Source organism: Pleurodeles waltl, chromosome 9 (genome assembly GCF_031143425.1).
Source record: "Pleurodeles waltl isolate 20211129_DDA chromosome 9, aPleWal1.hap1.20221129, whole genome shotgun sequence".
Lineage (NCBI taxonomy): Eukaryota > Metazoa > Chordata > Amphibia > Caudata > Salamandridae > Pleurodeles > Pleurodeles waltl.
Window position 1 is genome coordinate 290,670,259 of NC_090448.1, and position 576,716 is coordinate 291,246,974.

General features: G+C 45.3%; 1 protein-coding gene across 1 annotated transcript; it reads right to left on the reverse strand.

The window, feature by feature from the left end:
• Window positions 1-35,016: 35,016 nt before the first annotated feature.
• Window positions 35,017-473,963, reverse strand: GRM2 (glutamate metabotropic receptor 2). The gene is made up of 6 exons (XM_069206753.1): window positions 472,549-473,963; window positions 247,660-248,396; window positions 119,728-120,565; window positions 107,909-108,972; window positions 60,383-60,557; window positions 35,017-37,518 (listed from the first exon to the last, which is right to left on the reverse strand). Exons 2-6 carry the CDS (start codon window positions 248,176-248,178, stop codon window positions 37,445-37,447), a joined length of 2,670 nt encoding a protein of 889 aa, XP_069062854.1. The 5' UTR covers window positions 248,179-248,396; window positions 472,549-473,963; the 3' UTR covers window positions 35,017-37,444.
• Window positions 473,964-576,716: the final 102,753 nt, after the last annotated feature.

Genomic DNA, 576,716 nt, shown 5'->3' on the forward strand with positions numbered 1-576,716 from the left:
ACATGCTTTGTGTTACAATCAAGATCCTACGGTTGATCTTCAGGTGTCATTGCTGATTCAAGTGTGTATGCGTCTGCTGCTGGTTCTAATAACTTCCAGCTAAGGGAGAGATCCTGTTGAGGCCTCTGAATGTGAAACTCTAGCAACGAATGTAACAGGGCAAGCTCCTCTGTGGGCCATCAATTGATAACCGCTTATTGATATTTGAAATATGATTTTCATTCCTATGTTGGTTATCAGTTTTTATATTATTTAGTATGCAAACACCCTTCCAGATATGCATTGTCTAGAATGTTACAAGCAATGCAGTACTAGTTGATGCAATTCGTTTTATTTAAAACAACCCAACTGGGGGCGTGACTGGGCCACGAAGTAAGATGGATGCCTAAAGAGCGAGCTCTGGGCCGCGGCGATCCTGGGGCCGATTGACGGGGGCGTGGAGACTGCCGGAGCGACTACCTTATCCGGCGCTGACCCCTTCTGCCACCGCTGCGCTCCTGATCTGCGCCAGGAGAGTCCGCAGACACGAGCCTGTGGACCTGCAACTTGCGACTCTCCCTCGGAGAAGGCCTACTGGGGGGGGGGGGGGGGGGGGGGGGGAGTCGTGTAACTATGACGCCCCGGCTGGCTCGTCGACGGCGAGGCGGCCCAGAGAGCTGCGGAGGCCCTTCTGAATCTTTGGACCCCCGGCAGGGAGACCTGTTGGAACACCGGGGGCCCTCCAGCAAGCAACGCGAGGACGGGGGCTTTATCAGAGAGGCGGAGCCGCAGCCTCACCGCCGAGGAAATCACTGGCTGCTAAGGTACAGATCCCCAGCGCTGACGGGAGACGCCGTGCCACCTTTTGCTGAAATATTGTGCTTTCCCCCCCCCCCCATTGTAATAAGTAAATAATAATAATAATAAAGAAGAAAGAAGGGAAGAAAAAAGAGCGAGAAGAGGAGAAAAAAGGACAGGAGAAAGAGGAGAGGGAGAACAGAAGGAGGTGGAGGGACAGGAGGGTGAAGGAGAGATGAGAAAGGACAAGTAAACCATCAGCATCCGGAGAGGGGCAAACACACTGCAGCCCTCTCTACACAGGACATGTAGGAGGTAGACGTGGAAGGAAGGGGCAAGATAATAAAACAAAAAGAGGAAAACAAACCATGAACAACGATAAGATGGAATAATAAAGGAAAGAAGAGACGAAAAGATATGAAAAGACACACGAAAAAGGAAACTACACAAGGGGCAAACGACTCAAGCTAGCATAACCATCACAGGAGTAGGAGCTAACGCCTTCACCGCAACCCACCGGCCCCACTACTGCGGAGCACCCATTGCTCCCCCCCCCCCCCCCCCCCCAACCTGATGACAATGGCAGATCGCCACGCCCTGCAACAGCCACTAGGTTGGTACAAATAAAGGGGGGGGAAAAGGAAAGAGGAAAAAATAAGCAGACTGGAACAGATAACAAAAAAACGGGGGGGACGGAACAGAAACGGGAATTGGCTGACTTGGAAAACTTACACCCCTATCGGACCCCGAGGAAGGAAGGCCTGGGCCTTAACAGGGCAGCCCCCGCAGACTGTTAAGGCGATGCCCGGTAGCAAACCGAACCATAAACCGGCATGACAATTATTATTTTTGGAAGTGCTCCATCACAAACGCCCAACTCCTACAACGACGCCCTCACGCATCGCCGCCCCCAACTGAGCGCATCATCCATGCGATAAGACATTGCAGGCTTCCAATCCAGGGTGATGGGACTGGAACAACGCATGGGATAACTGGAAGCGCAGGCTACTGCGTCCCAGGACCGAGACCAAGACCTCCTCTACCTTAGGAGTAAACTAACGGACCTGGAGGACAGAAGTCTTAGAGATAACATCCGCCTACTTGGGATCCCGGAAAACGAAGAAGGCAGTGATATGTAGGCCTTCCTGAGCTCTACCCTCTCTAAACTGACCTCACTGGATTTCGACTCACCGCTGGAATTCCAGCAGGCACACAGAGTAGGCCTGAAACACTCCGACAAATCTGCAAGGCCTCGACCAATCACTGCATGCCTACTATGGCATAACTAAACCCGTCAAATACCCCAAGCAGTGCGTAGCCATGGACCTTTCCGGGTGGATCAGCATGACATCCGAATAACCGCTGACTACTCCAAAGAGACCAATGAACGCAGAAAAGCTCTACAACCCCGGCTCCGTCAACTGGAGATGTAATATGGCCTTTTTGACCCCGCAAGAATGTGGGTCACCAAAAACGGAGTATCCAAGGACTTCTACAATCCCGAAGAATTGAGACTCTTCCTTGACTCTTTCCAACTTCAACCTATAGATTCTACCAACACAAACCACCCGCACAATATTTTAGGGGATGATGAAGGTAACAGAACTTTCCCCCCTAAGGAATGGAGAAAGCAAGTACGGCCCTACATGACACTGATACCTGTCAAAGGGGCAGGGACCTGGAGAGACTAGCCAGATCACACAATGACAGGGGCCAGGTCTTACACGCCGTGGCAGCCCACACTCAACGATTGAAAAGAGACAAATCACGCTCCCCTTTAAAACCAATGACTGTATCTCCTTGAGAAGGCGACTCAACACCGTGTATGTGTGAGACAATTGCTTGAACATTGATACACAGCCGCCATCGACTCCAAGGACGGATGATTACCTATCCAGATCCTATATTTGTATCTTTCTCATAAGTGTTTATGGTCGTTGGGGTCATCATTGTTAATGTTAAAATTAGGCGGTTAATATGCCCATGTTCTCCACAAAGTAATATAAGACCTTATAATGTGACATCAATTAACTTGTAAATTGTTTCTAGTGTAAGATAGGGTGCACATACCAGCGCCTGGACTAGATTTTACCGACTCCCATAGGCCACTTAAGAGACAAGACCTGGCTTTATAGTTTTACTCAGTTGTTCTCAAATACCTATTAAATAAACTGATGCGCTTCCACCGCTCTACAGAACACCCCATAGCAGCAAACAATACAGCACAAACTAATGCAAAATGCAATAATGCAAAAAAAGGTATTTACAGTGAAGTGAGACGCACACCGCCTACGTATAGTCCAGGATTCGGCAGTTCTCATTATTTGCCCTACGATAAATCGCCTGGCATTCAGTTTAACAGTCAATAATATATCAGTATGATAAGGCATTATGATATATTATGTTATTAGAATTAACAGGTTACAGTAATGTATTATGTGATAAAGTGACGCTATAGATGAATAGAAGTATTCAGGATGTACTATGCCTACACCTCTTTGTACTTTCGCCTGAACCAGAACTATATTGCCTCATCCACACCCCCCTCGCTTCAACCTCCCCACCTTCTTTCCATCTACCCTATCCTTACCTTACACTCCCACAATATATCCTCAACCCCCTGCATCAACCCCTTCCCTCTCCCCTTTTATCAAATCACTACCACAACCTATAATCATATACGAAAGTATTACCCAGGCACGGTGACCACCCTTTATCCCAAAACTGTAAACACATGAGTCGCGCAAACATCACACTTGTCATCATTTGTCGTCGAGCAGACCCGTCCCCATACACAACCACGAACCTCCCTCCCCTTCACATTGACACAATGCTACCCCTCCAATACCTTAAACCAAACTGAATCAAACCAAACCGATACCCTGTGAACTAGGTCCCTGTCCACTTCCCAAACGTAATCACCTCCCTACCTAAAATTCTATTTCCCCCCCCCCCCCCCCCCCCCCCCACCCCCCGGGGACCCTTGCAATCTTTTTTCTTCTCTTGTCATAAATCGATGCCGGCTGCCTGTTGCCTCACCTCGCCTCCCTGGCAGGGACCACCCCGACGGCACAAGAGTTCTGAGAGGAATCGGACCCGCCGTTTACAGCTCTAACCACAGATAGCCTCTCTATCTCTCTCTTTTCTATCTCCTCTTTCAGCATTTTCTCTTGTTATTTTATTTATCTTATCCCATAGATCGATTTTCACACACCCCTTTCTCTTCTTTGCACTACCTTTCGGCTCCCCCCTATCTATCTATCTATTCTATTTTCTCTTCTTTTGCTCCCACCTCCCTCCCCCCTCCTTTTCTAGAGAGAACACCTGGCCCCCGCCAGCTGCCCCCCCCTCTGCCCCAAGCCATCACACTATAACAAACCCATCCCCCACCCTAACAGCTGAAGTACCATCCCTGGAGCCGGTGCGGCTCTACACCACCGCCCAGAATGTCAGGGAACGCCCCCCAAGCGACACGCCCGCTACGGATTCTCTCCTGGAATGTACACGGCATGACGAGCTATGTTAAACGGAAAAAGATACTGTCCTACCTTCAATCTAAAAGAGCAGATATTGCCTGGATTCAAGAAACTCATCTCGACATCCTGTAATCCAGTAAACTTAAACGGGACTGGGTAGGAAAGGTTGCTTTTAGGTGCTGCCCAATAGACCAAGAGACTGGAAATAGCATGCCTCGCAAATGCGGATTAGCGATACTAACGCGTAAGTCCCTCCCGATCACAATCATTAAAACATGGAATGACACAGAGGGAAGATATATATTCGCTAAATTAAAACTAGGAAATACCTTTCTAAGCGTGGGCTCCGTTTACGCACCAACCGGCACAAAGCGCCCCTTCTTCCTACAACTAAATCGCCTCCTGACCGAAATTGGAACTACCCGCCATATAATCGGGGGAGACAGGAATCTCGCCCAAGATACCATATTGGACAGGACCGGTCCCAATGATGTAGGCAATAATCATGACAGGGCACTACTGACGGCCCTAACTATGGATGCTGGCCTAGTTGATTGTTGGAGAATACAACACCCGAAAGATAAGGAATATACTTTTCTATCATCTGTCCATGGTACCCAATCACGCCTGGACTGTTTCTTGTTATCACACACAGTAATCATCCAAATGCTAGACACGTGTATCCTAGATAGCGGTCTCTCAGACCACTCCCCGATCCTACTCCTGATCCAGGTAGGTCTAATCCCCCCCGGCCGAAAATCATGGCGCTTCGCTGTACATAGATACCGCTACCCCCAAGGGAAGGAGCAACTTAGGACCCATGTGTCCACATATATGGCCGAGAATACGGGCACTGTGACTTCCAAAAGGGTTCTATGGGCAGTGGCAAAGGCGACCCTGAGAGGGAACATGATGCGAGACGCAGCATTAGCTAACAGAGACAGAGTAGCCCACCAAACTACCTTAGAAACCACAATCCAAACCTCACTAAACAATACACTGCCCAACCGTCTCCCAGGTTGCACCGCTCCTTAGAACAGGCCCGAATGGCACACAATGAACTCTATACATCTCAGGCGGAATACGCGCTGCAAAAATTACACGGTTGCCATTATGAACAAGGCAAGAAGGCAGGACGTCTTCTAGCGGCTCAGCTCCGACAGAGAGAGGCTGTTTCAGCCATCCCGGCCATAACATTCTCCTCCAGAGCGGTACTGACCCACCCGCAAGAAATTGTGAACAAATTTGCCATGTACTACCGACATCTCTATACCCCTGAAATAACGACCGATCATACACAGACAGAGGCTTTCCTTTCCGCGGCCAACCTACCATGTCTGTCGGAGGCAGGTCGAGCCCTCTTAAAAGGTGATATAAGCAGGGAAGAAATAACACACGTTATCGCAAACCTCCCCTACCATAAATCTCCGGGAGAGGATGGATTCCCTGCAGAACTTTATAGATGGGCCGGGGAAGAGGCAATAACAGCAGTGCACGAGGCACTTACGGAAGCATGTCAGGAAGGCTCCTTGGGCGCTCTGTCCAACAGGGCCACGATTGTTGTCTTACCTAAGCCAGAGAGGGACCCTCTACTCTGTGGCAGTTATCGCCCCATCTCCCTTTCTGAACGGAGACATTAAACTCCTAGCCAGTGTCTTAGCAGCACGCTTACGTAAGGTGATACCGTCTTTGATCCATAATACCCAGGTGGGGTTGTACCGGGTCGCACCTCCAGAAATCATATGCGTACCCTCTGCCATACCTTACTAGAATCCCTACAACTACCAGAGGAAGCCCTAGCTCTATCTCTAGATGCGGAGAAAGCATTCAACCGTATCGAATGGTCCTACCTGTTTACTACAATGAAGCACTTCGGCCTCGGAGAATAATTTATTTCCAAAGTCCGCCTATTGTATGATCATCCCACGGCACAGGTTAATTGTGGGGGCTTTCTATCAGACCCATTCCCCATCGGAAGAGGCACTTGTCAAGGTTGCCCCCTGTCACCGCTCCTATTCCTACTGGCCATGGAACCTCTGGCAGCTACCATACGGAACTCCCAACAGATAAAAGGCATCCCTTTAACAGGGGGCTCATCCAAAATCTACCTCTACGCAGATGACATTTTGCTAACTTTGTCCGACCTTGAAAACTCCCTGCCATTACTACTCTCTACCATAGAGGGCTTTGCACCCTTATCCGGATATCGGGTAAACTGGGACAAGAGCGAAGCCTACCACTATCCCGCGTAACGACGAGGGCCGCAATACATGGCCTCCCATTTAAATGGACCCCGACTCGCCTTAAATACTTAGGAACGTTTATGAATCGAGGCCTGGAACACATGGTCAGGGACAACCTAGATCCTCTTATATCCAGAATGAAGCAGGACTTCGCCAAATGGTCACTACTGGGCCTGTCCATGTTGGGCAGGACGCAGGCGATCAGAATGGTTACCGTCCCGTGCTTCACATATGTATTAGGCATGCTCCCTCTACTGGTACCGCTCTCCTCGCTCCGCCTGATCGACGCATCAATAAGGACCTTCGTCTGGGGTTCCCTACGCCCAAGGCTGAAACCTGCAACAATATTGGCAAGACGACCCTATGGAGGTTTAGACCTACCCTCAGTAGAACAATACTGATTAGCCTTACAACTGTCACAGCTAGCGTACACACTCCCAGATACACCAGACCCCCCGCAATGGGTAGCCACAGAGAAACTCCTAAGAGGTCAGCATACAGAAATGGGAGGGCCATACACGGATCACTCCCACTTACCTAACCCCATCCTTATGGCCACGAACACAGCATGGCGCAGAGCCCACCGATTACTTGGTATACACCCTTTCCTGCACGCCCAGGCCCCTATAGCAGGCAATAAAAGCATAAAAATAGGAGGAAACCTCCTCAGATGGCCCCAGTGGATCGAGGCAGGTATCCGTAATATATCTCAAATCATAGACGGAGATAGCTTTCGAACCTTCTCCTCCCTTCAGGAAGAGTTCGGCATACACAGTAACCAAGAGTGGCGATACATGCAGCTTAAGCATTGCATGCGTAGGGCCCTAGGAACCCCCCGTGGACGCTTAAAGCCTCACCCATTGTCACCTATCTCCAGAAGTGGGGCAGACACAGAGGCGTTATGGCTGGTCTGTATGCAGAGATAACAAACCATCTCTACTCGCAGCCTCTTCTTGAACGACTGCGCTTAAAATGGCAGGACCGACTTGAGATCACCTATACGGAAGAAGAATGGTCGGACATAATAGAATCCCTTGACAGGGGAGCTCACGAAGCCCACCTGAAATTTTGTCTATTTAAAGTTCTCCAAGAATGGTACTGGACCCCCATTAAACTTCACAGGGCAGGCCGGATGCCGCATGCGAAATGCTGGCGATGTGCAGACTCCCATTGTGACTTACTCCACATCCTATGTTATTGCCTGACGATACAACCCTTATGGGAAGCGGTACGCCATGCCCTGATAGATTCTATACAGATACCAAGCCCGACCCCGCCATCACTCATTCTTTTACACGATATGCGCCCGTACCCTTCCCTATCGCGTGCCCATAAACGGTTACTTCATACGGCAATTGCCACAGCTAAAATATGCATACTCCGGCACTGGCGGTCCAGTATTGCCCCCACACCAACAGAATGGATGACAGCCATCTTCCAAACTGCCACTCACGAGCGAGTAATTTACAACCTGCAGGATCAAGCGGCACTATTCGTGGAAGTCTGGAGTCCCTTCCTGACAAGATCATGAGGCAGCTGGTGGACGGTCGGCGAGTGTCAATCGTCCTCTCAGAACTCTTCACTCTCCCCCCCCCCCCCCCATCTCCCCCTCTCCCCTTTATATCTTCTCCCCCCTTCCTCTCTTTCTTTCTTCTTCCACCCCTTAGACCCCTTAGGCCCCCCACCTTGACAAACGCCCTAGACCTCTGGCCGAGTAACCATATACTCCTCCTTTTCCGACCAGTGTCTGATTATCTAACCCATATAAGATGGACCTATTCTGTAAATAAACCCATTCCAACCTATATACCCCTGCAGACAACCCCTTGATCGCTCCTCTCCTGGTGCTATCCTTCCTCATGTACTGGAACCTTTATCTCAGATCATAACCATCTAGGCACATGTGCCATATTGTCCAATTCCACGCGACAATCCACATCAGCCAGGGAATAATCGAACTACTCCCGCATCAGCCTTGACATTCTGGCTCCAAGGCCCCCGGTCCCTTTATTCATTTATCAACTCTCCCTTCAACCTTTCTTCCCCCCTCTCTTAGTTTATATGATATCTCTATCTTTCTCCCACCCCAAGATTGATCTTTCTTTGTTCTTCTTTTTCTCTTATACTCCTTCCCCTAAAGGTTGATTCACAATCCTTCAACCAAATATTCAGAATATTTGTCAGATTGCAAATGTTTATATATCTATTGTGAAATCACTTGTAAAAAATGCTTTGAATGTATATTTCTATATATTCTGTATCACCCTATATTCTTTAATAAAACAATTTAAAAAAACAACCTAACTGACAAGCATTGAAACTAAACTTAGCTTCTGTTATTAACTGATGTCACAGGTTTATAATCCATCATACACAATTCCCAGATGCTTCACTTGAAGGCAGCCAGTGATGGCCCTGTGAGGGCAAATGGCCACCAAGCAGCCAGATATTATTGAATTAAATAACACAATGCAAAGGAAAGATTAAAGCTTGAGTGTTCACACTTTTAAAGTGGTTATTAATTATGGGCCCACTGAGGAACTTTCCAGTGTATAAATGCTTGTTGATAGAAAGCATGGTTGCTTCTTGGGTCTGTACTGTTAAACCATGCAGGGATGGCATATAGAATGTAAAAAGCAGCAGAGGGTTTGGATGAGCAAGTCATGGTGATCACGAGTGGCTGGAAAGAGGGAGGGCACCTGGGATGGGAGGTGGATGTTATAATTAAAAGCTGAGCAGGACAGAGGTGGGATGGAAAGGAACACTGGTGGCGTAGCAGGTGGTGAGGTGAAGTGGGGAGCAGCACACAGGAAAGCACAAGATTGGGCGTGCTGACGTCAAAAGAAAAAAAGTTACGTGAATGTAAGTTGCAGGTCATCCAATCTAGAGGTAGTAATCAGGGTCTGTGTTCTGGAGAGAAGTTCGGCGTGCGGAGAGGGTAAGGATACAAAAACCGGAAGGGGAAGAAAGTAATTGAATAGAAAGCAAGCAAATAAGATTGACTAGAAATCCAACCAATAATAAAAAATAGGCTGACCCGAAACCCATGGTAAATATGTTCTGTGCCTACAGTCTTTTTAGGTAAGGCTAAAATTAGAGATGTTACAGTAACGGGAGAGACTCACGACATACATTGCTGGAAATTAAACCTAAAAATTAAAACCTGCGGGGATTTGTGAAGCACAAATGGGAACTTCCATGACGAAACAAGATATGTAGCTAAAACTACAAGGTAATGGTAAATGTGAAAAACATGTAAGTGGATAAGAGTAGTAGAGAACACAAATAGCTTTTAAATTGTACATCTACCAAACTGCGGCAAAGACCATTGCTGCAGCTTGAAAGACCACGACCAATTATTGTCATCTCAAATAAGCAAGTTCTTGGCTAAACATTTCAACAAGCACTTCAATACGTTTACCTATCAGTGCTGTGAAATTCGAAGGCAATGTGATTTTGCTTCCTTAGCCCACTACTGAGTGTAATAAATGGGGTCAATGTCCACGAGTTAGTATAGGCTTGCTCACCATATGGCTGAATGCCAAGATCTAGCTCAGAATGCAGCAAAGTTCTGCAAAAAAAAAATACGTGTTACTGGGTTTCGTAGATAGGTCTTGCCGTGGTCCTTGTGTCTTCCGTGTGAATCATAATCTGCTTATCCTCAATGTGGCAAGAACATGCTGAAACTGGCCTCCTGGACAACAACGTGCTCAAGAGAGGCACCATAGTCTGTTAGCTTTGCGCTCAGCATGCTACCTACCTCGAGTCCTTCAGATATTTCAGGCGTAAAACGGAATGTCTCCAGTGCCATGAGCTATCTGGATTTTAATAACTCGACCCAGATATTTAATCACAAATACTAGGACTCTTGCCTCTTGAAAGAAACCAGTCTGAATGGCGCTACATATTCTTGTAGAAGGTCTGAAAAGCAGACCTGCTTGTTTTAGGAGTCTTTTAAAGGACATCTGATCGTGTCGTGCTTTTTGAAGAACGAGAAAGTTATTGAGAAATCTAGTATCTTTTTAGAGGAGTGAAAAACTTTTTTTAATCCCCAGGTAAGCTTGTCTGTTTATCCCATCAAGGATCCTTTAAGGTAAGGAAAAGCGTTGAGAGATGGAGGGGAGGAGGGAGTACCCCGAGATGCTGGTCTTGGGAGGACAGACCTTACTTCTCTATTATCCAAAGTGCTAATTATCCAAGAGCTCCCGGATAAAAAGAATTGTTGTTCAAATTAGATTTGTTTTCTACCCTTTTTTTTTTCCCCCAGAGGGATTTCTAAAAATAGATGATCTTCTACTCGGGCACGGTTTGCCTTTTTATGCTAGCTCCACTGTCCTATTGACCAGATACCAACAATGGAGGCTGTCCATGCCTTCTCACACAGCTTAGTGGCGCTTCACCTACAAATCAAGCAGCGGGCTGCACATCGTTTGACTTCAGCAGGGTCTTGAAACCCACAGCCTTGATAACAATTACAAAGTGGATATTAAAATACAAGGCTGCCTAGAGACCTTAACAGATACTTAAAAACATCTGTGTTTGGCTGATATACATAAGAGCTATAGGGACGCCACACAAATGTATAAGAGAAATGAGCCTCTTCTGCACCAGAAACATTCCAACTCCCTTTCAGCAGCCTACTCTCATTACTTCTCTGGGTCTAGCCCAGCTAGTTCTTGTGTCTTCTCTTGACCATCTTATTTATTCTATAGACTGGGGGAAGTTCAGGCGTACTAATCTACCATCAGTCTCGGAGACGTTCTTTTAAAGACCCATCCAGCCATGTGTGACTCATTGATTGATTGATTGGTCTATGACGAAGGTATTAATTTCCAGTTCAGTGTATAACTCTTTACACTCAGTTTAGCAATGGGCGTAAGTACGAAATATCTGAATGCTGCTACTTCCCAGGATATTAAGTAGGTTTGGGGGATGTATACGTATTTATTTTGATCTCGATATTTGGGTCATCTGAACTACCTCCTAAACTTTGTCTGCCTGATACACAAAATTGTGTATATCTGGAAGGTGTAAATAATTTTACTACTGAGGTGTAATTGAATGCTCCGAGCTTGTAAAATTATGCAGTGGAAAACACCACGCAAAAGGCGGAGAATGGATGAATCAATGTGGCCTCTGCAAACGTGTCAGTTTCTTGGCACTTGCATACTCCTCTTGATCCGTCCACCCTCGTACCGCGAGAAATATCCAGAGGTTTACTCCAGCAAAGATCTAAGGTAAATCCCCACTGAGTATGAGAAAGGCAGCTAAAATATCTCCAAACTGTGTCATGGTTTTCTCTGCGAGGAAAATGTTTTCACCAAGGAGGGAATGTTCAATTGCAAAATTGGCTAGATTTCCTCAAGCAGAGGAGCACTTTCACTTTGGTGAAATATCAGTCATCACATGACATTTCCACTAGTGAAGCTTTTGTTGTGCACTGCTGGTGATATTTGTAATGTCACAAAAGCCATGTATCGACGTCATCTGCTCATATGAGTACATGTACGAATGTGAATTTATGATTTTTTTTGTGTGTGAATCAGGTATTTAGTCAATTAGATGAACTGTGGTCAGCAGAATTAAATTACCAGTTAACTTACTTTCTGTTACCTACTTTGGACACTAGCAGATGGATGCCTTTCTGAGAAAGAAGTCTTCTACTTCCAGTAATTGACTTCCCTACCCGATGGGTTAGTATACATTACTGAGAAGGCTTTATAACCTTTGCTCTGATTGCTGGTGTACGCTTTCTTGTTGATTTACCTACCATTCATCTTCTTCCAGTCTGCCAAGTTGAAGCTTGAAGACAGATGCACGTTGAGTGAGAACATCCAATCTCATTGGTTGCTGTAAAGTTCAAGCGGAGGCATAAGGGCAATGACTGTCTATTAGTAGGGGTTTTGTTACATTCACGAGACTGCTGTTTCTCTAAAGCATTATGAATATTCCATTCAAAGCCTTGGTGCAAAGGAAATCATATTTGTACTATGCCTCCCCTATGCTGCATGATTTATCACTCAAATATCAGCTTTAACTATATTTTGGAAATTCAACCATTTTTCTTTTTCCAAGCATCAGTTTGAGTTCTGAAAATACTCACTATTTTGTCTCATTCGCTTCTCAGTTTCGGTATATTAATTGAACTAAACAGAAACTTCAGTGTGCCGCCGAGCGTATTAAATTAGGAGACCTCCTAGCAGGTAGCAGACAGACTCAAGAGTTACTTGTTGGAAAAGCTTGGACTAGCTCCTTTCTCCTTACTCAAACCAACAGCGCTTGATGCTTTGCTTTGCAGCAGATCTGTCCATGCTTTATAGGGCTACTGGTGTTGGGAAGGCCAACTCCATGGTGTGGCAAATACCGGGGTTCACTGAAAAATCCCCAAATCGCAGGATCCACAGTAATCAGTGGTGTAAATTGTTGTATCTTACAGTAGGAACACAAGCATTATAACTGTATAATGCCACGCTTGTGTCTCCTACACATAATGCTTGTCCCACTGTAATACTGCACTGGAGTCTATATTAAATAATGCCTGTTGTGCAAATGGTAGGATAAAAAGATGCTGGTTGTGCAGTTTTGATGCAATAATATTGGGGTGTTGATGTTTAAGGGAGCAGGAGCGTGGGCTGGAATGCACAGAGGACATACAAGGGAGTGGAAATAATCGTTTAGGATTCAATGCTGGACTTGGATTGTACCTGGAGGACTGATTTTTGTGGAATAACCTTAGTATCCACAAAAATCTGTTTCCTTGGAATGGTTATTTCAGTGAGTTTGCCCCCTTTTTTTACACTGGCAATAAGCGGATATGAATCAACATGGATATTGATAGCACGTACATGTGGTGACTTAATGAAGACATGTCCAATAATTGTTTCTTTCTTAGTGTATTTTGGGTTCCTGTATATTATTCTGCTGCTGGATTTCTTTGGGCAGAAGTAAGTTGTTCCTCATTGGGAAGTGTAGTGGAAAATTATTATTTATTGGCTACATATGTTGCACACGTTCTTATTGGATGAGCTGCATTGGGCAAATAGAGTATAAGCTGATTCCGATTGGCCGAATGGAGTGGAATCTGTTTTATTGGCCACATGTTTTCGATACGTGTAGGATCCAGTATAGCATAATTCACCCCGTTGCTGTGTTGCAATATTGGAGAAACTTCAAGTTTTCTTTTCCACAACTGAACTGACTGGGGAACATGGATTAAGTGAAGCACATACCATAACACAGTGATGTGCACACCTATAAGCAAAGTATGACAATGGTGACTACCTTTAATGTTTTATTAGAAACTGACATATTATAATATAATATAATGTGTGTGTATATATATATATATATATACACACTGTAAAATGTATGGGATGGTACCACCTCCTTCATTTCTTGCGTTACCTGGTGGACCATCTATGGACCGGGAGAAATGGGAGGCAGTATTTTTGGCTTATGAAATTTTAGAGGGGGGTGATTGCGGACCAGAAAGGAAATTAGCACTTTTAAAACATTGCTTAAGGGGTATTGATCTGAAAGAGTTTAAGATTTGTACCTGTCTTAATTAATTTTGGTAGTATTAAAGTGTATCAATATGCCTCCAAAGAATTGTTTACGGTATGGATAAAAAAAAACTAATAGTGATGGAAAGGTTTAAAGTCTGCTGCGGAAAGCAAGGTGCAGATGAGTCCATAGATGGTTTTGTATTTGTGTTGAGATCTTTTACCGTAACCTATGATTTTAAATATATTATCTATGAATAGGTTCTGAGGATCACATTTTAATGAGAACCAATAACAAAAACATACAAGAGGTAATGGACAACAACTGATATGTCCCTCAGTGCTGCAATTGGAATTGCTCAAGCCATTGTGCACTCTTAGAAATTTGTACAGGAGATGAGGCACTTTAGATAATGATGTTGACGTAGTAGTAAAGCATAGTGGGGACAAACTTAAAAAATCACATGTCAAAAGAATGATGTCAAAGTCATGTGGCAAAAGAATGATGGGAAGAAAGGAGTAGTTTTATGTGACAAGCAACTCAAAGTTTTGTCCTGCTTTAGATAGAGAGCAACAAGAAAGAACACCTTAATAGAGTGTGTAGTTATCCAGTATTGGATCTTTCATAAATTCACATGCTTGAATCATCCACGTCGTCGAAGTGGGAGTCCCACGGTACATAAAATAGCAATAATTAACAAATAATTTTTTTTTTGCCATAGGCTATAATGGAGATAGCAATTGCTCATATAGCCTATCCATGTCCTTTTGTGAAAGGACCAAAACCTGCCTGTTGTCCAATCAGGCACCAGCACCCTCTAGAACCTTCTCCAGAGAAGCTCCCTTCCTCAGATTTTCTACCGCACGTCGTGTGAAGGGAGTCTCCCTGAGCTCTGCTCAGTTTTTCTTCTACTTCAGAATATTTTCTCTCAAAACAATTGAAAATATGTCGGATTCTTCTAGAAAATGCCTTTTCCGTCCTTGCAAGGCCTGCAAGAAACAGAAAAGGCTCCATGTTTATGATCCACATAAAGACTGCTTGTATTGTCTCTACCCACAACACCAGGTTAAGGACTGCAAGATATGTCGCACCTTCTCCACAAAGACCCTCAGAGATCGTGAGGGTAGGCTCCTGACATGGTTACAGGCTAAATCCTGTACTTCAGGTGAGGAGAGGGGGTCAGAGAGGCCACATAGAAGGTCCAATTCTGAGGACCTGGGCCACACAGAAAAATCTAGGAAGAGGCAGAAATTACACCATGGGAAGGGCTTACAGACTTCAGTTTCCTCTGAGCCTTCCTCTCCTCTTCAGAAGAAGGAGTCCTACCGTCTCTCTCCTTCTTCAGAGCCTTCTGCGTCTGGAAAAGTGACTCTAAAAATCAGATCGACGACGACACCACCGTTGACGACCGTGACGACGACGACGGTACTAACAACTACCGTTTCCACTACATCGAAGAGACCTTCGTCAGCGTCGACTACTCTAACATCGACGGTAAGGGCTCCTATCCCCTCACTCAAACCTCCGTCGACAATTACGCCATCGACGACAAGTACATCGTCGATTATAACACCGTCGACTATAACGTCAGCGACGCCAAGGTCATCGGCTGTTTCGACGGGGACACCATCAAAGAAGTCGTTGTCGACTAAGACACCACCGTCGACGACGCTGACGTCGACGACACTACCATCGACGAGACCATCATCGAGGGAAAAATCAGTACCTTCCACGGCTCCTTCAACTTTCACGCCATCGACGACTGCACTGGTGCCTATTAGGCAGATAGAGGCAACTCCTACCTCTTCCAGGTCTCCAGATCTCCGAGCCATGGTCAGGATCACATCTCTGCCCACACCAGACGTTTATCCAATAGACACATCTCCAAGTAAAGTGTCAACTTTAGTACCCAGTCATCTTCTTGACTGGGAGGAATCTGATGAAGGTCCATTCAGAGATGCACACAGCCCCTCACAGCTCCACGTCAAGTATCAAGAGGAAGATGACTAGGATGAGTATGACCAGTACCAACCATACTACTCTCATCAGGAACACTTTTACCAACCAAGAGAGCCTCAGCATAGAGACTCTATACAGATGCCTTCCTCCTTAATCCAGGATTTACAATCTATGCTACAGGATTATAGGAGAAGGTTCCCACTTGCAGCAGAAGATCAGCCACCAGCGCCAGTTTCTCCGGTGACACCAATCAATGTCCATCCTCCTCCAGCTACTCCAAGAATGACATCCCACTCGGTGTTAGCTGCACCCCCTAGAGATGAAGGTTCCACTTCGGGGGAAGAAGAAGAAGAAGAGGAAGGAGAAATTTCTACCCCGCAACATCCTACTGAGGAATGGGATGATTACTTAGCCCCCACTCCTTCTCCACCACCTCCTTGCCCCTCTGATTCTCCACCCGAGGACATAGGTGGTTTCCATAATCTTATGGACAGAGCTGCTGTACGCTTTCACCTTCCAACATCTGTCTCCCAGTCGGAATGTTTCCTACATGATTTTAAGGAGCAATCACGGAAGTCTGTACGGTCCATTCCGATAATTGATTTCATATGGAGCGATGGTACAAAGATTATGCGCAACCCGGCTACAGTTCCACCAGTCCCACAAAAACTAGACAAGAAATACAAGGCAACCCAAGACTCTCCGGCATGTCTTACTGGCCATCCAAAGCCTGACTCAGTTATCTCACAGGCTGCTCAAGGGCGCTCCAAAAACCCATTGACGCCTATCTCTACTCCCCCAGACAAAGAAGGACGGAGATTGGATAATATAGGCAAAAGATTCTCCTCCATGTCAGCAATCACTGTCAGAGCAGCAAATTCTTTGGCAATTCTAGGTCGTTATGACCGCCAAATGTGGTCAGACATGCAACCTTTCTTGGACCTCATCCCTGAAAGTAAGCAAGCAGAGGCACGGAAGATCCTCCAAGAGGGTGAGCGTATGTCGGAAGAAATAATCGACTGCACTCTTGATATTGCCTCTACTGGTTTTCGTCAACTAGCAGGTGCCGCTGTCCTACGCCGCCAAGGTTGGTTCAAAGCCACATCTTTCAGTCCGGAAGTGCAGTCCCGGATCCTAGACATGCCTTACGATGGCGAATCTCTATTTGGCATGCACGTAGATGACGCGCTCCAAGCCATCAAGACTGACACGGACACTGCCAAGTCCCTGGGTACCCTGCAATACCGCAAACAGCTCTTTCGGGGTGCTAGAGGAAAAGGTTTCACCTCATTTCGAGGTTCCTTCCACAGGCAATACCAACAATCCCAGTATAGGCCTTCCTACCACCAACAGTACAGACAATCATCTACTGCTTCCTATACCAGACAAGGAGGTAAACGAAGACAAGCTTCACAATCCAGAGATCAACCCAGAAAACAATGATCTTCTACAGGCACCGGCTATGCTCCCCCAATGCCCGCACCATCCGCAAATAGGAGCAAATATTTCCAACTACATCCAAGAGTGGAAGAAAATAACATCAGGCAGATGGGTGCTGGATATAGTGACAAGAGGTCATACCCTGGAATTCATACAAAAGCCACTGCATCATCCACCAACATCAAGCAGATCTCTCCATCTTCGTCTGCTTCAAAGGGAGGTATTCAGCATGCTTGCCAAAGGAGCTATAGAGGCAGTTCCAATACAACAACGAGGTCTCGGATTCTACTCCCGTTTTTTCCTCATAAGGAAGAAGTCAGGGGAATGGCGTCCTATACTAGACCTCAGGAAACTCAACAAGTTCCTTCGGAAGCAATCTTTCCGGATGATCACACTATCTGATATCCTGCACCTCCTCAATCCTGGAGATTTTATGACAACTCTAGATCTCCAGGACGCCTACTTCCACATACCAATACACCGAAAACATCGCAAATATCTCCGCTTTACGGTAGCCGGTGCCCATTATCAGTTCAAAGTCCTACCATTTGGTCTCAGATCAGCTCCAAGAATCTTCACGAAATGCCTTGCCACAGTCGCAGGTTTCCTCCGGCAAGAGTTTCCAGGTGTTCCCATACCTGGACGACTGGCTCATAAGAGCTCCGTCATCTCTACTAGCTTCAAAAGCGACAAACGCCTGCTTAAAACTATTCCACAGTTTGGGTCTAACAGTGAACCTACAGAAGTCAGTTGTGCTTCCCTCATGCAGAAGAGTTTTCCTGGGAGCAGAATTAGACACTAGCCAAAACAAGGCATATCTCACTCCAGCAAGGCAGCAGAAGCTAACCCTCTTGGCTGTCAGAATCTCCACAAAAGAGTTCATTTCAGTACGACTGTTCAAGTCACTCCTGGGCACGATTTCCTCAACCATAGTCCTAGTACGGCTAGCAAGACTCAAAATGAGGCCACTGCAAGAAGAACTGCAACTTCAATGGACCCAGTCGCAAGGGTCCTTCGACGACTTGATAACTATCACACCGAAAATTCGGCAGGCGTTGAAATGGTGGTCTCACACCAACCACCTCTCCCAAGGTCTTACTTTTCTAGCACCAATAACAGACTTTGTCATCACCACAGACGCCTCCTTGGAGGGATGGGGAGGCCATTTGCAGGACATGCGCATTCAGGGCAGATGGTCCAAGCTCCAAAAAGAAATGCACATAAACCTGTTAGAGCTGAAAGCGATCCATCTCACGCTCAAGGCTTTTCTGCCACGCATCGCAGGATCCTCAGTGTTAGTCAGAACGGACAACACAACAAGTATGTTCTACATCAACAAGCAGGGAGGAACAAGATCCCTCTCCCTCTCAAGAGAAGCTCAGTCTCTTTGGGACTGGCTCACACTGAACAATGTCCGCCTCAAGGTGGAGCACCTGCCTGGGGTCAACAACGCCCTAGCGGACTCTCTCGGCAGGACGGACGACAACTGCCTCGAGTGGGAACTCAACCAGAACATACTCAACAGCATCTTCCAACGATGGGGTTGGCCAATCCTAGACTTGTTTGCCACCAACCTGAACGCCAAATGCCAGTTTTACGCCAGTCGATACCCACTCCCGGGGTCGTGGGGAAATGCTCTTTTGATGAGATGGTCCGGGATCTTTGTATACGCTTTTCCCTCCATCCCACTGATTCCCAGGCTCCTCAGGAAAATGAAGTCCGAAAGCTGCAGGATCATTCTTATAGCCCCCAAATGGCCCAGACAGTACTGGTACACGTAGCTCCTACTCCGGTCCGTGGCCAATCCAGTCCGCCTTCCTTGCAACCACAGTCTTCTAGCGAAGGATCAGGGTCTCATCCTACATCCCGACCCAGCTTCACTACAATTGCATGCTTGGCTCCTGAGTACAGAGAGTTTCACGATATGAACATCAATCAGGAATGTAGACGTATATTATCTAGGGCACGAGCAGAGAGCACAAATAAGACGTACAAACTCAAATGGAAGAGATTTTGTGTTTGGTGCTCTCACAACAATTTTCACCCATTTCAAATTAACCCTGAGCAAATTCTTTCTTACCTGCTCTCTCTCTCCAAAGCTGGTCTTTGCCATGCATCAGTCAAGATTCACCTAGCAGCTATAGCCTCATACAGATGATCGGCTGACATGCCATCTATTGGCTCATCCAGAATCATTAAGCAGTTTATGAAAGGGCTTTTCTGCACGTTTCCCCCGGTGGGGCTACCTCCGCCAGAGTGGCACCTTAATATTGTCCTTTCCCAGCTCATGAAAGCTCCTTTCGAGCCCATTCATAGGGCAGAACTCAAGTACATCACTTGGAAAGTGGCAACCTTGCTCGCTCTCACCTCTACCAGGAGAGTCAGTGATATACAGGCGTTCACTACTAAAGAACCCTTTTTAGTTTTCTCTGAAGACTTCATTATGCTCAGAACCAACCCTAAATACATTCCCAAGGTACCATCTTCGTTCCATCTCAATGAACCTGTAATTCTACGAACCTTTTTTTCCAAATCCTACTACGATCGCAGAGAAAACTCTACACTCTTTGGACATCAAACGATGCCTCAAATTTTATCTTCAAAGTACCAAGCAAATCAGAAAATCAGACCAACTCCTAGTATCTTATTCTCTTGGACGACAGGGAACAGGAGTAACCAAGGCCACTATAGCCCGATGGATTTCCTCGACAATCCAATTCTGTCACACCAAGGCAGGAAGACCACTGACTAGGCGCCCGAGAGCCCACTCCACGAGAGCAGTCTCCACATCGGCTGTTTTGTTTCAAGGTATTGCCCTTGATAAGATATGCCAAGCTGCGACATGGAAAACTACGCACTCCTTTACGCAGCACTATTGTTTGGAGTCATCACAAAGAACTGACTCTCTAGTAGGACAAGCTGTCTATGCCATCTCTTTCATTAAGGTGAGACCTTTTTCCTGAGTTATATAGAAATGGTTTGAGATGCAAATAACGTGATTTCTATTATACTTCTGCATATAGATATATGTATGTGTATATGGATATATATATATATATATAAATATATATCGGCATTTACAATATGAATGTTTCAGTATATGTGTACATGTACTTAGAAGTATCTATATTCCTTTGAAGCTCACTATGAAAAATGTATGAGTTAACTATTTATATTGGAGATAGAGGGTCTTCATGCTCGCACCCTCCATCCACGTTGGATATAATGTTTTATCAACAGTACTGCTGACTATTCAGATTCAAGCATGTGAATTTATGAAAGATCCAATACTGGATAAGAACACAAGTTACTTACCTGTAACTACAGTTATCCAGTATTGGTATCTTTCATAAATTCACATGCGACCCACCCTCCTCCCCTTTGATGCTCGCATTTCCTCTCAGGTTATAATTTTTCACTCTCGTGCTGGAAAATCTGAGGAAGGGAGCTTCTCTGGAGAAGGTTCTAGAGGGTGCTGGTGCCTGATTGGACAACAGGCAGGTTTGGGTCCTTTCACAAAAGGACATGGATAGGCTATATGAGCAATTGCTATCTCCATTATAGCCTATGGCAAAAAATGTTAATTTGTTAATTATTGCTATTTTATGTACCGTGGGACTCCCACTTTGACAACGGGGATGATTCAAGCATTTTGAATTTATGAAAGATACCAATACCGGATAACTGTAGTTACAGGTATGTAACTTGTTTTCATCTAATGCTAGGAAGGTGAATCTTCTACAATAGAGCGATGACATGGAATCTGAGTATGACAGTGTTGACCAGGACCATAATAGTATTCTAAGAATAAGTGAAGGGAAGGGGAAGAGAGAATTTCCATCTTGTAATATTACTATTCATAGGAAAAGTGCCACGGTTCTTGTGCATCGTACCCTATTATTGGAAAAACCATAATCAAGGAGAGATGACCTGACAAGATTTTACTACTGCCAGATATGCCTGGTGGATATACTGAACATAAAATTGATCTGTTGGGTTGGTTTGTGGCAGATTTTGAATAATCTGGATACTGTACACCTGGGAAAGTGTATGTGGCAACGAATGGCCAGTTTCTTTTTGGTTGGCCTGACCAAGAGGAAATGGGGATTAGATTGGATTCCAGGGTTCATCATCGGTAATGCTGAAAGTGCCATCAAAGAAAAAAAATGTCTATAGATTGTCGAATGGGTGGAACATTGTTTTTTTTTTAAATTGTGATGCTTTCAGTGATAGGTTTGGGAAGTATCAGGGATTTAAGCATTACATTTGGTTATGTGACAGTACGAACTCAGTGCAACATAGAGTGAGGAATGTACCCATATCTTATATAGGGAAACTGAGATATGTTGGAAGGTTTGTGCAAAGAAGGCATTATTGAACCTGTGAAGTCTTCCTCATGGGTATTAACAGTACTGATTTCCATGAAAGCATCGGGTGAATTGAGATAATGTGTTGGCTCAGTAGCGCTATGTGGGTGGATTCCCATCCACTTCCCAACTTGCATGATATGGTCACAAGATTAGCAAGTGTGCAAGTTTTTTCAACCTTAGACTTACCAAGCGCTTACCACCAAGTCAAACTGGAAGATGAATAAAAAAACTATTACACCCAGAGGTTTGTTTAGGTATTGTCTGATGCTTTTCAGTCTCGCTAGTGTGGCATCCGTTTTTTAGAGACTAATAAAGGAAACGATGAAAGGTATAACTGGTGCCATCGGTATTCAGGATTACATTTTAGTGTTTGGCGAAAATGCGAAGGAACATGATGACAATTTGAGGAATGTTTTGACAGCATTGTCAGCCGAAGCTTTCACTTTAATATTGGAGAAATCCAAATGTAGGAAACATGAGGTTCAATACCTTGGCAATCTCATCAGTGGTTCAGGAATCAAACCCAAATAAAACCATGTGGAGATTATCACAAGCGTTCCTATACCATTGTGCAAAGAATAGTTAATGGCATTTCTTGGGTTAACTGAATTTTATGCAACATTTATTCCAAATTATGCCTCCAAGGTGGATCTTTGAGATGCCTTCTTAAGAAGAATGCAAAGTTTGAGTGGAATTAAACATTTGTTTGAAGCACCTTGTCTTAAACTATTGTTGAGAGGGTAAGCATGTATTGTAGTAGTTGATCCAAGTATCTGTGAATTGGGAGTAGTATTAAAGTGAAGAGAATGGATTGTTTCATATGCATTAGAAGCATTGCAGGATGCTGAGAAACATTATTAGGTAATAGAGAGGGAGTTGCTAGTGTGCGTTTGGGGGTGAGGGGGCATTTCAGAACTTTTTTTTGGTTGGGGGGGGGGGTACCAGATTCACAGTAAAAACAGATCATGAACCATTGGTGCACATGATGGCACCTGGAGATGTCATACCATGCCCGCAAGGTTCGCTCCTCTTGCGTCTGGATTGCAAACTTTCCAGGATTGTATGGAGTACGTGCCTCTGAAGATGAATTTGCATGAAGATTGCATGTCTAGGTTACCATCAACAGGGGAGGGCTCCATTGGTGCAGAAATGGATGAGTGTGAAGTAACATTTATATTGCATGATATCAATTGATTAGGCCTGAAACATCCAGTAGTTCAAGAAACTAATTGGGGATATGAAATGAAAAAGGATCTTTGTAGGAAAATGCCACTGTTGGCATGGTCACCCCCCCACTTTCTGTCTAGTGTTAATACCAGCTTTGATTGGAAGTGTGCTGGGACCCTGCTAACCATCCCCCAGCACCAGTGTTCTTTCCTTAAAACTGTACCTTTGTTTCCACAATTGGCACAACCCTGGCACACAGTTAAGTCTCTTGCAAAAGGTACCCCTGGTAGCAAGGGCCATGTGGCCAGGGAAGGTCCCTAAAGGCTGCAGCATGTAGTATGCCATCCCCAGGGGCCCCTCACTCAGTACATGCACACTGCTTTGCAGCTTGTATGTGCTAGTGGGGAGAAAAGACAAAGTCAACATGTCACTACCGTCAGGGTGTCATGCCCACAAACCACTGCCTGTGGCATAGGTGTGTCACCCCTCTAGCAGGCCTTACAGCCCAAGACCAAAGGTGAGGGCACAGCTGCATGGGCACTATGCCACTACAGTTTCTAAGTCAATTCTTACACATTGTAAGTGCAGGGTAGCCATACTGAGTATATGGTCTGGGAGTTTGTCATTAGGAACTCCACAGCACCATAATGGCTACACTGAATACTGGGAAGTTTGGTATCAAACTTCTCAGCACAACAAACCCACACTGATGCCAGTGTGGGATTTATTGAAAAATGCACACAGAGGGCCTTTAGAGATGCCCCCTGCATGTTAGCCCAACTGCTAATCTAAGGCTGACCGGTCTATGCCAGCCTGCCGTTTCCAGACGAGTTTCTGACCACATGGGATGAGTACCTTTGTGCGCTCTGTAATCAGAAACAGAGCCTGTCCTGGGTGGAGGTGCTTCACACCTCCCCTGCAGGAACTGTAACACCTGGCGGTGAGTGTTAAAGGTTCAAGCCTGGTGTTACAGTGCCCCAGGGCACTCCAGCAAGTGGAGATGACTGCCCCCCCCCCCGGACAAGACAAGCCACCACTTTTGGCAGCAAGTCCAGAGGGATAATAAGAAAAACAAGGAGGAGTCACCCCCTCAGCCAGGACCACCTCTAAGGTGTCCCGAGCTGAAGTGGCCCCCTCTGAGAAATCCTCCATCTTGCTTTGGAGGATTAGGACCAATAGGGATAAGGATGTGCCCCCCCTCCCCAGAGGGAGTGGGCACAAGGAGGGTGCAGTCACCCTCAGGGACAGTAGCCATTGGCTACTGCCCTCTGACCCTAACACACCCCTAAATTTAGTATTTAGGGGAGACACTGAACCCAGCTCTTCAGATTCCTGACTACCTCAAGAAAGAAGGACTGCTGAGCTGAAAACCCCGCAGAGAAGAGAAGGAGACAACAACTGACTCTGCCCATCTCCTGCTTCAAAAAGCTGCAAGAGAAGAAGCAAACCATTCTGCAGGACCAGCGACCCCCTGAAAAGCCTCCAGGGGACTATCTGCATCACTGGGGACCAGGAAACTCCAGTGGACAAAGGACCAGTCCAAAACGAAGACCATCTCTCACCTCACTCCAGAAGCGTGAGTCCAACTATTCGGCACCTGACCCCCACACCCCAGAGAAACCAACTAGCCAGAGAGGATCCCCAGGTGACTCAGACTACGTGTCCACTTTGGGCTGACCTCTACACTGCCTACAGAGGGAATCCCGAGGACCCACCTGACTGCGACTGCTCGGGACAAAGATATCTGTCGCCTTGAGAAACACTGCACCCGCAGCCCCCAGGCCCAAGAGAAACCGACCACTGTGCAGTGACGACAAGCAGGCGGCCCTCACCCTTGCCTAGTCGGTGGCTTGCCCGAGAGGCCTCCCGTGCCCTGCCTGCAGCGCCTAAGTGATCCCCTGGGTCCCTCCAGAGAGTTCTATTGAGAACCTGACGCCCTGCTTGCACACTGTACCCGGCCGCCCCCGTGCTGCTGATGGTGTGGTTTTGTGCCTACGTGGGGCCCCTCCAGTACTCCTCCAAACCCCCCTGGTCTGCCCTCCGACAACGCGGGTACTTACCTGCAAGCAGACCGGAACCGGAGTAACCCCCTGTCTTCATAAGGGCCCACGTTATTTTGGCTCCTGTTTGACCTCTGCACCTAACCGGTCCTGTGTTTGCTGGTGGTGGGTGTTTGGGGTTATCTTGAACCCCCAACAATGGGCTACCTATGCCCCGGAGATTGAACCCGTAAGTTTGTCACTTACCTCAAAAACTGTACTTTTACGTACCTCCCCCCGGAACTGTTGAAAATTGCAGTGTCCACTTTTAAAATAGCTTTTTGCCAATTTAAAGAAAACTGTGGACATTGTTGAGTCCATTCAAAATTCTAAGTATTACTATGCCAAGTACCTTTCACTTAATGTACTTACCTGCTAAATGGATCTTGTGGTTCTAGAAATAAATTAACAAAAGAATATTTTTCTATATAAAAATCTATTGGTCTGGAGTTGTCATTGACTATGTGTTTCCACTTATTACTTGTGCGTGTGTGTACAACAAATGCTTAGCACTACCCTCTGATAAGCCGAACTGCTCGACCACACTACCACAAATAGAGCATTAGTATTATCTATTATTAGCTTTGTCAAGCCTCTTGTGGAATCCCAGTACTCTGTGCACACAATATCTCATTTTGATATTGTATATACAGAGTTGTCATTGACATTTCCTATGAAGGACATGGGATCTCAATCACAAGAAGTTGGGTCAGAGAAAATTTTGGGTGACCAGGCATACAGTTTTGTAGAACATCAAGTGAGGGTCTGTGGTGAATTTGCCTCAATCGATAAATCTGCAAGTGTTGACTCTGGATTACCAACCAGTTGCGTTTCGAGAGGGACCATGGAGGAAGTTACGATTGAATGAAATTGGTCCATTAACAGTGTCACCCAGACAGGAAGTGTTTGACATAGTCATGGTGGATTATTTTTCCAAATGGCGTGAAATCAAAATGGTAAAAGTGTTCTAGGATCAGGAAGTTTTCGAGGTTTTTTAGACAATGTTTTTTTGCAGGAAAGGTGACAGATAATGGTTCTCAGTTTATCAATAATTATACTCAAAATTACTTGGATAGAAGTGGTATTGTGCATAAACTTTCTATTTTCCTTCCTGAATCAAATGGTCATGTAGATAGATTCAATAGAGTGGTAAAGGAAGCAATTGAGTTGTTGGTAAAAGGGAGATTGAACTAGGGGGGGAAGGCATTTCAGTCCATGTTGCTTGCATATTAGAACTTCCCTGAGTTCCATAAAATCCATGACTCCTTTTGAGTTAGTGAGGCGGTGGAAGCCAAGTACTAACCTCGTTCCGTGGTGGATAAAGAATAAGAAGAAAGGGGCTGCTGAGGTGGCTATGGTCGATTTCAGGGAAATCAGATGTATTGTGGAAGAATACAAAATGAAAAACATCTTGAGGAAACGAAAAGGGCTACCTAACAGGCAGAGTGTCAATACTGGGAATATTGTCCTCCTCAAAAAAGGGAAAAGTGCAAGTAAAGGATTAGTGTGCTGGTCAGATCCTATGTGTGTCATTGAAGTATTCAAGAATGCAGTGTGTGTGGCATCAAGACTGGGCTTCTTTGTTCAAAGGAGGAGTTGCCAGATGGGGCAATAGGAGTGACAAATGTAGTGTTTTTTAATTTGGGAGATTGCGACTGTTAGAAATCAGTGGTGAATGGAGCTTCTACTGCCAATGAACGTGTTCACACTATTGGTGCACCTAGGAGTAGTAGGACACGCAGGTTCCATGACTGAATGTAATGCTCCATGCACATTCTTCTATAAGAAAAAGGGGTGGGGGTGTTGTATGTTACAGTAAGTGTGACATTTGTATAATGCCACGCTTGTGTCTCCTACAAACAGTGCTAGTCTTGTTAGCAAACTATTGATGCAATGTCGTTGGGGGTGTTGATGTTTAAGGGAGAGGGAGCGTGGGATTGAATGCACAGAGGATATGAATGGTAATGGGGATTCATTGACTGACTTGGATTGGACCTGGTGGATTGCTATATGTGGAATACGTTTCGTATTCACAAAAATCTCCCTGTTTCCTGGGAAAAGTTATTTTCTTGCATAAATCTCTGATCGTTTAAATGAACAATAGCAGCCACTTTGACAGTGGTGGAGGAATCCAGAAAGCACTGAAGTGTCTCTGTCTTATGCAGACTGTTCACTGTGAGGAAACTCTCGAGTCTTAGTTATGAGTTGCAGTCTTTCTTATGTACCTATGTTTCTGTGAGGAAATTGTGTAGCGTGAACCTGTCTACAAAAAAAAAAACGGGGCACTGTTTAATGCATAGAAGGGTGATGTGCATTCCTTTTGATGAATAGCTCTGGAGATGGTTACTGAGGCTGTGGGTGGAATGGAGGAACCATGCCCATCTCATACCCATCACTTTCATTCGTTTGTGGGCTTGCCTTTCAAAAATCACTTGATGTCATTGGTAACTGCTTTACTGCTTTACGTTTGTCCCGCCCTGGGTTGGTTTGGTTACTGAATTGGACACCGACCCTGTTTCAGGGATAATTGCATGACTGCCAATATACTTCAGAGTGGGCAAACTACTTTTTTCTTTTGTCTGCACTTTGTGGCTGACTTGTCACTCACTGTGTTCAGAGCACGAACTCGATCGACGGTATTGTTTTTACATTATATGCACTCTGATCTGCTTTGTACACGTTCTTTGCAGCAGGCATATTAACCCTGTCCGTTGCCAGTAGTGCAGTTACCGCGCCAAAAGCTCCAACTCATGTAAACGCAAGACCTTTTGCACTGTAAATGCTTGTTTTATTAATGCATTCAAACTCACTTTGTGTGGTGACTCCTCTGCAACATAATGGATTTTGCAAACTGGCGCACAATTGTTGAAAAGCGGCAGGAGGAAGAGGCTGTAGCAAAAATTACCTTGCCTCGTGTCCCACATTAGCATTGAAAGTGGCCTAGCGAATTCGCCACGTTACCTTTCTGCTATTGCTTATTGGTTGCAGTAATTTATAGAACGATTCATAGGCTCCCCTAACCTTTACTTTTTATCACGTGCTTGCAGAAAAAGGTCATTTAAACAAGTGATGGGTCAAAATTAGTGCAAATGAGATCTGCTCTGAGAAAGCCACAAAACAATGACAAAACATAACTAAGTTTAATACTAGTAAAAGGTGCTAAATTTTAATTTACGATTCTCCTTTCCTTTTATCCAAACTGGGAGATTAGGTCACCGAAATAAAAATAGCAAGCCAAAACATGTAAACACTAATGCTCTTAATTTTGGACGGAACCATTTTAGCATACTAAACTATTTTAGACCAAGACTTGGTAAGTTTCCAAATAATTAGTCAATATTTGCCAAAGTTAAAAAGACCTAGAAATGTTTTCCTGATTTGTTTCAATTCTATCAAACAGTAAGAGTTTATTTCGGATAAAAATGTATATTCGTAAAATGATTACACAATGGCCTCACACGATGTACACAGGTATTTTTTTTTTTTTTTTTTTTGGTCCCTTGATTTCTCAAAACAATTAAACATCTACCGTTTTGGCTCAGAGGGAAAGTCTGGGACTGGATCTTTTCACAGGAAAATCTTATTTTTTCTGATTGATTTTGTAAAGTAATTGTGCGCTGCATCCACCATACAGTATGTAGTTCCATTCGTTGCTTTCTCGGTAACTCGGCTTCATATATACCACGATGTGAGTCAAGTGGCATGTTAACATCTGTAGCAGGTCACACAGCATGCAAGGGAAAATAGAAAATTGTTGATGGAAAGAATGTGTTCGTTTTTCCCTCGATAAAAAAACGAAACATTATTTACGTTATCAAGAAGAGCTACCAGGATTGGCAAAGCCAATAAGACTCGTGTTGGTCACCAACTGTAGGTTTTGCTTATGTTTTGTAGAACTGTACAAGAGTGCTACTTTTTGTGTGTAAGTGCACATTGTGCAAGGGCAGAACGCTGTCACCCACGTAGAAGTAAGCCAGTGGATGAAGTTGACTGAAGACCCATTGCCCCACGCTGTATGCTGTGGTGGGCAAAACATAAATGGCACACTGCAACACCAGTGGATGAAGAAAGCTGGCTTAAATTTAGCCCTTACAAAAGTATGTTATTAAAATTTGAAAGTATTGGCTGTCAGACCGAAAAATATTAGCAGGTGGACAATGATTTAGAATATTCGGCAAGCTTTACCCAGCATTTCCTCGACTGTTGTCGGGTATGCAGGCTTAACTATATCCATACCCATGTGGTAGCTGCTAGCAAGAGGCTACCATATTATCGAGGGCAATAAGCAGTTAATCACACAACAAGCACAGCTACTGGTTAGGGGAAGGAAGGAAAGCATAAAGGTGAAATAAGATGATGAGGGAGTTGTAATGGAGGTGCCTTGTCTGGTACATCCCCAAAAGCTGTTATTCATGCCTTAAGGTTATTTTTGGAGGCTTGGTCTTTCCTTCAAATAAGCCCAAAATAGTTTGGTTTGACAATTTTAACCTGCTTATTCCGACTTACTGTATACTTTTTTTTCTGGATTACGGCTTGGGTGCGTTTGTTCCTTTAGAGATTTTGGGGGTTATTACAACTTTGGAGGAGGTGTTAATTCGTCCCAAAAGTGACGAATATACCATCAGCTGTATTACGAGTTCCATAGGATATAATGGACTCGTAATATGGCTGGTGGTATATCCGTCACTTTAACGTCACTTTTGGGATGGATTAACACCTCCTCCAAACTTGTAATAACCCCCTTAGTGCCAAAGACTCCAACATTCAGCAAATAAACTTTGTATCCATTGAGTACTCCATGTCTATAGGAAGGGTCGTGGTGGAGGTGGAAGTCAAGAGTTGTTCCATGGAATGTCTGGGGAAATGGCCCCTGAGTGAGTTTGTTAGTGGTGGCTGGAACTCCCACCTTAAGTGTTCTCATCTGACCTGGACTTTTCTTCTGTGGTTCCTTGTCTATTGTCAGGCATACAAGCTTCACTAAGCATAGCCATGTGGTAGCAGCTAGCAAGAGGCTACCACACGTCCTAGGACAATGAGAAGTTAATCACACGACGAGCCCAGCATTATTTGAAATATTCTATGGTCAGCCTCCTGAATCTGGAAACTGGGTCTGTAAATGTTTAATATGTCTTTAAGTGTTTACCCACAATATTGTAAATAGAAATAAATAGAAGGGAGAGACACTAGATTCCAAATTACCAGGAATTTGCACACTTACCTTTAAAGATACCATTGATGGCAACAGAAGTGGTCGTTTTGTCAAACATCATAGTGCTCATGCATCAACTCTACCGAGCCATAAACAAGGAGATTCTATACAAAAAAAATCACTTTATTTACAAGAATTGTAAAGATCACAAACTCGTTCACAAATTGAACTACTCGGAAAAACGTTTTTTTTTGTTTGTTTTTACACTCATGACATGAAATAATTTCCAGAAAGAACTTCACGCTGGAACAACTTAATTTTCCTGTCCAACTGATACAAGTTATACAAAAATGCAATAAGAACACCGATCTCTTCTAGTCGGACTGAGGGGCCTATGATGGGGAGCCACAAGTGGGAGGAGAATGAGGCGACCCCGGTTATGGGTGATGAAGGGAAGAAAGCAGAAAGGTGCAGTAGGGTGATGAGGGAGTTGTAGGTGTCTTGTCTGATCCTTCACCAAGAGTTGTTCATGTTTGGTCTCGTTCTATCAACTGAAAAGAAAATGTGTGGTTTGACACTTAGGCCCTCATTCCGACTTAGGCGGGCGCCGCCCGCCAAGCGGAAACCGCCATTTGGCCGCTCCGCGGTCAAAAGACCGCGGAGGCCATTCTGGCTTTCCCGCTGGGCCGGCGGGTGCCCGCCAAAGGAGCGCCCGCCGGCCCAGCGGGTAAGGCCCTGCAACAAAGAAGCCGGCTCCGAATGGAGCCGGCGGAGTTGCAGGGGTGCGACGGGTGCAGTTGCACCCATCGCGATTTTCACTGTCTGCAATGCAGACAGTGAAAATCTTTATGGGGCCCTGTTAGGGGGGCCCTGCACTGCCCATGCCAGTGGCATGGACAGTGCAGGGGCCCCCAGGGGCCCCACGACACCCGTTCCTGCCATCCTGTTCCTGGCGGTAAAAAACGCCAGGAACAGGATGGCGGGAAGAGGGTCGGAATCTCCATGGCGGCGCTGCTTGCAGCGCCGCCATGGAGATTCAGCCCATGCAGGGGAAATCCGGTGGGAAACCGCCGGATTCCCTTTTCTGACCGCGGCTTTAACGCCGCGGTCAGAATGGGCTGGGAAGCACCGCCAGCCTGTTGGCGGTGCTTTCGTGGTCGTCGACCCTGGCGGTCGATGACCGCCAGGGTCAGAATGACCCCCTTAATCTGCTTTCTCAGACTCGCAATATAATATTTTACTGGGTTTCGCTGTTTTTTCCCCCTTCGGTGTTGTGGGACCACAGATAACATCCTGCTCGCAGGCGTTGTATCGTATGAATGCACCAGTTTATAATGGTTTGCTGTGGTGGAAGCCAGGGGAGTGTTTTCACTCTCCGAGACCTGGTACCTCTTTCATTCGTTGGAATTTCAGGGGGGAATCTTGCCTGAGTGACTGTGTTAGGATTGGCTGGAACTTCCACCTGGTGTGTTCTCACTTTGACTACTTTGCTAATCCTCCTTGGGGGACTCTGGGCTTTTCCAGTGCCATGTAAATCCTATATTGATCTGGATTCACCACGGAGAGCCTTTTTCTCAGAGCTCTTCCACAGGTGTTTGTAAATCTCAGTTTTTCCTTCTCAAGTGAAATGTTAGTATCTGTTTCAGGTCATAGTATGCAAGTGAAAATGGAAAATACTTGCTGGAAGAAATGATTTTTTTCCCCTCTATAAAAATGCACCATTTCCTGCGTTATCAGGAAAAGCCATGATACAGAATTATAAAAAATCATAGCAACACTGCTGGGGGTTAGGGAGTCTACTTTCAAACATGGGGGACAAACGTTTACACCTTGACTTGGGCAGCTTTTCTACACACTGGCTCACAGTGTTTTTTAGATGTAACGGATGTTCTCAGAGTGATAGTGGGAAAGCAGGTTCTCGCAAAGTTATGAAAATGGTACTTTCATGGCCATCATCTCTCTTCCTTCTCCCATCAGCCTTTTTTATTTGTATTCTTTTGTTCATTGAAGCAGCCACCCATAAAATCGATGACTGTCATCCTTTTCTGCCTTCATGCATCAATTTGATAACTGTTTGGCTTCTGGTCGTTCTACGGTATTAAAATGTCTCAAGGGAATGCCCTTTCTTTCCCTCTGTGGGATTATAACCTTTTTCATTTTTGTGCATGGACAGCGCTTTCAGACCAGGCACTCTTGCCAATTTCCAATAAAACGATTTCCTTACGCCTTTTCACCTTTTAATGATCAGACTCAGAAATCACACTGTAGTTGATTTATAGAGCCCCCAACTTGTTCCTAAAATGTCTGGTTTTCTGATCAAGAACCCAGGCAGCTGTTGCAGGAGCACTGGGTGTATCTCAAACCCTCGTTTTTGGGCATCGAGGAATAGTGACTTTTCCCACAGAAAGTTACTCTTATCCCATATGCACTCTTCCACCTTCTGTATTTCACCTATGGCCGTTATTGATGGTTTCCAAATTCAGCATAAGTGAGGTAGGTTGCGAAGTGATTTTAATGGGACAGAACCATCACCATGCTGGAAGGATGCATTAGATGTAATTTTGTGTTTTTTTGCTTTTTCCGCATTAAAGCGCACCTACTAATTGTTTTCCAGGTAGGGTATTGGTCTTGGTTCACATATTTTAGTAACAGAGATGTGTCTATGATTTAGGGTATGAGAGTACGTGAAGAGTTAACCATTCTAACATTAATCAGACGTGTGGTGGTGAAATGCCAGTCCCTCACTGGGTGATTCGATACTTAAAGGCCAAAACCCAGGAGGAATTCTCTTCTCATTAACTAATGTGGTACAACATTTAATGTTATACTTCAAACAGTGGGAAAATACGGTTAATTCCGGGGCACCACACTTCATAAGGGGTATGAATTAGTGGTCCCTATTTTAAGCTTAGCGGTTTTGCTGTGAATTCCGATTGATTAGCAGGCAGTTCAAGAGTAACTGCTTATTTGTTAAACTTGTGTCTCATGGCCTTGTCCATATATGCAAAACAAATCTGCCATTGCAACAAGCTGGTGCTCTGCGGTAGTTCCAGAATTCAAGGCCACGCTTTATTGCAAACATTCAGGTGAGCCTCCCTCAAAGAATGATATTGGACAGCCTGGGGCAGAACTTACTGGTTTCCTTATAGTGATGGCCAGATGCACGCAGTTGTTCTTTGATACATTCGGGCGCCAAGGCCGTGCCAAAACCACCCACCTCTTCCGGCAGATCCACACAGGAAAAGGTTCGGCGATGCTTCACACATATAACCAGTAGATACTGACTCTCCACAGTTGGGAAGGGAGGAATCCCTCACGAGCTTGACCTATTTGTTGTCTATTGTGAAGATTAATTAAACATACCACTTTAAAAGGCAACCCTACTGAGCCCCTAGAGTAGGATAAAAATCTTCGCATAGTGTTATTTCCATTCAATTCCTGATCTTGTCTATTCTAATCTTCATATTCTGCTAAGTGTCAGTGTGGCATGTACACATCACTATGTGTGGGAATAAAGTTGCCTTATTCATTGGATTAGTGGCAGTCCACCAATATGTAGGAAAGGTTCTGCAGCTTGAAGTGTTAAGGGTGAGCAGTCTTAATCATTCTCAAATGTCTAAATTCACAGTACTGTGGTTTAGCAGGTCTCAGTTGACTGAAAGTGTCTGAAATCTAAATCAGGGTCGAAACAAGGTGGTCTCTGTATGTAGAAAGCGTCAGTCGGTGCTTTTCATCTACTTCATATATTCACCACTGCTTCCTAGGTCAGGAAAATGTGCATGTGAACATAAAGCTTTTGTGTGAGGCATTATTCTGGCTTTGTCCATACTCAAGAAATCTTTTTGTGCTTATATATTATTATCAACGAGATCATTCTTCTCCTCCACATTTTCTAAGAGGATGTAGCTAAATTACGTTTGCATGCTGTTTTATTATGTCAATGTTTCCAAAGATTGTTGAACTTCACTTAAACCAGGTGGCAATTGCTAATGTCTTCTTCCCAGGTCACATCAAGAAATTCCATAGAGATAGAAAAAGCAATTACTAGGCAACACTCTTTCTCAATTGAGCCACATGCTCTTTGGTCTACATTCCCTTATCTAGCCCAGCCTCATTGTGGAAGAATAGCCTAAAGAACAGAATATGGCCTTGATTTTGGGTATGATGTGGTGGCCTGTGTTCGTCCAAGGAGGCTAGACGAGGAGGCATAATGGTAAATCGCGTTGAACTATCAAAAAAGCAACGTTACTAGATGTAAATTTGATCATATTTTTAACCTGATCTTTACTCGAAGACCATCAGCTCTTGGTTACTGATCTTTAGGTGAAGGTCCCTTCTGACGAATAGGAAATAGACATTTTCTGATGGGGCCATAGGGAAGAAAAGAAGGATAGGAAAGAGGAGGAAGAAAGGAGAGAAATGAAATATTGAGGATGGAGTTTGGTGAAAAGAAGGGGAGAAATTCAAGGACAAGGACAACAGAACTCTCGTCTGGACTATATCACTAAGCTTCTCGAAATATAACTTATTCTGAGACACCGTTTTTTTCTGACTCTAAATGCTACGTGACCTGGACTAATTATTTCCTGCTGGCAAAGTCCAGCGGAGTACTGGAAGGTCCAGTCGACTCGGTGCTAAGGGCACCCATAGTGGTTTCGGTGGAAGTGAATCTCCGACTTTTCAGCTGCTCTTCATTGAGGGGTAAGATGCAGAGCTTTACCTGACCCTCGCCGCCTTCTGTACACCTTGGTAACAGCAGGGCTGCTGCCCATTCGGGGCCCAACTGTTCTTGTAGGGCATCTTGAGACGTGATGAGGTGAGAGGTTCAGTTGGTGTTTCCGTGTTGAGGGATGTGGAAGAAGGGTAAAATAGAAGGCGCTTTTTTTTGTTGTTGAAAGAGGAGAGTAGGAGGGCAACAAACATTCCACCCTCAAGAACTCACCAATGTATGTGTGTGCAGGTTTGACACCAGAAGGACCAGATCCATTCAGGACAATAGGTATCGTCAATTCACAAGCAAGACTAATGTCTAATTAGGTTCAGTGTGCATATGACATTTCCTTAAAAGACCCCAGCGCTGGTGGACAGACACGGCCTGATGGTAGTTCCTCACAAACGCCGAGGCGACCAGTCGCTGCTGGTGTTTGGGTAGGTTCAGCCGGTCAGCAACTCCCCAAGTTGAACCTATGTACCCGGATATCAACAGCAAATGTGAACTGTTGATCTAACTCGGGCTCTCAGAGCAAACCCTGACCTGCAGTTCAAACTTGTCAACAGTAGAGGTCGCTACTGCATTGTCAGAATGCAACAACGACGTCTCCGCTCCGAACACCTCACAAAGCGGATGTTCTTTGACGCTCGAGAGTTTGGGCAGGTGAAACGTCGTGTTCTAGTGTTGTCTCGACGATACTATACATGCATAAGCTTTTGTTGGTCCTTACCCTCTGGGTTAATCTTCCGCTCTAGGTGCACATTTTTTGTCTGTCTAGCCCCCACCCTTTGCTTATCTCTCCATCTGTATGTTTGTGCACATCTCTGGATCTCTGCGTTGCTGATTTTCTTAGTCATTTTTTTTTCAATTGCCTCAACCGTTTTCTCTTGCTTTCCTTCGTCACTAAACCATCCTTTTCCGACCTCTCGTTGCCAATTGCGGATCTATCCTATCCTCTTTCACGACTATCATCGCATTTTCCTTCCCTTCAGTTGTTTATCCTCACCTGCCTATTTATTACTTATCCATCCTGAATTCTCTCTTAATCTCCATTCAGTCTCTTTTTTTTTTTTTGTCAGCCCATATTCTCCCGTCTCTCATCCCCTTTGCCCTCTTTCATTTTCTTCCCGTGCTCCCCTACACTTTTCTCCGGTTCAACATGTTTGCTGCCTCATGGCTCTTTCCTCCCTACCCTCTATCAGGTGTTCTGAAGTCCCAGTCCATTCCTTCAAGTACTTTACATGCCCCTCTCAATGTCTTAGAAGTCACGCCTCCTTATAGATTTTCATCATCTTCTCATCAATTTACTCTACTGTGCACACTATTCTGGTCCCCAAATTCCCCCGATCTCTGGCCTCCCCTCGTGGATCTGTATTTCTTCTAGTTGTCACATTTGAGTTACTCCTCCTGTTTTCAGGAGGAGGAGGACTTGGAAAAGATGCTGGTTAAACATGTAATCTGTGCTTTTGCAGTCAGTGATATATCTGCACCCCTGAGTCAGTGCCCAGGGATTTGTGCTCTTTGAGGTGACGAGCACTCTCTTTGTTCCACTAAACACGGGGTATTTCCCAGTAATATCATGTACTTAACTCTGTGCCATTGTGTCAGATATTGTGCCGTGGGTGATGACGTGCCCTTAACCACGTGCCATCAGAAATATCCTTGTTCGTTGTGGGAGGTCACCTGCCCTCTGACCTAAATCTACATGAAGGTCTGAGTGCCTGGTCGAGTTATGTGCTCCTGGCTCCAGGTCAGCACGTGGTCTTTTTAGGTTGATCTAAATTCAAAGTCAGCACGCAAGTGTTTTTGTTGAAAGGGTTTATCTGCTCTTTCTCAAGTTGCAGCATAAACAGTTGTGCGTCCTGGGGTTTGTACTGTGATCTTTCCTGTGCCAGTTCGCAGGTCCTTATGCCAATCTCCTGAAAGGCTCATGTATCCTACAGCAGTGAGCTGCCATCTGTCACGTATCAGTTATAAGGTACTTGGTCTCTTTGTGGGTGAACTGTCGTTCCTCATGGGCCAGCCCACAAGTCATTGTGCTGGGGGGGTGTTTGCTGGTTCCAATGTCCTTGTGTATAAATGATGCCACTTCCCTCCTTTGTCAGTACACAGGCTGTTGTGCCATATCGGGCCATTTGACCCTTACCTGTGCCAGCATGGGTGCTTGTGCTCTTGGTGTGACCTGTTACCCCACCAGTGCCAGCACATACGTCACTGTGGCTGACAGGGTGTTCGGGCACATGGTATGCGACCCAAAGGTGCTCGCGCGCTGGGAAGGGATCTTCTCTCCACCTTTGACGACACTAATGAGCGCTGCTTGAGCTTCCATCCCACCACTGCCGGAGCACGGGTCCTCGCTCTCTGCTGCAGCCGCTCGGGCTCCAGCCCTTGTTTGAGGTGCTGAAACGATTGTCCAATGGAAGATCTTGGAGAACAAAATAGATTTTGGCCATTTTCTGTCGAGGAATCTAGGACCATGAAGGACATCACTACCGACTCTAAAAGGTGTAGCTTGCTGGAGAGAAGAGACTCAGAATGGAGGGAGCAGAGCAGGAGCTGAGCAGTCCTGGCAGCACAGGGCTGGTGCCGGATGCCTTCACACGCAGAACTTCATAAAGAGGAGGTGGTCGAGTCCACGACCTCACGTCCATTGCACACGGTGGGCACATACTGGGAAGCTGAACCTGTAAAAAATGCAAGGAGACCCTTGTGAGTACGTTGAAGAACAGTCACATTTTCAGCATGCTTTATATGCAAAGTGAGGCAATCACAGAAGATATGAATACAAACACTGAAGAGGTTGTGCCTGCCACGTGTCCTTGTGTGAGAATTAAGCAGACCTTTGTTGTAATGTTCATAGCATTATCCTTTCTTATATCCTTTCCCTTCCGTCACAGATGGTATACCCATCCCTTTAGAACAGGCTTTTCCAACTAGTAGCTTGTGAGCTACTGGCAGCTCTCCAGCTACCTGTGAGTAGCTCTACTGTGTGCAGCCCAGCCGACTATATTAGAAGCTTTAGTTTGGTTGTATTATTATTTCTATACCAAAATTGGAAAGTGTGTATTTGACATGAAAATGTTTGTATTTTCAAAACCCATAATCTCCGAAATCTAATTAAAGCTGATATTTGAATAACAAATCATACAGCATTAGGAGACTTAGTCCTAATATTTTTACCTTGGTGCCAGGCGGCATTGCAACTGTGGCTGTTATGCATTGCCCTTGTAGAGGCATTCCAAAGGGACTAAGCCTTTTTAGGTCGAACGAGCAAGCGCTCTGGCCTGTTGTAATCTATCTGTGGGCTTTTAACCACGCCTGTCACTATCACTCGTTCATGGGCTTGCTTTTCAAAAATCCTTTGCTTTGCAGCAGTTTTGTTACCGCCTTGACTATCAACCCTGTTACATGGATACTTGCACATTTGCCGATACGTTTGACTGCAAGCGAACTTCTTTTTCCTTTTGTGTCTTTCGAGCTCATGCTCATGGAGGCCTTGGCGCTTTGAATCGGCTTGCTTATGTCAACTGGTTTACTTTTTATTTTCAATTTATGGGGCAAGAAAAGTCCAGTTAGGAATTTACAACACTAATAGCTCTAACTCGAGCAAACACAAGACCTATTGCATTGGAAATGCATGTTTACATTACTGTTGGTAATTTTGCACTGAGGTGATCATGGCTGGTAATGCATAGGGTGAACACTAATGTACTTTTGTCTGATGTATACAACACTAATGATATTAGTAGCTCAGGGTGATTTTCACTGAAAATAACTAGCTCTTGTTAGTGAGAAGGTTGGGAACCCCTGCTTTAGAATGTTAGTACATTCCTAGAATAGCATGTTGGGGAGGTTATGAAATGACGAAAAGATAGATCTGTGAGGTGCTTGGAGGTCGATGTTATTCAAGTATGCAAAGAATAAACTTCCTCTTTATCTAGACTATTCTAGCTAGGATATTTGCATCCTTTTATCAGCCTTGTTTACGCCATAGATTCTGGGTGCTTAACAATCATCATTGTAGCAAGATGGCAGTATTATGTGGTATGACTGATTGTAGCAAAGTAGCGGTATCATGTGGTATGACTAGGGGTCTTACCGTGTAATATTAACACATTACCTAGAAGAGGACCTCTGGTTCAAACCAGTAAACCTTAGCTAAGTCCTGGTAGAGTGGCAAAGAGCAGTCATGCTACTTAGAGGAACATGTGTTAAGCATTTCACAACACTGACATGGACGATAAATAATTGACACAAAGCTAAAGATATCCGGCAAGAATTTAGAAAAATAAAGCAGATTTTATATTAATTTAGACACCAAAAAGAAGTCGATATGTTGTAGATAACGGAGTTATCGATTTTTAGAATATTAAATAAATCAGTACTTTGCAGTGCTGTCAAACTCTATCATTGTGGTCGCTGGGAGAAGACACGGTATGCAATCGGTCACTTGTGGGGTGGGTTCCATGGAACCCACCTTGTGTTAAGGTCTTGCAGGTCTGTAGACCAAGTCTCAACAGACAGTATTTTGTTACACTGCCCAGGGAGTAGGGTTGCAGAGGTGCTCTGGCTGTCTGTGATGCTGACAGGATCTGTGGGCACTGTCAAAGTTGCAGTACTTGACAAAAACACACTTGGAGGTAAATCTACACTCTACTCTCAGAGTAGAGGCCTTTGGGGTCCCAGGACCTGGATTCCACAGCCGGAACTTCACTACCATGTCCGTCTGCTCCCGGTACAGAAGTAGCCATAGAGCTGTCAATCACAGAAGGGTCCCACCAAAGATGCTTTGCCACTGCCTCGAAGTCACCTTCTTCAGGATGCAGATCTCAGCAATGGGGTTGTTGCCGATGTCAGTCAGTACCGCTGGGAGTTGCTCTTGAGTTGGTGATGTCTGGGAATGGATTGGTTACCGACTGACTGGATGTTTACAGGAGTGGTGTAGCAGCTCAAAACCTGGTGGGAGCTTCACTACAACTCCTGGGTTGCAGGCCACCGGTTCCCTTTGGGCTCATTCTTGAGGGGCCTGAAGGGGTTGCAATTCTTGTGACGCAGCACAATGATTGTTCTGCAGGTTGAGGGGACTGGATCCACCAGTCCAGGGGAGTCTGCTTTGGTTTCTGGCGCCCACTGGAGTCCCTCTTGTTAGGAGCAACAAGTTTTTGTCACAGGCACATGTTGAACACACAGTTCCAGTTTTTGGTCTATCTTTGAGCTGCAGCGGAGTCCAAAGTCCTGTTGTCGGTCACAGTGTCTTCTATGTGCCTCTTCTAAAATTCAAAGTGAAGTTCTGGTGCCAGGGGAGCCCCTTAGGTCCTAGGTTAGGGGGCATTAAGGTTGTGGTGTACAGTGGCCAATGGGCTACTAGTCCCTGTGGATAATCCACCCCTGCGGACTACCCCTGTGGGAGTACGTCACTTTTCTACCCAGAACCCACTGATTCAGGGTCTCCTAAGATGGCAGAAACCTTCCTTGGCTGTGCAGACCTCCTATATGACCCTAAGGGTGGGGCTAGCCTTTTGGGGGTGTAAGCCTCCTGCATATATAATTTTCCAACCTGTTAGCTTGGACAGGGCGGAAAGGACTTTGTCCTCAAGTTGGGAGTTAGAAATTACATATCCGGGTGGTGAAAGCCTTTCGGGCTCACCATCTTGATTACTGTAAACACTAGCCATCCTGAGAGGGAGGAGGCATGACCTCCTTCTTGCCCAAGTCCTTTGTCTCCGTCCTGGGGAAGTGATAACACAACCATCAGGAGGGTAGACTCTTGTATCAGCGGCAGAGGGCTCAGGGGATCCTGTCAAGGAAGGAGAAAGCTGGCAACTTGGTGGGCATCCTCTGAGGACACCTCCTGGGTACATGTAGGTAACCCTGGGCACGAGAATCGTGCTCAGTGTTAAAAAGCCCAGTGTTTGACACCAAACACGGGTAATTTGGTTGGGCTATCATGGAGCTGGATATCTGGGGTTTGCCCCGGTGCCAGCCCATGTTATCCTATGGACTGCAGGTCACTTGCGGTAGCATTGTTTTATATGCTATCACAGGGTCAAAAATGCTTGTGCGTATGCGTCCACACTCACAACACAATGCACCCTGCCTCTTGAGCTATAGGAGGCCTGCCTTAGGGGCGACTGACCTGTGCTATGGGCAGTGAAGGGACTCGACCTGCACCTTTGTGGGCAGAGTCGAACTCGAGCAGGCAAGCTGCTCGTGCAGGCGGACATGGCAGCGCTGCAGGCTTTGCTTTTACTCGGGTCAAGCAGGGTGGCACAATCAGTGCTGCAGCCCTGTGACCCCTTTATCATCCCTGCCCTGGTTACCACTGGTACCATTTACTAAGGCATTACAGGGGTGGCAAAGTCCTTGCCAATTGGGTTTACCAAATCACAGTACAGTTTAAGGAAAGAAGCACTGTTAATGTGATCTGATTAGGAAGGTTCAGTGCACTTTCAGATCAAAAACAACTGCATGCTGCAGCAAAAAGTGGGGGATGACCATCCAACATGGGCACTTTACAACAATCATGAAAATATTATAGAAACCAAAAGCCCAGAGCCGCATTATAGATCACAGAGAGAATTGTAAATAGTTTTGAAATACTTATAAACCATTGCAGAGTAGAAAAAAAAGGTTACAGAAGTACTGTTAAGTGAAGCCAGACAAATCCTGACATGCAGTTCTAACTTTTTCACTAGTAGAGAAGGCTATTTTTTTTCCTGGGAGGACTAATTGTATATCTGCTTTGTTCAAGGGGTAATGTCTTGAGACCAGGTAGGGAGTCTTCCCATCTGAATAAGTATGTTTTAAGTAGGGGTGGATGAATTTTGAGTAATTTGTTTTTGAGTAATTACCTGACCTTTCAGAAAAATAAATCAATATTATTCATGATTATTCAAAATACAAAAACGCCATTTGTCACTATATTTCACTACAGATTTTTTCCTTTTTGAATTCAAGGACACATTTCACTCTAAAAACAATAAAAGGACAGTCCACTCAGTACAGACTTTTGCCACAAGTGGTGCATGTCATGACGCAATAGCATAACCTGGGGAGTTTTGCCTAACACAAAAATACCAGATTTACATTAGATTGTCAGAAATTTCACCCAGGCCTAATCATAAAGACATGCCAAAATATAGAAAATATCTAGATGGTGCCAATCCCAGAACGCATGGGGTGTCCTAACCTTGGTGTACCAGCTGAGAGTGCTTAGTTTCAAAATGGTAACATCTGAAGTTGTGGGTGTGGAGCTGTAGAAAAACCATGCTATTAAATGTGTGTTACGTTAAGCAAGATTTATTTAGCCTTGAATTGCCATTAGTATAGCTTTGCACCATTGTCTGGATCCAATACCTGCACTTCCTAATCTCGAGGATTGTGTCAAAGATCAGAGTCTCTTTTCTGCTGGCATGGAATCAATAGTAGTGAGGGTGGGATGGTGAAAGAACCACCAGAAATGTGAAGTTTCTCTGCCTGCTACTGAGGGTATTTCACACTAAGGGGTGTAAACTGCTCCAAAACAGACTTCCTACTCCTATGAAGGTGGACACCAGATAATAATATCCAGTCAAATGCTACCATGAAATCTTGGAGGACATGGATATTGTCCCCTGTTTCAGCACCCTCATGGGATTATATACCATGTATAAGGTGCTGCATCATGGATGGGGAACCCTGACTGGGAAGTGTAGTGCTCTGAAATCAGCATAGCAGTACAACTTTAAAGGAAATTACCCAAGAAGAAAAAGTCATAATGGGACCCTGCATGGCCTGTCTGAGAGAAGGCTTTTTGAGAGTGGGAGCACTTTGCAGGCTTTACATATGGCTGTGACGAATAAGAAGGTGTCGAAGAGCTAGCCTGATGGGGAGAAAAATAGATTTTGTTTGGTACATGGTAGCTTTTAGGAGATTGTATGTATGAGAGGTCTATGAGTTTAAAAGTGCCTTCTGTACTACAAATCTGTACGCACCCATGAGTACGAGTGTAATAAATGCTCTCAAATTTCTCTAAAGTGAATTAAGTTTAATTTAGTGGTATGTAGAAGGCAAGCCAAGAACAAAAACCAACTTGCCTCCTGACATTGAGATATTCTCTTGAATGGTAAGATGTCGACATTTGTCCATTACAGAACATCTATTGCATTCCTTTGTCCATGCAGAGATGAATGTCCCCATTGGATTTTTCACAACTACCAGAAGGGCTAGCCATTCCATTGCCTCCATCTGCTCAGTACCCATAAACTCACACAATTTTCTCAATTCTTTCTTCACAGAACTCGTAATTCTCATAGGTAAAATTCCCATCTTGATTGACCAGGATTGACCCATCTTTTAACTTGATCTTATAAACATAGGTTTTTAAGTCATCTCAACTCTGTTTTATACAAAGAACTGAATTCTTTTTTCAAAACGTTCCTCAATCTTCTCTAACCCGTAAACACGTTCCTCGGGATCATCATTGGGGTCTAATGTAAGCAGCAGTAACTCTTGATGAGACAACCTGGAATGCTATGTGAAATATTTTAAACATGATTTCTTGTGTTAGCCTTAATTGCACTTACGTCAGCCATATTTGTTTTCTTCTCATGTTGAGGTGTTTTGCATCCTGGCACTCCAGAGAAGAATATAAGAAGAGCTGGCTAAGGCAATTTTTGTTTTTGTTTTTGTAACTCTTGATTGGTGTTTCTTTATTTTTCATAAGCTCAGGCATCTTGTGTTCATTTTAAGAATCTGATCTTGTGACCAATACTAAAAACATATGAGTATACATTCGAGTCCTGCTTTACTTGTTAACTTTGTTCAGTTGATTTACAAACTGTTGATTTTTTTTTTCTTTTTGGCCATAAATGCTTTTACACTCAACCTAAACCAGAGGTGAAGATTTCTTCAACAGCTATTTCCCTGTTAAACCATAAATACCTTTCCAACTATAAATTTGTTTTAAAGCTAAAAATATGCCTCAAGGAAGCTCTAAATCATATTTGTGTCCGTGTTATGCCCTCCAGACTTAACATCTATGCTTCTCAGCCTCACTCCTACTTAAGCCATTCTCAGAAAACCTCATTAGGTAAAGTACCAAGCCTGCAACATGAATGAAGCATCATTCCCAATTCTACATATTATGTTTTTAGTTTCTCAGTGTTCATGTCCTTTATCTGTAACACTACTTTATCACAATCCTCTTAAATCTCTAACATATTTCTGATTCTACCAATACTCCTGCATCAGTTACCATAGTGTCTCCTTTTTCAACATTTTCTACAGGCTTTCACAGCTTGACACTCCACACTACTGGTGTATGACCAAACATCCACAAGCATAGCAATGACCACAGGATTTGCTTCGACTCCTAATTCTGTTCTCATAGTCACCAACATTTCAATTTTTCTGTTCCTTTACTGCATTCACAGTCTCACTCTTCATATTGCACTTTCTGATCTCATCCACACATTTAATTTTGTGTTGCACCCTTTTCGTTGCCATAACCACTTTATTAAGTGGAAGACTATCATTCAACCACAATTCCTCTTTTGACTCAGACATTTCAAAACACAGCTTCTTCTGGTTTTATATGAGAATGCTGATTTCCTAAACTCACATAATCTTGTACCGACTCTTTCAGTTTGTGGATGCATAGTAAAATAATACCTCTCTGAATAGTGCTCATACAAAGTAACTAAAGTAAGTCTAATTTTTAAACACAAATCTCAAATTTATTCAGACTTCAAATGTCTTAGTTTTGCAAGTCTGGTAGATTATTATGCATTTTTTGCCCATCCGAGCCTGGACAGTACATTTGCAAAGAAGTCTTGCCACACACTCTTGCATTATGTTTCTCTTTCAGTGTTCCTTACTTACTCGAGCAATATGTTTCCAGTGCCCGTGTTTTTTTGTCTTTTAAAGAATGGTGCTGCTGTTCCACAGATGCCCATCCCTCATGTACTCATGCTGTTTGTTTTCAACTCCTAAGTTCCCAAGACATGATTCAAAACGGCACTGTACTCAATGAAAAGCAATGCTTTTAAAACCAGGTTGGTCTCTCTTCTTTCAATCCACCTGTTCCTTGGCTGCCTTGTTTGCAGGACAGTTCCTTCTCCTGATGAGCTTTTTTAACCCTTTCACCTTTTGCTTCTTTCTCTTGGTATCCTTTGCTTGCTTCTGGTCAGGCTGGGCCACCGATAAAAATCCTGAGCTTGTTGCCAGTATAAAATGATACACTTCACACAAAGTAGTTAAGTTCAGCTTTAATACATTGTGCCCTAGCAACAACACAAGGTTCCTCTGCCATCCTCAGATTCCAAACCTCGTGAATTCTGACATTCCATGTCATATCTTTCAGCTCGCCCAACCCATGCCACAGCCACCCTCTTCTCTGCTCTATCCTTTCTAACCTATGAGTCTTGATTCCAGAAGTTTTATTACATCATGCAGACAGGTATCTCTGGGATCCAGAATTCAGCACACCCTCCGATTGTGATCGATTTCTAGCACAGGTTGAAGTAAGGGAAGAAGTTAGAGGAAATTCAATGGCTGTTTGAAGGAAGCAGGTAGTGATGATTGCAGGGGGTGGGTGAATGAAAGTACAATCCCTCCCGTCTTGTTAGGAGCACACGTAAAGCAATCGCCTTTAAAGAGTCTCCAGTTTGATGGCTCGATAAAGAGACCTGCTTTAACTACAAACAAAAAACAAAGGCTTGAAGATGGTTGTAAACAGTAATGGAACTAAATAAACCAACTGGAACGCGATCTCTTACTACTTTTGTCCATTAGTTTTCTGTTGCCCTCTTCCTGACTCTGTGGCTATCGGTGCTGGTAGCGTCACTGCACTCCTTGCCATTTTCCTGCTACCAGACGCTCCGTTTCCTCGTGACTTCATTCTTGTCGTTCACCCCTTGATCAGACTTATTCTGGGCTTTTCATTAGGACCACCTGTTCTGTGATCCCTCAGGTGTGAAGTCATGGCCTAGGGTGGGTCCCTTCTCCTTACCCCATATGTGAAACATGAAGTTTATTTACCAAGTAATTATTTTTTTTGTTGTGTATATAGTCTTTATTGAAGTTTGTGGTAGCGTACAACACATTTTAATCACAGTCTCCATGCCATATACTATTTAGTCAACAAACCGTTCCCCAACATCCCGCTCCCTCCCCTCTGCTCTTATCAGTAATCAAATGTATTGGCCAGGAAGTTCCTCCTGCGAAGGTAAGTGCTGCACTGTCCGAGCATCCCCACAACACCACCATTGAAAGGCGAGTCTTGCAAGGCAGATCCTGGGCTTTCCTCCACTTCCATGTTATCTAAAAGTGTTCAACTATCACTACAATTCAAGGGTAAGATCACCAACAGTTGCATCATGCCACATAAACTCCTCTCACTCCTTAATCCCTCATGGCGATTGGGCATTCCGTGGGTCCCTCAATGCTGCAAGCATAGCAGCCCATGCCCACAGGTGGTCTTCCACTTTCTCATCCTCCCTCAAGTGCTTCATGTAGATTTCCTCAGCCACCGTCCACTCAGAGATGTCTCTAAGCCAATCATTATAGCATGGGTGCTCTGATGCCAGCCATCTGAGAACAGGCTTCCCGCAACAAGCACAGCACGTTCTGAGGGCTGCATATAGAGTCTGTAGTTTTGGGTGTAAGATACTTCTGGTGAATATAATTATATTGAATTAATTTAAACCGGGAGTTAGGAAAAAAACATCCGTACTCCTACTCTGTACTCCTACATGCACCTTATCCCAATGTGGCGCCTGGAGTAGGTTACCTCACAGAGCCCTAGCTATAGTTGATATCAGTCACCATCCTCCTGCCATGGCCAGCACTGTTGCTAATGTCTGATGGGGTTGAGGGGTGGCACATCCTGAAAGTACGGCCATAGCTCACGTGCCATGGCTGAGAGCTTTGTGTTTGAGGACTTGCCCGTGCCAATAGCGAAGTACATAATAGCGTCCTTCCAAGTAACAAACCGAGCGTTCGAGCAAAGGTCGCCCGCTGTGTCACAGCTTCCACTCAGCCATGTTTCGACCAACATGGCTTAGCCATCCTCACAAAAGATTGCAGTGACCAAATACGCATGTAGGGTGTATACAGGGCACGATGGATTACGCGCTTCACTCCCAGTTCCCATATTCTGCAGACCTGTTGCGCCATATACGGTGTACCTAGTGGCACACCAGACCCTATCCCTACCCCCCATCAGTAGGGTAGGCAGCATCTCTGCACAAAAGGAGCCTTTTTCACAATTATCATCTGGGGCTAACCAATGAATTGATTGTTGCAAGTGGGCTGCTGTTTCATATAGTACCATATCCAGAAACTCCACCCCTCACTTCCGCCATGACCTTTTGAGTGTGGCAAGCCCAATCTCTTTTCGTTTATTCACCCACAGCAACTCTATGATGAGTCTATTGATTTCAATAAAGTAACGGCAGGGGATATCACAGAATATGCCCTGTAAGGTGTACAAGCACCATGGTAGCAGTATGATTTTGACCAGTGTGACTCTGCCCATAAATAACAGAGGCAGGTCCTTCCAAAAATGAATCGCCGGTCACATTTAGTCTACCACTCTGCCGATATTAAGGTCTGTAAAATCCTGCTCTGTGTGGATGACCCCAATTCCCAGATACTGCACACTTTATATTTCCCAGGGCAGTCCTGTCACCATCAACCATTAACCAGGACCCCTGCCAGTGCCCCCAGGGGAAAGAGCCTAGAGTTCTTCAGGTTGACATAGAGTCCTGAGATTTCCCTGAATTACAGTATTGTGCTCAGCAGTATGGGCACTGAGTATTCCGGTTGCTGCAGGTAGACAACAGCGTCGTCTGCATTGAGAGAGGTTGGTCTACCCCGTCATGATTCCCCAGGGGCCGAGCACCCGATCAAGCACACTGGCCACTGGTTCCGTTGTCAGTGCAAACAATAGCAGGCACCCCTGTCGCATGCCTCTGTGCAATGTGAAACGTTCAGAGACTTCCCCACCTGTTGGCACTCTCACTCTCTGGTCCGTATACAGTAATTTCACCCATTGTATGTAAACGGCACCAAGACCCACTTTCTCGAGAACCAACCAAAGGTACTTCCAGTAAGCCGAGTCAAACGCTTGTTCGGTATCTAAAAACGACAAGGCATAGGCTCCGCTTGACAGATTGGAGGCATAATACATATGTGAGAGGCGTTGCAGGTTAGAGAGTAGGTATTTCTCTTTGGGATAAACCTGCAGTGGTCTACATGTACTGGTATCTGGAGGAAACTACTAAGTAAATATTTTGATATGGATTGGTTTTCTGATTTACTGTACCTCATTATAACCCTTTCCACATTCCTCGTAATTTGATTTGTATATAATTCCTGGTGATTGTTGCTCAGTTATTTAATCTTTATGCGTTCTGACCCTTGCCTTCATCTATACTCTTACTCTGTACTCTTATATGACTGGTGTGCGTTTATACAAAGTGGTTGACGTAGACAGGAGATAGGTGGACGACTGCGAATGGGATAAGTTAGTGAAAAGCCACCTGTGAACTGCAACTGCTGTGGTGCCCTCCTCAGTGTTGGCCTGTAAAACATGGCTTCAGGCCTACCATGTGAAACCTAACTGCAGCAGCTTAAAAACCTGCTGTCAAACCTGTGATCATAACTTTTTTTTTGTTTTACAGACAAGAAACCCTAATTTGAAATATAAATAAACCACCCCTAAATACACCTTAGTGCCCATAAGGTAGAGTGGCTGATACTCACAAGTGGAGAATGTGCAAAATTAAAGTTGGCACGTTCCCCTAGTAATTAGACCCCAAAAGCTATTTTCAGTGGCAGGGTTGTAGCTGGAACCTTGAAAATGTAAACTTGATTCTGTAACTTGTGACAGCAAACTGCTAAACTAGTAATTCAATCACTAGTTTTCATATTTAATAAATGTCCAATTCATTGATGAAGTACATTTTTAATAAACATTTAGAAAAAGTAACATTTAGAGCATTTCGTTTTTCCTACCTGAAGCCACTGAGGGTTGATTTGCATTAGCTTGCCAGCAGGTGCCCTGCAAGTGCTTGACCTTAATGAGGTGTGAAAACTGCACTCAGAGTAAAAAAACAACTTAGGTCTGGTAACAGGATTGTCTAGGTGTGGGGTATTTGTTGGGGTGGACCATGGACATTTAATAACTTGAAAGGGACAAAGATGAGGCCTGCTCATTCATAGTTTAGTATGAGGAGAGACCCAAAGAAGGGAAAACCTTTGTCCCCAATGTTCACACCTGTCCAGTTGGCTCTGAACCTAGTGGGGTTGAAGCAACTCCAGAACAGGTTTGGAGTGGACACAGGGTAGCAGACTTCTCATTTCCCTGGCTGCACTTCTGGGTGGACACAAGAGCTCTGCAAAAGGGAGGAAGCGTTATGCCATTTTAGGAGTGAGGTGCACTGTGGTATTCGCTCCCAGCAAGACAAATGGGATGTGCTGCAAAGTGGGGAGGATTGCCCCTGGAAACCTTTTCTGCATTGGTAAGGCAGTGTCCAGGAGTCAACCCACTTCCCACTTTTATAGGCTAGTTTAGACTATAAAAGGGCACCCAAAGAACTCTCCTTGGAACACACTTGGAGTTGCAGAATATCAGAAGAGGACTTCTGTCTGTGACCTGAGAGTAGCCCAGTAGGCACAGACCTGTTCCCAGAACAAATAAGTGGACTTCAAGGGTCACTTGCCTAACCTCCACTGTGGCTGCGGGGACAAAACAAGCTGCAAGAAGCCATTTTCTTGAAGTAGCCAGTTGACCAATAGCAACTGAACCTGGCCTGGATCCTGCTGATGGTGTCTACTTAAGCGAGTCCAGGCCGCAAAGCTCTCTCCTGGAGGGCCTGAGGGCCTGAGAGCCTTAGAAGTAGCCCATTGGAGCTGCTCCAGAAACCCTGAAAAGTAGGAGTTGAAAATTAGTTTAGTTTCCTAGACCTTGTGAGCTGTCAGGGGGCCCTCACAGCAATGGTGTATGATTTCTATGCACCTTCCTCGGTTTTAGCAATGGTTTCCGATTTCTATGCACCTGCCTCGGGTACAGCTTGATGTTTTGACTTTTGTACTGTTTTGGTACTGTTTAAATACTTGACACATTGCCCTAAACCAAGCTAGTCTGCTCTGAGTCATAAATCCGAGAGGGCTGAGTTCATGTTAGTGATTTTGAGGTTCCCCCCAACAAGTTAGTGTCATCACACCTTGAGGTGGGTGACCGCCCATCCCAAATAATAATCCACTTTCTAACAGACCTAACAACATACAATATTAATAATAGACCACAATGAGGTGGCCCAGTATCACATTCATGACACTGATGGGCTGAGCCACACTAGACCGTGGATTTCTCTGTAATTATAGCTAATGAGGATACACTTAATACCATCCCACCCTACACTTAACCTAGGAGGCATACCCACATACATTCAAATGGCTCATAATCAACCTACATCAACACATATGAATAGCTAAATATATTGTACTTGATTGAAAACCAAGTGTTGAAGAGTAGAGTGCTACCTTCATACTGCACGAGAATTCTCAGTTTTCTGCTTGTGCAAATATACAATAGATCTATGACAATATCTCTGTTATAATCACATAGTTGGTGAGCACTTTGACATTGGAAGTTAGAATGAGGAACTGTGTTCTTTTAATAAATGCTCAGATTTAGTTTCCTTTTCTTGAAATGTGTGTTTAAATGCTGCATGCCCTTCTGATAATTAAATCTGATCAGAAACTGTTAGTTTGATTTCTAGAAACAGTGTTTTTCTGCTCTTAGTTAGGTTTGGTTATGTTTTAGTAGTCTCATAATAAACCCTGCTTCCATGGCAAAGACAATCTGTCCATACTCTCCGACAAGTCACTTTAGGACTCAGGGCAAGATATTAGTCTCAATCCCCACTTATAAGCTGTCAGCAAAGGGTGTGGAGGTTAGCCTTACCATTATAGTACCCAATATAAGGAATTCTCTTTCTTCAGCCCTGAGCCATCCTTATCTTCCCATGGCAGTCAGAGAAGCCTCAAACAATCTCCTGACATTTGGTCATTGGGAGCCATTTTCTTCAACAAGACTTTAGTTGGGCTGCTTGCTTCCTGAACACTTTCTGGGCAGACTTGGATGTTCTTCTTGTTAGACTGTCTCTTACAACGATAGTGCACAATTCCTTCCTACACGTGCTTCTAGATGTACACTGTAAAAAAGGTATCAAAGTTAGAACTCTCCAGAGAGTATTCTGGTCTATGGGCCTTTAACAGCATCTCTTGGGGTCTTTAAAATGGCATTCGTTTGTCTGCCACAGCTGCAGAATGTGTACACTGGGTTCATGCTGCACAATGGTAGGTTTGGCACCTGTCACTTGATTAGAAGAGCTGTCGAGAGGAAGAACATGCGCGTTGCCATTATATTGGAAGACTCTGGGGCCTCTAGGCCAAGCTGACAGCCGCAGTCCGGTGGGGATTCATCGCGTGGTTTAATCTTCTCTTCTGTGAATTTATTCTTGAATAAGGTGACAAGGCTTCGCGATGTCTGCATGGGTAATTACAGAGCAGGGTTTACAAAACCCTACATCCGCCAAGAAAAATAATCGCTTCTTTGCTTGCATTCTGGAGCAAGGTTAAATTAAAGGTTCAGAGAGCATTACTGTCATCCCGCGCTTTCTGCTAAAACTAGCAATAATAATAGAATTGTTTGGCATGATTTTATTTGCTCAACCTGAGGTCTGCCTCTTAGTTCCTGCCAAGAGAGGCAGCCATTCGCAGAAGAAATAATGTAGCTTCTCAACTATAACTTATTACAGTTGAGATGTGTCTTAATGCCTGCTACTGGCAGTCAAACGAAACACAGAATAATTACAGCTGCAGTTTAAACAACAAAAACGAGAACTCATCTCTTTTTTGTACAAGAAACAGTGATCAGATGTTTTACGCAATGTTTATTATTTTCACAGCAATAAACACAGAGGGACATATTTATGAAAACTAGCGCTTCGCTACGTTGCCGCAGTGATGCATCAGAAAAAGTTGTGCATGCCACGACAGAATACAGCAACATAAATGCGCCATACCTATGGTATAGCGCACCATGTCGCAAGCTCCCAAGGTGCGTCAGAAATTGTGACACATCTGAGGGAAGGATGGCGCAATGCATGTGCCCCAAAGTGATGCACGGCTGATTTTGGGCTTATGACAAGTGCAACTTCAGCAATGCGTCATGCAACAGAGTCAATGCGTGGGTTCTGACTGACGCAACTAGCCTATTGTGTTGAGACTAATGTAATGGAGTGTGGAATGGAGGAAATCACACCTTGGACACAATTCCATTGTTCCCAGATGAATAGCAGACATGTATGAAGTATGGCTATGTGTTACATTATAGTAGGCATAGTCTACTTTTGTGTTCCAGTACACCTACGTATGTGTGATATATTGAGTGAAACTTTAATGTGAGTGGATACAAGTAATAGATGTAATGTACTGTGACATTTCCTGGTTTACTTACCTAATGTGTGCCCTTACCTTATGTGGTTTGCAGTAGGCTTGGCTGGACTTGGGGACCCATTCCTATATGGATATGTGGCAATCCCGGACTGTCCCTTACATGCAGTATACAGCATCACATTAAATTGCTGCAGTGGATGATAATATATTAGGAGCCATGGTCCCAGGTCGCTCAAGGGTCCTAAAATATGATTGATACATGTATTGACCTACTAGTTGAGGGGATGTGATTTAATTACTAATTCCATTGTTTTAAGTGGCTTCATCTGGGCATATTCCTATGCCACTGCAGCATTTCCTATGCCTGGGTTACCAATGCATAGAGATTTTGGTGCATTCCAAGCTTTACACTGCACATCTAAAAAATGCTTTATTCTATATATTATGTGCCTGCCTGTTTGATTAAGTGTAACACAGATGCCTCTTTCACATTCATCTGTTCATCAAGCAAATGCTCTATTGTATCTGATTTTTTTCAGAGTTTTCCCCAGCTTCCTTTGATGTAGATCTGTGTTGGATTTTTTTTTTCCTTATGCAGGGTCATTCCCAGTCTTTTTGCCTACTGCCTCCTGTTTTTTTTTGACCTGTCACTGTTGGCTCTAGGACTCTGAGCACTTTATCACTGCTGATCAGTGCTAAAGTGCAGGTACTCTCCCAACTGAAGTTGGTATGATTGGCTTATACCTAATTGGCATATTTAATTTACCTGCAAGTCCCTTGTACAGTGGTATCTCTATACCCAGGGCCTGTAAATTAAATGCTACTAGTGGGCCTGCAGCACTGCTTGCGTCATCCACTGAAGTAGACTTTCAAACCTATGAATGAATAATAATTTATTGTACAGATAATAAAATCCAATACAAAAAACAAAACAAAAAAGCAATCGAGAATAAATACCCTCAGATACTAAATTCATGCTAAAAACACACCATAAATTAGACACACATGACATATTAAAAAAGGTCAAAAGTGTAAGACATCCTGAGATATAAAAATAAAACAAACCACTCAACCCGGAGCCCCGCAAAGTACACAAAGACAAAATGCATTGGCACAGCCCTAAAGTGCATGGTGCATTAAATAGTAATTGCACTAAACATCGACATATTCCGTTAGAACTCCTCGACCTAATCAATAACAGGCAACGTGGCAAGAGCGTGAAAAGATTCCGAACATACCTGTTCATTGCTCACAGTGCATTGAATTTAGATTGTGCAATTTTAATAAGCTTAGTCAATAACACATTAAGCATTGGGTTCCCTGGGTCCAAAGACTTGATGATAGCCTGTTGACAGGAGCAGATTCCCAGTTCATTCTATTTTCTCCAAAGCAAAAATCTACGCTCCTTTAATAAATCTGGGCACAGGCAAACCACATGATAAATGGTTTCATCAGCGTTACTACAGCCTCTACATGTCACACCGTTCCCGGGGGGTAGCTGCCATTGGTGCAGATGTTTTAAAAAACACGAATCATCGATCCTTAAGGCCATGAAGGCCTTTTTCAACCAGAACCCATAAGGGCAAGAGAAAAAAACTAGAAGACATAACTGGCTTAAAGGATTTGATTACTGCCCAGGCATGCTTCCGTTTAACGAGGAGGGAACAGTCTGAATGATAAGAGTGCAATTGAATCAGCCTTTTAATATCTAATTTAAACAGAGAGTGGGGGGGGTTACTTGCCCAAAGATCACCAGTATCTAGTCGCTGTTTACATTCAACCAAGAAATGAGAATAACTACACTTAGATTTTGACTCACTGATTTCTTGCCACAAGACTGCCTCCAAGTGACCGTCCGTGGCCTGACGCAATTTATAGCAAAGCTTCAAAAAAGCACCAGCACCAACTACCACCAAATCTGGAAGCCCAAATTCTAACTGTACCTGCGCAGTCTGCCACAGTGACCTGACATCTAAATTTACTTGCCAGGCCCAGAACTCCCCTTTTACTACATGCACGTCACCCCTAAGGTATGCCCTAGCTAGCCCTATGGGTGTCATGTACGTACAAGGCAGGACATGTGCCAGGTTGCGTGGCCTGTCCTGGTAGTAACAAACAGCCTTACTTTGTGTCTCACTGCTGTGAGTGCTGCCTTCTCATAGGATTGCATTAGAAATGCCCTGCCTTATGTGTAAGGGATATTGTCAGATTTATGAGGGGTAGCATAGGCATGTTTGGTATAGTTGTGATGGTAATAATAAATGCTGCCTATTGTTGTAGGTATATTTGTTAATACTATTACAGAAATGCCACTTCTAGAAAGTGTGCATTTCTCTGTGCTTATGACTCTGGTGTTTTGCAACTTGACTCCAATCCACGTCTGGGCAGAGTTACAGTTCGGGCTTTGTACATACTTTTCCGACAGCCCGTACACAGGGAGGATGGAGGTGTCACAGAGATGCATCTGTATACTGAATAGTCTTCCTGGGCTGAGAGAAGGGAGAGGCGGGGCACACCTACATTTGTACAGACTGTGCCCTGACCTCACTTAATAGGGTCGTTTACCCCCAACTGATGTTTGGAGCCTGTGCTGGAGGAGAGAGGGGGCACTCCCAGAACCAGTTGTACCTGGTTGGAACCTCCCCTTCCCCACCATTGTAAAACACTGTAAGGACTGAGTATAAGTACAGGGAAATTTTCACCACAATTTGGAGACTCTTGGAATCATTTTGGAATGGGACACAAAAGGCTGGAAGGACTCACCAGGAACCGCCATGGACAGCTGCTGCTGTGCTGACCTGTGACCTGTTTGGTCACTGTAAGGACTTGCCACCTGTTGCATCCTCTGTGTGCTGGCCTGTTGCTGCACCCCCTCACCTGTGAGCCTGCGCCTTAATTTCTGCTCTCCAGGGACAGGCTGCTGTGGCCCACCAAGCCCAGGAGAAGTCTCTGTTGGACCGCGGGTGAGGCGGAAGCCTCACCGTAGGCTCCCCTGCACCCCCGGTCCCTTGTCTGGCCCCTCGTGGGCCAGTGCCTGATCCTCGGCCCCTCCCCTCGTTGGAGGGCCAGTGAAGGTCAGGGGTGCTCAACGTTTGCCCTTGAAACAGGGGGGGCGAGTGGTCCCCCCCTCCTCCTGACACTTCTCCCTGACTTTGGACCCCCCTTGTGAGAGCTGGTGGAGGACCGGGGGGGCCTCCAGTGATCGCGAGCCCCAGGAGGGGCATGTCCTGAAACTGGAGGGGGTGCGTAGCACCACCTTCCTTTACCAAAAAGTAATCGCCGATCTTGGCCCCCCTTCGTGAGGGCCGGTGGAGGCCCGGGGAGGGAGGCAGTGATTGCGGGCCCCCAGAGGGGCCCATCAGTAATACAGAGGGGGTGCGTGCCGCCCCTCTCTGCCTCAGAGCTCACAGGAGGCCCCCGTTTTGCGCAGAGGAGTGCCAGGCCCCCATTTTTCGTTCTGCAGGCACTAGAGGTGCCTGAATATAACCAGGTACTACCCAATGACTATGTACATGCAACATAAGTTATTTTTAAAGACTTTCTTGATTTATACTACCGCTTATGTTGCAGAATACTGAGTAACCTGTGTGTTATATGTGACTACTGCTAGTCTGCAGAGTAACTAATGTGTAACATTCTGACAATTGCTAAGGTAGCAGGATACTACTGATATGTGATGTATGGTCTAATAATTACATTGTGTAGAATACAGTATATTTTCATGTAACTTGGTGTTGTGTTTCCTTTTTGGTGGGGATAGTGCGTCACGTGTGTTGTGTGTGTTGTGGAAACGCTTTACACATTGCCTTTGGGTTAGGCCTGACTGCTTGTGCCAAGCTACCAAGGGGGTGAGCAGGGGTTATCTTGGACGTGTAACTCCCTTGCTATGACTAGAGTGGGTGGGCTCTGCCTGGCTTAGGTGCATACCCTAGCCAACCAGAAACCCCATTTCTAACAATCTGTATTTATCATTTTGCTTAATACGGGAAACAAAAATCCTATTTGCTGTTAACATCAAATGATACATGGAACTTGGTGATGGATAGTAACTGTGGGGGAGAAAGAGAAGTACGATCTATACCAGAATCATTAAAAAAGTTAGTTTTAACATTATTGAAGATTGTTAGATATTAGAATCCCTGGTGCAGTGCATTCAGTGAAAGTGATCTTGTTATTGTGGGAAGTGATAGAGATAGGACTAGGTTGATAGAAGTTGTGTTTGATTACTTTTTTGATGGTACTCACTGAGATGGAAGATTTTAGATTGAGGGCCAGTGGTTTCTTTTTGCTATGAAGAAAATGATTTTATTGTTGAGGAGGTGTCTGGGAGTTAGAAGTGATGAGGTGCTGATGGATGCAGCTATGTGAATTGAAGTATATGATCTACATAAAGAGTAGGAGCGGGGCAAAAGATCATGGAATCATTTGCATACCACAGTGTGTACCTTGCATATAGTTTTGTGAGATGGATGAGCCAGATTGCTTGGCGCCTGACGCGTTGGTTCTGACGAGAGAGGAAGAAAGAAATATGAATGTATTTTCAAGACTGAGCAGTAGGGAAGCTGAGGAGGAGATTTTCACATTACACCTTCTTGCAAAAAATTACAGCCTTTTAGTTTTGAATATAGGCTGTATTATTGGTGTATCCAGTTAAATAAAAGTAACACATTTTGGGTGTGTGTGGTCGACATATTGATTCAGTTTGAATACATGGATACAAATATTGCTTGAAACCATTGGTTTACTTTCTCCGTTATTTTTCTCTCTGGTCTTTCAAAAATTTGTCTTAAACCTTTTGCAAAAAATTAAAGCAGCCGAGTCAGATCTTTATAAAGGTTTGTGTTCTGAATGTAACACCCTGTTGTTCTAGCTTCTTCCACAACTCCTTTTTTGTTAGTTTAATTGCACATATCCTAAGGGCAATACTTTCGATGATGTTGTATTTGAATCAGACCGTCTTTGTCAACTACAGTCCATTGGCTTGTTTCCTGTTCATCCAAACGTCGTTCCTGTATTTCTTTATGGTCTTTAAGTTATCATTGCCTTTTTATTATTCTATATGGGAAACCCGATGTTCACAATATGGAGTTCTAGTGCCTAACGCCTATGAGATTCCCTTCTAGTTACTTTGACCCCAGTGAGTTTCTTTTACCTGCCTTCATCATGATTCCGCTCTCAATTCTGCTTTGTCACTGTGCCCAAATGGCCTTTCTTCCTCTCCATGTTTGAACTATATGACCCTCATTTTAATTGTTGATGTTCCAGTGAGCTCTGTTTTTTGAGTCCTGTAGACAGTGATGTCCATCCACCCATCAGCCTCCTTTATCTTTTTGCTCTAACTCGCCCTGTGTCTGGTTGTGATTGATTTCTCTCTATGGAAATGTTGTTCAAGCCCATTAAAGATGTGTCATTATAATACACTATATTATTGTTCAGCAAATATTGGCTGACATTGCAGAATATGTCCCCAAAGTCCCTGAGGTAGCTTTGTCAAGCATAGCATGTTTATGAAAACACCAGCAGAGAGACAGAAGGAGATGCTGATAAGGGCACAGTAAAAGGCATGCAATAAAAAACTTGTACAGTGTCAAAAAATCTTAAATACGGTGGAATTAAGAGATTCTCCTACATGGAATGTTAAACTACACAGTCACAAAATGTGTTAGATCCAATAACAAATGTTACTTATTCTAGATTGGAGGGCATTTGTTTAGGTGTGGGATCTGTAAGGTAGATCTCTTTTGAACATCAGAGGACATACATTTCTGCACAGTTATCTTGGCCCTCGATGCATTGAGTTTCTTTGGCATGGCCAGTGCATGTGTTAACACTCTTCTGTGGCTTGGACATGTGCTAACTTTACATCAAAACATGCTTGTTTAGAATGGTTATGCTGTGCTCTGGTAAAAAAACAGCCAATTATCCCTTTGTCTAAGCTGTGGAAGCGGGTGCGGAACATAGCCAGCAGGTAGTGATGTCTCCCTCCAAGTATCCTGTAGGAGAATCATATTCTCTAGTTACCACTGGTGTGATAAACGGTGGTACATCATCTCCTATCCTTTCTGTTTCTATGTTGCTCTCTTTTGTGAGTTGACCAGTTCACCTATATCCTTCTGGTGCCCCTCAAGCAATCAAGGGCTTTTTCACGCTCTACAAAAAATTAGTAATGAGTAAGAAATAATTGGGCTATCCATTTAAACCTGCCTTTCTGAAGGGGCCAACACAACAAAACCTTGTCATGACAGGTAACAGCAAGAAAGACTGGTCAAATATTATTCTATTAGAGTTTTGTTATTTAGGTATGTCACTTCAATATTGTTTGTTTACTTTTGTTTCTTCCAGTTTTGTGTGTTTCAGTTAAAGGTACTGGGTTAAGAATCATGATTTATACCCGAACTATTATTTTATTATACACTGTAGAAAATCCTTGGAATCTTTCAATGATACTTGATCTTTGGCAGTGTTTAATTCTTTCTCTGATTGAAGATCACCTTGGCCAGTACATACTCTCACATTTACCGACAAAATGGGTAAAATCCTTTGATATCTATGGCCCTTTGTCTAACATTTCAGTATTGATAGCAAGTCACCTGCCAAATACCTCATGCTTTAAACATTCAATGCAAAAAAAAAAGGACAGGTACTTGGGAAAAGAGTGCTATCATATGCATATGGGATAGTGGTGAAAACATGCCAAGGCTTTCCAAATACCAACAAAATTCATAGCTCCATAGTGCCCTATTGTTATGTGTGATACCTTCAGTTAATCCTGGCTTTTTAGCCAGCAGCACTGTACTGCTGAGGTTTTTGAGCCCATAGTTAGAATATTAAGAACAACATTTCAAATCCCAGAATACAATGTGACATTGGTTGAAAGGACAGGCCTCACTTAAAGTGCGGCATTTTCCATGGGGACATTTGGAAGCTATGAATGTCCACACAACAGCTGCATCACCTTAATGTAGTGGGACAACTACAGAAAACAGTGGTGACCATGCTAATGCTTCAATTTTCAGGTGCCTTAGAATGCATGGCTACAACTTATTTTAGTGTAATTCAAAATGTTAAAGGTTTGACAAGCTACTATGCTGTGGGTAGGGTTGACTACCCTTACAATGTCATATTAGTAAGGAGTAGATGAATCACACCCAATTCAAGCCCAGGATTTTTCTTCTACAAACATTTCACTATAGCACTCCTACCTTTTTAGTCCATTAATAGTCCTGTAAACCAGAGAGAGTCCTGGCAGAGTGGGTGTGAGAAGTAATGTGATGTGAGAGAGGGTAATAACATGAATGAGAGTACAATAGACGACTTTCTATGCTGAAAACTGTCTAACATCAATCCACTGAATATGCTGCTAATGGAAAGACGCTCCATACCATGCATTAATTTGCCTTTAAATTAAATATGTGCCTTAAACAATCATTGCATAAAAACGACCCTTTGTAAACACTGGAAAAAACATAGTTTTTTGTCTATCTTGGGGTAGGCAGTTGAATAAACCCATATAAGCACTGATTTCAAAAGGTTTCGAAAACTGTGGGAAAACACAAATGAAATCCACAAAGGACAGCCTATTCATAAACTACAAGCCCATTCAACATAGTCATATTTGCGCAGAAACAAAAAGAGTAGGGGTGTAGCAAACATTCAGGATTTGACAGAACTAGCAACACAGCACCTCAGTCAACACATTAGTTACCAAGGCAGAGACACAGTGAGCGGATGGTAATATGGTCCTTGGGCTGCAGCCGAACCACCTTCAGTTTAACATGTCATTATAGAGAACAACATGCTCAGGGACCAAAAGAGGAAGGGAGGAGCAGCAGAACTCTAGCAGAGACTGCAACTGCTCCAGCATTACATCCTGCAGACAGAATGGGTCAAGTAGGCACAGAGGGTAAGAATGTTTCAGCAGTGCAATACCAGTTTGAAAACAAGGTGTGGATTCTCAGGCTCTGTCCTGTCAAATGTATGATCAAAAGCATGGCTAAACCACTGTTTAGCCATGCGTAAGCTGTGGACAAACACGGTTTACTCATTAACATGAACACAGGATAGGGTCTTGGGTTCTCTCTCTCATACTGTAAGACTCACCGTGGGAGCAGGCTGATCCTGCAGCAGTGACGCTGAAGCGGGTTGTGGTGATGCGGTGGCTGGCAGTGTTCTTCTGGGGTTGGAAAAGGATGATGTGCAGTTTGGGGGTAAAAAGGCAGCCAAGTACGACAGAACCGCTCAGACTGACTGAGATGCACATGGTGGTCATCTGGACCTGTAGAGGGCAGAAAAAGCAATTAATTTCCAATCCATGCGAAACGTACATTAATCCACACACACTGTATTTATTTTCAAAATTCCAGAATGTTTAGAAAACAAACTAGTTGAAATGTGTAGATACTCTGTCTCTTGCATGCATCTCTCTTCAGCTGCAATTTGTGAGTACTGTGACATTGTGTTGCCTTCACACATCCCCTACACATTTCTTAGCAGCCTTTCTGTGTCCTAATGTCAGGGTCTGTTTACTCGCACACACATTGCCTCTGACCCTACTTAGGTGTGTATGCACCCGGCAGTCTTATTTAGTTGCAGTGGATAGAAATCACTGGGTGAGTTGATTTCCATAGAGAGACTGATCTTATGTCTATTGCTTTACACAGAGATCTGATGTCACACGCCAGATGTTTACATAGACATCCACATCCACAACTGGACTCAACTCTGCTTGGGCACCAGTGATCCTATGTCAGGACCAGAGGCTCCGGATTATGCTTCTCTCTCTCTCTTTACTACTGAAAATTACAGCAGCCAATCATATGACAAAAATAACAAGATAATAATACATTTCTGATGAGATCCTGCCCCATTATTATCCACCAGCCCATTAGTTCTTCCTCATTCTTTGCTGCTGATCAGCCACAGATAAGTGTTCCTTATTGTTATTGACTGTTGAACTTCTTCGCCTAGGCCATGGGGCCCTTGTGAGCATTTGTGCGCTGAAGCATCTATCTATCTATCTATCTATCTATCTATCTATCTATCTATCTATCTATCTATCTATCTATCTATCTATGAGCATGTTTTTATGCAGATTGGTCGTTTGTGGTTTGACTGAATGAAACAGTGTCTCTTGCTGGTGTGGAGCGGAAATTTAAGACTAAAGAGGACATGTGGGTGCTCGTGGCCCTGTGAGACAAAGTCCTCTTTCTATCACGAGCCCTGCAGTAAGCCTGTTCTTGATTTCAATTCACCACATCATGGGGAATGAGCTCTGTTCCCTGCCGCGCAGCACACTGATCAGGTTGGCCGCCTCCTTCGCTTGACGTGGCTATGATACATGATATCAGGGTCTTGCCCTAAGGGTAGCATGTGGCTCCTTCTACAGTGAGGTGCACAGCACTTAACTTTAAGACATACTCAGGGCCTCATTTAAAAGAATCTGATGCATTGGCTCTGATGTGTCAGATTTCTTGCGCTGACCTACGACCCCCTAACAACACCATGGATGACGCTAAACTCATGCATTACTGGACTAGATTAAAAAAAATGATGCTACTCCAGCAATGCCTGGAGACCCCCATTGAGAAATGCCCTGTGTCAGTTTTACGCCTGCTCTGAGCAGGCGGTAAAATTCTGACTCAGTGAAGTTGCAGAATGACGCAGTGAAATGTAAATTTCACTGCGTCAGTTCTGTGTGGCATTTCACGTGGGAACGCCTACCTTGCATACATTATACCTGGCACGGGTATAATGTGATGCAAGGCTTTACAAACTGACACATTGGGCCCAATGTGTCAGTTTGTAAACATGGAGCAGTGTAGGGCACTGCTTGCTCCACTGTTACATGAAAAATAAATTAGGCAACAGTGGTGCGAAGGCCTTGTAAATGAGGCCCTTATTTGCTTTGCTATTAACCTGCCTGGGCCTGCCCCCTTGTTTTTAGGTCGCCTCTCACTGAGAGTACAGGTCTGGTGCTCTGCATCAAAATGGCTCATTATCTTCCTGATGATTATGACAAGTATGAAGAGTATGGGGAAGCCCCATACGATTTTCAGGTGGAGGAAAGACTGATGGATGCACTCAATAACTCAATCCAAGAGTCTGTAAATAAGGCATTAGTATTAGCACTGTGCCCCTTCACTCAACCACTGAAGTGCTATGCTAGAAGATATTTAACATTGAACATCCAAATAAAATCCACTCCCTGCCCCCACCCTCACCTTCTTAGAGGTAAAATTGGCAAACCTCTATCCCCCCCCCCCCTCCACAGAAAGAGACCTCCAATTGGCTCCATGCTGAATTTCTAGATACAATTACTGATTCTGCCCTGTTGGGTCACGGCTACGGTGACACAAATGTTCCTGGCCCTTCTAGGTCCACTCAAAGGGATGATCTTTCCTTAGATGATTTCTCGACTCAATCCTCCAAATGAGGCCAATCTAAAGAAGAGCCACAGCACACTGCTTCAAAATGTAAAATAAAGTCCCACCATGTGATGGAGAAGCCTTCTGGGGTCCAAGTCAGGCAACTGGATTTTGAGCCAGATGACATTGTTCAAACTCTCTCAACCGAATGGGCACCTAGCCTGGAAGTAACAGACTATGTACAACCACAGTTACACAAGGGCTTTGAAAGAGAGGTTCGTGCAAAACTTAGAAAGGAATGCCCTAGAGCATTACTTCTGGGTAAGGTCATTGACACCCCCAACCTAGATCCTAACTTGACAAATTTCCTAAAGAAACACTTCAGAGATCTTAAGAATTGACCTCACTTGGTGCAGAGGTCAGGGCAAACTTCTCAACCTCTCCTGCCCGATAACCAAAATTCTGGAAGCCATAGAAATGAATGCACCAGTCAATCTGGATAACCTGCTGGGGTGGCCCCAGAGTTCTGTATGCCTCAGAGGCAATGCCAATTGCACAATTACTGCAGAAAAACGCAAATCATTATTAATGCGCATCAAGCTAAAATTGACAGTGCTGGCTGCATCTGAGGCAGGCCCCTTAGCCAATGGCCTTCGCTTTGGGTTCAGGATTGTGAAATATCTCAGCAAATATGTTGCTGCTTTTCCAGCTTTGAATAAAGCCCAGACTTCACTAAAGAAGTTCTTCAACAGTGGCTTTTTGTCAGGTCCAGGATCTTCAGAGGTCGTGCACCAGGCCATGGTTTCCACCAGACCTCCAACTGAAGTTTTAATCCCAGAGGAAGAGGAGCATGGGCGAATTCTGGATAGAATACCTTTCATCCCTCTAGAGACAAAGGAAGATGTGGTTGTTTCCAGAAGAGCTCCTACTGTGGAGGATGATACAGTCCCTCAGACTCCGATTATTCCAAATTCTGAAGAGATTTTGGAAACAAGTTCAGACATTCCTACACATTTGAGAAATGATCACACATGATGCATGGGTGTTAGAGACTGTCCAGGGCTACAGACTGAAGCTAGCTGTGTCCCTCAGGCTGGAACATTTGCCATTCCCCTCTCCATTTTTCCCAAACAGAAAGACTACACATAGACTCTGCATTTGTTGCAAATGTTACACAAGGAAACAATTGTTCCCTCTGTCCCACACGCCAGCGGTTTGGTCAGCATTATTTTTCTTGTGCAGAAGAAGGGTGGGTGGTTTCAACCGGTCCTCCGTCAAACGGTGGAATTGATTCTTGTCAGTCCCTTCTGGAAAGCTCAACCTTAGTTTCTGGTGGCAATAAAGTTGTCTTGTGACCTGTCAAAGAAAATTGAGACCTCTGAGACCTTCTTACGGCCCTAGCGGGACTCCCACATTTGTTGACCTCAGAGGGCTGCTTGTCTCATGGCCTGCAGGGTTTCGGGAAATAATGGCAATTGCCAGGCTTTATGGAACAGATTAATTACTTCCTCTTTCAGTCTTGAGCTCTTGGTACCTATAAGAGATATGCCTCGGCAATGTGAAGAAGGGTTGCTTGGTGTGTCAAGAGTAGTGTGGATCCCATGAGGGCAGATGTGCAACTGATTGTTGCAGAAGGCAGCAAAAGGCTCCAGGTCCACAGGTTGGCTTCAGGATGACAGGTCGGTCAACCACTTCAGTTCAGTCATTTCTGAAGGTCACCGGAACACCGGTTGCTAAACACCCTTCGGTCTGTAATGTCCTTAGAGGAATTAAAACGGTTTGTCTGCCCAAACCTAGGTGTTTGGTGTTGTCAGATGTGGATGTTGTCCTCAGATTTTTACGATCTTAGCCAACAAGTGCAGACCTTTCTGTGAAACAACTTTTTGCCAAGTTAACTCTTCTCTTCTGCCTAATTTCGTGCAGATGCATCTAGGACATGGTAATACTAGAGATCACAGGTAAAGTATTTTCTCCCTCGGAGGTGACATTTCGAATTTCTAATTGCCCAAAGATCTATTCTTGGTGTGTAATTTATCCAGTGTTTCCAGACAATCATAAACTCCGTGTGGAACGGTGTCGTAGAACGTATGAGGATTGTATCTAGGAACTTCAACAACATCCCAGGGGCCAGTTACTTATTGCTCTACTTATTGTTCGTCCGATTTCATCAACAGCTCAGTGGCTTCTTTCAGTGGCTGGGATTTACGTATCTGTTCTTGGTGCACATTCTGTTCAAGGCGCTGTAGCATCTAAAGCATACTCTATGGGTTTTCATTTAGAGGACATTATAGTGGCAGCAGATTTGTCACCTGAATTGACATTTAAGGTATTTTATCACAACCAATGTGGATCTAGCTTCAGCGATGGTGGCACTGCTTTAAACAAGTATAATATGAAGCCTCTGGTCCTGACACGGTATGGAAATTTTCAAGCTGATGCATCAAGAATTTTCAATTCTATTAAGTACTCAAAGGCAAGGATTATCCTTCTTGTATTGCATGACAGTTACTAAGATGTTGATGTAACTGACTGACCTCCCTTTGGATATGAGATTTCTGGTGGAAATGGTGTTATGATAAAGTTCTTTCTTTCAAAAGGTACAGATTCTCAACCATCATAGACGGTCCATGGGAGTATCCTTCTGATGTGCAGTGCTGAAAGTGCTGAGTGCACAAGTATGGTTTGGTGGAGTGGTTTCTGAGCAGTTACGGACTGTTGTATTGAGTTTTCCTTGCATTCTTGTTCTCTTGAATTGTGTTTGAATTACGTAAAGAAATAGGAGGGACTAATGTGTTACCAAGTCCTACATGGTGCAGGTGAACCCTGGTTGGTGTTGGGGTGATGATGATGATGATGATGATGATGGGGCAGTGACTCCTGGGAAATGTAGTAGCTACTATGTGATGTTTGTCTTTTCTGATATGACTGGCTACTGTAATTTTCAGTAATAAAGAGAGAGAAGCATCATCTGTGCCTCTGAGTCCTTAATAGATTTGAGAATTCTCGACGTTTCAGATTGAAAAAGTTTAATTCTGCACAAATGTTTATTTATTTGGCAGTGCATGTGATGGTACGCAGGCACAAAGAACAAGTTCCTGGTTGGGAGGAAAGATACACTCATAATAGAACACTACTGATCAGGGGAGGATACCTGAAGGCTGCTGTGTTGGTCACCACAATGACTCAAATTAAGGGGTGAGCAAGGCAGTTTATATGCCACAGCAGTGGCGAGATCTTTGTCAGGGTCATGTGGCTGCTGGATCCTGTGTTTCAGTGAACTGGCAGCACCAACGACTGCTGCAAATTCCTGAAAGTTTAGAATGGAAGCCTAAATCATTTCTTCAAGATGTGACATGAAGGCAAGAGAATGGTGTCCGATGATCATTGCTCCTCTATTATGCAGAAAATGACACATACAAACTATGTGACATCAGTGGTGAAAATGATTATGAAGATGTTTTGGCAGCCTTGGAAGCGGTGGCGGCTGCCACAAATGTCAATTGGGGGTGACAGGGAAATAAAAAAAGAAAACACTTGCCGTTCTCGTCGCTGCCTCCTGCCACCTTGCTCTTCGTCTGGTGTCCCAGCATTCACTTGGACACCAGCACAGGCTCCCCAGCAATCCTGGCGCTGCTTTCATGCTAAATACTGCATGAAAGCAGCGTCAGGACTGGTCTGAGTGGCTTAGACTGCTGCTCAGACACTGCCCTGGGGTTTGTGCAGTTTTTCTAGCCCGGCTGTTCAACACAGACAGGTTGGACAAACCTAAGTGTGCATGTGTATTTGGCGGTCTGAGATGGCCGACCAGACACACATGTGCATTTAGGGGTACTCTCTCCTCCTCTCCCGCCCCTCCCCCCAGGGCAGAGCCCTGCCCCTCTCTTCACACGCTGATTGAGCCAGCAGATGAAAAGTAAAATAATAGCAAGCTGTAGTTTTATTTTTCATCTGCTGGCTTTAAGCCACAGGGGCGACGCCCCTCTGCCATTGTGAAGGAGCCGCCCCTGCTTGGAAGCACACTTTAACCATCAATTTGACCTGGACTATCAGCAGTTTATCCTTGTCAAGCCCAAGAAAGGGTGGGTCAGTAACTAAACATAAATGCATGATAGAGAGCTGGCCAGCATGTACACTTAAGATGGCTAGAGTAAGGTGGTATGGATGCAAATAGCTCAGGGGTGTAAGTGTTCAGTTTGAGACCACTGATATATGACCTAGGCATAAACTTAGAAGCCATACTGACACTGAGTCTGATGACAATGGCATTCTGTGGACCCTAATATTCTGGAAGTAAAATTGCGGAAAGGACAGAAAACAAACCATGAGGGCGTGGTGAAATTCAGTATTTATTGAAAGTGTATAGTTGTTTTCAGGGCTGGGCAGGCTCCATACAACACCAGTCACTCTACACACTGACTTGACAGGTGGGCTGGAGGTGCTTTGACACCTTAGGTGGGAGCAGCTGGCAAATGTGTTTATATGAAGACTTTTGAACAAAGCCATAAAAAGAGAAAGAAACCTAAAGCCAACCTTTGATGGCCTCACGGTGGACCAGAAGGGGGCAAGATGGTCCTTGCAAATAGACTTTATTGTATAAACCTCAAATATACAACAGAATCGATATAGTACCATATTTTTCATGCAACTGAACTCCAAGAGATATAAACATTTGAATTTCAAAATATCTTCTGATGCCATGGTTTATCAAAACGATGTTTGAGGGGACTGGCTAGTTTGCTTGAGGTGACGAGCATTATTTGTTTGTCATGCCACACCGAAGATGTGAGTTCCTGAAACCAAACTGGAGTTTTTGTCTATTTATTCTGAGCTCAAGGGGTGAGAGTCAAGTGAAGGAAGGTAGAGGACAGCACGATGGCAAGTGCAACAGAAAGTTTCACAGCTTTGTGCGGGTTTTTGGGAACTGCAGCATTCTGTGCACATTTTATTCTGAATCTGCCAACAGATCCTTGCCAAGACTCCACTGGCCTGCACGGGGGGTTGTGTTGGAGTGTGTCTTTTAAAAGCAATATTAACATGAAAAGCTTGCAATATATTGTGTGATGAAGCTGCATAGAAAATGTGTTAACATAGAAAATAATGCACACATTTGAAATGTGCCCACGGGGAGTGGCTACCAATATATATGAAGACTAATGAAAAGCTTGTTAATTCTGAATTATTATGCAATAATGTTTTGAATTTGTATTAACATATCATAATTAGAGTGATGTATTAAGAGTTTGCTTTATTAAAATTAGACGGGCTTAGCTTAGCGAGGGTCTGGGCCTAGCTGCCTGGCCTCATATTAAACTGCATTTTCTAATGTGTGTAATGTGCTGTTTTTCTGAAGGACACGAAGCTGTACTTTTCCAGAAGTTATGTGTGTGTAGCTGTAGTAAATTCTTTCTCATGAGACCTGACTTGCTCAAGGTGACGTTCTTGCTGAATGCAACAGTGTAATTCGTAACGGGTGCAGGGTTAACTGTAGTAGGAGAAAACAATGGAGACACTGACTGGAGCGCAAGGGGTAACTTTTTTCTACCTGACATTCCAACCGTTGAAGACGTCAATAACATGGACCAATCCGCGACATGAGAACTGTGGTTTGTGGAAAATTCTGGCAAGATGCTTGAAGAATTATTGGACAGAGATAACGATGCACCAATTATTATCCAATGAGGAGTTAAGGGCTAATTAGACAGTTTTGATTTAACGGTGTGACCCAAGAAGAAACAGAGACTTCACTCACTCACAGAGACTTTTCACTCTCTTGCTCACTTACCAGAGGGCTTGCTACTATCCCTTTAGTATTTTGTCCTGATACTCTAAACCATTCTCTACCCATTCTTGCCCTTCCTTACTTCTCCTCCATATGAGGGAAGAGTCCTATTCCTTATCCACACTATTTTGAGACTTTGCCCCGTCCTATCTCTGCTGATGGTGAATTGACTGATGTCCTGAGGACGAAGACTGACGCTGTTTGCTGATCTGTTGGATTGGTAACTATCTGAAGCAAAATTGTAATTGTCTGTTTGCCTTTTCTTTCAAGGTATCAACTGCTATTTTGATAGAGGCCATAGTTTATACGTTTTCTAAATTTGTGTTTGCTAAAATGTTTGCATGAAGCCCAACATGCTAATGCTGATTTGAGGTTAGTTAAGGTGTTCACAATTATCTTACGCAAATAGACAAATGACTGAGTTCTTGCTTTGTTGAATCATGTATTAATGAGACTTTGTTAAGTTGCTTCATATTAATGATGTGTCTAAATACTGAATGAATATTCTCTTTGCAATTGATTAACTGTTTTCTAATTGCTAATTAGAAGAGTTTCTAATGAGGTTTATCGCAATTGAGATTAACAGAGATGACATTAGATTGTAACCAATAGGGAAATAAATATCCTAACACTTAACTAAATTGGTGTGGTTATTCATGACTGAAAAGTCATGGTGTGTTCAACTTATTGATTCTTACTACATGTTATTGACTAATTTGTTGATCAGTGATTGTAATTATTGATTGGTTTATTGATCTATTGATCAGTGATGCCAAGAAGACCTCTCGTACTGGGAAGTACCCGAACGTGGTCCAAAGGTTTAGCGACCTAAACCCGTCTCCTTATAAGTTTACTTATTAAGGCTCTGACGCGCTACCAGTTGTGCCGGGGTTTCAAGACACAAATGATGCATTACTTTATGAAGTCACTATGGAGGGTTTTGAGCTTTCAACATAAACTTATCATGTCCCTGTGGAAGAGTAAAACTGGTGTTAATTGGCAACAATCACTTTGGCGTGGGCACCAAAGGACATACACACCATATACTCTTAAATAGAGAACGAGCCAATGGCGAGAACGTGGGGCGCATTGTTTCCAGGTGGTGACCAATCATAAGCTGCTGACCCCGTTGTTTCAGCCCAGTGCCACTCCCACAATATTTAATCGAGTTTACAACTACAGGTGTATAACTTAGACGTGTAATATTGGCCAAGGATTAATCACTTGACTCTCTACTCCTTGAACCCAGGTGCCATTAAAGCAAAGCCTTAGTTGATGGGAAATTTATGACTTTCTAACCCTGATGCCAAAGTCAAAGAACTGATAAACTGTTGATTCCTCCGCCAGAATGGTTAGGGTGAAGCTCCAGCATCAATATTAATGGAGAAAGAATGTTATGTACCATAGAGCAAGATCTGTGTTGATACTTTCTCTACCATGGTGGATATCATAACGTCATTATAATTTGGTTATGTGGCATCACAGTTGGAAAACATGTTCTATTCATTCATTACAACAAGAAGTAAAAACGGGAAATATCCTACAGATTTAGGGAGCTGAAGTCTATAAGTAACTGAACAATATGAATATTTGGTATCACAAAACCACTGCTTGGTGACCCCACGCCATGAAACAAGTGGAAAATTTTGAGCACACAGTTATAAAGACTATGCACATTGGTCTGAAGCAGTAAAATAATTTGGAATAGTCCTTTCATCATTCTCATCACTTACTGTGCATTTGAGAAACACTAATCTAAGTTGCAAGTAGTGGACAATGGACAAACTAGATCACAGAAACTGGTTGCCTGCAAGCACTACTGACATCTTGCGTTGTTATTACCTTTTTCACATTTAGGCCCATATTTATAATTTTTGACGCAAACCGGTGCTGTTTTGCGTCAAAACCTTACTGCCGGCTAACGCCATTCCTACGCGCCAGGCAGGTGGCTTATTTAAGGAATGACGTTAGCCGGCACTGCAGGCTGGTCAGAGTAAAAAAAAATTGACTCAAACCAGGCAGCGCCGGCGTAGGGAAAAATGGGGGTTGTGCGTCAAAAAATGGTGCAAGTCAGGTTTGAGTAAAAAATCATGGCTCAAACCGGAAGTGCGCCATTTTTTGACGCACAATCCCATTGAAATGACTCCTGTCTTAGGAAAGACAGGAGTCATGCCCCCTTGCCCAGGGGACATCTGTCCCCTGGGCATGGCCATTGGGCACAGTGGCATGTAGGGGGGGCCAAGTTAGGCCCCCCTATGCCACTTTAAAAAAATAAAACAATTATACTTACCCCAACTTACCTGTACTTACCTGGGATGGGTCCCCCCATCTATGGGTGTCCTCCAGGGGTGGGCGAGGGTGGCAGGGGGTGTCCCTGGGGGCAGGGAAGGGCACCTCTGGACTGCTTCCATGGTCAGAGACCATGGAAGTGGGCCCACATGTCCATTAACGCCTACCCTCACCCAGGCGTTAAAAAACGGCACACATCGGGCTGTGCGCCATTTTTTAAGGTCCACTCCCTCCTGTGCGTCAAAATGACGCAGGAGTATAAATAAAGCACACAGGCCTTAAAGTAATTTTTGGGATGGGAACGCCTACCTTGCATATCATTAATGCAAGGCGGTTTCCCGCATCCAGAAAATGATAGACACGGAGGGATTTTGATGTTTGCGGGGTCGGGCGTAATTGTATAAATATGGGGCAAGGTTTGCATCGAATGTGCGTCACAATTTTTGATGCACATTCGGCGCAAACAGAATATGTTTGTTAGTTTGTTTTTACAGTTTTTGACGTGTTCAATATAGGTAGAAAGATTTGTTATGTCTATTGCTGAACACTCATGTCTGACGTCAAGCACCAGAAGTTGACACACGCACACTTCACCCCCGCAGCTAGGCTCGTGAGTGTGGAGAAATGAGTAACTCAGTCTGTGCCTAAAATCTAGCAATGCTTTGTGTATTAATTGTGGGGAAAAGGGGCAATAACCAAGAGTGTATAGACGAGCTATGTACAGCTGGAGTAGTCGATGGTAAGGCTAATGACAAGAAGCTTGAATTACAATTGAAGAGGGCAACTGATGATGAAAAAAGAAACTGTGGAAATACCTGAATGTGACATAACATTAGAAAGGGAGATTTATCAAGGGGGGGGAGCTTGAGAAGAGGTGGAAGGGGCATTCAACCAAAATAAGCTCTGGAGAAGATAATCAATCTCACATTGAGCAGCACGATAAATAGCATTACTAAAGCCAAAATCAATGAAGTACACCAGTCTTCAGGAATGGATGCAATGTTGGACGTAGATATCAAGGAATGCAGCCAGTGTGCCACCAGAGACAAAATTAAGGTGAGAAAAGAAACACCATTGTAGTGGCTTCTATGTTTCTATGGAGTAAGTTAGACATGGGCGTCAAGGGATCTGTTGACCATGTTACCTAAGTCATAATTTCTTGTTGATTTAAGTTGACTATTATTCCTAGTGGGCATCATTCATAAGTGTGAATATGGTTACTGCTTCTACCATAACGGAGTTTTTAAAGAATGTGTTCTCCAGAGATAGCCTACCTCAGATTATTACACATAGCGTGGACAATTTGTTATTGAGGCGATGTTAGGATCGAGGACAAAACCGTTCGGTAACAACCACTGCTACTAACAAGTAGAAAAGTGGAGCGTGTGAATTGAGTGATTAGGGCCTGCATTTAGATGGAGCAAGGTGAAGAAAAATGTACTGAGAGAAACGTTATGAGCTTATTGCATAGCATTGAAAGTTGTTACTGGAAAGTCACCATTCGAGTGCCTTCAGGGTTGATTGTCCAAAATTTTCCCTCAATGACTGAGGGGTGAGGAAAGGTCCAGGTTTGTCCAGAAGGGTGGGAAGAAGATTGAGGAACATCAGAGGAAATGCAAATAGAAGCACAGCATGAAGACAAATGTGTACTTATGACAGTGCAAGTGTGATGATATGGTATGAGTGAAAAAGATGAGAGGCGTGAGGAAAGGGTTATCTAAATCCTTTGAGCCAAAATAATTAATTGTGGTTATGACAAGGCCTGTGGTGTTGGAGGGCAATTTGTGGAGGACGTAAAGACTACACCAGTACTTTTCTATTTTGGCCCCAATTGTAAGGTGGCCGGATTTATGCATGGGTATTCCGTGTGGCAGAAATAGAATTTCTGGCCAGGGTCCCTGCACATAAATTTGGCTATTACAACTATTTGCCCCAGACTGGGGAATAATACACAAACCCAGATTTTCCAGATCCTAATTTGCATGTGGTCTCACCATTCGAGGGACACATACACTCGCATCTGCCCTGCGCAGGCAGTATAGCCAGCAGTATATGAAAGTGGGAGGTTGGGGCTGTTGTGTTGTGGGGGTGAAGGGCATGTTTTGGGCTGTCCATCAGTGTACCGCAGGTTCTGTGCATTCTGTTCTCCCCCATCCCATGAGAGTGAGTCAGGCGGGAGCTGAGGTCAGGTTGTGATTACAGCCCAGGGTTCTTGTGATTTTACTGGTCAGATTTTCAGGCCAGTAAAATACAGTGCAGGATTACCTTGTCTGTTTTAATTCAGTGGAGTGGAAACCCACGCAGGAATACCACTCTGTCAAATGTATAATCTAGCCCTAAGAGTACTGGGAAGAAAACACTTGTGAGTGATCAAAGAACTGTAAATAAGCATATATAAGATCGATCTATGAACACTCATGTATGCTGGTGGGACTATGTTCAAAGATTAAGGGGGTCATTCTGACCCTGGCGGCCGGTGACCGCCAGGGTCACCGACCACGGGAGCACCGCCAACAGGCTGGCGGTGCTCCCTCGAGCATTCTGACCGCGGCGGTTCAGCCGCGGTCAGAAACGGAAAGTCGGCGGTCTCCCGCCGACTTTCCGCTGCTCGGGTGAATCCTCCATGGCTGCGGAGCGCGCTCCGCAGCCATGGGTATTCTGACAACCCCTACCGCCATCCTGTTCCTGGCGGGTCTCCCGCCAGGAACAGGATGGCGGTAGGGGGTGCCGCGGGGCCCCCGTATGAGGGCCCCACTGTGTATTTCAGTGTCTGCAAAGCAGACACTGAAATACGCGACGGGTGCAACTGCACCCGTAGCACCTTCCCACTACGCCGGCTCCATTCGGAGCCGGCGTCCTCGTGGGAAGGTAGATTTGCCCTGGGCTGGCGGGCGGCCTTTTGGCGGCCGCCCGCCAGCCCAGGGCAAATTTCAAAATACCCTCAGCGGTCTTGTGACCGCGGAGCGGTATTTTGACGGGGGAACATTGGCGGGCGGTCTCCGCCGCCCGCCAATGTTAGAATCACCCCCTAAGTTTTTTTTCTTACACATTCTCTTATGCCAGTGATCCAACTATGTGTCTTTGCATCCTAGATCCCTTATTTGTTTTTTATAAAATAATTTATGGGATCTATGCTTGTGTTATTGCTATTGTTCTTATTTTATGATAGATAATGTAACATTTGCCTTTCTGTTTTTTTATGATTATTATGGGGTGGCGGTGTTATGATATCTTTTTAGTTGTAAGGGATGTTACTTTGGAACTTTGTCAACCTCCTGGTCATAGACGATTGCTTGTATGAGATGATTTCAGAGATGAGGAAAATTGTCTTCGCAATCCTGGCTGCTGAATCAATTTCACACTTTCATGATGTGCATATCTGAAACCTGCATTTCTGTTGCGATTATTTGAAATTAAAATGCTCTGATGAAATTCGAAAAAAGCTTGTCAAGGCTTAATGTAGCTGAATTGAAGAGCATATTCACATATAGAAAAACATTTGCATTTCAACTAGCAGAACTGGACTTTTCGGTGCCAGGCACATATATGTCATTAAGGCCTTCTTGTCTAAAGTACATAGATGCTATCCACAGCATTTTAGGTTATTGTATTTATTTTTTGAAACAAGTTACTACTCCTAAAATTAAGTATGTTGAATCTCCTGTGATTGGATTCCACAATGTTGATGGATGCATGGATAGTTTGGTGCTGAATGTGTCACATTCATGCACCAGAATTCAGAACCTTGTAACGTCTGTATAAGGACGTATGACCAGGCCCATGTATGTGACTTGCGAAATCCTCCATGGTGAGAGAGAGAGATACAGAAGCAGGGGGACCCTTCTGAATTAGTGTTTGCAGAACTTGTGCTGGTAAAGCATGAAAAATACAGTGCTTTCATAAAGAAATACTTGAATTATATATGCCTGGTAACTGGCGCAGTTATCCAAGTGCATTGCTTCCTAAAATAATCCTTGGTCTGTATACTGTTTTGGATGTATAAAAAGAAAAAATGCCAATACATGGGCTAAAGTAATCCCAATGTGCTGTATTAGGAAGTCTCCTGTGTAGTCTGTCTGTTCAGTGATGCATAACTAGCCCAATAGCCCTACAGGCTTTGAGTTATTTCAAGGCTAGGAAAACCATATTAACAGCTATGAGCAACGCCCAAGTTGAATCAAGAGCTGTTCTTTGGGTGTTGTTCCAGAATCTAATTTGCCATCTGGCATCAGCAAAACCAAAACACACACCTACATACAGCACATTGAAACACACATGAGGAGCACATGAATGCAGCGGTGGTGGCTGCAAATCTCAAGGGGAGGGGCGGGGGATGGGAGGAGGGATAAATACATAAAAATATAATTTAAAAAAAGCTTACCTTTTTCTCCCCGCCTCCTGCCGCGTTGGTCCTCTGGTCTGCTTGTGGTGTCCCAGCAGATGCTGGGACACCAGCACAGGCTCCCCAGCAATCCTGGAGCTGCTTACATGCTAAACATAGCATGTAAGCAGCGCCAGGATTGGACACAACCCCTGGGGCCTGTGCAGTTTCTGTTTTTGTATAGTGATGTCAAGGTCACCACAGCCTGTAAAAGACCTTCTAACGGAGGAAAAGGGGGTTGTTCCCGAAATGTTACTTGGTAACTGGGAGACACCTAGTTGTTCCTTATCAATGGTGTTGTTGAGGTTAAACTCATGATGATGTCGCTTTCAAATGTCGCCATATTTTGACATGATTGCATATATTCCACATCATTCATACAGTTTTTTTTTGCATTCCTGATAGGACTGGCATAATGCCAGATGTAAAGCTCCCGATAGTGAGAGAGAAAACTAACACCCTTCTTAAGGTCTTTGTTCTTAGGTCCGGCATGTTCAACAACTTGAGTTACCAGGCTCGGCAGCATTGTGCATATTCAACACCCCCCTCCAGGACCATGACAGGTGTGTCCTACATTGTGTGATGGAAGAATGGAAGAGCCAGAGCTAGTAGTGATACCAGTAGCCGTATCTTAAAGATGTGTGGATTGGCTGGCGATTGGGTAATCTTTGATTCTCCTGGAGTGGGTAGAGAAGCATGGGGTTTGATTAGTTGGAGTGTGTGACAATGCATTGTGTATTTGTTTGTATATGTGAGTTAGAGTTTTCAGAAGACAATTCACTGATGATCCCAACAATGACACGAGTTGAAGTCCTATTGCTTTTTGTTTCTGATTTTTCTTTTTCTAGCCTAGGAGACCTCAGCAGTTTTCATTTTCTCAAGTTTGGGTAGGACCTATCCCATGGTTGTGGAACAGGGAAAGCATATATTCACCAATTGGCGAGTAGATGCTGGGGACAACAACCCTACTGACCTCGCAGTAAATGACGAGAGAAGCAGAAAGTATTTTTTTCTTCTGTGTGGACTCACTGACCCAGCTAAAAATAACTAGCTGCATTCAACATATGTTTAGGGAATATTATTAAGTTTAATATCCTACATATTAGCTGGTCTGCCTGGAACACGCTTTTGAGATGTCTAATGGTATGTGCTTTCTTCATCCAACAATGTGGAGCTTATTATTCTGCTCGTGAAGGACCAACAAGTTGCAAAGGTCTAATTTTTCAATTTCTTGGTGTTTCCTTGTGTGATGAACAGAATAGAGATTGCACAGAAGTAAGGTTGAATTATTGCCTTGTCTTCTGTGGGTGGGCTAGCGAATTTATTATTAAATAATGTCATGTTATTCATAGTCTCTAGCACAGAGGGGGTTTTGAAAGTGAAAGTAAGCTCCCTTAGGGCCCACTCTACAGTACGTAATAACTACAGCAAAAAAAAGGTATGAAAATGGTCGAAGATAACCCTGCCACATTTATTATTGCCGGCAAATAGCTTGGATTTTGGATCGACAATGATATTCAAAGAAGTGCGACCCTCTTTTGGTCACAGGGCATCTGAGGTGGTGGAAGTTTTGTATTTATATCAAAGCTCCTTTGTTTTCTCAGAAGTGTCAAAACAGTGCTGGAGATCAAAGGGCTGGGTTTATCTAAACAGAGAGCACAGACGCCACTGGTTGTGCCTCCAGCAGTTGTCTGCTATACATTGAGTTAACCTCCCTCTCCTTGCACCACAGAGTGCTGTTGTTCAACCAATTTATTTTCTTGTTAAAAAAAAAAAAAAAAAAGCTTTCTCTCCTTTGCCCCGAATATAGCGATGGGCCTAGTCATTGTGCCACTTGTTCAATTATAATTAAAACAGCAGTAGGGATTTACCACCTTTTTGGGTCAAATATATTTGGATTCTAGCTTCTGTGTATTAATAAATTTGCATTATGTTTCTAATCACTGTACACTGTTAATTTTTCTTTGTGTTCTGTTTGTTTGTAGATTACTGTTTGAATTTTAGGTTAGTGACTTTGCACTGCTGGCAATGTTTATCAGTGTTTCTATTAATAACTAAGGGCCTGATTCCGAGTGCCGCCTCGCGGGAACCGCCATATGGCCGCTCCGCGGTCGAAAGACCGCGGAGGCCATTCAGGCTTTCCCGCTGGGCTGGCGGGCGACCGCCAGAAGGCCGCCCGCCAGCCCAGCGGGAAACCCCTCCCCACGAGGAAGCCGGCTCCGAATGGAGCCGGCGGAGTGGGTATGTGCGACGGGTGCAGTTTGCACCCGTCGCGTATTTCAGTGTCTGCATTGCAGACACTGAAATACACAGTGGGGCCCTCTTACGGGGGCCCCGCGGCACCCCCTACTGCCATCCTGTTCCTGGCGGGCGAACCGCCAGGAACAGGATGGCGGTAGGGGGTGTCAGAATCCCCCATGGCGGCGCAGCAAGCTGCGCCGCCATGGGGGATTCCAAGGGCAGCGGAAAACCGGCGGGAGACCGCCGGTTTTCCTTGTCTGACCGCGGCCAAACCGCCGCGGTCAGAATGCCCGGCGGGGCACCGCCAGCCTGTTGGCGATGCTCCCGCATCCCCGGCGGTCCTTGACCGCCGGGGTCGGAATGACCCCCTAAGGGGGTGATTCCGAGACTGGCGGGCGGCGGAGACCGCCCGCCAGTCTACCCCCGACAAAATACTGCTCCGCGGTCGCAAGACCGCGGAGGGTATTTTGAGATTTGCCCTGGGCTGGCGGGCGGCCGCCAAAAGGCCGCCCGCCAGCCCAGGGCAAATCTACCTTCCCACGAGGACGCCGGCTCCGAATGGAGCCGGCGTAGTGGGAAGGTGCGACGGGTGCTGTTGCACCCGTCGCGTATTTCAGTGTCTGCTTTGCAGACACTGAAATACTTTGTGGGGCCCCCAGGGGCCCCGCGGCACCCCCTACCGCCATCCTGTTCCTGGCGGGAGACCCGCCAGGAACAGGATGGCGGTAGGGGGTGTCAGAATCCCCATGGCTGCGGAGCGCGCTCCGCAGCCATGGAGGATTCACCCGAGCAGCGGAAAGTCGGCGGGTGACCGCCGACTTTCCGTTTCTGACCGCGGCTGAACCGCCGCGGTCAGAATGCTCGAGGGAGCACCGCCAGCCTGTTGGCGGTGCTCCCGTGGTCGGTGACCCTGGCGGTCACCGGCCGCCAGGGTCAGAATGACCCCCTAAGTGTTTTAAACTACTTGAATTATTTTACAATATGTTTTGGTTATGTCTTATTGGTTTTATTATTTCAAAAATGTGCATCCTCTTCACCTGGCTTTTGTACTGTGTAACCTTCAGTGATGTAAAATCTTTAAAACATTTCTGTTTTAATAAAAAATAGATTATTGTTTAAATACTGAAGCCTAGTTTTCCTAGTTTAGGAAACAGATAGAAATTCAATCTTTGTAGCACACAGTTAAAAGTCGGAAGTCATTATTCACTTGGGATTTTTATTACCATATGCCTTTTTAGGAAACCAACATCTGCACAATTCATGTGATTACACACAAGGACAACATGGTAATATATTGCTTTAGCAATAAACAGAAAGGACAGTTTTCATTATGCTCTTAACATTTGGATAGATTTGCTCGAACTGGGAGGTCGTTACTGCGGAGTTTCTTTTGAATGATCGGGATTTCGCAAACAAAACAGAACTTTTTACTGACCCATTCGGGGCAGATTTGCCCGAGAGCAATGGTATTTTATTTTGATCTTCCAGAGGATGGAGCGGACTGGCATTGGGAAGTGTTCAGAGAAAGAGGGAGGGAAATCTCAGGGAGAGTTCTAACAGCAATGGTAGATGTCTTTAGCACACAGAGCCTAAGAATATCTTTGGTTGAAAAGTGCCTGGTTGAGGCAGAAATTGTTTTATAATGTGGTTAAAAACTAGGTGGAAATAGAGTGGAAACCTTAGTCGGATTTGTGTAGCAGGTCTAACTGATCAAAGATGAGGTGCCCCTTTAAAAAGGTCGCTCGACCACAGAGAGCTGACTGGAAAAGCAGAAATCACTTCTAGTAGCTGGGATAATTCCATTTGCCTAGCAAAGGACTGTGAAGAGGTTCCCTCAGTTCTGCTTTGCTTCTATGGAGAGGGACAATTCGCTCTGATGGCCAGGAAAACTAGTCTTTTGCTGTCCTCAAAAACGGATGCAGGTGAGCCTAGAAGTGCCCTGCCTGCTGTGAAACGTCAGTTCTGAAACTGTGGGAACATGCAAGACCCAAGGGACGGAGACGGAGAAAACCATCAACACACCAGTGGCTACTAGTCATTTTAGTGAAGATTTGATTTCTATGGAACAAACGCATTTTTCCCACTTTTGCCAATGGTCCTGTGCCTAAGAAGACTTCCTTGAGAGTTTGTAGACTTTTGAAACTCCAGAGAAAATTTAGAGACCAAGCACTCGATATCTTGATTTTTATTAATCAGCTACTTTTAAGCAAAAAACATTGGCTGCCACACCGGAGTGACCGGAGTGGGAGTTACCCTGTGTATTCCAGGACCATATTTCGAAAACCCAACCTGTTATAGTGATTCTCTCGGCGTATTGCTTTGTTTTGTGAAAAAATGGATGCACTGCCTGCATCTAGTGGACATTTTCAGAACCATAAAAAACAAATTGGTATGTATTATTTTTTACATCCAAAGACTGCTTTTGATTCCAAATGCATCATGATTCGTTTTGTAATAACTATTGATCCCTACACTAGATTTACATTATTATGTCATTTTGGTCATTAAATTCTGTTCTTTTGAACTATGGGCTATATTTATGAGGCCCTTGTGCTGCCGTTGCATTAAGTGTTGTGATGCACTGGCGAAGCAAACCTTTAAATCATATTTATGAAGCCACACAAAGTCACTTTGCGTGACTTTGGATGGCTTCATACATATGGAGCGTGGCAAGGCAGTGTAAATTGCTGCAATGCCTTACTCTGCACTAGCGAAGCGTTCCCTGGGTGTTGTGGAGGGTGTTCCCACAAAATACTCATGGATTTTGACACATCCCTAGATTTACAACACCTTCTAAACCTGGGGATGGGCCAAAAGCTTACGCCTCCCCAGGGGAGGTGCAACGAGGAGAAATATCACTATTTCTCCCCCTTTTTTCCACTTTGTATGTGTGCTGCATTGTACAAAAAGTTTTCCAGGATTGTTTTTGTGCACTAAGGTGCCCCTTCCAGCACAGAACCAATCCTGCATGCAACACAGGCACCCTTGCACCATGGTGCAAGATTGGCTGCGTTGACGCTAGGCTGCCAAAATGGCGCCAGTGCAGGGGGAAAGAACAGGAATGCGCTGTATGCCATAGATTCAGCACATTCCTGGCCTTTCCCTTTGATGCAGGGCAGTGCAGCAAGGTGACTCTCTGCGCTGCCCTTTGCCAAAATCCCATTAATATGGGCCTAAGTTTGTTTAGGATTTATAACTTCCTCTTTGTTTAAACCTAATATTGTATTGCGTTGCAGTTCATGTACCATAATTAGTTTGCTTTGAGAAAGGGCTTGCTGCTTATGCCAGATTATGAATGGTAATTTAGGATGCATCAAAGAAGCCTGGTTGCATATTAGGAACTAGACAGTTTGAACTTTTTGGGGGCTGTACTACTGTGCGCATCAAGGATGTAGCTCCTCTACCGCTAGCTTAAAAATCCGGTTTCCTACAAACAGAGTAACTGGGACATGAGGTGTAGAAAACAATGGATTATCTGGTATTTATCAAGGGCTTCAAGCAGCTCTCTCTAAACTCATGGTTCACAACCTTTCTATTCCATTGTGCTGCACGTCCCAAAAACTCAGTACCAGGAGCCCACTGTGTTATGAGCTTTACAGCTTGAACCTTCTCTGGCCTCTGTGTTATTTGCACACCACTACCCTGTCAAGGGCAGGCGAGGCACAGGAGGACACCATCACTTTGTGACTCTCTGCACGTGAGTCCACACCTGGAAGCTGCCATTTCCTTGAAGCACCATCTCTTTCTCTCATATTGGTTTGACTCTCGCTGTGCTCCTCAATGACACTTATGTAGCCCTCCACCGTACAACCTGCTAATTATGACCCTTTTTCATTCCCATAATCCTGAGTCCATGCTTATTTATCTCCTCTGAATCAGCCCACTTCAGCCCATCACAGTTAACGGTATAACTCTTTCAGTGTGAGAGTAACACTGACTGTAATTCCTGTACATTTTCCTTCTATCCAAAGTCTCTGGGAAGGTGTGGAGGAATACATGTCCTCCACAATCCACTAATTTATAAGAGCATCTATTTAGCACTTTTCAGCATATTGTCTGTGTAAAAATATTTTATCTTCTGACAGGCAAAAGATGACCATGGAACTCTCCTAAACTGGTGACTTAAAGTGTAGTTGGATTCGGGGCGTGGCCCTATGCGAAGGGAAATGGCTGCTTGAGCGCAAGTTCTCTCCTCAGCACTTTGATCTCTATCCTGCTTCAAGCCCCATGGGTTGAAATCGGGTCCGAGCAAGGTGAAAGTTTTGGAATCATTGGGCAATTTTGAGATGCTTTCAGCTGTGCCTTGCCCTAGGATTTCACTGACAGGCCGCCAACACAACCACCTTTACACCTGCGCTTTAGGCCCATAACACAACCAGGCCGTAAGTAACAATTCTGAAGGATTGCAACGAGCTCTCGTCCCAAATAACGATGTGGTGCTGATTTTCTCCCTTCCCCCGCACTATGGAAGCATGAGTGAAAAATAATGCTGAAGGTTTAAATTACAGTCCCAAACAATCTTGATTCAACTGCAGTACTATTTAAATAGACTTGCATGGGCTCCTGATGCAGTTCTTCTATCTCCTTGTTTGCTTACACTGACCCAGTCCATCAGGCCTCTCTTTACTTTCTGCAGATGAAATAGCTCTTTTCTCCACAAATCTACTAATGGCATCTGTTGCATGACTTTTGCAAGGTAGGTGCTCCTTGACCCATACTATGACAACCCTCCTGCTGCCTCACTTTGATGAGTTATAGTCCTCTGTTCCACATCAGTGTTGCTGTGTTGTACATCACTATCGATCGGCAAGCCCAGGCCCTGGGATATGATTACTTGGGAGTTGTAGCACAGTGTCTTTGCAGTCTCTGTGCCTGCTGCATTATCTACTCTTCTGGTTTTGCATACTCCTCTGAGTCGCCTCCTTACCACCAGATAGCTACCGGATGTTGTCGTAGAACCCTTCTCCACCTCACCTGTTGCTGTCGGACAACCTGGCCAATGCCAGCCTTCCAATCCTCTGAAAAACAAGCTCCCCTTACATTTTTCAGTCCCTAACTCACGCTTGTGTTCTCTTTTCCTTTCCCACAATCCATTTCTCGTTCTTGGGGCTCGATAGCAACAAAATGGTAGAAAAAGACTCTAAGTCAGGCACAAAACTGACCAAACCAGAACCTCCTCTCCCAAAATCCCCTAAACTGAAAGAAACAATGGATTCAATACTCAAAAAAATATCTGATGTACTCCAGCTCACTCAGATGATGAAATTCAGCATGGATACCATACTCCAGAATGTGTCTGGAAGGAGATCTGACTTCAAACAAATCACTGACAAACTCTCTGCAGTGGAACAATGCATCAGTGACCTTGAGGACAAGTCTCTATCCACAAAGAAGGACCTCCTTTCATTGGACAAATTGTTGATCTTCATGCACCAAGACATCGCTGAACTCAAGGACAGGAACAGGAGGGGTAAAATCAGATTCTTTGGTTTCTGCAAAGGCAGGGAAGGAAAACATGGCTAGTGCATCACCTTTTTGGCCCACCTAGACTGATCATATGTAAACCCCTTGTCAAACTTGTCAAACTAATCCTGCACTATATACAAAAACACAAATTTATTGCGTGGTCACCAGATAACCATGTTGCAGAATTACTCCAAGGCCACCGTCCAAGTGAGGAAAGGCTTTCTGACCCTCAGACCCAGACTTCCCCTTTTTTTATTTTCAGGTCTTGCCAGATCCTGCATCACATATAAACGATCTGTGCGCCTCTTCCACGACTATTGTGACCTGTCAACCTGACAACATCCAAGAGGCTGAGGTGGACACCTCTTCCTTCAATGCAGGAGCGTTGTAATGTATTGTTAAATGTCTTGTCCTTTTATCAGCAGTTTGGCCAGGTTTATGATGCTTTATCATCCATATGGTGGCCATACTATGCTCATTAGGTCACTCCACATGTTTCTCCTCCTGCTTCTGACAATGATCTTTTATTATAGCTGGTCCTTTAGGGTTAAAATCCTTCCTTCCCTAGAATAATTATACTTTATTTCTCCTCTCCATAATCATATTTGTATTACTGATATGACTACAATACTGGTTTATTGAATTGTTTCCTCTGAAGATCATTGCATTAGTATCTGCTTCTTAATCGTTGCCCGATACCCATTTTATTCATATGTCAAATTATACACTGGCCTTGACATGTACACCTTTATACCATTTGCTTCCATCACGCTATACCTGACCCTCCATTTTGTTTTCCCATAGGGTTGCGGGGAATGTGTCCTCCTTGATATGATTCCATACTTCTTCATGTATACCAGTTGTCCAGTTTGTTCATTCACTCATGTTTCTCCTGTTGTGGTTCAATTGAGCTACACATTTATGCACTCTCAATCCCATTTAGGCTAATGTTTTTATATGGCACACAGGAGGAGCGTGGCTACATCCTTTGGGTTCCACTTTGTACCAATCTCAGGTTAGAAGAGATGAGTGGGTAGAGGAGGGTGGTGTGTGAGCGGGTTTAACAGTTGATGGGCTTTATTTGTATGATTCCATACATCTTCATGTATACCAGTTGTCCAGTTTGTTCATTCACTCATGTTTCTCCAGTTGTGGTTCAGTTGAGCTACACATTTATGCACTCTCAATCCCATTTAGGCTAATGTTTTCATATGGCACACAGGAGGAGCGTGGCTACATCCTTTGGGTTCCACTTTGTACCAGTCTCAGGTTAGAAGAGATGAGTGGGTAGAGGAGGGTGGTGTGTGAGCGGGTTTAACAGTTGGTGGGCATTATTTGTATGTTAAACCTCAGTTTTTTTTACCTCACTTCCCTTTTACCTGGTTGCCTCATCTTTTGTGTGACACTACGGGCATGTTTGTTAATCATTATTCGCAGTGCTTGCTTGAACTTGTTTCTGTTACCCAGTGAACATGCCACTTGTTGGTTCTTCAAACACTGTCCTGAGGTGGGTTTGACTGGCTTTTATCCACCCCATTATCTTCAGTTTTCCTGGTGATAGTGACAGACTCCCTACAATTGGTCTCACTAAACATGAAAGGGATGAATCGCCCAGTTAAGAGGCAAAAGATTCTCGAATATGCATACAAAATCAAAATGTGATATGCTCTTGTTAGAAGAATCTAAGTTAGCTGCCAGTGACATTTCCTCTCTCAAGGCACCCTTGATCTCAGAGGTTGTAAGCTCACCTGCACAAATTGTCTAAAGCAGGTATCTAAAGCAGGTAAGAGGTTTTATGTGCTGAACATTCTCTCCCCCAATGTAAATGTCATGAAGTTCTAGAAACATATTGAATGATCTCTGGGCTGACCTGATGGCACTTGACTGATGATAGGGGTGACTTTAATCCTCCACATGATTCCAGTATTGAATGCAGCTCGAGATCTAAATTTAGGCACTCCACCTCCAATAAACTGCTTCACAAAAGGTGATCTAAATTCTCTCTCACTGACTCCTGGTGCCTTTAATACCCTAACATCAGGGACTACACCTTTTACTCCCCCCTCCACCAGTCTTTCTGCAGTGTTGACTATATCTTAGTATCCAACAACTTAGCAAGAATGATCACTGACTCTAGCATGGAACCCAGATTGATCTTGGTGCAACCGCCATGTAAAAGCTGGCAGAGAGGGGACTCGTAATCCCCAGGGCAGCGCTGCATGCAGCACTGCCCTGGTGGATTAGGATTGCCAGCACCACCAGTCCCTTGAGTGGAGGTAAACTGGTGGTGCCGGAGGTCCGACTGTGGCTGAACTGCCACAGTCCTAATGTGGGGGTCTGACCGCCGCCTAACAGGTCGGAACACCACTTTGGTGGCGGTCAGACCGCCACAACGAGTCTGGCGGTCCTAGGACTGCCAGACTCGTAATGAGGGCCTATGTCTCTATAGCGAAAGTATGGTCAAGAAAATACCAGTGTTTTTCTCGACTGATGCCATCAAATCGGACTGCCCTATGAGTTCAAGCCCAGAAAAGAAATAATGAGGCTCAGGATCTTTGACTTTGACCCTGCCACTCCTTTCAGCAGTTTACTCTTCCTCCTTCAGCAAGGTATACTATGCCATGGAAACAGTGGTTATCCTAGGCCAGACCATCACCTCAGCTCTCCAGCTGCCCCTCCTTTTGGTTGGCGTTGTGTACATCTGGAATTTTATGTCAGCTGACAGATCCAATTAAATCAGGACTGCTGGACAGTTTCTGGGACAAACTTCCACAAAATAGGGGCACAGCTGAAGCATGTTTTTTAAAGTTTAGTGCCGGCCAAGAGATGAGCCAGAATGACCGTGCTTAAATGACAATGCATTAATTTTCTGTAGCTGGCTGAAAATTCTGGAACTGCACCCTAATTTCTGCTGTAGAGCGAAATTTGCATAGACCAAGACGAAAAACAATCCCGGCCTATGATACTTTCATATTAAGATATTGATCTTATTATGAAAGAATTCGCCCATGCCCTCTGCCAGCTCTTCAGGGGTGCTCAGCTTTGCCTGTTTCTGGACACGTTACCTTGAATAACTCCTTGGCGTCAAGGTCTGCGTGAATAATTGTTCCTGAAAAGTGTATTTTATTTGCTTTAGAAATCAACTCATAGGGCTTCAGCTAATGCTTATTATCAGCTGCCTTATGTGGGTTTCCCAGCTTTTTCTGCCTCCTTTGCAGTTGGCTGCAGGTTCCTCTAAGGCTTTTACAAGAAAAAAACTCTAGGCATTTTAGACTCCCGTGGCTAATGTCTGTACTCGTCATCAAGAGGCAAAGGTAATTTAATATGGCTTCAAATATTTTATAGAAGGACCCTAGATTTTCTTCTTATGACACGTCCATTTCCCCAAAACTCAGTTTTGGTCCATTGTTTATGGAAGTTCACTTCCTCTACCTTTGCTTGTTTCCTAACTAGTTTAGATTCTCTTGTTCTGCGGATGACCTAGAGAGATTCTTTAGCATAACGTTTAGGACCACATGGTCTGACCAAGTTATACGGACCTTCTCTGCTTCAAAAGAGGACATCCAAGAGTCACTGCCAGCTCTAACTGCTCTCATTTATTATAGATGGAATCGTGGGTGTGGTGGGCATAGTAACTAGTTTAGCATTGATATGGATGGATGAAGTGAGGCCTAGTGAATAGTTTACTTCTAGAAATCAAACTTTCCCCAATGTTACAACTTTAGTTGTAAGGCAGTACAGGTTCTCCAAATAACCAAAAAGCCACCTGCAAAGACCTCGTATGTAGCAGGTGATTTATAAATCACATCTATTACTAATGAAGCAGAGGTGCTTAGGCACACCTAATAGTAATGCTTTGAAAACTAGAAAATACGGTCTCTAGCATCCCTGATGTTTTTAGATCCCTAGGGTAATTAGATGCAATCTACTTCATCATTTAACTGCTCTATTCTTCAATGTGATCTTACAGTGGGCTGGCACAGGTTGGTGTAGAAGGCCTAATTGGGTCTCATTATACCACATGTAGCTTAGGAGAAGATAGTGCAAAGCATGCTCTGTCAGTAGGTTAATGATCTCGAACGCCTCTGTAATTGCTGGCTTTGCATTAATTAGCCTGCCATTCAAGGGTGCAGTACCTCAGTGAAGGGTCAATTGATGTAAAAACAATGCACAAATGCTACTGTTTCGGAAAGAGGTGACTTTTGCCGGTTTGGTATCCAAGTTTAAAAAAAATCCTATTCTCTATTCAATATTACACCTGGTTACAATGTACTTTATTTCAAAATACTTGGTTATGCTATGTTATTTTCTTTTTATAATTTGTTTATTAAGGTTTTACATTTTTCTCCAAACGTTTGCAGCATGATTGGCATAGTACACGTAATCAAGGACAAATACTCAGTTTGTGGCTGTACACAACCAAGTAATGTAGCCAAAGTATTAAATTACAGAACAAACCTTGGAGCTCCTATGTGCAAGGTTACAATTCACTTTGTTTAGATTAGTGAGCAGTGCTGAACGCGGAATCATGACCTGAGAGAAGGTATGAAAAATTGTCCACCAAAGTCCAATAGATAAGCATACCCCACAAGGTGGTGGGCGTCAGTGGGATGGATGAGGGGCCACATGGAGAATTTAAGTGATATCTGAGAGGGCAGGAGCGGAGAGTGGTAATGGTCGGTGCGACAATCTGGGTTTGACTTGTGGAGTGTGAAACATGAGTGCCTTATGTTTGGAGTTGGGTTGTTTTAAGGATGACTCAGGGTGGTCTTACGTAATTTTTATTAAGTGAGTTCAGTATTATGGTGTCCTAACTTATAATTTGAACTTGTTTAAATTTTTTGCATTTGCTTATTAGCAATTGCCTGTCTTTCTGCTTCCACCCTTTTGCGAAGTTCTTTGTTCACTTGTTTTCCATCTCTGCGCTATTAATCTCTTCTCCAGCATAAATGCGATGCTTGTACACGTAGTCTAACGTTTTTATTTATTTTCTCAGGGCAGGAGACCTGACAAGTATGTTTTTATAAATTTTTCTACGCTTATGCTAGTTGCTTTGTGTATAGTTTGCATGATTAGACTCCAGAAGATGTGAAATTTGTTGCATGACCAGAACATAGGGTTACATTTTTTTGTGGGCTATTGGGTTCTGTTTTGTTATTGTTTAAAATAGTTTGCATGACTCCTCTTCAGGTTGGTATGGAGAGAGACAAAAATGCACACTGCACAGGCAAAAATACGTCCAAATTTTAAGGTAAATACTAGGCACACATTCAGACCAACGTGCATTTTACCACCCTCTTCTCTCTTTCTATGTCTCTATTTCATCCTCTGTTTCTCTCATCAGATAAACTTCAGAAGATGGCCAGGTAAGGAATGGCTGAAGAGTTAATATATGTGGAGGGTGAGAAAAGTCCCCTTTCTTGTGATCACCCTCATTTCTTTGCTCAATTTTACTACTGATATTTTAGACCCTGCACACTGGGGTGCTGCCATCCAGTGCCTAGTGTTTATGCTTTGACCCCTAAAACATGTAAAAATTGGCAAGTCTCTGATGGGCATATTTAACTCTCCTGTCATACTGAGGTTTATGGTGTAGAAACTACACCCATGGTCATGAAAGGTAAATGTCACCTGTGAACTGCATCATCTCTTGTGATACTCACTAGTGTGACAAGGAACATGTGGCTTCAGGTACTCTACTGTAGCCTGACTCTTGCAGTTTAAAGCTTGAGATGCCTAGTATTTAGTAGTGGGATATATAGAAATTTTATGTTGGCACATCTGTACAGTGTCAAGCCTCCAAAGGTAATTTTTCCTGTGGAAGGATATAGGTGTCCTACGTAGAAAACTAACTAGAGTGCCGATTAGTATATCAATTTTGCTAATTTGGGTTTGGGAGGTCTGGTGAAATGGGTCAAACACTATTTTAGATATTTATTAAAAATTCAATTTAATGACAAAGTTATATTTTTTAATAATTATTTAGGGAAAGTAGTTTTTAGAAAGTCACTTTTCCATGCCTGAATCTCCTGAAACCTAATTTGCACTAGCCTGCCAGCAGGTCCCTCTGTCAGTTCTTGTCCTTAATGAGGTGAGAAAACTGCTCCCAGAGCAGAGACAATGGCCTAAGCCTTGTGACAGGATGGGTTGGGGGTGAGGTATGTAATACCTGTCAGACCAGGAAGAGCAGCAGGGTGGGTTCAGGATGTTAATTTACTTCAAAAGGGCAAGTGTGATGCCTGCTCTTTCATAGTTAAGTGTAAATGGAGACCAGAATAATGGAATGCCTTTGTTATTTAGGACCTCTGTGTCAGTTGGGCATCAATACAGTCGAAGCAAGAGCTGGCTGACCTACTGTGGGGATACAGTTACACAAAAAGTTGAAAGAGGCCTATTGCCCAAAGTCCCAGCTGCTTAGTATCAACAGGAGCTGTAGTGGACCCTGCTAGTGTCCTCTGCTGGAGTGGGTCATGGATCCTGTGTGCTGTCACTGAGGTCCTGGGCAGCTTAAAAGAGACCAAAAGAAACTGCTCCACAAACTCTAAAAATGTGGGACTTAGGAAACTGAAACTTCCAAGACCTTCAGGGCATCAGCAAGACTGATCTTTATGCAATTTCATCGGATACAGCCTCAGGCTATTGCCCGACTGGAGGACTTTGAGCTCTATAAATGACTCAGTCCTAAGGTACAAATCTTGACAGTCAAAGGAGTGAAAAGTGTCTGTCTTACCAAAGGGCTTTGGCAGCCATGAAATTTGGATTTTTCCCACTGTTAGCTTTTCCCACCAAAACCAGTGGCTTCAGCACGACCTCATTAAGTGCCTATCTGTCTTCAAGAGGACTTTGATGGATACAGCCTGCAGCCCTGGAGGATTTCGACTTTGATTTCAAAGACTGAGGGGCAGAGTTAAGAGCCCCTAGCGCGTCCTTGCGCCACATTATTATTTATTTTTTTAGGCTAATATGGCCCAAGGAGGCCAAAATCACAGCGCCAAACTTACAAAGTGGTGCAGTGCTTGCATTGCGCCACTTTGTAACACTTTGTGCTACATTATGCCTGCACCAGGCATAATGTATGCAATGGGGATATTCCTCTGATAGGGGCACCAAAAAAATGGCACAAACAAATCTAAGCAATTTCTTTTCGTCATTTTTTTTTGGCACTTTTAACACCTGCTCAGAGCAGGCATTAAAAGGAGGCACACCATTGTTTTCAATAGGCCTCTGGTTGCTTTGCAGGATTAATGTCACAATTGTTGATGCTAATCCTGCGAAGCGCCAGACTAGCGTAAAAAATTATGACGCTGGTTTCCTAACTACTGCCATGGTGCGCTGTATGTTTAATACGGTGCACACATGGTGGCGTTATTGGGGGGGGGGGGCAGTAAGGGGCTGTAGAAAAGTTGCACTGCACTAGGTGCAGCACCACTTTCATAAATCAGGCCCTAAGCTGGAAGGTAAAATCTATGACGCAGATTAACCTGCTTGGTGCATCTAGTCCACGATCCATCACTGTTGGCTTTAAATCATTCCTACGACCCAATCTCATGTGAATTGTACTTCTCAATGGTGCTTTACTTTTTCAAGGCACTTTTTCTCTTAAATCTTTAAAAAAAAATCTTGTCTCTGGTTCCAATTATTGGATTTTTGTAATTTGGTGTAATTTTCTTTATTTAAAATGTTCTTTATATTAATAAAATGGAGTGAATATTTATTGTGTTGCATTTTTGACTTTCTGTTTTGGTACTTCTAAATGCTTTGCACGTTTTCTCTATGTTAAGCCTGTTTGCTCTGTGGCATAGTTACTAGGAGCTTAGTGCAGGTTAAAATTATCAAAACCTTTGCCTAGGTATAACAGGTTAGTAACATTATTACTTGTGGCAGACCACCATCCACTCCAATTAATAAATCACTTTTTTATATGACGGGCTATGAGGTGGCCATATTACAGACAGGCATAGCAGCAGGGTTCCTGAAAGCTATTTTGATTTTGTGATTATGAGCTGTAGAGGAAAACCACTTTGCAATTGAGGCTGCATCAATGCAGAAAAATGAATTACTTGGTGAACTTATGGGCACGTGTTTGTTCTTGCTGTATTGCGATCTGATGTGAATGCTCAACCCTGGCTATAAAAGCTACTTGCCCCACTTGTTTCAAAAATAGGCTGCAAAAAGAAAACAGTTTCGACCTTTACCCCAACCTGAACTGCCAGTAAAACTTTCGGTCTTATGATGCTAGCTCAGAACGAGAAGCCAAGACATCAACACATCTAAAAATCGAGACAAAAAAAGACAATATTCACCTCTTCAAGCTACAGTCACAGAATTTGGAACACAGCTCCTACATTCCATACTAGCGGTGTCGCTTCCACGTGTCAGACTTACGTTCAGAGCAGAAAAGTGCTTCACTCCTTCTAGCAAGACAGGACCTGTTTGGGGGGAGGCTGCCACAGGACTGCACCAGAGGACTCCTCGTCCCACAGTTTACTGCACCACGAGGCTCTGCCGTCTGCTGTTCCTTCGGACTTAAAGCAGCACTGCTCTCCTGAAGTGCGACACCTTCCAGCGAGATGGGACCTGTTTGGGGGCAGAAGGCTACTGGACCTTTGCCAGGGAACCACGTTTGCCACAGCCCGTTGAAGCACAAGGCTCTTCTTCTGCTGCTCAGGACTTAAGCTGCCTCTTTCTCCTGCAACGTGGTATGTTTTGGGGGCCATATGTGGCTGGCAGAGGCTCTAGGAAGCCAGTATCCATTCCATGGCCTCATTTGTCCTCATTTATCAAATATTGGAATTACAACTATGGGTAAACGTAAAGCCCTGATTCTTTCCTCCAAGGACACCCCCAGGTACGAAATGTAAATTTTGTTCCACTCTTGACCATTTTTGGAAACTGTGGAGGTGGCAAGTAACAGCGTAATTAACCAAGCTACGCTTTGCAGTATAAGCAATTAATACTGCGACTGACTTTGGAATCACATTGCCACAACAAGGGGTTGGGTTAGCCCTCTGTTTACGTAATAATGGTGTGATGTGAGGAAGGGAGACCATTGTTGTGGAGGCAGACATTCAGCAGGCAGTTACTGATTTTGACTCTGTGTGTCTGCAAGCATCCCAATAGCCGGCCTAGTGGTTAATTTGTGCCTGTTGTTTCATCTGCTGAGCACCGGCAGTTATTTTTGAGGGCCGGCGCTTATTCTTCTGCCCCAAACATTTGCTGTGAGCAAAAGACACAGATGGGAAAGACGGAGGAAGAGAAAAACAAAAAAGCGTCACAAAGGGAGAAAGCAGGAAGCTGTGAGAGTGAGCTGAAGGGGCAGGGGCGGCTTTAAATGGATTGAAGAGGCCCAGATGGCTTCAGGATTACGCTGCTTTAGTATTCTGTGCCCGCATATTTAATTGCAGCAGCCACGTGTTTAAGAGGAGGGCTTTGAGCATCGGTACATTTTTATTAATAAATTAAGCACTGAACAGACCTAATCGAAACAAAGTCACACTGTAAGCACGTAGATTTGGCTTCAGAGTGTGAGGACTTGTTGGGGAGCAGTGCACAGGGCTATGCCTCCCACTGCCAGAAAAAACTGGACAACAGATCCTCTAGTGAAGTTCCACTTTCAGTGAAGCAATGGATTACATATTGCGAACAATCAACCCAAAAATATAGGGACCTTAGTGAGGAATAAGCTCTTAAATAATACAGCCAAAATGGCGGCAGGTGATTAGAGAGCTGGAGCACCTCCGGACCTCTCCTCCTTATCTGGCTTCGATTTAAGAAGAAACCTCATGAAAATGTATAGACTGAGGCCCATTTTAATCTGTATCTAGAGTTTCTCTGTATTCTAACAAATACTCAGCTTCTCTTAAGAAGCTCAGTTTTTTTAAATGGAGTCCTCCATAGGGTCTTATCATGGAAGAAGACATGCGGCGGCTCCCTCTCAGTCCTGTACTACAGCACCCAAGTCACAGCAACTCAGAGTGGGCCGTGGTATGGCCAGACTGAGTGAGCTACTAGTTGTGGAACTGCTCAGAGGCATGGCTGCAAGGAAACAGGCTTCCTAAAAGACACATAAGCAGAGTGCATCGCAGGAAGATCTGTGCCATCATTCTGTAGACACTAGGTACCCCATGCTGGCAGAATGGCTCACAGCCATTTTTCTTGAGCAGCCTATGCAGAGTGTCGCCCCGAGGAAAAGGCCCCTCCTTCCAGACCCATAATCCGGAACAAATAAAAATTAGGAGGCTTGTGTCACGTTTGCCCCATGGAACGTGGTACTTGTGCTACGCAAACCCCAAATGCGATTTATGAAGTGACTCAAGGCCACTTTACGTAGCCCTGAGTGGCTTTATAAATCTGGAGTACAGCAAAGCAGAGCAAATCGCTGCATTGCCTTACTCTGCCCTGGGAAGGCATTTCATGGGAGTTCCATGGGATTTCTCGGTTCTCCAACAGTGCTGCTAACAAAATGCCACCACAAAGGCTTTGAATCGTAAGGCAAAAATGACTACAAGGACCCATATACATGATGCATCAAAAAATAAATCGATTGCAGACATTGAAACCACTGTGGGTTGGTGCAAATTAAAATGCTGATTTTCAAGAGATTGTCAATGTGTTTAAAAATGTAAGTTGCAGCACCAATATCACTTAACTTAAAAGTAGTTATCATTTTAAAACTCATTCAGAATTAGACTCTGGAGAAAGTGGAGGCGGTGGAGGAGAGTAAGGAGGATGGAGGTTTGATTGAGGGCTCAGAAGGGGAAACAATAGAAGTAAAACTCCGGGTGGCTCCTTGATTGTCACTTTTGCAAAAAAGGATGGTGGTGGGCCCTTTGTATTTGTGTATCACAGTTCCATTCAACAAGATCAGGAAATGCCTTATGAAATAGATATATGATGAATTTAGGGTTAAAAACATACCAAAAGAAATATTTGAAGAACTGCTGCTGATGCTCATGGAAGAACAAAAGCTCAATTTACCATAGGGCACACTATAGTCCAAACAATGATGATCCTACCATTTGTTATTATTTCACAATAGATCTGGCCGACTGGGCAGGGGAGACCATATTAGTTGGAGACTTTATTATCGAATATAAAAGGGATATGACTAAAACACATGCTGTACTCCCTGAGAATGTGGTTAGATCTGCTGTGTTAAATGTAATAAGGGTGCACGGATTATAGGATTGAAGGAGGTCTCTAGATGGGGAAGATGAGGGCTATACTTATTACTCGTCAGCTCATCGCCATTATTTGTGGATTTACATGGCATTTGTTTCTAATAGTTGTTTGCAGCAATCACAAATGAAAGTATGTCCAATGACTACCTTCGATCATGATCCGCTTTTAATCAGAATCCCAGACAATCTTACTTCCTCTGGTGAATGGGGATGGGCATTCGATTGCTCATTACTATTGGATTCTGCATATTGGGACTATATGCTCAATCTGATTAATAACAGCATTTTATAATTAATTTAGGATCCGCAACTGTACATGTTTTTTGGTATACTCCTAAAGCTACCTTAACAGAGGGGATAGAGGGCATTTCAATAAATACCATGGAAAAATTAGAAAGCATAATTTGATGGTGCAGTGGATAAAACAACATTAAGGTCACTTGAAGTTGCACACGCGAAGGCAATTAAAGATGGGGCCAATAATGTACATGAGATACTTTAGTAAATGACATTAACACAGGCACAAATATTCTGATATTATAGAAAGAAGGCTGCTGCAAAATATTTGTAACAATTGAGCCTTGAAAGGAATATGAGGAATCGTTTGGTTGAATCTTAGCATTCAAAGCAGGAGAAAAGAACAATCAGACCACATTAAGATGTCTAATCAATTAGGGATCTAAACTTATGAACAGTAAAGGCATTCTTCAGCAATTCTAACAGTTCTATCGGTTACTTTATTCTAATGAAAAGAAAGGTATTCAGGAGCAACTTGAATCCTGTCTGTCTCAGATCCTTCTTCCACATCCCAGTATAGGGAAATCTACACCTCTTGAGGATACATTCACACTCAGAGATTGTTAATGATATGAAATTCCTGCACATCAGTGAAGCTGCTAGGGAAGGCTTCATACCTTCTGATTTTTTTAAACATTTTCCCCAGTGTTGGCCCCACAAGTCATCAAACGTGTACATAAAGGCGACAAAATCATCTCCTCCTGGAATTGAACCAATATCATTGTATTTTATTTTTAAATATCCCCCTGAACATTGCGGATCATACTGGCTTATTTCTATTATTTGTTGATGCTAAAATCTATGCTAAGATTCTGGCCCTAAGACTATCGGGTGTAATCTCGTCTTTAGTAAGCCCCTGACAGCATGGTTTCATTGCTGGATGCGAAACAGCTACTCACAGACACAATGCGATAACTGCACGTGCTACAGTACAACAGGCCACTATGATACTTTTAGATGCCTAGAAATAATTTTCTTGTGTTTCATGGTGATTAATCTGGGCTGCAATGGCTAAAATGATATTTAAGAGTACTTATATACAATGTGTTAACGTTAAGTATAAATAGCATCTTGCTAGAGTTGTAATGATGGGGCAGGTCTCTGCAACATACTTATTCAAAGAGGAACTGGACAGGGGTTCCCCATTTCACTATTACTCTTTTCAGTATACTTAAAACCACATATCCACTCCTTGCAAATTAAGAAGGCTATATTGTCAGTCAGGAGCAATGGGTTATATTAAAACTTTCAACTTACTCAGTCTCCTCCTCAGACCATATTTTAGCAATTTATTCAATAGAGGAAGAAGCTAGATGTATCACACTTCATTCTGGATATAAATTAAGGGGCATATTTATGAGCCCCGAATCACTATTGTACCATGCAACGTGGTACAAATGAAAAATAAGATTTATGAAGCCACGCAAGGCGACCTTGCGTGGCCCTGCATGGCTTCATTAATCTTGAGTAATGTAATGAATCAATCAATCAATCAATCATTTGCATTTATAAAGCGCGCTACTCACCCTTAAAGGGTCTCAAGGCGCTGGGGGGGGGGTGGTGGGGGGGTCAGTGCTCATAGAGCCAGGTCTTGAGCTGCCTTCTGAAGGAGAGGTGATCGGGTATGCTGTGAAGGTGGCTGGGTAGAGAGTTCCAGGTCTTCGCTGCCAGGAAAGAGAAGGATCTTCCTCCGGCGGTGGCTTTGCGGATGCGGGGTACGGCTGCCAGGGCTTGTCCGGTTGAGCGTAGAGTGCGCGGAGGAGTGTAGAAGGAGACGCGGTTGTTGATGAGTTTAGGTCCGAGGTTGTGCAGGGCTTTGTGTGCGTGGGAGAGGAGTCTAAAGGTGATTCTTTTGTTGACTGGGAGCCAATGAAGTTTCCTCAGGTGTCCGGAGATGTGGTGGTGGCGGGGTATGTCCAGGATGAGTCGTGCGGCAGCGTTCTGGATCCGTTGCAGTTTCCTCTGCAGCTTGGTGGTGATGCCGGCGTACAGAGTGTTCCCGTAGTCCAAGCGACTGGTGACGAGGGCGTGAGTGACGGTCTTCCTGGTGTCGGTGGGGATCCAGCGGAAGATGTTGCGGAGCATGCGGAGGGTGTTGAAGCATGCTGAGGTCACCGAGTTAACCTGTCTGGCCATGGAGAGGGATGAGTCCAGGATGAAGCCGAGGTTGCGTGCGTGGTCGGTGGGTTGGGGAGTGCTGCCTAGGGCGGGAGGCCACCAGGAGTCGTCCCATGCATTGGGAGTAGGTCCGAGGATGAGGACCTCCGTTTTATCTGTGTTCAGTTTCAGCCGGCTGTCTGTCATCCAGTTCGCTACTTCCTTCATGCCTTCGTGTAGTCTGGTCCTTGCTGAGGTGGGGTTGTTGGTGAGGGATAAGATGAGCTGGGTGTCGTCGGCGTAGGATATGAGGTCGAGTCCGTGTTTGCGTGTGATGTTCGCCAGGGGGGTCATGTAGACGTTGAAGAGAGTGGGGCTGAGGGAGGATCCTTGGGGTACGCCGCAGATGATCTCCGTGGCTGTAGATCTGAAGGGGGGCAGGCGGACTCTCTGAGTTCTTCCGGAGAGGAACGAGACGATCCATTCCAGGGCCTTGCCTCTGATGCCGGTGTTGCTGAGGGAGTGTATCAGGGTACGGTGGCAGACCGTGTCGAAGGCTGCAGAGAGGTCCAGGAGTATGAGGGCCACGGTTTCTCCCTTGTCGGTCAGGGATCTGATGTCGTCCGTGGCTGCGATGAGGGCGGTTTCGTGCTGTGGTTAGCCCTGAAGCCGAACTGTGTGGGGTCGAGGGAGTCGTTGGATTCCAGGGCGGTGGTGAGTTGAGCGTTGATGATTTTCTCAATCACTTTGGCGGGGAACGGTAGGAGAGAGATGGGTCGGTAGTTTTTGAGTTCGTTGGGGTCTGCTGTGGGTTTCTTTAAGAGGGCGTTGAGCTCTGCGTGTTTCCAGCTCTCTGGGAAGGTGGCGGAGGTGATGGATGCGTTGATGACGTCTCGGAGGTGGGGTGCGATGATGTTGTTGGCCTTGTTGTAGATGTGGTGCGGGCAGGGGTCGGAATGGGATCCAGAGTGGATCGAGTTCATGACTCGGGTGGTTTCCTCGGTGGTGGTTGGGCTCCAGGTGAGGATGGTGGTGATGTCGGTGGCGGGTTCCGAGGGGGGGTTCGTGTTGGTGGTGGTGAAGCTGTCGTATATGTCAGTGATCTTGTGGTGGAAGAAGGCAGCGAGGGAGTCGCAGAGGTCCTGTGAGGGAGGGATGGAGTTGTTTTCTGCGTCCGGGTTGGAGAGCTCTTTGACGATGTCAAATAGTTCCTTGCTGTTGTGGGCGTTGTTGTCGAGTCTGTTCTGGTAGGCTGTTTTTCGTGCGGCGCGGAGGTGTTGGTGGTGTTGGCGGGTGGCGTCCTTGAGAGCTGACATGTTCTCCTCGGTCTGGTTGAGGCGCCACGTCTTCTCGCAGGTGCGGCATTCTTTCTTGGAGTCCTTGAGGTCGGGGGTGAACCAGGAGTTTTTCTTGTGGTTGTTGGTGTTAGCTTGAGTCTTAAGGGGGGCCAGGAGGTTGGCGCAGTCGGCGATCCAGCTCGTGAGGTTGTAGGCGGCTTTGTTGGGGTCGGTGGTGCTGGTGGGTTGGTTCTGGGAGAGGGTTGATGCGAGCTGTTCTGTGGTGATTCGGTTCCAGTGTCTTCTTGGTGGTTGCTGGGTGTGGTGATGCACGGTGGTCTTCTTGAAGCTGAAGTGGACACAGCTGTGGTCCGACCAGGTAAGTTCGGTGGTGTGGCTGAAGGTGGTGTGTTTGCTGGAGGAGAAGATGGGGTCGAGCGTATGTCCGGCGTAGTGGGTGGGGGTGTTGACTAGCTGTTTCAGTCCCAGGTTGGTGAGGTTGTCCAGTAAGGCGGTGGTGTTGTTGTCGGTGTGGTTCTCCAGGTGAAAGTTGAGGTCTCCTAGGAGGATGTAGTCGGTGGATGAGAGTGCGTGAGGGTTGACGAAGTCTGCGATGTCTTCGCTGAACTTGGTGCGTGGTCCTGGTGGTCTGTACATGAGGGTGCCTCTGAGGGTGGTCTTGGGGTCACTGTGGATCGCGAAGTGGAGGTGTTCGGCGTCGGGGAGTGAGTTGTCGGTGTGTGTCGAGATACGGATGGAGCTTTTGTGTGCGATGGCGATGCCTCCTCCGATGCGGTTGGTGCGGTCTTTCCGGATGATTTTGTAGCCGTCGGGGATGGCTATGGCAATGTCGGGTGGCGAGGAGGGGTTTATCCAGGTCTCGGTGAGGAAGGCGATGTCCGGGTTCGTTGAGTTGATGAGGTTCCACAGTTCGATGGCGTGCCTGTGGACGGATCGGGTGTTGACCAGGATGCAGTGGAGATTGCTTCCGGGGGAGTCGATTTTGACGGGAGCGGTGTGAGTCCGTTTACTGGTGAAGCGGCAGTTGCTGCAGGTGAAGGGTCCGTGGGTTCGTTTCGGGGTGGCGCGGTAGCAGTCCGGCGTGCGGCCGGGGTTGAGGATGGCGAGGGTGGCGGAGTCGTAGGTCAGGCGGGGGTTGCGGGGGCCAAGGGTTCGGGCGCTGGGCGCGGTCCAGGCGCAGACGGGCTTGCCTTAGGCGTGCCGTAGGCGCGCCAGCGGCGCGTCCGCTGCGCAGCCTCGCAGCGGCCGCCATTTAAGGGTAGCCGGGGAGGCGGGGTCAGCTGGGAGGCGGGAGGGGGGAGGGTAGGTGGGAAAAAAGTGGGAAAAGCGGCGGTAGGCCTCGAGAAAGGCGAGGAGGCCTGGGAAAACAAAAAGTACCAAAAAGGGTACAAAAACGAGAGAAAAACAAGGGCAAAGCGGCGGAGGACGAGGGGGACGGCGGGGGCAGTTATAACAACAGGCACTCGGGATACACGGGAGAGAAAGGGGAGCGCGATCACAAACGGGCAAACAGACAATCAGGGGTACAGAAAGTGAAGGGGAGCGCGATCACAAACAGGCAAACAGACACTCAGGGGTACAGAAAGTGAAGGGGAGCGCGATCACAAACGGGTGACAGCACAGACACTCGGGGTACAGGCAACACCACAGACACAGTGAGAAGGCAGGCACAGAGGGTCTGGTGGCGCTGTGAGGGCAGGGGAGCGACCTACCCCGAGGTCAAGGGTCGCTACCACTGCCTCGCAGCGGCCGCCATTTAAGGGTAGCCGGGGAGGCGGGGTCAGCTGGGAGGCGGGAGGGGGGCGGCTAGGTGGGAAAAAAGTGGGAAAAGCGGCGGTAGGCCTCGAGAATGGCGAGGAGGCCTGGGAAAACAAAAAGTACCAAAAAGGGTACAAAAAAGAGAGAAAAACGAGGGAAAAGCGGCGGAGGACGAGGGGGACGGCGGGGGCAGTTATAACAACAGGCACTCGGGATACACGGGAGAGAAAGGGGAGCGCGATCACAAACGGGCAAACAGACAATCAGGGGTACAGAAAGTGAAGGGGAGCGCGATCACAAATGGGCGACAGCACAGACACTCGGGGTACAGGCAACACCACAGACACAGTGAGAAGGCAGGCACAGAGGGTCTGGTGGCGCTGTGAGGGCAGGGGAGCGACCTACCCTGAGGTCAAGGGTAACAGCTCAAATTGGTGTGTTGCATTACTCTGCACCAGGGAGGCATTTCCATGGGTGTTGCGTGGGTGTCCTCATGCAACATCCATAGGTTTTGACGCATTCACAGATTTACAAGAGCAGGTAAACCTGGTAATTGAACAAAAAAATATGCCTCCCAGGGAGCGGCGTAACAAGTAGAAATATCTTTATTTTTCCTCATTCTTTCCTCTTTCTATGTGTGCTGCATTCTGGACAGCAATGCACCGTTTTGCCTTTAATACGGTGCATTCACACCCTTTCCCAGTGATGCAGAGCAGCAAGGTAACTGTGCCACTTTTTCATAAATATGCCCCTTAATGTCTCTAAAACTCAAAAATTCTAAATCATAAGAAAAGTGCCTCAGTCTTGGATGCTACATACTCTGTGTGTACGTTGGTTGCATTATACATTTGAGTTATGAAGTTCTCCTAAGGCCATTTAGAAAATGTATGCATCAACTGCACCATTTGCCCATTGTCCTGGCAGGGAGATGTAATTTTATTTAAAAAAAAAGGAATACACTCCTGAAATTATTTTTGTTCTATACCGCTCTTTCTCCCAAATGTTTTCTTTAATCATCTTTTGGTCTCTAAGATCAATAGTTTTATGTGGGGCTATAAGACATGAAGGAGGGCTATTCGTTTTTTTTTAAGCTCCTTATAGATGGAGGTGGGCGAGCTCATCCTCATTTCAAGTTTTATTGTTGTGCTACAATGTGTCAGCTGATAGTTTGTCTGTTAATTGGAAACTGTGCGATAGACAAATGGCCATAGGAATAATGTCTGGGGGGAGGGTTCTATTATTTTTAATCAGTTTTTTACAGTCCGATTGTAAATTACAACTTATCATTCCTTTGAACACATTTTCAACAACAGTTACATACATAAGCACATCCTTTTTTGCACAGAGCTTACATGGAAAACTATCAAGTGGCTACCTCCCTGCGGGCACATTACGAGTTTCCCGCTAGCTTGGCGGGCGGAAATCTGAGTTTCTGCCCGCTGGCCTAGCAGGAAACACCCTCCAGCATTGTCTCAGCCTTGCAATCGAGCCAGGGGCAATGGTGTAAGAGGCAGGGTGTACTAGCACCCTCGCAATGTTCACTGTCTGCAAAGGAGACAGTGAACATTGCGAGGGTGCTAACCAGGGAGCCCTTGCACTGCCCATGCTAAGTCCATGTGTAGTGCAGGGCTCCCCGGGGTCCCCTGCAGCCGTTCTCTACCAGCCTTTTCATGGTGGTGTTACCAATATGAAATCTCTGGTGGAGAACGAGGTCATAATCCCCAGGGCGGCGCTGCTTGCTGCTCTACCCTGGTGTTTAGTTAGGACCGTCACAACTGCCAGACTGCCGGTACAACTAATCCTGGTGGTGCTGACGGTCCGACTGCTGCATGACTACTGTGGTCATAATGTGGTGCTTGGACCACTGCATTGGCGATGGTCCGACAGCCACCACGAGTCTGGTGGTCAAGTGACCGCCAGACTCGTAATGAGGAGCTTAATGTTTTTGATCTGATATTGCAAGATGTCTATCAATAATTTTAAAACTATAATATTGTTATAATACATGGGATTCCATAATCCCTATAGAAAAGCTCGTTCCTAATTTCTTTATAATCAGCGACTTGTGTTGCACCCAGTTGCCGAATATAAGGAAAAGATATCAAAAGTCAACTATTATAAGTTATTACAGTTGAGTTCTGACATCACAATGCCTGCTGCAAGAGCCAGCAGCCGAGGTGAAAGACAGGTCAGGTCATGAACCATAACTGCAGCAGCTGTTTAAAACAACAAAAAGATGAACATTACTTTTCTTTCTCTATTTTTCTAGTTTACAATGACAACCAGAGAGAACATGTTTATTTTTGTCACTCTTTAGCTAGTTAGAGAAAAGCTAGAATCTTTCTGCATATTTCTACGCATTCCGAACTGCTGCAGCTTTTTTGTTTAAAAAAAAAAATAGACTGACTTGTGTTGAACTGCTTCTAATATCTGTTTGCATCAAATATCTAACAGGTTTTTGATGTGTTCAACTTTGTATTAGAGGTTTTATTTTTATTCTTCATGTTTGCAAACATGCTCGCTGTTTCATATGAAAGAGCTAGGCACTAAAGTTTTAAGTGGTTTGTGAGAAAGTACCCCCGGCGTACATGACAAGCTTTTCAGAAGTCCTCTTCGAGTTCAATAACCTAATAAAGGTACTCAGCCTTCGGCCTCGTTCCTTGATATGGTTATGGAACTCCTCAGTGACTTGCAATATCTTTACAATGTACTGCAGTGGGTTCTTTATCCCTTATATTATTTTCAAACACATCATGCTCAGTAGTTATGATAATATTCTCCATTCATTTTATCAACAGTGTATATTGCAGTAACTATTTTCCGTTTTTGTATTGCTAAAGATTGTCTCAATCCTATTCCACCGTATTCGGATATGAGATGGAATCTATTATCTTTAACTAGAAGAATCTAATGACCTTAAAAATAAAGTGTCACTTTCAATTTTCTTTGGTGTCCTTTTGATTTTATATGACTATGACAATATACACAATATAGTCTGTAGGCATTTGCTCGGCTTACTTCAAAGCAATGCCCAGATATACCATGAAGAATCTGGATTAGATTGTTTGGATGACGAAATGATGTTGACCCTCCCTTGCTCCGTATATCAATCTGGGTTAATCCCCCAGCACGTCTACATCATGAAATAATTCTTGATTCTATGGATTTGGATGTTTTCTATGAATTTAGTTTGCTGAAATATATCAAAGGTCTACATCATCTGCTGCTTGGCCTTAGTTGTCTGAGACGTGATAGAAGATTGAGAGGGCGGAAAAGGCCAAGGATACTTTTAAAGTACAGATATTTACAACTGGATACTACACAAATTGGTAAATCTTTGGTGAGGTTATCAATAATTATTAAAATTAACTTAGTCATGGAACCCTGTTTAGGTTTTGTTCACAATGTTTGCAAGTGTTATCTGCTGACTAGATCTCGTCGAGATATTTAATATGACTGACTGCCTTTCTCTAAGGTGTGTTTTTTTGTATTTGGTTACCCACTGCTTTTGTCATAGTGGGCTGGACCCGATCACGATGTGTTTTGTGTTCTTTTGTACATTTTATAAATCTTCAAATCATGAAAAGTTTAGCAATTGCAGACCATACTTTTTATTTATTCAAATGTTACCTAACCCAATGTTTGCTTTGTTGTAGCTCGATTTTTAGACAGGATTGTCAAAATGCTTTTGTTCTATGCTAAGATGTAATTTGTTTTAAATATATATTTTTGTAAAATTTGTATGAAGTGTATTTTTATGGTTATAAATGTATTTTTAACCAGAATAAACTAAATGGAATTGAAATGCATCACTTTGTATGAGGCCTTGGCCCACACCAATAAGGAAAGCACTATCCCCTCGCCTCACGGGACCCAAAAGATAAAAATCACCCTTTATTCCTTTGTTCCTGTCATTTAGATCAATTTGTGTCACATCCACCACTCCCCTGTTTACAAGCTTGAAATCATTCCTACCACACTTCTGTGTATAGCCTGCTCCCTTGCTCTCTATAAACCAACACCAACATTTATTTTGCGAAAAAGTTGACAATTGGAACTCTTTCTGCCACACAAACCTCGATCACTTGGAGAATGGAACGATCAATTCCGTTCAGAGAAGAAGCCACTGCACAGAGGTGAGAGTGACAGGTGCATAAATGTATTCTGCAAAACACACTGCTACAATCTGACTTCTCAAACTGTAATTGATACTAAATGAACCAGTAAAGCTAAGCTACCAGCAGGGGGAAGAACCAGTGTCTTCTCCCTGGGCTCCCTGGAAGGCTGATCTATGTCTGCAGGTACAATCCAGCTCCCCAGTCCTCTGCAGGAAGCTACCTGTGCCCAGATGGTGTTCTGTAGAATTCTGCCAATGCTGTAGCACCACTGATATTAATAGCCATTGGCCTGTCTCAAGTATTTTTCAGAGTTCTTCCTTTTGAGGCCTACTGGGAATCTTTGCCACTTCCAGACCAGAACCTCACAGATGTTCATCACATTCAGGGACAGCTCACAATGTCCCATCCTCTGATGGTGACCAGAGCTGCCACCGTACACATGCTATCCCTCTGTGACTACTCAATATAACACCCATACCCTTCTCAGCATAGCCTCCCCATCTCTATTCCTTCTCAAATTGGGCAATCATTCCTTGCCCCCATGTCTGCCCAGGAAACAAGCTGGATGGTGCTTGCTGGGCATCTGCCGACCTCCCGGTTCCATGCGGCCACCACCAGAGCTTTACATGGCATTTTGCCTTGTATTTTAGATATGATGTGTAATTGTATGTGCACTAATATTGGTGAACATGTTGTATTCTATATGTACTCTATGGCGTTTTCGTTCAGCATCATCAGTCACCCAGTTGAGAAATTGTCAATAACAACTTGGGACAGCCTGCAGAGGTATTTTAGTCTCACATTGTTTCTATTGCTTGTTTGTGTGTATTCTTCCACCTTCGTTGGAATGGATGAGGAATTAGTTTACTTCGGAAAGGACACCCTGTCATGACACATTTAAATCTGTATCTTGACTATGCATTCATTAGACAACGCAATCCTTTTCTAAATTTTTTTGCGATGCAGCAGGTATTTTTGTCAGTGCTCGAGTGTGGGCTGCAATTTTATCGGCTATACAAATGGTTGTTTCTAATAAGTTATTGTTGGACTATTTCATGTAGCGAACCAGATACATTTTGCGTTTGTATTGGTTTGCGCTGGCTTTAAAAGCACTGATATTCTGATGAATGTAATGCCTGGAGTGATTTTACCAATGTTGGCCTTCATTCTGGCGCAAAGATGGATTTGTCCGTGGTGTGATGTGAAGAGGGTTGCCCTCCACAGCCAAATGAAAGAAACCAAGCAAGAGGCAAGCTTTTAACTTTTCAGTGAGAGTGCAGTCTTTGATGGGTAGGGGGCCACAGAAGAGAGGGTGGAGCCAGAGAGTTTCTGGTGAGTCATGTCCTTTTCACTGCATCCCAAAGCTCGTCTGGTATTCCTGTCCACTTTTGACTCGGGTAGACTTTAGACTCACAGATCAAGAGTCACAATTTGCCCACCAGGATTTCTCCCAGCCTTCAGATGGTCCATAGTGGACACTTACATCACCCTGCTACTTATCTTCCACTGTTTTGCTTGTCTCCACACAGCTCTCATATCACCACTCAAACTTCACCAATTCGCTAGCACAACTGTTTACTTTTATCATAGAGGACTCGGAGGGACAAGGCCAAACATCTTCGGGCTTTCAAAAGCAAGTCATTACAGAGTAGAGTACTAGTGTAATTATGACGTGTTCTTTACTTTTCTGCCAAATGACCATAATTGTAGTTCATCTGATAAGTCACACTGATGATTTAAAACTCTACCAAATCTTTAAATAGCAATGCCATGTCATCCATGCAGGTGTGACATCGCCTCTGTTCCTGTGGTCTGAAGTCAGCTTATGTCTGAAAGACTTGAACAAATTTGAGGCGGACTTGTCTGAAGGGGCTTATGGGAAGCTTTCTTATGTTATTTGCTAACATTTTCTCTCTTCAGGGGCAATATCCATAGTTTAAGGTAAATGGTCAAAATTGACTTCCACTAAAATTATTTTTTGCATGTATGAAGCTGGATAAATGGAAACTCAGATTGTCATTGATGACTAAGAATGTACATATATATGAGTACATAGGGGTCATTATGACCCTGGCAGTCGGTGTAAATGTGGTGGTAGTACCGCCAACAGGCTGGCGGCACATACCGCCACATTATGACATTGGCGGGTTGGCTGAAGCCAACCCGCCAGTATACCACACCAACCACCATGGTGGTAGCAGCCACCGGGCTGGAGATAACAATCTCCAACCCGGCGGCTGCTACTGTACCGCTGGTGGCATTTTAACCCTGCCTACCCCTTTTGGTTTTTGTGTTGTTCGTAACACCACGAAAACCATGGCGGTAGGCCCTACCAGTGACAGGGAATTCTTTCCATGTCACTGGTAGGAGGCACACCCACCCCCCCTTTCTCTCCCCAGATGCTCCCCAAACCCCCTCCATCCACGCTCCCCCCTTTGAGTCCCCCCATACACGCACACTCTCAGGCACACACCACGCATTCCCACACTCACTCACACAGACAGACACGCATTCATACACGCATGTATCCATTCATTCATGCACGCGTCTGTACACACATTCATACTGACACACATACATGCATTCACATTTCCATTCATACACCCACACATGCACAAACACACACCCAAACAACACTACACACACATTTGCATTCATGAACACACTCACACATTCATGCACACACCCCCACACACACCACACCCCCACCCCGGTACCCTGTCAGAAACCCAACTTACCTGTATCCAGGAGGTCTTCCGGCAGGGGACTGGACAGGGTGCTGCTACCGCCAGCAGAACACCGCCAGCCCATGTTATTTGACAAAATATGGCTGGCGGCGGTCTACTGGCATGGTGCTGCTGGTGGTAGCAGCGCCACCTTAATACTATCCACCAGTATGGCCACAGCCGGATTTCCGCCCTTCTTGTGGCAGAAATCCGGCTGTGGTCATATTTTGGCTGACGGATGTTAGCAGCGGCAATGGTCTTTTGGCTGCCATCGCCGCTGAGGTAGGCGGCATGTTATAATGTGCCCCATAGTTCTTTAGATGAAATCACCTTGATGATGCTCTATAATTCTCGTTATCTGAAGGAATGATCCTCAGACTGTGAGGGTGCAGTGCTATGTGATGATACAGAAATGGACCTGGCATCATGTGGAGGAAGCCAGTAACCTCTCTTTATCAATGTATTGCAACCAAACCGCCAATTAGAAGGACCTGTGGCAAGTGCAGATATTACTCATTTGAAGAGTCGTATCTCACTGCCAGCTCGCTAAACCCTGCCAAGTAAGAATTAGGTGGCAATATTCACCACCAATTTCTGATTTGTCTGGTGGGACCAGGGTAGGGCGGAGGTGGCATAGAGGCCCTCCAACCCAGAGCTGGCTCTGTTCCTCCTTCCCTGTGTCTTAGGCAACTCCCAAGGATTCCCTCCAACTGAGATGCATGCAAGGTAGGCCAGAGTAATCCCTGCGAATATCCTGAGACGTGGGGAGGGGGAGATGGCTCCCATCACCTGCACTCATTAAAACTACTTTACAGTGGCAACATGGACACCAAAAGGAGTGTTGTTCTTGTAGAAAGAGGTGCTGTTGTCAGCCATTCTTCTGCCTTTATCTGTGGTGGAGGTAATAGCAGGTTATCAGTGGGGTTTTATCTTGGTGTAAATGAACACCTCAGACACTAGGGCCCCCATTACAGGTTGGAGGTCTCCATCCATCAAATGATGAGTTGGCCAACTAGGTATTATGGCTTCCCCTAGTCTCCTGCCTCCTTTTGCCCCAACCCAATAATATCTCCTGCAACTCTGCCCCTTGTATCCCTCCTTTGTTGCAGACCTCTAGACTGTCTCCTTTCTGTCACCACCACCTGATGTCGGTCATGTAAATGAACCCTCAAAGTGGGGCAACCTTTTCCAAGACCCACATTCAAATGTGTCCAGTGCGCTGGGAGTTTTCTTCCCAGTAAGCCTGCAGAAATGGCTATTTCAACTTGGACGCCCACTTAGTGTTTCCATCGGCAGGGCTGAATGTGGCTCCGCCATCCTGAATGGCAGTAGACACACCCCTGTCCACTGCAGTTAAACAGGGTGGGAGTGTCCAGAAAAAGGTGGATAAAATATCCACTTTTATCTGAAATTATCTTGCCGCCTTCCTCTGGATATAAGCCTCAGCAATTTTCCAGCAGGTACAACTATCCTGAATAAATCCATGTTGATGTAACTAGAATATCATTACCAGCAAGAGCAGAACATTAAGAATCAATGCCCCACTAAACCTCATACAGTATATGGGAACATTTCTAGCTTACAGGTAATAGAGTGGCCCTCTGCTTTGTTAGAAAACTTGGAATTGCTTACCCGGTAGTCACTGGAGGTGACGTAGAAAATTGGTAGGAATGCAAGCCAGATTATGCATGTGGTGTACATGGTGAAGCCAATAAATTTAGCCTCATTGAAATTTTCTGGACACTTTCTTGTCTTGAAGGCATAGACCGTGCATAGCACAATCAGGAGCACATTGTATGTGAGAGAAATCAGCATGCTGGAGTCTTTGTTGTTGCACTTGAGCGTCACCACGTAGCGCTTGTCTGGCACAGTCTCCTTCCTTGTTCCAGGGGTCTCCACGAGCAACCAGATGATGACAATTATCAGCTGACATGAGATGAGAGCCATGCAGATGACCACTTGTGAGGCAGGGCTGATGAACCGTGGTCGTTGCACGCCATCTTTCACCCCACTAAAGATACGAGCAATCCGATTGGTCTTGGTGAGCAGAGCAGAGTAGCAGACGGCAAATGATGTGCCCAGCCCAAGACGGCGCAGGGTGCAAACTTCGGTAGAGGGCTTGGCGATGAAGATGAAGGTCATACTGTAGCACATCAGGACTCCTGTGAGGAGTGTGTAACTGAGCTCTCGTCCAGACGCCTTGACAATGGGAGTGTTATTATTCTGGATGAAGACACCAAAGGCAAACAGGGTGGAGATAAAGCCGAGGCAGGAGATAGTGACTGGCCCAATGGCCCAGGCATCTTTCCAGCGGATGTACTCTTGTGGAAGCTCATAGCATCCTTTGAGTGTCTCGTTGGGCCAGTAGCCCAGATCGCAGTCCTTGCAGGTGTACTCATCCAGGAGATACTGGAAAGGCTGGCAGGGTATGCAGATCCAGCAGCACATGTCTCCGGGTTGGGTGCTCTTCATCTCGTTCTTCTTGCAGGGGTCACTACACTGTGAGACGGGCACTGAGCTCTTGGCCCAAGGGATGAGGCTAGTGTTCAGGGTCAGCTCTTCTGCCCAGTAGCCCACCTTCTCATACTTGTACCGACCATCCACTTTTTGGTAGTTAAAGATGTTGTAACGGCCAATGCCATCTCCATATCGATCAAAGCGAACCATGCTTTTTGTGTCTACAGGCCGGAAGGGAGCTGGGGAGGAAACAGAAGAACGTTAATGCTTTTTTTAAACTTTAGAGATTTATTAAATTGTAGACCTCATACAATTGGTAAATAAAGTTGGTTAAAGTAAATGCCCATGATCAATTCTCAGGAACCGAGTATGGAAGGGAAACAACAACTGTCTCCTTCATAGTGGTATTAGTGATGCTCTATTTTAGAGTCTCTGTACTGAATCGATTTTTGTACTGTAATCCTACTTCAACTGTTTCAATCAAGTTCATCAATGTGCCTTGACGAGTACTTATGCACTTTAGAATTCATAAAACCAAATTGATTCTCTTCTATTTTCCCATTTGATTGTTTTATGGTTGAAACATGTTCTGGGACAACATCAATAGCTAACGGCCTTCCACAATGCCCCCTTCTCCATCTTCCTAGTGAGATTCCATACTCCAATACTAGGCCCAAAGAGAAATGCAACCACACGCTAACTGGGAAAAATATGTTTCTTTGTGAATCATTTATTGATAGGATTTTCCCTTTGGTCTTCCCATTTACTTTTTCTTTTAATACCTCTTCCTATGGTACCTATAAAAAGAGCCACAGCCCTCCATTCCTCTGTTTTTCTTGCATTTGAAAATAGGTGACTAGTGTCAGTGTTTGCGGTGGCATCAGGACTTGTGCTGCTATTGTGAGCTTGGTCAGCATGACTGGGGTCTCCTTGTTTGCCGAGAAGACATCTGTGTAAGAAAGTCAACCTATGGCCAGCAACTTCCGAGAGGGGAACCTGACCTCTCCCAGTTCATGCTGATGGAAGTGGGCAAACCAGGAGACCCCAGTCATGCTGACCAAGCTCACAATAGCAGCACAAGTCCTGATGCCACCGCAAACACTGACACTAGTCACCTATTTTCAAAAGCAAGAAAAACAGAGAAATGGAGGAATAAGAGTTATTAAAGGGAAAAGTAAATGAACTTCTGAGGTTGGCAGCTAGATCCGTTCCACAATCCCTGATTGGTGAAAAGCCAGATATCAGGAGGCCACTAGCACTTAGGGGCCAGATGTAGGTAGGCTTTTGCACCTCGCAAACGGCGAAAAACGCCGTTTGCGAGGTGCAAAAGCCCTCAAGCGATGCAGAAACACATTTTGCGAGTCGGAACCGACTCGCAAAATGTGTTTCCGACTCGCAAATAGGAAGGGGTGTTCCCTTCCTATTTGCGACTCGCACCGCGATTTAAGTTGATTTGTGACCGCGAAAGCGGTCGCAAATCAACTCGCAGTTACCATCCACTTGAAGTGGATGGTAACTCATTCGCAAAGGGGAAGGGGTCCCCACGGGACCCCTTCCCCTTTGTGAATGCTCACAAAATTATTTTTTCAGAGCAGGCAGTGGTCCTATGGACCACTGCCTACTCTGAAAAAAACCGAAACAAAAGGTTTCGGTATTTTTTTCTATTTGCAGCTCGTTTTCCTTTAAGGAAAACGGGCTGCAAAGAGAAAAAAAAAAACTGCTTTATTTAAAAGCAGTCACGGACATGGTGGTCTGCTGTCTCCAGCAGGCCACCATCCCCGTGAGTGCCTAGACTCGCTATGGGGTCGCAAACTGCGACCCACCTCATAAATATTTATGAGGTGGGTCTTTGCGACCCCATAGCGAGTCGCAGAAGGTGTCTGAAACACCTTTCTGCATCGCGAATTGCGAGTTGTAATTTGCGAGTCGCTTTGACTCGCAAATTGCAACTTGCAATTTGTGTTCTACCTACATCTGGCCCTTAGTCCTTACCACAACTCGCAAACCCTAGCATCCTCAAAAGAAATGACACTGCAAAAAGGTTAGACTGTACTGCATTTGAATTCCAACAACACCCAGTGCCTATCTTTTCAACCAAAGATAGACAGCTGCATCTATGACACAGGGACTGAAGAGATGGTTAACACAGGGCTAAACTATAATATTTCAGAAGTAACCAGGGACTCGATTTGTTTCCATCCTATGTGCACAGTACCTAGTAAGACTTTGGACACTTCGAGAGGGCATTCAATCTCCTCATCATTTGAATGCTGTCATTCCTGTGCATGGAGCACAGCACCGGAAGGAAGCTTACTCGCTGTTGGGAAGCTGTTCAGTCCCATATTGGATCTGAAAGCTATAAACCGGTTTGTTTAATGTGCACCATTAGGTCAGTGATATTTCAGTGAATTATACCATGTATACTGCAAAAATACCTTACTGTAAAAATGGATTTGCAGGACACTTACATCCAACTCCTGATCCATCTGGAATGCCAGACGTTCATATACTTTGTTGTTAAAAAAATATCATTTTTGGAACACACTTCTCTGTCAGCCTGTCTTCCTTACCACAAGCATTCATCAAGGTGCTAGCAATAGTTCTAGTTAAAAGAGGTGACAGGTCCTACCATATTTAGATCTTTGGGTAATGTGGATTACAGGAGACTAAGGGCCAGATGTAGCAAAGCGTTTGCGAATCGCAAATGGCGAAAAACGCCGTTTGCGAGGCGCAAAAGCCTCACCGGTATGCAGAAATGCATTTTGCGAGTCGGATCCGACTTGCAAAATGCATTTCCGACTCGCAAATAGGAAGGGGTGTTCCCTTCCTATTTACGACTCGCAATGCAATTCAATTCCATTTGCGACCGCGAAAGCGGTCGCAAATGGAATCGCAGTTACCATCCACTTGAAGTGGATGGTAACCCAGTCGCAAACGGGAAGGGGTCCCAATGGGACCCCTTCCCCTTTGTGACTGGAAAAATATATATTTTTTCAGAGCAGGCAGTGGTCCAATGGACCACTACCTGCCCTGAAAAAATCTGAAACTAAAGGTTTCGTTTTTTTTTTCAAGTGCAGCTCGGTTTCCTTTAAGGAAATGGGCTGCACTTATAAAAAAAAAACGGCTTTATTAAAAAGCAGTCACAGACATGGTGCTCTGCTGTCTCCAGCAGGCCACCATCCCCGTGAGCGCCCATACTCGCAATGGGGTCGCAAACTGCGACCCACCTCATTAATATTAATGAGGTGGGTCTTTGCGACCCCATTGCGAGTTGCAGAAGGTGTCTGAAACACCTTTCTGCATCGCGAATTGCGAGTTGCAATTTGCGAGTCGCTTTGACTCGCAAATTGCAACTTGCAATTTGTGTTCTACCTACATCTGGCCCTTAGTCCTTACCACAACTCGCAAACCCTAGCATCCTCAAAAGAAATGACACTGCAAAAAGGTTAGACTGTACTGCATTTGAATTCCAACAACACCCGGTGCCTATCTTTTCAACCAAAGATAGACAGCTGCATCTATGACACAGGGACTGAAGAGATGGTTAACACAGGGCTAAACTATAATATTTCAGAAGTAACCAGGGACTCGATTTGTTTCCATCCTATGTGCACAGTACCTAGTAAGACTTTGGACACTTCGAGAGGGCATTCAATCTCCTCATCATTTGAATGCTGTCATTCCTGTGCATGGAGCACAGCACCGGAAGGAAGCTTACTCGCTGTTGGGAAGCTGTTCAGTCCCATATTGGATCTGAAAGCTATAAACCGGTTTGTTTAATGTGCACCATTAGGTCAGTGATATTTCAGTGAATTATACCATGTATACTGCAAAAATACCTTACTGTAAAAATGGATTTGCAGGACACTTACATCCAACTCCTGATCCATCTGGAATGCCAGACGTTCATATACTTTGTTGTTAAAAAAATATCATTTTTGGAACACACTTCTCTGTCAGCCTGTCTTCCTTACCACAAGCATTCATCAAGGTGCTAGCAATAGTTCTAGTTAAAAGAGGTGACAGGTCCTACCATATTTAGATCTTTGGGTAATGTGGATTACAGGAGACTAAGGGCCAGATGTAGCAAAGCGTTTGCGAATCGCAAACGGCGAAAAACGCCGTTTGCGAGGCGCAAAAGCCTCACCGGTATGCAGAAATGCATTTTGCGAGTCGGATCCGACTTGCAAAATGCATTTCCGACTCGCAAATAGGAAGGGGTGTTCCCTTCCTATTTGCGACTCGCAATGCAATTCAATTCCATTTGCGACCGCGAAAGCGGTCGCAAATGGAATCGCAGTTACCATCCACTTGAAGTGGATGGTAACCCAGTCGCAAACGGGAAGGGGTCCCAATGGGACCCCTTCCCCTTTGTGACTGGAAAAATATATATTTTTTCAGAGCAGGCAGTGGTCCAATGGACCACTACCTGCCCTGAAAAAATCTGAAACTAAAGGTTTCGTTTTTTTTTTCCAAGTGCAGCTCGGTTTCCTTTAAGGAAATGGGCTGCACTTATAAAAAAAAAAACGGCTTTATTAAAAAGCAGTCACAGACATGGTGCTCTGCTGTCTCCAGCAGGCCACCATCCCCGTGAGCGCCCATACTCGCAATGGGGTCGCAAACTGCGACCCACCTCATTAATATTAATGAGGTGGGTCTTTGCGACCCCATTGCGAGTTGCAGAAGGTGTCTGAGACGCCTTTCTGCATACCAAATTGCGACTTGCAATTTGCGAGTCGCAGGGACTCGCAAATTGCAAGTCGCAATTTGTTTTTTTGCTACATCTGGCCCTAAGCTCTTTATTAGAATTACTTCTTCCTACTCTAAAACAGTTGAATCCTAATCTGAAAAGAATGTCTATGGGATTAAGTTGAAAAGCAAAGCTCAGTATGTTATAGCCCTTAAAAAGATATCCAAGCTTCTGGTCTACATACATCTGGTGCATTTTTTTCTGCTTCATTAAGGCCTCAGCACTTTCATAAGGCAAAGTAAGGCTGAAGTAGTGACAAGCATAGGCCTGAAATAAAAAACACCTTTTATTAATACCAGCATGCCAGCGTAATTTTGAGTGACGGTCTATAATATTTCCGCTGTTTTAGACCACATTGCACCTTTGCTTCATCTAAAGACCACCAGACAGCAAACCCAATTACTAGGATGTAGGCTTCAGGTACCATCGGGTAGTTCACAAACAATTGTACACAACTTTTTGTGACCTACAGTCAGTTTGCAATGCAACGAATGTATTTATTAGTCACATCACAAAATATATATTTGTAAGATGTTGCAAAATCTGCCTCGTTGCTATTAATGCAAACATTAATACATTGATATAGGCGATCCCCTAAGAAGGGCAATGAATGCAAGGGTGGAGGTCTATGATGTACAACTAATTGACACCCTTGCCTTTACATTCCCTATGTGTGAGCATTGTTTTTTATTAATCAGCCTGCGCCCCTTAAAGGGACAGGTACAGCTTTTCAAAACAGACGTTCGCATCAGATAAGACAGGGGAGAGCATGTGTTTCCTAGACCACTGCAGGTTCCCCAGAGGCCACCTGGCAAGGTTCCAAACAGGAAACCTTCCCATGGGGAACATTTCCGCTTTGCCAATCAGTTACCAATCAGTTACCAACCAAATTTGATACTGGTATCTTATCAATGGCTCGCAGTAACAACTGCAGTCTTAAACTATGGCTACATACCTTTGCGACTCCCAAAGAGCAGGGATGCCTTTTAAGAACATTCTCCTATTTGTGATTCAGAAAGGGTCACACAGCCCTCTTACAAGTCAGAGGGACTTGTAAAAGAGCTTAAATACCTTGCACCCCGCTCTCCATTCTTCTAAATTGTGAATTGGGTAAAACGATCACTTTTTAACTGTTGTGTAACAGAATTCTGCTCGACACCAACTAATGAAACACAATTTATGGTACACAAAGACTGTGGATGGAATTTATTTAAGCTGACCAATACTGCATGACCTAACTTTGCAACTCATCTCTAATTACACTTGAAAAGCACTAGATGTCACCATGCCGCCAAAAACTAGGCTGAAACTAAAACGTTTCCGAAAATCTTGCAGCTGTTTTGCGACTTCAATCAGTCTGTCATTAGAGTTCCTCTATCGGTCCATACGACGGTATGTAAAACCTCTCAATTCATTCCATTCTGTGTGTAGCTGACGCCTCGTACGTCAGCTGGATTACAGGAAGTTCAAAAATATGTTCACCCCCATTCACTTCTTGCAATGTGTAATGTGTGTAGGTGGTTGCATTTGGCACCAGCGCTTATTTTTGGAACAGGGGCTTGTTTTTCATCACCAGAATTTCACCCAGAGGAAGGGAGAGAAGGGCAAGAAAGGTTAAAAGTCGGAGGAAGAGAAAGATTGGAAAATTGGGACGAAGAAAGACGACAGGTGTGAAAAGGAACCCGCAATGGTGAGATAAAGAGAGAGTAGATGTAGGGTGGTGGAAAAGAGAGATACAAGGTGAAAACAAAATTGTGAAATTTGGCGACCTCATGATTATTAGCAGTGGCTGCCTCCGAAAAGAAACTCGGGGCACCTGTTCGTTTAGATATATATATATTTATATATATATATATATATATATATATATATATATATATTTATATATATATATATATATATATATATATATATATATATATATATATATGTGTGTGTGTGTGTGTGTTTTTTTATTTTTATTTTTACAAAGCTTCTACCCATCACTCACACGTTACTTCGTCCTCTTTGAAGACTCAATAGGTTGTCTAGAGTGGAGAAAGGATGGAAACAACGGACTGTGTGGGTCCAGGAGAGGCTGCAAGTCGCTGAGATGAATTCAAACGTCCCTTTCATCACTGTTGTATGTTACAGTAAGTTGAGGGGCCTGGCAGCAGGTTCCCCAAGTCCTATGTTCCATCCCTGATACACCCCAAGGCAGAAACACACAGTTCACTTTATGTGATCAGTCTGACCCCCCTGCCCCTCTCCCAATCCGTGTAGGTGTAACTGGCACAACTACATACCACCCTGTGAAAGTCCCTTCTCTCTTGTCTGGGCTCTAGACAGAACAGGCTTCCAAGAATCCGTCAACTCAGCTGCTGGCTACCACACTTGCATTTTCCTATCGCAAATCCAATCCCAAATCAATTTTCCAAAGAATCTGTTGTTTGTGATCGTCGTCCCCAAAAATCCGCAAGCAACCCAAAAGTGATATGCCAAGCCTTGGCCTCTTTATTCCACACTATCATACACTGTCTCCAAAGAATCACTAGTGAATGGAGGGTCAAGGCGATGTTCCCCAGCCACCTTCAATCCCCCCTTCCAGCTCACCACCTTCCTTTGAGCTGCCGTCTAGTCGGTGCAATGTTCCCATGTAAACTGATTTTGGAGGCTCAGTGAACCAATATGTCTTCAGCAGTGTTTGACCCCAATTGTCACAGTTTCAAATCTGGGTGAGTCTTCTCACTGTTTCATACTTCTGATACCATCTAATTAGTAACCCTCATGTGCACATTTTCTTTTGATGCATTCCAGGACACTCCTTGACACTTGGCAGGCTGTCATAGTGCCCAGAGGCTTTCTCGGGGTTCCATATGAAAATAGACAGAACAAAAGTGTATGGATTGTCAAAATATTGATCTTACATACATATCTTTCTACAATTGCTACCTAATTTTAATTGCTCATGTTAGCCGAATCACTTGCCACCTACTCCAGGACAGTGTTATGTTATTCCTCTAACTTCAGACCTAGCCTTTTGTGGCAGACATGCTTTTGGATGCTTTTCAGAATTTTTGTAGGGAGGTATTATACATAGTCAGATTACCTGGACCGCCAACACCCTGGCTCCTAAAAGATCATTCTTGCTTTACACCCAACAACATTACAGTAGTGGAAAGAAGAGCGCCACTCTGATGGGGTAATGTGCCAGGACCACGTGGCTCTTCCATAGATCCCTCATGTAGTTTAAACTGCTCTTTGCCCTAACCATGGTAGGGCCATTTATAGGGCTTTCTGACAAGAGCTTCGTGTCATCATCAACAATGCCACAAGAATGGTTATTCCTTGCAGAATCCGAGCCAGGCCTCTCTTGTAGACCATAGTCACCTGTGGATCAAAATGAAGGAAGCAATCCTGCTCAAAACACTTGTTATGGTTCTTAAATCCATACGCACCTGGGTTCAACCTATCCCATAGACGAATCCTGTGTTCATCCAGAGATGAGGTAGTCTTTTCTTTTGGAAAAAAATATTGCCCAGAATTGTAATCAGAACCGGCATATAGGGAGGCAGTGTGTATGTGAGATAGTGTGTTCTCCGTAAAAGGGTCATGCCAATTAATAACACCTTCAAGAGGCACTGTTCTGTTCTTTAGAGTATTACCAGACTGATTTCCACCTGCCTCTGCTATGGAGCCCACTGTGAATCTTTGGATTTCGCCAGTTATGTATGTGTGTGGCCTCCTTAAAACCATTTTGTCTATTCACAAAGGCATTTTGGAGTATGTATAGTAGTACTTTTGTAGTACTCTTTTACATACTCTTCCATGACTTTGCAAATTGGACCCAAAAAACCTAAAATGGGGATGAAAGGGGCATATTAAGTGAACAAACAGATAACATTAGTATAAATAGAAATGGATGTGCCCTCTTTGAACTAATATGCAGCAGACTGTTTTGGGTGTAATTCACAAAGGCTTATAAGACTACATAAAAGAGTACTCCAGTAGTACTACTTCCTGTACTCAACAATGCTTTTATGAATTGCCCCCGTATATTTAACATTGCAGTGACTGGCTTACAGTGATTTATGCTGCTGTCACACACAACTCTGAAAGGGGGTATCCAAGCCTTGTCTGTATGTGCAACAAAGGGTGTGTGTGTATATATATATATATATATATATATATCAAGTACCATAAATAGCATGTTGGATGAACGGATTGGTGGTGATAGATGGATGGGCAGAGTAAACAGAAGAGTAGAATAGATAGCTCAATGGTTAATCCATGGGTGAGATCATTATAGTGGACTGATGTATGTAATGGGTGAGAGAATGAAAATCGGGTTGTTGGATGGGTAGATTGATATTCAGGGGCACCAGGAGGGGTGTTTGGGGTGTTACACCCCCCTAGTAAGTGTTTTTTTCTGGTAATTAGTTGGAGACAATTAATTTCAGCCGGGTATGGAGAGTTGTCTGTTGGATTTCACAAGGAATTTTTACATGCACACAGGCAAAAAGGCACACACAATCTCTCCTCTGTTTTGAAAGTCTTCAAAAGTATTGGTTATTTTACCAAATATTGTTTTTAGCTGACCTAGCACCCCTACTAATGCATATTCTTCTTCATTTCCACTGTCCCTAAACAACCTTTCACGCACCCTGCTTGTTTATAATGTTTTAACATTTTATGCAAGAGTGATTGTTCGGAAATATGAAGCTTGCACCTCCCCCGCCCCACAGTTAGTGACCAAGCTACGCCCCTGTTGATATTAAATAGGTCAATGGAGTTTTATTGATGAAAGCTTGGCTGGAGAATGGGTGGATGTGCCTAGAATTTCTTGTAGAAACAGAATGAGTGGAAAGTTGAATGGATTAATAATTTACAGATGGTGTCTGAATGAAGAATCAGTTGATGAATATAGAATATGACCTAGATTTGATGGGTGGAAAATTGATGGAGTGAAAGACAGATGAAGAATGGGTGGATGAGCTAAGAAAAGATGCATTGATGGGGGCCCAGGCGCCCGAAGGATTTCTTGAGTTGATGAAGAGAGGATTATCTAGGTGTGAAAAACAACTGGAGAGTGAGACAGTAGAATCCATGCATAATCAATATATAATTTAGTGGTTAGTTGGTCCAGAGGTCTCCAATCATTTCTGTAAAAAAAGCTGCTTATTTTGAATGGAAATCATGCAGAGCTACTGATATAATCAGTGTTGTAATAGTGACCACATCAGACAAGATTACATTATTGGCCACCCTGTGTAAGATTACCAGCAGTAGTCACCTCAGTGCATCGGGCAGAGTTGTCAACAGTAATTTAAAAATGCTTTGCTGCCAATTTAGAATGCATTTACAAGGGTAATACATAACAGCCATAGCTGCAATGTATGTGGCACCGAGATAATAATATTAGTAATAGGTCTCCCACAGTGCCACTTAATTTATCACTCAAATATAAGCTTATAAGCTTTAAACATATTTTTCAAATGCAATCTTTTTTCACAAGTAGCATCGTAATAATTCTGAAAAAACACAATTTCTTCTTGACTACACACTTTTCAATTTTGGTAGACATCTTTTTTAGGCAAGCAAAAGCATCTTATTTCGTAGGCTTAGTAGCACACTGGAAGGCTAATTACAGGTGGCTAGTGAGCTACCAGTCACAAGCTACTCATTGGAGAAGCCAGGAAAGAGAAAAGAGTTGAGGGGTGGCCTAGTAAACTAATGGAAAGATACGTTTCCTTATTCATTTAAAACCAGAATTATAATGTTAAAGAAGTCTAAAATGAACAAGGGACGTGATTACTTTTTAGTTCTGCTGTGTCAGTGAGTTTACTAGCCTGCATCAAAAGATGAATCTTGTGGGTATAAAGAATTGTAGAGAGGGTGGGCATGGAAATCCCATATCTGCAGCAAGGGAGAATCTACAGCAAGGAAAGTTGTACACCTTTAGCGTCACCTCAGCAGACACCACAGATATAAGAAGCTTGGAAACTGATAGGAGGGCATCAACGGCAGCCTATGAAGCTACGGCAGTGACAAGTACTGCCATATTAGGGGGATCAGGTTTTCAAAGTCATGACCTTCAAGTCCACACAAGGAGACCCTGGTACACCTGAATGAGTTACAGCACCGGATTGATGTTTTCATATAATGATATCACATACACACTTGGGGCGTTCTCTACCCTTGCTTTGTTTTCCTTTTCATCTGCTTCAGTCTACCCCTTGACCTACTGAAATGCCCTACAACTCACCATCAAACTTGACATTCAGCATGTACTCCTTGTAAAATTTCCTGCCATTGACAGGTTTCATGGCATCACAAAGTCGGGTTGAATTGGGGCACAGGGCCTGGTGCATGTTGTGCAGTGCATTTGCCATGGCATAAACGGCATTTACAACAAACATGATCTTAGACTCTTGCTCAAACTTCACTGCCTTGAGGGAGTTCATGCCACATTCTTGATTCTGCAAACTACAGTGGAACTTGTACCCCCAGAACTCACGGAACCAGGGGTTGCGGCTGTTGTTGTACGGGTCCAGGTTCCTAAAGTACACAGAAAATTCTTGGATGGGGTAGGCAGCTAGCTCAATGGTAATGGCACCATCAGCCACCCCCTCTGACCCAGTGACCACACTCTCAAGGGCACCCCAGCCATCACTTGCAACCCAAGTGAAGGAAGTGTTGATTCGCTGGGCAGCAGCCAGGAGCTCCCTGGCATCCTCAATCTTGGTGAAGAGGACCACCACTCGAGCGCTGGGCTTCTGCATGAGGGCCCTGATCACACCTTCGAAGGTTTTCTTGTTCATGGAACGCCCCACCTTCTCCGAGGTAGCAATGCAGATGTTTCGGGCACGTGCCTCATGCTCAAATGCTTCAATGCCAGTCTCACCGTAGTCACCCTCAGAGGCAACAGTGGAAACATAGGTCCAGTTAAAGAAGCGAAGAATCTCAGCCATGGCCTTGGCCTGGTAAAAGTCTGGTGGCACAGTACGAGCAAAATAGTCATAGCGCGTCTTGTCGCTGAGCTTGGCACTTGTGGAGGCATAGCTAATCTGCGGGATCTGGAAAAGACGGAGCAGGTTCGCCACCTAAGTATGAGAAGAGAGGAAACATGGGTCAGGCAGCTACTCATGTAAACATATGCATCAAATATTCTTTACAGGCAACAGGTTTACTCGGTCAATTTAGCATTCAGCATTTAGCATAGATACTTGTATAGCATCCAGTCACCTGGGTGATTCCTTTACAATTCCTGGGGCCCTCAGCGGAGCTGTGAGCTCATGGCTGCCCTTTGGCCAGTTCATGAATGAAAGACAGAGCAGTTGTTTGAAGCAGCAGCTCCATCCTCCACAATGCAGGCAGCACCTGGCATGCACTTCAAAAGGAGAAATACATCCCCCTGCACGTAGTTACAGCGAGTGACTGCACCTGTCTGCAGTGGTTACCTGGACAAATCTAAGGGATTTTTTTTTACTCCCTTTCAGCAGGTGGCCTTGACGGATGCACTGACTGTGTACCAACTCTTTTGTGTGGAGCACAGTCTGTGACCCTCCTGATGGCCTCTTTGCCTTTGTGTGGAGCACAGTCTGTGACCCTCCTGATTGCCTCTTTGCCTCTGTGCCCACATTCATAATATGACACAGGTGTGGAGAAAATACATTTCCATCATTTGCATGGGGCTACATCCCCTTGAAAATCTGGGTACGCCCCATTGAGATACCACTGCTTTACTGAAGGGGCAACATCTGCAGTCCCTTTTGTAAGGTCAAAGTGTCCCACCAGCCCAGAAATTGGGCACAAGCACCCAATCTACTCCCTGGGCACTTCATATACTAGGATCGCTTGGTTAATCTAAAACACATAGTGTAGCTGACATTATCCCATTAATCTGGGCTGCCCCTCTGAAGGTTCCCCCACAGTATATGCAATGGTTGGCTGTATAATGTCTGTTCATGCAAGTTGCTCCTCTGCCACTCATGTGTGAGCTCTAAAGTTGTACAGTAGTCAATGGAAGAAGACTTCCCCAGGGCAATTCAGACCCAAATATCTGTACATGATAGTAAAGGATAATATAAGATTGTATGTAACTGGAATCTTCCATGTCTGTAGCTGTTTTCACACTACTATAACAACACTTGCATATGCTCAACTTCATGCTTGTAAAATATGAAAACATTTCCCACAAGGGCCACAGTGCATTCACAATATTTATCAAGCCATTCACTTGCTTAATGCTAAAGTGTTTTATCCTTGCTCCTTTTATCTTCTGCCTCATGCCTAAGCACAGCAACAAATAATGATAAAACCAAGTGCTGGAAAGTTGGGGGATCTTGCCAGGTATTGATTCTGGAAGCTGTATCTGGGTTGGATCTAGGATCTGGCTGATACAGGAATTGTGGTGAATTAGTTCTGGGGTCCTTCTCCAACACTGGCACACAATGCAGCAGCAACTGCACATTGTCTACATTCTGGATGATGCAGAAACCTGCAGGTGGCAAGCAAGCTTTTTTTATTTGGACTTCTAGCAGGCACAAACAAAAGACTAATTTCAAGGGCAAGCAGCCCTTCTGTGTTTCCAGTATCATCCTGGCTGGTAGCCATCTGGAGCCTAACACCTAAACCTCAAAGCGATGGAAGGAAACAAAAACACAAATCTTATCACTTCACAAGTATTTTAGGGAAACTATGACTTGAAGGAAGGTTTTTGACTTTCAACACCCATAAGTGAGAGATGTGAATGCACTTTAAGAATGCAAGATATAATAACCCTCTATCCTATTTTATGAGTCAGAGCTGTGATTTGAAGAAACACTGAACTCACCCAGAGCTGCATTAACAATCTTAGCCCTGTAAGATATTTTAAAATGCAGCCTCTTTGTAACCAATTAAGTAAACTAGAACATATTTAGGGCCAGATTTATCAAACTTTCACCAAAAGCAGCGCAGCACTCAAAATTGCTGTGCTGCATTGTGTGACAGGGAGTGAGCATGCAAGGGTCATATCTACACAGATAAGGTTCTCTTCTCCCCTCTCCCTAGCACCGGTGTAGATTTTTGCTACTGTGCGTCATGCACACACTTTTGTGCCATAAGGCAAAGGTGTGTGCGTGAGTTTAGTTTAGGTTTTGTTATGGAAGGGAACCTTTCCAGTACAAAATACTATGCCTAGACAACTTATAAGACTTTTCATATGTTGTATGTGTGCTGAATAGTGCAGCATACATGCAAAGCCAGAAAAGAAAGGAGAAATGAAAACCTTTTTCCTTTTAACGCCTGGTTTTAAAAGGTGTTATTTTTCTGTGCAAAACCCAGTCTCATGTTTTTTGGTAGATAGGGCTTTGCATAAAGCCATGGGTGGTTGCATAGGGACACCCATGTACCACCCATGGAATGCCCCCATGGGGCTAAGTAACACAAAAACGTGTTACTGTCACCCCTGTACTTGATAGTGTGTGTGTCTGCATGTGTGTCTGTTCGAGAGTGTCTAAGTTTACTCCAATGAAAGGCCAATAAAATTAAATTGTCAGGCTCAAGAATAGCCCCTTTATGTTTTTGTCTACATCGCCTGCATCCAGCTTCCTGCAGTTTCCCTACAACTGTCTTTGCCAACCAAGATACCCTTTCTGGTTCCTGTGTCCGGTGCCTATGTGCACATTTTTTTTGGCTCAGGTGCTTCAGCAGCGGCTTATTAAAGAGACACCACTGTTTATTGAAGTTGGGCCCCTGATTAATATGTTGTGGAGTCTTGGGCCGGATAAATTAGAAAAACTGCAGACGTTCTACTGTGGTTCCTTATTAGTCAGGACTGTGGAACCCCGCAAAAAAAATCCGTAGGGAGGAATGAGAATAACATCGTTTATTTGGACCTCGAAGCCCAGTGCCAAGTACAGAAAACTGACCTAGAGTCTCCTCATGCTGAATTAATTCACTTTTTTCTATAGCATCACAGAGTGACAAAAAATTACACAGATCCCTCACACAAAGCAATTTTTATTCATCACACGAGCTGTAACATTTTAATTTCATGCCCTCTGGAAAAGTTAGTTAGACATAAAGGGCGTTTCTCTAATTGCGATTTGGGAGTTATTTATATGCGCCCTAAAACTAACGAGAAAAGCAGCCTCACATTGCTTTGTGGTATTTATATACAGTTGCATACCCTTGACGAAGCATAATGCGCATTTGCGGGTGGGACCCTCTGAACCTTGCCTGAAGCCTTGGAGCGGGCCATGTACCTCACTGATGGCAAGGTGCCTGAGTCCCCGCCTGTGGATCTCCAAGAGAGGTGTTTTCTCCCAGCCTCTCCCACAACTACCGCACGCTGTCAGCAGAACCTGTCCAGCCTGCAGAGCTCGTCTGCTCATTTCCCCACGTGCCTACCAGCGACCTGTGGCAGCCTCACCCCAGTGTCAGTCGTGTGGCCACAGAGGAGACTCTCATAAGGCTCATTCTGCAGGTACCAGCCCCAGCTATTAACAAGTGGCAAGACATTTTGTTTGCGTGCTCTGGAGTCAAGTCCTCTCCGCCTTATCCTAACTATGGTGTCCTGTGCTGCTCCTCCCACGTCTGTGTGGCACCCTTGCTATTGGTACCATGGCAGGCATTCCAGCCCTGGAACCATTCACCGTCACCGGTGCACCTCCCACCCAGGCTGCAAGATGGAAGGCGTTGCTGGAACGCCTCAAATCCTACTTTGAGGCCCTCGAAGTAAAAGAGGAACGGAAGAGACCCCTACTTCTCCATCTAGGCGGGGTGGACATCCACAAGATTTCCAAGTCTGTGCACGAGTCAAAACCACACACGTCCATCATGCTCAATGAGGCAATCAAGGCACACTTCGAACCATATGCCAACCCAGACTATGAACGTTTCTTACTCCGGCAGGCGCACCAAACCTCTGACGAATCAGTAGACGTGTTCTACGCGCACCTAAGAGAGTTAGCCAGCATGTGCACATTGCCTGATGAGGAAGACGAAATAAGAGCTCAATTTATCCAGGGCTGTTCATCGTCAAAACTTTGGGAGCGCATCCTACAGGAACCAAACATGCGGATTAGAGACATCCTCACCCTATGCCTCTCACAAGAGTTATCCAAAACGAGAGCAGCGCACATGGAACAGACGCCAGGCGTCCAAGTGAAGATGGAACCCGTCAATGCAGTAATTGCACACACACCAAAAAGCAAGACTGACATCCCGAGAGGAAAACCCAGAGACAAGGTCTGCAGATTGTTCAGAAACCCACTAACGCATCCTGCAGGCTGCCCAGTCTGAGGAAAAACTTGCAGCGCGTGTGGCAAGCTCAACCACTTCGCGAAAGTCTGCCACTCCACACTAAAGATGCCCACTACCAAAAAGACCGTCCGAGCTGTAACTGCCTCTCCCAGTGCTGCATCTGACATCGACATGGACGACGACCAACAGGTAATTCATGTCATACACACCATCGGCAACTGATGACTGCCCACGTGTCAAGTGGTGCTGCACCACCAGTGTGTTTCAACTCTAATTTGACTACCAGTGTGTCGATTAACCTCTTGGCCAAAGATGTATACCAAACACTCACAGACCCACCACCACTAAGACCCACCTCAGCACAAGTCCATGCTTTCGGAAAGCAGACGCCCGCTTGACATAGCTGGCGTCTTCACAACTAACGTTGCCCACGAAGACTTGAAAATCACAACCAAAATCTATGTATCACGAGAAGAAACAGGGTTCCTGCTTGGCTGCTGCACCGCTCAGAGCCTCAACCTGTACAGTTGGCATTCAGCATTCACGCCAATGGTCTAGATAGCCTACTAAGAGACTTTAGCCCACTGTTCGAGATCATCTGATGCCTAAAGGGCCCACCCCTCAAACTCCATATAGATGTGTCGGTAGCCCCCGTTGCCCTCAGGCACAGGCGGGTAGCATTCCATCTACGGCCCAAAGTCGAAAGTGAACTCCTCGTACTGGAACAAGCCGGCATAATCGAAAAGGTGTCCGGACCCTCTCCGAGGGTATCTCCCATCGTTGTTGCGAAGAAACCTAAGCAACCGAATGCTGTCAGGATCTCTGTGGAAATGCACCTCCCCAATCAAGCCATCAGAAGGGAGAGGCGTCTGACACCAACCATTGAAGACATCATGGGGGAGCTCCCAGGGTCCAAATGGTTCTCCAAAACGGACCTTTGGTCGGGGTACCACCAGATTGCCTCATGTCCGATCACCACCTTCTCCACCCATACCAGCCTCTGGAGGTGCATCTGTCTCAATTTTGGCATCTCCAGCACTGCCGAGGAGGATCAAGGAGGTCCTGAGAGGACTCGTCCGGGTCCTCAATGTAAGTGATGGTATCCTAGTTAATGCCCCCACTCTGGAGGACCACCTGGCGAGGGTCCGAGCAGTATTTGTCAGACTGCAAGAGAGAGGTCTAACGCTCCACAAAGAAAAGTGTGAGTTTCTCAAAAGGCACATAAGCTTCTTTGGTTACTGTTTCTCTGAACAAGGCATCTGTCCAGACCCCCTCAAGGTCAAAGACATCCAGGAAAGCCCAGCACCCACATACACCTACAGAGTCCACAGCTTTCTTGGGATGGTCACATACTGTGGCTGGTTCATAAAGAATCTGTCAGACCTAACTGGCCCTCTACCAGTGCTGACCCGAGCCGACCACCCGTGGGTCTGGGATGCCGAGCAGCAGAAGGCTTTTGAGGACATGAAGAAAGCCCTATCCTTGAAAACCACCCTCACCTTCTTTGACGAATCACAGCTGGTGGTAGATGCCAGCCTCACCGGGCTAGGCGCCGTCCTAGCGCAGAAACAGGACTGCGGAGACTGGGCACCCATCGCGTTCGCCAGTCGGACCCTCACTCCAACAGAACAACAATACTCTCAGATAGAGCGGGAGGCCATCGCTATCCACTGGGGGTGTTGTCACTTCCACCTCCATCTCTATGACAAAGCCTTCACCATAGTCACAGACCACAAGCCGCTACTATCACTCTTCAAAGGGTCATCCTCGAAGCCTCCGACACGAATCGAGAAGTGGATACTTCAGCTGCAGGAGTACGACTTCAGCGTAGAGTATCGCCCAGGCGCCCGAAACCCGGCTGACTTCCTATCCTGTCATGCTTGCCCAGCAACCCCGCAGGAAGTGGAAGAAGCACTAGAAACAGAAGAGTACGTCTGTGGTAGTTAACCGAGCCAGCCCACTGCCAATACCTCTCACCGAAGTAGTGGAGGCTACCAATCAGGATGGCTGTCTGCAAATAGCCATAAAAGCTGCAAAATCAGGAGACTGGCGCCCGCTGCAACACCCAGTGGCCAACCGCACTGCAGACGCCCGAGCCAAGCTCCAGGCGCTCTTCAGTGTCAGGCATGAGCTGTCAGTGAGCAAAGAAGGGTGCCTACTATGGGGATTCTGCCTCATACTGCCTACCTGCCTGACGGCTAGAGCAGTGCTCCTGGTGCATGGAGCCCACCAGGGCATCGTCAAATCAAAAAACAGACTCAGGAGTAAAGTCTGGTTCCCTGGCATAGACCAGCAAGTGGAGGAAGTAGTCAAGGGGTGTGCAGTCTGCCAGGCCAGTGGGCCACCTGATCCCCCAGCGCCAGTCATCACAGAAGAAGGCACTACTGCCCCTTGGGAGAGAGTCAGTGCAGATTTTGGGTGCCTACCTGATGGATCACACTTGCTGGTGGTGGACGATTTCTCGCACTACCCCGGAGTAGAGATCGTGCCGTCCGCGTCAGCTATGGCGGTCATCCCCAAGATGGAGAAACTGATGGCCACGCACGGCCTATTTGACGAAGTCCGCTCTGACAACGGGCCCCCCTTAAACAGCTGGGAGTGGGCTGAATTCCTAAGGTCACGGAACACCAGACACTGCCGCATCACACCCCGGTGGCCGCAACAAAAGGAGAGGTGGAGCGATTTGTAAAAACCCTAACCAAGGTGATCCGAATTGCAGTAGCCGACTCGCAGAATGTTGAAAGCTCCATGTACACCTCCGAGAATACCGGGTCACAACCCATGCCACCACCCGGGTTGCCCCAAGCCAACTCTGTTTTGGCCAGACTGTGACCGATGTCATACCGCACCACCCAGTGTGGAAAACACAGCCAGAACCCCAGACCCACTTAGCCCAGTGGAGATCACACACCAACGAGTACGCCTCGCAGAGGCGGCGAACCCGCCTGGTATCAGTCTGAATTGTGGCCGCCGCCCTGATCAAAGACCGTCACCCAGGAGGGAAGTTCTGGTTGCCATTCGAAGCCAACCCATGGGTGGTGACAGCAGTTAAGGGGACCATGTTAACTGCGACAAAGGGATCAGAGACTGTGACCCGAAACGTGTCTCATTTCAAACACTTCTCGACAGCCACCCAGTCAGGGTGGGACAGTGAAGGCACCGCTGCGCCCGAGGAGCCTAACGATTCAGATGCCACTCAACCTCACCCTGACACTCCCGATTCGGCAGAGCGCCCGGCGGCAGTGACCACGGATACCGATCCACATGGGGCACCATGCTCCCTGCAGCCCGAGCCACAGAGCACCAGCAGGGAGCCCCGACAGCCAGCTGGGAGGCACAGTGATGATGGTTATAACCTGAGGCAAAATCCTTACCCCTCCAGACGCTATGCTGATTTTGTGTCAGACTGATGACACAGCCCTGTGTATCCAGAACTTGTGCGCAGGGGCACGCGTGTCCTGGCTCCTATGTCTGTGTCCTTTTAATTTTCCTTCACTAATCATGTTTATGTGTTGTTCTGAGTTTTGTTTGTTCCTCTCCAGTTGGGGAGGATTGTAGCATCGGCCCTTTTGGCTGGGCCAGCCCACCCTGCACTGTTTTGCAGGGGTGTTGCTCTAGGGTCCCCTTCATGCGTGGGCCTAATGTTAGTGCCCCCGCATGACGTATCCTAGGGAATAAAAGTTGAGCGCGAAGCCGCGAAAGTTAGTCTAGGGAAGTACGGTGTTAACGTCTAATAAAGAGTATTATCAATTGACCAGCGGCACAGCCTCTTCTTTTGCGATCGATCCTGCAGACCCTACAGCCTGCATCTCAGACCAGGAAGGAGTCCTGTGTTGTTATAGTATCTCCTGCTGAGTTACCTGCTGTGTTTTCCTTTTGCCCATGCTTCAACCACTTTGTCACCAGCTCAAGTCAGTTCGGGATGGAATGTAGGCAGTTGAAAGGTGGGCCAAGAGGAGTAGCTAGGCCTAAAATGGCCGTGGATGGGCCTGCTCTTAGCCCAGACTTCGCCCATGCCCAGGACCGTCCCACGCTGCGGGAGTCAGCAGTCTAAAATAGCACCTCTTGGTGTGCAGATGATGTGGCGGCCCTCCAGTCTGCAAGGGTTCCTGAGGCTAAGAGTCGTACCCCAGCCAACACAGACGAACGTGTCACACGCTGCTGGAGTCAGTGGAGCCTAAAATAGCGCCTCTGAGTGTGCAGATGACGTGGTGGTCCTCCTGCAAGAAAGGGTTCCTGGGGCTAAGAATCCCTGCCCCCAGCCAACACAGATGTACTCTTCCCCTGCTGCGGGAGTCAGCGGAGTCTAAAATAGCGCCTCCAGGGCTCGCAGATAACATGGCAGTCATCCCACCTTCAAGTGTTCCCAGGGCTAAGAGTCCTGCCCCCAGCCAACATGGACGAACGCATCTCATGCTGCGGGGGTCAGCGGAGTCTAAAATAGCGCTTCTGGGTGCGCAGATGATGTGGTAGCCCCCCGCGTGCAAGGGTTTCTAGGGCTAAGGGTCCTGCCTCCAGCCAACACAGATGGACGCGTCCCCACCAGGAGAATTACATTTTTACTGTACTGGACCATACTTCCATAAAATTAACTACAAAGCACAGTGCCTGGGTACCCTCACGGGTTACAGTAAACTACGTTACAAGTATAATAAAACATAGATACAACATCCCACAAAAACCCTCCTTTTAATGTTGGTGGTAGTGGAGGTTTTCATGACAGAAATTGTATTTTTCACTTATATTTTGTCAAACATGATTTGATAAAAAGCAGTGTGTTTTTCACTTTGAGAAAGCTTGACAGTGCTACTCGGAAGGGTGAAAAATGTGTTGGGTGTAACTAACTTTAGCTAATCCCATTTTCGGAAAGTGGTACATTCTGTTTTTATTACCCTGGAAGAATTAATGTATTTTTCTCGAAAGCATTGAAGACTCAAATTTTCATTTGAAAGAGTACTTCAAGCCCCTTCACGTAACAGTCTATACTAGAAGGGCGGTCTTTCAAAGTCGAGGACCGAGGAGCCCACAGGAACTTCTTTAATGACAATTTATGACTATAGGGCAGTTTCAGCCAATTAGCCCACTGTAAACCCTTCAAAAGTCACACAATGGTACGTCCATATGTGAAGGACGATGATACATTTGTATTTGCAAAAATAAGAAAGGTAAATGGATAACGAAGCATTATAAAAATGTTATTGACGTTTATTAATGTGTTGAACGCATTGAAACTCATTTACCGCTACGTGGCCCATTAATTTAACTTTCCTAACTTATATAACCATACCATTCTGTGAACAATATTTTTAATTAAATACTGAATTATGTGTCCGATTTACAAAACGATTATGTGGTCACAAACCCTGCGATTCGCAAAATCACAGGGTTTAAAACCACAAAAAAATGTTTTGAAATATGAGTAAAAAAACTCTTTCCAACATGTAAAAGAAGTTTTGCAACCCACTGCAAATCAAACCAGGGAATGTGAAAGGGGCATTCTCTACTATGTAGAAGTCACAATGGAATGCATCAATATTTTGAGGCTGCAATTCCATTTGCAAACCATTGGTCAGATACTGACACCTAAAGGGCGGAGTGATTTGCAAAGGGGAAGACTCCAAATGGGAATCTTGTCGAATGGCCTCGGGGTAGCAGGAAGTGATTTAGAGCAATAGTTCTTAACCTATGGCCCAGGGACCCCTGGCTGTCCACAATGCTTACTCAAGGGACTGTAGCAGCTGAGAAAATTAAATGATATTAACAGGTTAACAACGGATATAAAATAAGGCAAACTGCAAAACTGAAAGTTTTAAAACGTTGTATAATTATGAAGGATTGTGAAATTGTAGGATAAAAATTAATGGCCTGATTTAGAACTTAGCCGACGGAATGCTCCATCACAATTGTGACGGATATTCCGTTCGCTGTATTATGATCTCCATAGGATATAAAGGGACCATAAGACGGCAGACGGGATATCCTCTGCCAAGTTCTAAATCAGGCCCAAAGTTGTTATCCTCAGATTGATTTGTGGGAGCAGTGCAAGTGCATCAAATTGAATATCAGTATAGGTGACCTTGATGAATTTAGAAAAGGCCCACCTTTCTTTTTAAAATTTTGATTTTTTTTTATATTTCCTTGAGAATTAAATACATTTTTTCACCATTTGTTAGTTTATGTGATGAATGCTTGTTTCTGTATTTTTGTGTACGTCGGCTCACATTGTCGAAATTGCTTATGCCAGTGTTCCCAGTTTCTAGAAATGATTCTGCGGAGTCCCAAGATCCCAGTAATGATTCAGTGAGAGTCCCCAAATTCCAGTAATGATTAAGTGGGGTTTCACAGAAGTCACAAAGTTAAGAACCACTGATCTAGAGAATGCTTGTGATTTTCATACTTTCTATGCCGAGCTTGTACATTTGGATTGGACCTATACTATGTGCCCCTTGTATACAAGTCTGTTTCTCTGAATAACTCTAATAAGAGTGCAACACGTGTCAGGAGCTGGGTTTACTCATTTCAGGTTGACTTAGCCTATATTAAACAAATTCAGAGCTGCATTACTGTGCCTTTGCCATTTTTCAGCTTGTTGTGGCTCAGAGTGGTAGAACTTCACTAATCCATTGACAGAAAGAAAAGAGCTGGGCAGATTTAGAGTGCTGTTGGGATTGAAGATGTGCTCCATAAACAGGAGCAGCTCTCCACCGAAACCTGGGATGTACCAAGAACTCAAGCATATATTTTGCATACTTTCTGTGGCATTCTAAGCTTTCAAAGTTTTGTTACTCTATCTATCTATCTATCTATCTATCTATCTATCTATCTATCTATCTATCTATCTATCTACCTATCTGTCTATCTATAACAAACCATATTTAAACATTTTAAGAGATCATGTACAGTCATGTATTGCCTCAAAAATTGCTGCATTGCACTGGTAGGTATACCCTGAAAGATTAAAGTGTGTGGCAAGGTGCTGTGTCTCTGCCTGGCAGAGAGCAGCATTCAACAGTTGTAGTGATAGCGTTTTAAGTGGGTCAGGATGAATGCAGATGGGACATGGACCTATCCGTAAAGCTATCAGTGAAGAGGTTGCCTGTATGCCTCCCACACGACAGGGTGCACGGGAAAGGTAAAGTCCTGAGGAGACTACAGTGTATATCCACTGGGGGATATGTACATGGAGTAGTAGACCTCCCCTTTAGGGGTAAAATAAAAAAGCAGCACACCAACAAACCAGGGGTATACATATTAAAATGTATGTAGACTCCTTTATGTTCCTATTAGCATCTATATGGGTTCTCTGCCATGCTTTTTAAAAACAAAATCGTATTACTCCTCCATGATCCTATAAACATGAATGAGGTCTCCTTCATGCTCCTAATAACATGGACATGAGTTTTTCTCTATTCTCCCATTAACTTGTATGAGGTCCTTTCCATGTTCCTATCAACATTTATATTAGGTGTCTTCAGTTCCTCCAATGTCGATAAATGAGAGGTCCCACCAAGCTTGTTCCTATATACAGAAGGTGTCTACCAAGTTGTTTAGAAAGTGCACCACCCAAGAGATACGTGCACATACATTAAAGGTCTTGGTGGCGTGGTATGGCCACGAGTAAAGATGGTTGCTTTCTAGTAGGGCTCCATGTGCCGGAGCACATCAGAGAGTGGTGGCAGAGCTTACGGAGCAGTAGGGGCACCCATACCTTTTCCCCCACAATACCCGAGGCCGCAACAGCATGCTGACGCTTAGAGCTGATCTGCTGCAGCGACATGGCACCTGCTGCGCGTTCCTTGGCCTACAACCTGGCCCTGGCCATACAATGGTGAGGAACACCACGGGCTCGTTTTAACCCACGGCAGTGGGGCCGACAGCAGAAGCCTGCGGGACATGCCTGACTTGGACCCCCTGCTGGCCTCTGCCCACAAAGACCTTGTGGTAAGCTACTTCTCCTACTGCCATAAATGCCAGAGTGGGTCCATGACCACCACTCTTCCCCTCCCTCGGCCAACAACCACTAGGGCAGGTTGCCCTGGAGGGCCCAACATTATGTTTGGAGTCACACACCACAGGCACTTCCGTAACCAGTCTGGGTCACCATCCGCTTCGCATTTTGGACTGCAACATGATTTCATAGGGACCCCGGCTTTACGTCTTGAATCTGGGGACCCCCGATCCCCTCAGGAACACTGCCCAGTGCCTTGCGCTCTGCGCCTACCTGGCACAGTGCCCGCTGCACCATCACGTTCTAGTTGCTGCCTCCCATCTGCTGGACCATCCCTCTCCCTTCTCCCTGTGCAGGGTAAGCGCTGTCTGGCTGCTCCCTGGATTCCGCCTATGGTGAACCAGATGCAGGTGATGAGAAGGTATTGGGCCTACCCAACCCTCACCAGTAGAGGGTCCACTGCATGCTCTGACTCCACCCATTCACCACAGAGGACCCTGAGGTGGTCTCCCCTACACTGCAGATGGGCCCACTCCCTAGGGGATGACACCTGGATCAACCCGCCACACATGACCACCGGGAGTATATTGCCCCTCACCTGATCTCTGCATCGGCAGCCACCGGGGACAACTACAAAGACTATGATATGCTACCCGGACTCTAATCCCGCCTGCTGACTGCGCTACTCCTTATGAGGAAACGGCAATTGTGAGGACGCAAACCATAGCCACAAATTTTGTTGGATGCTTCTCTCCCCCAGGTCACAGGTTAAACCCTCTCCTGCCACAGCTCTCCTTGTTGCTAAGTGATTCCGATCCACCTTTCACCAAGCCAACACTATTGCAGGGGGGGACCCACTTTCCGTCCCTGCAATGCAATAGAGTGGTCGTACGAGGACCCAAAGCCTCAACCACGCCATTGGGGCCCACGCCTGCACTAGGACGGTTTGCTCTTTTATTGCCAACCGCCACAGGGGGTGCTGCCTTCCCTCCTGTACCCTGGGGCAAACCACTGAGCCTCTCCAGGAGACCAGATCTCTGCCCTTTGCAAGAACCTGATCCAGTGATGCCCGATGGCAAATCCTCTGGGAAACTCGCCTGCCAGCTGGTTTTCTCAGAGGCCATCTCCCAGCAATGCGCCAAGACCTCTCCACAGGTGCTCACTGACTCTGGCTCAGCAGAAACCTCTGCATGCCTGTGACAAGATATCACAATGGACCGTATATTACAGGAGAAGACCACAGTTGGCCACCGGCTGGAGGGCATGGACTCTAAAATCTTGAACATTTTTGCGGAATCTAGATCAATCCAGATTGACATTGCTGGATTCCAGGATAGGGTGATGGGGATGGAACACTGGCTTGCGACCATGGAGGACAGACTTGACACCATACCGGATAGAGACCAGAAACTGCTGTACCTCCGGAATATGCTCACGTATCTAGAGGATAGAAGCTGTAGAGACAATATACGGTTCTTCGGATTTCCAGAATGAGATGCTAGGGCCTTCCTCAATGAGCCTTCCGACCTTTACTGGCCTCGCGTTCTCCTCTCCCCTGGAATTCCAGCAGGCCCACAGGATGGGTCCCCCTTACAAAGAGACTTCGAGGAGGGCACGTCCCACAATAGCATGCTTCGTGTGGCACGACCAAGTGCTACAGGTGCTGCCTGCGCCCACTGCCCGTACATCTTCGAGGAGCACAACTGCAGATTTATCCGGTGAAACCAACAACAAGAGGAAGGCGTTCTTGGCCCTCCGACCCCAACTACGGAAGCTGGACATTAAATTTGGACTGTTTAAACCTGCCTTGATGTGGATAATAAAAGGCTGCAGGTCCAGAGACTTCTTTGACCCGGATGCATTGCGTCTGTATCTGGAAGGCCTCCTTGACCAGCCAATGGATCACAACCCCCCCCCCGGATCCACCGACTGCCTCCCCCTCCCAGACACACCCTCTCTCCCTGTCACCTCCAGCGGCGGCTAGGGCTCTGGTGGGAACCAAAGATGGGGTACGGTCACTGAGCGACCTGCCAGATCACAGAATCTGCCCTTGAAGTGGTGGCGGCCCTCACTCAAGATCGGGGTAGAAACAAATCCAGAGTCCAGCTAAAACCCTCCCCCCAGAGGGATGAGGCTCGACCTCTACCAATTTACTTTGTCCTTTTGTATCAGCTGCTGACTATGGAACTGTATGGCACCCACAAGGCGGACAAATAGATATATCCTTAGCACCTACACTACTGATGTCAATGCTGTTTATCCGCTTAGTTCTTCTATTATCTGTTTGGGATGGCCACTGCCAGCCCTCTCTTTGAACAATGATGTAAAGTATGTTTGCATTTCTGTGTGCCTCTGTGCCGATGTGGGGACTAGTACCCTATATAGCTCTATTCCACTGCAGTTTTCTTGCTACGCATAAAACAGATTGGTCATAATTGTATAAGAACGGCTGTCACATGTTCTGTTTCAGGTTTCAAGACAGTGCAACCACACAGTTATGTACCAGAATGTCTCTATATGGTTAAGAGGCCTGTTGCCCCACAATAGCTGAATCTCTTACACCCGCACCGTACCGATGTTAGACAGGCTATTAATACATTGCCATGATATCTCATGTTGATCACTGCAAAAATTGTATGGTGTTGGACAGGCCCGCTCCTGGGCCACCCTATGCTCCGCCGCCGACCCCACAATTCCACCACCCTGCGGCAATTGTGTGCCACGATATGCCCAAATACAAGGATGGATAGTTGCACAACCGACACCCACCCCCGGCACACACATCTGAACCAAACCTTTGCGCTCTTGCACGCACTCTGGGTTCCTGAGTCTCCTCCTCCCGGGAATGGGCCCATGCTACCCCTCCCCCCTCCTCTTTCCCCCATCTTTGCTGTTGTCCTGGTTCATCATTACCTGCTTCCCCTGTCCCCCCTCGACATGGGACAGCTGACAAGTTGGCTGTGCAGGTTTAGACCCGCAGTCACCTCCTCGGCTCAGTGCCGACCCATTGGAACATTTCTCCTTCCACTCTCCCCTCCCTTTCTTCTCTTTTCTTGGTTTCATCTTTCCCAGCATCACTAGCTGTAGCTGCCATCTCCTTCTTCATCACGACCGAAGGGTCCCTGCCATGCCATCCCCCCCCCTGATCTTTCCCTCCCTCCTCCGCCTTTCCTCCTCTCCCTCCCTTCTGGTCCCGTTCTTGTCATTCTCTTGAAGTCCGCTCCCACTGCTTAACCCCTCTACAGCCCTGATGTCTGCCCCAGGTCCTTTTGCCCCCTCCTCTTGGTGTACCCTCTCCTGGAAAGTTAACGGCCTAATGCACTATATAAAGTAGAAAAAGGTACTGTACTACCTGCAATCTAAGCACGTGGATGTGGCCTTTTTTCAGGAAACACACCTCTTCCACCTGGAATCTGAGAAATTGTGTCGTGACTGGGTGGGACTGTTAGCAACAGCTAGACACGAACTGACCAGGAAATGCAGCATTGCGATCCTTTTGCATTGCTAGTTACCATTTACTGTCCTTAAGACCTGGTCTGACCCAGATGGTCACTACGACTTGCGAAACTTAAACTTGCCGAACGCATACTGTGTGTCGGCTCCATATACGCCCCTACGGGCTCCAAACGTCTTCTCTTCCTCCAACTCAACTACCTCCTGACAGAGATAGGAGCCTCCCGTTACCTTCTCAGAGGAGACTGGAACCTGGTCTACGATGCTGTGCTTATCCGCACTGGCCCTCTGGACCTTACTTAGCAAGACCACTGACAGGGCTCTTATAGGAGACGTACTGTTGGATCATGGCCCGGTGGACCACTGGCGCCTCTCACACTCGGATGACCAGGAATATACCTTCCTGTCACCAGTCCACGGTACTCAATCTAAGTTAGACTACTGCTTGACCTCCCACTGGACAGTGGCACTTGTCAGTGAGTCCCGGATCTTGGAGGCTGCGCTCTCTGACCACTCCCCTGTCATACTTACTTTGGACCTGGCACTCACAACCCTGGGACATAAACCATTGGCCCTGAATGGCTCACGGTACTGCAAGCCGAAGGCATGGCCCATTTACGCTCCCACGTCTCTAACCTACAATAAGGAGTTGGTTTCTTTCCCACAGGTTCAGTGGGCAGCCGCTAAGGTGACCTTAGGTGGACAGCTCATGAGGGACATAGCCCACGTCGATGCCCAGAGACTATCCCAACAGAAGGACCTTGAGGCTGAGATATTGACTCACCCGCTGCTACACTGAGGACCCTTCCCCCTCCGTGCGCTGCCTTCTCGAATGGGCTAGAATGGATCTCAATGCCTGGTATGCCTCACAGGCGGAATATGCCCTTCAACATCTAAAGGGACATAACTATGAACTAGGAGAAAAGGGCAGGCTGTTTCTTGGCAGCCCAATTGCATCAACAAGAGGCAGCACTAGCCATCCCAGCTATCCAGGCCGCGGACTGCACTATCCTCACCTGCCCCCAAGGCATTGTCTGCGAATTCGCAGACTTCTACCTGACTCTCTACACCCAGGAGACAGAGGAAGATCCCGCCCATCTTGCTGCATTTTTAGATGGCAAACACATCCCAGGCCTCAACTCCGACAGCAGGAGTTTATTAGTTTATTAGAGGGCGAAATAAGCAAATAAGACATAGCTCAGGCCATCTACAAGCTTCCCACCATAAGGCTCCCTGGGAAGTTGGATTCCCTGGATTCCCTGCAGAATTCTATAAGTGGGTGGGTAAGGATGTAGTTGATTCCCTGTACAAGGCCTTATGTGAGACAGAACACTCGGGCTCCTTAGGTTCGGTCTCTAATAAGGTATCAGTAGCAGTCCTGTCAAAGCCAGGAAAGTATCCCTTGTTCTGTGGGAGCTATAGGCCCATCTCCGTTCACAACGGGGATATTTAGATTCTGGCAGGAGTCCCCATGGCCTGCCTCAGGAAGGTGATCCCATCCTTCATCCACCATACACAGGTGGGATTTGTACCCTGTCGCTCATCCAGGAACTACCTCTGTACCCTTGTGCACACCTTATGGTCAGCCAGAGAATTACAACATGAAACCCTAGCTCTCTCCCTAGATGCTGAAAAGGCGCTCGACAGGATCTAGTGGTGGTACCTCTTCGAGATCCTACAATGCTTTGGCCTGGGTGCCAATTTTAGAGCCAAAGTCCGCTGGCTTTACGACTCACCCACGGCTCAGGTGAACTGTGGGGGCTTCCTGTCAGATCCGTTCCCCTTATATTGTGGAACTTGACAACGCCGTCCAATGTCACCTCTGCTGTTCCTTTTGGCTATGGAACTACTGGCGGCCTCCATCTGACACTCCCCACTCATATTCGGTGTCCCCATACCTGGTGGCATGTCCATCTCTACGCAGACAATGTACTACTCACCCTCACAGCCCTCACACACTCACTCAGGCACAGCAAGAAATCCTTACCAAATTTATGACGCTGTTGGTTTATAAGGTAAACTGAGATAAGAGTGAGGCACTACCCTTGTCACACGTGATCACTAGCGCAGCTATTGCTGACTTCCCAATCCGCTGGAGGCTGTCACATCTCAAGTTCCTGGGGATCTATGTCAATAGAAGCTTGGACCGCAGGCTGGCAGACAATCTCGCCCCCTTGCTCACCCTCACGAAGTAAGATTTCAAGAAATGTTCACAATTGGGCCTCTCCCTGTGCGGGAGAGGGCAGACAGTGTGCATGGTTACATTACCACTGTACACATACACCCTTGGCATGCTGCCCCTCTTTCCATATTACGCTCGGTAGACAGGTGCATATGAACCTTTGTCTGGAGGACATCCCGACCACGTCTAGCCAGTGCCAAACTCCTGGCCCACCGCTCATGCAGCAGATTGGACTTACCATCAGTGGAACACTATGCATTAGTCCTCCACCTCTCTCACCTTGCTTTCATTCTCCCCATGACACTGGACCCACCACTCTGGGTACAGACGGAATGCACGCCACTACGGCGTCCTCAGGGACTAACCCCACTCTATGGTGATGGTGGTTCAAAGTTATGCCCTACCAATCCAATGGAACAGGCCATTATGAAATCTTGGTGACAAGCTCACCACCTGTTTGGGGTGGAGCCCCGCCTTAACGAACATGCGTCAGCCTGCAAATTGGAGGAAAGATGCTGGACTGGGAAAGTTGGCGCTCAGCGGTATCGCCTGAGACAGATCTTGGATAGAGGTAGCATTAAGCCCTTTACAGTTCTCCACAATGAGTTTGGCCTCCCACCGCAACAATCGTGGATATATCTACAGCTCCAACACTGTCTTAATCAGTGTCTGGGAGTGCGCCCTTGAACTCTCCAGTCTTCCCACGTGGTCTCCTACCTTGGGACGTGGGGTACCTTCCCAGGAGTGATGTTGGGCCGCTATACCCTCCTGAACCACGATCTATTCTCACTGCCTCTTTCAAACACTCTTTGCACAAAGTGGCAGATGGTGCTACAGGTGGACTATGATATAGAAGATTGGGCCATTTATCAGAGGCACGTGATTGTGGGGCACGAGAAGCTCAGATGAAATTCTGCCTCTTTAAAACCCCACACGACTGGCATTGGACCGTGAAACTGAGGGCAGCAGGACTATTGCCCCATGTGAATTGTTGCCATTGCCCCCATGCCCATTGTGACCTATTGCACATCCTGTGTGACTGCCCCTCCATTCAGCCTTGTTGGGATGCGGTGGGGAACACGCTGAGAGAGATCTTCCCAGCCTTGAACCCTCTCTCCTGATCTTCTTACACGACACGGAGGGGGGCCCAGATCCATCTTGCCTGCAGAACCGCCTCCTACACATGGCACTCACCACAGCCAAGAGATAGCCAAGATATATATCCTGGCGTTCCCCTACAGCCTCTTCTCATGATGAATCGCTTGAGTCAATGTATCAGATGGCCTCCCATGAATGAATCATCTACAACCTGCAAGATAGGCCCTTCCTCCATGCCGATGTACACTAATCCTAGATACCCCCCTTCATATACCCATTCAACTACCCATACACCGCCCCCCTGCCTCCTTGGGTGGTCACACCTACACATCAGTGTACCTCCCCCAACTTCCCCCTACTCCTCCATCCCCATACCCTCCCCTTTGAACCACCTTTTCTCCCCTCCTCTCCCCCACTTACTTTTTTCCTCACCCCCCGTCGCTCCCCGTGAAGATGCATGTTTATGCATGACATTGACCGTTGACTGTCCCTTTCACCCCTGCACCCACGCCTCAGCATGTCTCTAGATGCTCCAGGGCGACTTCATGTCTGCAATCGGTCTGTCCTACTGGGGGCCTTCCTAAGGGATTCGAACTCTAGTTTAAGCTTTAGTCCTCACCCTAATATATGTACAGAACTACATATTGTTATTGAACTATAATCTTGGCGACTTTTGACCATTTATAGGCCTTGTTTCTAATGTTCTGAGGTCCTGTGTTCATTCTTTGATGTTTCTCCCTTTGCAATGTATTGTGATGTGTTAACTAATCAATGAAGAATTGCAAAACAAAAAAGGTCTTGATGATGTTCCTGTATAAACACGTGTTACAACTCTTCAACATGCCTTTGTGCAAGAATATGGGGTCTCCTTCGTGTATGTCTGTAAATACATGGATAATAGCAACCGTTCTCCCTCACTGAACAGACGACACCCGCGCACATAACAAGTCGTCACTACCCCTGAATGTTTCATTTCGAGTTCCTCTTTTTTCCTTTTTTTTCCTAAAATCTGGTATTATTTTTTTCGGGAATTCCAGATCTAATTTCCTAATTTTATCTGAAGGTAGATCCCCCACCTCCTCCCCCCTTCTGTTCTTTCTTCCTTTAATCAACCCACTCCATTCCTGTTTAACCTTTCTCTTAAACAATACATACCTTAACCAGTACCATTATTCTAACCCTTACTACTTATTTGTTTCCTGCCCAACTTTTTTTCGGGCTATGTTTTTATTATCCTAATTTTTTTCACTGCGTTTTTTCGTACTTACAGCTTTTTCTGCGTTTAGCACGCCCTCAACATAACTTCGAATTTTTTAGAATAGTTCAGCATCCTCGGTGCTCACTGATGCTCCTTTCATTTCTCCTCAGGCTTTCTAAACATCTCATTCGGAAGCGGCCTTGGCGCTTTTTCTGGATGTCCTTTAGTAAGCCCCTCTAACACATCCCCAGCACAAGCTGCAGCTTGGCAGCCATTACACGCACACATTAGAGTTGTCCACTGCAAACCTCCAACAGACACTTATGAGGTCATTCCACAATTCATACTCAGTCATTAAAAGTCCCTCATGGTGTGACAGAGACGTGTTGAGGTTCGTTTCAAAGCCCAGCCAATGATGGCTTTGTGATGTGCTCAATGACGTCAGAACCTGCAGCAGGAATGTGGAGGCCTCATTGCCTTCTTAGTGATCCACATTCCCTGGCTGGATAACACCTGAGGAGCCCGGTTGAAGTTTCAGTTTACTTAAGACATGGGAAGCTTCCTTTCCAGACAGCAGGTAAGAACCAGCCCTGTGCACGTGCCTCATACACCCGAGGCCTCCTCCACTGCATTCATGTCCCGCAGGCTTTAGGCCCTATTCTCTAACCCCCAGTGTTAGAATGGCCTGTCGGGCACTCGGGCACTTTGGCACTGCCAGATGTGCTTTTTTCAGAGGACACCCATTCTATAATTCCCAGTGCCGGACTGGCCTGTTAGGCACTTTGGCACTCCTCGATGGACTGGCCTGAAAGGCCCAGTGTGTGGCAGTTTGTATTGATCCAGTGGGCCGCTTCACGCCCCCCAAAAAACAGCCTTCATACGGGCCCTTTCAAACCGGCTCATCCTGTAGTGGCAGAGTGCTCGATAGGCCACTCCAACACTGCAGTTTCCTACCTTCCTCTTAAAATTAATTAGATATAGTAAATAATTAAATTGATAACAAATTGCCAGAGGGCAAACTATAGTTGCCAAAATTCTGAAAAAGGAATGTACTGTCACAGTTCACTCACTCATTCGCTGATTCATGCCCTTGTTCTAGCAAACTTTGCAACATCAGTATGTGTTAAAAAAAGAGCGACATTTGCTGGTGAAAAAAGGAGACATTCGAACTTCAAAAAGATTGCCACAATCATCCTAGTCATTGAACAGAGGTTTAAGAATTTGGAAAATCTCACGTTTCTGCATCAGTTACTTCATAGCGATTCTTCAAAAGCAAGACTTGCCCTTTGCTCTGAAAAGAGCTGTCTCTTCCTTTCAATGCCTAGAGAGCTATTGTAATGGACGTAATTTAGGGATTGCCATGGGTCGCAGCAGTGACCCCTGGTTTACCCTTTGCTATCCCTGTCACTGCCTTTGCGACCCGTGGCCTCAGAGATGGCACAGCTAGTCCTTATGGACATAAGATGGGGCTCCACTGTCTTTGTTTTCCGTCCTTTTTTATTAATAGTGAATAATAATATATAATTCACTATTAGTGTAATAAAAATGGAGTACAATTAGCTGGAATATGCCCTTCCATGGCAGGTGAGATAAGTAAAAAATTCTCATAATAAAGTGTGCGTGCTTGCGGGTGAGTGTGTTTATGTGAGAGAGAGTATGTAAGTGTGAATTTCAGTGTATGTATAAGTATGTGTGCGTAACTGAAAGTAGAGGTCAATGGGTGTGTGATGTCACTTCCTCTACCCCCGGCAGTTCAGTGAATTGACATCTAAGACTATTGGTGTATCAGAAGCTTCTGAGTGGGGTGACAGATGAGGGTTCCCTGCAGCTTTATGAAAAAATACCTCCGTTTAAAGGTGGTGTGCATATGTTCATAAAAAGGAAAACAAATGCCCATTGCAAAAATAAATAAAAAATGAGAAGTGAAACCAGACATTAAAGCAGAAATTGCAATCCCAAGTCTTGGTACTAGAGTGGCCTACTTTAATAAGGGAATATTGTAAGAGAGAAAGTTGTGTTCTGATGAGCAGTACACATTATTGCAAAAATGTGCACAAACTTTCAGTGTGCGATGATGGCGTGATAATGCAAGATGACAGATTTGTACCTCCAAAAATGTATGCAAATGGTAATTATATTGGCCGATGAGTCATCTAGGTCAGACCATAACAAGCATATTAAAATAGGGTTCTGGTGGCCAAATCTTGTTCAAGGAGTATCAAAATGGGTAGTGGACTGCAGAGTGAGTAAGGAAGGGGAGAAAGGACTGAAGGTGGGTGGACAGACAGGTCAACATATTGATAACCTAGGGATGCATGGGTTATGATTTGCTTAGATTTAATTGGCCATTTATGAGTCTCTCTGAATCTCTGTGCTTTGCTGCCGTTATCATGGATGTCAGTGCCAAGTGGATCAAAATGGTATTCATTAGGCAGATAACCTATAGCAACGACATCAAAGTTCCGAGAAGTATTTTTAGAAGAGAAGGTTGTTCACATGTGCGGTAATAGATTATAGTACTCAACCAACTTTGCAAGAGATGAGGGAATTTTTGGAAAGGTGTGGATTGAAACCCTACAGGACCACCTTATAAAAACCAATGGAGTGCGCATGTGTGCGAGCAGATTCATCAAGGTCACAATGGAGATGGTGATTAAGAGCAGGATGGATGTTTGAGAGGTCTGTGATGGATATGTATGGGCATTCCTTACTATTATGAATGAGCCTACGAGACACTTTCTGTTATTTAATGAGGGAAAGAGACAACAACATTAAAATGACGCTTTGGTGGTTGAAAGAAATGTTAATGAGTCATGGACGTGAAAGAAGAAACAATGGTAGCAGCTGCAGTTAGGTTTTTGAAGGTGATCAGGTTATGGGGGAAACCAGGAAGAGTTGCAGAAGGTATTTCTAAATATAAAGGAACTAAAGGAACAAAAACAGTGAAAGGAACTTGTGTGGTATTAGAGAATGGTGGAACAGAAGGTATGAGGCTTTATTCCAGGAGAATAGGAGTGCTTAAGGAAGCAGAAAGAGATGGCGATGGGTGAGGTGGGTTGATGTTGATAAGTGATGGTGAACTGGAAGAGAATCGAGTGGGAGGGAGGAAGGCACATGTATGCACCAGCACCCAGGAAATAACAGAGGGAGGTTGGAGACTTCCCTTGTCTGTGAGCTCAGACCGCTTTGGGGCACGAAAGGCTCCAGGGCAGTTAGATGCTTATGTATGGGGTTGACCCTTCATGTTCTATAGTCTGTTTTTCATTTTTTTAGTTTTTATGTTGCCTAATATTAAGTGTGTCCTCAATCACACTGTATTATTCAAGATAAAATTAGATTTTTTAAAATTTATATTTTGAGGTAGTTAAGGGATCGAAGTATATTGCTCGTTACCGAATAATGGAAGCCAATCAGGTTCCACACTCTATATTCTTTCATTTTTCCCCATGGTGGAAAGATGGCTGGCCTGCATTATGCTGCCACGTGATTGATTAGTAACAAGCTTCCTTGCTTCATCGCTATGGCGCTAGACCTCTTCACAACAATATCATCATACAAATAACCACTTTATGAACTTGTACCAAGCAGTGTAGCCCTCCTAGTTAGTACAGTTGTATACTCTGAGTTTGCTTACTGAACAGTAGCCAATGTATTATTGATGTCCCACCTTTACAAAGAAAGCATTAAATAAGCAGGAATAGTTGTCACAGAACATCTATTCACCGAGACACATTCTTCCTATGCATTCCGTCCTATCAACCCGCTCACCAGCCAGTGTGGTGGCAACAAAACCTTCTATTCAAGTTGCTTAATTTGGATTACTGCTCATTCACTTGTGTTCTTGGGATCACAGAGTCCCCATCACACTTCACCGCACCACATTAACTTAAGGGCATGTTCTGCTGAATCCCATCACCCCAGGTCCTCAGGCCTACTGAACCCCGGTGCCACCTGACATGCTGCTTTGCCCCTGACCTGGTGATCAGCTCCTTGACGGCCTTCAGCCTGATCCCAGCTGTGACTGACTGCCTCACGCATGCACTGCATCACCCCTATATTCGGAGACTACGTCACAAACTCTCTGCAACAATGGCTGACCCTAAAACGTTCCAAAAACGAAATTATACACAGCGTGCAAATAAAAAAAGCACAAATCTCGCTCAAAATGTAAACACACAGCATAGCTATCAGCAATATGATTACAAAATCAACCAGTAGAGCTCAGTTTAATTTCACTCCAAACACAGAAATTGTAACTGTGCACCGTACACAGGTTACACTAAACATCCTGAGGCGAGAAAGCACAACCGTGCATTGTGGGGAATGTAGTGCTTATATCTGGCACCCGCAATAAAAATCACAGGTGCAAGAATGTGCTCTGTACTTGAATTTCTAAGGGATTTCCCTGGTTTAAGGTGGTCTTTAGACGATCCCTAGACTGCTCTTCCTAATGTAAATCTGCCATAGAACAGTTTCGCTGTTGTCCTTCGTAACTTAAAGCAGCCCAAGACTCTCATTAAGGCTTAGAATCGCCGTTTTAAATGGGCATGCACTTACATAATTTTAAGTGGAGAGTACCAGTACCTTTTTGCTTAGTATTGCCAATTGCGCTAGTACAAGCAAGAAAATGCCCCTGTGTCCTGTGGTTCATCTATAAAAAAAATACAGCAGTAATCCCTCCAGGCCTCTGAGCATCGCTATCACTGCACCTGTTCCACTATTGATAATTACATCCTTGGATATCATTAGATGGAAGAAGGATGCTGCAGCACATTCCTTTAGTTTCAGCCATGCTTAGAGTGGACATATGCTCCACAGGTCACAGTGATAACTAGCTCAGCTTGCATAGTTTCCAACATACGCCCAGTGTTACCACCGTTAGGGTACAACCATCATTCACCGAGGTGCTCAAGAATGCATTTGTTGATGACAGAGAACTAACTGATTGCAGGGGCTTCATGGTGTGCACACCTAGTGCCAAAGTAGGGTGCCCACCTTATATCCACAGAGTTAGGCAGGATTAACTCCTTGGTTCTTGTCAACCAAGGAACAGTTCTGGGCGCCAAAAAGCACCAATCGCTGGGACCCTACACCACAGTGAAACTCCTAGGCTTATACATATGAGCTTTGTATTTCCCGAGGGGGAGAAGTCTCATTGCCTAGACGATGATCAGAGCTTGACCAGCTCGGCTGGGCTCACTTTAACGAGCAAGGGAGTACATTGCTGAAGTGGCAAATGTGCTTTCAGCTTGGCTTTAAGTATTAAGTGCCAGGTCAAAGTAAAAACACCTAGACATAAAAAAGAGTAGAGAGAACAGGAAATGAAACCAACAGAACAGTAACAGACTACAGTATCAGATGGTTTGAGAAAAAGCTAGATGTAGGGAATTACCACAGAAGTCGGCTTTATTGCATCTGTTTCCAGACGTTATGCCCCATTATTGAACAATTTCCCACTTGTGGATTTCATCAGCATTCGCCAGTAGAATGTCTTGGTAGAAAGCACCAAGAATGCATTATTCCCATATTTGCCATAACTTCAAACTTCAGTCAAGAACTCAGATACCAACCGAATCTAGAACTGTGGGTCTGATTTATGAAAAGTTAGCGCTGCCTTTGCGTCATTTTTTGATGCAAAAGCGGAGTAAACTTACAAAGTATAATTATATTTTGTATGTTTGAGCCGCTTTTGCGTAAAAAAATTACGTGAAGGCAACACTAACTTTTCATAAATCAGGCCCTTTATGGCCCTAACCACTAGTGCTGTTACTATTACATAGTTTAGCTGTTGCCATTGAATAACTGTTAAAGGAAGATGCGCTGACTCTGCCTTTCTTGCTTTGAAAGTTGTAACCTACCAGATGCTCTATCACATAAAGTGAGCGCTGACAGTGCTTAGTTAAGACACAGGGCCATATCACAGAAAGTGAGTACTGAGAGTGCTCAGTTAAGACATAGGGCGAATCACATAAAGCGAGCCCTGAGACTGCTTAGTTAAGACACTTACAGATCTCTTTACCCTGGGGGTTTCTTGGCCTAGAATTGTGGCTGGAACTGTGAGTAAGTGGTGCATTTTAGGCACATTAAACCAATATCATTGGTCAAAACTTTGTAAGTTTAATGGGATTTAGACTACTCATCGTTTGACTTTAGAGATACTCACCCAAGGTTTTTTAAGCGAATGCTGTGGCAAACCTTGAGCATATTTGACCATTAATGCCTTAGTCTAGTGACCTATTTCATTTCCATTGTAGCCTGTGACCTGGAGAAATCACATACATCTCTGAATGTGCCATAGGGCTGTTCTGGAATAACTAATATATAAATATAATATACTATTAGGTGCTTGTGCTTGAATAGTGCTTGAATACCAAAAATGGTAAGACTTAATGTTTGTCCAGTAGTAGTGTAGTGTAAGGAGTGTATAGCTGTCAGCAAAAAAAATAATTAAATATCTGCTACAAGTAAAGCTTTACTGGACGCTCCAGAATGGATCAAGCAGTGTCACATTAACAATACCAATAGGTCTTGCTTTAAAATAATGTTGCATGGTAAATTGAAGCATTAGAAGTAGATAGCATGGGAATGGTATTTGTGCGGAAGCAAAGAACTGTTGAATAATATTGATGTAGGTTAAAAGGTCAGGTGACCGTTGCATTGCCAAGCCTGACCTAAAAACCATGTAGGTTAGTGATAGCCCTACTGTAGGAGGCTGGACTGGCTTGTAGTGAGTACCAAGGGGTACTTGCACCTTGCACCAGGCCCAGTTATCCCTTATTAGTGTATAGGGTGTCTAGCAGCTTAGGCTGATAGATAATGGTAGCTTAGCAGAGCAGCTTAGGCTGAACTAGGAGACGTGTGAAGCTACTACAGTACCACTTAGTGTCATATGCACAATATCATAAGAAAACACAATACACAGTTATACTAAAAATAAAGGTACTTTATTTTTATGACAATATGCCAAAGTATCTTAGAGTGTACCCTCAGTGAGAGGATAGGAAATATACACAAGATATATATACACAATAGCAAAAATATGCAGTATAGTCTTAGAAAACAGTGCAAACAATGTATAGTTACAATAGGATGCAATGGGGAAACATAGGGATAGGGGCAACACAAACCATATACTCCAAAAGTGGAATGCGAACCACGAATGGACCCCAAACCTATGTGACCTTGTAGAGGGTCGCTGGGACTATTAGAAAATAGTGAGAGTTAGAAAAATAACCCTCCCCAAGACCCTGAAAAGTGAGTGCAAAGTTCCCCTAAGGACAAAGTAGTCGTGTTAGAGGAATAATGCAGGAAAGACACAAACCAGCAATGCAACAACTGTGGATTTCCAATCTAGGGTACCTGTGGAACAAGGGGACCAAGTCCAAAAGTCACAAGCAAGTCGGAGATGGGCAGATGCCCAGGAAATGCCAGCTGCGGGTGCAAAGAAGCTTCGACTGGACAGAAGAAGCTGAGGTTTCTGCAGGAACGAAAAGGGCTAGAGACTTCCCCTTTGGTGGACGGATCCCTCTCGCCGTGGAGAGTCGTGCAGAAGTATTTTCCCGCCGAAAGAACGCCAACAAGCCTTGCTAGCTGCAAATCGTGCGTTTGGCGTTTTTGGACGCTGCTGGGGCCCAGGAGGGACCAGGAGGTCGCAAATTGGACCTGAAGAGAGAGGGGACGTCGAGCAAGACAAAGAGCCCTCACTGAAGCAGGTAGCACCCGGAGAAGTGCCAGAAACAGGCACTACGAGGATGCGTGAAACGGTGCTCGCCGAAGTTGCACAAAGGAGTCCCACGTCGCCGGAGACCAACTTAGAAAGTCGTGCAATGCAGGTTAGAGTGCCGTGGACCCAGGCTTGGCTGTGCACAAAGGATTTCCGCCGGAAGTGCACAGGGGCCGGAGTAGCTGCAAAGTCGCGGTTCCCAGCAATGCAGCCCAGCGAGGTGAGGCAAGGACTTACCTCCACCAAACTTGGACTGAAGAGTCACTGGACTGTGGGGGTCACTTGGACAGAGTCGCTGGATTCGAGGGACCTCGCTCGTCGTGCTGAGAGGAGACCCAAGGGACCGGTAATGCAGCTTTTTGGTGCCTGCGGTTGCAGGGGGAAGATTCCGTCGACCCACGGGAGATTTCTTCGGAGCTTCTGGTGCAGAGAGGAGGCAGGCTACCCCCACAGCATGCACAAGCAGGAAAACAGTCGAGAAGGCGGCAGGATCAGCGTTACAGAGTTGCAGTAGTCGTCTTTGCTACTATGTTGCAGGTTTGCAGGCTTCCAGCGCGGTCAGCAGTCGATTCCTTATCAGAAGGTGAAGAGAGAGATGCAGAGGAACTCGGATGAGCTCTTGCATTCGTTATCTGCAGTTTCCCCAGAGACAGAGACCCTAAATAGCCAGAAAAGAGAGTTTTGCTACCTAGGAGAGAGGATAGGCTAGCAACACCTGAAGGAGCCTATCACAAGGAGTCTCTGACGTCACCTGGTGGCACTGGCCACTCAGAGCAGTCCAGTGTGCCAGCAGCACCTCTGATTCCAAGATGGCAGAGGTCTGGAGCACACTGGAGGAGCTCTGGACACCTCCCAGGGGAGGTGCAGGTCAGGGGAGTGGTCACTCCCCTTTCCTTTGTCCAGTTTTGCGCCAGAGCAGGGGCTAAGGGGTCCCTGAACCGGTGTAGACTGGCTTATGCAGAATTGGGCACATCTGTGCCCAACAAAGCATTTCCAGAGGCTGGGGGAGGCTACTCCTCCCCTGCCTTCACACCATTTTCCAAAGGGAGAGGGTGTCACACCCTCTCTCAGAGGAAGTTCTTTGTTCTGCCATCCTGGGCCAGGCCTGGCTGGACCCCAGGAGGGCAGATGCCTGTCTGAGGGGTTGGCAGCAGCAGCAGCTGCAGTGAAACCCCAGGAAGGGCAGTTTGGCAGTACCAGGGTCTGTGCTACAGACCACTGGGATCATGGGATTGTGCCAACTATGCCAGGATAGCATAGAGGGGGCAATTCCATGATCATAGACATGTTACATGGCCATATTCGGAGTTACCATTGTGAAGCTACATATAGGTAGTGACCTATATGTAGTGCACGCGTGTAATGGTGTCCCCGCACTCACAAAGTTCAGGGAATTGGCTCTGAACAATGTGGGGGCACCTTGGCTAGTGCCAGGGTGCCCTCACACTAAGTAACTTTGCACCTAACCTTTACCAGGTAAAGGTTAGACATATAGGTGACTTATAAGTTACTTAAGTGCAGTGTAAAATGGCTGTGAAATAACGTGGACGTTATTTCACTCAGGCTGCAGTGGCAGGCCTGTGTAAGAATGGTCAGAGCTCCCTATGGGTGGCAAAAGAAATGCTGCAGCCCATAGGGATCTCCTGGAACCCCAATACCCTGGGTCCTCAGTACCATATACTAGGGAATTATAAGGGTGTTCCAGTAAGCCAATGTGAATTGGTAAAATTGGTCACTAGCCTGTTAGTGACAATTTAAAAGTAATGAGAGAGCATAACCACTGAGGTTCTGGTTAGCAGAGCCTCAGTGAGACAGTTAGGCACCACACAGGGAACACATACATGCACACCTATGAGCACTGGGGTCCTGTGTGACAGGGTCCCAGTGACACATACATATAGGCCACAACCTTATGAGCACTGGGGTCCTGACCAGCAGGGTCCCAGTGACACATAACAAACATACTGAAACCATAGTGTTTTCACTATGAGCACTGGGGCCTAGCCATCAGGATCCCAGTGAGACAGTGAAAACAGTGACAAACATCCTGACATACACTCACAAACAGGCCAAAAGTGGGGGTAACAAGGCTAGAAAGAGGCTACTTTCTCACACAACCCCCCCCAAACGAAGGACAATAAGGCTAACCTTGGCCAGTTGAGACTTTATTGTCTAAGTGGTGATAAGTAGAGAGTAGCTCTGCAATAGACTGGTTACTCCCTTTATCATCCACTATATGGTTACTTCCCTGTGGGGATGTAAACCACCCTGTTTGAAGTTTTTTAGCTAAGCAACAATGTGAAGATGTATTTTCAGAGTTTCTATCAGTAAGTTTTAGTTTAGAGCAGTGGGAATTGTCCACTGAACCTATTTGTAGTGATGGAAATGCCAGACAGGGATGCTGTCTCAGAAAAGCCATAGCTGGGCAAAAACTTTGTCCATATGGCTGGAAGAGAGAACATGGATGCTGTTTCTCTTGGGTTGGAGCAGGGCAGGGATGCTGTCCTATCAGCTCCACACTAGGGCAGGGATGCTGTCCTAAGTGTTGTGAGGCAGTGCAGAGTTTCTGCACTAAAGTTTCTCTGGGAGGGTTGGAGGGATGCTCCATGTTAACTAAAATGGTGCTCTTTTTCTCACCAATGTTAGTTATCCCACAGAGAGGTACTTCCACCTCAGGGAGTACCGTTTTGCCAACTGATGATTCCCTTGGAACAGGTGCCACCCCAGGAGAGGTTTCTCCCACCACAGGAATGGTATCCTGAATGGTAGGGTGGTTAGGGGATACTGTGATACCCTTTTTACCTGTTGATGGAGAGGGTTCCTGAGTTTTCAGGCCTTCTCTCCTTTGCTTTTTCATTTCAGTAGAAATGAGAGGGAACAATTCCTCAGGGATGCCCAGCATGGCTGCATGGGCATAAAACTCTACATCAGCCCAACCTGAGGCCTCTAGGTCATTACCTAAGAGACAGTCTACAGGTAAGCTAGGTGATACCACCACCTGCTTAGGGCCAGTAACTCCACCCCAACTAAACTGAATTATAGCTAAGGGAAGAAACTTAGTGGAGTTATGGACATCAATAATCTTATACTGTTGTCCAATGATGTGTTGATCAGGGTGCACTAGGTTTTCAGTCACCAAAGTGAAACAGGCACCTGTGTCCCTGTAGGCCAAGGCCTGAACACCATTTATTGAAACTGTCTGCCTGTACTTATCCATTGTAAGGGGACAAGCAGCCAGTGTGGCAAGGCCAATGCCACTAGGTGTGACAGAAACTGTCTTGGGACTGACTACCCCAGTTTCTACTATGGACCCAAAAGTGAACCCAACTACACCCTTTGTTTGACTGTTGCCAGCAGTCCCACCACTAGTACCACTACTGCTAGGGGCACTAGAGCTTGATGTATTAGTGGTGGTAGGCTCAGGGGGTTTACCTGGACAGGACTTATCCCCTGGCCTATGGCCTCTGTTTTTACACACAAAGCACCAAGGCTTTTTAATGTGTGCAGGTTGGGAAGAAGAGGAAGAATTTGTTTTATCCCCACCCTCTGAAGAGTGTTTAAGATTTGAAGTGGGATCTTTGGTTTTACCCTTATCCCCATGCTTATCTTGAGATTTGTCACCATCTTTCTTCTTATTGCCATCTTTGTCACCCCCTGTATTAACTTTTCTGTTCACCCTTGTTCTGACCCATTTGTCTGCCTTCTTTCCCAATTCTTGGGGAGAGGTCAGATCAGAGTCTACCAGGTACCGGTGAAACAAATCAGACACACAATTATTAAGAATATGCTCTCTCAGGATTAGGTTATACAGGCTGTCATAATCAGTAACTTTACTGCCATGTAACCACCCCTCCAAGGCCTTCACTGAATGGTCAATGAAATCAACCCAGTCTTGTGAAGACTCCTTTTTGGTCTCTCTGAACTTTATCCTGTACTGTTCAGTGGTTAAGCCATAACCATCCAGGAGTGCATTCTTAAGAACTTGGAAATTATTAGCATAATTTTCTTTCACAGTAAGGAGCCTATCCCTACCTTTTCCACTAAATGATAGCCATAGGATAGCAGCCCACTGCCTTTGAGGGACATCCTGTCCAACACAGGCCCTCTCAAGTGCAGCAAACCACTTGTTAATGTCATCCCCCTCATTATAAGGGGGAACTATCTTGTGCAGATTCCTGGAATCATGCTCTTTTGCAGGATGACTATGGGGAATACTGCTGCTGCCACCATGGGTATCTAAACCCAACTTCTGTATTTCCTTCTCTAATTCAAAAGACTGTCTATCCAAATCCAGCTGTTGCTTTTTAAGCTTCAGTCTGGTTTGTTCCACCCTCAACTTATTGAGTTCCCTCTCTAACATTCTGTCATCAGGGTTGGTGGGAGGGACATTTCTAGAAACAGAGCTATGATGGGAATGAACAGAAGGAGACCTGTCCCTTACAGAAGCCACCCTAACAGCTTGGTTTACAGAAACATTACTACCAGTATGGTGAGAATAAATGCTTTTGCTATGATGTGAGACAACACTATTTATTTGGTGTGGCTCATCATCATTACCATCTATGCTAGATTGTCTAGTAATGGGCAGGCTAGGAAGTTTCTTTCCTGAATCTTTTCCTGGGGGAGTCCCTGAATCAGATTGGGAACTATTAGGTACTTTTTCAACAGATGGGGCACCTATGGCCTTATCCTGTTCTCTAAGCATGTTAAGTAACAGTTCCAAGGAAGGATTTTTCCCTACACTCAAACCTCTCTCTATACAGAGACTCCTTGCTCTTTTCCAGCTAAGGTTGTCATATGCAAGTTTGGACAGATCAACACTTTGGCCTGTGCCAGACATTTTTTTAGAGAGAGTTAAAGTGATAGAAAAAGAAAAAAAAGTTTTCAGAACTTTTTGGAAAGACAGAAAAAACTTTTTAAACTTTTAAGAACTTTTTGAAAGTTTAGAAGTACTTTTCAGCACTTAGAAAAGAGTGAAAAGAGGAAATGCAAAACTTTTTGGCTATGTGTATATACACTGACCTTGTTTTGTATATTTTTCTCTTATGAAAAGTACAATGACAAGAGTGGTAAGTAGTCTCAAGCACTTATCCCACCACTGCACAACCAATGTAGGAGGCTGGACTGGCTTGTAGTGAGTACCAAGGGGTACTTGCACCTTGCACCAGGCCCAGTTATCCCTTATTAGTGTATAGGGTGTCTAGCAGCTTAGGCTGATAGATAATGGTAGCTTAGCAGAGCAGCTTAGGCTGAACTAGGAGACGTGTGAAGCTACTACAGTACCACTTAGTGTCATATGCACAATATCATAAGAAAACACAATACACAGTTATACTAAAAATAAAGGTACTTTATTTTTATGACAATATGCCAAAGTATCTTAGAGTGTACCCTCAGTGAAAGGATAGGAAATATACACAAGATATATATACACAATAGCAAAAATATGCAGTATAGTCTTAGAAAACAGTGCAAACAATGTATAGTTACAATAGGATGCAATGGGGAAACATAGGGATAGGGGCAACACAAACCATATACTCCAAAAGTGGAATGCGAACCACGAATGGACCCCAAACCTATGTGACCTTGTAGAGGGTCGCTGGGACTATTAGAAAATAGTGAGAGTTAGAAAAATAACCCTCCCCAAGACCCTGAAAAGTGAGTGCAAAGTGCACTAAAGTTCCCCTAAGGACAAAGTAGTTGTGTTAGAGGAATAATGCAGGAAAGACACAAACCAGCAATGCAACAACTGTGGATTTCCAATCTAGGGTACCTGTGGAACAAGGGGACCAAGTCCAAAAGTCACAAGCAAGTCGGAGATGGGCAGATGCCCAGGAAATGCCAGCTGCGGGTGCAAAGAAGCTTCGACTGGACAGAAGAAGCTGAGGTTTCTGCAGGAACGAAAAGGGCTAGAGACTTCCCCTTTGGTGGACGGATCCCTCTCGCCGTGGAGAGTCGTGCAGAAGTGTTTTCCCGCCGAAAGAACGCCAACAAGCCTTGCTAGCTGCAAATCGTGCGTTTGGCGTTTTTGGACGCTGCTGGGGCCCAGGAGGGACCAGGAGGTCGCAAATTGGACCTGAAGAGAGAGGGGACGTCGAGCAAGACAAAGAGCCCTCACTGAAGCAGGTAGCACCCGGAGAAGTGCCAGAAACAGGCACTACGAGGATGCGTGAAACGGTGCTCGCCGAAGTTGCACAAAGGAGTCCCACGTCGCCGGAGACCAACTTAGAAAGTCGTGCAATGCAGGTTAGAGTGCCGTGGACCCAGGCTTGGTTGTGCACAATGGATTTCCGCCGGAAGTGCACAGGGGCCGGAGTAGCTGCAAAGTCGCGGTTCCCAGCAATGCAGCCCAGCGAGGTGAGGCAAGGACTTACCTCCACCAAACTTGGACTGAAGAGTCACTGGACTGTGGGGGTCACTTGGACAGAGTCGCTGGATTCGAGGGACCTCGCTCGTCGTGCTGAGAGGAGACCCAAGGGACCGGTAATGCAGCTTTTTGGTGCCTGCGGTTGCAGGGGGAAGATTCCGTCGACCCACGGGAGATTTCTTCGGAGCTTCTGGTGCAGAGAGGAGGCAGGCTACCCCCACAGCATGCACAAGCAGGAAAACAGTCGAGAAGGCGGCAGGATCAGCGTTACAGAGTTGCAGTAGTCGTCTTTGCTACTATGTTGCAGGTTTGCAGGCTTCCAGCGCGGTCAGCAGTCGATTCCTTATCAGAAGGTGAAGAGAGAGATGCAGAGGAACTCGGATGAGCTCTTGCATTCGTTATCTGCAGTTTCCCCAGAGACAGAGACCCTAAATAGCCAGAAAAGAGGGTTTGGCTACCTAGGAGAGAGGATAGGCTAGCAACACCTGAAGGAGCCTATCACAAGGAGTCTCTGACGTCACCTGGTGGCACTGGCCACTCAGAGCAGTCCAGTGTGCCAGCAGCACCTCTGTTTCCAAGATGGCAGAGGTCTGGAGCACACTGGAGGAGCTCTGGACACCTCCCAGGGGAGGTGCAGGTCAGGGGAGTGGTCACTCCCCTTTCCTTTGTCCAGTTTCGCGCCAGAGCAGGGGCTAAGGGGTCCCTGAACCGGTGTAGACTGGCTTATGCAGAATTGGGCACATCTGTGCCCAACAAAGCATTTCCAGAGGCTGGGGGAGGCTACTCCTCCCCTGCCTTCACACCATTTTCCAAAGGGAGAGGGTGTCACACCCTCTCTCAGAGGAAGTTCTTTGTTCTGCCATCCTGGGCCAGGCCTGGCTGGACCCCAGGAGGGCAGATGCCTGTCTGAGGGGTTGGCAGCAGCAGCAGCTGCAGTGAAACCCCAGGAAGGGCAGTTTGGCAGTACCAGGGTCTGTGCTACAGACCACTGGGATCATGGGATTGTGCCAACTATGCCAGGATAGCATAGAGGGGGCAATTCCATGATCATAGACATGTTACATGGCCATATTCGGAGTTACCATTGTGAAGCTACATATAGGTAGTGACCTATATGTAGTGCACGCGTGTAATGGTGTCCCCGCACTCACAAAGTTCAGGGAATTGGCTCTGAACAATGTGGGGGCACCTTGGCTAGTGCCAGGGTGCCCTCACACTAAGTAACTTTGCACCTAACCTTTACCAGGTAAAGGTTAGACATATAGGTGACTTATAAGTTACTTAAGTGCAGTGTAAAATGGCTGTGAAATAACGTGGACGTTATTTCACTCAGGCTGCAGTGGCAGGCCTGTGTAAGAATGGTCAGAGCTCCCTATGGGTGGCAAAAGAAATGCTGCAGCCCATAGGGATCTCCTGGAACCCCAATACCCTGGGTACCTCAGTACCATATACTAGGGAATTATAAGGGTGTTCCAGTAAGCCAATGTGAATTGGTAAAATTGGTCACTAGCCTGTTAGTGACAATTTAAAAGTAATGAGAGAGCATAACCACTGAGGTTCTGGTTAGCAGAGCCTCAGTGAGACAGTTAGGCACCACACAGGGAACACATACATGCACACCTATGAGCACTGGGGCCCTGTGTGACAGGGTCCCAGTGACACATACATATAGGCCACAACCTTATGAGCACTGGGGTCCTGACCAGCAGGGTCCCAGTGACACATAACAAACATACTGAAACCATAGTGTTTTCACTATGAGCACTGGGGCCTAGCCATCAGGATCCCAGTGAGACAGTGAAAACAGTGACAAACATCCTGACATACACTCACAAACAGGCCAAAAGTGGGGGTAACAAGGCTAGAAAGAGGCTACTTTCTCACACCTACTCCCATCTTTTCTGCTGCCAGAAAAAGAAACATACATTATCCAAATATTTAAGACACCTTAATAGCATTAAAGTGTCATGTGTGTGCCACTAAAAGTTCAACCCCAGGCAGCTGGATAAATAAACAAAATGATCACAGCTGTGTGACAACCAAGCACTTTTTTGTGGAAGCATATCTCTGCTCAATGAAAACACGTACTCCTGGCTACCAACATGTGGGCGGAGCCAAAGGCCCTCTCCCGGTGATTCTTACATAATTGTCTGACATAGCTGCACTGTCAGGCCAGGCCATAATAACTGATATTTCAGCCTCCCGTGGGTCGGTGCAGGCATTGTGTGGCAGGGACGGCGCTTCTCAGCATGCAGCGTGCCTAAGTGACCTATACTTAGAAAACTGCATAATGACTTGTCACTGGCTCTGCGCAGCCCCACTTGCCTATTGAGAGCACAGACAAGATGATCGTCTGACACTGTTCCTTCTCCATTGAACTTTCAAAAGACGCACGTCTCAGATGACTTGCTCTCTAAGATCTCCCAACATTTCAGAGATGCAAACCTTACACGTGTCTGTTTTCCAGCAGACTAGAGCCCATATTTATACTTTTTTAGCGCCGCATTTGCGCCGCTTTTTAACGCAAAAACGGCGCTAAAAAAGTATAAATATGGGCGTAGATCTTTAAATGCTGGAGTCATAATTGTTCCAGGCTTGTGCATGAGTAACCCCTCCGGTTGTATTTTGGTACTTTGCCCCGCATTTATAATGGCATAAAAAGGACTACTGCACAAGAAAGCAAACAAAAACATAGACTGGATAAGCTCTTCATGCATGGACCTAGGAAACATGAGAGCTCTGTCAGTTATGGTGACTTTTCTAATGCATAGGTATGACATGTGACTGACTCTGCTCCACTTCTCCTAGCCTTACAAAATGCACAACCTTGATTGGGCGAGTCTACCTTAGCTACACTGAGCTCTCAGAGGCAAGAGTAACATATAATTGTTTTCCAAACAATCCTGCCAGCCTCTAAAAGGCACGAATAATTCTCATCAATCTGTACAGGTTTTGACCAAATAACAGATTTTTTTCCAAGCATTACCAGACTTTCAGAGCAACTGGCTTGTCAAGAAATCTTTTCCCACCTTAGGCCATGCCACCTCTACTTTGGGTTTACACTCTGTGAGATTACAAAGTCTCAGAAGATACATCAAATGATACTTACTGGGGTTAGACCAGGTGGGTCAGTCCATAAGAAATAACTCAGTGACTCCCATAAAGCAAGATGTTGCTAAACGAAAGCCCGGGTCTAGACAACTGCTGAGAAATGATTACATTAAAATAGCATGTACACCAGAACTCTCACGTTTCCATGGGCCACACGTGGGAGTTTATCCAGTACCGGTGTTGTCTTTGTTTTATGGCCGTTGTAGTCCTGTCTATGTCCTTTTAAAATCAAGACATCAGGTGTAAGAATATAAACAGTAAACCTGGCAGGGGCGGCCTGTCCTTTAGGGTGGAGGGGCCAACCCCCCACCTTTTGCCCCTCATGAAGAGTGGCTGTCAGGATGAGCAAAGGTCAGCCTGGCAGACACTCTTCATGTTCAGATCAGGCAGCCAGGATCGAGACATGAGTGATTTGTGCAGACTCTTGGTTGCCTGAGCTGAACTTTGCTGGGCTGAAGAGATCACAGCTCCTATGGGCGTGACATCCTCAGCTCAGCAAAGGTGCCTCAAGGCCCTCCCCCTCGGTGACGAGGGGAAGTGTCACCCATTGACTTTGACCTGGGTGCTTCAAGTTTAAGCCCTGAAGCGCCCAGGGCGAGTGTCAATCAGTGACACCTCGTTACAGAGTGTGGTGGGGTCAGCAGTCTCACTGACCCCATCCCACTCTGTGACGAAGTTGGGACTGCTGCCTTCCCTCACTGGCTGACCTAAGGTCAGTGAGGGAAGGCAGCAGTCCCAACCCTCCTGGAGCCTCCGAGCTGAAGGTAGGTGAGTGTGTGTGTTTTTTAAATGAATGTTTGGTGCGTGCGCGTATGTGTGAATGTTGATGAGTATTGTGAATGGATGTGCGTGCGTGCGTGCGTGCGTGCGTGAAGGAATGCGTGTGAGTGTGCTTCCCACCCGGCCCCCTCGTTCCTTAAATGGCCAGCCGCTACTGAAACCTGGACTGGAATAGCTGTTCTCACGTGGCCCTATGTACCTGAGAGCTGTATAACACACACTGCTAAAATGTATACATTTAAACAGGTGACATCAAATGACTGTATGGAGTACGAGAACTTACTAAAAAGAGTATGATATTCTTGACAGCATTGTGCCTGCAGGTGCTTAATGCATTTATAGTATGTCACAAGAAGTGGTACATTTAGCTTTCAAACAGCTCATCCAGCCCACTCTTATTGTTTGCATTCTGTAGTCTTGATTTTATAATAGCATTTAAAGGTACATAACAGATGACATAGAAAAAACTTGGACTGGATGAGATACTCACGAGTGGAGCTGGGAAGCGTGAACGCTCTGCTAACATGAAAATACACTATTGCACACCATGTTTCCAGATGTTTTTTCAGGGGCATCGTTCCACTCCTTCTCTATCCTTAGCCAGTTAACTGTTCAAAACAAAGGGCCGTATTTACAAACGTCTTGCACTGCTGGTGAATCATTTTTTTTGACACACCGACGGCGCAGGCTGCAAGCCCATATCTGCAGGGCCGCACATAGCCACTTTGCATGGATTTACATTGCCTTGTAGATGTGGAGTAAGGCAATTCAGCGCAAGTAGCTGCGTTGTCTTACTCTGCATCAAAGAGACGTTCCATGGATGTTGCGGCAGGTGTTCCAAAGGATTCATAAACCTGGGCACAAGTTAAAAGCATCTGTCTCCCCAGGGGAGGTGTAAGGGAGGCGCAACAAGGATAAATACCTTTAATTCTCCTTGTTTTTACTTTTTTTATATGTGCTGCATTGTGCAGCACACACAGAAAGACAAAAACACCTCCTGGGATTGTTTTTGTGCAGGAAAGCGTCCCTTCCTGCACAAAAACAATCTTCCCTGCAACACAGGCACACTGGCACCAAGACTCATTAATTATTGGCCTATGTGTAATTAGGCCCATAGTAGATCATTTACTAAGGTTTTGCATGGGAGCTTCCAAAGCGTAAAGCATTGATTTAGCTACCATTATGAAAGCCAAAAGTGCAGAGAAAAATTGTGCAGCGCCATTCGATTGCCTGAGCAAAAGTTTAGTGTATAGCCCTTTTAGAACCCAGCATAGGCGTTGTCAAAGTCTAGAGTTGCCGAATACCAAGACTGGATAGTTTTTATTCCACCTCATACCTCTTTATTCCATCACCCTACACTTTCTATCTATAAATCTCACTGTCATGGGGTCTTTTTCATTCTTGCTTTCTCCTTTTATCACTGTTTTCCTCTGTTCTTCTTCTTGCTATTTTGTCCTTCTAGCACACATTAATACTGCATTGTCGGCATTTCATACCATTGGTCCCATTTTAACACCTGAATACAGCAATCAGCAACTGAAAGGTGACCAGCTGACCTTTGCAATGTGTCTGATACTGCCATCAACCATACGGGGTGCTTTTTTAGTAACCTTTGATCTGTTTGAACTAGAAACATTTTTTGTTTACATTTTAAACTATGCTGCAAATGTTGGAATATGCTGCATGTACAGTAAATTCATAACTATGTAAAAACACAGTACCCACAGAGTTGCATAATTCCATTGGCCTCTGAATATGACAGAGCAATCAGGCACAATACAGCCATTGTCCAGTCAGAGCTACATCTGGTAAACAGGATGAATGTTTATTTGGATAAAAGTGGGTTAAAATAAGGCACAATGATGAAACCAGCAGAGCCGCAAACACAAATAATATGCTATTAATTAATTGTTTTAACTGCAGCACTAGCTTTAACAGAAATACCTTATTACACTTCTCATGATCGTGATTGGCTTTGTGTAACTCTTAATAATTCAGCTTTCCATGCTCGGCTAACCCAGAGGCTTACTACCAGAAATGTTGGTTACACTCCAGTCATTGAGTGGCAACACAGTAACTTTATTGCTGTGATCTATCTACCCTGTTTCTCAGTTCCTTGTCCTCTTCTGCTTGGCATTCAAGGAAGGTAAATGTATGAAAAACGCCCATTGCTGAAGAGATTATGCCTAAATCCTACCATCCAAAAAGACAAGCTGTTTAGAGGTTAGCAGACGGAAATGAGACAAAGACTTTAATCTCTCTGGTATACTGTATATTTAGTTTGCCTGGCTGCAGGGCTTTTAAAGTCTGTTACTGGACACAGGTCAGGCAACCAGCAGTCGCCTAACTGTCCTCACTGGTCCTACAAATTGTAAGGGGTGTTAAATGGTGAAAGGGGATGGATTATTACCTTGTGCTTAGCACAGAATCTGTGACCCAAATTGTGACCCTAAAACAGCTAGTCTTGATTACAACTTTCCACTGAAATGGGTACCTGCAGTTCCAGGTCTCCCATTGGACTGGGTGGCACCTACCAGGGACAGTGGATGTTATGGTTTAGGGATAAGCTACAGCTGGACTATCAAGCTGAGATATCCCAAGAACCACATGACTTACGTCTCTCGTTCCAATGGTACCAAGGTCAGCTAATATACCACACCCATTGGCACTTTGGTGAAAAGTGTAAACACTAATCTTTTTCTCTGGCTTAGAAAGGGTGAAACACGTTCCCATGAAGTTGGAGGGGGTGGGGCATAGAAATCTTTTTGAGACTATGTTTCTTTTTTATTACTTGACTAGGGCCCAGGGACTGGTGAATAGTAGTCCACGGATCTGTGGTGATCAGGAAGTGCAGGTTTCTCTGCACGCTGGCTCTTTCAGTGTCACCAACATCTCTATGACCTTCTCCTGAGGCCAGAGTAGCACTGGTGCTTCTACACTGACCCAGGCCATTTGCTCTGCAGATCCTCATGGCTCCAACACAGGCTCTCTCCTTTAGTTGTTCTCCAGGTAAGTCTCAGACTTTGGACTGATCGTCAGGGTCAGGGATGTCTGTGCTGCTCTGGCAGTTCATCTCTTCTTCTTTCGAGCTGGCTAGAAGAATAGGGCTTTCTAATCCAGAGGTAGTACTTTTGCTTTAGGGCAACAGAAACACGAGGTCCTGATCCTGGTGCTCTTTTATCATGTCAGCTGGTGCTGCAGATGTTGTCTTTAAGTGAAGCAGAATTAGGGATACTGACACTGAAGGGCCAGTCCTTATTTAGAAGTTGGGCATGTCGCTTAAAGTTAGGGCCAGATTGGAAGCTGTTCCTCTTCAGATTTCCATTGCCTAGCCAATTCGAGCAGAAAACACCTTGCAGAGTTTTCCCAGGCTTTATAAGCAAGAACAATAGCGCAGCAGTAAATAGTCACTGGGATGTGAATTGAGAAGTCCCAAGTCAGACATACCTGGGAGGGTTTATCAGACCCTGTCCTGGCAGCCAAACATGCGTTGTCTTACTCTACGTCAAAGAGGCGTTCCATGGGTGTTGCTGTGGGTGTTTCCAGGGATTCGTAAACCTGGGTATGAGTCAAAAGCCTATGTCTTCCCCAGGGAGGTGTAAGGGAGGCGCAATGAGGAGAAATACCTTTATTTCTCCTTGTTTTCAAGTTTTCTATATGTGTTGCATTCTGCAGCACACGTAGAAAGACAAAAACACCTCTTGTGATTGTTTTTGTGGAGGAAGGTATCCTTCCCTGCACAAATATAATCTTCCCTGCAACACAGACACCTTGGCACCATGGTGCAAGGGTGCCTGCGTTGGCGCATGGCACCCCATTGTGTGCCAGCATAGGGGGAAACGGACAGGAATACACTGTATCTTAAAGATATGGTGCATTCCTGCCCGTTTCTTTAGACGCAGGGCAGCACAGCAGGAAGGCTTGTACTTCTGTCCAGCATCAAAAGATTGTAAGTATGCCCCAACGTCTCCTCAACCACCAAACATTATGGGCAGTTGTAGTCCTCTATAACTTCATGCTGAATTTAGCATGTTAAGACGGTGAGTGCTGTCCTCTTGGGTTGTAGTGACCATAGCCAAGACCTGCCAGGGCTGAAAATATTCCACAGTGTGATTTTTTTTACAGGGAAACTGACTATAAATGTGTGAAGCAGGGTGAGAAGACGTATGCCTTACGCTATTCTTTTACATGTATTATACTATGCACTTTAGATTTATTTGTGTTCCTTTTTGTAGCGTAATCCTGCCTATAAACCCTCGCTTCAGAACCGCACCAAAAGCAAGGTTGAAGAAAAGAACAAGAAGATTTCAATAAAACAACAAGAAACGGTAAATGCAAAAGTCAATGTCTTCTGAAACAGAGCTATAATATAGTTTAAATAATTCATAGCTTTCGAGTTACCCAATGCGATGTCTTGCAGCATTAGCCTGCCCTGAGTGATTTTCTAGACAGCAGCTTTTGGCATGCTTGGGTTTTTGAGTCTGTATTTCAAATTATAAAATTAAAAATAAGGGCCTGATTACAAATGTCCCGTTAGATTGCACGTCCTGCACAAACAACTTTAAGTCAACCATACGGGAATTTAAAAAGGGGAAAACGACTGGTATTTACCAGAACAAATAATTGTATGTAGAACGGTAACCACACAAATCCGACTGTTATTCCACAAATAGGTGGAATAGTTTATAATTATGGCTCCCGATAAATTCCGAAAACTTGTGTCGGATTTTTGTTAGACTTAAAGACTCAATAATTATTGTACTATGTTTAATTAGGTCCATTGTAGATTATTTACTAAGGTTTTGCATGGGCGCTTCCAAAGCGCAAAGCATCGCATTGATTTAGCTACTATTATGAAAGCCCATAGGTGCAGAGAAAAATTGTGCAGTCATTCCATTGCCTGAGCAAAAGTTTAGTGAATAGCCCTCTTAGGGCCAGATGTAGCAAAGGTTTTTCCCCATTCTGTGTCTATGGGAAATAGTGTTCGTACATATGGCCCTTAGTCTCACAATGCAAACCGAAAAGAAGGCTGTTCTGAAGTTCCACGTGGATGTACCTATTACGCCACACAATACCGTACATTCACTCATTAGCGATGCACAGCAATATTTCAAAGTTCTTTCTTTTAGTTGTTCAACTATACTTGCCCTACACCTATGATTAGTTTGTGAAAAACAACTAAGCATAACTGCAGCTGTTTGATGCTTTTCTGAAGAACCCAGCATAGGCGTTGTCAAAGTCTAGAGCTGCCGAATACCAAGACTGCCTAGTTTGTATTCCACCTCATACGTCTTTATTCCATCACCCTACACTTCCTATCGATATATCTCACTGTCATGAGGTCTTTTTCATTCTTGCTTTCTCCTTTTATCACTATTTTCCCTCTGTTCCTCTTCTTGCTATTTTGTCCTTCTAGCACACATTAATACAGCATTGTCGGACTTTTCACAACATTGGTCCCATCTTAACACCTGAATACAGCAATCAGCAACTGAAAGGTGACCAGCTGACCTTTGCACTGTGTCTGACACTGCCAGCAACCATACAGGGTGCTTTTTTAGTAACCTTTGATCTGTTTGAACTAGAAACATTTGTTGTTGACATTTTAAACTATGCTGCAATTGTTGGAATATGCTGCATGTACAGTAAATTCATAACTATGTAAAAACACATTGCCCACAGAGTTGCAAAATTCCATTGGCCTCTTAATATGACAGAGCAATCAGGCACAATATAGCCATTGTCCAGTCAGAACTACATCTTGTAAACAGGATGAATGTTTCTTTGGCTAAAAGTGGGTTAAAATAAGGCACAATGATAAAACCAGCAGAGCCGCAAACACACATACTATGCTAGCAATTCATAGGTTTAACTGCAAGCACTAGCTTTAGCAGAAAACACTTTATTACTCTTACACTGATCATGATTGGCCTTGTATAACTCTTAATAATTCAGCTTTCCATGGTCGGCTTGTGTTGTAATGGGGATTATGGAATTCCTAGGGGCAGTATGGAATGTGGAAGGTTGGGGTGTGGAGATTCCTGAGGGTGGCAGTTGCGAGAGAGGCTGGTGAGAGGGAAGCTGCACGATGCTGTACCTTGAAGAATATACTACTACATGTGAGCAAGGATAGCTGCCTTTGTGTATTTCATCCTCCTTTCCAACATTTATTTGGCAACGATTCATCAGCCCCGAGGTACATTCCGTGCTGTTAACCTACGCATACGGCAGATCAAGACCAGTGTGAGGTCACTTTGATAGCTCGCTCCGATTTGGATCCTATCCGTCTTTCATCTGCAAGTAATTACGTGTAACAAAGTTGGAGCAGTTATTGTGTTGGGGATACTTAAATTGCCATGGCTGCACAGCACTGCTAGATCCGTTCCGTTTGCGACTGTCAATGCACGTCGGGTGGGAATTGCACTGCGTGTTGATCATTTGGGAGAGAGGACCGTCTAGAGTTATTGCCTTTACAAGACTTTACGTGGGGGTTTAACACTCGCCAATGCTGGTGGAGAAACACATAACACGCACGTTTAACTACCATCTGTAATACAAAGCATTCCTCAGATTCCATGACTCGCGTTGGACTAACCTGTTGCTTAGTTACCGACTCACTTGTGACTCGACATGAGCGTTGTTTATTTTCTACTTCCCCTGGCAACCGAGGCGTCTCTTCGATACGGAAGCGCACCCGAGGACATTCTTTTGACGTACTGCCAAAAGAAGTATCTGTTCTGGCAACATAGAAAGAGGACTACGCAGTGCAGTTACACAAGAATAAAAGTGTCGTAGGACTACTTCTGGCAACATAAAAAAGTGAATATGAATAGTTCAGCTATCATTGCGCCACCAATATTCTTACAAGATATTGGAGCTCCTGAGATCGAATGGGAAGAATGGATTGATATGTTTGAAAATTATTTAGAGGCTTTGGATGATAGAACATTTAGTCCTACAAGGAAGAAAGCTATTCTAATGAGTGTATTGGGTAAAGAGGGTCAACACATGTTTAAGTACTTACCAGAACATACCAATGAAGATGGGTCACACATTGAAGATGTGTTTCAAGAAGTAAAATTTAGGTTAAAAAAAAGATTCTCAAAAGAAACAAGTGTAGTTATGTGTAGATACAAATTTTATACACAACCGCAAAATTCAGATGAGTCAATAGACGACTTTATTTCTCGCTTAAGACAGTTGTCCACCAAGTGTCAATTTGGAAACATATCTGATGAAATGATAAGAGACCAACTTATTGTCCAGTGTAAGAGTAAGAAAACGCAGGAGCAGTTATGGGCAATGAAAAATCCATTGCTGAAAGATGCAATTGAAGTTGCCAAAGTTGTTGAACAATCTGAATATTACATGAAAGAAATGGCGAGGAAAGAGGTTGGGAACAGCGCTGTATCCGTCATAAGAAAAGAAAAAAAGTCTATTGTGGCGAATCAGCCTAGTAGTCATGAGAATCAGTCCAGTAGTCGAGACAAGTTTGTACGAACACAGAAATCATATTATAAGACGTGTTTTAGATGTGGGAGCTCTACACACAATGCAGATTTCAAGGGTTGCTTAGCTTGGGGTAAGGAGTGCAGGAAATGTGGAAAGAAGTGCCACTTTGCCAAAGTGTGTAGAGCATTTTCTAGTAAAGTTGCAATGGTACAAGATCAAGATTTTGATGACAGGATTTTGTGCGTACAAGATCATTTAGTAGGCAGATGTACTCGTCCAAAAGCAGACTTTATCATCAATGGGAGAAAAGTTCAACTTATGGTAGATTCAGGATCCTTATTTACCATCATACCTAAAAGCATGGTAGATCGTGAATGGTCAAGTGTTTCTCTGTTCCCGAAAGACATAAATCCTGGTGGTTACCAGGGTGAACAGATTGACATTGTGGGTTTTATGCTTGCAAGCATAACATTCCAAAACAGATCAGTTGAAGGCAAGGTGTACGTGGCAGTCAGGACCACCCATTTTAGGGTGGCAACATCAGTATGACCTACACATTATCATCAATCCTAGAACCCCCATCTCAAGTTATGGTAGTGGAGGATATTTCTATTGAAGACATTTGTGAAGGACCCAGTCAAATTTTTTCAGAAAAAATTGGATAATTGAAAGGCTATGTACATAAAATCGTTTTAAAAGACAATGCCGTACCTGTACAACATGCCTTACGGAAAATTCCCATATCAATCAGAGGGGAAGTAAAGAAACTTATTGATGATATGTTGGCTAAAGGCATAATCGAACCCGTACAAACATCGGAGTGGATCTCTCCAGTAGTCATCACCAAGAAAACGGATGGCAGCCTGAGATTCTGTGTGGACTTACGCAGTGCCAATCATAACATCGTAGTAGACACCTTTCCACTGCCAAATATCAATGAAATGTTGCTAATGTTGAAAGGGGGGTGTTTTTACAGCAAACTCGATCTCAAGAGCGCGTATCATCAAATTAAACTACATAAGGATTCCAAAAAACTAATTGCCTTTATTACACCGGAAGGAACTTTTCAATTCAACAGAATGCCATTTGGCTTGTCCTCGGCAGCTAGTGTATTTCAGAGAATGATGTCAACTGTGTTAAAAGGAGTAGAAAATGATTTTTTTTTTCAGGATGACATTCTTGTGTTTGGAGAGACCATACGCAATCATAGCATTGCATTGAAATCTGTTTTTGATAAGCTCAGTTCTGCAGGGTTAACACTTAAGAAAGAGAAGTGTACATTTTTGGTGGAGGAAGTAGAATATTTAGGACACACTCTCTCGAGGGAGGGGGTAAAACCAAAGAAAGATTTGTTAAGATCTATCAGGGATGCTCCTCCACCAAATAACAGGGACCAATTGAGGTAGTTTATGGGCCTGGTTGAATATTATTCGAAATGTATTCAGAGATTCGCGGATAAGACTGAGGGACTGAGAAAATTGCTAAAGGAAATTACAAGTTTCTTTTGGGGTGTAGAACAAGATAATTGTTTCATTTAATCAAAGAAGAGTTGTCTACTGCAGGTGTATTGGTTCTGTTTGACGTGAATCGCAAGTCGATTGTTACGGTGGATGCGAGTGCTGTTGGTGTTGGTGCTGTACTATCTCAGCATCATAGTGGTGGTGAGAGAACGGTTGCGTTTGCCTCCAGAACTCTGTCTTCTTGTGAAAGGAATTATTCCGTCATTGAAAAAGAGGCTTTGGCGGCTGCCTGGGCATTGGAGTGTTTTCTGACTTTTATCTGGGGAACAACAGTTGTTTTACGCACAGATCATAAACCTTTAGTCAAAATATTAGCACCTGGTGGTGCAGGAAAAGGATCAGCTAGGCTAGTCAGACTGGCCTCAAAATTGCAGGAATATATGTATGTTGTAGAACACATTTCTGGGTGGCGCAATGTACAAGCTTATTGCTTGTCTCGATTGCCAATCCAAGATTGTTGCAATATGAGTCGGGAGAATGATGGTGAGGTTGTTGTTGCAAGTGTTGGGGATGTTTTAGAGAGCATGCAAGGTGCCATTTCTAAAGATAAGTGGCTGAGGAATCTGAAAGATGATGTAGTTCTCTGTGAGGTGATTGAATTGATGAAGTGTGGTGCAAAAAGGAAGAGTTGTGTAAGCACTCCTACGCGGCCGTATTTGAAAGTTATGGATGAACTGACCTTGTGTGAAAGTGAGGTATTAATGAGAGGTGAGAAATTGATTCCCTCACCATGCTTGCGGTTGGATTTGTTTAAGTTGACCCATGTGGGGCACTTAGGAGAGACATTAACCAAGAAAAGATTGAGAGAAAATTTCTGGTGGCCAGGTATGGACAGTGACGTTGAGGTGTGGGTAGAGAAGTGCGGTATGTGTAGAAATAGCGAGAAGAGGTTGAAAGTTGGTAGCAAATCAGTTGGTGGTGTCATTGAAAATCCTGGTGTGGTGTGGCACAGCGTGTGTGTGGATTTTATAGGACCTTTGCCTCAAGTTGGAGGGCCATTTAGATTTGCCATGGTAATGGTTGATGTTTATTCAAAGTGGTTAGTGGTGAAGTTTATGAGAGAAATTACTACAAAGTCTACTATCAAACGTTTGTGTAGAAATAGCGAGAAGAGGTTGAAAGTTGGTAGCAAATCAGTTGGTGGTGTCATTGAAAATCCTGGTGTGGTGTGGCACAGCGTGTGTGTGGATTTTATAGGACCTTTGTCTCAAGTTGGAGGGCCATTTAGATTTGCCATGGTAATGGTTGATGTTTATTCAAAGTGGTTAGTGGTGAAGTTTATGAGAGAAATTACTACAAAGTCTACTATCAAACGTTTGGAGACAGTATTTAGGGAAGAGGGATATCCCTATAAGATTACTACGGATAATGGTACCCAATTGGTGTCAACAGTAATGAAGGAGTATTTGTTGAAGGCGGGGATCAAGCATTCTCTCACAAGTTTGTACAATCCCTGTGCCAACGGAATTGTTGAGAGGGCAAATCGAATGGTGAAGGGCACTATACAAATGGCTATATCTGGAGGTAAATGTGTTGAATCATTGGTGTCAGACATGGTATGGGTGTATCGCACCACTAGGAACAGTGTGACGGGGGAGGTTCCTTTTGAGATGATGAGAGGTAGAAAGGCAGGAACAAGAATGTTTCCGGCATGGATGAGAAATTTGTTAAGCGAATGTATGTTTGAGGGACAGATTGCAGATTATAGTGAAGGTAATAAGGCTAGGTGTGATGGGAGTTCACTTAAAATCCGTAAAGGTGATTGGGTAAAAGTTAAGGTTAAAGCAGGCATGTGGAACAAGTCTTGGGGGCCATTCCGAGTGAGAGAGGTGCACCCTTTATTTGTCGTGTTGGAGAATGGAGAAAAGTGGAACTTGAGGAGAGTAGCTAAGTTTGGCGAGGCGAACTCTGAGCAGAGGAGAGAGGAGGAACGTATTGTAAAGTCTCAGAACAGTAACGTGGAGAGTAGTGGTAACAGTTTTAAGTTGATGGATGATAGTGATCTTGTTCACAATGATGTGGATGCAAATGGGCATGAAGAGGGCCCAGGTGCAGAGAGCCCGTGTCGTATAAGTGGGAGAGTGGTAGACCATTTGCCGTTGCGTAGATCTCAAAGGAATCACAGGACTCCGTTATACTTGAAGGACTATGTATGATTGTGTTATGCTTTTCTTAATCTAATATTGTGAAGTACTTTACAATGTTACCAAGTTTCAGTTTACTTAGATATTTGTTTCCTTTATTCATTGGAAATGTATTAGGTTTTGTTTTAAAAAAAACTGTCATCCTGTATTTAAGGTTCAACTTCATTGTCGGTTAGTTTAATTTGTTGTATTTGTTTTTCGGGATGGTTGTATTTTTTCTTTCTCGTTCTCATATTTATTTATTTTTGTTTAAAGGGAAAAGGTGTGTTGTAATGGGGATTATGGAATTCCTAGGGGCAGTATGGAATGTGGAAGGTTGGGGTGTGGAGATTCCTGAGGGTGGCAGTTGCGAGAGAGGCTGGTGAGAGGGAAGCTGCACGATGCTGTACCTTGAAGAATAAACTACTACATGTGAGCAAGGATAGCTGCCTTTGTGTATTTCATCCTCCTTTGCAACAGCTAACCCGGAGGCTTACTACCAGAAATGTTGGGTACACTCTAGTCATTGAGGATCAACACAGTACCTTGATTGCTGTGATCTATCTACCCTGTTTCTCAGTTCCTTGTCCTCTTCTGCTTGGCATTCAAGGAAGGTAAATGTATGGAAAACGCCCATTGCTGAAGAGATTATGCCTAAATCCTACCATCCAAAAGGACACGCTGTTTAGAGGTTAGCAGATGGAAATGGTACAAATACTTTAATCTCTCTGGTATACTGTATATTTATTTTTTCAGGCTGCATGGCTTTTAAAGTGTGTTACTGGACACAGGTGAGGCAACCAGCTGTCGCCTAACTGTCCTCACTGGTCCTACAAATTGTAAGTGGTGTTAACTGGTGAAAGGAGATGGATTATTACATTGTGCTTAGCACAGAATCTGTGACCCAAATTGTGACCCTAAAACAGCTAGTCTTGATTAACACTTTCCACTGAAATGGGAACCTGCAGATCCAGGTCTCCCATTGGACTGGGTGGCACCTACCAGGGACAGTGGATGTTATGGTTTAGGGATAAGCTACAGCTGGACTATCAAGCTGAGAAATCCCAAGAACCACATGTCTTATGCCAATCGTTCCAATGGGACCAAGGTCAGCTAATATATCACACCCATTGGCACTTTGGTGAAGAGTGTAAACACTAATCTTTTTCTCAGGTTTAGAAAGGGTGAAACACGTTCCCATGAAGTTGGAGGGGGTGGGGTGTAGAAATCTTTTTGAGACTATGTTACTTTTTTATTACTTGACCAGGGCCCAAGGACTCAGTACTGGCTGGTGAATAGTAGTCCAGGGATCTTGCTTTAGTGGAACAGCAACACGAGGTCCTGATCCTGGTGCTCTTTTCTCATGTCAGCTGGTGCTGCAGAGGTTGTCTTTAAGTGAAGTAGAATTAGGGATACTGGCACTGAAGGGCCAGTCCTTATTTAGAATTTGGGCATGTGGCTTCAAGTTAGGGCCAGATTGGAAGCTGTTCCTCTTCAGGTTCCATTGCCTAGCCAATTCGAGCAGGAAACGCCTTGCAGTGTTTTCCCAGGCTTTGTAAGCAAGAACAATAGCGCAGCAGTAAATAGTCACTGGGATGTGATTTGAGAAGATGCAAGCCAGACATACCAGGGAGGGTTTATCAGACCCTGTCCTGGCAGCCAAACATGCGTTGTCTTACTCTGCATCAAACAGGCGTTCCATGGGTGTTGTGATGGATGTTCCCAAGGATTCGTAAAACCTGGGTATGAGTCAAAAGCCTATGTCTCCCCCGGGGCGGTGTAAGGGAGGCACAATGAGGAGAAATATCTTTATTTCTCCTTGTTCTTACTTTTTCTATATGTGCTCCATTCTGCAGCACACATAGAAAGATGAAAACACCACTTGTGACTGTTTTTGTGTAGGAAGGTGTCCCTTCCTGCATAAAAACAATCTTCCCTGCAACACAGACACCCTGGCAACATGGTGCAAGGGTGCCTGTGTTGGCGCATGGCAGCCCATTGTGTGCCAGCATAGAGGGAAACGGACAGGAATAGCCTGTATCTTAAAGCTTTGGCGCATTCCTGCCCGTTTCTTGTGACACAGGGAAGCTCAGCAGGAAGGCTTACACCTCTGTCATGCGTCAAAAGATTGTAAATATGCCCCAAAGTCTCCTCAACCACCAAACATTATGGGCAGTTGTACTCATGTATAACTTCATGACAAGTTTAGCATGGTAAGACAGACAGTCCTGTCCTCTTGGTTTGGACCTGCAGGGCTGGAAATATTCCACATTGTGATTTTTCTTTTTTCTTTTACATGAAAACTGACTATAATTGTGTGAGGCATGGTGAAAAGACGAGTGCCCTAATTCATTCTTTTACATGTATAATACTATGCATTTTGAATTTATATGTGTTCCTTTTTGTAGCTAAATCCTGCCTATAAAACGTCGCTTCGAAACCGCACCAAAAGAGAGGTCGGAAAAAAGAACAAGAAGATTTCAATAAAACAACAAGAAACGGTAAATGCAAAAATCGATGTCTTCTGAAATGGAGCTATAATATTGTTTAAATGATTCATAGATTCCAAGTTACCCAGTGCCATGTCTTGCAGCATTAGCCTGCCCTGAGTCATTTTCTAGACAGCAGCTTTTGGCATGCTTGGGTTTTTGAGTCTATTTGAAATTATAAAACTGAAAATAAGGGCCTGATTACAAATGGCCCGTTATATTACACTTTCTGCACAAAAAAGTTTATTTCAAACATATGGGAATTTAACAAGGGGAAAACGACTGGTATTTACCAGAACAACAATTGTAGAACGGTAACCACACAAATCTGACTGCTATCCCACAAAAAGGCAGAATAGAAGATAATTATGGCACCCGATAAATCCCGAAAACTTGGGTTGGCTTTTCATCAGACTCAATAATTATTGGTCTATGTGTATATATTTGGGCCCGTGGTAGGCTATTTACTAAAGTTTTGCATGGGCGCTTCCAAAGCGCAAAGCATTGCATTGATTTAGCGACCGTTATGAAAGCCCATGGGTGCAGAGCATAATTGTGCAGTGCCATGCGATTGTTGAGCAAAAGATTAGTAAATGGCCCTCTTAGTCTCACAATGCAAACCGAAAAGAAGGGTGTTCTGAAGTCCCACGTGGATGTACCTATTACGCCACACAATACAGAACATTTACTCATTTATGATTCACAGCAGTATTTCAATGTTCTTGCTTTTAGTTGCTTAACTATACTTGCCCTACACATATGATTAGTTTTTTCAAAAAAACTAAGTGTAACTGCAGCTGTTTGATGCTTTTCTGAAGAACCCACTATTGGCGTTGTCATAGACTAGAGTTGCCGAATACCAAGACTGCCTAGTTTTTATTCCACCTCATATGTCTTTATTCCACCACCCACACTTTCTATCTATATATCTCACTGTCACGGGGTCTTTTTCGTTTTTGCTTTCTCCGTTTATCACTGTTTTCCTCTCTTCCTCTTCTTGCTATTTGGTCCTTCTAGCATACATTCGGACTTTTCACACCATTGGTCCCATTTTAACACATGAATACAGCAATCAGCAACTGAAAGGTGACCAGCTGACCTTTGCAATGTGTCTGACACTGCCAGCAACCATATGGGGTGCTTTTTGGTAACCTTTGATCTGTTTGAACTAGAAACCTTTTTGTTGACATTTAACATTTTGCTGCAAATGGTGGAATACGCTGCATGTACAGTAAATTCATAACTATGTAAAAACACTGTGCCCTCAGAGTTGCATAATTCCATTGGCCCCTGAATATCACAGCGCAATCAGACACAATACAGCCAATGTCCAGTCGGAGCTAAATCTGGTAAACAGGATGAATGTTTATATGGATAAATGTAGGGTAAAATAAGGCACAATGACAAAACCAGCAGAGCCACAAACACACATACTATACTAGCAATTTATAGTTTTAACTGCTAGCGCTAGCTTTAACAGAAAACACTTTATTACACTTACACTGATCAAGTTTGGCGTTGTATAACACTTAATAATTCAGCTTTCGATGCTCGGCTAACCTAGATACTTAATACCAGAAATGTTGGTTACACTCCAGTCAGTGTGTGGCAACACAGTACCTTGATTGCCATGATCTATCTGCCCTGTTTCTTAGTTCCTTTTCCTCTTCTTCTTGGGATTCAAGGAAGGTAAATGAATGGATAACGCCCATTGGTGAAGAGAATAAGCCAAAATCCTAGCACTCAAAAAGACAAGCTTTTTAGAGCAGGGGTGTGGGATTTAATAAAATATCTACTTGTCCTTGGGACAAGTTGCTTCTTAAATCTACTTGTCCTGTAAACAAATCTATTTGTCACTTTGGTGCCATGTATTGCAGAGACAAATTATGCCATCAATCTCATTATGTAAGAGCTCACTAATAGCCTCTCTGATTATGCCAGGGCTGCTACCATAGTAGGGCTTGAATACTTGCAATTTCAATCCCTTATTTTGCCACCATACTGCAGATCTACATACTGGGGCTGGAGGAAGCAATAAGTAATAGTTTCAGGGTTGGAGTGTCTTTGAGTCCGCAAACCTAACTTGCATGTTGTAAGGATTTTCACCAGCCCTTCTATAATCTTTTCCCAAAATAAGAAAGGTTGGAAATTTACTCCTGACAATAGCAGAAGTAGAAGTTCTGCCAGGGCTGGAAAAAAAGTGTTTAAAGGGAAAGTGAACTTGTGAACGCTCAATAGATTTTCAGAGGAGCAAATATACACATGCATATTTACTCATGCTAAAATACAGTTCACAAATATTTTCTAGCAGTATGATTTCCTGGTCTACTTCTGTAAGTTCTTGTGAATTCATGAAAGCCACTAATTCAAAGACATACACCATGGGTGCACGTTTGTGACTTTCTTTAAGAATTGGGACCCTAATTAGGTCTGGCGTTAAAGACATTTTGTTTTTGTTAAACTTCTATTTCTCTCTCTATCGGCTGGCTATACTGTGAGTGATCTCATTCTGCTCTTTCACAAATAGCATATCGGCACACAAAGTAGTTTTGTTCAGTGCCAGGAACTACTGTGGAAATCAGTGTGTAATGAAACTGAAGGCCCCCTCCTCTGAAAAGAACATTGAGCCCCCGCCCCACTCCAGACTCACTCAGGGCAGGTGGTGTGCTCAAGGGGCCTCCTGGAGGGGGGCTGCAGGGCCTTTGTTACACCACTGGTGGCAATGTGTGCTTTTTGAGACCAAAATATATTTTTTTTCTTTTTTCTTTTGTTAAAATGGTTTAGGCCTGGCAGCTCTCACAACAATAAAGTGTTACAAAAGCCATGTCAAAACAAGACACTCATTGGCGAAACCAAAAGACTCACAAAAAATGTCATATTGGTCGGCTTTGCCAGTGCTTGTTTATTTTCATGCTTTTTATAATCTTGTTGAAAATAGTTACACTGATTTTCCATTAGGAATATCTTTTGGAAATACTAGCATGCATCAACACATTTTACTAAATAACTCATCAAAGAAATAGCACCTAAAATTTCAAAGTAGAAAAACTTTTCTTTTCTGCTTGTATTTTCTTCTGATCTTTTTATTTTGAAAGCAAAGAATCATCACTCTTGATTACAAGCTTCTGTGCATCTAATCAGAGAGCATTCTGGGAGCATTATACTTTTCCTCATATTGTTGAACTTTTCAAACGTGTGTACACTATTTTTTTTACTGGAACCACTGTCACTAGTGCAGTGTGACTTTAAAACGTTTACTTACACCGCTCATCCTAATAACGAAGGCTTTTCATTAATGAGCCATAAATACAAGTTTAAACAGCATTAACATATGACACACATACTACCTCAACTGCAGACAGTTCCCTTCTTTGTAAAACTGGTAGCCAAAGGGTTTGTGCTGCAGGGGTGTTGGGTCTACTTGTCCCAAGGACAAAATAAACATAAAAACTCATTGCCCTTGACCCCAAACAATATGTCCTGGGTGTCAGGCGATCGGAATTCCACATCCCTGTTAGAGGGTAGCAGACAGAAATGGACCAAGGCTTTAATCTCTGGGGTATACTATATATTTAGTTTTCCTGGCTGCAGGGCTTTTAAAGTGTGTTACTGGACACTGCAGTGCGTACATTCTTTGGCACTGTGTACTGAGAGCTCACTATATAGAAATCCAACCTTACTTTTGTGCTTGAAGCACTCAAGGGAAGCAAAATTTACTGCTAGCTTTATAAGGGCCTATAGATGGGAGTCCCCACGAGTTGATGTACTGTTTGTGAACTTACCAAACTTTCAGCATCTGGGAGAAGGGGACATCATATGGAGTCACATGCCCTCTGGTTTTCAAGTCCAGAAGTGAAAACTAGGAATTACTCTTGCCTGGAAGCTCAAAATAAGCCCAATGATTGCAACACTTGTTACAGAGTTGGAGGAGAAGGAAAAGGAAGAGCAAGTGGAATTGGACGAGGGACAGCGATGAGCAGAAGATGACGATGGGAGACGGATAGGAGAAACAAAAGAGCGGCATAGATTGATGGAACATGTAGGAGACAGGCTAAAATGGTGCCAGAAAGAGAGAGGGTGATAAAAGGAGTTACTAAACAATTTGCAAGGATGCAGACTCAGGGGTCTAAATTCCCTCCGATTCTGAGCCAAGGGGATCTGACCAGACCAAAGCAGTGAGAAAGAGAAGATGCTGGGACAGCACAATAGAGACCACAAAACATAAGCAACATCCAGATACAGAGACTGCTACAAACCGGGTTATGAGTCCTAAAACTACCAGCCTGTTGTGGCTTCTTTGGATAAGTGTTGGCCTGAGGCATATGCTAAAACATCTATTAATCTGAGCTGGATCAAGGGTAAACGCCTTGAGTCAGCTAGGAGAGTTGCACACCAGGTAAAGGAAGAACGGGTGAGGGTACTAAGTGTTACCTCTAGGGGAAATGAGAGAACAGAGGAGTGGTGGGCGGAATTGGAGTGGTGAGCTGCAGACCCCCTGTCTGAGATTTCACAAATACTCTACTGTGATGTGGAAGGTGACAAGGAGCACCATATTAAGCTAAATATTTCCCATAACTGATACTTGCCTGGCTCTTGTCTGGAATGGGTGAAGACTCTGCAAGGCTCCAGAACCAACTGGGAAAAATTCATCAAGGAAGAGAAGATCTTGTGCTCATGCATAATTTAAAAAACATTTACCTCTCGAAATAGTCTAACCATCCACATTGTCCTTGTGGTGACACTTCTTTCACCACTACTGGTCCACTATATTGTGCTATGTACAATGTGTCTTTGCAGAGGCCACCACATGGTCTCAATATATACCACATGAAATAAAGCCACAATGCACACATGCAAGGGAAAAGGAAGGACTCCAGTAAAGGGGGGACTAAGGAGATTTTACTTGATCAAGCCAGTAAGCCCTTCAACACATTTAACCATGCACAATAAAAATACAAAAGCCGATGGTATCCCACAGTGGTTCACACACTACTGTGAGAGTGCCATCCACACCCAGTTGCCTCACCCTCCCACTAGTTTGATTGTAGAGTGGATTTTGTCATTTTTCAAACCTGGACTGAATAATGGGTAGGTTAGACCAATTCTGCATTTCAGCAAAATCGTTTGCCAAGCCGAGATAGAAAGGCTGGTGTCGATAAATAATTCCCAGTCCCACAAAGTCTTGTATTAGGGAAGCAGACAAAACAACACGCAGCACCACCATTGGGCCCAAGACTGTCTTGTTGACTGCACAGTAAAAATTGTACACATGCATATGTCTTCAGAACACCCCTGCACAGTCTTCTAATTCATTACCATCACCCTCCAAAGCTGCCTTGTTAGAAACACGATTGACGTTAAGGATTTGAGCGGCTCAAAGAACTTAGGGCCTGATTACGATCTTGGTAGATGGAGTACTTCATCACAAAAGCTGTATTACAAGTTCCATTGGATATAATGGAATTGTAATTTGGTGGCCGGGATATCTGTCACATTTGTGATAGAGTAACGATGGCCGCCAAGATCATCATCAGGCTCTTAGTTGCTGTCAAAAATAACAGGGCATAAGCTGTACCCTGGTGTTCAGTGAGCTAGTCACACACAGCCTCACAGGGCTAGTAAAATGATATCTAAGGTCAAAATAAATACTTTATTGAGCTGAACCTGACAAACTTGGAGCACCTGGGCCAGGCACTTTGGCACGCTAAAATGAAACTCTAATGGAGCCAAGATCTGCCCCTAGTGCAGACATATGCACCTTTAAAATAACTAAACAAGTAATAAATACAATAAACCAAATAGTATCAGTCCTGGGCTACTTTTATCTTTAATTTTGGAAACATATTTATTTATGTAGTTTTATGTAGGTCAAATCAGGCCTCTTGGAGGATTAGAGTTTTGGAAATGAAGGGACAGGCACAGAATATATATAGCTGAATTGGTTAACACAACCCAAAGAGCTTATAGAAATAACCATGAAAATAACAGAGTGTATCATATGCCATTACACCAATGGTGAACTCGGACCAGAATTCTTTGCCAGAATATTTGGAGGCCATTATCTATCTCCTGGAGACTATTTACAAGGAATGTTATAAACAAATGTAAATTAAAGGAAAGGGACCACCGCATCACCTAGCTGGAGACCGGTGATCAGTCACATGACCCTGAACATCCAGAACCTATCTCAAGCTGAATCTGACCAATACAGAGTTTGTCCTCGATGGTGATGCAGGAAGACAGCACAGTATAGAACTAAGAGGTTTACCCAAAAAACCCTACCTGACCTGGGTAAGGAAACATAACTGCGTAATCGATTGGTCAAAAGGCTGGGATAAATTGCTGAATTTTCTTACAAGAAGAGTGACAAATACTCTCTTGGGGAAATTATTTCTTTGTCCAATTTATTCATCTATAATTATATAGGTCAAAGAGAATCATAAACCAAACTGACTGTCGTAATTACACTGAACAAAACAATTACACCAGGACTGACATTTATATAACAATATCAATAATTTACATGAAAAATAAACATACAAATATCTTAAAATAAACATAACACAACTGGAAATTGTCCCAACTCAGTTTCCTGCAGGGGAGGTAGTGGTACGTAAAGTACTTAAAAATGTAATCCACTCAAAAGCGGTGGTTGTGGTTAGTTATAACAACAAGTGCTGAACCCAAATCAATTGCTTCCTGGAGTTTCTTGCACTGTCCCATATCCTTTGGGAAAATCAATTGTGCTTTCTTCCCAACCATGCCGCAATCCAAAGGGTGTTGACGCGTTTCGGCCCTCTCTATTCTGGGCCTCATCAGGACTACAATAGGACAACTTAACCTATAACTTGGTGCTATCGCAAGAGTCTTCAGCCCATAAGATCTCTGCAAACGATTCTGAAACTGGCACACGTATAGAATACGCGTGAAATCCTTCCTGTCGTTTTTATTAAGGATTCTGTAAATCAGTCACCAAGGAGCAACAGAAATCACCCGTTTGTTGGAGACATGCTTATCCGAGTTCGGAACTTCGGCGGCTTTAATAAAAACGACGGGAAGGATTTCACGCATATTCTATACGGGTGCCAGTTTCAGAATCGTTTGCACAGATCTTATGGGCTGAAGACTCTTGCGACAGCACCAAGTTATAGGTTAAGTTGTCCCATTGTAGTCCTGATGAGGCCCAGAATAGAGAGGGCCGAAACGCGTCAACACCCTTTGGATTGCGGCATGGTTGGGTAGAAAGCACAATTGATTTTCCCGAAGGATATGGGACAGTGCAAGAAACCCCAGGAAGCAATTGATTTGGGTTCAGCACTTGTTGTTATAACTAACCACAAACACCGCTTTTGAGTGGATTACGTTTTTAAGTACTTTATGTACCACTACCTCGCCTGAAGGAAACTGAGTTGGGACAATTTTCAGTTGTGTTATGTATATTTTAAGATATTTGTATGTTTATTTTTCATGTAAATTATTGATATTGTATAAATGTCAGTCCTGGTATAATTGTTTTGTTCAGTGTAATTACGACAGTCAGTTTGGTTTATGATTCTCTTCGACCTATATAATTATAGATGAGTAAACTGGACAAAGAAATAATGTCCCCAAGAGAATATTTGTCACTCTTCTTGTAGGAAAATTCAGCAATTTATCCCAGCCTTTTGACCAATCGATTACGCAGTTATGTTTCCTTACCCAGGTCAGGTAGGGTTTTTTGGGTAAACCTCTTAGTTCTATACCCTTTGACCTAACAGCAGCACCAAGTCCATTGACTTCTATATTCAAACTACCTTCACTTCAAAATATACCTTGCTTACAAAACCAAGACCTTTCATATCAAGAGTCCCTACTCCGTAGAATAAAGCCAATCTTTCCAGAAGAAGGCTTCTCTATTTCAAAAACATTTAAAGAGCACTGCAAACATGAGGGCAACTATGTGAGTCAGCAAGTAAGCAACATCCATACAAGCAATAGTCATGTCTTACCTTGAAAAAGGTAATACTCTGCTCGGGCATCCCTGAGACAACCTGTCTCCTCTAAAGAGCATATTTTATGTCACAGCACTCCTCATCAAAAGTCTCAGAAGGTTTCACATAATAACATCTGCATTATGAAATCTTAACTGGCTTCCACTGTCCTTATGCACCCTCTACACGTACTGCTGCATCATCTGTAATGCAGCCAGCGATAAGGAACTATGGGGGTCATTCCAATATTGGCGGGCGGCGAGCGCCGCCCGCCAAACGGAAACTGCCAATTGGCCCTCCGCGGTCAAAAGACCGCGGAAGCCATTCAGACTTTCCCGCTGGGTCGGCGGGCGCCCGCCTAGGGAGCACCCGCCGGCCCAGCGGGAAAGGCCCTGCAACAGAGAAGCCGGCTCCGAATGGAGCCGGCGGTGTTGCAGGGGTGCGACGGGTGCAGTTGCACCTGTCGCGATTTTCACTGTCTGCTATGCAGACAGTGAAAATCATGCTGGGGCCCTGTTAGGGGGCCCCTGCACTGCCCATGCCAGTGGCATGGGCAGTGCAGGGGCCCCCAGGGGCCCCACGACACCCGTTCCCCCCATCCTGTTTCTGGCGGTGAAAACCGCCAGAAACAGGCTGGCGGGAAGGGGGTCAGAATCCCCATGGCGGCGCTGCTTGCAGCGCCGCCATGGAGGATTCTCCCAGCCGGGGCTAATCCGGCGGAAAACCGCGAGACCCGGCTGGGCGACCGCGGCCTTACAGCCGCGGTCGGAATTCCACATGAAGCACCGCCAGCCTGTTGGCGGTGCTTCCGTGGACAGCCACCCTGGCGGTCTATGACCGCCAGGGTTGGAATGAGGCGCTATGTGATTAAGATATCCAAAGAACTCCAAAATTATCAGCAGCAACAGCATCACCAAGCTAGAGGCCAGGAAATTCAGGAAGGAGGAAACAGATACCAGAAGTTCTGCTATGTCCCACTACATTAAATGACATCCCAGTCATAGTCAAGCCAAGCATCGCCTGTCGTCTACTTCAGAAAACCACTGAAGGCCTTGCTAATAAAGCAGCACCTCCACAGTGTGTGCCATGCTGATGACCAACCTTCTGAATGGCTTGCAACCACTCTCCCCTTCCCCTTTCAATCAGGACTCCTAAGCTTCTGTGCCCAGCCTATCCTCCTACCCACCATGATAATGTCTGTAATTCCCACCAAATGACATCGCTATCTGTCGCTTTTTAGCATGGCTTGCTACATATAAAGCCATAAAATACATGTAGAGGATTGGACTGGTCTATAGGTAATCTGGCACAGCCTGAAGGGCTGGTCTCACAGATATGTGCAAGGGGCTGTTTTTTGTGGCTGTTCGTGGGCATGTTTTATGGTCTGGTGGACCGGTTTTACTGTTGATTTCGTCTATATTACAACAAACATTGCCTGCAGCAAGCACAAATGCAAGCAGTCGTCCATACAAAAAATACCTCTTATACAGCTTGCCTTTACAAATTTAAAACTGCCCTGCAAACATATCCCACTTTTTAATTTGGTGCCAATGCCTGTTTTCTGTCCCAGTCCGACCCTGTGAATATATATTCCTTAATGATGGAAGATGGGCCCCCTAAAGTGGTTCAAAAGTGAAAAAGTAAAATTTTCTGATGACATTGAGAATTCACATTTGGAAGTACATACACTTCTAGTCATAAATGATATTGCTGGTGCGTGCCACCTATCATTTTTGCCATCGCAAAATACAGCTGCTAAGTGGTCTCAAGTCATGGGAGACTCCTTTAGCCAGTCCTAGATGTTTAAGCAATAATGCCTTTCAGTTTCTGTTTCAGAAGTGAATGCATGCATGTTCCCTGCAGCGCCAGGCCTGGCCGAAGGCCTAGCCCAGTGGCGTAGCGTGGGTTGTCAGCACCTGGGGCAAGGCAAGTAATTTGCGCCCCCTAACCCGTGGATTTTAGCACTCGCAAGTGCGAGCGTGCCCCCCCCCCCGGATGTTGCGCCCGGTCCCCCCTGCACCTCCCACGCTACGCCACTGGCCTAGCCGAAGGAGTCAGACGTGGCATGGGACCACTTGGCAGCTGTGCTAAAAGGATGAATTAAGGAAATGTATGTTTTATGTCTCCCGGGAGTGAAGGTGGGGGACCGGTGGAAACGTATTTTGTACTAAAGAGGGTGTGATAGCACTGGCAGGAAATCGAACTGCTCTGACAAGCTCTTTGGAATTCTTAGAGGAAATGTACTTAAGTAGAATGAGGATTAAGGGTCAGTGATGCACGAGCAGGTAGCGAAGAGGCAATAGGTCAGGTAGTAAGATGAGGAAACAGACAGAACTGCTGTCTTGTGAGACCCAGGAATACTCACCATTGTATCATAACGTTATTATTTCCAGAAAAAAGGACAGTCATTCAATTACATTTATTTCGGTATAAAAACCCTAAACTTAAAACCACAAAATAAATGGTAAAATATTTTAAAATGGTAATCAGGAACACCTTGGCAGAGCGATTTTTCTTCTAAAATCATACTAAAAACATAATAAAACACTGCCAATGACCAACCATCAATTAACATTTCCCATCAAATTTATAAAAAAGACTCTAACATTGCTCCAGCAATGTTGTAGAAAGTAAAATGTAATAGACTCATTCAAACTTGCCTTAGATTCCATGCTGACAGCAGAAAATGTGTGAGAGGGGGCCACAACCAGTCTTGTGCAGACAGTGTTTAATAATTCCCTGGTACCAAGGCAGGTAAATGAAGGAAATTGTATAGATGCCAAGTAGACCTATGTTATGTGCGTCACTTTTACTCAGGGGTGGTGTGGCACAACAAATAGAATTCTGACTTGAAATTGATTTTTCCCTGTTTACGTATAATACTACCAGTTTACACATGCGAGGTGCCAATGACTAAGAGTACAGAACTGGACCAAAGTGTCATACATGAAATGAGAGCCACTTATTGACAATAGAGCCTTTCACGTTTTAGTGTTTCAATATGTTTTCTACTTGTCAGGAGCATTAGTCACTCAAGAACTGACGGCCAGATTTACCAACACTTTTCATCATGGTTCCCCCACTTCTGTGGCGCATCCATGATGAAAACTGTTAGTAGATATTTACATAGTTTTGCAAGGGGATATTTGCGTTGCCATGCGTGACTTTGTAAAAAAAAAAAAAAAGTAATGAAAAGCAGCAGCTTGTGTTGCATTGCCTTACATTTCATCCTGGAAGGCGTTCCATTGGCGGAACATGGCCGTTCCCTTGCATACATCCATGGATTTCACGCAATCCCAGATGTGCAAAGGTTTTTAACCTGGGATTGCGTGAAATCGCTATGCCTCCAAGAGGATGGCATAACAAGGAGAAAAATCTTTTTTATCCTTGTTATTTCCTCTTTGTATGTGAGCTGCAATCTGCAGCACACGTAGAAAGAGGAAAATGCCTCGAGAGATTGTTTTTGTGCAGAAAGGTGTCCCTTCATGCACAAAAAAAATCAATTCTCCTTGTAACGCAGTCACTCTTGCATGGTGGTGAATGGGTGCCTGTGTTGGCACTAGGCTGCCGGAAGTGTGCTGGCAGCTCAGAGAGAGCAGAAGTGTGCCATATCTTAGTAAATATGGTGCATTTCAGTTCTCTCCCTTTCACGGAATGCAACGAGCAAGTTGCCTCACTACACTACATTGCATGAAAAGTTAGTAAATATGGCCCTGAGTTTCTTGTATGAGAGTTGAGGTAAAGTAGAAGGTGGGACAACATGTTTGGAGGAGGCACACATGTATGGGGCCAGTTGGAGCATATGCCTCAAGTACATTTCTTAGGGAATAATCTCATGGGGGAGATTTACTAATTTATAATTTATAAACAAAGTGGCTGCGTTGCACTGTGCAAGGAGAGTGCAGGGCAGTGGTATATCTAGTAAGATATGGTGCTGCTTCTCTCTTCCCCTGGGATGGCACTATTTAGCCTAGCGCCCCAAACACCTTTTCATCATAGTACAGAAGTGTGTGATGTCTAACATAGGTATTGAACTGGAAGAGTGCCCTTCAATACATAATACTATGCTTAGACACGTTTACCACATTGTAAGTGTACTGCACAGTGCAGTACAAATGCAATGTGTGAAAAGTCAGGCGAAATCAATACATTTCTCCTTGTTAACATCTGCTTTGAGGAGGTGTTATTTTTTGGCACAAAACCCTGTCTACCATTGTTAGTAGATAGGGCTTTGCTTAAAAAATTATGGGAGATAGCATGGGCACACCCAGGCACCACCCATAGGATGCCCTCTTGACAAAGTAACGCAAAACTGCATTAAGTGCTATTCACATTACTTTTAGAGCTACGTTCCAGCTCAGAAAAAGTTTTGCACTCAAAAGAAAATGCTTTATCAACTTGTTGTGCAGGTTTACATCACTATAGAGAGCATTTCCTCTTTACCTTCAAACACAGACTGCTTTAGGTGGGTATTTTTTGGTGCACAGCATGGAAGAACTTCTAGGCAACCTTATTGCGAAGTTCTTGCCCACTTTCAAATGACTAAGAGTAGAAGTACAAATAAAATCATGTTCCTTCAAACCATCTCAAACATTGTTTACTGAAGATATAAAAGCAAAAGAGATTTTTTTAATGTGTAAGGAAATTCTGTCTATATTATTTCTGCCCTTTTTAGGGTCGAGCCTGCGTTGCATGCGCTCGCGCATGCGTATCGCAGCGAGACCCTTTAGTATTTAGAAAAGGTCTCGGAGCCCTGTCAACTTCACGTCAGTGTTTTTTATTGGTTTGTGGGCTTGCCTAATAAAATCTGCTTGCTTTCATTAGTCGAAGGCACGCATACGTCATGCCTTTTCCGGTGGCTAGCCCTCCTCGAGCACAGCGACCAAGTACAGAAAACATGCGAGGCTCGCTGTTTTCCATCGGGCTCGTGGACTTCTTTTTCTCTAATTTACGAGCGCGATCTTGCTTGGCAGAAGTCGAGCGCTTTACATAGTTGATTTCATTTTTCGGGTTAAGTACATAAATGCACTTTTGCCCAATAGGTGAAAAGTCGGGTTAGAAGTTTACAACGCGATCAGCTCTAACATGAGCAAACGCGAGACCCGTTGCATTATAAATGCTTGTTTGACCAGTGACATTGCGCTGGAACATTCAATGATATGAGAGTCTTCACTATGACCTCTACACTTATATAAAGTCTGACACGCAATCCACGTTGCCATGGGCCCTAGTGTAAGCAAATAAAATTGTCCCCCTGTATTCCGGTGCTGTTACAACTGTTGCCAGGGGCGGCTGGCAACAACAGAGAGTGCTAAGGCAAGACAATGAGTAGGGGTGGGTGCATGCACAAGTGTGGGGGTACATAAAATAAATACAATTAAAAATAACTTCCCTGCAAAGTTGCTGATGGACATGTTCTCCTCACTCTGGTTTTCTTCTCTCCAGGCTCCAGGGCGGGCCCCATCAAGCAGTTAACCAGCTTGACAGAAGTGCCAGTATTAGAGGGAGCAGCCTCTCTTGGCACTCCCGAGGGCACTGGAGTTCTGTGCTTGTTCTCAACCCAGCTGTACAAGTCAGCTGGGTTGAGAAGTTTAAAGTGTGCATGCCTGACTGGCTGTCACAAGTCAGCCAGCCAAAGAGACATACGCACTTTAAACAAGAGCAGAGGCAGCTCATCACGCCTCCCTGCTACTAGCACTCAGCTGGCCCTGCCCCGTCCTGACACTTGGTTTGGGAAAGATGATGAAAAATAAAATGGTAATAAATTAACTTTATTACCATTTTATTTTTCATCTCTGGGCAGTGTCTGGGGGATTTTTTGTGAGTGAGGCAACGCTCCTCCACTCTAATGGAGGAGCTTCCACTGGCTGTTGCACTAAGCTCCTGTTTTTTATTCAGTTTTGTGCAGCATTTTTGTTATACTTTAAAGAAGGCTGTAATTCCATACATAAACTTGAGGATTATCCAGTCACAAAAGATAAGCCTGGGTTTGCTCTCTTTCTTAGGTGCTTAGGTACCACAGGAGCAATGTGAATGAGGGAGAAGGATCTAAAGGAACAAAAAGAGCACCAGGTGGTCACATTCATAACATGCTCAGCCTTAATGGACCTTTCCTGTGGACTCAGTTTCCACACATTAACAGCCTCAAAAAGACTCTGTAGCTTTCAGTAAAGCAGCCGTAGCTCTGGTTACCCCAAGAGAAATATCAGATTTTCTCAAACTATTGAAAACCCCCAACACCTATGTGTTATGTTGTAGCCCTGATAAGGGCTACAACAATCGCCGATGCCTCCGACGCGCGATGTAATCAACACACGCAACACCGTATTAGCTGTGTGGGTGTCGGCGTGGTCGAGTAGGGCCTTTGAGTCAGGAGCGCCCGGCAGCACGGGTCTCCGACTGATTCAGGCGAGGTTTCCCTACTCAGACCACGCCTCTCTTTATTTTATAGCTCCGGGCCGAGGCCACAGAGCAAACCATAAGCTCACTAAACTAGAGGTGAAACCCCTCGGGAACATCCGGGGATTTCACCCACACTGATTACATAACAATAAACACCCCCTTCCCTTACAGAGTGTCGACTAGTCAATTACATCATTAGCCAGCGACACTACATTCCTCCAAAAAATATAAAAACCTCAAACATCACACAATACACTTGACCATCAGTTGCACAAATGATCACGTAGGTGGACTGAGGGACAGGGATTACTCCGCAAACCATATCTGGCAGATCCGGAATGCTGGGACACCACCTCGGGGGCCGGTCCACCAGTCACGTGATCCATCGGGACAGAATCAGGAATACCAACATCCCGAACCTCGGAATCAGCCATCGAACTTTCCACTTCAGTCCCCAAAGACACAGGACCACCATCATCAGTGTCACAAAATCTTTCATCTCGACGATCTCCAGAAAGGTGGAACGTCTTAAACAACAACACATTGCGGGTAACCGTGTCACTACCACGCTGGGCAACAACAGCGGAGCCGTTCCTTTGAACAACTGTCCACGGGACCAAACTGAAAGGCGTACGAAATTTGCTACCAGGCAGGGTCTGTTTAAGCAGTACTTGATCACCCACTTGGAGATCAGACACAGTCGCCAGTCGAGCACGGCTGGCCCATTGATTCGACACCCGCCTTTTCTCCTGAACCAAATCGAGGGCCATAGCAGGAGGGATCCAGAAAGAATGATGAGGAATAGCATCAACTGACGCCCTCCCAAATGCTACATGACTTGGCGCTCGGCTCGTGGTGGAATGGGGTGTTTGTCTATAATTCCGTATGAACGAGGATATGGCATATTCAACTGCTTGACCACCTGCTACCGCAATTCTGATCACCTTATTCAAAGTCTGCATGAACCGCTCTACCTCACCGTTAGCTTGAGGACAACGCGGGGTAATCCGGCGATGACGGGTGCCTGCAACTTTCAGATATTCAGCCAGTTCTTTGCTTGGGAAAGGTGGCCCATTGTCGGTCTTTATTTCAGTTTTGAGACCATGAGTGGCCATAGCTTTTTTGAGCCTCGAAATAACCACGTCAGCCGTGAGGGCAGGAATAATCTCTACTTCGGGATATTTCGAGAAATCATTAATGAGGACCATAGTGTGTCGGCCATCGGGCAAACTGCCAAAATCCAAACTAGCTGATACCCGTGGACCTGTTGGGGAAGGTTCAGTTTCAATGGGAACAGGCCTATTCAATTCACCAGTAGCCTGACACCAACGGCAAGACCTTACTAGGCTCTCCACTTTTACGTCCATAAGGGGAAACCACACTTTTGACCTGAGTTTTTTTTTTGTCTTAACCATCCCTTGGTGGCCATTGTGGGCCAACTCAACAGCCTTGTTGGTGAGGGAGGAGGGAATAACCAAGCGACTTCCCCTCAACAGGCACCCTTGAGAGTCAGAGGTGAGTTCATCCTTGACATTACACAGACTCCCGATGATGCATTGAGATTCCGTGTTCAGCAAAGGCAACTGTCCCTTGATACTGTGCCACTGATTATTCTGCACTGCCACCAGAACTTTCTGCAAACACTCATCCGTCTTTGTCTCTTGCACAATTTCGTCCAAAGTCATAGGCATAGGCCGGGATCGATCTGTGACATATCTGACATACTCCTCAGTCTCCTGCGCTTCTTCAACCTCGACAGCGGAAGCAGCTCTGGGATGTCTCGACAAATAGTCAGCAGGGTTTTCAGATCCCGGGCGATATTCTAACTGGCACCGATAGTCCTGAAATTGTAGCATCCACTTCTCAATTCTCGGCGGCGGCTTGGAAGCAGTTCCATTGAACAGAGGAAGCAATGGCTTATGGTCGGTGGTCACGATAAACGGACAGCCATATACATATATATGAAAATGCTTACAGCCCCAGTGTACAGCGATCTCTTCTTTTTCTATCTGCGAATAACGTTGTTCCGTTTCAGTAAGTGACCGGCTGGCATAAGCAACAGGAGACCACATTCCTTCTGGTTGTTCTTGCAACAAGACTGCACCCAAACCTTTCGGCCCGGCGTCAACAGCAATCTTGGTACTTCTTCTTGGATCGAAATATCTCAACACAGTTTCGCTGGACAATGCGTCTTTGATGTTGTCAAAAGCCGTTTGCTCAGGGGATCCCCACCTCCACGGCTCAGACGTTTTTGTGAGATTTCGTAGAGGCTGTGTCAGGTTAGACAAATCCCTAATAAATCGGCCACAGTAATTTACCATCCCTAAAAAGCTTTGAACCTCGGTGATGGTGGTAGGAGGGGGCGCCTTCTTAATGTCATTGACCTTCGCGGGATCAGGGGCTACCCCACTCGCCGAAAACGTGTAGGCGAAAATTTTTATTTTATCTTTGAGAAACTCACACTTTTGGCCGTGCAGAGTGAGTCCAGACTCCTGAATGCGTTGTAAGACACTCTGTAGCCGGGAGTGGTGTTCCGCAACAGTGGGCGCATGGACAAGAATGTCGTCACTGACATTGATGGTTCCAGGTAATCCCACCAGCAACTCCTGGATGACATTTTGGAACACTTCTGCAGCGCTGGACACCCCAAAGCTCAACCGTTTATATCTCCTGAGCCCCACATGCGTAGAGAAGGTCGTGATATATTGGGATTCCTTGGCTAGCACCAGCTGGTGGTATCCAGATCGGAGATCCAGTTTTGAAAAACACCTAGAGTCACTGAGCTCTCCCAATATATCATCGATCGTAGGGGTCAGGTGTCTTTCTCTCTTGATGGCAGCATTGGGGAGACGCATGGCCACACATATTCGCACCTCACCGGGCTGCTTGGGTTTTCTAGCCACCACAATGGGAGAGACCCATGGGGTGGGTCCAGAGACCTTCTCAATGATTCCTGCTTTCTCCAATTTATCCAGCTCTTTCTCCACTTGGGGTCGAAGGTGGAACGCCACCCGCCGATGGCGGAGGGCTACCGGTTGCACTGTGTGATCAATGTGGAGCTTGATCTCTTGGCCTCGGAGACATCCAATGCCATTGAACACTCCTTCATATCGGGATACCAGTTCAGTCACGGATTCTTGGTGAATGCTGAGCGCGAATGTCACAATTTCTAACTCCTCTGCAGCCTTACAGCCTAACAGCATACCAGTTCCTCCCTCTGTCACATAGACCTTTGCGGATGTGGATTGCGATCCATGGGTGATGATGGTCAGGAACATGCCTCTCAAAGCCAAAGGGGTGCTTTGCCCATATGCATACACTTTGACATTTTCCTTAGTCAGTGCTGGAGTCGGCAACATTCTGGAGTGTTCTTCTGCTGCCATTAAATTTATGGATGCTCCCGTGTCCACTACTGCGACCATTTCATGCTGGCCCAACAGGATCTGGCATTTTGGAAGTTGTGCTGGACGATGGCTGGTAGGTTTGACAGCAAACAAAGAGTGGACGACATGGATAACCGCTTCATGATCATCCATATCACTCCCCCACTCAGATTTTTCTGGAGGGGCCTCTTCGAGTGCAGCATTGACAGATGCACCTCGAGTGTTCTTGGACCTACAAACCTTTGCGAAATGATTAATCTTTCCGCAACCCGAGCATATTTTCCCTATTGCCGGACACTCAGACGCTCTATGTGGTACTCCACCACAATATCCACACTGTCTAGTGCGTGCCTTGTTTACCTTTTGTTTTGGTCTATTCGTGGGTGCCATTACTACATTGGCTACCTCTTCCTTTATAGTACGCTGTAGGGCTGCCTCCATATGCGAAGCCCTGGCTCTCGACAGCTCCTTTGTGCGGCCCAATTGTAGAATGTCCGGTAGCGATTTTCCGGATTCCTCTAGGATGCGTTCCCTGAGTTTGAGGGACGCACACCCTTGTATTAGTTGTCCTCTGACTTCTTCGGTCTCATCATTGAATCTGCACGTACTCGCCAGTTCTCTTAGCCTTAGGTGAAAAGCATCTAGGGACTCCTCCACCTGTTGCCTCGCTTGTCTGAATATAAACCTCTCGTAATCGGTATTGACCATGGGTTCGAAGTGACGGTTGAGTGCTGCTATTAGTGTTGCATGTGTCTTTGGCGCATCTTCCACTAGGTTCTTTGATATCTTATATATGTCCTTCCCTCCTATGTGAATGAGCATAGCACGTTTTTGGTCATTTGCTACCTTAGTGGCCTCAAAGAATAGTAACACTCTTTCTGCCCACTCTTTCCACTTTGGCGCTTGTGCAGAGGGAGCACCTTCTACCACAAATGGTTCTACTGGAGGTATTGCCGACATTGTGGCTGGGGAGTAGCTAGGCAGGCCTCTTGCAATTGTGCATATACTAGACAACAACTATTTTTGTCCTGTGTCACCAATTGGTCCTACCGTCGTAGTTACAGGTTATAGGGAAGGACACTTGTACTCACGGTGTCCTGATGTGCTCCCTTTTTTCTTGGGTCTCGTTGGCAGCTTCGGTATGTCCTCTCTTTCTTAAATCAACACAAGTACTCCCCTGTTTGCCAGTTCCAGTTTTGTTTTAAGAATAAAGACTATAGAGTAGACCAGTCCTCCAGTGTTTGCCACTTCCAGCCTCTTCTTTTTTTTTGTTGACAAACGAAAAACTACAGAATGGGCTCGAACACCGTGTTCTTCACGGCTGCCACTCTGCCAGCTGTTCTTCGTTGCATTGTTGTTTTTTTTTCTTTGTTTGGGCTGCCGCCCGCCGCACGAGCACCGCGTTGCACACGCGGCGGGGCCCGAGCCCGGGAGCGTGAACTCACTCACCTCGTCGCCAATCTTGTTATGTTGTAGCCCTTATAAGGGCTACAACAATCGCCGATGCCTCCGACGCGCGATGTAATCAACACATGCGACACTGTATTAGCTGTGTGGGTGTCGGCGTGGTCGAGTAGGGCCTTTGAGTCAGGAGCACCCGGCAGCACGGGTCTCTGACTGATTCAGGCGAGGTTTCCCTACTCAGACCACGCCTCTCTTTATTTTATAGCTCCGGGCCGAGGCCACGGAGCAAACCATAAGCTCACTAAACTAGAGTTGAAACCCCTCGGGAACATCCGGGGATTTCACCCACGCTGATTACATAACAATAAACACCCCCTTCCCTTACAGAGTGTCGACTGGTCAATTACATCATTGGCCAGCGACACTACACTATGCTCCATCGGAGGATTGCCACCGAACCGCGCCACATAAGATAGTTAGCTATCGTCTCCTCTTACACTTGTACGGGTGATCAGCACAACACTGCCAAAGAGGACTTGCCTTCCTCAAAAAGCCGCTAGGTGTCCTGGTTTTATAGGGATAATCAAGTTTTTCCCCCACAAAGTTCAGTAAATTTAGTGTATGTCCCGGCTTTCAGAGAAAGTCAACTGACACAGGGGAGTTAAGTTTTCATGTGTTCCACTGCAGAACTAGTTAGAAGCCCCTATTAGAAACTAATGTAGTTAAGATCGATAATTGTTTGTGTAAAAGTTTCAATTAATTCCCTTTACTGTCTCATTACCCGTCTTTTCTATGGGGCACTGGCAAATAAGTCATTCAATGCCCATCAGTAGATGAAAAATTGCAGTAATACTTTTGTGTTTGTTAAACATCATGGCTTTTGGTTTTTAAAATGTGATAATCGTTCTTCATTCTTTCCCATTTTATATATATATATATATATATATATATATATATATATATATATATATATATATATATGTATATATATATATATATATATATATGACAAAGGGGAGCTTATTTCATTAAAGGGTGCGAGTTACACTTAGATTTCCCTTTCACAATTCAAATGAAATGTGGGGAAAAGAAAAGAGACGACTGACTTAACAAGACAGACAGCACCACTAAAGACTGATCCTGTACTGTTAGTACAACCCAGATGATAACTCTGCTGTCTGAGTTTTGAAGAGATAAGATAAGGACCCTGAAAAATTCTGTGAATGTGTAAGCCCAGAGTGTGTAAGATTTATGAATCCATGGAGGTAGCTCTGCTATCTAAATCTGTATTTGTGTAATCAGACATATATAACCACTGTCTGAGGGATGCGCTTGTAAGAACTTTGTAAATGAGTCAGACTCACAATCAAGATTTAGATAAATTAATATTGCACAAATCTGAATAGTACCTAAACAATGTATGACATCTCATTAATAATGTTAATTTCGATGCAGATTTTGATGTAAGTGCGTAAGTGGTGTGATTTCTGTAATATCCAGTTCAGATGCTTTCGGAATATGTGCATCTTTTAGAGAAATTCTCAAGCTATTTTTTTCATCAAATTTACCTTATGTGTGATAATTACTCTGAGGTCACTTAATTTACAGCAATGAAGTTACTCCACAAGGAGAAATAACATGATCAAATGTATAAAACTGAAGTTATGAGGAAAAAAGAGAAAGAAATAGATAATCTTGTGCTCTCTCTTTGTGTTTCTCTTTCGACATGTCTGCCTTCCTTTTCCACCTGCTTCTCCTGTTCTCCGTGATCCATCTGTCTTTGTTGATTACCTTCTTTGTATGACTACCTCTCCTTCACTGTTTATCCATCCCTCCCTCATGTCTCACGTCTTTCTATAACTTTTCTCTCTCTCTCTCGTTTCTCCCTTCGTCTGTCCATCTTTGTTCCTCTCCCATACAACACTGTCTCTTGTTGGGTCTATCATCTGTCTTTCCCCTCGTGTATTTCGCCTTTTTCGCTCTTATGTTTTCCTCTTGCTTGTATCACAACCTCATTAAATATATTGCCTTTCTTTATTCTGCCTCGTAACTTCTGCCTTTCATTTCTCCATCTCTATATTTGCCTTTCAATGTTTTTCATATTAACCTTCTCACCAACACGCGTATATCTCACCTGGGAATCTCATCTGCATTTCGCCATTCGTTTATCGCTTTGTATCCCCCTTTTGGCTCTCTTATATTTGTTTTTGTTTATTTTACTTTCTTGATGCCTCACTCTTACTTTCATTCCTGTTCTGTTTTCGCTTTTCCTCGACCCGTGGCCTTCTCTCTATTCTCCGACGCCCTTATGTCCTCCCTTCTCTCTCCTCAAACTCCACGGGTTCTTCTCTTGCCTGCCTCCCCCTTCGCTCTCACCCCTCAGTCCTCTCTCTGCGTCTCGCCCATCTTCCTGCAGCCGCAGTGCCAGTGCCACAAGAAGAATGAGGCGGCCCTGGTGATCCAGAGCTGGTGGCGCCGTGCCCACTTCCACCGGCGGGAACGGCGTCGAGTGTGGGAGCTCTCGCAGTACATACTGTACGAGAAGGCTGCCGTGCTCCTCCAGAGCTTCTGCCGGATGTGGCTCGCGCGCAGCCGTTTCCGGCGGTGTCAGCGCGCCGCCCGCACCATCCAAACCCGCTGGCGAGCCTTCACGTGCCAGAGACAGGCCGTGCCAAGATCGTCCAGAGGCACGCTGGACCTCAACATTGAGATCGTGGTGGGATGAAAGCAGCGAGGCAAGTGAATGGAGGCAGGAGCATAGCTAGGATTTTAAAAGAACAGTGTATTAAACCCTGCGAGAACAGAACCTCCTCAGTGCCTCCAACATTCACTTTGCTACTGTAAAACCAGGACCTATCCCACTTTACAGCTGTTTTTTTTTCCATCCTAATTTACCAGAAGTCTATCTCCCCTGTGCCTCTAACATTCACTTTGCTACTGTAAAACCAGGACCTATCCCACTTTACAGCTTGTTTCTTTTTTTCAAACTAATTTGCGACTTTTCTCATTTCTCAAATAGGGCCAGATTTAGAGTTTCTAAACGTTAACATTACAAACGTGATGGAGCCCCCGGCCGTCTCAGTTAGAGTCGGGCTGCCATCAGCTTTCTGCTGACAGAGCCACTGTTGGCTCTGTTGAGCCACTGTTGGCTCTGTTGACGGGAAGAATCTTCAGAACGAGTAGGGTCTATAGGAAGAATGCCTATTTAGTGTGGATGGCATAATGTTTTTTTTTCTGGTCCTCATTTCCAAACTTGGCGGTGATAAAAATCCTTCCCCCTTGCGCACCAAGGGAAAAAACTCCTTGGGTATGGAGGTCATTAGTGATTTATTTTTCAACAACAATCCTTCAATTTGGCAATTTGTTTTTTTTTTAAACAAAAACTTAGTTAAAGTTTAGTGTAGGTCTGTCAAAACCTACGGCAGACTTCCACCAAACTTTTAGCACCCTGACAGGAGCCACCATCACAGCAGTTCCTATCAAGGTACAGAGAAAACCTCTGGGCGCTAAATGATCTCTAAACCTGGCAGATGCTAATCCATCAGTGAGGCTGACACTATGTCCTCCCTGGTGGACTGCATTCCATCCTCCAAAATTTGAAAGTGGCCCTTATTTTCCTTCTCTCTCTAGCCATACTTCGTGTATCTTACTCCTTCATATTTTACCACTAATTTCACCTCCCTAGTTATTGACACAGACTTCTTTTGCCACCTCACTGCACATATTTAAGACATAAAGCATGGCATATTATATAGAGTAAATTAGATTTTCCTGTAATAGAGCGAGGCTCAGTATTCAGTACCCAGTGTAAAAAGCCTTTTTTCATTAGTGCACTCACCAGTAGTGGTGTGCTTCTGCCAAGCCCAATTTAGCACTCCCTGTCAATCCTTATATCACTCATCAAGTGGCAATGTAGGCTGGTGCCAGACAATGCCCCAAGGTGAAAAAAATAAGAAAGAAGAAAAGTGACAGGATTGAAAGCAAAGGGGTCCTGCACATCTTGAGCCACTGCACTCAAACGCAGAGATGGGATGGGAAAAGAAGAAGGTAGCAGATGTGGATTGAATAGCTGCCAACACATATTTGCAAGTGCTGTCACTGAATATGCTGCCTCCATGTCTGCCACCCCTAAAACTGCATCAAACTCTCCGAGGTGGAGATTGCGGTTGGCAGGGCTGACATTTTCATTGCAGCAGTGAAATAGAAAGCCTTCACGTGCAAAATGTCATTTGCACTCTACACTGGCAAGAACGTATTCAAGAATGTCCTCGCATTGGTGAACACAAGGGCACAGCACGATTTCCCAGTCACGGTAGCAGCCTTAAATGTACACTTTGCGCCCTTGTGAATTCAGACTAAGAAACATATAAGATTTCTCTACCTGCCTTTGCAAATTGTTCAGCATCTGCACGTGGCTGATCCTGAAAAAGAAGTAAAAGCCTAGATCGAAGTAGAATGTCACTCATCCAATTTCTGACAGAAAGGCGCTAGTCAGGGTAGAGTAAAAAAAATGAGTCTAACCTGACTAGCGTCATTTTTTTGACTAACAACCCCCATGGACATGACTCCTTTCTTAGTAAAGACAGGAGTCATGCCCCCCAACCCAATGGCCATGCCCAGGGGACTTATGGTCATATGGCCTTGACCATTGGGCACAGTGCCATGTAGGGGGCCCAAGTTAGGCCCCCCTATGGCACTTAAAAAAAAAAAAATACTTACCTCAACTTACCTGGGATGGGTCCCCCCATCCTTAGGTGTCCTCCAGGTGTGGGTGCGGGTGGGTAGGGGTGTCCTTGGGGCAGGGAAGGGCACCTGTGGGCTGTTTCCATGGTCTCTGACCATAGAAAAAGGCCCACAGGTCCCCTAATGCCTGCCCAGACCCAGGCGTTAAATAAAGGTGCTAAGCAGGCCTAGCACCATTAGTTAAGGCACTCTTCCTCCTGTGCATGATTTTCCCATGAAGGATAAATAAGGCGCTAGGGCCTTTGAGTAATTTTTTGCCCGGAAATGCCTACCTTGCATCTCATTGATGCAAGGTAGTTTCCCGCAGGCAAAAAATGACGTTACTCCAATATTTTGCTGCTAGACATGTCTAGCGCCAAAAAATAAATACAGAGTTAAGTTTGTGCCAGATTTGCTTAAAAAACAAATGATGCAAATCCGGCGCAAACAGAGTATAAATATGCCCCTTAGTCTCATATTGCTTGCACTCAGTGTCACACGCTGCAAAATTGAGGGCCTTTTGGAGAATATACCATACTGTGCGCTGACTTAAGCTGCCTTTGAGGTGAGAAGACCTCTGGGCCTGAGGCACAGAAGAATACCATTCCCTGAGAGAGAGCAGGAATCAGAGTACATGACCCCAATATGGACTGTGCTCAATGTTGTCTGCATGGCCAGGTGATGCATTTGATTTATGTGTGGCTACCCATATGTGTAACATAGTAGGACAGGCAAATCACACTCTCGATCAATGAGATTCTGGTATGCATCAAAGGGGACAGGTGTTTTTCCCTTGGACCCAACATACTGGGCACCATCAAGTGAACTGCATGAACCATCATGTTACATCACTACTTTCTTGACTAGGGTTTCGTTAAGATAAGAGAACACTTGGGGTATCTAGGGTGGCTCAAGTCTTCCAAATTGCTATAATTGATGTGGGATTGGTAGACCTCTAAGGAGTGTTCATTGTCTTAACTGGCATCCTGGTATATGCATCTATAATTCAGAAATACCATCAGCACCCTTGTGCCACTTTTCAGTCTCTTAAAGTGTGCAGACTTACTTCTCACAGGGAGAAGTATGAATACTTCGAGAGTGCAGGATTCACAAGCCCACGCTGCAGAGCTCTGAGATTCTAGATCGTGCTCCCCGGATCTAATAGATGGGACTACACTTCAAGGGAGCAGGAATGTATATCCTGTAGCTGGTTTGAGCAGTTCTCTAGTTGCTGCGCTCTAAGTGCTGCTGTGCACTGCTTGTCGGACCGCACACCACTCATCACTTTCTATAACTTCTCTCTCTCAGTCTATTTCCTCTTTTCCCTATGAGGCATTGCCGCTTCTTGTCCTGTACAGTCATTTTGCCTTAGTCCCTCTGCCTTCACTTTCCTTTCAATTAATTTACTCTCTTTCCTCCTGTATATGTGTTTCTTTTGAGATTTTTAGACCAACAGTTATCCCTCAACTGCAGAAAGTCTTCAGGTGAGATACTGACATACTGACAGGAGCCTTCAAGGAGACACATTTAAAACCGTAGAAAAGCTCCACGTTCCGAAGGCCTCGCTGGTTTGCAAAGTAGTGCCATTCAAGACATAATAAGCCAGATTTACAAAGCCCCAGCACCACCGGAGCATCACTTTTTGTGACACTCCGGTGGCGCTGGCAGTGCCCCAAATTTGCATGGCAGCGCTAAGCCACTTTTTGTGACTTAACTCCACCTTGCAAATATAGGCCCCTCCGATGCAGTTTTCTGCATCAGAGGGACGTGTAATGGGTGTTGCTGTGTGCGTTCCACCGCATCACCCAGTGCTTCTGACCCTGCTCCAGATTTACAAGAAGGCATAAATCTGTGGCAGCACCAAAAACTGGGGCAACCAGGAGGAATACTTGTATTTCTCCTTTCATATACTTTTTCCATGTGTGCTACATTTTGCACACATAGAAGTGCCAAATTGCCATTGTAGATTGTTTATGTGCAGAAAGGGGCAACTTCCTGTAAATAAACAATAAATTCCCTCAACACAGACTCCCTTGCACCATGGTGCAAGGATGCCTGCGTTGGTGCTGGCAGCTCAATTTAGCACAGGGGAAACACAGGGGTGTGTTGTATTTTAGTAAATACGGCGCATTCCTGCATTTCTAAAGTGACACGGTGCTGCAAATTTTGGCGCAGAAGCGTGCTGCACCACTTTTTAGTAAATCTGGCCCTATGTTTATAAAACTTGATTTCAAATGATATACAAGTCCGAGGGAAGGTTAGGATAGTTGCAAAGGGCAAGCACCAGAGGCTATAGACTGCCTTATGTTAATTGATTACCCTCTGGCTAACATAGGTTTAATACCACTGAGAGCCTATGTCCTGATGATATTCTGGGACTCTTGGAATTGGTAGTTTACCTCCAAATCGAGAATGTTTGGTGAAAAATGCATGACCATATCTCCAGGTGAAGAAAGGCAAAGACAACTATGTACAAGCGTGATTTCTGAGCATAAATCTATCTATAAGCAGATGATGAGGGCTGGACAAGAGAAATAAGGTAAATAGGTAATTAGGGCACAACAGGAGGCGTATATGGTGTCAGAGAATGCAGTGGAAGGGGGCGTCAAATGAAGAATAGGGCAATAGGAGAAAGAAGGGATAGGGCTAGGACTGTATTGGTTGGGAAGGGAGGATTCTCTACTAAGGCATGGCAGATGTGTTTGGTAACTGAGAAGTCACTTTATGATGTGGTAATGCTTGTAGAAATAATGCTTACAAACTTTGGAAGAAAATACGGGATCAGCCCTACCATGTGCCACGCATCTAGCGTTAGTATAATACATTTTTGGCAATGTCCAAACATTACCGCAGTGCTGGAGATTGTCACGCAAATACTTACACTTGGCAGAGCTTGCAAATTAGGCTGTATGTAGATCTGTGTCCTTAAGTGCAAGTGCAGAAAGGTGCAACAAATGCCATCACCCTGTTCGCTCTCGTCCTCTATTTATTCAGTGACACATTGCTGATCAACACAGCCAATTAGAGGTGACAGGTGGCCCTTCTCCAATGCTGCCCTGTAGCAGCTGGTCACTCCTCCTCCTTGTAGCAATGGAATTTGTGTTTTCAGCACTCGATCATGTGCACTTCTTCCCATCTCCAGCAGGGGTGGGAGAGACCAGTTCCTGACCTCATCCAGGGCTGGCCACCAGATCTCAAAGGAATTTTAGACGACCAAGTCCATCTTGATACGCGCTGCCTCATACAGAGCGCCCACTCTGGAGTTTCTTGCTGAAGTGAAAGTGATGCTGGGGTCAAGACAACAAATCATGGGGTGTGATAATGTTATAGTGAATGTACCCGCTCATATGTGCTGTGTAGCCCGAGACTCCTTCAGTGGACTTGTTTCCAAGTGGAATTCCGTATAAAAATAAAGTACTGAGCACAAGTTTCTTTTACATGAAACCACCAACGCAGTGTGTGGATGATCCTATGCTATCCCAGCATGAAAAGATAAAACCTGTAACGTAATTAAAGCAAACCCGATCTGTCAGATTTTCTGGAAGGTCGCCGAAACGTGTAGCCTGGTATGCAGCTGGTAAACAGTGACTGGAATGAGCATTAATGTACACAAAGTGTCTCTTGTGAAATTCAGCTACTAATGTAAACATAACTGATTTGGGCTACTCTCGATAAAGTGTCACTCAAAGTGTTACACATAAGTGATTGAAATGTCGCACATAATCGCTCTGAAAACCTAGAAAGGTCACACAGTCGTAAAATCAAAACTTGGCAGCTATGTTTCATTTAAATAATTTTTTTATGTAGCATAAGCAGTACCTCATTTGTGACATCAGGAGATAGTCCCGAAAGTGTCACTCATGGTCGTTGAAATGTCACTCATAATTACAATTCAATTATGAAAATGTCACACATAGCAATCTGAAACCTTGCCAGCTGTGAGGGATAGTTTCTTCTGGATCTGGATAGGGATGGAGTTCACGATCATCAGTGCATAGCTGGAGGAATGGCATCCTTTGCTCTCCTTATGAGCTTCCTGTCTCTGGCCTGGTAACGGGAAGTGGCCTCAGAAGGTAGGAGCATGCACACTGACAATCGGGTGGGCAGGGGAGAAGAGGAGGGAAAGTGGCAGCAACAGAGGACAATGGAAGCACAGCGGACTATGGAAGGAGGTGGCAGGAGCATACGCACACAGAATGGGGGGCAGGCAAGAGGGAGGCAGGTCAGCAACAGAGAGCTGTGGCAGCACAGGGGTAATGGCAGCACAGACCAGGAAGAGAGGGGACAGCGGCATGCACATGGAGAATGTGGATGCAAGGGCAGCAACAGAGGGAAGTGACAGCACACTGGTCCAGGCAGGGACAGGGTAGGGGCATGCACATGGAGAACGTGGGTGCAGGGGTGCAAGGGTAGCAACGGAGGGCAGTGGCAGCACACCTGACCAGGGAGGGAGGGTGCAGGTTCATGCACATGAAGAATTGAGGGACAGAGGTTGGGGCAGAGGCAAAAACAGATGGCAGTGGAAGTACAGCAGACAAGGGAGAGAGGGGCATCAAAGAAGGGCAGTGGCAGTACAAGAAACCAAGGAGGGAAGGAGCAGGGCACCCACAAACAGAATGAGGTGGTTGGGGGAGGAGCAGGGAGAAAGGGGCAGCAACAGAGGGAAGTGTCAGCACGTGGGCAGTGGCAGCACAAAGGCCCATGGAGGGAGGTGGAAGGGGCATGCGCATGGAGATTGAGGGGCAAAGAGGAGAGGCAGTGGCAGCACATTGGACCATGGAGAGCTAGGCAGGGGTACACATACAAAGAATGAGGGTAGGGAGGGGCATGGGTAGCAACAGAGGGCAGTAGCAGCACAAACCAGTGGCAGAACAACAGTCCTGGGAGGAAGTGGACAGTGGCATGCACACAGAGAACAAAGAGGTAGTGAAGAGGGGGAAGGGGCTGTCGTAGTTGGACTCTTGCTCTTAGGCGAGACAGCTGGTTTAGGGGAGACAGCACTTTTGTTTGTAGGCAACTGAGTTACTTCTACAACAAGTTGTGACTGTCAGTCCAACCCTCCCGGCTCACAATCAGTACCTCACAAAAACCCAAACAGTAAAAGGTGATTTCTGGCAGCCTTACATATGGACTGAAGATTGCAACATCATCGAGGAGTCGTGGTGGAACGGAAGTTACCCTTTTCTCATGTTAGCAACAAGTCTCAGTCACACACAGGCAATAAAGGAGATGCAGTAGAGTTTCAATATGTTTATTGAAAGGACTGTAATCTATGATAAACTGCAGAAGCTGCAATGATTAGGATAATGAACAGTAAAAGAAGCATAATTGTGAAGAGGAGGGTCATGAATAATAAAGACCCACATCATCTTGGATAAACATGAAGTGTAAAATCCCTAGCATAGAGAACCTAATTCCTAATTTAATGAGAGCTAGGTATGATAAACATAATCTGCCAGTACCATGTCCATGAGAAGTACCCTCCCAACCCTTGTTACCTTGGAATGAGGTCTAGAGGTCAGGCTTCGTGGTGACACAAATGCTGATTTCTGCACTGAGGTGACATGCAGCATAGACGGCATCCGGAAGGAATCCCTCTGATAACCTTGTCTGTGTGAGATGTATTTATACAGATCATGTAGGACCTGTTCAATTGTTTGGGAACATACCTGATGCAGGTATGTTCCCAAACAATTGATAAGGAGGCAGACTTGTGGTGGCAATTATGTAAACAATCCCCAACAAGTGTAAATTATGCTCCTGTCACATGTAAGTGAGAAAGGGACATGATGTAAATACTTAGGTACATCACTTGATTATGATGCTGATAGTGATTCCTTCACAGAGTGGCACTGATAATACAAATCAAAACATTTTTATAACTATAAACAATGGCAGCCATATTAAAAGAAATAATAAAAAATGAACTAAAACAGAGCATGCTAAGTAGGTTTAAAGTCCCTAGGTGATGAGGGCACAGGCCTGTAAGCCAAAGACTAAGCTAATCACCTGAGTCCCAATAAAAACTGAATAGGATTCACTACAGGGCAGTCTTAGCAAAAGGAACAGGGAGGAAGCTGCATGCACATGGAGAACAGGGGAGGGAATGTGGCAGGGAAAGCAACGGAGTGTGGCAGTCATACAGAGGCAGTTGCAGTACCACGGCCAAGAGGAAGGGCATGGAGAATGGTTTAGCTGCTCTTGGGCCTGTGGTATGCTTTCCCACCTTTCCCGCTTCTGTCCACAGTTCTGCAGGATGTGCAGGAGGATCTAGCAGAACTCATTCTAATCACCCCAGACTTGTCAAAAAGGATGTGATACTCTGACCTACTAGCACTCAGTGCTCATCTGCCTATTTCCCTCCCTTACAGAGCAGACTTTCTCACACAGTGTGATGGTCATGTTTTCCACCCTAAAACCCCAGATGTTACAGCTGCATGTGTGGAGATTGGGCAGTGCCAGGTAGCATCCTTTTGCCTTCCTGATAAGGTCACAGATATCATCATGGCAGCCAAGAAGCCTGCAGCAAGTCAATCTGCGTAGCACCCTGTACCAAGTTTGTCCAATGGTGTGAGTCAGAAAGCATTAATCCTTCTAAGTCTTGCCTGTCCAACATCCTAAGATTTTTACAGCCCCTTGTTCATCAGGGTCTGGTGGTGGCTACACTTGAAGACTGCCTGGCAGCACTGTTTCCGTGTCTGTATCTTCCTGATCAAACTTGCCTGTTTAAATTTCTACTTTTGGTGCTTTTTTTTTAAAGATTTGCTTTGTTTCCCTGCACCTTCCCCCACTCCATTTATCGTTCTGCGACAGGCTGTGATTCTTGTATTGACCTTCTTGATAAAATCTCGATTTGATCCAATGTACAGTTACCCAGTTAGATGTCTTACTATGAAACCAGTTTTGTTGGTGGCAAATACTTTTCTTCATCAAGTCGGAGAAATTCAGGGCCTCTGGGATTGTCCACCATTCACATTTTCTAACCAGATATCTTGGCTCTTCACACATGTCAATCCTTCTTTCCCAAGGTGGCGTGTGCATTTCATATGGGCAGTCTTTCACCCTTCTAACTGTCCTTTATCCTCCTCTGCCATACAAGGATAACTTCTGCATAGGCATGACTCCAGAGGTGGGGAGTCATACTAAATTGACTGCATCCTACAGAACAGAGTTGACGATCAGCTCTTTATGGGCTTTGCTCTAGCTAAAAAGGGGCAAGGCAGTGACCAAGCACAATATTGTGCTTTGAGTTATCCTCTGTATTAGAACCTGTAATGCCCTGGATGAGAAAGACCATCCGAAGGGCAATTGTGCTCATTCCACCAGGCAATGACCTCTTATACGGCTCTTTCCAGGGGCATCTAGGTTGCCAATATCTGTCAAGCAGCAATGTGGTCATCCTTACATACTTTTGCAAAGCAATACTGGCTCACCTCACAGACACACAGTGATGGGTACTTCACCCAACTTGTGTTGCATGACTTCTTTGGTTAACTGAAACTACTCAGTCCCACTTCCCAGAAGGATACTGCTTTGAGTTAATTCATGAAGTGAGGAATATGTGAGAAGATGTATCCATCAGAAGAAAAATTTACTTACCTTCAGTAATGATATTTCCGGTGGATAAAAAATTACCCCTCAGATTCCTCATTACCCTTACTCCCCCTGTGGGTCAGTGCCTTGAATAAAAAGATACAGGGAATGCACACGCTATGTGCTATATTTACTGCTATCGTGGCTCTCTTGGGTCCTCTCTTTTATGGTATGGGAACATTTCAGGAAGTGATGACTAGCATGTAATTTTGCACTGTAAACACTGGTGATGTCACATTCTGAGAAGCTCGTTCCACCTCGAAGTACTGGGGAGTCATATATAGAAGGATTTTTCATAAGGTGAGGAATTGGCAGGAAAATTACGTATCAATCAGAAGTAATGTTACCAAGGATAATTAACTTATCTCCTAGTGCGTTTGGGCAGTGAACACACCGCTGAAATCACCCTGATGTTCTAGATTGAAGTTTCTCTTTTTGTTCAACTTGTGTTAACCATTTCACTGAGCACTTCAGTAGTCAGTTTCTCCTTAACTCATGGTGGCCTCTGTGATCACTGTTCATTTGAGAGATAATATAGTATCAGAGCTGCATTTTCTCTCTGGTTAAATCTTACAGAATGACTATAGGACCATTCTTGATGGGTGGTGAAGAATTGTGTAGGTATAAGGCTGTTGACTCTTTGGTGGAACTGATTAAATTTGTATCCCCTGTATTTTCACACCTGGTCCTGAGTAGACATCCATCTGTTGGTGTTTGATTAGGCAGTTTAAGTCACTCTCTACAGAAGGATGGTACTCAACTGGCTGCAGTGTCTCCTAGCACATCTTCCAGGCAATAGAAGGGGAATTCAAAATTTCTATTACAGGAATGAATGTGAGGAAAGTGGTTTAATATATGGTGTGGTTGTTCGACCTCACCATGTAATAAATGTGCAACTCTGTATCTTGTCCAGTCATGTTTGTTTGTAAACATTAGCTCAGTCCTGGGTAGCTGTGACACAGAGCAGTCAAGCTTTATTAAAAAACACAAGTGGAAAGCATTGAGAAGTACAAAAAATGGCTGATTAAGAAGAACATGCAACACAATAAAATTCTGACACCAAGTTATAAAAATTACGTTGTATTTTTTATCTTTTAACAGACATCTTAACAACAAAAATTCACAAGAGGATTCTAGAGATATGATTTTTTAAAGAAACAAGAAACCACAGCTTTTCACTTCGTGTAATAAATCACTATAATTTACAGCAGCTCGCAGTTTAGGGGTAGCCATAACAAGTAACTTCAAAAGGGCTATATGGACACTCTTGTGGCGACAACCTCTGGCAAGGAGCGAGTCATAGGGACCAATAAGTTGAACAGTTACCTCACAGTTAAAGCAGTCTCCAATCCAAATCCAGAGTCTATGGACAACCTCCATAGGAATCAATAGAGTGGTCCTGATGCTAGGGATGCAGTATTCTGAAGATACTCAAAAAATGCTGAGGATGCTGAGCTGGTATTGGAGGTCTTTCTGTGGCCACCCCTCAGTTCACACACATGGAGGGGTGACTTTGGAGATAGGAGGTCAGTGTGCTTTGAAGTCTGGATGAAGTCCTCCAAAAATCAGTTGTCACTGGTCTACTGTTACAGAGAAACCCACAGCAACTTCCTTGCTGGGTGACCAAACTGCACTCTAATGACTCTTCTTGGTTCAGAAGACTCAGCTTAAACTTTTGCAGGCTGGCACTCAGTCTCTATGGTACTCTTCAGAGGTCAGTGGTGATCAGGCGTTCCTAGCTACCAACTCTCACAGGTAGGCTTCTTCAGCTTTTATGGCCATGACACTGTAACAGTGAGTCAGCCAACTGACTCTTGTAGTCACCTTCTCTATCTGGAACTCAGGATGACTTTTCCTTGATGGGTCACCACAGATGCAGTGCTTTCTTTGTTATCCCAAGGTGCATCAGGTGCACCCAGTCTTTGGTGCAGGCTCTCTTTGCAGAGTCCAGGGAATAGCAATGCCATGGGTGCCATTTTCTTGCCCTCAAGGATGTGATGACTGCTAGCCAGTGGCCCACCAGGTCTCCTCCTACCTAGTGAAAACTTCCAGCAAAGTGTGACATTTGGCTTGCCCAGACGCCACCTTTCTGGCCACTCCCATCATGGCAGAACCATTCTCTTGGTGTGTGGAGCTCCCTGTTCCAGAGCTGTGGCTGCCGAAGGCTACATATCCATGGAAACAATGGTTTGGCAATAGCTTCTCCTTTTCTGTTGGAGATGAAAGCCTGTCTGCTAGAACAAAAGAGCAGCCACTCTCATTTGTGACTACCATTTGCCCTTCAAAAGTGGCTTCCCCTTTGAAGCTCGCCTTTTGGGTTCAAACCCTATTTAGTCGTCTTGCCAGGCATTGATCACACCTTCTGCCTTGGCAGATCCATTGCTTTCATTGCTGAGAGTTATTTGCACCTCTCTCCAGGAGGGCAAAAGACTGTCTTGTGGACAGCAATTTGTGTGCAACTTTTAACAGTTAGTGGAAACTTTTGGGCAATAAAGTGGCAACTTTCTATAGTTGCCATTTGTACAAACATTTTGCCATCAGTTTGAGCGTGCAAAGTTGAGTTAACAGTTAAAAAACTGCTCCTTCCACCCGGTAATGTTAGTCTGGGTGTCATGCTTTGCTTTTTCACACTTGTGGTGGCACAATAAGGGTTACCGTCCATGAGGGACACTTTAAATTACAGGTCCTGTGCAACCCTGGTAGCATATACTCAAATCAAATCATTAACATTTATAAAGCGCGCTACTCACCCTTGCGGGTCTCAAGGCGCTAGGGGAAAAGGGGGGGTTATCGCTGCTCGAACAGCCAGGTCTTTAAGAGTCTCCGGAAAGCGGAGTGGTCCTGGGTGGTCCTGAGGCTGGTGGGGAGGGAGTTCCAGGTCTTGGCCGCCAGGAAGGAGAAAGATCTCCCACCCGCCGTGGAGCGGCGGATGCGGGGGACAGCAGCGAGTGCGAGGCCAGAGGAGCGGAGGAGGCGGGTGGGGACGTAGAAGCTGAGGCGTCTGTTGAGGTATTCCGGTCCCTTGTCGTGGAGGGCTTTGTGTGTGTGGGTGAGAAGTCGGAAGGTGATCCTTTTGCTGACTGGGAGCCAATGCAGGTGTCTCAGGTGTGCGGAGATGTGGCTGCTGAGGACTTATAAGTAAGTTAAGTTATGCCAGTTGTGGGTGAGCCAATTCAACATATACCTTTTACAGGGTGAGAGCATTGGCACTGAGGCATGTTTAGCTTACTCAGTGCACTTACAGAGTTGATTATCCTGCATCAGTCAAAAAACATGGGGTGTGCAAAAGGAGGCATTTTCTTACAGTGAAGATTTGCAGAGTTCCCAATTATTGGCTTTTATATTATTTGTGGAGTTGCTCACATTTCGTTTCTCTACGCAGAAACATTAGGGCATATTTAAGAGCCCCTAGCTCCATTCTAACACCACATTAGTGTAATCTTTTTATGCCAAGGTGGCTTTAGAAGGCCAAAAATGCAGCGCCATATTTACAAAGTGGTGCAATGCATGCATTGCACCAATTTGTAACCCTTTGCCCTACATTATGCCTGCACCAGGCATAATGTATGCTAAGGGGGCATTCCCCCATTAGGGGGGGGCGAATTAAAATGGCACAAGGAAATCTAACAGATTTCCTTGCGTCACTTTTTCTGCACTTTTAACGCCTGCTCAGTGCAGGCGTTAAAAGGGTGCATGCCATTGGATACAGTGGGCCCCTATGTACTCTGCAGGAGTAGCGCCAAAATGTTGGCGCTTCTCCTGCAGAGTACATCAAATAGCATAAACAAATGAAGCTATTGTCCCTACCCTGTGTCATCATGCGCCGTATTTTAAATATGGTGGCGGTAGGGGTGCGCTAAATATGCCCCATAGTCTTTTCCATGCACTTGATAGTAAATTTAATGTGGCTGTTGGCACTGAAAATTGATGCCCCATAGTCACACAAGTTTACTGCGAAACGGGTTTTGCATTGGCACCTGGGAACCATATGATAAAAACAGCTGTATAAAAAAATATATGATGGTGGCAAAAATGGTTTCTGTAATAGTTTTGAGAAGGTGCGAACGCTTTTTATTTAAAGTATTAAAAGGGTTATGAAAGTACAGATTTGGAAGTTTTTGCGAAGGTTCCCTAAGAAAAAACGTGAAAGTCACCTGAAAAAAATGCAGAGGTCACCTGAAAAAGCTTTGCACACCTCCTACTAGGAAGGTTGTCGATTATACATATGCATTCACCACATAGCTTACCACTACATTATCAAGGTAAGTATACAATTATTATTGATAACTTCACATTTCCTTACGTACACTTACCTTATGATGCTGTAATTAGAATGAGGCAATATTAATACCATGCGATATAATGCATGCAATATAGTGGTGGTATAACACTAGAACAAAGTTTGAATTAGGGCGGGGTGTTGTGTGAACAGCCAATTTGGTATATAGCCTTCTCCTCCTCTCTCAGCGCATTCAAACGTTCACAGAGTACACTATGAGAGAATCTTTGGATATTTGGGAGGGCTGATTCTATGCCAGCGTAATAGTAGGTCACCTAAAGCACCTTCAGAAAGGGAGCTCTGAAATGCCCCTAGAATTTACCAAATATCGAAACTTAGAGAATTGAAAGACGTGAAAAAATGAAAGTTAAACGTGGATAGGAAAAGTCCTTGCATCGGTAGATGGAGTGTGATAGATGGTTAGTGATGGAGAGGAACTAGGCTGCAGGCAGGGCTCGAATGGAAAGTAAAAGTGCCGGCATTGAAGAGTATCTGTTTGCCTCTGAGAAGTGCCAGTACTCGCCATTATAAGTATTGCAGCCTTGCTGAAAAGTGCTGGTACTCATCATCTCAAAATAAAGAAATGTAGGTACTCAGGCCCATATTTATACTTTTTCAGTGACGCATTTACGTCATTTTTTGACGCAAAAGCGGCGAAAACGTACAAAATATAATTGTATTTTGTACGTTTGCGCCGCTTGTGCATCAAAAAATGACACAATTGCGGCACCAAAAAATGTGAAAATATGGGCCTCGGTATCTTGCAGTGGCCGGTCATTTAAAACACTGTGGGGGTGATTCTAACTTTGGCGGGCGGCGGAGGCCGCCCGCCAAAGTTCCCCCAACAGAATACCGCTACGCGGTCAGAAGACCGCCGCGGTTATTCTGTGTTTCCCGCTGGGCTGGCGGGCGACCGCCAGAAGGCCGCCCGCCAGCCCAGCGGGAAACCCCTTCCCACGAGGAAGCCGGCTCCGAATGGAGCCGGCGGAGTGGGAAGGGTGCGATGGGTGCAGTAGCACCCGTCGCGATTTTCAGTGTCTGCATGGCAGACACTGAAAATCTTTTAGGGGCCCTCTTACGGGGGCCCCTGCAGTGCCCATGCCATTGGCATGGGCACTGCAGGGGCCCCCAGTGGCCCCACGACACCCCTCACCGCCATCCTGTTCCTGGCGGTCAAAACCGCCAGGAACAGGCTGGCGGTGAGGGGGTCAGAATCCCCATGGCGGTGCAGCAAGCTGTGCCGCCATGGAGGATTCCTCAGGGCAGCGGAAAACCTGCGGGAGACCGCCGGTTTTCCGTTTCTGACCGCGGCCATACCGCCGCGGTCAGAATGCCCTTGGGAGCACCGCCAGCCTGTTGGCGGTGCTCCCGCGGTCGTTCACCCTGGCGGTCAATGACCGCCAGGGTCAGAATGACCCCCTTTGGCCCATATTCACACTTTTTTTTGCGCCTCATTTGCGTCGGTTTTTTACGCAAAATCAGCGCAAACTTACAAAATACACTTGTATTTTGTAAGTTTGAGCTGTTTTTTGCGTCAAAAAAATGACGCAAATGCGGCGCTAAAAAGTATAAATACGGGCCTTACTGTTTGTAAAGCTGAGAATATCCGTTAGATCAGTTTCTGTGGCACAACTGGGCAATACAGAAGGAGAAGATGGGAAGAAAATAAGGAAGAGCCTGCAGAAGACATGTTTACAAGACAGCTCAGTGAGTTCTGAGGCTTCTCAAAAGAGAGATCGGTGTTCAAATTGGCGTCACGGATCCAAACCCGGGCAGCTACATCTGGCCGACAAAATGAGCCCCACTGATTTAGGTAACAATAAAAAAAAATCCATTATCAGTGGCATGAAAACCCCCGGGCACTGTATGAGAGCTATATCAAAACACATGTTGCACTAAGAGGGGAATATAGGTCGAAGGCAGAAATAAAGGCATGAAAGTAATTTAGAGAATGTGAGACGTGTGTAGAGAGCTCGCTTATTTCTCCAGCTCGGGCAGGCCATGCAGCGAGACGCTTGACAGACGGAGAGTGGCCGGCCTGGTCCCCTGTGCCCCCAGCATCTCTCCCCTGTGCGGGGACAGCTTGGGCTGATCTGAGACTCATCCAAAGAGGCAGCTAATGGGCGGCTGGGGGAGAGGGCACCGCGCCGGGAGGGAGGGACTCGTGGCTCCCAGGCACACCGCCTCCCTCCAGGTGCATTTGGCAATGGCATATATGAGCTGAGCCCCATATACTTTCTCCAAAAGGGTCAGTGCAAGCCTCCCAGCACGGCCGCCACGGGCAGCTCAGCACCACAGGCGGCTGATGAGCCATCAGCCCAGAGATGCGCGCGCTCACAGGCCTATTGCTGCCTGCTATCATTAAAGATATACTGGGGACGTACAGACAATCCCACTCGGGGACGAAAGGACGTCAGAAAGATAGTCTTGATGGCACGGTATCGATGCAGCAGGGGCAGTGTCACCGTGCTACAGTCCTGTAAGGGGCCTGCTGTGCCCCAATTATAGTTTTTTTCTTTACTTCCAGGCAGGGGGATGAGACCCATTTCCTTGCTTATGTTAGTCTCATGGCACCCTAGCATAGCCTACTGATTTATCACTAAGTGCAGTTGCTCAGAGGAAAGAGAAGGCAGATCAGAAAAGATGCAAAAAAACAGAAAGAGGGCCCCAAGAAAGAGGCAGAAGATGAGATGAGGATCATCTGACGATGAGAAGAGAAACATGGGGAGCAAGAAAAATAGTACAGAGAAAAGGGAGAATAATGGCTGAAGAATGCGGGAAAGGCCGAATTAGAGAGGAGAAAGAAATTTAGGAGGAGAAAAGGGTAGGGCATAGGAGAACAAGAGAAGAGCAGGAGGCGTAGAAGGGGTGAGTAGCAGGAACTGTAGAATATGTGAAAAATAGGAGATGGAGAAGAACAGAAAGATGTGAGCAAGACGAAGAGCAGGAAGTGTGGGAAAAGCGGCTGGTGATAAGAAGAGGAGAATGTAAGGAAGATATGAGAGAAAGACAGGAAGTGGAGAAGAAGTGGTTGGGTTTGGGAGAACAAGGGTTGTATAAAAAGTTACTTACCTTTGGTAACGCCGTATCTGGGAGAGGCGTATTCTAGTTGCAGGTTCCTTACCTTTGAATTTCCCCCAGGAGTCAGACTGGATCCAGAGAATTTTCTGAGCAGTACCCCTCTGTCCTGCTAGGAGGTGTCATTCAGCTCCCTGTCCATCATCGGCGTTGTCTGCGCCAGATACAACATTCCAGGTCCTATAAAGGCGCCACCCTGCCGTCAGTTTCTTTTCATGAGTTTCAACGCCAGAAGCGCAGAGCCATAAATAAACTGGCTACTGATGTGTCAAAACTAGGGCCCTGAAAGGGGAGTCCCTGCCCCTAGAAATCAGTTTGCAGAGTGGGTAGGATGCGTGGGTTGGTGAGGAATCAGCTTCTAGAATATGTCACTACCAGATGAGATGTTACTGAAGCTAAGTTACTTGTTCATCTGATAGAGACTTCTCGTTACAGATTCCTTACCTTTGAATAGATAACCCAAGTAATACCGTCCCCAGAGGTGGGTCTGCGAAGCAAGATCATACTATAAAGCCCTGCAAGACTGAACAGACAAAGTGCCTGTACCTCCAGACCTCGCTGTCCAAGCAGTAGTGTTTGTTAAACATGTGCAGGGATGCCCATGTGGCCGCCTGACAGATACCAAGGATTGGAACTCGGGGTGCTAATGCAGTGGTTTGCAGCTTCGGCTCTGGCAGAATGAGCACACAGGCCTTCAGGAGGTTTCTTCTTGGCCAGTACATAGCATATCTTTACACAGAGTATAACGCATCTGGAGATGGCTCGCTTCTGCACTGCCCGACCTTTCTTTGCACCCACCTAACCGACAAAGAGTTGATCATCCACCCGAAACTCTTTTGAACCATCAAGGTACTCTTCCTTAGAAGGGCGTGGGGGGAGTGTAAAAAGTTGGCAAAGTGATAAATTGGCCTACATGAAAGGGCGTTACCACTTCCGGCAGAAAAGAGGCCCTAGTATGAAGCACCACTTTGTCAGGATAGACAGAAAAGTATATAGGCTTGGATGACAAAGCTTGCAGCTCATTCACCCTGCGAGCAGATGTAATGACCACAAGGAAGGTTGTCTTCAAAGTAAAAAGCCTGAGAGAACAATTGTGGAGAGGCTCGAAAGAAGCGCACATGAGAAATGTCAAAACCAAGTTCAGATCCCATTTGGGAAACATGAAATGGGATGGAGGAAACATATGTGTAAAACCTTTAAGGAACTGATGTACAATAAGAAGGTTGATCAGGCAACCTCAAAAAAAGCAGAAATGGCAGACCAGTAACATTTGATTGTGCCCAGAGCACAGACACGATGTGCCAGAGAACGTATAAACAACAGGACCTCAGAGGAAAGGGCAGAAAAGGGGCCAACAGACTTGTATGTGCACTATGCCACAAATTTCTTCCAACAACAGGCCTATACATTTTGGTGGAGGGATGCCTGGCTGGCAAGTTTACGTTACAGACTTCGGGCAAAAGGTCAAAAGCTGTCAACTGCTGCTGCTCAATCTCCACGCATGAAAGTGGAGAGTGGATAGGTTAGGTGCAGAACCCTCCCCCGCTGCTGCAATGGAAGATCCTCCCTAAGGGGCAATCTAATTGGAGGATCAATGGATATGCTCAACAGCTTGGGATACCAGACTCTCCTTGCCCGGTCTGGAGCCACAAGGATTACTTGGGCTCGGTCATTCTGCATCTTCTTCTGAACTCTGGGCAGAGGTGGTATGGTTGGCAAAGGCCTATAGGAGACCTGAGTTCCAATTGAGATGAAAAGCGTCTCTGAGTGATTGTTGCCTTGGAAACTCCAACGTGCAAAACTGCTGACATTGCGTGTTCTCTGCGGAGGCTAGTAGATCTAACTGAGCTCCCCCCACTGCTAAAAGAGACCTTGCACCACCTCTGGAACGATATCCCATTCGTGATCCACTAGGCATTTTGGCTGAGTTTGTTTGCTCTGGCGTTCAGAGAGCCTGCCAGATGTTGAACCACCAGGGATATGCCCTGCTGTTCCAGCCATGTCCAGAGACGTAAAGCCTCTTGAGAAAAGGTCCATGGCCCCACACGCTCTGCTTGTTGTAGTACCACATGACAGTGGGGTTGTCAGTGAACACCTCCACTGTCTTTCACTTGACAGAGGGAAGAAATGCTTTCAATGCCGGCCGAATCACACGGACCTTCAGCAGATTGATGTGGAGGCTGTATGTCACTGGAGACCAGATGGCTATGATCTCCACCTCTCCCATATGGCTGCCCCATCCCAGGTGTGAGGCATCTATCACTACTATCAGATCTGGTTGGGGAAGGGAGAGAGATCTGTCTCTGTTCATGAGCTGCCACTGCAGATCTTGCACAGTTCCCTCTGAGATCTGGACCTTGTCAGAGAGATTCCCCTGATGCTGCGCCCACTGGAACTTCAGGTCCCATTGCAGAGCCTGCATATACCACCTGGTAAGTGTTGCAGGATGCAGGAGGCCATGAGGCCCTGCAGCCTCAGAGCCATTCTCACTGAAATCCAGGATAGAGGCTGAATTCATAGCCTGAATATCCAGGGCTCGCTGCTCAGGAGGATAAGCCTGAAACTGCACTCTGTCCAGAACAGCTCTGATGAAAGGGAGTGTCTGAAAGGGAGTCAGGTGTGACTTTGGCATGTTTATAGTAAACCCCAGTGAATGCAGGAGGTCCACCTTAGTCTGGACGTGGGAGATAACAGCTTGGGGCGAGCCCGCCTTCAACAGCCAGTTGTTGAGATAGGGGAAGATTGAAACTCCTGATCTCTGCAGATGAGCTGCAACCACCGCCATCACCATGGTGGACACCCAAGGGGCACCGTTAAGGCCAGAGGGGAGCACGGTGAACTGAAAGTGCTTGTGGCCTACAGAGAACTGCATGTAATGTCTGTGGGCAGGCAGGACGAGAATATGGAAATAAGTTTCCTGCAAGTCCAACACTATCATCCAGTCTCCTGGGTCCAGGGCAGATAGAACCTGAGCCAGGGTGAGCATCTTCAACTTCTCCTTTTTGAGGAAGAGATTGAGGGATCGATGGTCTAGCATGGAGCAAAGGCCTTTGTCCTTTTTTGGAACCAGGAAGTTTTAGGAATAATAACCACGACTGACTTCTGGCACCAGAACCCTCTCTAGGGCTCCCTTGGCAAAGACAGTCATAAGTTCCTTGTGGAGAAGGGACAATTGATCCTCCGTCATCGGATCGTAGGATGGTGGCATGAAAAGAGGGGAAATCTCGAAGGGCAGGGAGTAACCCCTTTGGACGATCTGCAAAATCCACCTGTCTGATGTGATGGATTGCCAGTGGAGCAGGTGATGGCGGATCCTGCCTCCAACTGGTCCCTGTTAAGGGAGAATCAGACTAGGAAGGTTTAGAGACTGCTGCTGGGGGGTGGGGGGAAGCGTGAACTGGCCAGATGCTAGCTCCCTGATCCATGAGTTCAGTGGATCCCATGTCCACGGCCACTCAGAGGCTGGCCTGCATGGGCGGCACAGTGACTGGACAGGAACAGACACGGTTGGAGGCCCCTTTCCTTAGCCATGATAGGGGTAAAAGGCAGGCTGGGAGGGGGGCGTGGCGCTGCTGCGAGGCCCAAGAACCTGGCCTTAGCACGGGAATCATTGAAGAGCTCAAGTGCTGTGTCTGCCTTGTCTGCGAAGACACGGGTGCCATCAAAGGGCATGTCCATCAAAAATGCTTGGACATCCTCTGAAAAGCCAGACGTCCTAACCCAGGTGTGGTGCTTATAGGTCACTGTCGACGAAACCGCTCTGCCTTGTGAGTTGGTTGTATCCAGTCCACAACAAATTGTGACCTTTGCTGCATCTCTCTCATTGGCAATAGCCTGAGAGAGTACAGTCCGGCTTTCCTCCAGGACCCGTGGCAGCACTTGTGAAACCATGTCCCACAGTGTGTGGAAATGACAGCACAAAAGGCATGCAGTGTCTGTCCACAGACCACAATGCAAGGCTGGCAGAAGAAAATATCTTATTCCCAGGTGAGTCCAACCTTTTGTATTCCCTATCCAGAATAGCGGAAGGGAACACATCCTGGAAGGTGTAAGCTTGAATCACCAAGCTATCAGGGGTGGGGTGTTGTGTCAGAAAGCTTGGGTAGCCGGAGCCGGGCGGTGGGCAGTCATCCTGTTCACAGGAGGCCCTGTGCTGGGTTTGGAACAGGTACCCAGAAGGACGTCCGTGAGGGCCTCATTAAACAGGAGTATGGGTTCTGAGGTTGTAGCACCTCTGCCAGGAGGTTAGTCCTGATAACCATGAGGGCAACTCAAGGTCCGGGACCTCAGCCGCCCTCCTCACCACCATGGAGTAAGAAGCTCCCTCATCTATAGCCATGGTAGCGCGAGAAAGCAGGCCAGTATCTGGAGAAGTGTCCAGTCCGCTGGCCTCACCCAAGTCTGAACGCCAGTCCATAAATTCCTCAGGGTGATGGTATTTTAAAGGGTCCAGCAAACCCTTCCATTCATTCCTCTAGCCTAGACCATAAGCAAAAGGCTCGGGATCCAACCAAAGAGGCAAGGCTCCTGTTAGCGTCGGAGTCGATGTCGACATCCAATGAAGCCCATCTGGCTATGCAGTGAAGTCAGGAATTACAGTGGGTATGGCACCTCCCAAGTTGGCTCGACTGGTGTCAGCCTGGATCTGGGAAATGGATCTGTGGGAACCCCTCAGTGTCAGGGCCAGAGCCACTGGCGCAGAACCCGAAAGGGGCCCCTCCGGCTCTGTGGGGCCTGAAGCCTCTCCATGTGAGGTTAGGCTGCCCAAAAATGAAACACATGGCCTAGTAAAATTCTTTCAGTAGGGCAGGGGTCGCTCCGGGTCCTGGAAAATCAGGGAAACATAGAGTTGGCCCAGGCACAGGTTTCTTGGAACGAGGCCTAGAGCGCAGATGCTCCCTCATCCTGTAGGCCGAAGGATGAGGAGAAGTCAACGCATGTTTCAACTTCTTATACTTTTTCTTATGCTTACCCGAATGTCCTGAAGATTTGGAGTGGGACGAAGATGACTTCAGGCTCCGCGACCTATCTCAGGACCTTCCACGTGACTGAGATCGCAACCTGCATGGAGCCGGGCACTGGACTGCCAACAGCTTGAGGGAGCTCTCCCTCAAAGCTTTCAGATTCGTGGCCCGACACTTGGAGCCCGACTTTGGGTCGTGGTCACACTCCAAACACCAAAGACACATGAGTTGCGGATCAGTCACTGACATTGCCTGAAGACAGGCACCACAGGGCTTGAAACTGGTCTCCCTCAATGACATCCTCAATGCACCAAGAGTAAAAACTCAAAAAACCTCTGACAAAAAGACTGAGGGGTAGCTCTACTCAAATTAGCGTTTGTTTTCACGGAAACAAAATAACTGACGTCAGTTCCTTGGAATGGTGCCTCTATATGACCCACAATGTCATATCAATCAATCAATCAATCAATAATATTTATAAAGCGCGCTACTCACCCGTGAGGGTCTCAAGGCGCTAGGGGAGGGGGTTACTGCTGCTCGAAGAGCCAGGTCTTGAGCTGCCTCCGGAATGCGAGGTGGTCCTGGGTGGTCCTGAGGTTGGCGGGGAGGGAGTTCCAAGTCTTGGCCGCCAGGTAGGAGAAGGATTTCCCACCTGCCGTTGTGCGGCAGATGCGAGGGACGGCGGCGTATGCGAGGTTGGTGGAGCGAAGTTGACGGGTGGGCGTGTAGAAACTGAGGCAACGGTTGAGGTATTTGGGTCCTTTGTTGTGGAGGGCTTTGTGTGCGTGGGTGAGGAGCCTGAAGGTGATCCTCTTGTTGACGGGTAGCCAGTGCAGGTGTCTCAGGTGGGCGGAGATGTGGCTGTTGCGGGGTATGTCGAGGATGAGGCGAGCGGAGGCATTTTGTATTCGCTGAAGACGTTTCTGGAGTTTTGTGGTGGTTCCTGCGTATAGGGTGTTTCCGTAGTCCAGGCGGCTTGTGACGAGGGCGTGGGTCACAGTTTTTCTGGTGTCGGCGGGGATCTAGCGGAAGATCTTTCGGAGCATGTGGAGAGTGAGGAAGCAGGAAGACGATACGGCGTTGACTTGTTTGGTCATGGTGAGAAGTGGGTCCAGGATGAATCCGAGGTTGCGTGCGTGGTCTGAGGGGGTAGGTGTGGTGCCCAGGGCCGTGGGCCACCAAGAGTTGTCCCTGGCGGACAGGGTGTTTCTGAGGATGAGGTCTTCCGTTTTGTCTGAGTTCAGTTTCAGACGGCTGAGTTTCATCCATTCTGCGACGTCTTTCATTCCGTCCTGCAGGTTGGTTTTGGCGATGGTAGGGTCCTTGGTGAGGGAAACTATCAGCTGGGTGTCGTCGGCGTAGGAGATGATGTTGATGTTGTGTTTGCGTGGGATGTCGGCGAGGGGGCTCATGTAGACATTGAAGAGAATCGGGCTGAGCGAGGATCCCTGTGGGACGCCGCAGATGATCTCGGTGGGGTCCGAGCGGAACGGCGGGAGGTAGACTCTTTGGGAGCGGTTAGAGAGGAAAGAGGTGATCCAGTCCAGGGCCTGTCCTTGGATACCGGTGGAGCGGAGGCAGGATATTAGGGTTCGGTGGCAGACGGTGTCGAAGGCGGCCGAGAGGTCGAGGAGGATGAGGGCGGCTGTATCTCCGTTGTCCATCAGAGTCCTGAGGTCATCGGTGACTGCGATGAGGGCGGTTTCAGTGCTGTGGTTGGCTCGGAATCCGGACTGGGAGGGGTCGAGTAGGTTGTTGTCTTCAAGGAATTTGGTCAGTTGCTTGTTGACGGTCTTCTCGATGACTTTGGCCGGGAAGGGGAGGAGCGAGATGGGGCGGAAGTTCTTCAAGTCGTTGGGGTCTGCCGTAGGTTTCTTCAGGAGAGCGTTGACTTCCGCGTGTTTCCAGCTCTTGGGGAAGGTGGCAGATGCAAACGAGCTGTTGATGATGGTCTGGAGGTGGGGAGCGATGATGTCGTTGGCTTTGTTGAAGATGAAGTGGGGGCAGGGGTCTGAGGGGGCACAGGAGTGGATGTTGTTCATGGTAGCTTTGGTCTCTTCCGCGCTGATGCGGGTCCAGGCGTTGAGGGTGACGGCTGAGGCTGTGGGTTCCGTGGTGGTAGGCTGGGTCTGAGGGCCAAAGCTGTTGTGAAGGTCGGTGATCTTTCGATGGAAGAAGGTAGCGAGGGAGTTGCAGAGATCTTGTGAGGGCGGGATGGAGTTGGCGTTGGGATTGGAGAGCTCTTTGACGATGTTAAAGAGTTCTTTGCTGTTGTGAGTGTTCTTGTCCAGTCTGTCTTTGAAGGATGTTCTCTTGGTGGCGCGGATTAGCTGATGGTGTTCGCGGGTGGTGTTTTTGAGGGCGGACATGTTTTCTGCGGTGTGGTCTTTGCGCCAGGCTTTCTCGAGGGTACAGCAGTTTTTTGGGGATTCCTTGAGGGTGTCTGTGAACCATTGAGGTTTCTTGGCGATGGTCTGTCTTGGGAGGCGTCTGAGGGGTGCGAGGTTGTCGGCGCAGTTGGTGATCCATTGTGTGAGGCTGAGGGCTGCGTTGTTGGCGTTGGTGGAGATGGTAGCTTGGTTGTGGCTGAGAGTGGAGAGTAGCTGTTCCGTGGAGATTTTGTTCCGGTGTCTGCGTGGGATGGGTTGTGTGCGGAGGTGGAGAGTCTTGCGTCTGAAGGTGAAGTGGACACATCTGTGGTCGGTCCAGTGTATTACGGAGGAGTGGCTGAAAGATACGTGGTTGCTTGCGGAGAAGATGGGGTCGAGCGTGTGCCCGGCGATGTGGGTGGGGGTGTTCACCAGTTGCTTGAGACCGAGGGTGGCAAGGTTGTCGAGCAGGGTGGTGGTGTTGGTGTCGTTGTTCTGCTCCAAGTGGAAGTTGAGGTCTCCGAGGAGGATGTAGTCCGGCGAGGCTAAGGCGTGCGGGGAGATGAAGTCCGCGATGGATTCACTGAAGAGGGCGCGTGGTCCATGGGGTCTGTAGATGAAAGTTCCTCTGAGGGTGGTCCTGGGGTCGGTGTGGATCTGGAAGTGCATGTGTTCGGCGACGAGGGGGGTGTCTTCGGTGGAAGTGGTGATGTTGATGGAGTCCTTGAATATGATGGCGATTCCTCCTCTGACTTGGTTGGTGCGGTCTCTCCTGGCGATCTTGTAGCCGTCGGTGATGGCTATGGCGATGTTGGGGGCCGAGGAGGCGTTCATCCAGGTCTCAGTGATGAAGGCGACGTCCGGTGCGGTGGAGTCCAGGAGGTCCCATAGTTCAATGGCGTGCTTGTGTACAGAGCGTGCGTTGATGAGGATGCATTTGAGGTGGTTATTGGCGCATGGGCTGGCGGGCGGGGTGCAGTCGCGGTGGAAGGTGTGCTTGCAGGTAAGGCATGCGAAGGGTCCATGGGTGCGTTTCGGGTTGGTTTGGAAGCAGGTTCTAGAGCATCCCGGGTTGAGTGCGTGGAGGGAGTGCTGGGGGCCAGGGGTCGTGGCGCTGGGCGCGGTCCAGGTGCGGACGGGCACAGACGGGCTTGTCTTTGGTGCGCCTTCGGCGCGCCAGCGGCGCAGCCGCGCAGCAGATGCCATAAGAGGGAGGAGGGGGTAGGAGGGGTCAGCTGGGGGCGGGAGGTGGGGGCGATGAATGGGAGCAGGGGGGGGCAGGCCGAACGGGTGGTGGTGGCGGGAAAGCAGAGGGCGGGGGGTGGGGGGTGAGATAGAGGGGAAGGGAAAGAAGATAGGGAAGAGATGGATTACAGAAGAAGAGAGGAATCAGAAGAAGAGAAGAGAGGAGTCAGAAGAAAAGAAGAGAGGAGTCAGAAGAAGAGAAGAGAGGAGTCAGAAGAAAAGAAGAGAGGAGTCAGAAGAAGAGAACATAGGAGTCAGAAGAAAAGAAGAGAGGAGTCAGAATTAGAGTGGAGAAGAACACAGAAGAAGAGAGGAACACGGAAGAAATGGACTACAGAAGAAGAGAAGAGTATAGAAGAAGAGAAGAACACAGAAGAACATAGAAGAAGGAAAAGAACACGCAGGAAATGGAGTGCAGGAGCAGAAGAACACAGAAGAAGGAAAAGAACACGCAGGAAATGGAGTGCAGGAGCATTAGAACACGAAGGAGATGGAGTGCAGGAGCAGAAGAACACAGAGGAAGAAAGAGCACAAAGGAAATGGAGTGCAGGAGCAGAAGAACACGAAGGAAATGGAGTGCAGGAGCAGAAGAACACGAAGGAGATGGAGTGCAGGAGCAGAAGAACACAGAGGAAGAAAGAGCACAAAGGAAATGGAGTGCAGGAGCAGAAGAACACAGAGGAAGAAAGAGCACGAAGGAAATGGAGTGCAGGAGCAGAAGAACACGAAGGAAATGGAGTGCAGGAGAAGAAGAACACGAAGGAAATGGAGTGCAGGAGCAGAAGAACACGTTGGAAATGGAGTGCAAGAGCAGAAGAACACAGAGGAAGAAAAGAGCACGAAGGAAATGGAGTGCAGGAGCAGAAGAGCACGAAGGAAATGGAGTGCAGGAGCAGAAGAACACGTTGGAAATGGAGTGCAGGAGCAGAAGAACACAGAGGAAGAAAAGAGCACAAAGGAAATTGAGTGCAGGAGCAGAAGAACACAGAAGAAGGAAAAGAACACGCAGGAAATGGAGTGCAGGAGCAGAAGAACACGAAGGAGATGGAGTGCAGGAGCAGAAGAACACAGAGGAAGAAAGAGCACGAAGGAAATGGAGTGCAGGAGCAGAAGAACACAGAGGAAGAAAAGAGGACGAAGGAAATGGAGTACAGAAGGAGAAGAACACGAAGAAAATGGGGTGAGGACGAGGTGCAGAACACGAAGAAAATGGATGCCAGAGGAAGGGCAGAAAACTAAGGAAAATGGACAGAGAGAGGACAGCAGAGGTATGAAGAAAAAAGTTGGAAGAGAGAGAGTTCAGGAGACAGAGGTGAGTAACGAGGGGCTGGACGGGGGGAGCGCAGGGAGTACCTACGGTTTTGCTGGAAGGTGGCAGGAGCCTGGGCAGGTGGAGCTGCAGCGGCGGGGGAAGCGACCTACCCTAGGGTCAAGGGTCGCTGTCTCTGCCGCGCAGCGGCCACCATAAGAGGGAGGAGGGGTCAGCTGGGGGCGGGAGGCGGGGCGACGAATGGGAGCAGGGGGGGGCGGGGTAGAACGGGTGGTGGTGGCGGGAAAGCAGAGGGCGGGGTGGGGGGGTCAGATAGAGAGGAAGGGAAAGAAGATAGGGAAGAGATGGATTACAGAAGAAGAGAGGAATCAGAAGAAGAGAAGAGAGGAGTCAGAAGAAAAGAAGAGAGGAGTCAGAAGAAGAGAAGAGAGGAGTCAGAAAAAAAGAAGAGAGGAGTCAGAAGAAGAGAACAGAGGAGTCAGAAGAAAAGAAGAGAGGAGTCAGAAGAAGAGAACAGAGGAGTCAGAAGAAAACAAGAGAGGAGTCAGAAGAAGAGCGGAGAAGAACACAGAAGAAGAGAGGAACACAGAAGAAATTGACTACAGAAGAAGAGAAGAGTATAGAAGAAGAGAAGAACACAGAAGAACACAGAAGAAGGAAAAGAAAACGCAGGATATGGAGTGCAGGAGCAGAAGAACACGAAGGAGATGGAGTGCAGGAGCAGAAGAACACAGAGGAAGAAAGAGCACGAAGGAAATGGAGTGCAGGAGCAGAAGAACACGAAGGAGATGGAGTGCAGGAGCAGAAGAACACGAAGGAGATGGAGTGCAGGAGCAGAAGAACACAGAGGAAGAAAGAGCACGAAGGAGATGGAGTGCAGGAGCAGAAGAACACAAAGGAAATGGAGTGCAGGAGCAGAAGAACACGAAGGAGATGGAGTGCAGGAGCAGAAGAACACAGAGGAAGAAAAGAGCACGAAGGAAATGGAGTGCAGGAGCAGAAGAACACGAAGGAGATGGAGTGCAGGAGCAGAGGAACACGAAGGAGATGGAGTGCAGGAGCAGAAGAACACAGAGGAAGAAAGAGCACGAAGGAAATGGAGTGCAGGAGCAGAAGAACACGAAGGAGATGGAGTGCAGGAGCAGAAGAACACGAAGGAAATGGAGTGCAGGAGCAGAAGAACACGAAGGAGATGGAGTGCAGGAGCAGAAGAACACAGAGGAAGAAAAGAGCACGAAGGAAATGGAGTGCAGGAGCAGAAGAGCACGAAGGAAATGGAGTGCAGGAGCAGAAGAACACGTTGGAAATGGAGTGCAGGAGCAGAAGAACACAGAGGAAGAAAAGAGCACAAAGGAAATTGAGTGCAGGAGCAGAAGAACACAGAAGAAGGAAAAGAACACGCAGGAAATGGAGTGCAGGAGCAGAAGAACACGAAGGAGATGGAGTGCAGGAGCAGAAGAACACAGAGGAAGAAAGAGCACGAAGGAAATGGAGTGCAGGAGCAGAAGAACACAGAGGAAGAAAAGAGGACGAAGGAAATGGAGTACAGAAGGAGAAGAACACGAAGAAAATGGGGTGAGGACGAGGTGCAGAACACGAAGAAAATGGATGCCAGAGGAAGGGCAGAAAACTAAGGAAAATGGACAGAGAGAGGACAGCAGAGGTATGAAGAAAAAAGTTGGAAGAGAGAGAGTTCAGGAGACAGAGGTGAGTAACGAGGGGCTGGACGGGGGGAGCGCAGGGAGTACCTACGGTTTTGCTGGAAGGTGGCAGGAGCCTGGGCAGGTGGAGCTGCAGCGGCGGGGGAAGCGACCTACCCTAGGGTCAAGGGTCGCTGTCTCTGCCGCGCAGCGGCCACCATAAGAGGGAGGAGGGGTCAGCTGGGGGCGGGAGGCGGGGCGACGAATGGGAGCAGGGGGGGGCGGGGTAGAACGGGTGGTGGTGGCGGGAAAGCAGAGGGCGGGGTGGGGGGGTCAGATAGAGAGGAAGGGAAAGAAGATAGGGAAGAGATGGATTACAGAAGAAGAGAGGAATCAGAAGAAGAGAAGAGAGGAGTCAGAAGAAAAGAAGAGAGGAGTCAGAAGAAGAGAAGAGAGGAGTCAGAAAAAAAGAAGAGAGGAGTCAGAAGAAGAGAACAGAGGAGTCAGAAGAAAAGAAGAGAGGAGTCAGAAGAAGAGAACAGAGGAGTCAGAAGAAAACAAGAGAGGAGTCAGAAGAAGAGCGGAGAAGAACACAGAAGAAGAGAGGAACACAGAAGAAATTGACTACAGAAGAAGAGAAGAGTATAGAAGAAGAGAAGAACACAGAAGAACACAGAAGAAGGAAAAGAAAACGCAGGATATGGAGTGCAGGAGCAGAAGAACACGAAGGAGATGGAGTGCAGGAGCAGAAGAACACAGAGGAAGAAAGAGCACGAAGGAAATGGAGTGCAGGAGCAGAAGAACACGAAGGAGATGGAGTGCAGGAGCAGAAGAACACGAAGGAGATGGAGTGCAGGAGCAGAAGAACACAGAGGAAGAAAGAGCACGAAGGAGATGGAGTGCAGGAGCAGAAGAACACAAAGGAAATGGAGTGCAGGAGCAGAAGAACACGAAGGAGATGGAGTGCAGGAGCAGAAGAACACAGAGGAAGAAAGAGCACGAAGAAAATGGAGTGCAGGAGCAGAAGAACACAGAGGAAGAAAAGAGCACGAAGGAAATGGAGTGCAGGAGCAGAAGAACACGAAGGAGATGGAGTGCAGGAGCAGAGGAACACGAAGGAGATGGAGTGCAGGAGCAGAAGAACACAGAGGAAGAAAGAGCACGAAGGAAATGGAGTGCAGGAGCAGAAGAACACGAAGGAGATGGAGTGCAGGAGCAGAAGAACACGAAGGAAATGGAGTGCAGGAGCAGAAGAACACGAAGGAGATGGAGTGCAGGAGCAGAAGAACACAGAGGAAGAAAGAGCACGAAGGAAATGGAGTGCAGGAGCAGAAGAACACTGAGGAAGAAAAGAGCACGAAGGAAATGGAGTGCAGGAGCAGGAGAACACGAAGGAAATGGAGTGCAGGAGCAGAAGAACACAGAGGAAGAAAAGAGCACGAAGGAAATGGAGTGCAGGAGCAGAAGAACACAGAAGAAGGAAAAGAACACGCAGGAAATAGAGTGCAGGAGCAGAAGAACACGAAGGAGATGGAGTGCAGGAGCAGAAGAACACAGAGGAAGAAAGAGCACGAAGGAAATGGAGTGCAGGAGCAGAAGAACACAGAGGAAGAAAAGAGCATGAAGGAAATGGAGTGCAGGAGCAGAAGAACACAGAAGAAGAGAAGAACACAAAGGAAATGGAGTACAGAAGGAGAAGAACACGAAGAAAATGGGGTTAGGACGAGGTGCAGAACACAAAGAAAATGGATGCCAGAGGAAGGCAGAAAACGAAGGAAAATGGACAGAGAGAGGACAGCAGAGGTATGAAGAAAAAAATTTGGAAGAGAGAGAGTTCAGAAGACAGAGGTGAGTAACGAGGGGCTGGACGGGGGGAGCGCAGGGAGTACTTACGGTTTTGCTGGGAGGTGGCAGAAGCCTGGGCAGGTGGAGCTGCAGCGGCGGGGGAAGAGACCTAACCTAGGGTCAAGGGTCGCTGATGACGATGATTACTGGCACGGAGCCAATCAATGCCATCTAACGGCGTACAGGGGTACTGCTCAGAATATTCTCCGGATCGAGTCTGATGCCTGGGGGAATTCAAAGGTAAGGAATCTGCAACTAGAAGTCCGTATCAGATGAAATAAAACATTCAAAAGTAGCACATAAATGACTGGGTAGTAGGTGTTTAGTAGAACAACAGTAGGATAACAAATGAATGCTAGGCAAAGAGGAGGATGGGGTGGGGCTAGAAGAGAAAGATCAGAGTCAGAATAGAAGGATAAGATAGGGAGAAGAGAAGGTTATGGGTAAGAGTCGTAGAGAATGGTAGGATGGTAGGATTAGAATTCAAGAATAGGGGAGCTGGTGTAAAGAAAAAAGTAGGAAGATAAGAGTGGAAAGGGGGCATAGCAGGGCATGAAATAAAAGAATGATAGGAATGTGGAAGTAAATGGCGTGATTTAGAGTTTGGTGGTAAAGGAAGCTCCTATAATTTCTCAAGTAAATTGGAAATCTGGATGAGATGCAGCTGTAATTACCGCCAGCCTATAAGTAATCTGAAACATTAAATTCATCTGGTGGATTAGTCTTCTGATTTAGCACTACCTACAGAACTTGGAGGATTATTCCCAACTACTTTACATCAGACTGTAACAGAAGGGTGGAATTGGAGGAGTAAAGAATGCCAGGGTGGGAGGGTAGGAGGAGAAGAGAATGGTAAGGGTGGCAGATTAGGCAAACAATAGGAGGAAAGGATTAGAAGAGAAGGCTAAGCAGGTAGGAGTAGAATAAAAGGAGAAGATGTAGGAGTACAAGAGTAGTACAGAGTAGTAGGAATAGAAGATAATGATGGGGTAGCATGAATATAAGAGGAGGCCTTGAGGGTAACAGTAGAAAAGGATTTGAGGGAAGGAATAGAAGAGATGGTAGATTTAGAAGGATGGGGTTGGATATAAGGATGGGCGGGTAGGTGTAAAAGATGATAAGAGATCAGAAGGGGAAGAGATGGATAGGAAGGTAGAAGCAGAACAGAAGAACTAGAGAACAGAGGTAGAGGACAGTGGTAATAGGGAAGGAGAAGCGATGGACAGGAACGTAGAGGGAGGAGACTGATAGAGTAGATGAAGGATACGTAGGTACGACTAGGAGATAATGATAGGAGGGTGGGAGCTGCATATAAGGAAAGGAACAACTTCATAGAAGAGACAGCAGCGAAGGGGTTGGGGAGAAGAGCAACACAGTTGGAGAGAAGGAGAGGAGTGCCAGAATTGGAGAGCAGGGTAAGACGGTAGAAGTTAGAGGGAAGGGTAAGAGAGTAGGATATGAGAGTAGAGTTTGGAGGAGGTTGGGAGGGTATGAGTTGCTGTGAAGGATTAGTGAGTAGGAGTTGGGAAGGAGGAAGGGTGTGTAGGAGTTATAGAGAAGGATTAGAGGGTCGGAGTTGCAGAGAAGAGTATGAGGGTAGGAGTTGGGGAATGGGATTAGTGGGTAAGAGTTTCAGAGAAGGACAGCGGTAGGAGCTGAAGAGGCGGTCAGGAAGGTAGCAGTAGGAGAGGCCGCAGATGACAGCTGGATGTGGACGAAGAAGAGGTGTAAAAATAGTCTTGGAGGGACTAAACAAAGACACGCGGATTGAGAAAGGCAGAAGGCCCGGGGCTGGCTGCTGTCTAATCACCTCTGCTCCAGAGCACAGTAACTGTAGGTTTTACAGTGTGTAGGGACTCATTAGTGAGTGGAGTCATACATCTTATACGTCAGATTCAGCCTCGTGAGCTCGGGCAGGGACTCCGGCTGAAGGTTTCTCCATAGTAACCTCTATTACAAATTGTGGCGAGCTCTGCCGCGCGCAGACTGTTGATTGATGACCCCTGCTCTCTGAGGTGCTGCTCTGCAGGGTCCCGCGGCTGGTGTCACCCAATGGTTGTGACAAAGGGGCTCGGGCCTCTACAGATTCAGATATGGTGTACCATCCCCCCTTTCATTAGTAGCAGAGCATGACAAAACTCACACAGTGACGAGCGTAGCATGAAAGCGTTGACAAATCCGCGTTACAGGGAATATTTGACCTCATGCTTTGCTTGCTCTATATCACAACGTTGGCATCAAAGTAACCTCTACATCCCCGCTGCGCTATTTTATTGGGCTAAGTGAATGGAGAGACGTCCATTTCTAACGCCCATTTCTAGCTACTTTCCGACGACCCTAGACTACTTCCGGTCAATCACGACAGATAGCACTGAGTTTACAAAAAGATTGTCCAGACACATTAGGGCACGAGGAATGGTATGTGGCAATTAGTTGGCATAAGAGGATGGGAATAAGGCGGATGGCGGATTTGAAGGTGTCAGAAGCTACAGAGGTTGTTGCCTATGACCAATCTTACCTTCATAAATAGGAGAGCTCACAATAACAAGCATTTTAGTACCCCGGATATACTTGAATGAACGCAGCAGTCCCTCAGGTGCTGGAACTCAATTGGGGAAACTGGAAACACTGAACAAATAGGCCATGTGAAGACCCAGAAAAAGAAGCAGACTCTGACGCAGAAGGAAGTACTCTTGAAGCAACGTTTAATGAGAAAGTGAGCCAATGTCGCATAGAAGTGAATCTTTCACCCAGGAGTCATTAAATGCATGATGCCTGAAAGTGAACAATTCATAATTCCAGAAACAATTACAATATTTTCAGTGTCAGAATCAACATCAATTACATTTTATGGCTGATTAGGAACCAGTGGCCTAACTGAAAGTTAAATTAAACCTGTGACCTGCGGCCTACAATTATTTGTATGAATAAAGCTAGTGTACATTCTTTCATTTTTTTGGTCTTGCCCAAGACAGCCTTGTGTGCTGTTGCTTGCATGAGTAATTTTTTACTACAAGAGGCTTGGAGCCATAGCTTACCATTTGTTTGCTTCGCTGTCACTGATTTGCTGCCCCCTAATTTGCCAGCCAGTGCCAGTTTCTCTCCCTCTTCTTTTGTGTGAGCATTGCACCGATCCCTTCATTTTGATTAGTGTCCTTCCACTGCTTGCACTGTGATTCAGGTACTATTTTTCTTTCTTCTTTCTTGTTGTCCGCATTGCTTCTTTCATGTGCTTCTTTCCTCCCACCTTTATTCATCAATTTGCTTCTTCCCTTCCACCTCCCACACGCCCACCTTCCACTTCCTAATAAATAACTCACTGTGGTGATGCAGGGATGATTGTTTATGTGCAGGAAGGGGCAACTTCCTTCACATAAACAATTATTAATGGTGTTTTACTCCTTCCATGTCTGCTGCAGAATGCAGAAGAGGAAAAAACAAGGAGAAATAAGGATATTTCTCCTCGTTGCACCACCTTTACACCACCCCTGGGGTGGCATAGGTATCTGACACATTCCCAGCCTCATAAATCTGGGAATGTGTCAGATTGCATGGGTGTTGTGTGTGAACACCCACAGCAACACCCATGGAATGCCCCTTTCACACAGAGTAATGTGTGAAAGGGGGCCATATTTACAAGGCCATGTAAAGCCACACAAGGTGGCTTTGCTTGGCCTTGTAAATATGTCCGGCACACTGCGCCACTAGAGAGAAAAAAAAAGAGATGCTCCGGTGGTGCTAGGAGCCTCCATATCTCTTGCTGACTGACAATGACAAAGGTGTCCAAGCCATAAATATGAGTACCTACCATCTGTTGCATCATTTATCCCGAGGTTCAGAAAGCATGAAAGATCCCGAAGACCGAGACAGAGACTGAAAACAGCTTCTTCGCTTGGACTAAAACAAGCAAAACATTTGCTTCTACAATTCTCTCTTAAACCAATTGCCCTGGGGCACAGCTTCTTTCAGTGCTTAAATTGAGTGGCCATTTTTAAGAACTACAAGAAGTTCATCACTTTGCTTGATTATTTTTTTCTCTAAAAATATTTACATAAAAAAAACCTCATTGACATCGCTCTGGAATAAGAATGAGAGACAAAACGTGTACTATTGAAAACGGTTGAAGTAGAATCAATAGAGTTAAGAATGCTGCCAGACACATGCAAGTTTACTTAAAGGGAAGAAATTATATATAAGTAAAAGACTTGTAAAGTGTGCATATGTCTGAAGGTGTCTTGGTGCTAGCGTCTGACATAAAAACCACCCGAGAGAGCCTAATAAGAAAGTTAACATGAAAAAAGCCACATTTTAGGCTGTTTTAAAAAACATTGTAATAGGTTAGATTGGGCTCTGACAGAAACTGCAAAGAGTTCCACAGTTTACAGGTGGAGAAGGAGAAACTTCTGCCGCACAAGCGGGCCTGATTGATTCTGGGGATAGCCACCTTTTTTGGCGGAGGTCGACTGAAGTATATGATTAGGAACATGCCATAGAAAGATCCATTGGAAAAAGTCAGGGCCAGCCTTATGAAGCACTTTATGTGCCATGCATAAAGCTCTGAAATTAATCCACTCACAGTCTGCAAGCCAGTAAAGGTTAATGATGGCTTGAGAAACTGAGATAAATTTAGGAATTTTCAAATGCAAACGAGCTGCTGCATTTTAGAGAGACTAGAGTTTGGTCAACGACATTGTTGGTTGCCAACATAAAGAGCATTGCAATAGTCAATCCTGGAATGACTAAGGCAATGATGACTGTTTTTTGGAGCTCCAAAGAGAAAAAACAAAATGACGTGACCTGGTTCATTTGGTCAGAAAAAGGTAGTTATCCACCGAAGAGGGCACCTAGGTTCTTAGCTTCTTTCACTGCAGAGGGAAATGGCCCAAGGTTTTGAGGCCACCATAAGGCAGTCCAGAAGGATGTGTCATTACCAAATAGGAGTACCTCAGTTTTGTTTGAGTTTAATTTGAGGCATCCAACAATTTTCTCTATGCAGTTATTGAAATGTTTGGCTTTCTCTTCAACGTCACACAAGACTGAGACTATAATCTGTGCATCATCTGCAAAGCAGATCACAGAAAAGCTGCAGCAGCGGATCAGGTTCGCCAAAGGAATGACATAAATGTTGAAGACTGAGGGAGTTAATGAAGATCCCTGAGGGACCCCACATAGAAGAGTGAATGGTTCTGATGTAAAGTCCCCCAAAGATACCACTTACTCTCTATCAACCAGAATCTCTGATACCAATGCACTCCAGTCAGTGGATTAGCAATGAGTGGTTAACAATATCGAACAAGGCTGATAAGTCCAGAAGAATCAGCGCTGCCTTACTGTAGGAAAGTACCATCTTGCCTGGCATGTTACCCCCATTTTTCACTGTATATATGTTGTTTTAGTTGTATGTGTCACTGGGACCCTGGTAACCCAGGGCCCCAGTGCTCATAAGTGTGCCTGAATGTGTTACCTGTGTAGTGACTAACTGTCTCACTGAGGCTCTGCTAATCAGAACCTCAGTGGTTATGCTCTCTCATTTCTTTCCAAATTGTCACTAACAGGCTAGTGACCATTTTTACCAATTTACATTGGCTTACTGGAACACCCTTATAATTCCCTAGTATATGGTACTGAGGTACCCAGGGTATTGGGGTTCCAGGAGATCCCTATGGGCTGCAGCATTTCTTTTGCCACCCATAGGGAGCTCTGACAATTCTTACACAGGCCTGCCACTGCAGCCTGAGTGAAATAACGTCCACGTTATTTCACAGCCATTTTACACTGCACTTAAGTAACTTATAAGTCACCTATATGTCTAACCTTTACCTGGTAAAGGTTAGGTGCAAAGTTACTTAGTGTGAGGGCACCCTGGCACTAGCCAAAGTGCCCCCACATTGTTCAGAGCCAATTCCCTGAACTTTGTGAGTGCGGGGACACCATTACACACGTGCAATGTAGCTTCACAATGGTAACTCCGAATATGGCCATGTAACATGTCTATGATCATGGAATTGCCCCCTCTATGCCATCCTGGCATAGTTGGCACAATCCCATGATCCCAGTGGTCTGTAGCACAGACCCTGGTACTGCCAAACTGCCCTTCCTGGGGTTTCACTGCAGCTGCTGCTGCTGCCAACCCCTCAGACAGGCATCTGCCCTCCTGGGGTCCAGCCAGGCCTGGCCCAGGATGGCAGAACAAAGAACTTCCTCTGAGAGAGGGTGTGACACCCTCTCCCTTTGGAAAATGGTGTGAAGGCAGGGGAGGAGTAGCCTCCCCCAGCCTCTGGAAATGCTTTGTTGGGCACAGATGTGCCCAATTCTGCATAAGCCAGTCTACACCGGTTCAGGGGACCCCTTAGCCCTGCTCTGGCGCGAAACTGGACAAAGGAAAGGGGAGTGACCACTCCCCTGACCTGCACCTCCCCTGGGAGGTGTCCAGAGCTCCTCCAGTGTGCTCCAGACCTCTGCCATCTTGGAAACAGAGGTGCTGCTGGCACACTGGACTGCTCTGAGTGGCCAGTGCCACCAGGTGACGTCAGAGACTCCTTGTGATAGGCTCCTTCAGGTGTTGCTAGCCTATCCTCTCTCCTAAGTAGCCAAACCCTCTTTTCTGGCTATTTAGGGTCTCTGTCTCTGGGGAAACTTTAGATAACGAATGCAAGAGCTCAGCCGAGTTCCTCTGCATCTCTCTCTTCACCTTCTACCAAGGAATCGACTGCTGACCGCGTTGGAAGCCTGCAAAACTGCAACATAGTAGCAAAGACGACTACTGCAACTCTGTAACGCTGATCCTGCCGCCTTCTCGACTGTTTTCCTGGTGGTGCATGCTGTGGGGGTAGTCTGCCTCCTCTCTGCACTAGAAGCTCCGAAGAAATCTCCCGTGGGTCGACGGAATCTTCCCCCTGCAACCGCAGGCACCAAAAAGCTGCATTACCGGTCCCTTGGGTCTCCTCTCAGCCCGACGAGCGAGGTCCCTCGAATCCAGCAACTCTGTCCAAGTGGCCCCCACAGTCCAGTGACTCTTCAGTCCAAGTTTGGTGGAGGTAAGTCCTTGCCTCACCTCGCTAGACTGCATTGCTGGGAACCACAACTTTTGCAGCTACTCCGGCCTCCGTGCACTTCCGGCAGAAATCCTTTGTGCACAGTCCAGCCTGGGTCCACGACACTCTAACCTGCATTTCACGACCTCCTAAGTTGTTCTCCGGCGACGTGGGACTTCTTTGTGCGACTTCGGGTGAGCACCGTTTCACACATCTTTGTAGTGCCTGTTTCTGGCACTTCTCTGGGTGCTACCTGCTGCTGAGAGGGCTCCTTATCTTGCTCGACGTCCCCTCTTCCTCCTGGTCCAATTTGCGACCTCCTGGTCCCTCCTGGGCCACAGCAGCGTCCAAAAACGCTATCTGCACGATTTGCAGCTAGCAAGGCTTGTTGGTGTTCTTTCGGCGGGAAAACACTTCTGCACGACTCTCCACAGTGAGAGGAACCCGTCCACCAAAAGGGAAGTCTCTAGCCCTTTTCGTTCCTGCAGAAACCTCTGCTTCTTCTGTCCAGTAGAAGCTCCTTTGCACCCGCAGCTGGCATTTCCTGGGCATCTGCCCATCTCCGACTTGCTTGTGACTTTTGGACTTGGTCCCCTTGTTCCACAGGTACTCCAGATTGGAAATCCAGCATTGTTGCATTGTTGGTTTGTGTCTTTCCTGCATTATTCCTCTAACACGACCTCTTTGTCCTTAGGGGAACTTTAGTGCACTTTGCACTCACTTTTCAGGGTCTTGGGGAGGGTTATTTTTCTAACTCTCACTATTTTCTAATAGTCCCAGCGACCCTCTACAAGGTCACATAGGTTTGGGGTCCATTCGTGGTTCGCATTCCACTTTTGGAGTATATGGTTTGTGTTGCCCCTATCCCTATGTTTCCCCATTGCATCCTATTGTAACTATACATTGTTTGCACTGTTTTCTAAGACTATACTGCATATTTTTGCTATTGTGTACATATATCTTGTGTATATTTCCTATCCTCTCACTGAGGGTACACTCTAAGATACTTTGGCATATTGTCATAAAAATAAAGTACCTTTATTTTTAGTATAACTGTGTATTGTGTTTTCTTATGATATTGTGCAAGTGACACTTGTGGTACTGTAGTAGCTTCACACGTCTCCTAGTTCAGCCTAAGCTGCTCTGCTAAGCTACCATTATCTATCAGCCTAAGCTGCTAGACACCCTATACACTAATAAGGGATAACTGGGCCTGGTGCAAGGTGCAAGTACCTCTTGGTACTCACTACAAGCCAGTCCAGCCTCCTACACTTACCACCCTTGTCAACTATCGTACCACTAGGGCTGATTCGGTACAATGATTGGTTCTAAAACCATGCTGGTAGCAGCCTAGGAAATGGTGTTCTTCAAGGAAGGCTATGAGATGAACATTAATGGCTTTCTCAAGAATCTTGGTCGGTAAAGGAATGCAAGAGTTGGGCTGATAAGTTTTCACATCCGGGGAGTCAAGAGAGAGCTTTTTCAGCAGGCGGAGTAACAAAGCTTTCTTCCAGGCTGAGTGAAAGTGCCCTGAAATCATTATCTTGTTCAGGAGTTCTGGAAGATATACTGATCTGAGATGCTGTGAGGACATGGGTCAGTAGGAACACCTCATTTAGTGACCTCGATAAGTTTAGCAACATTTTCACCAGTAAAAGGGGTAAAAGCAGTAAAAACATTGGGTGTTACACTTGATCTAACAATCATGGACTCAACAGACTTGACATTTTAATTGGAGGTGAATTCATTGAAAATTAGGTTTACCTTTAATTGAAAGAAATCAGCTAGTTTATTGCACAAGAAAGGGTCGCGGTCTATGATGTTATTATTATTACAGTTGGCCAAAGTTTTCACTGTTTTAAATAACTCTTTGGAAGAGTTTTTTTGCAGTGTTTTAGCTGTGAAATATCTCGAATTTCCACTATAAACAAACTATAATAGGAACACTTACTAGGAGGGACCATGATTAGCTTGTCAGTTTCAAAAGCCCATCTTTTGAAAGGACTATTGCTATCATAAGAGAAGTAGAGAATTGGGTGGCGTTTGCAAACTTGTAAATCCATGTATGGGTTCTTAAGGTGTAAAGGATTTGTATATAAGAGTTCCAGTATGTAGAGTGGTTTCTATATTGAAGTTGCTTGCAATGTGTGTGGTTCCATTTCAAAGTTAGCTATTTTCAAAAAAATCCAGCTCACTCTGACATATTTGGCCTCCTTGTACGTCTTCTATGACGATTTGTGGGAACATGTTCTGTGGTGAAATTGGATACTCAGTCTGGGGGTTATGAGAGATCAACCATTGATATTTTAGCCCATTTTCACTCCTAGTTGAAATGTAATGATAGGTGTTCTAAAACACATTTTCTATGCTTATATTTAAAATAAGAACAACAAAAATCACTTCACATTCATTAAAGAAACATTTGCAGAGCATGTGTATTTATCAATACATGCCAATTGTGTTGAAAATGTGCTCAAAGATTACAAAGAAATATGCATGAGACAAGCTGTTACTAGATGAGATTATATCATATGATCAAGATTAAGAAGGAAATTGTACCATTTAAGGCTACCTTTCAGAATATATATGTAACAGCCAGAAAGTCAATGGCTAACTTCTGTAAATATGTTCTAATGAGTAAATAACTGAACCAATTATATTCTTGGTATGGCTTTCACCTATTGTCATCGCCCACAACATTTCTGTCAATTTGAATTTGCATAGACCAATGTAGCCAAACTTGCAATATGCACTGCGACTGCTGGCCTATTAGGGTGCGAACAAGTTAGCGGAGCTCCAGCAATGACCTAAAAAAAGTAAGCTGATGGTCTGATCTGAATTCTAGTCGTTGGCTAAACTACAAGAATTTGCATTCACAATTGGAATATTTGGTCAGAGGGTGTGTTGATCTGTTGCCATTCATCCATATGTAAAGTGTGCATGTAAGAATGGGGAACATTCACCACTACCAACAGTGCTGAATGATTCCACTCCTCATTAACTTCGAGGCAGAGACACTGAGGAGTGGAGGTCGGGTCTGGCACAAAAGAACAAAAGCTGACATTCACCCACTGCCTGCTCCTGCTCGCTTCCTTCTCTCTCTTTTACAACTGCAACCCCACACCTCCCAATGTGACACCTGGTCATAGACCAGTGCTTAATTTGTATTAAAAAATTGGTGGCAGGCCCCCTGTCAGGAGGCCACTTCAGCTTGCACCGCAAACTGCCACTGTCAGTACTGCTAGTTCTACCAGTTACAGTAACAACACAATTAATAACTGTCACACTCCTACATGTGTGACAGTTCTGACAATTCCAGTCTCCCAAAGCTAAAAGAATTGCTTTGGCAGCAGGTATTAGTCACTCATTGTGTTTATTTAATTCATGTACAGTTCAATTGTTGTAGTGCTTGTCTCTAAATGAAACAAACAGCTGCACCATGTGGCAGACTTTCATAAGTGCCGATGCTGACACTTAAGTGCCGGTGCCGAGCACTGGAAGCTACAGGCTCAAATTAAGCACAGCAGACCTACCAGGGCCCAGAACACAGTGAAAGACAGCTCATTGTCTGCAGGGCTCCCAGGCAGACCCAACACTAGTGCAGTCTGTTTCTATGCTCTGACTCCCACCAGGACTGTGCCAATGCAATATAGATGATGGAAAATATCCGGAATACGGTACCATTCATGGACATCTGGGGGATACCTTGGCATATGTTACATTGATTGGCATAGAGGTGCACCAAAACACTTCAGGACATTGGATGGATGTACTATGGCACATGGTGGCTTCGCTAGCATATGACTGGATATATTTTGTACGAAATTTCATAGATTACAAATATGGCAGAGGATGCTTGGTTACATGTTGCTATTGACTGTTATATGATAGGTTGCTTGGGCGTAGAGAAGCATATGAGATACTGGGGTATATCATGGTACTGAATATCAGCACAACGTGGCATTGACCTGCAACCAGGTATACCTGGGCACACGATGGATTTGACTGACGTAAAATGGAGTTTAAATGGCACATGGTGATATTAACTGGCATATTATGAGAACAAAACTAGGCTCAATGCACCAATTAATGATATGTGATGTGTTACCTATATACATTATAAAATCGGGAATACTTGGGCACAGAATGGCATTGTGTGTCATATGATGGTAATTACATAGGCACATAATAACATATAATTACATTTGTGGGATGTAGCTGGGCGCATCATGCCATTGGCTATCTTGTAATTGGGGCATCTTGGCACATGGTGGCATTTATATATTGGGGTGCACCAGAACACATTGTGTCACTGACTAGCATATAGTGTGAGATATCAGGATGAATATGAGTCGGAACCACGAATGCTGGAACCACGCATGCCTAAATAACGTGGTCAGAACAACGACCGTGTTGTTACCATGAATGCCTTTACCACGAATGCCTTCACAACAATTTTGCGTTGTAAAGGCATTTCTGGGAAAGGCATGCTTGGAACGGCATGCGTGGTTCCAGCATGCAAACCCCCCCCCACCCCGCCCCCACCCTTAAAACAATCGTACCCCAAAACTACCCCGACCCTCCACCCCTCTAAAAAACTAAAAATACCCCAGCCCCCACCCCTGCCCCTAAAACTACCCCGATCCCCCACCCTGCCCCTAAAAACAAAAAATACCTTGACCCCCCACCCCTCCCCTAAAACCACAACCCCTCACCCCCTAAAACCTAAACACCCGACCCCCCAACCCTGCCCCTAAAAACTAAAAATATCCAGACCCCCCACCCCACTCCTAAAACTACTGCGACCCCTTCCCACCCTGCTCCTAAACCTACTGCAACCCTGCCACCTCCCTAAAAACTAAACTACCCCAACCCCCACCCCCACCCCTAAAAACTAAAAATACCCTGACCCCCTCAACCCGCACCTAAAACTGCAGCGACCCCTGCCCCTAAACTACCGTGACCCCCAACCCCCTAAAACCTAAACTACCCCACTCCCGCCCCTAAAAACTAAAAATGCCCCGACCCCCCACCCCTGCCCCTAAAAATACTGCGAGCCCCTCTAAAACCTAAACTACCCCTACCTCCCACCTCGCCCCAACGAACTAAAAATACCCTGACCCCGCACCCCTTTGCCTAATACAGTCTCAGCCCCACTTTCCTGACTGCGTCCTCCTCAGAAGTCGACTCCCTTCTGTGCCTTAATCACGCATGTGCGTTGTTCAGCACATCCGTGGTTAAGGCACAGAACAACAAAGTTGTGGTTAACGAAAGTGTTGTTCCGCTTTCATTGTTCACAACTTCATTGTTCCAGAGTCATGGTTGGGGATGTTTCCCGTCCCGATACAAGATGGGATTGATCAACATAACAAGGAGGATAAATAAGCACATAAAGGCACTTTACCAGTGAATTGTTGGGTTATCTGGGCCCACTGTGGAGTTCACTGACATAAAAAGGGGCATAACTGGATACCGGGAAACACCCGGAACAACGACTCCTAAACCACGAAGTCGTGGAATACGAAAGCGAAACAACGGTTTCGTTTTCCACGACTTCCTGGTTTTCGGGCCTTAACCACGCATATGTGAACCACATACATGCGTGGTTAAGGCACAGAAGAAGGGAGTCGATGTGGTGAACGAGGAGGTAAGTTGGGCTGGGACTGGGGCTGTTTTTTTGGGGGTGGGGTGGGGGGCTCGGGTGATTAGGGTTTAGTGGGGAGGAGGGGGGTCAGGGTTTAGGTTTTAGGGGTGGGTTGGGGGGTTGGGTTCCTTTAGGTTTTAGGGGCGGGGTTGGGGACTCGGGGTATTTTTAGTTTTTGGGGCTGGGGTGGGGGGCTTTGGGTGATTAGGGTTTAGGGGGAGGGGGGGTCAGGGTTTAGGTTTTAGGGATGGGTTGGGGGTTGGGTTGCTTTAGGTTTTAGGGGCAGGGGTGGGGACTCTGGGTATTTTTAGTTTTTGGTGGTGGGCTCGGGGTGATTAGGGTTTTTGGGCGGGGGAGGGGGATTAGGGTTTAGGTTTAAGGGGTGGGTTGGGGGTAGGGGTTGTGGTATTTTTGGGGGCAGGGGTTGGGGTGGTTGTAGGGGTGGGGGGCTAGGGGGAACGCATGCTGGAACCGTGCATGCTGATCACTAATGCCTTTACCAGGAATGCCTTTACAACGAAAAATCATTGTAAAGGCATTCGTGGTAAAAGCATTAGTGATACCAACGAGTTTGTTGTTCCGAACTCTTTGTTGAGCCATGGGCACTCGTGGTTTCAACATATAACCCTGGATACCTGATGGTAACGATGGACATGTTAGTGAATACAGGAAGATATGATAACAGTGATTGGATTATGATGGGTTACTTAGGAATGTGATGGTAACGACTTACTGCATAAACACTAAAAATAGGTACATACATATGTCATTTAGGGCCTGATTTATGAAAAGTTTGCACCGCCTCAACGTCATTTTTCTCGGAAAAGCAGCCCAAATTTACAAAATATAATTATATTTTGTAAGTTTGCGCCTCTTTTTTACATAAAAAAATGACGTTAAGGTGGCACAAACTTTCCATAATTCAGGCCCTAAGTGTATTTACTGAAAATGGATAGCTGATGGTTGGGAACAAAGTTCGTTTATCAGAAAATGACAGGCTGATATTTGGCAACAAATATTTTAGCTACTAGAATTAAAGAATTACTAACAACAATAGTTCATGTTTAGGCCAATGAGTTGATTTTCAAAAAATTACAAGCTGACATTTTGAACTGGGGTAAAATTAAGTTATGTTCTGAAAATGACTAGTTGACATTTAGGGACTCGTGTTAATTTACAAAATATTCCAAATTGACGTTTGAATGATAACATATGGCGATGTTGGAACTGTTATAGCTGACGTTATGACATTGTTTTCTTTCGTGTAACTGACACTTTCTTTTTGTTGGAAAGTTGCACACTAAAACACACAATTTTTGTGGCATTTCTTCGAGAAGATCTCCAGGCTCTCCTAAAGTCGGTAGAGGAGCAGAGAAGGTTGGCTTGTTTGTTTTTTCGATTCACTTTGTGCAATTTGGGCATATTTTTATGTCCACTTGTTTGGAAGTGCAACAGCTGTCCCCAAATACTTGTGTAGCAGTCAACCTCTACCATAGGCTCAAGAGGTTATAGTTTCTCCGAGTGGATGCACCCTTGATCAGACCTTTACCTGCCATCAGTTTATGTTCCATGGGGGATCCGTTGTACCAAAAGCAATTTTAACTCAGAATGTTTTTTTGGGGAGTTTTCAATTTAAGAATGTTATTTGAATGCTATGCAGTTGTCAATCTAAGAATGTTATTTGAATGCTATGCAGTTGTCCAAATCTCCCTTATTCTACTATGCATCTACGTCATCTGGATTCCTAGCATATCTCTAACACAACAAGGTTTTATGAAAAATATTAAACAAAATATGAAATAGCAATCTCGTACAAAGGACTGGCAGTTCCTAAAGCAAGACAACAAGTAATAATAGCAGTTAAGTGTAGGTGATAGGGTAAGCTAAGTCTTGTGATGAGGATAATTAGAGCCCAGTGGCCCATGGATAAATATCATATCATGTCCTTCAAAATATATCGAGAATATTGCAGCAAAGATGGAACCTCCACAGTTCTTTTAAAACATAAGATTTTAATTGAATGACACATGCATGAAAAGTTTTAAATGTTGGAAGTAAGATTTAGCATCAGTCATTTGTTACAGTAGATACTGGTGGACATGGCTTGGGTGAAGTTGTTCACAGGTTGATATCAAGATTGAATTAACCACAGGTTTCGTGCCACACACATTATGGGATACTGAAAAAAAACATTGACCATTAGAGCACAAGGGCTTAGGCAGTGCAATTACTGAAATACCTTGTGGAGTTAAAAGTTTGTTCAGAAATTGGGCCACAAACATTTGGATACAATTTTGCGCAGTTGTGATTCAGGATACACATAAGCCAGGCTAACCATGTTTACACCCAAACAGAACAATTATGTAGTCGGGGCTATACTTCTGCCAGATGCAACATTTGCACACATTTCCAATGCTGTGAACCAACTGATGGTGATGGAATGGAAAGAAATGGAGGAAGTGGAAGGTATTATGGCATTTGTGAATTTGAGTCTTTTAGATCATGGTGTCATTTCAAATACTGCATTGAGGACTGACAGTGGTTAACATACTTTATATGAAAGTATTAAGAAGACACGGTTAAAGACTAGCCCAGAGTACAGGCTTTAAATGTTTATCTTCAGACGAATTGGGAATATAGAAAATAATTGATACCTCAGTTTTAATGACCTTGAGAGGTGGAAATTCAGCCCACCAGTGTGGGCTAAATTGATTACTTTGGTACATAATGGCCACGTAGGAATGCCTGACGTTGATTTTGGAAGCCCAGTATGGATCAGGATGTGTGTGTGTGTCGTGCTTTGCAGAACATGCAGTAGACTAACGAGACCTATTGAATATTCTCCGGGCCCAAGGCAGAAGCTAGAGTGGATTTAATTTGTACTATTAATGGTGTGGTGTATGACATCAATGTGCAGTTGTCATGGCTGATTGTTTTACAAAGTGGATAGAGAAGCATTTTATGACAGTTCTCAGAAACGGTGATTATCTTTCCGGACAGATATTCAGAAGGAAGTTTTCCCATTACAAATTGGAATGAAAAAAATGGTCTCTAGTTTGTTGCTGGACAAACTACAGATTTTTAAAAGAGCAATACAAGCATATTAAATTGGTCACATTACTCTCAGAGAAAGAGGCAGGTAGAGCATGCTTGCCATATTTTAAAGGAGACTACAGATTGGCAAAGATTGAGGCAACTCACTGGCAGTTCATGACGAAATAAACATGTATCCCACCACCTCACATGGGTTCTCTGTTAGAATGTTATTTGAATTGCTGTTGAAACATCTCTGCCACACCGGTGGTACATGGTCAGCTCAATTTCGAGATCTTAAAGTTTGGGCTTTTTCCACAGAAGCAAAATAAAGGTGACATGGTGGGCTGTGGAAATATATACCCACATAATATACTACATTTCCAATACCCACAGTTTCTCCCTACAGGTCATTGACATTTGTGTGCAAGAACACAATTGCATGGCTGTCCTTGACAGGCAAAACACCGCTGGACACAAATGAAATAGGGGAGGCTGGCCACCATCAATTGTGTAATTTCAGGCAGCGTTACAATGCTGACAAGCTGAAACAAGAGCAGGCCCAGATTCATTTGGTGTTCCCAGGTGCCCATAAAAGTGTTCATCTTCAGGTTCTGGTGGTCTACTGGAGGCTTTTGTCGATTGTGTATTGGTAAACTGTGCAAAAAGTGATGGGGAGAATGAAGAGTGGTTATGGGCATGGTGGTGTTGTTGTCGGCCTATGTAAGGATGCCATGTGAGGCTTTTGAGTCAGGAACATACGATGGTATAATGGTCAATATTTTCATTATTTTAAGTGGAAGGGGAACTTTACATCATGCTTTACGTTAGCATGATACATTTTTATGTGCTATTAAGTGACACTGTGAGAATTCTAGATCACACCAGATAGTGAAATGAGAGCGCTGTACCATCCTTGAGTGTAAAAAGTAGAGTGGGTATCACTGTTATACTAAGAGCAGATCTGTATACCACAAATGTATTTACTTGAAAGCATCTGTACCATGTTGTTCACCAAAGTCTGACAGTGAAAACACAGCATTAATCAGGAGAGGTTTTCCATATATGCATCTATCACTGTTGTTAGAATAATGGGTGCGCTCTACTGATAGTGAGAGAAGAACACTGAAGTGCTGTATTCTTAAAAAATAGTTTTTATAAACTTGTAAAACACAGAGGACAGATGTGTTTCACCAGAGTCATAGAACAAGCATGGATCAATAATGTTAAAAAGATAGTTGTGCAAAACCACCAGAAGTGAGATATTTGTCTCTCGTTATTTATACTGTCAGGGCAGCGCATTATAAATTCTCCTATGTTGAAGACACATAGATATCTTTATTATTAGCAAGAGAAAGTTTTAAATGAATACCAGGTGAATAGTACTGGATGAGTTTTCCCTTCATAGTAACATTACTGTTCGGTGCCACATTAATGAGTGGATCCTTTTTTGCATCACTCAATACATTACCACTAGAGGTTTACAGCTCCTTTAATAGTGCTAGCTAAGTGCATGGGCCGCATATATAATCATAGTGAAATGAGGAGTTCGAGCAGCGCCCCCTGCCACGCACCGGGAGTCGGCCGCAGAGCTCCGGCCGTGCGGGGCTCACAGGCAGGACTCTCTGAGGAGGCTGCTCCCTTAAACATGTCCCCGTCCCCAGCAGTGCCATCTCCGCCGGAGGAGACTTTGGGAGTCCGCTACGCAAGTTCAAGCTGGTCTTCCTGGGGGAACAGTGCAATTGTCGCTACGCTAACCCTTCAGCCAGTCTGATGTTTCATCTGGAGTATTTAGAAGTGAAGTTCCATGATTTCTTGAACAATGGTTCGCAGAAATGCAAGGGATAGCATCCTTTATTTATTTTCTCTTTCCTTCAGGCCTGTTTTTACTGCATCTAGTAACTTTGAAGGGACTACATATCCCAGACTGCTTTGAGGCTCCAGGAGGCGGGCATTTTCCACAGCACCTGCACTCACTTGACCAGACCAACAAACCCTATAAAGCACGTGGGAGCATTTCGCAGCACAGGACGCGCTAGCAACTTTGAAGGGACTACATATCCCAGACTGCTTTGAGGCCCCATGAGGCGGCCATATTTCCACAGCACCTGCACCCACTTGACCAGACCAATGAGCGCTATAAAGCGCGTGGGGGCACTTCGCAGTGCGGGCCGCACCCGGGCCAAGACCGGCAGAGGCTGGGCTGGGCCCATACTCTTTAGACTTTAACTTTGTGATGCATATATTTGGGTTAATACTGTCGTAGGCATTTTTAGATCTTGGTAGCCTTTTCCTTAGTGACCTGTGGCAGAATGGGGAAAAGTAAGGTGACCACAAGTTCCACGTCCACTTCGCAACCTCATTCCCGGTCCTCCATTGATAACTTTCTGGTACGCGCAGTGGATTTGGTTTCTAATGAAATTAAGTTGGCAGAGCGCTGTCTTTCTTTAGTGGCAGAGGATATTGAATCTAGGCTCCCTAGCAAGCCCTTGAGCCCTGGCGCCCTATACAACATTGATTCTGCAAACAATATGCTGCATGATACTCCACCCCCGTCCACTGTTACTCAAACCCCTTGCATGGACCTGGAAGGGGTGGTTTCGGATAACATAGTTGGGGACGTAGATGTGCGTACTGTTGATTGTTCCAATGTGCCAGATGCTCTGTGTGACTCCTTTGACTCCACCCCATTACCAAAAAGGCAAAGGAGGAATGCTAAATAAAAAATTCAATCTGCCCCAAAGTCACAGCCCTTGACTCAAGATACTCTCATTAGTTCTGTGCCTTCACCCCCGCCAATTGTTGACCCTTGGGCCTTGCTGAAGATTTGGTTTATTGATTTATTGGACTCTAAGCTGTAACTAATCCATACTTGATTAGCAACACTAGAATCTAGTTTGGGCAATTTAGCCTCAATGTCAGTGATGGACCCCCTGCAAGCACGGTCAGTAGCATCTCAGTCAGGGGCCCTCGATTGCCCCTCGGTTAGGGGGATGGTTTTAAGACCTAACCACCTTCCTAGAGTAGCCACACACATTTTTACAGGCTTACAGAATGGGGGTAGAGAAGGTAGCTCAATTGACCAGCTGCCCCCTCTTCCTGTAAATTCACACACACAGGAGATTAAGCCTTAAATTGCAAATAGTACTCCATCCCTTGATAGCCAGCATGAACAACAGCAGGCTGTCCACCCCCCACCCCAGTACCTGGTTATAAATCTGCCACCAGCCTCTTGCCCATATGTGGTCATTTTAGATAATGTCCCTAAGCTTCAAGGCCCCATAAAGGAATCTACCTCAGCCCTTAAAAACAAAGTTATTTTTTGGTTAAATACAAATGTAAGTTGTAAGTGGGACCTTTTAAAGAGATCCCGTTTGGTGCGTGGTATAGGCTCAGTGAGGAGACAATCACTTGGAGACCTTTTGATTGTCAACTTTCGAGATCTGAATGTTGCCAGGGAGATTTTAGCGTTCGCTGATGCCAGTATGGTGAGGCTGAAACAGATTAGAATTCTAGTATTGGGTTATTTTTATAAACATCTAGCCCCCACGAGAGATGCTCAGAACACTGAGAACACCCAGACTTTCCATCAAGCCCCTATATGGGGCTCAGGGAGCCGCTCCCTTTCAGGCCACCTTCCACTTAGCAATCACTACTCAGTTTTGAGTGAACTGGAAGAGGTGGATTGACTACCACTGGCAGCCTAAATTGAGCCTCGTAGAACTACTGGGGAGGGGAATTCGGGGGAGAAGGGACATATTGTCCCCAAGCAGATTGTATCTGAAGTTAAGCCACCTGTAAATGTTCCAGGGGAACTGGCTGCTTTGCCATCCAAGAGGTGTCCATCAACTGATAAACCTCAACACTGGAAACGTCTTAGTTGGAATGTGGCCGGTCTGGCTTCAAAGTTAGAGGTCGAGGGTTGGCGGCTATTTATATTAAATTTTGATATTATCTTTATGCAGGAGACCTGGGCAGTTTCAGAATTTGTTATTGGTAGATACACTAGCTTTAGTAAGTTTGCCACCCCCTCACCTTCAGGTCGCACTAAAGGGAAGGGGGCCTGGTGGCCTGGTTTAAGGTCAGTCTTGGTTACAGGGTCTATCCAATGACAATGGACTCGGATGGAATTTGGGAAGGTAAGAATTTATCTGGTGAATTATTACAACAATAACTTTGCATCTCCTAACAACTCTTCCTTCCTTGACCTCTCTCCTCTCTCTAGCTATAAGTTGTTTGGCTGATAGGGCTCATGCGAGTGGCGGGCCCTTTAAGGTACTTTTGGCAGGGGATTTCAATGCCAAACTGAGAGATATATCCACCTCAGTGGATTCTCTCTTCGATCCCACTGGTAGAGAAGTGGATCAAATGGGGCTGAACCAGAAGGGACGGCACCTATTTGCCCTCCTTCTGGTGCACGCCTTGGTTAGCCCCAAATCCTGCCCAGATATCGCTGTGGCACCAACTTTTATTGGCTGGGGCTGCAGCTCCACAATTGATTACATATTTGTTTCTCAGAACCACTTACTCCTGACCAATGGGCTTGAAGTGATTCCCTCAGTTTTCAGTGACCATAACCCCTTGACGATTCAAGTTAAAGTGCCCTCCCAGACTAAACCGAGAGAACTTGGTCCCAGACTAAAACTAGGGACAAAGGACAATGGTAGGAGGGTAGTTTGGCGCTCATCAAATCTGGCGTTTATTATGGACCAGGTGCAAACCTCCCCCCCCCTTCACTGCACACATTAAGTCAAATAAGCAGTGGGGACACTACTGTTTACCTAATAGGTTTTGCTGAGCTCATGTCTTATATTAGGGAACTCATGAGTAGACTGATTAAAAATGTCCCTTTGATTGGCTGCCCCTGGTTGATAGATCGTGTATGGTAGCCAGGCGCTTAGCCAAAATCCTCGAGACAAAGCCAATGTCATTGCTTGTAGAAGGGCATATACCCAGGCGGTAAAACAGTGGAAGGCTGAAGTTAAGATAGAACAGTGGGAAAATATAATAGAAGCCTCTAAAAAGAAGGACTCCCAGGCTTTTTGGAGGGTAGTCCGGACTGGCCTCTCAGATGGCAAACTGCCAGAAGCAATTACATTGCATATCTCCCCTGATGCTTGGGTTGGCCATTTTTCAGGTATCTATGGGGCTAACGAGGTAAGAGGTCAATCTGTACAGATAACTTTGCCCTTGAACCCTGGCTCCCTCTTTTTAGAGAGTGAGGTCCTAAAAGCGATTTGTGATAGTCTCCCAAATAAGGCCCCCGGTCCGTCTGGGATCCCGATGGACCTTTTCATAAAATATCCAGAGTTTTGGGCCCCTTTGTTGACCAGGATTTTTAATATGGTGTGCAGGGTTGGATTCCCTATATCGTGGCAAACTTCTGTAGTAGTTCCAATTTTTTTAAAAGGCAATACTCTAGACCCTAGGTGTTATCGGCCAATCTCGCTGCTCGACTCCTCCTCAAAATTAATGGGGAGGGTGGTTTTGGAATGTTTGATCTCTTGGGTGCAGGAGAAAAAAAATTCTTGGGCCCAATATGGTTTCAGGAAAGTTCTGGGCACTATTGAGCAGTACCTGAACCTTTACCTTCTTAAGGCCAAGTACAAGTATGTGAAAGGTGGGTCCATTTACTTGGCCTTTAAGGACTTGTCTAGCGCGTTCGATAATGTCAATAGGGAAAAGCGCCGGGCAATTCTTGTAAACATGGGTCTTGATGACGGCCTAGTAGATTTTTTGAGATTCCTTCACCAGGGCCAGAGGACAAAAATAAAGTATAGGTTGAATGGCGAGACCACCTCCCGTTTTGGTGTAAGTCGGGGTGTTCGCCAGGGGTGTGTCCTCGCCCCCATTGTATTTCTTTTATACATTAATGACTTAGAGAACACCTTGGTTTCTACAAGAGCTGATGTGACCCGCATACACAATAACGCCATTCCAGCCCTACTGTATGCGGATGATACAGTCTTACTGGCGAGGACTGCAAATGGGCTCAAACTGCTAGTGGATAGTTTTGTTAAGTTCATGAAAAATTTAGACCTTGAAACCTACTGCTCGAAGACCTTTGTAATGGTTTGTGGCCCTAAAAATACCAAGACGTGCCCTATGCGGATAGGAGAATGAACTTTAACAAAAATAGGTTCCTTTTTGTATCTGGAGCTAGAATTTGACGAAGCATGTAGTTGGTGTTCCTGCTTAAAAAACAGGGTATTACGCATGGTGCGTACAGTGGGTATTACCCACTCCCTGGCCGCCAATATAGGGTGGAAGGCGGTTGCCCCCATATTGGAGGTTTATAAGAGAAAATGTCTGCCGGCTGTGACCTATGGCATGGGGTTGTTGGGGTATAAAGATGTTGGGAACCTTCAGGTAGAGGAAAATGTATTCTGTTGCCGGTTGTTGGGTGTCCCACCCTCTACTCCCCATTTTTCTGTCCACCAGGAATTGGGTCTTGAATACTTACAGGGTAGAATTAGTGTCGCCCCGTTGGAGCTGTGGTGTGCAATTTGGCTTAATAAAGAAGCTGTCCTCAACCAGCTGATAATTCAGGATTGCGCTCTTAGTGATCCCGCTTGTTCAATCCCATGGCTGAAATATATCAAAGGACTTCTGAATGAAGTGGGTTGCCCACATTTGTTTAAAAATCCGCATTTGATTACCAAAAAAGACAACACGTGGATATGTGACCACTTCTTTGAGTTAAGGCGTGCGGCTCGTGAATCAAATGAAGTGGTCAAGGTAACTGTCAAAGATTACTGTATGGTACAAATTTGCCCGGGGCCAGCCCCTTATTTATTGTTTGTACATAATGTGTATGAGAGATTGCTTTTAACCCGCTTCAGACTAGGGTCCCTTCACTGGTTACTGTCCTTTCCTCAGAGACAGTTGTCCTCCAGCAATATCTGTATCTGCCCCTGTGATGAGCACTCCCCACAAACGCTGCTACATTTAATGTTCTTCTGTAAATACTATGTGCCTCTAAGAAAATTGCACTTCTTACCTCTGTTACGAAATTACAGCTTTACCAATTGCAGGGATGCTTTGCTTTTTCTTCGCCAGTTAAATGATTATGAGGTATGTAGCTCCGTAGGACTTTTTCTGAAAGGAGTATGGCCTGGCGTAAGAGGATGGTGTTAAAACAGTTGGGAGATTTTCTCATAGGCGAGGACCTGTAAGTGTTTTAATATTTTATATGTTTTTACATTTCATACAATAGGTGTTTGTTTTGTTTGAATTGCATATAGGGGAGGATCTGTAAGTATTACTTATATTTTAAATGCATCTTTATCTTGCTTGAATTTTAGTATCTTGAGCTTCTGTATGGTCTCGATGATTTGCCTGTATATCTTTATTGGTGTTTCTTTTGTGGATATTATTATATTAGAATAAAGATTTTACTTACTACTAGTGAAATGAGTGAGATAAATGTGCTCCTGTTAGGTTAGCATGATGGGGTACCTGTCCGAAAAACTCTAAATCAGGCCCTTTGTTTCTTTGGTGCATGCTCACTTCTCTTCATTTGCTGCTCTCCTCTCTTCCCATATAACTTCCTTTGCTCATGTTTTCCTGAATCTTCTGCCTTTTACCACTCCCTTCCATTTCTGAGCAACAGTATCCCAGCTTACCTGAATGGAAACGTCGCTGTAGGACCCCCCAATGACACCCGTTATGGCCATGGGTACTTCATCGTGGATGGCATATGATCCGTCAGGGCAGATGTGTTCTGAACCATCCACCTTTGTCAGGGAGGCCCGAACAAAGTCCAGTGACTGCTCCAGGGCATAGGTGTCCTTAGAGCATGTGTCCAGTATATGGGCACCAAGTTTGATGCCAGGCAGGATGCGGTGGTCCCTGTTAATCTCATCTAGGGCAAAAAGCATGGCCTCCAACCGTTGGATTCCACGATGCTCATTGATCTTTCCACATTCTTCCATGGTGGACCCCTTCTCATGCACAGGAAATAGACCCCCAATGACCAGATCCCCATCGATGCTGATCTCCTTCTTCACCACTATGCTGTAGCTGGGGCTCTGACTGGGGTGGACCAGTTGCAGACTTTTGAACAAAAGTAGTGTCATCCATGTGAAATTGGATAGTTCCAACCGTGCTGCACGATGCGCCATGGGCCTTACCAGCAGAGCCATCGCCCTTGACCATTCAAAGCTAAAGACTGGGTGGAAAATCTGTTGGCTGTTTGAAGATGATGGAACGGACGTCTGAGAAGAGTTCCTTGCCAAGAACTGTTTGCACTCATTTGCTGGCACTTCTGTTTGCCTTGAGATGGATAAACGTCAATCAGAGATCTTCAGATGCCTCAAGGGTAGCTAGCCTGCTCTAGCAAGAAGAGGATCATTTTGTACATCTGCAAAATACATAGAAGCAACAAATGGTTATATTGACAAACAGCATTTGAGAAACATCCTCATTTCCAAATGGTATCCAACACACCAATTAATCATTTCCCCACGACAAATGTATCTGAGTCCTGTTATAGGATTTTTGGACTGAAGAGTTTGACAAAGTTATTGACATTGGAATACAGGCGTGTTCACTTTGAGGACTCTGTATATGCTCTGTAAATTGGTATGCAAATATATAGGTTTACCTGGCAGGGATGGGCTAAATTGAGAAGGGTAATACAATACTACAGATCATTTCCCAACTAGGGCGGATTCTGAGATATGGCAGGCACACAAAGCCTCCCCCTTCTAGGATGCAATGACTTTAAGGTCCAGCACCCTCATTCAGAGCCTTCCACCTGGATCTCTTCCTGCCTACGGATGCAGAAGATGCTTGTACAGAACTATGAAGAAAAATACATGGGAGCTACGTCGGGATAGATTGACACCTGAAGAACAATGGAGGTATGTGTTGGTTGGTGATGGAGACATCAACAGAATGAGACACTTAACAATCAACAAATATAGAAAAAGTATATTACTTATCAAACAGTTGAGATTGCTATTCTGTATTGTTTGGATGTTCTGTGCTGCGCTCCCCATTTAAAAAAAAATTTGATTTCAGGTTACAGTCCGCAAAGCTCCATGGTTCAGTGGGTGTGCAGCAGTAGAGACTAAGGATGAAGTATATTAGAGCAATGTGTGGTCTTTCAGATTTGCATTATCAATTTGCATACTTCCCTGATTATGGAACAAATCTATCCTGTCTAATATAAAAAATGGGAGATGGATATTAGTCTGGAGAGTTTAAAAAAATGTTCAACTTAGGGTTAATAACACTTTGCAGTGGTGCGAAAGCGTACTCAAGGAAGTCAACTAGGAGGTTATTGCACTCATTACATGATCGTTGATTAAACCCATCTTGTGAAGGTCATTCATAATAACACCCCTTTATGCAGAGACCACAAAAAGGCCAAGGAGAGACCAAAAAAGGTTGAATGCAGTTAGTGATAGAAAACAAAAGGAATTTGACTCAAGTAGTGTGACAGCTGATCTAAGACTCCCTAGGAACTCTTCACTTTCCCTTTCCCAGTATAGATCACCCAGCGTCCATGTCAAAGAGAAGGATTGGTAAAAAAAGAGAACTACGATCCTCCACTCAGAAGGCCCATGGATCAAACAAATAGACCTGTGGATAATGTTATCATGAAAGTGTTCTTTTAAAAGGTTGCCGGCTTCAGAACGTTGTTGAATTTAAAAATAATCAATGAATAATCCTAAAAAGCATAGTATTTAGTGCAACAAACCTGTTTAAACTAGCTATATCGTGCTCCGAGAATATTTATTTAAAATCACGAATAGGGTAATTTGTTCGCTAACGTGGTGCTCCCTTCAGAGAACAGTGATAATGTTATTATATTACACTTCCCATTGATGCATGTATTTCATGCATATCTGGCTTTTGTGCCCACCTGTCTCTCTGCTGAAGCACTTTCTGTAACTGCACATTTCTATCTCATAGTAATTATCACTTTATATCTCTTTCTATTTTGCCACTTCTTCCTCCCTCTTCGCCCTCTTTTATGCTTCAGTATTTTGCCCTCTCTTATGCCTCAGTATTTTTGCTTTCTTCTTCACTATATCTCTAAGATTTACCTTAAAACCACTCTTTCTCTTGCAGGTATATCCACACTTTTCTCTTACAGTAATCTCACTTCACCTCTGTCATTCCTCATATATGACTCAATCTTTTCACTCCCTGACGTGTTCTCCCCTTATTACTACAACATTATATATGACCCCACTCCAACTTATACCTTTGGTGAATCATTCAGGTTCACCATCACCTTGTCTAATTTCTGCCTCTTAACTCTCCACCCATCATATCTTCCTCCTGCTTTCTTCTTTCTCTTTACTTTCCACTACTCTCTCAATTCCTTTAATTTCTCCTACTCTTTCATCATCTTAGTTCGCCATCTCTTCCTCGCAGACAGATGTTGCCAGTGCTGACCACGTCTGTGACAGGCTCTCACCTCCCACCAGATGCAGGGCTGCCTCTGTTGGGTGTTTACACAGAATATTGGAACCAAAAATATTGTGGGACAAAATATTGTGTCAAGAATATCGAGGGTAAAAATATTTTGAAGTTAAGTTTCTATAAGTAAGTAAATTTCCCTATATATAACTTCACATATTGTACCTTGATAATATATATAACTTCAAGGTATGTAAATGTGGAGTTAAGAGTAATAAATCTTTATTTACCTATTTGCACTTACTTTCTTGATATTTTGTACCTCAAATGTTTTTGACACAATATTTTGTTCACACAATATTTTTGGTTTTGATATTCTGTCAGTGATCCCATTTGTTTCCAGCTACTAGCCTGATCAATGCCCATGGTGAGGCATGAGGTGACATGTAATCAACTGGCACAAAAAAACTGTGCATGAATCTAATTTGAGTCTCTGCAGGAGCAGCTCCCTGAGAAAGGGTATTGGCATGCCCATCATTCATTGGTCTCAGGTGACATTCTTTTACCCACATTTATGCCTAACAAAAAATATATAATGAATATAGTCATTTTTAAAGCTATTTGTGCATGTGTGTCAGTCTTATATGAGCAAATAACCTATTCAGGAAACTTGGTTTTGTGCTTGTAACTTGATTTGCTGACAAAGAGATAGCAATGTGAGTAAATATACTCCTGTGGGCATTCAAAGTGGGAAGGAGCTGGAAATTTGGGCATACACAACCTCATATGTTTCTTGGTATTCTGAAATCATTGTATGCCCTTTTCCCACCCCACCTTGGAAATGGTTGAAGATCTACTATCAATGTCATCAGTAAACACCTCTTCAGAACAGGATGTATCCCCAACCCCAGAATTGTTATGGGTGTAGCCGGTAAACTGGAAAAACCTTTCTGCTCTTACACCAGCTTGAATCATTTTTTGCTCACAAGGAATTCCTCATTTCTATCCTGGTATGTGAAAAAATAATTCACAGTGCTATTCCAAGATTACTCCTGAAAAGCTTTGACTGGTGTAACCTGGAAATTATGGAGGAATTCCTGAAATTAGTTAATATACACCCATGTAAGGCTGCAAATCTCTGGGTGCTGGCTTAATCACCACTTTAGGGGCGAAGCCAACCTTGTTCATCTAACCAGATTGATAGATTTTTGACTCTAAGTTCTATTGAGTGTAGACTTTATCAGAAGACCACTAAAGTTGGTCAGGTTGAAAGGTAATGTTGCAAGAAAACTTGCACTGGCTGCAAAGGACTCAAACTAAAGCAGCTCCCGTACAGTAGTAAACACTTTCCTTTCTACAAAAGCCAAAAGTACGGCTTTGTCAATGTTCTTTTTAGGTCGAGTTTTGAGACCTGTTGTAATCACTTTGTGGGCCTAGAGCCCACCCACTGCTTTTCATTCATTTGATTCAGTGCCCTTTAAAATTCCTTGCTTTCAAATGGGTATTTGTTCCCAACTGTCCTTCCTTTTTGATTGTTTATTCCTTCTCATGGAGCAGGCCCCAGGACTTGTAGCCTTCCACCTGTGTGCATTTAGGCTTGTTTTTGGCACTACTTTTTTCTTCTGTTTCTGCAGGTGACATGGTAAGGCTGTCTGGTTGCACAGCTGCTCCCCCTGCTGCTCCCCATCCTGTGCCACCGCAGACTGCCCCTTGTGTGCGCAGAGCTTGGGCCTACCTCTGCTGCTTCTGTTGGTTTTCTTTTGCAGATTACACAATGCTCTGTCATCTGTCGTGACATAACCGCTCATTTTTTCTCTGACTACGAGTTTGACATCCCTCCTTCTTTTCTTTGGATCTTCCCTGGCAGTAATGTCTTTGAGCGATTAGCAAAGGCGGTCCCCTCCGTGTAGAACTCAACCACTAGAAATTACATCAGTGGTGCACCCTGTATTTCCCAAACTCTGCCTTTCAGGTTTCTGAAAGTGCATATGTTTCTCCTTTCCCTAGAAAGTCAATGTAAAATTTTGCAGACTCTCTATAGCTCTCCTTGCTGTTTCCTGAAGAGGCAGGGGGGACAAAGAGCTGTGCAGGGCCCTCCCTCTCTGGCCTACTTTAAATTGAAATCAGGAATTTGTCCTCTTCCCTGCTTTGGCAGAGCTGGGAAATAGCCGGAAGGGAGCCGGGCATCTGCTTTCAATAACTGTCTCATCCTTCTGCCCTCCCTTTTCTGTCTCTGGTGTGGCAAATATGTGTGAAGTCATGTTGTGGTGGGGGAGGGTACTGGGAACAGAGAGATGCCTCCCCCTGGAACTACTGTGGGCGTGGTTAGATCTCACATTACAGATAAACACCTATATCCTGTTTCACCCGCTCATTTACTTTCCAAAGAATAAGAAATACATTGTGGGTGTCTGTGTTGGTCAATGAGGGGTTATCATAATGTTTAATGTTGCATTGTTCACTCAATCTTCGTATTACATAATTGTGGGGTGCACTAATGAATGTAATGATAAATACCCCCAATAGAAGGACACCCCCAGGAGTGCACATGCACTGAAGTGAGGCCACATACTGGACACTTTGGCTTCCCTGCCAAATCAGCCCATTGCCACCTGCATGAAGGCGAGAACTCTAAGCAAAGGGCAGTTCATTTGTAGCCAGTGTGTGGTAGAAGGTCAGACTAGCCCCGTTGCAAATAGCGAATTCCTTTTCACCTGAATGTCCCTCGTTCTGTGTTTAAAGTTAATTGCAGAATGTTGTTTCATAACAACCCCACCTCCCATTCTGTGACACCATTGCCGACGTTATCAGCACCCACGCCCTCACCTCCACAAACTACCTACTCCTTGGGGACCTAAACTTTCACCTGGAGAGCACCAACGACTGGAACTCCACTACCCTGCTGGACAACCTCGCAAACCTCGGCCTCAAGCAACTAGTCACCTCACCCACCCACTCAGCCAGTCACACGCTAGATGCCATTTTCTCCTCCAGTAACCTCATCACCTTCACTTACACCACAGAACTCCACTGGACTGACCACCACTGCATTCACTTTTCCTTCTTGAAGCCCACCACCCACCACCAACAACTTCCGATCCCCTACCACAAGTGGAACAAGATCTCCAAAGAACTACTGATCTCGAACCTCGCACAAGCTCCACTTCCCAGTACCAACGACCCCAACACCGCCGCCCTCAACTTCACTTGATGGCTAGGACCATGCGCCGACTCCCTCGCCCCACTCAAAAAACCCAACAACACCTGCACCAACAAGACAGCCCCCTGGTTCACCGCAGAACTTCAATCTTCCAAACGAGAATGCCAGAAATTTGAGAAAGCCTGGCGCCAAAAACCTTCAGTGAGCAACTTCTCCGCCCTCAAATCAGCCAATGCGCAAACATCACCACCTAATCCGGACCACCAAACCATCCTTCTACAAAGAACACATAGACAACAACGTGCACAACAGCAAGGATCTTTTTGCCATCATTAAAGAACTCACCAAACCCAAATCCTGCACTACCGACCCCCCTCACTCCCAAGACCTCTGCAACTCCCTCTCCAACTACTTGCACCGCAAGATCGCAGACATACACGAAAGTTTCACATTGGCATCTCCCACCATCACCACCAATGACACAACCAACACCAAAGCACCCTGCCGCACCGACGTACTGAACTCCTGGACCCCCACCAACGATGAAGAAACCAGCAAAACCATGAGCTCCATCCTATCAAGCTCCCCTACAGACTCCTACCCCCACCACGTCCTCAACAAGGCCAACAAAATCATTGCTTCCCAGCTCCGAGCCGTCATCAACAGCTCCTTCGAGACCTCAACCTTCCCGGATATGTGGAAACACGCCGAAGTCAACGCCCTGCTAAAGAAGCCCAAAGCAGACCCTGGAGACCTCAAGAACTACCGGCCCATCTCCCTCCTCCCCTCCCTGCGAAGGTCATCGAGAAGATAGTCAACCGCCAACTGACCCGCTTCTTGGAGGACAACAACACGCTAGACATCTCCCAATCCGGATTCCGTAGGAACCACAGCACCAAGACTGCACTCATCGCCGCAACCGACGACATCAGGACCATGCTCGACAAAGGCGAAACCGCTGCCCTCATCCTCCTAGATCTCTCGGCAGACTTCGACACCATCTGTCACCACACCCTGCGCACACGCCTCTTCGACGCTGGGATCCGCCAAAAGGCCCTGGACTGGCTCACATCCTTCCTCTCCGGCAGAACCCAGAGAGTCCGCCTCCCTCCGTTCCTGTCTGAAGCCACCACGACCATCTGCGGCGTTCCCCAAGGATCCTCTCTCAGCCCAACTCTCTTCAACATCTAAATGGCTCAGCTCGCCAACATCGTCAGATCCCACAGACTCAACATCATCTCCCACGCAGACGACACCCAGCTGATCCTCTCTGTCACCAAGGACCCTGCCACCGGTAAGACTAGCCTCCATGACGGACTGCATGCCATCGCCAACTGGATGAAGATGAGCCGCCTCAAACTGAACTCCGACAAGACTGAGATCCTCATCCTCTGCTCCAACCGCTCTGCATGGGACGACTCCTGGTGGCCAGCCACCCTAGGAACCGCACCAACACCCACTACCCACGCACGCAACCTAGGTTTCATCCTTGACTCATCTCTCACCATGACCCAACAAGTCAACGCCGTCTCATCCACCTGTTTCAACACCCTCTGCATGCTCCGCAAGATCTTCAGATGGACCCCCACCAAAACTAGAAAGATGGTCACCCACGCCCTTGTCAGCAGCAGACTGCAACGTGCAGACTGCAACGTGCTCTACTCAGGATCAACGGCCAAGCTCCAGAAGAGACTGCAACGAATACAGAACGCCTCTGCACGCCTCATCCTCAACATCCCTTGCCGCAACCACATCACAGCTCACCTCAGAGACCTACACTGGCTTCCCGTCAACTAGAGGATCACTTTCAAGCTCCTGGTCCATGCTCACAAAGCTCTCCACAATGCAGGCCCTGCCTACCTTAATGAGCGACTTACCTTCCACACTCCTACCTGCCAGCTACGATCCGCCAACCTCGCCCTCGCCACCGTCCCTCACATCCGTCGGACCACATCCGGTGGCAGATCCTGTTCCCACCTCACCGCCAAGACGTGGAACTCCCTCCCGGTTCACGTACGACAGACCCAGGACCTCCTGACCTTCAGGAAACGCCTCAAGACCAGGCTTTTCGAGCAGTAGCAGTCGCCCCCACCCCCTTCAGCGCCTTGAGACCCTAACTGGTGAGTAGTCCGCTTTACAAATGATTGATTGAACAGCTGTAAAAGGGCAGCATGTGTGATTAACAATGCACCACAGCAACAATCTTAAGTCTTTTCAGAGAAAACCAGAATGCTTATAATTATCTCTTATTTTGTAGCACTGTCTTATGACCAGAAGCAACATCGTGGTACTTCCAGGTCGTGCTTTTTATATGTTTTTACTTTGTGCCTTGCCCTGAAGCTGCTGGAGCTATAGGCCAAGAGTAATATTTCCATTCTGAAATGCATGTTTCTGTCTAATGGCTAAATCACAGCAGGGGTAGAATCTAGGAGTACAAGTAGCGCCCCCATTAACACTGGAACCCTATTCATGGTGAGGTCTGCTGGACCTGGCATACCAATGGAGAAGCCAGACTTTTCATTTTCGTCTGTTGCATTCTGGGAGTTATAGTGGTTGCCGACAATATTTGAAACACATCGGTCGGTGGTAACGTTACTGTTGTTTTAAAGGAAAAGCATAGCAGTGGACATGGCATCATCTGGTGTAACCTTCTTATAGTAATGCCACCTTAGTGTGTGATTTTTTTTTTAACCTAGAATTTGTACTTTTGTTTTAATTCCAGGGGAATTTTTGTGCCTGTTGTTTGCTCCCACTTTTGCGATTGAAGGACATGAGTAGTAGTGACCGAGCTACTTTACGAACGTGAGAGCTGGCATCTAATTTTGGTGCTCTCATTTCACCAAATGTGTGATTGTGATCAAATTATTTAACCACCAGGTTTTTTTAATTGACAATGAGAGAAAAAAATATGCAGCTGGTATCTAGTACCCTCCCTTTGACTGTCAAGCCTTCTCACTCCCCTAATGACACCCTGAGGTTTGCAAATCTGGCCTCACCAGGACCTCAGAGCAGTTTTTGTTTCCTCAGCACCTCGTGGTTCAAGTGCTCTGGTTACAAGAAGATGTTCTCCATAAAGCACTTCACAGCTCTTTGCAGGTATGGGCACACCAAACAAACTCCCTAAAAACCCACGATTCAGCTAAATCGTGTCCCCCACCCTCACCACATAGACACACATGCCTCGTTTCACTACTGCGCGTATTTGGATCCCACTGTGCTTCAGACACTCTTAGGATCACAGTGTAACCTGGCTCCCTCTGCTTCGGGTTAGAACACTCACTACATATCAGAATACAAAGGAGCAGACCCGAACAGTGATTCCTTCCTTGCTAACCCCACACTCTCTACTCCCCTCCCCTTGGCCTGCATGAGTGCAAGCAGACAGGTCTGGGACTGCAGTTGGCTGGGTTTGTTTATTTTTTATTAGACCCTCCACCTATTTTAAACCACTTCTGAGGCTGTTTTTTAGGGTCGAGCCTGCGTCGCGTGCGCTTGCGCATGCGTTTCGCTAGCAAGACGCTTTAGGAATTAAAAAGGGCTCGGCGCTCCGTCCACGTCACGTCAGTGTCTTTCATTGGTTCGTGGGATTGCCTGTTAGAATCTGCTTGATTTCATTAGTGGAAGGCATGCATACGTCATGCCTTTTCCGGTGGTTAGCCCTCCTCTAGCGCATCGACCAAGTACAGAAAACATACGAGGCTTGCTGTTTTCCGTCCGGTTCGTGGACTACTTTTTCTCTATTTTCGCAACGTGATCTCGCTTGGCAGAAGTCGAGCGCTTTGCATATCAACCCTGTTACACAGTTAATTGCACTTTTTCAAGTTACCTACATGGCTTATGTGGCAAGAAAAGTCCGGTCAGGAGTTCAAAACGCTATTACGCTATAACACGAGCAAACGCAAGATCCGTTGCATTGCAAATGCTTGTTTAGTTGGCGATATGTTGTTTTGCCATCATTGCATTCCTGATTACCGCACCCGCCCCGCCTGCACCCCCCAAAAAAACACAAAAAAAAACAAATGTTGCATGCGCCTGCACTGAGAGGGGTTGTTTGCAGATGTCAGTCACAATGATTCTACCGGAGGAAAAGCAATTTCTTAAAATAACTTCTTGTGAAAATGGTCTGCCATACGTTAACTCGGGACTGCCCTTAGCGCTACGAGCAGTGGCACTGGCGGCGGTATTTGCAGAGGATCAGACAGCCGGGTGTGTACACGCACTCCAGGGTGTGAATGAGGACTCCGAAGGCAAGCACCCTCTTCTCGCTCTGTGACTTGGGGTTTGACGGCTGCACAGAAGGAGATTCCTGTATAGTTAGATTGCAGTGGCCGCAAGAAGGTATAGAGTGTTAACAATGTGCTTCAGCTTATTAGGGCGGGCGTTTCTTCTGTGATATGCAGTTTATGAAGGGGTGTGAAGGTTAGAAGTAAACAAGAAAAGCCAACTAACAGTAAGCAAAAGTTAAACCTTTTAACATTTCTCGTTTCATATCGACTTTGAAAAAAGAAAAAGCTTGTTCGACTATTCAAAGATGTGGAGAAAGTGTGTGGGCATGCCAGTGGGGGATAATGAGTTGCCTGGCTAAACACATATAGGGTCCCAAAGGCGAGGCCTTTTGGCTGTGCACTTCGCTGCATAGTGGCATATTCACTGCACAGATCAAGACCATACACTTTGGAGAAGCATAGAGGACCCTCACACACAAACACAAATGGCCTGGATCCTTCTACATCAGTATTTCTCCTCCCCTTCTGCTATCCTGCCCCCTCCTCTTGCCCATTAACAGACACGATCAACACAAAATACCATTCCACATAGTTACAGTCTATAACACACAATTCCGCTACCCACTAGTGTAGATGGTAGTGGGAGGGGTAGTCAGTCAGGTAGGGCTCCCTTTACACCCAGAGGTCAGGTCACTAGGGTCACAAAAGCTACGGAAAGATCCAGTGCACCTAATACCACGTAATTGCTATCCACATAATTTCACTGCACACCATGCCACATAATTCGACTACACAACTAACAATTCCAATCCAAACCACATATTCCGCACCATACCACATACATCCACTCCACTCCATTCCACTCCACTCCACAACACATGGGCAAAAGGCATTGTCATTCACAGCGCCAATAGTTTTAACTCTCGCAAAATTAAGACCTATTGGCTTTGCCAATGCTTGTTTCCAAGTATGTGATGGGCAGCTTGAGAACAGTGCTTTGCACGCTTGAAATTACAAGACAACAAAAGAAACATGAAGGGTTTATGAGTCTCCAGTCTCTATAGGAACATAAATCAGACTCATTCTAAACATCTGTCATCTGCTGAGCTGTGCATTCTGCAGTTCTTGTATGTACACTTTTAACTGCCAATCACTCACATCTTAATGCAACAGCTACCAGCTTGGGCCGAGCAGCCAAGGGAAGATTTATTAAATCCAACGTGGGAATTAACACTCACTCACTTTAAGGAACATGCCTTTGCCTCTCATGAAAAGCTAAGTGTTAATTTCCCCCTGGGAATAGGGGGAGGGAAGGGATTAGACATAAGAAAATGTGCGCTGCATGACAAACTGTCAGCCTACACTGAAGTCTAGGATCTGCTATGAACTGAACACACTGGAAATGGTGGAATGAAGCGGGGAAATCAGGGTTATTTAAAGGGGCCATCTTGCGTACAGAAAAATATCAGTTGTCTTTACCCAGCCCCTCATCTCTAACAATGAGCATCAGTAGGCAATCCAGAATATTCCTTTGGTTCACGATGTCAGCTTGGGTTCTGAGTCCAATTGTGACATAATTAACTGGATTAGCCCAGGCAGCACATTCACACAAAAACTATGTAGATGGCTGTCTAGGATGACTGGATCATAACTTTAGGCCTTTATTTTGGGACAACACAATTGTTGCTTACGCCTTAGGTATGCTGGTTTATGTCGTTAGTTATACACGAGGAGATTTCTGGATAGTGTGCTGAACTACGTTAGATATTGTTGGTGTGCTGCCTTAAAGTGAGAGTTTGGCTATTTGATGGACAGTAATTTGGTCTCTGGTAAGAGTTCAGTAGGCGTTAATTTGTAAAAATGTCACTGTGTGGAACTGATGTATTGCAATGTGGTAAGCCTGCAGAGTGCTTGATGAAATACAATGTGCAAACCTGTGGTTAGTGTGGGAGGTGTGTTGGCAGTGTCTGGACAGTGTGGTAGCATGTTCTGTATGGTAATGTGTTACCTGAGCTGGGCAGTGCGCGATATGTTGTTTTATCCTTGTATGCTGGCAGTGGACTGAACTTGAATTGACTGCATGTGAACATGTCCTGAACAGTGGATAACTGCTTATATGTGTTGGACAGTGGGATGTCAGTTCATTATTCTGAGATATGTTGACCTGTAGGAGTCACCAGGTGAGTGATGGATGTTCAATAGCGTATTATCACCTGATGGATGTCGGACAGTCTGAACTTGCATTTGGTGATGTGCAGTGCACTGGCCTGTGATTATTGCTGAGAAGTGGGCTGACTTGGTTAAGGAGTTTAGTAATTGATAACGTGGGATGATGTTTAACACCATATAGACATGTCCGGGGATTTAGAAGGCTGGCTAGCAGTTAATCTTCGATGTACCCTGTTGCAGATGTTGAACAGTCTACTTACATCATGAAAATGAATAGTATATCGACATGTATTGGGCGATGAGCCCTGTGCCGACCTTGAGGTGTACAGACATATAATGGATGTTGGACAGTGTTGTAACATGTGATGGATCTTGGAGAGTGTGTCAATATATCCTGTATGATGGATTGCGTGTTTTTTGTTAATTGTTACTGGGCGCTGGACATTGTGTTGACATAACTTGGGTGATAGACAGTGTGCCAACCTTTCATTAGTGCTAGGAGGATCCAGGTTTATAATGAAAGTTGGATTGCAGTTCAGGATGTTGTGGGTGATATTGGGCAGTGCTGTGGCCAGAGCTGGAAAGGGCAATTACTGTAGTGGATTTTGTACAGTATGCTCTGCTCACAGGTTTTCTCAAATGACTTGAAGTGAGTTCTAGGAGTTGTACTGACTTGCAGCAGATGTTGGATTACACATTAATATGCCCTGGGCGATGGACACTATGAGCTGTGGTTAGTGCTGTTTGTTGTAATGAGCACTAACATCTGGATAATGCTGTGCAACACATTAACATTGCTTGATTGATGAAAAGTGTTATGGCAAATATTTAGCGCTAGACGGTGAGCTGATTTTAGTGGGTATTGGACAACATGTTAGTATTCAATAGATATTGGAAAGCAGGCCAAAATGTCATAATCGATGAACCTTTGTTGAGCTGTGGTCAATGTTTTTTTATACACCTTTTTCTATTTTATCAACTACAACACTGCAGTTATATGAGCATGAGTTTGATCTCACGTTAAGCAAAACATAGGAAAGCACACACCCCAGCATCCAACTTTCACCCGCAGTGTCAGTTTCCCACTGTGATCTGAGTCATCATTCCATACATGTTCCATTCTCTAGGCGTGGGTGGGATCACTCCTTTGACTGGTTCAGTGCCAACTTCCACATTGTCATCAGAGCTGTTGCTATCATCCGTCGCTGTAGCAGCATCAGGGTCTAGAAGTTTTTCACAAAGGCCTCGCCAGACAATGAGTTCCTCATCCACCTTATCATCTCTCCTACTGCGCTTCATACGGACCTCCTCTGCTAGAGACCACTCCACGACGTCCCTATGCCAGTGCTCTGTCTTGGGAGCTCGCTCCCCATCCAAGTGATGGTAACCCTGCACCTGGCCAGCACCAGTGCTACCTGCAGAAATTTGTACGACCTTTTCTGACCTTTGGGCCTTTTAATTATTCCCAGGACACCGCACTTGGGCGTTCGCTCTATTCTTAGGTGTGTAGCCTGTTTTAACTCATCCACCACCCAATTTCGGTAACTCTGCACCACCCAGCAGTCCCAGGCCAGGTGTAGGAAGCCCACTCCCTCAGTACCACAACGAACATCCGTTCGGGACAGTGTCATGTGATGGCGATCCCTAGGGGTTGAGTAGGTTCGGTGCTGGAAGTTGTAATGTACCAACTTGAAGCGGGCGCTGCAAGAGACTAATCAAGTAAGTTCACTGACAAGTGCCCAGTCCCCATCTCGCAGCGGGGTTCCTAAGTCGGCATCCCAGGCTGCACATACCCGCGGTTGTCTACTCACTGCATCACTCCTTATGGATTTGTATAATAGTGTGAACAGATGCTTACCTGTCCTGCCAGACAGCAAGATCCCAAGAACTTGGGTCGCTCTGGGTGCTGGAGGGTAGGAGGGCCAGGCCTATTTGGCCACCTCGCTCAAACCCGCCTGGTGTAAGAAGTGCCCAGGACCTAGTGCAAACTCTGCGCAGGCCTACTCAAAAGTGATACAATTCTCTCTGGGATACAAGTCCCAGAGTAGGAAACAACCACCCTCCCTCCATGCCAGGAAGGACATATTGGCCATCATTTGCCTGATCGGTACCAGCATCCATAACAAGAGCTCTTGGTGGAATAGGGCATATTTCAGCACTGCTGTAACAAAGCATTGCCATAGTCTTGCTGTCTGTCACACTATGTATGGCATGTCACTCGAGACCCCCGCTCCCTACATTAACAGTTCTGGCAGTCGATGTGCTTCCACCACCCCCTCCAGCAGACACTTCTCCCAACTATCTCCTACAACCAGGCATTGTGCTGCATGCTGTAAGTGCATGGCGTAACAATAGAAGTCCAGTCGTGGCACATCCAGTCCACCCTCCTCATATTGTCTAGTCAGCGTAGCCTGGGCCACCCTTCTATGTCTGCCCACCCACAGTAAGGAGATGAGGATAGAGTCCAGTTGCCTGAACACCTTCGCTGGGAGAAGGCATATTCTTAAGGACATACCAACATCCCAGCAGGAGCACCATCTTTGAGATGGCCAGCCTACCCATCAAAGACAGGGGAACATATTCCAGAATGTCAGAGGTCTTTAGTGAGCCTAGTACCCTGCCCATGTTAAGGCGCAGTAGTTGTATCCTGGTGTCTGCTACCACAGTCCCCAGGTATCTATATTGCATCAGATCCCAGTGCAGCCCAATGTCCCGAAGTCTCTCCACCAGTGTCCCAACCAGCAATGGAATTGGGAACAGCAGTAATTTGGCACAGTTGAGCTTGAGACCCAAGAGGTCTCCAAACTCATCCAACAGGCGCAACGGGGTCACCAGTGCGAAGTGGGGAGAGGAAAGATAGAATAAGGTATTGTCCACATACATTGATACAATGCGATGAATGTTCCCCAACCATATGCCCCAATCCCTCAGTTACCGGCATGGCCAAATTGTAAGAGGCTCCATCGTGAGTGCAGACATGAGCGGCAAGAGTGGGCATCCCTGACACATCCTGTGGCCCAGGTCCCATTTTTCTGAACAAGTCCACCCCACGCGCACTCTGACACTGGGTTCAGTACCCACCCATGAAAGTGGGGTCCAAAACCCAATACCCTCAGGACCTCGAGCAGATAGGCCAAGTACACTGTGTGGAAAGCTTTTTCTAGGTCAATAGAGACCAAGGTCAGTTGCTTGTTGCAGCACTCAACTTCATGTACAACATGGGATAAGCGCCTGAGATTCATTCGTGTTCCATCTTGGTATGATCCTCATAGGCCAGGTTGGTAATGTAGGGGGCAGTCGGTTGGCGAGTAATTTACACAGGACCTTCATGTCAGAATTAATCATGGGAAGCAGACTGTATGCTGTGGGGTCAGCCTTGTCGCCACCCAGTTTAAGGAACATATATCTATCCCCTTCCCTCATAGTCGGCAGCAGTAGCCCTTTGTCTCTAGCCTCAAGAAAACCTCCCAAAGGCCCTGTGTGGATGTTGTTGAGAAAGCCTGGTAAAATTCAGTAGGGAAGCCATCCCCACCCAGTGCCTTGGCCCCTGGGAGCATGTATGATGCTGCCCTTAGCTGCTCAGGTTCTGTAAGGACGTCCAGTACCTCGGCTGCTGCAGTTCCAAGTGTAGGCATCCCCAGGCCCCCCCAAAAAGGTATGCAGCGGTTCGTATCTATATCGGGGTCCGTGGTGAACACTCACTCTAGATGTTCCTGGGATGCCTCACTGTGCTCGCCCTAGTGGTGACACTGTTACCCTCCAGTGTCACCAGGCATGTCATAAGCAGTGGTGAATCCTTCCTACACAGGATCCAGGCCAAGAGCCTATCCGATAATTCTCCCTCCCTGTACAACCTCTGTCTACATTGCTTTAATGTGTACTTGTCTAGGCGATCCCAAATATCTGCTATCTCCCTACGCACACCCTGTTCCCTCTGGCGTTTATCAGACAGGGTCTGGTCTTCCGCCTGTACCAAGGCCAGAGCTGATTCCTCTTTGCTCAACTTCACCTGCAGCTGTTGTTGTAACCTGCTGGTCAAGCCCAGGCAGACTCCACTTAGCACTGCTTTAAGGGCCTCCCATTCCGTGGCCCCATGCACTGTGGAGCCCCAGTTGACCTCCATATAGTCTGTCAGCGTCTTTGAGAGTGCCTCCTTCCCAGCCAGATTAGGGAGACTATCTACTGGCATCCTCCATGTCACCTCTCTTTGTATCGGGCCTCCACAGCGTAATGCGCAGCTGACTGGGGAGTGATTGAACAGGAAGCACACCAGGTGTGTTATCTCACTGTCCTCCAACTGTGGGATCCCGACTACCAATATCCTGTCTAACCTACTGAAGGTGTTGTGCATCATGGATTGGCATGTGTATGCCTTATGGGTGGGATGGCTCGTACACTAGATGCCCACCAAGCCATTTTTCTGCATTACCCCGCTAAGTGCTGCCATCATATGCGTTTTTGTGTCCGCCCTAGGTGGTGTTCTATTGAAATTGCAATTTAGCATGCACTTGAAGTCTCCTAGTCATTTAAGAGGTGACTCCGCACCCTGCATTACTAAGTCCTGCATGGCAAGGTAGAAGGCAGGATCATCAGTGTTTGGGACATAGGTGTCAAGGGTCCCCTGCAACATCACATACCTCTGTCCTACATCATCCTCCATGTAAGTTAAGGAAAACTGCAGTCCTGGGGCCATCCACATTAACATATGCAGAGTAGGAGGAATGAAAGACCTGTCCCCACCACTCTTTTGCTAGTCATGTGGCTCCTATGTCATCCAAGTGTGTTTCCTGCAAGCAAGCTACACTGATCTTATACCTTTTCAAGAAGGTGAGCACTTTGTATCTCTTGATGTGGATACCTAACCACCTGACATTTCAGGTCAGTATTTTGTTGCCACCCCCCCATCACCCTCTGATTGTTCTGGTGTGAGCCTCCCACCAACCACTGCATCCTCTCCACTCTCAACTGCTGTCCAATCAACAATGTAAGTGAACAGTACACACCAAACTCCCCCCATCCACCCACGGACAAACATAGCGTAACATATTGACTATCTATGCCAATCCATTGCATGTGCCAGGCCTTGCACAACATCTCAGCCTGTCCAACTGGGATCAGCTAACCCAATCAACCTGCCATCAAACCGGCCAGCCACTCACACCTGCAAACAATGTCCCAGCTCCCCTTGGCGGCAACTGTTCTTACCTGGCAGTTCAGTGCACCTGGTTTGGCAACCCCGGCTTTGCGCCAATATGGTTTCCTAGTTCAATGTTGCCCAGCAGCCCGTGCACTAGTACGGTGCAGCACACCGGCCGAGTTCCATGCTAAATTCCAAGAACTTCCGGCTCCCCAACTCCCAATCATTCACCTCACAAGGCCACAATCTACCAATAAAGGGGCAGGTATCACCTTTATTTACCTCCAATGGTGTCTGGTTCAAAGACCACCACCGGGCTGGATGCCCCCGTCTCTGCTCCATTTGCGAGTGGCTGAGTTCCATTGTTCAACTCCATGTGTTGCGCGTCCAAGCTGTGAAGCTGCATGGTCCCTCACTCACTGATCATCACCTCGGGGGACCAAGGGATTAGGTGTTAGAGTCCTCCCTTGTGGAGCAGTTGCGTTGGGAACCCCCTTTGGGTCGGGCTCCCCAGTTCTTCTGCTGACTGCCCCCTCCCCCACCGGTCAGGACACCGCTGTCTTGTCCCAGAGTTCTAATCATTCCCACACCTGATCAGGATAGTCAAAGAAGTTCGCCTTCACCTGGAAAATGACCTTCATTCGAGCTGAATATAGTAGCATGTATTGAAGCTATAATGCCCTCAGCTTTTGTTTTCTGTTGCTCCTGCACCTTTCTCATATAGTCCAGGTAAATGGCTATCTTGCTGTTTCCAAAGAGAGGACCAACCTGCTTACGGGCAGCTCGAAGGATACTGTCTCTTTTATGGTCATTTAGTATTCTGGCAATGAGGGCCCTGGATGGGGGCCCCAGGTGGTGGGAAAGCAGTGCCCTATGTGCTCGCTCCATTACAAAGAAGTCAGACAGGCCCCATGGTTTTAGTTCTGTCCGCACCCAGTCCTCTAGGAACCTTTCGGCAGAGGTCCCCTCCGCTCTCTCCCCGGGAACCGCAAGATGCAGATGTTACTGCGGTGGGAGCCATCCTCCACATCCTCAACTTGGTGCTCCATTTCTCCCATGACCATAGTCACCTGGGCCATCTGATGCTTGAGGGCTGCGACTTCACCCTCAAGCTCCTCGATATTACCTTCCATGGTTGTGACTTTATCTGCGACCTTCCTTAGGTCCATGCGTAGGAGGTTGACATCAATAGATACTGCCTTTATTTTATATTCAAGTGCAGTCCGGGAGCCTTGTATGGCTGCCAACAGTATGGCCCTGAAAGGCTCTTGGTCTCCATCTTACAGGCCTTCTGCGTTGTCTGCCCCACCCAAAGCGTTAGTCTCCGGGTTGGCTGGCACCATATTGAGTGATGGTGTTCTTAGTGTGTGAGCAAGTAGGTCTCTTCTTACCCATGGTTGATGCCTGTGAGCAGCAGTCCACTCTCTCCAACCGGCGGCATCTGGGATCGTCTTGAACACCTGGTCCTCAAGTGACGGCATGTTAGTATTTGCGCTCCTACCGTCCCTCTGTGCTGGTCCACACAGTTAAGGGGTATGCCAGGCTCATGGGGTCAGTCTCCCCCATCAGTTGGTGCCAGGCGTCCCACACTCAATCCAGCACCTCAAATGCTGCGTTCCAAGTACCCTCGTCAGTGAGTCAATATGCCTATGGGATGCGGGACACAGCAGCCAAGTTTATTCAGTGTGATGTCCCTTCCCTATTCACAAATGGAATGCACAAATAGATCGGACTCCATCACATTGCCACTTGCTGAATGGTACCCCATGCATGGCTCTGCGTTTTCTTGTACGCACTGAGGGGCCTGCTAAAATTCGAGGATCTGGCCTAGGTAAGGCTTGTTGACAGCTTCCGCGATCTGCTGCTGTTGGTTACTGGCCAGGCTGGGGGGGTACCGGGGACCAAGCCGCCCCCTCTTTCTTTATGTTGGCACTCCCGCAGTGCCCCCTCATTGGGTCCTGTTGTTGGGTATGGGGCCCGCTTGGTCCTGACACAGCTCCTCTCTGCCTCTGATCCCAGCTTTTCCACACCACCAATACCCACTGGGTCCAGTTCGTTCCATGCCAGCAGAGTGCCGGCTGCCGCCTGTGATGGGGTCCACTCACGTCAGGGTTTCTCCAGGCCAGGCAGCCCCCCAGATATCTTCATGCTGGTCAGGTGCGATCTTTGGTGTTACAACGGGGTTAGCTAACGCACGGCCTGGCCTAGACCCCAACAGGGCTTCAATCTTTGCTGCTGCCATGTTTCATTCACATCCGTGAAGGGCCCGCCTACGGTGGGCTATACATCCTCCGTTTTTTTCTGTGTGTGTGCAGCCATTTGCGGAGGTGGTGTGCAAAGGTGAGATGCAGGATTATGCAGGATCTTTTAGAGGTCTGCCGGTAGCTCAAGGGCTCAAGTCCTGTTGGCCATGTGCCAGGCCATGCCAGACCATGATCAGTGTTGGATGGCATGTTAACATGTACTAGACGTTGGAGTCAGCCTTAGCGTGTTCTGGACAGTGGTCCCGGTGGTGCACCGTGGCTAGTAGTTAATAATATGCTGAATTGTACCGGATATTGGACATGCTCTATAGATAGTGTGCTAGCCTGTAATTCATGTTTAGTGATGTGTTTGACTTCAGCATATGTTGCACAGAATGTTAAAATGCACTGGGTGATACTGTGTGTGTGTGTGTGTGTGTGTGTATGTGTGTGTGTGTGTATATATATATATATATATATATATATATATATATATATATATATATATATATATTTTTTTTTTGGCTGCCATTACTTATTAATGATAAGCTTGTGCAGGGAAATGCAGAGCTCTGATTGGCTGCTAACACTTCACACCAGGAAGTGTTGGAGGCCATTGTGGGACTCAGCTTCAGCCCATGGGTGGCCAGGTCCCGAGGGCATGTTTAAAATAAAGGAGGGGGGTGCACGGGGCCCTGGGCTTATCTCTGCCCTGGGGACCGCCACCTCCCTGGGTCTTTATAGTTATTTTATGCAGGGGGCCATGCAGCCCCCCTGCAGCCCTGGGGCCTGCCACGTCCCCAGGGCTTTATGATAATTCTATGTGGGGGGGGTGCGCAGCCAAGCCCCAGGGGCCACCACCTCCACGGGGTTGAATTAAAAGAAGATAGGGAGTCCGTAGTGGACCTCCTGCCCTGGGAACCACCACTTCCATAGGGCAAAATTGAATGTCGGAGGGGGCCGGCTGACCCCCTATAGGAGCAATAGAAGGGCCTGGGGACCACCACCCCCCAGGGCCGGCTCCTGCTATGTCCCGAGATGTCCACCCGGGACAGAGCTGTTTGCTCTGACTTGGCGGAAGCTTTGACAGCTGCCGCTAAGTCAGAGCAAACACCCCACTTGTAGCGAAGAAGAGCTATCAAACAGCTCTCCCTCACTGCGAGTGGAGGTTTCCTCTGTTTCCCTGTCATGGGCAGGGAAATAAAGGAAACAATTGCTTTTGCAGACAGGGAACTGCATCTTTAGTAGCTCCCTGGGGCAAAAGCAATGCCGGCTCCTGCATGAGGTGGGGAGCTGGCTAGGACTGCAGGGGCGTTCAGGCTCCCCCCATGGTCGCCATCGCACACTGGATGCCCTGTGAGGTACCCAGGACGGATGGCTGGGGTCCATGGGGCCAAAATCAGCTGGGGGGGGAAGCCACGAGCCCGCTTCTCCCTCAAACAAATATTTTAGAAAATAAATAAATAAAAGGGTGGGCCCTGAGGGATGGGGTCTCTGGGGCCGAAGCTGGCTGTGGGAAGGGGGTCATGCAGTCTCCCTCACCTGAAAAAAAACAAATTAATAATTAAGCTGGCCCTGGGGATGGGGCCTCAGGGCCAAGACCGGTCCTGGGGAGGGGGACCATGCGACCCCTTTTCCCCGCCCAAAAATAAATAGTTAGTCCAGGGTCCGGTGATGGAGTTCCCGGGGTTGAGATTGGCCTGGGGGGGAAACCGCATGGTCCCCCCTCCCCCAAAAATAAATAATAAATAGGCCGGGCCATGGGGAATGGGTCCCAGGGCCGAGATCAGCCTGGGGCGGGCACGTATCACTTATGTATACAGTCACTCATACACCTACTTAGTCCACTCACTCACAAATACAGTGACTAACCCATCCACTAACTCATCCATACAACCACTCACACACCCACTCACTCACCCATGCAGCAACTCATACACCCATTCACTCACCAATGCACACACTGACACACCCACAGAGCAACGATATAGCTACTCACTCATCCATTCACTCTCTCATAAATACACTGACACATCCACACGCTTATGCAAAAACCTAGTGATACATCCACTCACTCACCCATACAGGCACTGACTCATCCATTCACTCACTGATAAAGTCACAAAAAAACTCTGTCACTCACCCATACAAGCAAACACGCACCCAGTCACATGAACACTCCCAAACACACATACAACCTCTTACGCTCACTGGATAACATCATCAGTGATGTTATTTGAGCTGTCATCAGTGATGTCACTGACCATGTCATGAGTGATGTGATATGTAAGGTCATAAGCAGCGCACTACAAGGGCGCAAGTTATAGTTAGCTGAGGTAACTATAACAGCTGAATTTCTATGGTTTTGTACGTGTGAAATATAAGCCTAACTGTAACGTCTCTGTAACCTTTGTTTTTTTCAGTGAATATATATATATATATACACTGAAAAAAACAAAGGTTACAGGTACATTACTAGGTAGGTTGAGGTTTTACCCATACAAAACCATAGAAATTCAGCAGCTATAGTTATAGTTATACTTATAGTTATGCTTATGTTAAGAAACTATAACTTGTAGCCCAAAGTTATTTTCTGGCATGAGTTATAGGGGGTCATTCCAACCTTGGCGGGCGGCGGTGGAAACCGCCATTTGGCCGCCATGCGGCCAAATATACGCGGCCCCCATTCTGACATTCCCGCTGGGCCGGCGGGCGCTAACCAAGTTAGCGCCCGCCGGCCCAGCGGGAATGAGGCCGCAACACAGGAGCCGGCTCCGAATGGAGCCGGCGGTGTTGCGGCCGTGTGACGGGTGCAGTTGCACCCGTCGCGCTTTTCACTGTCTGCTAGGCAGACAGTGAAAAGCTGGCCGGGGCCCTCTTAGGGGGCCCCTGGACACCCCTTACCGCCAGCCTCTTCCTGGTGGTGAAAACCGCCAGAAACAGGCTGGCGGTAAGGGGGTCAGAATCCCCAGGGCAGCGCTGCTTGCAGCGCTGCCCTGGTGGATTCTCCCAGCCGGGGCAAAAACGGCGGAAAACCGCCGGCCCCGGCGGGGCGACCGCGGCTTTACGGCCGCGGTCGGAATGGGATTTGAAGCACCGCCAGCCTGTTGGAGGTGCTTCCGTCATTCTTGCCCTGGCGGTCCAAGACCGCCAGGGTCAGAATGACCCCCATAGTTTCTTCGGATAAGTATGTCTACAACTGCTGAATTTCTGTGGTTTTGTGTGGGTAAAACATGAAACTGACTATAACTTCCCTGTAACCCTTTGTTTTGTCAGCGAATTCTCACTGCAGGGTTGCGCCTAGCGCCACAGAGGATTCGCAAATCGGCACACAAAAAACATATTTGGGCATTTTCTTGCCATGTGTCCCATTGAGGTCAGGATACCTGTATCCTGACCCCTTATGTCATTTTTCACTTTATTCCCCCCACCTGGGCCAACCGAGAAAGAAAATGGTGGCTGTAACTTTTCTCTCAGGTTATGGCCAGCTAATCAGGATCTTCCTTTACACCCGGATCCACAGATCCCCTGCGGGTGGATCTGTGGAGGATCCGCGTCCATAGATATCTATATTTTTTTCCCTTTGACAACTCCAAAACAACTGAAAAGATTTACACCAATCACAAAATCATGATCTGTGAATCAACATCTAGCTTTCCACCAAATTTGGTGTAATTCCGTTCAGTGGTTGAGGCTGTAGCTGTGTGTAAAGATTGCAAAATCTTTATAGACGTGGAATGGAGAAAAAGCGTTTTGGGGTACCCCTTTTTGTTTTTCTAAGTTCTTGCTTGATGAATCACCAGGAACATTTCCAGACAGCAGCTAAAGTAACTAGTACACTACTTTTTAAAATTTAATGAAGATTCGTCAAATGGGGCCAAGATTAGTAGCAAAACAAAAAAAACTTTGACTATGGGAAAAGTATAACTACTTACTGGCTATAGATGGTAGGTAAGATCTGACAGAACACTTAGACCCACATTTATACTTTTTGCCCCAAAACTGTGCAAACGCAGTTTTGTGGGAAAAAGTTTGGCGCTGGCTTGCGCCATTCCACAGTGGCAGCCAGGCGCCATATTTAAGGAATGGCGCAAGCAGGCGCTAAGCCTGGGTTACCGTCAGACAAAAAAAAGGTAGCTGGGTGGGGGTGGCAGTAGAGGAGATGGAGGTTGAGTGTCAAACAATGATGTAAGGTTGGCTGAGGCATAAAAAATGCCTCTAACTAGCCTAGCGACATTTCCTGATGCACAACCATCCATAACACATGACTCCTGTCTTATAAAAGACAGGAGTCATGCCCACCACCCCAATGGCCAGCACAGGGGGCCAGTGTCCCCTGAGCATGGCCATTGCACCGAGTGCCATGCAGGGGACCCTGTATCAGGGCCCCATTGGTACTTACATTTTTTTTTTTTACAAATACTTACCTAAACTTCCCCTACTTACCTGGGATAAGGTCCATCATCCTCTGGTGTCCCTCTGGTGTCGGTGGGGTGTTCCTGGGGCGGGCACCTGTGGGCCCATTCTATGGCATCTGAACCAGGCCTTAAATAATAGTGCTAAGCAAGCTTAACACCATTATTTAGGTCAACCTCCCAACCGTGCGTCTTTTTAGCATAAATATGGCGTTATGGGGATTGCACCATTTTTTGGATGGGAACGCCTACCTTGCATCTCAGCGACGCCAGGTGGGTTCACGCATTCAAAAAATGTCTCTAACTCCAATATTTTGACATTAGACGTGTCTAGCGTCAAAATATGAATATATGGAGTTAAGTTTGCGCCAAATTTGCGTCAAATAAAATGAGGCAAATTCAGCGCGAACAGAGTATAAATATGCCCCTTAGATTTTCATATCGACTTCCAAAATACCCTAGGTGACTAGCACAATATTGTGAAGATAACCATTCATATCTAAGTATAGATTTACTATTCTTAACTCCACATATATGTCCCTTGATTTTATATATATATATATATATATATATATATATATATATATATATATATATATATAGCTATATATATATATATATACATATATATATATATATATATATATATATATATATATATATATACATATTCGCTTCTTCTTCCACCTTTCAGTTGGAACACTTTCGGGTGGGTGCCATACTCGGTGGGGGTGGTCCCATCAACAATATGCACTTCTTAAACAAAACAGTCGGCACTCCTTCGGTAAAAACAATTGTTCATTTATTCAGCACAAAACAACAGCAACAAATCTGTTTTGGCAAGCACCATCCTCAATGTCTACAGCGCATTGGGAGGACACATACAACATATACAGCTCATTGGTCCCCATGCCGCCTACATTCAAAACAAGAAGAGGACTCAAACTCTCGTCACCACGGTTGCCATATTACATTCAAGCTCTCACTTTTCTCATGATTTCGCAATAATGTATTGTCTGTGGTCAAAAACAGTAAAGATCATAATTCATCCACAATCTATAATACATTTTGCTTTCATTATAAATTCTACATTCATGTATATTCGATCCTCCTGATCACATGTGACATAAAGCCCTGTATTAGCTCCAATTGCCACTCTCTGTATCATTCTCCTATTTCCCTGACTGCACCCACATTACTCTCATTCCCATATACAACTCCCTGTATGGGCCATACTCCATTAAAAATTCCTCCGAACAACTCCCTATAAGTATCCAACCATGCACGGTCTTCACACCTTGTGAAGGGGAGGTTGCCCGCAAGACCTGGCTTGCAGCCAGAGCCTGCGGCCAACACCCCCTAACCACCCAAACTCATGCTGTGGACAGCCCTTTGGCCATTCACGGCGGGAGTTGGCCGCGGCTTCTCTGGGTGTGAGAATAGGTGTGAGAGGGTGTATCTGGGGTTGCGAGTGGCTGTCAGATTGTCTGTGGGTGTGACAGTGCATACATCAGTGTTTCAGTGGCGCATCAGTGTGTGCAGAGGTCTGTGAGTGGGTGCCTGAGGGTGTCAGTGGGTCTGTGAGTGGGTGTGTGAGTGTCTGAGTGGATCTGTGAGTAGGTACATGAGTGTCTGAGTGGGTCTGTGAATGGGTGCATAAGTGTCTGAGTGGGTGTTATAGAGGGAGAAACTGATTGAGAGAAAGAAAGAGAGAACGAAAGTGTGAGGGAAAGAGAGTTTTTTTTATGATTTAATATCTCATATCCTTAGAATGAGATATTTGTGTTTGATTTAAAAAAAAAGTTTTATTTATTATTTTAAATAAACTATAATAATGTTTTTAAATTAAATATTAAAAAAGAGGGAAATTAGTCCAGCTGGACTCTAACTCCCAAAACTCAGTATGAAGGTCTGCTTTTGAGGGCTAAACATAATTATAGTGATCTACAATCTTACTATGAAGAAGAGAACAGGATGATTGAGAGATTTAGGGCAAGAGGTTATCCATCAAAAGTCTTACAACAGGCCAAGGAGAAGGTTAAACTTAAGTTTAGAGATGAGCTCCTTTTCCCCAGGACCAGGGAGAGGGGAGGATCTAACCAAATGTGTCTAATCACCACTTATAATGCTGCCTCTAACGCCATTAAAAGGATGATTGGCAAACATTGGCATCTCATTAGATCTGATCCAGTGATTGTAACTGATGTACCGCAAAACTTCTGTGTTACATACAGAAAGTCACCCTCTTTGAAAGATATGCTAGTGCCTAGCTACATGACTTCACAAAAAGATCATAGGGTATGGATAGCTGAACAATGGGGGTTTTTCAAATGTGGTCACTGTAAGGCTTGTAAAATGAGCAGAAATGTGAAAATGTACTCGTTAACTACTGGGAAGGTGAGATACATTATAACGTTCAACAATGATTTTTGTGTTTATGTACTGAGGTGTCCCTGTGGACTGTTATATGTGGGTAGCACAATATTCCCAATAAGGAAGAGGATACTGGAACACGAGGGCCATAAGGAATGTTGATCCAAATGATCCTGTGGCAAAACATTGGTCTGTAAAGCACAAACAAAATGCTGATAACTTATCTTTTTATGGTATAGACAGGGTTGTACTCAACAAACGAGGAGGCAACAGGGAAAAGAGACTTAGGATCATGGAATCGGATACATAATCCGGTTGAATAGTCGTACACCTGGAGGACTGCATACAGATGAGGAACTTTTTGTTCATATTGGCTAGAAAATAAGTGCTATCATTACAAAGAAGTATTAGTAGCAGAATAAGTTGTTCGTATGTGAGTTAAATTATATGTTTCGGGCTCCCTGGTAATGTTTTAAATGTGTTTGTCTTTTGTTATTATTATTATTAATTTTGTAGTGAAGGATGAAGAATGGTTAAATTAGACATAGACAATGATGGACAATGATGAATATATAGGAAAACTGGAGCATCAACAAGGATGAGGGGAATCTCCTACATTTTGTTATAATTAGAGTGGTTGCAGTGAAATGACAGATTTGCTGTTAACCTTGCTATTTTTTATTTATTTTGCAAAATGTTAGGCCACTTGGCCATCAAAAAGTATATGGAATTTGTGGGGCAGGTCTGTCTTTTGACTTACTATTCATAATGATGGTCTGTTTTCTGTTTTCATCGTTTACGGAGATGACATTGCTAACTTGTTTTTAAGGGAGATGGGGCAGCAGTTGTTGTTGTTTGGCTGTGACAAAGATCGTAGAGATCGAAATGCGTTGCTAAATAAAAACTTTTCACTGAACCCCGGCCCTAGAGTGCAGTGCGCTCTTTTGATGTCGATGATTAGTATGGCATTGGTTGGATTCATATATATATCACTATAACATTTGTTGTAAAATTATTCATAAAAAAACTGTGCATGGGGCGGCGTAGTTATATATTCACTCAAAAAAACAAAGGTTACAGGGATGTTATAGTTAGTCCCACATTTTAAATGTACAAAACCATAGGAATTCACCTGGTATAGTTATTTCAAGTAACTATAACTCGTGCCCTAAGGTAACTATAAATCACGCCACCCCATGCACAGTTTTTTAATGAATAATTTTACCACAAATGTCATAGTGATATTATCAATGATATTATAAAAGATGTCATGAGTGCTGTAATATCTTGGGTAATTAGCATTGCATGGCGAGGGCGCGTGTTATAGTTACCTTAGGGCAGAAGTTATAGTTACTTGAAATAGCTCTAAACCTAACAGGTGAATTTCTATGGTTTGAAATGTGAGCCTAACTATAACGTCCCTATGACCTTTAGATTTTTAAGTGAATTTCTGTTTTATTTAATTCCATTTCTGAACTATATCGTCCCTGTAACCTTTGTTTTTTTCAGTGAACTTCTATGTTTTTCTTTAGCGTACTGACTATACGTTAATCCAACCATCACAAGGCCTTGCAGCCAATGCCCTATAACCACCCACCATGCTCCATGCACGGCCTTTAGCCATGCAAGATGGAGGTTGGCCGTAAGCCTTGGCCTGCGAATAGGCCCCGCAGCCAACCTCCTTATAACCACCCAAACCCACACACGGCCTTCCGCCGTGAATGACGGGGGCTAACCACAGGGCCTGGACCCTTATAACCACCAAACCCCGCACCACGCACAGCTTTAGCCCATACACAGCAGAGGTTGTCCACAGGGCCTAGCCTGCCACCAAGCCCTGCGGTCAACCCCCTATACCCACACCAACCCTGTGCCATGCACGGCCTTTGGTCATGTGCGACGAGGCCAGACCCTGTGGCCAGGCCCAGCTGTGAACCCCCTTTTAAGCTTCAAACCCCACACCATGTACTGCTGAAGGGGTTTGGAGCTTAAAGGGGCAACATTGAATATGTATACATAGGGGGGCCACAAGAGCCACCTCGGACCCCGGGGACACCACCTTGTGGGCCTACATAATAAAAGAAATTAGGGGGGTCGTGTAGAAGATCCCACCCCTGGATCCAGGGACTACCACCTCCCCAGGACAACATAAAAAAACATACGGGGTCTGCACAAATCCAACTCCCATGGCCCAGGGACCACCACCTTTCCAGGACTGCATTTTAAAAAATATGTAGTGGATCTGTGTGGAGCCCCCGGGTCCCAGGGACCACCACCCCCCAAGACAACATGAAAAAAATATGGGAGGGGAACGTGGACCCCTGCACCCCAGGGACCACGACCTCCCTGGGGCTATTCTAATAATATTTAAAGGCGGGGTCATAAGGACGCCTCCAGGTCCCGAGGACCACCACCTCCCAGAACAACATAAAAATATATGGGGCTTCAAACGGACTCCCCCCATGCCCCGGAGCTCACCATCCCACCCAGGGCTATATTTTTTAAAAATAGGGGCAGGGCTGCATGGGCTCCACCTCTCCATCTCTCCTCCCTCCTGGGGACCACCACCTCCCCGGGGCTATTCTAGTAATAGTTAAAGGGGGGGGCACAAGGACATCCCTGAGCCTCAGAGATCACCACCTCCCATGGGCCAAATACTTCTTTTAATAAAGGAAGGGGGGCCACGTGGCCCCCCCTCCCTAGGCTGATTTCAGCCCCGGGAACCCCATCCCCTGGGGCCCAGCCATTTATACAATGGTGCCCAAAGCACCCATGAAAACCTATGGGGATCGTGGGAGAGCCTCAAGGCGCCCGGGGCCCCACCGGCTCCCATCTCCTGCAGGAGCTGGGAGCAATGTTTTCATCTCTTTCCATGCCTGCATTACAGCAGGCAGGGCAAGAGATGAAAACACAGCTTTCAGCAAGCAGTAGCATCACCTCCCCAGGGCCAAATTATTACTAATGGGGGTTCACGTGGACCCCTGTGCCCCAGGGATCAGCACCTCTCTGGGGCAATTTGATCTAATGAAGGGGGTGGTGTGCCCCCCATCCCCCTTCCCCCCGGGACCGCCCCCTCCATGATGCCAAATTGAAACATTGGAGGGGGGGCCGCATGGCGTACATAGCCCGCCATGCCCTGACACTCACACCCAGGGACTTCCTCTCCTACCTACTCTCACACCCACATAGATCCTCTCACACCCAGAGACTGTCACACTGACTCTCACACGCAGAGACACCATCTCACACCTGTTCTCATAGCCAGAGAGACAGGCCCTGTGGCCAACCCCTGCGCAGGGTTGGGTGGTTATGGGGGTTGGCCGCAGGAGTTATTTCAAGTAACTATAACTTGTGACCTAAGGTAACTATAACTTGCGCCCTCACCATGCACTGCTAGTTACCCCAGATATTACAGAACTCATTACTTTTATAATGGCATTAAAAATATCAGTGAAACATTAGCAGTCAAATTATTGAAGAAAAAACTGTGCATGGTGGGGGTGCAACTGCAATAGTCGAAACGCGTCGGTATTGTTTGTTGAGAGAGCGATGACAATCATCATTAAACACTTGGAATCGAAAAGCTCCTAGGAGGGAAGCATCATCTTTTTGGATTTGCTGTTAAACTCAGGATGTTGGTCTTTCCCCAACGCTTGCACCAGCAGCTGAGCATGCTGTTTCTTGACCAATTTGTTTGCTGTTTGAATTTACGCGGCACAGCCCATTCTGAAAGGAAGCTTGAAGAGTTCTGAGCTTGTCACTGAGTGCAACGAGATACTAATCTTGAGAGTTTGTACTATACAGTTGGAGACTACAACAGCCAGGAGGGGCATGGACTCCTACCAAGCCGTTTGCAAACTTGGTGACTCTTTATATTGGCAGTCTCACTGGGAAATGCGGAGAGCATATGTCAGGATTACCTTTTGGATCGATGCTGCCCTGGTAGAAAAGGGCCTAGGAGATTTACTATGCTGTGATTTTATCTTAAGATAATTCGCACTCACCAAACAGTAATTAGAGTCCTGGGAATTTTGAACTGAGATCCATAAATTAGGAAATAAGTAGCAAAGTCAAAGGTGAAGGTGTACCTAGCCCAACACTGACTTGGATTTGGATATGCAGGGAAATGTGAATGGATTGTTGACAACAATGGTCATCATTTTGAAAAGTCAACCTGTTCTTAATATGATGACTAAGCTCGAATCTATTGACAAAATAAGGAGGAAGTTTAAAAATTAAGTCATTTCCCTGACATTGAAATGAGTGGCTGTAGCGCCATATAGTTTGCCAATAATGTCACATTTTCAGCAACTGTGTTTTTCTGTACACTGTATTTAGAACTATAATTCTCATAATGCCTCATAAAGGATGTAAAGGTATGAGAGTATAAATTGTTGATGGAGAAAGGACTCTGATAACTGTGAACAACACTGCAATAGTCGAAACGCGTTGGTATTGTTTGTTGAGAGTGTGTTGACAATCATCATTCAACACTTGAAATCGAAAAGATCCTGGAAGTGCAGCATCATCTTTTTGGATTTGCTATTAAACTCGGGAATGTTGGTCTGTCCCCAACGCTTACACCAGCAGCTGAGTGCGCCGTTTCTTGACCAATTTGCTTCATATATATATATATATATAAAGGTATATGGATGTGGAGTTAGGTATAGTGAATCTATCATTACCTATGTGTACTATCATTCACAATATTTTTATTGTCATTGTTTGCCATGATAATTTGTGACCACAGTATTTAAAACTCTTTACTCCAATGGCTATTCTCTGTTTTTAGTGAGAGTTGTGTGTTTACATATGAATGGATGTTGATGTCCATGTGCTTACATGTTAATGTTGACGATTACTTTAGATGGGATGGATTCTTGGGGACCCAGCATGTTGCAAGGATGCGGTCGGTTCTGGAGGTGCTCATGTGGATGTGTTGAAATCTGTTTTTGAAGGACACGAGCCACTTTAGGATGATGCCATCAAGGGCCATTCTTAAAGAGAATGTGCTGAAAAGTGTTTGATGAACGCAAATGTGAAGGCTTCAAAGACATCCAGTATTATGAGTTGACATAATCTGAGGGAATACCCTCAGAATCACGAACAGGACCGAAGACACCCTCAACGCTGCCGAACACCTGCACTTCCAGATCCACACCGATATAAACACCACCCTCAGAGGGACCCTCGTTTACATACCCCCAGACCCCAACAGCAGGTCAGTGACTCCATCTCTGACGTCATCAGCACGCACGCCCTCGCATCCACAGACTACATACTCCTCGGGGACCTGAACTTCCACCATGAGAACACCAACGACAACAACTCCACCACCCTGCTCGACAACCTCGTCAAGCTCGGCCTCAAGCAGCTCATCACGACACCCACCCACTCTGCAGGACACACGCTCGACCCCGTCCTCTCCGCCAGCAAACACGTCTCCTTCAGCCACACCACTGAACTCCACTGGACCGACCACTGCTGCATCCACTTCACCTTCAAGAAACCCACAATGCACCACCACCCACAGCGGATTCCCCACCGCAGATGGATTAAGGTCACCGAAGACCAGCTGATCACCACCCTCTCCCAGAACCCACCAATCGACACCACCGACACAGCCACCCGCAACCTCAGGCAATGGATCGACGACTGTGCCAACACTCTTGCCCCGATCAAGAAACCTTCAAACTGACGCACTGACAGAAAGACCTTCTGGTTCACCGCTGACCTCCAAGAATCCAAGCAAACATGCCGAAGACTCTAGAAAAAGTGGCACCAAGAACAGACACCGGACAACCACACAGCCTTCAAAAACGCCATCCGCAGACACCACCAACTTATCCGAACCGCCAAAAGAACCGCCTTCAAAGAACGCATCGACAACAACGCACACAGCTAGAAGGAGCTCTTCAACATCGTGAGTGAACTCTCCAACCCCAGTTCCAACGTCCATGAAATCACGCCATCGCAAGACTTCTGCGACACCCTAGCCACCTTCTTCTACCGCAAGATCGCAGACATTCATGACGGCTTCCATACCAGACCCCTCTCCCCGTCAACCACCGACACCACAGGCTCACCGCCCCCAGCCACACCAACCTCCTGCTCTCCTGGACCCACGTCAACAATGATGACACCATCAAAATCATGAACACCATCCACCCTGGCTCAACATCCGTCCCCTGCCCTCACCACATCTTCAACAAAGAGAGCTCCGTCATTGCACCCCAACTCCAGAAAATCATCAACAGCTCCTTCGAGACTGCCACTTTCCTGGAGAGCTGGAAACACGCTAAGATCAACGCCCTTCTCAAGAAACCCAAGGCGGACCCATAGGACCTTAAGAACTTCTGGCCCATCTCCCTGATCTCCTTCCCGGCAAAAGTAATCGAGGAAATTCTCAACAAACAACTGACCCACTTCCTCGAGAAGAACGACACTCTGGACTTATCTCAATCTGGATTCCGCAGCAACCACAGCACTGAAACCGCCCTTATCGCTGCCACTGACGACATCAGGACCTTACTTGACAATGGCAAAACCACGGCCCTCATCCTTTTGGATCTCTTGGCCGCCTTCAACACCGTCTGCCACCACATCCTACGCACGTGCCTCAACGACGCGGGGATCCACAACAGAGCCCTGGACTGGATCACCTCCTTCCTCACCGGCAGAACCCAGAGAGTCCACCTCCCTCCATTCCGCTCTGAAGCCACTAAGATCAACTGCGGCGCACCCCATGGGTCGTCCCTCAGCCCGACCCTCTTTAACGTTTACATGGCTCTGCTCGCAAACATCGCCCGATCACACTACCACAACATCGTCTCATATGCCGATGACACCCAGCTGATCATCTCCCTCACCAAGGACCCCGCCACCGCCAAAACCAACCTCCACGAAGGAATGAAGGCCATCACTGAATGGATGAAGAACAGCTGCCTGAAAATGAATTCTGACAAAACTGAGGTCCTCATCCTCGGCTCCACCCCCTCCGCCTGGGACGAGTCCTGGTGGCCTGCCACACTGGGAACCGCATCAACACCCACCGATGTCACGGTTTTGGGCGGGTCTGATCAGGACTTTGGTTGGGACACCCCTTGAGGTCACCGAATATCCTAAAGAGGTAGTACACTGGGGCAGAGGAGCAGCTAAAGGCATACACGGAAAGGACAGCTATGGATAGGCACAGGAAACAGGAAAGTAAAAGCAGAGCAACCCTTGTGTGAACAAACAGGAAACGGATTACCAGTGGACAAACACGCTGGGGTTGTACACAGAGTAAGGCGCAGAACCTCCCACAGTGACAGGGAATCTCAATGCCTCTGTGCAGTTTGCTCTTGCTGATAGTCACCCTGCCAGCCCCATAGAAAGGAGGCGGCAGAAGTGATTCTGTCTCTGGACCCTAGAGCACAAACAAGGATAGTACTTACATACACAGGACACGCTCTTGTGGGTCCAGCTGGAAACACAGTGGCGATTCCTGAGAATACAGCAATAGCACACTGTCACTGTTAGGCACGAAATACAACGTATAACACTGGACAAGGATGGGGGCTGGAATTGCCTCCTGGAAACCAGGAGCCAACCCCAGTACACAGGAGGACACGTATGCACTGGTGAAGACTGATAGAACACTTACCAGACACAAAGAACCAAGAAGAAACATTAACAGAAGGGAACAAACTAAGAGGCAGAGGCAAGAACTAGGAACAGGCTCAGGCTGAAGCACAGGTGGGACTAGGACTTGAAAACAGGGCGCAAACTTCTGTCTGGGACAGACAGAGACAGGACTGGGAAACTGAGAACAGGCTCTGGCTGGAACAGGCAAGGACAGGACTGGAATACAGGGAGTAGGAAATGAGCAGTAAACAGGACTGGGAAACAGAGAGAAGGTTCAGGCTGAAACAAGGTAGGAGCAGGGCAGAGAAACATGGAGCAGGCTCTGGAAGAAACAAACAGTTACAAGGCTAAGAAGTAGGGAGCAGACTCTGGCTGGAACAATCAGGAGCAGGGCAGAGAAACAGGAAACAGGATCAGGCTGGAACAGAACAGGACAGGAACAAAACTGGAACACCATCCGACAAGGGGTCTGTAACACAAAGGAATTGAAGTCCGATGCACGACGGGGAGCTTGAGGAAATGGCTGCTTATAAGCAGTTCCAAGCTGGGCTGCACAGGAGAGGTTTCAGGTGTGTGTGGTTTCGGACACTTGCAAGTCCTGGAGGAGAGGATCCAGTGAAAAGGAGCAACTGGACTTCTCCCATTGAAAACAATGGGAAACAGAATCCGGGTTTTCCTGACTACCAAGCTGTGCATTATGGGATTTGCAGTCCCAAGAAGCAAATGTAGTCCTACACAAGTGTACCATGGAGAAAAGAGAAACAAACAGGAGTCAGCAAGGGACTCTAGATAGGTGTTCAAGGTGATTCCCAGGCTTCTGACAGTCCCCTTACAGCGCCCCCTGGAAATGGGACGACCGAGTCGTAACAGTATACCCCCTCCCACCAGTCTGCTCAAGAAGAGAAGGCGATCCTTTGGCTGAAAAAAGTTGAAGAGGAACAGCCACAGCAAGAAAATCCAACACCAACCTTGGTGGATAAGTTTACAGTCCTGCCATAGGAGAAACTTCCAATGAGCAAAGCATGTATTAATACCCATATGGGCTCCGATGTCTTTCCTCTCTATTGTTCGATTGATATGGGAGGAGTGCATGGAGTTGGTTTCTGGTGAAGTAGATTCAGGAGCAAGGAGATCTGGAATGGCATTACGGGCAGTTATCTTTATGACATTAGTTTCCTGTTCAATACTTTCCTCTTTGGAGGAGCTGATTGGTGTATTAGTAACTGTCAGGTCTGGAACACCTTCTGACAAGCAGGATTTGTCTATTTCTGCAGCAGTATTTACATTGATTGTGGTCTGAGGCTTGCAAAGCATAGAGACTTGGGAAACATGGGTAACTGGTGTTCTCAAAGTAAACATGAAAAAGTCAGAATTTTCTTTCGTCTTGGATGACTTCGGAGTATCAAATTCAGGAGCAACAAGAGTATTTAAGTCTTTAGAAACTGGATTAACATCTGAAAATGTAGAAGTTCCACAAACTAATTCTTTAGGGTGATCTTCAGACAAGACTGGGATTTCTTCATTGCAAGTGCTCTGTGGTGTGTTTGTGGTATCAGAAATGGTTTCTTTGCAAGGCGTTTCTACTACAGGTAGTTGATCTTCAACTCTGTTAACATTGAAAGGTTGTTCTTTGGAAAGAAATAGAACTGGAGTCTCTTCGGAAATCACCTTTACACTGTTATCTAAATTTTCAGCTCTAGCCTTTGAATTGATGATGGTTTCTTGCAATAAAACACTAAGAACAGTACTTATCATCAGATCTTCGAATACAAGATTAAAATTCAAGTCTTTAGTTTTAGTGGGAAATATTACATCTTTCAGTACTTGAGCTTCAGTTTCAGATTGCTGGTTTTCAGGAGTCTTTAATTTCAGAGACACAGCAGGTGGCATTGGTGTGGCTGATTTTACATCAAGATCAGATACCGGTAGCTCAGAGATCTTGTCTTCACTAATGGTGGAGCTGGAAACAGGATACACATTGGCAGGGATCAGCGGGTCAGGATCAGTGGTTGAGGCTGCAACTGTGTCCAGTTCTAGGAGAAGGCTCTCATTTCTTATGACAGGCTGTTTAGTTTCAGATTGCTGGCTTTCTTCCTTGTCTGAAATATCCACGGTTTGCTTTGACACAGAAGAGATTTTTAAACTTTCTGAGAAGTCCATTACATTCTTAGTAATTGCGGGTATTTCTTCACGGTCAGAAAATTCCATTAGTTCACTTGAAACAGGAACTGTCTCTTCATTATCTGAAAATTCTATGATATTGTTTGAAAGGGCAGGAGTATCCCCACAATCTGAAAATTCTGGTGTATGCGCCATTTGAACAGCACTATCTGCAGGTTTATTCACGGCAAGGCAGGAACCACTGTCATCACTCGATTCAGATTCTTCAACACTGTTGCACAACTTGCCATTAATCTCCAGCAAAGTCATATCTTGGTTTCTTAAGGTGCAGCTATTGGAGTCTGCATCAGAACTCTCTTCGTCCTTTGGCTTTATTTGTTCTGATAGAGGGGCTGAGACACTTCCTTCTGAAGACTCTGATCCATCCTTTGAATCAAGAGGTGTCAAATCTCTCAGAGATGTCAGAGATTCAGTCAGCTGCACAGGGATATTCTCTGGAAAACTACAAGCTGAGAGAGAGTCTGAAGAAGAGGCTGATATATTTATAACTGGAGCAGTCTTTTGACATTCATTCATAGCAGGGAAAATCTGCTTTATAGCAGTCTTTGGAGAGGCACATGAGGTAGCATACTGTTCTTTAAGCCAAAGCTGGTGATCATTTTCTTTTTTCAGGTTTTCAAATTGCCTTGAAGTAGTTTCCATCAGCTGCTCTGTTACTTTTTCTACCTTACAGATAAACAGAATGTCTGGTTCTGGCAACAGTGAAATATGTATTGATGAAAAGAGCCCATGTGCAAGATTTCTTGTGTATGTTACAACATATTCATCATAGAAGTCCGATATCTGCCTTTTAATCTGCCAAAACTGCTCTTTTAGTGTGTGTATGTCCATATTGTTATCAAACCCACTCAGAATAGAAAACGGTTTAGCAGAGCTTTTAGGGATTGAGACTGGTGTATTATCATCCAGTTTGGGAAGAGCACAAGCCTTTTGAGTTGAACTAAGGAATCCCACAGTCTTTACTGATTCCTTTGATACAGGTTCTATCCTGCTGACTTGAAAGCACTGAGGGACTGGTAGATCCTTACACGAGTCAGCACAACACTTAGGAATTGAGACTGATGTACTGTCATCCAATTTGGGAAGAGCAGAAGCCATTTGAGGTGAACTAAGGAATCCCACAGTTTTTACTGATTCCTTAGATACAGGGTCTAGCCTGCTGACTTGAAAGCTCTGAGGAACTGAAAGGTCTTTATAAGAGTCAGCACTGCACTTTGAATTCTGAGAAACTGGCCTAGATGGGCTGAAGCACTCAACAGAAAACAAGGGAATCCCTAGTGTGGCTTCTTGAACAGTGGCAGGGTTCTTTGTTTTGACAGAGTCCTGGAAGTGAATTTGGGATGCACTAGCACGAGGCAAGGAATTAACCAGGGTTTCTTGAGAGTAAATGTCTTGTGCAGAAGTAGCAAAAGCACTTTCACTGTTAGGAACATTCTCCCCTGTTTGAGGTAATAGAACCTCCAAAAACTCATTATTACTTTGTAACTCTGCTACAGACAGGGATTGGGGGTCATAATCACATATATTATAATAGTTGAACATTGATGAATCAGCAAGCCACGCAATGTAGTACTGCATTTGCAATCTTTGATTTTCTTTAACAAGTCTATCCTTTAAACTAAGGCCTTTTTTAGAGGTCTTCTGAGAAAGTCTAGGTTTAGAAAGGGGTGTCTTAACATGATAGGAAAGCATTTTAGGTCTGTGTGTGCCTTTACTGCCAGGGGAGCTTGAAATGTTTGGTTCGTGCATTCTGTCACGGTTTCGGGCGGGTCTGATCAGGACTTTGGTTGGGACACCCCTTGAGGTCACCGAATATCCTAAAGAGGTAGTACACTGGGGCAGAGGAGCAGCTAAAGGCATACACGGAAAGGACAGCTATGGATAGGCACAGGAAACAGGAAAGTAAAAGCAGAGCAACCCTTGTGTGAACAAACAGGAAACGGATTACCAGTGGACAAACACGCTGGGGTTGTACACAGAGTAAGGCGCAGAACCTCCCACAGTGACAGGGAATCTCAATGCCTCTGTGCAGTTTGCTCTTGCAGATAGTCACCCTGCCAGCCCCATAGAAAGGAGGCGGCAGAAGTGATTCTGTCTCTGGACCCTAGAGCACAAACAAGGATAGTACTTACATACACAGGACACGCTCTTGTGGGTCCAGCTGGAAACACAGTGGCGATTCCTGAGAATACAGCAATAGCACACTGTCACTGTTAGGCACGAAATACAACGTATAACACTGGACAAGGATGGGGGCTGGAATTGCCTCCTGGAAACCAGGAGCCAACCCCAGTACACAGGAGGACACGTATGCACTGGTGAAGACTGATAGAACACTTACCAGACACAAAGAACCAAGAAGAAACATTAACAGAAGGGAACAAACTAAGAGGCAGAGGCAAGAACTAGGAACAGCCTCAGGCTGAAGCACAGGTGGGACTAGGACTTGAAAACAGGGCGCAAACTTCTGTCTGGGACAGACAGAGACAGGACTGGGAAACTGAGAACAGGCTCTGGCTGGAACAGGCAAGGACAGGACTGGAATACAGGGAGTAGGAAATGAGCAGTAAACAGGACTGGGAAACAGAGAGAAGGTTCAGGCTGAAACAAGGTAGGAGCAGGGCAGAGAAACATGGAGCAGGCTCTGGAAGAAACAAACAGGTACAAGGCTAAGAAGTAGGGAGCAGACTCTGGCTGGAACAATCAGGAGCAGGGCAGAGAAACAGGAAACAGGATCAGGCTGGAACAGGACAGGAACAAAACTGGAACACCATCCGACAAGGGGTCTGTAACACAAAGGAATTGAAGTCCGATGCACGACGGGGAGCTTGAGGAAATGGCTGCTTATAAGCAGTTCCAAGCTGGGCTGCACAGGAGAGGTTTCAGGTGTGTGTGGTTTCGGACACTTGCAAGTCCTGGAGGAGAGGATCCAGTGAAAAGGAGCAACTGGACTTCTCCCATTGAAAACAATGGGAAACAGAATCCGGGTTTTCCTGACTACCAAGCTGTGCATTATGGGATTTGCAGTCCCAAGAAGCAAATGTAGTCCTACACAAGTGTACCATGGAGAAAAGAGAAACAAACAGGAGTCAGCAAGGGACTCTAGATAGGTGTTCAAGGTGATTCCCAGGCTTCTGACAGTCCCCTTACAGCGCCCCCTGGAAATGGGACGACCGAGTCGTAACAACCGACCACGCATGCAACCTGGGGTTCTTCCTGGACTCATCGCTATCAATGACCCAGCAAGTCAATGCCGTCTCTTCCTCCTGCTTCAACACCCTCCCCGTGCTTCGGAAGATCTACAAATGGATCCCCACCTGAACCAGAAGGACGGTCAGTCAAGCCCTCGTAAGCAGCAGACTGGACTACGGCAACGCCCTCTATGCAGAAACCCCGGCCAAGCTCCAGAAAAGACTGAAACACATAAAGAATGCCTCTGCATGCCTCAAACTGATCATCCCTCACCACAGCCACATCAAAGCCCACCTGAGAGACCTGCACTGGCTCCCCATCAACAAGAGAATCACGTTCAAGCTCCTCACCCACGCTCACAAAGCACTGCACAACACTGGACCAGAATACCTCAACAGAAGCCTCTCCTTCTCCACCCTGACCCGCCAGCTTTGCTCCGCTGACCTTGCCCTCGCCACCGTTTCACTCATCCACAGAACGACTGCCGGTGGCAGAACATTTCTCACCTCGCTGCCAAGATGTGCAACACTCCTCCTATCCACCTGCGACAGACACAGGACCTGCTAACCTTCAGGAGACGCCTCAAGACCTGGCTGTTCGAGCAGTAGCAGCACCCCCACCCGTCAGCGCCTTGAGACCCTCACAGGTGAGTAGTGCACTTTACAAATGCTATGATTGATTGATTGATTGACATAGTTTGTTGTCTGTGATTTGGAGTGTGTTGTTGACTTGCTGGATGGTAGCTGAACATTGGTATTCTTGGAGGAGATTGTCATTTTTGATTTGTCAATGGTATTGAAAGGAAACTGTTTTTGATGATGTTACTCATGAGTGGTATTTATTTATTTATTTATTAGTTATGCATTTTCCATAGCGCAGACTTTACCCAAAAGTGGCATAACTCTTTACAAGAAACAAAGAGCATCACATGAAGTCAAAAGTTACGAAATAGCAATCATTACATAAGGAATTGAATTTCAAAAGTATATGGTTGGTAGTCTGCTGATCTGTAGTTAACAGTGGTAGAAAGCACATGTGTAGCAGATGTGGAGCATGTCAAAATGTACATGGGAAGTGACGGACAGTGTGCTGGTCCTGGTTAATGTCTGTAGTTAGTGCTGGTAGGTGTGCAGGCTTGCAGTGGATGTTCAGCAGTCTGTTAATATGATGTAGGTGGTGGGCTGCCTATTTGGTTAGTGCTTGATGGCCACTGACTTGTAGCAAATGATGGCCTGTGTGGTAATCTATCATGTGTGACTGTCAGTATGCTATCCTTGGTGTGTGCTAGAACATATATACTCTCAAATATTTTCATAGGGTCCAAAACATTTGCTCCGTGTTGTGACCAAGGGCAGCTTTGATGCCAGCAGGTTGCAGTGAGGTTTTGGGGCAGTGGGTGGTGCTGGCGATAAGGCAGATGTAGATGAAGCAAAGCACATACATCTAGTGGCTGAATTGCACAATGAGAAACCATAAAATCTGGAATTAATCCCAGCTTCCCCAAATTGTGTGATCCTAAACAATTGTTTTGTTTCCCTTTCCGTCCTTTTTCTTCATTATTACATATAAGATGACCTAGCAATACATGACATCAGGATATGCGCTGTACAAATGTCACCTGCGTTTGATTTAATAAACTATAGTGTTCATGTACAATAGGAAGTCAGGCCACCCAAAGAGTAGGCATATCTACTGACTTGCCTCTTAGTTCACTATTAACACTTGTCAGGGAGTGAGGGAAGAGTGAATGTTTCTAGATTCATGCATACCCTTTTAAACATTTGAACAGATTTTATGAATGTTTCTAAATTCATGTATACCCTTTTTAGCTTTTAAGAGATTTTGGGCCTGATTACAACTTTGGAGGAGGTGTTAATCCGTCCCAAATGTGACAGATTTACCACCAGCCGTATTACGAGTTCCATAGGATATAATGGACTCGTAATACGGCTGGTGGTATATCCGTCACATTTGGGATGGATTTACACCTTCCTCCAAAGTTGTAATCAGGCCCTTTATGTTTGTGCCCTTTTGCTTCAAGATGTCTTTAAAAATTAAAGTGTTTCCAAAGTTGTAAGGTGCAGGACACCCTGGTTCTTTTCTTTAGTTTCAATTAAATCAATCAATCAGGAACTTGTGAAGCGCAGCTCATCACCCGTGGGGTCTCAAGGCGCTGTTAGGCTTGAAATACTTCGTGTTCATTTAACATCTTTTTGGTGTTAATGTTGAGTGGAATAAATGGCAGCCCAGTGCTGCTGTTGATCAGGGGGCCGCATGTAAGGTCAATAGGACCACATGCATCACCCGGACCATACTTTGAGTATCACTGTGCCAGAAAGTATGCAACATGTTAAAATGCCCCGGATATTAACCAGTATGCTAACTCCTGGTTAGTAGGAGGAGGCCTTGGCAGTGTACTGATTTGCAGCGGGTTTTGTGCCCCCTGTTGTACATACGTTGGATGATGGTCAGTGTACTGACCTGTGGTTAGTTTTGGGCGGTATGCTGACGTGTTCTGAAGGCTGGACCGCGCGCTAACACGCGATGGAAGCTGGACCACGTGATGGACGGCAGGCAGCGTGTTAGCACGTCCTGTGTGATGGATAGGGTGTGACCCGCTGTGAGTGTGACTGATAGTGCTGCTGGTAAGTAGGTATCAGGGACATGATCCGGGGCTGAAGGTCTGAATAAGAAAGGCGCGCGCGCATGGCTCTCGCTGCGGTGGGAGGAAGAGGGTGGCTGCAAGTATTGATCCGTCAGTTTAATTGCTTCCTCTCTTGGGACAGATTCACGCTTCACATGCGCTGGTGGTAAACACTGTCTGGGCAGGATCCAAAGAAGGCGCGCAGCGGATCTGACACATCCACCGCCCCGCCGTGCCAATATGTCAGCCGGGGTGTAATTTGGGTGGTCTCCGAAGAATCCCTGACAGAGTTTTGTTCACTTAGTCCACAGCATCTGGGATGGGTGTAACTCTCTTCATCGTTCCTCTTCTTCCCCTGTTCTCCCCTCCCTCTTCGTTTTCCCGATTTTGTAACCTTCTTGATTTTTCATTCTGTAATTTCTCTCTTCTCTTCGCCCCCGCTCTCCTACAGCAAATAAACACAGCCAGCCGCCCAAAGGAAAAGAGAGGCCCTGACAACAGCAGGGGAATAAACTGATGAAACATACACTCGGAAGGCAGGATGATTGGCAGGCACCATGTATCTATCATAGGGGTGATAGATAAGGAAGGAAGGCAGGAAAGAAAAAAACGAAGCAAGCAATGGGGCTGGGAGAGGTGGGAGCCGGAAGGGGCGGTAGAAAGGCGATAAGGAGAAAATATCGATGAAGGGAGGGTGGCGGGAAGGGAAGAAAAAGATGAGGAAAGGCGGGAAGAAAGAAGGGAGGAGACCTTTAGGTGGGAAGGAATGAATGTCTGCAGGAATGAAGGGGGAATGAACTGAGTACCAAGGTAGATAGGAAGAAGTGAAGGAGGGAGGGAGGCATGCAGGTAGGAAAGAATGAGACAGAAGAGAGGGTGTGAGGAAAGAAGGGCAGAAGAAAGGAAGGAAGAGAGGCGGAGAGGAAGTAAATAAATAGCTGGGGAATGTGAAAGGAAATGAGTTGCATGCAGGCAGAGCTGGAGTGCGTGTTTTCATGCAAAAGTCTGAATGAATGGGTTGATGTACGAATGAATGAGAAGGAGCACGTGCTCGCTGACAGATAAATGGGGCGATACTGATGTTAAAGCAGACAGACATGCACACTGATGAATGGAGGAAAGTGCGAGAGCTGCGGGTCGGAGGCCGTCCTCTCCGGCCCTCCAGGCGGGCTCCGGAAGCACCCAGGAGCGCGTGTGCCATGTTAGTGGTTAGTGCTTTATTGTCAGATGTATCTCCTGTTCACTGCTTCCCCGCGAGATGAAAGGAACGTTATTGCCTTTCCTGCCCGGGAGCTGCATTGATCTGGGGTAGGAGAGAGGGCGGGGAGTGCGTGGGAGAGAGTTGGGAAAGAAAGGCATTGCTCGCTTCATCCCCGAGACTATGTGCGTGTCTATCTGTACACCGGTATCTGCAGAGCAAAAGTCCTGAAAAAACAGAAGTGGGGGACTAACCAAGTTAGACAGTACACAAGTGGCCTCATGGCGCGCGATATCGCAGTATCATCACAAGTGGCAGCACAGGGCGTGACATCTCATGGAAGTTGTTTTATAACCCATAACCTCACAGGAAGTGACATTACAAGAAGTGACGTGATCTTAAGACCTCACACATATGTTAACCGGGCCCATGAGGAGTACTTTTGACTGAATTACCAAATGTAACAAATGGGATTTTACGTTGGGATTGTGTCTAAAAAGTGACACAACCCTGACACAAAATCTGGGCCTCATTTTCAACAGTTATATTTTTTATATCTCTGCCACAAAGAAATTGACACCAGGAGGAACTTGGCAGTAAATCTGTTCTACTTAATTGACTGCATTTTTGAAAAATCTTATGGGTTTAAGGCACCTGCTGCAGAGTTTCCTATGCCCTGTACATTTTAGGGAATAATTGTAATCCTTCTGATATAGCACAATGAGCTATGAAAGACATGTGGCTCTTAGAATTTGTAACACTCACTTTATTATGTAACACACCCTGTACATAGATTTACACATATGATTTATTGTTGATGTATAATGTGTACATATTATGTAAAGTGCTCAAACAGCCTGCATTGGGGTAAGTAGCGCTTTAAAAGAAATAAAACAAAATAGTGCTATTTAAATTTCTATTTGTGAAAATACACGAACAGACCAGCATATCGGACATTCTTACTGTGCATGCATGTCTCTTATTTACAGAGACTGACCAAAGTCAAAATCATACCTCTCTCAAGTATATTTGAAGTCACAACAAGCTGTGTACCTTTGTTTCCCATCCCTTGCATTTGTAGGTAGTTGTGAGGGTCCAGATAGCTCCAGCGAGAACAACTGTAGACCTGATGGCCAATTAACTTCAGCCTTTGTTTTGGCCACAACTCACATCTAAAATAAAAAAAAAACCTCACTGCTGCCTGCACTTTGCTACTCAGAAGGAAAGCAGACGAGGTGCAGGTGCTGCTGAATGCGTTGCAGTGTTTAAACATCACACAGGGACGAGTTCAACATATTACAATGTGGCACAACTACTTGGCAGGGTGGACAGTGTCCATCTTGTGAAAATATTGGGTGGAAGCCTTGTATCCCCGACTGGGTATCTGTGTGTGTGTGTGTTTGTGGAGGGGGCTAGCATCAGTGCAGCAGGTACAGTGGCACCAAGGTCCAGAGCCCATTGAACACTTATAATTTCTTTAGTTTACTACCCTAAGAATAGTTAAAGGGGGCATTTACATTGCTTGCACCAGGGCCCATGGCATCCTTGCAACTGTGTGTTTGTATGGTTGCACTTGCAAATATTGCTGCTTGGGCTCACAGGTCCTCATAAGAGGTGTCTGCACCTCTACGCGTGTATACGTGTAGTTTAGTCTGCATGTGTGACTGTGTACTTGCATAAGTGTCTATGCACTTCTGTTTAGGTGTGTTTGTGTTTATCTGCAAGTGTGCTTGTATGTGGGGGGGTTGTGCCTTTGTGTTCATATATCTGTGTCCATGTTCATATGGTACGTATGTGATTTGGTGTATACTTGTATAGAACTGTGCACCGGTGTCATGGCCAGGGTGCATTGGATCCAGATGCAGGCAAGGAAATACACTTTGCTGCATTCATTAGGTAGTGAAAAAGGGCAAAAATTGGGGTTCCAAACTCCTGGACCACGATGTCACTGCACCTGTTGTGTTATGCACCAGTGATAACTGCTACCCTTATCTCCACCTGTGTTTGTGATTGTGTGAGGGTCTTGACCAGCTGTAAAGACCCCACACTATTTATACCACCCTGCTTTCCTGCACTTTTCTAACTTGCCATCTCTGTTTTTTCCCAGTGGTGTCAATATGATCAAGATCACCAAAGCACCTTTATGTGATCCAGGAGCTGAGCACTAGCCTCTCATGGGTTGTGTGTGCACCCAGAACGCACCCAGACCAAGTAGACGGGGGTATTGTCCTCACCATGTTATAAGTCTCCTTTCCTGGTCTGGTAAAATCCATTCAATTCCCCATACCTATGGTCCTAAACTTCCTGACAGTCTAATTGTGTTCCTATGATACATGTGCATGATTTCTAGTCCTGAGTGAATGGTGTCTTTGCCCAGGACGGTGACTACGGAGCTAAATGAGGTTCCACTTCAGGGCACCTTCATCCCTGTGGGCCTAACTGTGCTTTTAGCTGCAGATGGAGCCTGCACCCCAGAATCTCTGTAGCTGTATTTAGAAGAGTTGGGGTGACACTGAATATCCTACCAGGTTGATAGTTGCCCAGCTTTGCCTCCAGAATTAGTCTATTGTGAAGTACCTGATTAGCGCAAGGCCTGTTATACCTTTCAGAAGCCTTACTACAGTTGGGATATCTGGTTCCAGCCTCCTAATTCATCACAACCCAATGACCATTTGCCACCCCTTCATTTTGGAATTCCAGTGATAATGCCTCCACAAAGGCACTTGACTTGGACGTGGTTCTACGCAGTGACTCTGCCCCCTTTCCCATATATACAGATTCTATGAAACAAGTACCTTGCACTTGTGTGACCTTCACAAGGAATTTCTGAGCTTGGTGACATGCCAAGACATGACATTCTGTTAATGTTCTCCTCAATGTCAGGACGTACCTAACACACTAAAACAAGGCTGAAGCTGCTGTTCCCTGTCTTGGAAGACGAGGAGCTGTCCTGGCCTAAGAGCAGACGAGGTACCTGATGACAAGGAATAGAGCCAAGGTCCTTCTGGCTCTGACCTGTAGGGTGGAGTGACTCGAGAAGCACGCCATTCCTGGCACCAAGAGAATCTGCAGCCCGAATGACTTCAACCAACAACTGAAACAATCACATCACTAGAGTGTATAGGGAGTGCCTGAAACACTAGAAGGCTGGCTTACTAGTGGACCTGCTCCGTTGATCTGCCACCCAATAAACTCATCTTATAGCCTGTCTATGTACCTGGGCCCATGACTCACTTGTGGGCCCCAGGATGGCCTCAACTGTCTGGATGAATACCTTTTAACTTCATCGGTCCTCAAGCTGTGCAACCTAGGACAATGGGCAGACAAGGACTACAACACTCTTTAGGCCTGCCTAACACACAATCCTGGTTCACTAGACTGTGGAAACTGAAACCTATAGTAAACCTTAAGTGACACGAGGGGACCTTGAGATTTTCAAAGTCTTCCAATCACTCTCAATAGGATATCATTTCCAATACACTCTAATGTTAAACCATTTATAGTGCTTTACTCCATAAGAGCTATACAAGTGTTTGGCTTTATGCCTCAGCTCCAGAAGGTGCTAGGTTCATGACTGACATACGTGTCCAACTATAAGTAAAGACCTACTTCTTTTACTGAGTTCGACTTTGACTCTGCATTGAACGTTATAGTTTATGATAATATAGATGGATTCTAAACTTACCATGACCTTCTGAAGTTACCTTTAACTGTTCATCCAAGCTTCCACTGAAGGGGCAATTCAGTCGTGGGATGTACACTTGGGCACTATGAGCAAATGGCAATAATTCATCCTGATATTCTCCTGCTGCCTTTATTACACCAAAAGGCCTCACAGTAGCCCTTAATAAGTTTGAGGACTGGTTTAGGCTCAGGAACTCCTGAGTCGATCCTTGTGGACTCACACTGGTTCCCAGTAAATCCGGATTGCCCTGTCTCATTCCTGTTGGCTTTTCGCTTGCCATAGCAGATCCTCTGCTGTATGCCTCTTTAGTCCTTCTCTTTCTTTCCCTAGAGCAACCAAAGTTCTTTGACTTTATAGCCAGCAGTCATCCTATGAAAAGGCCATTTATGGTGTTTCTCCCAAGTTTATTCCTCCTTCCTTATGTCATGGCCATTCATTTTAACATCCTTTCTTCCATTGAAATAGTTTTTCCTCTTGTATATTATACCTGCACACAAAAATCATGCATACCACTTTTGCCTTCTTATTATCCACATATACATATTAGCCATACATAGATCCGTATACTTTAAGGTCTTACAGTATAAATTATAATACAATCCAAAACTATTTACCGTAATATTACCCTCACTATATTTATTATGCATTAAATGAAGGACTGTGGGAAATAGATTTTTATATTTTACACTTTCACCTCACTCAGGCATTATGTTCACGTTTTGGGGCTCTCTCTGCGAGCCCCTGCAATATTTCGTTATTTCAATAATAATGATTGTGCGTTTTGAAAGCAAGGAGCTGATTCTTGATAGGGACTTGAACAGTATGGTTTGATTTAGAGTTTGGGCAGCCGAATTTCTGTCCAGCATTACAATGTGTTACCTTGTTCTGCTAAGGCATTGGTGGGAAAATTGCCAAATTTAGGACACTCCACTACAAAGGCAGGGATTCTCCATTAAAGTTGCTATATCTGTCATGAGAGGCGACTTACCCTAGAGAAACACATTGATAAAATCCATCAAATGTCCCCCCCTTCCTGGGTAATTTCGCGTGCAAATGTGAAGAAGTGTGCCAGTGCACATACTAGTCTCCCCAAGATGACGAGGGTATCTCCCAGCTTCTTACGGATGTTATGGTTGCCATTCAATGACTGGAAGACATTTTGTACATCGTGGTTTTTCAAATGGAGGTAACTTCACCAGTCATGGTGGTGGGTCAGCTACACTAGGTTGGCTGGTAGAACAAGCACAATTAAGGGAAAAGTAATGTCTGCACATTGCTGATGCAAATGGTGTAACCGGGCAGCTTCTGCCTGCATGATGTCAATTTGTCTCCCTGGGAATAGCTATGAAATAGACCCAAGGCAATACTACTTTACTCTAAATGAGGCCCTTCATGCTTCTTTTGGAAACATCACAATTGTAGCAGCTCATTGATCTAGCTGGTATTATTCTCCAAAAGGGTCGCAGCTATTTATCATTTTTGCAGCAAAGGAATTTGAAATATGAAAAGAGGGAAGCTAGTAATTGCTTTAAACCGGACAGCTGAGATCATAGTCAAAACACAGGCCCATCCAGTAGCTTGTTCAGGAGACCCCTGCAAGTGTGTCCATAGACTGTCTGAATCCACTAGGGGGATCCTTACCTTAAAAATGGAATGGCAATTTCAAGGATGGATTTACAAGCTATATCTCTGGAATCAGGTGAGAATAATAGTGTTTCTAGCTAATGCATCAAGAATTTTAGATTCTATTAAGGACTCAGAGGCGAGGATTGTACTTTCTCTTTTCTTTACTAGCCAAACAGCAGCGAATAAAATGTAACAAAACTTTAAACTGCATATCCCATGGGACATAGCCTTATCCAATCATATCCTTTCATCAAGGCTATATAAATTCAATACACCAAAGTCCATCCTCTTTCTTTGCAACATAACCATGAAGCACATAACAGCGTGAATATAACTGCACTGACATCCATGTGATCCTTGAAGAGGTGTCAGCAACTGACTAAGCCAATCTCAAGTGTCCGTGTCCGTGTCCGCTGATGGATACAACTCCTGAATTGTACCAATTGTTCACCTATAGACCACCGAATTCAAATTGACATGTTGCTTGCCCCTGACAGAAATAACAAAACAATAAGCGAAGATCCACACTTATATCGGGACGGGTAATTTCGCAGTCAATTTACACATCTTGTAATAAACATTATTCATATGAAATTACATGAAGAGCACAGTTTGATAGGGTGGGATAATCCTCGCCTCCGTGTCCTTAATAGAATCTAAAAGTCTTGACGTGTTAGCTAGAAATGTTTTTATTCTATGGCAGGACCGGAGGCTTCAGATTATGCTACTTTAAAGTTGATTCACCACTTCAGACACCACATCCACAATTAGATTATGATCAAATACTTTAAAAGTAGAATCAGAAGACCAGTCTGCTGTGGCCATAATATCTTCCAATCTTGCGCCAGTGGAAAAAGCTTTGGAGGCCGTAGGTCCTCTAACATAATGAGCCCAAAATAGAAAGACATCTATACCTGCCTCAGCCAACAACCATTTGACCGAGTGGGCCAAATTCGCTGAAGTAACCGGGTAGAAAGGTTTCTGTAAAGAAACACGCACAGACCAAAAGCATTTTGTCTGAATTCACTTGTACAATCTTCATAAACTTTGATGCATTGAAACACACACAACTGTTTATCATGAGGAAAAGACGGTATGCAAATAAATGTGAAGCAGTTTTAGTGCGTCTTGAGATAGAGAATGACACTCCTGAGGGAGTGAACACTCTACCTGCTATGTCCAAGACTTGAACATCCGAAACTCATCTACAGGAGAGTAGACATAACAACATTGCTAGCTTCGCAGAAAGTTGTTTACGAGAAAAATCTTCATTACAAGGCCAAATCTTAAGAAATCGGAGGATCACATTGACGCCCCATTAGATGGAATACTTTGGTTGAGAAGGCTTAACCATATGAATGCCTTGAAGAAGTTTACAAATTAACAGATGTTCCCCACTGGTTTTCACTGAATATGGGGGTGACCCACAGAAATAGCCAACCTAATGTTATTAATTGCTCTGTAGGCTAAGCCCTGCGAGGCTCAATCAGAAAGAAAATTTGCTATGATGTGAATTTCCGATCCCAAGGGATCCAAACTCTGTTCACCACACCAACATACTGACTTTCGCTAGGCTTGCTCATATCTTTTATGGGTAGAGGAGGCCCACGATTGTGATAAGAAAAACAATGCTGATTCTGAAACTCCCCTACCAACATCTCATGAAATCCTCCACACCATCAGTGACAGTTGGCCTTTCAGGACCAGAGGATGCAGGAGCCGTAACAGTTCCCTTAAAAGATCCCTGCATGATGGCAACATCATTGGTGGTTCGCACAATAGGGCCATCGCTTATGGGAACCAAGGCCGTGCCTTCCAATATGGTGTCACCAATATTACTTCTGCTGTTTGTCGCTGTATTTGGGAAAGAACCCGTGGAATCATGGCAAATGGAGGAGAGGTATACAGAAGACCCTTCGACCAAGAGTGTAGAAATGCATTGTTCCCCGCTGCATTAGGGTCCGGCCTCCAACTGAAGAAGGTTGAAAGTTAGGTGTTCAGTCAGGACGCAAATCAGTCTAAGAGACATCATCCCCTTTATTGCTGTAACACCTGGAAAACTTGTGGTTTGAGCTTCCAATCGCTGGAATCTCCCAGAAAGCGTGAATTGCAAACTGCTGCCACATTGGAGCAGCCCGGAATATATTCTGCAGTCACTGAAATGTGATGTTGCCGGCAATAATGCCACAAATCCTTTGCTATCTCTGCTAACAGTTGAGACCTGGCCCCGCCCCAGGCGATTTATGTACCTGACTGCAGACACATTGTCCATTCGGAGAACAATACAACATTGAACTTTGCACCAGGATAGAGACCTGATCACAGAAGCTCCCACCAAAGTTCCAGACAATTGATGTGATAAGTCAATTTGCCCAGGGACCAATGACCCCATGTCTCCACAGAGCTGCAACCAGCTCCCTAGCCCACAATCCGTCGGGGTAAATGATAAGCCTCACACCTCTTTCTCTCAGATCCTGAACCACGGGACGCAAAAGCTTGGTGAAGCACCATGGTGCTGAGGACAGAACAAAGAGCAGGGCAATGAACTCGAACCACCAATTACCCCACTGGAACTGAAGGAACCACCTGTGGGTGGCAAAAATAGGCACCGAAAAGTAGGCGTCCTTGAGGTCCGACCCAACTAACCAAGCGCCACCTCATAAGAGATCCCTGAGCAAGTGTATGCCCTTCATTTTGAAATGGCGATCCAGGATACATGAATTGAAGTGTTTGAGGTTTAATATGAGAGGGTAACCTCCCCTTTCTTTTGAACCAGGAAAATAGTGCTCACAAACCCTCAAGGATGATGTAGAGTCTCCACTACAGCCCCTTTCTGCAGAAGCATTAAGATCTCCTCCTCTATGAAGGAGTGATCTATGCAGGAAAAAAGATGATGGGGAGGGGAGTTTTGCATTGGTGAAGCATAAAACTCCAGTTCAAACCCTTGAACTGTCTGCAACACCCAAGCATCTTGTATGATAGTCTTCCATGTATTGAGAAAATATTGAATTCTGCTCCCCAACACTACTTCTGAAGAAGCGCTAATCCTTACTTGCGACATTGGTACTGGGGGTGGAACCACTTCCACAATAGTTTCTGGAGCCGCATCCACGACCACCTCTGTAACGGGTTGGATAGAATGTGATGGAAGGATAGGAACTGCCTCTACCTCTTTGGGCGGCAACTCTTGAAACCTGGTAACCACGGCCTGGCACTGAGCCCCTGAAGCACCCGGCCCGGTAAAAAAGAGTGTTATTGAAGACCACAATTGCTCAGCTAGGAGGTAAAGAGGAGGTTCAAGGGGGGGAAAACCCTGAAGCAGGTGCAAATGGCAATTAGCCAGAAATAATGTGTGTGGCGGGAACCACCTGCTGCTAGACACAAGTATTCCAATTTTAAGTTAATTTTCCCCTGGGTCCGGCCTTCAGCGATTATTACAGCCCAGTCGGGCATTTAATGAAGCCAATACGCTTGCCGGTCACACTCGAGTGTGACAAGTCAATCGGAAAAGAAAGCATTCCAAATGGACTCAACTCGCAGGTGCATCAATGGCAATAGAAAGAGGACTTGGTCTGCAGCAGAATGGCTGGAGAGAGCTCCCCTGGCCTCGCTCCCGCTACACTTCTAGCCCTGCCTTCGGGATCGCGCCCCTGATACACACGCACGATACCATAAAACACTTATGACATCAGCACTTTGCAATTCTGTAATAATAAAATGGTAAGCACTTAACTGACTGCTGCAGCAGCAAAGAAAGAGGACGGACTTTGGTGTATTGAACTTATCTAGCATTGGGGAAAGGATTTGATTGGATAAGGCTATGTCTCATGGGATATGTAGTTAAAAGTTTTGTTACATTTTATTGGCTGCTGTTTGGTCAGTAAAGAAAAGAGAAAGCATAATCCTCGCCTCTGGTCCTGCCATAGAATTTGGAGTGTACCTCAGGGATGAATGCATTTGTCTGATTTAGTTAAGCAAAGGGAACAATGTCTCTCCCTGGAAACTGTAAAAATAGAGGGCTGTTTCTGAAAGATGTGCATGGAAAAGTGTGTACTCCAGCTGCCGAGGGCAGGCTGGAACCATTCAAGAAGTGTAACGGATCAGTGTGTGACAGCTTACACTGAACATGTGAAGGCTTCATACTTTGCGAGAAGCAGCCACTGGTCCCATGAACCACTGTATGCTATACTTGATATGAACTGATAGTGTAACATACAAGTAGTTTAATTGTTCTCCAGTGGACAGGGCTCACAACACCAACATTAATGAGGAGGTGGTGAACTACTGTCCTAAGGAGGCCTCTGTCCTAGCATTCTCTTCGATTTACAATAAGGTGTAAAGTTGATCTATCTTGCCTTTTAATATTAATTAGGCTGGTTTCAGGCACCTCTCTGCAAATTGTCTCTTTGCACAGTGAACGATTAGAGATTCCTTTGCAGTATGAAAGGTAGAGCTGCTTGTATCGCACTGTAAACAGTCTCTGACCATCTGGCCTGAAGAAACGGACAGAGACTTAGAGTAGAGATAATTACACAATGTGAATTTTGCCTCATGAGGTGCAGATAATTTATTAGTGTACATCCAGATGTGATTTGTCCCTCTATTGTGGTATTCTTTCTTCCCTGGTGTGTGTTTAATAAGCTCAGCAGTCGCTAGATTCTAAATAAGTGAGTGAACTCTGCAAAATTTGATCAGGGGTTGCTTAACTGGCCATTGGGATCAAATTCAATCAAAAATCAAGTTCAAAGCACAGCCTATTCAAGTGGTTGGTTGTAGCTATATGTGTTTTTATGGATTAAAGTGCATACATTTCTCTTCCAGGCCCATATTTCCACAAAGAAATTCTGTAGCCTACTGTGTTGATCAAACAGATATTATGTGAGCCCCTCCTGCTGTATATAAAGCAGAAAAATAGCCCCATCACTACTTAAAAATCTAAAAGATGTATTGAAAAGAAAATCATCTGGTTTTATGGCACCCTTCATATATATATATATATATATATATATATATATATATATATATATATATATATTTCAGCATAAAAATTGTATTATAATAGCCGCACACTCAGGAAGTCAAATTAGAGTTAGTTTATTTAACACCTTAATTGGTCTATTTATTCCTGGTTTACTTGTAGGATACTCCTTTCTAGACACACTATTCTGGCATGCTTTACAATGGCCACAAGGAAAGAATCCCTGCAAATTATGTTCTTTTATTTGAGAAGTAGGTGTAATATCATTTGATCTCAATCTATCATGAAGATTACGACCTCTTCTATAGGTAATTAGAGGCCACCTCTGAATTACATTACCAATAATGGGATCACATTTCAAAATATTCCAATGTTTCGAGATGATCTTTTTGATCTGTAAAATGTCCTCATTATAGGTTAGAACCAATCTAATATCATCATTCTTCTCATTTTCTCTCTTCCCAGAATTGTCAAAAAGTGTCTGTATTCTTTCCACTTTCTTGATTTTATCTGTAGCCTTTTTAATTACCCAATCCTGGTAACCCCTTTGTTTAAACCTCATAGTCATGTCTATCTGTTCTATTTCAAAAATCTCATCTGTATTGCTAATCCTTTTAGCCCTTAACAGTTCTCCATAAGGGATACTCCATTTAAGTTTATCGGGATGTCCACTAGTGGCATGCAGTAAGCTATTGCCTGCTGTGGTTTTTACAAAAAAGTTCAGTGTGGATCATCCTATCCTTGATCTTAATCCTTGTATCCAAAAAATCAATCGAAGAGCAACTAATATTATATGTCAGTCTAATATTGCACTCATTCTCATTAAGTTTCTCAATGAAACACTTGGCCTCATTCTCAGAGCCTTTCCAAATTCTAAAGAGATCATCAATATATCTGAGCCATAATATGGCCTGGTTGGTTTCTGGATATTTTTCTTCGTCTTTAAAGATCTTTTATTTTGTATAATTTTTCCTGGCACATTTGGATTCAGCAATAGGGTAATCATTATGGAGGATGATATTGATAACCAGAGAAAAATAGCTGCTCAAGCCTTATTTTCTAAGACTACTATAAGAGGAAAATTGCCTGGAAGTGATGCAGGTCGTAATAATGATTTGAATACATTACTATACAATTTGGAGAAAATGTGTAAACAAGAAATATCTAAATGGTGGGAAGCCACTTCTTTACAGAATTATATTGACCAAGATATGGTCCCGAGAGGATTGAGAATTTTTATCACACCAGCATATGAAACATCTAACCCTGAAATGCTGAAAGAGTGGGCGGAGAATTCGTCAGCAAGCTCTATACATATACTTGAAATTTTGGTGAAATATGCCTGGCATGATAGGGAAATCTTATTAGCAGATATCAAAAAAATGAAGGAAGATTTTGCCTCGAGATCTGAAAAAGAATTGATTGCTGGTTTCTATGAAACAATGAAGATAAAGTTGAAAAAATATGAAGATGATATAAAAACAAAAAAACAACAAAAACTTCACAGTGACATAGGTGATTATGAAAGTGGGAGAATTTTGACTTTTAGCAGGAAATATGATCATCTGTATAAACCTGGGTCGAGTTATTCTACAACTGTGGGCCAACCCTCTACTTCTGAAAGTGAGCTGGAGAGTATGAGAGAGACTGATTCTTTGAGTTCAACTGATAGTGAAATTTCCAACACTGAAATTACCAACAAACCGGCTACTTTATTAGACGAATATCGCCTGCTAAGACATGGCAGGCAAGTCTCGTACAAACAGAAAGGAGAGGAACAGAACTACAGAGGCAGACCAAGGGGCCGAAGAGGAAGACGAGCCGGAATCAAAAGAGGAGAGAGAGACTTAGAAACCGCACTAAGAAAAGATCGAAATTCGGAGCAAGTGGGAAAAATAACAAAAGGTTCCGAGCTATCGACATAATGGATAGTGAAACGGTGATTAAGACTATTATTAGTTTATCAGATCATAAGCTAACAGAGGATGATAAAAAAACATTATGTCTAGGTCTTTCCTTCTGTCCTACGGTACGATTTAACTATGCTGAAACTCGTATAGATCTGTTTAAGTTCATAAGGAAATTGAAACTAAAAAAATGGTTTAGATTGAAAGGAAATGTTGGTAATTGTTCAGAAACTCGCATGATTACAGATAGTGATGAACATGTCTTATCTATTGGTGATGTTGACACGTTGTTAACTCTTCACGAATTAGAACAGGATCAACCGGTACAGACTAATGAAAAAGATCTATATCAAACCTTAGATGATTTGGATATTATATATGATTTGGCGGCTCCGTCTGGTTTTAAACCCAAGTCTACATTCTTCCCGAATATGAACCATGACAATATTGACACCTTCTATGATATGGCAGTCCAAAGTTTGACACATTTTCGACATCATACATGGTTCAAACCTAGATGCAGTAGTAACATGACATACAGCCAAAGTGAAACTATTAGATTGTTAGCAGAGGATAGTGATACTATCATCTGCCCTGCGGACAAGGGAAGCAATATAGTGCTTTGGAAAAAACAAAGATATATTGATGAGGTTATGCGCCAATTGAGCAATTCCCAATTCTATATGGTTGTAACAAAAGATACATACACGAATAGCATTACGGGAATTTGGGACCTTTTGACAGAATGGAAGGACAAGGGTCTTTTACTATGGGAAGAATATTGTTTTTTGAAAAGGGATTATCCAAAGTTACCCATTTTATATATTCTTCCCAAGATTCATAAAGACAGAGACAATCCTCCTGGGAGATCGATTGTCTCCTCGTGTGGGAATGTGTTGGAAAATGTATCCAAATATGTAGACTTTTTCTTGAGGGAATTTGTTATGAGCTTACCCTCTTATGTTCGTGACACCAAAGATTTCCTAGGCAAACTAGAAGGTATTATTTGGGAAGATGATTTCTTACTTGTCTCCCTAGATGTGAATTCATTGTATACGATTATTGATCACGAGAAAGGCATACAAGCATGTAGACATTTTTTGCAGACAAGATCCTTAAGATATCTGGCACATACTGGTATGCTAATTGAGATGATAAGATATTGTCTGATGAACAATATTTTTCTATTCAATGGCAAGCTGGATAAACAGGTTCTTGGAACTGCAATGGGAACTTGTTTTGCTCCCAGTTTTGCCTGTTTATTTATGGGCTTATGGGAAGAAGGGATCTTTAAAGACGAAGAAAAATATCCAGAAACCAACCAGGCCATATTATGGCTCAGATATATTGATTATCTCTTCATAATTTGGAAAGGCTCTGAGAATGAGGCCAAGTGTTTCATTGAGAAACTTAATGAGAATAAGTGCAATATTAGACTGACATATAATATTAGTTGCTCTTCGATTGATTTTTTGGATACAAGGATTAAGATCAAGGATAGGATGATCCACACTGTACTTTTTCGTAAAACCACAGCAGGCAATAGCTTACTGCATGCCACTAGTGGAATCCCGATAAACTTAAATGGAGTATCCCTTATGGAGAACTTTTAAGGGCTAAAAGGATTAGCAATACAGATGAGATTTTTGAAAGAGAACAGATAGACATGACTATGAGGTTTAAACAAAGGGGTTACCCGGATTGGGTAATTAAAAAGGCTACAGATAAAATCAAGAAAGTGGAAAGAATACAGACCCTTTTTGACAATTCTGGGAAGAGAGAAAATGAGAAGAATGATGATATTAGATTGGTTCTAACCTATAATGAGGACATTGTACAGATCAAAAAGATAATATCGAAACATTGGAATATTTTGAAATGTGATCCCATTATTGGTAAAGAAATTCAGAGGTGGCCTCTAATTACCTATAGAAGAGATCGTAATCTTCATGATAGATTGAGATCAAATGATATTACACCTACTTCTCAAATAAAAGAACATAATTTGCAGGGATTCTTTCCATGTGGCCATTGTAAAGCATGCCGGAATAGTGTGTCTAGAAAGGAGTATCCTACAAGTAAACCAGGAATAAATAGACAAATTAAGGTGTTAAATAAACTAACTCTAATTTGACTTCCTGAGTGTGTGGCTATTATAATACAATTTTGATGCTGAAATAAGATTAACCGGAGTGCTCTGCCGGTTTTTACTGCACCACCCGTCTGGGGCCGCTTGGAGCTCGTTTGTGAGCATATTTATCGAAGATATATATATATATATATATATATATATATATATATATATATATATATATCTTCAAATTATGTGGATGTAGAGAGAAGAATAGTAAATCCATTCCTCCCTCAGTGAATTTACCTCCACAATATTTTGTTTTTTTAAAACATTTTTTGACCATGCTATTGCAGCCACTTGATATTCCTTCTGCGATATTCTAGACTACAACCACTTAACCATAATTGAGCCTTACATCTAAAGATCTGTTGAGAAACCTGTATCTAACCCCAGTGCAGGACTGGAGGCACACAACTTACATCCGAGAAAAGTTACTTGTCACAGGAGATAAAAGGGAAGCATGCACACTGATTCGCCTGGGACTTCATTTGTCACCATCCTTCACAAAATCCTGCTCAACTAACCAGAAATACACACTGTCATTGGTGGCATCATTCCCAAGTGTTTCACATTTGTCTTTAAAAAACACACTCATTGAGTCAAACTGGAAACTATCTTGTTGACAAATACCTAGCTTTACTTTCAAATTCCTCTGAGTATCAGCTCTTGAGTTGAGTCCTTTCAATATTTACCGGGCACTTGTGCTCAGAATCCTATTGATGCGCCACATAGGTGCATTCATAGCTGTTGAGCAGATCCAATTCAAACTGGAGGAACAATCTGGGGATGTCATCAGGGAGCCCATTGTCTGAAGCAAGGCCAGCTCTTGATGCAATAAAACTGACTCTTCTTGAACAACAAAATACAGACATTAAGCTTATGGATCCCATACACTTTTCCTGTGCCATGTGGCTGGCCCACATCTGAGGGTCAACCACCAACACTAGCCCTCATTGCATGCAACCTAGGAATGCTGTTCAACTATGAACTCCCGTTCTCACAATTCAATGCAATCACTAACAATAATTCTATAACTAGCAATTATTACCAAGGGTGTGCACCTTCCTTCTTGCTTCACAAAAAGTCCCCTTGGTTCCATCTTTAGTCGTTGACACCTGAATTATTTTAACAGTTTATGCATTGGCCTCTGAGAAATACACCTGTTGGTCTAGTGCCTGAATACATCTGTGCAAATAAAAACAATTTTTAAATGTAGATTGTAAATCCATAGAAAAAACATTCTGACACCAAATTATCGAAAACCCACTTAGTGGAATAACAGACTAATGTAACAACATTTTTCATGACATATAACAGTAAAAAGCCCAAATAACAGTCCCAGATTTCAGTACTAATTTCCTAAAAAATCAGAAACCTTTCCTAAAACAGAAAAATTGTTAAACCGAAGATACTCCTTAGCAGAGTCCCTCTAGCATAGTCCCTTAGCCCAGCACCCTTCAACATGACACCCCTTGTGGACATTTTCAGAGCCCTCAACATCAAAATAGTATCCCAAACCGATGACATACAGCACATCCTCTCCCTTACCGACTCAGCCAGCACCACCAAAGCAAACTTTGCCAACTGCATGAGCAACATTGATGCTTGGATGAAACACAACTGCCTCCAGCTCAACACAAACAAAACCGAAGTCCTCATCTTCGGCAACTGCCACTCCCCCTGGGATGCCTCTTTGTGGCCCTCTGAACCTGGCCTCCCCACCCACCCCTACGGACCATGCCAAGAACCTTGGGCTCATCCTGGACACCACCCTCTCCATGAGCAGACAGACCTACATTATCCCCGTATCACGCTTCTACATCCTTTGAATGCTATGTACGCTACGAGTGTTAAGTGGATCCCACTTAACACCAGACAAACAGTCACTCAGGCTCTTATCGCAAGTAGACCTGACTACAGAAGTGCCCTCTACATTGGAATCCCAGCCCATGTTCTATGATGACTCCAAACCACCTGGAACACTGCTGCCCGATTCATCTTGAACATCCCGTGAAATAACCCCATCTCCCCACACCTCAACAATTTTCACTGGCTCTCAGTCCAGGAAGGATGTAAGATCAATTTACTCGACCACATCTACATAAGGCGACACAACACCGTACCTCCTCAAGTGTGCCCTACTCAGCGACTGGATACTCTAACAGGTGATAAGCCGTGCTCTACAAATCCACCTACTATAACAAGGGAAAGGGACCTATGAAATTCTTGTATAAAAATAGAGAATGTTTGTTTAAGATTAGCAGTATCTAAAACAGATAAAGCAAGTCACAAGCAATTGTACACAAAATTGAATTGATTTCTATCAAATGGTAAATGCTATTCATCTTGAAAACTGATATTAAATAACGTAGGTGAAATTAGTTCCTCAAGTTGGTATTCTATGAGTTAGTTTTACGATTAAATCACATAAAACCAGTACTTACTCGACATGGTCCATAAGATATCCTACTCCTTTGCTAACTTCCTGGCTGCTGGCTATATTATCAGGGGTAAATTAACTATATAAGTAACTACTTGCCTATTTAAAACGTCAAGACATTTCCACATCAAAGAAGTAGAATGTACTTTCTGGCTCTGACTGTGGTACAGCATCACAAGCTGACTGCTTCAAGATCCGGTCGCCTAACTTGAATGCCTGCCCTTAGACTGAAAACATCTCTCAGGTGGACTGTATTTGACATCTAGCACTTTACCAACACCGTAAACTAATTTACACTGCTCTGCGGGCTATGAAACCACCAAGATACATAGGGTCTCATTTACAAGACACTGGTGCATCAGAATCTATGCACCACTTTCCCTGCGTCAGCCCTGGAGTCCTTAACGGCGCTATGGTATCACTGTATTTATTATACAGTGCTCCATGGCGCATGTTTCCACAGATGTGTCAGGAATTCTGACACATCTGTTGCGCTAAACTGATGCATTGTTGGACTAGCATAAAAAAATGATGCTACTCCAGAAATGCTTGGAAGGCTCCCATGTTAAAAAGCCCTGCAACAGTTTAACGCCTGCTCTGAGCAGGCTTTACATTTTTGATGCAGTGAAGTCACAGAACGATGAGGGTGAAATGTAGTAAAATTCACTGTGCCAGTTAAGCGTGACTTTTTGCGTGTGAATGCCTACACTGCATACATAACACCTGGTGCAGGTATAATGTGGCTCAGAGCTAGTTTGCAAATATGACGCAGTTTGGGTACTGGTTGTGCCGCCGCAGCATTAAAAAATAGTGACACTACAGTGGCGCAAGGGGCTTGTAAATAAGTTCCATAGTGTTGTGCTAACACCTTGGTTATAGAATCTTACTCTACTAATTCTTAGATGAAGGGTTGTCTATGTATTTTGTACACACCCAGTATTTTGCATCAGGGAGGGAAGGTGGCTTCCATCTCATTGCTGCACTGTGACATAACCACGCTAACCTTTGATCTTTAAATTTGGGACTATGAGTAGATGGTTGTCCAGTGATTACTATTTGTTAACATAACGCAGCCTCACTTTTTCAATAGACTCTTGTTAAAATGCAAAATCCTTCACTCTGGTCATGTGATGTCATTTCCTAGGATGTCTTTGTGGGTCAAAGGACATGCAGTCATGACTGTTACCCCTGTGGTTTTGGTGAATGACCCCGCTCTTCTTTTTAATCCCTGTAATATCAGCTTTGCCTACCCTCTTTCAGATATTCGATCTAATTCTCAATATTGTATTCTTGATCAATTAAAATACCAATAAAGAAGTTCTATGGCTTGTGGTGTTAACTAATTTTAAAATCATACAACTATGAAAATAGTATAGCTCTGTGGGGTGTTTTACCTTCTTTTCACTCCTTAATGCACACTTTTTGTTTTTATGCTTTATCAATGTCTGGTGAATAATAAGATTTGCAAGCGAAAATTTGGAACTTGCAGTTGGGGCACAGACCGACGAACTGCCAAAATAAGTGTTGATGTTGTATTGATCCGCACCCAAAATTTTCTTTCATGAGGCCTCTTTGCACTCCTGGCCCATCTGATGTTAATAGCACATGAAGATTAAGCTCTGATTGCCTTGCAGCAGCCCAGAGTAACCTTTATGCTTAATTTAAGATGTGCATCGTGACTAGACAGCGGATTATAGACTAATGGGTCCTCTGGCTTTGTTTGCGAGGCAATGCTATGAAGTGTGATGCAGAGGAAGGGGTTGCAACAAACACCACCCCTCCCCCAAATTTATTTTTGCCATTTTGTTAACAGGGTCAAAATATCTGCATACCAGTGTCTCCAGTTGCTGACTCGTGTAGAATTAAACCTGTTTTCAAAAAGAAAAAAAAGTTCAGCCACTCTAAGAATCTGGGTAAGGGCAATAGCTTGGTGGTCCAGCACATTTAATCAAACTCATTATGCCGTGCAAGCTGTTACATCCTTTCACTCAGAAGAATTCTGATTGTGGATGTAGCATATAATGTGACCGGGATAGATGCCACTGAGATTCCAGCCTTTGTGGTTAGGTAAGGCAGTCTATAGGAGACACACTGCAAATGGAGAGAAACGTAGGCCTTTATTACATAGTGTTGAATTCGAGATTTTGTCATATGTAGGTCGACAACTGAAGAATCCCTTCCCGACTTTACTAACCGAGACATCTAGGAGATCAATGTGGAATTCCTTCCAGGAGCAAGATGTCTTTTGACGTCTACGGATGGTATGTCTGAAGCCTGTGTCTAAAGCATTTTCTGATTAACATTGGGTGGATTGTTTTGACTCTAACTATGACTTACTGAGTACTCAGTGAAAACCTGATACTGTTTGGCTTAGGTCCACATAAATGGCAGTTGGACATAGATGCTCATTTGTCCGGCATAGTTTGCAGCAGAGCAAGATGTACCATTAGATTGACTGTTGTAAGGGATTTATGAAGTTCATAACTGGTTACAACATAATTGATGCACACCAGATAGAAGAGTTAATATTCAGATTCGACAAAGGTACAGAAGGTAGCAGAACCAGGGCCAGATGTATCATTATTTGATGCAATGCAACGCAGCAAAACAACTTGCTGCTCTGTGCTGCATCAAACGTAGAGGGCTGGAATGCACCATATTTACCAAGATATGGCGCATTACTGTTCTTTCCTTGTGCTGGCACACTATATTCTACTTAGCACCAATAAAGGCACCCTTGCGCGGTGGTGCAAGGGTGCCTGCATTGTAGGCAGGATTGTTTTTGTGCAGGAAGGTTGCCTTCCTGCACAAAAACAATCCTCAGAGCCATTTTACTCTTTCTAGCTGTGCTGCACCTCCACTGGGAAGGCATAGCATTTTCACTCATTCCCGGGTTTACCAGTGTTGGTAAATGTGGGAATGTGCCAAAATCCAAGGGTGGATGCATGGGAACACCCACACTCCAGCCATGGAATGCCTCCCTGGGGCAGAGTAATGCAGCCATTTGCAATGCGTTGCATTACTCTCATTTTAGCAAGCTGTGCAGAAGCATGCAAGGTGACCTTGTGTGGCTTGATAAATCTGACTTAGTAGTTGTGTCACCCTTGCCCCCCTTGCATGGTGCAGGTGAGACGTAACACAATGATAAAAATACCCCTTAGTTGTCTGGCATTAGTATTAACAAAGCATATGTTAAAAGAAATGCATCAAACGCTTTCGCGCTTTCCAAATAAGGACAAGTAAAATGGGCTTGAATCCAGAGCTATTACAATAAAATTGGCTATATAAAATGTTTTTGTAATTGCCATAATTGTCAACGTTTAACATTAAACGTTCCATAAACACTGTGTTTTCAATCCTATAATTAACCAGACAGGGAGCACTTATGCCCAGCATATGTTTTCTCAATTGTACCTTATGATAACCGCCTCATGTTTTCTCTCTGACAATAAGAGAAGTTTTGTGTGTACTTAGTCAAGGCAAAAAGCGCCTCAGAGGCTTTGCCATTTCGTTTGACATTTATAGCAAGTGCCTATTGACGCAGTCCCTCCTCACAAATGAGTGGTTTGGGACAGATAATCCTAAATTCAGATACAGCAGATGTACCACTAAAAGTAATGACGTTGTCTGGATTCCAAATTTAGCAGGTGCTCTGCCAGGCTCATAGCTGCATGCAGTCTCCTGATTTTTGCCTACTGACTATCACACTCCAAGGCTTTTTGTCTGTGGAGTCCCTTGAAACTGACATTGCTCGACATAGGTCTTGCCAGTCTATTATATCTCACGGTAATGCAGTTCATTTCTCTGAATTGTTAAGACAGTTTGCTCCAGTGCAAGGTGACCCTAAAACATCTATCCTTTAACCTAGAAGCGACATTGATCATCACAATCTTCGACAGGTATACAGAACAAGTTTCTGCTCAAACTGCAACTCCAAAACCTTTACCCCGCCAGTCTTAGGCAATGCATTTCAATGAGCAAACAAAGGAGGCCACTGTCTCCTGGACCTCATTGAGCTTTTGGTGACCTTTGACACTGTCAGTCACCAGGCACTACTTCATATGTTCTCTCGCCCATGGGAATATCTAACACTGTCCTTAACTGGTTCTGCTACTTTATTGCAAAAAGAATACAACACGTTCAATCTGACAGATCAAAATCCTCAGCATCCCTGTCAAGTACAGGGTCTTACAGTGCTCCCTCCTCGATTCTGTGTTATTCAGTTTGTATAGTGAACACCTCAGCCTCTATCTGACCAGATAAAATACTGTATTACTACCTCGTAAACATCCTTCACATCTGACATGCAAGGTACGAAAACGGCATTTACACCATTCAGTCCCGGACTACAGCTAAATACCTAGCACTCAACGCCACAAAAGCAGAGTAGAGCCTCATTAATGGAGGCAGATTACAATCCAGATGGAGAATCGACCACACACCATGTAACTCGATTAATTCTGACCTCTTGTCGCTAACGCAAATTCCCTATGGTTCAAAGCAATACCATCCTTACCATCAAGGAACAATTGCTAAAAATAAAAACTCAAATGGTGTGGCATCAAACCAGCAGTCTGCACAATCAAAATACACTTTGGCCCCTCACACTTGTTTCACTCAAGTGTGCAAGCCCATGTATTTTCTCACTTCCATGGAGGCAACACTACTCTCGCAGGACTCCCTGATACCTCTCGTGCTCCCCAAGCCACCATTGAAGGTGCTGAATGTCTGATTATTGGGCAACAAAAATAAGGTCATATTACCCCAACATTAAGCTCTAAAATGGCTCCCTCTCGAAGCATTCATCAAATTCAAATAATTTTACATCACCTTCAAAGCATTAAACACCTAAAAACTCGATTATCTAGCTAAAAAAGATAACGTTGGCAGGGTGAGCTTGCAACATGCTTACCACAAATCTATTAGTTGCTAAAATAACTAAAACAAGGAAGGGTTTCATTTATTTACATTTATTGATTCCAGTTGTTGGCACATTCGATCTTCATCACTTATGCCTATGGTGCATGTAGGAAGCCGGCTCTGTCTATACTATATCAAAATAAGATATAGGGCCTCATTACGGCCCTGGCGGATGGGGGAGAAGTGACGGTAATACCGCCAACAGGCCGGCGGGAAAAAAAAATGGAATTATGACCATGGCGGTTACCGCCATGGTCATCCGCCACTTCTCCACTCCGACCTCCAGGGCAGTGATGACTGCTGGGCTGGAGACTTCGGTCTCCAGCCCAGCGGCCGTCACCAGACCGCCGGCGGTATCAGGACCCTGCATACCACCATGGATTTAGTGTGGTTTGGAACCGCCACAAAATCCATGGCGTTAGGCACTATCAGTGCCAGGGAATTCCTTCCCAGTCACTGATAGTGGTCTCGTCCGCCCCCCTCCCCCACCCCTGAGTCTGCCCCCACACCCGACCCCCCTACAACTCACAAAAGGTGGTAGTACCCCATTCCCCACACACCCCCACATCAACACACCCCCTTCACGCACACAGACACCACCACCACACATACCCGCACACATACTAACAAACATTCCAGCAGACACACACAGTCATACACGCACACATGCATACAGACATATACGCACACATACTCACAGTCAAACATACAGACAGACACGCACACATTTCCAAACACACAACCCCCCTCGCATGCATACACGCACTCACACCCCCCCTCTACACACTCACACCCCCATGCACGCACACACCACACAACATCCCCCGAGCCCCCTCCCCTAACGGAAGATCACCTTACCTGTTCCGGTGATCCTCCGGGAGGGGACGGGATCCATGGGGGCTGCTCCGCCGCCAGCACCCGTCACCAGAACAACGCCACACCGAATCATGGGACGTGATTTGGTGGGCGGTGTTCTGATGACGGCCGGTGGAGGTGGAGCAGCCTCCACTTCCCCGCCGACCGCCAGTATGGCTGCTGGCGGCTCTCTGTCCGAAAAAGGACGGAGGGCAGCCAGCAGTCATAATACGCTGCACAGAAAACCGCCTGCACTGGGCGGTCTTCAGCGCGGCGGTACCTCAGCGGTCTTTCCAAAAGACCGCCGAGGTCAAAATGAGGGCCATAGTGTGCACAGAGTCCAGGGGTTCCCTAGAGGCTTAACAAAGGCTAAAACTGATAATACTAATATTCTCTTTTATGGTAGTGTGGTCGAGCAGTTAGGCATATCAGAGGGTAGTGCAAAGCATTTGTTGTACACACACTAATAATAGAAGAAGCGCATGCTCAATGACTTAACTCCAGACCAATGGTTGTTATATAGCAAAAATATATTTTCTTAATTTCTTTTAGAACCACAAGATTCAAGTTGCAGCTAAGTACTTGAAAAAATTCATATTTCACACATGTATCAACAGTACTTTGTTTGAAATCTATAAATTATTCAGTTTTTGAATTATTGGCAATAATCTGTTTTGAAAATGGACACTGCAATTTTCAGAAACAGTTCTTTGGGGGAAGAAATGTTAGGTCGCTTTACAGGTATGTACAACACTTACAGTTTAAGTCTCCAGGTTTTAGGAAGTCCACGCGTTGGGGTTCAAGTTAACCCCAAGCACCTACCACCAGCAACACGGGGCGGCCGAGTGCAGAGGTCAAAGATGAGCAATTTCAACATATGCTCCTATGGAGACGAGGGTACTTGGAATCAGGCCTGCCTGCAGGTAAGTACCAGCGGCTCGGAGGGCAGACCAGTGGGGATTGAAAGAGCACTGGAGGGGCCACAAGTGGGCACTAAACACACACCCTCAGCGGCACAGGGACAGCCGGGTGCAGGGTGCAAACAGGATATCGGGTTTCCAGTGCTGATGTATGAGGAGACCCCAGGGTCACTCAGAGGCTGCAGGTGAGGTCCAGGGGGGTGTCTCGGGCAGAGCACCGGTCAGACAGGGAGGAGGGCTGCCTGCTGAATGTAGATGCACTGGGTGTTGCTTTCTCCAAAGCCTGGGGGCTGCGGTGCAGTGTGTCTTTAGGTGTCAGATATTTTTGTCCGGAGCTCTGCGGTCGGGGGGGTCCTCGGGATTCCCTCTACAGGCGTCGTCGTGGAGGGGTGGAGAGGTCAACCTAGGGTGGGCACTTGCTCACCACCGCTTGGGGACCCCCTTTTGATGGGTGGACCACCTAGACATGGGCCATGGGCGTTGGGTGCACAGGGGTCAGGATTCACGCATCTGGAGTGAGGTGGGAGACCTTGGTTGTAGGTTGTTCTTAGACAGAGCCACTGTCCTTGGGAGTTCTTGGTCATTTTGGGTGCAGGGCAGTCCTCTAGAGTTGGGCAGAGGTCGCTGGTCCCTCTGGATGCGTCACTGGTCTTTTGCACATTCTTTGAAGCAGGAGGCAGGCCGGTAGGGCTGGGACCAAAGCAGTTATCGTCTTCCTTCTTCTCTGCTGGGGGTTTCAGCTAAGCAGCCCTTCTCCTTCTTGTCAGGTCACCAGGAATCTGGTGAGTTGGTTTCAGGGAAGCCTTTAAATACAAGATTTAGGGGTGTTACAGGAGTCAGAGGGCAGTAGCCAATCGCTACGGTCACTGAGGGTGGCTACTCCCTCCTTATGTCCACTCCCTTTGGAGAGGGGGGCACATTCCTATACCTATTGGTCCCTGTCCTCCAAACCAAGATGGAGGATTCTGCAGGGAGTGGCCACTTCAACTCTGGACACCTTAGGGGTTGTCCCAGCTGAAGTGGTCACTCGTCCTTGATTTTCTTAAGTTTCCCGCCGAACAGGTCGCCAAACGTGGGGGCTTGTCTGGGGGCGGGCATTTCCACTAGCTGGTGTGCCCTGGGACACTGTAACATGAAGCCTGAGCATTTGAGGCTCACTGCCAGGTTTTACAGTTCCTGCTTGGGGGAGGTGTGGAGCACCTCCACCCAGAGCAGGCTTTGTTTCTGGCCTCAGAGAGCACAAAGGCCCTCATCCCATGGGGTCAGAAACCCATCTGCCAGTGGCGGGCTGGCACAGACCAGTCAGTCCTACACTAGAGGATTGGGTAAAGTACAGGGGGCATCTTTAAGATGCGCTCTGTGTGCATTTTCTAATAAATCCCACACTGGCATCAGTGGGGGTTTATTGTGCTGAGACGTATGATACCAAACTTCCCATTATTTAGTGAAGCCATTATGGAACTGTGGAGTTCGTAATGACAAATTCCCAGACCATATACTTAATATGGCCACACTGCACTTACAATGTTTAAGAATGGACTTAGACACTGTAGGGGCATATTGCTCATGCAGCTATGCCCTCACCCGTGGTATAGTGCACCCTGCCTTAGGGCTATAAGGCATGCTAGTGGGGTGACTTACCTATGCTACCAATATAGGGAAATGCCATATTGACCTTGCCTTTATCTTCCCACCAGCGCACGCAATCTGCAATGGCAGTGTGAATGTGTTAGGTGAGAGGTCCCTTGGGGTGGCACAGCACATGCTGCAGCGCATAGGGACCCTCCCTGGTCACAGGGCCCTTGGTACCCCTGGTACCTTTTACAAGGGACTTATCTGTGGGCCAGAGGTGTGCCAATTGTGGAAACAATTGTACATTTTTAGGGAAAGAACACTGGTGCTGGGGCCTAGTTAGCAGGATCCCAGCACACTCTCAGTCACTTCAGCATCAATATCAGGCAAAAAGTGTGTGTGGGGGGTAACTGCAACAAGTGCCAGTTTCCTGCAGTGCCCATATGTCTGATATTAGGTAACTCTCTGAATCTGCAGCACAATTTGATCTGGCCATCTTACATGGTCAGGGCAGCCTTGACTCTACATTCTTCCTGCTGGTTGGGAAATTTCTTTCTCAGACTTACCTTCAACTAATATATTTATAAACCCTGATTTAGAATTGATTAGTAATGGCAAAGCCTCCTATTCTTGGGGGAAAAAAAACCAGGGACTGATTTAGAGTTTGGCAGATGGAATATTCTATCATATACTTGATGGATATCCCGTTCACCATATTAATGCACCTTTAATACAGTGGACACGGATATTTGGCACATTTGAGATGGAGGAACCATCTGCCGAACTCTAAATAGGCCCCATAATCCATAGGAGAATTCACTGGATAAATCCCCCACTCCATTCTATTGAGCTTTCCTCCAACATGCCACTGTTGAATTCTACTCTGAAGTTCGTTTTTCTTGTTCGGAAATTGATTGGTTTTCCATTAATACACAGCTCAAAATCGGTTTGCCCACTGAATATTTGTCACTGTCACATCCCATGCATCAGTCTGGCTAGCTTAAAGTCTTAAGAAAGGCTCTAACTCAAATCCATTAACAGGTATCCACTTGCGTTCCCATGCACAAAGACGCATTGGGTGCTTGTCTGGACATCACTAGCCATCATTACAATTCTGGTCTTGAAAATTACTCTCATCAGATACCACTCTGTCTCAGCTTTTACTTCATCTCGTTGAAGCATAACGGAAAAGACACCCAATCAGCTTTAGCTTGGCAGTACCCCTTTCTGTGAGCTATATTCTATCGTAGGAAATTCCCGTTCTTTAGGTCCTTTATTCTTCTAGTGTGTCAGACTAAAACACAATTCCAATTCATCATGAATAGTACTATCTAGTGGCCACTCAGATCTCAAATGACTTTGAAAGTGCAGCAGCTGTAGGTCTGTTGCTTGTGATCCCCACCCCTTCATCCACAAATTCCTCTGCACAAAAGAATACTTACTTTTGGATAAGGGGGAAGCTGGTGGGACAGGCATTGGATTACAAATGATTGTTTTAGCCACTTCTTGAGTTTCTTTGCAGGCTTTATGCAGAATTCCTCTAGGATGACAATTTATTTCCTGCAATTTCAAAAATGTACTCTGCCACTAGTGGGAAGTTCATGCAATGTACCAGAGGCATTGTGCTACATGCAGAAGTGGCTACATCTGGTTGCTCTGAAAAATAACCAGACTTCCAGGGAAAATACAAAGAACCAATAAAGTAATAACGGTAATCTTATTCCAAAGGCACCTAATATACCCATCCACCTGTGCAATAGGCAAGCTCCCTGATGGAAATAGGAGGCCAATAATTCCATTTAAACGTACACAGACTTGTAGAAGAGCGATTTTTAAGTGAAGGGCCTTTTCTACTAAACATGTTATCAAGTACTGTGGTTGTTGTACAGAAGGAAATATCAGAAATAAGTCTGATGTTGAATGGCCCACCACGTCTTTGATAAAAGTCAGATTATGTGAGTGGCTGAAGGAGCTGCATTACGGTGTGGCCATTTTCCATCCTTACAGATTCCTTCTTCAGCCGTCTGACAATTGTTAGACTGAATCAACTTCCATTCAAGGCTTTAAAGCTTTTACTAGGATGACGACCACTTCCTGACAGGGCTGTCCCACTTCAGTGGGACAAGACAGTCATTCTTCTTCAGGAAGCTGTTTTTTGCGACTACTGTAATTGCATCTCCCCCTTCCAGGAAAACACCTGAATGTAGAAAATGAGAACCTCCCCAGGCACTACCACATTTGCGGTGACTGACTTTTCACAGTCACCTTTATATTGTACAAACGACTTCAAAAGGCTTGAATGTCAGAATATGAGAAATACACTATCATTATGTTATATCCCTTCTCAGCTGGCCTATTGGGAGGTTTTGCCCAGAGTTCAGAGATGTTCAGTGTCATTGATTGGTTGGGAAGATCACATTTGAATGGGGGTCAATAGATAGTTCTTCAGACAAAGGGCCTGATTAGAATCCTGGCGGACGGGGTTACTCCGTCCCAAATGTAATGGATATCAAGTCCGCCATTTTACGATTCCATTATATCCTATGGATATTGTAATACAGCGGACGGAACAACTGCCATGTTTGTGACGGAGTATTCCATCCACCAAGATTGTACTCAAGCCCAAAGTCTCTGGGAGTTCGAATCTGCCTTACAATGGCCCCTGCCAATGTAACCTCACAGGGCCGCTCTTCCTTCTGATCAGCACAAGGCAAAGCCTTAAGGGAGGAAAGTTGTCACCTCTGATAATTGTGTGAGGAAACCCTGCACTTGATAGCCCTCATTTGATGATAGATATAGTTCACTCAGTTAAGGGCTGCAAAGTAGCATGGGGGTTAAGCTATTGAGATCTGTGTGTGAGCAGCAGGTCACAGATTCAAATCCTTGCAAGGCTAATACAGCTTTTCATCTTTCAGAGGTTACTAAAACTAGTCTGAATAAGGATGGGAAAACAGTTCTTGTATGTTATGCCCCTTCGGTGTTGTTCTGGATGTTCATCGTCCACCATCGAAATAGCTTCCTGTCATTGTAGTCTTTTCAGGATATGTTGGTGGGAATGGTGCTACCTTTCTGATATAGTGCTTGTGTCCCTATGTTCTGAAGTTCATGTTTCTTTGTTCCACGGTCCATGTTCTAATTCTTCATTAATCAACATTCATGTCTGAAGTCCAAATGTGCACCTTTGCCGTCTAAGTTTCTCTGCAGTTGTGTCTCGCTGTGGAAGCTACTGTGCCTTCTTGCCTACATGTCCAGATACTGATTCACCAATAATAATTTCTTCCAGTAATGGCATCTGTCAGTCCTTGCATCCATTTCCCTATGTTAGAATCTGTGCCTCTTATCCTGATGTCTATGCCTTTGTACCCCAGTGTCCGTGTCTCTATGTTTCAAAGATTGATCCTTTCTATCCTGGCGCTTGGGTTTCTCCATGCCGGTTTCAATATATCTGTCCCATTCTCTGTGCTTTCGTCTTCTGGTATCTTTATCTCTTTGTAATAAAATCCACAGTTTCCTGTCTCCTCCTGTCCCTGTCACTTCCTGTCTCTGTATCTGCTTCTCCCTGCTCCATTGTCTTAGTTACCCCATCCCACTGCCTCCCAGTCCTTGTGTATTTTCCTACATGCCTTCCATCTGCCCTTGTTCATGTCTCTGTGGTCCACTCTCAATATTTTGCTGGTTTCCTGTAGGGCTTTGTCTCTGCTACCTTACCCAGTTTCACCATGACCTTGCATTCTGGGCCCCTTTTCTTTCTGTTTTTGCAAATTATTATTAGTCGTATTTTTATTATTAATATGATTATTAGTAGTATTCCACTGTTCTTGATCTGTTGTTTTGATGCTATTATAGTCATTATTAGTAGTTTCATTATTATTATATGTTCTGTTGTTTTTTGTTGTTAAAGCTATTATTGTTATTAACGGGATATTATTATTATTACTATTATTATTATTATTATGCTATTGTTTTGTTGTTATAATTATTATTAATATTAGTAGTAGTTATATCGTATAATCAGTATTATTATTGTTGTTGTAGGTAATTATTATTACCAGTTCTGTTCCCGCCGATGGGAAACCCGCCTGCTGTTCATCGAGTCATCAGTACACCTCTCAGCCCCTCTCGCTGCTGACATTTCGCAGCGAGGGCAGGTGCTGCAGGGCTCCGGCGGAAGGCTTCCTGACGCAGGATGTGCCAAGTGAACCCTAGGCCTGGCCTCCCCTCCAGCCTCCTCTCCAGGCCTCGTGGAGCAGGTGCCAGACGGTGAAATGGAGACTGATGAACTATACTCGCCATTATAATCGTGGTTCCCGTTTATTACAACTAAATACTGCTAGACAACCATCGATTCCACTGTCGGTATTATATTTAAATATTTCAAATAGTGCGAAATAATTTTTCAACGCTGTCAGTCATTACTGCTAAACCTGTATTTGTGCAGATTAAATGTTAGGCGAAACATGCAGAAACGTGCCAGTTGCAGCTTCATTTTTTACGAAACCCGTAGTAAATGTTGAAAAAACCCAGATAATATGAGCAGATTATTAACACTGATATGTGCACGTAGAGCTGTAAACAACAAATACCACAAAACCGAGAGTAGTAATCATAATTGGTTTACCATGTTTACGCCCCTCCCACTCTCACTAAAATGAGATAAAGCAGGACGCTTTACGGAAAGTGGATACAGAGACAGAGAGCTATAGACGGAGAGGGAGAAATAGAAGGAGAAGGAGGGGGATTCTGTTTCACAGGCCTCCCTTCAGCCCACTGTCTCTGCGGTATGTCAGCACGCCGGGGAAGGATCTCTCCTTAGCCACATTTACTCCTCTCAGACTCTTCTGATTGCCCACGCAAATCTTTTCAAGCTTTTTTTCCAGTTCACATTACAGCGTTTTAAGCAACTTCCATTAAAGGTACTTTGGTCATTTGCAATCACAGTTTTTCTTGAGCTGTCACATTAACGCTCTCAACACACCACCAAAGCGTCTACATTCATGTCTTAGACATCACCATTGAGGTGGCTCCAGGTGACTAGTGTGATGCGTGGAGTGAGGGGGGGCGGGGGGGGGGGGGGGGTAGAGAGTGGTAGGGCCTAAAAACACTGACGAGAGGAGACGGAGCCAGCAGATGGCAGAAGAAACCCAACTAGTATTTTGTCTAGGCTTTTAACAGAAAAGTTGTATTAATACTGATAGCCAATATGTCTTTTGCATTGACGTTTTTTGCATTTGTAAAGCACATGTTCTCCCCAAAGGCCCCATGAGATTATATAAGGCTATTTAAGTGTTGTTTTTTTTTTACCCAACTCAATGGTACTCCATTTATTAACCTTTTAGGAATGAGTAGACAAACTGGAATGCCACCTTGTGGTCATAGGATCAACATGTATAGATGCTATTTTTAACACATGTTGTCCACTGCATCTTGTTAGATACTTTTGGACACTCACTGATTTGTTAGAAATATATATATACTTCTACAAAGTTGCTGTTTTGTACCTTACTTTTCACATAGATGTATTGAGTGTTATCAGAAGATTGTACTTTGTCATGAAGATAATCCTTGCAGACACATAGTTGGAGCAAAATATTGACTACTCCAGTTGCCATTAGGTTTACCTTTCTCATATATGATTTGCACTGGGACAGATCACATTGTTAATGTAGAGTCTTAATAAATTGAATACTTAACCGTTTGGCTAAAATTACAATGCAGTTGTATTGTGTTTGGGTATTTTAAATCACATGAACATTGTTATTTTATGTGAATTTGTAGAGCACAAACATTTTTTCTCTGAGTTTTGGTGCTTTGAAAAAACATTATGCCCCCCATTACAACTTCAGCAGTCAGGATACTGCCAGTGTGGTCCCCTTCTCATGGCCCCTTTTGAGAGTTTCCCGTTGGTCCAGCTGGAAACAGTCCACAACATTGACACTGGCTCGTAATTGAGCCGGCGGCAATGTTGCAGTGCATCGGGTGCACTAGCACCTGTCGCGCTTTTCACTATCTGCAAAGCGCGACGAGGCTGGCCATGGGGGCCCCTGCAATGCCCATGCCAAGTGCATGGGCATTGCAGGGGCCCCATTATGTAAAGGCTGGTGGAGATGGGGTGCAGGGGGTCTCCCATGGCCAGCCCTGTCTCGCTTTTCACTGTCTGCTTTGCAGACAGTGAAAAGCACGATGGGTGCTGGTGCACCCAACGGGACCGCAACATTGCCGGAGGCTCAATTAGGAGCTAGCATCAGTGTTGTGGGCTATTTCCCACTGGGCCAGCAGTTGTAAACTCTGTTTCCGCCCAAGAGTTTCCACCCGTGGACCCAGCAGGAAACTCTTAATAGGGGCCGCAAGAATGAAACCACACTGGCGTTATTCTGACCTCGGGACTTTGGCAGACGGCCTTTTCCATCCATCAAAGTCGTAATGGGGACTATGTTTGTTGCAAACATGCACTCTTTTGTGACCATTTGTGATGAGGCTGTAAGGCTGCTGTCTGCAGTGACTTTACAGTAGCATTAGCTGTCCATGTAGACTCTGCCGAAAAAGATGAGTTGTGAGATCTTGCTTTCAGTAAAAGCCAGTACGAGTTTTGGTCTACATGACAATTGGTTTTGCAGAGGATTCCTCCCAAGCATCAATGCCATAGGCACTTGGCACTTGCATTAACAACAAGAAGACTTCTGCTCAAGAACAGAATTGCCTCCCAAGTAATGAATTCCCACCTGACCATGTTTGGGAATAGGGATAACTTGTACCACTGAGTAAATAATTGAGCTGCCTTTATGGCATAAATTTTGTACACCACCGTAAGGGGTGCAAGTACCACCCTTAGTAATAATCACAGGTCTTGTCAGGGTTAACCACTAAAGTCACTAAATAAACCTGAGCTCACCCCCCACACTCCCACTAGCTCTGGCACAGAGCAGGCAGGTTTATTTTATAGGCAGTGTGTAAAGCAAGTATGCCGTACTAAAACAGTATTAATGGAAATAACAATAAAAATCCCAATACAAATTAGAAAAAGTAGTTTAATAAACAAAATTACACCAAATTGGCAAAAACCAAATAGGAGGAACCGGATATATACATTTTTCAAAATTTTATATAGAAATGGCGCTCAGAAGCACAAAGCAAAAAGTATTTTTTTAAAAACTTTTATTGAGATTTTGCTACAAATTCTTTCTTAGTTACAACTTGTGTATCATTGCTTCTTCGTATCATTTCCCATTCCTGTCGCAGCAGAAAAGTTAATGTAAGTACAGCATTACTCTCAACATATAGAAATCACCACCTGTACAACTTTTTCAGCTTGTAGTACTTGTTTACAGTGTATTCCGGCTTTTACCTGGATACTTATGGTGGGTTGTACACCAGATCTCAATGCATAAGTAAAAGCCCATTCCAAACATGTAGGTGAACCCTAGGGCAATAAACGAAATTGGGGTTTTAACTTTCCAATTCAAGCATATCTGCTTCCCCTTGCCAACTTTCAAAAATATGTAACACGCTATCCCACATGTCAGCCATCAGGCATTTTTGCAAACCACGGATTCCCGAAGTTGCCCTAGGTTTGCCAGTGCTCATTTTCATCACTTTATTTAATGTATTTTAAAACAAAGCGACTAGGTGGTGGCCAGCTCCAATCTTGCATAGGAGCTGCGGGAGATTGTTTTGTAGAGGCCCCTGTAATGTATATACTAATGTGTCATTTGTTAGAACCGGACCAAGAGGCAATCCATATCCCTTAATCAATGTCTCTAAGGGGATAAATTCCCCAGCTGCGTAACAATCCCCCCAATCATAGTCCGGTGAACTAAGGACATCCTCCATTAAGGGCACTTAAGTACATTTAAGGAGACTCGGTGCCTCTGACATCCCATATCTGACCCTAATCATTGAATCTAACTGACTAAACAAATTCATTGGAACCTAGACAGATATGTAAAGAAATAAAGCAATCTGGGAAGGATTGCAATTTTATTGAGGGTCAGTCTCACCATAACAGTCAACTTACAGAATCTTGATAATGCCACAATTCCCCTCTTTAAGGTCTTCCTCTTAATGGTAAATGTTAACTTCCGATTATCTGAAGGTGTGAGGTGTTCATGTAACAACATAAAGACCTGTCAAGGACTCACTATCACTTGGTTATAATGGGAAAACACACATTTTGGACCAGTTGGTTTTGAGGCCTGACAGTTTCCAAAATTCCTTCAGGTGCTGGATTGTTGGTGCAAATCGGGTATGACCACCTTTCATATATAATAGGTCATCCTCGTATAGCGTGATAGTATCTACTACACCTCTCACCAAGATGCCTCTAGTCTTTTCCTCAACCCTGAGTATCACAGGAAATGGCGCAATTGCCATCACAGAAAGAAGAGTGGACAGTGGGCACCCTTGACTGGCACCGAAAAATATATTGACTGGAGATAAATCTACCTCTTGTCTCTCTTACCACAGGTTTGGAGTACAGAAATGCAATCCATCTCGTCCATCCTCTCCTACCCCACACAATATATCACTGAAGTAAGATATCCCCATTGCAGGGTATCAAACGCTTTCTCATGATTGATTGAGACCACAACTGCTTTATGTTATTTTTGGATGTGATCTCATTCAGAATCCTATAGAGACTCCTAACGTTCAGAGATGCATTTTGTGGGGGGATATGCCCATTTTGGTCCATGTGAATTAGGGCTGACAGATGGGGATACAACCTTTTAGCCAAGATTTTACTGAGTATTTTATAGTCCAGGTTTAGCATAGAGAGCATTCTGTAAGAGGCTACCTCATCCATATCTATGCCGGGTTTAGGCACACTCACAATTAAAGCCTCTGTAGCTGTTGTAGGTAGTACACCTAGCTCCAATGCTGCCTTATGAAGTTTGGTAAGCTGAAGAGCCAAAATAGATTTGTACACCTGATAGTGATGCTGGCAGCGCACTGGTGCCTGGCGTCTTTCCTCTAGCCAAGTCCCAATTTGCTCCTCTGATCTAATTTTCAGTAATGGCCCTCCTAAAAGGTCTGTCTCATTCTCTAATGTTTGTTGCAGAGCTGTCCCATCTGGGTAAGCCTCAATGTCTTTACCATGAACCGTATTAGAATCACAGTGTAATTTACTATAAAAATCCAGAAAAGACTAATTTATAGCTTGTTATGGAGATACCAGCTGGCTTACTCGCTTGCATGATCAGGGCCCTCCTAATCCCTGACTAAGCAAGCTACACCAAAAGTCGCCCTGTGTTTCCATCCTCCTCATGCATTCTTACAACATACCTCTTGTAGGTATGGCATCCTACTTTTTCAATAATTTTGGCATTCTTTTCCTGTCTTGTCTCCATCATTTCCCTGTTGATGGGGGCCAGTTGCTGCTTCCTTTCTTTCATGTATGGTCTTGCTAATCCACATAACACCCTCCTCAGGGTCGTGTGACACACAGCTTTTCCCAACAGATTGGCCCTGATCAGTCCTGAATAAATGCTTCAAATTCCACTAAAGCTTTGGAAGAGGTGCTCTGGTTAAGTGTAAAGTACTTTTTAATTGTACTCTTTAATTGCTTCTCCTCGAGATTCCTTGAATGATTCAATTGCTAACACCCCAACCTGCAGCCTCCATGTGGAAATAGGTTGAAACTGTCTCATCAGATGCATTCACAGCAACATTGGGACTATGATCCGTAAGGCTCTAAAACTGAACTCATATTTCCCTATACTAATCCACCAGTACTTCCTCTTGGGCTCCGGAGTAGCATGCTACTCGCCGAAAAGTGCTTTGACGCCTCTTCAGGGGTAGTAAGTGCTATATAAATACTATTACAATACAATATACTCTTATTTGTGATTTGTTGGCATAAGTCTTTAGTGAAAAGCCCTCTGTCTAGGTGTATATACATGTTGATTAGTGGCTAGGTGAATGAGTAGTCCCCGTCCTATCTATGCTACAGTTTCCTCACATTTGTAAGACCCTAGTCATCTCTCCACTTAGTGAAACCCCGGGCTTCTCTGAAAGGCTGGGATTTATGTTGTGGTGGTATAGAATGGCCGAGGTTAACATCAGGGACGCAATTCAAGTCCACACCTAATGTCACTGGGCAGCTCGGTTTGCGAGCCAGCTACGATGAGTGGGAGATGAAAAATGCCATATGGTCTTGGCTGGGAGGATAAGTGTTCCCCAGTAATATCTTGAAGCAATCAGATTTCCTTTTCAACAGTACATAGTGGCCCTCTGTCTGGATATGCAAGGCCTCATCCATATCAGGGTTCTCCTGGTAAAGAAAGAATGCTCAGTAGTGTACACCTGCTCTTTCCACCTGCTCTGTAATTGGGCAGCTTCCTGAATTGAGATGGGTCTTCTTTATAAGCACCACGTGGACAAATGCTGTCAGGTGGGCATTAATCTAATTGTGCTTAACTGCTGACTCCATCCCTCTCATGTTCCAAGTGAGGAATGAGTAGACATTACCGAAATGTTCATTATTTTCACTTAGGACAGTACAAGTTCACACACCCCAATAAGGTACATCAGCACCCAGGAGACACTAATCCGTAAACCCTCACTCATTAACCAAATGCAATCTCTGCTGCGCCCCAACCGTTTCCTAGCTCTCCTTCCCCAGTGCAAAACAGCAACAGCACTTCACCCAATCAATTATTTTGAACTGTTAAACCCTATTATATCTTGGTCCTTGAGTAGAAAGTTAACCGGAGGGGGTGTTTGGTACTCAGTGGCTCAATTCAGGCACCTTCAATCCCCCATATTATGAAGTAATGTACAAGATCATATCATTATATTGGCACCTCAGAGACCCATGCCAAAGCAGTATGGAGACCCCACATTCATGAGCAGCCAGCTTTACACCCGGTCAGGATAGTTACTATTTCATGGTATTAACCTATAAATTCATTGTCACTACCCACCTTCCCCCCAACCCTCCTCCCCCTTCTCCAGAGGCTTGCATCACAAGCCATCTGTAAGTCTTGGTATCAGATGTGACAGCCCATTCAGTTCTGATGGTATATCGAATTCCGAATCAGAGCCAGGCATCCCAGAATCTCCACTGCCCTCTGTATCATGTTTGTATACATCCAGTCGGGGTCCCGGTTTCCAGCACAGCTTTCTTCTTTTAGTTCTGAGATCTAGGCAGTCTTTTATTAGTTCCAGGCTTTGGCTATCTCTTCCTCATTGTCTTTGGGGGCTCTTGCTTGATCCAAACGTCTTTATCTTTCTCTGCTTTCTTCAATTCTTGCCATTCACAGGTCTCAGATGGTTGTGTTATGAATAGAGACTTGCCATCAAGGGTCACTTTTAATGTAGTGGGAATTGCAAAGGCTTTTTTCTTTCACGTTGAATGATGCCCTCTTAGTCTGGACTGTCTTTGTATAGTCTGGAAACAACAACACTGAACAGTTCTCTACTTTCTATGGGTCGCTCATTGTCACCTTTTGTAGTATTATTTCTGGATCACTGTGGTAGACAAGCAAGATATTACCGGCCTGAAGACCGATGGGCAAAAAACATTGGAGACCCTGAGGGGAAACTCCTGTTGTTAACCAATGTTCTGGGTATGAGACCATGTATGCTCCTTCAGTACCCTCTGGGAGCCAACTACTCTGATATTGCTCTGCTCCTGCCCTCTGCATCCTTGGTGTTGATGTTTCTTTAATTTGGGACAGATTTCATTCAAAGTGTCTTTTGTGGGCTTTACTCTGTTAAATAACTTACTGTGATCATCATGTAAAATACCAATGTTGACCGCAGCTGTATCAGTCTTATTCTCCAGAGCATTCCTGGAAGTTGAACTGCTTCCAGTATTCTATCCAATTTATTTTGTGCCCTGGCAAACATAATCACAGCTCCACCCAGGGATTTGGGGAGGAGAGGAGGTGGTATTTCCATCAGAGTCACCTTCTCCTGGGTCAAGGGGCCTCCCTGGTGGTATGGTCTTTATTTGTTTTTGATTTTTCCATGCTGGCTAGGCTATGCTCAGGGCAGATACTTAAAGTAGACTTACACCTTGCCAAAATCTTGCAGTGGTACAGTGCCTCTCAGTATTTCTGCTGCTGGCAATCCGTCCCTGAAGTTCACTCTCCTTGAGGACCAAGCCCAAGGGCATCCCCAGAACTACTCCTTATTGTAACATCACTGCCCCAGGGGTCCAGGCCCCTACTCAATGGGCCCCACACTCTAGTCTAACCACAGTTGGACAGGCGCAGTGCTCCAACACCTTTCTGCCCTGACCTCCATCAACAGTTCTCTGATCTGCCAGCTAGCCACACAGTAGGCCTTGCGTCACAGTTGAGCTCAGTTACCTTCACACTCAATTGTGCCTTCAAAAAGTCTACCTAGACCCTCACCTCACTAGTGGGAATCCAAACGAAAGCTGAGGCTCTCTATTTAGCAGCCTTCACTTCCCTCCTGCAGCTTCCACTCTACACTGCTACAGAGGCCACACAGAATCCTTCAGGGGAGATCTCCCTCATGTTCTTCTGCTTAGCCCGTACTTTTCCGTTGTCCAGGTGCTTTTTCGTTGCCTGCTTCTGTGTACCGTTGTAAGGCCACAATCTTGCAACCCTGAGCTCCCCATGTGCTTTGCCGCCAGCCCTCGCTTTTCCACTGTCCAGGTGCCACTTTCCCACTTTCTGTGTACTCCTGTAAGGCTGCCATCTTGCAACCACAAGTGCTGCTCACAGCTGTGGTCCTCGGTATTTGGCACCTGGGTACTTCATCTCTGTTGGGTCCCATCACTGCGATCAACAGAGCCCAACCTGCTTCAGTCCAGGAGCGCCCCACATAGACAACGCCGATCTCAATCTGCCTGCATGCAGTGGGTGGCATCTTGCCTTTGGGGCCAAGCTAGGCTCCCACCACCGCCTTTCTCAGAAATCTCCTTAGTCCGGGGCTCATGGGCCTCCCACTCCCACTCCTGTTCTTCCTCAGATTTGGTTCTCTTTCACAGGTCTCCAGCTGCCCAGGTTTACCAGGGGATTGAGGGTTGCAGCTGGGAGCTCAGCCAGCATGCAGCACGTGCTCCATACACTGTCGACCTTGCTCCCCCCACCACCATCAGGGCCAGATTCTACATATATGCTGATGACACCCCTGCTAAAACGGAGCTTGTTTACATTAGCTTTGGTCGAGTAGCTCAAACAGACCTACACAGGTCCCACGTATAGCCCCTTTTGCCCATAATCTGGGTATTTGCATCGATTCTTGTCTAGATAGCTCTGAAGATGTTGGTAGCTAAGGTGGTCAGCTCAAGGCTTTTTCCAGCTGAAGTTTCTTTGGTCCATCTTACATTTCATTGAAAATTGATTCCACATTGCTGCAGTGTAAACCCTGATACAGTCACAATGGGACTATGGCAACACTGTCTATCTTGGTGACCATGAAAAAAATCTTGAAACTCCCTCATCTCATAAACTACCACATTTTAGTGGGGTCTGCCCACATTTCCTCTGCTTCAAGACAGCTCCTTTGGCTAACTTTTCATATGAGGGTTATTTTAAGGGCGTAGTCATTGTCCACAAAACTGGCTACCAGGGTTTCCCTGATTTCTGGCCTACTACCTGGTACAAACCTTCTATTTCCTTAAGGTCTACTCATTTGTTGGTACACATAGGACTCCTATTTAAAACAAAGGAAAACCACCAGCACCAACCCGTTTCCAAAAAATCCTCTCCAAGAGTAAGCCAGCACAGCCTCTGCACTCCTTCAAACAAATATCACTAAGTGAATTTGTGGATCTGGTCAAAGTAAGCAAGCCTTCCGGCTGCCCTTCTGACTCTTATCCACCACACATCTTCAACAACATTCTTTTATAAACGTCTACTGCCACACCAGTAAGAAGAATCATCAATACTTTTTAACTGCAGGAATCTTTCCTGAACACCTTAAAACGGCATACATATGCCCATTATTAAAGAAAACAAACCTGGACCTCCATGACCCCAATAACTACAGACCAATTACAAATGGACCTTTCCTGGGAAAACTGATAAAAAGAACAGCTTTCACCCAGATATCACTGTTCATTGACAATAACTCCATATTTTCTGGCCACCAAACTGGGTTCCACCCAGCAAGAGGCACCAAATCTGCCCTTGTCGCCATCTGGGATGATCCTAAAAACACAATAGACCACAATGGAGTTGCTGCACTACTTCTCCTGGACCTCTCAGCTGCCTTTGACACAGTTGACCATGACACCCTTATACAAAGACTCTACGAAGTCGGCATAGTGGGGACTGCTCTCGACTGGATCACATTCTGCCTTCAAAACTGAACAAATGTTATCCATACCCCCCCTTTCTCGTCCAAACCCTACTTCTCAAAAGCATTGGTCCTTCAAGGTTCAATCACCACACCCATGCTTTTTAACATGTGCATGATGTCATTTCTGGCAAGGATCAATGTTTTTCAACTCACATGCTACAACTATGCAGATGACACACAAATACTCCTTAAACTGGAATGCCCCAAAGACATTGGAAACTGACAAATCTTCAGTTGACTAAGAGCCGTTGATCAGTGGATGACATGGAGCCATCTCAAACTGAATGCTTCCCAAACAGAAATACTCACATGAGGCGACTGAGAAAATTATGACCCACTCTGCGCCTGGCCTGACAATATGGGACCACCTTCTAAAGTATCTAAGGAAGTTAGAAACCTTGGAATTACCATGGACTCCAGCTTAACAATGAATGCTGAAGTAGACAAATTAGCAAGATCAAGCTTCATCACCATGAAAACTCTCAAACCCATCTTCCCTCACCTCAGATTTCCACACAAGTTGCAGGCTACTATCTCTCTTGTACTAACTAAACTGGATTACGCCAATGGCTTCTACCATGGATCATCTCTATTATGAAAAAACGACAACACATTCATATCTGGGCTGCCAGACTACTCCTACATGCACAGCCACAAGCCCACATCTCCCCTGCCCTGAGGGCCTTACATTGGTTACTGGTTGCCAGAAGATCCACCTTCAAGCTGCTTTGTATCAGCCACAAAGCAATACATGAAACAGGACCACTTTTCATCAGGAATTAAATCACAAAATATATTAAAAAAGAAACCTCTTCTCAAGATAGGCACCACACTTCAAAACATCACCATACAAGAAAAATACAATAGGTGGTACAACTTTCTCTGTTCAAGCGGCCAAACTATGGAAATCATTACCCCAAAATATAAGATCCACGAATAACTATTTTATCTTCTGAAGACTACTCACAAGTTGGCTGTTTCCTACATAACCACCATACTCAAACAGCAATGGACTGCATATCTCTCTTTACGCCTGTTTTAACAAATAAATATTTTACTTACGGTTACCTGTGTATATATATATATGTATATATATGTATATATACATATATATATGCAAAAAACAAAGGAGAACTCTGGGAAGTTCCCAATTTTAGGTGGAGAGCTGCTCTAGTAATGAGCACCCTGCAACACCAGCGACACTCTAGATTTGCTCACCTCAAATGTCTGTTTATCTAGCAAAGTTTTTAAGCATAGGATCAGCACAGTGCTATCCTCGCCGAACTAGATAGTGACAAAGTCTTTTGCCATTTTTACAGCAAAATCTTTAAGCATAGGATTGATACAGTGTCATCCTCGCCGAGCTGTAAAATGACAAAAGCCATATATATATATATGTGTGTGTGTGTAGATGTATGAATGAGTATATATACATATATTGTGTATATGTGTATATTATTCTACGCTTAACATGTTCACAGGTCATTGCATAATTCTATAAAAGTTGTTTGATTAGTTGCTTAAGAGTCTGTTTTTATTTATCTATTGCATAAGGTCAATATTATCTTAAATATTTATCTACAAGCATTACACTATCGAAATATTGAGGAAAGATAAAATAATTGTATACGAGTACTCAAATAAATTAACTTCAAATACTGCAGCTCTTAAAAGCATATATTTTCTTACTATGTAATCATGTATCTATATATTTTTTACTTTAGTCCTACTGTACAAGAGAAAAAAATAAAATCAAAAAATACAAATAATCTCTCTAAAAGTTTACTGTGTCTCACTCTATCAATCTATCATCTGTCTCCACTCTCGGACTCATCCCAAACCCATCTACTACTATGATCTCCAAAATAACCCTTCCTAGACTCCTCTACTCCTCCTGGCTCACCCCAAACCTCACTTTACTACTATGATCTCCAAAACAGCCCTACTAAATTCTCCCTCATTTATCTCCTCTTTAACTCATCCCAAACCCCATTTTACTACTATGATCTCCCCAGTCCCTTTCTACGGACTCTTCCCTCTTCCCTCTCTCCTTTATTCATCCCAAATACCATCTTGCTACTATGATCTCCCAAATACCCCTTCTGGATTCTTCCCTCCTCTATACCTCCATTATTCTATTCAATCCAAATAACAGACTCATGTCCTCCGCTCAGATTAAATCATACCTCCCTATACTAATACTGTATTCATATTCCCCTATACTAATCAACCACTAATCCTTTTGGGTTCCAGAGTAGTGTGCTACTCGCTGAAAAGTGCTTAGACGCCTCATCAGGGGTGGTAAGCGATATATAAATACAATTACAAAGTGCCAATGATAGTCAATGGTTGCGGGAGAAAAATACCTAAGCACTATATGATGCTCCCTGCACAGTGTGCAGTCAGATACACTAACCATGTTTGTCCTGGTCAAAGATTTTACCTTCGGACTATAGTCCTTTAAGTTCCAATACACAACAGGAGTGCTCTTCTAAAGCTCCCTCCTGACCTCAGGGGAGGCTTTTAGAGACATCACAAAATAAAATGAGGGACGGAGTGTTGAAATATTTCAAACACTCACCCCCAGCCACAGATCTGGGTTTAATCCATTGTTATTTTGCTCACCACATCACCTCAATTTGGACCCAGCCATATGCCGATCAGTCTTGAACCTGCTCCACATGGGGACCGTCCAGCCTGAACTTCAAAGCCAGGTCCTTCCTGGACTGGAAACAAGCATGCTGGGACCAGTTTTGGGGTATCACCCATCATCAGCCAGGCTAGCTTGAATCCAGTGGTGCAGCGAGCAAGGGATCCACATGTTGGCATACCCTAGGCACTAGGTCGCACATAGCAACATCACAAAATAGAGACTCACAGGGTGGCAGGCGGAGGCCAAGAGGAGAGACAAGTCGAGGTGCCACTTGTCAGCTGGACATTTGTCAGGAAATGACTCTTGTAGCTTGTTGGGGCCCTGTAACTTCAACAGAAAGTAAGCCGTACGACCCTCAGAGTCCACTTCTTTGTCCTGGACACAAGACAGAGAGAGAAAGAGCAGACCGAGTCTTCCAGGGCTCTTCTCAAGTTGCAGACAGCAGGTTTAATCCTTTTCTGATCTTCCTCAGGTCCAGGAGTGTTCTGAAGAGGGTGTCAGGATGTGGCACATTTATGAATGGTGTGAGTTAGTGGGTGGGAATTATCCCTTTGGATGCCCTAACAAATGTGGTAAAGGTTCTCGGGGCTAAACCTACCCACTTTGGGCATTTTCAAGATGACTGAAGCCTTTGGCTTTCTAAACTTTGGCTCTAAGACTGAGGGTGTATGTGGGGAGTGCACTTTCAGCAATCAGACAGTGGATACATGAAAATTGTTTTGGCATTTGACTTGTCTCCCCAAATGTTATATGTAAACCTAGCAGACCTTTCAAAGTGGCTGTGAAATGTTAATGTTAAAAGAGGCCCACTGTGATTGGGGCCTGACTGGATGGGAAGATAACAGAAGGCCCTGCCCAGGTGTCTGCAAACATTTGACTGTGACAGTGGCCGCTCTAAATGTCGTATCAGCAGCCCCCAGCAGACCGGTGAAGTAGGATGTGACATTCTAGCAGGACTTGACACTTTCATTTTGACATGTCAAATTTGCAGTTAACATCTGTAGTCAAGTTTACGTTGTCATTGTACTGGATGGCACAATGAGTGCTGCAGTTCACATATGATAATTAACTTACAGGCCCTGGGTATACCTTAGTACCATATGTTAGGAACTTATAGGGAAGCTAAATATGCCAATCAGGAGTACACAAATGTTACCTTGTTGAAAGAAGAAGCACAAGCACTTTAAGGTTAGCTTAGTTTCAGTCTCCTTCCTTGGATAACAGTCTCTAATCCATCACCTCATAAATATTGCTTGGTGCAGTCTGCACCTAAAAAAAGAGTTTGGGGTGACTCCTATGAAGGCCTTTTTCTGGCTTAAGAAGTCTTCTGATGAAGATCTCTAATGCCAACATCTAGACCAGTTGTCCTTGCAAACCTTGCCTATTGTTGGGGTGACCAACTCAGTGAGCTGGTTGTTCATTCCTGCAAAAGCAGAGAAGAACCTCATTCCGCTGTTTGCTGTGTTCATGGGTCTGTGATTTGCAATTTTGCAATTTTGCCCATATTGCCTTAGCATTACACCTCGCCACCATGGTTGACAGTTAGTTCCAATATTATCTTATACTAGGATCTTACATCAAAATAAACTTTCCAAGAGTATCTAACCAGCCCAAGTTGAGATGAGTGATTCTAAACACTGAGAACTAAACACTATGAAATGATGCTTTCTCCAGTTTGATTGATAGTATTTCCAGATCTGCACAAAAGGGCACCCAGACACGGGTAGGTCTTTAATGTGATGACAATGGTTGTTAGCACTACACAATTGTGAATTACATAACATCATACATCACACTGTTTTCCTGTCCGATGCATGGGACTCAACCATGTAACTATGATTAGTTTACAACTGAATCTCGTCTAAAACTACATTATCTTTTTGGTTTGTGTTTATATCGGTATCTTTGTTTCCTGTGCAATCTCATCCCTTTTTCTTTGAATTTGTCCTGCTATTCTTAGGACAAAAATGGCTCACTCTTCCAATCAAAGTTTTGTTACTTTTCACAAAATTATTCTTCAACTTTCTGATTGATTTCGACTGCAGGATAAGGAGCACCATTGGAAAATTAAGTACAAATCCCATGCTCTCTTCTACCCTTTTTGTCCCTGTGGTCATAAAGTGCCTGTCCTTGTCATGCCAATGTCTACAGATTCCTACACACCTGCAAACATGGTCTGTCCATGGACCTCTGTACATCTGCCTTCCCTAGCTGTTCCTACATTCCTAGTTCTGCACATCCAACTTGGAGCCTGGGCTGGCCATGTGGGCATAGTGGCATTTCCCAACAGGCTGTAAGCTATGGGACTACTTTTATGAATTTATGTGCAGCCAGACCCTGCCCTAAGAGCGGTTTGACTATACATTTGAAAGATTGTGCTGTATTTTGCACCACTTAGACTAATTGTTTCCAATATTTTCGTTTGAGGTGGAAGGTGCAGATCGCTCACTAAGCTCGGTCCCACAGTGCAATGTGGAGCTGATTTTAGCATTTTTGCCAAGGCTGAGCTGCTTCCCAGTCCGACCTGCCTACCTGTGTTCATGCCCTATAGATAAGCACTTCTTCATTTTTTCCTTTGTTCTGCAGCATTGTGCTCAGACTCCCTTGATTCCTTGAATAGCGATTTTTAGGGCCAGATCTACAAGAAAGTGGCGCATCAGTCCTGATGCGCCACCTTTCTTGTGCCACCCTTAGTACCCGTAACTTCACAATAGTATTGCTATATTTACAATACAGCGCACCATGACACACACTAGCACAATAGCATCATAATTTATGATGCTATTGTGGTGCTTTACTGGATTAGCGCCATTAATTATTGCGCTAGTCCAGCAAATCACTAGGGAAGCCCATAGGTTATTATGGCTGTGCAGGCATTACAAATGATGGAAAAAATGCTGCAGTGAAACCTTGTAGATTTCACTGTGCCATTTTTTGCAGCCTCCCTGCGGGGGAATGCCGCCCTTGCACACATCATGCCTGGCGCAGGCATAATGTGGTGCAAGAGGTTACAGCATTGTCCTGTGTTGGGAATTCTTTGACTCTGAACCCCTGAATTAATGAACAATTCCGCCATCAGGTACACTCTTAGTCTGTATTGTCTCTTTCTCAAATGCATTTGTATCTCTGTTTTTGATATCAGCAACTACAAGGATAAATCAACCAGAATATTGTCATAAAGTGCCTTCATATTATCCCTTCTTCAGACTAGCAGATAAAATGGACATGTTTAAAGACTATTGACTAGTAGGAAGAGAACAGAAAAGGGTAAACCTGATATCCGTAATCATTGGACTTGCCAAAAGGAACCAACACAATTAAGAGAGAACAAAATGAATGTAAGAGCTATACTTCTGAAAACTAATACATTGGAAAGATGGAACCAGTGATAACCAAAGCACTGTGATTGACTTTGCAGATGAAATAGTGGACAACTAGATCCCAGAGGCCAACACAGTAATCCACAGTTGCGGCTAAGAAATTATTCAATATCAGGGTCCTCCAAAAATCTCTGGCAAAGGAGGACCAGGTTCCTTAACAATACATCTGTGCACTGAGAGGCTCTCCAGTTTGCTTGAATTACAATGCTTTACGCCTTTTGTGGCATGGTAGTTTGTCCTCCATGCTGTATAGCCATGAGGCTCTGTTTAACCACTGCCCTTCACAAAGAGTAGCCACATCCTTCCCTTTGGAGGACAGAGGTATCATAGCAGCTGTTAAAAGACCAATATTATTGGCGAGTTGGTCTCTATATTTGATTTGCCAGCCATATCCCAATAAAAAGGACTGTCGTCTAGAGGAGAGAGGTACATTATTGACTATTCTGGCCTGAATCAATACCTACTTTCAGTATTGTGGATTTAAGGAGCAGATTTCCAAGTTATGGAAGCAAGCACCCTTCACTTTATAATTTCTTCAGCATGGCATTGTTCATCTTCTACCAGACCTGCCCTTCACAAATTACCATGTACAATATGCAATATTTTTGTATTCTGCATATTGAAAAATAATTGATGAGTGTATCACTCTTTGGTATCTGGTCACCCAGGTAGAATCAAAGAGTTATGTCTTCAGAATATCTCCCCACTTGTACCTGAATGTATGCACTAATTCTTACATGGGGGTTAGGAACACTTGTTGAAGCTTTACAGAATCTTGTGTATTTACTCATATTTCCTTTATGTCTCTTAACCTTTAGGTGGGATGGGGGGAGTTCTTTGGCTGCAGTGGTTTTTCTCCATTTTTTTAAAAATAGTTTCCACTTCACCTCCAAATTCATGACAATTGAGACTGACTTATATGGCATATAATTGGCAAGTACATCCAATTAAATAAAGTGTCCCCAGTCAGCAGTTGAGAGACTATCGCTATGACCTATTAACACCAGACTAAATATTTTTGGGTCCCCAGGCAGAATTATAGAGTCACCCAGATTGCGGAGAATCCATAGGATGACGCAGTTCCTAACAGATTTCTTTCTTTCAATGGAGGTTATAAAATCATGGACCAATTGAACAGTGAACCATTTGCCAATGGAAAGCTCTTGGTCCAGAAAGAGCCCTTGTTGTGATTTGGTGTAAATCCGTTTATTAGTTTTAGAGATATTAAAGGAAAAAAATATATAGATATCTAGGGTCGCTGATCCTTCGCTGATCCACCCGCAGGGGATCCATGGATCCCAGGGGAAAGCAAGGCCCTGGTTGGCTGGCCGCAACCTGACAGGAAAGTTGTGGCTGCCATTTTCTTTGCTGCTTGGCCTGGGTGAGAGCAAATATGTTGCGTAAGGACACATAAGGGATCAGGATAGAGGTATCCTCGTCCCATAGGATACATACAGGGATCTCTGAGGGACCCTTGAAGTACAAAAAGTTGGCTAAAAATGTTTTGCCCAATCCACGAATAAGCAGATCCACCGAAGGGTTCAGCGCGATCCCCAGTGTAAATCCATGATGGATACACGGATCCGAAACCCAATGGAAAAAAATACACTCCCTTACAGACCAAAGCCCCACTGGGTAAGGCCAAAGGCCATGTGCAGCATGAGTTTGGGCACCCAACTTAGATAACCAGAACATGAGAAGTGAAAGAATAGGAGCTGTAGAGAGCTATAAATCCATGATTGGCTGGCAAAAGCCCCTTTCCCAATGCTAATGCGAGCACTTGATGCACGGTGCCTCAAAGCCAAAGTGGTTTACCATTGGGCCGTATGTGGGATACATGTGTGAAGAAATAGAAAGTCATGCAGCTGAAAACCTGCTTCCTAATCTTGATTTATTCATCTTAAGGTGTAGATGGATACTTCTAGGTAAGCTGGTATTGTTTTTTTTTGCATCATCTACATTTCCTAATCTTTTAATCATATCCAAAAAGTACTATGTAAGAGTATTTTAATAATTATCAAAATACTGGAGAATCTGGATATTTTGCATAGCACTTCCTGGCACTTGAAAGTCACCTCAAAGCTCTAGGGGGAAGAGTCAGAAAAAGTTGAAGAAAGACTAGGAGGGAGGAACGAAGTGGACAAGAAGGAGGGAAGTAGCAATGCTTTGTGTCTCGCCTAATACAGTAATATCTCACTCGGCAAAGGTGATCATGTGCGGTGGGCAGATAGTCGTGTGTCCAGTGGCAGGTAGGTTGACAGCAGGAAATGTAAGGTGAGAACAGAAGACCGAAGTAGGGGGAAAAGTGTTTTGACTTTAAGAGAAATCTAGGAGTGGAAGACAGTTAGAATAAGGGTAAACAGCAAAAGAGATACTAGAGCTAACCCCAGAGGCTCCTGAGAAACGAGCAACGTGCAGGCTTTTCTTAACATAAACATTTATCTAGGTGACTGCAGCTGACGAGGGACTTGGAAGGACAGTAACATCAGGATTTTAATTTTAATGTGTTTGCACTCTCATTACCTTCCCCTCACCCCTACCGCTTCTAATAACCTACTCTTATGGTCAATTGCCCTTCACTCTAGAGGACACCTTAGTCCTTCAATTTAATTCCCAAATGAACTCTTTGGCTGATTGTTTAATTAATGCAGCTTTCAAATGATCCACAAGTAAAATTAACCCATTTCTCAAATTACCCCTTAGATCATGTACCTGATTCTCATGTGACTTGCAGCATCGCATGCATAATTTTGACATGACCCATGGCTTGAATAAGGAAAAAAGTGTGCCGTCAAATCTAATTTACTCCTAATTTGATCCAAATTAAATTTTCATCGACAACTGAGAACATCTCTAAGGTAAATTACCCAATTTACTGTGAAAACAAATTTAAGTCCACTCTGTGAGCGGCATTAAAATGAATCATGCATGTCCGGAAATTGGAATTCATATTGTGTGCCTGGAAGATGTGCTCTATTGTAGAATACTGCACGTGTGTGACAAGCAGAACATGTTTCATCTTTATTTTTTGCATGTATACTCTTCCAGTTAAACTCTGAACACTGAGTGACACTGGGAAAGGTGTAAAGTGCTGTATCTTCGGGTGCTGCAACATAAGAGGCGAAGTTCCACCTCTAATCCTCTTGCAAGTGTGTATTTCACTTTTACGATGCATGTCTTTCATTTCTGTGAGGAAATGTAAGCTACCTATCAAATTGTATGCATCAAGTGGATATTCTTATAATATTATGTTTTAAGATAAAATGTACAAAAATACATGGCAGTTTTATTCTGAAATAGCTATTCACGCTCTGTCAAGTTGTTACAGGTTTTCACAGCTCCAGAGAGACGTGTGTAACTACAGATATGATCGGAAAGATCATGCCGTCTTCTGAAAGATAACTTTTAGTGATTAACACTGTAACCAATAGCTGTGAATTTACAATCATACTTAGTAATTGCATGTCGTTATGTGCCATGCTACATCATGATATCCTATGCTCTGATATGAAACGTAAAGCATTTGTGGTAGGGTAGAAATGGCAGTAACTTTCCATGTATTATTAATAAAACAAACTTCTTCACAGTATGGGCCTGATTCTCAAAGGTAACATACAGTTCTGGGTAAGTTTACACTTTAAGTAAGGGACTAACATAAAACCCCATAGGATATCATTTTAGATCAATTATTTAAAATAGCATAAATAAATACAAATAAATATTAAATATATATATTTATTATTTCATTAAGAAATATACTTTTAAAGCTTCAAACTTACTCAAAAGTGCAGTATGTGAATCAGGCCCTATGAGTTCAATACACATGAAGGTCAACGGACACAAAAATCTTAGTTAAGTAAAGATTCAGTTGATCCAATGAGAAAACTATACAATCTCCGCCGTTCACCACTTCCGAAAAATATAAACCACCTAAACACTGCTTGCTGACTCAAGCAGATTGGTAACACTGCAGCCAGAGTAAGACAAACCATCACAAACACCCATACGTCGTGCTAAAATAGGTGTCTGGTGACATCATGTATGATAGCACTTACAACATCATGAGACATCATTAATAAACTTACTGCTGTCATCACATCAACTGTGACATTACTAATTACATCTTGATGGCATGAAAGGAGTTAGAAAACATAGATACAAAAACAGAGCTGCCAATGTTGTAGAAAAATAAAGGGGACTACAGATGCAACCATAGCACTGGGGAATTGCAAACCTTCTTGAGAACATAGGGCCATATGTACAAAAGCTTTTTCCCATAGACACAGAATGGGTAAAATCCTTTGGTACATCTGGCCCATAGTTACCAACATGACCCAAATGTGTGTATAAATTTGTGATTTCAGGGTCTCGTCTGCTTTGCTTTTTCCACCCACATTAATTCCAGGAAAGAAAATATCAGTTTTATTACACTGTCACTGTGGTCGTCTTCCCCTTAAGGAAGACCTGGTTCTCTTTGTTTTCACTTCAAAGGAATACTGCAAAGCTCCACGAACAGCCAGAAACAAGCAAGAGTACAGTTATGCTTCTTTAGTTTGTGCGTTAAAGTTGGAAAATAGCACGGTCATCACGTGGGACATACGGCCCTCTTTTGCACGACTAGTTTTGGCTTTGTGTCTGTGCGAGAATCAATGAATCAGGATTCAAATGTTCTGTACAAGCAATACGAAAGGACAAAGGGATGTTACTAAAGGACTTGGGCATTATCAATGACCACATGTTTTCAACCAGGAAAAAGTGTAGTCATTTTTAGGGTTGAGCCTGCGTGGCATGCGCTTGCGCATGCGTATCGCTTGCGAGACGCTTTAGTAGTTACAAAAGGGCTGGGAGCCCCGTCCATGTCACGTTATTGGTTCGCAGGCTTGCCTTTTAAAATCTGCTTGCTTTCATTAGTGGAGGGCATGCATACTTCATGCCTTTTCCGGTGGTTAGCCCTCCTCGAGCGCAGCAACCAAGTATTGAAAACATGCAAGGCTCGCTGTTTTCCATCCGGTTTGTGGACTACTTTTTATCTTTTTTCCAGCGCGATCTCGATTGGCAGAAGTCGAGCGCTTTGCATGACATCGAACCTGTTACATAGTTAATTGCACTTTTGCCCGTTACGTAGATAATTGCACTTTTGTCGATAGGTTTCACTACGAGTGAACTGTAGCAGCGGGATCACGCTCTTTTTCTCCATTTAATGTAGCAAGAAAAGTCAGGTTGGGAGTTTAGAACTGCTAATAGCTCTAACTTGGAGAAATGCGAGACCCGTTGCATTGCAAATGCTTGTTATATCTGATGCCTTCTCTGTACCCACATTAACTCACAGCCTTTTATGTCACAGTATTGTTTTTGGATACTAAAGGGAACACAATAAGTTGTGACATGCTTTTCATAACATTGAACATTTCTAACCTCCTTTGGTAAACATGAAATAACTGTGCCTAGTGTGTTGATCAGATGAGATCCTGCTTGCCTCTAAAGGCCAAGGAGAGTTCGGCACTCACTCAGTTCTCTGGAAGGGTCTAAGAGAATCTTCCTTTTGTATTGTGGTTGGACTTGCAACATTTTACTTTAGTATATATAGTAAGGCTCTCACTGAGAGTCACTACAGTGTGTGCAGATACTAAACACGTTTACAACTTAACAACAAGAGTTATTTCCCACTGTTGCTACATCGTAAAGGAATGACAGACTTCCTTGACACGTCTCTTTGAGACCTTGACAGTACAGTACTAGCTCTCTGCCCCAGTTGTGAGCGGACTGCACAACTTTGGAAGGAGAGAACAGAGGGTAGTACAGAGGGTGTCTTGGTTGTTTGGCAGGAGACCTGTTTTTTTTTATTTGCAGGACAGAGAGCAGACTCCATGTTGTGTATGGTTACCCCATTAGTCATTTGTCCCTGCATAAGAGTTGAAAGGAGGGGTAGATAATTTTGATGTCCATTCATAACATAAAATTGTAGATGGGCAAAAAATGAACAGCATTCCGTTTTTCACCTCAGAGTTCTGAAAGACATCACATACAAATCGGCCTTCACTCTTGTTGTCTATTTGAGATCACTCAGAACCCTGAGGTGTAAAACATCCCTGTTAGCTACTGTTACCCATCTATAATGATATATATTTTATATATTGGTACAGTCAAGTAGTAATGTTATCCTACAGCACAACATGAAAGCATACACCCAGAGAGCGTTAGTAAACTTCTCATATAACACACACCACCAACCAACTCTAGTCGACATACATATCTACAGGGAGTGCAGAATTATTAGGCAAATGAATATTTTGACCACATCATCCTCTTTATGCATGTTGTCTTACTCCAAGCTGTATAGGCTCGAAAGCCTACTACCAATTAAGCATATTAGGTGATGTGCATCTCTGTAATGAGAAGGGGTGTGGTCTAATGACATCAACACCCTATATCAGGTGTGCATAATTATTAGGCAACTTCCTTTCCTTTGGCAAAATGGGTCAAAAGAAGGACTTGACAGGCTCAGAAAAGTCAAAAATAGTGAGATATCTTGCAGAGGGATGCAGCACTCTTAAAATTGCAAAGCTTCTGAAGCGTGATCATCGAACAATCAAGCGTTTCATTCAAAATAGTCAACAGGGTCGCAAGAAGCGTGTGGAAAAACCAAGGCGTAAAATAACTGCCCATGAACTGAGAAAAGTCAAGCGTGCAGCTGCCACGATGCCACTTGCCACCAGTTTGGCCATATTTCAGAGCTGCAACATCACTGGAGTGCCCAAAAGCACAAGGTGTGCAATACTCAGAGACATGGCCAAGGTAAGAAAGGCTGAAAGACGACCACCACTGAACAAGACACACAAGCTGAAACGTCAAGACTGGGCCAATAAATATCTCAAGACTGATTTTTCTAAGGTTTTATGGACTGATGAAATGAGAGTGAATCTTGATGGGCCAGATGGATGGGCCCGTGGCTGGATTGGTAAAGGGCAGAGAGCTCCAGTCCGACTCAGACGCCAGCAAGGTGGAGGTGGACTACTGGTTTGGGCTGGTATAATCAAAGATGAGCTTGTGGGGCCTTTTCGGGTTGAGGATGGAGTCAAGCTCAACTCCCAGTCCTACTGCCAGTTCCTGGAAGACACCTTCTTCAAGCAGTGGTACAGGAAGAAGTCTGCATCCTTCAAGAAAAACATGATTTTCATGCAGGACAATGCTCCATCACACGCGTCGAAGTACTCCACAGCGTGGCTGGCAAGAAAGGGTATAAAAGAAGGAAATCTAATGACATGGCCTCCTTGTTCACCTGATCTGAACCCCATTGAGAACCTGTGGTCCATCATCAAATGTGAGATTTACAAGGAGGGAAAACAGTACACCTCTCTGAACAGTGTCTGGGAGGCTGTGGTTGCTGCTGCACGCAATGTTGATGGTGAACAGATCAAAACACTGACAGAATCCATGGATGGCAGGCTTTTGAGTGTCCTTGCAAAGAAAGTGGCTATATTGGTCACTGATTTGTTTTTGTTTTGTTTTTGAATGTCAGAAATGTATATTTGTGAATGTTGAGATGTTATATTGGTTTCACTGGTAATAATAAATAATTGAAATGGGTATATATTTTTTTTTTGTTAAGTTGCCTAATAATTATGCACAGTAATAGTCACCTGCACACACAGATATCCCCCTAACATAGCTAAAACTAAAAACAAACTAAAAACTACTTCCAAAAATATTCAGCTTTGATATTAATGAGTTTTTTGGGTTCATTGAGAACATGGTTGTTGTTCAATAATAAAATTAATCCTCAAAAATACAACTTGCCTAATAATTCTGCACTCCCTGTATTGGTTACACAATTTAGTGTACATTTTCGGTGTTCATGGTTTAGTTTAAGAATGTAAGAGACCTTAGAATTAATGTAGAAATGCCAATAACGTCTTTCAATACACTATCTCAAAAGTTATATCCAGGGTTATTTATTAGGATATAGTAATTTTAATATTGCCCTAAAAGGATATTGAAGCCAAGATACCAACTACCAAAGCATTGTCCAGCAAAGTGTGCATAGAAAATTATAAATGTACTATTTTTAACTCAAATTCTGTGTACTTGAATATGTATATATTATCAAAATCCACATAAATGGAGTTAAGCATAGTACACCTGTACTTACATATATATCATTTATGATAATATTTTGGGAGTCAATATTTCGGCTAAAATATTTTTCGAGGATGATATTAAATTCACAATATTTTAGTAACATATCATTTCACATTTGAAAAATGGGACAGTACGCCAAAGAAGAGAAAGAATTCTGGCCTTAATATCCTAAACTTTACAGGGTGCGGCACGAAAATCTGCATTAAATCTACCTAGAAACGATGAGCCATAATGTGATCGGAGGTGCTCACATAAAATGCAGTTTTAGTATGCTGCAAAGTGTTGCACGGTGGTACAAAGGTGAGGCAGCAGTGTTTTGCATGGAACTCATATTCTCGGTTCACCCTTGAATGAAAATGTGTAATTTCACATAATTTGTAAAAGCTATGTGTGGGATTATCACCCGCTATTCTCCTTGCCGATTGTTTGAGCCTTCTTTGCTTGCTAGGATTTCACATAAAGCTAGGTCATGCTATTTTAGTTGATTGTCTTTCTGCCACATCGTAGGGCTATGTGCACTGCCGCGAGTTACGTCCCTTTGCACACGTCATCAGGGGACTCTTCGCATGCTCCTGCAGACTCATCAACTTTCAGTGAAAAATGTGTATTCATCAAAGTCGATTTGCATTGCTTTTTACAAGCCACCTCTTGGCATCATGTGAGCCCTGGCGCTACGCTGTAGTAAATTTTGGCCTCAGGACCTCCGCACTTTACCACTTCCTTTGGTAAATCACCAAAGGAAGGTGCTATGCAGAAGCTGTTCACTTGAACCATCGTTGGAGCATCATTTCCTAATGCAGTATGAGGACATCTGCTACAGTGGCTATCCCGGCTCCCTCTTTATCTTGGATAAATGAACAGTGCTCACGATAGGTTCTCGGTGGCCTACTTCTCTCTATCACCTCCATAATCCATTGTGTCTGCAACTCCGCTCCCCCACTGTTATCTGAGAATCCACGTGAGGTGTATTTGATAAAATGGTGTGCTAATCTCCTTGCTTGCATTGACCTCCTGGCAACAATATGGGATCCCATGAATCTTAAGGCTCTAGTTTCTCGTGCCATGAATTAATGTCAGACATAAGGACGACCATGATTTACTGTATGTAACTCATCCGTGGAAAGGGGCAAGGAGAACACTGAAATCTGCCCCAGTTGTGTATTCTACTCCTAGATTCTCATCATCACTCACGTTTTTCAGATAGTGTGCAATAGGCTGTATCTCTAAAGTGGACTATAGAAAAGGAGCTATGAGTGAGGTGCAGAGATAAAAGGTACCATAATGGGGAAAGGAAGAATAAGAGAAGGTATGGTGGGGGTGAGAGAATAGAGAGAGAGAAAACCAATAAAAAGATGTGGCATACTGCCTGAGGTGTACTGATATCAGACAGACAGAGAGAGAGAGAGAGAGCAAGAGAGATAAAGAGAAATGCAGAGGAAGGGAGAGATCAATAATCAATTCATTAGGAGATAAAGAGGGAATCTGATATGGTGAAAGGAAGAGCTCACCCTACATTTCTCAGAAACACACACTACTTCCAGTTGTGATCAGATATCAGGCTATTGTCCTGGTCATAGAGATGGTAAAGGCCTACATAAAAGTGTCATAAGTGTGACTGCCGATCTTCCCTAGTGGTCTGAATGGGAACTGAAGCTACCTGGGGTAACTTGGTTATCGAGTCAAGCCTAGGTCCTATCAGACGTTTAAGGATAGGGGTTTGCTGGGTTTTTGATAGTGCACACTGGATTCATTAAATGCATTAAAGATCAATTTCTGTATTGAGTCATTACTGAAAAAATGAATAACTATTTATAAACATCTTAGAATGCAGAAAATCACAAATTAAGAACAGCAGGAAATGTTTGAAGTCTCTATTAAGTATTCAAGAAAAAATCAAAAGCAAAATATTGAGGATGTGTTTTAAGGTTGAAGTGTCAATATATAAATAATCTCATGTTTAATTCCACCAAGATCTCAGGCTATAATTGTACAATGTTACTCTAAGAGTGTTCAGCACCATGCATGCCTCATGATGTCTTTGACATTAAAATCTTTTAATTTGGCAGTTTATGACCCCGTTCTGGGGTCGCAAAATATGGTTCCAGGGAAGGCCAATGCAGATGATCAAATTCTACGGCTGCTGTACATAACCCACAATTCTGTATTTAGCTGTTCGTACAGATTACAAAGCCCCAAAAATAATGTTAGCTATTTCCTTACAATTTTCTTTTGATCACGTTTTTTTTTCTTCATTTCACTGATTCTTTAAACTTACCTTAGGAGGAACTAAAGCAGTTCTGTATTAAGATACATGATTGTTGTGATCAAGATACTCAGGTTTTACTAGGGACACCTAACACCTTTATAAAATTCTACACCGTCACAAAGTTTAATATATGTGTATTGAACTGTTGCAGTCACGCAATTCCTCTGCTCTTGGGATTTGGGACATGGACGTACCTCATGGCTAGGAGACTTCTGAAACTTTTGACTTTAAAAACCTTTGGACTGGACCATTGTCGTCAAGAAATGAACGACATGGCACTAAAGACAGTGGACTACATATTGGCCCAGTCAGTAGGTAGTCTTCAGTGGAGGACACAGAACAGGGATCCAGAACCACTGAAAGTATAGCACTAAGAGCCAGTTTGGGCTTAAGTATAATGTAGATTCCAGGTCCCATGCCAGTTGTATAATTAATAACCTTTTGTTAGGGGTTTGTGCAATTGCAAGGGCTCAGATGCATGGGAGGTGGACCACTTTTGAAGTATAGCCTTGAGTGGGAAAACACAAATCCCAAGCAACTACACCTCACATCACAAATGCAATAATAGCTTATTCACATATAATACATTTCGCAGGAGAAAGGAAGAGTCTGTGAATGGTGAATACCTGGATAGGCAAGTAGTACAAATGTTGAACCTTTGCTACTTAAACTTCCACCAATCAGCAAGCCAGCCTATATCCAAGTCTGGAAGTGTACTCCCGGGGGGTAAAATTAGAAGCACTTTTGATGCTCTTCCACCAGAAAGAATCTAGCACTATGCCAAGGTGAAGTTAGACAATGGCAAAGTCGACTGACCCATTTCCCTATGCTGAATTCTACAGTGGATGGAAGAAAAATGTGAATGGCACAATAACAGACCAATGGATGAAGAGGGCCGACAGAAAGCCCTTGTAATGAGTATATTATTATACATATAATTGTACTAAAATCAAAAGGTCTTGGCTAACACCAGACGTATAGAACAGTAGAACTTCAATGAGGAAAATGAAGATGCCTGCAAAAACAATTGCAGCCATTCATCACTAGGTGAAAAATAGAATGTTAACTCACCTCATGCACTCTCTGTGCCCAAAGAGACCAATAATAGATGACATTCTAGGGATTTTCAGAAAATTGGGTCAGAAGCATGCTCGAGGTAGCTGATGTGAGCGTGGCATGCCAGAATATGGAGGGAAGATATATCATCAGACAAAAATATTGCTGCCCAGATAATGTGAGCCAAAATATTGTAAAGGCAATAATAGGTATAGGCAAATATTTATTTGCTGTTCTTAACTCCACATCAATGTAGCTAAAATGCATATGTATTGTCAAGGTAAATATGCAGAGTTAAGTAAAGTGCACCTCTAATTTCCAATATGTATTCTTCTCCAAAATTTGGTAGTTAATATTTTGTCCATGACATTTTTGGAGTACGCTATTTCTCCCACAATATTCCAGTAGAATACCCAAATTGGTAATAAAGAAAGCACATGGTTGAATCAAAGAAGAAAATCAGGAGAGGAATGAGTAGTATTTTATAAAACTAAAACACATCAATCAATCAGTCTTTTTTAAAGTGCAACACTATCACTCCTAGTGGGATCTGTGTGCTGAGGTTGCGGCATCTGCGTCGAAAGGCCAGGTCTTGAGCTGCTTTCTGAAGTTTTAAAGGGCGAGTGCTGTTCAAAGGTGGAGAGGAAGGTCCTTCCAGGCTTTGGCTGCGATGTAGAAGAATGCGCAGCCCCTGCTGCGGGTGCGATGGATGCATGGAACATGTGCGAGGGTGGGTGAAGTGGAGTGGAGTGCAGGGGTCTCGAGGGAAGATGGAAGTTCAGCCGGTGGTTGATGTAGGAAGGTGTTTGTTTGTGAAGGGCTTTGTAGGCATGTGTGAGCATCTTGATCTGGCATCTTTTCGGAACAGGGAGCCAGTGGAGGTTTCTGAGGTGAGGAGAGATGTGAGTACGCTTGACAGTGCAGCTGTCACCAGAAAATGATGTGAACATCACTAGAGAGGGGCTTTGGCTCTGCCCACATGAAGGGATCCAAGAGTACATGCTTTGATTGGACAGAAGTTGTGGGCTTCCACAAAAAAGTGCTTGCCCCCTACGCAGCTGTGATAATTTTGTTTATTTATCCAGCTGCCTAAGCTTGAACTTGCAGGGACACACACATGACATTGGAATGCTACTATATAGTCTTTGATATCTAAGTAATTTATGTTTTTTTTTCTCTGGCAGCAGCGCATATGGCAGGAGGGCAGTCATTAACCTACATGGATTTTTAGTTCTGGCTTAACAGTGTAACTGTCTCTTGATCTCTCTACCAACAATAATATTTTTCTACAGTTCTACAGAGGTCGAACTGGGGAGGATATAAGGAGCACAACATCCTCATACTTTTTAATTTAATGAAAACAGTTCATCTACATTTTCTTAAAAGACATATGTTTTGGCGTGGTTAGTTCCTAAAGTTAAGATGCCTCAGCTGGTGTGGATGGGAGTCTCCTGTGCTGGGTAGCAGGAAAGGACAGATATCTAACCAAGAAACAAGCCTTCTCTTCAGGGTACCTGCTGCCTGAAAGTAATATAGATGTACTCAATTAGCTAAGGCAGCTTGGAAGCTGGAATCGGCTTTAATTAATGGAGTTCACTTGATGCTTCACGAGGACTAAGATGTATTATTTTTTAACAGTATTGCCAGGTCATTGCCAAGTGACCTGAGGAGTGCATGTTTTTTATATTTGCTCTGGGTTCAGTCTATGACTAAAAATATGTATTTTGGAAGCAACTTTTTGCAATCTTATACCTAAATCTTTTTTGCCCTTGTTGTGTGCTATACTGTGTGTAATGCAAGCTTAAAATAATGGCATACATACTCACATTTCTTTCTGTCACAGGCTGGTATCTTGTAAAACCTATTAATACTTGCTACTATTCCCCTCCTTGCACCAACCAGAATTCAGTTCAGTGACTCTCTGTTACATACACAAACATGTACAGTGATCACAGTAACATATATAGGTTTCATAATGTAAAATAGTGCATCTCTCACTAATTATGTGAACTTGCATTTATTTTTCATTAAAGTTGTGTGTTAGTCTATACACAGTTACCTGAAGGCGAAAGACTTAAACTAGTTACAGAAGATGTTCTTTTCAGCCATGTCTTTGATGCCGCCCCCACACTGACTTACCCCGCCCCCATTGCAATCAGGATCACACTTTTGACAGCTGCAGTTCTTTGCTTCCACACAAACACATATCCGTTGCTATGCTATTTACTTTAATGCTTCACATTACCATATACTATTCGTCTAAAGTCAGACCTATTACATTGCCAGTGCTGGTTTTTTACATGATTGTAAATCACAACTCAGCAGAGAGTCTCCCGGCCAATGTCGGAGCGCCTGGTGACGTCACAGCCTACGCTGCTACAATACCATTGTCCCTGAAGCAGATGCACGTGGAGTGCTGAGCAGGCTCCTCAGGGGATGTGCGCTCCGAGAGCAGAGCCCGCCGTCTGCTCGAATCAGGGGAGATGTGGAGCGCTGCAGGGATGTTCAGGGCACGGAGGGAATGGGCCTGTGCCACAGCAGCATCATGGAGCACAGAGGCCTCATTGAGCACACCCTTTCGTTTCCACACTAGCATACCTCGTGCTGTACAGGACCATGGTCATAGCAGCAGAGACCACAAAGACGTCATGAAGGGCATACTTTCAAAGACACCATCCAGCAACATGGCGAGGGTCACAGCAGCAGCACGGAGGTCTCATTAAGCACACCCCTTCAGTTCCACAGCAGCAGACCTCATCCCATGTGGGCAAGCGACAGGGGGCTCCCTCAGCACTGTGCACGGGTGCACTGACTGGGTCCGGAGTGTGGATGGTCCCCTTCACGAATTTTGCAGGGGGGCCCTCAAGTTTTGTTATGCCACTGAGCCAGGGTCAAAACAGTACAGATCTCCCAGCTTCCACCAGGGCACAGTTTTCATGCCGGGAGTCAAAGGCAATAGCCACAACAGCGTAGAGCGCGTTCATGGCACCGTGTCACTGCCCTCCGACAGGAGCCGGCCTGTGGGTCGGAAGCATCACATCTGCTCCTCCATGGCACCAGTTCACTGTTATCGCGCAGACACTCGCTGTGCCCATGTGACAGAAACGGTCACGGCAGCGTGAAATGCACACCCTCTTTGAGGTACTCTATCAAGGACTCGGAACAGGAATAAGTCCAACGGCACCCACTACAGCAAAGTGCATACTGGCATCACACAGGGCCCCATATCAATCTCCTGCACGGTGACTGGGCAAAAAAGATTCCCGTCCTTATTGATTTCTGGGTGTTTTCACCGACGATAGGCCGAACTGGGTGTCCTTTGACAGTGACATAATCGTTGCAGTCATATAAATGGAGACAAGACTCAGCAGCCACAAATCAAAAGTTAAGTCATATTTAAAGCTTCTGTTTTTTAACTTACTAGATGTAAACATTACCCAGTGGTGGTTTGTCACTGGTTAGTTATAGTTAGGCCAGCGTTCCCATAGGAAATGTCCTATTTAGGGGCGAGCGCAAAGCGCTCCGTCCCCTGATGTAATCTCTCTTTGGGCTTCTAACCACGCCCATGTCTCGTCAGTCCCTTACATTGGTTCGTGGGCTTGCCTTTTAAAATCCGCTTGTTTGTTTTGCTAATAACTTTGGTACTGTTTGACGAATGTCCATTACATTTTTCAAAAAAGTTTCTTTTTTAGGGTCGAGCGGGCAAGCACTCTAGCCTGCTGTAATCTCTCTGTGGGCTTTTAACCACGCCCACCTCACGCCCATCAGTTTAGTTGGTTTGTGGGCTTGCCTTTTAAAATTAGCTTGATTTCATTTGTGAAAGGCATGCATACGTCATGCCTTTTCCAGTGTTTAGCCCTCCTTAAGTGCACCGGCCAACTACTGAAAACATACGAGGCTCCATGTTTTCAGCATGGTTTCTGGACTACTTTTTCTTTATATTTGCTAAGCAGCGCAATCTCGCTGGGCAGTAGTTGAGCACTTTGCATGACATCGACCATGTTACATGGATAATTGCATTTTTGCGAATACCTTTTACTGTGAGAGAACTTCTGTTTCCTTTTGGGTGTCTCCTTCACGCTCATGGTGGCCGTTGGCTCGCTTATGTAAAATGGTATTACTTTTAATTTTCATTTTATGTGGCAATAAAGTCCAGTTAGGACTTTACAACGCTAATAGCTCTACGTGGAGCAAATGCAAGACCCATTGCACTGCAAGTGCTTATTTGACTTGTTTGTGCATGGAACATTTTTGGGTGATCTGTCAAGTGGTGGCCCAGAAAAAGGTGGGGGGTACCAAAACACAAAATCCTCATGCATTTTCCATACACGTTTTTGGGAAGCGATTCCAGAAAGACTGCTGAACAGATTTACACCAAGCAGGAAGCCTGATCTTGGTACAGAAAGTGTGTTTTTTCTGATTTGGTGTAAATCCATTCAATAGTTTTTGAGATATTAAGCTAAAAAAACAATTGTATATCTGGAGGGTTAGGTTTGAGGGACTCTCACAAGTACTTCAAACCCAGTTTTAAAAAATAGAGCATTCTGATTGGCCCAGAGAGCTTTTTTCCCCTTGGGCCAATTCACTCTCATGGGAGACATGCTCCAGCAGGAACGGGTGCTCTGATTGTCTGCCACCAATACAAAGAAAAATGTTGCTGGCAGCCATTACAGGACTCAGGGACTTAGTACCCTGTCTCAAAGTCAAAAACTAAAAATAATATAAGGGGGCAAGGAAAGGATACCCTGGCCCCTCAAGTCCATGTGGGGCTAGTGTTAAAATAAAAATAAAAAAATCTAAAAAAGATTTGTGATCCCGCAGGAGTCCTGAAGGACTCCCCCAAGATCACAAATCTTTTTTTAGAAAAAAAACACCCAGGCCTTTCCTAATTACAATTATTTGGGAATGAAGGCATGCAGCCCCCCTCCCAAGCCATAGATGGGCCCTGGGAACCCCATCGCTGGTGCTAAATGATAACTAAGGAGAAGGGGCATGGAACCCTCCCTCTTCAAGCAAGCAGCAGCCCTAAGAACCCCATCCCCTGGGGCCAAATACATAAGATTAAAGGGGGGGCCTGTGCCATCCTCCGTCAGTTCAAAAGCTCCCCGAGGACCCCATTCTCCGAGGCCAAGCAATATTTAGAGGGAAGGGGGGGGCATGCCCCTCTCCCCGAGCTTCACCTCGAGCACCCAGTTTTTTCGTCAAAAAGTTTACTGCAAATATTACATTGATATTATCAATGATGTTATCAAAGATGTCATGAGTGTTGTAATTTGTGGGGTATTTAGCTGTGCCTGGCGAAGGCGTGAGTTATAGTTAATCTAGGGCGCGAGTTATAGTTACTTGAAAGAACTCTAACTATAACTGCTGAATTTCGATGGTTTTGTGCGAGTAAATTCAGAACCTAACTATAACGTCCCTGTAGCCTTTGTTTTTTAAGTGAGTTTCTATGTTTTTTTAATGTAAAGTAATTTTAATTACTATACGTTATTCCAACTCCTGCCTCGCATGGCCTTTGGAGTTGGTCGCAAGGCCTGGCCTTGCAGCCAAGCCCTTATAACCACCCAACCATGCACCACACATGGCCTTTGACCATGCGCAGCGAGGTTGGCCATAGGGCCTGTCTCTTGTCAGTGGATGTGTGAGTGGGTGAGTGAGTGTCTGAGTGGGTCCGAAAGTGGGTGTGTGAGTCTATGAGTGAGTCTGAGTGGGTGCATGACTTTCTGAGTGTGTGTGTGTGAGTTGGCGCATGAGCCTCTGAGTGCATGTAAGAGTGAATGAACTAGTGAATGAATGAGTCTGTGGTTTTTCTTTCACATTTTTCCATAATCACAAATGTTTTGCAAATAAATCGTGGAAATTAATGAAAATTTGTGAAGTTTAACGATATCAGGTGCCGTGAGGCAAAATTATATTAAAAATATAATTTCCTCTAAAACACACCAATAATACACCCCTGAGCTCACAGTACCCTCACCCTGACCCCTTTTGCCACTTTCAATTTCAATTTTCACCCCCAGGGGCCGTGTCCCCTGAAATAAAATGGCGGTCTCAGGTTGCGGTCAGCCAATTGCAATGCTTCTTTTCGCACACGTATTTGCAAAAATTTGTAAATTTCGCAAGTAATCGTGGCCAGGGATATACAAATGTATTTGCCCTTAAATATCTCCTAAACTACTGAACAGATTCACACCAAATAGCAAAAAGCAGAATCTGTGTACTGGCAGCTAGCTTTCTGCCGAATTTGGTGTGATTCGGTCTAGTGGTTCGGGCTGTGGACGTGTTCACAGGTCCTATGAAAATTAAAATGGGAAACAACATTTTTTAGCCCACTTTTTCTCGGCTTCCACTTGACAGATCACCCCGAAACATCCCGTGCACAACAAGAATCACCGGGCACTTTTTTTGGAAAAATTTGTGAAAATTTGTCAAACGGTGCCAAAGATATAGAGCAGTCAAAAAACGCTTTTTCTATGGAAACATGGCCCTAACTAAAACTACCTATATGGTAGGGACCTATATATGTGGAGTTAAGAATAGTAAATCTATACTTAGCTTGAATGGTTACCTTCACAGTGTTGTGCCAGTTGGCTAGGGTATTTTGGAAGTCGATAAGAAAATCTACATGTTCTGGCAGATCAGGACAAGCTGATCAGATTAGTTTGACCAGAGTCAGAGTCTGTGTCAGAGCAGTATTGCGAGTGATGGAAACCATGTAGTCTGTGGGAAAGTGGCAAGGTCAGGGATTAGTATCATGCAGTCCACGTAAGACTGGTATGGTCAGTGACAGAAGACAGTGCTCTGTATCACAGTGCCTTGGATGGCACCATGTCAGTTTCACCATCATGGCAACTTTTGAGAATCATTATGCATTCTATCGGGTGTGCTCAGCGGGTAAAGGTACTAGAAAAGCAGTGCATGCCAAACAAAGGTCAATGTCAGGGAAAAGCCCTATGAGGTCACTAATTTCCTGCAGCTTCCTCACACTTTACAGGAAGCAACTTCATGTGCAAAAGGCACATTGTATTTAGGAACGTGTGCACTGGCGTATTTTGCATTTTCCTAGGCACATAGCTACATCTCCACTGTGTACCCTGCTCAGTTGTTAAGTGTCCGTGTCCCTGAAAAGCAGAAGCAAACAGACAAATCCCCGCCCCTCCAGCAGGGCAAACGTGGCACATTCTATCACCAGAGTCAGTGCGGGTGATATTTTGGCAAGGGAATGCCCGACACTACATGTCCTTCATCATTAGCTAGGTCTGAGTCGAAGGAAGCCCTTCTCCCCCTCTGTTCATTTGTCTAAATGTTGTTCTTGCCAACCTAGTTTAGTGCTCCTGTCGCGTGTCCTCCTTCTATCCCATTTATCTTTCCAGGCAGGGGGAGCAGCGCGCGCCATCTCCAGGGAGCCATTAAATCTGTCTCCTGGGGATTCCTAGTCAGAGCGGGGCTGGAAGGGGCTAAGAGAGGGCTAGCGAGGAGGGGCTTGGGGGAGGGCGTGAGGGGGAAATTAACCATTCTAGCAGTGGATGATGCTCACCTCCTGGTGCCCTTAATGCCCTTTTCAACCGTGCCAGCTCTCAGCAGCCAGCCTGCGCTGCCTCACGGCGAGAAGTGCTTCAGGGCAGGTCAAAGCAGGGCACCGGGACAACTGCGCGTGACGGTCCCACTCTGCGACAGGAGGTCACGGCCTCCACCTGCCAGCTATGAAATGAGGTAGAGAAGTGAAAAATTAAGTAGGCTGGATGTTTTCAGCCGAATTAACAGGCGGGTTTGAACTACTCTCAAGAAACCTTTGAAAATGGCTGCAAAGCAGTATACATGTTGGACCATTTAGACAGTATCATTCCCAAATAATTACTATTGGCAGTGTTTTGGGGTGGGGAATATAGCTAAGCATACATATTTATTTCATGCCTACTGCTGGAGGCCATGTTTGTATTCATTTTCAACTGTATTCATCAGACATATATTGATAAAGTAATTTTACACACAATTTGTTCATTGGTGAGGCTGGGACAATAATTCAGGTCCCATATTCTCCTGTCAGGAGCAAAGAGCTTTAATCGAAGATTGCCTGGGACTCCAGTTTCTTGAATATCAGAGGGAAAACAACAAGGTGATAGAGGGAATGCTTTAATTAATCTCAGCCACTGGCAATAGCTTGGGCTGCATCCCAGTTCATCATTTTTCACCCACCATGCCACTTCAGTTTGGACCCACACGTATGTAAATCATTCTTGACCCTGCTCCTCATGGGAACAGTCCACCCCGAACTGCCAAGCTTGATCATCCCTGAACAAGAACACAAGCAACCCTGGGCCAATTTCTCCCGTATTAGGGCTCTTCAGCCAGGTATAGCTTGGTTTCAGCGGTACAGTGAGCTGGGACCCACGTCTGGGCATACCTGGTGCACTTTAGGCGCCAAATACAACAAGCATTGACAAAGCTAATAGGTCTTGCCTATGGGCGAGCTGTTGGCCTTGGCAATTGGGTGGGTTGGGTTACGGGGAGATGTGTAGGGATGGTTAATGGGGTAGCGTGGGTAAGTAATGGGACAGTTAAAAGAAAGTGACATGAAGCAACCAGCGGTGGCCTCTTCATTGCACTTATTTTAACTTCTGGGAGGGGAAAAAGAAACACAGACGGGAGGGAGAGTCCAAGGGGAAAAGAAACAGGAACGGGAGGGCAGAGGGAGAAGAATCAGGGTGGGGCAGGTGGGGAAAAGTTAAAAAAAGCGAAATGGCACGGCCCGCATTGACCACATCAAGGCACTTTTTTTTTTAAAGCTATGGTACCTGAATTACAGTGCGAGCAGTGGATGGCCAGCGGACGGACAATAACTACATTTATTTAAATTCTACTTGGTCCTTGCACCACTAAGAGAAAATAAAGTGACGCATGGCATCCGCTGCCCAAGAAATAGTTATGAAGCGGCCAGCTCTGGCTGCTTCTTAGCATTTTTTTTTCTTTTAATTCCATGAGAGGGAAAATAAACGTGGACGGGAGGTTGGGTGCTATAGGGAAAAGAAACAGAGACAGGAGGGTGTGGAAGAAGAATCAGGATGGGGTGGACGGGGCAAGGTAAAGAATTGCTGTGACTTGGCCATCATTGACTGCGTCACATCGCTTTTTTTTTTAAAGAATCAGTGCGAACAGCTGATGGACACCAATTACATTTATTTCATCTGTGCTAGGTCCATGCTCCACTGAGAGAAAAGGAAGTGATGCATGGAAAGCGCTGCCAAATTTAAAGGCAGCAAAGAAGAGTGACAACGCTACAAACAAATGGTAAGTAATGGGTGGGTTCCAAACCCATTACAGAATACAAGTCTTGCAAGGGAGAGTGCAAGCGCTATCACATGCTCACTTAGGCTCAACCTAAAACAACAAGGTGATTGGTGGAATGCTTGTATTACATATCAGCACACTGGCAATTGCTAGGCCACATCCCAATCCATTGTTTTTCGCCCACCATGCCACTTCAGTTTGGACCCAGCCCTATGCACACCGGTCTTGTGAATGCTCCTCATGGGAACAGTCCAGCCTGAACTGCCAGGCCATGTCCTCCCTGAACCGGAACACAAGCAAACCTAGGACCAGTTTCGCCCTTATTGGGGTCCTCAACCATATATAGCTTTGTTCCAGTGGCACATTCAGCCAAGTCCTAGGTTGCTTGTATCCCGTTTCATGGGGGGCCTGGTCTGGCAGTTCAGGCTGTACTGTTCCCATTGGAACAGGATCAAGACTAATTTGCATATGGCTAGGTCCAAACTGGGGTGGTATGTTGCGCAAAATAATGATGGACTGGGATGCAGCCCCGAGTAATTACCAGTGGCTGAGATTAATTCAAGAATTCCATTCATCACTTTTTGTATACTTTAGTGTGGCATCCTAAGTGAGGCAGGTATGTCCAGATATGAGTCCTAGTCCCAGTGTTTCATGGAATCAACCTATACCTGGCTGATTAGTCCTAACTAGGGAGAAACCAGTCTTAGTTTGCTTGTATTCTAGTTCAGCGATGGCCTGGCCTGGAAGTTCAGACTGGACTGTTCTCGCTGCACAATGGTTAAGTCTGATTTGCATATGGCTGGGTCCAAACTGAGGTCGCATGGTGTGCAAAATAACGATGGTCTGGGATGCAGCCTGAGAACTTACCAATGGGTGCGATTCATTCAACAGATTCCATTCATCACTTTTTGAATGCTTTGGTGACTATCAGTGGGGCTATGAGTAAGAAGTGAGGGATACAGTCTAAACATAGTAGGGTTGTCAGTAAAGGAATTCCCAAGGGTGTAGTAGGTCCGAAATAAGATGACTTGGTAGAGATGGCCGTGTTTTGATAACCAGGGTAGTGCATGTTGGTTGCGAAATTTACTGTGAACTCTGTGTGAGAGATGCTAGTACTAAAATAGAAAACGGTGGGTCATGGCAGCCGGAAGGTGCGTCAGCAGCAAAGCTACAAGAGGTGGTGAAAGCATTAAATTACACAACATGACAGTAATTGATGGAAATGCTTGTGTCAGTCTGACACTCAGGTAATCGCCCCAGACGCAAACAATTCCATCAGCTCTACTCATCTGTGCCATTACCAGCATGATCCAATCAAATGCAAAAGGGGTAGTCCTGCTTGCAATGTTAGGCCACATCCAGGTCTTGGCTAATTGCCTGGGCAACAACAGTGCATGTTGGACACAAGACTGCCGAGCCTTGCTCAGAAAGTACATCATCCATCCTCCTGTCTGGGAGGATGTCTTGAATACACATCTGCAGCCTCAGAGAGGGCGAAAGCTTGATTGGCAGATGTCCAAACTCTGAGCAATGCTTTGAGTGATGTAGTGACGTTACCCGGCAAGTACACTCACTTGCTGCAGGGCCAGACTGCCCATTATACCATCTGAGGAGTTTCCAGATGGGCTGTGGGCTAGGTGGCTCATTTGAGAGCAGAATGGACTGCTACTGTCCCCATGGTCTGGTGCTAGTCACAGTCTTCTGCAGTGAGAGACTAGTTTGAATACGTTTCCCAAGTCTGGTATTGGTTTCCAGTCCAGCCCTGACGTGCTTTGCTTGTTTCTGTGTTGCTGTGAGAATGCCACTTCAGCAGCTCCAGTAACCCCTAACCTTCATCTGACCTGGAGAGAGGACAGTACAGTGCCAGCTTCAGGCCTGGGTACTGGAGCCTACTTTAAGGCACACTTGACCGAGCCTGCTGGCATTACCAGCTATACAGGGTTCATGAACGCAGTTAACACCTCGTTGGCCCCTTCCCCCAAAACCTGACCTCTTCAATTGACTGCGGAGTCCCTTTGCGTGCCCTTGGCTCAATTAGGCACTGACCAGAAACATTACTTTTTGGTGGCAGCATATCCGAACCGCCCTCACCCGGGATGGATCTCCTATGCAGCAGTAAATCATTGACCCAAATTCTTTGTTATGTTTGGGCTTGTGACTCAGCCTTCCACACTTTCAGAGTTCACGTCACAGTTTGACCCGTTACCAATGAACCAGAGTGTTCCACAAAGCCGAATTCCTGAACAGTATCTGAACCCATCTTCGAACCTCAGAGCAAGGACTGTGCATAAAAGTGTAGATTGGGCCACTGGAATTATGTGATTTCTGCTGCTGCTGTGTTTTCCGCATAATTATCATAATCCATCACGTGCTGCATAATTTGCAGAATTTAACAAAAAATGGTTTTCTAGCTGAAAGAAGTCAAAAGTTCATAAAAACACAGTGAAAAGTGCTGTGCAGGGCAAGGCATTTCACATATGGTGACTGGTCATATTTTATTTACTTAGGCTGTTTTTTGGTGTTAAACTGATACTAATAAGGTGAAAACTTTTCCCAGACAGTGTTAACATTGTAAAAAAAAATGGCATAAAATGTTTTAACACTATTACAAAATGTGCCAAGTTAAGCCCCATGATTTCCTTTCCTGGCTGCATAATTTTGTCCAACCTGCCACATAATTAAAGCGGCCCCGTTATTTTTGCTCTCTTAAGGGTAGAAACATCTTTCACCAACAAGCTCTTTTAAAACTTTTAGGGACTCATGCACAAGCCCCTTGCGCAGCTGTAGCATCATTTTTTTACACCACGGTGGTGCAAAACAGTCCCCTACTCCTCGCCATATTTACAAACTGGTGCAATGTCACCATTGTGCCAGTTTATAAACCCTTGCGCTACATTATACCTGCGCCAGGTATAATGAATGCAAGGGAGGCGTTCCCCCGAAGGGAGGTCCAAAAAATGCTGCAGTGAAATCTGCAAGATTTCTCTGCGCCACTCTAGCGTCAGGCGTTAAACTGATGTTAAGCTCTTTTCGATGGGCCTTCCCGAGCTTTGCTGGACTAATGTCAACATTTTTGATGCTAGTCAAGCAAAGTGCCACAGCTGCATTAGAAATTTTGATGCAGTTGTGCTAATGAACTACATGGTGCACTGTATTATAAATATATTGCTACCATTGTATTGTTGGGGGGTTGCAGGGCAACGCAAGCAAAACTGCGCCAATTCCTTTTAAATGTGGCCATTAGTGTTCTGAAAGTTTAAAGTGGGTATTTGTTGGAGACCCCATTTCTAACAGTATTAAAGAGCTATCTATTTCAAGAAATAACCCTGGTTGGAAATTGATGGATGAGGTGGCTTATTTACAAGCAGCTTGCACTGCCAGTGCATCACTTTTTGTGACACATCGGTGGCACAGGCTGCAGGCCCATTTTTACAAGGACACGCCAATCCACTTTGAGTGGGTTTTCATGGCCTTGTAGATATGGAGTAAGTCCCTAAGTTGCCTTACTTTGCGTCAAAGTGGTGTTCCATGAGTGTTGCGGTTGGTGTTCCCACACAACACCCAAGGATTTTGACGCATTCGCAGATTTACAAGATTTTGTAAAAGTAATACATCAACAGCCTATGCCTCCCCAGGGGAGGCACAACAAGGAGAAATATACGTATATTTCCTCGTTGTTTCCTCTTCCTATGCAGCACACATAGGAAGAGGAAATCGCCTCCTGTGACTGTTTTTGTGCAGGAAGGAATCCCTTCCTGCACAAACACAATCATTCCTACAATGCAGACACCCTTGCACCATGGTGCAAGGGTGCTTGTATTGGTGCATGGCAGCCAATTGTGCACCAACGCAGAGGGAACGGTCAGTAATCTGCTGTATCATAGATACAACATATTCCTGCCTTTTACTTTTGATGCAGGGCAGCAAAGCAAGAATCTTTGCTGGGCTGCCCTACACCAAAACCTTTTAAATGAGGCCCTGGGATTTTAATGAAGGCCTTTTATACTGCATACAGTCTTCACAACGTGTCTGTGAACTTGGGGCTTATTTACAAATGGCTTGCGCTGCCGGTGCATCACTTTTTGTGGTGGTGCAGCAGCGCAGGATGCAGGCCCATATCTACAAGGCCATGCAAAGCCACTTTGTGTGACTTTTCATGGCCTTGTAGTTATGGAGTAAGGACACACGGTGCAAGTTGCTGCGTTGCCTTGCTTTTCATCAGAGGCGTTTCATGGGTGTTGCTGCGGGTGTACCCATGCAACACCTATGGATTTTGACCCATTCCTAAATTTACAAGATTTTATAAACCTGGGAATGACCAAAAACCTACATCTCCCCAGGGAGGCGTAAGGGAGGTTGCAACAAGAAGAAATATTCTTATTTTTCTTATTTTTCATTGTTTGTTCTTCTTTCTATGCGTTCTGTAGCACACATAGTAGGAGCAAATTGCCTCCAGTGATTATTTTTGTGCAGGAAGGTATCACTTCGTGCACAAAAACAATCATTCCTACAACCAAACACCCTTGTACCATGGTGCAAGGGTGCCTGTGTTGGCGCATGGCAGCCAGTTGTGCACCAGTGCAGGGGGGACAGGAATGCACCATATGTCATAGATACAGCACATTCGTGACCTTTTCTTTTGATGCAGGGCAGCGCAGCAAGAATCTTTGTGGCACTGCCCTGCACCAAAACATTGTAAATGAGGCCCTGGGATTTTAATGAAGACCTTTTATACTGCATATAGTCTTCAGACTGTCTACTTGAACTTGGGGGCTTATTTACAAGATGCTTGCGCCACCGGATCATCACTTTTTGTGACACACCGGCGCCACAGGCTGCAGGCCCATATCTACAATGTCACGCAAAGCCACCTTGCGTGGCACTTCATGGCCTTGTAGATATGGAGTAAGGCAACGCAGTGCAAGCCGCTGTATACCCTTACTTTGCATCAAAGAGGCGTTCCATGGGTGTTGTGGTGGGTGTTCCCACGTAAAGCCCATGGACTTTGATGCATAACCAGATTTACAACACTTTGTTAACCTGGGACTGTGTCAAAAGCCTACACCTCCTCAGGGGAGGCGTAAGAGAGGCGCAACGAGGAAAAATCCCTTGTTTCCCTTCGTTTTCTCCTCTTTCTATGTGTGCTGCATTATGCAGCACACATAGTAAGAGGAAATCGCCTCTAGTGATTGTTTTGTGCAGGAAGGTGTCCATTCCTGCACACAAAAATCATTCCTACAACAAAGACACCCTTGGACCATGGTGTAAGGGTGCCTGCATTGTCGCATGGCAGCCAATTGTGCGCCAGTTCAAGGCAAAAGGACAGGAGTGCACCATATCTCATAGATACAGTGTATTCCAGCCCTTTTCTTTTGACGCAGGGCAGTGCAGCAAGAATCTCTGTGGCACTGCCCTGCGCCAAAATCTTATAAATGAGGCCCTAGGTCTTCACTGAACAATCAAGCTACCTTGGAAAGTCAAGAAGAATGAGATATGTTTTACTTGTGACCTGTAATGGCAGACATATTTGTACAGAAAAAGTGCCTATAGACTCACCGATCTCACATGTTAGGAACTCTTGTTTTAAAGAAATGAATTCCTTTTTTGTTTAAATAGTTTTATTGAACCTTTGAAAACAGTACATTACGGATGGAGCATAAGGTACTCTGCAATTACCCAACTACTGTATATCTTTAAAGGGGGCGTGGCCACGGAGCTGAACATGGCGCACGCTTAGCTGTTCAGCTCCGGAGGGGCCGACACTAAACTGTAGCCTGGACGCGCCGGACCGGGCGGTCCTGCACTTGGAGACGGATATGGCGGCCTGCGCGAGTGGGCGGGGCCGTTGAGGAGCGGTCGCGGCCCCGGCGCGGACCTCCGGAGGACTCTGGCTGCCTGGTGCTGGTGGGAGCCTGCGGCCCTTCTGGTGGTCGGAGGCCGGGCGCACCGAGCCGGTGTCCTCCCGCTCCGAGGTGGGAGCGGCGACCGGCGCGGGTGAGCGGGACCGCTGGAGTGCGGTCGCGGCCCCGGCGCGGGCCCCCTGCGGACTTGGGCTGCCCTGCGCTGGGTGGGACCCGCGGTCTTGCCGCCGAGCGGGGGCCGCGGCCCCGGGTGAGGCCGCGGGAGAAAAGCCACCGGGATTAACTGTCAACAATAACAGCCGGCGAAAATACCTCCCGGTGCCGGGCCGGCCTCTCTCTCTGGGGGCGGGGCCTGGTGCCCGCCGGCTGCGGGGCCGCCTGCGCTGCGGATGCGTGGGTGCGGGGAGCCCCCTGGGGCTGACGGCGAGGAGGCAGCTGTGTGCACACCCCCCCCAGGAACACATAACCGGAGTAACCGTGGCTGCGGCCCGGGGGCCCTAGGACACAGACAACAGAACTCTCTCTATCCCCGGCGGCTCCAACTGAACATTACTCGTCCATTGGGGGGCAGGGTAGCGCCGAGTCTGCCCACACCAACCAGCACCGCCCATTGAGGTTGAAGGTCGGGTGGCCCTCTCGCCAGGTACGGGGCCCCTCCTGATCGGCAGGGCCACCACCGGTTTGGGGGTCTACTGTACCCGCCTTTTAAATACATCACAGCTCAATTCATGAAACCCAGCAACCCCGGATCAGCTCAAATTATTTTCTCATGCAAAGAGTAGATGGGAAGTGACCAGGGAGCTGAACACGGCACACGCTCAATCGTTTGGCCCTGGAGGGACCAACAGCAGACCTGGTGCCAGACGCGCCGGACCGAGTGACCCTTCATCGGGGGCGGACGCGGTGACCCGCACGGACGAGCGGGGCCGTTGGGACGCGGCTGTGGCCCCGGCGCGGACTTCCGGAGGGGCCGACTGCACAGCGCTGACGGATACCTACGGCCCTGCCATTTAATGCACTGGGAGCAGCCGGCGGAGCACCTGTGGCTCGCCCTGAAGCACCCGGGTCCAGTGACTGAGACAACCGAGGCCTGGATTAGTGGACAAAACAGCAGCGAACAGCATAAGCGCCTGGACTACGTGCCGGGCCCACTGGGATACCTCTCCCTGCCTGTCCAATGCCCCCCAAGGGCAGACATAAGAACAAAGCCATGGACCCCCCGACACCGCCGGGGGACAATGAGTTGACCATACAGAACCAGTCACAAATCAAAGTGCAAGACACCCTAGACAAGATATTGGGTGCCATTGAAGACACTAAATCACATTACAGCGCAACATCAATCAGGTGGCGATAGAGGTGGGCCTCCTGAGAGCTGATCATCATAAATTGGCCGACAGAGTAAAGGAAACGGAAGCAACGCTAGCGGAAGTCGTCCCAAAACAAAAAGATGTGTCAGCAGAGATGACCTCCTTGGCCGGCAGAGTGGCAAAGCTTGAACAGCGAGCTGAGGACGCAGAGGGTAGAAACAGGAGGAATAATGTGCGCATGGTGGGCCTGCCCGAGGGGGCCGAGGGGACGAAAATGGCTAAGCACGGTCGTCGCACCAGGAAGTCTGACCCCCTTATACTCACTGGAGCGAGCACATCGTGTGCCATCTAGACCACTGGCTCCTGGCAGGCCACCGCGGGCTGTAATTGCTAAACTCCTACACTACAGAGACATCCTCTTACAGAAAGCCAGGGAAACGGGTCCGTTTAAGGTAGCCAATGGCGAAGCGACACTGTTCCCTGACTTCACTTTGGAAGTCCAAAATAAGCGCGCCTCCTTCCTGGCGGTTAAAAGAACATTGCGAGAAGAGGGGATACAGTACTCACTGCTCTATCCAGCAAGACTACGAGTGGTTGCGGAGGGAAAGATCACGTTCTTCCAAACCCCAGAGGAGGCATGGGAATGGCTCGAAAGGCATGGGACACAACCGGCGCGGCCTACACTCGAGAATCATGGGGCGAGCGGGACCCGCCGGGCCCCGAGGGGGAAAAGACCCAGAGATCGCCCACGACTGACGCCAACGCGGATACAGAGGGAAACTGGCAAGAGAGAGGCTCTGGAGGCGGCGGCCAAGGTGGGTGGAGAGACATCGCCCCGGGAGGGCTCTGAAGAAGAATCGGATGACACGGTGGTGTCCTCGCCCTGTGGCTCCGGGGGCTCGACTTACACGCCGAGGGTGACCCCACAAACCGCTGACGAACTTGCATAGATTGAACCCGCACTGGCGCCGAAAGGCGAGACAAGCTGAGCAGAAAAATGGCCCCTCCGGACCTAGCCGCCCCCCCCTGACTTGACTCTCGCCTGTCAGATTCGGCCGGCGAGTATCGCATAGATGTGTTTGAATAATTTGCAGTGTTGCATAACCTGTTGGGCAGCCTACAGTTCCGGAGGTGCCCTGGGGATAGGGAGTTGGGGTTTGCAGTTACGAGTTACATCGGCTATATGTGTGAAATGGATCGACCACAATGAAGGTACAAGCTTGCGGGGGAATCGGTCAGGGCCCTGGGTGCGCCAAGCCTACACACAACAGGCTTCGAGAATAGGATGGCAGACCACAATATCATAACCTGGAATGTCAGGGGGATGGGTACTCCAGCCAAGAGACATAGAATTCTTTCCTTCCTAAAAAGAAGAGGGGTACAGATAGCTATGTTACAAGAGACCCACCTGGCACCTGGAGAGGGAGAAAAGCTAAGACGGAGATGGAGGGGACAGGTGTTTGCCACAGAATATTCAGCTTATGCAAGAGGCGTTCTGATTTGGATTAGGGCCGGGGTCCCCCTAACGATTGATTCCTCCAACATAGATAGAGAGGGAAGGTTTGTCATACTAGAGGGGAAATCACAGGGGCTCCCGTTGATCCTGAGTTGTATATACGCCCCCAATCAGGACCAAACCTCATTCATGACAGGTCTGTCCAGACACCTCACTCGTCAACACATGGGGGAAGTATTAATAGGAGGAGACTTTAACGCAGTGCTCGACATAGGTTTGGACAGATCCACCCCCCCACTACAGGGGGCAACATCTACCAAAACAGCACAAAAACTAGTTGAGTGGCTAGACACCTGGGGACTGGTGGATGCCTGGCGGTTGCAACACCCGACTATCAGGGACTATTCGTTTTACTCGGGGCTCCACCAGGTACACACTAGAATTGATAGGATGGTTTGCACTGCGGGATTGGCGCGAAGTGTGACCCACTCTGAGTACCTTGCTCGCACAATATCGGATCATAATCCTCTATTGCTGACACTGAGGGTATCACAGGACAGACCCCCCATACCATCATGGAGAATGTTCCTGCCACGCTAGAAGACCAGGCATATAGAGAGGGATTGCGTTGTTACCTAACAGAACACATAGAAGCTAACAAGGGATCCACTTCCACCAGAGCCATAGAATGGGAGACACTCAAAGTGGTGACGAGGGGTTACTGTCTTGGACAGTCCGTGGGGGTAAGACGCACGCTAGAGAGAGAACTAAACGCACTGGAGAAGGTCATAAACGAAGGGGAGCTGAGGCAGGGCCCTGCAGCGCAAGTAGATGTAGAGTACGATCGGGCACGCAGAGAGCACTCACAAGTTGAAGAGTGACTTAGATGCCACAGCATGCAAAGATACCTGACATCCTTACAGTCAGAGGAGGGAAGATCCGGTAAACTCCTGGCATGGCTGGTGCGCCTGAACGGAGACAGTGACCCCATCACAAACGTATTGGACAGAGGGGGAACACGCAGACTCAGCCCAGAATCCATTAATGACGCATTCAGAGATTATTACATGCACTTGTACAGGAAGCCCACAGACTTGGGGACGGGGATTCTTGACAATTTCCTGACTCGGATTCCCCTGCCGATACTGAACTTAGAAGACAGGGTCAGCCTAGGAGGGCCAGTAACCACAGATGAGATAACTGAAGCAATTGCGCAGCTGGCCCCTGGGAAGGCCCCTGGCGCAGACGGTCTTCCTATGGACTTTTATAAAAATTATAAATCCTTACTAGTTCCTAGATTGATGGAAATGTATATGGAATCGGCACAGAGTGGAGAACTCCCATTCACACTACGTGAAGCATTGGTAGTGCCACCCCCCAAAACAAATAGCAGGGAGGCATCAGTAGCTGACTACCGCCCACTATCAATGCTAAATAGCGACTTTAAAATCCTCAGTAAGATCTTGGCCAACCGGCTATTGCCCCACATGCCCACTCTGATACATCCTGACCAGAATGGTTTCATACCTGGTCGCAGCACCTCTCTGAATCTCAGACGAATTTTCTCTATCTTACATATGCCCAGCGAATCGAAGCCGCCAACCGGGACCATGCTAGCGGTGGACTTTGAAAAGGCCTTCGACTCGATCAGATGGGACTACTTGAGGGCGGCAATGTTAAAAATGGGCCTGTGGGAGGGCTGGGCCAGATGGGTGGACCTATTATACTCATCCCCACTAGCAAGGGTCAGGACGGGTAGGACAATCTCTGGTGCATATCCAGTACACCGGGGAACCAGACAGGGGTGCCCTCTATCCCCATTGTTGTTCGCCCTGGCGATGGAGCACCTAGCGGCCTGGATACGTGGTGACGGAGCGGGCAGAGGGATTCGGTGGGGACCAACTGATCACATTATCTCGCTATATGCAGATGATATTTTGATCTATCTCAGAGATGGGGCGAGCGGTCTCCCCTGGGCCCTGGAGGCCCTAGAGGAGTTTGGAGAGGTATCAGGATTACGACTTAACCGTAACAAAACATATGTGTTTCCCCTGACGCCTGGTTACAGATGTCCCGCAGTGTGCCCAACGGACTTGAAATGGGCCCCACGGACCTTCAGGTACCTGGGGATTCAGATTTACCATGACCTGGGAGACTTAGGAGAGGGCAACCTTGGTAAAGCGCTCCGATCCCTGAGATCCTCAGTAGGATTTTGCCGCTCTCTGAAACTGCCAGTGATGGCCAGAGTGGCACTATCCAAGATGATCATGCTTCCCCGACTTCTCTACTATTTCGCCAATTTGCCAATATTGATCCCCCAGGCATGGTTCCGCGACCTGAATGCATTGCTCAGGGAACTAATATGGGACGATGGACGTAGACGAACTACACTCACGACTATCTGTAGACCACCCCACATGGGAGGATTGGGAGCCCCTGACTTTGAGGCATATTACCTGGCATCCCAACTACAGTGGGTATCCGGTTGGCTGGCGGGCCGGGGCCAACTGGATTTATGTACTGCCCAAGGAGTAACGGACACGGCATGGATTGCGGCACGTATGGCAAACAGGAAGATAACCCCCCCCCCGGAACAATATAATGATAAAAGTTGCGATGGCATGCTGGAAAAGATGCACGAAAAGGGTGGGAGTGGGTCCTCCATATTCCCCAGCTTTACCACTGTCGGTGCTTGCCCTGGAACCTGGGGGGATGGGACCGGGAAACATGGGAGTTGGCCCTTGGTTGGCGGCTGGAATAGAAGCAGTGGGCGGGCTCTTCAAGGAGGGTGTGATGAGGGGATTTGCTGAACTAACGGAAGAGGGTGTTCCCAGGGGGCAGTTTCTACTCTACGGGAAGCTAGTACACACTCTTAAAGCTCACTGGAACACAGTGAATGCGGAACCCGCCGCTCACGAGGTACTGCACTTACTGTTGACATTAGGGGAGGAATCACATGTGATCGCCAAAATATATCGGGCCCAAGTTTAGGCAGCCTTAGACCCTTTACAGTTGCTGAGAGGGTGGTGGGAGAACACGATTGGGCGGGAATTATCTGACTCAGAATGGGATAGAGTACTGGCCTACCCCCGGATGATATCACGTAACACACGGTTAAGATACATCCAATATAACTATTTGCACAGGACGTATCTTACACCCCACAGACTGTTCCGCATATACGGAGGGGCCCCTGGGACTTGCCCGAGATGCGGAGGAGGAGGGGCGGATTTTGACCACATGGTTTGGACATGTCCAGTGATCCAGTCTGGCTGGAGGGGAATATTGCCCATCCTAACTGAACTGTTTGAGTTTGAGTTGAGACCTACCCCTGAACTATGCCTGCTGGGCCTCAGACCAGCTGCGTTCTGCGGAAAAGTGAGGGGACGCATCCTGGACCTATCCCTGGCCTTTTACAAGAGACTAATCTCGAGGGGCTGGAAGGCTACTGGTCACCCTATACTGACTGACTGGAAAACGGATATCTCAGCATGGTCTAGAGCTGAACTACAGGTCCTAAAAGCAGAAGAAGCCAGGAATATCCGCCATGTTCCTATTGCCCCGGGTGGGAAGATTTAATGACGAACTGGGATAGTATAAATAAGAGGCAGGCAAACCCAGTCGGAGAAACAAGTGAAATCCAACCCACACTGAGGATAGAGCCAAATGGGGAAATTACATAAACAGACACCCAAAACTGACATCACAGATAGACCACACCGAGAGTAAGGATGCGAAGACAATTAGCCCTCTGACCCCCACTCTACCAACAGTAGTAGCAAGAAGCATGAGTGACCTGCCGCCCCCACTGCGCGCCGGTGCGCCCTGGGTTGACCCTTTCTCCGGCCCAAAAATCGATACGCTATCGTACCTTAAACACTAACAACTATAAAAGCCACTCACACAAAGCCGTAAAGTTGACCTCTTGGGGTCTTTTTCCCCCTTCCTCCTTTCCCTACCTCCAATTAGATCAACATTAATGTCACTTGGAGTTGTGTACCCTCCACTTCGTGTTTTCCCTTCCTTTCCTCTTCCCTCCCCACTCCCCCATTATCCTTGTCCACCCACCTTTAACAATCCCACCTCCCTCCCAAGTTGCAAGAAAGAAGGTGTTTAAGTTTATTGTTTGATTGTTAATTATACAGAACAGTGAAATGTAAAAATGAAATACACTTTAGCAAATAAATGAACAAAATTTACTAAATAAAGAACAAAAAGATTACCAACAATAAAAGTAACAAACTTTCAAAAAAAAAAAATACTGTATATCTTCAAAGCTCTAGGCCAGGTTGGGCGTCAGCAACTTCAAGGACAGCAGCTTTGTGATCTGCTCTTCTCGTCCCATGGTTCACAGTTACTGTGAGGGTCTTTTTTGCACTGCCAGGATGAATCGCTGAATTCTTTGCTTTTAAGGCCAGATTTCAAAAGGCCCTAACGCCACCGGAGCATCACTTTTAGTGACGTTCCGGTGGCATTATGTACTGCGCCGTATTTACAAGGTCGTGCCACAGCAACACCCATTGCATTTTGCACGCTGCCCCAGATTTACCAGTTTTCTGCACCCGGGGGTGGCGTGAGCATGGTGCAACGAGGAGAAATACCTTTATTTCGCCTTGTTTTTTGCTCTTTCTATGTGTGCTGCATTCTGCATTTTGAATGAGCAAATCGCCATTTAAGATTGTTATTGTCTTGGAAGGTGTCCCTTCCTGCACAAAAACAATCTTCCCCTCAACGCAGCCATCCTTGCACAATGGCACAACTGTGGCTGCGTTGGCGCTCGGCAGCAAATTTGGTGCCGGTGTAGAGAGCAACACAGGGGTGCGCCGTATTCAATTAAATACAGCGCACCCCTGCATTGTGAAAATGACAGAGCGTGGCGGTGCCAATTTTGGCGCACACTCAATAATTTTCTATTAAATCTGGACCAAAATGACTCTCCTACAGCGCTCTTGAAATCCTATTTACCAAAAATATCATATCTCGGAAGATAATCTTTTCCCGAGATTTGATCAAAACTGTCAAACTTTTTCTCCTTACTGCAATACTAGAAAATTGAGGTTGTTAGAAAAACGGGAGAGGAGAGGCAGAGATGAGGTCATGGGCCCTGTTTTTCATAAATGAACAGTCAAAGGTGCAGTGACACTTTGTGCAGGTGCACAAACACTTCTTGCTCGAGTCGACATCATAGAAACATTTCTGCACTATGGCAAAAAAGGGAGATTGCAATTGCATTAAAATATAGGACAATTGTATTGCCAATAAATCATTTTTGTGTGTATTAAAGTTTTAACAAAGAAAAAAAAATACAATAATGACATTAGTTAAAAAAAAGAACTGAAGTACAGTTTTCACTATGACAGATCCTTCCTTTGCCAGGTGGCTCACTTTTGCCAGTTGTGCGGAGGTGTAGCCTCTGCCCACCACCCATTCAGTGGAGGACCATCTGTCCTCCACCTCCATTTTAGCTATGGTAGTTTTTTTGAAAGCTGTAAACTTTTCAAAGGATGCACTGTGACTGTTGTGAAGCTCTGGAAATCATATTGTATTCTACAAACAAAACCATTTAGCAGAAGTTTTTTGCTGAAAAACAAAATACTAATGGCCCTGGTGTGCACTGAGTTTTCTTCCTTCTTGTCAGCGCTGTTAACTGATTTCCCTACCTGAGACTGCATGTCTCACATGGTAGCCTTTGGAAGGGAATTATAGTGACCGTCACCAACCCCTGATAGTGTGCTGTGACCATCACCATGACCTAAAAGCTTTTAGGTGGTGGCTTGTCACCCATTAAGAGATTTGTACCAGTGAAGCCAGCTGAGGCTCTGCTGACGCAAAACAGGTGGAGGAACCAGGAGTTTAACAGGGCAATGAAACTCCAAGTTACAGTGCCCCCCCACCCGCCCTTCCAAACCTTAAATTACTCCATTAGAAACAAAACAAAGTGATTTTACTTCAAGCGTTCGTATTTTACAAATAGTGGGAACGGTATCTGCAGCATATTATGTGAAACCAGAAAAAAATGACAAAGTTTAGTTTTCCATGGTCTAAAAATCTTGGAACAAAGAGGGGTAAATCTGTTTCCACATTTTCTTTTACACAAAGAAGAAAAATTAGCCTTTGCACTAGTTACATTTTGTGTAATCTTGTAGGAAAGTACCATCTTGCCTGGCATGTTACCCCCATATTTCACTGTATATATGTTGTTTTAGTGTATGTGTCACTGGGACCCTGCCAGTCAGGACCCCAGTGCTCATAAGTGTGCCCTGTATGTGTTCCCTGTGTGATGACTAACTGTCTCACTGAGGCTCTGCTTTCCAAATTGTCACTAACAGGCTAGTGACCAATTTCACCAATTCACATTGGCATACTGGAACACCCTTATAATTCCCTAGTATATGGTACTGAGGTACCCAGGGTATTGGGGTTCCAGGAGATCCCAATGGGCTGCAGCATTTCTTTTGCCACCCATAGGGAGATCTGACAATTCTTACACAGGCCTGCCAGTGCAGCCTGAGTGAAATAACGTCCACGTTATTTCACAGCCATTTACCACTGCACTTAAGTAACTTATAAGTCACCTATATGTCTAAACTTCACCTGGTGAAGGTTAGGTGCAAAGTTACTTAGTGTGTGGGCACCCTGGCACTAGCCAAGGTCCCCCCACATTGTTCAGGGCAAATTCCCCGGACTTTGTGAGTGCGGGGACACCATTTCATTCATGCACTATACATACGTCACTACCTATGTATAGCGTCACAATGGTAACTCCGAACATGGCCATGTAACATGTCTAAGATCATGGAATTGTCACCCCAATGCCATTCTCGCATTGGGTAGACAATTCCATGATCCCCCGGGTCTCTAGCACAGAACCCGGGTACTGCAAAACTGCCTTTCCAGGGTTTGCACTGCAGCTGCTGCTGCTGCCAACTCCTCTGACAGGTTTCTGCCCCCCTGGGGTCCAGGCAGCCCTGGCCCAGGAAGGCAGTACAAAGGACTTCCTCTGAGAGAGGGTGTAACACCCTCTCCCTTTGGAAATAGGTGTGATGGCTGGGGAGGAGTAGCCTCCCCCAGTCTCTGGAAATGGTTTGATGGGCACAGATGCTGCCCATCTCTGCATAAGCCAGTCTACACCGGTTCAGGGATCCCCCAGCCCTGCTCTGGCGCGAAACTGGACAAAGGAAAGGGGAGTGACCACTCCCCTGACCTGCACCTCCCTGGGGAGGTGCCCAGAGCTCCTCCAGTGTGCCCCAGACCTCTGCCATCTTGGAAACAGAGGTGTTGCTGGCACACTGGACTGCTCTGAGTGGCCAGTGCCAGCAGGTGACATCAGAGACTCCTTCTGATAGGCTCTTACCTCTCTTAGTAGCCAATCCTCCTTCCTAGGTAGCCAAACCTCCTTTTCTGGCTATTTAGGGTTTCTGCTTTGGGGAATTCTTCAGATACCGAATGCAAGAGCTCACCAGAGTTCCTCTGCATCTCCCTTTTCACCTTCTGCCAAAGGATCGACCGCTGACTGCTCAGGACACCTGCAAAACCGCAACAAAGTAGCAAAGATGACTACTGCAACCTTGTATCGCTTCATCCTGCTGGCTTTCTCGACTGTTTCCTGGTGGTGCATGCTCTGGGGGTAGCCTGCCTCCTTTCTGTACCAGGAGCTCTGAAGAAATCTCCCGTGGGTCGACAGAATTTTCCCCCTGCAACCGCAGGCAACAAAAGACTGCATCACCGGTCCTCTGGGTCCCCTCTCAGCACGAGGTGCGTGGTCTCTGGAACTCAGCAACTCTGTTCAAGTGACTCTCACAGTCCAGTGACTCTTCAGTCCAAGTTTGGTGGAGGTAAGTCCTTGCCTCCCCACGCTAGACTGCATTGCTGGGTACCACGTGATTTGCAGCTGCTCCGGCTCCTGTGCACTCTTCCAGGATTTCCTTTGTGCACAGCCAAGCCTGGGTCCCCGACACTCTAACCTGCAGTGCACAACCTTCTGAGTTGTCCTCCGGCGTCGTGGGACTCCCATTTGTGACTTCGGGTGGACTCCGGTTAACTCCTCTTCTAAGTGTCTGTTCCGGTACTTCTACGGGTGCTGCCTGCTTCTGTGAGGGCTCCCTGACTTGCTGGGCACCCCCTCTGTCTCCTCATCCAAGTGGCGACATCCTGGTCCCTCCTGGGCCACAGCAGCATCCAAAAACCCTAACCGCAACCCTTGCAGCTAGCAAGGCTTGTTTGCGGTCTTTCTGCATGGGAACACCTCTGCAAGCTTCTTCCCGACGTGGGACATCCATCCTCCAAAGGGGAAGTTTCTAGTCCTCTTCGTTCTTGCAGAACACCAAGCTTCTTCCAACAGGTGGCAGCTTCCGTGCACCCTCAGCTGGCATTTCTTGGGCTCCTGCCCACTCTCGACACTGTTGCGACTCTTGGACTTGGTCCCCTTGTCTTACAGGTGCTCAGGTCCGGAAATCATTGCTGGTGTTGGTTTTCCTTGCAGAATCCCCCTATCACGACGTCTGTGCTCTCTGGGGGTTGTAGGTGCACTTTACACCTACCTTACAGGGTCTTGGGGTGGGCTATTTTTCTAACCCTCACTGTTTTCTTACAGTCCCAGCGACCCCCTACAAGCTCACGTAGGTTTGGGGTCCATTCGTGGTTCGCATTCCACTTTTGGAGTATATGGTTTGTGTTGCCCCTATACCTATGTGCTCCTTTTGCAATCTATTGTAACTTTACACTGCTTGCATTACTTCCTTTTGCTATTACTGCATATTTTTGGTATTGTGTACATATATCTTGTGTATATTTGGCATCCTCATACTGAGGGTACTCACTGAGATACTTTTGGCATATTGTCATAAAAAATAAAGTACCTTTAGTATATCTGTGTATTGTGTTTTCTTATGATATTGTGCATATGACACCAGTGGTATAGCAGGAGCTTTACATGTCTCCTAGTTCAGCCTAAGCTGCTTTGCCATAGCTACCTTCTATCAGCCTAAGCTGCTAGAAACACCTCTTCTACACTAATACGGGATAACTGGACCTGGCACAAGGTGTAAGTACCTCTGGTACCCACTACAAGCCAGGCCAGCCTCCTACAAATCTATCCTGTCGACTTCAACTGCATCATTTCGTGCAGTGGTCAGTGTAGCTTTGGAGGCAAATGATGTTTGCACCCAGTTTTACAATGTCCATTGTTTAATTCATAAAGTAATAAGTGCCAGAGCCCAAAGTTTTGCTCAGAAGCTCGTGTCCAGCGCTATCAAAGGTCAAAGTGCGGAATACCAAGGCTGCAAGGTCTTGATTCCACCTCATGGCTCTTTCATTCATTACCAAACACTCCCTGACAATTTATTTAACTTTTGAAGACTCGTTTTCATCACTGTTTTCTTCCTTTGTCAGTGCATTTTCTTCTGTCTCTTCCTTCTTCTCTCCCCTCTGTATGTTTTTCCCTCTCTTTGGGTCAGCGTGACGAGGAAAAATAAGTCCCTAAAAATGAGTGCTTATGGGTCCCTCTAGCAAGCTCCCTCTCAAATTAAGCACTATGGGGCATATTTACAAGAAGTTAGCGATGCCATTGCATCATTTTTTTGGGCGCAATGGCGGTGCTAACTTAGCAACATATTTACAAAGTGGTGCTTGACATGTCTAGCGCTACTTTTCCTGGACTAGAGTCATTTTCTAGGAGAGCCTCATTAGCCTGCACCATTTACGACAATGATATGCAAGGTATTCGTTCCCTCCTAAAAAATGACGGTAGCTCGCTAGGGCCATATTTACAAGCCTGCTGAAAAAAGATTCACACTTAGAAAAAAGTTGCGCTAACGTGAACTTGCGTTAAAATTTTAACACCTGGTTAGACTACGCACTGCTATATAAGGAGAACACATACAAGGCGTGCTGGCAACATCTAGGTCAACATAAACCTACTTCTGCACCAGCCAGGCACAAGGAGTTGACAACAACAACGGCAAGCACCACCACTACCACTGCCTCACCCTCCATCACAACATCAACCACAAAGGCAGGGCAGGAGAAGGCATCTGTCGCCAGTGAATGTTCATCCTTGGCCCAAGAGCAGAAGAAGATTTAATTACATATGACTGTCTGAGGCAGGAGTCTATTGTAGAGCTGCTCTGCCTTATCACACCCAGAATCACACCAACAGTTGACAGGGTGACAAACATACCACCCCTGACAAAGCTCCTGCCCGTGCTGCACATGTTGGCCTCTGGCTCTTTCCAGACAACTGCAGCATGAGTGAGTGGATCCCAGCCATCCTTCTCTGCCTTCCTACCATCTGTCCTGGACGCCATCATCCGTCTCACTCACCACTACATCATTTCCCCCAACACATAGCAATTGCAGCAGAAGAACAAACAAGGATTTTGCAGTTGCTGGGTTTCCACATGTGCTGGGTGCCATAGACTGCAGCATGTGCAACTCCTCATGCCTGCTGCAATAGCCCATTTTTATCGCAACAAGAAGTACACACACTCCATTCATGTGCAGGGCATTGTGGACCATCTGAATGTGCTGGTCAAATATCCTGGGAGCTTGCATGAAACTTATTTCCTCAGCCACTCAATCATCAACCAGCGCTTCCACGGTGGACAATATGGCAATTGCCTACTCGTAGGTAATCAAGCAGCAACTACATAACACATACAACAAACAAGACATATGGGGCAAACAATACACACACAACTCGCCGCACACACAGATATGGACTCATGGATGACCGCTGATCAACACATATGCAACATGCATCAGTCCACACATCCAATGCACATCATCCTCCCATACATGGCAATACATCTCATGCTACTCCAAATCCAAATCGATTTACAGAGCGCGGCTTATCACCCTGGGTTGTATCCAGGCACTAAGGGGGTCATTCCGACCCTGGCGGTCATGGACCACCAGGGCCGGGGACGGAGGAAGCACCGCCAACAGGCTGGCGGTGCTTCATGGGCAATTCTGACCGCGGCGGTAAAGCCGCGGTCAGAAAAGGGCAACCGGCGGTTTCCCGCCGGTTTACCCCTGCCCAAAAGAATCCTCCATGGTGGCGCTGCTCGCAGCACCGCCATGGGGATTCCGACCCCCTTCCCGCCATCCTGGTCCTGGCGGTAAAAACCACCAGGAACAGGATGGCGGGAACGGGTGTCGTGGGGCCCCTGGGGGCCCCTGCACTGCCCATGCCACAGGCAGTGCAGGGGCCCCCTAACAGGGCCCCATAATGATTTTCAGTGTCTGCCCAGCAGACACTGAAAATTGCGACGGGTGCCACTGCACCCGTCGCACACCAGCAACTCCGCCGGCTCCATTCGGAGCCGGCTTCATCGTTGCTGGGGCTTTCCCGCTGGGCGGGCGGGTGGCCTTTTGGCGGTCGCCCGCCCGCCCAGCGGGAAAGTCAGAATGACCGCTGCGGTCATTTGACCGCGGTGCGGTCTTCTGGCGGTCTCCGCCAGGCGGGCGGCGCCGGCCGCCCGCCTGGGTCGGAATGACCCCCTAAGTGTGTTGATGCTGTGAGCTGGTTGGCTATTCCTCAAATAGCCAAGTTTTGAGCTTTCTCCTGAATTCTATGAGGGTGTGCGTGGTCCGCAGGTATGTGGGTAGGTCATTCCAGATCTTAGTGGCGAGGTAGGAGAAGATGTGACCACCTATGCGGCTGCACTATATCTCTGGATTTTGGCAAGGGCAAGGTTTGTTAATCGGAGCTTTTTGGTTGGCCGGTGGAAGGAGAGTCTGTGGTTAATGAGGTTGTGTCTGATGTTGTGGAGGGCTTTAAAAGTGATGAGGAGGACCTTGAACTTGCATCTCGTGCACAGGCAACCAGTGTAGGTCTATGAGGTGGGGCATGATGTGGGTCCATCTGTGAGTCTGAGATAGAGGGCATTTCCCTAGTCCAGTCTTCTGGTGATGGTTCCCTGGGTTACTGTCTTTGTGGTTTCAGTGGGGTTCCATTAAAAAATATTCCATAGCATGTAGAGTTGGTGGAAGCAGGATGAGGCCACGGTGTTCATCCGTTGATTGAAGGTGAGCTTGTTGTCTACAATGAAGCCAATATTTCGGGTGTGTTGAGTCGGGGTTGACTGTGTGCAGAGGGCCACCACGAGCCATTCCCGGGGGAGGAGTTGTTTCCAAAGATGATCACTTCTGTTTTTTGGGTGTTCAATTTTAGGCAGTTGGACTTCATACAGTCTGCAACGTGGCTTACGACTTTGCTGAAATTGTCTCTGGGGAAGGCATGGTATTTTGAGAGGGAGAGAATGAATTGAGTATCGTTAGTGTATGTAATGATGTTGAGTCCATGGAAGTCAACAATCTGAGGCAGTGGTGTTGCGTATGTATTGATTAGGGTGAGGCTGAGAGAGGAATCATTGGGGACTCCACATATGGTGCTCCTAGGTTCTGAGGTAAAAGGTGGGAGGCGGACTCTCTGGGTGCATCCTGTGATGAAGGTGTGAACCATATGAGGGTGTTGCTTCTGATCCCGTTGTGGTGGAGCATGGAGGTGAGGGTATAGTGGGAGATGACGTTGAATGGTGTGGAGAGGTTGAGTAGAATCAGTGCCCCCTTCTGTCCTTGGTCAAAGAGGAACCTGATGTCATCTGTAGTGGTGATAGCGATTGTCTCAGTGCTGTAGTTGGTGCAGAAGCCGTATTCGGAGGTTTCCAGTAGGTTGTGTTTTTCCAAGTGTTCAGAGAGCTGTTTCTTGATGGCTTTTTCCAGAATGTGTGCTGGGAAAGGGAGCAACAAGATGGGGCAGTAATTTTTGAGTTTGGTGGGGTCTGCGTATGGTTTCTTGAGGAGTGGCTTGATTTCAGCTTGTGTTGAGAATAGGCGTGAGGATGTAGCTGATTTCATTCTGGCCCAGGTTGAAGATGGGATGGGGCAAGGGTTGTTGGGTGAGCTGGAGTGACTCAAGCTCATGAAGGCCACTGTTTCCTGGATGGATAGAGGTTTCCATTCTGTGATCAGGTGGCTGTGAAATTCTCCTGATAGGGTCAGTAGATGTTCAATGTTGGTGGGTTGGGGAGGGAGGTTAATGTAGATTGCTGTGATTTTGTTGTGGAAGTATTCGGCTAAAGAATTGCAGAGGGCCTGCCTCGGTTGGATGGAGTTTTCGGTGGCTGCTGGGCAGTAGAATTCTTTGATGATCTTGAAAAGGTCCTTCGGGTGGCACTTTCCTCAATATGGTTCATAAGGACAGTGTCTTTCTTGCTTTTTTGAGGCGGCGGTGGTATTTGTTTAGAGCCTCTTTGTAGGCTGAGCGGTCCGTTTGGTCTTTGCTGCTGCACCACCATCTTTCTAATTGCTTGCAGTGTCTTGTGAGAGTGCACAGTTCAGTGAACTATTTAGCCGGTTGACTGGAACTTCTGGATGTGGAGCTTGTTGTGGGGGCTACTTTGGTGGTGCTGTTGTTCAGCCATTCAGATAGGCTGCTGGCATCTTGTTTTAGGTTCTCACAAAGAATAGGTCTGTTGGAGTGAAGGGTACTGATTCATTGGATTTCTGTGACTTTCCTCCATCTGCGAAGGGGGCTGGAGGGGAAGTGTTAGAGTGCTGTGGTCTGTAGGATATGGAGAAATGCACCAGGTGGTGGTCAGTCCACATGAGTTCCAAAGTGTGGGAGAACTTGACTTTGTTTCTGGCTGTGAATATGGGGAGAAGGATGTGACCTGTGGTGGGTGTGGGGCTGGTGACTAGTTGTCTGAGTCCCATGCTGATGAGGTTATCCAAGAGGTTGGGTGGAGTTGTGGTTGAGGGGATCGTCCACGTGGAATTTGAGATCTCCTAGGAATATGTTGTCTGTTGCGTCGATGACCAGGGGGGTGATGATGTTGGCAATGCCCTTACAGAAGGTGGGGTGCTGTGGGTCTGTGCATGAAGATCCCCCTGATGGTAGTATTGGCAGTGATTCTGATGAGAAAGTTGAGGTATTCCATGAGGTGGGATGACTTTTCCTTGAAGGTAGTGCACAAGAGACCGTCCTTGTGCATGATGGCGAGACCTACACCATGCTTGTTTTGGTGATCTTTGTCAATGAGTTTGTATCCTTCCAGGGTGGCGCAGATGATGTCGGGGGCTGAGGAGGGCATGAGCCAGGTCTCAGTGATGAACATCAGGTTTGGGCTGAGGGTGGTTAAGGTGTCCCATAATTCCACAGTGTGTTTGCAGATGGATCTTGTGTTGATCAGATGGTAGTGCAATTGTTTCACAAGGTCGGTGGGCTGTGGTGATGGGCCAGTGATGGTCTCCGTGAGGCAGGCGAAGCGGCACTGGAAACATGAGAAGGGTCCATCCATGTTCCGGGTGGAGGTGATGCAGCAGTTTTTGTCTTTGTTTCTGGGGGCCAGGTCCAGGGTTTGGTGGCGGAGTTACAGGTGATCAGTGGGCCAGGGTTCCTGGTGCGGTCCAGGCACCGATGGGCTTGCCTTTGGCTCATCTTCGGGACTCCGGCGACGCACCGGTGGTTGCACAGTGACCTCTATTAAAGAGGTTCTGAGGAGGGTGGAGCGCAGTGGGAGGAAGGCTGGTGAAAGGAACAGGATGGTGAAACGGTGGCAAAATGCATCGGGGGCCTGGGTGCACAAACAAGCAGAAAGGAGCAAGAAAGAACAAATAGAGACCAACACTAGACAAGCAATGAAAGGAGAAAACAACACATGGTAGCACCAAAAGGAAAATACTCGTCACGGAGCGAGTGACTGCGAGGGGAACAAGGGCTACTTTGTCACCCTTTGCATGATGTTTAGACACACAAATGCATGCTAGCCAGTAATATGGATAACAGCACTGTGCCTAAGGGCGGTGTACTATGTCCACTGGAGGTGGGGGGCATTTCACATGCAACACACAGGGCCCAACACGTGTCTCATGGCACACACTACACAAACTAGGTGCAACTTCACACAACATGACTAATCAGCAGGTGACATGTTACTGGACAAATGTACAATATTCAGCAACATAACACACATCTTGCTAGGGTGATCTGTCATGCCACACTAATCACCCAATCACCATGCCCCTGAGGTTGTACACTTGACTGGAAGGTGCACTACCACACACAAATCCAAACATTCATGCAAACAGGAACCTACACAACACCAGATACAAGTCTGAAAGTGTACTTCATGGACACCTACTGTGCAAAGCGAACTGGAAAGAAACATCAGGGCACGTCTGACACTGTCCCTCCTTTTCCATTGCAGCTGACCAAGGATATTGCATCCAGCTGTGGGTCATGGCCCCATATGGCAACCCACAGACAGAGACAGAGAAGGCATACAAACAGGCCCACATCCAGACCAGGAATGTTGTGGATAGGACCTTTGGCCTCCTGAAGTCCCATTTCATGTGCCTCGAACTAACAGAGGGTAGACTCCTATATTCACCACCCCTTGTCTGCAAAATTATATTGGTGTGTGCCATACTACACAACATTTGTGTGCAGACTAATGTCTCCTGGGACGGAACAGATGGAGGAACCCAAGGAAGACGATGAGGACAATGATGCCCCACCACAGGATGGGGAAACACAAAATACTTCTGCTGGGGCATGAAGGCATGCACACATTGTGCAGAACTTCTTTGCATGAACATTGCAACCAATGTCTCACAGTGCACCAATTTGTAAATAAACTACTCAACTATGCATATGTCTTGGGGCATATGTCACATTCAAATGCATCATCAACTCACCCACATCTAGTAAAGCATGACTAGGCCACAACAACTGGAATTCAAGTAGGAACACACACAGGCAGCCCAAATAAGTACACAAAATGCACTAATAAATTAATGTTCAGGCTGTAATGTATGCATTGCCAGTTGAACATACATTCTACATGCCTAAACATATCACACCAGTCTGTCTGATTGCATTTTGACATCGACCAAATTGGAACTCCATGTGATGAATTCTGTCCAGATGTTAGGCCTAGGTAGGACACGAGCATTGAGTACCTACAACAGTAGGTCAGTGTCAGCTATGTCACAACCCAATGTCAAAAACACATGTGATAACTTATATCCTACCCCTCAATGGCACTCACATGTATGTCAAATAGTGACTGAAATACAGAGGACACTGCACCTATATGTCTAGGTCTGTCTTAGTCAAATCAGTTGTCATCTTGCATGTATGTCAAACAATGTCATAGCATGTCTCATACCCTTGCCAAACTGTATGTGTCAGTAAGAACACATACATATTTCTATATGCATGTTGTACTCACAGATGCCAGAACTATTTACACAATCCACCCATACTCATTGTGCATCTGACAAAGGATGTTGGCTGCAGCTGTGTGTGCGCGTACAGCTGAGACACTTTTGTACTTATCTGGGGCAACCACTTTATGGAGGGGACTCACAGACTGCACAAGTGCTGTGGCTGGAGCCTGGATATTTGTGGGTGTCAGTTACTCATCCTGCCTACAATGAACATGCTATGCCAAATATTATTCTGCATGTTTAAGAATCAATGTGCATTGGCAAATATCACATCGACAAAATACTATGAAGTGCATGAAAGACTGGACAGTGAGGATGAGGAAGATGAGGAGCAAGTACAAGTTGGCCAAACAGTGCCAGCAGCATAGCACTTGAAGCCTACAGTACAGATTCTGGCTTCAACTTGTGGGAATGAGTACACAATGTCAAAACTCACTTCACAAAACATAATTGGAGCTATGTAATGCGACACACATAAGCACACACATTGTGTAGGCTACTCATCCCAGTCCCAGTGTCACAAGTCCACCTGTGTACTTGGCCAGCATACAAAATTCTGAGTGATCCAATTCGGAAATAACACTATCTGTGCCTTGGGTCTGCTGACATGTCCTTGTTCACTATCTCACAAAAAAGTGTTAATGCATAAAAGGCACAAATAGCATTACAAATCACAGGCTACGGTAAGTCCCTAGTAGACAATAGGGCAAGGGTGACATCAAGTCCCTAATAGATAATAGGGTAAGGCGGACATCAACACTGTGTACTGTCCTAATAAATAACAGGGCAGGGGAGTTGGGGAGTTTAGATGTACAGTCAGATTCCTGCACTTGACTGTGCACTGCTGTATTGCCTGCCAATCCTGTCTGCCCACAGCCCTGCCATGCAGACTGTGTGCTAAAAATGACTTCTGTGCCAAATTACATGGTGACGACTTGGACATACAAAGTGTAGGTTCAATGAACATTGACACAAATTTCACCCTTAATGCCCCCCCAGGTGCCCCAGGGTTTGAGTGGCCCTTAACTTTAAGCAGGGAAAAATACAAAGATTCATCATAGGGCGTGGTATTTGGAAACCTCCACCTACAAACATTTAGATACCGTAGTAATGTATCTACATAGGGTAACATGTTAATCACCGATATAAGTAAAGACATTGCTCTGGAGGAGCACTATGAGTCATTAAAGGACTCAAAAGATTGTTTATGTGATATCCCTAAACACACCTTTATAGTAGGTAGAACACATCACGCATGAAGAACACATACCACTCACTTGCATGTCATACAAAACACATTCATGACACTTGTCTGTCCGGCACATCACAACACTTGCCTGCACGGGGAACTGTAAGTTGCCCATGTTGCATGACAGCCTGTTGTCTGCCTCTTGGGACACACCATGGATTGTCACATGTATGCACTGTCATGGGGTGGGTGAGCTGACCACATTCCAGGCAAAGTCACTGGCCTCCCTGGGTGTTCACTTAGCAAGGGTATAATGTGCAAACACATGTTTCACAAATGGGGCAGCTGTCCTAAGCTGTGTGGCCAAACAGAGTAAATGTGCCATCTGCATAGTGTGATCCCACTAATACATTTAGCCTCACATATGTACACTTACAGAACAGACATTGTACACATAGGAAGACATGAAGGTGGTAAACACAACTATAAACCTGCACAATTGCAATCCTTATCACTCCTTCCAGGAACCCACATAACAACAAACAGTAAGACCTACATTTCACTCCTAGCATCAAAAAGACCAACACTTTTGCTTATTTGCAGCCACTGTGTAAGTTAAAAAAAATAACGCTTCCTATCTGCGCTTCACAATTGCATCCTTGTGCCTTGTGAGCCTTCCATGAAAAACATACTCATGGTTGTCATATGTCAAACAAAATGAGGCATTGCCTCAAAACGTGACGCATACACCCAGGAAGTGATGCAATTGTACAACCTTGCTGCAAACCAGGAACTGTGAAGTTACTTTCACTTTTTCTTCCATTCACAGTCCTTTAGTCTGTGCTTGGGAAAGTTTGTGTGGTGCTGGTGTGAAGAGTGTTTTTTGCAAGTCTTTTGTACTGTCTGCTGCCTTTGTTGTGTCCCTAAAGGCTTTTTTGCTGTGTTTATTGTCATATTGTGTTGTTACTGTGTATTGTTGGATGTATTTCTCTGAGGTAGTTAGGTTTGTTGGGGTGGTTGGGGGGTATTTTGTTTTTTTGGGGGGGTTTGTTAGGGGTATTGTGAGTTTAGTTTGGAACATCTCGTGGAATGGAACGGTCCGTTATCTAAGTGCCGATGAGTTGAGGGGATTCATCTGGCTTGTAATCCACTACCTTCCTAACATGGTGGCCATAGAGGGATGAGACATCATGGAATATAAGACGGAGGCACGCAAGGTGCGGTGGGGGAAGGTCCTGTACCACATGACCCTTATATTTGAGGTTGAGTGCAAGGACCACCAACTTAAACATCGCTGGGTAGACCTGATCGCCAGGGCACATGACCTTCGGTTCCACCTGGGAATCGAGGTCGGTGAAACTGTGGATAAGTGCACCATCTATGTGGCTGATTCCTTTTCTGCATTTGCAATTACATGTCTGTTAGCCAGAGGGCATCCTTTACCAAGTTATGACAAAGAGCAGGTCTGCGATTACTATATCTGCTCCAACTAGCATCCATGACAAGGGCAGAAATGGACCATCAATAAGACAAATGGCATATTCCTGTCCTTATCCCCTGTGCTTACAATTCCGATGTGCACTTGTGTCATGGGGCAGGGTTACATGGTTACCAGGGACAAATGTTCATGTTCATTAAAGGTCTGGCTACTGTTGTATGTGGCATAGTCTTGTACATATGATGATAAAAGTGACAAAGGAGTATAGGGAGTCATGGATGAGCTTGTTCTGTGAGTCATGTCTGTGCAGGGTGTCATTATAATTAGCTATGCTATAATAAAATTTCAATAGAAAGTTATCTGCAAAACATAATAATGTAGCAGAGACATGTATGTATGGTTTGAAGCACATATGTGTACATGCCAACCTGGACTACCGATGAATGTCATTGAGACATGTCCAATGGCGTATTTGAGTATTCACTAACCTAAGTCTTTTATGTTCATTAGCAAATCATATCTAATATGCAATAGTTCTCCAGAGTGTTCATCGTTCAACATTAACAGTGCTATGTCTCATTTTATTTCTTGTGGGCGGACAGACGCCATGTACCATTGGAGAGGTGGCAAGTTTTGCAGACCCCGATGCTAGCAGGGAGTGTCATCCTATATGTGTAATGTGTAGTGCAAGGATTGCATGTGATGGTGTATGGTGTGTGCAATGCCATACCCCAGGTGCATGTATGCCAATCCAGACACCATTTACTGTGCATGGATATGGACAGCATGTTAGCTGTTGTGTCCAGGGTGTGCATCCCCAAAAAATAATGCACTGGTGGCAACGTGTACTGCAAGAGCCTTGTAAATGTTGGACATGGTGTATGGGTCCAAGCACAGTGATGGCAGTAAGAACATGTGCCATAAGTACAGGGCCCTACACATGTATGCAGGGAGGCAATATGTTAGTTACATAAAATGTCACTGCTCTGTGTGTCACACATAGCACACAGGAACTCAGGGCATGTAGGATTGATGACTGTGTGAATAGGTCCCTAAGGTTAGCAGGATAGTGGTCAACATCCCGTAGTTGTACATGCAGTTGAATTGCCCACACATGTGGTTTAATGCCCCATACTCTATGTCGTCTGAAGCAACGTTGCCAACCCATGTCATCATCACAGACCTTGACATGTGTGTTTGACCTGAGGGATGTCCATAGAACATTGTCATACGACATGCCATTACTCAGAACAGATACACATATTGCTGGTCCTGACAGTGTCCATGATGTCATGCAAACAGTTTCACACAATGAACATCATGAGCAGTGGCGGTAGAAGATCCCTTTGCAGATAAGAAGTAGGGAATGCATGCACCCACATATGAGATGGTGGTGCTGAGTGCTGTTGTGCAACACACTAACCAGAATTTTAGACACATACACAGGCAATGGGCAGCATAGTGGGACACATCACGTTACTCTGGGACTATGTCTGAAGTCATGGTATAGCCCACCATGTAGTGACCTGAGTGGATGTGGTAGCAGTTTCATGCATCTCTGTGTGACATGAGTGATCCACCCCCCATTCTCACATATGACACCTGTCACCTGTAGATTCCATGTAACAGTGTGTCCATACGTCTGTCCTTGCCATATCAGTCACAAACTTTTTTGAGACTACATTTAACTTGCAGTCCTTGCTCAGATGACTTTGGTACATGTCAACGGATCTAAGGGTAATGGCGTATGCAGAAGGGACATTGATGAGCAACCAACATGATGAGTGTGACCTACCATGGTCACATAACTGATGTTTATGATGATGATGTCCTTTGAAGATGTTTCAAGATGGTTCAATGGTAATGTCAACATTAGCCAGCCTCGATACCTTGGACATGAGCAATATGGAGATGATGGTTGTTGTCATGATGTGTGTTAACCTTGCCCTCAAGATGTCATTGTGATTTTTGCTGGCCAACCTGTGATATATGCAGATGATGTTTACATTGCATGCTTGTTGTTAATTTGCCTAACATATATTTGGATGACATCTCATTCATGCTTCAGCAGCCAACATGATCCCATGCCAGAAGCAGGAGTTTGAAAAGCGACCGGTACGCTACTGCCACATCCGTCCTGTGGAGAAGGGCTTTCAGAGGATGGGGCGGAAATATGAGACGGAGTGAGCATCGGGTCCTGGAGGGCCTTTCCACAAGGAGGGCTACCCAAGGGCCCATTCACCACCAGCATCCACACATTCTGAAAGTCTCGGGCCACAGACAGGGCTGGGTCTGCAGTTGCTACGTCATCAACGTCAGCTGCAACCACACTTTCTACAGGAAATAAGGCAGGGGGTAGTGGACCTTAAATTCCGAATGGCCAAAATAGAACATAAGACTAACCAGATGCTGCTTTTGCTCAGAGACATTAAGGTAGCAGTAAGCAGGCACTGATGAAGAAAACAGGCATGATGGACACTTCTTCCTTCCTCTTGTTTTTAGTTTCAATCATAGTTGGGGTATTTAGATAGTTAGGGTTAGATTAGTTGGCGTAGTGTAGATTAGTTTTAGGACATAGTAGTTTTTCTTAGGTGGGTGGTTTGTGTGTTTCTCTTTTTCTTGGGTGTTTCTAGAGGGGTGGGTGATGTTTTCTGTATGTGTTTTTTTCATATAAAAAAACAAAAAATATAAGATAAAAAAATACAAACAAGATATTTGTTTAGACTATATATTTAGTTATTTAATGTTTATTTGTAGTTACAGTTGTCCTTGTCTAAAAGGGTGTTTTAAGGGGAGTGGGTGTAGGTGTTAAATGCATAGGATAAGTTAAGATAAGCTAAGTTTGATGCAGGTATAAGTTAGGATAAGATAGTGTAGGTTAGGTTAGTATAGGTAGGTTAGTTAGTTTAAGGATATTTAGGCTGATATTTATAGTTTTAATAAGTCTTGTTATTTCCTACTGTATAGTCTCCATCATGATTTACTGTCTAGGTGGTAGCAGTCTGCACTGGTCATGTTAGGCACATGCCTTTGGCTTTGCAAGCAGTACTTTGAAACGTGTAAAAATATGTGTATCCACTATGGTCAAGTACCTGTCAGGGTGGCAATGGTGTCACATCAGCTGTCTCCAGACATTGGTGAGCAACGTACGTGGCATTCTGGATGTGCATAGATGCACAACCCAAAATAGGTATTCCTAAAGTTGCTCTGTGTTGATAAGTTATGGGACATGCATTGATGGAATGTTGCTGGAATTGCACTCCTTCTAAATCTAGGATTTGTTACTGACACACTTATGTTTGCCCCTCACAGTCTTACACATGTATCATTTCTTTGTCACATGTTGAACTGTTGTTACCATCCTTCCATAGCCCAGCATCTTGTGATGTGATTTTAACATTTGTCACAAATCATGCATGCTACCTTTTGTATGACGTGCTTGGGAGCCTTGTGAACTGCTTGTTAGTCAACATAGGGATCAGTCACCTCACTTATGTTTCAGTCATTGTGTGTAGCTTTCTGTCTGTCACAATTCCACACATATCACTTTTCCAGGTACTCAGTGCATTGGCTTCACACAATGCATAAGGTTCAGACAGTTACTACCTCAAACACAGATTCAATGCAAATTACGCTGAAAGTGAATTTATGTACACTACACAGAAGAATGACCCCATTCAACATCCCAAGCCATTGAATATCCAGACAGTGTCCAAGGTGGAGGGGCGGGGGACATGTCATGGGACATGTGTAGGAGAGGAGTGCATCAGTGAGGAGGTGATCACATTGCCACTAGGTAGTACTGGCCACAACAACAGTCCACATGTGTGATAAGCCAACAGTGGGAGAATGAAGAGAGGATGTTGCCAGTTGTTTCAACACTGGCGTGATCTTGAGCACAGAGCAAAGGAGTAACTGGGCATGTGCCACAGACTAATGCTACCTGGCGGTTTTCAGTGTGAAAGATATTCCTTTCGCATCTTCCACATATTCATCCTCTGATGTGTGTGGTGCCTCCTGTGCCAGGGGTGGTGTTGAAATGGAGGGAGGCACACACACACATCAGGGGCTGAAGATGTGGATCCCATGGTCCCGGCAGCTGACATCTGTGAAAAGATGAAAGGCATCACTGAAGCAAGGAGGGACTGCTGATTCCGCAACATAGCAGCAATGACATGGTGGTAGATGGTCAGGTTGTCAATGAGGGAGTCCTGCTTCCATTACTTGGACTCCAGGACATTTTGTATTGCCCCCAGCCTGTTGGCAACCTCTCTGGTGCCACTTTGGCAGGGCATTTGTTTGTGCCTCTGCCTCATGACACTAGCAATGTTGGCCAGGGACTGCTGGAGTCCATGAAGTGGAGAGTAGGTGCCTATGACGGCTGCTGGGTTGTCCTTATTCAGACTGAGGCATCTATGGACTCCCTCTAGGCTGCTCGCCATGGTCTCCATCCTGACCTGCAGCTGCTGCGCCAGCTCCCGCTGGACTCCTACCACTGTTGTTTGGAACATGATCTGTGGGTCCTGGGAGTCCAGGGATCTGGGTGGGCTGGCAGGTGGTGTGTTTTGGATGTTGGGTGGATCATCTGGAGACCCTGCAATGCTGTGTGTCCTCCCCGTGACCAGAGGTGGTGTCTGGATGGCACCAAGGATCTGCTGGAGAGTGCTGGGACAGATGGCTTGCAGCTTTTCAACCACATCATTAGAAATGTCCAGGACAGGCATCTAGCCAGGAGGTGTGGCATCATCCTCAGCAATGAGAAAGAGATATGTTAATGTTGATCTCTCCTAGCTGTTCAAAAGTCATCAGGTTTACAATCATGGTGCCTTATTTTCATGGCACGGAGCCAAGCACCAAGGGCCTCATTCATGAGCTCTTAGCAGCACACTGCGCCTCTGGAGCGTAACTTTTACATTACACTCCAGTTGTGCAGTGTGACAACCCATATTTACCAGGCCAAGGAAAGGCATCTTGTATGCCTTATCATGGGCAGGTGATTATACGCCCCCTTCACACCTGACACTGCATGTAGGTGGCATTCCATGTGTGTTGCTGGAGGTGTTTCCACACAATACACATGTAACCTACCCAACTTCTGATGGCTTCTCAGATTTTCACATCTGGGAATGCTTCAGTTTCCTATGCCACTCCAGGGATGGAATAGAAGTGACAAGAGGGTGAGTGACATATTTGTTTGTCCCCATCATTTAATGTTGCTATGTGTGCTGCAATGTGCATCACACATAGTAAGATGAAAATGCCACTTTTGCATGATGTTATGCAGGGAGGAGTCCCTTCCTGCACAACAATCATCCCCCAACACAGGCACCATTGCAGCATGGTGCAGGTGTGCCTGCGTTGGCACATGGCAGCAAATTGTGCAGTGTAGGTGGAAATGAAAGAAATGCCCTGTATGTCCTGTGCACTTTGCATTTGTGCCCTTTCCCAGTGGTGGAGGGAGGTGTATCCCGACCCTTGCTGCCCCACCCTGTGCAACCCGCCCTGTACATGATACCCAATGAGAATTAAATATGGATAAATGGTACAGTTCACACAGTGAAGAGAGTGGGTTGAACTGGTCTGTGCATATAAAGCTGTTAGTGTGCCCCCAATAAACCCTTTATCATGCATACAGTGCATTTTATCTCTTGAACCTTGGTGCCTCCTTCATATGCTATTGGTTAGTTCCCACATTGCCCCTCATTGCAACTTCCCCTGTGGTTGTTGTTGTTCGTTATATGTGGCACTCTCCTATCTCTGGACTCCTGCCATCAACTCTTCAGTGACGATGGCTGCCACCATCTCCTCCAGGTCATTGAGCTGCTCCTGGGGCATGGGACTTCCATCGCCAGTCTGCAATGTTGCCAGTTTCTCATCTGTTCTGCACTTGCAATCGTGGCAGTGCTTCTTCCAGTCCATCACGGTCCTCCTGACCTCTGCCACACTGTTGACTTTATCAACTATGGACTGCCATATGGCCTCCTTCCTACCTAAGGGCAATTTAGAGGTGACAAAGAGCTGGTGTTGATGCTCGGTCACCTCAGTGATCAAGACCTGGATCTCCTCCTCACTAAACCTGCACTTCCTCTTCCTTTTCCCCTTTCCCTGGGAGCCTGTCTTGGCAACATGGCTGGTACTCTGGTCATTGGGGTCTCCATGAGGTCTCTCCTGGTGTAGATTCTCCATGATGAAGTCTCCTGGCTTAAGTTTAGCATTTTTGCCAGCTTTTTTTATGCTTTTAAGCGCAAAAGTGGCGCTAGCATGGCTAGTGTCAAATTGTGTGCCGCTAGTCATCCTAAAGGCACTTTTGCTGCGCTAGCGTGATTTTTTTGTGACATGTCACAAAGGCTAGCGTCATTTTTTTTCATGTACCTTGTTCCTACTGCCATGTTGTGCCATTTTGTAAATACGGCGCACACATGGCGGTAGGAACTGACAGCGTGATGTTAAACTTTTTGATGCACAACTGCTCTAGCACAGTTATGCGTCATTTCTTGTAAATATGCCCCTATGTGTATGCTTGATCCCACCTCAGGCCCCTTCAATCCACCACCAGGCATGCCCGCCCCATTTATTTCACTCTTGAATGTTCTTTTTCATCACTGCTTTCTTCTGTATTCACTGATTTTCTCTCTTTATCTTTCTCCTTCTTTCCCCTTTTATGCTCTTCTCTCTCTCTTGCTCTCCTGCTCTGGATCAAAGTCTGGCGAGGGAAAATAAGTGGCAGCAGGGCCTGAGTCCCAGTAGCAATTGAAAAGGGACATTGAAGTGGGGCTGTATGTTAATGCCCTTAACTTTACTGGCAAAAACAGTGGCCAACCTCTGAAAAACGAATGTAAAAAATGCAATTCATGTCAGCAACTTAATTTCTATTTTAATTTCAGTTATTTTGCTGATGCTTGCATTGCCTAAGAGTGTTTGTTCAGGAAGCTGGCTCTATATATGGTGCAGTTAGCCAGAGCAAAACCTGGATTATGCCGACAGGTGTCACCTGCAGTGGGTTCAGACTCAGTCCCCCACAATGTAAGTGATTCTGCTGCCCAAATTTAGTAGTCTCATGATAATGAGAGCCTACGCAACTACGCTAATCCTAGTGGCCTAATTCCTTCCAAACAAAGATGAAGAAATGTGAAAAATTGTGTTCACTTCAGCTCGTCCACCTTTGGGGTGGTGACTGGCATGAATTAGGCACACCTCCTAATTTGCCTAATTGTTCTGCCTGTTCTGCAGCCAAAAGTGGCTCAGGAAAGGAGGGGAGCGGTCATCTCCGCCATCTGGAGAGGCCTGGGTCTCATTACAAAGGCGGCAATGCCTTTGTAGCTTCCCACCCTGGAACGTCCATCCTGCCTGGGTTAGGTGCTAACACCTCCTCCCAGAACAGGCTTTGTCTCTGGCCCTTGAGAGCACTGCCTCTCACCTTAGGGGGCCATAAATGTGTCTACGGTGACAGAATGGGTCAGGACCAGTCAGTCAACACACTAGTAGCTGGTAGGTTTTCAGAGGTGCCCTCTGGATGCATTTATTAATACATTTATTAATCTGAGATGTTTGATACCAAACATCCCTGGGTCCAGAGAAGCCAGGGAAACTTGTAGTGACCAGTGTCCAGCACATCTGTTTAAAATGGCTTCCCTGGTCACTTACTATGTCTGAGAATTGACAAAGGCACTGCAGGGGCATATCTGCTCATGCAGATAGGACCTCACATGTAATATAGCGCATCCTGTCTTAGGGCTGTCAGGCCTGCTAGAGGGGTGTCTTACATATGTTACATGCAGTGTTAAGAGACATGGCACACAGGCTGTGTGCCATGTCGTGTTTTCAAATTTGGGAGCACCTTGTCACACAGCCTGCAATGGAAGTCTGCATGAGGTTGGTGCTGGGTTACTCAGAGTGACACAAGTTGTGCTGCAGCTCTAAGGGGCCCTCTTCAGTACCCATGCGCTATGTAGAGACTTACAGGTGGCTGCAGGGCCTGGTCACTTGGTGATCACGTGGCCAAGTGTCTTGATTAGGGAAGGAACACTGGCACTGCGGACATGGTTAGCAGGAATCCAGTGCACCTCAGTTGAAGTTGCATCTAATAAAAACTGGCAAAAGGTGGGGTGGTGAGTATTGCAACAAGAAGCCAGCTCCCTATGGTTTGCTATTATTATGATGTTGTATTTATGTACTATTTTCTCATGCAGCATACTACCCTTGTATAGTGCATACTTTGAACTCAGTCGCTTTCCGGTGTTTATGACGGGCCACAACTGAAAGCTCTGGAGTTGTAGCTTAAAGCACTGCGAAATTCTCACTATAAATGATGTTCAGAATACATGATCATTCCAGTCCTTGGCCTCTCTGAAGAGCGAGTGGGCAATGGTCATGTCGTCCAGTTGCAGTTTGGATTCTGCGCAAATGTGTGTGAAGCGGGCGCATAGTTGTCAAAATATTAACAAGGCAAAAGTAAAAGAAGAGGCAGCGGCGGCTGCCACATAAACGGGGTGGCGGGGCAGGGGGCTGAAACAGGGTGAAAATATTTTTTTTTAAAAGCTTACCTGTGGGGGAGACACATTTGTCTCCCCTCCATCATCATCTTCTTCCTTTTCCTAGGCTCCCTGTCAATCATGATGCTGCTGTGACCAGAAACAGCAACATTGTGATTGGTCTGAGCAGCCTGCTTTGCCACTCAGATTAGGAATGGGAGCCTGGGCATGTTCTCCACTCGGTTGTGCTATTCCGCCGGGTAGAGAACATGCAAAGTGTGCATGTGTTTTTGGCTGGCCCAACATGGCGGGCCAAACAGAAATGCGCACTTTGTGTGCACATAGCCCTCCTTTGGCCCCCTCCCTCCAGCCCAGCAATGCCCTGCTGCTTCTCCCACGAACAATAAAATTATAATAATGTAACGTTATTATCATTTTATTTTTCCTTTACCCACAATCCATTGGGGGCAACACTCCTCTGCCTTAGCGGAGGAGCCACCCCTGAGAAAATGTGGTGCATATTGGTAAGTGGGTGAGATGTGTGTTTGGGGGGTGATGAAGCGAAGGAGATGTGAGAAAGCACATTGAGGAAAGAGTAAAAACAGTATGCCGAAGAGGTAAGAGATGAGGTGTGAGGTATGCAGATAGACGCAATGTCGAGAGAAAAAGGGCATACATGTTCTGACATAGAGTGAACATAATGGGAGTGATTGAGACACTAAGAAGACCACAGTCCTCAGTAATGTTTAGTTCACAGTCTCAAGTTTAGAATTGAAATCATATTGTTTACAACTAAATCATTGTTGTTACTCATTTATCTTAAACATACGATAACCCAAAACAAAGGCAATAGTACTGTCTGGTTTTAGCTGCATTTCAGTGTTGTGTTATGCATCCGGATGCAATAACAAAGCTCAGAGGAACCGAAATACGTTTGTTGGCTAGCACACCACAGGAATCACAGAAATGTAAGCCAAGTCCTTAATTACACAGGCCACACCCCTATTAGAGACCCCCTTTGTTTTCATCCTACATAAAGCCCTGAGTGCTGGTCCCCAAAAACGAGTGCCGGTGGGCCCCACCTGTAAACACTGGCTCAAATTCAGCACTGACAATTATGGAATTCACAAAACTTGTTCCTAGTTTTTGGTAATAGTAATACCTGGAGAAAACAGAGCAAACAAAACAATGTGGTATTGATAATACTGTGTGGTAAAACCGGCTTTGCAAGTTATTCCCCATTCGATGGTGACCCAATATAATGCACAAATTAAAAGCCCCTAGGCAGTGTTTGCTCCTGCAACATTTAGACAGAGGCGGCAAGCATGAATAGGCCTCTCCGATTTTCCACGTAGTCTAAATTTGGCTTCGAGTTGTATTCTTAGCCCTACATAAAACTGAATAAATTAATAAATGCAAGTTTGAATTTTGCATATTCTGTTAATGCGCATCACACGTCTTGGCACCGGAGGAAGGGGTCTGTTTGGCCCCGAACGATCGTGTGCTAAAACGTTTTTGTCTGATTTTGAATTGGTTTAATGTATTACAACATGCAATGCAGAAACTTAAATGAGCAATGAAGCCAAGCCCGCATCTGCGGAAGGAAATTTATTCATTAGGCGACATGGCAGGGCACGCAGTCATTTGGAGGAAAAGCGCCTGGAGCGAGGGAGTCGAGAAAGGAGGATGTTGCAAAACACATAGATTGTAAATAAGGTTTGCTGTTTCTTATGCGCGCTGTGCTAAGCGGTACTTAAAATGTACCAGGACAGGGGTTACCGGATGATGTTTTAAAACCCCCAAAAGAGTAGAAGGAATACCTTGGGGAGATTGGGACTATAATACTTCACAGAGTTCAATTATGGTTTAAATACCAATTAGTAAACATTTTGACCACTCATTACTCCTTAATACCATTTAACACACAAAGCCCTAAAAATGGTAAAAAATACAAAACATACCACTAAGGAGGATATCTTCCTGAGTTACACGATCGTCTACACATGAAATGAATCAGGAAGCTGGTCTAAATGTATTTTCAGATGGGTTCAAATCTTTACTACCTCAAAGGAGTATAACAGTGATATATTTTCCGGGATTTCCTACCTGGCTTACCTTAATGGCGCTTTTAAAGGCAGATTCTTTTGTGGTTCTCCTGCCTCACCTTTTAGTGTGGTTCACTACTTAATCACCAAGTACTCTTTCAGAAGTTCTCCTAAAACTTTCTTTGGGCTTTCACTGGCCTACCATACAAAATCCTAGTGCAGCCAAGCAGATGCGTTCACACAAAGTGACAACATAAGAAATGTCACTTTTCCATTTGAAAAGTGTCAGAGTGTACGAGGAGGGGTGAGATGGTGTCCTCTAAGTGTTAACCTCCAACGTTTAAAGCTGAAAATACGTGGTGGGAGTTATAGTGTGAAGCACAGGACATCTGGATGATTATGTGATTTTGTTTTGTGTGCCATTTAATACCCAAAACGTTTTGGGCACAAATCCCCCCAAAGCTAACTTAACATATACATACTAAGGTGGATTCCATACCTTAAATGCCTCACTCTAGTCAGTACCGAGGTATTTAGGTGCTTTATTAGCTTAAGGTCGTTTATCACTCATATTTTCGGAATCTACGTGAAAAAACTGCTTCCGGGTGACTTAACACCCATATCCATTGGAAGCTGTACTTCAGTTCCAAAAGGTGTATTAGCACTTGCGTTCTCAGGTGAATCTCATCTTAATGGCTCCGGAGATGTGGACATTATATACACAAGAACACAGTGACCAGAACATCCCTCACATCCACACATCACAGAGAATAACGACATGTGTCACAGAACACACACCCAGCACCGCCTAAACATACCACACAGCTAGCAACACCACATTTACACCACTTAATTAATAGGTAAAGCTCTCGGCTGCATCACTCTACATTTTACGACTACCATTCACTGGCATAGATATTGGCATCCAAGCCAGAGACAGACTCCAACACCAAAACCAAACATATAATCACAGTATAATTGTGGCAGGAACCCAGACAACTGATTTCATTACAAGAATATACCATTGGAAGGCTGTGTGCTATACAAACGGCACTATAATAACATACATTGACTGTCTTGAGATAGTATACTCATTGGATTCTGATTAAGACAGGGACGTTTGGTAGGTGCCACTCCAACAGATTCTAAGTGTACATAATCAAATTACATTGCTCTAAATCATCCGATTTATTACATGGCCCAGATAATATATTCGTTGTTTATACTGATGGCCCGCTTTCACTTGAATAGTAAAGAAAAATGGTGTGTAGAAAAGAGGCCAATGGCTTTGTCTTATATTAACACAGAGGTTGCTTTGAAAAAACACTCCACTGTAATATTGTACTAAAGCTGCTACGTCCCTGACAATTGTCACCTAGCAACAAAACGTTCATGGATAAGTAAATAGTGTAATAAACATAAAGGGGGTCATTCTGACCCTGGCGGTCCGAGACCGCCAGGGCTAGTATGACTGAAAGCACCGCCAACAGGCTGGCGGTGCTTTTTTCCCCATTCTGACCGTGGCGGTAAAGCCGCGGTCGGACCGCCGGGGCCGGCGGTTTTCCGCCATTTCTGCCCCGGCGGCGATAATCCGCCAGGGCAGCGCTGCCCTGGGGATTATGACCCCCTTACCGCCAGCCTGTTTCTGGCGGTTTTCACCGCCAGGAAGAGGATGGCGGTAAGGGGTGTCCTGGGACCCCTGGGCATGCCCACTGGCATGGGCAGTGCAGGGGCCCCCTAACAGGGCCCCGGCAGACAATGAAAAGCGCGACGGATGCAACTGCACCCGTCGCACGGCCGCAACACCGCCGGCTCCATTCGGAGCCGGCTTCTGTGTTGCGGCCTCATTCCCGCCGGCCCAGCAGGAATGTCGGAATGGGGGCCGCGTGAGTGTGGCCGCATTGGCGGCCGCATGGCGGTTTCCGCGGTCGGAATGACCCCCAAAGTATTTTCAGCTTTCCTTAATGATAAGCACCTAGAAGCAACATTAGAAACAATGTACCCATGATGCACTATGAGTTCAAATGCAGATGACATAACCCAGTGTCAGAGATAAGGTCTGTTTTAGGGTATTAAAGTATTTTTGGGGTTCTAGAGATGTTAAAATAGCATCCCTCCTTACCATTAAGATGTTTCAGTGAGGTACTGTTCATCGCTGACATCTGCAGCAGCTTCAAGGTCATAAATTATAATTCGGGTGATGCTGACTCAGCCTTCAATCCTTGAGGTTAGCAAATTTAGTACCCTCAATTTGGCTTATAGTAACTACTGATATTTAAGGCATAAATATGATGTGAAGTGCTATATGAAAACAATGTATTATTATTATTGAGTTGTTATACTGGAGGAACAACACTGCAGCAATATATTCATGTTACATGTCCAAATCACTCGTAAAAAACTTTTTGCTGATATCCAGCAGAGATTTTAAACAGGCTATATGCTTCTCTATGTTCTAATTCTGTTAACAACAAGGACTGTTTTACTTAAACAAGCAACATCTTTATTAAAGCCAGAGGGCGTCTTTTTCATGATAATATTTAATTATTCTTAGTTAATAAACACTTTTAATTTTGTAGTACCTTTCTTGGAAACAAAGAAGTTGTGTTAACGGAAAAAAAGTTCTAAAGGTTATTTGATGGCTCCTAATTGCACAAGATCAGAAGATGGCAAGGAAGAGGTTAGCGCACTGAGGGACACTTAATTCTGCTTTCTCTCTTTCATCGATTGTCTTTGTGTCACCTGCAAAGCTAAACCTAACATGCCTTCGAGATTTCCTGAAGTTGGATGCAAAGATATTACTTTTTTGACATCTTCGTACTGATCCCAACCAGTTTCAGAAGCCAACTGCTAAAAATTAGCCATATAATTGAATAGGAGTTTATACCTTTCTAAATTGTTCCTCCATGATTAATGCACGGATTGCTTTGAAAACATTGCTCAAATATCAATATCATCTGAATCAAAAACTACTCCAAAGTTTGCAAAATGGGCTCATTACTAAATAAAAGATATAGCCTAGTGCAATACAGTCGCAGCTAAACACATCAGCACTTATGTTTCCCCAGATGGTTAAAAAATTGAATTCATAGAGTAATGTAATTCTGATAATCGTCAAGGACCTCTGTGGAGCCAGTTGTTGAAGGTGGGATCGGGAGTCTTGCCCCAAATTGTAGAACACTATTCTCAACAGAAAGTATTTTTGTATAGTATTACCCTTCTGCAAACCCTGGCAGTGTAATTAGCAGATTCAATTTATCCTTACAGAGGTCCTACTAACAAGATGTTCCACTGAAAGGTGGCAACTGATTAATCGGACTCAGTTGTTTTGCAATGCAGTAATTAGGGCCCCGACAAGCAGAATATCCTGACGGAGAGCAGCTACCTCCAAGGGCAATCCCCCCGAAAGGATATTGTTGAGGTCATCGAGAGCCCTCTCCATGTCTCCTGTGCTAGAGGATGAGGTTTTGGAAATTCGTTGAGCGTGGATTAGCCAGAGATGGCCCAGAGATGATATGAGCTCTGAAACCTGCTGTGGGACGAATCCGTGCAAATTAGAAAACTAGCTTCCTAAACGGAACCAGTAACCACCTTGACAGAAACAAAAGTGACACTTGCTAAACTCAATATGTCTGTGATGACTCACAGAGATGTTTATACAAATGCTCACCAGAGAGTTGATAATGAGTCACATGAATCTAGCACCAATACCAAAAATGACTTCAACATCATTGCAGGTGGGAAGCGTCACAGTAAGGACATCACTGGTAAGAGAGCCCTGATGTTTTAAAATGTCACTTGGAAGCAGAACAGAGAGCAGGCACAAAGGCACCAGTCCTGCCTCAGTCTAGCTAAAATCACTGCAAGAGAAGTTGCAAACATGAAGAGTTTTTCTCTATTGACTTTTTCACTTCCAGTCTGCCTGTCTTCGTGGAGGTGCATTGCACCATCATCTTGGATTGTGATCCTCGCATCCGTAATTGTAGTTAGAACTGCAGTCCTAAATCAGGTTGTTCACTCATAGTAGGCCTCGTCCTTTTAATACTTACATGCTGAAAATGCTGGCATCCCTGCATCTCCGTGGGCGCATCCCTACAAGTCACCTAGTGAGCACCCTCCAGGTTGGTCTAATACTCCTTTTGGATACTAGATTTATATCCGACTGCCAATATCTGATTTGGGGGGAAGAATACTCCCACTTTAAGGGAGTCGCAGACACTGTCATCCTGAGTGAGGAACCCTTTTAGAGAATTGTAGGAAGTGCATAACAGACCTGTTATTCTTAGTGTCACAGGTATTATTGCTATTGCCAAGACAGATCAAGCCATGAATAACACATTGGTTATATGGTACTTCAAAATACCATGGTGCGTATAACGTATTGCATAGCTGCTTTTTCTTTTAAAAAAAAGAAGAAAGCATATGCTAAACTGGCATTCAGGGCCGAGGAGAATGAAAGGTCACCTTTGGAGGTAGTGGGTTGTTTTAGGTAAACTGAGTTTATAGTTTTCTTTTGAGAGTAGGGATTTGTGAAGATAATTCTGTGAGTGAGGAAACTAAGGTAATTCTTACTTTCAACATACAGAATTGCCTTCACAATTCGATTCTTAGTCTACTTTTTTGATAGACCCATGCTTCCAAGCCTGAAGATTTTAATTATCTTCATGCTCCATCGCACCGGAAGAGCGAACAATCTGGGATAACAATTAACAAAAAATACTGGTAGCAATTGCTCTGCCTGGTTGATGCTTGTAACGTCTATGAGCAGCTTTGTAATCCCTATGATTTATCAATTAAGGATATTTAAACAAAAAACAGTGGATTCATTTCAATTACTTTATGTTAATACATCCACTGCTGCGCATGCTGTTGGCCACAGGGGCCTGTCTAGCCTATGTCCAGGGCCTGCAGCCAACCCCCTATAAGCACTAAAGCCCACTCCAGGGCCTAGCCAGCGGCCAGGCCCTGCTGCCTACCACTCTATGCACCCAATTTCAAGTCATGTGCCAGGGATTTGGTGTGCATTTGAAATTTGTCATGTAAATAGAGTGAGATCAACTTTTGGTATGTTCCTTAAATATTTGAAGGTGAAAAGAAATTAAAGCAAGGAAATGAACACCCACACACCTAGACTTGAACCCTCAATGTTGGGATATGATAGCTTAACCGTTAGGCTGCAGGTGACTCCTTATGAAGGTGTGCTGTGGTGTCCAGACATAACTATGACATTCAGCCCAAAGATTTTCATTAGAAAAAAGATGTAAAGGCTACATCACAGGGAATGTTTAACATTCAAAGCACTAGTAAATATACTGATGTACTACCATGAAATATGAGAATATGAACTTTCAAACTACTCAGTGACAGTTTAAGAGCTTTACCACGAGGCCACAAGTGACTCTGTTCCGCTGTGCATCAAAACATAACCATAACATTAGAACCAATTATCTTGTTAGTGTGACGCTTTGAAGTCATATGGAGAGACCTTTGCAAAAACAATCTCTCTCTCTTCCATCCCATTATGGGATGGGAAAGAGAGAGAGTGAAAGAGAGAGAGAGAGCGCAAAACATAGCCATAACATTAGAACCAATCATCTTGCAAGTGTGACGCTTTGAAGTTGTATGGAGAGACCACTGCAAAAACAATCTCTCTCATTGTCTTCCATCCCATTATGGGATGGAATACAGACAGAGAGAGAGAAAGTGACAGCACCATGGGGGGAGCCTGAAGGTCCCCATGGCTCCAGACGGCTCCCCGCCTCCTGTGAGAGCTGGCGTTGTCCCCGCACTCAGGGAGCCACTAGAAATCCAATTCTCTGAGTGCAGAAGCAATCTTTTCATCTCTTTCCCTGCCTGCATGACCCCAGGTGGGGAAACTGATGAAACTCTGCTCCCAGCAAGCATGAGCAGTTTTCACACTCCGGCTTGCTGTGAGTAGTATTGTTTGATTTTGTTTGCTGGGAGCTGTCACAGCTCCCACCAAGCAAAAAGTTATCTCATGTGGGTGGGCACCTCGGATTATAGTAGGAGCTGGCTCTTGGGGGTGGCAGTCCCCAGGGCTATTATTGGCTGCAGGAGGGGTCCGTGCATGCTCCTCCTTTATTCGGCATGGGCTAACCCCGGGGAGGTGGTGGTTCCCGGGGCCATGCAGCCCCCCTCCCTCTTGAAAACATGTTATTGGCCCGGGGAGGTCGGTGGTCCCTGGGACGTGGGGGGGAGAGGGGTTTGTGCAGTACTTCACACAAATGTTCTTTTTGTCCCACTCAGGTGGTGGTCCCTGGGGCTTTAAACAGCCCCAGGAGGGGCTCAGTGAGGCCCCCCTCCATTAACTATATAAAACCCGGGGAAGGTGGTGGTCCCCCGGGGCTCATTTGAGGCCAGTGATGGGGGTCTATGTAGCGCCCCTTCAAAATTACCATTAGGCGCTGGGGAGGTGCTGGTCTCCAGGGCTCTAAAGAGCCCTAGAAGGGGGCCCCGTCCGCCCCCTCCTTTTCTAATATTTATTGGATTATGCCCCCTGGAGTTGGCTCACCCGGGGACTTTCTTTAAAAACAAGCACAGGACCCCACACTTCTTTTTTAAATTTTTGCTTAGAATTGGCTGCAATTTTGTGGCAAAACATTATTTTTAAATGCTTTTTTCCTTGGTGGGATCCCAGGGGGATGCCAGCATCGAGGCTAGGGTTTAGGATATTTGTACCCACCCCCTTTGCTTTATTTTTTATGTTTTTGTTTAGGACTTGGCTTAGTATTTCCCTTAATATCTCTAAAACTACTGAATGGATTTACACCACATAATGAAAAGCGGCTTTCTGGACCAAGAGCTCCCTTTCTGCCAAATTTGATGTAATTCTGTCCAGCGGTTTGGGCTGCTGTCTTGTCTGTTTTTGACCACCCCCACTTTTTCTCACCCCTGCTTGATGGATCACCTCAAAACTTTCCATGCACAACAAGACCCTAAGGGACACATTTTTGGAAAACTTCATGAAGATTCGTCAAATTGAGACAAAGATATAGCTAAGTCAACCAGCGCTTTTCGTATGGAAACTAGGTCCTTACTATAACTACCTACTGGCTAGCTGCAGTAGGTTTTTATACTCATGCCCTAAGATAACTATACTCGAGCCTCCGGCATGCACAGTTTACTCATCACTAATGCTGCTCCCTGATTGTGGTAGAAATGTTTTCTTCTGTTTTCTGTCATACAGATGAAAAGTCCGCTCCTAGCGGGCACCATTTTCCTGCTGTCACCTTCTGGGAGTGGGCTTACTGTTGACAGCAAACAACTATGTCCTGAGGGTGGGCACCTTGGGAGGTGGCGATCCCCAGGGCCATTAATGGCTCCATGAGGGCCGCCACACAGCCGCCCTCTTTTGTTTTTGCAGGGCCAGCCCTGGGGAAGTGCTGGTCCCTAAGCCCGTAATTAGCAGAGGAGGGGGGTGTTGTGTAGCTATTTTAGCCATGTTTTAGACACATTGTTTTAGCTAACAAGGCCTGCAGCTGTGCACTTTAATGCAGTTATATTTTATTCAGCGTTGCTTTATTTTTCTAGCAATAGCTACTTTAGCTGTGCTGTTTTATTTTCTCTATCTCATTGTTCTTTCGCCTAGGAAAGCATCACGTTCTTAGTAGGACATTTATTTCACTTTGTGCTTTCTTCAAGGCTACAGTCAGATAGGCTTGCCGACAAACGTGGTATGCTGTATCTCCAGCATTCACAGAAACACACAAACTCATACGTGGGGACCAAAGTCAGCTGTTTTGTTATATAAACACCCCTTTGTCCCAGGCACATTAGAGGGAGATTCCAGCCAGATGACCATGACTGTATGCTGATTACTGCAAGCTTCACTACAGCTACCTGCTTAGACGACCGAGCCCTTATCCAGATGAAGACAGTGTATTTTTAGACTTCGGGCCCTATGAGGGATAATGTTCTCCCAGAGGGAAACCCGAAGGGCAGATAAGGCTTAGTATGCTGTGCTTATACTTAGGGTAAGTGAGGGGTTATAGATCCAGTCCCCTGTTTAGACAGCATGGTAGGACAGCTTTTATGTTTTACACTTTTAGTCATACGCGTGCTCCTATTGTTTTTTATCATCCTCGTTATTGCTATGCATATGCTTTTATCCAAGATGCAGATATTTTAATAAATGCTTATTAAAATATATTCTGCCTTTGTTGTATTTGCCTAAGTGAGATCTTGGTAACTGAGAGAACAGGATGTGAACTGATGTACCACGATTCCCTGGGGAGTCTATCTTACCATGAGCCCGGTTGCCACAATCATCTTGAACGCTGCTTGAAACCCCAGATTAGGCAGACAGGTGTCATCTGGTGTGGAATTGTAATTAGTACCCACAATCCAGGCGATCCTACCGCCCAAATCCAGTAGCCTAATTACCCTAATGAGAACCTACACAACAGGGGGCCATGCTACCCCTTCACCTTCTGATAAATTATCCTGGCCCTGGGGAAGTGGTGGTCCCTGGGGCTGTAAAGGGCGGGGGAGGAGGGTCCAAATGGGCCCCCTCCCTTGATATTTAATTTATTGGCCTTGACCCAGGTATGTGGTGGTCCCCGGGGCTGTAAATGGCTTGGGGGGGGGAAATGTGCGCCTTCTCCTTAAACTTTATATTTAAATTAGCCCCCTGGAGCTGGCGCACCCAGGAGCTCAACTATAAATAAGCGTGGGAGACCGTACTTGTTTCTTTGTAATTTTTTCAGAGATTCATAGATCCTCCATGACTATTGTGGGGAAAATTAAAAGAAAATACTTTTTGGCCCTGGCAGGGTCCCGGGGGGACCTTACCAGAGGGCCTAAGGTATTTAGATATTCCTATCCTGCCTCCTTCTCTTTTTTTGAACTTTTTTTTGGGTCTCGGCTGAGTCCGAGTCCAAAATGACTGCCAATACTTCCTGGTTGAAGTGTTGGTAGCCAATCAGATCTCAGCATGAGATTTGTCAGATCTGCCAACCCTCTGCTTCCTGAGATTCACAAATTTATTTTTCCTTTAATATCTCAAAAACTACCAAACGGATTTGAACCAAATCACAAAAAGAGATCTTTCTGGGCCAAGATCTAGCTTTCAGCCACATTTGATGTCATTCTGTTCAGCGGTTCAGGCTTTAGTCGTGTCTAAAATCTCTATGGGAGTTAACATTGGAAATGCACTTTCTCTTGTCCCCACTTGACAAATCACTCCAAAACTTTCCATGCACCGAAAACCATAGAAGGACACTTTTTGGGGAAAGTTTTGCGAAGATTTGTGAAACATTGCCAAAGTTATAAGCAAACCAAAAAACACCTTTCATATGGCAACTACATCCTAACTATAACTACCTACTGGCGACTGCCAGTAGGAAATATGTATATTGTCAAGGTTCATAAATGCTAGTCAGGCATGTTGACAGAAGTGTATGATAGGAGCATATACAAGACATCCCTGGCTTGTTGCTAATATCTGTATGCTCTTGACAGCTAAGCAGAAGTTAAAGGGTTGTATGACAATATATTGTGCACAAACATATCAAGGCACATAAATATTATATAGTACAAAAAAATAATAAACTTAAAATAAAAATTAAATCTACTTCCCTGCCTACAAAAACAAACAGTAAACACTAAAATAAAATTACTTAAATAATAATTCCAGCATGTTTTGTAACATTAAATTAAGTAAAAAAGTAATTGTAAAAAACAATGAATTAAAAACAAAATTTACATACATTATTGTTGAAAACACGTAAAAAATTATGTAAACAATTCGTAATATACCCATCATTAAACCATGGATAAATAATCATCAATTAATAAATTAAATATTATTAACAATAAAAAACATCAACAACCTGCTCCTAGAATATAACAATGAACAACAATTTACATAATTATTAATACATGATATAATTAGTAGATAATTAAAAATGTATAATCCCACTTATATAAAAATTATTCAAAATTGAATTTACTTCCCACTCTTGTCCCTTGCAAAGCCAACTACCTGCTGCTAAACGGAACATAAATATTAAATAAAAGAAACGTTCATTAAAAAAATAACAAATTAAACTTAAATATATACAATAATTCAATAATGAAAGAATTAACATAAATAATAATCAATAACATATTCAATGTATAAAAGAATATTAATTAACAATAAGATTACATTATTTATAATTGTATTTACTTTCCACTATACTCCCCTACAAATCTTGCAACCTGCTACATTATAAATTACTGATTTAATTAACAAGAATAATTAAGCATTTTAATTTATAACCTATACTTTCCAAAATGTATAACAATTATACTAACTACACTAAAACCTACAATTAATATTTTAACTAATAAATATATCAAAATAATAACATGATATTTTTGCAACTATATTTGAGTAAGCAACGTTAACTAAAACAATGTAATTGAAAACGATGTTGCATACATAAAAAACATTCTTGACAACGATATTCTGTGACTCGATATTTTTTTGAACTGAGGATATTCTGGACATAGCATTTGGATATCACAAAATTTAAGTCAATATTTTGTCTAAACACAAGCTAAAGAGAGACAACAGAAAGCAGAGTTTATCTTCATGGTCTGTGATTTTATGAAAAGGAAGAATAACCCAGGGAATATGAAACTAAGGGGAAGTCATCATTTTTCTCGTACAAGAAATCAAAACTAAAGGATGGTCTGCAATACAACTATAAGAGCAATAACACCATAAAATGTGATGAAATTATGGCTAAGGTGGCACCAGGGTGAAGCTACACAGTTGGTAAGTGAGTGTGGCTGGTAGTTGCTATGTTTATGAAACCGGGCAGAAGACGGTGAGTCACATACTGTAAGATTAAGGTGATTGAGCAGGGAGGTTTGGATATTAGTATCCATATGTCCAATAAATTCAGAGTGGAGCTTGTAAGTGTGCCACTGCCTGCTTTCACTGATGCTACCTCAGACAGCAGTTACTGCAGACACTCTTTGCTCATTACCTTTCTGATCAGTGTTTGCCTCTTGCAGAAGGAGCGCGACAATCCTCGCTTCCATGCTCAGACAGCGAATCCCACATGGCCGTTCACATCTCACCTACGCAGCGATAACTCAGCCTAAGACTGCAAGATGTCTATCACTGTCTGGTGAAACCCTCTGGTGCCATCGAAGACGTGTGTGCCATGCATTACTCATGTCTGCCAGAGGAGCGAGGAACCAGTTGTTCAGGATCCCTTCAGTTTATGTTCATTGGCAGCGAAGCTGAGGATGCAAGTTGCTGTTGCCATTTGAGACTCCAGAGGAGCAAGAATACCCACGTGTGTGTCATTTGCTTGGATGTACGTTCCCTCCTAGCCCACTGCCTGCAAAGAGAAATAGATTCCTTTCCAGCCTCCCTGCAGTGTCTATGCCTGGATACAGCTATATGTGGCACCCTCATATGCCATGTGGCACAGTGCTGCCCTCTTTTGGTGGAATAATGAACCTGCAGCTCACTTGAGTGATGTAAAGTGATGTTCATGCAGATAGCCCCCTGCAGATCCTGTGACTCAGCAAACAGGGCTTTACCCCCCAAACTGCCACACCCAACACATGCTATGAAATTGGAAGGTGCCAGTCAGAGAGCCTTAAAGCAATGCACTCAGTAGAGGACCCATGGAATGAGGCCCTCTGCACATAAGCTAAGAGTGTCCCTAGTTCTACTCATCAAACCGTCCTGTAGTACCAATGGAGTGTTGTCAGGCGTTTGGTGACTCTGGGGACCAGGAAGGGTGGGCTTTAAGCGATATGGAGTGAACATGAGGTGCTTCCTAGCGTCACAGGAGGCATGCTCTCAGAGCACCTCCTCACCTATAAATTCTGATGCACGTTGCTAACTGTGTTTTTCCAAGTACTGCATGCGCTTTGACATTTTCACAGACTTGGTGTGTTTCAGAGTGCTATTAAGAACAACAAGGTGCATAGTAGTACCTTATAAAACACCTAAACAAAACATTATCCCCCCCCAATTAACCCCAAGCAGAACTCCATGATCGGGGTACAGAAATTTCACGAGTCAATTGTATTGAAGTGTGTCCAAAGCCTAACTGAAATCAAAGTAGGCCACATAAATCAATCTGTCTTGACCAATGACCTAAGAAACACGTGAAGAAAACCCAGCTACATTTGTCTGAACTCTCTAGTTCTATTGTTTCTCTGTTGATCCTGTACTTCAGCAGCTTTAAAGTATTCTCACAATATGTTTATGGATTTTTCACTAGTTTCACATTTACTGAGGGTTACTGCCCTCTGGCAGTTAGCCTCCTTCCGGGATACACTGTAGTGATGTGAGACATTCTTTGCCCTTCGACAATACTTCGGCACCGCCTATGTCAACACTGACTGATTTAACAAGGCAGTGAGAGGCAGAGTCCATACCTCCTTTGGCTGCTTGTTGTCACATTGCATATCTCATCTGATGTAGTCAGGTCATCAACTTCAAACTTAAGACTTCCAGTCTGTCCCCTTCTTCTGGCTAATAAGTGTATACCCTGCCCTTGTGCTCCATATCCTATTTGGAAACAGGTGGAAGCTCTACCTTCTGAGGGGAGTTTTATTTTCCCTTTGGCTCACTCGTGGTCGGTGGAAAATTGAAAATACATGCTTCTGCAAATTAATGGAGTTGTTCATTCCCTACTCTGCTTCCACCCTCCATCTTTCATTTCTCTCCTCTTCTCTTGATCAACTTCTCGCCTTGAATTCCGAACACTCAACAGTATCTCTTTTATCTTCCATCTGGCTTTACTTCATGCAGCGCATTCACAAGTGCCCCCTTATCTTCTCTTTTCTTGAGTTCTCAGGTCGCCCTTTCTCTACACTTTCATCTTCCTCTCTCCCATCTTACCGCCACCACTACAATTTGAGATGCTGAACTCTTTCTGCGTTCTGTCCCACCTTCCTGCCCCTGACTTCTTCACGTACGCCATTCCTTCTCTTCCTCTCCTCCTCTTTCCTCCATCACCCCTTTTATTTACTCACTTACCCCTTTCTTTCTCTTCTCTTCTCAAAGACTTTCTTCTCTTCTCCTTTTCCCACATCATTTACCCAGTTCGCTTGTCATCTTTTGTACCACCCTCCTCTCCTGGTCTTCCACTAACCCCCCTCTCACATGCCACTCTTTTTTCTCAGCTTCGTCTTATTCACTCTCCTTCCCTCGCCTCTTTCGTCTTCTCCTCCTTTTCGAGGGTCCTCTTCCCTTTTCTCTACTTTCCTTCATTGTCTTTTCTCTAATGCCTTCTTCATTTTCACACATTTTGCAGCATCACAACCGTTAATATAGTTATTCCGGTTCTGTAGGCTAAATTGATTAATCTGAAGCTGCTGAAATTAAGCTGCTGTACAGTGCCATCAATCTTCAAGCACAATGTGAATCTGTCACCGGAAAGGATTCTGGGTAGGGAGAGGATTTAAATTAGGGTAAGTAAATGGAGGTGCTTGCTTATCAGACTACAGATCTTTTTATGATCCTTTTCACTGCCATTCTACCCAAAAGCTTCATTTTTCTGCTCACATACACGTGGGGAAATGCAAGCATGATATCCTGTGGACGAAATAAGGACTCTCACACAAATTTCGAGTGCCTCGATTGGTGCAAGCAGGAGTTTGCATTTGATCAGGATTACAGCAGATAGTAGCACAATACTGCACTACCCCTTGTATTTCTGGCAGAATATGCCGGGGGTGGCAATATTCTGAGTTTTTAGCTGAAAACGAGGAACAGTATGCAGTTATATGGTGCTGTCCTGCATTCTAAGAACTCTAAATAAAGAACGAAGCAGTGGACCCAGAAAACAGCCACCCTGGCAGTGCTGCTAATGACTGGGTGAAACATTATTTCCCAGAATACTGGGGCACTCGAAATAAAAGCCTAAGAAGGCTACACCCACTTTTATCCAGACTGAGCAACATACGTTTCCGAACTGACCAAGAAATTTCCCCTGTCAATCAAAATAGATGACGGACATTCTCACTCTCTTCTACACAGAATTCTCGTGGAATTAGGTGAAATATTATTGTAAATGTATTACAATTTATTGATTTGAAAAAAAGGAGAAAGATAAAGAAAGCAAACATAGGTTTGTGATGTTAAAACTAATAAATCTGCCAATAGGCGTTTTTAAGGATTTTGAACAAAATTATTGAAATTTTTTCATAAAAGATATAATTGATATTAACAAATTCGCAGCTTCTTGCTGTGAAAAGTGATGATTTTCACACTGCTCCTCAAATGAAATTATAATTTCACATAATCCTAAAAATACAGATTCTCTCACACAATCAATAAATCAAAGCAGGGATCGCCACGCAGGGTGAAAGGAGATGAAGTACATCTTGATGATTGATGGGTGTCAAAGTCCACTGATAGGTCTAGGTGGACCAATAAGCAGGCATGTTCTTTGTGATTCGAAGAGCAATATCTACTATCTTTATGATAGATATGTCAGTGCTGCGGCTCGAGTGGAAGTAATACTGGCATGACTACCATAAGTTATGGTATTAAACATTCTATGATTGACTGAGTGACTGAATGATTGGTGTATTTATTAAGCACAAAGACACAGCCAGAAGACATCTTGGAGCTAGAAAGAAGTGTCTGCAAGCAGTCGCCTAAAGACATTTCTCAACTAAACAAAACGCTGAGGAGGTTTTATAAAGACGAAGTAAATGTGGGTTGAAAGAGGCCAGTGGGGCAGTTCGTTCCTGAAAAGAGTGAGTTTTCCAAATTTCAGGGGCGTTTGATGTGTGGGACATTGGGTAAGAGTGGGGCAATAATCCGAAAAACAGCCTCCAATGTAATACATTTCAGTGCCATAAAAACATGATGCATCATCACATACCCTTGAGTTTGAATTTTCCTCCACGTGAAGCCAAAGACATTTCATATTAGCCTCGGAGACGTTTGATGTTTTTTAAAACATCCCCTTGTGAGCCGCAAAGTTTTAGATCTTTGGAGGCCTATTTAGAGCACTGTTTGGTAGATCAGCAAACAGAATGTTACATTTGTGTTATCAGTAAATCACATCTGCTGAGATTAGCTGAGGAGGAAAATTAAAGGGCAAATAAAGTAACACTCTGCCATGGGTTTTATGAGTGAGCAAACTCGCTGAAGAGATGGCATGACTTTCTGTCAAGAGAGAAAAATGTTGAATTAAGGACATTTCAAGTGATTTAACACAAGAAGATGGCTGAGGTGGGATCCGAGTGTCGTAAACGAAATAATGTGTTGGAATAGTTGGCCACTATGACAAATTCAATGTAATTGGGGTTCAAGTTTTGAAAGTTTACACGCATCCAGTTTTTGATTCCCTGCAGACAACTGGGCATAGAAACAGCAGAAAAGGAAACATATTGATCAAGTGACAAGTAATTAGTGTCATCAGCATAGCAGAAAGCTTTTGTAGCTGAAAGAATGAACCAGATGGGCCAGTGGTCTGACAGAAATATTGAAAAGCATATGGGACCGTGCGGAGTTCTGCACAAACCCGTATTCAGACTTGAAAGTGTTGGGCCGAAAGAGAGGCGATGACAGAGATTGTAGACTATCTGTGAAAAGGAGGTGAACCAGGTTTTGGCTGCTTCAATCCAGTTTAAAAGATTGCTTGATAAACCATATCATATGCCACTGAGAGGTAAAGCGGGATGCCCCTACCTTTTCTCTCTTTATTTGGTGGTTGTGTAATTAATTCACTGTGAAAGCCAGAACAGTTTTGGTAGCAGTTCCAGAAAGGAAGTTTTGCAGTCAGGAATCCAGCTTGTCTTTTCTTGATATATGATGTCTAATGTTTTATAAAACTATTCTCCAGAAAATCACTAAGGGATAGTACAAGATACTGGGTTCGTATTTGTCTGGTATAACCTAGTCTAGATTGCTTTTATTTATATAAAAGGCAGATATTAACCCCTGATTTCCACTGTAGGGATGGGCAGAATTGCAGGAGTTTCATTTTGCAAAATTACATTGAAATTCTGTGGAATTCCGCCAAGGGGCAGAGTGGGCACCACAATGTGCAGTGCATACCCTTTGGTGCCCTTGCATACATTGCAGCGTATACACCTCTGTGTCCTTAGATGAGTTTGTAAGGGCACTGAGGTGTATCCACTCCAGCACTTACCCGTCGGTGCCCTTACATACTTTAATCAGGGCACTGAGAGGTATGCAATGCACTACAGTGGAGCACATAGCCCTCGTGCCCTTACTCACTTACCTAGGCGCCATAGGGGTATGCAGTGCACTACTGTGTAGTACATACCACTCAGTGGTCTTACTCAAGTATGTAAGGCTACCGAGGGTTATATACTCCAGTGCATACCCCTCTGTCCCCTTACATACTTTAAGGGCCCGAGGGGTATGCAGTTCACTACAGTGGTGCACATACCCCTCGTGCCCTTACTCACTTATGGAAGGGCCAGAGGGGTATGCAGTGCACTACAGTGCAGTGCATACTCCTCAGTGGCCTTACATAACTATGTAAGGCCACAGCGTGTTATATACTCCAGTGCATTCCCCTCGGTGCACTTACGTACAGTACAGCACATACCCGTTGGTTCACTTACATAAGTATGTAAGGGCACTGAGGTGTATCCACTCCAGTACTTACCTGTTGGTGCCCTTACATGACTTCTTGTCAGGCTGAGGCATGGGCAAACCCCAAATTAGCCTGTAGACAGCCCTTTGGTATCTTGGCACAGAGTAGTCAGGCTTAACTAAGAGGCAATGTGTAAATTATGTATGTAGCCCTTCAAATAGCAATAAATGGAAAATGCAACACAGGAAAGATCCCATTCCAAATTAGAAACATATAGTACATTTTTATAAAATTAAGTGAGACCAAAATGACAGAAATACGCTCAATAGACTGGAAGATATGCAATTTTAAAGATCACGATGCACCAACTGTGATCATCTGGTCGTGCAGCAATGAGACAAAGTTACAAATTCAGGCCTACCGCGATGGAGCTCGGGGCAGGTACAGGGTCCCGTTTTATGCCAGCTGAACAAGAGTACCTTAAATCCTGGTTTGTGGAGCGTTGCGAGGGCCAGTGCTGAGGATGTGTCATGCAGCAGAGGGGATGAGTCAGTTCAGAAGAGCAGTGAATCTGTGATGAGAGAACCTGTGCCATCGTCAAGGCTGCTGTCAACTAGGGATTTGCGATATATGGGCCTTCGTCAGGAAGCTTTGCACGGGTATCGGTTCTGATGCAGGCTGCGGATCGCTGCAAAATCCTTGCGTTGCTAAAACCTTGTAGAAGAGGTGATACATTGGTTCCCGTCTGGATTGGGTCACTCAGCAGAGGAGATGCCTTGGTTCTGCTGTGTCCACAGATGGGCTAGCAGAGCACCTTCACGCCCACTTCCAAGGATCCAGGACTGAGTAAGCACCACTTGGCAGGGTAGGACTCACAGATGGTATAGTCCAAGTGCTGGTTTCAAGGTTGCTGGAGTCTTCTGTCCTTGAGGCTCTAGTCAGGAGGCCAGCCAACTAGCCCTTGGTGTCATGTTTGAGGCTGGAGTTCAAGAGCTGCAGCTCCAGTCCTTCTCACCCAGGCAAGAGAGCAGCAGGCAGCAGGTCAGCAGGGCAGCAGTCTTTCAGAGCAGCATTCCAGCACAGTGGCAGTCCTTTCAGCAGTGCAGCAGACCGTCTTCCAGGCAAAGTAGCCACAGGTCCAGAAGTGTACTGAAGAGTTGGAGTCTGGGGTTCAGTATTTATACCTGGGTCTTCCTTTGAAGTGGGAGAAGCTGCTAGAGGTTTCCCTTTGAAGTCCCCTGGCATCCTGCCTTCTCTGACTTGTTTCCAGACTAACTCTAGGTGGTATGCAGCCCTTTGTGTGGAGGCAGGACAAAGCCTATTCATGTGTAAGTAGTGCTGCGCATTGCTCTGCCCCCCTTCCTCCCAGTAATGGCCCATCCATGCACATCTAAGCTCACTATTGTGTGTGGCTGTTACACAAAGCCAACTGTCAGCTACACCAGCCATATGACCGACAGACAGCTCAAGGCACTAAATGATAAAGGCAGGAAAAAGCCAACTTTCTAAAAGTGGCATTCTCACAATTGTAATTTAAAATGCGACTTCACCATGAGAGAGGATTTTTCATTACAATTCCAAAGACAACAAACATGTAGTGATTATCTGCTCTCATTTGGAAATTATCACTTATTTGTTGTAATAAAGTAATTAGAATGGGAGACTTTAGAAGTGGTGGGCATTGTAGTAGTGAAAAACAATTTTTTGAGTTTTTCACTATGTAGTACGTAAAACTAAGAAGTACTTGTCCTATTTTTTAAATATACTGCACCCTGCCCTCTGGGGTGTCCAGGGCCTACCCTTGGGGGACTTACATGTATTAAAAAGGAAGGTGTGGGCCTGGCAAAAGTTGTATTTTGCCAGGTCCACATGAAAGCTTAAATACTGTGTACACAGGCAGCAATGGCAGACCTGAGACATGTTAAAGTGTCACTTATGTGGGTGGAACAATCAGTGCTGCAGGACCACTAGTAGCATTTATCTTATAGGTCCTGGGCACAGATAGTGCCATTTTACTAGGGACTTACAAGCTAATTCAATATGCCAGTTAGGTATAATCTAATTCTACCATGTCTTAAGGAGACAGCACAAGCATAGGGCCAGCAAAAACGAAGTCAGCAAACAAGAGGGTTGAAGGCAAAAAGTTAGGGGGAAGACCACACCAAGGATGAACATGAAGGATCAAATTACAGATGTACGTTTATTGTGCCCAACTCAGAATCCCCACTTGGGAGCCCGCTGCTGTCTGTGCTCAATTGTGGTTTGCATGTCAGTTGGAACAAGGAGGGAAGGCTTGTACAGGACCAAGGCCTGAGGAGATGTTGGTCAACCTGCAGAATTACATAAGCATCATCATCGTGTATGTGGTGCTATCCCTGACAGGTGATCATACAGATACCAGATGGAAATTCAATTCTTGATATAGGGAAACTCAGAACCATTAAAGTGCATTCCACTTTTTGCCTTACACTCTCACATGTCTTCCCAGATATCAGTTAACAAAAGAGTGCTAAATATACAAATATATATGAAACAGGCGTTCCTAAGACAATACATTTCTTTATTACTATCGCATACTATGGTAAAGCTATGCAATGTAATCCTGCAATGTACATATTTTATAAAGCAGGACATTTATTATCTGTTCACCTATTCAGAAAATTGGGTTTACATGTTTTAACATCTTGCATACAAATTTAAAAAAATTGTCAATAAGGATGTCAAGACTTATAGCAACATATTGCTTTTGAGACATTTGAGACCTGTTTAGAAAGCTGGTTGGTCATGGGAATCATGGCTTTATTGGGTGCATAAATCTCCACCACTTTGTCCACACTCTTGCTGATGGTATTGCTATGAGTAATACTGACAGATGAAATGTTGGCATCACGAGCACAGACACAAAGAAAATATTTAACTGTGCCTTGTCCGCAGGCATGCTTCATTTGGCATGCCGTGCACCGGATACAGGCTGGTATGGACATCAGTAGCTCGGTTAAGATCTTATATATCAAACCTATTGCCTTTAAAATAATCAGTGATGACATGTCACAGTGACTTAGGTATGTGTTACTGACGGCGGATGTTTGAAAGTGATGGGGCATAACACCTGTCCTGAATTTTAAGGAGCAAGTGAGAAAAGCAAACTAGTTCACGGAAGAATTGGAGCATTCTTCCCCTCAGACAATTCTGTAAAAATTGTCTCAAATAGTGAATTTTACAACAATTTTTAGAAAAGAAATTGCCGAAAAGCAAAGGCTCTGAAAGAGCACTAGTGAAATATTACAACATTCTCGTAGTGTACCTCTTAAGCCTGACCATGCCAAGAAGTGTTGTGGGTTAACCTGCCTTTATATCATTTTAATGAAATGGCTACATCATAAAACGGAATTGTAGGCGGGTTATGATTTACTACACCATCGATCCAAAACACTATATTTAATTTCCATTTATTTTTCCATACTGCCCTTTCCAGGTAGATTCTGCATCAATTACACAACTGAGAACATCATTGGAAGAGACAGGATGGAAAAATGAGTAAAATAAACTGATCGGACAGTCTCAGTCAGTACATACAGTAGCAGAGCAGATTTTACAGACTGTCGGATGACACAGCAGCGCTATAATGCAGGTGACAGCAACACTTATCGTATTGATTAGGGTTTCAGTCAGCAGTATTAATTAACATGGAATGATCTGCTTTTATACCACTTTTTCATTTTTTAGCAAATGCGTGTTCAGCGCCCAAACATCAATATTTCATTTCTCCCGCATACTCACAACTACTTACATTGATTAAATGCCCATAAATCACCATCTAATGCTATGTGTACTCTAACAAGCCATGAATGCCACTATTGTAATATGGCCAGTCTTATACCTAGTTTGGCAGGGTTAACCATCATGCATGGAGGGACTATTATGCAAAAACTTACTCATGATGTGCAAGGTCCAGCAGTTTGCCCTCACTGTGCTCCATCTTTCCATGAATGGCCCAATAGGCTAATAGTCACAACCATTATGTATTGGGTGGCTAGGAAATTTAAAGAATGACTGCCAATGTGCCAGGACTAACATTTTGTCCAGGGAGGGCATCACCCTGTAAAGGGAGGTCCCAAAATACCAGGAATTACGCTAGTATGCCTAGGTGGACTGATCATGCAAAGAATCACCAACAATACCTAAGAGCCAGCATCTTGTCCAAGATGGTACTGTCCTGCTGTGGATAGTCCCCAAACACCAAGAATTACAACCAAATATACCATGGGGTAGTTAAAAATTGTTGCATCCAATATCTCAAGGCTAGCCAGCAAACTTACTTTCACTTACATACACAAGCATGTATACACAAACCCACACACAGGCATGCATTCATGCTCATTTATGTACACTCTCTAGCACGTGCACACACACACACACACACTTATCCTTATCCAAGCATAAAGTATTTGAGAGTTGTATTATTCTTTCCTTACCCTGAGGATCCTTCTGAAAAATGCTCCAGGGGCAGCTCTGGACATACGGCTCACTTTTGATCAAACATCACACATTTGTGAGAAATAGAGTCATACATGCAGTGTGATTGGCGGCATAGTGTAGTGGCCCTGTGCTGTCAATCACACTGAAAGTGTAACACAGCCATTGGTGAGAGTGCTGGGTGACAGTACACTGTTAAAAAGCTTACAGGCCTGTTTGAATGCCTCCATGCTTTCAAACGTGGCACTGCCTGTCTTCACTCTAAATACACAAAATGCGCATTTCAGTTTAGATGAGTTTTTTCTCCAGGGCACCACATCTCCAGTTTGCATATGCTTTTTGTTCTGTCACTGTAAGAGTCTGAAGTTGTGTTGCTCAGCTTTAAAATGTCAGACTAATGGGAAAATTGTGGGGTATGGGGACAATGCCCGAATGCCCCAAATTGTGAGCCACTACTGGTATTTGAGCCTGCATCTGACAGCAAAGCATACTCTGTTCTTTTCACTACTGGTTAAGTATTTACTTTGTTTTTCCAGTGTCCAAGACTCTCTGAGTTTTCTAACTTACAAAGTTTCCTCTGTATTATAGTCCTAGCTGTATGCCATGTGCCTCACTCTATTTTGTTAGGGAGGACCGCACTGTGCAGTCTTCAGAGATCGTTTGGTGGAAACAAATGTTGGTGGACGAAGCAGGATCTACAGGAACCATATGAGTGTCTCCACACCCTAAAGGGTTAAGGTATGTTGGTACAGGAGAGGAAATAGTATTTGAACCCCAGACAGGAACTCGTATCTGGCAAAAGTGTTGCCACATTCCAGCCAATTACAAGGGAGATTTGGTTGCATCAATTACTTAAAGGTATCTATATTTCAATATATATCTTTTCATTCCTTCTCACTATGAACTCACTATTGTACCCCCAAATATTTTTCAGACCTTCTTCCTTTCCACCCCCTTTGAGGGTGTCAGGCTCTGCCTTTCTCATTCTGTTTTATGGGATGTCTCTACTCCTCACCTTGCTTTTCTGGTTTTCCGATCCCACCTGGCCTAGGTCAATTTCTCTTCTTATTCCTATCTCCCACATGTCTGATCTCCCAGGCTTTCTCTTGCCTCAAGTCTTCTCCCCGGTTAATTTCACTTCACATTCAAATTGCAAAGCATGCTGGGAAGTGTACATATGTTTACAATCAATCTTAAGTATCATCTATCTTCTTAAAAAATGATGAAATGTGGTCAGAAAACGTGTTTAGAATCCGTAGTACATTTGAGCTTCCTTGCAAGATGTACACATTGGAAGGCTCTGGGGCTGGGAACCAGTGACGTTTCGATATTAATTGTGACGTCTACCATGACAAAAGTGTTTTTATGGTTAACTATGAGAAACCTTTTCAGCTGCGTGCCCCTTTATTCAAAGCTCTACAAATATGTTTATCCCAAAATCCTTTAACCTTCAAGCAATACATCTAAAACAGCATCTGCATTTAATCAGATGTGGCGTCAAAGCAGCAAATTTATTCAGATGAAAGCACTTCCTATTTAACTGACTTCCAATCTGTTCTCATTTTCAGATTTCCATCATGAATCTTCCAGAAGGTTCTTTGCGGGTGACATATTCCTATAGTTGGCCGACTTTCAATTGGAATTTGATGCCATATGGTTGGACTCTTTCCAGTGTCTTCGTTTGAAGGCCTTTTTTCTCATCAGTGTCAGTATACCAGTTTTCCCGTAAGTAAGAGAGATGATCTTCTATTCTACAGCACCATCAATATTCATTGGGTGACATGTTATCACTGTGTGTTTCTGAAGCAAGCATTGGCAACTGATGACACTGACTGTGAAATGGGCTTCGTAATCAGAAGAAGGAATCCCCGGAGACCCTTTGGAGGAGGTCCACTAATAACATGCAGTAGGTAAATGTGTAATTTTCATGTAGGAAAGAGGACTGTTTGATAGTTTGATCAGATCCAATATATGTGCCTTGTATTCCCTAGAAAAAAAATACTTCACTCGCAGAAATGATGGATGCAAGAAATCGACTGAAGAGTGACTGTTATAATGGTGTCATTAAATCTTCCATTGTAGCAGCGGTTCGATCACAATGCCATAATAATAGCCAATTGTGCTGAAGATAAGGGCCGAATCGCAACAAAAATCAGCCATGCTCACCCACAATTTTTCAAGATGATTGCCACAGAGGCTTGGTGTTAATCCCCTAATGAAAAGCTCTGCGATCGGCCGAGGCTTTTCGCAAGATCAGTGATGGGAATTTCATTGGGGTGATGTAGCATGGTAACATTTCCACCAGTATGTGTGGGGACCAGGAAAGTACCCGCAAATTATGGGTACATTGCCAACACCCATATTTGAAGCGTGCCAACATGGCTGGAGATTTTTCCCTGTGTGTCAGTGACACTTGAATTCAACTTATGTAGAAGACCACTGTACACAGCATGATGAGCTTTCACCATATTGGCAGCCCCAACAAGCATTGGAGAAGACAATTGGGCTCACTTTTGTGACTTTGTGGTTTTGCCAATGGTCTTTAGTGGCGATGTACATCATACCCGATGCTGTGCAGCATGGCTAAAGAAGGATTAAGAAAATATATGATGCAGCTACCTGCATCATTTTGTTGGCGCTTCACCACTCAGTCATTAGCATACAAAAAGTTGTGAGTGTTTTTTTCAAAGTCAAGAGCCCTCCTAACGATCTGAGTTTAATTAGAAAATAAAGAGGAAAAAAACAAGCAAAAACATTCTTTTCTTTTTATAGCAGGGGCAGAATCACTGTGTGGCATGGATTGGGAAGCACAAAGCGTCCACAACTGTGGGGAAGCACCAAAGTTCTGTGATTGAGAGAAGCAACACAAAGGGCTCAGGTGGTCAAAGCAATACGGATGGTGTTGGTGGGGGAAGAGAAAATCAAATGGACAAGAAAGAGAACAACATGGAGTGCAGGGTGAATGTGGGAAAGAGCAACATGGAACTGGGAGTGGAGAAGCACATGGGCAAGAAAGCAATGCATGGGAAGAAGCACATGAGGGAGAGCATATCATGGAGGGGACATGAGTGAGACAGAGCAACAAAAGCATGGTGAAGAGAAACACTTTAGGGAGACAGCTGGAAAACACATGTAGTCTTGAGGAATGCTTGAGAAAAAAGGAAAAAGTAGCTCTATATAAGTGAGCCTGTGAAAGACACAAGTAAATTGCAAGTGATCCTGGGGAGGGACAGACACAAGATGGGCAAGGCAAGCCTTCAAATAAGAAGCTGACAACTAGAGTGGTAGTAAAGCCAACAAATCATAAGCAATAGAAGGGCTGCAAGCTCAACCTAAAAATGGTTAGGAGTGAGAATACTACATTGAGGGCCTAACCTGCCATCATTTCAGACTTTATCAACACCAGTGCCGGATATACTGCTATTCCGTCGTCCACTTTCTGCTGACTTCATAAAATGCCAGAGTTTGCGAATAACGCCTCTGCTGGTTCTTGGCATAAGCCGCATCACTACCTACCCCCTCATTTAGGTCTCTGCATATGTTTGTCTTTTTTCCTGAACTACTTTATTTTATTTTATTTTATACTACTTGTGAAAAGCCTCGGTTCCCCCACGAATCTTGTTATTTTTGCCTTCTCGCCTCCGGGGTTCAATACTTGAACTCCCTGAAGCAGCTACACATTATGTAAGTGGTGGTTACACACGTACAGATCACTTATGCCCAGAAAATCCTGCCTTTTCCTGAATGATGATCTAAAGTTGTGGAACACAGTACTATAGCAAATGCTATTCATTAAAGTATCGGATTGGGATCTGGTCCTTGTTTCATTTACATATGTCAGATGGGATCATTCCAGCCTGCTGACCCTGCATATTTCAACATATTTTTCCCCTCTGCTCCTTGAATTAATTTGCCACTAATGTCCGACTATGTAATTGGAAATATGTTAATTAGAAGATCGTGCAAGCGACCCCATGATTAGATGAATCTCATTTGTCTGGGAAAACAAGATATGATAGTGATTGCAGTATAAGGAAGCAGTGGCAAAGCCAATAGGCCTGGCACTGGCTGCTGGCCTTTTGGCTTTGTAAATGCTTGCTTTATTTGGTCAGGGTTTTGCAAAACTTTATGTCTAAGTAAGAATCCATGCATTCATCAATCAAAAAAAAGTAATTGGCTAAAAGCAAAAATATTTATTTGCTCTTAAAAATAAAAAGCACACATTTTAATAGATGCTGGCTAATGGCTAAAGTGGACTGACTCATTGCCCCGCGCTGTATGCTGAAGTGCGCGCATTTAACATTTGAATGACACGATGACAGAACAGTGAATGAAAAGGGCTGGCTGAAAGCCCATATTAGTTACAGCATTATGCATATAATTTTAGCGAACTCAAAAGGTCTTAGCAAATGTCAGCCCTAAAAAGAAAAGTACAACAAAAGTACACAGAAAGCAGACGGCGGAGAAGAGCACATATAGTGGACAAAACAGCAAAACAATCAGTCAAGGTAAACAAGTTATTCTGGGTACGTTAGATGAATAAAAGTGTACAGAGTGTCCTCAGTCAGGATAAGGGAATTGTAGTAAAATGCCTCATCTGAGAATACTCCTCCATCGAGGTTCATGTCAAGAGCCCTAGAACGAGGGTAAATATTGAAGGGACAGTGGTGCTGTCAGTCGCCATTTTGCTTGGATTTGCGTCACTGCAGCACGAATGGTCCCATTCTCTGGGAGTAAGTATCATGACTAATGTCCCTTCAAGACCAGCTGAGAAGCATGAAAAAGCACTAGTTCCCTGAGAAACGCAGGCCAGTACACCCTCCGGTGAGATAGCGCGCTCTACAAATACGCAAATTACCCAGCACTGGACACACTGTACACAGTTAGCTTTGCACCTTTGCAAAGCTCTAATAGTTATAGTTGTGTGTTTTATTGAATTGCTGGAAGCTACATATATAACCTTCTACTAGTAGGCATAAAATCAATACAAACCTCAGTTTACTACTATGATCTCCCAAACAACCCTACTAAATTCTCCCTAATTTATCTCACCTTTGACTCACCCAAAATCCCTCCTGCTTCTATGATCTCCCTAACCCCTTTCCACCAATTCTTCCTTCTTCCTTCTCTCCTTTACTCATCCCACGCCTCATCCTATTACTATAAACTCCCAATTAACACCTCTGGATTCTTCCCTTCTCTATCCCTCCATTACTCTAGTCAGTCCAACTAACAAACTCACATATCCTTTGCTCAAATTAACTCATAATAATACTAATTATGTGCTCATATTTTCCTATACTAATCCACAACTAATTCTTCTATGGTTCCGGAGTGGCGTGCTACTTGCCGAAAAGCTTTGACGCCTCATCAGGGGTAGTAAGCGCTATATAAATACAGTTACAATTACAATAGCTAACATATCACCATTGCATGCAGTCTACGCACATATGTAACCACAGACAAAATTATTGCTGAGGGAATATTCAAGTTGAAACAAAAACATGCATAACAAGCATTTGCAATTCAATGGGTGTTGAGTTTGCTCGAGTTAGAGCTATCAGTGTTGTAAATTCCTAATTGAACTTTTCTTGCCACATACATTGAAAATGAAAAGCAAAATAGTTGACATAAGCCAGCCAATTCAAAGTGCCACGGCCTCCATGAGCTTGAGTGCGAAGGAGAGACACAAAAGAAAGAAGTTCACTGTAAGTCAAACTTATCGGCAAACGCACAATTATCTATGTAACAAAGTCGATGGCCAAGGCGGTAACAAAATTTCCCCAAGGAGGGACAACGTAAAGCATTTACCAACAAAGGATTTTTGAAAGGCATGCCCATGAACGAGTGATAGTGATGGGCTTGTGGTGGGTGTGGTTAAAAGCCCTCAGATAGATTACAACACGTCAGAGCACTTGCACACGCGACATAAAAATGGGCTAATGGCAACATTAAGGGTCAAGGTAATGAGAAAGTAGTGTCATCACCTTACTAATTACTCTTAAACAATATAATAAAGACAATTTTTAAAGGAATTGGAAAGCCCAATGACTACAGACAGAATGGTTGCAAGCTGCCAAGTGAAGCAGGTGGTGGAATTAGGCGGGTATCTGCTCTTCTGGGGAATCCACCTCCTCCATCAAGGGGAATCCACCAACCTTAATTAACAAAATAAATGTAGTGTGTGAACGTGTTTATAGGACCATGTAGTGTGTGAAAGTATTTAAAGGACCATACAATAGCTTATGGTTTTTTGTTCTGGCCAATCAGATTGGTTAAATTGTCTTGACCTGTGAATCAGGTGCGCAATGACCTGTCTGCTTCAAGGGTGAGATAAAAAAGTTTCCGCTCTTCTTGTGTGAAACCTTATGCCCAGCCATAATTCTGATCTTCTGAAAAAATTGAAGGTGTCATCAGGAACGTTGTCACTTCCATCACCCATGCTGTCATAATGCATTCTATGTAGGCTGGACGTTTCACGAAGGACATTAGTAAACATTGCAAGATTCTTTTTCTTCAGATGTTCAGAACTTTATGGTGTTCAGATTTTACATTTAAATTCAGTATTATTATAATTTCTCTCAACCACTGTTTTCACAGCTCCTGACCTCAGCAAAGTTACCCTGACCTCTGCCGTGCCAATGAATGATGCAAAGGGTTTTACTGTTCCATTCCCTGGAGCAGCAGAAAACCCTTTTAGAAAAGGTACCTTTATGTCTTGAACATTATTTTTGATGAACATTTCGAGGAGGCAACATTAATTATGCAAATGTGACCTATCTGGTCTGGATTAGCACCGGCAAATACACTGCGTTGTGACATTCAGAAGTGAGAGGCACTGCCTTGTTTTAAATATACCTCTTGACTTGGTTTCAAGGATAGCCTAATGATGTTATGAAAGCATAAAAAAGCCAATAATCCCAGAGAGAAACAAAGCACTGCTTTTCTATTCAGACAAAAGCAACATTAAAGCTATGTTTCCACTGATGAAGGGCAGGTTTATTTCTAATTCGTAGGTGCCACAAAGAGGAATAGGTTTGTGCTAAAGACATGGAATCAAAAATATCAAAAGCAAAACACTAAATTGTATGATTGTGTTTTTTTTTGTGGAAAATTGGCCACAATTAGGAACCAAAAATGCAAACCGTGAATCTGGTGCTGACTTTCAGGATTAAAAGCGAATGTAAATGTAACAAGCATTGGCAAGCCACAGGTCTCGCCAATGGACGAGCCATTGGCTTAGTCAGTCGTGTGAGGGTGGTGAACAGGAGGGCGGGTGTGGGTGGTGAATGGGAGGGCAGGTGGGGTGGTGAATGGGAGAGCGGGTTGGGGTGGATTGCAGGACTGGTAAGAAAGTAATTATGAAGCAGCCAGTGCTGGCTCGTGAAAGTTTTATGAAGAAATAGCTCATCTTGCTTCCATGTTTGAAGTCTCCAAAGGCAGAGCTTCCCGGTGCAAAAATATATAACGTCAGTATAATTATGTTTATCTGCCATCTGATACCTGCAAGCAAGTAAAAAGGATGTGGCATTACAGCCAAAGCTGCCAACTTTGGAGCCAGGGGACCAGGATCAGGTCTTGGGGCCGGGTCAACATCCTGTGACTCTGGACAAATCATTTAATCTTCCAGTGCCTACATAAAATGAATGTGTCCTCGTGTAAAGTGCTCTAGTACCTTCGGGTCGAGTTTGTGCTATAGAAAAGCTGCAACAAAAGTAAAAGAACGGTACAAAAGCATCTGGCCTCCCAGCTCATTTACCGTGCTGAGTGGGGGCACAGCAATGGGAGGGAGGGGGAACAAGCAAAAAAAGACAATGGGGACGGGCCAGGCAACAGAACCATCCACTCTGTAGAATGAATCAAAACAGTAAAAAATAGCTCCCAAAACCATGAGTAGTGTAAGAGCATCAGCACTTGTGTCATGCCCCAGGGGAGTGACACATGCAAGAAGAGGGAGGTGCCGACCACAGAGCTGACAAACAGAAAGCGAGCAATTGAGAGCGGTTTGAAGCCAACCAATGGTAAGTAATGGGCGACCTCAAAGCCCACTAATAGAAAGCAAGATGTCTTGAGGAGACAGTGCGTGCACTCTCTAGGCAAGACCTAAAAATAGGTGAACAATAACAGTAGGGTAAGGAGCATAGAGGGTGCAGAGGAACTCTTTTATTTAAAAAATGGAGTAAAAAATTGAATGATTTTGGGAACTAGAGTAAAACACTGACAGTTTTACATTCAAAATTAGACATACACACTTGAGATGTATTGCTGAAAGAGCATCACCTTTTGCACCTGCTGTTTTTATTTACACCTACAACAAACTCATTTGTAATTATTGGGTGTCACTCAATATACCAACGTGCCTTCGTCAGTGCTTTAAGATACCCTTACAAGTTAATTCCACCCCTAATCAGATTCATTATATTCAACTGCTTTTATTCGTTCACCTAATATGTAATTTAATAATTGTCTATTTCCGACATAAATCTTGTTGGAACCCATGTTCCTTGTATTTGTTAGATAATCCATGTGACAGCTACTCAACTCCTTTTGTGTGGATCCTTGCACATCACCAGGAGAATGCCCGTCTGTTATACCAGCTTTAGAGTTTGTTAATGTGACTGTAAATTAAGCTTTTTAATCAAGCCATTGACTTCATTAGACAACAGTACGTGCTATAAGGATCACATGACCCGGAATCAACTATCATTTTGGCCTGCCAGCATCCACAGAGCTCTGACTTCTGACTGCCTGCAGTAGTTCATGCATAGGTGGTATCAGAAACTTATAAGAAACACATGCATAGCTCACCATCTAGGGTAGAAGGTCCAAGCCATCCAAGTTACTATATGGATACTAGGGAATTAAATTTCAGCACAACCAATGCAGTTAATAACACAGGCATAGTTCTGAATTAATAAAAAACAGATTTTTTGTATTCAGCATTGCCTTTGTGATGGGAAGGGTGAGGTGGAACAGGCCAGTATGAAACAGCTAACTATGAGATTAAGGGTCAGATGTAACAAACTATTTTGCATTCGCAAACGGTGTGAATCGCAAAATTCCAGTTTGCGGATGCAAAATAGCCTTTCTGCGATTTATGAAAGGCATTCGCAGTGCAATTTTAAGGAATCGCTAAAATAGCGATTCCCAAAATTGTGACTTAAATTTGCAAATTGTGATTCCCTAAATAGGAAATCGCAAATAGGGAATTCCTATCTGTGATTACCTATACACATGTATCATGCATTTCTTAAATGTGGACTGGGCATTTAGGAAATGCAATTACCACCAACTCCAAGTTGGTGGTAACCATGTGCAATTTTTTGAATTTTAAAAAGTGCCATGTAGCGCACACTTGCCTCTAGGGCACAAGTGCACATTTTTTTTTGTGGGGGGGGGGGTGCATCAAAGGGGGCCTTAGGCTCCCAGCACCCTTGGAATTGCAAAGCACTGCATGTGGAGGGGCTGTACATACAAGGTGGCGTTACGTCACAAAAAGTGGCTTAATGCCAGCCTTGTAAATACGGCGCAGTGCATAGCGCCACCAGAGCGTCACTAAAAGTGATGCTACGGTGAAGCTAGGGGGTCTTAAATCTGCCCATATATTCACTCATGCCGAACTCCTCAAAAATGAAGGGGCGCTATTTATAAGACCCTTGCGCCACCTTAGCGTAATTTGTTTTATGCTAAGGCGGCGTTAATGAGGCCATTCCACCAAGCCATATATACAAAGTGGTGCAATGCATGCATTGTGCCACTTTGCAACCCCTTGCGCCATAATATGCCTGCGCTAGGCATAATGTATGCAAAGGGGGCATTCCTCCACAGGGAGGCCCGAAAGAATGGTGCAGTGAAATTTACAAGATTTCACAGCACCATTTTTTCTGTCATTTTGAATGCCTACTCAAGGCAGGCGTTAAAGTGACACACCCATATTAACCTATGGGCCTTCCTATCCTTTGCTGGACTAGAACCAAAATTTATGGCTTTAGTCAACAAAGCGCCACAACAGTCCAAATTTTTTTAATGCTGTTGTGGTAACAACCACCATGGTATGCCGTATTGTTAATACAGCGCAAACATGGGGCTGTAGGGGGGTGCAAGAAAAGTGGTGCATGGGACCGATGCACAACTTTCTTGTGAATCTACCCCTAAGGGACTTTACCTATCCTTATTGCAAACTCACTTTTCATTCCTCCAGATGTTCTAAAATGTCCCCCTGTAGCTAAGTAGCGCATCCATGAAAGTAAAAGCCTTTATCCCAAGCGCACCCATCACAGAACGCTTTCTACTACTGGTCATAGACAAGATCTGCTCACTCATGCCATTCAGTACAGACAAAAAGCACTTATCAACTCATTGGTGATCAGTAGACTGGGCTCATGTAATAATCTTTTGGGAGAACACCGCAATTGTTCACACACCACTAGACAAGGTTGTACACTTTGCAACCCACACGCCTTACAACTTAACGAGGCTCACAACCACATCAGCATACTCCCACCCGGCTGGATTGCTCATCTTCAATAACAAGGCCTTGTAGAAAGTTCTAACACCAGAATTCAAATTAGTTAACGGCTTGGCTGCTGTCTTCCTCTCTGACACTTTCTCATGATGCGCACCAATCAGTACAGGTCTGCCTACCACACCCCTTTAAGAATACCAAATCTACTGTGTGCTATCTCTAAGTTGCAGCTTTCTATCTCTGTTCTGGGACTCTCTACTAGCCAACATTCAGGCCACTCAATCTCCATAAGAGTTCAAAATTGCCCAGCAAATACATCTGCTGCAGCTTTGAAGACATGAATGACTACTGCCCCACTCTGTTGTATATATGGTCACTCCTGGATGTAAGTGCATACATTGCATACCTCTACGTGTCATTACCTGTTATATGTGTCTCTACCAATTACATTCGGGCATTGGAACAGTGAATCCAAAACTGTTACTTCTCAATTAAATACTATGGAACCCCTACCTGGGTAAAGACAATGTTGCGATGTGCAACATTTGTGCACAAATTTTACTGATGTTAAATGTTTAAACAAACCCCTCTCCAGGACCCGAATGGTCTCTTTTAAAATGCTCAAAACCCAAACGGGTATGTAAGACCAGGGCATTTTATGTACATGTATTTGCATATGCCATTGATATACATTTCTGGTATTGATTCTAGTTCACTTTCTGGATTAGTGTCGACCGGGTTTTGGTTCTCTTTCTGTTTTTGGTCGCTAGCTTCTCATAATTGTTTTAGTTCAGAATAACCAATCGTTGAGGACTTAATAAAAAAGGGGAGAAACATTTTTTTAAAGTCTGCTTTATTTTTTTATTTGTGCCTCTCTTGAATATACTGCCTTTTGCCCGCAGTTTTAAACACCACACAACTATTATGATGACTATTCTTTCACTTTCCGAAGCATTGCTCTAGGAAAACCTATTCTTACCAATCTTTTATTCATGAGGACATTTTGCAAAGTGCCTAAAAGAACCCATGCGGCATGTAGGCGCACGGTAAAGGAACCATATCAACAGTTCCCTGGGTTTGAGGAATATTGTGCCTACGTCGAAGCAGAATTGATGAATGTGTTGAAAGTGGACATGTGTACCTAGACTTAGCCACCTCCTGGTATATTATTTGAACCTTGAGTTTCTTCAGGGCTTATGAATGGTGCGGAACTGACATCCTCGTTATCAGCTGGCACTTTTGGCGTGGGTGGGCCAGGCAAGCAGTCTTTGTCCCTGCATTTCCATCAACACATCTTAAAGTAATATCGATCCGACTATTGAACACAAAGCCTTCCTACTCAGGGTGATTGTTGTTCCCACGTACAGCAAATGCATTATCCCATACTCATGCATACGGGGGGGGGGGTGTAATTCTACCTTGCGGTGCATAATCAATGCATTAGACCTCAATTCTAAAATTACATACGCTCTCTGTTCTGCACAGCCGTGTGGACTTATATAAGGGAATTCATCAATGTTCTTGCAGTGTTTTTTGTTGAAGGGGGGAGGTGAGCTGCCTTCTGGTTATCAGGAGCGTCTGGGATATATGGGACAGGTAGGCAGAGTGTTTGTGTACTGCAGCCTTTATGAGCCCTGGTAAATGGGATTTCCCTTCCCATGTCGGTATGGCGATGGTGATTGTAGCACAGTGGCACCCTCGTTCAGGGGACAGCATGTTCCTACCCCAAATCCATTTACTGTGCGCCGGGTGGAGTCTCGTGCACTTTTCTTGGGCAATTTCCATGTGGTAGGCTGCCGGTAAGGGATCTGAAATGTGGCATCCATCTCATAACTCCAGATCGAGGGCTCACTTTCCCTGTTTTTCCTTTGCCGGTCTTTGGAGTGGCACCAAGCTGTTCTCTCTCAGAAAACTTTGACCAGATGAGTTCCCAGTGGCCAGAGATATTTAGCTGGGCAATACCCATGGCAGTTGTGATTTTTCCATCACACACTCAAAGGTCTGAGTGCAGTGGTAATGTATTCGTTTCAACCTTCTTTCCATTAATGCCTATCCACTCTCAGCATCTCTTTCCCCTCAGTCCAGATAAAAACCACGGGACAACTGATCAAGGACGAAAACCATGAAGCACCGGCAACATCACTGGAGGGGAAGCCCCAGGTAGATGTTTCAGACCAGAGGGGCATTTTTTTCAAAGTTCCTAAAGAACCAAACAGCAGGAGTCGAAAACGTCTACCTGTTTTTTGGGAAGGGGCAGAGCTACCATTGATGCAGTAGGTGCAGTGGTAACAGGGCCACAGCCCTGAGGGACCGTTTTACTACCCAAACAGCAATCGAAGGGGGCATTTTCATTGCTTGCTACAGGACCGATGGCACATTTCTACTCTTCTGTTACAAGAGGAACCTATCAGCTGTGGCAGTGCAACCAGAGATGCTCTACTTTAACTTGATCTGGCCAGGAAACTTGTGCTTAATCTAGCTGCAATTTCTCTCTTCCAGTCATTTTTCTCAGTGACTGGTAATGGCTGGTTTTACCAGAAAAGATTGGGGACGAATCAAAATCTAAGGCTGCCTGCCAATCACCTGTCTCCTTTCCTACCTAAGGAGATTGTGGCCAATCAGACATAAAGTAAACAAGGGGAGAACATCCCTAAATGACATGAAATCTTTCTAAAAGACGATAAAGAATTTATATTTTGCTCTCAATATTGACATAAACTTAATCACATCTAATATAAGACTTTTAGGGCCAGATGTATCAAAGTACAATTTTGCATTTCCTAAATAGCGAATTTTAAGAAATCGCTATTTGAGAAATGCAAAATGGTATGTAAGAAAATAGCGAAATCCTGATAGAGATTTCTTTAAATTTGCAATCGCTATTAGGGAATAGCTTATGGAAATGGACTCTATTCATCCCTATGGGCCTGAAGACCCATAGGTGCGAAAGGTTTTGCTTGGAAGGGGTGTGCAATGGGTGTTGCTGTGGGTGTGCCACAGCAACACCAATTGCATTTTGACGCTGTCCCACATTTATGAGTTTTCGTAAACCTGAGGCAGTGTTGAAATCTAACACCACCCCAGGGGTGGCGCCAGCATGGCACAGCGAGAAATACTTTTATTTCTCCTTGTTTTTTGCTCTTCCTATGTGTGCTGCAGAATACAGCACACCTAGAATGTGTAAATCGCCATTTAAGATTTTTTTTTGTAGGAAGGTGTCCCTTCCTTCACAAAAACAATTTCCCTGTCAACTCAGCCATCCTTGCACCACGGCTCAAGGGTGGCTGCGTTGACGCTCTGCAGCAAATTTAGCGCCGGAGCAGGGGGCAGCACAGGGGTGCCCCATATTTTTTAAAATATGACGTATCTCTGTGTTGTGAAAATGACGGAGCACTGCGCTGCCAATTTTGGCACAGCGTTGCGCCACATCATTTTCTTTTAAGTCTGGGCCATACTGCCTTCCTGTGCAGAAAGACTAGGAAGCAGTCCGAAATGCATGACTTGAAATGGGATGTAAAAGTTGAAAAGGAGCATAAGATCTGTAGTATAGGTGATGTAAAATTCCAAACAAGAAGATGATGTTACACAAAGACTTGCTAAATACAGAGAAAAGAAGCAGGCCAAGGCTGGAGCCCTGTTTGACTCCAATGTCCCCGTCAACTCAGCCATCCTTGCACCAAGGCTCAAGGGCAGCTGCATTGACGCTCTGCAGCAAATTTAGCGCTGGAGCAGGGGGCAACACAGGGGTGCCCCTTATTTTTAAAAATATGACGTATCTCTGTGTTGTGAAAATGACGGAGCACTGCGCTGCCAATTTTGGCACAGCGATGCGCTATGGCATTTTCTTTTAAATATGGGCCATACTGCCTTCCTGTGCAGGAAGACTAGGAAGCAGTCCGAAATGCATGACCTGAGATGGGATGTAAAGGTTGAAAAGGAGCATAAGATCTGTAGTATAGGTGATGTAAAATGCCAAACAAGAAGATGATGTTACAGAAAGACTTGGTAAATACAGAGAAAAGAAGCAGGCCAAGGCTGGAGCCCTGTTTGACTCCACTGGACTTGGGTATGATTCAGAGGTCTTTGAGTCCCAAGTGACTGTGCAACAGCAGTGAAAGATGTAGGAGGTAAATTGGCTGTGCACAAGCCAGCGATTTCTAGTCAGTTGAGGGAGAAAGGCAAAGTAGTGTGATTAATAGTGCTAATGGGGGCGGGCTGGTTCGAGATTATGAGCATAGAAGGGAGTTGGTTGTGAGATGCAGAGGTGATGAAGTTAGATACATGTGAGAATGATGTTTCTGCAGAGTAGAGTGCCCCAAAACCTCACAGGCTTGGGTTGAATAGGTTGTTTGAAGAGAACTTGACTGTGAGACAATGAAAGATCAATCATTCCACCATCTTTGATAGAAAGTGGAATTGAGAAATCGGGTGACACTTGACAGGAGAGGATGAATCAGCAGTAGTTTTTAAGAGAGGTAGAATCTTTGCATATTTGAAATAAGTCTTATAAAAGTGAATAGAGGGTAGAGCATTGCATGTGAGGACTAGTGAGTAAATAGTATTACGGCCTAGAGGGTCAGATAGTATACAAGATGGTTTATGATTAATAGACTGAACTCATTTGGGGATGTTGACTCAAAGTAATCGTAAAGTAAGACTGCGGAAACCAGAGGATATGTACCAAGGCACACCACAATAGTTCAAAAGGTCCAATCCTTAACGTGATGAGTCACTCGAAGCACGACATGACTATGTATTACATCATGAGGATTTTATTAATCCAATACAAAGTACAGGGAGTGCAGAATTATTAGGCAAATGAGTATTTTGACCACATCATCCTCTTTATGCATGTTGTCTTACTCCAAGCTGTATAGGCTCGAAAGCCTACTACCAATTAAGCATATTAGGTGATGTGCATCTCTGTAATGAGAAGGGGTGTGGTCTAATGACATCAACACCCTATATCAGGTGTGCATAATTATTAGGCAACTTCCTTTCCTTTGGCAAAATGGGTCAAAAGAAGGACTTGACAGGCTCAGAAAAGTCAAAAATAGTGAGATATCTTGCAGAGGGATGCAGCACTCTTAAAATTGCAAAGCTTCTGAAGCGTGATCATCGAACAATCAAGCGTTTCATTCAAAATAGTCAACAGGGTCGCAAGAAGCGTGTGGAAAAACCAAGGCGCAAAATAACTGCCCTTGAACTGAGAAAAGTCAAGCGTGCAGCTGCCACGATGCCACTTGCCACCAGTTTGGCCATATTTCAGAGCTGCAACATCACTGGAGTGCCCAAAAGCACAAGGTGTGCAATACTCAGAGACATGGCCAAGGTAAGAAAGGCTGAAAGACGACCACCACTGAACAAGACACACAAGTTGAAACGTCAAGACTGGGCCAATAAATATCTCAAGACTGATTTTTCTAAGGTTTTATGGACTGATGAAATGAGAGTGAGTCTTGATGGGCCAGATGGATGGGCCCGTGGCTGGATTGGTAAAGGGCAGAGAGCTCCAGTCCGACTCAGACGCCAGCAAGGTGGAGGTGGAGTACTGGTTTGGGCTGGTATCATCAAAGATGAGCTTGTGGGGCCTTTTCGGGTTGAGGATGGAGTCAAGCTCAACTCCCAGTCCTACTGCCAGTTCCTGGAAGACACCTTCTTCAAGCAGTGGTACAGGAAGAAGTCTGCATCCTTCAAGAAAAACATGATTTTCATGCAGGACAATGCTCCATCACACGCGTCCAAGTACTCCACAGCGTGGCTGGCAAGAAAGGGTATAAAAGAAGGAAATCTAATGACATGGCCTCCTTGTTCACCTGATCTGAACCCCATTGAGAACCTGTGGTCCATCATCAAATGTGAGATTTACAAGGAGGGAAAACAGTACACCTCTCTGAACAGTGTCTGGGAGGCTGTGGTTGCTGCTGCACGCAATGTTGATGGTGAACAGATCAAAACACTGACAGAATCCATGGATGGCAGGCTTTTGAGTGTCCTTGCAAAGAAAGGTGGCTATATTGGTCACTGATTTGTTTTTGTTTTGTTTTTGAATGTCAGAAATGTATATTTGTGAATGTTGAGATGTTATATTGGTTTCACTGGTAATAATAAATAATTGAAATGGGTATATATTTTTTTTTTGTTAAGTTGCCTAATAATTATGCAGAGTAATAGTCACCTGCACACACAGATATCCCCCTAACATAGCTAAAACTAAAAACAAACTAAAAAATACTTCCAAAAATATTCAGCTTTGATATTAATGAGTTTTTTGGGTTCATTGAGAACATGGTTGTTGTTCAATAATAAAATTAATCCTCAAAAATACAACTTGCCTAATAATTCTGCACTCCCTGTAAATCCAATAGAAACAGACTGTGGAGACCATGGCAGACTCTAGAGCATCACTCAATGTAAGGGACAGAATGCCCTAGTGATCAGTGCAGCTTCCCTAATTAACCAGCGCATTTGACTGTCAGGCAATGCTGAACCCTTACATGATTGGTCCAGGGATATATAGAGACAGGCAGCGCTCCCAGTGCTTAGAGCAGGTCGATATAGGGTCAAAGCAGTAACCCCATAATTGCAGCATGGCACGATGTCCAATGAAGCACCCCTATATTATGAGACCAGGGTAGTGGGAGCAAATACTGCACCTCTAAAAGATTATATTAGGACAGCATTGGGTTGGGCAGCACCCCAAAATGATTACACCAGGTGAGTGATGGCCACTGCTGCACCACTCAGTCACCAGCACAGACACCATCATGGGGTGAGATGCAAAGAGTGCCAGTGCAGAATCTCTTTAGGTCTGACCAGGAGGGCTTCAGAGCAGAAGGGCACATTTTGATGGTTAGAACAGAGAAGTATATGGCAAATGGTGTACAACTTTTCTTCTGATACAGGATGATTGATAAGGAGCAGTGCGGCACTCCTCAATGTCTGGGGTAGTACAGGAGGATATGGGGCCAGTGCAGCAATTGTCTAATGGCATAGGAGCCAATGGAGGCACCTGTAGTGAGAGGGATAGCAGCAGGAGGGTATGGAGCCAGTGCAGCACCTCCCTGCGAACCTCACTGAAAGGGGTAGCATCAGCAGGAGGGTATGGGGCCAACCCTCCTCTGTGATCGATGAAAGGTGGCTAAAGGTTAAAGGACAATGGGGCAATCCTCAGCGAAATGTGCAAAAGCAGAAGGGTCTGGGTCAATACAGACTCATGCATTGAGCCCGGTAGAAACGAAGGGGTGCAGCGCAGCAAACCCTCAATTACAGGTGAAGCATGGGAGGGCAGGAGGAGACTTTCATTGCATCCTATGAAGGATGATATTGTTGATAGTTCCACACATTGTACCAGTGCTATCTTTATGGTAGTCCACCTCAAAATGTGGGGTCCAGGGCTTTCTACCAAAATATTTGGATAGATCGAAAGATAGACAGACAGACAGACAGACAGACAGACAGACAGATAGATAGATAGATAGATAGATAGATAGATAGATAGATAGATAGGTAGATAGATAGATAGATCTCCCCTTATATAGACCTTGATAATACATTAATCTCCGAAGTCGGTGAGTTGAAACTAATTAATCTACTTTTCCCTTCATGATATTGAGGTAGACAACATTCAGGGCAGGATAATTTTGGATGATATTTTTCCCTCCACATTCCAAGAAGGGTTCAGGGTGGGGGTGGAGGGAAGTAGATGAGTGATTAGTTCTAGATACATAAATGTCACGGGCAAGACTTCCGGGAACCTCGCCCGCCGCGTCCTACATTGACAAGAGGAAGGCCCGTGAAACTGGGTCAGATGAACGTTTACAAACACTCGCAGCAGAGTTTACTATTAATCGTGCAGAGGCGAGTTAATTGCAAAGAAAATCAGGGAAGACAGGAGCAGCGTACACACCATTATTGCTTCCGCGGCCGGAGCTTCGGCTTGGACGTGACTGATGCTGTGCGCGCGGAGATGTGACGCCCCAGCACCTGTACAGCCCGAGAACATGCACAATGTTTTATGAATAATTAATGACGATGCCAAAATGTGCCTTACAAATGCAGGCAGTCACGCCATGGGAATGCCTGCTTGTTAAGCAGGCTGCGCGTTTCATTATTTTCGGCGTTTACGCACGGGGGCCGCATCTCAATGACCTTAGCGGCGCTACATTGCGCCTTGTTAGTTTGCATTTTATTTTTGTATACATTATACACACCAGTAAAGCCCTAAAGGTATCCGCGTACCATTGATTATTTTGGTTATAATTTCTTGCTGCTTTGGCGTAGTGTACAACTGCACACTCGTACAGAGTTACTTTACACTGCTTAGCTCAGGGGCCTGAAAGGAGGGGTGTGACCTGTCAGAAGGCCCCCTGAGCCCTTCAGGGGACCCATTCAGTCCAAGGACAATGAATATCTGTGAGATATGGGAGACTAAGGGGTCTCTCTTCACATTCTCCAGGGTGGCCCCATCATTTTGATTTATGCCCCTGGCTTACCTTAGCAGCCAATTTGGTATTAGTTACATTCTTCAATTTGCTTTTTGGTAAAAAGTTGGAATTGAGGCCAATGATCCACCCATAAATGTGTGATCAGAAAGCCATAGGCTAGTACAGCAGCACTAATTGGTCAGACTGGCAAGGAAAGGGGGCCGATGCATCTCCCTTGAGGGGGCTGCTGGGTTGTGGGGGGAGGGGTTGGGAGGCACTGCAGCTCTCCTTGACATTTGGACCAAGAAAGAACCCATGAGGGAACTGAAGAGTAGGAGGCCAGTGCAGCCCCCCTTGATGAATGGACCAAGAGGGATCTTCTGAGGGGCTGGATGGTGCTGGCGGCAGTGCAGCGGTGCAGCTTCCCTTTATGCTTGGTTGAAGATGGAGGTCAACCCTCAGGGACTGGATGGTTGGAGGTCAGTGCAGCTCCACTTTACAAATTTAACAGGAGGCTACTCCAGAGGGACTGGAGGGTAGAGAGCAGTGGGGATTTCTTCTTTATGGCGGGGGAGCGTCATCCCCCACCCCTGCGAGAGGTGCTCAGCATGACAAAAATGGCAATGAAATGATTTAGTTGTTATTTATTTCACCATGGAGCACTGCAGCCGCCAGCCTGCTCCTGAGCAAGGAGAAATGGGGGGGTGTGCTCCGCTGCTGATTAGCAGTAGATGACTGGAGCAGTGGCTTGACTGTACGCTCCAATATGCGCCTGCCACTTTGGCCAGAGGTTTTGCACCGGCCAAAGTGACATGCGCATTTTGAAGCTCTCCACTCAGCTGTCCTAAGACAGCTGGGCGGAGACCAAGCACAAGCCTCCATGGCCTGAAGGAGCATTCAGCCAAGCCGCTTCATCCAATCCAGGTGCTTCTCTTATGTTGGTTATAAGCATGAGAGAAGCATTGGATTGGTTAGGAGATCATCCATAGTGCATCAAACGGTAGATGAACACTGAGGAGGACGTGGAGCTCGTCGGTAAGTACAATTTTATTTCATTTTATTTATTAGGAATGTGTTGTGAATGTAAGTGTAGTGATTGAGTTTGTAGTTATGTTTTTTTAGAGACTTTGGGTGGAGGGTTTGTTTTTAGTTGGGTTTTGAAGGGAGGGATTGGTTGTTTTTGGTGTTTGGAGGGAGGGGTTGTTTCATTTACACTTTTGGGAAGCTGTGGGGCACTTCGCTCACCCCACTACTTTCTAAGACAACCAGTGGCCCCTGGTAGAGAGCTAACACCACTCCCCTGTAGCCTTGACCAGGAGGGCATTCGTGAGAAGGATGGATGATAGTGGATCAGTGCAGCTCCCTTTTATGCTTGGACCATGAGGGTACCACTGAGGGGGCCAGAGGGTAGGGGATCCCCTTTGCGCTTGGGCCAGCAGAACACTCCTTAGTGTCTGGACAGTAGGAGGTCAGTGCAGCTTCCCTTTTTGCTTGGTCCAGGAGGGCAGTGATGGACACCTCAGTGATCAGAGCAAAGGGATTAGGGGGCTGGCACAACATTTATCAGCGATCCAGGAAGGTTATATACAGATGTTAGTGCAGCATCCATCAGTGATAGTTTAAGGCAAAGACAATGGGGGTTATTCCAACTTTGGAGGAGGTGTTAATCCGTCCCAAAAGTGACGGTAAAGTGACGGATATACCACCAGCCGTATTACGAGTTCCATAGGATATAATGGACTCGTAATACGGCTGGTGGTAAATCCGTCACTTTTCCGTCACTTTTGGGACGGATTAACACCTCCTCCAAAGTTGGAATAACCCCCAATGTGTTTTACAGAGTATTCTAATGTAAGTTAACTTGATTTTGTACATTGAAATGAAATCATTTGGTGTTCTGATTTAGCCCCTTTTGGGTTGAAAATCTCAAAAGCAAGCATGACCACTATGAAACCTTCCTTCTTTTGGTGATCATATTACTTTTAAACAGGGGTGAGTAGAGTTACAATGTTTCTCCTCTGCAATGTCATGAAGTTACTTCAAAACACTTTAATGTTAGTGAACTTCACCAAATTGTTTTTTATCTTTCTTCTGGTCGAAGATGTTTAACTCATAAAACTCTTTGAAATATTCTAAGTATACGGTCTGCCAACTCTGTCAAACTTTAATTTTTTGGGAAACTTTCGCCAGATCTGATTTAAAGTTTTGCTTCTGTAATTTTTGGAAATGAGTAATTTTAAGATACTAACTGTTCCCTCAGTTTTGCTCTTTTCTGGATTTGCTAAAATCTGGTTAGTTGTCCCCTTTGCTTAAAAAGCTTTTATTAGATTTTGCGTATTGTACTAATTTTCTCGAAATCGTTCCCTTTATTGTAAAAGTCATCAACAATATCTATATTTTCCGGATCACCGGCCTCTCAGTAAATAGCTGTATAGTTCAGGGTAAGATACATAAAGGTGACAGCAACTATGTGGGTGTTGGATGATAAATACAAATGTATCTTTCTTTTGTATCTCTTTGTTGGACCCCCATGCTCTCCTACTATTTCACATGTACACAAACCTCTTTGGAAATTTGGTCTCAGATCACAACACCAGAAGCCACCTGCATGCTGAAGATACAATGTTGGGTCTCAGGATGCCCACAGTGCAGGAGTTAGTCCAGCTTCAATATTTTTGAACTAACTTTGAAACGTAGATTCACATGTAGGACCTACATTAAAATCCTTTGTGATTTGCTGTGTTGTTATGCTTTACTACCATATTAGGATTTGGGATCTCCATAAATCATTGTATGTTTGAACTCACTGTTATTAAGAACTTATGTAAGTTTCCCTTTTATGTGAAATCTCTGACTTTTAGGTCTTGTCTATCAAACAGCACAAGCTGTCTGGTTATTAAAGACTATTTGTAGGTTTACCAAAAACTTACAGTGGGCTTACAATCTGCCCATCCATTACCATTGGGTTGCTTCATTGATATTCTTATTTACTTGCTTCTTATTCAATGGATTGCCTTCCACCTCATTCCGCTCCTTATATTTGTCCCTCAACTAGAGCACCGCGTGTTTACCATCCTTTTGACTGACTAACTTGTATCCTTCCATTGCTTAGTAGTAGGGAACTACATTTTTATTTTTAATTAAGCACACCATGAGAGTGCATGAGCTTTCTACCTCTCTCCCGTGTGTGCTTCTCCTTACTCCAAATGCTGCCTGTGCTCTATGTTGATCTGTCCCTCATGTGCTGCTCTATGTCGCATATTGTTCTCCTGACCCGGTGTTTGTGTTGCTTTCTCCCTCATGTGCTACTTTTCTCCTCTGATCCCACCCATCTTTATTATTATTTTATCACCCCAACTTATCTGTGGATTCCCCCATCTGTTCCTCTTTTGCTCCCCCACCCCTCTTGGGCACCTAAAAAACATGCAACAAGGAAAACAAATTGAAGTTTCATTTTTTTAAAGGGCCTAGCAGCTGCTATGTGCTGCTGGATACGCCGCTCAGGAAAAAGTGTTTTTTATACACTTACAATTTCTTTTTTTCTTATTTACCAATCTTATTTATCAATCTTATATCGGTGAATTAAAAAAACTGACTCTCTGTAAGCATAAGCATATGTGATGAAGCATTGCACACGTGCAGGTGATGAATGTATACTAATGCATTATTACAAATGTGTGCGACTACAGAATAATGTGACCACCAACAGTGCTGTGTAATCGTGTTATTTTTCTTTCTTTTTTTTTTCTGATGTCGCTAACATTGACAAAAAGCAAACTAATTCTGTACAGGATCATCAAAATTCAGTGCCAAATTCAATCGGTAACAGAGGTAGCACTTTTGGCTTTGCCAAGACTTGATATAAGTTTGGCTTTACACCTAAACAACAATCATAACAATATTCCTTTATGCCTCGTCCCTCGAAAATGCGTACAGCACAGCACAGTGTGAAAATCTGCAGTGCTGTGTTGCGTCAAGCCAAGACAACTGAGCTGTACCAATATTTGCAAAGAGTCACGTGCTAATGCTATCATCGACAGCACTCACGCAGAGCCACTTTTGTGTGACACAAACATTGCACCACATCACACAGGCGAGCGAGCAGTGTCTTGCTTGAGATTCAGGGGCATATTTACAAGCATGTGGCGCAGGGCAGCTCAGTAAGTCAACTTGCTGCGCTGCCCTGCGCCACAGTGAAATGGTAGGAATGCGCCGTATTTACAAGATACTATGCATTTTTGTTATTTTCCCCTGTGCTGGCACACACCTGTTGCCCAGCGCCAACGCAGGCACCCTTGCACCATGGTGTAAGGGTGTTTTTTGTTTTTGGCAGGATTGTTTTTGTGCAGAAAGGAATAACCTTCCAGCACAACAATAATCCAGAGAGTCATTTTCCTCTTTATATTTGTGCTGCAGAAGGCAGCACAAATAGAAAGAGGAAACAAGGAGGAGAAATAAATACATTTCTTCTTGTAGTGCCTGTCCTGGGGAGGTGGACTGTTTTGGCTTAATCTCAGGTTTACAGATTTTTGTAAATCTCAGAATGCGTCAAAACCCCTGGGTGTTGCTTGGGAACACCCAGAACAACACCCACGGTACGCCTCCCTGACGCAGTGTAAGGCAACACATTGCCTAACACAAATATCTACAAGGCCACGAAAAGCCACGCAAAGTGGTTTTGCATGGTCTTGTAGATTTGGGTCTGCACCATGCGTCACCATTGCATCACAAAAAGTGACACACCAGAGGTACATGTGTCTTGTAAATATGCCCCTCAGACTGGGGTTGACAGGCCAGTTTACATTTCTAGAGAAAGACAACCACCACTGGATAAATTGCATAATATGTATAATTTCATAGAAATTACACACTTGAAGCTTTGAAAAATCATGCTATTTCCTTTTTGCCAATTGTCTGTGCCTAATTGTATTTTTATAGGTGTTTGTGCTGTTACAGCCCCTTCATGACTCTGTGGCATACATTATCTTCTCCCCTACACAAAGAAAGATGGCTACATATAATTCTTCAAAATTCAGTGGTGAGGTCATTTCTCCCATTAGTGTAATTTCCATAGGAGGAGTGTCCAATGTAGTACAAGAGTGGAAGTTATGTCAGTGCCGGACTTCATCAGGTGCGATAAGTATCAACCCAGACATCGTAGTGAGCCCTTAAAGAAGAAATTATATCACCAATATATTAGGCAAGGCTACATGTCGCCATCCTCCTCTAAATCAGGCCTTTAATGATGGATCATGGAAATGAATCACCTGCTGGCCTCTCAAAACACTACCTGGTGTGAATGTTGTGCTGCACACAACGGTGTAACCCTTCCTACTACACTTCTACTATCCCTGCACCTGCTGCCTGTTGAAGCCCAAATATAATTGACAACAACTTGCTTATAAAAGACTACTCTTTTCTTGGACACTGTTTGAAGAAGGGGCAAGCAATGATGGAAGAAGCAGAGGCAGTGGTCAATGTAAATGATAAGCTTTGAAGGACTGTCCCACCAAAGCACCAATAGAAGTATCATGCTTAGCTCTTCATCATGCTTAGCTCTTCATCATGCATAGCTTTTCCCACTGAGCACAACATACTCTGCCAAAGAACTCTACCCCTCGATCGGTTACTATGGATTGTGGCTGGGGCCAAGATCCACCTTGGTAGACAGAAAGTCCAGAACTTTTACTTTCTGGCCCTTTAGGAAGCACCAGTCACCCGGCCATGAGAGTCCCAGAACCAGCCCAAATATAATAGGGAGCATAAACTGTGGTTCCCCATGACCTTCAGAGCACCAAAATATTTTAAGCACAACTGCCTGCTAATGAAATAGAGGCTCATGAAATTCCAGCCCTCCAGAGGCACCTAAAAAGTGATTGGCAGCCAACCAAATTTCACTTACTTCCCAATTACATTTACCTGGTACCCCTAATTTTTAACGATGAGCAAATAGAAGTGAGTAGCTTGATGGCTCGACCACAGTTAATTTAATACATGAAAGTTAGAAACTGAAAGAAGGCCTGACTTACAATTGCAAGCAACAATGTGCAGGGCTCTGTGAAAATGAGGGGGAATCTAAGTACCAAACACAGATATTGCAAAGTACCTAGAGGAAAGGCCTAGCAATTACTGGGATCTGCTTTACCTCCATATGTTACAAAGAGATTTTTTTACCTCACTGTGTTACTGAGAGCTATTGTGCCTCAATGTGTTATTAAGAGATATGTGACACCATAGAGTGTCTGGTGACGCTGTGACGTGTCCCCATGGGGAGTGGCCTGGGTGTACCAGATTTTGAGCTCTACTATCTGACAGCACAGCTCCAATGGGTGGCCAGGTGGCTTGTTGGCACACTTGAGGGCTCCCCTGACCTTATTGGCCTAATGCCACATCAGGGGCTATTGCTGGCTAGGATACTACGCCCAGACATACCAATTATGAGACCCGGTGTCTTACTCCAGATAGCACTAGACAGCTGGCGCCGCTGTAAGGTAAGAACATGAGGGGTGCCGCTATATGTTCCGACTCTGCCGTTGGTGGGGTTGCCCCATGGTGTGCCGTGGCCTGCTTCACCTCAGCTCAATTATGGAGCTCGACCGAAGCTGGAATAATACCTGTGGAAGACTGCTGCTCTTCAGGTGTTCTTATGCCGTTGACCGATCTGACAGAACAATATGCTTTACACCATGGCTAATTTCTGAAATACAAGGCAATGCAAAGAACATGTGGGGAAGGAGTAGGGATGGACCTCCGCAACATGCAGTGCTTCACTTACTGCTCACATTAGGTTCATCTTGATGACAGGTAACCTGGCTTTACAGATCACTACTGAAGATGAGTCAGAAACCACTAACGCCACTCAAGAACAGATGGGACACCCTCCTGAACCATGCAATAACAGACAGGGACTGGACCAGGATATTAGTAAACCCACACAAACTGTCCCACAACCAAGACTCAAATATACGCAATTCAATATTTTGCACATGACATACATGACATCACATAGGTTAAGCTTGATTTATCTGGGAATCTGAGGTGTGCCCTAGATGCCGCCAACCAGACGCGGTCTTCAGCCACATGATGTGGGAATGTCCCACCCTACAAGTATACTGGGAGGCTGTGGTGCCCCATCTTAATGAGGCACTGGGCATTACTCTCCCCTGCACCCTAGAGTTATGCCTCCGTGGTGGATTCACCCAACCCGAATAGCACAAAATTGGCTCTAGAATCCTGGACCTGGCCCTTGCCTTGGCTTGATGTAGAACTGCACTGCACTGGAAGGCGAAACTAGGATCGTCAATAGAAACATGGGCCCGGGTTGTCACTCAGTGGTCCAGGAAAGAAGAGAGTGTCCTGAGCTTGGAGAATGCACAAGGGCTCAGATGGCGCCCCATAGCGGAGCTGTGTACCAAAGTACTGGAGAGCTGGGAATGCCTGGATGGGGATATGGGATCAGACCAAAGCGAATATGGCAAAGATGACGTAGACTCAACTACACCCAACATGAACTGAAGGACCACCTGATACACTGGCTGTACCCTCCCCCACAATTATAGAACATGACAAGCACATACATGAATGCCAGGATTGAAGCTCTGGAATAACTCAAGACACTGACACACCTATATCCCTCCTCACTCATGCCATACCTTAGGAAATCTCCTGCTAGCCCCCCTCAGAGACCAGTTACTGTTAAGTTTTCCTTTTTTTTCTCATTCACTTTATCTTCATTTTCCATATTACCTTCTCTTCCTTCGGGACGTGAGCACACTGCAGTTACCTGTGGGGATTGATCTGATCCGGGGAACCCAATATTTTATAGGTGAAGGCCCTACTGTTCAAACTGTGTCACATAATTACTTAAGCAAACCATGTAAACTCACCATCTGACTACGCGATCAACCCCACACAAGCACACGTACAGAATGAAACTCAAGTGAAGTTTACTAATTGAAACAAAGCTGAGTGATGTGTGCTGTTTAACAGATGTCTAATGTCAATGTTCACACTGCTGTTTCTAAGAAAATGTACACTTATTTGTTATAAGCTGTGATGTACAGGAAAAACCATATAATCAATAAACATTTTTTTTTATAAGAGATCTATAACATCAGTGTGTTACTAAATACTACTTTACCTCAATGTATTATTGGGAACTGCTTTACCTCTTGGTGTTACTAAAAGATACTTTACCAGAATTACCAGAATGTGTTACTGGAAACTGCTTTTACCTCAGTGTTTTACAAAGAGGTACTTTAGCTACCTTATTTCAACATATTACTATAATTACTTTAAATCACTATACCATAATGCGTTACTAACAGACACTTTAACTAGACATACTACTGAGAACTACTTTACCTCAATATGTTACTGAGAGATACTTTTCTTGAATGTGTTACCAAAGACTGTTTTACCTCAAATTGTTAGAGACAATTTACTTAGTTTAGATCAGTGTGTCAATGAGAGCTGCTTTAGCTCGATGTGTTATTAAGAGATACTTCACCTCAATGTGTCACTAAAAGACACTTCATCAGTTTGCCCTAAGAAATACTGTATCTCAATTTGTTACTGAGAACTATTTTACCTCAATGTATTATTAAGACATACTTTTACCTCAATATGTTACAAAGAGATACTCTACCAAAATGTGTTACTGTTGGATCTGACATCCTTGGCTTTCCTTCCTGACTTTGATTTTGTTGGCCTTAGGACTCTGCACACTTTACAGCTGCTAACCAGTGCAAAAGTGCTTGTGTCCCTCCCCAAAACATGGTAACAGTGGCTTACACCCAACTGGCTCATTTAATTTACTTGTAAGTCCCTAGTAAAATGATACTACATGCACCTAGGGCCTGTAAATTAAATGCTACTAGTGGGCCTTCAGCACTAATTACGCCACTTACTTAGGTATCCTTGTAAACCTGCCATTGCAGCCTGCATTTGCAGTATTAAAAATACACATTTTGCCAGACTTAAACATTACTTTTTAAAACATATAAGTCAACCCTAGAGTAGGCCATAAACAGTCCATCAGGTAGGGTGCAGTGTATTTAAAAAGTTGGACACATACTTTTAAGTTTTACATGTCCTGGTAGTGAAAAACTCTTAAATCCGTTTTTCACTAGTAGAAGGCATACTTCACCCATGGGGTAACATTGGGTTACCTTATTACATTTCATGAGTGATAACTTTCAAATGGGAGCAAGTGGGAATATTGAGTTTGGTGTCTAAAGAATTGTAATTTAAAACCCTCTTTAAAGGTAAAGTTGAATTTTAAATCACAGATCTGAAAATGCCACTCTTAGAAAGTTTACATTTTGGTACCCTATTTGGTGCCTGTATCCTGGGTCACATGAATAGATTAAGCCTGCAGTTGATCCTTGTGGTACAGAGAGACAAAGGGGGAATAGATGTTGGCAAGATGGACTGTCTGAGATGTCACCTACCGCACACACATCACAAAGGCTCTGCCTGAGCTCACTCACAAATGGTTTGACTCTAGTTTTTTGTGCCCACAGACAAATGGACCAAGGCAGAAAGCCAGGAAATTTCTCACACCTTGGTGGTGGAACCCTCCAGAGCCTTTTTTTACTTCAAAGCTGGCACCAGGTATAAATAGGGGACCCTCATACCCAACTATTTAGTGCACCTCTGGAAGACTCAGAAGGGCTGCTATGTTGCTCTGCTTCAAGAAGGACTGCCACTATGCTGCTTGAGGCCCTGCTACATGAATGAAATGGACTGCACATGCATCTTGAACCTAGTACCACCAGAGTGACTCCAAGGACTAGTTGGCTGGCCTCCTGATCAGAGCCTCCGGGACAGAAAAGGCTACAGCCATCCTGAACCTAGCACCTTGCTTCTATGTCCTGTGAGTCTTGACCCCTGAAGTGAGGCCACCCAAGTCCTGGGCCCTTGGAAGTGGGCCTGAAAGTGCTCTGCCTGCCCAGCTGTGGACGAGGCAGAACTGACGCAGTGCACCACCTCACAGCTCCATATCGGAACCACTACTCCGCAATGCATCCCCATCGTAGGACCCTGTAGATCTTCAGAACCACCACAGAGGGACACCTTCTTGATACAGAGCCTTGCATCCCAGCCCCGAAACTCCTTGGAACTGACGGGGATGTGATTCATCCTCACCACAGGACCTTGCATCGCAGCTCACAGGAATTGCTGCTGTGTGATGCATCCTCGACGCAGGACCTCACATGACACCCCCACAATTCCCCATAATCACTGCTGCACGGCGCATCCTCAATGCAGGATCTCGTATTGCAGCCCCAGAGCTCCCTGCAATCACTCCTATGTGACGTATTGCAGCTCACTGGCACCGCTGGTGAGTGAGGCATCTTTCACATGGAATCTCACAACGCTCCGTAACCTGGATTTAAGGTATTTTATTCAGCGGGCCTAACTTGGTCCCTGAATCCAGCCCACAATCCATTGTGTCGGTCAGAACTTGTGATTTTGTCCCAATCTGGCATGCCCAGATAGTTACTGTTGGCTCTTTGTGCTTTCAGGCACCTATATCTTTAAAATTGCATATCTCCGGTTCTACTGATTGCCTTTTTGTTGTTTTGATCTCAAATATTTAGTAGATTTCATCCTGTTTTCATGTTGTGTTTTCACTTCATTACTATTTGAAGTCCTGCATATATACTTTACACATTGCCTTAAAGTTAAGCCTGACTGCGTTTGTGCCAAGCTACCAGGGGGTACAGCACAGGTTAATTTGGGATATGCTTGTGCTTTCACCGCAACAGTAGTTGTGGTCTCTGCTTGAGTAGGGTTCCACGCCCTTCAATCAGCAACCCAATTTCCTGCAGTTACTGACAACTGCTTTATTTCAATGTGTTACTAAGAAATACTTTACCTCAATGTGTTGCTGAGAAATACTTTAATTCAGTATGGTACTAAGGGACAGTTCACCTCAATGGTTTAATAACAGATACTGTACCTTAATGTGTTGCTAAGAGCTGCTTCACCTCAGTGTGTTACTAAGAAATATTTAACCTCAAGGTATCGTTAAGAGATACTGTATCTCAATGTGTTACCGATAACTACTTTACCTCAATATATTACTCTGAAATACTTCACCCAAATGCATTACTAAGAGATACTGTACCTTAATATTTTATTGGGAGCTGCTTTACTTCAATGTGTCACAAGGAGTTACTTTACTTCAATGTGTTGCTGAGAAATACTTTAACTCAGTGTGTTACTATGAAATACTTCACCTCAAGGTGTTACTCACTCATTACTTACCTTAATGTGTTAATGCCAACTACTTTACTTCAACGTGTTACTTATAGATATTCCATATTAATGTGTTACTAAGACATACTGTACCACCTTGTGTAACTAAGAGCTGATTTTCCTTAATGTATTAGTCAGAAATACTTCACCTTGACTGGTTATCAAGAGATACTTTTCCTCAGTAGGTTACTGAGATCTACCTTGTGTCTTATGTGTCTCTCTGGGCCTGATTCACAAAGGTAAACTTACATTTTTGTGTACGTTTTTACCATTTTTGGAATTAACAAACTACATGCAGAGTTTTGTGACTCTGCACACCCTATACTTATGTGTGTTTGGTTCTCTGCACCTGGACACTCCGCAATCGGGCAGAGAACTCTGCACACCCAAGTATAGGGAGTGGGGAGTCACACAACCCTGCAGTTAATTTGTGAAAACGGAAAAGTAGTAAACTTACAAATAGTGTAGGTCTACATTTATGAATCAGGCTATCTGACTTAACCCAGGCCTCTCTTCCTACTCACATGGCTTAGCAGGGCAAGGGCACAGCTCTTTTCCTCCCCCTCTGCCTCACCCCGCTAGGGAATCCCTGGTGCCGAATGTGCTGTAGCAGATAGCCTCACTTGCCTCCCATTTCAAAAGACACATCGGTAGGCCTCGAGCTCGTCATTCATATTGAATCGGTGTTAGTGTACGCCGATTTCTTTACAATTCTTTGTTTTTGTTCGCTTCCAAGTCAACTCTCTGATGAGCAGAAGACTGAAGGAGAAAGAAAATTCACAAGGCCTAGCAAGACGAAAAATACTATATTTTAACCTGCTGGGTTAAATGCTGTGCCCATGTTTTTGTATGTCTTCTTATTAGCATTCCGTATAGCGCCAAGAAGTTTCAGTGAACCTGGGCTTAATACATATGGATACAACACTTTCAAATCCAGCAATGCGTTCACATTTAAATCCAAGCCTGCCTGGGTTTACTCCCAACTGCTGGGAGGCCTGTTAGTCATAGCGAATATCACTTTCTCTGCAGCAAAAAAGGCCCTAAAACGAGTGTTTCTGACATGAGACCCACTTCCAACGCGCTAATACACCACTATGCAAATAAACTTAAAAGCATTTATATAAAATGTATAGATAACAAGATAGAGCATCCACCGATCATATAATCCAACACAGAATGAACTTTACATACATTTTCAGACTGAATTTGTTTTTAGCAACGAATGGTCTAGTACAATATCATCATGCATGTCTAAAGAGTCTCTTCTTTAAGTGACTGACTCCATCCAAGCCATTATGGACATTGTTTCCTGCCCTGAACGCTTGTGTGACAGTCTACTGCATTTCCGTGTTGTATTCGTGGTCTGTGTTGTGGTTTGGAAATTATAGCATAAACGCTATATACAAAGTCCATGTCTCTTCAACAACGATGTAAGTATTAGATCCTTGTGTACATCATTCAGAATGATATGAAACCTAGCAACGGGTGAACTGTTACAGAGGCGCTGCGTCCCAGGGAGGCTGTGCTCTTACATGCTGGATGCAATAAAGAGAACTGAACTAAGTCAACAGTGTGTGCGCTCTCTTAGCATTGGCGATGAGGTGGAGCATCCCCCTATGAATCATGCGTGCTAAGACTGGCAAAACCTAGGCTCTCGCATCAACAGAAGAATAAACCTTAAATTGGTAAGAGAGCTGCTGCAAGCGTACTAGGAATTGACTCTTGTTATACTGTGTATTTAGCTGACTGTAATCCTCGCCTACACTGAAGTTTCTTTAAAATAAATTATCCCATGAATTTGAGCCGCGAACACTGACCTCCGTGGCATCCCCGTTCGCGTTATTCAAATGATGCCATTGAGAAGTGGTCTCTGGCACAGGGTCCCGCAGACTTCTGTCATAGCGCTACAATGCTGTTAGCCCTGCGTGCACTAAAGTACTAGCCTCACGCATCGAGAAGATTAATCGACCGTCTGTAATCCCAGCGCGAGATGATCCTGATTTGCGAGACCAGCCGCGCAGGACCCAAGCAGGAGTAGAAACATGTAAAGCACACGCGTGAGCTGCAATGAGCCGCGGCAAGTCCCCAATGCTCCCAGCCTAACACGGGCTAAGAGTGGCAGACACCAGAAATCATCGAGCTATGCACACACGCATGGAAAAAGGGAAAAATAAATTTGAATGCTAACCAGTAGTAAACTACGTCAATTTACCAGTCTTGTACAGTAAAGTATGAAGACGTGCAATATTACTTCAGAAGCTTCAGCTGGCCAGAGATTTCTGGATAAAAGGAGGACCCTCATTATATTAGGTAATAACATTACATGGAAAAAAACTAAGACTGAGTAAACGAAACTACTACCAACGAAATGTGAGCACAGTAAACCACATTTGGGGACAACAACACATTAAGAACCTCAGGAAATAGTATTGTTATTTTAATTTGTTACATAGATTTGTTTTGGTAGATTATTTTTTCAGGTAGTTATTTTAGATTATTGTTCTAGTTAATTATTTTACACCAAAACAATTATTCATCAACATTTCCTGGAAAGTTGCCAGATGGAAGTATGCTACCACCCGACAGTTCCTCTCAGAAGCTGGGGATTCGATATTACCTTGTAAAAAATTGAAAAATATGTTTGACTCTTATTTGATTGAGATCAGAGGGGAAAAGCTTTCACCTGCAGGGCAACAGAGTGTTTTACTACACAATTTATGAACTGAAGCCCGTAACATCTATTAGAGTCTTGATGAAATCACAGTGGCAAATGCCCAAGGAGATCCCTGTGATATTTTCAAAACACTGGTGTAACAAAGGCCCTGGGAGCCCTGCGGTGCGGGGTGGCTCCCACGCTCCAGGGTCCCCCCACAGCACAGTGCCCTGACCTTAGAGCTCCAGAGTGAATTCAGAGGGGGCCCCTCCATGTGCTTTTCAGGAGAGCCCCCTCAAGTTTTGTTACGTCACTGCTTCAAAATGTCCATGTTAATGTTAGAGAAACATTTTGGACCCAGGGTAAATGTAGTTATGGAAAGACAAATTTTTCTTGAGGGTTCAAAGCAAAATGGAAAAAATTGGGAATTACATAGCATCGCTCAAGAGTTTAGCGTGCACGTGTGACTTAGACAGACTCATTAATTAGGGATCAATTAGTGCATTGCATTAACAACCCTAGAGTGCAAGAAAAGTTACTTGCAAAAAAAAAACACCTTGAAGGAAGCAATAGACATTGTGGAGGGGATAGAACATATGATAGGGGGGTTCAAGGGTATGCAAGATAAACCTCTTAGTTACAGTGAAAAAGTAGCACAGTTCAATTTACATGTTGAGGAAAAGGATGAACACTACACAGCAATACACAAGGTGGGAACTACCAGCTCCAAAGGCGCTGTTAATAATGCAAAGAATAAAGGAAATGTGGTGAAGGATACCAAAGACAGTACTAAGACAGTACTAAGATGAAATGTTACAGATGCGGTAACCCTAATAATTTATCCAACAAACCTAACTGTTTTGCCAGAAACATAACTTGTAGGGGTTGTGGGAAAAAGGGTCACCTGTAAGAGTATGTAAGAATGCTAAGGTACAAAAATAGATGACCAACCAGAATTGCACCAAAATGCCATTTTATGTGTGTCACAATATCAAATGAATGAAATCAATCAAAACAATGATGAGGTCGATATTGGATGAGTGAGAATGTCTGAATGACACATGTGGTAGACGCTTAAGTCACAGTTCTGGTGGACTCTGGATCACATACACTTTAATATGGGATAAGATTTGGAAACGTAATATTTGGAAGAGAGAATATAAAACTGAAGGTGCCAGATATCTCCCCGGGAGGGTATGGTGGCACTAAAACTGATCTCATAGGGTTCCTCATAATGAAAATCAAATTTAAAGGGCCATTGAGGATGAGGATGTAGTAAAAGAATTTCCTAAATTATTCAATGAAGAAATGGGGTTTCTTAAAGGATTTGAACACAAGATAATCCTCAAAAACAATACAAAACCAGTGTGTCTGGGTGGACCGCCAGCCTATACCAAAATATAGCAGAAAAGTGTCCATACTGAGTGGGGCCCACCTTTCTGGAGCATATCACAAGGTGATGTTGCACAAATATTCCTGTCACCTTACATCTTTTGTAACACCTCTAGGTCCTTTCAGGTTTAAGAGGATGCCATTCTACCTGCCTTCAGCAGTCCCATTTCCAGAGACTCATGAAAAAAGTCCTTGCTGTCGTCAGTAATGTACTATTCTTCCAAGACGACATTCTTGTGCATGGGGAGAATAGATCAGCTCATGATGCTTTCTTAAGGAAAGTATTGGCAAGGTTGAGAGGCAGTGGACTCAAGCTTAAGTGTGAGAAATGGATATTTAGAGTGACCACGGTATCTTACCCTGGGCATATTTCAGGGGAAGACATAAAACCCAAGGTGAGTCTCACTGAGTCCATTACTAAGGCCCCTTCTCCTGTTGACAAGGATGGTGTTTGGTCATTCCTTGGATTGGCTGAATACTATTTGAAATTTGTTCAGAGGTTTGCCATCATTGTGATGCAGATGAGAGCAATGTCAAAGAAAGAAGCAAACTTTCTGTAGTCAACTGAATGTGAGGAGGCTTTTTCAAAGATTAAAAAGGTAATTGAAAGCATGCCCAATTTCTGATATTTTGACGTAACTATGAAAACTATACTGACCACAGATGCCAGTCTCAGAGGATTAGGAGCAGTTCTAGCTCAGGTTGATTATGACAAAGAAAACGTAATAGCATTTGCCTCACGCTTACTCAAAGGGGTGGAGGAGAGGTATTCTGTCATTGATCGTGAGGCACTAGTGTGTGTGTTGGCCACATGCAATTATTTTTTTTTTTTTTGGTTTGCCTTTCACTTTGAAATCCAACCACAAGCCTTTAGTACAAGTTTTTATGTGCAACTGTTCTGAAAGAGCTACCCTGAGAATCAAGAGGTGGGTAGAAGGTGTACTAGATTTCAAGTTCAAAGTTGAGTATTTACCAGGACTTCGAAATACTGCAGCGGGTTGTCTATCCAGACTGCCAATTGAGGAACAAGTAGTCATTGAAACAGATATTCCAGTGATGTGGGTGATGGAATTTGTCAAAACTCAAGCAGAATGGAGTACAGATCGTGAGAAGGATGAAAGTTGGGTAGAAATAAAGAAACTGGTGGTCGAAGGATGGCCTGCACACAGGTTACTATCAGATGAATTGAAGACATTTTGGGGAGTGAAGGAGGAAGAGGTGATCATTTAATCTAAACCAAGAGGATTAAGCGCCAAGGTAATTAAGATGGCCCACAAAGGACATCTGGGCTAGAATCTCCCTAAGGCGAGGACAAGGGAAAGCTATTGGTAGCCCGCCTTGATAGACAGACTGAGAGTTTGGTTTGCTGGATGTGTGTGAGTAGTGAAAAAACCAAGATGCTGAGGGCAACACCTCTGTCCACTGTTGAGCTACCAAAGGAACCATGGTTTAAACTAGGTTTAGCCATTGTGGGGCCCTAAATTTGTTGGCCCCCATTGAAAGATATGTATTTTTACTTGTGGATTGTGTGTCCAAATGGGTGACTGCTTGTTGTACATGTTCTATTACCACAAAAAGTGTGATGGCGTTTTTAAAAGATGTATTTACATGGGAAGGGATCCATAAAGTAATTGTTAAGGATAATATGGTCCAGTTCTTATCTAATGAAATGAAGGGCTTCCTGGAGGAATTCTCAATTGAGCATCAACACATGGTGTTGTATATCAGCCAGGCAAGTGCCCCTGTTGAAAAAATTAATAGTCTAGTGAGAGATTGTGCTCAAGCTGTGGTTGCAGGTAGCGGATCTCTCAAGGAAATCTTGAGAGAGACACCGTGCCACTCCCAACATGATAACTAGCATTTCTCCATTCCATAGTTTAAGGCGACAAGTGGCTGGGCCAAACTTAACCCTAAGTAGTTGGAGTGGAAAAGAGAAGGAGAATGTTTCAACAGGAATAGAGTGGCTGTTCATCAGAGAGAATATAGAGAGCAAAGTGATGTTAAACGTGGCTGCATTTTCAGAAATCTGAAGGTAGGGGAGTATGTGCTTGTGAAAAGACCAAGGTGGTTAGTTAAAGGAGAATCCAAATTCAGGGGACCTTTCCATACAAAGGAGATCAGGAAGAATGTAGTGGTGTTAGAAAATGGGGAGGTGTAGAGCATGTCATGTTTGGCTAACGTGAATCCAGAACATGAACTTGGATCTGGGCTTGAATTTGGAACAAGTCTGCCATTGACAGGAGCCTAAACCAGGGCAAGACATACTTTACCGTAAGGATTACATGTAGTTTCTTCATTTGCAAATTGAAAGGTAATCTCTGTAGAAAATGCTTGCACTTGTGGAAGTATGTACAAATCTTAGCCTTACTGTTTTATTTTTATCTTGTAATTTTGAGTGTATTAATATAATTAGTGGAACGCAACAGAAATCAATGAATTCTGAGTGGAAGGTCCAGGACTTCAAACACTGTCTGTGATGACCTGGAGTGAAGTGGTCATTCCAGCTTTGTCTGAACCCTACAGTGTTAATGATATCTTGATAATGATTCACAAAATTAAGATGAAAGCAATGGTGTGGCATATCCTATCCTCCATGGCTAATAACAGCAGCCATATTGCATTTCTACTCATTTTATATCATTGTTTAATAAATATTCAATGTGGCAAAAAACAATACAGAAATAGGGTGTTACCAAAGGATTAAAAAATCACCACTTTTAATTCTCATTTCAATTCCATTTTGCGTTTATAGTGACATCACCACTTTTCCAAATATCCATCTCTACAGTAAGTAATATTTATGCCTGGGGGAATTTTCAATTCTGCCGGCGGACTCTGTGGAATCTTGGCAACTCTGCATTACTCTTGCAATACAGAATTACTGATAAATTCAAATTCTCTTGTTCTGTCGGCAGAATTAAAAATTATGCAGTGGTTTCTAGGGTTAGAAACCACTGCATATCCACCGTTGTATACTCTGCAGTGATTACAACTTTTATTCACTGAAGAGTATGGGCAGGTGCTGAGTGATATGCAGTGGTTTCTAAACTTTAGAAACCACTGCATATACCACTCAGTGTCCTTGCATACTCTGTAGTGATTATAAGTTTTAATCACGGCAGAGCACACAAGGGTGCTGAGTGGTATTTGGCTGCACTATTTTCTTAGCGCAAAATGCGTTCTCGCATCCACTTTTGGACGCCGGGGTATATTTTGAGCTAAGAAAATAGAACCAAATGCCCACTCAAAGCTGTCATGGAATTCTGCGTAATCCAGCCAAATTTTTATGTAATTTCACATCATTCTGTGGAATCAAATTCTGTGAAGTCTGCCCACTCCTACTTGCATTATTTATTTCCTGCCCAAACAGTCTTCAAAAGAAAAAACCTGACATGTAGCGGTAGACATCATTCCACAGCTTTCATCGATAAAGAAAGTGACATCACTGTAGATAAATCATACATCACAAGAGGAAGTGAATTTATTGGTTGCCAACTTAAACCTCTTGCCTTCTCGTCTACTTAATTTGACACCTTTGGACATTCCACTGCCTGGGTGCCCTTGGCAAATGGCAGACAGAGACAAGGGCATTACCAGTTTTTTCATTTCCCATCTATGTAATCACACCCAGACCTATACCACATAAATAATCACACAGCATCCTCACAATGCACAGGCCCAACCTCATTCACATCCCAATAGGCTCCCCATACCCTCATACTATCAAACACAAACCGTAGCTCATGCTCACTAATACATGCTCTTAATACTGCATATTGCAAACATCAAACATCATCACCCATCACAAGCTTGATGCACTCTTCATAAAAGAAGCATGAGCCCCCCCCTGCACCCTTGTACATCCTAAAAGTCCTTGTTATGGGAGGCTACAACATCCACCATGCAGACCATGGACATAAGAATAGAGGATGCCTCACTGTCATCCCTAAGTCCTTCTGACGATGCACCCTAGTCAAGTAAACAATGCACAGCTCCAATGGAGCTTCTAAAATGCCACTCCCCACTCTCTACAATTTAGTCTGCCATCTTCCATCTCATCTACAGGCTTCATGGGCAGCACAATCCATGGATTGCTTGATAACTCATCACGTCATCAATCTGACACTGACACATGACCCTACTAGGTGACTTTAACCTTAAGCATAAAAAACAAGAGACACCATCATCAACCTCATCGACATATTCAGTGTCACCTAACCAACACTTTCCGGTGTCTGACTCCTTGACCTTGTCATCTCAAAATCACCAACCATCCAATGCAGATCTCCCACATTCATAGAGTGGGCTAACCACCTTGCTACCCCCATCACTCAAAAAATACTGAACAGATTTACACTACATTACAAAAGCTAGCTTTCAGGACCAAAATCTAGCCTTCGGCCACATTTGGTGTTATTAAGTTAGATAGCTTCGCTGTAACACTATTCAATTTTCCTATGGAAAATTTAATGAGAAATTGCATTTTGGTATCTGTCTTTTCCTCAGCCCACGATTGACAAATCACCTTAAAACCTTCATGGAAGGAGTTGAGGTGGATGAACCTTGTTTTGGAATGTTTTGTGAATATTCATCCAACTGCGCCAAAGTTATTAGCAAACTCAAAAACACACTCCCTATGATAACTAGGTTCTAATTGTGTTGTACAACCATGAATGGGATTACGATGCATTCAATAGGTCATTGTATTTTAATTCCCAGCAGGTAAGGCTGTGTGTGATATTAGTATCTAAAGTCATCTATTGCTCATTTAGGCCCATATTTATACTTTTTTAGCACCGCATTGGCGTCATTTTGTGATGCAAATGCGGCGCAAACTTACAAAATACAATTGTATTTTGTAAGTTTATGCTGCTTTGCATCAAAAAGCGGTGCAAATGAGGCACTAAAAAAAGTATAAATATGGGCCTTAGTCTCAGATTTTCTGGTATTGTATTCCAGAGGGTACACACTTGGAACAGAAGAAGAACCTAGCCAATCCTGCTTCCTACTTGACTTTGGGGGGACATCAATATTTTTTACTGCTGAATCATTGCCAGAACCGGAGTGGCTTAATAAACCAGCTGCATTTCTAATAACTAGGTGTAATGACATTCACCATCTTGTGTGTCAGTGATGGAATTTTGAATTCCCCTCAGCTTCTATTGAAGCAGATGCTTACTTTTCAGAATGGGCACGATTTGTGCTGTTTTATGCAGGATCATCACCACATTTGTAGCAGAGTTTTGTAGATGTTGCAATTTGCACCTAATTAAATTTGAGGTATCCAATAGTAATGAATTTTAATAACGTATTTAGCTCTCATTGGGGTGCTGGGGATATTGACGTGATTTTGCATCTCTAAAAGAGAACCGTTCTTTTTAATATTCATGCACTAATTTGAAGATACCACAGCAGCATTTTACTGATTGTCCATGGCGGATGAGCATTCAAAGTAACTCCTAGGCCCATATTTATACTTTTTTAGCGCCGCATTTGCGTCATTTTTTTACGCAAAAGTACAAAAAACAATTGTATTTTGTAAGTTTGCACCACTTTTGCGTCAAAAAGTGGCGCAAATGCTGCACTAAAAAAGTATAAATATGGGCCCTAGTGTCTTAACCTTGTCTTTGACCTTAGTTTTTGTGCTGCCTACTTTAAAGGTCAGGTGCTGTACTCTGTTTGTCTTTAAGAAACCATCCGTCTTCAGTGAAAGAAATGTAATCTTGAATACATTCAGCTAAGCCAATATTTGTGCATTCAGGCACGGATAGCCAGGAATAGCCTCTTACATCTTCTCCAAGCCTTTATCGGGTCCTTTGTAAGGTGACAAATCAACTCAGTGCCATGTGAATAATTTTGGAAATCAGTATTCATGGATTTTACAAGCAGATGGGGCATAAGGTAAATATTGCGTCATACAGGACATGTAAGTACTCCATAGAGAAAAAGAGTTAGAAGAGTCTCGGTGTTCACCAATGTATGCACTCATCTGCTCGTTGCTAAAAAAATATTTAAACCATCTCCCGATTTATTCTCACGTCCCCACCACTTCCTCTCTCTTCTCCTGCAGGGTAGCAGGGTCGAGGGTGTCCAAGGTGATGCTGATAAATGACTCACATCAGAAGATACACTGCCTGATTCTAAGCTTCACACTATAAGAGCCGTATTGATAGGGCCCTAGCGCCACAGGAGCGTTGTGCCGTATTACAAGGTGGCGTTAAGCCACTCTTGTGGCTCAACGCCACCTTGTAAATAAGGCCCCTTCCCACGCAGCACTGTGCGTGGAAGGGACATGCAATGGGTGTTGCTGTGGGTGTGCCACAGCAACACCCATTGCATTGTGACGCTGCCTCAGATTAATGACATTTTGTAAACCTGAGGCAGCGCCAAAATCTAACACTACCCCCATGGGTGGCGTTCGCAGGGCGCAACGAGGAGGAATACTTTTATATCTCTTTTTTTGCTTTTTGTATGTGTGCTGCAGGCTTGTAAGTGGTGGTTTATCAATAAGTTTCCACATTATAGCCCTTCTTTGGTTTTCACCCAATCTGTAGGTTTGAGCATGTCTGCTCCATAAAATCTATATACAAGTGATTCTGAAGCAGCTTCACTTTTTGTATGTGATATAATTTTCTTAACTAGTTTAATGAAATTTAGCAAAAATTCCAGTTATAATTTCACCAAAGGTACTTCACTAATCATAGGTTATTTACAAGTAATTGTGAATACTTGTATAAGAAGCATTATTCCAACTTTCCTTACAGGTAATATATTCCAATTTGTTGGACATGAAAATACGATATATAACACTTGTTTTTAAATGAATATTTAAGCAGATATTGGGTGAATGTTTAAGAGTACACTGGTTATGGAAATCCAACCTAAAAATGAAAATCACACTACAAAATATAACTATCCGTGAGAAGTCATAGTTTAGGACACGCCAAAATATCCATGTACAATGGAGTGAAGTCATTGTGTCCTGTCTCTTTTCAGAATCCTTGTTGGCGATCACCCCTACTGTCCAGTCCATTCAGCACTATTTTGACCCATGCTTCAATAAAAATACTTCCTTTCGTCTATAACATGGTTATCTGTAGGCATCTATTTTGACAACATCCTCAAACCATTGTTGTAATCATGAGCCAAAGCTCCTGCCTCAAGATCTCAGCTTAATGTGTGACTCACTCATGTTACCTTCCAATACCCGTTGCTACTGGGCATCTGTAAATGAATCATGTGTGCATAATTTTCATTTAGAGTGAGGTTCTCTGGCTGCTGGAGATGGGAATCATTTGTTTAGCATGTTGATGTAGAAGGGTGAATTTTACCCTATTAGTAACCACATGTTATCAAGAAGTGTGGTACTAGGTAGTTGAGAAATCCACATCTAGGACTTCATAGGGCCAGTCTAATGCATCATTTGAATTGTGCACATTTACAGTGTTTCTTGGTTGCGAGGAGAATGTTTTATGGTATCAGATGGTTTTATTATTCTCTTTGCAATACATCACTCAAGACAGTGAATCCCTTCTTCCCCACAGAGCCATTAAAACACCTTGTTCCACATTGTAAATGTTGAACGGGCCACCTAGGCGATTCTTTATGTGCCCTAAGTCATTTTTAGGTCAAGCATAGCAGCACGCAAGCGCTGCTTTTTCGGTGTGTTGGTATTTATGTGGGCTTTTAACCACACCCACGGCACTCCCATCGCTATCACCCATTCATGGGCTTGCCTTTCAAAAATCCTTTGTTACCATTGGTAAATGCTTTATGTTTGTCCCTTCTTAGGGCAGCTTGGTTCGACCCTGTTGCATGGATAATTGCACGATTGCCGATAGTGCTTGACTGCAAGCGAACTTCCTTTTCCTTTTGTGTCTTTCGCGCTCACGCTCATTGCGGGTGTTTGATTATGTACTGTTCAATTATGCTTTATTCAGATCGAAGAATGCCTTAATTTATCCTTATCTGGATTGCTTTAAAAAAGAAGCTAAGTTTGGTCTCGGGGATCAATGGTCGTGTCCAATAGAAGAGGTAAGTGGTCTAAAATACTCCAAGACAGAATTTCTCAATGGAGGATTGGCTCTAGCAAGGTATGAAATGTACTAAAATCATGCAGTTTTGTTAATGCTACCTGAAAAGGAATATGTGGGTGTATTCCTTATTGCAAGGGAAGAAGATATGCCAGGGTTCCATGAGACAGCTACTTCAAAATGCCCTGTTCATAATTTTCCAATCTCTGTTTGCTGTTAAATTAATATTCCCTGATCAATTTAGCACGAGGTCCTTCTTCAGAATCAAGTCACTTCTCTTAAATGTAGTTGTCTTCCGCACTTCAAAGTAGTCCACAGAAATTAATTTTAACTTCATCACCTGCCAGCCAACACTTTGAAATATATGTCCATCCTGAATGGATCATGCAGCCGTTTCCAGATTCCCTATTTCAAAACACATACTTATGTTCTGCAACCAGTAAGTTGAAGACTTTGACCTCAACAAGTCATATGTCGTTCTGCTGGTTCTCCCAGAGTGAATGCAGCTATGCACTGCTATTTCCTAGTATAATGTCTGTGGAGATCTGCCAAGGGCTCTTGTGAGAAACTTCTTGTCTCAATATGGGCGCTTGTCTGTGAGGGGGGATACACTCACTAGTGTATGAGAATCGAAAGACTCACCCTGAGATTTACCTGAAGCGCTCTGGTGCCAACACAACAAAATACAGTAGAAAAATTCAGCTCACCATGAAGGGAACATACAGGTGAGCAGCCCCAGTGTGCTGACCATGCTGGACGGGCTCACACCAGTTACGTAACCACCATGAATCTTGTTATAAGTTAGAGGGGTGACTATATGCCACTGCATTTCCATATCCCCTACCCAGTATGGCAACAAGCAAGGGTGAACACATTTTCCCTGAAAATATGTAGTGTGAATGTCATGGTCCCCTGTGATACAACTGAGCTATGTAGTGGCTTGCAGATCCAGAGTTTGGCATAGAGTTCCCACAGTGGTTGTACTACAAGCACCTCTGCCACATTCTCCCCTTAATCTCTGATCCCCAGCAAAATCACCAGTGGTCTAGAGAGACTCTTTATAATTATGATCCATAGTCAAGAAAAGGCGTGCCCTCATGGCGCCCTTGAGTCCATGAGGTAGTGAGGAGGGAGTCAAGACCCTCTTCTATGGCCACCTTTACCAAACACAGACCCCAGGCCCAAACAATGGCCCCTCTAGTATCCTTCGGGAACCAAGAATGTCTGACTGTAATTTGTAAATCCAAGGATCAGATTATTGCTAGAATCAGAAAAGAACTCTGAACTTGATACATGGGCCTACCATCGTGAGATTCATGAACTAGAAAAGTAACCCTACAATTTGGATCACTATTTCTATCTATACAGGTGTGAATAGAGACTTCAGATATTCATTTTACTCTTCGTTTTAACTGTTCTGTCATTCTAAACTGTTTATTAAACAGCAGATTGTATTTAAAATAATACATTACTCTTCATTCCATGTTATAATCAGTGAGACTGGGGGTCTAAAATTCCTATCCAGACCAAACATCAAGGTCAGTAAGAAACACAAGCAATCTCTCCCTTGAGACTGCAATGTGATACTTAGAACCTCTAGGGTCATAAAAAACAATGACACAAGACCTACAAAATACTTTGTAAATTTGGTTGCTGACAACTGGTCCAGAGCCCTCATATTACCATTTCTTCAAAAAAGTATAATAAAAATAAGCAGTGCGAATAATGGGCTTTAGATGAGCCCTCTTTAACAATTACCGTTCATGCATTTTTGATATTTTGATATTGCTTGGAAGGGCTGTCCATCAAGGCCATGGCATTTCAAGGAGGGCTAGATTGTCCCAATTGTGTTCTCAATATATTTTAGCAATGGGGCATTAAGTAGCCATTTTGTCAAACAGCAGATATGACAGATTGTAATTGAGTCCCAGTGTGTGTTTTTTTATTCACTTTGTCGGCAAGATGGTTTAATTAATATGCTATGTTTTTATTGTTTATGAAAGGTGTGCACTGTGGGTGCCTTAGTCTGCCATAAAGACACATATTTATGAGAGCCTTGCAGCTCCATTGCATCATTGACGCAGTCAGTACTGTATATTTATGATTTGACGCATGTGGCATAATGCATCCGTTTTACGAGGCCTGCATCGAAAAATACCTGTGCCAGAACTGTCTGCACCACGCAGAGTTTAGAAAAAGCAAGATAGGCATTCCCATATAAATTCTAACACAAAACGTATGCATTGGTATCTATAAGTTTGGCAATGTGTGACGCATATTTTAGATGCATCGTGCTAAGCCTGGAATGCACACAAATTCCTACACCTCCTTAACCCAGGTGTAGGAAATGACGCAGTGACTGTGGTATAGGAATCTGACCAGCTGAAGTCACTTAAACTATTGGAATTAGTAAGTAAATCACATCCACGCAATTAGTAGTAGATCTACACATGTATCAATCATGTTGTCGGACCCCTTGAGCAACATGGGACCATGACTCCTCATATATTATCATCCACTGCAGCAATTTAATGTGATGCTGTGTAGACATGTAAGAGACAGGCCACAACAATTACTTGAATCCACTCACATTAAAGTTTCACTCAGTATGTCACACATAGTTAGGTATATTGGTGCATATATGTAGACTATGCCCACTGTAATGTAACACATAGCCAAACTTCATACTTGTCTACTATTCATCCTGGACCAATGGAATTGTGTCCAAAGTGAGACTTCTTCCATTTTACACTCCATTACATTAGTTTCCACAGATTAGGCCCGTTGTATCAGTCAGAACCCACGCATCACCTCTGTTGTGTGACACGTTGCAGAAGTTGCAATTGTCATAAGCCCAAAATCAACAGTGGGTCACTTTGGGGGCAGATGCATTGGGCGATTCTTCCCACAGATGCGTCAGAATCTCAGATGAACCTTGGGGTCTTATGACATGGTGTGCCATAACATAAGTATGGCGCATCCATGGTGTTTCTAAATGTACTACAGGACAGCTTTTTCTGATGCATTGCTGCCTTGCTGCAGCGATGCATCAGTTTTCATAAACATGCCCCACAGTGTAAATGATTAGTCACACTTGCACATTCAATTGTTCTCTTTCCTTTCATCATGACAATTTTTTTTGGGATTTACACCTTTTTTTGTTAATAGAGAAAAGATGGGCTCAAACATATGCTTACTTGAAAAGTCAACAAAATCTAAGGCCCTTTTGTTAAAAAATAATACTTTGCTGAGTATGCCTTTTATATTTGCCACTTACATTGCAACATCATCTACCAACTACTTTTCTAAATACTGTTCTGTGAGTTAATAAAGTCTGTTGTGAAAATGGGGACTGCTCCCAGGTTTATTGTTGTACCCCAATGTATTGTTTTACAATAGCATTTCTTCATAGGGCAGCTGGGTACAACCCACACAAAGTCACCCATTACCAAACAATTCCCCCAACAAAAAGCTAGACCTAATGGCTTCGCCACTGCTTGCTAGCTAAGTTATGAAAAGTAAATTTACAGTAATATCTAGGCTGTGATTTACAAAACTGCCACACAACGCAGCACAACAGTCAAAAATGCTGTTCTGCGTTGTGTGACAAGGAGAGAGAAGGAGAGTGCCATATTGGCAGAGATATGGCACTTTCCTCCCCCCTCCCTAGTGCTGGTGCAGGATTTTACTGCTGAGCACCACGCACACACCTCTGCACCACAGTCAAAGGGTATGTGCGTGAGTCTACCATATGTTTTGTACTGGAAGGGGACCCTTCAGGTACAAAATACTATGCTTATACTTAATTTAAACTGTTTCCTACTTTGCATGTGTGCTGTACAGTGCAGCACGCATGCAAAGTAGAAAAAGAAAGGAGACATAAAAACATTTCACATTTTAACTCCTCCTTTCAAATGGGGTTCATTTGGGGTGCAAAACCCTGTCTACTTTTGTTAGTAGATACAGTGGTGTAACGGAACATGAGTGGTTCCCCCGCCAAGTACATTGAAGGGGCCGCCAGACCAAGTCAGGAGCTCTCACACGAGGGGCCACTGCACAGTGTACTGTGCTGAAGGGACCCCTGGAGCTCAGGGCCCCCGCATGACAGGGGCTACAGGGGCTATTGTAATGCCAGGGAGTAGATAGGTTTTTTGCATCGAAAAGCATGGGTGGTTGGATGGGAATACCCATGACCCATCAATGTATCGCCCCTTTAGGGCTAAGTAATGCAAAGCAGTGCTTCAACCCGCTTTGTGGCTACTTTCCAGTAAAAAACAAGTTGTGTGCTGGAAAGTAAATTAGAAAAAAAAAAGTCTCATTCAACTCAGCCCAAAATGTTTGTAAATCTACCCTCTTGTCGTTCTTAAACCACACCCCAGCTTCAAACTTTAGTCCCATGGACTGCCAAGTCAATTCGGTGGTGCTCTTAGGGCCAGTGGGGTGGCCAAACATGGCTTCAACAATGTGGTCAGGCAGTTCCATTGTATAGGAGTTCTCCAACTCCTTTCCATTGTATATAAAACTATATATATATTGTGTGATGGCAGTCAAATACCAACTTGTGGTGTAATAAATACGCCCTGAGAACTGTTTTCTGAAATGCAAAATCTGATTATCTCGGCCGATTCTTTGCCTTTCACTGTCGAGGGTCTCCTGGGGTTTTCTCACAGCTTCCGAGGGCCTCAGTGCAGTCCCTTACCTGTAGCTAGAGCTGGTGCTGCATGTACAAGCATCCTGCTCTAAACCCCGACAGCAGTGCACTATAAAAACAAAGCAGATGCCGACTAAATGTCTCCCTACCCGTGAGTGACTGAACTGTCAGTGAAAGTCCACATACAGGGACTCTGGAAAGGGAAAGCTGGCTCTATTTTTCATTAAGTGCGTGATCTGCTATTGTTATTGATCCCAGGAGGTCACTATTATCAGACTGTGCCAGCTAAGGAGGCCAGCGCTGTTACTCTGAATGCAGCTGTGATAAATTGTTATAAGAGGCCACTCAAGGTATTACAACTAGCATAACATCAGAAAGACATGCTGGTAAATGGTACAGTATCTCCAGGCATTAGCATATAACTCATAATGAAAGGTCTAAATGCAGGAATATAGCGCGCTTTGATAGTCGGGCAACCTCTAGGTGCCGGAGCAATTTTGTAAGCCAGTATTTCAGAATGAGTCTACCTGCGAGCGTTGGAAACTTTGGCCCATATTTATGGGAAAATGACAGAGCGCGATGCAGCACTGCGCCAAAATTGGCAGCACCGCACTCCCTCATCTTCACAACGCAGAGATGCGCCGTATTAAACTGACCACGGCGCACCCTTGTATTGTTCCCTGCGCTGGCAGAAAATTTAGCTACCAGAGGGGTGAGATTGTTTATGTGCAGGAAGGGACACCTTTCCGCACACAAACAATCATTTCTGGCATTTTGCTCTTTCTATGTGTGCTGCAGAATGCAGCAGGCGTAGAAAAAGCAAAAAACAAGGAGGAATAAAAGTATTTCTCCTCGTTGCTCCTTGCTAATGCCGCCCCTGGCAGCAGTTTTGTTTTTGAAATGCATTCTGTTTTCCTTTAAGGAAAACGGGCTGCATTTTTTAAAACAATACTGCTTTATTTACAGGGAGTGCAGAATTATTAGGCAAGTTGTATTTTTGAGGATTAATTTTATTATTGAACAACAACCATGTTCTCAATGAACCCAAAAAACTCATTAATATCAAAGCTGAATATTTTTGGAAGTAGTTTTTAGTTTGTTTTTAGTTTTAGCTATGTTAGGGGGATATCTGTGTGTGCAGGTGACTATTACTGTGCATAATTATTAGGCAACTTAACAAAAAAAAATATATACCCATTTCAATTATTTATTATTACCAGTGAAACCAATATAACATCTCAACATTCACAAATATACATTTCTGACATTCAAAAACAAAACAAAAACAAATCAGTGACCAATATAGCCACCTTTCTTTGCAAGGACACTCAAAAGCCTGCCATCCATGGATTCTGTCAGTGTTTTGATCTGTTCACCATCAACATTGCGTGCAGCAGCAACCACAGCCTCCCAGACACTGTTCAGAGAGGTGTACTGTTTTCCCTCCTTGTAAATCTCACATTTGATGATGGACCACAGGTTCTCAATGGGGTTCAGATCAGGTGAACAAGGAGGCCATGTCATTAGATTTCCTTCTTTTATACCCTTTTTTGCCAGCCACGCTGTGGAGTACTTGGACGCGTGTGATGGAGCATTGTCCTGCATGAAAATCATGTTTTTCTTGAAGGATGCAGACTTCTTCCTGTACCACTGCTTGAAGAAGGTGTCTTCCAGGAACTGGCAGTAGGACTGGCAGTTGAGCTTGACTCCATCCTCAACCCGAAAAGGCCCCACAAGCTCATCTTTGATGATACCAGCCCAAACCAGTACTCCACCTCCACCTTGCTGGCGTCTGAGTCGGACTGGAGCTCTCTGCCCTTTACCAATCCAGCCACGGGCCCATCCATCTGGCCCATCAAGACTCACTCTCATTTCATCAGTCCATAAAACCTTAGAAAAATCAGTCTTGAGATATTTCTTGGCCCAGTCTTGACGTTTCAGCTTGTGTGTCTTGTTCAGTGGTGGTCGTCTTTCAGCCTTTCTTACCTTGGCCATGTCTCTGAGTATTGCACACCTTGTGCTTTTGGGCACTCCAGTGATGTTGCAGCTCTGAAATATGGCCAAACTGGTGGCAAGTGGCATCGTGGCAGCTGCACGCTTGACTTTTCTCAGTTCATGCGCAGTTATTTTGCGCCTTGGTTTTTCCACACGCTTCTTGCGACCCTGTTGACTATTTTGAATGAAACGCTTGATTGTTCGATGATCACGCTTCAGAAGCTTTGCAATTTTAAGAGTGCTGCATCCCTCTGCAAGATATCTCACTATTTTTGACTTTTCTGAGCCTGTCAAGTCCTTCTTTTGACCCATTTTGCCAAAGGAAAGGAAGTTGCCTAATAATTATGCACACCTGATATATGGTGTTGATGTCATTAGACCACACCCCTTCTCATTACAGAGATGCACATCACCTAATATGCTTAATTGGTAGTAGGCTTTCAAGCCTATACAGCTTGGAGTAAGACAACATGCATAAAGAGGATGATGTGGTCAAAATACTAATTTGCCTAATAATTCTGCACTCCCTGTAATAGCAGTCACAGTGGTGTTACACCTCCTTGTTAACATGGAGCAGAGGTTAGCGCCACTGGAGTGTCACATAAAGTGATGCTCCAGTGGCGGTTGGGGCTCTTAAATATGCCCCATAAAAGCTTCTGCTGAATGCCTGCAGCTTGTTGGAGAGAACATCAGGTAAAAGGTGGGGAGAGGGTGTGGCGTAACAGCTTTGGAGCTAGGGAACCAGGTTCAATCCTGTTCTGCTCAACATCCTGTGATTCTGGGCAAATCACTTGGGGCCACATGTAAATACCTTTTTTCTCGTCACAAATGGCCCGATTCGCAGAATCAGCCCGTTTGCGATGAGAAAACAGCATTTTGGTATGTACTGACCCATTTTTGCGATTCGGTAATCTATTTACCAAATCGCAAAAAGTGTTTGTGAGTCGCAATTAGGAAGCGACATTCCCTTCTTAATTGCGAGTCGCAGTCCGATGTATGATTGTTTTGTGACCCCCGAATGCAGTCACAAAACAATCGCAGTTAGCACCAGTCTCAAACTGGTGCTAACCCATTCACAAAAGGGAAGGTGTACCCTTGGGACTCCTTCCCCTTTGTGAATGGTAGCGAAACACAGTTTTTCAGAGCAGGCAGTGGTCCCACAGACCACTGCCTGCTCTGAAAAAATGAAAAGAGAACTTTTCTTTTTTGTTTGAGAAATGCATTCCGTTTTCCTTTAAGAAAAATGTGCTGCATGTAAAAAAAAAATACTGGTTTATTTGATCGTAGTCACAGACATGGTGGTCTGCTGACCCCAGCAGGCCACCATCCATGTGAGTGCCGCCATTCCAAATAGGGTCGCAAATTGCGACCTAGCTCATGAATATTCATGAGGTAGGTCATTTGCGACCCCATTGCGAATCGCACACAGTGTCATTGACACTGTTGTACATCAGGTTTTGCGACTCGCAAATTGTGAGTCGCTAAGTCTCGCAATTTGCGAGTCACAAAACTTGTATGTCCATTCATTCATAGGCTTCTCTGCTGAGATTACCACAGAGAACGACCATCTCTGTGCTTTAGGGGACTGCGGTGGGGCTTTAGCAGTCAGGTCTCCAGCTCTATTCACAAGTACCACTGAAATGCACTTCAGCCACGCTTGTCTCTTTTTCTCCAACAGTTTCCCAAACCCACCCGGCCCCATCTGCGGCCCTCCCAGCAAGAAATTTTAGCAGACATAATAACACCCCGTTGACTTCCCCCACAGTGGATGGGCTGGTCTTGATGGCAGTGATTACACGGCACCGCCAGGACTGTGAGAGCCCAACGAGGAGAGCCGACGGGGGTTCGCACGTCCCCTGTACGCCCCACGCCTCCGCCTTCTGTGAGCCATGAGGTAAAATATACAATACGTCTATAAAAACACGCAAGCGCAGCTGGCGGTGTGAAGGCAGACTCCGACGCCAGATGTTTCCCGCGCTAATTTCTATGTGTCGGCTTCTAGGGGGTAAATCTAACTAGAGCAGGCGCCCTCCCCCCACCCACTTCGCTGTCCCAGTCTAACCTCTTATACAAAGGACAGGGAGGCACCACAGTAATATTTATATCGCACACCAGTGCTTTAAATGGAAAAATAGAAGTGCAGGTACTCTGTGCCAGAGTACCTGCTTGTTTCTGGGAAGTGTTGGTACTCTCCAGTTAAAAGTATTACGTTTTTCTTGAGATATGCCAGTACTCTCCCTCTCAAAATAAAAAAGTGCCGGTACTCAGTACCGGAGAGTACCGGCCCATTTAAAGCACTGTCACACACCACCCACTAAATTGCATATTGGCGATTTAATGTTTTTATATATATATATAATTGCAATAACGCTGATATTTTTCGCTGCAGGGGAACAGAGAACGCGAGACGGTCCTTCCTGTGGACAAGAACATATAACCACGGGGTTACACGTGGCTCTTAGGCTCATTAACCCACGGGAATACCTGACTTGTAATGTAAAATGCAAATGCATGCAGGTGTTGGTACCAGATGCGTTTACCGAGTGGGGTACCTTAGTGGGATTGGAGTTTATAACCTCGAGGTTAAACACTGGTCTCTGAATTAGGTGCATTAACCAACTGGACTACTTCAATAGAAACGGGATCAGTATGTTACACACAGGTGAGGTGAGTGAAGGTGATGTGCTAAACCACTGACCTATGGTCCTGGAAATGTGACCAGACGGTTCTAAACAGATGTCCTCGGCATGTTCATTAACCCACAGAGATATTTTAGACAGATTACATGTGGCTTGCAGATAATACACGAATCTCTGCAATAGGTGTACAAACCAGTTTAGGTATGTTACTGGATTTGGAGCCCATGGCCTGCAGCCCAGTAAGCCCTACAGCAGATCGCTTATCCCAGTTCAACATCACCCTGGCTTTAGAACATGTGCCATGGCGCCCACCCACAGTTATCAGCAGAGAGCGCAGAAGTCGTAAGATGTCTTACCACTACCAAAGACTACTAGGAGAACGCAGCTCTTTGATTGGCGAAATACCAATTTTATCTTTGCAGAACTCAGATGTGAAACAGTCCCACAGAACAGAAACTGTCTATGGGGGCTTTGTGGGACTTTAAAGCCCCCACCCGGTTCAGTGGTGCAGCCAGTGTGTCATGGACCCCAGTGCAAGGAAGGCAATGCGCCCCCGGGCCACGGGTTCAACTGTGAAATACAGCAATAATCAGGCCTCCGTGCCCCGGTGCCACTGCACCTACTGTACAAATGGAAGTCGCATCCACGCCCCTCTTTTTACAAAGCCAGCAAGAAATATGCAATCCATTCCGAATTCACGTCAACCCCTTAGATTAGTCGGGGCGGGAGTGTAAAGGGCGGGGGTCTTTTTAATCTAAATTTCGAAAGAAAATTAATTACAAGATTATTCCACAGGGCGAGTGTCAGAGATCGGGCAGCTTCCAGAGTCTCGGTGATTAGCGTGTTCCTTGTGCCAGTGACAATGGGATTAGACAGGAAGTGCGGGTCAGGGGATTACAGGCTCCTCGCGTGGAGCTGCCTGCAGCAGGGAACCCCGGGGAGGGCTGGGCATAGGGGCGAGGAAAGAGTCGGACATAATTAGGTAAGGAAATGTCAGGCAGGAGGGGCAATACAGCGAGAGAGAGAGAAAGAGATGAGAAAGAGAGAGAGGGGGGTGTGGTGCAAGCGGTGTGGGTGTCAGTTTAGGAAGAGAGAGGTGGGAGCTGTGGTCAAATAGGAGGAAAGGGGTGACCGACGAGGGATATTTAGAAAGGGAAAGCAAGAGACGGGAGCGGGTGGTAACGTGTTGAGAGCAACGGTAAAAGTTATGAGACGCATCAGGGACGTCAGGGGTGGGGGAGAGAGCGGGAGGAAGAGTGAAGGACAGAGAGGCAGGGGTTGGGGAATTGGAGAAACGAGTCGGTGCCAGGCGGAGGGAGTGCTTGAGGGAGAGTGACAAAGAGAGGGGGCAGGAGGTGAGGGGTGTCAGACGGGGAAGGGAGAGAGGGGAAACAATGAGCGCCGGGAGACTAGCTGACAAATTGAGAGGAAGAAAGTAAGGACGCGCGAGACGGTGGGTGAGAGGAAAGAGAGACGGGGCAGACAGTGAGAGAGAGACTGGGACTGATGGTGCAGGAGGTGGGCGTGTCCGGATTTGAGGAACACGAGGGTAAAGGGGTAAAGCCGGCGGTAGGAACGTCAATTAAGAGGGAAGGGTGAGAGAGCTGTTAGGGGAGCGGGAGGTGACAAGGGAGAGGTGAGAGAGAGAGGGAAGAGGCAGGGAATTTCGGGTGGAAATGGCGTGTCACATAGGAAGACGGTAAAAGTAAGAAGGAAATATCTATAAGTGGATACAGAGGGGTGAGAAAGAAGGGAAGTGGGGAGCATCAATATCTCTATGAGAGAGACAGCGAACGAGTGTGAAGAGAGGGCAGAGACGCAGGTGTGTGGATATGGGTTTGTGTGTGCCTGAGAGGCAAATAGAGACAGGGAGAGACAGACGGAGAGAGAAAGAGAGAGTTATAGAGGAAAGAGTGGGAGAAAGAGACTGACTGTGATAAAGGTCAGTGTTACTTAGCTTGTTCGTGTGTGTGTGTGTGTGTGTGTGTGTGTGTGTGTGTGTATGTGTGTGTGTGTGTGTGTGTATGTGTGTATGTGTGTGTGTGTGTGTGTGTGAGAGAGACAAAGGCAGAGAGTGAGAGACGCAAAACAAAATAACACAAACATATGGGCAAACGGACAGAGGGACAGTGTCGACAAGCAGTGACATGACTAAACGGGCAAATGGACGGACAGACAGACAGACAGGTAAGTAGACAGACAGATAGATTGCGATGAACTGAAGGAGAGACGGCAATGGAAAAGGGAAAGCGAAAAGAGTGAGATGTATTAGCGAAATAAACGCGGCGCAATATCTGAATATGGAAGAAATGGTGTTAATTGCTGCTTTAAAGAAGTGAATACATTATTAGGGCATAAAATGAGACCATATCGAGAAAACAAAAGACAGTAAACAACTAGAGGCCGGATGGGAGGCTCTAAAGATGGGCGGAATGAGTCAGAAGAGGAATAAAAAATAGAAAATAAGGAAGAAGACACGAGGAGAAAGATGGAGAAGGAAGATGGGCGAGATAGATGCAGAAAGGAAAGGCAGAGGGAAACATAATGTCTTCAATATTTGATGTGAAAAAACGGTAACCTGGCAACATAATTAGTTTCGTAGAAGTAACAATCTCCTTCTTCTTCGACCCCACATAGAAAGAATCATGGCAAGATTGTTTAACATGAGCATCTGCGTGCTGCGCCGATTGTGGCACACTCCGCTGCCTTACCTTGTCCACACGGGCTTCAGGCGTGAGCTCGGCAGTGCTGGCTGCCAGCCACGTTCTAGGGTCCCCAAGGGGGCAGAGTGGGATGTGCTCCCAGCATCTTCCTCCTGGAGAGCATGAGAACTCCTGATGCCCTAGTAGGAAAGGATGAGGTCTCAGCATGCCCTGCCTGAGGAGGGTGAGCTCGCAGCAAGGTCTGCAAGTGGAGGGGGAGCTCTCGGAATGGCCTGCCTGGGGAGGATGAAGTGTTAGTATGCTCTGCCTGGGGAGGATGAAGTGTTCCTATGCCCTGTCTGGGGAGGGTAAGGTCTCAGCATAGCCTGCTAAGGAAGTATAAGGTGTCAGCATGCCCTGTCTGGCTATATTGAGTTCTCAGCATGCTCTGCCTGAGGAGGGTGAGGTCTCTGTATGCCCTGCCTGGGGAGGGTGAGGTCTTTGCATGCCCTACCTGGGGAGGGTGAGGTCTCTGCATGCCCTACCTGGGGAGAACGAGGCCTCATCATGAGCTGATTTCTGGGAGGTTAAGAAATCAATATGACCATCTTGAGGAGGATGAGATCTCGGGATCCTCTATTTGGGAATAGTGAGTGCTCATCATGTCCTGTCGTGGTAGGATGATGTGTTAGTATGCCCTGCCTAGCTGGGAAGAATGAGGTCTCCGCATGCCCGTTCTGGGTACTATAAGATTTCAACATGTCCTTCTTGTGGAGGATGAGTTCTCGACATGTCCTATTTGGTAAGCATGAGGACACAGCGTGCCCTGCCTGGAGAGGATGAGGTTTCAGCATGCTCTGTCTGGGTATACTGTGGTTCCAGCATACCCTGCCTGAGTGTATGGAGGTCTCAGCATGGCCTGCCAGGAGGATGAGATTTCGCCATGCCCTGACTGGGTATATTGAGGTCTCAGCATGCCCTGGGTGGGTATATGAAGGTCTCAGCATGCCGGTTCTCGGTATACTGAGGTCTCTGCATGGCCTGCCTGGGAGGATGAGCTCTCAGCATGCTCTGCCTGGGTATGTTGAGATCTCAGTATGCCCTGACTGGCTATTTTGAGGTCTCAGCATGCCCTGCCTGGGAGGGTGAGGTCTCAGCACACCTGGCCTGGGGAGGGCGAGGTCTCAGAATGCTCTGCTTGTGTGGGGGGGGGTCTGAGATGCTCTGCTTGGGAACAATGAGGTCTCGAGTTACTCTACTCAGGGAACATGAGGTCTAAAAATCCTCTGCTTAGGAAAAGCGAGGGCTAAGAATGCCAGCGCCTTGAGACCCTTCCGGGTGAGTGGCGCGCTTAACAAATTTCTAATTGATTGATTGATGGGGAGGCGGAAGGAAAAGCATCCGCTGCCTGGGGAGGAAGAGGTCTAAAGATATCCTGCTTGGGTGCTGGGTAGGGCTGACGTTTAAGGTTGAACTATCTAGGAGTCTGAGGTCTCAGGAGGCCCTACATGGGAAGTGAATGTGGTCTTTAGATGACTTGTAAAGGTTAGATGCTCCCCAGCATTTCCGGGAGAAGAAAAGAGTGAAGCCCAAGGCTCGCTGCCTCATGAAGGAATGAGGTCTAATGATATTGTGTCCAGAGAAAAAGTGAGATCCCAAGAGCTTCATTCTTAGGAGAAAGTGAGGCTCTGGGATGCTCATCCTGGGGAAAGAGTGAGGTCCAACTATGACCAGTCTGAGGAGAAAATGAAGTCATAGAATGCCCTACCTGAAACAGGAATGAGGCAAGAGTGAGGTCCTAGGGTGTGTTTAATGAGGTGAGAATGAGGTCCAAGAATGCTCAGCCTTGGAAGGAATGTGGTCCCAGGATACCCAGTGTGGGGGGGGGAATGAAGTCACGGGATGCGCTATCTGATAAAAGGAATGAAATCCTAAGATGCCTGAGTAAGACAAGAGTGAGATCCTAGGGAGTCATTTCTGGGGTGCGAATGTGGTTCAATGATGCACAGCCTGGTGAGGAAGTGAGCCCCAGATTGCTCAGCCTCAGGACGGAATGAGATCCCAAGATGCTGTGGAAGGGGCATAACTAGGTCCCAGTATGTCTCTGCTGAGAAGGGAATGAGGTCTATAGATGCCCTTGCAGAGGAGGCAGTGAGGATGTCGTGCCTCGAGAGGGACTGGTATCCAAGGATACCCTGAGGTAGGACAGAGTCTCATAATACTGCCTCTGGAGGGCAGCGACATGCTGTCCGGCTAAGCTATGTCAGGTTGGTCTTAGGTCCCCTACCTGAGGAACGCAGGTCCTGGAATGCTCTGCTTTGGAGAGGATGAAGTGGTCCAGATGCCTAGGCCACTCTCCTCGCAGGACCTGTCCACCACAGTTGCAGTGCTGATTCTCCGACTCCGCGCCTCCTTCGTCTCCTCTCAGGATCCACTGGCAGGCTCTTAGGCGAGGAGCAGTGGGAGCCGATTGCAGCGGTCCATGCTGATTCGTACGCTCCCTGGAGCTGTCCGCAGCAGAAGGTGCCGATACGTGCGCTCCCTGGCGCTGTACAGAGTATTAAGTGATGATTCTCCGGAGACACTCCCAGGCTCAGCTCTCAGACTCTTTTGGGAGGAGGCTGAATGTTAGAGGGCGACTTCGAGAGCGGGAAGTTCTGATTTTCGGAGATCGCTGTCCGGAACAAGAGGTGCTTATCCTGATTCGGCGTTATCCTCCTCCCCCGAGCAGTGAGTGCTGATTCTTAAAGGTAGCTGTCCGGCTCAAGAGGTGCTGAATCTCAAAGTGAGCTTTCTGGAGCAGTAGATGCTGATTCTCATAAGGAGCTGTCCGGAGCAGTGGGTACTAATTGTCAAAGGGAGCTATCCGGAGCAAGAGGTTCTGATTCTCAGAGGGAACTACACGGCTCTCCGGAGCAGGGGTGCTGATTCTCAGAGGGAGCTGTCCGGAACAATAGGTGCTGATTCTTAAAGCGAACTGTCAGGATCAGTAGGTGCCGATTCTCAGTGTTTGCTTTCCGTACAATGGTCGATGACTGGCCTCAGACCCTCTTGGGCTGAACTCCGGGACTCTTCGGTGGAGTCCGGATTGCTGCTCGGATCTGTGGGGGGTGAAGGAGCGCGACAGTGCCCGAGACAGGTTCTGGAGCCCCGGTGCTTCAAGCCTCGGGCTATGCTGCAACAGACGGAAGAAAGGTGTGAGGTATGCAGGCAGCGCCTCGAACTCAGCGCTATCTCTTTTACGACATCTCTCTCATGTTGTCTACTGTGGGTGCGTCCCCTCTGTCTCTTTTCCCCCAGTCTCTCCTTACTTCATCCAGCGTCTCTGCCTCGGTTGGTTTTCTCCTTCTGTCTGTTTGTCACAATAGCTTTTCTCTTTTTTTAGGTTTCCATTTGCCTCTCAGCGCTGTTCTCTCGTCCGCCCTCCCTCTCTTTTCATGCGTTGCTTAGATGTCCCCCTGTGCACGTCTTTCTGATTGTGTCTCTTCCCTTCCCTCTCTGGTTTTCCCGCCCTTTCTCTTTCACTCTCCCCCCGTTTCCCTGACTCTCTCTCTACTTCTGCAGCTCTCGCTCCCCTCTTGTCGCTTTCCGTCTTTCTCGCGCTTTCTTCCTTTCTGTTTCTGTCTTTTTCCCTCCCTCGCTGGCTGTCTCTGCAGCCCTCTGTCTGTGATTTCCAGATGCTGCCTCCGCGTGTCTACTTGTCCCTTTATTATATTTTCTGACGCTTTATTTGACGATGTAACCCCGTCTTTCTTGTTTTTTCTCTGACTTTCGCGCCCTCTCTTTCTGTGTTTGTGTGCCTGACTGTCCCTGCCTGGCTCACAGGCAGTCTCTCTAGCCCTCTACCCCTCTCTCGCATCCTCTTTCGTTGACTGTCTCTATCCCTGACTAACTATAGCTCTCAGCGTGCCTCTTGGTTCTTCTTTTGCTCTTTCGGACACTCTCTTTACCTGTGATGATGTGTGTGTGTGTGTGTTTGGGTGTGTGTGTTTGGGTGTGTGTGTGCGTTCCTCTCTCCCAGTTTTCAAGGCACCTGTCTCTCTGTCTCGTTCTCTCTTTAGATGTATTTCTACCTCTCTATCTCAAGCGTTCTCACTCTCTATCTTCCAAGATCTGTTTCGCGTGTACTCCCTCATTCTATGTCTCTGACTCAAGGACTTCCTGACCGTCTTCTGTCATATTGTCTCTTCAACTCTATATAATACTGTTGTGTTGCTTTGGTTGTGTCTCGCGGGTCAACAGAGCCTCGACTCAATGAGGATTGCTATATAATGACAGCGCTCATTCCTCTCCTCAAGGTTTCTTTCGCGACCCTCTCCATATGTCTCTTGTTAACTGTAGTTAACTCTCATCGCGCACTCACTGCCTACCTCTCGTTCGCACCGTCTCTTTTCCTTTCTGCCCCTTTTCACTGACACTTTTTTTCTTTCTGTGTTTGTTTCCTTGTCTTCTTCTGTTGCTTTATTCACAGGGATCGGATTCTATGCACACTGCTCGTCCCCCCCTGAGTTTCATTTTGTACAGGTCTGTGCCAAACTCTGCCCCGACCCGCCGTCCTCCCTGTCTCTTCCTATCGAGACCCCTGCCCCCGCGTCACCCTTTCGCCTCTATTTGTCATTCTTCACCTTCCCCGCCTCTTTTCTCACCCACTCTCACTCAATTTCTCTCGAATCGACTTTCTTTTTCTGTGTCTGTTTCACCTGTTACTTCTGTTTCAGTGGCACTCTCACTTCGTCTCTCGGTCTCTGCACTCTCTTTGTCTCTCTCGGTTCGTCACGCCCCCTTTCACCTCACGAATGTATTTGGCTCTTCCTCGGCGACGCTTTCTTCTTCTCTGCCTTTCTACTTTCCCTGTCTATCTCTTTCTTTCTCTGCCTCTGAGGTACACTCCTCGCCCCCGCTTCCTCTTCACCCCCTGAGTATTTGTCTCTCCTGTCTCTACCTCTCTCCCTTTGCCTCAACCTTCTCTGCGGAGCACTATCACGCTTGCTGTCTCCGCCTGCCTTTACTGTGTTTTCCTCACCGCCTCTCCTCTGACCTCCTCTCCCTTCTCTGTCGCTTACATTTTTGTTGCTCTTTTTCTTTGTTTCTTTCTTTTTCACACCCCTCCTCGCTCTTTCCGTGCCATCAACTCTCGTTGCCTCGTTTCCCCTCTCTCCTTCTCCCTGCTGTTCTGCCTCTGCGCACCCGCCTCCTGCTCCTCGAGTGCCTTCTTTTCACGGACTGTCTCTCGCGTCTCTTCACTGTCTCACTGATGGTCTGGCTGACATCTCACTTCACGGGGGAGAACTGCACGCCGCCCCGCGAGGGCTCTTTTATGCTTCTCGCTTGGGCCAGCCCAAGCACATCCCGCGCTAGGGGTGCGCAGGGGCCTCCCGGGGCTCCAGCAGCACTAACACAACCCCCACGCCCCTAACATCTGGCACTCTTTAACACATACAGATTTAGATTTTAAGAAGAAGCTGTTGATGGGACTGGGAATTTGGGCTTCTTTCGCCCTGTTCTGTAGGGACCCTGTCTTCCAAAGGCATGTCCTGTCCGCAAAGAGGGTGAGTCTCGGGCAGGCCCAAATCTGGCATTGCCTGCTCTAGTTCCATGTTACTATCCCACCTTTTGTGCTCTTGTCAATTCACTCCATTTGCACGGTGTGTGATTTAATTCGCTAAGTGGCCAATGAGTCCTGTCATGTGGAAAGCGCCCCCATCCATGCCCAAGGATAGAAAGTGAGCGTTGACTGATGCATTCCAGAGGCTGGACATGGTCTAAAATGTCGGCTGGGAACAGACATACTGTCCAAGATACGCCCCTCGCTTTCATGTCACAGTGCCGTCGTATTCATTACAGCAGTGTGACTCCATGAATTAATGCTGTCTCTGACATCTTGTGCAACTTGCAGGCCACAAGTTCAAATGCCAGAAAAAAACACACCTCGTTGAGTAATTTAAAATGTGTACTAGAAACACACATCGTGACAGCAAACCAGTGACCGCTCTGAATATATGGATATACTTATGTTCCACCCTGCATTACTCCACGTGGGGTGGAACTCGTATAAGAATCTGAACACTGACTTTAGCGCTAACTTCACAGAAGGGGCACACTACCTGGTCCTTCTGCTCGGATACTTTAAGGGTGTGCCATATTTTAGTGCAAATTATGGTGCCCTCCAATCCTAATTCGGGGCCCAGAAGTACCTTTAGGGTAGATGTCAATGAAAGACATACATAGGCTGGTTGTGAGCCATGCTCGTTGTTAACTGACAACACACACTGTCACAGCAGGTTGACGTTATAGAAAGACACACACACACACACTTTTTTTCACATCCATACTCTCACATGCCTAGTGTCTCACTCGTATAGGTATCAAGCAGGTGATCTCTCCCCATCCAGTATTTGTCTGGGGCAGGGTCACCGTGACTGTTCCTGAGCAGCGGTGATCTTACTTGCCTTAAAAGTGTCATACGCTTACTTTGGGTAGTGAACTATGGTGAAAATACAACTTGTCATGTGAAAGGTTCAAGTAATAATATCCCCGGATGTACCCCTGGACTCTATCTATGGTCCCAATTCACAAAGGTAAACTTAGACCTTGCAGCTCCAGGAAATGGTCTCCCGCAGGGCGGTGGCATGAATCACATCGGGAGAGCAAGATTTTATGGTACTACAGAAATGACTCAGTCGGGGAAATACTCTGGTGAGCCTCACACTTTCTCTGCTTTCCTCATCCAGTATAACCTCCATTTCTTAGCTTACCCTTGAGCAATTATGACTGATCAAACCAAGGCGGTCATTACAACATTGGCGGTAAAAGCCGCTTACCGCTGTGCAGAACACCGCCAACACACCACCGTGGCTGCGGAATTCCGCCACAGCTATTATGACCCACATCTCAGAACCCGCCAAAATTCAGACACCCACACTAGTCCGCCACACCAAAGGTCAGTGATAAACTGGCGAAAACAAAACCTCCACCGTCACGGCAACAGAAATACGCCCACACTATCACGACACACAAATCCACACGGCAGTCTTTCAACCGCTGTATTCCATTGGCGGTACACACCGCCGCGCTCTAAATACACACACTCTTACAAAACACAGCCACATTGGACAATTCAAAATACACACACCTGATACTCATACACCCAATACAATATAAAACACACACCCACATCACCCACAAACCCCTACGACAAAAATTGAGAACGAAGCACAGAGTGAGACACCACCAGCAAGTACAACAGCATCCACAGGCACATTACACCATCACCCACACAACTTCCACGCACCTCACACAACACACCACTACATATCACCACACTTATCACCACACACACCACCCCACACATCACCTACACCACCCCATGGCACGGCAAAGACACCCCAGGTTCTCGGAGGAGGAGCTCAGGGTCATGGTGGAGGAAATCGTCCTGGTAGAGCCACAGCTATTTGGATCACAGGTGCAGCACACCTCAATTGCAAGGAAGAAGGAGCTATGGCGAAGAATAGTGGACAGGGTCAACGCAGTGGAACAACACCCAAGAAATCGGGAGGACAGCAGGAAAAGGTGGAACGACCTACGAGGGAAGGTGCGTTCCGTGGTCTCAAGACACCACCTGGCGGTTCAGCGGACTGGCGGCGGACCCCCACCTCCTCACCCACAACTAACAACATGGGAGGAGCAGGTCTTGGCGATCCTGCATCCTGAGGGCCTCGCATGAGTTGGTGGAGGAATGGACTCTGGTAAGTCAAATCTTAACTATTACATCCCCCACCCTACCTGCATGCTATCACATACCCCCACCCTCGCCCTCAACCCTATCACTCCAACTCCTCACAAATGTACCAATATCACAAACCACACATCCCAACACCAAGCCCTGCATGCAACAACAAAGCATGAGCACCCATCACCAAAGCATGCCCACTGCACATACCCATACACCCCACTAAATCATCATCACACAAGCTCCCACACAGGAATGCCAGCACTGGGGTACACAGTCACCCACCCATTGCACACCATGCCACACACAGATGCAATAATCATGCCTTTCCACCCCTGCAGGACCCCTACCCAACGTTACTAGACAGGAGGGTCCAGACATGTCCACTCCACCCACAGAAGAGGCCCACAGTGATGACAGCACCTCTGTCCAACTGGATCTAGATGACCAGCCCAGACCACCGGGGGCCTCTGGACAGTTGGTTCCCCTCACACAGGCACAGGCCACCACAGACCTTCCCCCATCTGGAAACACCAGCACAGCACCCACCCAGCGGGCCCATACCTCCGTCCCCAGGACACGTCAATCAGCTGTGTGTCCACACTACAGGGAACCCAGGATAACCCAACACCCCAACAACAACAGCGACCTGGGGGCAGTGGCAGTGGGCACACGGTCCAGGGGACGGAGGCCCAGGAACACAGGGGAACTGGGAGGGCTGCCGTGCGACAGGGGGCGGACAGGCCAAGGGAACCCACTCTCCACGAGGCCCTCTCCTCCATCATGGGAGCATACCACCACTCCCAGGAGACGATGGCAAAGGTACTGGCCAAGTTTCAGGAGACCCAGCGCATGCAGGAGGAACAGTATATGGGCTTCAGGGAGGAACTCAGAACCATCAGCTCCACCCTGGGCACCATCGTAGGGGTGCTGAAGGAACTACTTAACACCAGGATGGACACTGTGGCACTCCAAGGGGCCCCTGACACTAGCATGGACGATGAACTGCCCACCACCTCCGCCGGCGCTAGTGGACAGGACGCCCAGCCACAGGACCACCACACCAGCACCCCACACCCTGCAGAGGGAGAACCATCCAGCAAACGGTCCCTGAGATCCAGGAACAAGACAGAGCACAATGCCAAGACCCCGCCAAGAAATGAGACCACCCTGATTGTCATCCCACTGTCCCACTTTGTCACCCTGTCCATAATTAAACTGCCCCAGCTCCACTTCCTATGCCCATATGGGCAATGCACCTGTGAGACTAATAGACTGGACTCTGCCATGGACACTCCACCGCCATCACACCTCACCATTTAACTTCCCCCTCCAATATTTTGCATTTAAATAAACACACCTAAAGCACAAAATGATCTGGGGTCTGTCTGTGATTTCGAAATAGTGTATTTGCAATTACAGTGACCAAATGTTCTTGAAATAGTAATGTCAACATACCTATGTCACACAGCTCTAGTCCATGAGGAATCTAAGCAAATGACACACGTTGGGACCCACATCTGTGAAACCGTAAGGGAAAGTGACAACTCAGTGACCATACACTGGGTGAAAACGACAGACAGTAGAGAGGTAGTAGTGTAAAAGTACATGTAGTAGGCAGGAATGTATTCTCACCTGTGTTTCACTGGAAATATTGCTGGATCACTGAGTCCCTGTTCTGCATGTCTTCTTCCTCTGCTTCATCCTCATCACTGTCCACAGGCTCCACAGCTGCCACAACACCACCATCTGGACCATCCTCCTGCAGAAAAGGCACCTGTCGTCGCAAAGCCAAGTTGTGAAGCATACAGCAGGCCACGATGATCTGGCACACCTTCTTTGGTGAGTAGAATAGGGATCCACCTGTCATGTGGAGGCACCTGAACCTGGCCTTCAGTAGATCGAAGGTCCGCTCGATCACCCTCCTAGTTCGTCCCTGGGCCTCATTGTAGCGTTCCTCTGCCCTGGTCCTGGGATTCCTCACTGGGGTCAGTAGCCATGACAGGTTGGGGTAACCAGAGTCACCTGCAAATGGCGAGGGACAACTGTTAGACACACACTAACCTGTAGGGATAACCCCAGACAACCATTCCCACTGTCTTGCTTCCAGGGGCTCACCTAATAGCCACACACAGTGCCTCTGGAGTTGACCCATCATATAAGGGATGCTGCTATTCCGCAGGATGTAGGCGTCATGCACTGAGCCAGGGAACATGGCATTCACATGGGAGATGTACTGGTCTGCCAAACATACCATCTGTACATTCATCAAATGATAACTCTTCCGGTTTCTGTACACCTGTTCACTCCTGTGGGGGGGGACCAAAGCCACATGGGTCCCATCAATGGCACCTATGATGTTGGGGATATGTCCAAGGGCATAGAAGTCATCTTTCACTGTAGGTAAATCCTCCACCTGAGGGAAAACGATGTAGCCCTGCATGTGTTTCAGCAGGGCAGACAACACTCTGGACAATACGTTGGAAAACATAGGCTGGGACATCCCTGATGCCATGGCCACAGTTGTTTGAAAAGATCCACTTGCAAGGAAATGGAGCACTGATAGCACCTGCACTTGAGGGGGGATTTCTGTGGGATGGCGGATTGCTGACATCAGGTCTGGCTCCAACTGGGTACACAGTTCCTGGATTGTGGCACGGTCAAACCTGTAGGTGATTATCAAATGTCTTTCCTCCATTGTCGACAGGTCCACCAGCGGTCGGTACACCGGAGGATGCCGCCATCTCCTCACATGTCCCAGCGGACGGTGCCTATGAAGGACAACAGCGACCACAGAGTCAAACAACTCAGAGGTACGTACCCACAGTTTACACAGAACACCAATCATACACAAACGGTGGCCTGTATGTGTGTTGAGACTAGGCCTAGGTATGTGTGATGCAGTTGGAAATTAGGCCATGTGGGCCCCTGAAATGGCGGCTGCCTGACCTCTAAAGTGGGACAATGGGATGTGAGGTAACTGCCCTGGCGTTGTACACCGTTGCGGTAGGCGGTCGGAGACCGCGGCGCAATGCTGCATTGGTTAACATTGGACCCTATGGGTCCCAGGAGCCAATGACGATGTACGCCGCCGGTGATGGTACGCACCGCCGCGGACGTGACCGCCGCGGACGTGACCGCCATTTTCTATCTGTTCAATCACTCGATACCTGATCTTCGACAGGAGAGGACCTACACTGCAAGGGCTGCTGTGACCTCAGTCTGGAAGAGACAATGGCTCGTGCGTCTGGGGAAAGCGCCCCTGCCTTTACATCGGAGGAGTTGGAGAAGCTTGTTGATGGGGTCCTCCCCAGTACACGCTACTCTACGGTCCTCCAGACAAACAGGTAAGTACACAGGGAGCATGTTGTATGGGCTATGCCTGTGTGGAGAGGGCTGGATGTAAGAAGGAAGGGGGCAGAGTTCTGCGTGCATGAAAGACGGTGGGTGCATGTGCCACATGGCAAGGGTAGGGATGGGGGCCACTCACTTTGACGGTGCAGTTGGTAATGACTTCTCTTCTTCCCCTGTACATTTCATGTAGGTCAGCGCCCACCAGAAGAAAGATATTTGGCGTGCCATCGCCAAGGAGGTCCGGACCCTGGGGTCTACCACAGACGGAGCACCAACTGCCGGGAAAGATGGGAGGACATTCACCGCTGGAGCAAGAAGATGGCCGAGGCTCAGCTGGGGATGGCGTCCCAACGTGGGAGGGGTGCCAGTCGAACCATGACCCCCCTGATGTTCAGGATCCTGGCGATGGCCTACCCGGAGTTGGATGGGCGCTTGAGGGCATCACAGCAGACACAAGGGGGTGAGTACACTCTCAATCAGCTGACTTTGCGCGCAGTGGAGTTGTCTGGGTGGGGGAGGAGGGCTGTGGGTTTCCCTAGGCCAGGGCACGTTCCGTAGGCTAGGCCCCTCCGTAAGGCATGGCCCTGTGGCCCCCCACCCCACCTCTGTAGAGTGCCAAGTACAGCTATTCATGCCCCTGTGTCATCTATGTGTGCAGCTGTCGTCCATAGCCTTGTAGGCCATTTCCAAGGAATTGCACTGTAGAGCCCAAGAGCACGGCGTAGTGCAGGGGGCTTCTGTGTCTGTCTTGTCCGCCAACGGTAGCGGTAATCCATGCACTCAACATGTCTTTATTCTGTTTCCCCCCCCTTTTTGTGGTCTGCCTGTTCTTGTGTGCATTAGCATCATCAGGCGGAGGGGCAGTGGCACTGGTGCACGAGGGAGCTGCATCCCACATGGCCATGGAGGGCCACACTATGGACTCTGAATTCACCAGTGGGACGGAGGGCGAGGGGAGCTCCACGGCGGGGACAGGAGCTGAGACCAGCGACACGGACTCGTCCTCTGATGGGTGCTCTCTTGTGGTGACGGCAACATCTGTGCCCCCCGCATCTACAGGTACAGCCACCACCTCCCCACCAGCACCGCCCTCCGAGCAGCCCCTCAGCCTTCGCCCCGTGCCCGCTCACCCAGGAGGGTGGGCATCACCTTCGCCCCAGGCACCTCAGGCCCGGCCCCAGTCACCCCTGCTGCCCTCAGTGAGGAGACCATTGACCTCCTCAGGTCCCTCACTGTTGGGCAGTCTACCATTCTGAATGCCATCCAGGGTGTAGAAAGGCAGTTGCAACAAACAAATGCATTCCTGGAGGGCATTCATTCTGGTCAGACGGCCCTTCACCGAGCCTTTCAAACTCTGGCCTCAGCACTGATGGCAGCCATTGTCCCTGTGTCTAGCCTCCCCCTTACAACTTCCTCGACCCAGACCCAATCCCCTGTACCTCTGCCTATCCCAAGCACACCATCAGACCAGCCTGTACACACCTCACCACACAAGGGAAGCTCAGGCAAACATAAGCACCACACATCCCACAGGCACTCACGCAAGCATCACACACATGCAGACACACCAACATCCACTGCCTCCACTGTGTCCCCCTCCTCCTCATCTCCCTCCTCCCTCCCAGTCTCGTCTACACACACACACCTGCATGCACTACCTCTACAGCCACTACGTCCCTCACCAGCACACCCCGCTCACGTGCAGTCACCACCCCCACTACCATTCACACGTCCCCTGTGTCCTCTCCCAGTGTGTCTGTGACGCCCCCTCCCAAGATACACCATCGCAGGCACACACCCACCCAACAGCCATCCACCTCATGACAGCCTCCAGCGCATGCACCTGCACCCAGTCACCAAACGTACACCTCCTACTACCACCACCTCTTCCTCCACTCCCTAACCCCCTCCAGCTACCCGTCCCAGTGTTTTTTTTCCCACACCTCCCCCACCCCGTCCATCTCATAGGTCCCGAACTAGCACCTCAGCCACAACATCTCCGGGACCAGTGGTGCCTGTAGTCACAGGTATGTGGAGTGCACCGGCCACCCGGACAGCCAGTGTGGCACGGAGCCACAGCACAGACACTCCCCCACCTATGAAGCATCAAAGGTTGGCCAGTGCCCGGCGGGAGAGGGGGAAGATTCCAGCCACCAAAGCCGCTCCCAGGGGTCCCGGTGGGAGTGTGGACTCAGCTGTGACACCTCCCAAGGTGGGGAAGGGCCACAAGAAACCCGGCAAGTCTGGCAAGAGCAGCACGGCGGAGAAGACCTCCATCATCCCCGCTGCCCAGGAGGCCACCGCCAGCCCCATCCCCGCTGCCCAGGAGGGCCCCGCCAGCCCCATCCCAGCTGCCCAGGAGAGCCCTGCCAGCCCCATCCCAGCTGCCCAGGAGGCTACCGCCAGCCCCATCCCAGCTGCCCAGGAGGCCACCGCCAGCCCCAGCCCAGCTGCCCAGGAGGCCTCGCCAGCCCCAGCCCAGCTGCCCAGGAGGCCACCGCCAGCCCCATCTCAGCTGCCCAGGAGGGCCCCGCCAGCACAAGCCCAGCTGCCCAGGAGGGCCCCGCCAGCACAAGCCCTGCCTCCCAGGAGGCCACCGCCATCACAAGCCCCGCTGGGCCATGAAGGACTGCCAGCACAAGCCCCGCTGGGACATGAAGGACCGCCAGCACAAGCCCTGCTGGACCATGAAGGACCACCAACTCAATCCCCGTTGGGCCATGAAGGACCGCCAGCACAAGCCCCGCTGGGCCATGAAGAACCGCCAACTCAAGCACCGCTAAACAGGGCACCGCCAAATCAAGCACCGCTGAACAGGGCACCGCCAACTCAAGCACCGCTGAACAGGGCACCGCCAACTCAAGCACCGCTGAACAGGGCACCGCCAAATCAAGCACTGCTAGCCCATGAGCAGCAGGGGCACTGACGCAACTGGGACAGTCACGGGGTGAGTGATGCACTCTGGGCACCAGTCCCCCTCCAGAACCAGTGGAGACATCCATCCACTACCTCTGTCCTTCACAGGATGAAGCACTCTGGGCACCAGTCCCCCTCCAGAACCAGTGGAGACTGTTATCAACTTGAGAGACTGTGGCTTTGCACTCCCCAGGATCGAACAGTGGGCAAACCACCCACTGGAGAGACTTAAGGGACTGTGGCTTTGCACTCCCCAGGATTGAACAGTGGGCAACCCACCCACTGTAGAGCCTTGAGAGACTGTGGCTTTGCACTCCCCAGGATTGAACAGTGGGCAAACCACCCACTTGGGAGACTTGAGAGACTGTGGCTTTGCACTCCCCAGGATTGAACAGTGGGCATTGAGCCCCCTCGTGGATCTGGCGTCGTGCACTCATCTGGCTGTGGTGCCCCCCCGTTCCCTTCCCCCTGAGGTGCCTGTTGTATTTCTATCTGATGCCCCTGCAGTGTTCTCTCTGTTTTGATCTGGTATCGAGTGTGGGCCTCGCCCATGCATTTTGGGCCCAGTGGTCCACGGACTATAAATGGTGCAATACCTGGACTTGTATTATTGGTGTATATATTTGTTTATAGTGTATATATATTTTATAGTACTGTATTTTAATAGATTACAATGGTTACAATAATTTACTTTGGTCTTTGCATTCTTCCAGGGGGTTTAGGGGTTGTAACTATAATGTATAGATATGTATTAGTGTGTGTGTTGTAGTGGTTGAGTGTGTAGAGGTGAGCGTTTTCCCTTCGAAATTCCTGTTTACGCCGTGTTTTTATCCGCGGTGAATCCGCCCCAGAAAAGGTGGCGGATTGGCCTGTCATAATAGTGTGGGCGGTACATTGTCTCCCGCCTGTCTGTTGGCGGTGACCGCCGCGCTGTTTGTTTGTACCCCCGTGGCGGTCGGAGTGTTAAAGTGGCTGTCTTTGTTGGCGGTTTCCGCCACAGTCGTGATTCCAAATGTTTTACCGCCGGCCTGTTGGCGGTCTTACCGCCACTTTAACACCGTCCGCCAGGGCTGTAATGAGGGCCCAAGTCTCTTTTATTTTGTTCTTATTTATACAAAGCACATTGGTCTGGGCTATCCATCTGGTTCTCAGTCAACCTCCTTGTCTTCAGAATTATAACTTGTTTGAAAGATTTTAAAACTATACTTATAAGTGACAAGCTACACAGGGTGTTATGGTCATGTTATAGCCTTATAGTCTGCTGCCGAGGGCTATCCTGGTCATTAAAAAGACATGAGCCCGAGTTATAGGTTTCAGCCGCAGATGAGGGCCCATAACGAGGGAGTGTCTGAGGCAGAAGGCCTATAAGGCTATTAGCTCATACTACCCACTAAGGGTAGAATGTTCTAAATTAAAAAGGGAGAAACATGAAGACAAACATTTGAATGTTGGAGCTCCAGACCTATACCAGCCATTATAAACCTGGAGCTACTCCATTGTCTTCAATACAGCTCTCAACATTCCAGTGTTCTAATAAACATTAAACAAGCCCTGTGTAATTTTGTTTCCTAAATCAGTCTGTCTCAACAGTTGGTGGCTGAGGTAGGTTGGATTGACATGGCACTACCTGCTGATCTCTACTATGGCCTTCGAGAGGCAATGAAAGAGTCCCTGGCTATTGTAGTAAAATGCCCTAAATCCCCCTTGGGAGAGATGAGGCACTGCTAGTTAGCCGGAGCAAAACCGGATTTAGGGTGACAGAGGTCCTTCCAAGTGGGTCAGACTCAGTCCCCCACACCGTGAACGATCCTGCTACATAGAAATCCAGTAGTCTCATTTAGGATAATGAGAGCCCACGCGACATGGCTCTCTGTACTCCATACAGGTGGGCTAGCCAACCACCACCCGTACCTATAACTCTGGCCGTTAAGGATTGCTTTAAATCGCGATTTAAACGCTCCACAACAGAATTTCCCTCGGGATGAAATGGAGACGAGAACTGGAGCTGAACCCCCAACTAAGCCATGGTGTCCCTGAATACCTTAGAGGCAAAGGCAGGGCCCTGGTCCGAATGAAAAGCCGCAACTGCATATGTATCGACAAAGATGCGCAAATCTTTAATAACAGTTCGAGCGTCAGCCTGAAGCACAACAGGGTGTTCACTTAGAGAAATGGAGAAAGTCACAGTTTTTCGTATGAGTCCAAAAAAATCTAATTCCATCGCTCCCTCGTAGGATCCAAAGAGGAACCCATGCAGCCTGGCTGATTTCTGACAAGTGACAGAGAAGAAGATTAGAAGGACTGTGGGCCTGATTTAGATCTTGGCAGATTGGATACACCATCACAAACATGATGGATATCCCATCAGCCATACTTCAAGTGCTATAGAATACAATGCACTTATAATATGGCTGATGGGATATCCATCACGTTTGTGACAGAGCATCCCATCCACCAAAATCTAAATCAGGCCATGTGTCTCTATTGTGGAGGAGCAGGGCACTTTTTACAAAACTGCCCAATGAAACCAGGAAACTACTTAGCTCAACCTTGAATGGTAAACCCAGGACGAGCCATAATAAAGTTAACGGGGTTGCTTCTTCCGAGACTCATCACTACATGTCAGTAGAATTAAAGAATCCAACCTTTAAAGGTGTGCACCTTTCTTGGTTGTTGAACCTGTGGTTGCTCCACAGATATTGCATTCCAACAATCCAAGAAGATTGCATGCAAATAGAAAGCACTACCAGAAAACATCCTCGGAGTAGATGACATCCTTCACATCAGGAAAGGGGAAGTAGAAAACTGCTCCTTTAGGAATGGCCACTAAAAACGACATACTGAATACATAATTTTTGATTTAATTGGGGAATCTGTTTTTACTGTGATCCTGGGAACCAATTGGCTGTGAAAACATAACCCACAGATTAATTAGCTACAGCCAACCTTTATTTCACAGACAATTTTTGTGTGAGTTAATGTTTCCAAAGCATGAGCCTGCTCAAGGAACAACCTCTGCTACGTTTAGCTGTGAAAACACACTTAAACCTTCGAGAAATGCCAGAGCCTTACAGAAATTATGAAGTTTTTCCTAAGAAAGTAGCAGATACAGCTCCTCAACACAGACGCCACGATTATGCTATTGAATTAAAGCCGGGGGCAAAGATTCTACATGGACGCATTTGGTTGTTAAATCTTAGGACCAGGTCCCAGAAGATTATCTTGATAAAAACAAACAACGAGGAGTTTATCCAGCATTCCATCCAGAAATATCACCGGGGTATTCACTCCACGGGGACAGCCTTTTTGTACCCAACGTTGCTTCCTAACAAAGCATTTTATGATGGTTCTTTGACAATCAAGTATCATGGTACACAAACTTCATATGGCTTAAGAACTGGTCCTGTGAAAGAGGAGGGTGCCCAATATGAATGAACACATTAAGATATATGTAAGTGTTTGTGGAACCTGTGTTCAGGCGAAGAATGTGCATAGTAAACCAGCAGGGCTTTTGGAACTATTGCCCATCCCAAGGCGGGTATGGGCAAAGGCTACAATGGACTTCATTGTGGAAGTCCCTGCATCAGAAGAAAGAACAGTCATTCTGGGGTGATTACTTCACTATGGCAACTCATTTCATGTCATTAAGTTGCCCACTGCCCCAGAGCTTGCATGTATTTTTTCTAATTGTGATCTTTAGGTTACTTGGGTTTCCTGAGATAATCATCACTGCGAGAGGAGCCCATTGGTAATTTTTCGAAATTTTTAGTAAATAGATTGGGAATTTGTCAATTTACTTCCACCAGTCACCATCCACAAGGAGACAGTCATAGCAAAAGACTTAGACAAACTTTACAACAGTACTTGAGGTGCTAGCTCAATCAACACCAAACAAAATGGGTTCATTGGTTACCATTAGCTGAGTTTGCATGTAATAAGTCCTTGCACTCAGCATTACGGTTGCCTTCATTTAATTGTTCTTATGGTGGCCACTCACACATCTGGCCGGAAGTTCTTGCCCCCACGAAGAATCTCATTGTACATGCCCTGTTACAGAAGCTTCACGTGTCCCAGAAGATAGCACTGGAATAGCCTTTGAAAACAACAGCAGCCTGTAAAAGATTTGCAGATCTCCACCCACAGCCTCACCACAAGTAAGCAGTGTGGGAACCAGGGGGCATATTTATACTCCGTTTGCGCCGGAATTGCGTAGTTTTTTTTACGCAATTTCGATGCAAAACTAACTCCATATTTATACTTTGGCGTTAGACGTGTCTAGCGCCAAAGTCCATGGAGTTAGCGTCATTTTTTAGCGTGGACACCTACTTTGCGTTAATTATATGCAAGGTAGGCGTTCCCGTCTAAAAAATCGACTCCGAGGCATGTGCGTCGGATTTATACTCCCGGGCAAAAATCACGCCTGGGAGTGGGCGGGTCAAAAAAAATGACTTACGGCCGCTTTTGCGCCGTTTTTTAGCGCCTGCAAAAGGCAGGCGTTAAGGGACTTGTGGGCTCTGAAGGAGCCCAGAGGTGCCCTCCCATGCCCCCAGGGACCCCCCTGTCACCCTTGCCCACCCCAGGAGGACACCCAAGGCTGGAGGGACCCATCCCAGGGACATTAAGGTAAGTTCAGGTAAGTATTTTTTTTACATTTTTTTGTGGCATAGGGGGGCCTGATTTGTGCCCCCCTACATGCCACTATGCCCAATGGCCATGCCCAGGGGACATAAGTCCCCTGGGCATGGCCATTGGGCAAGGGGGCATGACTCCTGTCTTTGCTAAGACAGGAGTCATTTCTATGGGGGTTGGGAGTCGAAAAAAATGGCGCAAATCGGGTTGAGGCGAAAAAATTGCCTCAACCTGACTTGCCCCATTTCTTGACGCCCAAGCTCCATTTTCCCCTACGCCGGTGCTGCCTGGTGTACGTCGTTTTTTTTAACGCACACCAGACGGCGCCGGCAGCTAACGCCGGCTAACGTCATTCAATAAATACGGCGCCCGCATGGCGCTTCAGAATGGCGTTAGCCGGCGCTAATTTTTTTGACGCAAAACTGCGTTAGCGCAGTTTTGCGTCAAAAAGTATAAATATGGGCCCTAGTTTGGCTAGCCTCTAAGAATAGGCCCATTCGTGGGTCCCACTCAAAGTTCAGCCCTTGTTTTACGGATCCCTTCAAGATAATAGGGTTAAAGGGTCCCACAGTCATCAGATTAGCTCTTTTCTCACAGTGGCATATTCATTATGTGGTCCATGCTTCCCAGGAGCGAAGAGCTTATACATCTGCCGCCACACCACCACCCCCAGCTATGGCTGGCGGTTCTCCTGCATATGAAGTCGAGGAGTTGCTGAATTTCCAATTAGTTCCAAGTCAGTTGCAATATTTAGTGGTATGCAGGGGCTATGACATTTCCAAACATTTGGGAAACCTGCTTTATTTTTCAGAACCCCTAAGCTAATCAAAGCATTTCATAAAAGGTTTCCATGGAAACCAGGCCACTACAAGTACGGTGAACCTTTTGAGGGGAATACTGTCAGGAATCAGATTCAGGGTCCCCCAAGGTTGATGTCTAAATAAACACATATTCTGTGAGTTTCGGCATTTGTTCCCAAGTGCTCTAGCAAAATACAGAAGTGGTACAAATACACACAGGCCTGGAAGCTCTGGAAGACAGGGAAGAGGAGACCAGGACAATCCTTTCTGGCTTATTCTGCATAGTTCAGGCTGGTGGGTTCCAGAACTGGTTTCACGTCTGGGATATAGGAGGCAGTGCTAGTTAAAATTACAGCAATCAGGAAGGGCTGCACTTGGCAACAGTGACTGTTGGGGTTACCCGCATCTGTCTCGGTTCACATCTGTTTAGCATCCACAAACTTTTATTGTGTTCCTTTTTCTCGGTACCCTCTGCAGTTAGTTTCCCCGTAGGCAGGGCTCTACCATTTTCCTTTTTCCCTATGTTTCCCTGCAGCCCTGCATAGAAATGATGTTCCTATTGGAGCAGGACCAAGGCTGAATTGCATATGGCTGATTCCTGTCTGAAGCGTCATGTCGTGCAAAAAAAACAATGGACTAGATTAATTACTAGTGGCTGAAGTTATTTCAAGCAAACTACCCATAACTTTTTATTGTCATCAATGCAGTACCCCAAGTTCCACTAGTATAGCCTGATGAGTGTCTCGTACTCATTATGACATAGGACTCAGGCTACTCCCTACTTACGAGGTCCAAAGAGACGAAAATAGCTCTGTGGGTGCTTGTGTTTTTGTTTAGAAGGCACTTGGACTGTTCCCACAGGAGCAGGAATAAGGCTGATTTGCTTATGACTGTTCCTGTTTGAGGGTGGGCTAGATTGCCTAGAGTGATTTTTTTTTGTTTACGTCTTGTAGCAAATCAGGAAACAAAGACAGAGGGTATGTAGGAGTACTTTAAGACATGATTCTTGTAACACTATAACAAAATTATTAGCAAAGTCAATAAACGCAATGGCTCAATCACGGACGTTGCTTAAAAACACAACACATTTTAACATGCTTCACAATATAGCAGCAATTATGCAAATAAATGACAACAGAAAGTCTGCAGGATCAAAATGCTCCACAAGGAACAAAAAAGACTTATTCTATAACAAATTCTCAAACTATTCACACATAACACATCTAAATACATTCAGTCTGAGTAGAAATCATGTAGATATTTAATGATTATCCCGCCAATCTGGCATAGATCGGGACTTCTTGACCCTTTGATGGACATCATTGCTTTAGCCATGAAATTCCTGAGTCAAAATCCCAAAAAAGGTAGTATAAAACAAGGGCCCTCCATGCTTTTGGACCAATGTTATTCTTTGCCTTTCATGCTATTCTATTGTAGTTCAGTATCTCAGGCTGCAAATGTATTGTCTTAAAGCATGTACCTCCTAGTACTCCCAGCACTTTACCTTCAACAGCATCAACAGGGCAGGATTGACCACAACTGCCACAAGACACTAGCTTGCACCTTCTACACATTAAGAGGAATGTAATGTGTGTACTAGAGGGACAAACAACGTCTGTTGGCACACTGGCAGTGTGCCACCACAGGAAGGGCGACAGGCCTGTACTGAAACACCAAGTGAACAAATACTTGGTGATGTTTATGCTTAGTGCCCTTTTCTGAAGTGACAGATAATTCTCATCTGGCACTTGTTCCCCCAGGATAGTCATGGGACAGTCGTAGGCTGTTGTAGGGACATTTGCTTGCGATTGACACTCACTGATGCTTCTGGTTTGACAGGCAGGGTGGTGGCATGTAGCTCAGTCTCTGGGGGGAAGCACTATGGCAAAGTTGTAGACCATAGTATTCTTGAAGTACCACAAAGAGGGCATGTGGAGATCAGACACCTGTGCTCCAGGATACACCTCCACACTCTATATCTGCGGAATTAGCCATATTTGAAACAGGCAGACAGACCTAGGTGCCAAAGTTCAGACGTATGGGGGGTATCTGGTAGGGAGCATGAACATTTCTGGCACATAGCTGGAAGCTTCCCAGGCTCCTAGCTCCCTGTGTCGTTCAAAGTATTGCTTCAATAATGCCAGGGCATAAAGGTCCACACTGCTGCCGCAAGATAGCTGCTACGTTTTTGTCCATCCGAATGCATCCCACCTGTTGAGGGCTTCGCTGGCTATCTATAGCTAGACACTCTGGTTTCAAGGACTCTGCATTATCCAACGTGCTGTCCAAGCCTACAACTAATTGTACATCCAAACCAAATGGAACCTATGCTAACAAAACGAACAGAATACTCCATTCAAGGTTAGTCCTTCCTACGAGAGTAGGAGCATTGGTGAAACATCATTCTCGGAAAAGGTGGAAAACGTTTGTAACACCCTACCAGCAGAAATAAGAAACACAGAAGACCTTTTGTAATTTAAGAAGCAATTAAAGACTTGGCTGATCCCTAACTAAGGAGGCAAACCATTGTTGATGGCTTTGCTCAACAAAAACTGCAGGACTTCCAACTAAGATCCCCCAAAAGATGCAAGAATAGCACAAGTTACTCATGCATTATCCAGCTTACGCACAGATACTGCAAGTGCAATGAAATAAGAAAAAAATAAGTATTTTCATTTTGTTTATAATAGTCAATACTATAGGGTCACACTCCAAGATTGCCTGCAAAATATCAAATAGGGGCTAACGGACTGTCAACATCTTCTTGGAATAGGTGAACATCTGGGTGTCAAGGTACTGGAGGTATAATCACATGCTCTGACGTTTACCCTCCGTTTGGATATAGAAGTAAAGCGAGGTTCAAAGGACCCCCAGTGAACGTTTTAGGCAGGGATTAAGTTGTTAACAAAGGGCAAAGGGCTGGTAGGTTGAGCACTGGCGGACCTCACCACAACTGAGTTACCTAAAGGGCAGGGTCCGATTCGCCAATATGGTATTCCCCAAATAAGCCACAAGCTAGGGGCTGCTTTTAGGGCTTCGTTGGCTGCCGCGCCCATGCCATATGCCACGTTTCTTATTCTAGCTCTAAGAGTACTTGGGTATACTTTTTAAATATTTTTCTGTAATTTGCACCACTTGTTCTCAATATTATTAAAATTGTCTTTGTGGGAAGAATATTCACACAATCACTAAATATCACGCTGTGATTAGAGCTCGTCATTTTTTCCAGGTTTGGTTTTCTTACCCAGTCCAGCCAGACAGAGCTCTACCCAGGAACCTGCCACCTGCGATGAGCCACATGACTATCCTTATGTCCACTATTCATATACATGCAATATTTGAAATAGTGTAGATTTCAGAAGCAATGCTGACACCAAAGCACACTTATGAGTAGCTAATGCACACAATGTCACACTTAAAGGTGTCGTAACACAGTCTGGATTTCTGGGTTCCAGCACCTTCAAATTCGAGTGTTGAAAGAACAATTAATAATAATAGCAAGAACCGATGTCAGTTAGAGTTTTTACTAACACAGTCATTTCCCATTTTGTTTCACTTTAATTAACAGGTTTTATCATTAACCAAATTAATGGTAATCACTTTAACAACAAGGTTTGAAAAAAAGGTAAGTCTGTCCTTCCTCGCTATAAATCTGTGAAATATAGCACACACATTGATCTTCACATCCATCCACTACTGAGCTCCAAAATACACAGGAAGTAGCTGCTACTTTACCTGACAGAGCAATACATACTGCATGAATTGCACCTTCTTCGTAAATAACAGCCCGTTCCAAGAAGCACTAACACCCACTACACACATCTAGGCGAATGTAAAAGGATACTGTGGATCATAACAAAACTGCCGTACTGTCAGTTACCTCAAATGCAAACTTTGAACTGAATAATGCAACTATCAGTCTTTCCATGTTTGAATTGGTAAAGGCCTCTGGCTACAAGAGAAAGAAGAAGTTGTCAAAGCTCATTGGTATTCCACCTTAATATCTACCGAAGAATATTGTGATGTCAGATTATCATGGACAAAATATTCATCTGAGCTTTTGCCTGTGCATCATATGCAACAGTGCGATGCATAAGTAAACCTCGATAGAGACTGACTGTTTTTGTCAATAAATTATCTATTAAAAACTAGCTCAATCCCTTCTCATCCTAACTTGAGCTCAACTCACAAACAGCATTTTGAAGAACCTAGAGGGGTACTACTCACAGACTACAAAACATACAGAAGTACTACTCACGGACTACAAAACCTACAGTACTGCTACTCATGGACCACAAAATACTCTACACAAACCTACATACAGAAAGCTCTGCCTCTCTTATCTTTGTGCATGGAGATCTATGCCAGCGTGGGCGAGATCTCCAAAGACATACACCTACAATTTAGGCATATGTGTGAGAGGGAGAAAGGGGAGTAGGTAGAAAGCTATAAGACTTACTACAAAACTCAAGGGTTAGAACATATCTCGCAACAGGTTTAGTAACTTTTGATTTATTTGTACCAGCAGCACACTTTTTTGTTAAAATCTGCAGATTATGCAGCATTGGTATTCTAGCTAAAATCACAGAACCGTAGAACCTCCCGCCTTAGTCTCCAAATCTACAGTGGTATATTTTAACAAGTGACACCCACATGAACACAATTCATTAATCAATGCCTCTTCAGACTACAGTGGCACAAGCGTCAGCAGTCTACACTATTGCATATTCTATGGACTGAGCTTAATCATGACACAATAGGTAATCTTCATCTATGGACAATTCATATGAGTGTTTACCATTCTATCATATGAACAACTCAATGTGTATGATAAACCTGGATAGAGTTTGAATATTTTTGAGAATACATTATGTTTTAAACACTAACATAATCCCTTTGTAATCCTAATCTGGGCTCATCTCACAAACAACATTTTGTAGAACCTAACGTAAGTCAAATACCAAACATGGCAACTCACAGGTAGTTGAAAACGCACCCAAAGGTAATAATGAAGGCAGGGATTTAAAACAGCCCACCCGCATAGAAAATAATGTGAAATAAACAAATATACAATATTTTGTTTAATGCTAAAACAATTGTATTTAATTAATACATAATTAATGTATTACTTTTAATATGTAATAATAAGGTATAAGAAATATGTATACATTAAATAAATATAGCTTAATTTAATTGCATTTTAATACATATGTAATTCAATGAGTTATGCACTGTAACATTACACTTTATCCATTTCAGGTTTATAATAAATATTTCAAATGAGCTTAGGAACACATTTCATTTTATATTAAACATTTCAATTCTTTTTTAAAAGAAAAATCGACTTTAATATTGTTCCTATGTTTTTCTATTGGAAGGTCTCCACTTACGTGTAAAAATGTACTAGTAGTGTCTTTACATTAGTAAATTCAGTCTTACATGTCTCCACACCCTGAGCTGAAGGGGTGGAGACACTTCGATATAAATCTACACTCGGAAATGGTGTATGGCAAAAAAGGTAAACTTACAGGTGTAGTAGTAAATGTACACATAAGTAAATCAACAAACATATGTTTTTTCTTTGTGAATCAGGCCATCATGTTCAGATTCTACATAAATTCCTACGTCATGATGAATCCATCCAGTTTCATAGCAAAGCTGATGAACATTGACCGTCTTATTTTCCCCTAGATCGTGGCTTAATTTGAGCCTCTGGTTGCCTGTGAGAGCCACCGGCAATCATTTTTGGGGATCGGCACTTATTTTTACAGAAGAAGGCAGAAACCCACACAAGTGAGATAAAGGGACAGGTTGTCTGGTAGTGGATTAAAGAGGCGTGAGGTGGTTTTAAGGCTTCACCACTTTGGTGTAGCCTTAAAACTGTCACTGTGCTAACATTTAGGTGCACTGGGCATGCAATTGCACTGGCTGTGCAATGCACCTGTGGTGGGCTTCTAAGCAGAGCTTCAGGCACCAGCACCCATTTCATTTTTCCAAATTAAGCAATGCAGTAGATTAAACTAAATTGCTTGCACCTACAAGAAAGGACTGACAACAAACCGTAATCAACATTTCTTTTTTTCTGAACAACTTGTACATTTGGGTGGTAATAACAATGGACATTGGAACATGTTCCAGGTTTTCTGCATATGAATAATAAGAAAAATGTAGAAGGGGCTATAATGCATAATGCAATATTAACAGTTTATTAAAAAGCAATCAATTTAAAAATTGTTTTGGAAAATATGTCTCAATCGTGCACCGTATAAAAATATGGTGCCAGATGTACAAAGCATCTTTCCGGGCCACTTGTGACCGGAAAAATGCTTCTTCCTATGGACAAAAGTCAAAATGCGACTCAGTAACTTATTACCGGATCACATATTGCTTTCGCACTTTGGTATTAGGAAGGGGCATGTTAACGCATACATTCCTAATAGCGACTCGCAGAGGGATGTATGATTGTTTTGAGACTGAAATATGGTCGCAAACTATTTGCAGTTTAAAACCAACTTCAAGTTGGTGGTAACCCATTCGCAATGGGAAGGGGTCCAAAGGGACTCTTTACCCTTTGTGAATGTGGGAACAAACATTTTTTAAGAGCCGACAGTGGTCCCATGGACCACTGGCTATTCTTAAGAAGTGAAAAGGAACCATTTCATTTTTGTTTTTGAAATGCATCTAGTTTTCCTTTAAGGGAAATGGGTAGCATTTAAAAAAATGCTTTATTGAAAAAGTAATCACAGAAATGGTGGGCTGCTAACCCCTGCAAGCCAACATCCCTGTGATTTTGGCCATTCCCAGTGGGTCAAAAATTGCAACCTGCCTCATTAATATTGATGAGGCGGGTCCATTTGCGACCCACTGGGAATCGCAAACAGTGTATTGTTTGTGATTTCCTATTAGCAAATCAGTAAAATTCGCTATTAGGAAATCGTAAACCTGCGATTTCATACATCTGGCCTCTAGTTTCAGAACTAGACATTTTAAGCTTCTGGTCAAATGAAAGAAGGTCAAATTTGACTTCAATGCATCATTTGTTTTGTGCTTTTAATAAACTATTGATGTGGTGTGAATTTAGTACCAAACAACTTACGTTCTCAAACTTCTACTAGTAGGTGTGAGGTAACGAATGCTTGAGTTAGTGATCAGATGTAGTTCAACAACTTAGAGATATATATTATATTCCTTATGTCTTTAAGTCATTGAATCCAATATTGCTGAGCCTAAATCGCAACTGTTGTATCATTGTAGAAACTAGCCAACAGGTAACTCTTTTGAACTCATTTTAAGTAGTGTATTTGAAGTATCATAGTAATGTGATTTAACAAAGGGTTTAACACGAATCAGATCTGAAGACCGTTGAGATGCTGCAGGTTTCAAATCTTACCAGATTAATAATGTAATTTAAGCAAAGACTAATGACAACAATTCAAACTTGAGTATTCTGGGGCTTTGCGGATAATATGATAAAAATTCAGGCTTAACATCAAACGTAGAAGTCTAGTAGTCAGATAGGCCCAAAGAAACTTCAATTTAGCTTCTATCTGGCCCCTGATTTACAGTAAAATGTCTCCAGTGGAGTGAGGTTTGAGGATATTGAGTAGCCTTTCGTGGATTTAGGATTTAATAATTGATTTTCAGTTGTTTAACACTTTTTAAGGGTCAGGTTAACACGAAAACGTTGCACAGCAATGTAATGTTAGTTGCTGTAGTTCTTTTTTTCCTACTAGTTCGCACCCATTCTTGCATCCCTCACCTTTGTCGTTTCCCTCTTATTCAGGGTCCATTGAATTCATACTACACCTGCCTTCTTCCCCTTGTGGTTGCATTGTGTTCTTGGTACCTTCGGGTATCATGTTTCTCTCTGACATGCCTCCTCAGCTCCTGCCACATTTAGTTTGCATTGAGATCCAGTGGTCTCTTCTTGTTATCCTGTTTGGAGACGTTTTGTCACAGCAACATCTGCCAGTGGAAACAGTAAGCTGAAGTATTAAATGTCCCATAAATAAATGCCCTTTATCGGTATTCAATGCTTACATGTGTTCTTCCCATCCTTTGCAGACCATAGAGTGCTGTACCATACTCTCACCTCTTCTGAGATGCTTTTGGTCTGTGCTGAATCCAGCCCAAGAGGGAACTCCAGTCCAGTGTTTCCCTTTCACTTCCTTCACCGTCTGTCCCTGAGTCACTACTGTAAGTAGTTCCTTTACTCATTCTTGTAGTAATTTAAAGAATAGCCTTCAGCGGATCTACATGCCAGAAACCTGACAACTCTTTGGGATACGTGTTGTACTTATTGGAGAATCAGACTTCTCTCCCTGTCCCAATAAAAAAATAATGCCCTGATACAAAACACATCTAGAAGTTAACAATAGGATACCATCCTACGGGATTCACTATTCATCTACCTGTGATTTTAAATTCAATGACAATTGCATTTTATATGCACAAGAGTGCCCTTATGACGTTTCCTAAGGACCAAGAGAAATTTAGATTTAAAGATATGCTTTCAATCTAATTAAAGAGCAATGATATGGTATCAATAAAGCAGGGCATTTGAGATGTGACTGCATATCTGGAACAAAACTAGTGGGTACAATGGTGAGAAGAAGGCCAGGGGTAGACATTATGAGTTTGGGTGTTCATTTCCCAAATAGGGGAGTGAAAAGTAGTAAACTGGTACTTGATCAACATCTTTCAGATCATAAATCACCATGGAAAAGAGCCACCAGCCCAACAAAAATTAATTGATTTTACCTAAAGTAAAGAAAAGTGATTTAGCAAACCCATTCTTTAGGATGAACAGTGCAGTGCCTATCACCGGAGGAAAGCCCTTCTAGGACATGATTGTGTATGCATTATGAGAAGACAAGACATTTAAAAAAAAGTCTCAGAAAAACTGAAAATAGAAAATAGTTAGATGAGGAACAGAACATTTTAAGTTGGCAGTAGTGCCAAGGTGTGCTGAAAGACCAGACTATTCACCCTAGTCTTTCTCATCTTTTAACTAAAATGTAAGTAAAAATGCAACTAAGAGAGTTTATAACAGCATAGAGAGCACTAGCTCCGGTAACTGTTGTTGGCCATGGAAATTTAGACTGAGATGCAATGTAAGATTATTAGAAAATTCATGTAGATGAAAAGAGGTCACAAAAAGCTTTACGACTAACAAACTGACTGCTAAATTGGTAACTCATTACATTCGACAATTGCAGACTAGATCCGGTGTTGGTATAGAAAAATACAGCAGGATTTAAGAGAAGCTAAAGTTCGAATATCATTCTGAAAATGTCCTAATTACCCCTGCACAATCTAGGGAAATAATAGAAAAATCCTACACTACAGTTGAGATCATCAGAATGCTTGCAACAAAAAGACAACCAATGTAGGTAGTATACATGAGTCCTCCGAAGGCTCATCAACTTTGCTAATTTTTAATTTTTAAATTATTCAATGTTTGGTGCCCCCACTGTCACTATTAACAAACAGGTACATGCATTTTATTTAAGCAAGAATAAACCTGATTTGTGTCCAGTCAATGATCATTAGCAATCAGAATATTCAATAGAGGTTTGTTTGTAACTACGTGTCTCCATTTTCCGTCAGGTAGAGTGTTTGCTCATGTGTATTGCAATCAAAATTGCACCTTTTGAAAATACCTACACAAGGTTCATGGCGGCGGGATTTAATTTTGTGATTCTAAACAAATAGTTGGTGACCAAAAAGAAAGTATGTGGTCTAGACAAAAATAAACAACCATACAATATAATTATGAATACCAACATTTACTACATGTCAATACTGCAAAATGTGTGAATTCAATGCCAACATTTTAGATCTTGTTCTTTTTAAGATTCCATTTTCTTATAACGTCATAGCCGTATGCTAAGCCAAAATGAGACCCAAACTTTACTGATGGACTAAACCCCTTAGTAATAATTCAGCTGCACCAGATAATGATACTATCAGATACTTAGATTGGTACATTCAACCTAATGAGATACTGTTGCCACTGAAGCACTGAAATTGGCAAATTAAGATAAAGATGCCTATCTAATTAAACTTAAGCTGCTATTGAAGAAGAAATTGATAACATCGATACCTACAAACAATCACAATTTAAATTCTTAAGCAAACATATCAAGTAAAATCCATGAACATATTTTATCCATGTTTTGCCATCCTTTAACACCCATTACTTTTTCCTCAATTACTATTGTAGACATTCCCAAATAATTTCAACCCTCTCTGGGCATCGTCATCCCTGTCATTAACCGAAGTTATATATGCACTATAGAAATATTAAACAAAACATATCTACCTACAACATCATCAGCACAGGAACCACAGTTGTTTAGTGAAAGAACAAATTACATTCCTGAGTATGCTTAAGCTAATAAGTATTGATTATTACATATTAAATATAAATTATTACTTGGTCCCCCTACCTCCAATGAGTGCAGTTTAAAATCACAAGAAGAAAAAGTACTTTTAAGAGCAGCCTTGAATATTGTAAACATATTGGCCTGTCCTAAGTTGTGTAAGTAATGTATCCACAACTTCCCAACATTTTATGCAGCTGTCGTGTTATAAATATTTAGCATTAGGAAATGTGGACGACATTTTGACGTACAGAATGGCAGAACACCATCAACATGTCAAAATGTTTTTGAGGCAATTAAAAACCAAAGCTCAAAATGGCAATTTCCTTTACAGCCTGGGACATGCTCCGACTTTAGGATCATGATAATTTCTACAGCAATAGATAAATCAAAGGTAAAGGCTAAGATTGATTGATTCACCTTTTGGAAAGAGATTCCCAGTTTCATTGTCTTGTAATTTTGAAAGAAGGGTTTCCACAATTATTCAGTGTTCATGCGACCATTATCCTGATTACTAGGAAAAAATGTTAGAGGTCTGTGGCAGCGAGAAGAAAGGAATAATTTACCATGTCACCCTTGTGTACCAATCAGGTTGTGCCAAAAAGCATTATTTTGAATTGGTTGCCTCAATGTCGCAGTAAGCGACAACCCTTGCTATATGTGAACTCTGTGATGTGTAAATTAAAGGCAGATGCAGTGGGAGTTATTGATATTGAAGGTTAAATTTGCTATTATTTTACATCTGAATGTTAAAAATGGGAAAGGAGATGTTTTCTCATCATCAAAGTCAGATATAACTGTTAGACCTGAAACCTTAAGAATAATTAGTGTGCAGTAGGTACCATAGACTACTGGATGGTTGGTTAGTCTTGTAAACTCAGGAACAGATGGTACCATTGCAGCCGAAGTATTGGCTCTGATCAAAATTCAGAACCAATATGTATCTGATTCAATGTACAGGCAATTGAATGTAATCGTCTTTGGAAGGCGACGCAAATTTAGACCTATCCACCTGTGAAACAACTGTTTACAATGGCTAGAACAGAGAGTGGGTACATTTAAATGCAGATCACCCTGTGAGGAATAAAATGTTGTTGTTTTGAGAGTTTGTTGGTTTCAGTGCTCTCCCCTCATCGACGATATTTTATAAATCCCTGAAGACTTTTGGCAAGCCCGCCGCAGTGGCGGGCGTCAAAAGACCACCAGTGTTGGTGGAATCCCGTCCACTGTATTAAGAGTCCACTGCCAGTACAACTGAGGGTGGGAAAGAGGCAGTCCCACCACCAGCACCGCCACGCCGACCACATCCCACCCTCCATATTAGGACTACAAATCCGCACAGCGGTAATTGCACAGCGGTAAACTATTGGCAGTCCAAACGTCGCCCTCAAAAACTCACCTCAGCCAGAACACAACACCTCAGTGGACAGTACGAATACCCCACACCAGAGACACATACACACACCACACACATATGTTCACTGCACCATATAACACCCCCCACACACACCTACAAACCTTTGCAACCAGAGAAACACACACTGACAGAGAGGAGCGCACACATGGATGGCACAGCACTTCAATATCATAGCCACCATCACACTACACATGCATCACACACAACACCACTGCACTAGCTACAAAATACACACATCGTCGCTGCACAAAAACACCACATAACAACAGCGCACATAACCAAACAACCCCCACCCCAGAAACCACCACACACTGCACTCTTGCACACAACACACACCACCACCCACAACACAACCACCATGTCACGTCAAATGCAGCCATGCTTCACAGACGATGAGCTGAGGGTCATGGTTGATGTAATCGTCAGGGTAGAGCTACAACTGTTTGGAGCACAGGTACAGCCAACCTCCATTGCCAGGAAAATGGAGCTATGGAAGAGAATTGTCAACAGGGTCAACTCAGTGGGCAACCAGCCACGCATAAGGGAGGACATAAGGAAGAGGTGGAACGACCTACTGGGGAAGGTGCGTTCCATGACATCACAACACCATATCGCCGTTCACAAAACTGGGGGTGGACTTCCACCTCCTCCCCCAGAGTTCGCATCGTGGGAGGAGAAGGTCTTGGCAATACTGCATCCTGAGGGCCTGACTGGAATACCCAGAGGACTGGAGTCTGGTAAATAACAAACACACCTGTGGCACCAACTACTCCTTTCCAGCATGCCTCCTCATCACCCTATCACTCCCCAAATCACCCTATCCACCAATCCACCTCATACCCAATCATCTAACACCCCTCCCCTGCATGCAACAACACCACCCAGCCACAATGCCCACACAGTCCTACCCAAGTGCACAGATAGCAATAACAAACACTACAACTCCTACAATGCACCTGCACATCCACTGCAATAACTATTAACCAGACTGCACAATACAACACCTGCATGTACAACCCTTGCACCCCCCCACACCAACTGGATGCATAGAATCAGGAAAACTCATGGCAATGACAGCTATGCAATTCCCATGCCCCATATCACTATGTAACATGTCCTCCCCTCACAATCCACAAACAATTCCAGCAGTGCTGCATCTGTCCTTGCCATAAATGGGAATCAAGTTAAGTTACTGTATGCATCAGACAAACAGACAACCAATCACACCTTCACCAGGTAACACTCTTCCACTCCTTTCACAGGTACCCCTTTGGCTGGCATCATGGAGACAATGCCAGAGACAGCCAGCCCTCCCCGGGATGAAGGATCCAGTGATGACTATGACTAATGATGCATGGACAGGGATGACTTACCTGGCCCATTAGGGACATCTGGTCAGTCCTTTACTCCTAGCCTCAACCTGCCCTTAACCCCTCAAACCTAAGACAATGAAGGGCCTGGTGACATTGGGAGTGAGCACACCTTGCCTGTGGCACAAGCAAAGAGGGGCAGAGGGTGTGGGAGGGCACCTGTGGGCCAGAGAACAGGGCAGCCAAGAGAGCCAACTGACCAGGAGTCAATTTCACAAGTCCTGGTGCAGACCAGTAATCCCAGGAAAACGTGGGTGAGTACAAGTAATCGGCATCTTGGGGGAAACCAAAGGCTGCAGAAGGAATACCACTAGGAGGCCAGGCAGCAGTGGCACACTCTCAATGCCTCCATGGCCACCATTGCAGGGGTGCTCAGAGACCTCCCCAACATCCTGCATCTCACCTCCAACCACCAGCAAGCCCCTTCCATTGGCAACCAACCATCTGAGCCATCTATTACTGTGGCAACCAGTGGACGGGAGGTCCTGCCAGGGGACCCACAGGCCACTGACACCCCTCCTTCTGTGGCTGAGGAGCCTCCCCAAAACTTGTTCATCCATCCAGGCATTCTGCTGGAGCAGATGCCAAGACAAAACCCACTGCCAGGAAGTGAACCTCCCCTGAATATTCTCCCTTGTGTACCACTTAAACACCCTGTTGACTGTTCAATGCCATAACTCAGCTTTTCTATGGCCCTTGGACACTGGACCTGTAGTACCTACAGCTAGACCATCTACTATGAGGACATTTATCCAGCATCACCCCACTCATCAACTGTTGAACCTAAAATGCACAATAAACACTGTAGAGCACAGAACATACATATGTGTCTTCATTATATGATGTGTAAATGTTAACAAACATAAACCAAATCACAGCAGAGGTATGTACCCTCTGCAGGGTACTTGGGACACCACAGATGACTTATTAGTGGTATCAAAGGAGAGTCAGTAGCCCAGCCACACATCAGAGTAGACCCAGTTGTCCAATCTGTAGAAACAACAGCAAAGGGACACAACTCAGAATGTGAGTCAAGGTGCCACCCCATGCACATATGGAGACACTTGCCGTGATGGCCATTGTCATATGCCTAGGAAACAGGGCACATCACATTGCACCTCTACCTCACAAAATACAATAATTTCATAACCACAAACATGTAGCTGACATCTGGAATGGGCTGTAAACAAGACCCCCAACTGTATGCAGACACAACTTGCCATCAATGCCTCAACCAGCAGGTTGTAATGAAACTCTTCATCCAGTCCATAGCCTGCCTCACTTCTGGACAGGAGATGACATGATACATTTTACATAACAGGTTTGTTTCAAGTAGTCGTAAACCTGTCAGCCTACAGACAGTAAAAATGGCAGTGTGTTGACCAATTACACTGCTCCAGACACACAATCAGTCCCCCTTCATCAGCCACATATGGGAAGGGTAAATGAGGCACCCCACTGATGAACCTGGCCAGGATGGACATTTCATTGTATCCAAGTGCTAAGATGTCATTTGCACAACATATCTCTAGGTCATTGGAAGTACTGACTGATCAACTCCGCCCTGGACTCAGCTGCATCATCCTCATCTACCTCCTCATCACTGCATGTGTCCATCACCACCCACAGGTCCAGCAGCCACCTCCTCATCTGTTAGTAATGGGACATGACGTCCGAGGGCCAGATTGTGGAGCATGCAGCAGGGAACAATTATCTTACACACCTTTTGGGGACTGTAGAGGAGGGCACCTCCTGAGATGTGGAAGCATCTAAATCTTGCCTTGTGTAAGCCAAATGTCCTTTCAATCACATGCCTCGTCCTACTGTGGGCCCCATTGTAATGTGTCCCTGCATCGGAGACAGGGTACCTCACTGGTATCAACAGCCAGGGAAGGTTAGGATATCCAGGCCCATATTTATACTTTTTGACGCTAAACTGCGCTAACGCAGTTTAGCGTCAAAAAATTTTGCGCCGTCTAACGCCATTCTGAAGCGCCATGCGGGCGCCGTATTTATGGAATGGCGTTAGCCGGCGCAAGCAGACCGGCGCTGCCTGGTTTGCGTGGAAAAAAGCCACGTACACCAGACAGCGCCGGCGTAGGGGGAAAATGGCGTATGGGCGTCTTAAAATGGGGCAAGTCAGGTTACGTCGAAAAAATCGTCGTAACCCGACTTGCGCCATTTTTTTTCGACGCCCATCCCCCATCAACATGACTCCTATCATTGTAAAGATAGGAGTCATGCCCCCTTGCCCAATGGCCATGCCCAGGGGACTTCTGTCCCCTGGGCATGGTCATTGGGCATAGTGGCATGTAGGGGGGCACAAATCAGGCCCCCCTATGCCACAAAAAATAAAAAATAAAAACTTACCTGAACTTACCTTAATGTCCATGGGATGGGTCCCTCCATCCTTGGGTGTCCTCCTGGGGTGGCCAAGGGTGGCAGGGGGGGTCCCTGGGGGCAGGGGAGGGCACTCTGGGCTCATTTTGAGCCCACTTGTCCCCTAACGCCATGCCTGACCCAGGCGTTAAAAAGCGGCGCAAATGCGCCGTTTTTGGCCACGCCCACTCCCGGGCGTCATTTTTGCCCGGGAGTATAAATACCACGTAAAGGCCTGGGAGTCATTTTTTAAGACGGGAACGCCTCCCTTGCATATCATTAACGCAAGGAAGGGGTTCACGCTAAAAAATGACGCACACTCCGGGCACTTTGGCGCCCGAAGCGTCTAACGCCATAGTATAAATATGGCGTTAGTTGGCGTTAGTTTAGCGTCGAATTTGCGTCGAAAAAAACGACGCAAATTCGGCACAACCAGAGTATAAATACGGCCCCCAGTCTCCTGTGTGAATAGAGGCAGGCCCTGTTAAAAACCAGATACAGACACATGGAAGATAGTGTTGACAGGTGCCACAACAGAGACACACATCCACACAGATACCTACCAATTAGCCAAGCCCCCTCTCATTGTAGATGTGCCATCATGATTGGGATATTGCTGATCCTCATTATGTAGGCGTTATGGATAGATCCCAGAAACTTGGCAGTCACCTCGGAGATATACTGGTCCGCCAAGCACACCACCTGCACGTTTATAGAGTGGAAGATTTCCGGTTCCAATAGTCCTGTTCTTTGACACTTGAAGGAACCAAAGCAATATCCCCTATTACATGAGGGATATGTCCTAGCTCACAGAAGCAAGCCTTCACAGTGGCCAAATCTGCAGGTTGGGGAAACCGAATGTAACTGTCCAGATGCTTTTAGAAAGCTGAAAGTACATCCCACAACACAATGCTGAACATGGGCTGTGACATCTCTGCAGCCAAGTCCACTGTAAACTGGAAGGACCCTGTGGCAAGGAAGTGCAGCACCAACAACACTTGGACCATGGCAGGGATGGAATTGGGATTACAGATGGCAGGCAGTAGATCAGCCTCCAACTGAGTACAGAGTTCCATGATGGTGACACGATTCAACCTGTAGGTCTGCTTGATGAGTCCTTCCTCCTTCTTCTCATTACATTGTATCTAGGATGGAGAGGAAAATATTGTTTCATGTGATGCGCAGGTCAAACATGTTATCAGTCCAATCTATTGTGAAACACACTAAACAATGCAGACATGACAGAATGGCTGACAGTAACTACATTTGGTATATAGGAGTGTCATTAATGTCATGGGTACTGGCAATAACTGGTCCTGTACATGGTGTGTCAACCAATTCATGTGTGATGGTGCAGGTCATGTGCACATATGTGTACCGCACGGGACATGCATGTACATATGACAGTGATATAGGTAGCAAAACAGCCAACGGGTCAGCATGTAGGGGCATATTCACTTCATGTTACATACGTATTATATCCTACAGGTATGTGGCCGTGTATGACATACATACATGGGCCTGTGCACTAATCGGGACATTCCAGTGTCATGAAACCCTTATATTTCTCAAATAAACCCATTAACTGTACATAAAATGGCAGCCGCCTGTCCAGCAGCACAGGATAGTTGGAAGTGATGCAATTCTGCCGGTGTATGCCATCATGGCGGCCGGTGGTCGTAACCACCGTGCAACTTCTCAATGGTTGCCATTGGTGCCTGAGGGGGATACCCCCATGACCTGTGACTTTACTATACTTTAGAGTAGCTGTTGTACACTTGGGCCACAGGATTTAACCACTGGTCTATCAATACATCTGAGGAAAGGAAGGAGAACAGTTGATATGTCTCAGAGAGGGTACCTGGCCTTTGTGACTGACTATGCCTATTAAACTATTTTATGTCCCCATCCATGAAGAACGTTGGCAGTAAAAAGTTCCAGGGGGTGCAGAAACAACACCACACCGAGAAAACTCCTGTCAAGCAGCCTTCAGTTCAATTCTTAAATGCATAGGTTCTCTGGCCAACAGAATATTTCTGTGATAAAGCCTGGACAATGCTAGACCAAGCCAATTAGCAATGGCAGATTTCAGCCACATGTTTGAAATGCTTCTGGCACCCAGAATGTCTAAACAGAATTTTTTTTTATGATTCCTGAATCCCTGAAGTACCTGGAAGGATTCTTGAAGGCACAGGCAGTATGGCTACATTAAACATCAGTACAATGCATAGCAAAAATCTGAGATGAAGCATGTCATCAAGAGCTAAGGAGGAGCGAAAGTGGCCAAAAGACATGGAGAAAACAATCAGTTAAACTTTTACCTGGTATCCCAGGTGTTTTTGACTCCATATGGGAGACAAACTAACGGACAGTTCAGGCTCTGGTGGAAAAGAAAAGAAGAAAGGAAGCGAAATTGAGGAGTGATGTGCACTAGCATCTAATGGACTGAAGTGCTCCTTCTTAAACAACCTAGAAGCTCATCGAAGCAACCAAGGACAGGACTAGATGGAGCTATGATATCGCTAGCAGTGAGAGTGAAAGTATGTTGAATCATCCACAGGAGTCTATTGAAGCTGTATCTGTATCTATTAGTAAGGTATATGTCTTCTACGCCGCCCTCCTCTGAGAATAACTCATCAGCTGGTTGTGGGATCAGCCCATACTTAAGCTATTCACTGTCCTATAAAAGGATAAAAGACTCTGAGGCCCATATTTATACTTTTTTAGCGCCGCATTTGGGTCCTTTTTTGACGCAAAAACGGCGCACACTTGCAAAATACGATTGTATTTTGCAAGTGTGCGCCGTTTTTGCGTCAAAAAGCGACGCAAATACGGCGCTAAAAAAGTATAAATATGGGCCTGAACCCCCCCACCCCCTTTCACCACCAGTCTAAATAAGACGAGGGCCGGCTGGTCGGCATGAGTATTATTCCAAGTATGGCTTCTGATCTCCCTACCTTATAATACTTTGCCGACTGGACAAAGCATCTCAGGCAACTAGCACCATGAAGGCACACTTACTACTCGGGTGCTATTATGGATGCAACCTGTTTATTGCCATTTAAACAGGATGCATTGATAGGTTTTCACCCGACCCAGAGTGTAGACACTGGAACGAGGTGCGCAAAAAGAAAATGTGCAATTTTTCTCCTCCTGAATTGCGGCAGGTTTTATGTGCCTCAAACTAAGAGAACAAACTCCTGCATCCGCCGCAATTTTCACCTGAGATGTAGTTAGAGGCCCAATTGTATTCAGGACCTGTGTTTGAAAACTCCATCCTTTCATCTGAGCCTGAGCCCATTTAATGAATCACTGTGAAATGTAAAAAATAGTCTGTCTTCAAAAGACGTAAACTAAACATTGTTATAACCAACGTCCCTAGAGTGCACCAATATATACCCACTAAGGCTCTTTGGACCCAAACATTTGATGGCATAGAGATTCCTCTGTGGCACACATTATAGTAGTCTATATTGTTCAAAGGGACCAACCAAAGGACCTACTGAAAATCTGAATAATGATGAACTGTGGCAAAGGAAATGTGAAGTGACACTGAGAACAAGCACAGAACTGACACTAACTCTAACTCATGCACTGTTTTATATTTATAGATTACAGATGTGATTGTCAATAGAGCCTCTCTAGTCATGGCTAACTAAACTTTGCAGTGACTTGTTTTGTATTTTGTGTAATCTTTGCGCCATTTGACTAGTCTGCATGAAACCTTTCCCCACAAAAAATATAGCCACTTTGGATTTTTCATGGCCGGTGTTGTGCAGAACCATTAGGTCTGAGCCTAAAGTTAGATAGGGTGTCACAAAAGTGACATTTCATATTTTGAACTTTCACAGGATTCTTTGTTCCTAGAGACAGGAAAAACAGATGAACTGAATTATAACAAACTTATAACTAGAACTTTACTCGAGAAAGTGCCTTTAATTGATTTGGTATCATCTGAGCGTGAAGAGGAGACATCCGTTGAATTGTTTTCCACGTCATTAAAATTTAGTTTGGGAAAATTTGAGAATTCCAACAGGGGAAAAGAAATCAGACAATCATATTTCATGAACAATTCAAATGTGGTTGAAAGAGCCTGTACGTTTTCAGCATTTTAATTTTGCAGCCAGGATGTCTCTGAATTTTAAGACTTCAGTGCCTGCCTACCATCTTCTATAAACGCTACAATCTCTAAAACCATTCAGTGCATTTCCAACAAACCACACAAACAATGAGTGGAGTGGAGTTGTACTTTCATTTAAAGTGTGGTGTAAACTCATTCAGCAGTTTTTGCTGTAGCATTGAAAAAAATTTAATGGGAGTTAAAATTGCATATGCATCTTTAAGTGTATTCCCGCTTAATTTTTTCCCCAACAGATCTTAATGTATCTCGGCTTGGAAAATGTTAGCCGGTTTTGCTAGTGGTGTGGTGAATGTTGTGCAAGTTCTTTAAATGGTACCTAGGTTACTGTAAACCAAATTAAAGGTGAAAAATGATAAGATTGAGTAAGGGCTATATTTCTATAAATATATTATGTATGTATACACATACATAGAAATACACACACACACATCGTGTTTTTGTGCTTTTATTGCACATAATGGAGTGGTGTAATACCCCATCTGAACAGGCAGACATGACTTATGGAAAATAGTTTATTGTTGTCTGCGAAATTCAGATTTCATAATCATAACTGAAACTGCTCTGCAGACCTTTAAAAGTGGTGGGGCTACTAGTATTATGTGGCACGGGGGACCAAATTATTCAACACCTGTATCTAAATTATGCAGCAAAAAATGCAAATTATGCAGCATATTCTCTGCTGGTATTATTGCCACCCATTTGAACTAAAATCAACATTTCCGTTTTTTAATTTATGCTGGCAATTATGTGGTAAGAATGGTATCTCTGTATATCAGCAATGACTAATAAGACTAATCAGTTGGTTAAGACCTTACTCTCCTTCCTCAGCAATGATAATCAATAGCTTATTATATTCTGCGCATTCACAGACATGGTTTACGTTGTGGCATTTTTAAGTGCATTTATTTTAGTAAAAGATATTGAAATAAACCAGGATGCAACGGGGGTTAAATTTGTTCAGTAAGGTAAAACCATATTGAAGAGGCCTCGTGACTCTATTGAAATGGTTGTTTCTTTGTGTAATTGTAACATGCAATCAGCGAAGCAGTAACCAATGATTTTCGCAAATGAATTTCACACTTCAATGGTATTAAACTGCAAATTGACATTTGCACTATATATATATATATATATATATATACACACACACACAAGCATATGTATTTATATACATACATGCCTATATATATATAGAGAGAGAGAGTAAGAGATATAGATATATAGATCCCTTTCGTGTAAACTTTCACACCTAGGTTCAGTTTTGACTATTTTCAATTATGTTTCTGTTACCAATTTTAAAATAGTACTGCCATTATGTTATACATTAAGTCTTATAGTCCTTTCTCGGAATCCCAGTAAATCTATATTAAGCGGCCTCCCTCGCTTACTCTGCCCACCACTACACTGGTTTTAAGTTAAAACTGATACGCCAAATGCTATTTCACTCCCTTCGCTTCCTTTTTGGTAGCGCCTTAGGATGACCAGGAGAAATAGGCGTGTTCCACGGATCAAAGATAACACATTATGCACACTCCTTTCTTGAAAGCACTGCATCCACCTTCCTATTCAATCGGTGTTATCCTTGTAAGTTGCATACCCCACATTGTTCGATTTATAAATGCATTGCTTAAAATTACTGCATCTACTATAACATATATAAAATGATCACACCAATTTTTGCATTTGCTTAATGGGTATCTACCTACATTATTATTCTCTTCATAATGTTTTGACTTTGCACTCACACAAAATATACATTTTTTTTAGAGCACATACTTTATCCTACCGTATCTACTTAATGTATGCAGCATTCTGTAACCTACTATAGTCAAATATGCACTTTATCTACGTATAAAATAAATTCATATAAAATAAAAAATACATCCGATTTTTTAATACTTCACTGTGCTCTCTTCCCTCTGTTTGCATGGCGTGTTCTTCTATTTCATGTATTCTTAAAAGACTACAATGGTCTATTAAAACCTTTTTATCGATATCAACTCCTAAAGCGCTGTGGCACACAGTATCTATGAGTTTTTAATACTGATCTACTGACCGTTTTTGCAGGTTGTTGATTTATTTTCACAGAGGTCTCATCTAGCTTCATTCGCTGCTACTTTATCTGCCTTAGGGTTGGCGCGGGAAGTCCTGAGAAGAGAGTGGCCTCAGGGAATTCGGTCTGTCGAGAAACTGATTGAGAAAGATCCGATTTCGGTGATTTGTTGAAGATGGAACTACATTTATCTTCGACCTGCCAACCGCTGCCACGTGCAAAGAAATAATAAAACCATAGAATAATTGGTCAGTGTTTATCAGAGTTTACAAACATAACTGGACTGAAGTTGCCAATTGGTGAAATGTGCCTATAAGAATGAACTTCAGTGCATCCATATCTCTTTTGCTTCTTGTGTACTTACCTTAGCTATGAATGAGTTTTGCCACGTCTACCTTTAACTGGTCAGTGCGAGCCGCCCTAGTTAATAACATACAACAATTACAACAGGTGCACGAATATCCATGTGAACATTTGCTGAGTGTTATGTGAAATTAGAACACGCACTAGCAAGGGCAATAGGTCTGTCCTTAATGTGCGACCAAATACCCACCACGCATGGAAAAACAGGAAATCTGAATAGAAGGACAGAAAGAAGCAGGTGTCAGGTGGATGGCTGTGCTCGCATGCACCTGTACTCTAAATTGGGCCTCTTTTTATGTCGATGGTCGAATGTCAACACATAGCGAACAATGACAATAGCCACGTTTTAAAGAATAGCAGAATAGTGTGACTCAAAATTTAGCTCTCATCTGGGGCACTTTTGGCATTATACACTGCTATTTCTGGTGTCAACAGCTAAACATATACATATCTAAACACCAAATCATAACCTACTACACAAGTAAAAAACATTATACATAAAATGTGTACAAAAGAGAAAAGCACTGCTGCACCAGTTCACAACAAAAATAAAGTAATACCTCACAGTACCTAAATTTATGAAAAGAGTAAAGCAGGCAGGAGGCAGTGTAACATGGATAGTGCGCACACACTAGTAAAATTAGTTAAATATAAGATTCCCATCATATTGATTCCAAATGTGGAAGTCATCTTGGATCAGTAAAACAATGATTAGCTATGTACATTACCATTCCAGGATGGCTAGCACATGTAGACTCGGTCCAAATGCTAGGTCTCAAAAGTGAGAGCCTACCAGGAGAGCGCACACTCTGGCACATTAGGTTAGAGCTATTTTTCAGGTCCCATAAACAAAATATCACCTTAGTGAGCTCAATTTCTATTCTAAATGTTTTCTAACTGCCGACTACCAATCTGATTCTCCCCAGTGGCACTCCAACCCATATACGTGCTACTCTGTCAGAGCCTGCCAGATCTATAAGTCCTTCTGCTACTTTAACCCCCGAATAAATAGTAGTAGGTGGTACTCGAATTAGCAGTTCAAGAATCCTCGATCAACAGTTTGTAGGGGATTAGTATTCGATACAATAGATTGGACAATGTGTAGGCTGTAAAATCACTCCAGAAAATCAGCAGAGGTAGTTAATGAAACACATTTGATTAAGCAATTTCATTTATATTTTTTCCAAATAAACTTGGGTGTTGCATAACAAGTAAGGGAAAGGGTCATTGAGGTGGGGGAGCATTGTATTGTTTGGGGTCTGGCTAGGACTAGGACGACGATGAAAAGGAGGCAGAAGCAGCAATTCCACTGAAAGACTAAAACCACAGTTCTGATTGGTGCACAGATCCTGAGTGTGTCTGACTCGGCATTACAACGCGAGTGAAAATAGTACATCTTTGGGTGTTTTCATTGGCAGTTTTTTGTCATGTCAAACTTGTTGTTTACTGGTTGGGCAAATAGTGGAAATGGGCTATTTGCAAACCACGGATTGGGAAATGCACTATCTGCCCACATTTCCTTTCTGATGTATGTAAATCAGAAGCAGTACTAGTTGCGCATCCAGAAAAATCTTTAATCCCTTGCAAAAGGTGTCTTTTCAGATATACAATTTGTGCCCGGGAGACTACACAATTTGCGGCAGGAAGACTGCACAATTTGCAGCCATCCATTGATTGGTGCCTTAGAATTAAAGATGCTATAGGCGTAGGCCAGCTAGCTCGGCCATCACATCCAAAGAATTGCTTATGATGGATCACTACTATTTTCCCCGTCATTATTGTATGGCATGGGTGGATGATGGTGCTTCTGAGATTTCTTTGACTCAAGGCACGTGTATAGAATTGACTTACAATGATTATGTCCCCTCTAAACATATCTTGATGAAAAAGATTTGGAGAAGTTTGTATTCCATACAGACTGTGGCCCGTATTTATACTCCGTTTGCGCCGAATTTGCGTCGTTTTTTTCGACGCAAATTCGGCGCAAAACTAACGCCATATTTATACTTTGGCGTTAGACGCGTCTAGTGCCAAAGTATGAAGAAAGAGCGTCATTTTTTAGCGTGAACGCCTTCCTTGCGTTAATGAGATGCAAGGAAGGCGTTCCCGTCTAAAAAAATGACGGCGACGCAAATGCGTCGTATTTATACTCCCGGGCAAAAATCACGCCCGGGAGGTGGCGGGTCAAAAAAACCCGCATTTGCGCCTGAATTTAACGCCTGGGTCAGGGTAGGCGTTAAGGGACCTGTGGGCTCAGAATGAGCCCACAGGTGCCCTCCCCTGCCCCCAGGGACCCCCCCTGCCACCCCTGCCCACCCCAGGAGGACACCCAAGGATGGAGGGACCCATCCCAGTGAAGTACAGGTAAGTTCAGGTAAGTATAATTTTTATTTTTTTTGTATTTTTTTTGTGGCATAGGGGGGCCTTATTTGTGCCCCCCTACATGCCACTATGCCCAATGACCATGCCCAGGGGACACAAGTCCCCTGGGCATGGCCATTGGGCAAGGGGGCATGACTCCTGTCTTTACTAAGACAGGAGTCATGAAATGGCGTCTGGGCGTCGAAAAAATGGCGCAAATCGGGTTAAGACGATTTTTTAGCGTCAACCTGACTTGCGCCATTTTAAGACGCCCTAACGTCATTTTTTCCCCACGCCGGCGCTGCCTGGTCTACGTGGTTTTTTTCCACGCACACCAGGCAGCGCCGGTCTGATTGCGCCGTCTAACGCCATTCCATAAATACGGCGCCCGCATGGCGCTTCAGAATGGCGTTAGACGGCGCAAATTTTTTTGACGCTAAACTGCGTTAGCGCAGTTTAGCGTCAAAAAGTATAAATATGGGCCTGTGTGTTTAATATTTGATGTGAGGCACTTTACCGCCAGGGCAGTAGGGCAGGCGGACCAGAGATAAGCATCTCCGACCCGGCGGTTTGCCCAATACCACCAGCGGTATCATGAGTCCCCTTTCCGCCAGGTAGCACAGCCACAAAATCATTGCCAGAAAGGCTACAGGCGCCAGGAATTTGCATTCCTGTCGCCAGTAGATGACTCCCCCACCCACCTTACTTACAACATTCCTAAACCCCACCTCCCCGAAACCCCCAGCAACTGTTTCTGTTGCTGCTGGCCCCGTTTCCACATTTCGTTAGGTGCCCTGTGGGGTTTTGTGCTGGTCCTGCTTATGTCCTGAAATGGTTGCAGGAGCTGAAGAACCATGTGGTCACCATGCCTCTTATTAAAAGAAAAACAACTTTTTGGCCTGTAGGGAGGTTTGGGGGTTATTACTTCAGGAAATGTGGACAGTTTCATACACCTTCTTAATCTTCTCTCTCTGTTCTACTCCTTGGGAAAAATAGGGCGTTGAAATGTGGAAGCTGCACACACACACTAACACACACACGCACACACACATACTTATTCTTAGCCACGGAGAGCTTCCAAGGACACCAATACCACTATGATTACTCAACATTAATAACTTCATAATATAAAATGCATAAGCTTCGCAGCTGTATGCATCCAAAACCTGGACCCCGAGGGCATTTATGCCCTGTCCCACAGCGATCCCTGTGACAGAGGAGAGATTGAGGAATTTTCCACATAATGTTTCAATATTTTCTGTGCTCTGCAGTTTAAAAAATGATGGTGTTCCATGGGAGCTCTAATATCTCCACTGGGTCCTAATAGCATCTGTAGTGAAGTTAAAGCCCCCTGCCTAACGCACAAATGGATCTAACATTATGTCCCTTGCAATCTTTCAAAAAAATTTGAACCATCAATCTTGAAGAGCCTGCACTCTGCCTCTCAACTGCTTCTGGCCAGTCCCTCCAGCTGTGGGGCAGCCACCACGTCAAAGCCATGGTCCGTGATACTGAAATTACTTTCCTTTCATCTCAAGTTCAAATAAATCGTTTCTACCATCTTAAAGTCCCTAAAGAACCATTTACTCTACCTGAAATGGTCTCTTTACACTGGAATCTATGGCCAGTGTCAAAATCAGTTTGTTCTGCAATCTGTGCTAAATAAATCGCTTAACACACTTTTGGCTATGATAACTTAAATATAGGCCAAGAAACACTGATATCGCAAAAGGTTCTGGACCTCCATCATACCAGTAGCAGGGGGACTGCTGAATGCAGCTAAGTGCATGCTTCTGCACATACAGAAGGGCAGCATAACACACAGGGTGAGTATAAACTGAATAGAGTGAACTCTAAGGGCAACTGAATGCTCACAGTCAACAGGGTAAAATATAAGTGCACAGTGTCCAGTATTTTTCATTTTCATGGTCTTGAAAAACAGAATCGAAAAGTCACTTTACTCTCATAATGGGCCTGTTCAGAGCACACTTAGGCCCAGATTTATGCTAAAGTGGCACAGCACAGTGCTGCGCCAAAAATAGCAGCACCATGCTGCTCCACTATTGAAACACATGCAGCACTCATAGAAGTACCAAAGCGTCATTTTGAATGATTGTTTATGTGCAGAAGTGACACCCTAGAATGCAGCACACATAGTAAAAGCAAAAAAACGAGGAGGAATAAAAGCGTAACCCCTGGGGTGGTGATAGTTTTTGGCACTGCCTCAGGTTTACGACAACTCATAGAGCTGAGGCAGCATCAAAAGCAATGGGTATTGAGGTGGAACGCCCACAGCAACACCTACTGCACGCCCCTCTGATGCAGAAAACTGCGTTGGAGGGGCCCATATTTACAAGAAGGCACAACACCACAAAAAAGTGGCGTTACACCTTCTTCTAAATATGGAGCAGTGCTTAGTGCCACCGGAACGTCATGAAATTTGCCCCTGTGTTTTATAAACACACATTTTATGTGGCCTTTTATTTCAGGCATAGCTCAGAATGCAGTGATTGTCTGGATATTTCTCTGTTGCTTATGATAAGCATGTAATAATACATATCCTACTCAGATTATCTTCATAAATGCAAATCATGGTTTCAGGAATCTTCTTGTGTTACCCACATTTAATATTTTCCAATTTTTGCTGATTAAGTGCCTGAATTAAAGTTTAGCAGAAGGGTAACTCTATCACCAACATGGAAGATGCTCAGGCCACCTTATTACAAGCGCCTTAGGATATAACGTAGTTGTAATAAGGCAGTCAGGGTATATGCCACATCTGTGATGCAGCAACTCAACCGCCAAACTATATATCAGGCCCTAAATTCATAATTTGATTACCCATTTTGTTGTGGATTGCTTTTAGTGCATAGATTGGGCTCCTTTATTTTAGCTCCAGGCCTGCGCCCTGTGCCCTTTCAACCTGTTTTCACATTTTATTTGTTTGTTTTATTATATTTTAGCCAGCTTGCTTTGCAGCTGGGTTGTTTTTATACTCCAATAAGCTGCCTTCTTACAAAAGCATTGTTGTCTGTTCCTTTGCATGACATTTAATTATGTGCTTTGCTCAAGGCTGTCTTATTTGTACATGATAGTTTACTTGGTATTGCCAATCCAAGAGTCCCGGACCTTCTAACCATAGACATATTATCTCACCAGGCCTGTTCTCAGAACACAACAAGTTTTATTATAGATATACCACACAGGCCAAAGAAGGGCAGAGGAGACATTCCACTGAGCCGTATTATGCTGCGTGTCACTTCATCAACAGCTTTGCTGATCTTGGCCTTGTCCTTCCTGCCAACCAGGAGGTCACAATCATCACAGTATTGTTTCATCTTCCTAATAATTGCAGCTTCAGCCTTTTATCATAGAATGCAGTTGCTTCAATTAATGCATTGAAACCTATCCTGCATTTCTTTGTCTGCATTCGCAAATATGCGACTTTGTGCAAATGAGAAAAAGGGGTAAGATCTGTTCCACCATAACTTCCCTGAGGAGTCAGAGTGTCATGTTTTGAGGCTGGCATAAATCACCTTTACTTTCTAGGTTTGGGTGAGGTGCTGCTAGCAAGCCGGGAAGGTCACGCCGAAAGCTTTGAGTCAGTGTGGGACTGACTCAGTCACCCACACACGGTGATGCTGCCACCCTAAACCAAGCAGTCTTATCCTCATGGTAAGAGTACTATGACAATTTGAATATACATAAATGAAGCAACAATCCTATCTTGATCATCTCCAACTTTATTTTTTAGTTTCAGCAATTGTTATCTATCTTGATATTGTGCTCTTTTATAGGCTCTTCTCTCAATTTTTTTCAGATAGTCTCTCATGATCATTTTTATTTAAAAAATAACTCAGCATGTTTTTCATAACCCTCCCCGGTCAAACCATTTCTACAAATACAGAGAAATTATCCAGAAAGCAAATGTAATTTGAAGCTGTGCTTCTTATCGCTTTCAAAATGCAGCAGATTTTAATTGTTTGTTTACTTTGCAAAGAGAGTCATCATTACACTCTCTCTGGGTTTTTCAGTACTTCTCACAGTCATGTGTTGTCATATCCACTGGCCTCTAATCCTAGCAAATATTTTTGGTCTACTTGCAATCTTTCAGGAGTTGCAGACTTCAGCCACCTGTTTATTATACAGGTTGAAGCTTCTGACAATGGAGTTTAGAGTTTATGCTATACCAGGATATCTCAATGAGACTTGCCAGGAGGGCTCAATGCCCTTTATCAGCTTCGATTGTTACTGAGAATAATGAGTTGGCAGCAATTGAAAAGGAGTGCTTTGCAATTAACTGGTCTTAAAAAAGCATCTGCCCTAAACTGTTATGGAAATCTATTCAGATGGACCACAGACACTTAAAATCAATAGCCAATGGCCATGAGCACAGAGACGTAAAAACTGATGTAAATAGGTAATTTACATTATAAGCAAGCAGGGGGAGCGCCAATAGGATCAATCATAAAGTGCTAAGGCATGGAGAAACCACATTAGCACATTAAAGCCAGACCACTCTAATAAACGAAAACCAGACTGTATAGAAGATACAGTTGTCATTACAGTTAAGGGATGAGACGTGGAGGATGGAGAAGTAAAAGAAAGAAGGAGAGCAGAAGGAAAGATAGAAAGAGACGTGGGGCTAAGTAACAAGAAGCAACCCTGAAGGCAAAGATGTAGTGAGGAAGCATTTGACGTGTGATGAGGCTGGCAGGGTTGACACGGAAAAGAAAGAGGGATGAAGTTGGCTTTTAAAAAAATATTGGGACAGCTGAGCCCAAGAAGGGGTGGAAGTCTTGCAAGATCAAAAGAATAATCTTGGGGGTCAGGCGACCCAGTATAATAACAAAAGAACACCCAATAGAACAGACATCCACGACAGTGGATGACACAAACTTAAGCTCTGACAAAGGGGGATTTAAAAAGTCTGCTGCATTTAAAAAATGCAAAAAATGTACTGTTTTGGCAATAGAAAAAAAGTATGACAAATAATTCAATTTGAGAAATAGCATGATGTTCTGAGTATAATTTTCACAGTGTAAAATAGTCCCTCATGATGTGTAACGCATAACATAACGGAAAGTAGCACACAATCAATCAGCCAATACCGTTAGGTGAGAGATAATACTAAAGGGGTTTTTGCCAAGAAGTGACAGAAAATGTCTGAAACCAGTTGTTGAAAGAGGCTGGTCCAAAAAAATCAAACGATTGAAGTAGGCAAAAGCAAAGCCAACTGTAAGTAGACAGAAACAATAGGTCTCTTTGACATCTCTGCATTCCAACCCCACACCTAAAAAGATAAGACGTGCATTGGGCAAGGATAGGCAACAGGGTAGGGTTAGATATTGGGCTAGGGTTTTTGAAAGAATTAAGACCCTGATTTATACTTTTTGCCGCAAAACTGCTTTAGCGCAGGTTTGCGTCAAAAAGTATACTGCCGGCTAGCACCATTCCTGGACGCCAGCCAGATGTAATATTTAAGCTATGACGCTAGCCGTCTGTAAGGCCCAATTAGCGTCAAACTGGGTAGGGCGGCGTAGGTGAAACTGGAGGTTGTGCATGAAAGAATGGCGCTAGTCAGGTTAGAGTAAAAAAATTACTCTAACCTGATTAGCGTCATTATTTCCACACACAACCCCCATGGACACGACTCCTGTCTAAGTAAAGACAGAAGTCATGCCCCCAGCCCAATGGCCACGGCCACTGGGCACAGTGCCATATAGGGGGGCCCAGGGTAGGCCCCCCTATGGCACTTTGCAAAAAAAAAAAAAAATACTTACCTGGACTTCCCTGGGATGGGTCCTCCCATCCTTAGGTGTCCTCCAGGTGTGGGTGCCGGTGGGTGGGGGTGTCCCTTGTTGCAGGGAAGGGCACCTGTGGGCTGTTTCCATGGTCTCAGACTATGGAAAAAGGCCCACAGGTCCCCTACTGCCTGCCCTGACAAAGGCGTTAAATATTGGTACTAAGTAGGCTTCGTGCCATTATTTAAGGCCCTCCTCCTCCCGTGCGTGGGTTTTGCACGGGAGGATAAATAAGGCTCTAGGGCCTTTGAGTCATTTTTTGCCTGAGAATGCCTACCTTGCATCTCATTGACAGAAGGTAGTTTTCCGCAGGCTAAATATGGCTTTAACTCCAATATTTTGGCATTTGACATGTCTAGTGCCATAATATAAATATGAAGTTAAGTTTGCGCCGGATTGCGTGAAAAAAATTGACGCAAATCCAGCGCAAACAGAGTATAAATATGCCCCTAAGTCTAGTGTAAGAATTAGTGTGCATTACAATGATGGCGGGGTGGTAAAACCAAAATGTAGGTTCCCAGGGCGAGCAAGACTACAGCTGATCTTTCCTTGGTTGACTTTGTGCAAGTGGCACGTGCCACGTTCCTTGGGGATTCAGGATATGTTAGGCTAGCTAAGGGGTGGGGCTTAGAGGTAGGTTATATCAGCAGTAGGAGCAGTGAGTTGTGACCTTTTGCTGACTCTATTTCAAATGGGTAGGATTGGGTGTTAGTATTTTCAGGCGGCTTGCTGCAATTTCTATTTGTTAATTAAAGGGATGTTAACAAATAGGGGTGTAATATGTTAAAAGCATGAATAGGGATTCCTGCTAATTGCTGCGGGAAGCACTGTGCATACTTTATGCAGCTTGGAGAGATGATTTAATTGGGCCAAAGATTTTGAGTCAGGCTTGGGTGGGTGTGGCTAGGATGAAGAGAACAGCTTCAGGCGGTGTGGTAGCAGCAATTGCGGCTTGTTTATCACAGCAGGAACATAATTTGGATAGGACGGAAAAGGTGTCACTGACAAGAATGTGGGGGGCTGTAGTTCCATTAAGAGTTAAGAGCTTACGGGCACTGAAAGAAAATGCTCTGTGAGTAAAGGATGGCCCGAGGGCAGGGCCGTGTATTGAGGGGCATCATTTAAGGGAAGTCCCTCACAGAGAGAAAGGTGTGTTCAGTAGGGCAGTATTTGCACCCGACGCAGCATTTGGATGGAAGTTAGTGAAGAGATTGGAAAGGAGGAGCACGGGCAAGTCTTTCTAGGCAGCATGCTCGTCTTGAGCACTGGCAGCCCTACTTGGCTGTGTCGCGCAAGACTATCTCAGAAGAGGAGAGTACCACAAGAACATTTCTCATGGGCGTCAGGGCATCCAATGAGTACAGCGCTGCAAATCACAAAGGCGTAATGCTTTTTTCTAATAACACAAATGCAATTATGGACGAGGTACCTAGAGAAGGAACTATGGGTACTGTAGTTTTTTCCAGAGCCTCTAAAAATAGGAAAGTGGCTATGGGGAATAATTCTACAAAGGATGTTGGAGTGGGAATTGATAATGATGCATTTAATTGTGATTCTGGGCTGGGTAACACAAATAAAGTACCTTTGGCTAATCACTATGGGCCAGATGTATGACAGCATTTAGCATTTCTTGACGGGCCGAATCACCATTGCGGTCCATTAAGAAATGCTAAATGGCCTTCCCGTATGTACAAAAGCATTTAGGGAATCACAAAATGTGATTTCTACCCAGCAGAAATCGCATTTTGCCATTCCCAAATAGGAAATCGCTCATAGGGATTTTCGATCTGTGATTTCCATAGCACATTAACAAAGCATTTCCTAAATGCGAAATGAGTATTGAGGAAATGCAATTACCATCAACTACAAGACGATGGTAACCATTTGCAATTTTTAAAAATGCTCTCAAAATTGATTTTTTAAAGTTACATGTAGTGCGCACATGCTGCTAGGCATTTGTGCATGTTACATGTGCCCCACCTATTTTGGGGTGCATCAAGGGGGCCTTAGAGCCATAGTCACCCTTGGTGTTGCATTTCCTAATTTGTGATTCCATGTTAGGAAATCGCAAATTAGGAGATGTAAAACCATTCCTACCTATGGGCCATTATGGAATGAATGGTTTAGCATTTCTTAAATGACGATTTCCTAATAGCGATTCCTACTTTGTAGGATTCGCTATTAGGAAATCACTATTTTTGTACATTCCAATTTACATTTCCTAAATAGCGATTTCTAAGGAGTCACTATTTAGGAGATGCAAAATCAGAATTTCATACATTTGTCCCTGTATGTTATCTGGTAATACAGAATGCACAGCAACCTTGGCAGTAGATGGACATGCAGTGTCACATTTGGGCTCTTGCTCTAGGCAAGACTGCTGGTTTAGGGATGACAGCACTTTTGTTTGTAGGCAACTAGGCCAATCCTACAACAAGTCCCAACTGTCGGCCCAGCTCTCCCGGTTCACAAGCAGTACCTCATCAAAAACCAAAACAGTAAAAGGTGATTTCTGGCAGCCTTTACACATGGACTCACGAGTGCAACATCTCAGGGGAGTCGTGGTTAAACGGAAATTACCTTTTCTCACATGAGCAACAAGTCTCAGTCACACTCAGGCAATGAAAGAGATGTAGTAACGTTTTCAATAGATTTTATTAACAAGACTGCAATCTACTGTAAAATGCATGAGCTGTAATTATTAGGTTAATGAACAATGCAAGAAGCAAAACTGTAAAAAGTGAGAGTTGTTACTATAAAGACCCCCACCATCTTGCAATAACATGACATGTAAAAGATCCCTAAAACCCTAGCATGGATAACCTAATCTCTAAACTAAAGAGAGTTAGGTGTGATAAACCTAATCTGCCAGTACCATGTCCATGAGAAGTGCCCCCCGAACCCTCGTTACCTTGGAAAGAGGTCTCTAGATCAGGCTCTATGGGTACACGAAGGCTGGGTCTGCATCAAGGCGATGAGTAGCATAGATAGCATTGATGGCATGTGGTAGGAATCCCTCTGATAACCTTGTCTGTGTGAGATATATTTATATAGATCATGTAGGACCCCTGACACAAGTATGTTCCCAAACAATAGATAAGAAGTCATGCTTGGGGCGGTAATTATATAAACAATTCCCTCCAAAGTACATTATGCTCCTGTCACACGTACGTGGGAAAGGGACATGATGTGAATACCTACGTGTATCACTTGTCTTTGACACTGATAGTGACGCCTTCACAGAGTGTCACTGAATACGTGACATCAAAACATCTTTCTAACTATAAACATAGCAGCCATCTTGGAAGAAATAATTTAATAAATACACTAAAACAGAGCAGGCTAAGTAGGTTAGAAGTCACTAGGGGACAGGGGCACAGGCTTGCAAGCCAGAAGGCTAAGCAAACTCCTGATTCCCAGTAAAACTAGATAGGATCCCCTACAGCAGTTTCTAAGATTGAAAAACACATACATAATTCAACTATTTTTTCAAGTCACCTTGGAAAGGTGGGCAATGGGTATGGATTCCAGAGGATGAGGAGGTTTTGCCACAAAGGGATGGGGCAGCTTGTGATGGTCCTTGTCTTGGAGTCCCTTCTGGTTTGTGCAGCCTGGGGGGTAGCAAGAGGTTTAACGGCACAAATGGCCAGTGGTAGCATGCAGATGCCAGCAGAGCACTATATGGCTTTAGGGCATTGGTCTGAAGAACTTAAAGAGTCTTTGGCAGCTTTGTCATCTGCGCAGGAGCGGGAAGGCGATTGTTTTCCACAATCTGTCACAAAATAGAGAAAATAGGACGGTGGTGTGGATGGTGGTATGAGACCAGGGGTGACTGAATGGAGTGGCTGTGTTGATGAGGATGTTTTCGATTTAAATTAAGAACAGGAGAATGATGATTTAGAGGTTGGTGAGCTGAGAGAGGAAAGCACAGGGTTGGAACACATGGGATGTACTGGTAGTACGGAAGACGTACCAGGGAAAATAATGGAGGAGAAGCAGAATTTTGGTGTATTCCAGAAGTCACTTGCAGGTGACAGGAACAATATCAGAAGTCCTTTACAGCATGGAGGAATGGGTCTAAATACAAGGAGGCAGACTGCTGCACAAAGAAGATGTTGCACAAAGGTATGAATAGGTGGTGATCAGGTTGGGATATAGAGAGAGACCTTAACACTAAAGTACAAACACACTCTGTGGGGGTTGCTAATGGAAATATTGAAACTACAAAAACTGTACCAGCTGTGTGTAAAAGAGGGTCTTTAAACCAAGAGATTGATGGGGAATGTGTGCAGTGTACAAAATCAATATGTAAGAAATACAATGGAAAGTTTCAAAAGATTCCGAATAGTTGGTAGTGGAAGAGGGTGAAACACAACAACACAAGGAAAAACCTCGCTTTACAGGTACTGCGATGCCTTTGGGGTTTCATTTAACGAAAAAAACAAAGCATAAAATGTGGAATCATGAGTATGTAGATGTGTTTAACCCCTTTGGTGCGCGACGCCCACATTACCTCCCTGGTGCGGGTCACGACTAGTGGCCGAGAGCAGGGAGGGGGGTTAAAAAAGAACTTACGCGTCTCCCCCCACCCCCTCACCCATCCCTCCGTGACATCAGCGCACGGCGCTGCGGAGGAGCAGGTGAGCTTCCTCTCCCGTCTCTGGTGGGGAAAAAAAGGCCAAAACGGCCTCCCCAGAATAAAAAATATAACAAGAAAACAAGAAAACAAGAAAACAAGAAAACAAGAAAACAAGAAAGCAAGCAGCAACCACCAACGCGTTTCAACTCCACTTGAGTTTTGTTCAAGACTCAAGTGGAGTTGAAACGCGTTGGTGGTTGCTGCTTGTTTGAACAATAAACGCTATAAAGGATTCTTTGGAGTACGGTGAACAATTCTTCTGGATAGATATATATATATTGCAACCAACAGTTGCTCCTCCTGAAGTAAGTAACCGTGGGGGGTGGTGCATCTCCGCCAGCGGAGCAATCTGGAAATTAATTCCAATGTCAAGACAAACAATAAATGATGCGCTCTCAAGCTGATGTAGTCATAGCGTTTATTACTCGCATAACGCGTTTCCCACGCAAAAACGGGCTTCTGAACACTCATGGCTTGTGACTCCATAAAGTAGCGCAGAAGGTTTATATGCCTGCTGCAAAGGATATACATGTATTTAGCTGAGTGGATTAGTAAAGCCAAGTGTTACCTGCACTTTAAAACAAATGAAATGTATGTGGAGGGGGGCTGTGGCGATATGAGGGGCACTTTTGCTCGGTGGTACTGAGGGAATTAGAAGAGGAGGTCATGGGAGGCAGAGCACCAAAAATGACTGTTGCACTGGGTGCCACCAGCTCTAAAGGCTGTGATGATGGGTATGTGGTAAGGTGAAGTAATAGTGTGTCTTTTATTTTGTTATTTTCAGTGTCTTTGGAGAATCTGCTGAATCAGAGAAGAAGCGAAGGTAAGGTGACGATATTTACTACTGGACTCATCACACACACCCACGGTCAATTTTGTGACTCTATCTGCCTTCTACGTAGGCTAGTACTTTAGAGGGACAGTTTAGCCAGGAGCAGAGATGGCATCTTGTTGGATGACTGCTGCTGAAGCCCTAACTCAGGTTATGGAGGCTAGCTCTGAGGCAGGATCAGAGACTGAGACAGCATATGGGGCAGAATCTGGGAGTGATTTTCAGTCTGCGGAGTCCTATCCGATGGCACCTCTTCCAGTGATTCTGAGGGAGATGATGACTACAGTCTCTTTGCAAGCACAGTCTTTGCAGCGGGGCAACAGCGGGTTAGCCAAACCCAGAGAGCAGGTGCGTGCAGCCCCAAGCACAGAGAGAGTGCTCTCTTGGCAGCCCCCCCAATATAGTTCAGCCCCAAATTCCACCTTTTACTGGTGACGCTGGATGTAAAGTCGATACGGCCAACTTTTTGCCAGTCGACTACGTCCATCTATTTTTGGATGTTGACTTCCTTCAGGAAATTGTGCAGCGAACAAATTTGCGTGCAGACCAATTTCTGAGGGAGCATGGAGGCACTCTAGGGCCCAGTTCTAGGGCACACCAGTGGACTCCCACTTCGCTGGTGGAGCTGAAGATATTTTTGGGCCTTACGCTCAAAATGGGGTTAGTGCAGAAACCCACCTTGCAGTCCTACTGGAGGACTCGCACAGTTGGGTAACCCCCATCTTCACACCATACATGAGCAGAGATCATTTTTTGCTACTGCAGCGCATGCTGCATTTCAATGACAATTCTGCTGCATTGCCCCGGGACCATCCAGACCATGACAGGTTATTCAAAATTCGGGCTGTCGTGGAACATTTGTCTGCCAGGTTTCCAGAGATCTATACTCCTGGAAAGAATATAGCAGTCGATGAGTCCTTGATCTTGCACAAAGGACGGCTGCTTTTCAGACAGTACATTGCGAGCAAAAGAGCTCGCTATGGCATAAAGCTGTACATGCTGTGTGAGAGGTGAGAGCTCTTCTGGCTATGTGTACAGATTGAGAGTGTATACAGGGAAGGACTCTACCCTAAACCCTGTCGGTTGACCTCCCGCGTTAGGGGTCACCGGTAAGATTGTATGGGAACTTGTCCAGCCACTTCTTCACAAAGGTTATAACCTTTATGTGGACAATTACTAATCTATGTCCTGATAAAAACACAACCCCACTTGTGTGCCTGCGCCTAGTGCCTGCATCAGGAATGGATCACTCCAGGGTTAACAGTAGCCCTCATGCAAGGACTACCATTGGTCCTTGTGTGATCCATTCCTGTCGCGGGCACTAGGCCTACCCACACAAGTGAGGTACCATTTTTATTAGTAGACTTGGAGGAACGCTGGATAGGAGGAAATATGTGGCTCCTCTCAGATTCCAGAACTTTCTGTCACCGAAATGTGAGGAAAAGGTGTTTTTTTTGCCAAATTTTGAGGTTTGCAAAGGATTCTGGGTAACAGAACCTGGTGAGAGCCCCACAAGTCACCCCATCTTGGATTTCCCTAGGTGTCTAGTTTCCAGAAATGCACAGGTTTGGTTGGTTTCCCAAGGTGGCGGCTGAGCTAGAGGCCAAAATCCACAGCTAGGCACTTTGTAAAAAACAGCTCTGATTCCTTTTGGAAAATGTGATGTGTCCACGCTGTGTTTAGGGTCATTTCCTGTCGCGGGCACTAGGCCTACCCACACAAGTGAGGTGCCATTTGTATCGGGAGACTTGGGGGAATGCTGGGTAGGACGAAATCTCTGGCTCCTCTCAGATTCCAGAACTTTCTGTCACCGAAATGTGAGGAAAACATGTTTTATTGCCAAATTTTGAGGTTTGCAAAGGATTTTGGGTAACAGAACCTGATGAGAGCCCCACAAGTCACCCCACCTTGGATTCCCCTAGGTGTCTAGTATTAAAAAATGCAAAGGGTTGGTAGGTTTCCCTAGGTGGCGGCTGAGCTAGAGGCCAAAATCCACAGCTAGGCACTTTGTAAAAAACAGCTCTGATTTCTTTGGGAAAATGTGATGTGTCCACGTTGTGTTTTGGGGCATTTTCAGTCGTGTGTACTAGGCCTACCCACACAAGTGAGGTACCATTTTTATTGGTAGACTTGGGGGGGAACGCTGGGTAGGAGGAAATGTGTGGCTCCTCTCAGATTCCAGAACTTTCTGTCACCGAAATGTGAGGAAAAAGTGGTTTTTTTGCCCACATTTTGAGGTTTGCAAAGGATTCTGGGTAACAGAACCTGGGGAGAGCCCCACAAGTCACCCCATCTTGGATTCCCCTAGGTGTCTAGTTTTAAAAAATGCACAGGTTTGGTAGGTTTCCCTAGGTGGCGGCTGAGCTAGAGGCCAAAATCCACAGCTAGGCACTTTGTAAAAAACAGCTCTGATTTCTTTGGGAAAATGTTATGTGTCCATGTTGTGTTTAGGGGCATTTCCTGTCGCGGACACTGGGCCTACCCACACAAGTGAGGTGCCATTTCTATCGGGAGACTTGGGGTAATGCTGGGTAGGAGGACATTTCTGGCTCCTCCCAGATTCCAGAACTTTCAGTCACCGAAATGTGAGGAAAAAGTGTTTTCTTTGCCAAATTTTGAGGTTTGCAAAGGCTTCTGGGTAACAGAACCTGGTGAGAGCCCCACAAGTCACCCCCCCCTTGGATTGCCTTAGGTGTCTAGTTTTAAAAAATGCACAGGTATGGTAGGTTTCCCTAGGTGGCGGCTGAGCTAGAGGCCAAAATCCACAGCTAGGCACTTTGTACAAAACAGCTCTGATTTCTTTGGGAAAATGTGATGTGTCCACGTTGTGTTTTGGGGCATTTTCAGTTGCGTGCACTAGGCCTACCCACACAAGTGAGGTACCATTTTTATTAGTAGACTTCGGGGAACGCTGGGTAGGAGGAAATTTGTGTCTCCTCTCAGATTCCAGAACTTTCTGTCACCGAAATGTGAGGAAAAACTGTTTTTTCCCCAAATTTTGAGGTTTGCAAAGGATTCTGGGTAACAGAACCTGGTGAGAGCCCAACAAGTCACCCCATCTTGGATTCCCCTAGGTGTCTAGTTTTAAAAAATGCACGGGTTTGGTAGGTTTCCCTAGGTGGCGGCTGAGCTAGAGGCCAAAATCCACAGCTAGGCACTTTGTAAAAAACAGCTCTGATTTCTTTGGGAAAATGTTATGTGTCCATGTTGTGTTTAGGGGCATTTCCTATCGCGGACACTAGGCCTACCCACACAAGTGAGGTGCCATTTCTATCGGGAGACTTTCGGTAATGCTGGGTAGGAGGACATTTCTGGCTCCTCCCAGATTCCAGAACTTTCTGTCACCGAAATGTGAGGAAAAAGTGTTTTCTTTGCCAAATTTTGAGGTTTGCAAAGGCTTCTGGGTAACAGAACCTGGTGAGAGCCCCACAAGTCACCCCCCCTTGGATTCCCTTAGGTGTCTAGTTTTAAAAAATGCACAGGTATGGTAGGTTTCCCTAGGTGGCGGCTGAGCTAGAGGCCAAAATCCACAGCTAGGCACTTTGTACAAAACATCTCTGATTTCTTTGGGAAAATGTGATGTGTCCACGTTGTGTTTTGGGGCATTTTCAGTTGCGTGCACTAGGCCTACCCACACAAGTGAGGTACCATTTATATTAGTAGACTTCGAGGAACGCTGGGTAGGAGGAAATTTGTGTCTCCTCTCAGATTCCAGAACTTTCTGTCACCGAAATGTGAAGAAAAACTGTTTTTTCCCCAAATTTTGAGGTTTGCAAAGGATTCTGGGTAACAGAACCTGGTGAGAGCCCCACAAGTCACCCCATCTTGGATTCTCCTAGGTGTCTAGTTTTTAAAAATTCACGGGTTTGGTAGGTTTCCCTAGGTGGCGGCTGAGCTAGAGGCCAAAATCCACAGCTAGGCCCTTTGTAAAAAACAGCTCAGATTTCTTTTGGAAAATGTGATGTGTCCATGTTGTGTTTTGGGGCATTTCCTGTCGCGGGCACTAGGCCTACCCACACAAGTGAGGTGCCATTTTCATCGGGAGACTTGGGGGAACGCTGGGTAGGAGGAAATTCGTGGCTCCTCTCCGATTCCAGAACTTTCTGTCACCAAAATGGGAGGAAAAAGTCTTTTTTTCCCAAATTTTGAGGTTTGCAAAGGATTCTGGGTAACAGAACCTGGTGAGAGCCCCACAAGTCACCCCATCTTGGATTCCCCTAGGTGTCTAGTTTTCAAAACTGCACAGGTTTGGTAGGTTTCCCTAGGTGGCGGCTGAGCTAGAGTCCCCAATCCACAGGTAGGCACTTTGTAAAAAACAGCTCTGATTTCTTTGGGAAAATGTGATGTGTCCATGTTGTGCTTTGGGGCATTTCATGTCGCGGGCACTAGGCCTACCCACACAAGTGAGGTGCCTTTTTTATTGGGAGACTTGGGGGAACGCTGGGTAGGAGGAAATATGTGGCTCCTCTCAGATTCCAGAACCTTCTGTCACCGAAATGTCAGGAAAAAGTTTTTTTTTGTGCCAAATTATGAGGTTTGCAAAGGATTCTGGGTAACAGAACCTGGAGAGCCCGAAAAGTCACCCCATCTTCGATTCCCCTAGGTGTCTAGTTTTAAAAAATGCACTGGTTTGGTAGGTTTCCCTACGTGGCGGCTGAGCTAGAGGCCAAAATCCACAGCTATGCACTTTGTACAAAACAGCTCAGATTTCTTTTGGAAAATGTGATGTGTCCAAGTTGTGTTTTGGGGCATTTCCTGTCGCGGGCACTAGGCCTACCCACACAAGTGAGGTGCCATTTTTATCGGGAGACTTGGGGGAACGCTGGGTAGGAGGAAATTTGTGGCTCCTCTCAGATTCCAGAACTTTCTGTCACCGAAATGTGAGGAAAAAGTGGTGTTTTTGCCACATTTTGAGGTTTGCGAAGGATTCTGGATAACAGAACCTGGTGAGAGCCCTACAAGTCACCCCACCTTGGATTCCCCTAGGTGTCTAGTTTTCAAAAATGCACAGGTTTGGTAGGTTTCCCTTGGTGGCGGCTGAGCTAGAGGCCAAAATCCACAGATAGGCACTTTGTAAAAAACAGCTCAGATTTCTTTTGGAAAATGTGATGTGTCCATGTTGTGTTTTGGGGCATTTCCTGTCGCGGGCACTAGGCCTACCCACACAAGTGAGGTGCCCTTTTTATTGGGAGACTTGGGGGAATGCTGGGTAGGAGGAAATTTGTGGCTCCTCTCAGATTCCAGAACTTTCTGTCACTGAAATGTGAGGAAAAAGTGTTTTTTTCCAAATGTTGAGGTTTGCAAAGGATTCTGTGTAACAGAACCTTGTGAGAGCCCGACAAGTCACCCCATCTTGGAGTCCCCTAGGTGTCTAGTTTTAAAAAATGCACAGGTTTGTTAGGTTTCCCGAGGTGGCAGCTGAGCTAGAGGCCACAATCCACAGCTAGGCACTTTGTAAAAAACAGCTCTGATTTCTTTGGGAAAATGTGATGTGTCCACGTTGTGTTTTGGGGCATTTTCTGTTGCGTGCACTAGGCCTACCCACACAAGTGAGGTACCATTGTTATCGGGAGACTTGGGGGAACGCTGGGTAGGAGGAAATTTGTGTCTCCTCTCAGATTCCAGAACTTTCTGTCACCGAAATGTGAGGAAAAACTGTTTTTTCCCCAAATTCTGAGGTTTGCAAAGGATTCTGGGTAACAGAACCTGGTGAGAGCCCGACAAGTCACCCCATCTTGGATTCCCCTAGGTGTCTAGTTTTAAAAAATGCACGGGTTTGGTAGGTTTCCCTAGGTGGCGGCTGAGCTAGAGGCCAAAATCCACAGCTAGGCACTTTGTAAAAAACAGCTCTGATTTCTTTGGGAAAATGTTATGTGTCCATGTTGTGTTTAGGGGCATTTCCTATCGCAGACACTAGGCCTACCCACACAAGTGAGGTGCCATTTCTATCGGGAGACTTTCGGTAATGCTGGGTAGGAGGACATTTCTGGCTCCTCCCAGATTCCAGAACTTTCTGTCACCGAAATGTGAGGAAAAAGTGTTTTCTTTGCCAAATTTTGAGGTTTGCAAAGGCTTCTGGGTAACAGAACCTGGTGAGAGCCCCACAAGTCACCCCCCCTTGGATTCCCTTAGGTGTCTAGTTTTAAAAAATGCACAGGTATGGTAGGTTTCCCTAGGTGGCGGCTGAGCTAGAGGCCAAAATCCACAGCTAGGCACTTTGTACAAAACATCTCTGATTTCTTTGGGAAAATGTGATGTGTCCACGTTGTGTTTTGGGGCATTTTCAGTTGCGTGCACTAGGCCTACCCACACAAGTGAGGTACCATTTCTATTAGTAGACTTCGAGGCACGCTGGGTAGGAGGAAATTTGTGTCTCCTCTCAGATTCCAGAACTTTCTGTCACCGAAATGTGAAGAAAAACTGTTTTTTCCCAAAATTTTGAGGTTTGCAAAGGATTCTGGGTAACAGAACCTGGTGAGAGCCCCACAAGTCACCCCATCTTGGATTCCCCTAGGTGTCTAGTTTTAAAAAATTCACGGGTTTGGTAGGTTTCCCTAGGTGGCGGCTGAGCTAGAGGCCAAAATCCACAGCTAGGCCCTTTGTAAAAAACAGCTCAGATTTCTTTTGGAAAATGTGATGTGTCCATGTTGTGTTTTGGGGCATTTCCTGTCGCGGGCACTAGGCCTACCCACACAAGTGAGGTGCCATTTTCATCGGGAGACTTGGGGGAACGCTGGGTAGGAGGAAATTCGTGGCTCCTCTCCGATTCCAGAACTTTCTGTCACCAAAATGGGAGGAAAAAGTATTTTTTTCCCAAATTTTGAGGTTTGCAAAGGATTCTGGGTAACAGAACCTGGTGAGAGCCCCACAAGTCACCCCATCTTGGATTCCCCTAGGTGTCTAGTTTTCAAAACTGCACAGGTTTGGTAGGTTTCCCTAGGTGGCGGCTGAGCTAGAGTCCCCAATCCACAGGTAGGCACTTTGTAAAAAACAGCTCTGATTTCTTTGGGAAAATGTGATGTGTCCATGTTGTGCTTTGGGGCATTTCATGTCGCGGGCACTAGGCCTACCCACACAAGTGAGGTGCCTTTTTTATTGGGAGACTTGGGGGAACGCTGGGTAGGAGGAAATATGTGGCTCCTCTCAGATTCCAGAACCTTCTGTCACCGAAATGTCAGGAAAAAGTTTTTTTTTGTGCCAAATTATGAGGTTTGCAAAGGATTCTGGGTAACAGAACCTGGAGAGCCCGAAAAGTCACCCCATCTTCGATTCCCCTAGGTGTCTAGTTTTAAAAAATGCACTGGTTTGGTAGGTTTCCCTACGTGGCGGCTGAGCTAGAGGCCAAAATCCACAGCTATGCACTTTGTACAAAACAGCTCAGATTTCTTTTGGAAAATGTGATGTGTCCAAGTTGTGTTTTGGGGCATTTCCTGTCGCGGGCACTAGGCCTACCCACACAAGTGAGGTGCCATTTTTATCGGGAGACTTGGGGGAACGCTGGGTAGGAGGAAATTTGTGGCTCCTCTCAGATTCCAGAACTTTCTGTCACCGAAATGTGAGGAAAAAGTGGTGTTTTTGCCACATTTTGAGGTTTGCGAAGGATTCTGGATAACAGAACCTGGTGAGAGCCCTACAAGTCACCCCACCTTGGATTCCCCTAGGTGTCTAGTTTTCAAAAATGCACAGGTTTGGTAGGTTTCCCTAGGTGGCGGCTGAGCTAGAGGCCAAAATCCACAGATAGGCACTTTGTAAAAAACAGCTCAGATTTCTTTTGGAAAATGTGATGTGTCCATGTTGTGTTTTGGGGCATTTCCTGTCGCGGGCACTAGGCCTACCCACACAAGTGAGGTGCCCTTTTTATTGGGAGACTTGAGGGAATGCTGGGTAGGAGGAAATTTGTGGCTCCTCTCAGATTCCAGAACTTTCTGTCACTGAAATGTGAGGAAAAAGTGTTTTTTTCCAAATGTTGAGGTTTGCAAAGGATTCTGTGTAACAGAACCTTGTGAGAGCCCGACAAGTCACCCCATCTTGGAGTCCCCTAGGTGTCTAGTTTTAAAAAATGCACAGGTTTGTTAGGTTTCCCGAGGTGGCAGCTGAGCTAGAGGCCACAATCCACAGCTAGGCACTTTGTAAAAAACAGCTCTGATTTCTTTGGGAAAATGTGATGTGTCCACGTTGTGTTTTGGGGCATTTTCTGTTGCGTGCACTAGGCCTACCCACACAAGTGAGGTACCATTGTTATCGGGAGACTTGGGGGAACGCTGGGTAGGAGGAAATTTATGGCTCCTCTCAGATTCCAGAACTTTCTGTTACCGAAATGTGGGGAAAAGTGTTTTTTTTGCCAAATTTGGAGGTTTGCAAAGGATTCTGGGTAACAGAACCTGGTGAGAGCCCCACAAGTCACCCCACTTTGGATTCCCCTAGGTGTCTAGGTTTCAAAAATGCACAGGTTTGGTAGGTTTCCCTAGGTGGCGGCTGAGCTAGAGGCCAAAATCCACAGCTAGGCACTTTGTAAAAAACAGCTCTGATTTCTTTGGGAAAATGTGATGTGTCCACGTTGTGTTTTGGGGCGTTTTCTGTTGCGTGCACTAGGCCTACCCACACAAGTGAGGTACCATTGTTATCGGTAGACTTGGGGGAACGCTGGGTAGGAGGAAATTTGCGGCTCCTCTCAGATTCCAGGACTTTCTGTCACCGAAATGTGAGGAAAAAGTGTTTTTTTTTCCCAATTTTGAGGTTTGCAAAGGATTCTGGGTAACAGAACCTGGTGAGAGCCCCACAAGTCACCCCATCTTGGATTCCCCTAGGTTGTAGTTTACAAAAATGCACAGGTTTGGTAGGTTTCCCTAGGTGGCGGCTGAGCTAGAGACCAAAATCCACAACTAGGCACTTTGTGAAAAAACAGCTCTGATTTCTTTGGGAAAATGTGATGTGTCCAGGTTGAGTTTTGGGGCACTTCTTGTCACGGGCACTAGGCCTACCCACACAAGTGAGGTACCATTTTTATCAGGAGACGTGGGGGAACACAGAATAGCAAAACAAGTGTTATTGCCCCTTGACTTTCTCTACATTTGTTACTTCCAAATGTAAAACAGTGTGTAAAAAAAGACGTCTGTTTGAGAAATGCCCTGTAATTCACATGCTAGTATGGGCACCCCGGAATTCAGAGATGTGCAAATAACCACTGCTTCTCAACACCTTATCTTGTGCCCATTTTGGAAATACAAAGGTTTTCTTGATACCTATTTTTCACTCTTTATATTCCAGCAAATCAATTGCTGCATACCCGGTATAGAATGAAAACCTATTGCAAGGTGCAGCTCCTTTATTGGCTTTGGGTACCTAGGGCTCTTGATGAACCTACAAGCCCTATATATCCCCGCAACCAGAAGAGTCCAGCAGACGTAACAGTGTTTTGCTTTTAAAAATCTCACATCGCAGGAAAAAGCTACAGAGTAAAACATGAAGAAAAATGGCTGTTGTTTTCAGCTCAATTTCAATATTTTTTTATTTCAGCTGTTATTTTCTGTAGGAAAACCTTGTAGGATCTACATAAATGACCCCTTGCTGAATTCAGAATTTTGTTTATTTTTCAAAAATATTTAGCTTTCCGGGATCCAGCATTGGTTTCTCACACATTTCTTTCACTAACTGGAAGGAGGCTGAAAGCACAAAAAATAGTAAAAATGGGGTATGTCTCAGTAAAATGCCAAAATTGTGTTGAAAAATATGGTTTTCTGATTTAAGTCTGCCTGTTCCTGAAAGCTGGGAAGGTGGTGATTTTAGCACCGCAAACCCTTTGTTGATGCCATTATCAGGGGAAAAAACACGAGCCTTCTTCGGCAGGCCTTTTTTCCAATTTTTTTGAAAATTTTTTTTTGCTGTAGTTTGGCAAATTTCTTGGTCTCTTCCAGGGGAAACCACAAACTCTGAGTACCTTTAGAATCCCTTGAATGTTGGAAAAAAAAGGACGCAAATGTGGCATGGATAGCTTATGGAGACAAAAAGTGATGAAGGTCTAAGCGCGAACTACCCCAAATAGCTATAAAAAGGGCTCAGCACGGGGGGAAAGGCCCAGCAGCTAAGGGGATAAGTTGCTGCATAGAGATATTCAATCTAAGGAGGTATTTGAAGAGGCGAAATAGTAATTGGCAAGGAAACCTAGGGCATCATTTAGAAGAAACGGGCGCATCGGCATCTTTGCACTAGTTTTCTTGTGCCAGCCCTGGAACCCTTAACGTCATCGAAGCATTGTATTTATAATACATCACATCATCAGCAATGTGTGGAGAGTGTCTATGTTAAAAAGCCCTGCATCAGTTTAAAGCCTGCTCAGAGCAGGCGTTAAATTTTTGACGCAGTGAAGTTGCAGAACGATGCAGTAAAATGTTGTAAATTTCACTGGGCCAGTTCTGCATGTCTTTTAACCTGGGAATGCCCCCCTGCATACATTATACCTGGCAAGGGTATATTGTGGCACAAGGCTTTACAAATTGGCACAATGGTCCCAATGCCCCAGCTTGTAAATGTGACGCAGCGAAGAGGACTGCTTGCGCCTTCACGCCGCGCAAAAACAAAAAAAGTGTTGGATAAGCAGCGCAAGGGGCTTGTAAATAAGCTCACTAGGCTCCCTGTAAATGTAGACAACTGGACCTCAGCGTTTCTGATTCATGCTAGCATATATTGCAAGAAGCACAGTGATAGGGCTGTGGCAATTTTTAAATATATAGATTTCACCAGAAAGGCACACATGTATTTTGGTGGCTACTCATGGCTAAGGTATGAGGAATTTAGGATGCGTCTTAGCTTGTACAATGATAAACCATGGGGGATTTTTCTCATGGTTCCAGTTGTGAGAAGGGCTAGTCATGTCTTAGCCATGCCTTACCCCCCCCCTTTATGAGTGATATCAGAGATGTTATTTTCTTTCCATCAGAGTACCAGTTTGAATCGTCATGCCTTTGAATCCTTGTGTATCTTAGCAACACAGTTATTAACATAATGGCAATGTTTAAAGCAGATCTAGACCACTGCTTGTTGTCAAGATATCTTCTGGACATGTGGGGCTCAACCAGGTAATATAGGAAGCACATGCCCACTGTCTACAACCACCTGGGCCTCACCCAGGTAGTTCAGGAAGCACATCAACTGTCGACAACTGCTGGTTCTTTCATTGAAGAAAAAGGACAGTTGAGAAACATGTGCAATTACAATAATGACTAAAGAGTTCTTCTGTTTTCCCCATGTGTTTCCATGCACCTGTTTCGGGCCAGCTATAAAAGCCAGCATTTCAGACTAAATCCTGTTTAGCCTCGTTTAACTTGGAAGCAACGCTTACCTGTCACCAGTCTTCAGTAGCCTTTCCTTCACAGCAGCAGTCCTCTCTTCCCAGCGGCACCCATACCTTCACAGCAAAAAGCTTCTCCTCGTAGTGGCGCGCTTCCTGAGTTCTGACCTAGTATTTCCGATCTTCTCCGCAGTTACCACAATACCTGTAAAAGGCAACCAGCTTGCAATTCATCTCTCGCATTGGGATCTTGATCATCGCTGATTAATCAAACTTATCTAAAGCCAACAATAATATTCGGATCAATCTTGTGACTGGAAAGACATTAGAGAAAGGTTGTATTTCTTGTAATAGCTGATCATAGTTGGTTTTCAGTATTTGCTTTCTTGATTAGAATCTGATGTTAGTGTTGTAAAGACTTTTGGGACAATTGAGAACTATAATCTAATTGTCATTGCATCTGAACCTTGACCTCTTGAGACTCTTGAACTACTGAAGAATTTGAAGCAGTTCACCCAGTTATTTTCTCCCAGTGAAATCCTTGTACATGATGATTCCAGTTCATGATAATTTCTGGATAATTCTTGAATCACACTGGGCAATGTTTCTAATGTTTTGAGTGTGAATTATTGGTACATTGATTTGAAGTTAGCTAATGCCAAAGATCCGTTTAGTTTTTCCTGTTTCAAAGTGTGGTTTCATTACAGGGAAACCGGAGTCCAGGCCCTTGTATCTGAATAATCCTGATTGCCAGTATCCTGAATCCAGAACCAGATAAGATACCCTTGAGCCCAGCAGTGCATGGAGTAGAGAAATCTGAATATGTAGAAGTACTGTTATTTCTCTCTTTCTCTCTCATCCCAACCCCCTTCCCCTTGGAAACTCCTAGGGTTGCAGTGTGTCCTTCATTGGTGTCTTGTCAGTTCTCATTGGGATTCAGCATTATTGTCATCCCATTGCAATCACATGGAGTTCAGGTGAGTGGCTTGCAATAGAAAGCTAATCCACAAAGAATAGTGTTCCCTTTGAACAACAACATCACCATGGACACCTTACTCCAAGCCTTAGCAGAAACCCTTTCTGACACTACCCAGATAACGGGTATATTGCACATACTTCAGAGTACAACACCTAAAAGAAGAGAATGTGAGTTTAAGGGAGGAGTTAACCAGAAGCAAAACTGAATTTACACAGTGGAGGGATACTTCATAGAAAGGGAATTGCCCAGCCTTAAGTTCACCTACATTTGATCATACTTAAAAACCCTCCATGGCACCTCCTCCCTCATCTTGCCCACAACAAAACTAGCATGTTACAGTCATGGCTCCTAGTCCGGTTCCTCTGGCAAACCCAGAAAGATTTAATGGAGATAGCGCACGATTCATGAGTCAGTGACAATTACATTATATTTGTAAGCCCCAGATTTTTAACTCTGATGCAACCAAAGTCGCCTTCATTATTCCTTATCTGGGTGGTGTGGCTGCTAATTGGTCCAGTCCTTTGATAGAATCTAATGACCGTATCCTATACAATTTCACAGCCTTCTTTGCATGACATGTTTTCATTAAGTTTAGCGGCAATGAGCTATTAAATTTGCAAAAGGGCTCTAAAGATCCTTTAACCTACATTACTCAATTTAATTGCCTTATTTCTGAAACACATTGGCCTGAGAAAAAATGTACATCCTTGTTTTATAGAGGTCTTACGAACGTTTTAAAAGACTCACTGACACACATGGTAGAATTACCTGAGAACTGCACAGAATTAATTGATCTGGTTGTTAAACTGACTAGGTGAACGCAGAAGTGAGCAGCCACGAAATGACATAAGAGTAGTAGTCCTGAAAACAGAAAGAACAGACAAGGATGATAAGGCATCTAAATCAGAACCCATGCAAATTGGAGGTGTCGAGGGGTGCTTGTCATCAGAAGAGAAGGACAGAAGACGTAAGGCTAATCTTTGTCTTTATTGTGCCAAGTCTGGTCATTTTGTCTGAGATTGCACTGCCAAGCCCAAAAAGAAAAAAGCTGTAGCTTGCGTAGATACAGATGACACTGAAGGAAAACTAACACTCTCGAAGAATGACAAGATTGCCGCTTCTAGAGTTATAGTTTCTCAGATCTCGCAAAAAGTGACTTATGTTATTCATTGAGTCCCAAGACACCTAACCATTAGAATTACTTTCATTTTATCTCCACAAGAAAGACATAGGCCCTCATTACAACGTTGGTGGTAAATCCCGCTTACCGCCGTGCAGAAGACCGCCAACACACCGCTGCGGCGGCAGAATTCCGCTACAGCTATTACGACCCACAGCCCGGAATCCACCAAAATCCAGAGACCCACACAAGTCCGCCACACCAAAGGTCAGTGATAAACTGGCATTAACAAAACCAACACCATCACGCCAACAGGAATACACCCACACCATCACAACCCACGAATCCACGCGGCGGTCTTTTAACCACGGTAAACCATTGGCAGTACACACCGCCGCGCTCAAAATACACACACATTTACAAAACACAACCATATTGGACAATTTGAAATACACACACCCGATACACATACACACACACCCCTCCCACACACCCAATCCAAAATAAAACACACATCCACATCACCCACAAATCCTTACGACCAAAATCGAAAAAGAAGCCCAGAGAGAGACACCATCAGAAACAACACTAGCATCCACAGGCACACAACCCCATCACACACACAACATCCCCGCACCTCAGACAACACACACAAACACATCCCCTCACACATCACAACACACACCTCAACGACACCCCAGGTTCTCTGACGAGGAGCTCAGGGTCATGGTGGAGGAAATCATCCGGGTAGAGCCACAGCTATTCGGATCACAGGTGCAGCACACCTCCATTGCTAGGAAGATGGAGCTATGGCGCAGAATCGTAGACAGGGTCAACGCAGTGGGACAGCATTCAAGAACACGGGATGACATCAGGAAGAGGTGGAACGACCTACGGGGGAAGGTGCGTTCCGTGGTCTCAAGACACCAGATTGCAGTACAGAGGACTGGCAGCAGACCCCACCTCCTCCCCCACAGCTAACAACATGGGAGGAGCAAGTCTTGGCTATACTGCATCCTGAGGGCCTCGCAGGAGTAGCAGGAGGAATGGACTCTGGTAAGTCAACTCTTAACTATTACATCCCCCACCCTACCTGCATGCTATCATATACCCCACCCTCACCCTCACCCCCATCACTCCAACACCTCACAAATGTCCCACTATCACAACCCACCCATCCTAACACCAAGCCCTGCATGCAACACCAAAGCATGGACACCCATCACCAAAGCATGTCCACTACAGATACCCACACAGACCCCAAACCAATTATCACACAAGGTCTTAGACAAGAATGCAAGCACTGGAGTACAGGGTCACCCACCCATTGCACACAATGGCACACACAGATGCAATAATCATGCCTTTACACCCCTGCAGGGCCCCTACCCAACGTCACCAGACAGGAGGTTCCAGACATGTCCAATCCCCCCACAGAAGAGGCCTACAGTGATGACAGCAGCTCTGTCCAACTGGATCAAGATGACCAGGCCAGCCCATCTGGGACCTTGGGACAGTCGGTTCCCCTGACACTGGCACATGCCACCACAGCGCCTCCCCCCTCAGGAAACACCAGCACAGCACCCACCCAGCAGGCCCACCCCTCTGTCCCCAGGATACGTCAAGCAGCAGTGTGTCCTCCACTACAGGGAACCCAGGCAACTCCACCACCCCAAGAACATCAGGGACCTGGGAGCAGTGGCAGTGGGCACACGGTTCAGGAGACAGTGGCACAGGAAAACAGGGGAACTGGGAGGACTGCTGTGCGACAGGGAGAGGACAGGATCAGGGAACCCACTCTCCATGAGGCCCTCTCCAACATCATGGGAGCGTACCATCATTCCCAGGAGATGATGGCAACTGTACTGGCCAACTTTCAGGAGACCCAGCGGCTGCAGGAGGAACACTATCTGGGGATCAGGGAGGAACTGAAGTCCATCAACACCACCCTGGTCACCATTGTAGGGGTGCTGAAGGACCTTGTGAACACCAGGAGGGACACTGTGGCACAACAAAGGGCCCCTGACACTAGCCTCGATGATGAACAGCCCACCACCTCCGCTGGCGCTAGTGGACAGGAGGCACTGCCACAGGACCACAACACCAGCACCCTACCCCCTGCAGATGGAGAACCACCTCGCAAACGGTCCCTGAGATCCAGAACAAAGACAGAGAACAATGCCAAGACCCCTGCCAGGAAATGAGACCCCCCCTGAATGTCATCCTTCTGTCCCACTTTGTCACCCTGTCCATCCATCAACTGCCCTAGCTCCACTTCCTAGGCCCCTTTGGACAATGCACCTGTGAAACAAATAGACTGGACTCTGCCATGGACATTCCTCCACCATCAGCCCTGACCATTTTACAACCCCCTCCACTAATTAGCACGGAAATAAACACCCTTGAATCACAAAACAATCTGGAATCAGTCTGTGCTTTCACAAATGTGTATTTGCAATAACTATGGAATATAGCAATGTCTATTGTATTGTCAACATACCGATGTAACACAGCTCTAGTCCATGAGGTAACATAGCAGAGGTCACACAGTGGGACCCACATCTGTGAAATGGAAAGGCAAAGTGACAAGTCAGGGTCCATACAGTGGGTGAAAGTGACAGACTTATGCTAGCTCAAACAATAGTATGAGATGTGTGAGGCAGTGACATCTTCTTACCTGTGTCTCACTGAAAGTATTGCTGGATAACGTTGTTTCTGTTGTCGATATCCTCTTCTTCTGCCTCCTCTTCTTCACTGTCCACAGGCTCCACAGCTGCCACAAGACCACCTTCTGGACCATCCTCCTGCAGAAAAGGTACCTGTTGCCGCAAAGCAAGTTTGTGCAGCATACAGCAGGCCACGATGATCTGGCATACTTCTTTGGTGAGTAGTAGAGAGAACCACCTGTCATATGGAGTCACCATAACCTGGTCTTCAGGAGGCCAAAGGTCCTTTCAATCACTCTCCTAGTTCGCCGATGTGCCTCATTGTAGCGTTCCTCTGCCCTTGTCCTGAGATTTCTCACTGGGGTCAGTAGCCATGACAGGTTGGGGTACCCAGAGTCACCTGCAAATGTCGAGGGACAACTGTTAGACACACACTAATCCTTAGGGACGACCCCAGACCCAGACAACTATTCACAGGGTATAGGGTCCTTGTCCTCACCTATTAGCCACACACGGTGCCTCTGGAGTTGCCCATCACATAAGGGATGCTGCTATTCCTCAGAATGTAAGCGTCATGCACTGATCCATGAAACTTGGCATTCACATGGGAGATGTACTGGTCAGCCAAACACACCATCTGCACATTCATAGAATGGTAGCTCTTCTGGTTTCTGTACACCTGTTCACTCCTGCAGGGGGGTACCAAGGCCACATGTGTCCCATCAATGGCACCTATGATGTTGGGGATATGTCCCAGGGCATAGAAGTCACCTTTCACAGTAGGCAAATCCTCCACCTGAGGGAACACGATGTAGCTGCACATGTGTTTCTGCAGGGCAGACAACACTCTGGACAACACGTTTGAGAACATAGGCAGGGACATCGCTGATGCAATGGCCACTGTAGTTTGAAAAGACCCACTTGCCAGGAAATGGAGAACTGACAGGACCTGCACTAGAGGGGGGATTCCCTGTGGGATGGCGGATTGCTGACATCAGGTCTGGCTCCAACTGGGCACACAGTTCCAGGACTGTTGCACGATCAAGTATGTAGGTGACTATTACGTGTCTCTCTTCCATTGTCAACAGGTCCACCAGCGGTCTGTACACCGGAGGATGCTGCCATCTCATCACCTGCCCCAGCGGACGTGCCCTATGAACGAGAACAGCGAGCAGAGAGTCAGCCAAAACTGAGGTATTACAAAAAGTCATTAGCACACATTTGTCAGTCCACAATGTGCCTGTTACTGTGTGTATGCAAGGCCTAGATAGGTGTGACGCAGTTATTATTAATGCCATGTGGCCCCCTGAAATGGCGGCTGCCTGACCTGTAAGATGGGACAAGGGGATATGATGTAACTGCGCTGGCGTTCTACACCGTTGCGGTAGGCGGTCGAAGACCACAGCGCAATCCTGCATTAGTTAACATAGGACCCTATGGGTCTGAGGAGCCAATGACGATGTACGCCGGTGGTGACCGTACGCACTGCCACGGACGTGACCACCATTTTCTGTCTGTTCACTCACTTGATACCTGACCTTCGACAGGAGAGGACTTACACTGCAATTGCTGCTGTGACCTTAGTCTGGAAGCAACAATGGCTCATGTGTCTGGGGAAAGGGCCCCTGCCTTCACTTCGGAGGAGTTGGAGAAGTTAGTGGATGGGGTCCTCCCCCAGTACACGCTACTCTACGGTCCTCCAGACAAACAGGCGAGTACACTGTGAGCAGGCTGCATGGGCAATGCCTGTTTGGAGTGTTGTGGATGGAAGATACATGGGGGGGGGGAAATGAGCCCTGCATGAGGAGACGGTGAGTGTATGTGCGTCAGGGCAAGGGCGGGAACGTGGACCAATGACAGTGACGGTCCAGACGGTTAAAGTTTTTCCTTTTCCCCTGTACTATTCCTCTAAGTCAGCGCCCACCAGAAGAAGGATATTTGGCGTGCCATCGCCAAGGACGTCTGGACCCTGGGGGTCCACCACAGACGAAGCACCCATTGACGGAAAAGATGGGAGGACATTCGCTGCTGGAGCAAGAGGACGGCAGAGGCCCAGTTGGGGATGGCATCCCAATGTGGGAGGGGTGCCTGTCGCACCATGACCCCACTGATGTTCCGGATCCTGGCGGTGGCGTATGCGGAGTTGAATGGGCGCTTGAGGGCATCACAGCAGCCACAAGAGGGTGAGTACCGTCACATCCATCTGACTCTGCGGTGGGCAGTGGGTTCCCCTAGGCCAGGGCAAGCTTTGTAGGCAAAGTCGCTTGGTGAGGCAGGCTATGTAGCACCCCAACCCCACCAGTGGTAAGAGCCATCTACACCTAGTCAGGCTCCTGTGACTTCCATGTGTGCAGCAATCGGGCATAGGCCTTGTACCCCATGGCCCTGTGAATAATCTAGGAACTATAAGTGCATGGCGTAGTGCAGAGGGCTGCTGTGTCTGTAGTGTCCGCCAACGGTAGTGGTATTGCATGCACTAAACATGTCTTTCTTCTGTCTCCCCCCCCTTTTTGTGATCTCCCTGTTCTTGTGTGAAATAGCATCATCAGGCAGAGGAGCAGTGGCACCGGAGCAGGAGGGAGCTGCATCCCACTTGGCTCTGGAGGGCGAAACAACGGAGGCTGAAGCCACCAGTGGGACAGAGGGCGAGGGGAGCTCCACTGCGGGGACAGGAGCAGAGACCAGCGACAGCGACTCCTCCTCTGATGGGAGCTCCCTTGCGGTGGCGGGACCCTCTGTGCCCCTGCATCAACAGGTACAGCCGCCACCCCCCCTACCAGCACCGCCCTCCCAGCAGCCCCTCAGCATGTGTCCCGTAGCCACTCACCCAGGAGGGTGGGCATCTCCTTCGCCCCGGCACCTCAGGCTCTGCCCCAGTCAGCCCTGCTGCCCTCAGTGAGGAGGCTATTGACCTCCTGAGATCCCTCACTGTTGGGCAATCAACCATTCTGAATGCCATCTAGGGTGTCGAGAGGCATTTGCAACAAACAAATGCATACCTGGAGGGCATTCATTCTGGCGTGGCAGCCCAACGGGAAGCATTTCAGGCTCTGGCCTCAGCACTGATGGCAGCCATTGTCCATGTGTCCAGCCTCCCCCCTCCAACTTCCTCCACCCACACCCAATCCCCTGTACCTCAGCCTATCCCAAGCACACCATCAGACCAGCATGCACACACCTCAACACACAAGGGTGGCTCAGGCAAACATAAGCACCACACATCCCACAGGCACTCACACAAGCATCATACCCACGCAGACATACCAACATCCACTGCCTTCACTGTGTCCCCCTCCTCCACGTTCTCCTCCTCCCTCCCTGTCTCGTCTCCACTCACACCTGCATGCACTACATCTTCAGCCACTACCTCCATCACCAGCACGCCCATCACCACACACTGCTCATGTGCACTCACCACCCCACTACCATTCACACATCCTCTGTGTCCTCTACCAGTGTGTCTGTGAGCCCTCCTCCCAAAGTACACAAACGCAGGCACACACCCACCCAACAGCCATCCACCTCACAACAGCCTCCAGCCCATGCACCTTCACCCAAATTCAGCAAACGTACACCTCCTACAACCACTACCTCTTCCTCCACTCCCAAACCCACTCCATCTACCCATCCCAGTGTGTCTAAAAAACTTTTCTTGGCTAATATTGACCTCTTCCCTACACCTCCCCCCCCGTCCTTCCCCTAGAGCCAGGCTTTCCAGGTCCCAACCCAGCACCACAGCCACCACATCACCAGGCACAGTGGTGCCAGCAACTACGGGCTATTGGAGGGTGCCAACCAACAGGGCTGCCAGTGTGGCATTCCGCCACCTGCAAAAGTTAAAACGTTGCCCACATCCAGGAGGGAGAAGCAGAAAACACCTGCCACCAAGGGCTCAGGGAAAACGAAAGTGGACGGTGGCAAGACAGCAGCGCCACCATCCAAGGTGGGGAAGGGCCAGAAAATAAAGGGCAGGTCAGGAGAGGGCATGGTGGCACCGACAATTGGACCAGTGTCACACCTTCAGTCCACGCCGACGCCAACCTGTACGGTGGAGAAGACCGCCACCTGCACCGCCATCTGCAACGCCACCAGCACCGCTGTCATTGAGCCCACCACCAGCACCGCAGTCACTGAGCCCGCCACCAGCACCGCAGTCACTGAGGCCGCCACAAGCACCGCCGCTACAGAGCCCGCCTCCAGCAACAATGCCACAGAGGTCACCACAATCACCGCCGCCAGCCATGATGCCACAGAGGCCGCCGCAAGCACCGCCGCCACAGAGCCCGCCGCCAGCCACGATGGCACAGAGCCCGCCGCAAGCACAACCGCCACAGAGCCCGCCGCTAGCACCGATGCCACAGAGGCCGCCGCCAGCACCGATGCCACAGAGGCCGCCGCCAGCACTGCCGCGACTGACCCCCCTGCAAGCACCGCCAGCTGCCCCACAACATCCTGAGCCTGTGGCACCACCGCAGACATGGCTGCAATCCCCAGTGGTCATTCGTCCGAGGCTGGTGGTCAGTTCCAGGAGCCTGGCCAGCTTCCATGATGCACGACTTTCAGTGGAGAAAGGCATCCACCAACTCAGTCCTTGGCAGGATGAAGCACTCTGGGCACAAAGCCCCCTCCAGAACCAGTGGAGAAAGGCATCCACTACCTCAGTCCTTGGCAGGATGATGCACTCTGGGCACAAAGCCCCCTCCAGAACCAGTGGAGAAAGGCATCCACTACCTCAGTCCTTGGCAGGATGAAGCACTCTGGGCACAAAACCCCCCTCGAGAACCAGTGGAGAAAGGCATCCACTACCTCAGTCCTTGGCAGGGTGAACCACTCTGGGCACAATGCCCCCTCCAGAACCAGTGGAGAAAGGCATCCAGTACCTCAGTACATGACAGGATGAAGCACTCTGGGCACAATGCCCCCTCCAGAACCAGTGGAGACTGTTATCCACTTGAGAGACTGTGGCTTTGCACTCCCCAGGATAAAGAAGTGGGCAAACCACCCACTGGAGAGACTTGAGAGACTGTGGCTTTGCTCTCCCCAGGATAAAGCAGTGGGCAAACCACCCACTGGAGAGACTTGAGAGACTGTGGCTTTGCACTCCCCAGGATAAATCAATGGGCATGGAGCCCCCTTGTGGAGCAGTGGCGTCGTGCATTCATCAGGCTGAGGTGCCCGCCCTCCCCCTCCCCCTGAAGTGCCTGTTTCATTTCGATCTGATGCCCCTGCAGTGTTCTCTCCGTTTGAAGTCTGGTGTCATGTGTGGGCCTCGCCCATGCCTTTTGGGACTCTGATCCACGGACGATGTTTGAGTAATATCCAGACTTGTGTAGTTGGCGTACATATTTGTATTTACAGAATTTTGAAATGTCACTATCTGATTTTTATTGATTACATTCGTTCACATCAATTCCTTTTGTCCTTGCGTTATTGAAGGGGGGTGGGTATATGTAATGTTGCTGCATGTATTTCTGTGTATGGTGTTGTGGGTGAGTGTGGGGGTGTTGCGTGTTGCGTGTGTGTGTCACTCTATTTTCCCTCCCCCTCCCCTGTGTTGTAGGTGCAGTACTCACCGTGGTCGTCGCCGCCGTCTTTGGTGCTCCTAATAGAGGAGCAGGAATACCATCGCAGGAAGTATCTGGAGTTCTGGCTCCATGGCGTCCTGGTTCCTCGTGGGGTGTGCAGAGGTGAGTGTTTTCCCTTCCAAGTCCTGTTTCCGCCGTGTTTTTGTTCATGTTGGTTCCGCCCCGGAAAAGGTGGCGGATTGCAGGGTTGTGATAGGGTGGGCGGTACTTTGTTTTCCGCCTGTCTGTTGGGGGTGACCGACGCGCTGTTTGTTTGTACTGCCGTGGTGGTCGGAGTGTTAAAGTGGCTGTCTATGTTGCCGGATTCCGCCATGGTCGTGATTCCATTTTTTTTTCCGCCGGCCTGTTGGCGGTATTACCGCCGCTTTACCACCGACCGTCAGGGTTGTAATGAGGGCCATAATCTTCCTGTTCTCATCGACTCCGGTGCCATTCAAAATGTCCTTGATCTATCCCTGGCTGAACAATTGGGTATCTCCTGAGTAACAAATTTAGAACCAGAACCTGTGAGCAGTTGAGGGTTCAGCTCTTTACCCTGGACTGATATGGTTTAACACCACACCACTGACCTTGGTTGGGGATAACAGTCACAAAGAACACGTAATCTTTGATCTTATTGACACACAAACTTTTGGTGTGATTTTAGGCATCCGCTGGTTAGAGCATCACAACCCAAAGATAGATTGGGTCCTGAGAATTATAACCTTGGATTCCCCCTTTTGTAGGACAGCATGTTATCAAGAAACTCACAAGGTGTATGATTGTAGAATTGATCTCATTCCTGGGGCAGAACTCCCTTGCAGTAGAATTTATGTTCTTACTGGCCAGAAATCCAACATTTACCTACATTTTTGGGTGAAATACTAGAAGTAGGATTCATAAGGCATGCCACCTCACTGTTTCCTCACCCCTCTTTTTTGTCCCAAAACAGAATGGGGAATTATGGGCCTGCATCGACTTTCACTCAGTTAACAAGGACACAATCAAAAATCGTTATCCATTATCACTCACTCTCGTGCTATTAGATCAAGTCCCTGGCTCCACTATCCATCCAAAGTTAGATTAACGCAGTGCTTACCACCTCGTACATGCTAAAGCTGGAGATGAGTGTAAAATGGCTTTCAGATCAAAATTTGGCCTATTTGATTATACTGTAATGCTTTTTGGTCTCTGTGATGCCCCAGCAGCATTTCAGTATTTTATCAATGAAGTTCTCCATGACTTCATGAACATTTGTGCAATTGTCTACATAGAAAATATTTTGATTTTTCTCTAAGATTGACCAGGACCATGTGCAGCACGTAAGAACTATTCTTCAACGTTTGAGAGAGCATTCTCTGTATACTGAATTACATAAATATACATTTCACTCCAGGTCAGTGGAATTTTTGGGTTACCATCTGTCCCCAGAAGTTATTACAGTGGCCCTAAAAAAGGTAGAAGCCATTCTTTCTTGCCCATCACCTACTTCTGTTGGAGAGATCCAGAGAGTTCTTGGCTTTGCCAACTTTTATATGAGATTTATTGCAGGTTTTTCAGATATTGCGATACCAATTACTCAGTTATTAAAGAAAAGACAAACATTTTTGTGGTCAGAAGTGGCTGAACAGGCCTATCAAACCTTAAAGCAGAAATTCACAAAAGCTCCCATTTTGTCACATCCAGATCAGCAGTTCTTTGTTGATGTGGACGCTTCACAAAAAGCCATTGGTGGGGTATTATTGCAAAGAAATCCCAAGACTGGCCATCTGCCCCCTTTAGCATGTTATTTTCGAAAGCTGCTTCCTGCTGAACAAAACTACACAGTAGCAGAGAGAGAGAGTTATTGGCCATCAAGGTGTTTTTTGCAGAAATGGCATCATCACCTATTGGGGGCAAAAGACACCATTACAATTTTCACAGATCATAAGAACTTACAGTTCTTTACTTCAATAAATACTCTCAAACCTATCTAAATGCATTGGCTACACATTTTTTGTGATTTTGATTTCCTTATCGTCCTGGCAAAAGCAATTACAATCAGACATTTTGTCTAGGTTAGGGCAAAAAGAAGACAAGGAGAACTCTACACCCACTCCTAGTATTATACCTCCTGAAAAGATTGTGGCAGTCACAATAGCCAATACTTTCTTAACTGAAGTTAAGAAAAACCTACAAATAGTTAAGACACAGGATTGGTGGCGATACCAAAACACAGCATAAAAGAAGGTTACCTTTTTCATGACCAAAAGATGTTTATTCCACAAGGAAATTTGAAACACAAAATCATACAATAGCACCATGACTCAGTCTTAGCTGGCCAACCGGGCATCCAGAAGACCCTAGAGAAAAGTTGAAGAAATTTCTGGTGGGAAAATATTCAAAAAGAGGTTCAGACTTACATGAATTCATGCCCTGTATGTGCTTGTATTAAAACTCAACAATTTGCACCCTCAGGTCTTCTACAGCCATTACCAATTCCATCAGCTCCTTGGCATATGATCAGTTTGGATTTTGTCACTGATTTACCAGAATCTATCAAAGTTACCACCATTCTTGTAGTGGTAGATATGTTTTTCAAAATGGCCCACTTCATTCCCCTCAGAAAGATACCCTCAGCCGTGGAGTTTAGTGATATATTCTTAGAACAAATTGTTAGGTTACTAACTAAGATTATTTCACATTGTAGTTCAAAATACACGTACATTAGGAATTGAGTTGGCTATTCCAACATCCTAACATCCCCAAACAGATGGTCAAACAGAGAGAGTCAAACAATCTTTAGAACAGATACTTAAGTGTTTACCCTCCCCTCTTACTAGTCAATAGGACCAGACCCTACCATTGGTCGAGTTCTCATATAATAATAGTGTTCATACCGCCTTGGGGTACTCTCCTTTCTTTTTCCTCACCAGTTATCATCCACGGTCTCTTCTAGTGATGTGACCCAACACACCATAGCTAATGCCTTCAGTCTCTGAAAGGTTATTGACATTACAAGACACTCAAGAAAAAGCCCGTAAATGTTTAGCACAAAACAAACTAATCATGAGAGCACAAGCAGATAAATGTAGAACTCCTGAACCTAAATAGAAGAAAGGAGACATTGTGTGACTATCCAATCGCAACATCAAACTTGAGGACCGAAGGAAACGAAAAATCATGATTCATTGGTCATTTTCGGATGATTGCTATTCTGACACCTGTCACAGAACGTTTACACTTACCAGATGAATATGCTATACATTCAGGGTTTCATGTTTCTCTTATCAAACCAAGTCATCCACACACATAAAAGGATATACCTCCTCCCCCAGTGGTAGTAGATGATCATAAAGAAATTGAAGTACAACGTATACTAGCCGCAAAACGCATTTGAGGAACAATGTATTTTTTTAACGCTCTTGGGAACCAGCCTCCATTGTCCAATTTCCCTCATCTCATCCAACATTTCTATGCTCTGAACTCCACTAAACCTTGGCCTGTTGGTTGACCTTTGAGAGGAGCAACTGTCATTGTCCCAGCTTTGAGCAGGGCTATTCATGCCTTATTCCCCCCTTTATAAGTGATATCAAAGATGTTGTTATTTTCTTTTCATCACAGTATCAGCTTGAATAATGTTATGCCTTTGAAACCTTATGTAACTTGGTAACTCAGTTATTAACCTAATGGCAATGTTTAAACCAGATCTAGACCAATGCTTGTTGTCACGATAACTTCTGAACACCTGGGCCTCACCCTGGTAATCCAGAAAGCACATGTCAACTGTCTACAACCATCTGGACCTCACCCAGGTAAACCAGGAAGCACATGTCAACTGTCCACAACTTCCAGTTCTTTAATTGATCCACATAATGGGAAAAAGACAGTTGAGAAACATGGGCAATTACAATAATGACTAACAAGTTCCTCTGTTTTCCTCAGGTGTTTCCTTGCACCTGGTTCAGGCTGGCTATAAAAGCCGGCATTTCAGACCAAATCCTGCTTAACCGTGTTTGACTTGGGAGTGGTACTTACCTGTCGCCAGTCTTTGGTAGCCCTCCCTTCACAGTGGCAGTCATTTCTTCGCAGCAGCATCCATTTCTTCACAGCGACAGGCTTCTCCTTGAAGCAACGCGCTTCCTGAATTCCGACCTAGTATTTCAGATCTTCTCCGCAGTTACCACAATACCTGTAAAAGGAGCGCAGCTTGAAATTCATCTCTTGCATCGTGCTTTCTTATGCTGGCAAAAAGAGACGAGCCATCCTAAATAAGGTAACATGTTTTTTCTGTTTAAATTGGGATCTTGATCAGCACGGATTAATCAAACTTATCTAGAGCCAGGAATAATATGCAAATCAATCTCGTGACTGAAAAGACATTAGAGAAAAGTCATATTTCTTGTAATAGCTGTGCCTTCCTGGATCTTTTTCTCATAGTTGGTTTTCAATCTATGTTTTCTCAATCAGAATCTGATGTTGGTGTTCTAAAGACTTCTGGGACAATAGGGAACTATATAATCTGATTGCCATTGCATATTTGCATATGAACCTTGAACCTTGAGACTCTTGAACTACTGAAGAATTTGAAGAAGTTGGCCCAGTTTTTTCTCTCAGCGAAATCCTTGTACATGATAATTCCAGTTCTTGTAAATTCCTGGATAATCATCGAATCATACTGGTGAATGTTTCTAGTGTGACTTATTGGTATGTTGATTCGACCATAGTTAATGCCAAAGACCTGGTTATTTTTTCCTGTTTTAAAGTGGTTTCATTCCAGGGAAACCAGAGTCTAGGCCCTTGTATCTGAATAATACTGATTGCCAGTATCCTGAATCCAGATATCCTTGAGCCCAGCAGTGCACAGAGTAGAGAATTTGAATACAAAGAAGTCCTGGTATTTCTCACTTTCTCTCTTATCCCAGTCCCTTTCTCCTTGGAAACTCCTAGGGTTGCAGTGTGTCCCTCATTGCTGCCCCGTCAGTTCTCATTAGGATTTAGGGATTATCATCGTAACATCGGAACCACCTGGAGGTCAGGTAAGTGGCTCGCAACAATATTGACTCTGAATTGTGGTTATAATGGATGTCTTCGAACAATCCCTCAACAACAACACATACTGTAAGTGGGTTACCCATTACTTATCAGTCCATTCTCGGTAGGCCCTCTCAGGAAGGGGTGGGCTTCACTGGGTGAGGTCAGGGTCTTAACTCAGAAGGATGTTGGAGTTTTTTGCCCCAAACAGTTTTGTCATTACAAACATAAGTGTTCCAAATGTAGGGGTAGACATTCACTCACACAGTGCTTTGCTGTTGTTAACAATGGGGAACAATATAACCAGCACGAGAGAGAAGCTTTCAGCAACAACCTTCATCAAAAAGCTCATACTCTGGTTAAGGAGGATAGGCTGAGTTGGAGGCTTCAGATTTACCCCAGTAAAGAGCTGGCAGTAAAACTACCGTGGGGTTTCAAGGAAGGTTTTTGATTGGGTATCAAGGGCTCAGGTTCAGGAGGTGGGCAGATAACCTTAGATCAGCTAGGGAATTACCACACATTGTGACACAGAAACTTACTAAGAAATTGAAGGAAAGGAGGATTGCTGGACCATTTTAGGATTGGCCATTACCAGATTCAAGGATTTCTCCCCTGGGTGTAGATCCCCAAAACACTAAACATGAATATCGACCCTGACTCATCTTTCATGGCCTTAGGGCTACTCAGTCAATTATTACATTGCAGAAGGTGTTAATGTGTCATCTGCATCAACCGATGATGCATTATCACTGGTAAGATGTGGTGGATTGGCTAAAAGTGACATTCAATCTGCTTTTCATCTGCTACGGGTCTCCCCAGACGATTTTCCTGTATTAAGGATGCAATTTTGGGGGTTGGGGTTGGGGGGGTGCTGTTCATTGACAAAGTATTAGTGATGTGTTGTGCTGTTTCATGTCTGCTTTTTGAGACCTTTAGCACATTTGTGCAATGGGCCTTTACATGGAGCAGTGGCCACAGGTCGGATTGCCATTATTTGGATAATTTCCTCTTTATAGGAAGGAAAGGTACAGAAGAAAGTCTCCACGCACTAAAATGTTTTGAACTGCTGGCTGATGATTTGAGAGTTCCTTTCGCTTTGGCTCCAGGCAAAACTGAGGGTCCAGCAACATCTTTAATATTTTAAGGTCCTGTACCAGACACAATAGAAATGGTGGCATAATTTCCAGATGGTGAGGTATAAGAAATTCAGTCATTTCTAAGTTACACTATTGGCAAAAGGAAGGTAAATTCAAGGATGGTGCAAAAATTGCGGGGCTATTTGAATTTTGCCTCTAGAGTAGGAAGAACCTTTTGAAGGATGGTTGGTTTTGCACTGTCCGGAGCAACACTGCCTCAACACAGAGTCAGTATCTCTGTGTCTGTGAGGGCTGATTTATGCATTTGACTCTGATTCCTGAATGACTTTAATGGAGTTTCCATATCAACAGATGACACCCTTTGGCAGGTGCAATTTTTCTCTGATGCACCAGGGACGTTTGGCATCTTTAGGGATGACAGGTGGTGTGCAGAGAAATGGCACAAATATTGGTTGTCTCAGGGAAGGAGAATCGCTTTCATGGAATGCTTTCCTCTTTTGGTAGCTTTAACATTGTGGGGGTGTAGTTGGCGAACAGATCAGTTATGTTTAATATAGACGACATGACTGTCCTGGACCTGGTGACTAGACAGACAGCAAATTATTTGATAGTGGTTAGACTATTTAGGCATTTCATGCTAAAATGCTTGGAGCTGAATATTGCTTTTAAAGATAGACATGTTCCTGCAATGAGCAATAATATAGCATATGCATTATATCCTTTTCAGTGGTTGAGATTTTCAGAGCTGGCCCCAGAAGCTGAAAAGGAGAAGACAGAGTTACCATCGAGCTTCTGGGCATTGGGGGAATGAGAGTGGAGGAGCTGTTTGAGAAACTGGTTTCCTTATCCACAAGAAAGAGCTATTTATAAGCATGGCAGGAGCTTTCACAGTTCAGATGCAGAAGGTTGACAGACAGTGCAATATCAAGGAATGAGACGGAAACAGAGATACTCAGTTTTGTGATGAAGTTAATTCCCAAATGTCTACCACACACAACTATTTCTGGAAGGCTATCTGGTATCTCATTCTATGGGAAGTTTAGGTGGCATTTTGATCCAGCAGACAGTGAGTTTGTCAGTACAATCTTTTATGCTTGGGGAAGAGAAAGGTCAGGGAAGTCCAAGTTGTGCGAGCTAATTTCAGCTGACATGCTCCGAAGTTTAGTGGCTGTGTTACCATTGTGTTGTTATGATGCTTTCAAAGTATGAATGTTCAGTTTGGGCATGGTGTGGATGTTCTATGGGGCTTTTAGAGTGTCTGAACTATTTGACTCTAAAGGAAGGCTTGTAGTTGGGCACAGTGAGGTGTTTTTGGATGAAGGCCATTTGAGAATATGGATGAGGATGAGAATATGAAAATGTATCAAGCTAGGACAGGTAAATGGGTATGGTTAAGAAGGATGGTGAGGAGCTAATCTGCCCAGTGAAAAAATGGTTGAGATTTTTTGGAAAGGCTAGGGAAGAGTAGCCGTTGCACTGGGTTGTGATTTTAGATTTTTTGCTCAATTTTTTACTGTGGGCGAGTCCCACTACCGGTGTCTCAACCATGGCAATCACACGGTCAACACTGCGTGTGCTTACTGCCAATGTCCAACTTTTACAATAAGGCCACTAAGATGCAGCTTGGCTGATTACATATGAACACGTGTGTGGGCTGCACTTGGTAGACTACTGTTGTGTGCAGCCCGGTAAAAGTGCACAGGTAGCTTGGCGCAATGGAGAGTCTGCAGGAATAGGTATTCAACTTGGGTAGCCCTCATGAAGGTACAGTACAATATTATGGAAAATCAGTGTGCTTTACTGTTTTACATATACTGACACTCCATTATATATATAGGGAGGGAACTGCCATAGAGTGTAGTTTCTCTTCTTCGCCTACAGAGACCACTGACGTCTTGAATTAGAGTGTAACTTGTGTGAGAAAATCAGATTTATAACTTCTGAAATGACGGCTGTACATCTTGTGGGTAATTCAGAGTTTACATGTTTTACTGGATCAGCTCAGGATCAAAGCCCAGGCCGGTTGTCACCCTGCTATGTTCAGTAATTACATTTTCTCCAGCAGCAGGAACAATGGCCACACCCACGCAAACAGAGCAATTAGCACTATTTCTCTAGGAAAAAAGGGGTGGGGCTGAATGCTCTGTATCAATCACCCAGCTGTCACACTGCACCAGGGATGGGCCTACCCAAGCCCACTGAACAAAAGAGAGTGCTCAGGCAATTGGAGCCAAACCACCGGGGGACTGCCTTTGGAATTCTAGTGTGCATGTCCCTGTCATTGATGTCAGCAAGAGGTGGAGCTGAGACCCCAGGAGGTGGTGTGACCAGTGGCTCCTTGATGACGCCATTTTGGATTGTGATGTGGCACACCATGACTGGTTAGGGGTGCCTGTCTTCTGGACCCTTACTCGCCTCTATATAAACTCTTGCACAAGGGAAAGACTCTCTCTTGTCTGCAGATTTTCTACCCACTGTGCACCTGGATCCTGGGACTGCAGTGGAGAACTGGAAGGATTGACACCCTGACCCCTACACATGACCCTGGAGTCTGTCCTATTGACCCCAGGACCAGTGGGTCTCCCCAAGGGCCAGTGAGGCTGGCCCCCTTACTGCCCCTGAGGACCAGCTGGGGGGAAGTCCTGGACTTTTCTGCACCCACCAACAAAGCCACAAAGGAGAACTGGCACAGGGAGCCAGTAGGACCAGCTTTTGGAGGACAGCACTGCTTTGGAGGTGAGCAGGGTTGTTGCAACTAACCTCGATGGATAGAGCTCAACAGAAGGAGTAAAATGAGCCCAGGTTTGTCCAAATCGGCCCAACGGGGCCCGAGTTACGCACCTTAAAGTTTTGCAAGCTTTGACCTTCTCTGCCTTTAAGCGCATGGGACTCTGCAGCAGGCCATGTACATTTCCCCCAGGATACTCCAGGACCTGGGGGATGGCACAATTAAACTAGATCTATTCCGCTTGGGGAGAGGGTGTGCTTGGGGCCACCTCCCCGAGTTCCTAACTCGCCTGGGGACTACACCACCCTGGGCAGAATCTCATTGCAAGGGCCAGGACCCCATCCCAGACTCACGTGTATGAGTAATAAGGGGATGTACTGTTGGGCTTCCCCGGGAGGAGGCAGGAGGGGACCAGGAGCCCATCCCTAGGTCCCGGGAGGCAGCCACCACTAAGCACATCAGCAGGACACCACAATGGATTGCCATCTCCCACTGCTGCACACAGGAGTGTGGGTCGTGCAGGGAAGCAGCAAGGGAAGGCTGGGGTGGACTCCCCGTTCTGCCCTCCAAAGATAGCTAGCCCTCAGGTGCCCGGGTGGGACCGGGCACCTCTCTCTTCAAAAATAAAAAAGATAACTTGGCATGAGGCCATCTTTTAAAGAGAAAATAAAGGGAAAACCTTAGCATGGCTCACCCCAGCACAGCGGGAAAGCCAATACCACAATATTCTCTGCATTCGGGAAACTCTCCCCATAATGCATTGCAGGACCGTTTATTTGATTCACTTTTTGCCCATAACCGAGCCTGTGGTGGTCCAAGGATGGTCACAGCAGTGAAAAACGACTTTGGGAGATTTTCACTACCAGGACATGTAAAACTTACAAGTACATGTCCTGACTTTTACTTACATTGCACCCTGCCCTGTGGGATACCTAGGGCCTACCTTAGGGATGACGTATATGTAACAAAAGGGGAGTTTAAGGCTTGGCAAGTAGTTTTAAATGCCAGAACGAAGTGGCAGTGAAACTGCACACACAGGCCTTACAATCGCGGGCCTGAGACATGGTTAAGGGGCTACTTATGTGGTGGCACAATCAGTGCTGTAGGCTCACTGGCAGCATTTAAATTACAGGCCCTGGGTACACTAAGTGCACCTTACTAGAGACTTATAGGTAAATTAAATATGTCAATTGGGTATGAGCCAATGTTACCATGTTTTAGGGAAAGAGCACATACGCTTTAGGACTGGTTAGCAGTGGTACATTGCCCAGAGCCCTAAAGCCAACAAACACAAGGTCAGAAAAAGAGTAGGAGGAAGGCAAAAACATTTGTGGTGACCCTTCAGAGAGGGCCATTTTCCAACAGCTAACTAGCTAGGTTTTGACAAAGAGAAGTACAGTACACACTACTTTAGAATTGGAGCAGCAACAGAAGCAGCAATATTGGGGATTGGGTGGGAGGATGTACAGAGAACTGGTACATGGTGTTTGAAGTATTGTGAGAAATATACGCAGAAATTAGTGTTACTTTAGTATGTTAATAAGCATTTGTTTTCTCTCCTAATTTTGTTCATTCTTTTCTGCAGTAAGCTTTAAGGGACCAGTCACTGGTAAACATGGGTATTTGGTCATTCTTTAATAAGATGGGCACTGAAATATGCCGACCAGCCAATGCATGACAGATCTCTTCGACTTCCCAGTAACAGACATGAAGTATTGCGGTGGGGTAAACGTGGTATTAGACGGTCGAAGACGAGCTCATAATACACATAGCGAAAACGATCTATTTCACGTATCTGGTTTGACTTGACTACAACAGATGAAATATAATTTGGAGTTATTAAGATCCATGTGGCCCAAAAATGTGATTGTGTGGACTGAATTTTTGCTGAGGAGATTTTGGAATGGGGCTTTCAAACACTCTGCAATGGAAAAATGGATAAGGCTTGGCACAATTTAAACACGGCTATGTGAATATTTTGCTCACATTTTAGGTCCAGGTTTTGGCACACAGCCTTTTTTGTGTATTGCAGCACTCGCATTTTGACCATCACTAAGTTACATGCTGGAATTTTGAGCACTTTTATATACATGTAAAAACCAATGCAATGCAATGCAAAGTGCTATTTGCTAAAACCAATGGCTGGCTAAAGGTGTCATCCAACCCTAGGACATATGGCTGCTATGTGATAGATGCAGTGTAGGTGGTCCAAGGACTCACTGCACATATAATGATGTGAGAGATTGCACTAGAATGAGAAATGAGGCCGGGAGTTCAGTGCTGAATGCACAAAGGAAGATTGCCAGTGACGAGTGTGCAGCAGACAAGGAGCCTGATGAGAGATAATCAGTGAAAGCAGACACAAAACACTGGACGTTGAGAAGCCATGGTAGGCAACAGCAACCAAGCAACCTTCTCTTCCTCACCCTTCCCTGCCCCTCCTGTCACTGTCTCCAATGTCTTCCAAAGCTAAACAGCTCCCCCTCTAACTTTCCTGGTTGAGGTATGCCTGGTGTGCATTAGACTTGAATACAATCTCACTAGATTTTCTATGCAGTGAAGTTAATATCAATGAAAAGGCGGAATCAAATGTTCGATCATGGTTGTTAACCAATCGTGCCACAGAAAGACCCTGACCTACATGAGAGTAGATTCACACGTGCTATGAGCCTGTAAGCGCCAGCCCTCACACACACAGGCCTAGCAGAGGTCGCAACAGGCACGCAACACAACAGATTCTCGGACACAAACGTAGTTGTAATGTTCACTGCCTCGAGCTGCTGAGGCATGTTTATATCATGCTTCAGGCCATGCCCAGCCCTCCGGATGAGTGTAAGAAACATTGTTTGGTAGAGGTCGGGTGGCTCACGACATCCCTTCCAACCTTTAAACAAAATTGCAAAAATAAGATAGGAACTGCTAGGCCAAGGTTCTTGGTTGTGAATTCAGCACACATAGGGCCTCATTTACAAGGCCCATGGCGCAGGGCAAAAATGCGTTGTATTGAAAAGATACTGTGCATTTCTGTCCTCTCCCCCTGCGCTGGCACACAAATTGCTGCCAAGTGCCAATGCAGGCACTCTTTCACCATGGTGCAAGAATACCCGCATTGCGGGGATGATTGTTTTTATGCAGGAAGGGACACCTTCCTGCAAAAAAACAATCATAAGATGTGTTTTTCTCTTACTGTATGTACTGCAGAATGCAGCACAATTAGAAAGAGAAATAAACAGGGAGAAATAAAGATATTTCTCTCTGTTGCATCATTCCTATGCCCTCTCATGAGGTTGCATAGGGATCTAATGAACTCCCAGACTTGTAAATCTGGGAATGCATCAGATTCCTCCCAGTTCTATGGGTGTAGTGTGGGAACACCCCAAGCAACACCAATGGAATGCCCCTTTTACACAGTGTTATGCATGAAAGGGGTCCCAATTTACAAGGCCATGAAAAGCCATGCAAGGTGGCTTTGCATGGCCTTGTAAATACGAGCTGGTACATTGTGCCACCGGAGCATTAAAAAAATGACACTCTGGTGGCGCAGTGTACTGTGAGGGCCTTATAAATAAGACCTATAGTCCTTTCGTCTTTGCCTAGGTTGGGGGTTAAGGTGTAGCTTATAAGGATGGCCCCAGCTGACAGCTCCTCCAGAGATTATGAGCTGATTCTCAACCATCGTTGGAGCAGCTGGTGTTACAGGCGGTTCACTCCTCTCGCTATCTGCACTATCGGTTCTCCCACTCATTATTGGAGAACCATCTGTTACTGTGTCGTCTGGCTCATAGATGATTTCTTCCTCCATGACTTGTTAGGGGTCCTCACTGATCTTTTTGAAGCAGAATACATTCCTCGATACATCCGTGCTTCCTCTCTTGGCAGTAACCTTGGTACCACAGATTCTCACTACCACCTGTGTTTCATAAGGAGTATGAAATTTCCACCCAGGTTGGCGGTCCTTAATAACTAGCCTGTTGCTTACCCTAAGAGTGGGATCCACTGCCCTCCGTTTTTGGCTAGCATTTTCGTTGTTCGGCCTCCTCTTCTCTTGGATTGCCGACACATCAATGACAGTGGGTGCCACTGAGATCCTGCTGGTAGCACATCTCGAAACGCCCTCTTCATTAACAAATCACTTGGTACACAGCCAGTTGTGCTGTGGGGAGTTGGGCGATACACTCTTAGGAACTGAAGTCAACAGAACTCCAAGTCTTTGCCTTTCTCCACTCTGATTCACAGTGCTCGGCTGAGGGTCCACATGAACTTTTACACCTCTCTGTTTGCCTGAGGCCACTGAGGGATTATCTTTCTGTTTCATACATTCAGGTGACGCAAGTACTCTTGGAACTCCTGACCTTGGAAAAGTGGACCATTATCTGTTTCACTTTCCTCTGGAAGCCCTAACAATGCAAACATTTTCTTAAGAGCTGATTTTACACACTCAAAAGTCATAGACCTGGAACGCTTCACTGCTGGAAACTTAGTATGACTGTCCAGAACCACCAGCGTGAATCTGATATCTTGAAAAACTCCCAAAGTCCATGCTCAGGGATGACCATGGTCTGGTCACGGCTTCTTCAGTAATCACTGGCGTGATGGGAGGCTCCCCACTCATGAGCAGACAGGACTGACAGTTCTTCACCTTCTCCTCAACCATCCAGTCAATCCCCGGGAACCAGAATTTGCTTTGGTGACAGGCTTTCCTTTTGGCAATGCCCTGGTGATGAGAAAGTTCAACTACGTGGGCCCACAGACTGTGAGGTATGACTATTTGATGTCCTCTGAGGATGAGCCCTTCTTCACTTTTGCTGAGCTCATCCTGACACCACCACAGTTGTGTCCAAGCTTCTCGCTCTACCTCCATCTGACCTTGAAGACCGTCGAGGAGATTCTTCCACTGCTGTCCTTGTTAGTGCACTCTTGACACGCATCAGGCAGGCTTTAGAGCTGGTCACCTCCACAATCTCTTCCACCGACAGAGCTCTGGAACAGGTTATCTCCATGACTATCCTTACGAATCCTTCCACTCCAGTTTCATCTTCCTTCTGTTCACTGGGATCCATTGCCAGAGGGTGACGTGATAAATAGTTTGTTGGGTTGTTTACACTGGGGCAATACACTACTTCAAAAGAGTATTGTTGAAGTTAGACTGCCATCTTTCAATCCTCTGGGTCCACTGCAGGTGGTGCCTACGAAAAATGGTACCAGTAGCTTGTGATACATGACCACTTGAAACGTATGTCCTCAGAGGTAGAGATGGAGCGTTTCCCCACCCATCTCATGGCAGGGCCTCTCTTTCTATCTGGGCATAACAGATTTCCACAGTGGTGAGTGCCCTGCTCGCATATGCTATGTGGACCCACTCACTCTGGTCCTTCATTTGTAGTAGCACCACTCCCAACCCAACCAGACTGGCATCTAGAGTCAATTCCGGTTGGTGCCTCAGACTGAAATACACCATGGGGGCAACATGCGGAAGAGCTTTCTTTACTTTGATGAACGCAGACGCTGGCTTAGCTGTCTATTCCCAGAAAACATCCTTCCGGGTCAAAGTTCGAAGTGGGTCTGATATGGTAGCTAGGTTGGGTGTAAACCGTCTCAGTAATTGGCCATCCCCGTAAAGTTATGAACCTTGGTCTAGTTCCTTGACACGGCAGCAGTTGTTATAGCTTCCTCCTTTGGGTGGGTCCACTTGAAGACCATCTTTGGAAATCTTATATCCGAAGAATTCCACTATGTTTGCTTAGTACATGCACTTTTGGCAGTAGAGAGTTAGTCCTCTTTCTACCAACCATTGAAGGGTGGCTCTGAGATGTATGTGATGTTCCCCCAGCATGCCTGAGAAAATGAGTATGTCATCACTTATGTTGATGACTCTGACTAGTCCAGATAGGGCCTCACGTATGGAGTCCAGAAAGACTTCGGCCGCTGACGAGACGCCGTAGGTAAGGCATTTGAACCTCTTAGTCCTACATATGTGGAGAACGTTGTTTTGTAATGACTAGACTCCTCCAGTACCAATTGGTGATAGCCAGAGTTTAGGCCAATCTTAGTGAACCATCTTGCCCCATTAATGTCTGCTACGATCTCGTCAATTGTTGGCCTGATCTGTCTTTCCTTGTGAATACAAAAGGATGAATGACAGAGTGCTGAAACTTTTCAAATACTCACCCTCAGTCACAGATCTGAGTTTAATCCATTGTTCTTTTGCTCACCATGCCACCCCAGTTTGGATCCAGCCATATGCAAATTAGTCTTGACCCTGTTCCCCATGGGAACAGTCCAGCCCGAACTGCCAGGCCAGGTCCTCCCTGGGCCGGAAACAAGCATCCTGGGACCGGTTTCAGGGTATCACCCTTCATCAGCCAGGTTAGCCTGAATCCAGTGACACAGTGAGCAAGGGTCTCACGTCTGGGCATACCCTTCCCACTTAGGGCAACTTTAGCAACACTAAAGGAGGGAAAAAAACACTGATGGATTAAACCCAGATCTTTGTGACTGGGGGTGAATGTTTGCATTGTTCAGCATTCCGTCCATCATCTGTTCTTTTTGCATTTCCCTGTGAATAGCCTGGTTGGGGAGTTTTATGTCCACACACAGTCTTGTCGCCCCAGACTGTTTGGGTTTTGGGGCAATGACCAGGGGCGATACCCATGGAGTGGGGCCTGTTATTTTCTCGATCACCCCAGGTCATTTCAACTGCTCTAACTCCCTCTCTGCTAGAGGGCGAAGATGGAAAGGCACCCTTTGGTGACGCAGAGCTACTGGTCCCACCGAGTTGTCAATATGGAGTTTGACCTGCACACTTTTCAAACATCCCAGTCCTTGGAATAATTCTAGAAACGTACCTAAGATATCATCAGCATGGGATTGGTGGATCTGCTTTGCAAAAAAACACTAGACCAAGGTCATTGGCAGTGTGAGAGCCAAGAAGGGTGCGGTGTTGCCTTTCATCACATGCAATTTTGTTCTGGTTTTATTGTCCCTATTGGTGACCTCAACTTCAAGGACACCCTTCAGCGGAGAGGGTTTGTTCCCCCATTTGTGTATATCGTTGCCTTTGTTGGGAGTATTTCCAGCTGGGGTTATAGTTTAAGAAATGGTTCTGCGTCAATGAGATTCACCAAACCCCCTGTGTTGATGAGCGCCATGATTTTTACGCCATTGATATCCACTTGGCATCTGGGAGGAGGTCTCATCCACTAATTGTCTCTTCCTGTGAATAATATGGTGAATATCTCTTCATCATCCTTCTCCTCTGGTTGGTTGATCTAAGCCAGGTCATCCTTTTCATGTTCCTGCGACAGCTGGCTGATGTTTGCACTTCACCACCTTGTGCGGTGGAGATTCCCATAATGCTGGAGCTGCTGCAAACTTTTGCGCAGTGATTTAAACAGTTGCATTAAAAGACACTGCTTGCCTTGTGCCAGACATCCTCTTGGTGGGTGGTGGTCTATTCTGCTATTTCCACACCCCTTTTGGCTGGGCTTGGCACTGGTGGTCTTCCTCGACATAGTTGGGTTGCTTCTACACGCTCCTCTTCTATTTTCACAGTTGGGGAACTCACCTGAACGTTAGAGCTGCAGGCAAGCACGGACTCCATTTCCCCCACCTGACTGTCCACTAGCTTGTGGGACCGGGCCCAGATTAAGATGCCTTCTAGGGTTATGCCAGGCTACCTCAATATCAGTTTCTGAAAGTTAGACGACTGGCCAACTTGAAACAACTGTGCTCTGATTTTGTCTTGCTTGTCGATTCTTGTTCACATGCTCGCCAGCTTGTGCAGCTGTGCAAAGAACTTCTCCACTGACTTCCCTTCCTCTTGACATGCTTGGCGAAATTTGAACACTTTGTAGTCTGGGTTCAACTGGAGGTCGAAATGTCTCTTCAGAGCTGCTACTGCGGCATCAAAATCATCATCAGCTCCTGTATTTGGCAGATCTTCGAAAGGTTCGTACAGTTCATCTCCCCCATATGCAGTATCATTGCCCTCATAATGGTGCCATCCGTTTCATGTGTGTTCTGCAGCCTCCCAACCCACTTGCGCCACAGTAGCTCAGCTGTCACAGGATCATCAAGTTGGCTAAACAGCAGCAACGCTGTGACTGGGGCATTTGCGCAATGTCATGCTGGGGGTGGTGCTGTCTGAGGTGAGGTTGACATGGTGCCTTCACTCTCTCTTTAGCGCAGATGTGAGGATGTTGGTTCCACTGGTGCCAGCTTTCAGCCTCAGCCCTTCAATTGTGCCGGGACTTTCTCCTTCACTTGGGGCTCCGGACCTGTGACTTTGATGACTTCACACTCCAGCCCTTGGAAATTACATCAGATGGAACATTGCAGGTGAGCCTTTCCTCGCACTAATGTCACTTTATGCTCCTCCAGACAGGCCACAGAACTGCACTGTACAACAGTCTACCAGTCAACCTCTGGGCACGTGCAATCCAAACCACAGGCTTCTGACTGCCAGACCTGTTTATTATACTCCCAAAGGGGAGGGCCCACTTCACTGTCAGGCTTTTGACCTTTTGACCGCTCATGCCTGGGCCTGGGTGCTTGCTGGCACTCTCTTTTTTATCACAGTCAGTGTGCCGCGTTGCCACAGGAGAATGCATGTCAGGTATAGACAGCGACCTCGCCTTCAATCACGGGAGCAATCCTCTTTCGCCACACCTGCATGAGCCACATTGCTCTGGGAAAACAGCTGCCGGCCACAGCTCTGAACATCTTGCAGCACCCTTCCACCGGAGCACTGCACAGGCCCTTACCCCGCAGGTTAGCAGCTTTAGCTGATGCAACATGCGGTGGGGCTCGCCTTTTCGCCAATGTAAGCTCTGACCTTCACAAACAAAGGCCTAGCAGAGTCCTCACCAGGGACTCAACACAACAGACTCGCAGACACAAACATATTTGTAATGTGCACTGCCCTCAAGCAGCGCAGACATGTTTATTTATTCCCAGCCCTCCAAAAGAGTGCAAGAAACGTTGTTTAGTATTGGCCGGGGGGCTCACTACAGAGCCCATAATAAGTAGCACATGAAATTACAAGCAAAACTATTCCCTCTGCAGGAAGTGTGTCTCGGGACACACATACAGTGACACCCATCATTGGTGTAAAAGGTCATTTATTTAGGACAGGATTTAAACATGAACATCAATAAACTTCAAACTGTATCCCCCATTTTAACAAACCCTAACTCTTAAAGATTCCCTTGATCCTCTTTCTCTCTTCCAAAACCTCCCTTCAATTCTTCTCCCCTAGACACTCCCCTATTCCTCTCATGCCCTCCTTGCTTGTAACATACCCCACACACTCTGATCCTTCACCTCCTTGTTTTTCCCCTTGGAAGGGTGGACAAGCCTGCATCTGGCTCTCCACCCTCCCCATCTTCTGCTGAACCCTATAAAATCACCTGCACTAACTGACTTCAAAACCCCCTCTTTTCACCCCCCGTTCCTACACCCCCTAATGTCATGTTTTCTTCCTCACCCTCTTTAAAATGCGGGTGGGTGGGTGGTCAAACCTCCGCCCCTCCTAGTACGGTCGGCGCGGAAAAGAGGCCGACCCACCCTCCCACCCCCCTTATAAACCCTTGTTAAAAACCCACCCCCACTTACCTTCGTCCAATCCGGCGTCCCTGCGCCACTTCCTGTCCTCCCGAACATGCCCGCGGAGAGACTAGAACGAGTCTCTCTCTCCGCGGGCCCCTCCATTCTGAAGTACCCTCTGTCACTGTCCTGTCCAATCCAATGATTCAGTGCTAACAAATCACTGAGATATCAGTCCACATGGGGATGCCTTATTAACTACTAAGCTGCACACAAGACAGCAATGCCTGGTTGCCAGGAATTCCTAAGAGCAAGAAATGAAAGACTACACTGCAGGATTTTTGCATGGGTCTGCCTCACAAGCTCTCACATTCACAATCTCCCCCAAACAGAACAGGGTAAAGGCAGACATTACTAAATTCTAAATGAATACTTTCACATGTTCCTTCACTTTGCCGCTTGCCAATCTGAATTCTGATTGTTGCAATCAAGCATTCATTTTCATAGATTTTTGCAGTTTTGTAGACCTAGAGTCTAAACAGTCTGCAGAAATGATAAGGCAATTTGCTGCAATTATACAAAAGGACATAGTGGAAGCACGTACCCAATGAACATAAATACACAAATAGGTGAACAGGTCTTTTGCACATTGGCATAGTTCAATATGGCTGCAGATAGGAGGTGCAGTCTCATATCAGCAAATACTGCACAACCTGACCCTTTAATATGTAGTGTAGCCAGCGTACCGTGATACACAATGCAAGGAATGAAATACTGCACCCCACCTCCTCCAGGAGCTGTTAAAATTATAAAATACAGCAATAATCAGGGCTCAGTAGGACACTCATGCCTCTGGGCCTGCACCAATGGACGACACGCCCCCCCGAACATTAATCTTGTAGAGGCCACAATGTACGCACAACACTGATCTCCCTCACAGCTCCCTGGCACACTTATGTGCCGCAGAAGAGCACATATTTTCGTGCAATTGCTGCAGACAGTGATGGACAAGTAGTAGGAGAGAAGGGCACTGCAGCCACCACTGCTGTGCAAGTTCATGCTGCCTGTACGATCTTGGGCCCTAGGCCTGCATTCAGCACAAAGGAAGACACATGGTTATAGTGTATGCGACTGGCCATGGGCATGTGCACCCAGCCCCTTTTATTTGTAGGGTCACCGGGTAAGTGTAACAGGCCAGCCCTCAGGGAGGGGCTGGTGACATAGTACTGTGCAGATTCTAGAACATGTTCAGCAGGACACTACATCCCTACCAAACTTTATTGAAAGAAAAACAAACAAGTCCAACCTGTGGGAAAGAATGAACAATAAAGTAAATACCACTGAGTCTCTTCAGGCAGTCCACAGTGTACAGTGAGTGGACAGGTGCCATGGGGGCACCTGGCATATTCAAACACATTTATAGTTTAACAAGATGACTCTGGGCACCAATGCAGTGTGGATGGAGTCCAGACCTCTCAGTCAAATGTTGGTGGGGTTTTAGTCCACCTGGGTGATGTTGTTCGGTCCTGACTGGGCTCACAGTGTGTCAGAGTCACCAGATCCTCGGGGTCTGTGCACGTTCCCAACACTTCCACCACAAGACAGCTCCAATACTCTGATTAGAATTGTTACAGAGTCTAAGAGCGTCCAAGTGGGGGAAAAGGGGATTAGGAAGGGAACAGCTGGGAAGGAGACCTGTAGGAAGCAAAAAGGTTAAAACACACAATATAAAAATTACATCATATGAATCAATACTAGGCTATGACTCTAAGCATTGTCATTCTGAAAAAACATGGACAATCTAAACATAGACTTAAAATGACTAGGCTTCAAGATGACTGGATACCTGTGAGGGAATCAAGAAAGGTTAAATGCAACTTTCAAATTCAAATACTATCCTTTGCATGAGGATCAGGAAACAATCTGAATGATTTCTAAAACCATCATTTGAATCGTGTTTGAGAAAACATATTAGGAACACACATTACATCTAGAACTCCAGCTTTCTTTGTTCTCTCTAGTTGCCGGAACATGAATTGCGCACATTGCAGATTTTCACATACGTAGTAAAATACCATAGAATGATTGTGCACCATGAATAACACAAATTAGACTTGAGAAATAAATCATGCGACGTGTCAACTCGAAAACCACCAAGTAAATGCCTTAGAATGGTAGCGTATAATGAACACCATGTTTTCAAACACAGAAAATGAATTGCGCGTCTTGCCGATTCGAGTACCACCATGTAACTGCCAAGGAATGGTAGCGCACAATGAATAACATGAATTAAGCGTGAGAAAAGAATCGCGCGTCTTGCCGATTCGACTACCACCATGTAACTGCCAAGGAATGGTAGTACACAATGAATATCAAGGGTTAAAGCACAAGAAAACGAATCGTGTGTCTTGCCGATTCGAATGCCACCATGTAACTGCCAAGGAATGGTAGCGCACAATGAATAACATGAATTAAGCACGAGAAAAGAATTGCGCGTCTTGCCGATTCGAATGCCACCATGTAACTGTCAAGGAATGGTAGCGCACAATGAATAACATGAATTAAGCACGAGAAAAGAATCGCGCGTCTTGCTGATTCGAATGCCACCATGTAACTGCTACGGAATGGTAGCGCACAATGAATATCAAGGGTTAAAACACAAGAAAACGAATTGCGCGTCTTGCTGATTTGAATGCCACCATGTAAACTGTTTAGGAATGGTATCGCACAATGAATAACATGAATTAAGCACGAGGAAAGAATCGCGTGTCTGGCCAATTCGAATGCCAGCAGGTAAATGCCATTAAATGTCAAGCACACTTTTACACGCACAAGAGCAAAATGGATTTATTATACTAATTAGGCCCAAGAACTCGAAATCCTTCGAGAATGGATTCGGGGGCCCAGCCGACCTCCGTCTTACCGCCCTGATCTAGAATCACCAAGCCAAGTGAAAGGGCGAGGCCTGGAAGATCAAAGTAGGCCACCGGAACAGGAGCTCAGGAAGTTGCTGCTGCTCTGTACCGGGACCTCTGAATAGTGAGCACGTGGAGCTGGGCTGGCTCCCTTATATAGAGCCTTGGCCCAGCCCACAAACCACACCCAGGCATGCTGCAGGGATAGCTTCTAGAAGGCCCTGGAAGGGGACCACACCCTGACACAGTCTGAAAACCTGCAGCAGTACATAGCATGTGAACAGTATTTATATGCATGCTGAACTTAAGTCTTTAAGATTAAACTCTGCAATGCAAAAGGTTAAACAACATCATATCAGCACAATGCATAAATTATGTTAGCTTGAAATTGTTGGGTTTTTGCATTCTAGTCGCCCGTAGAGCGCGCCCTGCCCTGATGTTGACACAGTGTTGGGGTCTATTTACAAAGTTCAATGTGGGGAGTGCATCAGGAGTCTACTACAGAGATTTCTTTGGAGCCGCCCAGGTCCCTGAGAGGAAAACCTTCTCCCTCTGAGGCCTTTGTGCCTTCTGGCCCCTGTCGAAGGAGCACCTTCAGGCTCATATCTCATGCTGGGATTCTTTAACACCAGAATTCCCTTGAGGCCCTTTTAACTGGGTTGCTAGAGGACTGCATGGGCTTTGTGGTGCCTCTCGAAGGCCACGCAAAGGGGGCCTGCGAAACTCCCAACAGGACGATGTCCAAATCGCTCGTGCAACCTCAAGGGTAAGTGATACATTGGTCGGGTGTGCTCTCTTCAGCAGGACTCAGCTGCACTTGGGGTCTGACAGATTGTCTCTGGGTGGTGAGTCTCCCACAGTGCCAGGAATGGCTTGTTGGTCTCTAGATGTTTCGCAGGCAGAAGGTTGCCCTCTGGTGCTGCGATGCTCCATAGATTGTTCTGGTGATGCACATGGTAAAGATGAAAATTTTATGATTCAACAACTTGTTCTTACGGTGGCAATGTCTTGCTTGGAATGAGAATGACTGGAGGGACTTCGTGGCCACTGGACTTGTTACCTCGTGGGTGAGGTTCTTCTTGTTTGACATGTGCAGTCACTCACAGGGATGCCATCTCTCACAAGCAGCTGGTGACAGGTGTCTGGATGGTCGCACTGTGAAGTGTGGGGAAGCTATGCGGTTCACGCACTCTGGCGGCTTACTTTCAGTACTCCCTCTGTGCTGTCTCCAGTGATGTTGCTACACCCTGGTAGCGGGCTTATGTTGCTAGATGTACTCTCCGGTAGTGGCACAAGTTCTCAGTCTTGTCAACATTCTTCCTTCCTCCTGCTCACCTGTGGTTGCCGGTATATTCCTCATGACAAGTCAGTCACACACCTTTCTCTCCTCTTCTCCTTCACAAAGTGGCGTCAGGCCACTCTCTTTTCCTCACCAACTCTTTCATGATGTGGCGTTGTGCCACTCTCTTCTCCCTTTCAACTCTTTTGTGGTGTGGCATCATGCCACACTCTTCACTTTTCTGACCAGACCTCTCACTGTGATAATCTCTTCACAGGGACCTCCCTGGTTGTGTCCTGTTCATAGGACTGTTTCTGTTCTTCACTGCAGACCTCTCACAGGCCCTGTCCTGACAGTAGGCCTTGACTCTTTGCTTTCTTGTGGACCTCTCACAGGACCTGTTCTGTCGGTAGACATAACTCTTCAATTCCTTGTGGACCTCTCACACATCCTGTCCCTTCCTCAGGGATCTTCTTGGTGCTTCGCTCCCTGTACGGAGGGTCACCCTTCTTCCATCTTCTCTCCTTCACTTGAGGGCGTGGTGCTTGCACCTCGAGCCTACACCATTGCAGCACTTGTTCATGCCTATGGGCAGGATGCGTGGCATGGCCTGTCACTTCAGGTGACATGCTCAATGACAGGCCAACGGTAGCCATTCGGTGCTGGGGTGGCCAACTGGTAGACAGTCTCTGTGGGTGCCCTCTGCTGGCACTTTGTGTCCCCGTTCTTCTTGCTTGCTGTGGTGATCATTCACCACTAGGGGCTTCGATTCTGTCTTCTCACTTGCAGTGATGGCAGATGGCAACTAGGGGGTTCGCACGCAGTGCACGGTGCTCCTGGTATTTTGCTAGCTGTCTAGAAGGGCTTGCTGTCTTTCGCTTTCACTGCACGTGCCTGAGCTTTTCTTGGCTGGGCTAGCTTTGGGTTTCCTGGGACTCTCCGCAGGGGCCATCAGTCTCTTCCCTCAAAATGATGGACAGCCCGCATGGCCTAATCGATCAGTCTTTTTTATGGTGGCAGAGCAGTAGTGGCCTATTGCCACTAGGGGGCATGTGGTGCACACCATATGTATCTCAGCTTCTCATTACAGACCCCAGCACTGAAAGAGGTACCAGGCTGCTGCCACATGCTAGTAAAGGTAAATGGGGCATTGCAGGCCATAATTTTCTTTGTTTTTGTCTAGTGAGGCTGAGGTGCTCCTATCATGCACACTTTCCTCGTGGCTTATCTCTGTGCTGTGTTCCGCCTCCTTGCTTATGTCCCATGGTGTCTGTGACTTAGCCTCCCTGGGTTGCTCACCTTTGTCTTCTTCTTCTGTCGTTACCTTGGTAATGTTGCAGGGCAGTGCTAACAGCCCTGTGTCGTTATATCTGGGGAGGCCTCTTGTCAAGTTAAGTTTTCTGCCCCAGGTGCAGTGTGGATAGTGTCATCTAGGTGGCCCTGTGGCCACCACTTGTTTCAAGCTTCTTCGGCCTCTACAGTGCTGAATGCTGATGCAAAGCTTCCATTTAATGCAGGTGTGGCAGAACGGCCACTAGGTGGCGCTGCAGCCTTTCTAGCAGGCCGCAGCAGTCTTTCCTCTGACTGTGGGCCTTCATGGTTGCTGGGGATGCAGGTGCAGACTTGGGCCCTCATTACAACCCTGGCGGTAAATGCCACTTTCCACCGTGCAGAAGACCGCCAACATACCGCTGCGGCTGCAGAATTCCGCTACAGGTATCACGACCCACATCTCGTAATCCGCCACAATACAGACACCCACACAAGTCCGCCACACCAAAGGTCAGTGAAAAACTGGCGATACCAAAACCTCCACCGTCACGCCAACAAGAATACGCCCACAGTATCACAACCCAAGAATCAACGCAGCGCTCATTCAATTGCGGTAAACCATTGGCGGTACACACTGCCACGCTCAAAATACACACACACTAACAAAACACAACCACATTGGACAATTCGAAATACACACACCTGATACACACCACACCCACACACCCAATCCAATATAAAGCACACACACACATCACCTACAAACCCTTACAACCAAAATTTTGAAAGAGGGCCAGAGAGAAAGACTACCTAAAACAACACCAGCATCTACTGACACACAACACCATCACTTACACAACATCCATGCACCTCAAACAACACACACCAACACATCCCCTCACACATCACAACCGACACCACCTCACACATCACCCACACCACATCATGGACCCTCAAAGACATCCCAGGTTCTCTGAGGAGGAGCTCAGGGTCATGGTGGAGGAAATCGCCTGGGTAGAGCCACAGTTATTCGGATCACAGGTGTAGCAGACATCCATTGCAAGGAAGATGGAGCTATGGCGCAGAATTGTCAACAGGGTTAACGCAGTGGAACAGCATCCAAGAACACGGTATGACATCAGGAAGAGGTGGAACGACCTACGGGGAAGTTACGTTCTGTGGTATCCAGACACCAGATTGCTGTACAGAGGACTGGCGGTGGACCTCCCTCTCCTCCCCCACAACTAACAACATGGGAGGAGCAAGTCTTGGCGATCATGCATCCTGAGGACCTCGCAGGAGTAGCAGGAGGACTGGACTCTGGTAAGGCAAATCTTACTACTTTATCTCCCCACCCCACCTGCATGCCATCACATACTCCCACCCTCACACCCATCACCCCAACAACCCACAGATACCCCACTAACACAACCCACACATCCCAAAACCAAGCCCTGCACGTCACACCAATGCATGGACACCCATCACCAAAGCATGTCCAGTAGAGAGACTCACTCATGCCCCAAGATCACCAATAACACACAGGCCACGGCAATAATTCAAGCACAGGGGTAGAGGGTCATTCATCCATTGCACAAGATGGCCGACACAGATAAAATAACTATGCATTTACACCCCAACAGGACCCCCACCCAACGTCACCGGACAGGAGGTGCCAGACATATCCAGTCCCCCACAGAAGAGGCCCACAGTGACGACACCAGCTCTGCACGCCTGGATCAAGATGACCAGCCCGGCCCATCAGGGACCTCGGGACAGTCGGTTCCCCTGACAGAGTCACAAACCACCACTGAACCTCCCCCCTCTGGAAACAGCACCACAGCACCCACCCAGCGGGCCCATCCCTCTGTCCCCAGGACACGTCAATCAGCAGTGTGTCCACCACTACAAGGAACCCAGGCAAACCCACTAACACAGGATGATCAGGGACCTGGGGGCAGTTGCAGTGGACACACGGTTCAGGGGACAGAGGCACAGGACAACAGGGAAGCTGGGAGGACTGCTGTGTGACAGGGGGAGGACAGGCCAAAGTAACCGACACTCCACGAGGCACTCTCCAACATCATGGGAGCTTACCACCATTCCCCGGAGACCATGGGCACGGTACTGGCCACGTTTCAGGAGACCCAGCGGCTGCAGGAGGAACACTACCTGGGGATCAGGGAGGACTTAAAGTCCATCAACAACACCCTGGTCACCATTGCAGGGGTGCTGGCAGACCTTGTCTTCACCAGGAGGGACACAGTGGCACACCAAGAACGCACCTTCCACACCCACCCAACAGCCATCCACCTAACAACATCCTCCGGCCCATGCACCTTCACCCAAATTCAGCAAACCTACACCTCCTACAACCACTACCTCTTCCTCCACTCCCAAACCCACTCCATCTTCCCATCCCAGTGTGTCAAAAAAACTTTTCCTGGCAAACCTTGACCTCTTCCCGTGACCTCCCCCCGTCCTTCCCCTAGGGCCAGGCTTTTCAGGTCCCAGCCCACCACCTCAGCCACCAAATCCCCAGGCACAGTGGTGCCAGCAACTGCAGGGTCATCGAGTGCGCCACCCACCAGGGCTGCCAGTGTGCCACGTAGCGACGGCAAGGACATTCCGCCACCTGCCAAGGTGAAGAAGGTGCCCACATCCCGGAGGGAGAAGCCACACCTACCAGCCACCAAGGGCTCCGCAAAAACAAAAGGGGATAGTGGCAAGACACCTGCCGCACCATCAAAGGTGGGGAAGGGATAAAAGCAGAAGAGCAGGTCAGGACAGGGCACGGTGGCACCGACTGAGGGACCAGTGTCACCCCTTCTGTCCACGACAACAGCAACCTGTACGGCGTCGAACACCGCAAGCTGCCCTGCCACCAACACCGCCACCTGCACCGCCACCGGCACGTCTGCAGCCCCAGCGACAGTCACCAGCATCTTCCCCAGTGGGCAGCCGTCCGAGGCTGCAGGAGACGTCCTGCTGTGTCCCTCAGCAGGTGCTGACTCATGCACCACCGCCAATACCGCCATCACAGACACCCCCGCAAGCACCGCCACCAGCCCGCAACGTGCTCGGACATTGGCACCACCGCTGACATGGCTACCATCCCCAGTGGTCAGTCATCCGAGGCTGGGGGAGACTTCCTGGACCCTGGCCAGCTTCCATGAGTCATGACTTCCATCACTGTTTGCACCTGCAGGTGGAAGGCGAAGCCGCTGCAGTGTGGGGTATATTGCTGCCTCCATGGCGTATCATGCTACCTGTTCCTCTGCAATCTCGTGGCGCACACACCCAGGTGAGGGAATGGTACCGGCCACACTGCACATGGAGCACTCTGGGCACCAGGCCCCCTCCAGAACCAGTGGAGAATGACATCCACTACCTCAGTACTTGGCAGGATGAAGCACTCTGGGCACCATGCCCCCTCCAGAACCAGTGGAGAATGACATCCACTACCTCAGTCATTGGCAGGATGAAGCACTCTGGGCACAAAGCCCCCTCCAGAACCAGTGGAGAAAAGCATCCACTAACACAGTCCTTGGCAGGATGAAGCACTCTGGGCACTATGCCCCCTCCAGAACCAGTGGAGAATGACATCCACTACCTCAGTCCTTGGCAGGATGAAGCACTCTGGGCACCATGCCCCCTCCAGAACCAGTGGAGAATGACATCCACTACCTCAGTCCTTGGCAGGATGAAGCACTCTGGGCACCATGCCCCCTCCAGAACCAGTGGAGAAAAGCATCCACTAACACAGTCCTTGGCAGGATGAAGCACTCTGGGCACCATGCCCCCTCCAGAACCAGTGGAGAAAAGCATCCACTAACACAGTCCTTGGCAGGATGAAGCACTCTGGGCACCATGCCCCCTCCAGAACCAGTGGAGAATGACATCCACTACCTCAGTCCTTGGCAGGATGAAGCACTCTGGGCACAAAGCCCCCTCCAGAACCAGTGGAGAAAAGCATCCACTAACACAGTCCTTGGCAGGATGAAGCACTCTAGGCACCATGCCCCCTTCAGAACCAGTGGAGAAAAGCATCCACTAACACAATCCTTGGCAGGATGAAGCACTCTGGGCACCATGCCCCCTCTGCGATCAGTGGAGAATGACATCCACTTGAGAGACTGTGGCTTTGCAGTCCCCAGCATAAAGAATGGGCAAACCACCCACTGTAGAGACTTGAGAGACTGTGGCTTTGCACTCCCCAGGATAAAGTAGTGGGCAACCACCCACTGGAGAGACTTGAGAGACTGTGGCTTTGCACCCCCCAGGATAAAGCAGTGGGCAAACCACCCACTGGAGAGACTTGGAGACTGTGGCTTTGCACTCCCCAGGATGAAGCAGTGGGCAAACCACCCACCGGAGAGACTTGAGAGACTGTGTAAAGCAGTGGGCAAACCTCCCACTGGAGAGACTTGAGAGTCTGTGGCTTGGCACTCCCCAGGATACAGCAATGGGCATGGAGCCCCCTCGTGCAGCAGTGGTGTCGTGCGTTCATCTGGCGGAGGTGCCCCCCTCTCCCTCCCCTTGAGGTGCCTGTTTATTTTCGATCTAATGCTCCAGCAGTGTTCTCTCTGTTTCCAGTTAGATATCTTGTGCGGGCCTCGCCCATGCATTTGGGGACCAGTGGTCCACGGACAATGATTGGTACACTATCCGGACTTGTGTAGTTGGTGTACATATTTGTATATACTGAAGTTGGAATTTTAAATATCAGACTTTTCATGATTACAACCGTTACAATCATTTCCTTTTGTCCTTGCGTTCTTCCGGGGGGTGGGTGGGGTGTATATGTAATGTTGCTGCATGTATGTGTGTGTATGTTGTGGGTGAGGGAGGGGGTGGGGGTATTGCGTGTTGCGCGTGTGTGCCACTCTCTTTTCCCTCCCCTGTGTTGTAGGTGCAGTACTCACCGTGGTCGTGGACAGCGTCTGTCCTGCTCCTGATAGAGCAGGAGGAAGAGCAGCATAGGCAGGACATGTAGTTCGGGGTCCATGGCGTCCTGGTTCCTCGTTGGGTGTCGAGTGGTGAGTGGTTTCCCTTCTGTGTACTGTTTCCGCCGTGCTTTTGATAGCGTTGGTTCCACCCTGGAAAAGGTGGCAGATAGGCCTGTTGTGATAGGGTGGGCGGTACTTTGTCCTCCGCCTGTCTGTTGGCGGTTACCGCCGCGGTATTTGTTTCTACCGCTGTGGCAGTCAGAGTGTTAAAGTGGCTGTCTATGTTGGCGGTTTCCGCCATAGTCGTGATTCCATATTTTTTTCTGTTGGCGGTATTACCGCCGCTTTATCACTGACCACCAGGGTTGTAATGAGGGCCTTGGTCTGTCCCCTGGCCTCTCCCCAGCCGGCAGGGTGCTGCAACCTATGGCCAGCAGACGTTGTAGGGGGTGGTGTGAGGTAAGCCTCCTGGCTCTGTCCTTGCTACCCTGCTTATGGCAGGAGTTGCTCCTGCCATTGCTTTGGTTTGGTCTTGCTGAAGTTGGGCCGTGTGTGGTTCCTCCTCCCTCAACTGCATAAAGGATGCCAGCCCAGTGGGGTTAAAAATATACAGCGCTATCCTTCCTTTTCCTATGGACAGAATGCTCTCCTCCCCAAATTTACATCAGCTGCGCCACTTGTCTCCTTTTTCACAGGGACTCAAGATGGCAGGTACAAGCAGCATATGGGCACCTCACCAGGTAGGGACATTGTATGTCAAGGGCCTGGTCATACCTGGGATGTCACAGCACAGTCTTCACTGGTGTTCAGCCGGCAGCAGGTAGGGGGCAAAGTCAGTCAGAGGCCCCGGCATACCTTGCTGTACATCAGT

What these genes read in the sequence shown, in the direction of transcription:
- GRM2 (XM_069206753.1), bottom strand. Translation starts at nt 248,178, where the DNA reads ATGGCTCTGCTGGTAAGGCCCATGGCGCATCGTGCAGCACGGTTGGAA. An exon ending in ACAGCGACGTTTCCATTCAG is followed by an intron (nt 120,566 to 247,659) that starts GTAAGCTGGGAT and finishes TCTCATACTTAG; the next exon opens with GTGGCGAACCTGCTCCGTCT. An exon ending in GCTGAATGTCAAGTTTGATG is followed by an intron (nt 108,973 to 119,727) that starts GTGAGTTGTAGG and finishes TTTCCTCCCCAG; the next exon opens with CTCCCTTCCGGCCTGTAGAC.